At 39.4% G+C, this 453,378-nt stretch overlaps 5 protein-coding genes and 2 pseudogenes across 5 annotated transcripts; 3 read left to right on the forward strand and 4 right to left on the reverse strand.

Moving 5' to 3' along the window:
* Nucleotides 1-39,734: 39,734 nt before the first annotated feature.
* LOC119508001 (transgelin-2-like) lies at nt 39,735-40,967 on the reverse strand. The gene has a single exon (XM_037801412.1). The coding sequence runs from the start codon at nt 40,920-40,922 to the stop codon at nt 40,392-40,394; it is 531 nt and encodes a 176-aa protein (XP_037657340.1). The 5' UTR covers nt 40,923-40,967; the 3' UTR covers nt 39,735-40,391.
* A 6,346-nt stretch (nt 40,968-47,313) lies between these two features.
* IQGAP2 (IQ motif containing GTPase activating protein 2) lies at nt 47,314-359,221 on the forward strand. Its single transcript, XM_037801784.1, has 36 exons — nt 47,314-47,647; nt 97,059-97,158; nt 204,840-204,996; nt 212,506-212,583; nt 224,026-224,102; nt 249,928-249,995; nt 250,324-250,437; nt 251,129-251,307; nt 253,184-253,271; nt 257,035-257,198; nt 260,058-260,218; nt 265,792-265,916; nt 272,731-272,894; nt 287,014-287,104; nt 294,228-294,395; nt 298,545-298,687; nt 302,752-302,922; nt 307,239-307,322; nt 308,535-308,606; nt 309,225-309,294; nt 312,539-312,747; nt 321,443-321,592; nt 324,452-324,615; nt 328,020-328,244; nt 329,455-329,595; nt 329,956-330,040; nt 330,483-330,715; nt 332,665-332,797; nt 336,462-336,564; nt 337,097-337,238; nt 346,747-346,834; nt 348,671-348,883; nt 350,662-350,822; nt 352,742-352,879; nt 354,432-354,540; nt 358,277-359,221. The coding sequence occupies exons 1-36, from the start codon at nt 47,602-47,604 to the stop codon at nt 358,388-358,390; spliced, it is 4,728 nt and encodes a 1,575-aa protein (XP_037657712.1). The 5' UTR covers nt 47,314-47,601; the 3' UTR covers nt 358,391-359,221.
* On the reverse strand, nt 239,914-249,466 carry LOC119508349 (annotated as a pseudogene).
* F2RL2 (coagulation factor II thrombin receptor like 2) lies at nt 275,473-283,713 on the reverse strand. The gene is made up of 2 exons (XM_037801785.1): nt 283,421-283,713; nt 275,473-279,377 (listed from the first exon to the last, which is right to left on the reverse strand). Exons 1-2 carry the CDS (start codon nt 283,482-283,484, stop codon nt 278,305-278,307), a joined length of 1,137 nt encoding a protein of 378 aa, XP_037657713.1. The 5' UTR covers nt 283,485-283,713; the 3' UTR covers nt 275,473-278,304.
* Nucleotides 359,222-372,498: 13,277 nt separating the features above from the next.
* LEUTX (leucine twenty homeobox) lies at nt 372,499-373,008 on the reverse strand. Its single transcript, XM_037802035.1, has one exon. It carries the CDS (start codon nt 373,006-373,008, stop codon nt 372,499-372,501), a length of 510 nt encoding a protein of 169 aa, XP_037657963.1.
* A 7,437-nt stretch (nt 373,009-380,445) lies between these two features.
* Nucleotides 380,446-398,341, forward strand: F2R (coagulation factor II thrombin receptor). The gene is made up of 2 exons (XM_037801273.1): nt 380,446-380,890; nt 395,354-398,341. The coding sequence occupies exons 1-2, from the start codon at nt 380,803-380,805 to the stop codon at nt 396,547-396,549; spliced, it is 1,284 nt and encodes a 427-aa protein (XP_037657201.1). The 5' UTR covers nt 380,446-380,802; the 3' UTR covers nt 396,550-398,341.
* A 15,204-nt stretch (nt 398,342-413,545) lies between these two features.
* On the forward strand, nt 413,546-415,009 carry LOC119508430 (annotated as a pseudogene).
* The last annotated feature ends 38,369 nt before the right edge of the window (nt 415,010-453,378 follow it).

Below are 453,378 nucleotides of genomic sequence, written 5' to 3' on the forward strand. Positions count from 1 at the left end.
ACCAGGAAAACCATGGTGCACAGCGGCAGCACTTTTGGCACCTTCACAGCCACGGGGACGGCCACCCAATGATAACCTGGGCACTGGTTGCCCACGACATCTACCCCCTCCCATCCATCCCAGCCCGTGTACCATAATAAAACAAAGTCTTTGAGTAAAATAAATTATAAGTTTAAATTAAATTAAGAATTCCATTCCTCAGTCACACTAGCCACCCTTCAGGAGCTCATCTGCCCCCCCACTTCCCGTGACTAGTGGTACCATATTGGACAGCACTGATACAGAACATTTCATCATCACAGAAAGTTCTCTTGGACAGTGCTACTCTAGAAATTGTGCCCTCGCTCCTCACTTCCCTCCATAAGCTGTTCCTTCTTCTAGGACCTGCCCTCACTTCTTCCAGATTCTCTCCCCCAGGCTAGAGTCTCCCTTTTTGCTGTAGCAACTTTTTTCTCTCTTTTCCTTTCCCCAACGGACTGGAAATACCCAGCGCATCACCCCATAGAGGTGTTAACTCTTTCTTCAGTTCCCTAGACCCTACTCTGTATTTAAGAAGAGCTATAGTCTGCTTACTTTCCTCTCTTTCCTGTTTCATGATGAGTAGGGGAAAGAAGGCTGACAGTATCTTCGGCACCTTCGGGTGAAGTTTGGCGAGGATCGTTCTGAGGTCTGAGGGGCGTGTCCACAGGCTTGACCTGGACCAATGACACAAAACCAAGGCACATGGGGTCCTGTTTATTGATGTCACACAGTGAAGTTGCTATCGTTATCCTGAATACTGTTTGTTTCATTGTGTATGTATGTTGTGTATAGAATGTGTCTAAATTTGCCTGCGGTCACACAAGTAAGTAACACGGGCTGTGTGTGTGCTCATGCTTGTGTGTTTAGATACAGAGAAAGGTTGAGGAATAGAATATCCCTTGGGTCCTGCACTCAGAAACAGACAACTCTGGGAGGAACTTCAGGACTAGCTGTTTCAGGCTGTCCTTAGACCAGCAGCTGTTTGCCTCCTGCAACCTCAGGGCTTATTAAAATTCCAAAGAAGACTTTGCTTTCTGTGTGGTAATCACTTGACTTTGGCCTCCAAAGAGAGATCTGGCCTTTGTTCTGTTTGGGGAGGTAACCTCTATATCCTTGGATTTCCTGAAATAGAAGTGTTTTTTGTTATTCCTAGTGGGCCCAGGCTACACCTGATAGTTTATGCTAAAGAGATGGAGACTACAGGCGAGGGGAGGGGCCAGCCACTCTAGAAGGACCAAGTGTGTGACTAGGGGATTGAACCTTTTAGCCAGATCATGCCATCCCCACCTCCCCAGCCTCTGGGAGGGGAGGGAGCCGGAGCTTGAGTTTAACCACATGGGCACTGATTACACCAATCATGCCTATGTAATGAGACCGCAGGTAACCTTTGGACTTTGAAGCTCAAGTGAGTGTCCATGATTGAGAGTATATAAAGATGTCAATGAAGGTGACTCATTCTGACTCCACGTGGAGAGGACACGGAAGCTTGCATCTGATTGAGATCCTCCCAGACCTCACCCTCTGGGTCTCTTCTTTTGGGTTCTTCTGATTTGTATCCTTTTACTATAACAAACCTATAATCATAAATTTAGCACTTTCAGTGAGTTCTGTGAGTCGTTCTAGTGAATTATCAAACCTGAGGGGGTAGTAGGAATGCCTGATTTATAGCCAGTTGGTTAGAAGGGTGGGTGGCCTAAGCCCCCAAACTTTCAATTGGTACTTGAAGGCAATATCAGGGTAGTTAAGAGGCTGAGTTGAATTGAAGTCATGTCAGTCATTTGCAGTTGGCATCAGAAGTTACTGAACTTTTTATACTCTTTCTGTGTTATAATTTTCTTTGATCCTGGAGTCGATGGGTACGTCACTTCCCTCCCAGAAGGAGCACAGTGCCTGAGCAAAGCAGCCCCTCTGGGAACCTCCCCCAGGGATGCGCCTGCAGGACAGTGGCCTGAGCCCTGGTCGGCTGCGGCTGCGAGAAGGGCCAGGGGAGGAGCCATTCTGGATGTCAAGCAGACCCTGACAGCCTGTCACTACCATAATCCCTTTGTTTAGTGGGGAAAATAGACATGTCATCATCTGTAATGTGCTGTCCAAATACCAGGTGAAGAAGTGAAAACCACAGGAGACGAGTTCCTGAAGGGAAGCTAGTCTCCAGATCTATGGGCACTGGAAATCCCCAGGGCCAGAATGAATGAAGTTCGTGGTCTGGAATCGCAGAGAACATGGTAATTTACAGTCCTGACTCCAAGGGCACAGGCGGCCACCTGCCTTCAGTCATATTTCTGTGTCCACTGCTCAAAAACCCACAAAGAGGCAGAACAGACCGTGTGGATGGTGGTCTCAGTTCTGGAGCCTGCACAGAGCTCACTCCCTCACATCTGTCTGCTCATGTCTGCATCCTTGTTCCTGAAGGTGGCACCACAAAGACTGAAATTTGGAAAGAAATCTCATCAGCAAATTTGGATTTGGGTGGGGCTGTAAAAAAAGCGCCTTCACAAAGGAACAAAGTGATTTATACATTGCCCCCACCCCACTTTCAGTCTTTGAATACATTGAACGTTTCCCACCCCCACTGCAGGCTAATGATTACCCTCTCTTGGGAGCTTCCCACCATGCGCCGCAAAGGAGAGTCATGGTGCATGGCCTCACTGACTCCAGCAGTTCCCAAGATTGCACAGCGCAGGGCTTGGCAGACGTGGCACCACTTCTCGAGAGTTGCCTCTTCTGTTACCCAAGTCTTTGCTATTCATCCTGCTGGAGCCAGAGAAGCTCCAGGCACAGAATGTTTGTCCAAGGCTCCAAGTCTTGCCCAGGGGCAGCTGCAGAGAATCATACCCGGAGGAGTCCCACTCACTTGAGATAAGAAAAAGACCCAGGAACAACTGCTCACAGCAGGCCAAGCTAATGAAAAAGCAGGGGAAGAAGTGAATAATTTACAAGAGGGAAACAGGACCATGTTAAGTGATCCCCGCACATGAGAAGACACCATAAGAAGCCAATGGTAACAAGCCAGAAGCCCAACACTATGCCCTTTTCCACGGGGCACACTGTGGTGGTAGTAAAGGAGGAGCAGCACCACCAGGGCTTAGGAGCTTGGTCTCTAGACTCAGTCAGATACGAGTTCAAACTCCAGTTCCTCCACTTGAAAGCTGTGTGGCTCAGGGCAAGTTCGTTAACCTCTCTGAGCTTCGGTTCCTCATCTTTAAAACAGGGATACTTATATACCTGTTTGAGAGGATTAAATGATATTATGCAAGTGCTTAGCACACTCTCTGAATGATGCCTTTTGATAAACAGACATTCCTAATTTTAATGTAGTCTAACTTAACTTTTCCACTTAAGTTAGTGCTTTGGAGACACATAAAAGAAATCTTTGCTACACCAGTGTCATGAAGACATTCTCCTCACCTAGCAGCTTTATTGTTTTTCATCTCACACTTAGATCTACATTCATCTGGAATTGTTTTTTGTGTATCTTTAGTATTCACCAAAAGATCAAAAGATACCATTAAGGGAGTGCAAAGGCAATCCTCGGAGTTAGAAAAGATATTGGCAATTTGAATAACCAACAAAGGACTTTTATACAGAATGGACAAAGAACTACAAATCAATAAGAAAAAGACAGATAATCCAATAGAAAAAGGAGCAAGAGACTTAACCAGAAACTTCACAAAAGAAGATATATCAAGGAATATGGCCATTAACCATGAAAATATGCTTAATCTCATTCATTAGGGAAATGCAAAAAAGCCATATGGTACCGCTAGTCACCCTTCAGAATGGTTAAATTTAGAAGACTGATAATACCAACTGTTGACAAGGAACTGTCATCCACTTCTAGTGGGAGAGTAAATTGCTACGACTACTTTGGAAAAGTGTTTGAAGTATCCGCTAAAGCTTGAAATACACATACCTTTTGATGCATGATTACTCTCCTATTAATTTATTTAATTAAAAATAATTTGCAATTTATTATAATTTATTTGTCTTTATTAATTTATACTAAATGATCTTGTAATAGTTATTTTATAACTGCGTAGGTGTATTAAATGAGGAAACTGAGACCCAGAGAAGTTAAGTAACTTGCCCAAAGACACCCAGCTAATAAATGACAAGTAAAATTCAAAACTAGATCTATTTGACTTTAAAGTCCACAATTTTAACCACTAGGCTATAGCACCTGCATATTCAGGACTTGCCCTGTATAGAAGTTATTCCCCCAACATTTCCATTTTCAGACAACAAAGGGAAAGGCAAGTTTTAAAGGTGGAAGGGAGGATGTCAGCTCTCTGTCCTTTTAGAATTAATTCATTCATGAGTAAGCATGTTTACCGTGTCTCCTTCCCATGTGAGGCCCTGGGGGAGCAATGGCTTAGGAAGAAGGCCCAGTTCCTGCCTTTTCAAAGCTTTCAGTCTAAAAGGGTCTCAAGATGGCAAATAAGCCTTCATTTCAGACATTCGTTGAACAATACTTATTGAACAGTCACCGTGTGCCTGGCACTGTGCAGGCTGCTGGGGATACACAGGGTGGAGAAGACACACCCAGTTGCTCCCCTCCTGGAGCTCACAGCCTCACTGGGGAGATAGACTAGCAAACAGGCAAAGACAATAGGATGTGAACTATCATGGCAGAGCTCAGGGCATTATGGGAACTCCTAGGAAGAGAACCCAGCCCAGATTGGAGGCTTTAGGGAAGTCTCTGGGGAGAAGGAAAGCTATCCTTCCCCTCCCCTTATCCTTGGGACTACCAAACAGTCTTGACTCCTTCAGGCTGCCAGGGTGGCTTTGAAAATGCCTGCTGATCTGCTTGCTAACTCAGAGATAATAGCCAAAAATGATAGTGCATGTAGCATATGTCAAGCACTATTCTAAGTGCTTTACACGTCTCATTTAATCCTCACAACGACCCTATCAGGAAGGTTTTCTGGGGCACAGTGAGAAGTCACTCGTCCAAAGTCTTACAGCTAGTAAGGGGAAGGACCTGGATTAGCACCCAGGCAGGCTGGCCCCAATATCTGTGCCCCTTCCCCACACTAAACTGCTTCTCTACCTAGAAAAGCCCAAATGCCAAGAGTTTCTCTGCTTAGAACTATAACTATCACCCAGATCCCACTGGTTTTACGTAATAGGTATAGGGACAGAACTAATGGTTATTCACGGTTTTTCAGAGAAACAGAATCAACAGGAAATACATATTTATGAGATTTATTATAGAAACTGACTCACATGGCCATGGGAATTGGCAAGTCCAAATTCCATAGGGTAGGCTGCAAATTGGAAACTCTGATGAAAGTGAAGTTGTATTCCCAAAGAGAAACAGTCTGGTTGAAGAAAAGGCCGAAATTCTTGTGACTTCCAAAATCCTCAGTTCTTGCTCCAAGACCTCCAACTGATTGGCTAAGGAGACTCCCTGTATTTGCTGAGGACAATCTTCTTTGTTAATTGTAGATGCAGTCATAGGTGCAATAAAAAACTAATGATGTAAATTCATCTACAAAATGTTCTCATAGTTACATTCAGGCCAGTGCTTTCTTGACCAAACAACCAGACACCATAACCTAGCCAACCTAACATGTGAAATTAACCACCCCAGCTGGTAAATATTGAACAACTGGCTCTTCAGGGAAAAGCCCTGATTTGTAGCATTTACAGATTTCCTTAGTGTAAATAACTCCATCATGGTCAATTTCAAGCTACCAATGTGAAGTCTGTGAATGCAGAATTTGGAAGAGACACTCAGCAGCACATTATCATATACTACTTTTACCGTAGAGATATAATAGACATAAGTAATCTCAAGAGCATAGATAATGATAAATGTAGTAATAATTATGATGAGATGTGTTTTGAGCATTTATTGCCCTTGTTTTTAAAATAATTTATTTAATTGTGAGTTTATGTAATTTAACTTTTAGCAAAATTCATGAAACCTTAGCAACCAGCTCCAGCTCTCCACTGGATCTAGCTACCCATTCTCTATTTGGCTTGATTCCAAACTCTAATAACCTGCCTCTGCCTCCTTTGCTATCTTCAGTACCCTACTAAGTCACCACCAGAGAGAGAAGGAAGAAAGAAGAAGGGAAGGGTGTCAACCAGTATCAGGCACCTACAAAGTCGCAGTTATTCTGGCTAGTATTTTACAAATATTTCATGTCATCCTCACAATAATCTCACTGGAGAGACATTACTAAATATCCCTATTTTGTTAATATTTCCCACTGTTTTATCCCCAGGCCTTGGGCCATGACTTAGACATAGTAGACACACAAATAATATTTATTGAAAGAATGATGAACAATCTCAGGATGAAATCCAACTCCTCAGCTGGTGTACGAGGCTGTTTATGATCTGATCTCTGCCTTCCTCTCCAGCCTCCTTTCCCACCATGCACAGCCGCTTGTGTCTCACTTGCACATGCTGTGCTGTTTGTTAGCCACCACAGAGACTTTGCTTATGTTGTTTCTTCTACCTAGAAGGTCTTCCACCATATTTCCTTTCCTAAGTCAGGATTCCCTGGAAACACATTCTGAGAGAGAGATTCACACCCTGGAAGTTTATTGGCACGTGCTCTTGGAAATAACACCTGGAAAGGAGCAAGGACAGCCCGATTGGGCAGAGGGAAATGCTGAATTGAGTTGCAATTGCAACAGGGGCCTCAGCAGGTCCCAGGGGGAGGCACTGCACTTGAGATGTCTTTCAGAACTGTCCCAAATTAAAGAGACTTTGTACATCTCCCCCCCACTCCACCCCATCAACCAGTCAATGGATGAGGGTCAATGGCATTACAATAGCCTTAACTTCCCACTGATTTTCAGCTAGGTTCCAGCTTTGTGGAATGAAGAAAGTATATTATCTCCATTGTCTGATGGGAGGAAAATAACCTTGAGCAAAGCAGCTGCCTTTAAAAAGGACAAGGCCATCAGGTGACAAGGTCATAGTGAGTTCTTAATAAATGTGCACAATTATTAACAAAAACATATATATTTTAAACAATTCTGTTCAGATTGTCAAAAAATGACTAGCTAGAAAAAAATCCTTGAGGTCTAGGGATTGAAATGGATTTTTTTTTTAATTCTATTGTGGTAAAATACGTATAACATTAAACTTGTCATTTTAACCACTTTTTTTAAGTGAACAGTTGAGTGTCACAATTACTTTCATGATGTTGTATTACCATCACCACCATCCATTTCCAATACTTTTTCATCACCCCAATCAGAAACTCTATACGCATTAAATAATAATTTCTCATTCCACTACCTCCTCTTTCTCCAGGCCCTGGTAACTTCTAATCTACCTACTGTCTCTATGATTTTACCTATTCTAGATATTTCATCTAAGTGGGATCATACAGTGTTTGTCCTTTTGTGACTGGCTTCTTTCTCTTAGCATAATGTTTGCAAGGTTCATCCATGTTGTAGCATGTATCAGTACTTTGTTCCTTTTCATGACTCGGTAATATTCCATTGTATGTATATCCCAGAAAGAAATGTATTCTTAGCCTTTGTTTTAATATCTATATTTTTTAATCTTCACACCTTTTCAGGCAGTGTATCAGACATTCCAAAGCAATATCCAGGTAGTCAGTTGAAGACTTTCCTTCGCAAGTCCAATTGAGACAGCATTTCACGACCCAGCAGAAATCAGCTTCTTGATGGTAATATCATTATAATAGCCTCAACTTCCCACTGATGTTCAGAGGCTGGGTTCCAGTTTTGTGGAATGAAGGAAATAAATTATCCCCTTTGTCTTGAGCTATTTTGTGAACTGTTTGTTTAAAATGATGCAAGAATTAACCACAAAGGTGCATGTCTTCAGTGACCACTTCCCTCCCCCTGCCCTCCCTGCATATGAGTTGCCGCTCCCAGGGCTCTGCAGCTGCTAGAAGGAAAAGATATGAAAGAGAGACTTCCTACCTGCCTGCCATCACTCACCTGATGACGACCGAGCTGGCATTCCCCAAAAGAAGCAAAGGGAAGGGAAAGAAGAAGGAAGAAGTGGGGTTATGGGGAATCTCTTTCAGGTCACAGGTGGCCACACAAGCAAGGGAAGAGAAGCAGACTCCCCTCCCTTCTCCAAAACACCCTTTTCCTGGGGCCCCAGATAATGGGGCCCCAGATAATGAACAGAGCAGCCAGGTTTTCCAGAGGGAAATCCTTTGTTTAGGGTGCTTTGACAATGACATCCAGATGATCTGCAGTGGTCCAGCAACCCAGGATTGCTGATTGTTGTGAGATTATTTATTCACTAAACACACATATATTAAGGAACTACTATGTGCCAGAAATAGTTCTAGGCACCAATAGGAAATAAGACAGATGGCAGTCTCCCTGTCTTCTAGGAGCCTACCTTACAATGCGGAAAGACCGACAATGAAAGTAAGTAAATAATTTTACAAGATTGTGTAAGATAGTACTTGGAATTGATATGCAGAACACAAAACAGGATGATGCATCCCTGATCATTGGGTAGAGGCTGCTTTAGATTAGATGGTCAGGTGTATCACTGAGGGTATTCCAGAGAAACAGAATCAATCAATCTGAAGAGATTTATCATAGGAATTGGCTCAAGTGACTGTGGGGATTGGAAAATCTAAATTCCATAGGGCAGGTTGCAAGTTGGAAATTGTGAGGAAGGTGATATTTAATTCCCCAGGAGAAGCTGGCTGGCTGAAGTAGAGATAGATATTCTTTCATCCGACTTCTGAAATGTTCAGTTCTGGCTTTGAGACCTCTAACTGATTGGACAAGGAGACTCAGCTCATTGCTGAGGGCAATCTCTTTCATTGACTATAGATACAATCCATCGTAGATGCAATCAACTAACTATGCATGCAAATCCATCTACAAATACCTTCCCAGTAACCATGAGGCCAGAGCTTGTTTGACTAACCAACTGTTCACCATAATAAAACAAAATTGACACATGAAACCATCATACCAGGGAAGAGCTCTCTAAGGAGATGACAGCTGTTCTGAATGACAAGAATATGTCTCAAAGCTCAGTCTAGACTAGATAGTGTTTTGCTTTGGAATTCTTTCATAAACCGGGGCATCTCCTCTTCCCACAAGGAGACAACTCCTAAATTAGATGTTGGACTGCTTCAAGAAGAGTGTGGGAAACATTGGAGCAGAGAGACACTTCTGTCCTACACACTGTCGCAGATGAAATGTCAGTTCTAGCACTTCCACTAGAGCTGCTGTTGGTTTTCAGTACCCCTTGGTGAATCTGTTCTGTAGTGTGGATGCTAAAACTATGATGAAAAGTACCTTGCTGCTTCATAGCACCAGTTATGGTCCAAGTTGGAACATGTGCCCTGAGAAGTCTATTTGCATGTTTCTCACCACTGCCTGGTTTGCTCAGTGCCTGTGGAATAGCCCTGCCCTTTCAACAACATCACAAAGGGATTGTGCTCCATGGGTGGTAAAACCTCAACTTCTAAAAAAGCTGACATGGAACTGAACAACAGAAAAAAATTAAAAATGCATTATGAACATAAGCAACTCCACTCAAAAGGAGAGCTTACTAGACAGTAGATTATTTACATCCCTCTATATTCTCTTTTGGTCTTTGTTAAGGTGCATCAATGTCTTTTACATAATTTTGATCAGTATCAATGCACAGGTCTATGTCTTGTTTTTTCCACTTAAAAATTTTTGTATGATACATTTCCAGTTATTGAAATTGTTCCCTGTGTGTCATTTTAACAGCTTTATAGTATCTCCGCATGTTGAAACTCATTATTTTTGCTTATTTCATTCCATTGTGAGGATTAAGATTGTTTGATATTATACATGGCCCTGCTAAGGACATCTTGGTCCACTTTCCCCCTCTTTGGCTTGTTGCTGTGAGAAATAGTCTACAAAGTGAAGTGACCAAGTCAACAAGTGTGAACAATTTCATAACTCCTGTTAAATTCACAGCACATGCCAGCTGTGGGTATGTGCCTCTTTTCTAAGATCCACTTCTAAACTGGGCTTTGTCAATATGAAGCAGAAAAATAGTTGCAAACAATTTGAAGGAATTCTTTTTTTAATAAAAAAAAATTCCCAAAGCCTTCCTTTAAACCACTAGTTGGTATTTTAACCTTGCTACTCCACCAACAGGCTACGTTATGCTCCCACCTCAGGCCTTGGCCTTTTCTTCTTCACCCTCCTCTGAAAGGCTTCCTTTGCAGATAGTTGCGTGTCTTGTTTCCTTACTTCATTCAGGCCTCTGCTGAGGTAAAGACAGGGCTTTCCTCTTCACCTGACCTAAAATGCCCCTTCACCCCACCGTCTCACTCTGTTTCCTAGTAACTCGCATAGCCCTCATCATCAACTGACATAATGTGTATTTTTTTGCTTCTATGGATATTATCTGTGCTCCCCACTAGAATGTACATTTAAAGAGAACAACGCATTTGCCTCTTTCATTTGTTGCTATATTCCCAATGTCTTGAAGGGACCTGATACAGAGTAGATATTCAATAACTATTGTTGAATGAGTGAGCCAGTGAATAAGTGAATGAATGAGGGTCTGATTACATAATCATTAATTGCTTGGCATTCTGAAAAGTTAGTGCTGGAAATCTGTGCTAGACTAATACAGTGGATCATAAAAATTTTCTGGTCATGGGTTCTTTCTTAGTTTGCTGGCTGCTATGACAAACACCACACAATGGGTTGGCTTAAAAACAGGAATTCACTGGCTCACAATTTCAGAGACTAGAAGGCTTGCTTCTTCCCACAGTTGGTATTCTGGCTCATCGGCGATCCTTGGGTTCCTTGGCTTTGCTTTCACATGGTAATGTCTTCTTTTTTCTCTTCTGGGTTCTGTTGACTACCAGCTTCTTTTCCTCCAGATGGCTTTGCCCTCATAAAGCCTCCAGTAATAGGATTAAGACCAACATCACTCAGTTGGGCTTCACCTTAACTGAAAACAGCATCTTCAAAAAGTCCTATTTACAACAGGTTTGTACCCACAGGAATGGACTAAAATTAAGCACATATATTTTTATGGGGTACATAATTCAACCTATCACAGGTTCTTTTAAGACTCCAGTGAAATTTTAAGTTCCCTCCTCCCCAAAATACACAACCACAAAATTTAGTGCCTAATTTCAGGGGGATTTGACCTGCTGAAGCTCTCAGTGGATCCAGAAATCTAAGCTTAAGAAGATTGCTCCAGGGACTGCAGTATAACCCAGAAATCATGAATACGGGCTCTACAAACAAAACTTGTTTTTGTTTGGCCAGTGCAGAATTATTTGTAAGTTTTGAATTTGTTGCCCACAAGTGAAAATCAGGTTTCACATAGGAAAAAAAAAAATCCATTATTTCTCAATCTTCTTGAAAATTCAGAAAGCCTAGCAGTACTGACCCCTAGTCCCAACTGAAGATTAGCCATGGCTGACCCAGCATCCCCAGAAGAGGCTTGTTCTCTTTAGGTTACCCCAATCCCCACACCCACTGCTCCCTGTGTTCTCTCTGCAGGTGTTTGACTTGAGACTCCTTATCTAATGCAACCACAAGTCATACAGTTGAGGAAACTAATACCCAAAAATGTTAGGAGACTTGCCCAAGGCAAGTTTTATTTGGACTTCATGTTTCTTACCTAGCAGTTCAATTCTCTTTCCACCACCACACTGCCTTCTCAGCTTAATTAAAAAGCCAAGAAATTTTTGGTGTTGCTAGAAACAATCAATCAGAATTGACCAATCCATTATTCAAGGTCATCTCTATATATCCACCCAAGGACACAGAGATGTCTAAGCAATGCTTGATAGTGAATGAAGTGAATGAATGAACCAGTTTTCAAAATATTGTTTAATTTGGGGAAAAGTAAGACACTTAAAAACCACTTTTCACTAGTTACTAAGGTTATGATTGTATTTCTCGTATTTCTGACCACTTATATCTATTTTCAATGATTTATTTTCAATACCACCCCAAATATGCAACTCTAGCTTATAATGTTAGGTTGATGCACAGCAAACTGAGTATGGATTACTTAGTCTTCTGAAGGACACAAATGTGTTTTGTTACCCTAATATGCCCATTACATTTTAAAACACTGCAGGCAGAGGAGCTAAGATGGCGGCATAGAGAGGAGTGGAAGACTGTTAGGTCTCCCGAACAATTCATAAATGACCAAAAAAACTAGTAAATAACCTGGAATAACAGCAGGGAGACAAACGTGACTGTCCACTCATCATCCACCAACCTGAATTGGGAGGAATGCCCCAGATCACAGCATAAAATCTGTAAGTAAAACTGCGGACTCGCACTGAGAGCAGAGAGCCGAGAGCCCCTCCCTCATGGAAGCCGCATGGCGCACTCTCTCAGTCCAGCTCCAAGTGGGGTTTTAATGTTAACTGCTCAATACAGACAGTGAATCCTCAACAAGCAGACAGAGGCTTTTGGTGACAACTGACCTTGGAAGAGTCGGGGGACATATCTGTCTCAGGACAGGGAGCCCAGAGGATTGGGTGCCATCTCTGGCTGACGGGTGAACCTGGGAGTTTTTCTGTCCCTTTCTCTCTCTGTGGAGAAAACCTCAGCCATTCTCAGCCCGCAGCACTTTGCAGTAAAGACAGCCTCAGCCATTTTAAAATAAAAACACTTGTATCAGCAGAGTCACAGAAACAAAGAACTTATTGATATGTAGATGACAACTCTGGAGGGAGTATAACTTCCCAAGAGGAAAGGGAGCGGCTCAGCTCTACTGCCCATCTTTCAGTCTTTCTGGAACAAGACCCCAAAGCCTGGGGGAGGAGAGCCACAGCCCACATCCCCTTACACAGGCAGTAACAGGCTGACAGGTGCTTCTGCTGGGCAGAAAAGCCCAGGTGTCTCAATCCTCTAAGAAAAGCCATCAGGGAAACCAGATACTGAAATATTACCTCCTTCTGTGTCCTGAGCCTGTTCTCATCTAGGAAAACCTGATTGGGGTGGCCTAGGAGGTCAGATGCCTAGACAACAGAAAACTACAACCTACACTAAGAAAAACGAAGCTATGACCCAGTCAAAGGAACAAACGTACACTTCAACTGAGATACAGGAATTTAAACAACTAATGCTAAATCAATTCAAAAAGTTTAGAGAATATTTCACAAAAGAGATAGAGGCTGTAAAGAAAACACTGGGCATATATAAGGCAGAAATTGAAAGTTAAAAAAAACAACTACTAGAATCTATGGAAATGAAAGGCACAACACAAGAGATGAAAGACACAATGGAAACATACAACAGCAGATCTCAAGAGGCAGAGGAAAACACTCAAGAACTGGAGAACAAAACACCTGAAAGCCTACAAGCAAAGGAGCAGATGGAGAAAAGAATGAAAAAATATGAGCAACGTTTCCAGGAACTTAAAGATGAAACAAAGTACAAGAATGTACATATCATTGGTGTCCCAGAAGGAGAAGAGAAGGGAAAAGGAGCAGAGGCAATAATAGAGGAAATAATCATTGAAAATTTCCCATTTCTTATGAAAGACATAAGATTACAGATCCAAGAAGCGCAGCGTACTCCAAACAGAATAGATCTGAATAGACCTATGCCAGGACACTTAATAATCAGATTATCAAATGTCAAAGACAAAGAGAAAATCCTGAAAGCAGCGAGAGAAAAGCAATCCATCACATACAAAGGAAGCTTAATAAGACTATGTGCAGATCTCTCAGCAGAAACCATGGAGGCAAGAAGGAAGTGGTGTGATATATTTACGATACTGAAAGAGAAAAACTGTCAACCAAGAATCCTATATCCAGCAAAGCTGTCCTTCAAATATGAGGGAGAGCTCAAAATATTTTCTGACAAACAGACAATGAGAGACTTTGTGAACAAGACACCCGCCCTACAGGAAATACTAAAGGGAACACTGCAGAGTGACAGGAGAAGACGGGAGTGCATGGTTTGGAACACAATTTGGGGAGATAGTAGCACAGCAATCAAAGTACACTGAACAAAGATAGCTATGTATATGGTTGAGAAAGGAAGGTTGGGAGCATGTGAGACAACAGAAGAAAGGACGATAGATAAAGACTGGGACTGTGTAACTTGGTGAAATCTAGAGGGTTCAACAATTGTGATAAAATGTACAAATATGTTCTTTTACAAGGGAGAACAAGCAAATGTCAACCTTGCAAGGTGTTAAAAATGGGGAGGCATTGGGGGAGGGATGCAACCAATGTAAACTAGAGACTGTAACTAACAGAATCATTGTATTATGCTTCCTTTAATGTAACAAAGGTGATATACCAAGGTAAATGCAGATAAGAGGAGGGGATAGGGAAGGCATGTTAGACACTTGACATTGGTGGTGTTGTCTAACTCTTTACCCTACTTTGATTTAAAGTTACTTTTCCTTTTGCTCCTTCCTAGCTGTCATTTTTTTTTCCTCTTTCTTTTCCCTCTCTACCTTTTTTGACGCTCCCTCCTGTCTTGTGGAAGAAATGTAGATGCCCTTATATAGATAGTAATGAAGGTGGTGAACACATAAATATGTGACCATACAGAGAACCATTGATTGTTTACTTAGGATGGAATTTATGGGGTGTGAACAAAACCATCTTAAAAAAAAAAAAAAAAGCCAGACACATAAGGACAAATATTGCAGGGTCTCACTGATAAGAATTAATTGTAATATGTAAACTCATAGACATGAAATATAAGGTACCAAGATATAGGATGAGGCTTAAGAATGGGGAGTGGTTGCTAAGTATGAGCAGAATGTTCAACTAGGATGAACTTAAATGTTTGGAAATGAACAGAGGTGTAGGTAGCAAGATGTGAGAATAACTAACAGTGCCGAATGGTGCGTGAATGAGGTGGAAAGGGGACGCTCAGAGTCATATATGTCACCAGAAGGAAAGTTGGAGTTCAAAAGATGGGAATGTATAAAACTGAATCCTCTGGTGGGCAATGTCCATGATTAACTGTACAAATATTAGAAAAATCTTCCATGAACCAGAACAAATTCATGACAATACAACTAGAAGTTAATAATAGAGGGGTATATAGGGAAGAAATATATACCTATTGCAAACTATATACTACAGTTTGTAGTATTTCAACATTTTTTCATAAACAGTAACAAATGTACTATACCAACACTACGAGTCAACAATTGAGGGGGGTTGGTTAGGAATATGGGAGGATTCGAGTTTCCTTTTCTTTTTCTTTCTTTTTTTTTTTTTTTTTTCCATCTTTCACTTCATTTCTTGTCTGGAGTAGTGAAAAGTTTCTAAAAATTGAACAAAAATTAAGTGTGGAGATGGATGCACAGCTGTATGAGGGTACCAGGGGCAACTGATTGTACACTTTGGTATGTATGGTATCTGAACAAGCCCAATAAAAATTATAAAAATAAATTAATAAATAAACACAAGAGAGCTCCCTGGAAAAAAAACAAAAACAAAAAAAAACACTGCAGGCTCCTTTAAATTCCCCACAGCTCAAGTTTCAAGTCATCAAAACTCATGATTTGATTTGATTCCAAGAGATAAGAAGCAGGTGACCTGAACCGCTGGTGCTGGGAACTGGTCCTAGAGAGGAGCCTCTGTCTCTTCTGTTTGACCATTGACATCAGCTGGCCGGACTTGACCCCGTTTCTGTTCAGAAAATCCATTCCTCTCTGTCTCCAGCTAAGCATTGCATCTATTTTGGAAATTACTCTCCGCTGTGACCAGTGACAATGTTGTACCCTGGAGTAATAAATGAAAGCCACTTGACCATTTTAGAAAACTCATTATCATTATTATTGCTTCAGTTTGAAAAGCATTTCCTTCCTGAACATTTACATCATCCAACCCCTAAGGACACGAACAGCCGCAGAGGCTCCTAGCGGCCTCCATATCCATTTTTCTACTCTTTTCTCGCAATAGACTTCTCATTTTTAGCTAGATATATGGCCACAGAATAAATACCACATTTCCCGGCCTCCCTGGTAGAAAAGAAGTGGCCATGTGCCTAAGTACTAGCCAAGGGGATATAAGTAGCAGAGTTGTATACAACTTTCAGAAAGGTCAGACTCTCTGGAATGTGGATATGATGGCTGGATCTCAAGAAACCATCTTGGGCCATAGGGTAGAAGCCAAATGAGGATGGGAGAGCAAGGGGATAGAAGGAGCTCAGTTTCCTGATGACCGCGGATCTGTCACCCCAGCCCTGGAACTGCTTACCTCTAGACTACATTTAGGTGACAGGGAAATAAGCTCCTTTTGTTTACACCAAAGTTATTGGTGGTTTTCTATCATTTGCTTCTGAATCTAATGTTAACTAATGCAACTGAGGAGACTGAAAGCCATTTTTGGTAACTTGGTAGTTAATTATGTTTTATTAATAATTGGTGGGCAAAATCATTTTTCACCGTTTCCAATGAAACAATCTCATTTCTGTGTTATGGATATGTGAAAATTAAGTCCACCTTTATGCATCAATAGACAGATACTTTTTAAAATTTCCCTGTAATAAAATTATACATTTTTCATATTCTTTAAAACAAGAACCCCACCCTACTGAAATGATTTGGAAGCCGAACCACGGCAGAAGGGTTTTTGTTTGTGGTTGCTGCTTTTTAAAGTTTTTATTGTAGTAGCATATACACTCAAAATTTCCCATTTTAAATACTTTAGAGTATATAATTCTGTGGTTTTGATTACATTCACAATATAGTGCTACCAAAGTCTGCATGTTTGCTGTTTTTTTTTTATTTTTTTGCTTTAATGTGCTTCAGGGATGATAAACACTATTTCTACCTCATTGAGCTTTAAGCTGCCACAGAGTCATCATCTCTTATGCTTACTTACATATTAACCCAGATCTAATCCTAGAATTTTCATATGGTAATTTGGAGAGGAAAAGGTAGACCACTTTTAGATGCATCTGGTCATGACTATGTAATGCTAATTCCACATTCTGAAGTGGTTGACCAAAACACATTCCTTTCCATTTTGAAGTAAATTCCATTTGCCCCACCCTGTTTCTGAATTACCAGTTGCAATTATATTCAAGAGTTATTAAAGCTAAAAGAACCTGATAATATAATAATTAATGTAGGTGATTAAAATACGACAAAGCAAATAAAAAAAAGCAGACATTCAGAATCTTTGCAAAGCTACTGAATCTAAATGAAAACATGTTCTCTTTCTTGTTTGAGTCCTCATATTTGCCTTCTGGAAGATGGATACAGAAACGTTGCTAAAAGAAAGAGACCTCAAAACGCAAAGAATCAAGACAGAAGTTTCTTCTCTCTCTGGAGGAGGGTGGGTGGTCCAGGGCAGAACAGCAGCTCTGCTTCACAAGGTCACCCAGGCACCCAGGTTCCTTTGACCTTGATGCTCCACTATCCCTAGGCTCTAGGGAGCGGTCCTTGTCCACATGGGTAAGGCTGACTCCCAACGCATCCAAATTCTAGCACGAGGGAAGGCAGAACAAGAGAAGGGAGCACAGGATCAATCATTTAATGATAAAACTCAGAAGTAGCATTTATTACTTCCTCTCAGAACCCACCTAGTAGCAGGGAAGGCTGGGAGAGTGATCTTTAGCTGGGAAGCCAGGACTTCCCTAAAACTTTCTTACTATGGAAGAAAGGCAAATGGATTTAAGGGAAGTACTAGCAATCTTTCACACTTTCTAACTGATTTCCTGCCTCCTACCTGTTCCCTTCCAGTCCATTCTCTGAACTTTTCTAAAGTCTGATCATAACACTTCCCTCTTTCAAGTTCCTGGATGGCTCTTCGTGATCTTCAGGATTAAGTTCAAGTTCTTTGCTGAGAGCACAGGCTCCCCCTTGGCTGTATTTAAAAACATAGAACACCAGGTACATTTGCAGGAGGCATCCTTATACTAAAAATGTGTTTGGTGTTTATCTGAAATTCAAATTAACTGGTCATGCTGCCTTTTTTAAATGGCAACCCTATCCAACCAACATTAATTTTTCCTTTAGCCCAAATGAAGAAACCACTTTTGCATTTTCCTGAACAGGTGATGCCATTTCAGCCCTATGCTGTTCTCTTGTCCTAAAAATCCTTTCCCATGTTCCTTTATCTGGTTAATTCCAACTTGTCCTTCAAAACTCAGGTCAAAGTTGATCTCTGGATATTTTTTCTTGACCGTCACTAGGCAGCCCCTGAAATCTGTCTTTGCTGCCCCTCCTTTGAGCCCTTACCACATCAGAACATAACTCAAGAATAGCACTTGTCACTGCTTGATCATCATGAGTGTTCTTGTCTGATTCCTCCCCCAGATAGAAAACCTCTTGAGAACAATTTCAGCTGTAAAGCCATATAATCCACACATAGTAGGCACGCCATCATATTTATTTAAATAAATAAACGAGGCAGCAAAGGGTAGCAAATGTGACCAGAGAAATGGGAAAAAGACGGTCCCCGGATCAGATTCCGATTATGTCTTCTTCCAGCTGTGTCACTTTCCACAAAGGCCTTCATCTCTGGGTTTCGGTTTCCTCACCTGTACCTCTTAGGGTCGCACTAAGGACAACTGATATCTTGCCTGGACATAGTAGGTACTCAACTATATCAGTATCCTTTCTCCCTCCACCTGATACCTAATGTCATTAGAGGACACAGAGTTGGTCTTCGTGTGAAACATCAAGGCCACATTCCACTCCGCCACCAGGCTGACCCTCCTCTGCAGGCAGGAATGCTGGTGAGAACAAAACGTGAGTTAGGTCAGACCCTGGATCTCATCAAATAAAGGAGTAAACACTCATCATGGAAAGAACACTTGTTAGAATCATTCAAACACAGCTTTCTTTCCTCTTCATTGGATGCATTATATTTATTTAACCACTTCATTATTAATACCAAAAATATGTGTGAAAAGTAAACTGGTAAGAAACTGGCCAACAAAGCTAGTGCAACTTGGATTCCAAGACTGTGGACAGAACAACCAGTAAAAAGTAAAAAATTAACCAGTTGTCCCATCTACACAACACAAAAGAACAAAAGTGCAGCCCACTTTATGGAGTCCAGCTCTCCAGGGGTAAGAAGCAAGATCTAGTAGGTGAGTGTGGTTTGTGATAAGGATTCATGGGGAAATAAGGAAGACAGAACCCTCAGCTCCCAGTTCATAGCACAATAGAAGTGTCTTATATCCATGCATAGCACTGTACCACCTTCAAAGGGCTTTGCCATATGCTATCTTATTTGATCTTTATAATAACTCTGTGAACATACTTTACTTTCCCCCTTTTATAGAAGAGGAAATGAAAGCTCAGAGAGGTGCCCAAGGTCACCTGGTTAAATGTAGAGCCAGGACTAAAATCTAGTTCTAGTTCACTCACTCGTTCATTCCACAATAGTTATTGAACATCTACTATCTATCAAGTAGCTTCTAGGTGTTGGGAATATAGCAGCAAGGCTGCCTCAGAGGAATCCAGGAGCAGCTGGTTCTCATGGAATGAAACTCTACTTTGGGGACTAAAAGTTCAGGTTAACTGGTATTACCCTCAGCAGCAGGCTTTTGGTGCTTGGTGTTCAAGGGTTTCACCTTTATATTGTCTTGGGAACTCTTGGCCTCTGTTTCCCCTGCTCCTGCTGCTATTGACTGATTGATTTTGTCTGATGCCTCATATGTAAACACCCCAAGAGAGAGACATTCTCCAGTGTCTCTGGGGTCAGGTGTCCACCTTGGACCAGGATGACAGGCTACATGGTCAACTTTTCCCTAAAGTGCCTGTGGACATGAAAGATCCTGAGAGTACAATAAACTTAATTGCTTGTCTATTTGCTGGATGAGCTGGTAAAAATCATTTGTTATATAGAGCTGGGGATGAGAAGATCATTGTCTATCAAATGCCAGAATTTGGAAGATGTAAAGAGCAAAGCCTGTTCTATTTTCCCTCAAAATGCTATTTAATGTCGTTCACCAATCCACCACCTCCCTCTCTCCATTCCAGCCACACCAGACTTCTATTTTTAAAACATCTCTTTCTTTCTTTCTCTGTCTTCCACACACCCATACCCTCTTCTCTCTTTCTTTCTCTTTCTTTCCCCTCACTCTCTTTCTCCCCCATCCCCCTGGAACTTCAAATATATAGGTTCCTTCCACAACTCCTCAGCCTGGCTAAAATGCCCACCCATTCCTCAAAGAAGTACTCTCAGACTTCCAGATTAGATCGAGTTTCCCCTGTTATAAGTGAAGGCAGTACCCTGCCCTTCCTCTTTCACAATATTTCTCAGATTTACAATTATTTGTTTAATATCAGTCTTTCCTGTTGCCTGACGCTAAATGAAGGCAGGAACTGTCTTGTCATCGCCGTTTCCTCAATATCTGGTATAGCTCCTAACACTCGGTGGAACTTAATAAATATTCATGATACGAACGAGCTTTTGTTATCCTGCTATCTGGGCAGGATGTAGTCCATCTAAGAATGTGTGACCCCCAATGCTCTCGATGTTGGGCAGAATCAAAATACAACATGTGAATGTTGCAATAACACTGATCCTGCTCTAGAGGGACAAAAAGAGTAGAAAAGCTGGCCTTGCATCAGGACAGGCTGGAAGTCTTCCAGGTATGTACCTGGGAAGTGACTCAGGATAGTAAATAACTGGCAGGTAGACAGGAGGGAGATAGGCCCTGCGGTGGATTAGCCAATCAGCAGGGTCCAGGAGAAGGGGCGCGGGTGGGGGGTGGGGGGTGGGACAAGGGTGACTTTCATCTCCCTGCAAAGCTCCACCTTCTGACTCCCCACTCCACCCCGGGGCTGCCTCAGAGGAGCCGCTCCAGGGCCACACTGGAACAACAAACATGGGATTTTGTTTGAGGACTTGGCTTAGCAGCAAGGTCTCTCTCTGACCTTTTCCCTGCACAGTAATAAAGGGAAATGGCACTTGTAAAGCAGGATTGCACAGGTTTCCCATGGGTATTGCCACAACTTTAAAGGAAACACCTCAGTTGAGCATTGTTGCCCGGAGTGGGCAAGGGCATCTACCCTCAGCCCCTTCCCAGAGAACTTTCACCCCAGGGCAGATGCCCTTCCTCACAGGGAGAAAAACCAGCCCCAACCCAGTCACCGTGGGCACCCAACATGGGCAAAGGGCAATGCTGGTACCTCAGGCTCCGGTTGTTGGGAGCCTTTGGTGGAAGGGCCAGGGACACCTCAGCTCATCTTGGTTAAGGGCATGTTGTTTTTAGGATGCGCACTGAACTAAGGGGGAGGAAGCCAGCCACACCGCTGTGCTGCGTGGAGACCCAGGCAACTCTTGCACCTCAGCTGCCGTTTCCAGAGTCATGCCCTGCGATTATCAGACTGGACTTGGTCCGCCATTATGAAGACTCAGATTTTCTGTTTCCAATTCGATTACTTCTGTCCCTGCTGACTAATGTCTGTCCACCCTTCTCCTCTCTGCCTCTGGCTTCTGCTGCCTTTGCTCTGTGGTCTCTATCTCCAGTGCCAGCTTACCGTCAGCTTCCCTCTCAGTATGTCCTACATTCAGACTCTCTAAAAGTAGGAGTTGATGGGTTTGGCCTGTCACCATGACAGAGCTCTTGTGCCAGACTCTCTTGTAGGCAACTGGCCAGCCCATGGGAAGCTGCCTTTGGGTTAGAGGCCAATTCTTGGCTTAATCAACTAATTTTAACTGAAGCCACACACGCAGTGTCACATGAATGCAGAAACTATTCAATGTTTGACAATAGAGCCCCTCCTATATGCCAGGCTCTGCCCTAGCACAGAGAACATGGCGGTTAAATGAAAACCACAAACATCTCTCCATCTGTGGGCCCCAAATTCCACTGGGAATGGGGGGAACCTACCAGAAACAAAACAAATACATAAAATTTAAGATAGATGTTGATTAATGTGATCAAGAAAAATACAGCTGAGTAGGGATGTAGGAGTGCCCGAGGCCAGGATGTGTGTGCCAATTTTAAATGAGGTGGTTGGAAAGGCCTATATGAGAAAGTGACATTTGAGTAAAGGGCATAAAGAAGGAGAGAAGACCAAGAAGGAAGTCTTGGAAGGATCTCTGACTTGGGAAGACACAAGAAGGCCTTTGGTCCTGGGGTGGTCCGTAGAAGCCCCTGCCCCTCTAGGGCCTCACAGACCAGAGAGGAAGATACGTCCATAAGGCACACAGTACAGTCTATGGCACTTGTTTAAATCTGAGGGTAGCAGGAGCCCAAGGGACATTTAAGGAGGGAAGCAAAGTGCAGACACCCATGTTCCATCTGCACCCGTTCCTGCAGACCCAAAGCCTTGCCAGGGAGCAAGAATACTGCACTCTTCTAATTCAGAATGCTATAATCCAGTACGTCTTAAGCCTTAGGGTGCATCAGAATCACCTGGAGGGTTCACAAAAACACACAGTTTGCTGGGTTCCACCCCCGGCTGTTCTGACTCAGTAGGTCTGTGGTGAAGGGGCCCATAAATTTGCATTTCTAACACTTTACCAGGTGCTGCTCCTGCCTCTGCTCTGGTATCACACTTTGGGAAACACAACTCTCCTCTACACTAGGCTTTCCCAGTCCCTCCAATTTGGCCCTTGCCCTTCCCTCTGTCTGAAATGCTTCCTCTTCTCCCTATTTTTCCATCAAGGCCCCCAGCTCAGGAGCCACATCCTCCAGGAAGCCTTCCCTGACTCTCACAGGCAAGCTCCTTTATCTATGTATTTCCCCTCTGAAAGTTCACCCCATTGCCTTACTGCACTCATATCTGTCTGCTTTTCTGGACTGTAAACCTTTGAGGGCAATTTCTCCAGTATCTAGTATCTAGTATGTGTTAAACAAACCTTTCTGAATCCCCTTGTGTTTTCTCCCTGTCATTTGTGAGAGGACGGCCCTGCTGGGAACGAGTTCCAATGGTCCCTTCCTTGGCTTCCTTCTCCATTGGAACCTCCACCCACATGGGAGCTCCCTGGCTCCCCGAACTCCCCGATTCCAGCTGGCCAGGCCCGTGGTTGTCACCACACTCCTCATTGGCAAACTTGAAATTCTTTCTCTGACAAAGCAATATGCGGTTTGAGGTTTTAAGAGAGCTCTATTACTGAGAGACTCAAATCAGCGACATCAACTTCCAGAATGGCAACGCAAGGAAGATCTGGAGGGAGGGTCAGGACACCTGGTGTTTCAACCCTGCCTCTGCTGCAAGCTGAGCAACCTTGGGCAAGTCACTGGCCCTCTCCTCTGTCAGGGGAGGGAGCTGGACTGGATGATTTCTAAGGTCCTTTCCAGCTCTAAAACCACGTGATGACAGAATCTGAATTTTTTAGCTGCTAAGCAAAGATGTCCACACTTCTAGCATGAGTCCTAAGTCTGGTGGGAGATTTGTCCATGTCAAAAGCTATTTCCTAGTTTTATCTTTGCTACACTCCTGAAAGACTCAAGGTGAACCATTCAGCCGAGGTAGCTGTAGCAGGAAGGAAAATGCAGAACTAAATTGCAACCCAGAGAAATGTGTGTAGGTTTTGGAGCTGCATAGATAAGGGTTTGAATCTTTGTATTGCCACTTACTATCCGTATGACTTTCACCAAATTCCTTAACTCCCTGGGCCTCAGCTTCCTAATCTGTGAAACGGGCAGGGCGGGGTTGCAGTATCTACTTTATAGGACTACTACGAGAATTAGCAGAAAATAACAGCAAGCGCCTAGCATGGAGGCTAGCGCAGGAGAGCTGCTCGGCAAACATTTGGTCTCTCTAGTCTCTTTTAGTTCATCTCTGTTGCCATGCTGACCCCAAATGAGGAAAACATTTTCTACTTTGATCCCCAAATTCCTCCTGGTGAGCTTCTGGCCTCTCTTTGTGGCCTTGCTGGGTGGCTTGTTTATTCAACCTACGTTTATTGAGATTTTACCAAGTACCAGACATGGTGAAAAAGAATAAGTACAGATAATGAAAATATAGTCACCATCTTCAAGGAGCAGGAGCTGTGCTTTGGTTACGGATATAGACAAACAACTATATACAACTATACTATGGTGGGTTAAATGCTACAGGGGTAAGCACTGGTTGTAAGCACTTAGTGGGGTCAGAGAAGACTTTCTGGACCAGGTGACATCCAAACTAACTGTGGAAGGGTGAGGAGGATTGGCCTGGCCGGGTGGTGGCAGGGATGGGCACTCTGAGGACAGGGGGATATAAAGCTGGGAAGGAGAGCAGGATTTCACCAAGGTCTTCTGTCCCATAGTAGTTGAGTCTTAGCTTAGAAGCCACACAGAGGCACTGCAGGTTTTAATCGGGGAAGGGACAGGATTAGCTTTATATTTGTAAAGATCATTGTGGCTGCTGTGGGGAGAATTGATTAAAGGGAGGCAAAAGCTAGAAGTGTGGAGACCAGTCCAGGTACCGCTGCTGTAATCCAAGAGAGAAATGATGATAGCCGAAGCAGGCGACAGTGGAGCGGAGCGGGGGAAATTGAGATATTTACAGGGTGAAACCTACAAGACTTGGGGATGAATTAGATGAGAAAGTGACAGAGAAGGAGGAATCAAGGACGATTGCCTAGATTTCTGACTTGGTCACCTGAATGGGTGATAATATCATAACTAAGACAGTGAACATAGGAGCGAAGGGGGCAGATTTGGAGGCGGTGTGTGATTAATTCACTTTTAGGTGAGATAGGGCTGTGGCTAGAGGGAGATGTGAAGCTGAGGGGAAGAATTTTTAAAAAGTGAGAGACACCTGTTCATAGACTACTGAGAAAGAGCAAATAGAGGTTACGGGCAGAGAAGTAAAAGGGGCCAGCAATCAGTGGTGTGAAGAAACCAGAGGCCATGGGACTGGAGTCTGGGGAAGGATGAGCCTTAGACAGGAGTAAGGCCACACCTGGCTCTTGTGACGGAAGGAAGGAAGCAGCCTCGGGGGTGCATGCGTCGGAGGTCTTTCATGCTCCAGACCCCCTTGAGTCTTTTCCTTCCCCTTGCCCACTGGTCTCTGAGTCATTCATTTTGTCCACATCATGTCCCTCAGCCAGTTGGTAAATTAGTTCTTCCAGTTAGTGAGGCCAATGTTACTCCACCAACCACCTTGAACCAATAGTTGGATTGGACAAATGACTCTGCACTTCAAGTTCTTCCTCTGTAAAATGGGGATGGACAACCTCAAAGGGCTGCTGTGAGGATTAAAAAAATTATCTGTGGACATGCTTAGAATAGCACCTACACATAGGAAACTCTTTAAAGTGTTAACTGTTATTCTTATTAGACTCGGGATGTGCCCCCAGGGGACCCTCTTGGTCAGAAGCAGATTTCCTGTTCTCCTTTCAAAGCTGGAGCTCCTTTTTTAGTTGCCTATTAAATGCCTATTTCTGATGGGTAGAAATCTCCAATTTTCTGTACCTTTGCAAAAGCAAAGATAATAAATGAGCTGTGTGGTCTATTGCAGGAATTCCCCAAGTTGCCCAGCACTCACAAAAAAATGTGCTGGCCTCACTAATAATCAGAGTCGCTGGAATCTGGGGCCATGGAATCTATATTTTTAAAGCAGGTCTGATGAAAAGAGCCCAGAATTTGTAGTAAGTAGAACTAGATTTTAGTTCTGGCTCTACATTTAACTCAGACTCCTCCATGAGCTTTCATTTCTTCTTCTCTAAAATTGGGAGAGTAAAATCTGTTCATAAAATCACTATAAAGATCAAATAAGACAGCATGTGGCAAAGCCCTTTGAAGGTGGTTCAGTGCTATGCATGGATATAACATATTTTTATTGTGCTCTGAACTGGAGCTTCTAGGCCAGGTTTTATTTTGATGACTTAGGCCTCAGGTGCTCCCAGGGGAATGGATTTCCTCAATGCACCACCCTAACAATGATAACATCATTAATAAGACTTTTATAACATGTATTAATTATTACTTTATAAATTACGACATCCCCAGAAGAGGAAGGGGGCTGTATCTTAGTTAAATCCATATGCTCACCACCCCCTTTTGTTCTTTTTCTTTTCTGCCTTCAACTGACCTTTGTTAGCTTTCAGAGGGAAACCCTCTGAATCTGGTGTCTGAAGAACTTCAGTCACATGGTGCAGGATTTCATCAACTTTCAGTGGGATTTCTGAACGCCTCACCTGAGCCCCCACGCTGAGGCAGCCTTGTGGTCATCAGCCTCAGAAAGCCCCCTCCACAGGCATCCTTCCCCACCACTGGAGCTTCCCATTGCCATCCTCTGAAAGGCTCTGGGTTTTCTCCTGGGGATGGTGTTTCTGAAGCTGAGAGGGAGGGCTGGTTCTTCAGGTTCCTTCAGTTTGCTTAAATTTTAAACCAATAGCATCATGTTCAGTAGAGCTTTCATATGCACTACCCCATCACAGCCCTGGGAGTTAGAGGATATTGTCATTGTTATGTGTATTTTGTAGTCAAGGAAACTCGAGCTTGCATAGATTATGTAATTTGCCTAAAACACAACAGATACCTCACACCATATACAAAATTGACTCAAAATGGATTAAAAATCTAAATGTAAGAACTGAAATATTCAACTTCCAGAAGAAAACATAGGCATGAATCTTCATGCCCTTGGATTAGGCAGTGACTTCTTAGCTATGACACCGAAAGAAAAAATAGGTTAGTTGGACTTCATCAAAATTAAAAACTTTTGTGCTTCAAAGGGCACTATCAAGGAAAGTGAAAAGACAATCCACAGAATGAGAGAAAATATTTGCAAATCACGTATCTGATAAGGTACTTGCATTTAGAATACATAAAGAACTTTAAGAACTCAAGTTTGGAATTACATGTACCTCAGAAAATCATACCTGTGAGCTAATCCATACCTATGAGTGTAAGCTATTGAAAGTATTTTTCATGAAATTACTTCAGTTAAGACATGGCCCAGGGTAGGTTTTAACATTCTTACTGGAGTCCTTTATAAACAGGATGAATACAGAAAGAGAGAAAAAGCCAGGGAAGCAAGAAGCTGCAAGCAACAAAACCAGGAAGAGAAGAGAGAGACCAGCAGACGCCTTCCATGTGACAGAGGAGACCAGGATCTCTGGCCACTGGTCTTCAGGAAGAAAACATCCTGGTGAGGCCGATGGACGTTTTGGACGTCTACATGGTCTAAAGCTGTAAGCTTGCTCACTAATAAATTCCCATTGTTAAAAGCCAACCCATTTCATGGCATGTTTCTTTCAGCAGCCCTGCAAATTAAAACAATAATATCATTGGCTATTAGGGAAATGCAAATCAAAACCACAGTTAGATATCATCTTATACCTACTAGAATGGCCATAATCCAAAATCAGAAAGTTACAAGTGCTGGAGAGGATGTGGAGAAAGAGGCACACTTATTCACTGTTGGTGGGAATGTAGAATGGTGCAACCACTCTGGAAGACAGTGTGGAGGTTCCTCAGGAAGCTAAGTATAGATCTGCCATATGACCCAGCTATTTCACTGCTAGGTATATACTCAGAGGAACTAAAAGTTAAGACACAAATGGACATCTGTAAACCAATGTTTATTGCAGCATTATTCACGATTGCCAAGAGATGGAAGCAGCGCAAATGTCCATCAATGGATGACTGGATAAACAAACTGTGGCATAAACACACGATGGAATAGTATGCAGCTGTAAGGCAGAACAAAGACATGGAACATATAATAACGTAGGTGAACCTTGAGGACATTATGTTGAGTGAAGTTAGCCAGAAACAAAAGTACAAATACTGTTTGGTCTCTTTAATATGAACTAACATTAGTGAGCAAACTTTGAGAGTTAAAAGCTGATAACACAGGCTACCAGGAGATAGAAAGAGGGTAGAGGTTAGGCATTTGATGCTGAAGGACTACAGAATGTTCAGCAGGATTGATTGTATAGATCCAGAAATAGATAGCATAATACTGTTTGATGGTAGAACAATATTGTAAGTACACTGAACAAAGATGTCTGTGAGTAAAGCTGAAAGAGGTGCAATAGGGGAATGTATGACACCAGAGGTAAAGATAGATGATGAAGACTGGGACTGTATAACTTGGCAAAAACTGGAGTGGCCAATGACGGTTACTAAATGTACAAATATAAAAATGTTCTCACAAGTGGGAGAATAAATGAATGTCAACCATGCAAAGTGTTGAAAAAGGGATGGTATTTGGGAAAAAAAACATAATCAAAGCAAACTGGAGTCTATGGTCCACAGTAACATTGTAATATGCTTCCATTAAATGTAACAAAGGCAATAAAAAAATAATAAAAAGACAACGCATTTAAAAATGGGAATGGATCTGAATAGACTTTTCACCAAAAGAAGATATTCAAATAGCCAGTAAGCACATGAAAAGATGTTCAATATCATTAGTCATCAGAAAAATGCAAATCAAAACCACAACTAGGTACCACTTCACTCCTACTAGGTTGGCTAAAATTAAAAAGACATGATATTAGCAAGGATGTGGAGAAATTGAAACCTTCATTCACTGTTGGTGGGAATGTAAATGATGCAGCCACTTTGGAAAACAGTCTGGCAGTCCCTCAGATGGTTAAACATAAAGTCATCAATGATCCACTCCTAGGTATATATGCAAGAGAAATGAAAATGTATATTCACACAAAAAACTTGTATACCAATGTTCATAGCAGCATTATTCATAATAGCCAAAAATTGGAAGCAATGCAAAGTCTTTCAACTGATGAATAGATAAACAAAATGTGGTCATTCCATACTATGAAATATTATTTGGCAATAAAAAGAAATGATGGACTGATACATGCTCCAACATGAATGAACCTTGAAAACCCTGGGCTAAGTGAAAAGCAAATCACAGAGGCCCACATGTCGTATGATTCCATTTATATGAAATGTCTGGAATAGGCATATCCATAGAGACAGAAAGTCGATTAGTGATTGCCTAAGTTTGGAGATGGGGTGGGGGGGGGTGGAATTGGGAGCTAAGGCGTGTGGGGTTTCTTTTTGCTATAACAAAAATAATAAAAATGTTCTAAAATTCCAAAATTGTAAATATACCAAAAGTCATTGAACTGTTAATAAAACAACATTGTGTTACAGGATAATATTTTTAAAAAGTAAAATCATGACTATCATACAAAAAAAAAGATCACAATAGAAGGAGGCTGCAGGGCAGTCCATGCTCAAACCCCAGTCTCCTCACCCTGGAACCCATGGGCTTTCCAATTGTACAAGACACCCCACTGGTAGCTTCCAGGAATTTGATACATTCACGGATACATTCCTACTTTGGCGTTGTCTTTTTTTTTTTTTCTTGATACTCCTGAGTCGAAGGGCTTAAAGGACTTGAAGGGCTAAATTCACTGGTTCCTTAGAGATAAGAAGGACTCAGCTCTGTCCCAGTGAACTAAACTCTTGGAGCACCTCCATTTCTCCACCACACATGTTTATCTCATACTTGCTCCCTGCAACCTTACTCAAACATTATGAGTATTAATATAGTGACTAGTCATTATTTAAATCAATTTGACTTTCAGATGTACCCCACATCTAGGGAGCCCTGGCTTTTTTGCTCATTTTTATATGTATGTTTTTAAATCAATGGTGCCAGTCTTAGCTCTAAGGTTTTCCTTCAGCAGAAGTCCAACCATTTCTTTCCTGCACCAGTTTTGTTTGCTCTCAGCAAGCTGTCTTTTCAGCCAATGCTGCACCCCAGGACCCCAGCCCCAGAGCTAGGGAGGGTGGGAAGCCAAGGGCCAAGGGAGACTCTGGAGGGGGCAGCAGCAGCTCTGTGCCCTCTGCTCCACTGGGGGCCCTCAGGATCCAGTGGGAAACAGGAAGCAGAGTATGTGCCAATTGGGTGGGAAGAGCTTTCTCATTTAATGTTTAACAGTTGTGCAGATATTTTGAGAAAAGCCTGTTTTCAGATCCAGAGCAGCCACTATAACCAGGAATTGATGAGTGATGAATTTCAAGGGTCTGACCTCTCAGCCCTAGGCAAGTGGGAATGGAGGGCAGATCATGTCATACAGACTTAAAATGAGTGGCTTCCCATCTCATTTGGAAGGAAATCCAAAGCCTTGCAGGAGTTGTCCCCTGTCTCCACTGTCAGTGTCCCAGCCAACTTGCCTGAAGGTTTTTGCATCTTGCGTGGCCCCTGCCTGGAAAACGTTTCCTCTTCAGCAGGTCCCCTTTTTGTTGTAGGTCTCTGGCCACCTGGTCTGGAGCCACCCGGAATAAGGGTCAGGCCAGGTCTGTCCTTATCATCCTCATCTCTCCCTATGTGTTTCTCCCCAGGACCCCACTAAGAACCACTGCTCAGGCCCCCCAACTCTACCTGACTGCACCCCTCAACTTTGCTAGTCTTCTCCCAAAGCCTATACATGCCAAACATTCTACCATTCCTTTCTTTGGCCTTCCCTAGCCCCCAATGAAAAAAATAATCTATCCCCAGGGCTCAATCCATTCTGAGATAAGAACCAGCGCTCTGGAGATAGAAATATATTCAGCAAACCCCAAGAGACCACTGTAGGCCAGGCACAGTGCTGGTACTGGGTGCTGGTTTACCCCAGGGTTTGAATCCCAACTTACTATGTGGGTGAAAACCCTGGGAAAGTGTCCTAACCTCTTGGAGCCTCAGGTTTCTCATCTGTAAAATGGGGCTAGTAAAGTCTACCTTGCAGGTTTTTGTAAGATGCATTATTACAGTTACTGCTATTTATTGAGTACTTATTGTGTTCTGCCCACCCTACTAAGGGTTTTCTACACAATATCTCATTTAATCTTCACCACAGCCTTGTGAGCTGGGTACAATAATTATCTGCTTTATACAATGAGGAAATAGAAGCTTAGTGAGTTTTAAATCACACACCATTAATAAGGGGTGAAACAAAGATTTGAATTTTAACCACCACATGCCCTGCCTCTCAGTTGGGTATCTAAAAGATGCTCCTCTTGCCCAGTAAATGTCCCTCTCCACTCCCATTCTCAAATAACTGAAACAGGTTCATTCCCTTAATTCATGCGTTTGATTTTTAAAGAGATTTTTATTTGTTTATTTTTCTGGCATGTTCTGATATAACCCAGAAACTGTCTGGAGGGTCTCACTGGGGACAGTAGGGTCTGATGCATTGCTGGACCTTCCCTGTCCCCGCAAAGGCCCTGCTGGAGGCCGGAGTCTGCCTGCCCAGCAGAGTTCTTCAGCTTCCTGCCTCCATCTGCAAGGTCAGAAGGCAGCCCTGTCACCCGGGCTGGACGAGCATCCAGAAATCAGTGAGCAATTTCATCTCTTGTTGCTGCAGAATTGGTAGGTCCCCCGACTTCACAGGGAACAAAAGGGCATGATGGTGGAGTTCATGGAGCAATTCACGTGATCAATTACATGGGCTTTGTACAGATCACATTTCAAACCTGTCCATGTAAATCTTTTTACCGATAAGCACATACACCAGAACAAAACACTCGAATGGCCTGCTTCCAGTGAAGCAGAAGGTGGGGAGAACCGCGGCTTGCAGGATGCCGTGGCTTGTCATGTGCTTGCCAGAGAAATGCAGCTCAGTCTTCACCAAGAGGCTTAACCCTGTCTGCCCCGATGTATCAGCCCAGCAAGGAGACACCTGGCCTGGGAGACAAGAGCCTTTAAGAAAGTGACTGCTAGACCTTCTGCAATTGTTCTCCTGGCTCACCTTGCTGGTGAGGTTTATCCCAGAAAATTCCTCTAATCCATGAATAATTTTTCTTTTAAGTTGGAAAGAGGAGGACCAAATAAAATATTAAAATAAATTAGAAAAGCTTCCTGGAGCAGGCAAATGTGCAGTTACCTTATATACAAATTAGACCTAGTTGTATAAAAGCAGCTTGCATTTACCGTCCCTCTCAGCACCTTGCTAGGAGTGTTGCCTGTGATGCTCCCACGACCCTGTGAAGTAGGTATTGATTGACAGATGATGGCCCCAAAGTCCAAGAGGTGGAGGGACTTCCCCGAGGTCACATGGTTCCAAGTAACAAAATTGCTATTCCATACTGAGGCCAGCAGAGGTTCGCATCCCAGAGAGATGTCTTGACAAATACAGGAAGGGCTTGTGACTCTACCCATCATCCCATTCTGCTGGGAAGCTTGCCTAAAAGGAATGCCTAACTATGGAGGAATCTGTCTGATTTCTTCACCTAAATTAATTAATTCATTCACTCATTCATCCAACAAGCATGAATTGAGTATTTACACTGTATGTATCAGGCCTGTTCTAGATGCTAGAAATAAAACATGGTTCCGTTCAGGTCAAACATCCATTGCCATCATGTGGAAGGTAAAATGTTCTAAATGCCAAATTCAGCCAAACCTTTCCAGATTGCTCGACTTTTCTCTTTGTCCTAAAAACTCAGAGCACTGATGGTTTTTTGCCAAGGAATGTCCTCATTCCTAAAGCCTTATGACCTTGTTTTGCAAACATTTGTACTGTTTATTAATCCTTTCCAAAATCCATGTCTCCTTAACCCAGTTAGACTACAAACTCCTTGCAGAGGAGCAGAAGTTATGGACTTAGCCACTCAATAAATCTCCATGTGTTTGCTATGTGCAAATCATTTTTGATACCTAAAAATTCCCCTGTGGAATCAAAATGTTCACACATAAGAAAATCTTCAATTTTATTTTGAAGTATTGAATTGCATGTTCTTGTTGTTCTATCACTTTTTTCCCCTGATCTAAATCTGGACTGTGAATCCCTGCATGGGGGGGTAATGATATATGGTATAATTTAAAATTCAGCTCTTGAAGTCTCACATTCCTGTAAACCCAGAGAAATTAGAAATGTTTGCCAGGGACCCATTAGCTCTAAGGCCTTATTCCCAAATTCCTACAGTCCCTCTGGGCTGTGACCCAAACCTAGGGGGCTCTGTGGGAGGCGGTTGTCCTCTAACTATTGTTCCCTAGGGTTCCTAGGGCCCCTGCCAAGTTCTCATTGAACACGATACCTGATAAGCACTTCCTAAACTCAGCTCCAGAAGTTTGGAGGAGAAAGAAAAGCTTTAGGGAGCTAACACAGCTGCCATGGTCTGATGGTAACAGCACAGAGCCAATATAGGGTCGCCATGGGCAAGTGTTACAAGTAAAGGAGCTCCCTCCCCATTGGGCTACAGGAGCCCGCGCCCATCATCCCCAGCTGAAGCCTGGCCACCCTCCAGGCTTGTTTGACCTTGGAGTTGTACCTGCAGGTCAAGGGAGGAGCCTTGTGTTTCCGTAAGCAGTGCTGACACTTTGCCAGGAGCCCAGCACTCTGTTGACACTGCAGGTGGCAGTTACAGTTTCTTCCCACATGCTTGGTTCCCAGTCAATGCTGGCCCAGCCCAAGAATGAGGCCTGTGGAAGCCCTAGGCCCTGAGGGAAGTCAGTGGAGGAAAGCCCTGGAAGTAGACGTCGAGGTGGGAGTCCTCTTCTTTGCTGAGATGCTCTGGAGAGGGGTATAACCACCCTACAAGTGAATTATAGTGTTCAAATCTTAGTCAGCCCCACTCTCCAGAAGGATGGCACAACAGGTAGATACACCTACCCAAGATGTCTCTCCACCTGTCTTGGCACCTTGTCTAAAATTCATACCACCATTCTCTTGCCAGAAGTTCCAGAAAGCCCCTGCCAAAATGAACAAGTGTCCTTTGGGAGTATAAGATTCAAGCATTGTGTTAATTGGCCTGTAAGACTGTCCAATTGACTTGACATCACCTAGAACAAAGCTTTGAGAGACAGAGCAGGTCAAGCATAGGTAAGTCTGAATGCAGAAGATGGCTTAGGAAAATCTGTGCACCAATAGACATTGGAGTGGGTAAAAATAGGAGAGGAAAAATGTTGGGAGGCAGGGGCAGGCAAGGGACATAGCCCAGTGCTGCAGGTCCAGCAGCTCTGGCTAAACTGAAGGCTTGTGTCCCATTTAAAGTCTCGACCCACTGTTGGTACATGGAAACAGTTGTTGGGTGGAAACCAGCATTTTCACATGTTGGCAGCTAATTCATTTATTTTTAGACTCCATGTAGGCCTGCACAGTAAAACCTAAATAAAATATCTGTGGATCCCATTCGGCTACTCAGGAGTAGTGAAGAATTCCACCCATGGCCATATCTTCTTCCAGGGGCTGCTAAAATACAGCTCTTCCCAGTTCTAATCGTAACATAAAATTATCATTTAACCAGCAGGAGGCTTCTTCTTAACAATCAATCAAACCCACTCAAGCCAAGAACCAAGTACAACATTCTCAGCCTCTTTACAGCTCAAACCCACATCTTGACCCTGAAAACAGTTCTATTCAATCTTTTCTCTTTTTCCTTTTCTTCCAGCTCAGAAAAAGAAAATAGAAAGCAGTTAGGCCTTTCCCTAGCTCCACCAAGGAAGTTTCCATGGAGTAGAAGCACTTAAATCTTTCTAGGGGAGATCTTTGCCTTTTGGTCATTAGTCAGGAATGTTCCAGGTGGATCCCCAAGCCAGCAATGTTTTGTACTTAGACAAAAGCCCTGAATGAGCTTGAACGTACTTAACCTATCTGATTCCCTTCTTTCACTCACTAAGGAAAACTATCTCAATGGGAAAAAACTCAAAACCAAGGGTGATCATTCATTTTTCAGATGCCTTGTGCCTCAGTTTCCCCCTCAGTAAAACTAGTGGAATGGGGCTAAAGCATTGGGGGCTGGGGTCTCTAACAGCCTGGTTCTATTCAGATTACTTCCCTCTGTTGAACTCAGGAATGCCCTTTGGGAAAACGGTCAAGGGGTTGGTAACCTGACACCCTCCAGCTGAACTCTGGATGCCCCAGGGAAACTTAATTCAGTAAAAAACCTGGTTATTTTACTAAGCAGTAGAAAGGTATATGTATTTATACATTAAAAAAATAGAGAATATTAGGTTCATATGACTATTACTTTGTAAAAAGCACTGTATGAATTTGTGTACTTTTTTCCCTTTAATTTTCAGAATGTACTAAATAGCAGATTTTAGCGATCACATCCAGTAGTCTCACGCTGAATGCCATTAAGTGTTTAGTGTTTGAAACTATCTGCTCATCCTGACTTGGAAGCAAGTTTATTTATTCAGCATAAAAGGAAGTATTTGAACTCACAGTGTGATTTTCTGCAAGTTTCAAAAGTAGCAAGACTGGACAGACAACTTTTAGGACAATAAGACATATTTCTCTGTTCCGAATACTATCTTGCCACCAATTGCCGACTAAACAATTATCACTGTAAAGGAGTGCAACATTAAAAAGGACATACATTTAATGTATGCTAATGTAGATAATCTATTTACATGATTAAATGAGCCCTTCTTTTTTTTCTGTTTCCCTTGTATTTCCTTTGTGATTCAGTAATTTAATTTTAAACCACTCTTTTGCAAAACTAAACGTAAATATTTTAATGAATATCACATTACTGCCTAGGCTAATAGAAAAACTTTTCCCATCTCACTATTATTTATTTTGCCTTGGTTATTTAGACCCAGCTGGTCCTTCGGAATGACAGATTTGCATAATTTTAGGCAAGAGCAAAAATGGAACTGTAAGTTCCTGTAGGACCCATGGTTTCTTTCTTTCTAACTCTCCTCAACACTGGGCATAGTACCCCACCTAAAGGAAGTATCAGATAAATTGCTGAATATCCAGAAGAATTGAGCAATAGAAAAGTCTAGCAGCTGCTTAAGTATATGATGCGTGAGAATTAGAACCAAACAATGGGGAGGATGAAAGGCTGTCTGCAAGCTGAGCACCCAGCTATTCCAGCCTCAGCTCTGGGCAGAGGGCAGAGCAAATCCTTCTCACATCTCACCTAAGTTTTGTTTGTTGTATTGGAGCTTGTTTTCTCAGACAATCTTTTCAGGGGCACAGTTTCACCACTGTTCCCAAAACATCTTTCCTTCTGTAAGTGAACATTCAGCTCTTCCACTTCTACGCTAAGAAGCTGATTCTCTTAAATCTCTTCTTAGCAGGTAATCATTTTGATCACTGCCCTCTAGATTCTGATTCCTCTGGATTCAGAAGCTGTTAATGCAGGGAAGACATGGCACAGTGAATTCCATCAAAGCTTCCTTTTTCGAAGCCAGCATCACGCTCTGCTCCATGACAGTGTCTTGTTTTACTGTATACTCAGCTCAGTGACTCCTATGATCCCTAGGTTTTCCTTTTTCTATTCCTAGGCATAAATCGTCATTCTTCCATCTTTACTTATGCAGCTTGTGTTTTTCCTGACCCGTCTCTTCTGCCCTGGTCCTTAGACAGTGGGGCTATTAGAACATGTTGATGTAACTTTTGCTCTCTGTTGTAGTTTCTGGAGCTGGAGCCGCTGCAACAGGAGCTGCTGCTACCACAGAAGTTTTTCTCATTCTCGCCATGTGGTCCTGTCCACAATGGGCAGTTCCTAGCAAAGTCAGATTCATAACGTCATTTTGTTTCATGAGACTGTTTCTGGAAGTCAAACAGGTCAGTGGCTTAGAACGAATGGCCTTGCACTGAAAGGATGTAAGTGACTTTCCAAGAGGCTACATAATGTTTTTCCTTCTCAGAGACGTCACAGTTGACTCTCCAGATTCTATGCTAATATTTTATGTTATTCTGTTATGCCGTGGCTCTGTTCTATTTTGGGTGGGGGAGGGGTGTTTCATTTCAGGTACTTGTTATTTTACTTATAGGATATCTACCAAGGTTTAGCTCTCCACTGTAACCAGATGCTGTTTGAATGTATGGCTATTTGCCAAATATGGGATATTACTGAATTTCTTCACATCTGGGCTTGCAGGCATCAAAGAGCCTGGGAGAGGCAAAAAAAAAAAAAAAAAAAAAAAATCAATTTCTGGACCCCAGTTTAAGGCAGGTGATAAACAATGGACCAAGAAACTAATTTTGGACAGAAGTGAAATGGGGATTGGTCATCTATTGATTTGACAAATATTTATTGGGCACCTACTATATGCAAGACACTGAGTGTACAGTGGCACATAAATCTGGAGAGCTAAATGTTAAACCAGAACAGATAGTTTATTGAGAGCTCCAAGTCATGGAGACCCAGGAACTCTTTGGGAAAAGAAACAAAAATTACCCGGAACTAGAAGTCATTTTATATCCCAGCTCAAGCTGTTAGAAACAAGCATTATACCTTAAAAACGCTCACTTGGTTGTGGAGGAGAAAAGAATTTATTCATGATCTTGCAAGAATGGACACACAGCCAGAAACATGGCAGGCATGCCAGAAAAAGAACATGGCGATAGTTATAGCCTACCCCTAATACGGCAAGTCCCTCCCCAGTTTCCCCATTGGCTGCGTACTCCAGAGGTTACAGCCTATCCGAGAGAGCTAACTAGCCCGTCTTTGAGATTTTGAATTGCACAGCCTATCTGAGAGAGCTCATCCAGTTTAAATTTCCTGCTGAGAGTTTCCGCCTTTGACCTTACCCCCACATTCTCTTACATTCCAGTAATCTGGTTATCTTTCCCACATAAGGAACTGGCACTGATTCTAGACCTAATTCACGGGCTCTCTCTCTTTTTCCTTCCCCTCACTACGGGGCTAGTTTAAGCCAGCTTTTCCGCCCAATCTCAATTTTCTCCATGTGGTCTTTATGTGAAAGCTAAACTTAACCCTTTCTTACAAAGCTTGCCTCTTCTCTTTCCTTTTTCCGCTCTTTTTAAAAATGTCCTCAATTAGGACCCATCCATCAGAGGAGGTGATGGAGCCTGACAGGGTCATCATGGGAGAAGTGATGCCCACATAGCCTAAGATTACAGGGAAGACTGACAAGAAGGGGAGGAGTGTGTGACCTCTTCCCTTTGTGACCACTGTCTACAACATCCAGGGGAGGTTTTAAGGGACTGAGCAACTGTAGCGAGGGAAGTAAACATGAGCGGATTTTTGAAGCCAGGTACTATTAAACTGTACAAGACCCTGACACAGAGTGGATAACCAGGTTAATTGAATTGTATTGAAAACTATATTATCACAGAGAAATACTAACTTTAGTAGAACTAGAAAAAAAATCTAACAATGCTAAAGAAGAACAAAGAATGAAAAGGCTAATTAAAAGAGTTATTTTTAAGTCTGTTTTCAAACAAATTAGTGCAAAGATTAGAAAAAGTGAGCTTCTGGGCCCTCGGGGTGCTTGGATTGTGAGCTACTACTCTGGTGACCCTGAAAAGGAATTACATGTGAATTGGGGTCAAATTTTCAAAATTTAGATCAGAGGTTTCATTGCTTATTTAAAGGGACTTCCCACCCAATACATAAATCCTTCCTATAACATTTCCAGCTAAATGGTTTCTTTTTCCTTTTTAAAGCATATCTCAAAGGATTTCAATGAAGCATTGTTTTAAACCTCAATTTCATACTTATTTAGATTTTCTAAGATACAGACTCCAAACTTCCAGAAGACTTCACTCCATTTTAAATGACACTTAAGTCAGCGTTCTGGTTTCCAAGGACAAATTCCTAACTCTGTTCTATTTTGTTTGATGTTGCCTCCCAGAATGTCCTCAATTCTTTCAAGATATTGGAGAATTCCCTTTCAAAGCAAAAACTACTTGAATTCATGTAAAAAATAATTTAAATAAACACTACCAGACAACACACAATGCTTTGAGTTGAAAGAAGGGCTGGGGGTTTTGTGAAATTTAACAATAAACTTTAAAGATTTAAAATGATAGACCATTTTCCAGCATTTTTCTAGTGCATGACAGTCACTTCCCTTCCCCCACTCGACCTCCTGGCTGATCGGTGGGAGGTCCCTGTCTTACATTTCAGCAACACCACTGTTACTCTGCATATGTGGTCTTTGTTCATATTAGATTCTCCCCTAAAATACAGAACATGATCTGGTAAAATAGCAACTCTGATACTCCAACGTGCTTACAATTCAGAAATTTTATGAAAAGAAGAGAAGCCTTCACGAGCCAGCTGCTTTTACTGACCTGGCTTACAAACTGTAGAGATCAAATAATTAACTTACATGCAGTGGGCAGACCCCATTTGTTGATGTCATCATTTGCCAAGAAGCAAATAGATCTCTACCTTCATTGTCAAACTAACCTTTATTGAGCACCTACTGTATTTTGGACCAAGTTCAAATTCCATGCAAGTTCTCAATTTTTTGGACCCTCAAAGCATCTGCTATGAAGAGAGAAAGAAAATACTATCTGGGAATCCTAAACATTGAAGGTCAGCAGGCTTTCAAAAGCTATAACTTCTTACACTGCTCTTTCAGACCCTTTGGGGTTACTTCTTTTGTCTGTTGTTGTGGGAAATATAGGGCAAAATCTGGGTAGTCCAAATGCTAACTTTTTTTTTTTAATCAAGGGGAAAATAGAATCATAAATAGCAATTGAGGTATCATTTGCTAAAGGCTCAAATAATATTTGACACAGGAATTCAGAGGAGGAAGTAAGCAAGCAAAATTGGAAGAAGGAAAAATCCCAACACAGGGCTAGCTCTTGAAATGGTCCAGATATAAGGTGATAAGAGCTTGAACTTAAGCGGCGGTGGTGGTGATGATGAGAGTAAATAAGAAAGAAGAGAAAACATGAGAAAGATATTACAAAGAATCACCAAGACTTAGTGGCTGACTGGATGCTGAGGAGTGATGCTGGAAGAATCCAAAAGGATTGAGGTCTAGACTGAAGTGAACTGAAAATGTTTGTATTAACAGGGTATGGAAATCAGGAAGAAAGACCCATTGGTAGATGGAGGGTGGGGTGGAACTGGATGATTCTAGCTTTTGATTTGTTGGGTTTGAGGTGACAGTTGTATTTATCTTCTGACAAAAGGAAGCCTCTGGCGTTGTTTGCCTCCCTGGATGTGGTGCTGCTTGGTTCACTTTTTTTTTTTTTTTTTTTTTTTTTTTTTTTCAAAAAAAAGACTGGGATTCTTTATTTGAATCAGCAAAACTCACATTCCTCTAGCCCCAGGCCCTGGAGGACAGCCCTCCCTCCTCATCCCTATCCCTTAGCCACAGCAAGGGGAATGGAAAATGAGAAGCTGAGAGGGCCTCCACTAAGGAAGGCTGGCCCAGATGTGTGGTGAGCGCAGTCCAGCTGTGGCTAGGGTGGCAGCTGCCACAGGCCGCTCCCTATAAATTAAGTCCCTGCAGCCACAGCTGTGGGGGAGGCAGAAGGAAGGCCACTTTGCATCAGAAGTTCAGAAGGCAACATCTGTAAACCCCAGCCAAGGAATGGATTGAGGGCACAGAGCCTGGGGAAGAGAGGCCAAAGGGAAAGAAAAGAGGAATTGGGTGGGGGGTGAGGCCCCCAAATTTTGGTCCCAGGGAAAAAGAAGAGGCCCATTGGTCCAGTCTGGGTGGATTTGGAGAAGAGAATGTACTAGTAAGCATGGGGGAGAGGCCCCCATTGCGCACCCCCAGAGATGATAGGATGGGCCAGGCCCCCACCCTGGCAGAGAGGAGCTTGAGGACTCCAGGGAGTGTCAGGGAATGTGACTGCTAAAACACACACACACACACATATATATATTAACCATTCATGGGAGGGCAGGAGTGGGATGGGAGCAGGATCAGAGGATCTGGCGTGGCATCCCATAGCCAGTCATGCCCGCCTGAGATGCCCCACGGTTGGTGCCCATCTGTAACCCGATCACGTTCTTGCCCTCTTGCAGCTGGTCATCTGAGAAGTTCCGGGGGTTCTCCTTGGATTTCTTAGGAAACCAGTTGGGATCCCCAGAGAAGAGGCCATCATTCCGGGCTACCGCCAGTCCACCCAGGTTCATCAGTGTCCGCTGTACACAAGCCATGTTCTTCCCTTCCCAAAGGTCCACAGTCTGGAAGATGTCGGTGGTGTTGATGCCGTAGCGTTCGGCTGCTTGCAGGAACTGAGAGATCTGCTCCATCTGCTTGAAGGCCATGGTGGAGGACTGGATCTTCTTCACTGGGGCCTTGCCCTCAGGATACAGTCCATTAATAAGCTCACACAGCACCGTGCCATCCTTGAGCCAGTTCTGGAAGTTCTCACGTCCAGGCTGGGGCCGGCCCACATCCTTGCGGCACTGGGTGGTGATCCACTGGATCAAGATCTGCTCTAGGTCCATATCATACTGTTTCTCGATCTTCTGCTGTACCTCCCGGCTCAGACCATAGGCTGCTTGGTTCACTTTTGGCTTGTATACTTGGCTTGGGCTGGGCAGGTGTGAAGGTAACTCTAACAAGTTAAGTAACTGAGTTTTGGCATCTCTGTAGTTACCAAAAAAAAAAAAAAAGAGAGAGAGAGGCTTGAAAATGAAGGGGCTACCACCAAAACGTATACACAGTGCTTTGTGGAAATGTGGCAATTTCTGCTTAGATGATAGGAACTATGGTCAACCCTCCATCCATTCAGGAAGCAAAGAGCTATGGCTTGCTGTCTTACCAGGAGACCAGAAGTCACTAACCAATCCCCAAATGGAGAAGCTGTTCATCAGGAAGCGGGTTGCTTTGGATATTTAAATAGTTTAGCTGAGGTGAATCCCAGAGTCCAGGCAGCCCCTTAGGGAGCAGGTGAGTTTTGGGTATGAAATCACACCCCCTTCTAAAGATATGTACGTTCCTAGAAAGGTATGTATATTTGCATATTCAAATTGCAACCATCAACATGTTTATTTCATGTTTTGACTCATATAGCTTTGCCTTAATTGATACAAGGAAATGACTCTGAACTTTAAAAAAATGGTGTAGCAACAAATTAAGACATTCTTTCTATTTTGAAACTATTAAAAGAGTGCTTATTTTTTAATCTGTTTTGAAAAACATTCCAAACATAGAGAAAGATACAGAAGACAAATATCAAATACTCATGTAACCACCACCTGGATATAACAAATATAAACTTCTGCCATATTTGCTTGAGAAAAGGAAATAAAGTGTTATATAGTTGATGTTCCTTATCTACTTTCCCATATTTCATTCCCTTCCCTAATTTCTCAGAGGTTATCACTATTCTGCAATTGATATGTTCTTCCTGTCCATGTTTTTAAATAAAAATACTTTTACTACATGCATATATTTATATATCTCAGTATGTATTATGCATTTAATATAATATTATTTTTGTGTTTCACACAAATTTCACATGAATGACATCACAGTGTATTTATCATCTTATTTTATTTCATTCTACATTGTCTTCAAGCTTTATCCATAATGATATATGTAGATGAAGTTTGTTCCTTTTTAACTACCATACAATATTTCATTACATGAATATACTACAATGTATTTATCCATTCTGTTTCTAAAGGCATTTAAGTTGTTTCCTGTTTTTTCCTGGAGTAAACATCTTTGTACATGTTCCCCATATGCGGGAACATTCTAGGGGATCTAAGTATACGTGGAATGAATAGATTAAAAGAAACTCATGTAGTAGCCAACTTATTCCTCGAACTGGTCACTCCAAAGTCCACTTCCCCCAACACTGTATGAGAGCTCCTGACTCCCCACATCATCATTCTCACCAACACTTGCTAAATCTTTCAATTTTTGCCTGTCCAATGGGTGTTTTAATTTTCAATTCCTGATGAACAGTGCAGCTACTTTTGTAATCTCCAAGCTCTCCTGCTAGAAGTTTGTTTGCCTCTTACCAACAAATTGAGACAGTCTTCCAGAAGGGGAGTGTGAGAACAGGCAGGAAAAATGAAAACTAGGACTAAGAGCTACTGCCAAAGGTAGATCAAGCCGAGATTAAGATTAAGCACACCTGAAGTTACAGCCAGTGAGAAAGCATGAGCGATTTTTAAAAGCTGATTCATAACTTTCCTGGTATGTGGTAGCTCCCTTTGCAGAGCACTTTTCAGATCTTATCTCACTAACGTAAGAGTAACAAGCAATTGCAAAGGATTATCAGTAAAACTATAATCAGTACTATGCCTGGACACAAACTGGACCCCAGGTCTCTAGTTCTTTGAGATGGCAAATAGATAATGGTAACTTGGAGGCATTTGTGGTAGGTCCTCTAGCATTCATATCAGAAAAGGGAACAGATGTTTAGTAGGGGGTAAGCACATTCTAAATTTGTAGCTCAATTTACCAGACTACAGAATAGGAGATGGGCTTCTGTGCTAGTGAAAGAGTTTGGACTCAGATAAACACAGCTCTGCTTTTTGCTGGCTATGAGACTCTCTGAGTTTGTTTCCTCTCCTTTAAATAAGGATAATTATATATTCTTCCTAGAGTTGTTACAGGATTGAAAGTAACAGCTATGCCTAGCATAGTGCCAGGGACATGTAAGTATATGGTCAAATCATGTGTGCAACAAAATATTTAATTGAGCACCTACTATATGCCAGGCATTGCTGTAAGCCCTGGGCATAAAGCAGTGAACAAAGACACCAAGTCCCAGATGTCAAGAAACTCACATTCTAGAAGGAGGTCACCTACTACAAGCAAATAACCCAGTTGATATGCCAGGTGATAACTATAAATTAATGCAGCATAAGGAGGATAAAGAATGAAGGTGGCCACCTGGCAATCAATGCTACTTTCTCTTCCTGCTTGGGCTTATCTTCTCAGAATCACTTCAGCTCTTTCTTAAACTGTGAAATGGGGAAAAAAAAATGGAATTTTACATTTGTTTGTTAAAATTGAAGTTTAGACAGTTTTTCCAAACACTGAATTGTTTAGAACTTTAAGCCAAGAGAAAAAGGCAAGATTGCCGGAAGGCTTACTGATTAAGCATTTAAAAATATTTGAAAGTTCTCCAAAATTATAGGCTTTAGTGATGTGAAAAGGACTTCATTGAAAAAAAAAATCTATATAAACATAACGTGCAGTATAAAAAGCAATGGGCAGAGATTCTCAGGAGACCTGGGATGTAGTTTAAGCTCTGTTCTTCCATAGCTGTGGAAATCATGTAACCTCTGTGATTCTGCTTACTTGTCAGTAAAATGATGCTAAGAAGCCATTCAATTCTCTCCCCTCACCATGCTACCTCCACTTTTGTTTTTGAGAACTGAAACACTGATGGTTTCATTTGTTCTGATTTTTTTAAAAGAAAAATCTGATGTTGGACTGTAACAATTTCCTTTTTGATGCAGAAGTTTCTTTTGCAATAAAGTGCAGTTTCTGCTTCTTCTCAGTTTCTCTGTTTTTCTGGTACTGAGAATGAGTTAGAAAACTTTAACAATTCCAGGGTTCCTGACGCTTTGAAAAAGCACTGTGATGTCCTCATGCCTCAACTGTAGTGATGTACTGAAAGCACATTGATCACTATTTTGTGTATATATGTGAAAATGATCAATGAAATATTATTGGAAAACCAACCTAATTATTTAGAGATAAATGGAATGGTTAAAGTTGTGTGCCAGAATTTTGACTCAAACATATGGTGTCCGTCCAACACCCCCCTCACCCCTCACCCCTCGTGCCCATTTGATGCCCTGGATTAACTAATCTGTTAGTGTTACAAAAACAAAGTCACACTTTTTTACAAAAACCTTCATACATATTTCATCTTGTCAAAAGAGAGATGGGCATTAGAAAATTATCAATTTTTCTAAACATTTCTTTACAAAAAATTGTTTTAGCATGTCTAGTGGTTTACCAATGTCATCTTTTGTTCTACATTAGAGAAAAAAAAAATTTTCTTGCCTTATTAAAAAAACGTTTCTCACTAGATGGCCTCAGTTTTTGTTTTCAATATTCTTTTAAGCATAGTCAAATTGCAAAGTAAGTTGGCACATTGCCTCATATTTATTTGAATCATTCTCCAATGTCAAATACTAAGAGAAAATAGCCCAGCATTCTGCAGACAATCTTCTTTTCTGAGATTCTGAGTTGCACTTGTAATAGACTGTTACCCAGTGAATGGCGACTGAAGCCCCAATGATTATTTTGAGCACTTGCAAAAAATCAGGAGTGTTCACCTTAATATTTTTCTCATAGCATTAAGTTCTCTGTAGAAACATTAGCCATGAAAGAGCCTTGAACTACCCAACTCCATCAGAAAAGAGCCGACCAGCTAGAACATGAACTTGGAACTACTTTCCTGTATTATTTATGCTTTCACCTTCACTTTCAACCCATAATAGATATTTACTCTATTTAATCTACTTAATACTAGGTGTGATATCTATATGAGTAATGATAGCACCGATATGTTTATATGAAAACAGCCTCTTTATTACCCTTTCTGTTGCCAACCTCATAGAGACACTCCTGACTTCTGTCTTTAGCTTCTGCCACAGCCCCTTCTACCAGCCGTCAGCACCTCCAAGTTGCCCCATGTCAATCTATCTCATAACTTGTTCCCAGATTCATCTTTTCCAAACTCTCTTGCATCATGTAGCTTGCATGCTCAAAAGCTTTTAAGAGCTCTCAAATGCTCCTACGATAATATCCAGTCCTCTTAGCCTGACATTCAAGGCCCCCCATTATCTGATACACCAACTTCCCAGCTCCTAACAGCTCAACCTCATGCTCTACTGCTCTCCCACTTCCCATTGTCTCTTGTCCTTGCCTAAGTTTTCCATTTAGCTCTTACCTATTCTCCAATGTCCTTTTCAACCCACACTTTCAAATCCTCCCATCTTCCCTGAGCACTCTGATTCACAGTGTTTTTCTTCTTACCTCTGGATAGACAACCCACTTATTTGGGCCCTAAACCATACATTCATGCTGAAAATTGATATGTACAAGTAAGAGCTTAATTGTTAGCACTTAATACATGGAATCATAGAGATGGGAATGAGCTTTAGATTTCAATTCAGCATCTCCTGAAATAGGAAAATCCCCTTCAATACGTCCCCATTTGAACATTTAAGGACACTATGCCCTACCTAGAAACCTGGCCATTTCACCTTTGAATTGCTGTTAGATGCGTCTGAGTTTTGGAAAACTTTTTGGAAACCTCACACAAACCATTCCAGCGAGGTGAGAGCCAATGGTTTTCTAATACCTCCAGAAAAAAAAATAAAAGGGGATTCTCTTGCTATCCCATCTGAATGAAATTTCTCTGTGTTCAATTTCAATCTCTTGTACCTATTACTAACAGAACTGCAGTGTCCGCATCACCTGGGAGCTTGTTAGGAATGCAAATTCATAAATTCATGGGGCCCAGCCTAGATCAACTGAACTGGAAACTCTTGGGGGTGGAATCTGAGTTTCAGCTAGTCTGAGAAACATTACATCTCCCATATGAAACAGGAAACTGCTGGCCACCCTCTCTATCTTTACAATGGTTAGTGTCACGGTACCACCTTTTCTCCAGCTAAATCATCTCTATGGCTTTATCTGAATTATTTTATTTCCAGCCATCTGATCATCCATCCATACATATGATGATTTAAAAAAAAAAAAAAAACTTTCTAAACAACCTGGAAATGAACAAGGTCCATTTTTAAACCCTCCCTTGCCCTCTCCCCCAAACTTTCCAATATATATTTGGCCCCCAAAAGCCACAGCAAGTGGCAGCTCTTCTCAGTTGCCACATTGTCTTCCAAAGGGAATTACTTTCCAATATCAAATAATTTTCCAAACTGCTCTCCAAACCTCCAGGAAGGGATCTGTTAGGATAACCAGAGGTGTGGGTGGGGGGAAGGGGGTGGTTAGGAGTCCAGATAAGAACCATCCCCACTCCATCTCTTTTCTGCTCTCTTTGGAGGAGTCAGGTAAAGGGGTGCATGAGGTGCAGAAAGATAAACAGAGGATGGCATGGCTTATCACGTCGAGGCAGAGAACAGCTCCCGTTGGCCACAAGAAAACCCCCTTTTAAACCAGCCACATGCAGTTTAGTTTCCTTAACCTGAGCCGGAAAAGGTTTTCTTGGTGTGAGACCCCAGCTGGGCCTGGATGACACTTCTGCACATTTGGGGGGTGGGGAGAAGGTAAGCGGAGGTTGACTCAGCTCTGTTTGGAGTATTTGCTTGGGTGGTGCTTATCTCGCTCGTTTGGCGCGCGCGCGCTTGCACACACACACACACACACACACACACACACACACACAGTCTCACCGAATTTGTCGTTATTAAAGGGGAACCCTGTTCTCTATAGACAAAAAGTCACAGCAGCAACTTTCGAAGCAAAAAAAAAAAAAAAAGAAAAAGAAAACGAAGGGGGAAAAAAAGTCACCGCTCAATCTCCCCAGAGGAAAAGGAACCGTGCTGTTTGTCCTATGTAACTGAGCAACACCCCGGACAAACGGGGCTGCCGATGTCTTCTGCGGTTTTTCTTGCTCTTCTCCGCTTTGGTTCACTTCCACCCTCTAAGCTCCAGAAGTGAAAAGTCAGGCGGGGCAGCCGGGGGCCCCCAGACCGCCAGCTGCTAACCGGGTCCCAGCTGCAGGGTGGGTCCCCCCCCCAGCGTCCAGCTCAGCCCCTTCCTCCAACCCCCGGGGAGGACAGGGGCGGGTCTACACCGCCTCGCCGCTGCGCCCCGCACGCGATAGGGGTCGCTGTGCAGCAGCGCTCTCTACCACCGGGGTGAATAACGGGGCTGGGCTGGAGGAGAAAGGAAACCTGCTGAGGGTGGCGGCGGCGGCCCGCGAGGGAGCGAGGGAGGAGAGTTCACTTTTACTCCAGGTGTCAGCGCTCGGCGCTGAGTACGCGCTGCGCGCGGCGGCAGTAACGGGCGCCGGCGAAGGAGCCTAAGGGGGAGCGAGTCTCCCACCTCCAGGCGCCCAGCGGAGGGCAGCGAGAGGCCGGATACGAGCGCGCGTCGGCGCGGGGCGCGGAGACGGCGAGTCTGGCCAGCGAGGGGAGCCGCGGGGGTCGCGCCCTGAGCGGGCCCCCAGAACTGCGCAGGATGCCCCACGAGGAGCTGCCGTCTCTGCCGAGGCCCCGCTATGGCTGTAAGTGCACCGGGCGCGCGGAGTTCCTGTTGGCCTTCGGGCGCCCCCTCCCCAAGAAACACAGTAGTAGAAGCCAAGGGGGCCGGATGCGCGCCGCGGAGGGAAGGGAAGGCGGCGGCAGCGTGACTAGTAAAAGTTGGGAGGTAGAGTTGCAAAGGGCAGTGAACGGCGTCCTTCCGCTCTCCTCCCCAAATTTCTAATCCCCAGCTGCAACCACAACCTTCCACCCCGCAACGCCACCCGAGCATGGGTCTGCGCTCTGGGGCAGGCGAGGTTGGGGGTTGGCGGGGCGGGTATCAGGTGAGGAGCTCGCGGAGCTCCTGGCCGCTGCCAACTCGGGCCAGGGGGTGGCGTAAGGGACCCGATTCTTCCAACCCAGAAGGGGAGGAAAGTTTGTTTGCTGTGGCTACAGGTGGGCACTGTAAGTGGTGTGTGCCAGCTCTGCGTGGGGGGACGTAGGCTTTACTGGAAGTGTCGGCGTTTCCTTCTACCCTACTCCTTCGGATTTCAGCTGCGCCTCAAGAACTAGTTTCGGTGTGAGTCCTTTCCAGCCATGGGCAAAAGGGGCGCCTCCCTCCCGCAGCCCCTCTTCTTTCCGCTCTCCTGTGACTCCCGCCTGGACCGCGCCGTCAGCGGCAGGATCGCTGCGGGGCGACCATGCAGCCCTGGGCTCCGGGGGATCCTGTGGAAGCCCGCGCGACTTGAAGGAGATGGTGCCGATTATCCTGCCAGCGACTGCCCTCGAGAGGTTGCACTGGCTGTTCTTGAGGGGGGTGGAGCCAGATTAGCACCAACCACGTGGCTTCATGTGTGGAGTTCAGAGTCCTAAACACGTGCCAGGAAGTATTTCCTTTAAAACAAACAGAAAGTTGGCGCTCTCGCTCTCCAGTTGGCCCTGTCAGTGAACCCGTGGACGACGACTAGGTTAATCTTTTGCCCAGACTGGCCTTGGTGGCAAAAGTACCAGGTTTGGGTTAAGGTGGTGGTTAGGTAGGGCCACAGAGTCTTGCTTAATAAAAAAAGGTGGTGGGGTATCCCAACTTGTATCCTCCCCCTCCTCGCCTGCCCAATCCCATTCTTGGAATGGAGTGTCCAAGAAGCGAGGTTAGTTTTTTCATGTAGCCTTAATTAGTTTGTACTTTGGTAAACTGCTCAGACAGCAGAGCTCCTTGGGCTCAAAGAGGTAGTCTCTGCTCGTCCAGTGTTTGTGGTGTCAGCCTCAGGTTGGTTGAAGTACATTATGTGACAAGCTCCCAGAATATATGCTGGCTTCACCATGTCGAATCATAAGATGACCACAAAGTCTGCAATATGTGAATATACATTAAAAATGGTTTGTTCCCATCACATTTTAAATCACGATCTGTTCAGGGTGTCATCCCTCATTAGTAATGCATTGTTCAATGTGCTGTGCAAAATTGTAGTGAATGTGATGTGTTAATACAGCGCTTCTATCAATCCTTCCACCTGCATCTGTAATGTTGTCTGATTTTCATTGACTAAGTCTATGCTTGGTTCCAGAAGAAACAATCAAGGGGGTTCAGGGTTCAGCTCTGATAAGCATGGAGTGACTCCACAGGACTGTGTTTTTGGAAATCAGTCAAATTTCCTCACCATTCTGGTGTATGGGGTGTGTGCCATTTTGTTGGAATCATTCCTAGTTACTTTCCCCCAACTCATCAAGTGCCGACCCTAATTGCAAACTTAATATAGTCAAAAATGGAAAATATTTGCCCATGTTTCCAGACTCCGTGGCCACCCTGAAATACTTAGGCTTGGACATTAACAGCATGTTATGTTCTTAAAACTAACATCTCTATAATTTTAATACCAGGTTCACAAGTGGTATATGTTCATGTTGTGTTTAAAAATGATACCTAGATAAATATATCTTAATGTTAATAGGTCTTACCGGACATTGACTATTCTTGCAAAAGTGCGCATTTTGGTGTGTTAGTGTAATTTTTGGTTGTTGGTGGCTTTCTGGGCTTCCTGTTGACAGGAGATTGAAAACAGCACTGTGAATTCTTGGCAGGAAAGCTAGGAAAAGGTAACACAGGTTTGTCCTTGCTTTGTGGTGTTTCTTGTTCAAAAAAACTCCAGCTAAACCAACAGGCTTTATCCCTAGCATCTAAAAATAAGTACCAGTACATTTCCTGTATACTGTTATAATTTCGATTCCAGTGCTGTACCTACTGAGTATAAAATGTTTGAACCTTGGCTCTTAACATGATTTTTTGGGAGTTGGAATGAAATGAATGGGGTTGAGCTGTTACATTTGTGTCAGGACTGGTCTCCTGTTTCTCTCATTCCCTCTCCCCCTTGAATTGTCATTTAACTCTAATTCTCGTACAAAGTAACAAAATTAACTCAGTTCATTGTTGTCATTGTATCTCTCCTCTCCACCAGGCTGAGTGTCTGTACATGCCACAGAGTAACTTGTAATTGCAGGATTTCTCAATAAGTTTTCCACGAAGCTTTCCTTCTCACATTTCTGACAGATGAGAGATTGCTGATGTCTTCCTGATTTGTATATCTGAGCATGGAATTAAAATTAAACAGCCCACTTTCTATTTAATTCCTGCTTCTTCGGTGTTGACCATATCTAACCGTAACCTGTTAAGTTATTTTCTTTAATATCAATACTAACAGAACAAAATTGAAATATCAACTTAGTAATGCAGTCTTGAATGGTGGTAGGTGAGGTTGGGGGTGTGGGGAGGGGGGTTGGAAGCTGCTATACTAACTTAGACATAGATATTATATCTAAAATATCTTTCTACATGTGAAACCAAATTTGAATGACATTTATGCTTACATATGATTTGTAAACAGTATGGTGGTGTGGTAGACTATGATATATATGCCAAATTAATTCTGAAAACATGTTGCTGCCATAGTCTAAAGTTTTGTTCAGGTTTCTTGAGAATTTAAGACCAGTGATAGCAAGAGAGACTTTGTGACCAGACTTAATGTAATTTTCCTCACCATTTAAGTGCCTATTGTGGATCAGTAATGATTGTGCATATGGCATCAACTGTGCTTTTCTACCTTCTGCAAAAACTGGGATACTTCCTCCCACTCAGGAGATACATTGTAAAAATAATAATCACTGTTTCACTGGTTGCGTCTTTCAAAAAGTGCAGCATAAGCCAAGGATGTGGTGTGAGTATGTGTTGTAGCGGGGGCTGGGTACTGGCCATGAGCTTTTGAACAATGCTCTTGTCTGGATAGTGAAATTTGTATTAAAACAACAAGAAAACCCCTGATTACTGGAGTCATTGGGTGTTCAACAAAAGCAAACCTCTTATCCCTTTCCCATTACCAATCCAAGATGAAGAAATTTAAGTTTTGAACCAGCTAATAAGCGCAAATGTGTAAAACAAGATTGAAAACATCTGGATTTAGGTTTAGCTCAAATGTAACATTCTATCAGGGTTTCCATTTGAAGGATCTATGTAATGTTAGAAGACAAGAAGTCAAGTTCACTTCTTCATGTGCTTATGTTTTGGTTGAGCTTTACAAGAGGATCTTTAAGGTCAACAGCTAAAAGTGTTATTGTAGTATGCTTTTGACTTTAATTACATATGCTCTTAGCCAAAACGACTTGATTGGGAGAGTTGAAGCTTGTAATATTGAGTTCATTTTAGATTTAGTGTTATTTAGGGTGTTAGCTTTTTTCTCTGATTTGCTGTTGCTCCTTACCTTCCCACACCACAAGCTTCTTAAGAGCTCATCTTTTGTTTGTTTTTTCTTTAAAGGTTGTATACAAACATATCTAATGTTTTCCAAATTTTCCTGTTAACCAAAAGAGTGACACATCCCACTCAACTTCTGATTTGATAGGATCAGGTAAGTTATGATGGGGGGCAGGCAATTCAGCCTGGAGTGTGGAATTAATTTGCGAACTTACTAAGCGCTAGGTGCTTTTGTTGTGCTGTTACTGCACATTATTACCTTCTTGAGGGCCAGTGGGGATCCCCATTTCACAAAGAAGCTGAAGTTCCATAGTATTGTCTCAGGGCCACGCAGCTAGTATGGGGACGTGAAGCCAGTCCTGTCAGACCCTGGAGCCTGCCTGTGGCCTCCCCTCCCTGACTGCTACCCCCCCCCCCAAGTCATAGAGTTGCAATCCCTTCTTTCCATAGCAAACTGAGCCCTTAAAAGTTTTCCTTTCTGTTCCAGCTGTCTGTCATGAGTTTAGCAATCTCAGTCACCTGTAGCCCTTTGGGGTACTCCTTTTTTTTTTTTTTTTTTTGAGTAGATGCGTGGTATTCTTTAAAGTTGACTTTTACCCCCACCCCCTACCCCACAGTCAAAACATAGAAGAATACATGGATTTTTTAGTAGAGTACACCCAGGCTTCATCAAAGGATTTTAGGATTCATAGCAACATCCCATCTCACTGAAGTAAGGTACTGAAGTAAAAGGAAGAGTTTTCCATAATAGTTCAGTAGTGTACTCCAATACTTCAAAACTGGAGAAAGCGTGAAACACACTTTATCACATATACCAGCCTTGCCTTACATTCTGGAATTGATAAGAAACCACACAGAAAGTTGTAGTGGGGTGGCCAACCAATGAGCTGATTTTTTTTTTTTTTTTCACTTTACTGTTCTATTTTATTCTCTCTTGAGAGACAGTATGTTGTTAAAAGAGCAAAAGCTTTGGAGTTGAACAGTTGTGGGTTCAAATCCTGAATTGGCCGTTTACTGCCTGGTCTTAGAATTTTCTCTTGTGCCTTGAGGGGCATTCTGTAGAAATTATCTACCTATAAAAAGGCTGATATGTTTCCTGGCACATTGTGCTGAACAAATTGTAGTTATTTTAAGTAATTGAGCACAGGTAGTAAACATGGGTAAAACAAACAAACAAAAAACACGTAAAAGAGAATATGGGAGATAAAGAACAATGCTTATGCTTTTATTAATGCACTACAAAGTTGTGTGGAAGTGAAGACGTAAGAGTGTTGGATTTGGATTGAGGAAATGGGAAGGTTTCATGAAGGTTGTAAACTGGAACCTGGTCTTGAAGAAAGCCAGAGAAGCAGCTCAGAGGCATTCTGGTGTGTTTGTTGTGTGGGTAGTTTGGTAGGGTTGGAGCATAAGATGTATGGAGAGAGGTTGTGGAGAGAGGTGAAGCTGGAAGGGGAAGGGGACATATCATGGAATCCTTTATTTGTAGGCAAAGGACAATTTGAGCTAACTTGAAGAGTAGCTTGGTCCAAACACTTATTGAAATAAAATATCTTGTTCATTGAGATGTCTCTTTTTTTTCCTCACCAGTCAGTGGCCCAGGGAAGTAAGGAATGGTGGGAAAGATGAGGTGTGGTTGAAATACATGGTACTGGAAACTGCAGGAGGGTGGGCAAGACTATGGGATGTGAGCAATTGGTGCCTTCCCTCCTGGCTTGGAGGCCCTTTTGACATGCTTTTGTGTTTGAGAATGTCTTTTGGATGAGTAAATATGCCAGATAGTTTGTTCAGAGCAGGCCAGAAGTTAGTAAGTCGTGATTAAACTTACGGAACTGATGTCAATGAGTAGAGAGAGAGGTAGGCATGTATCCTTGTTGATGCCTCACAGACTCAGTCAGGGAGACAGACAGCTCTAGTCTGAATTATCCCAGAAGGTGAGTTCTCTCAGAATGGTAAGGAGAAAAATGTTGTGGGCAAGGATCTTGACTGTTAAAACACCTAGCTGGCAGGGTTTCTCCTCCTTCCCCTACCCCCATTAGTTGTGGCAATTCCTAGTACTCAAATTTTGTGCCTGCAATTGACCAACATCCCCATTTTGTTGAAGAATGGCTGACACCATGTTTCCAGTTCGTTAGCAATTGCCCAAAGAACTTTTAGATAGACTCCTTTTTGTAGAAGGCCCACAAGATTTTACTTGTGGACTCTCTGGACTCTCCTTTAATTTTATAATCATGTCTTATATGTGGCCTTCTTGCCACTGTGTGTGTAAGGAAGATGCTGCTGGCAGTTTCCTTCATTCAGTGTGGTGGTTCTCAAAGTGTGGTCCTAGAGCAGCAGCAGCACTGGAGAACTTGTTGGAAAGGCAAATTTTCTGACCCCAGACCCAGTGAATCAAACTCTGGGGGTGGTGTCCAGCAGTGTCGGTGCATGTGTGTGTATCTTCCGGTTTCAATTTCCTTTAATATCACTGTATATTATTGTTTTAAAATCTTTATTGTGGCAACATATTCAACACAATTTCCCATTTTCTTTTTTATGTCTGAATAATATGCTATTGTATTGATATACCATATTTTGTGTATTCATACCTCCATTGATGGACACTTGGGTTGCTTCCACCTTTGGGCTATTGTGTGTAAAGCTGCTATGAACATTGTTGTTCAAATATCTGAGTCCTTGTTTTCAATTTTTGGGGATTTACACCCAGCAGTGTATTTTAAGAAGCCCTCAAATGATTCTGATGCACTGCTCTAGTGCAAGGGTAAAAAGACATTACTAATGTACCTGTACAGTGCTAGCAGGTTTTTGTAAAGTTAGTGAAAACATGTGGGCAGGTTAATGCATGTTTTATTTACAATGTTCCTTATGTCTTTCGAGTGCACACATGCATCCACATACAAATCCCAGGCATAGGTTTCTATGCAGGCCCATGTTTATTTTATAGAGTTTATTTTGGTATGACTTTAAGGTTGCTTTTCTCTCTTCTGGGAAACAAATGTGAATTGGAAGATAGTCTAAAATCTTCACTTACTATGCAATTAATTACAAGCAGGGATTAAGTGAGGTTCGCCTCCCACAGATTGCTAGTCTGCTGGTGCTTTTAGGAGCAGTTGAGGATGAATTAGCTGGGGAACCTTTTTGTTTAAAACTGGGGCTCCAAGCATCGTATCTTGGCTTCAGATTCTTTCAGAGGAAGCCTGGACATTAAAGGTTGAAAGATTTTTTTTTTCTCATTTTCTTCCTTACACAACTTAGTGTTTTTCATTCATCCATTTATTCATTCAATTTTTAGAACTGTTGAACGGTATTAGCAGAGATACTATTTGATAGGCAAAAGTATACCCTGGTCATTTCTACACTGCAGAAAAACTACAGATCTGCTTATTTTGCTACTGATAAAAGGTAGGAGGGCATTACTATGATTTTTTTGCTTAAGGTCCCCAAAGAAGATGACTTTTAGGTTTTCTTCCTGCTCTATTACTACTATATTTCTGAAGGAAGAACTTTTTATATCAATTTTTAAAAAATTATGGTAACTTAGGGTTCCTGATAATGTCTCAATTCTCATAGTTTACTGGCAATATGAAGTCCATCTTAAGTAATATTAATGTTTTTTCCTATAGTTCTTTCCAAACATATATACATAAACTTGATTTGCATATGATTAAAGCAAGACGTATGCACCGGGCATATAGAAAATGCTCCATAAGTATTTGCTCATTTTACAGGTTTTGCTTAAAGTATCTGTACTGTATTGTTTGTCTAAATGAGAACACTATTTCGAGATAATCTCAACAGCTTTAAAGAGCCAAGCAAACATCTAACCAGTTCAATTTAGATATTGCTTTGTGGAAACTGGGCAAATTAATTTAATTTCTCTGTGCCTCAGTTTCTTCACCTGCAGAGTGTTGATGAGAAAGCACATACTCAAAGGGATGAATGAAATTAATACACTGCAAACTGTGTGCTTAGAATGTGCCTCTGTAAGTCAGCACTGGAATGGTGGTGAGGTTGTGATGCTGGATCATCCTCATTCACCATCACCCCTTGACTGTCTCCCTACCTGTCTTAGTTTGCTAATGCTGCGGAATGCAAAACACCAGAGATGGATAGGCTTTTATAAAATGAGGGTTTATTTGGCTACACAGTTACAGTCTTAAGGCCGTAAAGTGTCCAAGGTAACACATCAGTAATCGGGTACCTTCACTGGAGGATGGCCAATGGCGTCTGGAGAACCTCTGTTAACTGGGAAGGCACGTGACTGGCGTCTGCTCCAAAGTTCTGGTTTCAAAATGGCTTTCTCCCAGGACATTCCTCTCTAGCAAGCTTGCTCCTTTTCAAAACGTCACTCACAGCTGCACTCAGTTCCATCTCCCTGAGTCAGCACGTTTATATGGCTCCACTGATCAAGGCCCACCCTGAATGGGTGGGGCCACGCCTCCATGGGAACATCTCATCAGAATCATCTCCCACAGCTGGGTGGGGCACATGCCAAGCAAATCCAACCAGCACCAAGAACGTCTGTCCCACAAGACTACAAAGATAATGGCATTTGGGGGACACAACACATTCAAACCGGCACACTACCCTTTGCCCTTTCTTTCGTACTTTAACAGAGAATGTATTTAAAATCCTGGCCTCATGCGCCCTTGAAAGCAGATACTCATGGGAAAATTCTTTAGTTGTCTGTATGAAAATAGATTGAGTTCTATCAGTATGGGTGGGGATCAAATTAATCCTTGCTTGTATTACACTGGGAAAAGAAAAACCTAACGTGTTCTTCCACTGACCCCCCCTTCCCCCAATAAGGGGTGTGGGGTGGGTAGGCAGGAAGGTTGGGTTTCTGTACTGCATGTTTTGTCATCTTTGTCTTGGGATTATCAGCAGCACATTTGACTGTGGAATTGTCACTCCGAGGTTACCAGGCTTTCTGTTGCCTCATTTAGGCTCCTGAGGTTCACTTAGTCGTTGCTCTTACTGGAAAGCCCAAGGGTCCATGGCTTTATCTAGAAAGGAAGGAGCTACTTGAAATAAGTCTTAATGTTGACTCTGGTTCAAGTTGTGGAGTTGCACTTTGCTATCAGGGTCAGCCAACCTCCTGGTCAACCTGATGCTATGGATGTGAGGGAGTTCAGAAGCAGGGTAAGAAGGAGGAAGTACGCTTGCTTCATCTGTCACCCCGCAGGCCTTAACTGCCTCTAGACGTTTAGTGAAGCTTCAAGCTCATGGGTGCAGTGAATCTAAACTCAGAGAAATAATTGAAATGTTGGAGCTCTTAGAAATAGAGAACCTAAGCTACTTCTCAGTTCAATTTCTTGTTCCTTTTGTCTCCCTCCCCTTTCTCTCAGGTTTCCTTGTTTCAGTGAGTTTCATATAAATGTTTCCCATCAACCCCTCTACTTCCCACCTCCCCCAAAAGGCTGATTTCCTAGCTGGGTCCTTGAGTAGGTCACTTTAGTGTTCTTTGCCTCAGCTCCAGCTGTACAGCAGGCTGCACAGGGTTGAGGTGAGGGGCCTAGCATGATTGCAGATTACAGAGTCAGCCTCAAAAATGAGTTCTCTATTTACCCTCCTCTTAAATTGTGCTCCCACTCCCCTCCCCATAAGATCCAGTGAGGTGGGGTCCCAGAGCTTTGCTGCATGTCAGACTCTTAGGACGTTTGTCCAAAAAATGGTCATTATGGAGTCAAAAAAAACATGTTCCTTCTTCCTTTCTTTCTATACTTAATAATGAGTGTTCTTTAATTTTTTAAAAGGAAAAAGTTCATTTAAGAGAACATATAAAGATACAGCTCTCTCTCCTTGAGAACCAGGGTCACATGAGTCCTTTCCTTGTTTGGCACTGATTCTGATATTGAAGCTTTCTGTCTCATTTTTCCAACAAAGTATTTGCTATTGTTGGTTTGACTTGGCCAGAAGTTTGGAGGACCATGCTTACAAATTCCTCTTTTATGTGTACTCTGGCTATAACTTTTCACATTTTGGTTAGGTAAACCCTGAGAAAATAATTGAACCTATAATGTGCTTCTATGTAGTAGTTTTGATGTCTCTGAAAATGGTGTGCCTTTTGATATGTTAAGTAAGACAAACAAGACCCAGCAACCAAAACTAGGAAGATACGCCTAACCTGTGTACGTGTGAATATCTCTCGAAGGTTATGCCAGCATCTCTTTTTGAGATTGACTTTGGAGACAGGGTCTGGGGACAGGAAATGCTTGAAATTGTTTGGTCAGATATTACTTTTTCAAAAAATAAAAGCAAATGTGTGTTTGGGGGAGATACTGTACAACTTGGACTATTCTGAGAATAACGTGGATAAAATAGAGAAGCAAAGCCTATGAGGATAGAGATCTTGGTCACTGCTGCATCCTGTGTCAGACATAGGTCAACATGTCAGCGGGGATTCTTTCCAGGTAATGAGATAATTGGTGATGAGAATTTTTTTCTCTTCAAATGTTCTACTATAAAAATATTTTTATAGTTAGAAAAATTATAACAATTACCTTTTGCTCACTGTACAGTGTTCTTTTGAGCTACAAACTGCCTTGAGAAAATATGAGTCCAAAAAAACAGGTCTGTTGTTATTGGAAGGATTCAGTGGAAATCTCATTTTCCAGGTTTTGTGTGTGAGATTTTGAGAGTGGTGGAGGTGGGAGAAAGAGGGGGGAGCCAAGGCGTGAGAGAGATTGAAGTGCTGAGAGGTCCAGGACTCTGTAATTGTTAAGCTGTTGCATTTGGGTTGGAGAAAAGTTGAATGAAAACATAAGGATCCTCAAGGTAAGGTTTGCAATGGTGACAAAAAAAAATCCCGGGTAGTCAGTAGCTGTTCATGGCTTATAAAATGTGTGAAGTGGAAGTGTGAAGGGAGCTGATCTGTATCAGGCTATGATGAATCAAGAAGTAGTGTCCATGAAGAAATGAAGGGTGCTAACATAAAAATAGGGGATCATTCTCATGATTCAAAAGAACTCTCCTGAGCCTGTAAAAAGATGGACCAGTCAATGGCGTTCTTTCATTCAACAAGATGACGTATGTGCTAAATACTGTGTATACTGCAGACCAAATGTCTTCAAGGGTCAGGTGTTATCAGCATCTTGTATAAAATGATATGAAGTTTTGGAGTTTCTGGCAATTGGAGAATGAATACATTTGCAACCTGAGTCACACAAATTGGATGAGAATATTTGTAAACTGTGTAGAAGCAAAACAAGACTAGTTTGTGGGCTTAACTGGCCTCTTGGGCTGCCACTGCCCTTGGATTATGCTGCAAAATTGAGGAAGCCATGGTGGAAGCATTGTCAACCTAGAAATATGAAAGGGCATGAAGCACAGACAGCAGGGGCAGCATCTAGTATCTGAGGAATTAGATCAGGTGCCACTTACTGTGTGACATTGGGTATGATGTCCCTGAGCTGCTTTCTACACCTGAAAAAAATGGGTTTATGCTCACCTCAAAAGGTATGCAGTTCTGGAGAATGCTCTGAAAACTGTTGATTTGTGCATATGTGTGGTAGTGGTGGGATTGTAATTTTACCATTTAAACAACTCTTTGGTATAGTCTTATTAGTGATGAGAAGGGTTTATCATTTAATCATCCACCTGAAAGGCAGTGCCACCTAAGTTTTGTAACATACACTTTTTTGGACCCATGTTGGAAATGAGATTTTTCTTCCTCTTCCAGCTTGAGAGGCAAAATTTTGACTTTTGGCAGCAATAACTTTTGAGATATAAAATTTAAAAGCCCTAACATATAATCTTTGGCTGGGTTCTCCCTTGTCCATCTAGGTATTTCTGTTACTAGGAAGTGTAAATATTGAAAACACAAGTTAATCTTGGGATCCTCAAAATTGAAAAGACTTTTAGAGAGTGGTTTGTTTGACTCTTCTGGTGTATGAACACTGCTTCATAAAGCGAAACCACCATGCAAGACAGGGAAAAACCTGTGTTTTTAAAATTGTGGAGGATGAAGCTGGGGAAGCAATTCTGTCTCCTAGGACGTTGATAGAAATAATTTCTTTATAAAATTGAAATATTGTGGCTTGGTTTTAAAACTAAAAGAGGAGTGGAGGGTAGAGTGGCCGGGTTCATTTGGGCCTTGAGAAGATTTCCCCAGGTTGCTGGCCAGCCTTCTTAGGTTAATTGCACATCCTTGACTATTATCCACATCATCATGATATCACATGTTGGTTCAGAAAACTTCTAATCGATAACTGTCAATCTGGGCGCCCAAGAGTCTCCAGGGGAGCTTTACAAAGAAAACATCTATCCCCTAATGTTCTGTTTGTTTTGGGGCACAGCTATGGTGTAGGTACTTCTGTTTTTTTCTGTTTTGTTTTTAAAATTTTCAAATCCTCAAAACTTCAATGAACAGTACAGCGAATGTCCACATTAGCTTCACCAAATGTTATCTTGCCACACCATTCCCTCTGCAGACATTGTGACAGCTCATTCCCAAATACTTGAACACCCATCTCCTGCAATTATCTCCTGCATTATCCTCCAGAACCACGTCATCAGCATCACCAGTACCATGTGTTCAATTCCATCATCCTACATAAATTCTACATCAAAGTTTCCCCACCTCTTCTTCATAGCCATTTGTTTTTGTTGTTGGACTCAGGATCTGGTCAAGTTTCTTACATGAGTTCTGGCTGTTATGCCCCTTCATTTTCCTCCAGTCTGGGACAGTGCTCCCACGTCCTTGTCAAACCAATGAAGAATCCAGGTTGGTTTCCTGACACAAAGGCCACCTGAGAGATGCTGTGTCCTCCTGGTGTGTCACACTGGTGGCCATTATGTCCAGTTGTTACCACTACTGGTCATGAATAGATATTTTTAGAAAACTCCCCTAGTAGATTCCAGTGTTCAGACACGATTTGAAATCCACTGAACTAATTTAAATCCCTCACTTTTCGAGTGAATTGAATGAATGGAAGTTGCCTCAGAAGAGGGGAGTCCAGTTAGAATGCAGATCCTTAGGTCCCTATTCATATTACCTGCTGGGGCACTGTGTGGGGCTCTGTTCTGGTTTGCTAATGCTGCAGTTATGCAAAATACCAGAAATGGATTGGCTTTTATACAGGGTTTTTATCTGGTTACAAATTTACAGTCTGAAGGCCATGAAAATGTTCAAATTGAGGCATCAACACAGTTATACCTTCACCGAAGGAAGGCCAATGGCGTCCAGAAAACCTCTGTTAGCTGGGAAGGCATTTGGCTGACATTTGCTGATCCTTGGTTGTGTTCCAGCTCCTCTCTCTGCTCCTGTGCATTCTTCAAAATGTTGCTCTTGGAGTGTTTTGTCCTATCTTAGCTTCCCTGTAGCAAACACTAGGCTAGCATCTCCAAAGCGTCAGCAAAACTCTGCTTTCAGCAACCATCTCCAAAATGTCACCCTCATGCTGCTCTGAGGTCCTTCTGTTTGTGAGCTCCTTTATAGGACTCCACTGATTAAATCAAGACCCACCCTGAATGGGCAGGTTCCGTATCTCCATGGAAATAATTTACTCAAATGTTTCACCCACAGTTGACTTGAGTCGTATCTCCGTGGAAACGCAATCAAAGGATTCCAACTTAATCAACACTAATATGTCTGCCCCCCCCAAGATTGCATTAAAAAACATGGCATTTTGGGGGACATAATACATCCAAACTGCAAGGCTCCATCTCTTCATAAGAAGTAAAGACTGCAAAAGTATCAAGTCTAGCTGTGGCAAGACTGACTTTTTTGTGACCTCAGATGCTATGCAGAGCAGAGGTTAGAATGTAGTTTTTCATTTATATTATGCATATCTTCTAAAGAGTCTTGTAGTTTTTGGTTGGTGACTTAAATAGTATTAGTGTATAGAAAACAAGTTGTCTTTGGCATGTGCAAATGGTGTAAAGTAAGGTAACAGGCTGCTTATCTAGGGCATATGAGATTTTAAGAAATTGAATATTGTCTATTAACCTATCTCCTCCAAATACTAGCTTGTGGCTGACTGTGACCTTGGGCAAGTTATTTAATTTCCCTGGCTCATTTTGTTCAGCTGTAAAATGGGGATAATAGTAACCACCTCATAGGTTTGTGTGAGAATTGAATTAATTCGCATAAAATGGTTGGTGCCTGGTGCATAGAAGACATTCATTCAGTGCAAGCTATTAATAATATATTCTGTCCCATTGATTTCAAAGATATTGCTTAGATAATCCCTATGATTCCCAGAAGTATTATTTGGAATGCTGGTATTTTTAAATGAGTTATTACTGTTGTACTGGAACTTGGATTTTGTTTTGTTTTGTTTTGTTTTTTTGCACTGTCTTGTGACTGACAGCCTCAGGTTTCTAGAACAGTAGATTTCTAACCAGAGTGAATGGTGACAGGTGAGAGGAGCATGTGAGGGCTAGGGCTCTAGAACATCTGTGAAATTAAAATACGGGGAAACTATTTTCTAAGGGTGAGTGTTGGTGCCATATATCGCCAAATCCATGGGGTCCAGGTTAAGAAATTGTTTTCGGAGGACTCTGGCCTTCGTCGTGCCTGGGCTAAGGTGGATCCGGCCTAGGCAGCCTGCTGTTTTTCAAGGCTGGTTGTTCTTGTACTCTCCGATTGGAAATGAGCAGAGGATTGAGTTCAACAGTGTAACTCAACATAACCAAGTTGTTGTGTCTTAATGATTAGTTTGGAGCTTGTGTTAAATTTAGTGTATGGGACTCCCAGGATTATTTAACACAAGGAGAAATGTTGGCTCTGCAGAACAGGCTGATAAGTTTTGAAATGCAGGCAGTTCTACTTCAGTGGAAGACCCTGAGCTTAACCCTGGTCTTGGGACTGTCTCTGGTTCCCTTGTACAGCCCGGGGAGAGAGATTCCCCAGTGCTCACAGCAGGTAGGAAGGCAAAGGACCATAAGAGGTGGGGTTGTGTATGTAACTCTAAGGAGCAGGACTGGTGTCCATCTTTTTTGTTAGTTTGACCTCTACCAATACTGATAATAACAAATACATAATGCATATGTTTCAGGCACTGTTCTAAGCACAATATATAAATCACCCAATTTAATCCTCATAACAACCCTATGAGATTGATAATATTATTTCCATTTATAGATGGGAAAACTGAGGTACAGAGATCAAGTAACTTTCCCGAGATCCCACAATTAGTAAGTGGCAGAGCCAGGATTTGAACCCTAGGCAGTGTGGTTCCAGTCTTTGTGCTTCCCATATCCTGCTGGATACAAGTTAAAAAGTCAACTTTTAGTGCTTGGTACTCAATCTTCTGGATAAAGGATTTAGCTATTAAAATTGGGAAGAAGAAGAATTTTAGATATTCTAAAGTTTTTGGCACAGTGACTTTGGCTAATTGAATGGGGATGTGGGTTGTCAGGGAAAAACAGTAAATTAGTGGGATCGGCCAGTTTGCTGACCAACCCATTAATTGGCTGGTGCTTGCTGTTAAATCAGTGCTTGGCCTTCTCAACAAAGCTGAGGAGTCATCAGGCAAACAGATGAAAGAAGGAAGAGTGCATAAGATAGCAAATGTAAAGCGCTTAGTGCTGTGCCTGGCTCAGAGAGAGTAGAAGGAGAAAGAGGCATCCCACATATAAGACACAGCATGAGCTGGGGCACGGATGGAGTTGTGAACACATGTGGGGGAAAGAATTCTGATTGAAGAGGAGCAGAGCAGAGTGGATGGAGGACTCTGGCTGTAGAAGCCAAGTATTCTGTAGGCACTGGAGACAGTTGGGCCTTTGCTGCTGCTTCCTCCTTAGCATCCCTTCTTATGGGTGGTGACTCTAAGCCCACGCCCTCTTTGCTGTTTTTTTCCCTCTATTTGCGTGTGATCCTTCTGGAATATATAGTAGCTCAGTCAAGTCAGGAGGCTGCCCCTCTTTACCTATTTGGGCAGAATTGAAGTAACGTTTCAAAAGTTATAACATGGTGACCGAGACTATTTTGGGAGACAGAGTCTTCATTAAATTTTTATTGCTTTGGTTTTCTTTTTTCTTCTCCATCCTCTGTTTACTACCTTCTGTTATACATAAGCTTTGGGAGCCTGAATAACAAACACGTGTTAATGTTGCCATTGGAGAACCACAAACACAACTTAAAATAAACTGATTGGTTTATAACAACATGGGAAAATGCTTATATGATAAAGTGAAAAGGCAGGATCACTGTGGGGAGACTTTTAAATGGTATTGGAGAAAGACTGGAAGGAAATGTGTCAAATTGTTAACAGCTGTTTTAGATAGAACTGTACCCTGATCTGTAGTCTTCCTTTTTCCTAGAGGGACTTGTAATCATATTACAAATGGAAAAGAAAAAAACCCAACCACGTCAGTTTTCATATTATTCCCTTGGATTGTGAGATATGAAGTTTCCCCTACCCGGACTTGACTGACTTGGGCTAATAGTCCCACGTAGAAATTGTTGATGAAATGACTTATCAGCATCTTGCTGGCCCTTCATTTCTGTAACTTCTACCCGAGCCAAAGAGTTCTACAAGACCATTTGTACCTTATGGGTCAGTGTGTGTGCACCCACACCAAAATGTGACTTTTTCCTGTATTCTAGTGTTAGAAATTGGAGGATGGACTGAGTTTGAATAGGAAATTCTTGTGTTACTAACTTCACAGGTCAGGTTGAGAGCAGGTTTTCCCATGGTTCCGTGCCACTACCCTCTCTCTCGATGCCCTTGAGTCACAGGATTAGACTGCATTTGCTCAGTTCACTTCATCAGTGTCCAGTCATTTTCAGTGAGCAGAATTTTGGTCAGCTGGCACCTCCCCAGGAAGGGCCAAATTAGACATAATTGCACATCGGCTTAACTTTAAGGTCTGTGGCTTAATGTGCTCTGCAGAAGCATGCCAGGCCTGGAGCTTTGTTCTCCCTGGGAACAGCATGCCCCAGAAGAAGGGTTATGGTACAATTCATGATGCAAACCCAAGCACTTTGTGGTAAAGGGGAATTCTATTAGACATACTGAGGTAACTGTGTAAATTGGACCAGTTTTGGGCAAACTGGGACATATGGTCATGTTGCCCATAAGAATGGATCTTTCTGTGCTCTGTGAAACAAGCTTCACTTTCCTAGACAGTCTTTACTGCAACTCTTTGGAAGAGAGGTAAAACCAGAACAGCTGGAGAGGATGCCGGGGCATTCCAAAAGATGGGAGAACGTTGCCTTTTCAGGAAAGTTGAGCTAAAAATACAGCGCTGCCATTCAGCGTTTGTTTGGGCTCTCCAAGTGCTGGGTTTTGTGCCATTGTTCTTCCCCTCTGCATCCCTTTTGAGCCCTGTCTCTTTTTCCTCTCTGTTACAAAGGAACCAGTCTGTGTGCTGAGTCTGCTAGATGCAGCCCTTGAATACACCAAGCGAGCTGGGCTAGAGGGTCACTAAAGCCCCCTCCAGCTCTCACAGCCCATGATTTTATAATAGGGAACCTAAGGCCTGTGCTGCATGGGTAATGAGGAGGGGACAAGGTGGGGACCTTCCTGCTGAAAGGACAGGGCCTTGGCTCCCCTGTGCCCGGCTCTCACTCAATGTCAAGCTCTTCTGTGAGCCAAGGATGGAAAAACCATTGAGTGAGGCCATGTGCAGGACTTTTACTGGGGAGTGGGTTTGTAGGTGATGGGAAGGGCAGCCACTGAAAGGAGAGTGAAGAGAAGAGAACATTGTTAATTCTATAGGTCTCACCCCCAGCACTGTTGACATTTTGGACAAATCTTTGTTGTGAGGAGCTCTCCTGTGCAGTGTGGGATGTTTAGCAGCCTCCCTAGCCTGTATCCACCAGACCCAGTAGTAACCACATTTTGGCAACAACCAAAAATGTCTCCAGGCATTGCCAAGTGTCCCCTGGAAGGGGGAGGGGGAACAGAAGTGGCCTGATTGAGAACCACTGCTATAGGTGAAGAAACAACTGTTTTCTGGCCTGCCTTTTTGTTTCATTCTGGCTAAGCTCCCACCTTAAGTTTTATAATACCATTTACTGGACCAATTAGTGTTTGTGATGTGGGTGGCGACTTAAAATGAAATAGCCTCACTTTCATGCTCTGGGATTTGGCTTTGAAATAAAGTGAGCTGAGATCCACACCCCCTCCCCCCCCCCCATCTCTTTCAAGAGTGTGTGAATAATGAGATCTTTCTGCTGGGTATGAGACTATGCTCTTTCCCACCATTAAAAAAATGTTGTGTTTGTCAAAATTTCTACCATGACTAGTGCCACAGGTTTTATATTGACAAATGTTAAATTTTAAATGAAAGTTCTCTAGGACTGTGCTTCTCACACCTTAATGTGGTAGTAGTATCTGAGGATCTGGTAAAGCTGCAGATTCTTAAGCAGTAGGTCTGGGGTGGGGCTCAGGAATCTGCATTTCTAACAAGCCCCCAGGTAATGCTGATTCTGCTGATCTGTAGACCACACTTAGAGTAAAGAGACTAATAAGGACCAGATCTTGACAGTTAAAGAAAAACTGCCAAATATGCCCAGGAGGATGATGTAACCCTCTGAGTGTGGGCAGCATAAAGCTTTTAGCATAGTGCATCTGCTGTGCGGGAGGCTGCCTGCTTGAGCTGGTCAAAGCTCTGCCTTGCAGGCCGTCAGGCATGAAAGGCTACTTTCTGGCGGGGTGAGTAGCAGTTTAACAGGAGAGCCTAAGACAGATGGCTGCACCCGCTGAACGGGCACCGAAGGGCCAAAGCCAGCTCCTGGAAGGCAGCAGATTGGACCAGTTTAGATTCTGAGCTGTTTGCCAGCTCCCTGGATTTGATTCGAGCAGAGAGATTTGCACAGGAAAACCAGCGCCGCAGAGGGCTTTGGCATAATTTTCTAGCTGCTCAGCTCTGCAGGGATGCCAGGCAGCCAGGAACCCACCCTCTAAGCCACAGAGGCTCTCCCAGGGCAATGAGAATGCACGAACAGCCGTTTGTGCTACTCTTGTTACCCTGAAAACTTCAGTTTCTGAGAGTCTGCAGGGTACCTGGGAAGGGGGTGGGAGGTGCTATTTGACATTGGGAGGTGAGTGCAACATTTAAAACTGGAAAGGAAGGTATGGAGCCCGGGCTACCCACCGTCCTGTGCCAGGAGTTGGGTTTGGATATTAATCTGCAAATGCAGCAGTGTGTTTAGATTGCTTAAAGTAATAAGTTGCCATCCTTGTGGGGAAAAAACGGAAATGTAAAGCAAGATTTAAAATAATCTTTACTGTCATTACCCAGATATAATCATTGTGAGCACTTATTTATTTTTATTCCCTTCTGCATCTTTTTATTTTTATCTATCTGTATTAAAACTTGTTAACATTCCTATTACCCTGATGAAGTGTGCTCAAGTAAAAATGTGCTATTCATAATTTTAGAACATTTTAATAGAATAGTGCCAATCTATGGATGTCTTTCAGGGAGAATTGAAATAAATGGGTTCTTAGTTACACCCTCCCTCCAAAAGCCTAGATATCCTGACTGAATCTTAAGCCCGAAGTTCATGAGGGATTTACATCTGAATATCTTTGCTTCAGCAGAATGAAAAGGAACACCCCACCCCGACCCTACACCATTACATTTTAAAAAGGTTTAAAATCTTTTTTAGTTCTCACATTTTCTCTCACAGTATCCCTGTAGGTAGGGAGGGTAGATATCGCTAGTTTATGGGTGAGAACAGAAGAGTCAGAATGCTTTAAAGACTAATTTGAGGTTCTAGTTCAGACCTCAAGATTTTGGACTTGTCTTTACAGATGGAAGTAATAGGATTTGAAGTGAGAGAAATGTCACCTTCTGAGTTGGGCAGGCAGACCTGTGTCTTACTACTGTATCAAAACTTAGTGGCATAAAACCACCAGCACTTTTTTATGTTCACCGATTCTCTGGGTTGTGAATCCAGATAGGACACTGTGGGAATGGCTTGGTGTTCCATTTACTGGACCTCAGCTGGGAAGACTCAGACTGATGGGCATTGGAATCCCCTGGAGGCCTTTTTACTCATGTATGGTACCTAGTTTGGGGTGACGGGAAGGCAGGATTCACCTGGAACTGTTCACCAGAGCATCCACAAGTAGACTCTCCATGTGCCTTGGGCTTCTCACAGCAAGGTGGCTGGCTTCCCAGAGGGAAGTTCCAAGAGACTGAGCATTCAAAAAGAGCAGACATTCCGTGAGACCAGTGGAAACTGCATGGACTTTTATAACCTAACTTTGGAAGTCAAATACCATCACTTCTGCTACTGTCTGTTGGTTGAAGCCTTTGCAAGTCTGCCCAAATTCAAAGGAGGAGCCATAGATCCCACCTCTCAGTGGAAGGAGTAGCCTTTGGGGTTTCACTTTCTGGAAGCCCAGAGTTTTTCAGACCATCAATTTCTGGTTTCTTTGTACCCAAGAGTTCAGTTCTAAGTTTAACTCTCTCCTCTCACATTTTACTATAAACTGCAAGGAGAAGCCAGGCCACACTTTTGATATTTAGTGTCAAAATCTCTTCAGCGAAGTGTCCAAGCTCACTTTAACATTCTGCCTTCCATCTGACGCCAGGATACAATTTTGCCAAATTCTCTGCCACTTTAAAACAAGGATTGCCTTCCTTCCAGTTTGCAATGACACATTCAACATTTCTGTTCAAGGCCTCATCAGAGCTATCTTTAGAATCCATATTTCTACCAACAATCTCTTCAAAGCCATCTAGGCCTCTCTATCAAGCTCCTCACAGTTCATCCAGAATCCTCCCCTTATCCATTTAAAAAGCCGATTCAACATGTTTGCTATTTGCAAGCTCAGTAGCACCCCACTTCTCTGGTACCAAAATCTGTTCCCATTTCCTAATGCTGCCATTTTGCAAAATACCAAAAATGGATTGGTTTTTATAAAGGGGGGTTATTTGGTTACAAATTTACAGTCCAAAGGCCATAAAAGTGTCCAAATTAAGGCATCAACACGAGTATATCTTCACTGAAGAAAGGCCATTGGCATCTGGAAAACCTCTGTTAGCTGAGAAGGCACATGGCTGGCATCTGCTGTTCCTGAGTTGTGTTCCATTTCCTCTCTCAGCTCCTGTGCATTCTTCAAAATGTTGCTCTTGGGGTGTTTTGTCCTCTCTGGAGCAAACACTGTGCTAGTATCTCCAAAGTGTCAGCAAAAATCTGCTTTTGACAGCTGTCTCCAGAAAGCTCTCTCAGCTGCTCTGAGGTCCTTCTGTTTGTGAGCTCTTTTATAGGACTCCAGTGATTAAATCAAGACCCATGCTGAATGGGCGGGGCCACACCACCATGGGAATAGTCTAATGAAAAAAGTGTAAACAGCATTTCTCAAAAAAAAGTGAGTCCTCCTTCATACCTTTACCCAAGCCCTAATTTTGTCCTTAGACATAATTCCTTTAAGATCATCTCCTAAATTTACATATATTTATATTATATTAATATAAGTGAATCATTGCATACATGTTTTTCTGTAAGTAATCTTTTCATTTAATTTACATCTCGATGGAAACTCAATCAAAGGATTCCAACCTTTTATCCTCTCATAGAGGACTCCAGCAAGGGGAATAAGACCCACCTTGAATGAGCAGGGTCACATCTCCATGGAAACAACCTAATCCCAAAATTCCAACCTAATCAACACTAATACATCTGTCCCCACAGGATTGCATCAAAGAACGTGGTGTTTTGGGAGACATAATACATCAAAACTGGCACAAAGGAATACTATGCAACCTTTAAAAAGAATGAGAGTAGGTCTATATGTACTGAAATGGAAATATGTCCAAGATCTATTAAATGAAAAGATTACTTACAGAAAAACATGTATGTAATGATTCACTTATATTAATATAATATAAATGTATGTAAATTTAGGAGATGATCTTAAAGGAATTATGTCTAAGGACAAAATTAGGGCTTGGGTAAAGGTATGAAGGAGGATTCACTTTTTTCGAGAAATGCTGTTTACACTTTTTAATAAATTAAGTATTCTATATTGCTCTTTTGATAAGAGTTATGTGAGATTTTAAGTTTTAAAATAAGTTAATTTACTAAACATTGAAAAGTTGGGATGTGTATTATTTTCTTCTTGGGATTGATATTAAACCTTCCTTGTTTATGAGTAGCTACAGTAGGTGTGTGTGCACAGGTAGTATTTTGTTTAGCGTACATTGTAGTTGGCAGAGAAATATAAGAAAACTAGTCTTTTTGTTGTTTTGGTTTTGTTTTGCTTTATTTCCCTTACTGCTTAGGCATTCTAGTTCTTTATAATACACAGTTCCTGAAATGGATGGTGATTCAAAATGAACTTTCTATAATGGCTTTAATAGAAGTCAAGAGTAGGCATACTCATATTGGGTTAAAGCACTTTTTAAACTTCTATTATGTCTTAAGTGAAGTTAACTATATTCATATAATCAAATTGGGGAAATTCAGTGGTATTAGAAAAGACTGATGGCTTTAATCAGAGTCAAACCGATATATTTCTGAGCTAATATTCTGAGGATTTGTGGAACATCACAGACCCCTCAAGCTCATGGGACAGGGTGGAACAGGAATGAAGATCTAGATCTGTATTTTACAAGCACTAGCCCTCTATGTATTTCCTGTGTTGTATAGCAACCCAGTCATATAATTTTTCAAATAATTATATTATTTAGTGTAGTATCAATCATAGTATAGCTAGTAAGAGTAATGTGGCCTGGGCCAGGGACTGAGCTGTGCTCTGGCCTGGCACTGCAGTAGGTGGATACTTCCTACTTTGGGGTGTTTGCCATTTAGTTGGATAAACAGAGACATAAAATAAGGGATCCTCAGAGGTTTGGCTCAGAAGTTAGTGAAAGACACCAGGCTGGATGTTCTTTGTCCTTTCAGATCCACCATGCTCTGTGCCATGGGAGGCTGATCTTTATGGATGGCATATGGGCTCCCTTGCTCCTCTGGCTTTGAGGTATGCCACAGTGTTTATTCTGACTGTTCCCTCCTTGCCCAGGCTGGGAGCCACAGCCCCTGTTGAGTGGCCCGCTCCTAGCTGTGGTTACAGCTACAGTTCTTGTTGGGTTCTGGCAACTTCTCCTTCCACTTGCCTCTTCAGACCTAGGGGAGCCAATGGCTCTCTGCTGGCCCTTGTTCCCCAGCACCCCATCATGCTTATTAGTTTCCTTTGTTCCTGCCTTCATAAACAGGTCTCTCATTAAACTAGTTACCCTGTTTGAATGCCATTTTTCTTCCTGCCTGGACCTTGACTAATAGATAATATCCCATTTTACAAATGAAATTGAAGATTAGAGATCAGTGAATATCAGAACTGGGATTAGAATCCAGGGTATTTTGTTTTGTCAAAGCCTGACAAACCTCAGTGTTTTACTATTAGCCTGTTAACACCTAGGGGATTTTCATAGTTATTCTCAAATTGAGAAGTTGAGAAGACACTCCTTACCTGTTAGATATATCTATGGAGTTATGAGGTTAAGAAACAAACTAGCACTTATACATTTAAGTAAATGACATCCTTCAAAATCAACTAGTATAATTCATAGTTTTTGTTACTTCTCTTTTGGAATTGCCATCAGAATAATTTTGTGAGCCAGGCAGGACAAATCTAATTAAAGTAATGAAACCTTAAATTTGCCACCATTTTCTGTAGGCTTGGCTCACACTGACAGCTGGTTGTTTGCAAACATGTGATCCTTTGAAGATCAAGCATAGGATTATTTGAAAGAATAGAGTTGAAGGACATTTCAAAAGTGTCATCTAAAAACATGTTCACTAATGGCAGCAAAGTTGGAATCAATATTGAGCTTCTCAGGTGGCTGTTTTGAAGGATAGAATATTTACTTCTGAGTGTGATCTCTTGACTTATGAATACCAGAACTTAAACATGTTATCTGAGTCTCATCTCAGTGTGTCCGAACTCTCTGAAGGGTATTCATTTCCTTGACCTGCAGAGGAACTCATAGGCCAACTCGGATGACAATATCTGAGGGCACATTGCCCATTATTGCCTTATAACTAGAGCTGTCATTGAGGCAACATAGCCTAATGGTTCAAAAGTTGGGTCCTGGAGTTGTGCTGCATTGATGCTAATGCAGACACCCAAATGACTGCTCTGTGTCCTTGGGCTCTGTGCCTTTGATAAGTAGGAACAATAGCGTCTACTTCACACAGTTTATGAGGATTAAATTAGTCAATTTATGTAAAGGGCTTAGGAGGGTGCTTGGCACAACTGTGAGCACTCAGTAGCGGCCAGCATGTTTTTATCACCTAGATGATGGCAATCTGATTGATTCTTCCTCCTTCCGTTCAATCGCTTGCCTCCATATGTCTTGTCTATTCATGTCCCACATTTTAATGAATGTTCTTTTTCCTGGAAAGAATACAGAAACTAAATCTCTGCAGTTCCTACTTTTGAGGAGGATGTGTCTAAATCAGGGGATGTGAGAGAAACAACCAAAGAAGCAAGAAGGGATTACGAGTCTTGGTGGGAAAGTGAGGATGCGGGCAACAGAAGGGGACAACTCTGATGCCAGTTCTTACGTAGCCAGTACTTAGGATTCTGTGAGTCTCAGCCCACATGTTTGGGCTAGTTTTCACTTCCCGTTCTATTGGTAACCAGCCAGGTGACTTTGCCATTCAGTCACTACCTTTTGTGCCTTGGTTTCTTTATCTTGCAAAGTATTGTTAATATCAGCGACCTCTTTATCTCCTGGTTTACTTGGGAGACTGGACTGTTGCAGACAAGCATCCCTCTTGCATCAGACTTGTAGAGAATCTGGATAAACTGTATCAAAATTAAGGAAATTTAGTCTCACTTCAGAAAGCACAAATGATCACTCTCCATGTGCCATAAATAAAGAGGGCACTTAAAGGCAGAATATTGAGTCAGAGTTGCAACAGAATGATGCATGTGGAACGATGCGTCAGGCCTGGAGGAGCAGCAGAATGGTACCGAGAGCCCATGTCACACTAAGAACCAACAAGGAGGCCATTTACCCACAAAATGGGAGTAAAGTAAAACCCTACCCCTGGCTAGGGAAATGACCATGGGGGAAGGAAAGGAACTGGGAAGAGAGTGGGACCAAAAACCTGTATCACTCATAGATGAGGTGGTTGAATTCTTATGTGTGGTCTGAGGCAGAGACATTAACACCAAGTTTAGTCTAAAGCCAGTGGAGGAGTTTAAGGGAGCTGCAAAAAGGGATTGAGCTACAAAGGCATTGGTTGACAACCTGTCTACTCTATTTCTCATTTTTCTGAAAAGGATGTTGTAATTCTCTTTTTCCCACCCCTCCAATTAAAATAAAAACCTCTAGTGTGCTTTATTACAAGAAGTCATTCTTAACTTCCAGTAGTCTGCTCTCATTTCCTTGAATGAAAATGGTATCACAGTAGAAATAGGCTATAACATTTATAGTCTTGGTCATAATATAAACCTATGAATTGACATTACCCACTGAGTAGTTATAGTAGTGAATAAGTAAGCCATGGGTGTGGGGTGTGTGTGTGTGTGTATAATGGGGAAGAGGAAGGAATGGGAGTCCTTTATCGCTAAGTAAACTGCCTACCTTTCCTTGGAATGAAGGGTTTCCAAGTTGAGCACATGTTACACGTCTCTCCTTGCTTATGAATTGTAGCCCTTCTTCCTGTTTTCTCCTAAATTTAAAATCATCTAACAACATGACACTAGGGGTAAAGACTAAATTTATTCTGCTTGACACTAAAGGCACCTACAGTGGAAGCTTAACCCATGTCCTGATTGAAAAACAAATCTTTTTGGCAGGGTCTGGACAGTAGGAATGCCTGTTGCCACATAGAGAGAGAAATGCCACGTTTATAGTGAGTAAACACATGCAAGTTAATTTTCAGATTTTAAATCATCCGCTCATTCTAAGAACCTTATTTCAACATAATAGCAATCTGGTGTATAAAATGAATGGAAGCAAAGGTCATGGTGGATTTACAAACTTCAAATATAAAGTTCAAGTTTGTCATGTTGCCTAGCAGACTTGAGGGGACGGAGCTGTATACAGGAAGAACATGGATTTTAGAACTCTGCATACCTGGCTCTGGGGGTCTTGGGCAAGTTCTTAACTCTCTGAGCCATGTTTCTCTCCTCTGTAAAAGAGTGCTGTGTGTCCAGCAGGGTTGTTGGGAAGATCGGTAGTTATAGATGTCAGGCCACTAGCACAGAGCCTGGAAAATTAACAAACGGCAGCTGCTGCAGGACGTGGCATTGCATATCTGAAACACATCCAGGGTTTTGTCATAGAGCAGGTGTTCAGCTGTAGACTTCATGGCTGAAGTTTTAAGCACATTTATCGGGCAAATTCTAGCTTTATGAGATACTTTTATAAGTATGTAATCCTTTCTTGCTACTTTGTTTTCTGTTTCAAAGCCACTTTGGTGCATATTTTTCTTTTGTCAACTTTTCAAATACAGGAGGGGATTGAATATAATATCCACAGGTCTATATTGAAATAAACATGGGAGAAAGGAGAGCTCTTTCTTACAACTGTTTTACAATATTAGAAGGAATGATGGAGTTCGAAAGTCATCAATAGATGCTAAAATTAGTGAATGAAAATTTGAGGGAAAATATTTAGATAGAGTATCTCCTTGCAAATTATTTGTTTATTACGAAGGGAAAAATATAACTGATAGCGGAGAAACTTGGCATGATCACTTTAATCAAGTGATTAAAATTAGCATCACCAATATTGAGACAAAACAATATGTGCCTCTCAATATGATGTGAAAAGCACACGGTTTTTGTGGTGTCACTACAAAATGGGCAAAACCTGAATCTAATCTTGAAACAAATGTAAACTGAAGGGTGTTCTATAAAATATTGCTCCGTATTCTTCAAAAACACAAAGTCAAAAAGACTAAGGGAACAGTTCCAGATTAAAGGAAGCTAGAGAGACATACATAACTAAATACAATGCATGATCCTGATTATATCCTGGACCGAGGAACCAGAACAGAACAAAAACAAAACTAAAAACAACTTTAAAAGACATTATGGGGGCAAGTAGTGAAATGTAAATATGGTCTATGGATTGGCTAATAATGTTATATCAGTATTAAATACCCAAGTTTGATCATTATATTGACATCAGGCAATAAACAAACCTTTGTTCTTAAGAAATACATGCAAAATAATGAAATATATGGGGGAAAAAAAGTAGAAGCGTTGCAGCCGCAGGCTAAGAAGGGCTCATATTTGCCTTAGCTCTCTCGGCTGCTTAATTTTTGTCCCAGTGTGACCTTGAGAGAGGTGTGCAGAAATGCTGACAATAAGGGAAAAATAATTTCTTAAGCAGAAGTAAAATCCTATGTATATTGGGAATGTCTCATTGTTACCCGGCCATCCAAAAGGCTACGTATGAACAACTGACTGGGATTCTAAGAGGAAATGTTTGAGACCTGGGTGTGATCACTGTTGACCTCTCTGTTATTATTTACATCTCTGTAATTTATTTACGTCTTTATTTTTTAACAGCCCCCCAAGTAGATGGAATTATGAGAATAAAACTTGATCTTTTTGAAAGTATTTTCCTGAAAACTAAGCTAATTTTTGCCATTAATAATGTTTAAGAGAAGGTAGACTTAAAATTATAGCCATTTGGTATAAAGAAGGTAGGAGCAAGTAAGACACAGAGACAGTAAGTGATGTGCTCCAAGACCTCAGACCTTCATCCTGTGGCCTCCCGGGAGTGGGTTTTTTTCAAAGACTATCAGTTCTACATAACTTTTAGAAGTATAAGAAAATGTAGATATGAGAAAGTGAACATGTATCTTCTCTGGGGTGGTTTAGCAGTAGTAACGTCTTAAAATGAGAATTAGTCCAGAGAGGTGCCATTTCTAACTTGAAACCTTTTCATTCCTAAAATTGGGTAACGAGGCTAAGCTTGAGTAAAGATCTGTCTCTCTGTGATGAGCCCTTTGGATATTCCTAGATACAGCCCTGTGAGACTTGAGCCATCTGGTGCCGCTAGGACTCGCACAGTGGTGTGTGAGCAATAGGAGCTGTTTTTCTGTATCTATGTGAATTGATCTGTGAGTCCCCCAGGCCCGGCTGTGTCACGCTCTGGGAAGCAGCAGAACGCGGTGCAGCAGGCAAGATGATGACGCTGAAATGTCAGGGTTTGCATTTTGGCCCTGCCACTTACCAGCTGTGAGATGTGGGGCGAGGATAATAATAATAGTAATAATAGAAACTACCTCAGTATTGTGAAGATTAAATGAGTTACTGTTTGCAGAGAAGTTACAACAGTCCTAGCTTATATAGAAAGAGTTATATAAGCACTTTTATATGTAAAAGTACTAGAGGAATTTATTTGCTGTCTAATAATCTGAAATGCAGTATCTGTTAAGTTGTTTACTGTTTTAAAAGAAGTGAGTAAAATAATTTGATAGATATTAGTTAATCAAAGTTTACCAGCAAAGCTCTACCAGAACCCCACCTCACCTTCCCACTCCCCCATCCTGCTCTCCCATTGCACCCTACTTTTAAGGAGAAAGGCAAATCATATCTAATAAGCTCATGCCCAGAACATACTTAAAGTGGTTTTTGGTTTATGTGCTAGAGTGTGTAGAGAATGGGTTTGCTCAGCTTTACCTGCCAAATTGGAGTAAACCTACCGCCACCCCTCCCCCCATCCCAACCAAGAGTATTGTAACACTTGAATGAAGAGTAGACTTGGGAGGGGACCTAGCAATAGATAGCAAATAGTGAGGGGGAAACGATAATCTAATAATAAAGATAAGTTATGGAGGGTAAACTTAATGTTATGGGAATGAATGCTCAGGAACGACTGTGTTAATCTTTGGGGGGTATGGTAGAAACAAGTTGGCAGAAATGTAGTTATTTTAGGTTATTTGTTTTTCTTATTCCTTTGGTTATTGTTTATTTTCTTGGGGTAGGGTAGACAATGTAGTTATTTTAGGTTATTTGTTTTTCTTATTCCTCTCTTCATTTATGGTTTGTTAATTTTATTGGGGTATGGTAGGAACATGTTGGAAGCAATGTAGTTACTTTAGGTTGTTTTTTATTATTCCTGTGTTTTGGTTTTATTTGAAATGTTTTTATATTGTTTGTTTTTTAATTTTTTGATAAAGTTAAAAAAAAAAAAAAAAGAATAGACTTGGAGCATCTAGTGTAAAACTGTCCCATTCCTGAAAAAGATGTGGGAAAACAGATGCAATGAGAGAATTTTGGTTCTTTGACCTGCATCTGTTCCCTCTTGTTGTGCTTCCTTACTGTATGACTATAGCGTATTGGGTGCCATTGGTACCCAAGGATTTTGTGGTCATGTTCATTCTGTAAGTGGTTTACAAAGAGCCCTGTGGATTTCAGCAATTGTCGGTAATGTGACATTGTCGCATCCATTGAAAACTGTAATGTATCAGTCGAGTGCCTACAATGAGATACTTCCCCCCAGTGACACCTCCCAGCTGGTGCTCCAAGCCGCTTGCACATGTGCAGCCAAGTGCGAGCTTAGTTGTAGCCTGGTGCCTGGTTAAGTATGAAGCTGTTCATCTGCCTGAGATCTCCACACTGCTTAAACCAGGGCCCATGTCTGTGTATGGCCCCATGGGGTACATAGAGCACAGGTCCTTTTGGAATGCCAATTTCCCTCAGTTTGGGGGTTAGAGAACCTATTTTTTTTTAAATTCTGACACCCAGATCAATTGTGGAGTAGAATGCAAAATGAATGATTTTGTTTTTTCAAGTTGAGACCAAAGTCAGACATTTCATGCTAATTGGGTTTTGAACTGTGCTCCCAGATCCTTCCTTTTCAACTATAACCCCACACCCACACCCCCTTCTTTTCATGTGTTTACCGCCTTCTGCCTTTTCTGTGGAAAAGCTCATTAAAACACAGTTTGGGGAGGATGGGGAGTGTTGGGATCAAGAGAGATCTAGATGCAGAGGATGGTTTGCATCTCCTGAAGGCAGCATGACGGGTAAGAGACGGCTGCAAGGCCCCACTGTCGACGTGCCAGCTGTGACCTTGACCTTGGCATGCCCTAGCCACCTGGAGTCTCAGCTTCCACATCTGTAAAATGGGAATAATACTACTGTCGTAAGATTGTTGTAGGTTAAATGTGACAATACCAGGGCTAAGCAAAATTGTGCAGTGAAGATACCTTGGGGCTTGGCTGGCTGTGGCCTGTCAGCAGAAGTGTGTATGTCAAGGAGACAAAGCCTCACCAGCTATGTCCACTGGCAGCTTGCGGCTGGGCCCACTCCCTGCCCCTTCTCCCAGTGCCTTCCTCTTGGAAGGCTTCTAGATGCTGAAATTCACAGCTTCCTTTCTGTGCCTTGCTGGACTGCTGCCCTTCCTCTCCCCCTGGATGCCTCTAATTCCTCCAGACACGTTCTCAAGAGGGAGGGAAGATGGGGTGGAAGGAGGGTGTGGAAAGCCTAAGACTCCTGACCTGGCCCTCTCAGCTAGCCCTGGAATACTCCAGAAATCCACCTCTGAGGGCAAAAACAAAACAGAAAACCCGGTGTGCTGCATGAGGCTCTCCAGTAAATTGAGGCATCAGGATGGCAGTGGATGGAGTATGAGAAGAGGAAATGGGGGAATCGAGGATATTGAAAAGTCAGTTCCAGGGCCATTATCTTTACTTTCCATCCGTACTTCCCAAGGATGTAGCTCAGAACATGTTGCAAGGGAGAGCAGTCCATGCTGAGTATGAATACTCATGAACTGGCAAAATGAGGAACTTGGTTTGAGCATTTAAATAAATAGTAATTATAGCAATTTATGTCAGAGATTTAACAAGTGGTGCCCAGTGAACTATGTGGTTCTTTTGCAGTTGTGAGTCACTTAAATGTGTCCAGTTAACTCTACTGAAAGAATTTTTAGCTATTGAATGGAATTCTGCCCAGCTTGTTGATTATGAGCTATCATATGGTCTTCTCACTGTCATCCAAGAAACTTGTGCGTGCACACCTTTCAACTGGACTGCTTAGAAACAGCTGTACAATTTCCTGGGCAGTTTCCCCATTCTTCTCTCTCCAGGATGTTCAGACTAGAAAATGGCTCTTATTAATCTTATGAATAATCTTTTCTCTCCCCTTTGACTTTTCTGTCCTTTGTATGATAGTCTGTAGTTTTTCATAAGGGGCTTTATAACTTTTCTCCAAGTTTAAATATTCTCTCCTGTTAGATTGTAAGTTATGTGGACAGAGTCCTTTCTCCCACCCCACCTGATCCCTCTATCCCTGAAGTGCACCATAAGTGTTTAATCATTAAAGACTTTGCGACATACCAAAAGAAACACATTCTGTTGTTGTTGTATTTATTGGTTTTAATTACAAGGAACTTGGAAGGCATTTTAGGACTCGGCATCTCCATAATTCTCTGTCAGCATTTTGCACCTAGTAGACCATTAGTAAAAATAAATTTCCATTCTCACTTGGCTCCACAATCATGGACACTTCTGCTGCACACATGCTGGCAGGGCTCTAATGTCTGGAGCACAAACGGTGACTTAATTCTGAGATTTTATTCAAATCCTCTAAGGAACTTGTTGTGGCTGATACATGCATAAAATTTGGCGATCTCTTCTGCTGACAGTAGACTTGTGACCCAAGGGGATTTATGTACTGTACTATGGTCCATTCTTCAGCCAGGAAAGAAATGCCTGAAGGAAACCAATTATTAATTTAAGTCTGAAGCAGAATAACCTGAATCATATTTAAGGTGATTGCTGTCCTAGTTGTTGGAACAGCTTTCTTGTGACAGGAGCATTGGACTAAAGAATCATCACATTTCAAAACCTTGGTGCCTTTCATTTTGTTTACAAGAACATTCATTTTTCCAGTCTTGGTACCATCTATTTTCTAAGTGTAGTGGTCCTGTGTGTTAGAACAAAAGGCACACAACAAATGAAAAATAAAATGTTTTCAGATTTGTTACCATTGGAGAATAAATTCTTTCCCATGAGAGAGCTATTCCAAGTATATTTTATACACTTTCCAAATAGCTTACAAAATCATGGGCTGTATACATTGTGTTCAGCCTGCACACTTGGTGTCAACCTCACCCACTCTTACCAGCTCAGCTCCCTTCCCACATCAGCCATTCCATTTCCTCCTACTTTTCCCTGTACTGTTGGCCTGAAAGAAGAAAAATGTGTTTGCTCCAAGTAATGTTAGGGTACCACCCAAACAAAAAGTTCAGCTAAAAACTAAGCAAAAGGCTAGAGGTGGTTTAAATACAAGGCAGCTCTGTGATCCACTAGCTCTAGGACCTTGAGCAAAAAGCACTTAGCACTTTATAGTCCCATCCTGATAGTTGTCCCATCTATCCTATCGGACTGTTTTAGTTCTATGAAATAACCTATGTGGTAGCACTTTATAAACATATATTACTCCTGTGAAATGGAAGAGCCCCACATATTTAGTTCAGGTTGAACTGCTTGCCATTCGCACTTACTTCAGTGTTGTGATTTCTTAGTAGTTCTGTTTTCCCTGAAACCCTAAATTTTATGCTTATTTTCATATCCTGCTTAAAACCAGAGCAGCTTCTTGTTTATGGGAACTAGCCTAATCGACCTGAGTCCAAAGTGTAATCAAGTGTAAATGTATTCTTGACCCATGACTTTATTGTCAGCATATCCTTATTTGCATAGTATGCTCCATGTGAGAGCACAGCCTTTGGAACTATTCTAAAAATTATCTATCATGTGTTAGTTCACACTCACTAACCAACAGCATATGCTTGTATTAATAGTACCCTTCTGTTCCACATCAGAGTCTTCTAATTGAATCTGTTCTGTTAATCAAACTTCTCTTCCAAATATAAGTTTAAAGTCGGCTCCTCAGTATATCTCTAGAACAGTGAGATGCTTTCATGTTATTTTTCTTTGATTGTACAAACTTGTCTTTATGTAAATGGGAATATGGGACTGACTTCCTGGTGCTGAGCCATGTACAGTTTCCACCTCCACCATCTGAAGTCACAAAATGAGTGGACTGCTCCCCCATCCTCTTCTTCATCCTGTTCATTCTTTTTTTTTTTTTTAATCTTCATTTTATTGAGATATATTCACATACCACGCAGTCATACAAAACAAATCGTACTTTCGATTGTTTACAGTTCCATTACATAGTGGTACATTCATCACCCAAATCAATCCCTGACACTTTCATTAGCACACATACAAAAATAACAAGAATAATAATTAGAGTGAAAAAGAGCAATTGAAGTAAAAAAGAACACTGGGTACCTTTGTTTGTTTCCTTCCCCTATTTTTCTACTCATCCATCCATAAACTAGACAAACTGGAGTGTGGTCCTTACGGCTTTCCCAATCCCATTGTCACCCCTCATAAGCTACATTTTTATACAACTGTCTAACTGTCTTCGAGATTCATGGGTTCTGGATTGTAGTTTGATAGTTACAGGTATCCACCACCAGCTACCCCAATTCTTTAGAACCTAAAAAGGGTTGTCTAAAGTGTGCGTAAGAGTGCCCACCAGAGTGACCTCTCGGCTCCTTTTGGAATCTCTCTGCTACTGAAGCTTATTTCATTTCCTTTCACATCCCCCTTTTGGTCAAGAAGGTGTTCTCCGTCCCACGATGCCAGGTCTGCATTCCTCCCCGGGAGTCATATTCCACGTTGCCAGGGAGATTCACTCCCCTGGGTGTCTGATCCCACGTAGGGGGTAGGGCAGTGATTTCACCTTTCAAGTTGGCTTAGCCAGAGAGAGGGCCACATCTGAGCAACAAAGAGGCATTCAGGAGGAGGCTCTTAGGCACAACCATAGGGAGGCCTAGCCTCTCCTTTGCAGCAACCGTCTTCCCAAGGGTAAAACCTATGGTAGAGGGCTCAACCCATCAAACCACCAGTCCCCTATGTCTGTGGTCATGTTAGCAACCATGGAGGTGGGGTAGGCGAATACCCCTGCATTCTCCACAGGCTCCTCAACGGGGCACTACATCTTTTTTTTTTCCTTGTTTTTCTTTTTTCTTTTTTTTTTTTTTTGACTTTCCCTTCTTTTTTAAATCAACTGTATGAAAAAAAAGTTAAAAAGAAAACAAACATACAATAAAAGAACATTTCAAAGAGACCATAACAAGGGAGTAAGAAAAAGACAACTAACCTAAGATAACTGCTTAACTTCCAACATGTTCCTACTTTACCCCAAGAAAGTTACCTAATATAGCAACATTTCTGTGAACTTGCTCCTACTATGTCCATCAGAAATTAACAGACCATAGTCATTTCTGGGCATCCCCAGAACGTTAAATAGCTTATCTGTTCTTCTTGGATTATTGTTCCCCCTTCCTTAATTGCTCTCTATTGCTAGTTCCCCTACATTCTACATTATAAACCATTTGTTTTACATTTTTCAAAGTTCACATTAGTGGTAGCATATAATATTTCTCTTTTTGTGCCTGGCTTATTTCGCTCAGCATTATGTCTTCAAGGTTCATCCATGTTGTCATATGTTTCACCAGATCGTTCCTTCTTACTGCCGCGTAGTATTCCATCGTGTGTATATACCACATTTTATTTATCCACTCATCTGTTGAAGGACATTTGGGTTGTTTCCATCTCTTGGCAATTGTGAATAATGCTGCTATGAACATTGGCGTGCAGATATCTGTTCGTGTCACTGCTTTCCGATCTTCCGGGTATATACCGAGAAGTGCAATTGCTGGATCGAATGGTAACTCTATATCTAGTTTTCTAAGGAAATGCCAGACTGACTTCCAGAGTGGCTGAACCATTATACAGTCCCACCAACAGTGAATAAGAGTTCCAATTTCTCCACATTCCCTCCAGCATTTGTAGTTTCCTGTTTGTTTAATGGCAGCCATTCTAACCGGTGTTAGATGGTATCTCATTGTGGTCTTAATTTGCATCTCTCTAATAGCTAGTGAAGCTGAACATTTTTTCATGTGTTTCTTGGCCATTTGTATTTCCTCTTCAGAGAACTGTCTTTTCATATCTTTTGCCCATTTTATAATTGGGCCGACTGTGCTATTGTCATTGAGTTGTAGGATTTCTTTATATATGCAAGATATCAGTCTTTTGTCAGATACATGGTTTCCAAAAATTTTTTCCCATTGAGTTGGCTGCCTCTTTACCTTTTTGAGAAATTTCTTTGAGGTGCAGAAACTTCTAAGCTTGAGGAGTTCCCATTTATCTATTTTCTCTTTTGTTGCTTGTGCTTTGGGTGTAAAGTCTAGGAAGTGGCCTCCTAATACAAGGTCTTGAAGATGTTTTCCTACATTATCTTCTAGGAGTTTTATGGTACTTTCTTTTATATTGAGATCTTTGGTCCATTTTGAGTTAATTTTTGTGTAGGGGGTGAGGTAGGGGTCCTCTTTCATTCTTTTGGATATGGATATCCAAGTCTCCCAGCCCCATTTGTTGAAAAGACCATTATGACTCAGTTCAGTGACTTTGGGGGCCTTATCAAAGATCAGTCGGCCATAGATCTGAGGGTCTATCTCCGAATTCTCAATTCGATTCCATTGATCTATATGTCTATCTTTGTGCCAGTACCATGCTGTTTTGGCAACTGTGGCTTTATAATAAGCTTCAAAGTCAGGGAGTGTAAGTCCTCCCACTTCGTTTTTCTTTTTTAGAGTGTCTTTAGCAATTTGAGGCATCTTCCCTTTCCAAATAAATTTGATAACTAGCTTTTCCAAGTCTGCAAAGTAGGTTGTTGGAATTTTGATTGGGATTGCATTGAATCTGTAGATGAGTTTGGGTAGAATTGACATCTTAATGACATTTAGTCTTCCTATCCATGAACATGGAATATTTTTCCATCTTTTAAGGTCCCCTTCTATTTCTTTTAGTAGAGTTATGTAGTTTTCTTTGTATGGGTCTTTTACATCTTTGGTTAAGTTTATTCCTAGGTACTTGATTTTTTTAGTTGCTATTGAAAATGGTATCTTTTTCTTGAGTGTCTCTTCACTTTGTTCATTTCTAGCATATAGAAACATTACTGACTTATGTGCATTAACCTTGTATCCCGCTATTTTGCTAAATTTGTTTATTAGCTCTAGTAGCTGTATCATCGATTTCTCAGGGTTTTCTAGATATAAGATCATATCATCTGCAAACAATGACAGTTTTACTTCTTCTTTTCCAATTTGGATACCTTTTATTTCTTTGTCTTGCCGGATTGCCCTGGCTAGCAATTCCAGCACAATGTTGAATAACAGTGGTGATAGCGGGCATCCTTGTCTTGTTCCTGATCTTAGAGGGAAGGCTTTCAGTCTCTCACCATTGAGTACTATGCTAGCTGTGGGTTTTTCATATATGCTCTTTATCATGTTGAGGAAGTTTCCTTCAATTCCTACCTTTTGAAGTGTTTTTATCAAAAAGGGATGTTGGATTTTGTCAAATGCTTTTTCAGCATCTATTGAGATGATCAATTGATTTTTCCCTTTTGACTTGTCAATGTGTTGTAATACATTGATTGATTTTCTTATGTTGAACCATCCTTGCATGCCTGGAATGAACCCCACTTGGTCATGGTGTATGATTTTTTTAATGTGTCTTTGGATTCGATTTGCAAGTATTTTGTTGAGGATTTTTGCATCTATATTCATTAGGGAGATTGGCCGGTAGTTTTCCTTTTTTGTAGCATCTTTGCCTGGTTTTGGTATTAGATTGATGTTAGCTTCATAAAATGAGTTAGGTAGTGTTCCATTTTCTTCAATGTTTTGAAAGAGTTTGAGTAAGATTGGTGTCAGTTCTTTCTGGAAAGTTTGGTAGAATTCCCCTGTGAAGCCATCTGGCCCTGGGCATTTATTTGTGGGAAGATTTTTGATGACTGATTGGATCTCTTTGCTTGTGATGGGTTGGTTGAGGTCTTCTATTTCTTCTCTGGTCAGTCTAGGTTGTTCATATGTTTCCAGGAAATTGTCCATTTCCTCTACATTATCCAGTTTGTTGCCATACAGTTGTTCATAGTATCCTCTTATAATTTTTTTAATTTCTTCAGGATCTGCAGTTATGTCCCCTTTTTCATTCATTATTTTGTTTATATGGGTCTTCTCTCTTTTTGATTTTGTCAGTCTAGCTAGGGGCTTGTCAATCTTGTTGATCTTCTCAAAGAACCAACTTTTGGTGATATTTATCCTCTCTATTGTTTTTTTGTTCTCTATGTCATTTATTTCTGCTTTAATCCTTGTTATTTCTTTTCTTGTACTTGGTTTAGGATTGGTTTGCTGTTCATTTTCTAGCTTCTTCAGTTGATCCATTAGTTCTTTGATTTTGGCTCTTTCTTCCTTTTTAATATATGCGTTTAGTGCTATAAATTTCCCCCTTAGCACTGCTTTTGCTGCATCCCATAGGTTTTGGTATGTTGTGTTCTCATTTTCATTCGTCTCTATATATTTAGCAATTTCTCTTGCTATTTCTTCTTTAACCCACTGATTGTTTAGGAGTGTGTTGTTTAACCTCCAGGTATTTGTGAATTTTCTAAGTCTCTGATGGTTATTGACTTCTAATTGTATTCCATTGTGGTCAGAGAATGTGCTTTGAATAATTTCAATCTTTTTAAATTTATTGAGGCTTGTTTTATGTCCCAGCATATGATCTATTCTGGAGAAAGTTCCATGAGCACTAGAAAAGTATGTGTATCCTGATGATTTGGGATGTAATGTCCTGTATATGTCTGTTAAATCTAATTCATTTATCAGATTGTTTAGGTTTTCATCCTGTTCATTCTTTTGCCAAATTCTGCCCGTGCAAAGCATCACCGTGTTTTTCTTCCTCCTCTCTATCTCAGACTCGGAAGGTTTCACATCACATGGGCTTCTTGCAGCCTTCTCTTCATTCTTCAGATTAATGCCCTTCTGTTCATTCCATTTCTTTCATCTCTTCCTCTATCTGTTCTCTCTCATTAGCTTATCATACCTGTTATTTATTTAGGCAGTGAAGGCCTTCCAATAGAATGTCATGGTGTTAGTCATCTTCTGATTGCTTCCTCTCTACTGACTTTGACCTTTTGTGATTATTTTTTACACAACAAAGCTGACTAAATATTCATCTTACACTTTGAATAACTGTTGTCCTTTTGCAGAAGTTCACATAAATCAGTTAGGTCCATGTAAGTCATCCTTTGCAATGGATCTGACCTTAAGGCTTATTCTTCATTATTTTCTCTTATTTTTCTGTAACTGAACATTTAAACAAATGTACCTTTTGTTACTTCTGATATAGATATATTAGAATAATATAAGTCAGTTGGTGTAGAGTCTTTGGAAAAGGTATAGGAATTTAAAAAGTTAAGGAAAAGGATAACTCTTTGGAAATAAATACTGTTAACATTTTGGTATTTCCTTTTAGACTCCCCCCCTTAATTATAATGCATATAATAATTTAATATTGTAATTTAGAATATATACACACAAATATATATTCAAGATGTATGTATGTGGGTACAATTAGTATGTTTATGTATTTATGTATATATATGTGCTGCTTTTTTTCACTTTTTTGTAACTTCATAAACATTCAATTGGGAAGTTATACAGGAGATAGGTGCCACTGAGGGAGGGGCAAATTAAGTATAATGAATTATCCTTGAAAACTAGTTGACATAATTATCTGTTCTGTTTTACATATATATAAATTTATATTTTATAACTTATTTAGTAATTGATTATATTTTAATAAATTGAAATAGATGAGATTGTTAAAGATACTCTTACCAGTTTTCTAGCATAGGTGACATTATCCCCATTTTACAGGTGAGGAAATGGTCTAGTTAATTAGTTCAAGGTCACATCAATGACTAAATGTGGCACTACTATGAGAGGTTTAGCCCCAAAGCCACTGCCTTTTCTACTCAACCACAAACCTTTTACCTCAGGTGATATTTATAAGGTTGGGCAGAAATCCACTTTTTGGGGGATAAATAGAGAATAGAATGGAGGAAGGTGCCTGAGATTAAAAAAAAAAAAAAAAATTTTTTTTTTCTGAAATGTTTTATCCATATTTATTGACCATAGGCTTTGTTTATTGGTGTGCTGTATCATATGAGTAGCTTTTTTTTTTAAGTTTTCTTATTTGAATTTTGATCTTGTTTTGATCTTTGCATTTCTGATATAAATACTGAATAGTTACCTTTTTCCTTTGTTGCACTATGTTTAGGATTTCCTCATCTCTGAGAAATAAGCCTATAATTTCACGTTCTATATTATTTCAAGATAGTGGCATTAATTTCATATATACTCCAACAAGGAAAACAAAGGCATATAAGCCTATGCTGGTTGGTAAGATGGCATTAATACCGTGAATGACAGCCTCAAAATAGCCTAACCTAATTGGAAAAATGGGGATTCAGATTCCTGTGTTAAAGGGGAATGGGGGAACTAAGACATAATATATGTAAAATGTCTGTTACATAGTAAGAGTCCATTAAGTGCATTTAATCCCTTCTTTCTGCTATTTTTCATGAACGTATCAAAGAGTTTATGTTCCTCACAGCAATAAGATATACATGAAACATATTCAGGTATAAACCTTCCTCATAACCAAGAGGTTGTTTTGTTTTCTTGTATTTACCTTCAAGCCATTTGTGATTTTTTTTTTCTCCTAATAGTCAAGGGAAATTAGGCCAAGGCTCACTACTCCTTTGTCTTCTAAAGTTCCCAGCTTTGAAGGAATAGCCTCTGCTTTCCTGGTTATTTTGGTTAGTTTTTTTAAAAATTCCATTTTAAAATATTTTATTTTTAATTGTGGTAAAATAGACATAACCTAAAAATCAACCATTTTAAGTGGACAGTTAAGTACCCAACAACACTGTAGAGCTTTCACTATCTATTTCCAGGATATTTTCATCATTCTGAACCAAAAATCATAAGTCCCCATTCTTCCTGCTAACCACTCTACCCCTGGTAACCACTACTCTACTTTCTGTCTGTATGAACTTGTTTATTCTGTGCATTTCATATGAGAAATCATACGATATTTGTCCTTTTGTGTATGGAATGTCATTCAACACGTCTTCAAGCTTTATCTATGTTTTAGCATGTACCAGCACTTCTTTTAATGGCTGAATAATATTCCATTGCATGGTGTTCTAGTTTGCTAATGCTGCCAGAATGCAAAACACCAGAAATGGATTGGCTTTTATAAAAGGGGGTTTATTTGGTTACACAGTTACAGTCTTAAGGCCATAAAGTGTCCAAGGTAACACATCAGCAATCAGGATGGCCAATGGTGTCTGGAAAACCTCTGTTATCTGGGAAGGCATGTGGCTGGTGTCTGCTTCAAAGTTCTGGTTTTAAAATGGCTTTCTCCCAGGACGTTCCTCTCTAGGCTGCAGTTCCTCAAAAATGTCACTCTTAGTTGCACTTGGGATATTTGTCAAAGTGTCCCTCTTGGCTGTAGCTCCTCTTCAAAACATCTCTCACAGCTGCACTGAATTGCCTCTGCCCATCAGCTCATTTATATAGTTCCACTGATCAAGGCCCACCCTAAATGGGTGGGGCCACGCCTCCATGGAAATTATTTCATCAGCGCCATCACCCACAGTTGGGTGGGGCGCATCTCCAAAGAAACACTCAAAGAAATCTAATCAAAACTGATAAGTTCTGCCCACACAAGATTACATCAAAGATAATGGCATTTGGGGGACACAATACATTCAAACTGGCACACATGGATATACCACCATTTGTTTATCCATTCATCTGTGGAGGGACACTTGGGTTGCTCCCACCTTTGGGTTATTGTGAATAATGCTGCAATGAACATTGGTGTACAAATATCTGTTCAAGTCTCTTTCAGTTCTTTTCAGTATGTACCTAAGTGTGGAATTGCTGGATCATATGGTAAATCTGTGTTAAACTTAGGAACTGCCAAACTTTTTTCCACAGTGGCTGCACCCTTTTACATTCCCACCAACAATGTACAGGAGTTCCTATTTCTCCACATCATTGTCAACAATTCAAATTTTATACCAAAAGCATAAGCAACAAAAGAAAAAAAAAAAGATAAAGTGTATTTCATCAAAATTAAAAATGTTTATGCATCAAAGGACATTTTCAAGAAATAAGGCAACCTACAGAATGGGGAAAAATATTTGGAAAACCATATATCTGATAAGAGTTTAATATCCAAAATATATAAGGAACTCCTACAATTCAACAACAAAACACAAACAACACAATTAAAAAATGGTCCAAGGATTTGAATAGACATTTCTCCAAAGAAGATACTCAAATGGCCAATAAATATATGAAAACATGCTCAACATCATTAGCCATTAAAGAAATGCAAATTAAAACTCTAGTGAGATACCACTTCACTCCCACTTGGATGGCTCCTATTAAAAAATCAAAACCTGAATATTTTGGGTAGTTTTTGAGAAGGTAGGGACAGGGTGTTAGAAGCGAATTGCTGCAATTTGGAAACAGTCCAGGTGTCTGTATTTGTATAAATTGCTAAGCTTATTTAGCAGTTGTAAAACATCTTTACTCTTATGGGGTATTAAAGTTTAGATAAATATCTGTGTCTTTAAAATATTTATTATCTGTCTGGAATAGGGAGAGTCATTTAGGACTGGTTCTAAATGTGGGGCATTTTACACTAACCATCTTAAGCATAAAAACTTCATGCCGAACTAGATTTAAATCAAGATCCTTTCCCTTCTTTTAAAATTAGTGAGAGATCGTTGGACTTAAGATTTTACAGTTACCTTCTGTTTTGGTATTAAATGTAAAAGTTGACCTGGGAAACTTGATGCTCCATTCTTATACTGAAGTAAGTGTGTGGGGGGGATGACAGGGCAGGCAATGGGCAAGTAGAATTTTCCCTGTGCTTGCTTAATAGCCAAAGACTAGTCCCCAGAATGTTTCTTGAAATTGTCATCATCTGAGAAATCCAAAATCTGGAAATCATTGCCCTTAATTACTCTCCCAAATTGAGCAAAATCTTAGAGGGACTCCCTCAGATTTGCAGGCTGGCCAGCCTCTGTACGGGGCCTTAACATCTCCCTGGTTTGTTTTGGGCCTCTAGCTTATTTGTATTAAATGGGGGGTGGGGGATGGGGGTGGGGAGTTACATTCTTGTTCAGATTTGCATAGTGGACCAGAATTAATTTTACTCTTGAGTGAGATTTAGAAACGAGGATCTGTTCTCAAAAGCTTCCCTAGTTTTTGAGATCCAATTAGGTAGAAATAGCATCTAGGTGTTGAAGTATGGTGTTTACATTCTTGGGAAAAAATGATCGAGGCTTTTTGTGTGAAAGTAGGATTGAACAATACTTTTTTATATGTAGATCTTAATGTTATGAATATTTGAAAAATATTTTCAGAAAAAATTTATTTTCATAAAGCCTGAAATGCTTTCTCATTTTCCTGATTATGACAAAAGGTTATTCTGTGTCTTAGTAACTGTGGTAGTTTGAATTATGAACCCCAATTAGACATGTTCGTAATCTGCATCCCTGTGGGTTTGAACCCACTGTAAGTAGGAGGTCTTGAAGTTACTTTTAGTTATGACCCAGCTGAAGGAGGCTGGGTCTTAATTTGGGCTACCAGAGTCCCTTAATGAACAGAAGAAACTCAGACATATAGGAAAAAGCCATAGGGAGGATCCAAAAGTCCACGGAACCCAGGAGAAGTGACAGGAGAGGGCATTGTCATATGATACAAGGCGGGGACAGAAGGCAAGAAACCTTGAGGGTCTTCAGCAGCCAGCACCAGCATGATACAGACTTGGGGAGAAAGCATGGCCTTGCTGATGTCTCAATTTTGGACTTCTGGCCTCAAAACCATGGGTGCATAAATTCTGTTTGTTTAAGCCAACCCATTACGTGGTGTTTGTGTTAGCAGCCTGGTAAACTAACACAGTGACCTCACTGTAAAAACAAGGAGGTTGGTATCCAATCAAGGACTCAAATTCTTGTTGGTAAAATTGTAGGTTCAATGCTGGTTTCCTATTTTTTCCCACCCTGGGAAATCTTCCTCCTAATCCTAAATTTGAAGACTGGGGGGCTTTGCCTTCCTATAGGCGGTGGCCATAGCCCGTTGTAGTTTTGTCTAACATGAATATCCTCTGAAGTTGTGTGTTGATTTATGAAGTTTTATAACTTCGGAAGGGTCTTACAAATCTCTGATGGGAGAGAAGGTTCAGGAAAGATGTGGAGGGCAGGCTTTAAATAAAATTCACCTTCCTTAGGACCTGAACAAAGCTGCTGTGTTACCAGTAGGGCATTGGAATAGGTAGGGCTAAACTTTTGAAGGGCACAAGCAGGTACTCTGCCCTTGGTAGGGAGGTAGAGATGGAGGGGAAACATGAGCTCTTGTGCCCCATATCTCATGATTTTAGTGACTGGAAACCGCCCATGTTTTTAATATGTGGGGTGACAATCTCTAGCACTGTTTCAGATTCTTTAGAGTGCCTGTGAATATGTATCAGATTGCTAACAACTTCAACCTCAGGTTTGCCTATTTTTTCAGAAGGCGGCTCAGTTTAGGGAAGTTTGATCATGTGGTCCTTTAAAGTTTAAGATTAAGTAACTGTGAAATGCTTCAGGAAGCTGGTGTAAAGCCAGAATATATCACGGGCCAAATTTACTCAGTGTATCAGTTTACTTGAAATCTCGGTGTGGACTTTGGGTTCCTTCATCTTTATAAACCCCACCCCCACCCCCCACACACCAGTTTTAGTTTTTTGTAATCAGTTCCTTTCCTTTTAGTACCTCCTTCGGTGTATACCTGCCATCTCTGCTAACCATTCTTGAATTTCTGTGGAGGAGGGGGTGGAGATCCCCATTTAGGTATCCTCCTGGGGGAAGATGGCTCAATACACGTTTGAATTGAATTGCATACCGATTGCTTCCAGGAATTTTAAGTCACACAGAATAACAATGTGTACTTAAAATGGTAAATTGTGGGCATATTTCTCTGAATTGATCTTTTATATCCTGTTCCTAATCTTCTGCCTTTCTTTAAAGAGACACACCTTAAATAATGTCCTTTTACAAAACAGAGATTCCCAAACCTGGTTGTTGTGCCTCTTGTCTACCCTTCCTCCAGAATGTCCCCATATACCTAAGCATCCTGTAACTATGCCAAACTTTAAATAATTTAATAAAAACTTCATGAGAGATCTTGTATGTCATTCTTGCAATTTTGTCAGACTGGCATGAAGCAGGCACTCAAATATTTATTGAACAAATGAATAAATTTTAATGCAAAGTATATGGTGGCCTTGATGTCTCTTACATAAGAGGGGAGCAGATAAGAGAGTAGGTGAGATTAAACCATGACAGTGCCAACTCCATAATGAATGATGTTGGATCTTTGGTTATGTTGACATTGGATTTTGTGGGTATTCTTTGGGAAATGATACTCCTAATGATTCCTTCCATTTCTAACTTACAGTTCTGTCTCAAAACCTTCACTACGGATTTACTCTCATTCTGCTTCTTAAGCCTCTGAATGAGCCCTATAATGTGATTTCCATAGAATGTAATTGCTTTAAAATGTCTTTTAGCCCATTTCAGCTAATGTTACAAAATGGTATTTTGCAAATTGCTAATATTTCAGAAAGCTACATTCTTCACGTCATTGTGTTTCTTAGGATTTGGCAGCAAATAAAAATGAGATGTAGAGGAAACTGCAATTTATCAAGTTGCTTCAAAATAGTAGGAATTCGAATTCTGAGTTTATAAGGAGCATGCTGTATACAATCTACTCCCAAATATTCAGAAAGTAGGTAAATACAAAGATGGATAGAATTAATGAAGTGTGGCAAGTGTGGCAAAGCATTACAAGTTGGTGCATCTGTGTACCTGGGTGGGTGGTGAGTATGTTAGAGTTCTCTGTTTTGGGTCTTGATTATTGCAAGTTTGAAATTATTTCAAAATCAAAAGTTTTTAAAAAAGAAGATGGATTCTGAAGCCACTTAAGTGACTGGCTTCATTGGTTTGGTTGTGACAAGCACCTTCCCAGCTGCACTCAAATTTTAGCAGCAGCATGACAGAGCAAAGAAAAACGACTGTGGTGCCCAAAGACCTTGGTCCCAGCCCTGGCTCTGCCACTGACCTGAGTGAATGACCATGAATGATGCCTTTCCCTTACTCGACCTCAGATTCCTCATTTTAAAGAAATAATGCCTCTCTCAGGGTGATTGTGTGAATCAAACAATAACATATGGAAAAGTGCTTTATAGGCAATAAAATGTTTTAAGTGAATCATTTTATCAGACCCATAATGGATCTTTACATAGCAGGGTTATTACCCTACTATTATCAGAAGTTGCTGCTTAGTAAATGTTGAGTAATGCAGAAATATTTGCAGGCAACCTCTGTGGCACAGAAGGATCCGTTTTTGCTGTGATTAAGATTTTCTCAAGCTCATAACCTTGACCTATGCTTTGACAGCAGATTTCAAAGGGTGTTCACCACTGAATGAAGACAGGTGAGGCTGGACTGTATGGGGTTGGAAGGGCAGTGGGTCAGGTTTGTGGAAGATAAGAAGGGAAGGAAGAAAAGTATGTGTAAAAGGAAGCTCCATGAGGGTATAAACATTTTTGTTTTGTTCACTGCCCTGTCTTTGGTGCTTAGACTAATGTTGGGTGGCATATGATGCTATGGATTCAACTTTAGTTGAATGTAGTCTGCAGAATGGTACAATATCTGTTCCATTAATGACCAAACTCTTATTATATTCAATGTAAAGAAGTAAATAAAATTACCCCACATAGGTATTCTGGAGCCTGTTTATTAGCCTTTCCTGATAAGAGATTATTTGTTCATCGAATACTTTTATGGAGCATGCAGCAGTGCACGGCACTGTGTTGGATACCATTAGGAGTTTACTAAATAAATGAAGCAATAACAGGAGGCAAGGACATTTTGAGCTGGAACAGTCATTGAAGAGTTGGGAAGGAAAGACTCCTTGAGTTGAGCCTTTGAAGATAGGATTTCATCTGCCATGGTCAATATAAGTAAAACTTGAGAGCCCTCCTCAGCTTTTCTTGGTTGCTGGAACCTTGCATGATTTGCGGAGACAGGTGGGGGTGCTGTTGGGGCTCTCTCTGCCTCTTCCTAAGTAGGTTGGTTGAGGCCAGAAGGAAGCAGCAGTCAAGAAAGAAGGTGGCAGTGAGAGTACCTCCTTTTGAATGTCACTCCAGTGCTCATATGTTGGGGATAGTAGAATGAAGACTTGAGCTCCCCCTAGGAATTTTATTTTGTTTTCAAGCTTTAATGTGGCAGAAGATACTCTAAAATGAAAATATCCTGTTAGTAACGGTCTTTAGACTGACATTAAAATGAGAAATTGGAAGTCATGAGGTGTCCTAGGGATTAACTGTTACGAGCACTGGAGATGGGGGATTAGGTGTTGATGTGTGGGGTATGTGTGCATGTGCCAGATACCTTAAGAAAAACCAGGATAAGAAAATCATAATTTGCAAGTTATATTTCATTATGGAGTGGTAGTTGTCTCAGTGAGTGAAGATTCACTGGAGGTAATTTTTTAGCAAATATCTGAGTGCTACTGAATGTGCAAAGAATCATGACAGATGTGAGGGAGATGCAAAGATGAATCAAAACAGTCTGTTGCACTAAGGAATCCTGTTTGTATGGGAGACATGACCAGTTTACAGTGGGGAGTGGGGGCCTTCTGTGATGAGTGTTGTAATAGAAATATGAACTAAAGTACTGAGAACAGTGAATGAATTCTGACTTTGGGATCCACAGAATTGTCCTTGAAAAGATACGAAAGGCATTGCACACAGAAGGTGGGTGTTTCAGTTTGCTAAAGCTGCTGGAGTGCAATATACCAGAAATGGGTTGGCTTTTATAATGGAAATTTATTAGTTTATGAATTTACAGTTCTAAGGCCATGAAAGTGTCCAAATAATGGCATCAAGAGGAAGATACCTTCTCTGAGGAAAAGCAGCTGGTGTTTGGTTTCCCACTGTCACATGGGAAGGCACATGGCGACTCTGCTGATCTCCGGGTTTCTAGTTTCAGAATGGCTCTCTCAGCTTCTGTGGGTCCTCCTTGCTTCTCCTGGGGGCAACTCTGGGTGACACCTCTTAGATTCTCTGAGCTCTCTCCAAAACATCTCTGCCTTTTATCCTCTCATAGAGGACTCCAGAAAGGGGATTAAGACCCATCTTGAATGGGTGGGGTCACATCTCCATGGAAACAACCTAATCAAAAGGTCCCACCCACAATAGGTCTGCCCCTACAAGATTGGGTTAAAGAACATAGGCTTTTCTGGGGTACACAACAGATCCAAACCAGCTCAGCGGGCTTTCCAAGCGAGAGGAGGTCGTGAGCAGAAGCACTGAAATGTGAAAGGGAGTGGTGTGGTCCTGGAACATGGCGCTGCCTGGAGGGGGTGGCTGAAATGCAGGCTTCGTGTAAGGGAGGAGAGGGAATGTGTTCTAGAACTTTATTCTGTAGGAAATGGAGAGCCACCAAAGGCTTTGCAAAGGGGAGCAATATCGCCAGGCCTGTGTGTTTAGAAAGATGCTTCTGGTGGCCGTGTGGAGATGGGTGGAGGCTGGAAGGCCATTGGAGGGCACTGCTTCCTGGACTCCCTCAAGTTGTTTGAGACCTTTTATGTTTTCCTAAACCTGAGAGGTTTAGGAGGGATTAGTTTATTAAAGATAAAAGAAGATGCCTTTTTTAAAAATTCAACTCTATTGAGATATATTCACATACCATGCAATCATCCAAAGTGTAGAATCAATTGTTCACAGTACTATCATATAGTTGTGCATTCATCACCCCAATCTATTTTTGAACATTTTCCTTGTACCAGAAAAAGTGAAAATAAGAATAAAAAAATAAAAGTAAGAACACCCAAATCATCCCCCCCCCACCTTTTTCATTTAGTTTTTGCCCCCATTTTTCTACTCATCCATCCATACCCTGGATAAAGGGAGTGTGATCCACAAGGCTTTCACAATACATGTCACCCCTTGTAAGCTACATTGCTATACAGTTGTCTAAAAAGAAGAAGCTTTTGACCTATATTATTTAACATAAATTTTTGCTGACCTGGTATCATTGATCTGGGATGAGGTCTCCCTCTCAAGGAATGGAGCCATATGGGGAAATTGGGAGGGAAAAGAAAAGGAGACAGTGAGAAAGATAGTGATATTTTGGAAATGCCTGCCCCTTCTGGCACTGCTTTTGTTATCTACTAGCCAATCCTGGTGTTCGTCCATATCTGGCCTCTCTCTCCTTTCTTTCTCTCCCCCTTCTTAATCCTCCATGAACAGAGATGTGTCTCAAAGTTCTTCCTTACTTTCTTGTTTTCTCCAATCAGCATCTACCTCTATTATTTATTTATTCCTATCCTGTCCAGATGTTTTTGGCTCTAATGTTTCTGCTTTTCTTTTGAGCAAATGGGCTTTCTCAGCCTGTTGTTTACTCATCTGTAAAGTGGGTAAATTGCCTACCTCACAGAGTCATGAGGCTTAAATGAGAAAATGCAGAGCAAGCTCTTGGCCTAAGGCCCCCAAACAAAGTAACTGCTCAATAAATAAACATCTAGTGTCTGTTTCTGTGCCTACAGTATTCTGCCGTGTATTATATTGATGGAAGTTTAATGTCCTCCGTTTGTGAACTCTTTGAGGATTTGGCACTACTTTTAGCTTTTAAGTGTTTAGCACGGTACTTGTTCCAGAGTTGTTCAAACTTTGGCCTTGATTTTCTTTGCCAAGGTGGTTTTTGAACCCTTATCAGTAGGACATGGGATTGGAACGGCTTTCTTAGAAACAGTTGGGTGACCTTCACATCCTTATTTTCTGCTGCTGACCACAGGGTCCCATTTATAAAAATGGCTGACTGGAGCCATTGCTGGGAAGCAAGCACTGACATCCTGCCCTGTGTAACTCATCTCTGCTGTACATATACACATATTGTCTTCATTAGATGAGTGATCTAACAAACTAGAAACCAAATTCATTTTATAACCATCCCAATTAAAGTTCAGGAATGAAGATGGGAAAGTGGGCCCTTTAATGAGGAAGAAGTGTTGTCAGGCAGATAGACAGCAGAGGGAGGCTGATGTGGCGGTTGGGGTGGCTGCCAGGGTAGTGTTGAGGCTGTGGGCAGAGGAAGTGCGGGCAGGAAATGGTGAGGCAGGGTTTTCTACAGAAGAGCAAGGCCGAAGGGTCAAAGTTTATAAACAAGGCTTGCCCTGGAATCGAGTGTAAGCTTGAAAATTGTGCTTGCTTGCTGTCTCCATCACTTTTTCTCTTGGATACCTGTAGCCTTGTAAAGGCCAAGAAATGGATGATAGGGGGTTTTAGAGACTTCAGCCTCACCATAAAAGGGATATTCATCTCTTGGGTTGGATGGGAGGCCTTAATTTCCTCAAGAATTGGGTTGGTAAAGACAGGTCCTTGGAGTTTTGGTTCAACCTCAGAGTTTCCGGGATAGTACGAGGGGGCACAGCCCTTCAAGGTTAGCCACTGGATCACTTCAGGCTTAACCATTACAAGCTCACTGAGGAAAGCTATTGCTAGTCAAACACACTGTAATTCATTTGAGGCTCCCCAAATCCTATGGCATCATGTCTATGAAATCCGATTGTCATTCTCATTTTATTATTTAAGTTCAACCCGTGCTTCAATTCTGCATTTTTTGGGCAGAATTTTGCAATATGATCTTTCTGTGCTTGATGTTTCAGTACCTTGTCTGAATAGTTAATGTTGAACTGCATATGAGGTTTTTTTAGTTGACCGTCTCAGGTGTTTATTTGGTGAACCCTGCCCTTGCAAGTAACGCAGTGTTCTCCTTTGTGTCTAGCAATTGTGGATGATGAAAGGCTCTCTGCTGAGGAGATGGATGAGAGGAGGCGGCAGAACATTGCTTATGAATACTTGTGCCACCTAGAGGAAGCCAAAAGGTAAGATCCAGGCTTAATCTATTTGAACACCTTCCTTGGAGATCAGCTTTGGTGTAAGGGTGTGAAATTTGATGACCGGGAGGTATCTGAATGAATTAGTGATTCTGAAGAGTTGTCACAGTGGTGAATGGCCTGGGAAAGACTCTTGCCTGCAACTGTGATTTCGATTTGGCCAAGCCTCCCTTGCCCGGAGGTCAGTGCACTAGGGGCTGACAAACCTCCCCTCCTCACCAGCTCCAGTCCTCAGTTGCAGCTGGAAGCACATCACACTCACCTATATGCATGCTACTAAATTTTTAATAATGTAATAATTCATTTGTAGTCTTGGTAGCAGGCTAATGGGAGAAGAAGACACTGTTCTTTGCAAAAAAGAGCAGGCAGAATAGAAAGTTGCTGCCACAGTCAAGGTCAAGGCACTAGGGAGTCACTTGTTCTCTCCCTTCCCCAGAACCTCCCAGGAAATCACTTGGCAAATGGCAGATTATTTCAAATTCCTCATCTCCCTGGACGAGATGTGGGGGAGTGGTTTCTTAAATCAAGTTCCTTTTCCCCCAGAGCTTCCTCAGTCCTTTTACTCCCCCTTCCCCCAATTATAGTAATTCCTCAGTTGGACAGTAGTCCAGTGGTTGGGTAAATTTATGACAGCAGCCTCCTTTTTAACTCATGGGTGTGTGACCACTTATGGTGTGTTGTTTCTGAAATCACATGGACTCTTGTAGACTTTTTAGATTACGTAAATGTTGAGTTCTCCAAGGAGAAAGTGAAGATAAAGAAAATATTTGCACTTAGGACTCTTTATCAGAGGAATCAAAAGAACTTTGTCCTTTGCCCAGATAATACTGCAGTGCCCATGAGCCATGACATAGATTTTGACTTAATGCTTTGTGCTGTGATCCAGCAGCAACATTGTTCCATGGATGGATGATATATTCCAGCTCTCTTATTATATGGAAAATAAACACTTAGTTAATGGTCATTAGTGTTCATTATCTCTGATAGCTAGCTAGGTACAGAGCTAGAATAGTGAATTTTCTGATCTGCGTTTTGTAGAAGAACATTGGTGATACGTGCTAATTTGGCATCAAAATTGCCTAAAAGGGGTTTCTCAGTCCTGTTTAATATTTTAAGTAGGGTCAAGTAACTTTTTTAAGCTCCAAAGACCAAGTTTTAATGCTTGTTTAACACATCTGAAGTCTCCAGTTAGGTGGCAGTTCATTCCAGACTCGATCTCAGTCTAAGATTATTGAAAACTGGCTTTTAGTCAAGTTGTTGCTTAAAAAGTTTGATAAGGAGAATGACTAATGTGATAAACATGTTTTCAATGAGCAAGTTTAAGGACACTGAATGGAAATGTTCCTCCTTCCCACTGATGCTTTGCATTTGAAGTTTCTGTCTCCTCTTTATAAATGGGAAGCAGTATCATGCAGAGCAAAAGGTGTGTGCTTTGAGGCCTATAGACCTAATTATCTGGACCCAGCTCCACCACTTCTGAGCTGTGGGACCTGGGCAAGACGTTTAACCTGTGGGAACTGCAGTCTACCCCCCTCCATAAATGGGATGATAAAGATGATACTGAAGATGATAATATGTCCTGCTTACTTCGTGGGGTTTTTCTTATAAATCAACTAAAAGAAGGTGCAAGTATTCCATAAACTATACTGCCAGTCAGGTGTATGGTGACAACATAACTTTCTCTCCAGTGTGTCAAAGTTGTATAAATATAGCTCTAAAGCTTGTTGCCTTCTCTAGTATTTTCAAAATTCTGTAGTTGAATTTGGTTTTAGAAAGTCAACATAATAATTACTCCAGGTTGTTTAAAGAATGCATCTTTAGGAATGGTTTCATTAAAATAATATGCTATAAAAGCATACAGCTTTTCCTTTAAGACAATTTTTCATGTATTTATTTTACAAGAGGAGATTAGGCTTAATAGACATTTACAAAGCTTTTATTAAGATCTGAATACTTTTTTTGTGACTTTCAAGTAAGCTGTTTTTTGGTGATAGCATATGTAAAAATTTTGTGGCTATTAATAGATATACAGGCATGATAGTATTTAAGAAAGCATAGTACACAGGCATCTGGTGATCCTGAACTTCAGAAAAAAATGAAAATGAGTTTGTCTCTGTTGAAAAACCAGTTATTTCGAGAGGGTTTATTGTATGGTTCTTTTACATTGTTAACTCTTTAGAAATTTTATATATTGGGTTTAGGCGTGTGTCTACGTGGGTGTCAATGGTTTAGAATATTGAGTTTCTACTAAATTTTACAGTTGAAAATGTGTACATTCAGTGAGGAAGTGTTTTTTGTTTCTTATTTCAGTTGAAAACTTTGAATTCTAACTAGAAATGTGTGGTTTCTGTCTTTGCATTTCGTTTTCTTTCTGGAGGTGAGGATTGTAAGGATATCTAGTTTTTATATTCTGTAGCTTGGTTTTAAAAAATTCAGAGAGATAGTATTCCAGTATATTTTTAATTTTTGTTTTTCTTAATTACGAGATTCGATAATAACTAAAACCAGGCCATTTAAAGCCCCTTCATTCATAGACTATATCACTACCAACATTACAGACATAAAAAGCATTTTGAGAGAATACTGTAAATAATTGTATGTCAACAAAATAGACAAACTAGATGAAATGAAAAATTCCTAGATAGACCAAACTACCAAAACTGACTCAAGAAGTAACAAATCAGAATAGACCTATTACAATTTAAAGATTGAATTAGTAGTCAGAAAACATCTCTCAAAGAAAAGTCCAGGTCCAGATGGCATCACTGTTGAATTCTACCAAACACATAAAGAAGAATTAATATGCATTCTTTACAACTCTTCTAGAAAGTAAAAGAGGATAGAATACTTCCTAACTCATTCTCTTGAGGCCAGTATCTTCATGATACAAAAACCATGACATGAAAACTACAGATCAATATGCCTTGTGAATATAGATGTAAAAATCCTCAACAAAATACTAGCAAACTGAATACAGTGGCATATAAAAAGGATTATACACTATGACCAAGTAGGATTTATCCCAGGAATGCAGGCTTCATTTAACATCTGAAAATTGATCAATGTAGTACACCATATTGATAGAATAGAGGACAAAAATCACACACTCATCTCAATAGATGCAGAAAAAGCATTTGCCAAAATCCAAGTCCCTTTCTTGATTAAAAACATTCAACAAACTGGAATAGAAGGGAACCTCAGCCCAATAAAGGCCATCTGAAAAAACCTCAGCTAACATCCATCCTTAATGATTGTGCCAGTTTGGATGTACTGTGTCTGCCAAAACACCGTGTTCTTTAATGCAGCCTTGTGGGGGCAGATGTATTGGTGTTGATTAGGTTGGAGCCTTTTGATTGAGTGTTTCCATGGAAATGTGACTAGTAATACCTTTGATTAGGGTGTGACCTGTTGATGGGATTGTTTCCATGGAGGTGTGGCCCCACCCATTCAGCATGAGTTTTGATTTAATCACTGGAGTTGTATAAAAGAGCTCACAAACAGAAGGACCTTAGAGCAGCTGTGAGTGACATTTTGGAGTGCTGCAGCTTAGAGAGACATTTGGAAGACAGTCTTTGAAGCTGATGCTGGCATTTTGGAGAACGCCACTTTGAAACACAACCTGGGAGCAAGCAGATGCCAGCCACGTGCCTTCCAAGCTGACAGAGGTTTTCTGGATGCCATCGTGTTCTTCAATGAAGGTATCCTATTGTTGATGCCTTTTTTTGGACACTATTATGGCCTTAGGACTATTGCTTTGTAACCAGATAAGCCCCCTTTTATAAAAAGCAATCCATTTCTAGTGTTTTGCAAAATGGTAGAATTAGCAGACTGGAACAGTGGTGAAAGACTAAATGCATTTGGTCAAGCAAGCATTCGCCTGATTGTTACTGTGAGACTATTGAATAGATTTAAATCATTAGTGTTGATTGCATCTGTGGCTGATTACATCTACTATCAACAAAGAAGATTGCCTTCAACAGTGAAAGAAGCCATGGGGAACAGCCAGACACTGGAAGTCAGTGGACTCCAGAAGAGAAAGAAGAGACCACCATGACCATTGCCATGTGGTGGAAAAGCTAAGGATCCCTAAAGATTACTGGCTAGCCAGGTGATACTGACCCTGGGAGGAAGCAAGCATTTTAGCCTCTGAAATCATGAGCCAGTAATTCCTGCTGTTAAGCCAAACCATTGTATGATATTTATTTTAGCAGCTAGGAAATGAAAACAACTGTTAAAACTGTTAATGGGTTCATCATAATGATAGAATCCAAGATCAATATATAGAAATCAATTGTATATAATACACTGGCAATGAAAAACCTGAAAATGAAATTGGGAAAGCAATAGTATCAAAAAACAGCAAAATATTTAGGAATAAATTTAACAAAAGGCAACACTTGAACACTGAAAACCACAAAATATTGAAAAAATTTTAAACACACCTAAATAAATGGAAAGACTAGTGTCCACAGATCAGAAAATAATATTAAGATGACAAAACTCCCCAAATTGATCTACATAGTCAGTGTAATCTCTAGCAAAATCTGCTGCCTTTATTTTTTTGTGTATGGAAATTAACAAGCTGACCCTAAAATTCATCTGGAAATGCAAGGGCCCCTGAATAGCCAAAACAACCTTCAAGAGGCTGCCGTTATTTTTTTGTGTATGGAAATTAACAAGCTGACCCTAAAATTCATCTAGAAATGCAAGGGCCCCTGAATAGCCAAAACAACCTTCAAGAGGAAGAGGAAAGCTGGTAGACCCATATATCCTGATTTCAAAACTTATGACAAAAGTGTGTTACTGGTGTAGGATGGACATATAGATCAGTGAGATAGAATTGAAAGTCCAGAAATAAACCCTAACATTTGTGGTCAACTGACTTTCTACAAGGGTGCCAAGACAATTCATCGGGGGAAGGAACAGTTCTTTCAACAAGTGATGCTTGGACAACTGCAAAAGGACTCCTACCTCATAACATATACTAAAAAATGACTTGAAAGGATCAAAAACCTAAACATAAGAGCTGAAAGTATAAAACTCTTAGAAGAAAGCACAGAAGTAAAGCTTCGTGACATCGGGTTCAGCAGTGGTTTCTTAGATGTTAACCAAAATCACAAGTGACAAAAGATGAAATAAATTGGACTTTATCAAAATTAAATAGTTTTGTGCTTCAAAGACACCGTAAAGAGAGTGAGAAGACAATCTACAAAATGGAGAAAACATTTGAGAACCAAGTATCTGATAAGGGACTTGTAGCCAGAACTTATAAAGAACTCTTATAACCCAACAATAAAAAGATAAATTAACTTAAAAATGGGCAGAGTACCTGAATAGACATTTCTCCAAAGAAGATATACAAATGGCCAATGATCATATGAAAAGATGTTCAACATAATTAATCATTAGGGAAATGCAAATCAAAACCATAATGAGATACTACTTCATACCCATTAGGATGGCTATAATCAGAAAGACAAAACAAGGGTTGGCGTGGATGTAGAGAAATTAGAACTCTTATGCATTGCTGGAGGGAATGTAAAATGATACTGCCACTTTGGAAAGTGGTCTGGCAGGTCTTCAAAAAGTTAAACAGAGATACCATATGATCCAGAAATTCCATTCCTGGATATATACTCAAAAGAATTTAAAACATGTCCACACAAATATTTACATGCAAAAGTTCACAGCAGCATGTTCTATGATAACCGAAAAGCAGAAACAACCCAGATGACCATTACCTGATGAATGGATAAGCAAAATGTGGTATATCTGTGTAATAAAACATTACTCACTTATTAAAAGAATCAAGACTGATACGTGCTACACCATGGATTAATCATGAAAACATATAGCTAAGTGAAGGAAGTTAGTTCTAAAAGGCCACATATTATATGAGTCCGTTTAAATAGAATGTTCAGAATAGGCAAATCCATGGAGACAAAGTAGATTGATGATTGCCAGGAGCTGAGGCCGGGGAGAAAGGGACAGTGAGTGCTATGGGTATAGGTTTCATTTTGGAGTGATAAAAATGTCCTAAAATTGATTGTGGTGATGGTTGCACAACTCTGAATATACTAAAAACCACTAAATTGTGCACTTTAAAAGGGTAGATGTTGTGGTATGCAAATGTATCTTGAAGCTGTTATAAAAACAAGTTCCTTTGCTCAGACTGCCTTGGAGAGAGTCTTAGTGAAGCTGTTAAGTAAGTTTAACTGGTATTTATTAGATAGATGCCTACAGAAGGCACTCCTAAGATACATGAGGGGTCTAAACACTGTCTTCATCATACAGATATTTGCTGAGCATCCACTGCGTGCAAGCAGGCACAGTAGGGTTGCTTTGGGAGACGAAGATTAAGCAAATAATCCTGTGTTCAGAAAGTTCACCGCTTGGTTGAAGTTTTTACTCAAGAGTTTAAAATTATTTTCCTTTGCTTATCTTTGCTCTGTTAATCTCTCTCTCTCTCTCTCTCTCTCTCTCCACTCTCTCCGCCCTCCCCCTCTCCCCCTCCCCCTCTCCCTCTCTCCCTCTTTGTGTGTGTGTGTGTGTATGTGTATCTTCCCATATCCAGCCCATCATCCTCCTGAATCTTTCACATGTTCACCTCTCGACTTCCACCCTCACCAGCCTACCAGAGGCATCCGTAGTCTCTTAACGAGGCTACAGCAGTGGCTTCTAATTGTTGTCCCCACTCCTCTCTGGCAGCTTCCAATGCTTAATGTTATAGTCAGAGGAATCTTTACAGAACTCTGGTCTGTTGAGGTCAATCCTCCACTTCAAACCCTTCATTGGTTTCTCAGTACTCTTAGGATGAAGACCAAACTCCTTCAAAGGACCTTGTAGGCTCTGCGCAGTCCATCATTACAGCCTCCCTGGCTTCTTGTTAGTACCCTGCTCTCTCCTGCTCTGTGCTTTTCTATTCCCATGCTCTCTCCTATGCAGGGCCTTTACAGGTGCTGCTCCCTCTTCCTACCCCTTTTCATCTAGTCATATTCTTACTCTCTTTTCAGATCGCAGCTCACTGTCTCAGGTTTCCTTCTCCAACCCCCTCATCTGGGTCAGATTTCCCTATAATGGAGTCTCATGCCATCAGATATGTTGCATATTTGAATGAATAACTTAAAGTCCAATGTGGATTATTGTCATTTATTACTAATGAGAGCTGATTGTATTCTATTTTCTGTGTGTTCTGGCAGTCCTGGAAGTAACAAATAGGATATGAATTAGGTTCATGGTAGATGGGATTCTAGATGGCTGGGCTAGAACACCAGTCTAAAGGTAAAACCTAATCTTTGACTCAGCAGAAAATTCTGTATCACTGTTAGGTGGTACAAGTTTTTCATAGCATATTTGTGACCCGATAAGTTATGAAGTTAGGAATTCTAGACAACTTGAGAGGCCATGATACCATAGTGAATCAGGAGATACCCAGAGCTTGGGGCATAGAGTATTGCTCACTGAATGAATGAGACAGCCAACCTCTGTATTAGGATGACTTAAGGCTGGAAATGTTTCTCAAAATTTATAAAACGATGAAGTCTGTACATATTGATGAAAAGGACTTGTTAATTAAGTCCGAAAGTACTAATATTAATGACAATGAAGGAAAAATGAAAAAGGCCTGATTTTAGGACAAACACAAAGGAATTAATTGCTGTACAAGTGGCTCTTCACCTTAGGGTGATTGTTACTCTGCGGGGTAGAGTACAGAATGGGGTGATCTGGGTTTAGATGACATAATAGAAAGCAAATCATAATTGTGTTGGGAGGCAAAGGATGTTTGGGTTGTATATTGGTTATCCATTACTGTGCAACAAATTACTTAAGAACTTAGTAACTTCAAGCAGCAGACGTTTATTATCTGCTTGTTGGGGGTTTGTAGCTTGTATTCAGCAGTCTACATTTGTTAATTAAAACCCAAGTTGGAGCTCAGCAGAGCTATTTTCACTCACTGGGAGAGTGCTGCTGGTTTCTACCACAGCGAGGTTTTGCAGCAAACCCTGCCGTTGGGGGAGGGGGCTCTCTGTGCAGTTCCACAACTTTTACTTGCAGATTCTTTGCTGTGCTCTCAGTCATTCCTCCCAATCCAGGTTGGTGTACGATGTGTGGACAGATCATTGTTGTCCTCCAGCAGTTATTCCAGATTATTTACTAGTTGTTCCTTGTTGTTTATTAGTTGTTCCAGGGAACTGACTAAATTCCCCTCCTCCCTGTGCCGCCATCTTGCCCCTCCTTTATACTGCATCCCATAATTTTTGCTATGTTTAATTCATATGAGCAGCAAGTTAATGAATCTGGCCCATTCCCTAGGAGAGGGGATTGCACAAGGGCACAAATACCAGAAAAAGGAGATCATTGGGAGCCACCTTAGCAGCTGCCTTGCAAAGGGTATGTCCATATTCTTTTGAAGTTGACCCCAGAGTGGCTACTCTGAGGGGGGAAATCTTTGTTGCTGTCAGAAACCAAATCAGGTTTTGGTCTGAATGATTATGGTATGAAGGCTCTATTATGCCTGATTTTCTTAATTTTGAACTATTTTTAAATTAAGCTTTTCGTCTCTAATATTTAAAATAATGCTAAATGGTCTTTTGAGTCTTTTCAGTTAGGCCCAGGAAAGCTAAGTTTATAGCTTCTTTCCAGTAGGAATTTTGCTGGAATGGGACTATTGAGACAAGTCTGCCACTTATATGGGCTTTGAAAAATTCTGATTCCCAAAATCCCACTGTTCAAATTAAATGAATTACTCTTCCAGAAGAATTGTTACTGCTAAGTATGTTTCATATTAATCTGTGCAAAATATATTTGCATAATGAAAATGAGTCTTTTAAAACTTCAGTTCCTTAGTTCTTTAGGACAACTGTGTAAAGATTTAAGATGCTAGTTCTCTTTGGGAAAACTTTGTGTTGAGGAACTAAATCCATTTGGAGCTATTTTGAAGGTCAGGGAACAAGAGAGATAATCTTGGCTAGAAATAGGGAGTTTGCAAATTGTAGTTGAGCAAGTAGTTATGAATGGGGCTACTATTGCATCTCCCAAGGAGAGTTCCTGTAATATTATATTCCTTCTTTTTTAAGGAAAGAGAAAATGCATACAGATCTTCTGCTGTGCTTACTTTTTCTGTCCTACCTCTGAAAATAAACAAAACTGAAAAACCTTCTCTTGGTGATGGACTTGTTTAGAAATATTATCTTCAAAGAGCTCTTTATGTGAACCAATGCTCTGTATTAGTGAGTCTGGGACAGTTTTGTGTGTGCCCTGGAAAGAAAACAAAACACTGGTGTGATTCCTTTTGTGTCAGTGGTTACAACTCAGATACTAAAAGGACACCTCATTGATGAAATCAAGTCTCAAGCTCTGGCTTCACCTAGGAGTGAGTTAGAGAGTCAAATTTGAAAGGGGAGAAATTCAAATGTTTAAGCAAGCAAGAGCCATGAGTTTGGATTTGCTTTGCACTCAATATTTCCAATTACTTTAAGAAGACTGTTGTGATGCAGGATGCTTTAGAGAATCCACTGGGGGACCTCTACATGCTTGGACCTCACTGTCTTTCTTTGTAAGGATATTACCCAACAGTGTGCTAATAATCACTGCTCCTTAGATAAGCTTGGAATTTGGAGGGAAGTATCATTCTTGGTAATCAACCAAGTAAGAGACCTGCATTGCTTTATGCAAAAGTTAATGACATTTAATTGCATTTTCGAAATATAAATTGTTTTCATGTCTCTATGGTAACTCTGTGTTTTCCCCTCTTCCTCTCTGTTCCCTCACTAGCTGTGACCTCACCTTTCTTCTTCAAGGGGCATTGGAATAACATGCATGCCTAGTCCATGCAGCGGAGGGCAGGCTGGTGGATAGGGGGTGCAGCTGAGCTGGGAGCAGGGGCCCTTCTCAGTGTCTGGCTCCTGGGTGAAGGGACGGCCTGCCTTGGAGGAGTGACCTTTCAGGACCTTCTAGAATCTGCTTGTCTCAGGAGCCAGATGACAGAGGCTCAGGACCTTTATGGCAGGCCAGAGCCTATCAAAATAGGGCACATCCCAATAGGGGAAGGTAGTAACCTAGGAGGGGAATGTGGTCGTCTAGGGTTGCATGGCAGAAGGTGGGACGTGGTCACAATAGGACAAGAAGAAACATGATACCAGTCTTCCTTTCCAGGATGTGGTGCCTTTAGCCACAGCCATGGGGGGAATATTGGTGCTGAGGTCCTGCAGAGTAGTGACCAGGGATTGTGCTATGGAGCTGGAGTGGGAGGGATGGATGTGAAGGATATAAAGAGAAGCCCAGGTTTGGGGAACAGAGGACACGGGGAGGTCAGATGCTTTGGGGCACATCCGGACATCGCTTATCTGACTCAGCGGATGCATTTTGTGGTTTCTCTCAGTTGAGCATGAGATTGGGGCACATAGTTGGAAGATTTTTGTGTTTTTAGTTTCATGTATTGTGTGTTTTAGCCTTAGAGGGCAGTCATCATTCCGGTGTGTTCTGACAGACAAAAGCATAACTTAAGAGTGTTGGTATTTTTAAATACATGTAATGGTTACCAGTAATCTCCAACCAAACACAAGTCAAGCAACTGATATTTGATCCCAAAGTTTATATTTGTTCCTCAAGCTCTTCAAAGTTGAAGAGCTGAGTGAGGTCTGGAATTTTCCATAGTCTCAAACAAATTTCAATAACGGGTTAACATGAGTGTCCACTGGCCAGACACTGTATCCTAAGCACTCAACACACATGAACTCAGTCAATCCTCACAACCACCATGGGGCAAGTGGAGTTACCCCTGCTTTATAGATGTAGAAACTGAGTCCTGAAAAAAGTTAAGTAATTTGTCCAAGGTCACAGTCATCAAGTGACAGAAATGGTATGCCAACCCAAGTCTACTTGACTTCAGAGCCTGTGTGCTTAAAAACTATGCTGTCTCTCTTTAAAAAAAATTTAATGTGTTTTTATCATGTCTTCATTTTAAGTTCAAAATGTGGTTGTGGTTTTTGGGTTCTTTGTGGGCTAGCTCTGTTCTAGCTCTTGATCAATTTTAACCTTTTGAGTTTTGGTGGAAATAGCACAATATAGCCATCCATCATCCGTTTATGGCTCTCTTTTCCTTTCTCCCCTCCTTTCCTTTCTGTTCTTATGTTTTAACTGGTACTACTATGAGTAGTTTGTGCTAGAAAGAATTTCCCTTGTTTTCTTCCTTCCTTTCCTTTCTTTCATTTCCCTACGCCCTTCCTTCTTCTCTTGGCCTTTTTAAAGTTTTAATAGGAATTTGAAGTTTTCTTTAATATAGACAGCCTAGATAATATTGGTGTAGCTTTATTCTTGGTTAAGTTTGGATTCTTCATTCAACTTGTCAGTTGTCTTTTTTGATTCTGCCACTGTTATGACTGGTTTTAAAGAATGCTCTGCTTTTTTGTGTTGAAACATCAAAAGATATGAATAGCAAACAGCACCGAGGTCTCTTCCTTCCTGTATGAAACTCCCACCAGATGCTGCCTCACGCTGTGATGCTTAAAAGTCATAAAACAGTGTCATCATTCACGGCGTGGAGGGACTCGGAAGCCAGTGGGGGAGAACATTTGTAGAAGGTTGTCCAGAAGGACTTCTTTGTGTCTTCCATTTGTGGAATGCTTTTTCAGTCTGAGCACCTTAGTTTTCCTTTATCTAACACAGTGCAAACCACATTTCATATATGGGGGCACTGAGGCTCAGAATTTGACTCATTTATCCCTGGTGGAGTCAGTGGTAGGTCTGGGGTTAGGATACAGATCTCCTGGCTGTTTGACAAATGCTGTTTCTCCCCATAATTCTCTCTGAGTCATGTTGATAAGACAAAGTTTTAGTGGAAAATTCAATGGTGAAAACATAAAGAGAAAAATGAATATTAAACTTATTTAGTAAATTCAGTTTAGTTTTGCTTTTAGTTAAGCACTGAATTCATTGTGTGGAGGAGTTCGTCCATTTTTGTTGGGAAACTTGAACCCAATTAGGTGATAGAATAGGAACTTGAAAGTTAAGGGTTCTAGTCATTTCTCTACCTTCCTTGCTTTGCTTGGCTTAAAGTGTTCTTTGTCTTCACCCCACCCCACCCCCAGTAGCTTATATTACACAGTTATTCCCCTTTTTGGTATTTCACCAGGCAAAAGTTAAGGCAGCTATGCCATCTGAGTGAGAGAGTGACTTAGGCAGCAATTCTCAAATTCAAGCTCTGCCTTCGTCAGTCACTGGGTGCTTGTGCACATGCAGGCTTCTGCAGGTTGCTCCAGACCCTGTAAATCCGTCTCTAGAGAGTGGGGTCAGGGAGCCTGCATTTTAACAAGAGGCTTGGGCAACTTTTTATGCTAAGGTAAATTCTCTGAAATTTGAGAATTACACTCTCAAGAGGGACGAGACCGGTATCTGTGATTGCTGTCTCGGTAGCTTTTGGCTTCCCCACCCAGTATAGACACAGAGATTGAGGATACCCCTTCTTGTCTGATGAGAGGGAAGAGAGGAGGGCCATGAAGGGCTATTATAAGCTGAATTGAGAAGGATGGAGAGATGAAGGTTTGAAACAGCTGCTATAAAGAAAGGGATAGTGCATCAACCAGGAGTGGATAGGAAGATGGAGCAGTTTTCAAGAGCCAGCTATAGTTAGGAATTTCCTTCATGGCGCCAAACAGCATGTTCATGTGATTTGGTCCAATAGGATGAGAGAAAATAAATGAGGTTTTGAGGCTCAGGGAACAGAGACCCTAAGGTGTTAATGTGAGCATCACAGAAAGGTCCCATCTGCCTGCGGAAGCCAGTGAAGCCACGTTGTAAGATGGAATGGGGCAGTCGGGAGAGGTCAGGGAACCACCCATGTTGAGGATGAAGGGCAGGAGCTATAAGGATCAGGAAGTGGAGAAGAACTTAAATAGAAAGGTATAATGAGAGATTTGGAAGCCTACATCTTAAAGGTGGAGTATTTCCCGGTAGTGATAAGGTCTGAGGTGTGGCAGGCTTGTGGGTGGTTGAAGTGGAATGGAGGTGGAACCTTTAGAGAAAGGAGGACCTCTCTGAACTGTGCCTTTGGGTGTAACCAAGGTCATCCACCTTCTTACTGAGTCACCAAGCAGAGCGAGCATGGGAGAGCACAGTGGTCATGGCGAGAAAGCAAAGTCCTGGAGGTCAGGAGATGAGTGACAAGGTTGAGGAATGAGAGGTAGGAGTGAGGTGCAAGGAGATGTGCTGGAACAGAGGTAGTAAGACAGAGCCTGGAAGAAAGGAAGTTCAGCTGGAACAGCAAGCAATGACCCTTTCTTCTTTGGTCCTACAATTCAAGGAAGTCTGGGGAACAGTCACCCAGCAGTGGGTTTATGAGAAGTGGTATTGTTAAGGAAAAGCCATATATTTCAATTAAGACAAGTAGGTGGAGAAAGTGTTCAAAGAAAATTTGAGAATATAGGAGAATTATATTTTTATAACAGGCTAGGAGTTCCAGAAGGCACTTCAAAAGGCATTTGGTATGTAATGGTACTGTGAACAATCGAATGTACGCTTTGTTTTGTATGACTGCATGGTATGTGAATATATCTCAATAAAATGAATTAAAAAAAAAAAAAGGAATGAAGAAGTACTGATGCATGCCACAACATGGATGACCTTAAGAACATAATGCTAAGTGCATGAAGCCTGTCACATATTGTCCAATTCCATTTATATGAAATGTCAAGAATAGACAAATCTACAGGGACAGAAACTAGCCCAGCGTTTGGTTGCCTTGCGGGGGATAAGAGACTTAGGTGATGACAGCTGAAGGGTTCAGGGTTTCTTTTTGGGGTGATTAAAATATTTATCATGCTAACAGTTGCACAACTTTCTGAATATAGTAACAACCATTGAACTGTACTTTAAGTGGGTGAATTGTATGGTATGTGAATTATAGCTCAATAAAACTGTTTTTTAAAAAAAACAAAACAAACAAAAAAGCATTTGGTGGATTTGGAATGTAGGTAGGGAGGACCGATTAGTAGGACATGTGTGATAGATGACTGTATCTAAAAGGAGTGATGATGGATCATCACAGTCTTCTCTAGGAAGGATACTGAAACCACTGTAAAAACAGGTTTAGATTCGTTTAACTGTGTTGGCGGCACATTGGAGGGTTTCGGTTACTAATTTACTACTAATTCAGTAGCAATGACATTAGCACTTTGTTAATGGCACTTTAAACAAGTGACTTTCAGACTTTGTGACCCAGAGCAAAACAATTTTCTGTCATGACCCCAGTATAGCTTTGTGATAAGGTGTGCAAGTATTTGTGTCTAACTAAATGCTTCCCAAAACAACACTTGACCTTTACTATATGCAGCACACGCTGACACTTACCATTCTATTCTAATTCTTTTTTTTTTTTTTTTTTTTTCAAAAATGCTGGTCATGATCCATTGGGTTGATGTCATGACCCATTAAAGGGGTTAAAGTCTACAGCTGGAAAAACATGCTTTACCCTATCTTGAGTTTTCCCTAGGCAGCCTCTTGGGTGAAGAATATTAATTTTTGTAGCAAGTTCATACTTAGTGCTTATTGTGTGATCAGGTAAAAGCCAGGAAGTCATGTCTGATCAGGACTTTCCCTGATTAAAGCCTGCACTGGCTCCACTTTGCCTACAAGATCAAAAGCCATCATCTCCTTAGTGTGGCACAGGGAACCCCAGCTCATCTCTCCTTTCTCAAGTGCATGTCCCTTCCCATGGTTAATCATTCCCTTCTTGGTCTCACCATACAGCTTTGACCTGCTTCCATTGTACTTAGTACACTTTTTAGTTTCTTATATATGTTGTCCTTTCTTAGCAGTTAGTGTGTTCCTTGAGGGAGGAAGACATCCTCTCCCTCTCTGTAACCCCATTGCCTCCCATGGGACCCAGTACAGGGTGGGTATTAGAATGGTTTGCCTGGATGAATGGGAGAGTGATCTGAGAAGTCCAGGCCTAGGTTTCTGGTCCAGTGTGGTTTGACCTGCAGGACTTTGTGTGAGATGTTGATTCTCTCCATTGAATACCTGTGATTGCTCTCTCTGATAATTGGTTATTTTCACTTCTGAATTGCATGGGCCCCTTTGGGGGATGTAGACCAGCTTCCTGTGCTTGGATGGCAGCATTTTTCTTTTTTTCAGTTTTATTGAGATATGTTCACATACCATACATTCATCCACAGTGTACAATCAGCTGTCACAATACCATCATATAGTTGTGCATTCATCACCACAATCAATTTCTGAACATTTTCCTCCAAACAGAATGAAAATAAGAATAAAAATACAAGTAAAGAAGAATACCCGAAGCATTCCATCTCCCCCATCCCACCCCATCTTTCATTTAGTTTTTGTCCTCATTTTTCCACTCATCAGTCTATACGCTGGACAAAGGGAGCATGAGCCACAAGGTTTTCACAATCACACAGTCACACCATGTAAGCTACATAGTTATGCAATTGTCTTCAAGAATCAAGGCTACTGGGTTGCAGTTCGACAGTTTCAAGTATTTCCTTCTAGCTATTACAATATACTAAAAACTTAAAAGGGGTATCTATATAGCACATAAGAATGACCTCCAGAGTGACCTCTCGATTTCATTTGAAATCTCTCAGCCACTGAAACTTTATTTCATTTCACTTCCTTTTGTTGGTCGAGAAGATTTTCTCAATGGCAAGATGCCAGGTCCAGGCTCATCCCCAGGATTCATGTCCTACACTGCCAGGGAGATTTATACCCCTGGGAGTCATGTCCCATGTAGTGGGGAGGGCAGTGAGTTCACCTGCTAAGTGGGCTTAGAGTGAGGGGAGAGGGTAGCAGGGCTTTTTATTGTGAGCATTGTGTCCCCAAATTGCATTTGTGTTTTGTATGTATTCTGTTACCCCTAGAAATTCAGCAGAGCACATGCCAGGCCTTTCAGGGTTTCAGTGGTAGGACTGGGTACAGCTCACCTTTCCATTTAAATGGGGTAGTTTGTCTCACAACTACTGTGTGTAGTTATGACATATGGAATAGGATTGTTTTGAAGGACCTCAGTGCAGATGGATCCCCTACCCCATCCCTGATATGTGTTTTGCACAAAGAGATTTAAATAGGCTTTTGGAAGATCATAACTGTCTACAAGCTAAAACATCAATTAGACAGATTCAAGGATGAATTAACAAAGGTTCCGTTAACTTAAATGAGTGCGGCTGCCCAGAAGTCCAGTGGCTAAGCCAGACAATAAAATAAATTCATTTATGTGGTGTAGATGTGTGTGTTCGCTTGGGGAAACTGATAGATAAAATGAGTAGACTAATATTTTATTATTCCTGATGTGCTTCCCAGGCTGGATGTAGACTGAGAACAAAGGGGCTCAGTCAGGAAGAAACCATTTTGCTCAAGGGGTAGCAATGGCCTGATTTAAGTGTAAAGGAAGAGAATGGAGGGAATGCTTGTGCTTGCTCCTTTATGTACAGAGAGAATGGGGCTGCTCAGGGCACATTGCCTGAGACTTTGGCTCCTCTGCCTCAGAACTTCACTCGGTGCCACGTGTGTGTGGCGGATGGATGTGGGTCGGGTCTGGGGAAGCAGATACGCGTGATTCCTCAACTGTGCAGTAGTGTGTGTGCTGGGGCTGGGTGGAGAGGGTGTCCTCTTCTCTCAACATGCTCTTTTCTCACCGTCATGCTTTGGCAGTCCCCTCTCCCTATAATAGTTTTCTCCCCTTCCTTCCTCTCCTCCCCCATTCCTTTTTCCCTTCCCTCCTTTGAAAAGTCTACCTTATATCCTCAAGGACTAATGCAGAGCTCACCTTTTCCCTGCAGCATTTTCCCGTTTGCTCGGGGATGGTGGGCTCTCCTCTGAATTGTTCATATAACTGCTGTGTCGTTTTATAGATTAGCGGGTGGAGGGACCTTGGAAGTTTTATATACAAAGGCACCTTCTGTATTATCCTTATTTCTGTGCATTTTTTTTATCGCCCCAAGTACAAAATCCATGTATCAACTTTTACTATATCCCCTACAGTTCCTAGCAGAGTTTGCGTGGAGAATGAGTTGAGTTGACATGTAAATGCACTTGTGGTGTACCTTTAACTGAGGCAGTCAGAGAACTTATTGCGCATTCCTTGATGTATAGCCTTCAAGGAACTCATGACATGGTCTGTGCAAGGGCCGTCCAAAAGAAATAGAACATGAGCCACACATGTAATTTAAAAATTTCTAGTAGCTCCATTAAAGAAGCAAAGTGAGACAGATGAAATTACCTTTAAGATATTTTATTAACCCAAATGTCCAAAATATTGTTTCCACATGTAAGCAATGTATAAAATTGTAAATGAGCTATTTTACTGTCTTATTTTCATAAGTCTTTGAAATCTAGTGTGAATTTTACACTTATACTTCAATTCAGGCTAGCCACACTTCAAGTGTTTAATAGCCCTGTGGGGCTGGGAGCCCCTGTCCTGGACAGCATGGACACTGTATGCTTTTATTTAAATTTTTTTTATTAGAGAAGTTGTGGGTTTACAGAATAATCATTCATAAAATACAGGATTTCCATATACCACCCCACCTTGCATTGGTGTGAAATATTACACAATTGATGATAGTACTTTTTTATAATTGTATTATTTTTCTTAACAGTAGTTACCTTTGTTGCAATTGATGAAAGATGATTGAAATAACCCTGCTAACTATTGTCCATAGTTTATATTAGTTATATATTTTCCCTATATACCACCCTATTGTTAACACCTTATATTGGTGTTATACATTTGTTAAAATTCATGAAAGAATGTTCTTATACTTGTGCTATTAACTGTCTACAATAGAGTTCACTGTTATACAGTCCTGTGTTTTCTCTTTTAATTTCTATTCCAGTAACATACATGACCTAAAGTTTCCCCTTTTAACCACATTCACCTATAGAATTCAGTGCTGTTAATTACACTCACCCTTCATTTCCTTCCAATATTCCCGTTTAGAACAGAAATGAGGAACTCACTCATGGTGAGCCTCCACCAAAACACTTAGGACGGGAGTACTAAATGTCACCCCACGTGTCACCTTTTTCTTTTCTCCACCTCTCCACATGCACCTGCCTCGCCTTTTCCCAGAGGCAGTGGATAACCTCACCATCTTGTAGGGAGAGGGGCTAGTGGAGGTAGAGTTATCTGAGCCACTTCCTCCAATGCTTGTCAAAGCCTCTTGCTTTCTCCATGAAGGTAAATATCCAAGGTGGACATTGACAGGGTGGTGGTCAGCAGTCACCTCTGGGTTAACAGGCCTTTCTGTTGACAACAAATCCATGTTGTGTTTGTCCTTTTGGACTTGATGGGCCAACTGATAAAATTAGCCACTCATTGCAGTTAAATCAATGCATGTCCACACTAAATTTTACAAGAGCGGTGATGAAGGGACATGGAAGAGAGGAGTATAAACATACAGAAGAAGGAAGTGGACCCAATATCCACATTTTAATACTCAGGACTAAAAACAAAGTCTCTACTGTTATAAAGGCTGGCAAGGATTGTTCAATTTCTACCCTGGAAAATGTTTTTTAAATTTTATTCGTAAGAGCAGGGCTCAGTTATTCATTGTGTACAGCTGCAGAAACAATAGAAAATACAGTGTCTTGGTTATCAGAGCAGCATTATCTAAATAAAATTAGCCGACTCAGTGTTTTGATTTGGCCCTGACTGAAAGTTAGGTGTGGAGGTAATATGCTGATTTTGTTCTTTTCCAACAATGTATGAATTATAGTAGATGTCTTTTTCCCTAGTCCTGGCTCTGCTGGTATCTGAGCGATCTTAAGCAAAGCATAATCTTGATCCCTCAGCTTCTTTATTCTTGAAAGAAGTCCAGGAATACTTTTTACACCTACATTACAGCATTATGATGTGAAGAGCGCACTAAGAGCCACACTATGTTGGTATAAATTGTAAAGTGTTGAAATGTGGGACAAAATACCTCTTAAATGCCATTGTTTATTGCCAAAACATTTTCAGTGGTAGAAACAGCTGTGAGTCAGGCATCCCAATTTAATTAGAGTCAAAGAATGTGCAACTTCAGCTGCTTTTTGATACTGTTAACACATTTAGTTCCTGTCTAGCATAAATAGAGATGGAATAGGTTTATGTAGGGAAGAATGAGTACATCTGAAAAACCTAGCAGCAGAGTCTTTCTTCTGTAAACAGTACTTTCAATACCAGATACAGGGCTCCTTCTGTTGTAGCATTAGGAGAGTAGGAAATTGCTTTTTAAACCTGGAAATGCACACATGTGGTTAATTATAACTTTTCGTGGTAAAACACCCATCAAGAAAATGCTTTGACCAATGTTGGCATAGCAAACCCAGCTTAAATATAATTCTTATTGGAAAGATCGTCTCCTACAGACAGAAAAATAAGGTAGAGAAAGTGTTGACCCTTTAACCTGCCACCTTGGGCAGGGCTGGAAGTTAGTCACAGGCTATTACAGGTAACTTAGGTAAACTGAACTTTGAGTCCGGAGCATGAAAGGCTGCAGGTTTCCTCCTGGCCACCTGTAGTGCTGCACCAGGACAGCACCTTTTTTGGAAATACAGCTTTAGGCTCACCACAGTTCTGCCACTCTCCTACCGGGGGAGTGTGTGAGCGCACTCCCCCCCTTCCACCTCCGCCACTCCTCACCCCACTCCAGGTCTTAAAATCTTATCCTCTGTGCTAGTCCTGATGACTCTTCTTTCCAGCCCCCCACCCCCTGCCAGCCAAACAGAATCAGGGACATAGGGGAGGGGACTTGAAATCGACAATTCCTTAGCCCTTCAGAAGTCTGTCAGGAGGAGCCATAGGGTGGGACAGGAATCAAGGGAATAATCTAGCTTTTCCATCTTTTCAAGAACCCTTCTAAAATTAAGTGTTCTGGTTATTTTATTTAAGTAATTTGAGAACTGCCATGGGGATAGAGGGGAGAACCCAGACTGTTTTTGAGGTGTCGAGGTGCAAGATTTTTGAGGGCAGAGACTATCTCATTGATCTGTTATTCTCTTGTCCCTTTACAGGGCATCTGGTTTCCAGCAGGTGCCCAGCCAAGGTGTGGTGGCTGAAATGACTTACAGCTTAGGTCCCAGATGTCTCACTGGATGGGCCTTGCTTCAAAACCTGGATTTCAACTAAGCCCCCAAAGAAAGACCAAGATAAAACTTCAAAGAACCCAAAATAGAGCATGTAATTTCTTGTGCTACCAGAGTTTCTGGGGTTTGCTTCACCTAGGTGTCAACACCTTCTAGTGCAGCTGTCATTTAAGACTCTGGTGGGGCAGGCTGTGACAGGCAGTGTAGCAAAGCCTCTCAGGTAGGGAGAGGTGTCTCGAGCACTAACTTGTCTACCCATGTGCTTGACGCTCTTCCTCCCCAACTCTGAGCACTGCGTGCTCGATCCTCCTTCATGGAGTAGCTCCTCTCATTTTTATGCATCAAGATAGGGAGAACGTTCTCTTGTGCTCCACCCTGAAAGTAATGACTAAATACATCAAGTTTTAAAAGTACTTTGTCCATAAAAAGTATTTTTATAGACCAAGAGGCAGGAGATGAAGATGCTCCCTATGGGTGTTTTCTTCTTTTTGTGGGATACGTTAAGTCTTCTTGATGTATAAAGATTTACTAAACAATGTGCGTGCGCACACACATACTTTCCCAAATCCTATCTGCGATAGCTTTTAAATGTTTAATGTTCCTTTTAGCTTCTAGTTCACTGTGGTGGTAATTAGAGGGTGGAGTAAGGAGAGAATTTGTCTATTGCTACCTTTTAATTGCAGTAGGGAGTAAACAAATCTTAGTGTTTTCCTTGTTTTTAGTGGAAATCACCTAGTATTGCCATTTGCATACGGTTGGTTTTTGTAGCACTAAGAGGGGTCCTATTGTTTGGGGTTTTTAGAGAAATCACTTCTCTGTGTAGTACAAGCCACATCTGGGGGTCGAGTGCCCCAGTAGCCACAGGAGAAGTCAGGGCCTTTGTCCTGAGTGCCCGGTGCCTCCCCCACCAGCCCCAGGCTCCAGGGAGAGAGCAGATGGGCACGACTCGGTTTGGCACTTTCTCTGTAGTTTCTGGATTAGGGGAAGAGGTAAGAGGGCTGTTCTTCTCCAATTCTATTTTAGATACTTGACATATTTAAAGTACATTTTAACCTTGAATCTTAATTGTGAGTTTCTCACAGCCTAGTGGTAAGGTTGCCAATGATTTCCTCAGCACATACATTTTTTTTTCTGGTTTTAATCTTTGATGGCATAATATTTTTGTTAAAACTTGGTACTTCATGTTTAGATTCACCTTTTAATCCTCTTAAAAATCCAGCCAGTGTTCAACTAGCTGAGTTGCTATGGTAACTTTGATGAAATTGGTAATACATACTAATACAAAGACCAACAGTAGATTTGCTTTTAAAATGTAGAAGGAGAATTAGCTTTGGCATAAAGATAATTCAAGTGAACCTTCATGGAAAAAGTTGCCAAGGACTAAAAATACAAAGGTTTATAGCTTGAATAGCTTATCATGGACATTTTTAGTCACCTTTTAAATAAGTCCCGTTTGGTTTCAATGTGTTCATCCTATACAAGAATAGTATCAGCTTAGATTCTGCTCAAGTCTACAAAGCATGGATTTAAAATTCTCCCCACTTTCTCCCCATAGGACATTCATATGGCTTTTTCCAAAGGAGATTAGTTTATAATTTTTGCTAGATTTCAAGCTTATATTAATATACTGCTTTCTAATGAAGTAAACTCATTTTTTTCCTGAAACATAAATTTCATCAATTTTAGCCCCTGAGGCACAATTATCAGCATATTAGATGATTCTGTTAGACTTTGGCTAAGTATTGCTAAAGTTCTATCCCTTTATAGGTCTAAATTTCCTAAAGGAATATAAATTATTTTTACCAATTGTGTAGCATTTTGATGTGTTATTGGTTGTGGCAGCACAAAAAAGTGTTACAATTCAGTGATTCTTTTTTAACAGTCATTCTCTTAATAAATGTTATCTCTCCCTCAAAAGTGACAAACATCCATATAAGCAAGCTGATTATTTACCTGAATATCATTTAAAAGATGATTGAATTTAAAGCTCCTCCAACATAATTCATTGTTTTGCCACCGTAGCCACCATTACCTGCTCAGTTTGGCCATAAGTAAGCTTCCTATTTTTGCTTATTGTTTCTCTTTCTCTACCTGTGCTAGGACCATTTCCCCATCCATCAGGTTAGCAATCATTTAGTGAGGAGACTACCCCAAATTAAAATATGAGATTTTAATTTTATATTTTTATCTAGTCACTTTTCCTACTTGAATGCTTGCTCCATGCCAAACACTGTTTTAGGCACTGTGAATAATACAGTGGTGCTCTTTTTACTGTCTGTGACTGCTGTGTTGGGACTGGGTAGGCAGGGCGGTTAGGGAATGGGGCTATGTTTATTGGTATTTAGTATTGTCAGTTTGAGGAGGGTTAGGATTGTATCTTACATCTATCAAAGTATTGAAGACAAAAGTTTATCCTTTCAGTATCATTTAATAGTTAAAGATTGCTTTTCATTTACAATACTGGTACGTAAATCTGAATTTGAAGATGCCAGAAGCCTTACTAGAGTCTAGGCATTCTAAACCTTCGTCATATGGCACTGTTTCCGTCCTCTCACTTCTCCATGCACGTCTCCAACCATCTGCAAAGCTCTGCACAGGGCACTCACACACCATGTGCGTGTTCTATGCAGTGGAGTTGGAGAAGGAGGGAGGGTTCTTTTTCTCTTATACTATCAGAAACAACTCCATGTTCTTAAACCTGACTCTAAAGAAGACTGGGGACAAGTTGAAGGGAAATTAGGTGAATATTCTGATTTCCTCCTCTTTGTGATTTATGCTTGAGGCAAGGCAAGAAATGAGGAGGCAACTTAAAGTGGAATAGGCGGTAAGGATATTTTTACAGTAATGGAAATTGTGTAAATATACTTAGTATGTGCCTGTGATGGCTGGAAATCTAACAGCTATTTTGGCTGGAAAATGTAGTCTTTATTCTGAGTAACATCATACTACCTAAAAACTAGAGTATGTTTATTCTTGAAGAAGGAGATGGATGGATATTGGGAAGGCAGTTAGTAGCCTCTGTCCCAACCCCATGTGTCATTATGCACCAGGTCCGGTGCTAGGTAGATTCTGTAGGGAATAAGACATGTAGCCTGCCCTTGTGGATCTCACAGATATCAAATAATTGCCCAGATTGGTTAAATGAAGGAAAGGTTGAGGATGCTAACTTAACATGTAACAAGGAGACCTAAGTTAATCCGAAGACTAACAAGAACGTCAAGTTTTCACCAGAAAGTGTGTGTTTTTAAAATCCGATTACTAGTTGATGGCTTAAAATTAATGGTTGATAAGGGCAGTGGGTTTTTTTGCCAGGGCTGTTATGATACATACCACACATTGGGTTGGCTTAAACAAGGGGAATTTATTGGCTCCTGGTTTGGAAGGATAGAAGTCCAAAATCAAGGCATCAACAAGACCATGGTTTCTCCCCAGTGTCTGTTGTGTTCTGGTTCCAGCTTGCATGATCCTGGGGTTCCTCTTGTTTGTTCTTCCAGTTTCTGCTTGCTTCTAGCCTCTGACTCCTTTCCCTGTGGCTTTCTCTCTGTAAGACATCCAGCAATGTGGATTAAGGAGCGTGGTGACTCAAGTTGGACCATACCTAAATAGCATCTTAGAAGAGCCTATTTACAAATGAGTCCAAACTCTGATTCACCTTGCTCTGGTTTGCTAAAGCTGCTGGAATGCAAAACACCAGAACTTGATTGGCTTTTATAAAAGGGGGTTTATTTGGTTATACAGTTACAGTCTTTAAGCCCATAAAGCGTCCAAGGTAATGCATCAACAATCAGGTACCATCACTGGAGGATGGCCAGTGGCATCCAGAAAACTTCAGTTAGCTGGGAAGGCACATGGCTGGCATCTGCTTGCTCCCAGGTTGTGTTTCAAAATGGCATTCTCCAAAATGTCTGCATCAGCTTCCAACAACTGCCTTCAAAATGTCTGTCTCAGCTACAGTTGGCTGTGGGCTCCTTCTGTCTGAGCTTTTATAGAGCTCCAGTGAACCAGCCAAGGCCCATGCTGAATGGGTGGGGTCACGCCTTCATGGAATTTATCCAGTCGGAGTTATCACCTACAGTTGGGTGGGTCACGTCTCCATGGAAACACTCAATCAAAGAATTACGGTGTAATCAACACCAATATGTCTGCCCACACAAGATTGCATCAAAGATAATGGTGTTTTGGGGGATACAATACATTTCAAACTGGCACACACCTTAACATATTCAAAGATACTATTTACAAATATTTTCACACCTACAGGAAGGTGGATTAAGATTAAGAACATGTCTTTGTTGGGGTACATAATTCAATGGCCTAACTAGGTACCTGCTGAATTCTTGTAACAGAGAAAGATATAAGCCAGTAGATACTTGGTAGTAACCAACCTAGTTGCGTTATTACAATCTTCCTCACAGTTTGTTTCCATATAATGGAAAAAGAAGATGAACCTTTGTCACTTAGAGCCAGAAGCCACTGGCTATAAAGAGCTTTATGGTCCTCAGCGAACCCTGTGAGGTAACACAGATTCTGTAGTTAGTTATGCTCTCACAAGAAAAGGGTGATCATCTCCCCAACATTGGTTCATATGCCTGATTTTGTTCTCTGTAAAAAAGTAATCTCCATTCCAATATGTGGTAATTGAATATATTACCAGTATTTATGTCAAATAGCCAATTGAAATCATTTTCAACTGAATGTGTAGATGTAGGAGTCACTGATCTGTGAAGTAAGTATAAAATTTGCCTTCATAGAATGTTGGGAAGATAGGGTGAGAATTTTTGGAAAATATGTGTTAGAGCTGAGAATTCAAATTACAACCAGTTCTTAACTTGCATTATGTATCTTTTAGGTGAATTTCACTTTTAACTGCTAAAAAAAATACTTTGGAATAGTATTTCTTAATCATTGATCAATGTAAGAGGTAACCTCCTGTGTTGATTCAGTTCCTTCTGTACTACTGCTTACTAGCAGATAGCTTTTCTAACTGTAGGCCCCTGTTGATAGATACAGGGTGAAGTTCAGTGTTTAGCAAATTCCCCCTAACTCCAGAACAGGTATTCTTCACCCCCAGTTTCCAGCTTAGATGCTTGCCAACCCCTGTATTCAGAAGCCTATGGTGTCATCATGAAGTATTAGACAGTAGAGAATCTCATTGACAGAGAAGGAAAAAAGACAGGAAGATAAATGCATGTTTGTTCTGGTTTGCTAATGCTGCCACTTTGCAAAACACCAGAAATGGATTGGCTTTTATCAAGGGGGTTGATTTGGTTACAAAGTTACAGTCTTAAGGTCATAAAGTGTCCATGGTAAGGCATCAACAATAGAGTACCTTCACTGGAGAAAGGCCATTGGCATCTGGAAAACCTCTGTTTTCACCAGGCATGTGGCTGGTGTCTGCTTGCTCCCAGGTTGTGTTTCAAAATGGTGTTCTCCAAAATGTCAGCATCAACTTTCAATGGCTGTCTTCAAAGTGTCTCTCTAAGCTGCTCTGAGTTCTGTCTGTCAGCTCTTTTATATGGCTCCAGTGATTTAATTAAGGCCCACCCTCTATGGGTGGGGTAACACCTCCATGGAAATTATACGGTCAAAGGTCTTGCCCACAGTTGATTGAGTCACGTCTCCACAGATACACTCCGTGTATAGTAGTAGGTTCCAACCTAATAAACACTAATACCTCTACCCCCACAAGATTACATCAAAGAACATGGCTTTTTGGGGGACATAATACATCCAAACAGGCACAATGCACAATGTTCATATAGTTATCCAGAGATGGTTTTTTTTTTTTTTTTATTAAATTCAGTTTTATTGAAATACATTCACACACCATACAATCATCCATGATATACAATCCACTGTCCACAGTATGATAACATAGTTATGCGTTCATCACCACAATCTATCTCTGAACATTTTCCTTACATCAGAAAGAACCAGAACACGAATAAAAAATAAAAGTGAAAAAAAACACCCAAATCATCCCCCCATCCCACCCCATTTGTCCTTTAGTTTTTATCCCCATTCCTCCACTCATCCATACACTAGATAAAGGGGGTGTGATCCACAAGGTCTTCACAATCACACTGTCACCCCTTGTAATCTACATTATTATATAATTGTCTTCAGGAGTCCAGACTGCTGGGTTGGAGTTTGGTACTTTCAGCTATTTACTTCTAGCTATTCCAATACATTAAAGCCTAAGAGGTGTTATCTACATAGTGCATAAGAATGTCCACCAGAGTGACCTCTCGACTCCATTTGGAATCTCTCAGCCACTGAAACTATTTCGTCTCATTTTGCATCCCCCTTTTGGTCAAGAAGATACTCTCAGTCCCATGATGCCGGGTCCACATTCATCCCCAGGAGTCATACACTGCGTTGCCAGGGAGATTTACACCCCTGGGAGTCGGGTCCCACGTAGGGGGGAGGGCAGCGAGTTCACCTGTCGAGATGGCTCAGTTAGAGAGAGAGAGGGCCACATCTGAGCAACAAAGAGGTACTCGGGGGGAGACTCTTAGGCACCATTACATACAACTTTAGACTCTCCTTTGTGGTAATGAGCTTCATAAGGGCAAGTCCCATGCTTGAGGGCTCAGCACATCAAACCGCCAGTCCCAATGTTTGTGACAGCATATGCTAGGGGATCAGCATCTCAAAGTTTAGAGATAGGCCTTACACTTCAGGGATAGAGTTAACTGCTGTAAGAGCTTACTATCTAGGGACTATTACAATTATTGTGTCCACATTAGGCTATGTTCTAAGATTCAATTCTGAATTTACACATTGTAGTTAGTCCATATTGGTGAGGCATCATCCCAGAGATGGTTTTTGATTAGGCCTGTACTGACTTCAGATTTTAAAATGTTAAGTAATGTGGAGGGAGATTAGTTGGGTTTAATTTTTCACAATACGTTATACGCAATGAACAAGCTTGAACTTTCTGGGGAGCTAAAAGTGAAGAAGTTTAGTTATTGAAAAATAGAGAACCAAGAGTAAGACTCTTCATTTAAAAACTGTTTTAGCAGATTGTCCACATCTTCCTGAGGGACGTGGCAACTAATGGTTGTCAGTTCCTAATCCCCATTTAAATTGTTATGTGAGCTGAAGGGAAGGAGAAATTCTTGTTAGTGAGTAATTAGTTTACTCTTCAGCATCAACTTATCTGTGACAGTTGTTTCTTGTGTCTATTAATCGCAACTAAGGTCAGACCGTTCTTTTATATATTGTGTCTCTTTTTTTTAAGAATTGTTGATTGGGGTTTGTTGAAGTTACCAGTCTATAATGAATGCCTATCTTTTAAGACTGACCTCAGATAGTAGGGTAGGGTGTACTTATATAACTGTCCTACCTAGGATTCGGTGGTTCAAAATAACAAGAAACTACAGGGTTTCTAGAATAAAATTCTTGTCTAAACAACCTAGTTTGGGGAAAGGTCAGAGAAACTTAGATTTAATAATTCATCTTTCTGAAATCCACCCTGTTTGGATAAAAGTCATTATTTTGGAACAGTTTGATGAGGTTTTGCTTCAATAAGGGAGGTGTGGGGTACTAAGACACATTGCCTCAAAGGAAGAGCTTGCAGGTTTGCCCTTTTCCTGTAATTACCAGACTAATCTATCAGCTCAGCTTAGTAAGATTAGCCATCTGTCAGCTTCAAAAACAGAGGCAAAAGTTTTACCTTTCGGATTCTCTTGGTGTGCGGTGAGAAGGAAAGAAGAGTGCTAATAGATATCACCTACTTGGAAAGGTCATGTGCCCAGTTAAGTTTTTATATCCATTATTACATCCAGTCCTCACAGCAGTCCTAGGACTTAGGCGTTATTCCCCTATACAGTTAGGAAACTGAAGCTGAGTGGTTCAGTCATCGTTCAAGGTCATGTGGCTGGAAGAAGGTAAGCCCTAGCTGTGTGGCTGGCTCCTGCCTCTCTCCTTGCCCCACTACTGTGCCCTAAATGCCTTTCCAGTGTGGGCTTCAGGCAGCTTCTTCCTCCCCTCCCTGTGATGACTCTTGGGGCAGAGTTGCAAGGAACCCACATTTTAACATAGTGACCTATGAATAAGCCTTTCTGGAGGCAGTACCCTTGGATGGGAGCAGAAGGGCCCCTTGTTCCCAAAAACCACGGTCCCTGCAGTCTGTGGCACCTGCCACCACGTTACCTGGTTCAGATTTCACAGTGTTATCTTCTAGACCTGACTGCTTAGCTTTCTATCACTTCTCAGGTCAAGAAGTAACTTTTATTAGGAAAACATATTTTGCCAGTTAAGATGTCCTTTCACCTTTCTCTTAACCCCTCTACATACTCTTTTGAAAATTATACTCTATTTTAATAAAATGTGGTTGAGCCCATTAAAGGCTGATATTAGCTCTTGTTTTCATGTGGAATATTTCCTACTCCTATTTCTCATTTCCTTTATTCCCCCACACTCCCGTGTACACACGACACACATGCACACTACTCCACCACCCACATGCAGGATGAGTCACTTTAAAATGAGAGTTTCTTAATCTGGCTGCAAGGAAATCTCTTCACTCTTGACATATACTGTGTGAAGAGAGCTCTGTTGGCAGCCGGCCATGGTGTTTCCAGCGTAAGCCTTCAACTTGAGTGTGCTGGTGAAAGTAAGAATTCGCTCTAAGGAGTATATTTCACTGAAGTGTAAATGACTTTATACCCATTCTCATTCTTGCAGGAGGAGGACAGGTTTGCTCTCCCCTCCTGCCCCCACACCCAGGATTTGAAAGGAAAAACCTTCTCCCAATATCTCATTTCCTAATATATAAGTAAGATTAAAAATGATTCATTTAGGCAGCTCTGGTCCACCTCTAGAGGCCTGCATATCTAACCACAATGGAAAATATGCTCAGGTATTGCTCGTAACTTGGGAGAAGAAACACAAATTTGTATCTGGATTTAACTCCTGAATTAATAAGCTGCTGTCATTCAGGAATGCCAATTTTCTTTGTAGTTGTTCCTTTACCCACCTGTGAACTACCTTAAGGCATTTTTCAAATCATAATTTAAATCTAAAAATAACATTAATGTCTCAGGATTTAATGTACTCGGTTTGGGGTGCTTTTAGAGAATATTAAGGTTTGTGAGCAGTGAGGTGGACACGGAGGGACTGAAAGATTCGATAATAACCTCAGCCCTCAAAGCACCAGTCAAGCATATTGGCCTGGCCAAAAATGTGGCCTAAGGCATAATACAGGCCATAAGAAAAAAGCTATTGTGTTATTGTTATAATAGCCAACAAGGCACTGTATATATTATGAATCCTTTAAAATTTTTTTCTATCAAATACTGCTTTATTCCTGATCTGACTTTCAAACATGACAATTGCACATTTAAAGTACTATTGAATCTGTTTAAGTTGATGTTTAAGATGACATTAAAATGGCTCTGGAACCAAAGGGCTAAATGACCTTGAACGTTTTTCTTTAAGTATAAAATTTAAAAGTGTATTCTTTAGCTCTCCTGAAAGCATGGCTCAGTAAATGAAGATGTCATTTAGACTATTTAGCACTTGAGACTTTTCTATTATTTTTAAGACCTTGGGTTTATTATTTGGAAACTTTCAATGACATTACCATGTATTTACATAGTAGTAAGTATAATTAGTGTGGACCATTCAGGGAGCTTTAAAATTGTCTTCTGTCTCTGTGTAGATTGCTTTCTCTCTTGTGTGTTGTCCTCACTGTGTTGTATGTCATGTCTGTATAGACATGACTGATTTCCATTCGTGATATTGTTCCTGCTTCCCCGAATGGTCAATGGTTAGGTGCGTGTGTGGGTTTTGTTTGCTAAACCTTGAAAAAGTTTTATTGAATGGAACATATTAGAGAGAATGAGAAGATGCATTTTTTTTCTCATACTTCCTTTATGAACAAATTTGAAACAATACAATTTAATAGATGTTTTTGTGAGTTGTGCTAAATAAAGTTGGTGAAAGTGTTAGAATTTTATATGGGCTTTTATCTGAGAAGACATGCAGGATCCCTTTTTATGTTTTCTCATTTTTCCATAATTTGACACTTTGTATCCTGACATGTATGTTAGCTTTTGACAGTCATCAGCAAATATCTGGCTGCTGTGGATTGTTGCATCTCCTTTTCCTACTCTCCCACGTGCCTCCTACCCTTCAGGCAAACAGAGCTCCTTGTGGTTCTCTGCTTAATTTGTGTGCCTCCGAACATGCTGTCCCCTCTGCTTCCAATGTCCCTCCTCTTCCTTTTTGCATGACTAACCCATCCACATCCTTAGGACATTTGAGTTTTGTGCCTTCTCCTCCGGAAGTTCTCCCGGTATTCACTCCCCAGCTCCCCCAGCTCTGTAAACACACACACTGTTACTCACTTGCTGCCTCTTAATCCTCCTGTAACATCCTGTATACCCTTTCTATCACTTGCTGTGCTGTATAGTCATTGTTGGTTTGCTCATCTGTCATCTTTTCCTACTCCCATGGCCCACTCAAACACCTGTGTTCCGGTTTGCTAGTGCTGCCAGAATGCAAAATACCAGAAATGGATTGGCTTTTATAAAGGGGGCTTATTTCTTTACACAGTTACAGTCTTAAGGGCATAAAGTGTCAAAGGTAAGGCATCAGCAGTCGGGTATCTTCACTGAAGGATGGCCAGTGGCATCCGGAAAACCTCTGTTAGCTGGGAAGGCATGTGGCTGGCATCTGCTTGGGTGTTCTGGTTTCATAATGTCTCTGTAAGCTGCTGCAGCAAGCTCCTTCTGTCTGAGCTCTTATATAGGGCTCTAGTAAATCAATCAAGGCCCATGCTGAATGGGTGGGGCCACGCCTCCATGGGAATTATCAAATCAGAGTTATCACCTACAGTTGGACAGGTCACATCTCATGGAAACAACCTAATACAAAGGTTCCAACTTAAATCAACACTAATACCTCTGCCCCCACAAGATTGCATCAAAGAACATGGCTTTTTCTTGGGGACATAGTGTATACAAACAAGTACAACCTGCCTAGCAAAGCCTGCAGTAAGATGTAGCCTTGTTCATTATCTTAGTAATAATATTATAAGAGTAATATTATAAGAGTTAAAGAACATTGATCTGATGTGTGAAACTGCTGAGGCTGTGAAAAGAGATTTGGAGAAGTTTGAGATGTTTTTGGTCCCAACAACTCTTACTCGAGTTGGGGAAATAAATCGTATACCAAGGAAGGTTGTTGTGTTAGTAAGCAGAGGGGCTGTAAAGTTGTCAGATGTTAGTGTGAGTACTGTGGGCATTGTTCAATTCCCGCTCTCACCTGAGTTTCAGGCATGGGAGTGGCTCATGCTTCCTGCTCCCAAGTGCAGGGTGGGAGTAGTCATTTCTCTGGCAGAGGTCAGACAGAATTTAATGAAAGGGTAGCCCTGGGATATTGCCTGGGGATGAATAGACTTTCTGTATGCTGGGAGGGTGGTGGGGGTGGGGTGGGGAGCACAAGGAAAAGATTTGCATTGAGAAGGGGCAAGGTATTTGGGCAAAAGGTTGGAGCAGAGATTTCCTGTTTTGGAATTGTTAGTGGGAGGGAAGAAGGCACAGTGTGTGAGAAGCTAGTTTGGGAGAGCGTAGGCTAAGATGTTTGTTATCCTGAGGTGCAGAGAAATATCTGAAGATTTCAGAGTTGGAAAGTGATGGAAGCAAACAGTTTTGGTGGTTAGAGGGGAGGGAGACTGTAGTCAGGGAAGGAGGGTCTTTGTAATAGTCTAGGCAGGAGGCATCATGACTCCACAAAACACATGAGCCCACCCTTCATTCATCCAACAAAATTGAGTCCTGTGTGCCAGGCTATGGGGATTCAAAGGTAAGTAAAGTAGGGTCCCTTAACAAGAAAAAGGTGTGAAAACAGAACCACTTCAGTTGTCTCACCTCTATTGCCCTTCTGACCTCACCTGTTGCCCGCCCCCCCACACCTTACCCCCAAACCCCACCTCCCACCCCTAACTGCTTACTTCATTCTGGCCATACTGGCCTCCTTGCTGGTCCTTGAACTCACCAGGAATGCTCCCCCTTCAGACCTTTTCTTCTCTCCTGTATATCTCAGTGTCTAACCCCTTACCTCCTCGAAGTCTGCTCAGATGTCACCCAACCAAGCCATTTAAAATTGCAATCTGTCCCCACCCCCACCCCGGCCCTCCTGATCCCTCTGACTGATCTTGCTCCACAGTTTTTTGTCTGTGACATTTATTGTCTTCTCACATGATACTAATTTATTATTATTGGTGCTTGTAAGATCCCTCCAAACCCCCCTCCCCCGATATATAGGTTCCTTAAAGGCAGAGGTCATCAACTATTTTGTTTGTTGATGTGTCACATATACCCAGAACAGCGCCTGGTACAAAGTAGAAGCTCAATAAGTATTTGTTGAATGAATTGTGGCTGATTTATCTGCTGTTACTAATAAGGTCTAATTAGATTTATTTATTTATTTACTTACTTACTTAGCTAAAGCTAGCTAGCTAGCTACAAAGTGGATTTTGGTCATGGAGAAGAGCAGTTGGTCCTGTCACTTTCTAAATTCTCTCTGTCTATATTTTTACCCAAGTTTTGTTTGCCTTCTTCAAATGACTCTTTCTCTTTGATATTTTTACAGCAAGGTTTCATAAAACCTTTACAATAATTAGAAGAAAATTTGAAGGCAGCTTTTCAAGTAAAATAAATTTACTTTTCAAGTAAAATAAATGTGAAAGGGTTCAATCACATTTTATAGAGGATTGTAATCTGCAAAGCAGAAGTAGATTTTACTATAAAAATCTGGCAACTCTGATGTATACAAAAATAAGGTCCTCTGTTTCTCTGGCTTATATTCTCTGGATGTATTCCACTTTTTCCTGACAGCAGTGACAAGTCCTCCCTTAAAACTATCTTGGGGGATATTTCAGTTACTACCACAATTATGTATGCATCAAAATGAAAAACTTGGAGATTTGCAAACCTTTGGATAACTTTAATTAGAGAGCTGCCATCTTATAAGTAACTCTTAAAGCTGAGTTATGACTCTGTAAAGTCACAGCTGGAATGGCTCTCTATAGAAGGTGAGAGTGTTTTTTTGTCCTAAATGGGAAGGTTCTTGTTTTCTAAGAGTTGTTGTTATATCTTTTTATTGTCCAACCTGTGTATTCTGAATGGGGGTGATAACACTCCCAAGGAAGCAAATGGTTTTGGGGAGGCAAAAAAAAAAACAAACTTACTCTTTTTATGTATAAAAAGAATACACACACATACACATATATACACACAAAAAGTACATAAACAGATATAAAATTTCATGGCAGGGCAATTAGGAGGAAAAAAAAATCTAAAAAATCTCCTTGTTGGGAAAGGGGGGCATTAATGAAAACATGGTTGAGAAACACTGGCCCCCCTGTACTCAGGGGTACCAGCCTGTAGCATGAATGGTCTCTTCTGGGCTTTCATGCTTTTACCTGGGAAGGAAGTTATTTTGATGGTTTAGTGGTGAGCTGCGTCCAAGGCCAAGGCTCTGTTAGGCAGACACAGGCTTACCAAGATGGATTTGATCTGTCAGGTGCTTTTTGGTTGTAGGTACACAGTGCTTGGTGCCCTCAGGGCCACGTGAAGGGTTTGTGAGGCTCCCAGCAGGCAGGAGCATAGTTTGGGAGCAAGAACAATGTTTGAAGTCTCAGTCTATTTCAGCATGGATGATCTCTTCCCGAAGTTCTTTGTTCTTTACTCTAGGCCTATGCCAGCAATGCAGCTCCCCTTGATCTCTTTCCCTTTTAGTTCTTCCTTTTAACTCTCCAGTCTTCTCATTTCTGTTTCAGAGTCCTGGGAGAGAAACTGGCTGACTAAGTCATGCCGTCCTTGTTTGAGCAGAGCTCAGTGTAGTAGCAGGTGGAATGGCCAGAGACCTTTTAGCTAAGTTGCCCTTGGTTGGCTCTGTGTCAAGAGTGGGAGGGTATCACACATGATTCCTTCTTAGCTGCCTGTGCCTGAGGCATTTCCTGAGGCCACTTCCCTGGTTTGTGTTTGGGATTCCCTGTGAATGAGCTGTGGTGAAATGAGCATCCTGATGGGGTAGTGTCATGTCACCTGGCCGATACTGATACAGGCTTAAGTCCTTTACTTGAGTGTTTGACGAAGGTAGTCAACGCTGAAGATATTCCATTGAGCTTCCTTTCAACATCTATTTGGACAAAGAATTTAAAAATTTTCAGAAGGCTTCTTAAAGCTAGGTTTGTCTAATGCCTTAACATCAGGAAAGGAAAAGTTTACCAAGACTCTTTAGATTATCTCAGAGATGACACTTACAGCTCACTAGTCTCTCTTCCTTAGATTGTGAGAAGCTTCAGTGAGAGACTATTATCTTTGTCTCTCTTTTCATCACTTTGCACGTGTGAAGTTTCAGTAAATTTGACATAGCAATGGTCTTGCATATGGAAAAGCTTACTAGTAGTTATGAAAATTTGGACATCATAGAAGGAAAAATGCCATCAATTTCTATTTTATCTCTAGTCAAGCTATGGAAAGTGGCTTTATTTTACAGTTTAGTCCTGCAGCTTAGTATTTATTAGGTTACTTTCTTAAAGTTTTCATTAAAAAGTTCTGAATATCAAGTGGGAATGTGAAATGGTGTAGCCGCTGTGGAAAACAGCTTGGTGATTCCTCAGAAAATTAAACACAGAATTGCTATATACCTACCTGGTAATCCCACTTCTCGGGTATGTAGCTAAAAGTATTGAGAGCAGGAACTTGAACAGATATTTGCACAATGATGTTCATAATGTCATTACTCAAAATTGCCAAAAGATGGAAGCAACCCAAGTGTCTATCCACTGATGAATGGATAAACAAAATGTGGTATATACATACAATGGAATATTATTCAGTTGTAAACAGGAATGAAGTTCTGATATATGCTACAAAATACATGAACTTTGAAAACATGTTGAATGAAATAAGTCAGACACAAAAGGGCAAATATTGTATGATCTCACTTTTATGAAATAATTAGAATATGCAAATTCATAGAGTAAAAAACTAGAATACAAGTTACCAGGGATGGGGGGAGACAGAATGGTATGGATTTTCTGTTTAGGGTGATGGAAAAGTATTGTTAATGGCTAGTGATGATGGTGGTACAACATTGTGAATATAATTAATACCACTGAATTGTATATTTGAAAGTTGTTGAAATGGGAAATTTTCAGTGTATATATGTTACCAGAATAGAAAAAAAAAAACACACACACACACACATAGAACTGTACAACACAAAGAGTAAATCCTAATGTAAACTGTGGACTATAGTTAGTGATATAATTATAATGTTTCATCAATATAATAAAACTGAACTAATACAAAGTGTGAACAATAAGGAAACTGTGTAGGAGACAGGGGGTTAAATGGCAACTCTACTTTCATGATTTTTCTTTGTATCCACAACTTATAAAAATTTTTTTTTAAGGTCTGAACAATGGTGAAAGAAAAAAGATAGAAGGGGGAAAATTGCAACACATAAGACGAATAACAGATTATTCTCCTTAATATATAAAGAACCTCTTTAAAATAAATAAGGAAAGAACACTCAGTTGAAGCATTCTTTGCCTACTTTAATAGATGATTCATACAAAAAGAACAGTAGGCATGTGTAACCTGTTCTAACTCACTAATCAAAGATTAAAATTATCAAATTGGCCAGGATTAGAACATGTTTGCCACTGTTAGGGTTACAGGAAACAAACACTACCTTTCATGTGGCAGTATAAGTAATATACAGTCTTTTAGAAGGATGATTTGTCACTAAGTGTTTTTATGAGTCAGTGCATTCCTCCAAAAGGATTTTTGCCGCAGTATTTACAAAAGTGAAGAAGTGTAAGCAACTTACATATCTAGGTATAAGTAACTGCTTTGGGGGAGTGTTTTTTTGCCATTAAAAATTAAATTTGTTAAAGCCCAATGTTGTATAACTGAAATAGAATCATATAAAATATCTAAAGTATGTATTACATAAACTCATAAAATTTTATAATGCTTCATGTAAATTGTATTTATTGCTGGAAGGATCTTTTTGATATTTCTCAGAATTTCTTGAATTTTTGTAATAGACCAATATTACTTTCAAAATCAGAAAAAAATAATACAAAGCTTAATACATGAAAGTGGGAGCAAGTCTTAGTTAATACACTCATTACTATAATGCTGTAATGATGAAAGAAAAGTAGTTTCACAAAATAAATGCAGAATATTATGCAGGTTATTAAACAGAGAAACAGGGGCAGCATAGAACAGTAAAAGGAGCAAGAACTTCTCAGAGGGTCCTGAGTTGGAATCATGGCTGTGGCTGTGGAACCTTGGGTGGGTTATTTAAATCTCTTGGACCTGCAGCTTTCCCATCTGTAAAATGAGTATAATGATCACCCTTGTCCTCATAGAGCTGTTGTGGGGAATAATGAGGCAATGTGTGTGAAGCACTTAGTGCAGAGCCTGGCTTAGTGAACAAGTGGCTGTTCTGATAAGGAAAAACTCCTCAGAAGAGGCACAGCATTTCCTTTAAAAGAATCAAACCTTACACCGTGAATTAAGGGGTCGTTATGTACTTTACAGAGAAGAACAGTTGTCATAATGCATTAATTTTCAATTCCCTCAAACCTAAAGGCTTAAAGCAACACCCATTTATCCTCTTATGGTTTCTGTGGGCTGGAAGTCTGGGCACGACTTAGCTGGGTCCTCTCCTTAGGGTCTCAGGAGGCTCCCATCAGGTGTCAGCTGGGGCTGGGTTCTCATCTGGAGGCTCGACTAGGAAAGCATCCACTTCCCTGCTTGCATGGCACATGTTTGGCTTCTTGGGGTTCTAGGATTCATGGCAACTTGCTTCTTCAAAGTCAGCAAGGAGAGACAGAGAGAGAAACAGAGTCAGAGACGGAATGTAAAGTGATGTAATCATGGGGGTGACATTTGTCACCTTTACTTGATTCTATTTGTTAACAAGTCAGGAGTCTTGCATGCACTCAAAGGTTGGGGAGAGGGACCTACACAAAATTCAAAGGTCATTGGGGCTAATCTTTCTGCTGCAAATAGTATTCACATTCACCCCTGTTTCAAACACAGTAGAAGCAAATGCACTATTTTAGAAAATGATTTGGTTGAGAAAAGTATTGGCTTATATTTTAATAGCATTGATTGGAAAGCCAGATACAGTCACACTGTGCTTGTTTAATATTAACTATTAAAGACCAAAAGTTCTGACTTTCCTGAAATTTGGAGCTTATTGAGGATAGGGCCCTCTTCTTTGACAAAATTGGTTACCTGAAGTCTTCCAACCCAGGGAGATTTTGGGGGGCTCAAGACTTCTCATTTTGTAAGTAGTGGGTAATTGAAATAGCACTTATAAGGTGTTTTTTTTCCATCTTTTCTAAATGCAGGGCTTCTTTCACTTATTGTTGGTGTGGTCTTTATAATAAGTATTCATTTCAGTGAAAATAAACATTGCTCTGTTTCACCCAGATTCCTTGTTAAGCTGTAAACTTTCATTTGTTCTCTCGACTGAAAAAAAAGCTGCCTCTTGTTTTTGACTTGGCATTTTCAAATAAGAACAGTGGCACTTCACGTACCCTGCCAGGTTCCCCTTTCTTACACTAGCCCGGAGTTATGATGAAGCAATTCTCTTCTGGATAAGAAAATATTGGTGAATAATGCTAAGAATTTTATGGATGTTATAAAAGCCAAAGTGAGATTGAAATGCAAAACAATTTAATGTTTTGGAGGTACACCTGCAATAGATAAGGTGAGGAAGGGTGTTCACTTACCCCCTTAACCAAGGGCTGAGAAGCCCTGACGAGTATCAGAACTTGTTGCTGTAAGGAGGTGTTGCTGCCCAGCACTGGGGCTTTCAGTGGCTGAGGGTTGGAGCCTCCGGGGATTAGACTCTGGAACACCATGACTTTCACTTAGCATGTAAGTGTCTGGCTGACTGAACAAACTTAGCAAAGTGTTGTCAAGTCATGGATCATCTTACAGATTGGAACTTCTGTGTAAGGAAAAACAAACGTCGCAGCTCTCTTCCCAAACAGACCAAAGAGCCTGTGCAGCCTTCTCCATACATGTTCTGATTGTATGTGTTGTACATATTAGAATTTAGGATTGAGAGATGCTTCAGAATTCTCCTGGGTCACTTGTTTGTCATGAACACAGAGTTGGAAAATCAAGTATCTGCACATTTCCATTCTTAAGGGCACATGTTTGCATAGTATTTTACTTTAAAGAGGGTTTTACATGTCTTCTTCGTTGAATACACCCAAGTTATGGAGAGGAGGGCAGATGGTGTCATGTCCATTTGACTGATGATGAAACTGGGGCTCAGAGGACTTGGCTTGTGCAAGATTGTGTTACACTTTTCTAGCGGAAAGAAATGTTGCTGGGCTTCCTTGTTCGGAATATTAGCCACCTTTTATTAACAAGCCACAGTGAAGAGCAAGGAGTCAGTTTGAATCCTGGCTCTACCACGTACTGGCTTCCTGACGTTGCAATGTTGCTAACTTCAGAGACAGTTCTCTCATGTGTGAGGCGGGAAGATTACCTTTTCATAGGGTTGTGAGGGTTACATGACAACTTACAATAGCCCCGCAACCTGGTAGGCTTTCAGCAAATGGAACTATTGATATAATTTGGGGGGTTTTACACACTCCTCTTATTCTCACAGCTTAGATGTTAGTTGGGTTGAGCTGATATAGCTTGTCTGTCCCCAGAGGGATTTCCTTTAAGCCCCTTGGATCTATGTATCTGGAATTCTAGGCCTAGAATCAAGTAAGAGACAATACTAGGTGCATCCGAAAGATTATACTGGGAGTGGGCTTGATCTCTAAGGTCTGAGAGCTTACCCCACAACAGGAGGGGTGCTGGGATGTGGGATGAGAGGTTCTGAAGGCAAGAGGATGAACGGAGGGTGGTGGAAAGAGGAGGGTAGCTTTTGGACAAGCTCTTACATTTGCTGTTTAGATGTATTAGCAATTTTTTTTTAGAGGAAAATGGAGTAGGGAGTTATGATGGTCTTCAGCTGCTGTAACATCAAAGAGGATTTGCATTCTGACCATGTGGCAGGAGATTTAAGTTCTAATGTGCACCAGCACGGATAGCATAATCATCATTGCCTTAACACAGGAAGCCATTTCTCAGAATCTACCTCCTGTAGTAATACCTTTGCATTTCATGTTCTGATGAAGTTATTGTTTTTGTTTTGATTTGTTACGTGCTGAAGTGGGTTTCATCTGGAGCTCAAGCAGCTGATCCTCACTCCTGCACTATATTGTTAAATCAAAGAAGCTTTACCCCTTGACTTTTTCCATCTACACTTAAACTATATTAAAAGCATTGTTGCCCTTATCTGGATCTGCTGTTCTTTTCCCCATTCAAAAATAAAACAAGTCCTTTAAGAGAGATTTCTTTACCTTTCTGCTTGAAGCCTGAGAAATATTCCAGAAAATAAAATTCTTTGAGCCCCTTTAGATATCAATAATAGCATATTATCTGTGCATGGCAACATACACGAATGATGAACATTTGTTGAGGAATCTGGGGGAAAGGCTACAAGGCTAATAAGATAGTATTAAGGGGTAAAAAAAAAGTTTGCTTTCTAATCTAACTTAACCCTTAAAAAAGTTGCTTAAAATCTGTTGCTTGTAAAATGGGGGTAAGAAGAGCTACATTTTAGAATTGCTACTGAGAGGATAACCTCACAGTAAGAACTCAAATGTGGGTTTCCTTATTTTTTAACTTCATTTTTTTTTTTTTTTTAACCTGGAAGCACTTGTTTCACTTTCTTCATTTGCATGCCACCACCTCCTGAGTGTGGACATCTTAATAAATCACTTAATTAAAAGTGAATATTGACATTATTCACTTAATCAAAAGTTAATAGAGGTGCTAGCTTGCAGTGGCTGCATTTACTCGTTGGTGGAAGTAACAGCCTAAGAAATGGAGTGCATTCTTCCCATAACTAGCCTGAGCCAAGGACTTGTCAGTGTTGCATTGTCAACTTAAAATTGGTTTCTTATTCATTGTAGAAAGCTTATAAAATAGAGAAGTACATAAAGAAAAAAATAAAATCCATTCACAACCTTACTTTATAAGAAGTAAGACATTCTGGTATCTTTTCTTTTTTCTATTTAATTTTTAGACGTATGTGTGTGTGTGTGTGTGTGTGAAATAGATCATGCTTTAAAAAGTATGAAGAACATATATGTACAGCTTAAAGGATGCTAAATGTCTAGAAACTCCCCACTCAACTTAACAGCTAGACCATCACCAGTATCTAAGAACTCCGGTGTACTTGATTCTATTTTATTTTCTAAAATCGGGTTAGTTCCATATATATATATATATATCTGCTTTGTCAGAGTTTTCCTATAATGTCATATCTGGAGTTTAAGGTAACCACAGATCATGGTCTATCCTTCTCCTAATGATAAATGCTATAGTTAGCCTAATACATGCAAGACACTATGCCTTAAATACATCATCTCATTTAATTTCACAGCACCTTTGTTAGCTGCAGTAGCTTTCCATTTTATAGATGTGGAAGCTGAGATTCAGAATGTCTAAGTACATTTTCCAAAGGTGAAATAATCAAGCAGCACAATGAAATTGGAGCCCGAGTCTGTCTGTTTCCAAATCCCATGCCATTTCTGCTGCTCGCAGGCTGCTTTATGGGCTGTATGTTGGAAACACAATGCACATTTATGGAATTGGCCATTAAATTTGGTATTCTAAGCAGGAATTACCTGACTACTGTGTAGTGCCAGAAAAACCCAAATGAAGGCAAATTCAACAAGAAATGTGTGGAGAAAAGAAAAGGAATTTCTTGATAATCAAAATAGCATGATAATCAAAATAGCATTTCTCGATAATCAAAATGCCCGCTTTATTTGGAGGGCTATCGTGTTGGGCTGTCCCCCGCCCCATGGTGCTACCCAGTGAAGCCTGAGCTTTTATGTTCTAAGTAGTCCTCCTGCTGCATATTCCACAGTTGTGCCTCTGTAATTATGATGCAACCTGGGAGGGGGAGTTCTCCTGCTCTGATTTCGCCACGGAGACATTGCCCTGTCGGTCTAAAAGAATGAAATGGTTGCCATGGTTGCTGCGGCCGCAACAATGTCGGATGCACAGTTGACTGGAAAGCAGTGCTGCTTGTCTGTGGAAAGCGATGCCATGCGATTTGGCACTCATACAGTTGTTCATTATATCCTGCAGGTATAGTCTGTGGCATCATCAGTTCCATTCAGCGACCTTTAAAATGTGTATAGAAATAGAACGTTTGTTTAGGTGAAAAAGCGTCTTTTCTGTAAGCAACTTTTTGTTCTCTTCTGCTGTGATGTAACATTAAATTCAGTGAGGCAATGGTGGTTAAACTCTCATCGAACGATTCATTTATATGTGTCACCCTCAGCTTTGCTACAGTGTCTTTTTGAGGTACGGAAATTCACTGCTTGTGACTAGTGACTAAATAGTAAAACACTATTAGGATTTTTTCAAATGGCTGCTAACTGCCCACAGCCCCCACTGCTTACTGAGAACAATTTAAGGGGCTGAGGAAAGTGGTTACTTGTCTACTTGCTTGAATTCTTACACTGTAGGTGCCTGATGTAATAAATGCTGTAATCAGTTTTAGTTCAGCTAATTATGCCTGAATTACAATTATTTATGCCTGAATTAAAATAATATTTCCAAAACTTTGTGAGACTAGTACACGATAGAAGTAGTTTTGTGGCCCCAATTTCATGTCTGAAGATTAAATAATTTGTTTTCAGAAAAAGTTAGAGAACTTCAGAACAGTTTCTTATATGAGAGGTTACTTCTGAAATAACAAACCCAGTGTGAAGGTCAGAAAGACTTTTTAAAAATCTTTATTTTTGAAATAATTTCAGACTTACAGGAAAGTTACAAACATAAGACAAAAATAAAACAGAATTCCAATCTATACCTTACCCAGATTTACCAGCTTTTAACATTTTGTCGTATTTGTTGTATCATTCTTTCCATCTGTGTATGCGTGTGTCTGTGTGTGTCTGTCTCTCTCCCTCTCTCAGTCTAATCTACTTCCCCTTCTATCATCTAAACTTTTGAGAATAGGTTGCATATGTCATGCTCCTTTACTATTTATTACTTCTATTGTATTTCTGAAGAAGAAGGGTATTCACTTGTGTAATAACCACATTAAGTACAATTATGGAGTCCAAGAAACTTAACATTGATATAAACATAATGTCTATTCATATAGGCTTTTCTTGCCATACCTTCCTGTGTTGGTTTGGAGTCTTAGCAAGAAATGAGGTCTCATAGGATGCTTTTCATTCAAGTTGGACAGGTATTGTTTTGTGGGGGGCAGTCATCTTCCTGTTGGTTGGTGCTGTTTGGAGAGGTCTTCCTAGAATCTTGGGTTCCACCAGACTTGACCCGATTGTTGGGTTTTTATTTCAAATGCCCTGCTAAAGCTGCTGAATCCTTAATGGTCAAAGCTGGCCCTGACTTGGGCAGTGACCTTGACTCTTAGGCCATCACATATTGCCAGGGGAGGACCTTACCTCACCCAAACAGTGTTGGGATTCTGTTGAGGCGTCGGGCTTGTGAGCTCATTCCTGCCACCCAGAGCTCTCCACCCTTGCCTTTTGTTAGCTTTCAGTCAAACTCCTGTTTGAGTCTTATCTTAGTGGTGAGGAGCAAGTGTAATCTTTGGGCACAGCTCAGCTGGGTGCCTTCCAAGGGAATGAGGGTAAGGAAACTGGTGAACTGTATCTTCATTGCCCATGTTATCTACCATGGAAAGTCTTTTTTGCCTTCCTAATTTTAACTGCCACTCTCCCTCCATTTGAATGTTACTTTGTATAATCAGCCTTTAAATATTGAAGTTCCTCAAGGCTCAGTCCCAGGCCTGCTTTTCTCCTTAGTCTGTACTTTCTGTTTACGGCATAGGTGGGTGTTGGTGAGATTTCCTGATGACCCTCAAACATGTATCTCCAGCCAGGACCACTTCTCTGAGCCCCAGGTCTGTGTACGTGGTCACAAACTCAACACTCGCTACTTCTGTACCTTTCAAACTTAAACTGTTCAAATCTAAACTTAGGATGTTTTGTATCCCCCAAACAGTGACCTCCCTTCAACAGCAAAAAAAAAAAAAACAGATTTGGTCTATTCCATGTCCTTCTTATGTGAAAGACACCATCGTCCACTCAGTTTCACAAAGCTAGAAACCTAGGAGTCAATACCACCCTTTCTCTTCCACTCTCTGTTTTCTAGTAGTCCTCAAATGTTAGCAATTCTGACTCTTAAAACTCTGTCCTTACCATGGCTCATGTGGTCATCTTAGAGCCCTCCCATATGCCCTCTCTTGCTGAAGTGCCCTCTACCTGGCCACCATCCACCATCCTTCTGATTTTATGTTGGGGTTCCATCCTCAGAGAGCTTCCCTTGCTGCTCAGACGAGGTCATTCTCTGAGGTGTAAGCTCTCTCGGGAGCTGTATGGCCCCCACAGAAGAGATTCTGAGTCTCAAGAGAACAAGGACTGTGTCCTCGCTCACAGCATATGCTTGATGCCCAGAACAAGGCCCAGCACAAGGAAGCCCTTGACAAATATTTGTCAAGTGATTGAATGCCATGTGCTGTACCAGGCAATTCACATTTATCTCGTTTAACCCTCACAGAAGTGTGCAAATTATTTAAGGAACTTGCCATGGCCACTCTGGAAGCAAGGCACAGCGGGAGTTGAACCTGGACCTGGCTGGCACACAAATCCAGGGTCTTTCTGCCCCCGTCAAGGCTTCCTCAAGGAAAAGACTGTTGCTGCTGCTAGATTTTTATGTTCCAAGCAGTGTGCTGGGCACCCAGCTTTATTCTTATCCCTCATGAACATCTTCCTACTGTTGCCCCTCTGCTCAGTGACCTCCCCCACTTTTACAGGATTCATCATAGGTTTGATTATAAAAATGTGCAGAACCTTTTTATTTAAACATTTATTGAGCTCTCTGTGTGCCAGGCACTGTGCTTGCCGTGGGTTCAAGAATAGACGCATTTGGTGCCTTGCAATTTGTTTATATTGGGATCAACCAGACTGTGACCCACCACTGGGAGAACACTGCAGGTTTTTCAAGCTCATGGGAACTTCTGAAGCCTAACCCAATCCATTCCAGGATCAAACATTATACAGAAAGTAGCCCAAGAGACCTGGCATTGGAGCAGGTGGAAAGACTGATTTATTTCTGAACTCTAAATAACCTACCCCCCTGCCACCCTCCCTTCTCCCTCAGCTAAGCATATCTGGTTAACTGCTAGAAAACATCTAGCACTTATTGGGCAAATCATAAATGTTTGTATCTTTCTCCAGAAAGCAGTGGTATATATTTATCTCAAACCTGAAATTGATGGAAAAAGTTATTGGTCGTCAGACACAATTGTACCCACTCTCTGTGGATTTGACCTAACAGTTAAGTGGACTCTACAATAGGTAAATACAGCGGTCTCCAGAAGTAGAAAAAAAAAAACTAAAATATCTATTTTTATTTATCATCTCCTAAAATGTCTCTTTTGTTTTATGGTGTAGATAGTATTAGTATACAGTAGCAATAGCAAATGCTTATATTGCCCTTTCTATGTGCCAGGCACTGTTTTACACTCCTTGCTTATGTTATTTAATCCTCACAAAAACTTTATGAATAAATACTATCATTATCCCCATTTTACAGATATGGAAACAGGTAGAGAGAAGTTCAGTACGTTCCACAAGGTTATGGGGCTAATAAGCGATAGGCAATCTGAGGCCAGAACTGTTCTGTTGACCACTCTGCTGAGCTGCAGTACACATGTGTAATTTGTAAATAAATGCATGTGTGCTCAGAATATTTTTATTGGTTGGACCAAGAACATTTAGAGATCATTATTCCAGAAGGGCAGATACAGAATGAGTACTAGCCTTTGTTCATTGCCACTGATAAACGTCCCTGAAGTGGGGAGGGGGTTTGCCCATTGAAAGGATTTTTGGAGGTGGGTCGGTGGGGGTAGACTCTTCATTTTTAGATGAAGGGCTTTAACTGTAGATGGGAAAAACAACCTAAGGCAGGAGGTAAAGGGAGGTGGGAAGTAAAATGGAGGGGCAATCAGGTTAGAGTCTAATTGTAAGATAGTATCAAAGTAAGCCTTAGGTGTGATCCTGAGTTTTGAGGAATAAGAAGGTCCAAGCTAACCTGGAAAAGGATTAGAGGAAGAATGACCCACACACAGGGTAGGGGAACCCTCGGTGACAGTTTGTACTGGGATCAAAACAGGACAAGAATTGAAGAAAAGGAAACCTTTGTGTTGTGCTTAGTACAGGGGGTGGTTTCCAGACCCCACCAAAACCAGAAGACCAAGTGCTAGGATGGAATAAAGGTCAGGTGAGACACAGAGAGAGCCGCAGGAAAAATACTTGAACTCAGTAGTTATGTGGACAGAATAAAGGAACAGCCAATTTGCAGAAAACTGCAATAAGAAGTATCATCTCTAAATGAAAATATAGAGATGATTGACATCTAGTCCTTTTGTAGAAATCCTTAGATCGAGAACATGTTATATCAGATAATCCCTACGGTCCTTGGGGGAGATGGAATCTTCTGATTCTTTTATTGTCTGTCAGAGTCGGAAAGACAAACTGTTTGGAGACAGAAATTTTATTGGAACTTGACCATTAGGCAAAATACAGAATTTGTCATTAAAGGAGAGAGTCCTGAAACCTGTCCCAAGACAGTTGCCAATATATCCAAAAACATTTATTTTTAAGACAAGTTCAAAGTGTGGAACTCACTCTTTGTATAAAGGCTTTTGTATACTCAGAGGGAAAAATTAAAAACAAACAAAAAAACAAACAAAAAAAACCTTAGCCAGCCCTGAGACTTCATGAGTTGTGAGCCCCTCCTCTGTGACGAACTTATCCATGCTAACCATTTTGCTTTAGTTAGCTAACCTCTGATTCCATGAAATCAAAACCTTTCAATCACCTTCCTTATTGGTGACCTTTGACAGATAACTTGGGCTCTTTGGTGTCAGAATTTAAAGAAACTGAACTCGGAGGTGTGATACTGTCTATTGCATTAGGCAGGGAAAGAGCTAATTAAAACTACAGTGAGATTGGAGTGCTTCTCATATGTTACCTAGCTGCTGCTAAGGGAGTGGATATTCACAGATTTTTAGACTACAAGAGTCTATCTAGTTTTAGTGCTTCTTTCTTCATAGGAAACTTAGAGATCACGAAACAACAGCTACCATTTATTGCATGCTTCTTCTGTGCCAGATACTGTGCTAAATATTTTATGCATATTATTTGTTAGTTCTTTCAGTCCTCCTTTGAGGAAAATGTTAATGTCCCTGAAATACCCCTTTTTAACACCCCAAGTTTCAGAGGTTAGCTTGCTCAAGTTCAGAGCAGGAAGCGAAAGCCCTGGCCCTCAACCAGGTCCTTTCTCTTAAGAGCAATGATGATTTTGGAGCAGTGGTAAAATTTAGTTAAATTGTTTTGTGCGTGTGTTCAAAATTCCTAGAATTCCTTATAAAACACACTTGTGATCCTGAAGTTCAGTAACATCCCATCTTTCAAATAGGCCACGGAAGTATTGATCTGACACAATGGAAAGAGTTGATGGAAGATGTCGGGCCAGTTCTCCAAACAAAAAAGCTAAGCCTCAACCCTTCCCTCCAATATCAGGATTTCTTCCTTTTTTTAAATTACTGACCCCAGGCCCTAAAATGTCAGTCATATTTAAAACTCTATTGCCCTTCGCGCCATACCTGATTTTTTGCTAGCTTTCAGATGACTTTTTTCCATACTGATTCTCTCTGTTCTTTTCCACCTCCCACCATGCCAGTTGCTTATATTTGTCTACCTTACCCCAGCTTGTCCTACAGGTTAGCATCAGGTTAATCTTCCTGAAGTGCATCCCTGATAGTTTACTTCCCTGCCCCAAAACCTTTGTCTTTTCCGCTCTTCCACCTCCATTTCTCCATCAACTGCATCAGGTAGTCTGTACTCCATGAAGTCTTGTTAGGAGTAATTGATTCTTTTTTTTTTTTTTTTTTAATTTTATTTTGAAATAAATTCAAACTTATAGGAACAGTTGCAAAAACAATACAAACCCCATACACAGAACTCCAGCATACCCTGACCCCTCTTCCCCGATCCACCTACTTTAACATCCTGTCACGCCACTATTTCTTTCTTTCCCTCCCTCCCTATCATCCATCATCTATTGCGCTGTCTTCTGAACATATGAGAGCAAGCTGCACACATCCTTGAACAAACAATATAATTCACATATACATTTCTCATGAACAAGAACATTCTTTTATGCAATCCCATTAAGCGCAGCTAAGTTGTTCAAGAAATTCAACATTGATACAAAGCTTACATTCTATATTTCCTTTACCTTATGTCTCAGCTGTGTCCCTTTGAGCCACCTGTCCTCTATCCTCCTGTCCCATCCAAGTTCATCCTTGGCACTCAATCGTCATCTATTTAGCCTTTTTTTTTTTTTTTCAGTTGTGGAAACATATATACCGCCTAAATCTTCCCATTCAACCCCCTCCCTAGCCTTCCATTAGTGGGATTACTCACATTTAGAATGTTGTAATGCTCTTTCCCACCATCCGTTACTAGAAATTTCCCTTCACCTCAAACAGCAACTCCACACTCATTTCTTAACTCCCCATTGCCCCTTCCCCCATTTCTCTTAACCCAAACTCTACATTTCATCTCTATGGTTATATTCTCTGATAATTTCTTTGTGTTTGCTGTTGGGCTTAAAATTAACCTCTTAAATCCATAACAATCTTGTTTTTCCTTGTTACCACCTTCACTTCAATAGGACACATAAACTATGTTCCTATACTCCTCCACTCCCCCACCTTTATATAGTTGTCTAAAATTACATATTTTACATTGAGTTAAAAACCACTGATTTGTCATTAGAGTTTGTGTAATTTATATCATGTAGGAAGTAAATAGTGGAGTTACAGTTCAAAAATTATTGACTTCTATTTGTATTCCATTGTGGTTGGAGAATGTGCTTTGAGTGTATTCAATTTTTTTTTTTTCTTAATTTCTTGAGGCTTGTTTTATGTCCCAGCTTATGGTCCCTTCTAGAGAAAGATCCATGATCACTAGAGAAAAATGAGTGTCCTGGTGATTTAGGATGTAAGGTACTATATATGTCTGTTAAAATTCTCTATATCTCTTTCTCCTTTCTTTGTTTCTCTGTTGGTAGGGCTCCCTTTAGAATCTGAAGTAGGGCAGGTCTTTTATTGGCAAAGTCTCTCAGCATTTGTTTGTCTGTGAAAAATTTAAGCTCTCCCTCGAATTTGAAGGAGAGCTTTGCTGGATAAAGTATTCTTGGTTGGAAGTTTTTCTCTCTCAGAATTTTAAATATGTCATGCCACTGCCTTCTCGCCTCCATGGTTGCTGCTGAGTAGTCATTACTTAGTCTTATGTTGTTTCCTTTGTATGTGGTGAATTGCTTTTCCCTTGCTGCTTTCAGAACTTGCTCCTTCTCTTCAGTATTTGACAGTCTGATCAGAATATGTCTCGGAGTGGGTTTATTTGGATTTATTCTATTTGGAGTTCACTGGGCATTATGCTTTGTGTATTTATATTGTGTAGAAGGTTTGAGGAGTTTTCCCCAACAATTTCTTTGAATACTCTTTCTAGACCTTTACCCTTCTCTTCCCCTTCTGGGACACCAGTGAGTCTTAAATTTGGATGTTTTATTTTATCTATCGTATCCCTGAGATCCATTTCAATTTTTTTCCCCATTCTTTCTTTTATTCTTTCATTTTCCATTCTGTGGTCTTCGAGGATGCTGAGTTATTGTTCACCTTCCTCTAATCTTGTATTATGAGTACCCAGAGTCTTTTTAATTTGGGCAACGTTTTCTTTTATTTCCATAAGATCTTCTGTTTTTTTATTTACTCTTGCAAGTTCTTCTTTATGGTCTTCTAGGGTCTTCTTTATGTCATTTATATCCTGTGCCATGTTCTTCTTCATGTCCTTTATATCCTGTGCCATCCTCTCATTGTTTGTCTTTAGTTCTTTGATTAATTGTGCCAAGTACTGTGTGTCTTCTGATCTTTTGATTTGGGTGTTTGGGTTTGGGTTCTCCGTATCTTCTGGTTTTATCATATGCTTTAAGATTTTCTGTTGTTTTTGGCCTCAGGGCATTTGCTTTACTTGATAGGTTCTTTCTGGATATAAAAAATACTGATCTCTGATTTGTGAGATGTACAGCTTGGTGGTGTACACTTTAACCAGCAGATGGCGTCCGTGAGTCACCTATTCCCCTCAAGTCAGTTCTCCCCGACTTTGTCTTTGTGGTGTGTGGGGATCTGGTTCAATTGGTGCACTAACTTTGGGTGTATTGTTGGTGCTGTCCGCCCTGAATGTGGGGCATGTGTTTGGGTGGTTAGGGAGGCAGGGCAGCTTTAGTAATCAAACCTCCCAGGTGTTCCTGGAGATTTAAGGCTGTTGCAAGAGTCTAAGCCTTTACTTCAGTCTTGCCATAGATTGTCTCTGCTGCTGACCCACAAGTCCTTGGTATTGGTGTAGGGTTCCTGGGTTTTCTGAGTGGGCCCCCCTTCTCCACTGTGCTCTTCCAGGACCTCTGCTGAGGGAAGACTGTTCCATGTCACAAGTGCACGCCAGCCCTCCAGGGAAGCCCTGGGCTGCTGGGCCGTACAGGGGCATTCCCAGCCTGCTTTAAAGATGGTTGAATGGGGCGTGTTAATTTCCCCCTTTTAGCACAGCTCCACCTTCCCAGCTCTGGGACAGTTAGCTGTGGGTGCACTAAAGGCCACTGTCCATAGCCAATATTTTGGCGTGTGCGTGGTGCTGTGGGAGACACTCCCTGTCACACTGGGTTTCTTGGCATGGCTCTGGGCTATAGGTCTGGCCCCAGCCCCTGGGTCACTTTCTGGCTTTTATGTAGTATTTTTCATGGAGGTGTTTTTTTGCCCTGTCTCACCTAGCCGCCATCTTAGGTTCTCCAGGAGTAATTGCTTCTTGAAATCAGACCTGATCACTATTATAGAATGTTGTTTATAACTTCTTGCTGACATTTGTTCCAATGGGTCTTACATTAAACTGTTATTGTACTTGCCTCTCCCTCCCCATCTAATTGGATTATAAATTATTTGATTATGGTAAAGACTGTGTCCTCCCCTCTTTGTTTTTGAGCCACTCATAGTGCTTTGAATACAGTAGGCCCTCAAAGAAAGGATTCAGCTGAATACAGTATATCCATGTTCCCAGTCTTTTTACCAGAGCTATGCTATTAAGTGAAATGGAAGAGAAACCCATGGCCCATTTGACAGTCAGTGCAATACACAATACAATAGTAGAGATGTTTTTGACTTTAGAATAACTATACTTTATTGGTATTTGATCACTGATATTTATTTAACATTTGTAGCCACTATGTTGACTTGACTGCCCTACTATATCCTGAATTAAGAGTTTAGATTATCATTAAGGATTTTTAAGCAGTAAAATTTGAACCAATACTGTTCCAAAAGAAATTCTTTGACTCCAATTCTTTGCCTTTGACTATCTTTTAATTAGAAGAAGATATTTAAATGTAGTGTTGTGTTTGGTAACTGTTTTACATTCTCTGAGGAGTGAGAAGTCATGTGACTATTTTTCTTTTTTTTTAAACAAAAAAAACCTTTAGTGGTTTAATTCCAGTATAAGATTTTCAGCTAAGTGAAAATGAATTGCATATAATTCCTATTCCTTTTTCCCAAGTAAAAGGGGAGTGGGATAGAAATACTTTGTAGCTCAGTTATTTTCACCAATGTTAAGAGTTGAGCTTGAGAAGAAGTAGCTGAATTTAAAGAAGATGGCTTGAGGACAAACGTGAGAAGCTGATGGAGTATGCATCTATAGGAAAAAATTAGGTTCTTATTTATTTTCAAATTGTTCAGGCAAAGCACATTTTACCAAGTTGGATTTCAAGTTTTGAAATGTCCAGATGTTAAATGAGTGAACTCCAGATACTGAGTGTGCTATGCTTTTGGAAAAATAGTTTTTTTGTTTTGTTCCTTTAAAAATAAAGGTCAAGATTGATATCATCAGGAAAGCCAGAACAGAAGTGGATTTAGAGATATTAATGTTCTCATTGAAGAACAAGGGGTAATCTTTTTTTAAGGAGATACAGTTTAATAATAGTACATAGGAAATGGGCTTAAGATTTTATTTGATTGTAAACATAATGTAAATCAGTAGTACAATATGATTGCCAAAAAGTGCTACTAAAATAGGTTCTTTTAATATAAATTTTGTTGTTTGGGGGAGACAGAAGCATCCTACTAGGATTTCAGGTGCTATATATTTTTTTTTCCATATTTAAAAAAATACAAAGCCCTAACAACTTAAAGCAACTCATCTCTATCTCCCAGTAATAGCTGGTGGCATATTTTATTCAGTTAAGCATTGGATTACAGTTGAATTAAAAGTTATTTCTTAATTCTCCAGGATCTTAGAGATATTAATTGGCCAGAAAAACCTAAAATAAAATGTGCTTTGTAGAAAAGGTAGAGGGGAGTACGTAGGATGGAAAGTTGTCCAAAGCATTCATTGTTGTCTAAAATAGAACAGAAAATAGCCATAGTAAAAGTTCAGTGACTGACATCTGTGAGTTAGATCTCTGAACTTTTACAAAGCAATTTTGTTTGCAAGTGGTGGTGTTCTATAAGAAGAAAATTAGGTGGTGTTTTTGGTTGTCTGGTTCCTTTCTAAAGAATAGTTGCTATCTTGTGTCAATTTTGTTTTCAGTGCCCCAAAATACTGTATTTTAAAAACTGGGAAGGATACTTTCATTTATAAATGTTTGTTTTAAAATGATATGGGAGGGAGGGGCAAGAGGGTGGCATAGAGAAGTGTGGAATTTATTTAGTCCCCTGGAGCAACTAATAAACAACCAGGAACAACTAGTAAATAATCTGGAACAACTGCTGGAGGACAACCGTGACTGTCCACACATCACACGCCAGTCTAGATTGGGTGGAAAGGCTGAGATCACAGCATAAAATCTGTAGGTGAAAACTGCAGACTCACGCCATGAGCCCCCACCCCCACCCCCAGCAGGCTGAGCTATAGGACCTCAGTGTGGGAGAAAGCAGCACTCTTGGAGCAAGCAAATACAGCTCAGCCCAGCTCCAGCTGGGGTTATAATTAATAAATGTGGACTGCTGAATACAAGCTACAAACATAGACAAACCTCTAAGAAGCAGCAAAGTACCCTGAGGTTGCTCCCAGTTGAGAAGAAGGGTGGCTGGTAGCAAAAAAATTAATTAAAAAAAAAAAAAGGAAAAACACAGAAGCTTTTAGAGACTAACCTTAGAGAGCCAGAAAACACCTGTACCCCAGGAAAAGGAGCCCAGAAGACCCGGTGCTCTATCTGACCAACAGGTGAAACTAGGGGGCCATGAACTGGCTCTGAAAGGGGCTCTATTTCTCTTTTTCTGTCTCAACCTGAGTGGCTCAGTGGAGAGAGCCTCAGCCATTTTCAGTTTGCAGCACTCTGACCAAGACAGGGGTGGGGTTAATAGAGTCAGAGAGAGAAAGGAGCTATTCAAATGCAGAAGATAACTCCCTAGGGGGTGTCTTCCCTAAGAGGAAGGAGGTGGGGCCCAGCTCTAGGGCTGGCCCACCATTCAGAACTCAGTCCCCAGGGCCTGGGGGAAAACAGTCAAAGCAGAAGCAAACTAAAGTAAGAGTTAAAAGGGTGACACCTCTTTACACCACTTGGGAGCAACAGGCTGACAGGGGCCACCTGCTGGGCAGTTTAGGAAAAGCACAGCTGCTAGAGGCCTCACAGGGAAGTCTGTCAGTCTTCTAAGACACACCCTCAAAGAAACTTGATTCTGAATATAGTTCCACTCTGAGACCTGAACCTGGTCTGGTCTGGGAAAATCTTATTGGGGTAACCAAGGAAACCAGATGCCTAGACAACAGAAAACTACAAATTACACTAGGAAAAATGAAGATATGGCCAAATCAAAGGAACAAACTTACACCTCAATCAAGATACAGTTGAGATATTGTTTCAGTTTAATGAAACAAATCAATTAAAGATTTTCAAAGAAATATGCTAAATCATATCAAAAACTAAGTCAACGAGTTCAGGGAAGATATGGCAAAAGAGATGAAGGCTATAAAGAAAACACAGGGTGAAAGTGTTTCAATCAAAAAAAAAAAAACTGGTGGAATCTATGGAAATGAGAGGCACAACACAAAAGGTGAAAAAGACAATGGAGACATACAACAGCAGAGTTCAAGAGGAAGAAGAAAACACTCAAGAACTGGAGAACAAGACACCTGAAATCCTACACACAAAAGAAGAGATAGGAAAAAGAAAGGAAAACTATGAGCAACGTCTCAGGGAATTGAATGACAGCATGAAGCACACGAATATACATGTCATGGGTGTCCCAGGAGGAGAAGAGAAGGGAAAAGGGGCAGAAGCAATAATAAAGGAAATAATCAATGAAAATTTCCTGTCTCTTATGAAAGACATAAAATTACAGATCCAAGAAATGAAGAGAACAGAATAGATCTGAATAGACCTACGCCAAGACAATTAATAATCCAATTATCAAACATCAAAGACAAAAAGAGAATCCTGAAAGCAGGAAGAGAAAAGCCTTCCATCACATACAAAGGAAGCTTGAAAAGACTGTGCGGATTTCTCAGTATAACCCATGGAGAAAAGAAGGAAGTGGTATGATATATTTAAGATACTGAAAGAGAAAAACCACCAACCAAGAATCCTATATCCAGCAAAATTGTCCTTCAGATACGAGGGAGAGTTTTAACTATTCTCTGACAAACAGTGAGAGAGTTTGTGACCAAGATACCTGCTCTACAGGAAATACTAAAGAGAGCCCTACAGACAGACAGGAAAAGATAGGAGTTCTCACAATTTTGGGTGATGATAGCACAACAATGTTAAGTACACTGAAAAAGATGACTGTGAGTATGATTGAAAGAGGAGGGTTAGGTGCATGTGGGACACCAGAAGGAAAGAGGAAAGATGAACACTGAGACTGTATAACTCAGTGAAACATAGAGTGCTCAACAATTGTGATAAAATGTACAAATATGTTTTTACATGAGGGAGAACAAATGAGTGTCAACCTTAAAAGATGTTAAAAATGGTGTGGTATTGGGGAAAAAATACAATCAATGCAAACTAGAGACTATAGTTAACAGACACTTTGTATGATACTTCCTTTAGTGTAACAAAGGCAGTATACCAAAGCTGAATGCCTATAAGAGGGGGAGATAAGGGAGTGGTATGGGACTCTTGGCATTGGTGATGTTGTCTGACTCTTTTATTCTCCTTTAGTTCTATCTTTCCTTTTGTTCCTTTTTAGCTGTCATGTTTTTTTCCCTTTCTTTTTCTTCTTCTTTTGTGTGAGTCCACCAACTTTGTTTTTGTTGTTTTTCAGCAGTGTTTTAGCTTTTTAAATTCCTTTGCTTTTCCATATGAAGTTTATTATTGGCTTATCTACACCTTGAAAAAAATCCTGCTGGGATTTTGATTGGCATTGTGTTAAATCTTGACATTAATTTGGGGGAGAATTAACATTTTAACTATATTAGGACTTCAGGTTCATGAACATGGTGTGTCTCACCATTTGCTTAGATCATGTTTGATTGCTTTCATCAGTGTTTTGTAGTTCTTACCTATTTTAAAGTAGAAGCATCCATTGGCTCTGATATCTTAGGCATTTTTCACTTACTTTCTTAGCAAAATAATAATAATAATTGTAATCTAATTTGACTTTCTTCTGTATTAGGAAGACCAGTAAGCCCAATGATTTGTCCAGATCTCCATCTCATTTATTGCTGGACCCAGGCTCTTAATGATAGAATGTCCATGTCTATATTCTAGAGAACTTGTGTACGAATTTCATTGATAAAGACAGCTTATCGTTAGCTACAACAGAGTGCCTTCTAGTCACAATTTCCTATTTTTCTCTTCATTTTAAGTTACAGTTTTTGTCTTTAGGGAAAAGCAGGAAAAATCCAATTTGTAATGGATAGAGCTAGTTGTCTATTTAAACAGTAGAAAACTGAGTCATAAATTCTGTCTTCATAAAACTCCTCCATAATTTTGGAAAATGACTCATTTTTAGGCAGCGTCTGCCCTAGATAGTTGCCAGAAAGTGACCTAACTTGAATAAGCTTGATGCTTTGTACAGGCTTCAGGGCTCCTGCAAAGAAAGCATTAGGAACTAGAGACCAGAGCATGTGTGTGTGCCAGCTTTGTCAGTCCATCAACACGAGACACTGTACCATTTTGAAATGTTCTAGTTCAGTTGTTCTCAAACTTTACTTGCTTCAGAATCACCTGGAAGGGTTGTTAAAACACGGCTTGTTGGGCCCCTTCTCCAGTGTTTCTGATTCAATAGCTCTAGGAGGAGTCTGAGAATTTACAATTCTAGCAATTCTAGGCTACAGGTTTGGGGACCTCACTTTGTGATCTATTCCTCTAATTTATGTTTGAGTCTCTAAAAAGAATTGATCTTTAAAAAAGAAAATGTATCCAACTGGATCTCCTTAAGAGCTTACATGTTTGCAGTGCAATCATTCTCACCAGTTATGGAATGGATTTGTTCTCCAGTATTGTGGATTATTGAATGGGAGCAGGATTCCCTTGGTTAGGGAGCCCTGTCTAATGTTACTGTGGAGAGGGGACAGAAATCTGTGTCACATTTCTTTTTGCCCTCCCCTTTTGTCAAACCTGGATGGAACACATCCCTAGAAATTCAATAGCTTATTATTGTCTTAAGATTGGGTCTTTGGTATGCTTGCCTATAGGAGGTGTAAGATGTTTGAATTTATTTCTTTCATTTACGTGAAGAATTTCTTACTATATATTGTAGGTTGAAAGTCAGCTTAATTTGGATTCATGGAGAATTCAGCAGCATTCAGAAGGAATTTACATTGACTGTGATTCATTCCAAAATCTTGCCATTGACTAAAAGGTTTACCCATATGTGTCTTGATAGAACTTAAACAGTATGGTACAGTGGAAAGTCCTATCATTAAACAAGATTTCTGTGTTCTTGTTCCTTGGGTGCTCAAGACGGTGACCTTGGATGAGTTTCTTTGGTTTGGTCAGGTAACTGAGGGGTTCTGGGAACAGATGATCTTTAAAGTTCCTTTCTAGTATTGAGATTTTATGTTGTTATGTTTCTGTTTCTAACTAAGTGATGCCCTTGTTTTCTGACCATAATTGCCATTATAAATTGAATTTCCTTTTGAGAACTGTATGATACCCTCATGTCAAAAGAAGAGTAAAAATATTTAACAAACTTATGAGTTTCCATTCAGTCTTGATTTTCAAAAGAAGGAATATTTGAAGCATGCTCTGTGCTCTGTTAATTAGAGATGACTTTGCCATATCAAAGTCTTGGCAAGTTTGACTACTGTGTTGAAATAAGGAATTTGCACATCTTTCTAAAATGCACACACTTACTTTTGTTAATAGTTGTCAGACAAGGCACAACTGAATAAGAGCTGGGAACGTTGTTGCAGGTATAATACTTGGGGGCGGGTGGGGACTTTCTAATCATTTTCTGTCCAATCAACTATGGAATAATAGCTCAGCTTTCAACATCTAGCTCTGAATAGAATGGGGGAATAATTAGCAGCCTATTCTGGAGGATACTTTTTAAAAGCGCTCAGAAGAGAAATTGTCATCCAGTAGTTAGTGAAGGGCTCCTGATTAACAATCAACTTTCTTTAAATTGTTAAGTTGAGATGATTAGGAGAAAACAAGGGTGAGCAAAGATTAGCAATTTTGGAGACTTGTTACATTTTGATTTGTGTGGTTATCATGCACCCACCCTTGTATACTTTGCGGACTTTATTTACCTGCTTTTTGAGGCAGAAAAGATTAGACAGATTCTAGGTGCGCCCTTTGCCCCTGTCATTACCGTTTACCTATAGATTTAAGAAATCTTTAACTCAAGCAGAAGCTTGCAAGCAGCTTGACCTCTTTAGAAGCCTTAAATCTGGGCAGGTACCCTGAGAAGTGAGAACCTCCTTGGGTCACTCACTGTTAAGAGAGGGCCCCTAGGTAAGGCCTCAGACAGCTATTTTCGGATGGCGCAAAGTAATCCTGGACTCCAGCCAAACTTTATTTTGGTCTTAATAACGCAAGGACCCAAATAGCCTTTGGATCTGAATAAAGCGTCACACCCCAAAGCCTAAAGGCCTGCTCCTGACTTCTGTGTGCTATGACTTTCTCGAGCTATGTGTCCTAATCATTTGACTTTTCAAAGCTCTCTAAGGATAAGCTAATTGGTATAGGATGGTAAAGCCATTTGGTAACTTTTAATAGCAAACCTAGAGACCCTTGGAAGGCTTCTGTTGCTACTGTTCTCCAAAGGCACACTGTGTTTGCAAATCAGCTAATACTGATCCAATGACGCACAAACTCAAACTCTCTGATTATGGGAAAAGCAGAATTGAAGGCAGTATTGATTGGTCAAGCCATCTGTCTGGGCATAATGGAGGCCACATTTTCTCATTTGCTTTTAATGTGGAACCACAAAGAATGTCTTTGTTAAGAATCAAAAACTGAAGAATTGAACAAGCCAGAGGAAGAAATGATATCATGGCCCAGTTGAATCGACTAAGAAATATTTTTATATTAAAGAGATTCTTTAGCTTTATAACCAGTCTGCACATTCTTGTTTGTGTTGAATGGAAGATTCATTTCACAAGAACGTTAGCATAAATGTCTTCATTAAGGATATAGGGAAAATGTTACAACGTGAGACTATTTAAAATCTGAAATGTGTTTTTCTCTTCCTACTAATCTTCTATTTGTTTGTGCTGATAACAACAGAAAGCTGCTGCCCTGCAATTGCACTATAACTATCACAAATGATACCTTGTGTCAGTATATCTAGTGAGAAAGCTATCTTTTACTCTCTCTCATTTTCATTGAGAAACCCATGCCTGTATTGTTATGCATGCAAGTTTGATGTGTTGTGCAAGTACACTCCCAGGGGACTGCTGTAAGTCTGGATTTGAGGGAGAGCTGTGCCTTTGCATTTTCAAATATAAGACAGGGATGTTACTTGATACTTGGAGGGTCTTGGCTGAAGTTTAGCAGCTCTCTCTGGTTTGGTTTAATGCTGTTTTATAACCCTATTTTTTGTTTTAACCAGTTGTGCCATTGTTTGCTGACGGAAATTGTTTCATGCTGGCAGGCAATGGTTGGGCAGTTCTAGGGTTTCTGATAAAAGGAGTCCCTATGCCATTCTTCATGTCAGCAAAAGGATAAATTGGGTTTTTGCCCCTCTTACTTAAATATAACTTGGAACTTAAAATTTGAAGCCATTCAAACTTATAAATTGAGTACTATATAATAGCAGACAGTGCATTAGGTGGTTTAAGTGGTTGACTGTCCAGTGATTGCCTTAAAAAAAAAATTTCTGTGTGGAGAAACATTTTAAGGTAGTCTAAGAAAGGAGCAACTGAGGGAGGAAAATACAGTTGGAGGCAAGCTGGATGGGGAAATTAAAGAAGTATAGGCTTTGGAGTTAGAGCAGAGGTTCTTAAACTTTTCATATGCCAGTACCCCATTTGGAAGGCTGAGAAGTCTATAGAACTCCTCTGAGAATAATGTTTTTAAAGGCACAAAATAAAATAAAATATCCAGTACTACAAAGGAAACCAGTTATATTTAAAAAGTTATCAAAATATTTTAATAAACAGCTAGTCAACCAAGATAGTGATATAAGACATTCCATGGTGCCATTCCCCCACAGAATCTTTGAACAACTAGAAAAAAATGGCAGAGCCATTTTCCTCAAAACTCTGGAAAACAGTTAAAGTGTTACAGTAACTGGGCAAGTGCCGAATCAAGAAAACACTGCCTTATAAATGGTAGAAGAAGCTCATGGCACCCTTCCTGGACACTGCCCGGTCCCCTCCCCAGCACAATGTGGAACTGGCCTGTGCTCCCATTGTGGATCTCTGGCCTTGTTTGGGAGGGAGTGGAGTAACCCCTAAGCACATATCCCATTGCCAGTCTGTCAGGTGGTAATCAGGAAACTTGTCTCTGGCTTGCTGTCCCAGAACTTGCCCTGCAGGCAGAGAAAACTTGTGGACAGCTAAAGCAGTGCAAGGAACAAAGTGGCCTGGGGCAAAATGTTATCAGCTTTAAGTTAGATTACCCAGAGCCAGGGAAAGTCTGTTCCATAAGGAGTAGAGGGAACATTTGGATTTCTGTAAATGAGAAGAATTCCATAAGCTCAGGACAACACGCAGGCTCAGAAATGAGAGAGAGGCTTCAACTTCACTTTTGCCTCAGGCAGATCTTCTTGATAGGAGGGCTAAACTCTGAAGGAAAGCACCAGTAGAGCCAGTTTGCAAAGACTGTGAAAGGAGTTTTTTTTGCATGTCTTTGTTTTTGTTAGCTCCTGGCACTTAAGGGACTCTGTCACATCACTAGCTGGATACAAACTTAAGGAACAGACAGCTCAGGAACTAAATCCCAGAGCTAACAAATAGTTTAAATAGTTTAATTTAAAATGTACAGTGTGCAATGAAAGATTACAAGACAAATAAAGAAATGGGAAATGATGGCCCATCCAAAGGAACAAGACAAAACTTCAAAAACCATCAATGAAGATAAATAGACTGTGAACATACCAGACAATGACTTGTAAAAATGATCTTCAGAAGACTCAAAGAGCTAAAACTTCCAACAGCCTTTGCTGCAGAAATAGAGAAGCCAATCATCAAATTTATATGGAAGGGTAAGGGACCCCAAATAGCCAAAACCATATTGAAAAAGAAGTTTGGAGGACTCACAATTCCCAATCTTAAAACTTATTACAAAGCCACAGTTATCAAACAAGCATAACAGTGGCACAGGAACAGGTATTTGGACCAATGGAATTGAATTAGGGTTCAGAAGTAAACTCTCACATCTATGCCCAATTGATTTTTGACTATGTGCCAAGTTCACTCAGTGGGGAAAGAATAGTCTCTTCAACAAATGATGCTGTGAAAACTTGATATCCATAAGTAAAAGAATGAATGTGGACCCCTATGTCACATCATATGCAAAAATGAACTCAAAATGGATCAAAGATCTAAATATAAGAACCAAAACTATAAAGCTCCTTGAAGAAAACACAGGGATACCTCTTCAGGACCTTGTGTCAGGCATTGGTTTTTAGATTTTATACCCAAAGCACAAGAAACAAAAGAAAAATAAATAAATGGGACCTCATCAAAATTAAGAACTTTTGTACATCAAAGGACTTTATCATGAAAGTAAAAACACAACCTCCACAGAATGGGAGAAAATATTTGGAAACCATATATCAGATAAGAGTTTACTATCTAGAATACATGAAGAAATCTTACAACTCTAGAACAGAAAGACAACCCAATTAAAAAATGGGCAAAAGACTTGAATAGACATTTTTCCAAAAAAGATACACAAATGGCAATAAGCAGATGAAAACATGTTCATCCTCATTAGCCATTAGGGAAATGCAAATCAAAACCCACAATAAGATCCCATTTCACAAGTAGAATGGCTGATATTAAAAAATGGAAAATACAAGTGTTGGATAGGATGTGAAGAAACAGAACCACTCATTTATTGTTGGTGTGAATGTAAAACGGTTCAGCAGTTCCTCAGAAAGTTAAGTATAGAATTACCATGTTGCTTCAGTTTGCTAAGGCTACTGGAATGCAGTATACCAACAGTGGGTTGACTTTTTCAATGGGAGTTTATTAGGTTGCAAATTTACAGTTCTAAGGCCAGGAAAATGCCCAAATTAAGGCACCAGGAGGTAGATGCCTTCTCTGAGGAAAGGCCGATGGCATCCAGGGTTCCTCTGTTACATGAGAAGGCATGTGGTGATATCTGCTGGTCCTTCTTCTCCTGGGTTCTGATTCCAAAATGGCTTTCTCCAGGGACTTTTTCTTTCTGAGCTTCTCTGAGCTCTGTCCAAAATGTCTCTGCCTTTTATCCTCTCATAGAGGACTCCAGCAAGGAGATTAAGACCCAGCTTGAATGAGCAGGGTCACATCTCTGTGGAAACAACCTAATCAAAAGGTCCCACCACAATAGGTCTGCCCCCACAAGATTGAATTAAAAGAACATAGGCTTTTCTGGGGTTACATAATAGATTCAAACCAGCACACATATGATCTGGCAAACCCACTTCTAGGTATGTATCCAAAAAAATTGAAAGCAGGGACTTTATCAGATATTTTCACACAGATTTCAGAGCAGCATTATTCACACTTGCCAAATTATGGAAGTGTCCATCCACAGATGAATGGATAAGCAAAATGTGGTATATACATACAATAGAATATTATTCAGCTGTAAAAAGGAATGAAGTTCTGATATAGGTGACAACATGGATGTTCTAGTTTGCTAATGCTGCCAGAATGCAAAACACCAGAGACAGATTGGCTTTTATAAAAGGGGGGTTATTTGGTTACACAGTTACAGTCTTAAGGCCACAAAGTGTCCAAGGTAACATATCAGCAATCGGGTGCCTTCACTGGAGGATGGTCAGTGGTATCTGGAAAACCTCTGTTAGCTGGGAAGGCATGTGGCTGGCATCTGCTCCAGAGTTCTGGTTTCAAAATGGCTTTCTCCCAGGATGTTCCTCTCTAGGCTTCAGCTCCTCAAAAATGTCACTCTTAGTTGCTCTTGGGGCATTTGTCCTCTCTTAGCTTCTCCAAAGCAAAAGTCTGCTTTCAAAGGCCGTCTCCAAAATGTCTCTGTAAGCTGAAGCTCCTCTCTCAGTTCCAGTGCGTTCTTCCAAGTGTCCCTTTCTCCCAGGACATTCCTCGCTAGGCTGCAGTTCCTCAGAAATGTCACTCTTAGTTGCACTTGGGGTATTTGTCCTCTCTTAGCTTCTCTGGAGCAAATGTCTCTCATTTGCAGCTCCTGTGCTTTCTTCAAAGTGTCCCTCTTAGCTGTAGCTCCTCTTCAAAATATCACTCACAGCTGCACTGAGTTCATTCTGTTTGTCAGCTCATTTATATGACTCCAGTGATTTAATTTAGATCCACCCTGAATGGGTGGAGCAACACCTCCATGGAAACTATCCAGTCACAGTCATCACCCACAGTTGGGTGGGGAGCGTCTCCACAGAAACACCCAAAGAATTACAGTCTAATCAACACTGATAGGTCTGCCCACACAAGATTACATCAAAGATAATGGCATTTTGGGGGACATAATACTTTCAAACTGGCACAATGGATGAACCTTGAAGACATTGTGTTGTGGGAAATAAGCCAGTCACAAAAGGACAGATACTGTATGATCTCACTGATATGAAATAATTAGAATAAGCAAATCCATAGAATCAAAAACTAGAATACAGGTTACTAAAGATCAGGGTGGGGATAGTGAAAGCAGAGTTAAGGCTTAAATGGTACAGAGTTTCTGTGTGGGGTGATGGAAAAGTTTTGGTAATGGATGGTGGTAATGGTAACACAACCTGGGGAATACAATTAACATCACTGAATTATATATTTGAAAGTGCTTAAAAGGGGGAAATTTTAGGTTACATATAGGTTAGAGGAATAAAAATTAAAGAACAAACAAACGTAAGAGTCTACAACACAGTGAATCCTAATATAAACTATGTACTATAGTTAATAGTATAATTGTAATTTTATTGGATCAACTGCAACAAAGGTATGTAATGCAGATTGTTAGTAATAGGGAAAACTGTTTGTGTGAGGTAGGTATCTGGGAACTCTGCATTTTCTGCATGGTTTTTCTGTAAACCTACAACTTACCTAATAATTAGAATAAACAGCACAGAGTTTAACAATTTCTTTTTTCTTTCTTCTTCCTGTCATGTTTTAGTAAGGGTAATTCTCGATTTCCATACATATAGGTATTTCTGGTTAGTGTTTGCTCATTTTTTTTTTTAATACAATTTTTTTATTGTACAATATTACATTTTTACATAGAAGTAATAACTTTCCAAGTGCAATATAACAAGTATTTAGAGAACAAATTTCAAAGAATTTTATGGGTTACAGCTCCACAGTTTCCTTATTGTGAAATATAACATATATGCAAAAAGGTGAGAACTTTCAAAGTTATGATTTAACAAGTAGTTACATAGGAAATTTCCAAGAATGTTATGGGTTACAGTACCATAGTTTCAGTTATTTCCTTATTGTGAAATATATCATATATACAAAAAGTTGGTAACTTTCAAATTAGAATTTAACAAGTAGCTATATAGCAAATTTCAAATAACGTTATGGTTTATAGTTCCATCATCTCAGTTCTTTCCTTCCAGCTATTCTAATACCCGAGCAACTAAGAAAAAGAAAATTAAATAGAGATTCAGTATTCATAATCCTTTGTTAAATTCTAGCTTGTCTGTTCCTACTGCTTCATCTAGTGTAATCATTTTCCTGGATCTTCAGGGATGTTTAGGCATTCACCATCCTAATTTGTTCATGTTGAAAAGGGGTGTCGATTTTATGGGAAAAGGGGACGTGACTGGTTGATGTTCTTGAAGAGGCTGTTGCCTATGGGTTTCGGGACTTAGCTGGCATAGGAGCTCTCTGGAGGATTTAAATTTCTTAAGAATAAACTTAGTAAGTGAAACTTTTTATAGAGTCTCAGATAGGGACCCTGGGTATTCTTTAGGGTTTTCAGGACTACTGTTGACTTGAACTTATCATACTGTGGCCATTTGGGATATCTAGCTGAAGCTTCTATAGGAGTAACCTCCAGGACAGACTCTTGACTCTATTTGAAATCTCTTAGCTGCCAAAACCTTATTTTGTTGCCTTTCTTTTCCCCCTTTTGGTCAAAAAGGTGAATATTCTCGTAACAGGGTCAGGCTCATTTCCAGAATCTGTGTCCCACTTTGCCAGGGAGACTCACTAACCTGGGTGGTCTTGTCCCACGTCGGAGGGAGGGTGATGAATTTATTTTCAGAGTCCACATTTGAGCAACAAAAGAGGTTGTCTGGAGGTGACTCCTAGGCATAATTATAGGTGGGCTTAGCCTCCCCTTTACAACCATAAGTTTCACAAGAGCAAGCCTCAAGATGTAGGGCTTGACTTATAAAGTAGGGGGTTCTTAATTTCACACAGCATATGTTCTGTCTGTGATAATCCATCCATATCTCACATTATCCTCACTTAGTTGCACAATCCTCATCACTGTCCATTTAAACCGGTTCTCATAACCCAAAACACCCCATAGGTCTTTTCAGCACTTAATTATTTGTCCCTAGTATTTGTGTGGTACTAGTAAGGTATTCCTATTAATCATAGTCTCTAGTATGCAATAGGTAGATTTTTCCCATATACCACTCTGTTAATTCTCTGTGCCAGTGTCATACCTTAGAGGTATATCATGCAAGCACCTATCTGTATTTGTAGTGCTGATTTGTGGGATACATGCCTTTAAACAACCCCTTTTAATTCACTTTCTATGCAACTTTGATACTTAAAATCCTATTAACAAATTAATCATCACCCTTATCCATTCCTAACTTCTTAGATAGCAAAAGTCCATTTGAAAATCCACAAATGGGTATGTGAGCTATTCAAATCTACCCTGAAACTGTTTCTTTTATTTTTAGGTGTGAAATGTTTATCTGTAGTATAACCAATATTCTAATGAAAAAAATTTTTGTGTGTCTAAAAAAAATTTTAACTAATTGGTGATGTCAGTATGAGCTTTTTATTAATATACTAATTAACAAGATATAGCTGTCGGTCTAATGACAGCTATAATTTTTAATTGGTAATGAGCTTACATAATAGTTCAAATCTACAACATCTAAAGTGATGTGGAAATATTTTATTTCTATTGTGATCAATAGGTACTTAGAGTACCTACTGTGGGTTTGTAGCCTAAATTCACAATTGAAGGAAAATGCTAAATTTCAGGTAGAAGTTAATGATAAGAAAAATGTAATTATTTCCCATCCCAAGAGCTTATGGATCTCAAATTAAGATCCCCTGGGCTAGAGGATGTTGACTTAAATATTAGCTTGACCATTTACTGACTGTGTCAGCTTGGGCAAATTAACCCTCACAAAGTCTGTTTCCTCATCTGTAAAAGGGTAAGCTATGCTATATTAGTCAGGGTTCTCCAGGGAAACAGAACTGACAGGGTAAATATATGTGTGAGTGTGTGTAAGTATTATGAGATTTACTATGAGAATCAGTTCACGCAACTGTGGGGATTGGAAAGTCTGAATTCTGTGTGACAGGCTAAAGCTGGGAACTCTAATGAAGGTTTCAATGAGTTTCCCAGGAGAAGCTGGTTGTCTGAAGTAGAGATGGAAATTCTCCCTTCTGACTGCTGAAATCATCAGTTCTCCCTATAAGGCCTTCAGCTGATTGGATGAGACTTCTCTCATTGCCAAAGGCAGTCTCCTTTGTTGATTGTAGATGTGATCAGCCACAGATGCCTTCAACTTACTAATGATTTAAATCCATGAAATATCCTCAGTAGCAATCAGGCAAGTTGGCTTGACCAAATATCTGAACACCATAACCTAGCCAATGGTACATGAACTTAACCATCACAGATACCTACTTTCCAGAGTTGCTAGATAGCTTAAGAATATCATGTCTAACCTAACTCCTTGTGGAAAGATGGTGACTGGCTTTCTTTTGGTAGTTATGTTATAAAATGACACTTGTACTTCTTGAAAACCAGGGGAAGGCTTTCTACTAGGTAGGGAAGCCAGAAATACAAATTATACTAGGAACAGAAAACTCCTTTTACCTTTACAATTTCTTAAGCATTGCTGACCCTTAAGAGGAATATAAGGGGGCAAGGGTGTGGTATAATATAGAGGAGAGAGAAGGGATTCCAAAGTATTTGGAAAGTAATCTATTAGGAAATTTCCTCCTAATAGAGGAAAACCCCTTTGGGCATAATTTTTTCTAATTGAGGACTTGGTCTCGTAATGATTGATTGGCTCCAGGGTTTGGGCCTGTCTTGGCTTCTTCTAGAAGGAATAGGGCCTCTGCTTTCTTAGGTCATGCCTTCTGTACCTGCAGAGCCCTAAAAAGTCTGGTTTCTCTATTGGATTCCAGTTTAAACCTGATTTATGGTCTAGTTTTATTACTTGACTTAAGGAGAAACTCATCTCAGAAGGGTGGATACTCTGGTTTTGTATGAATATTTTCTTAAGCAAACACATCTGCGGGCACAAGGATGTGTTCTTTTTCAGGCTGGCCACATGACTAGATCTGTGCTGGGTAAGCCTCCTTTGTCTCTGATGGCTCCTTTCTCTAGATTGTTGTAGCAGTTGATCTATTTCCTCAGCTCAGGTGTGAAGTCAGCGAGGCAATGGAGTTTCAGGGTTTTCCTGTCTCTTGGGTCATGGCTAACATGCCATTTAATGTCTCTTTCTCATCAAAACCAGATTGTCGTCTCACTTATTCCCCAATGTCTGGCCAAGATAGTGATCTATATGAAAACAAACTGGCACTAACTCAAGCCAGATAAGATGGGAGAGCTTCACGTCGGCAGAAGGAAACTGTTAAGAGGAACAGATGGAGACAGTGTCTAAACAGCTTCAAGAAGGTGTGTGCTTGCTAGTCTCAGAGGCACTTCCTGTTTCCCAAGGGTTGTTTGAACAATTGGGGATCTGAAGGCCTTTTCCAACCCCACTGGGGACCCTCCATCAAGTGTACTTTTGCAAACACCTGCTGCCCACAGTAGACTGTTTCAGCCTGCCACTTACCTCTCCCACTCTCCTTCGACACTTCTGAATGCAAAAATGGGAGTAGGACATATAGAGCAAATATAGAAAACTGTTGCCAGAGTGTTTAGGAAAGCAGGGAGTTCTACTTTATAAGTGATTATCATATAAGCTGTGCATGGATTACTAATCTTTTTTTTTTAACTTCCAAATTTCTATTATTTTAAAAAATTAATTTTACTGTGATCAAGTATACATAACATAAAAATCACTTTAACCATTTTAAGTGTACAATTCTGTGACATTAAAACATTGACAGTGTTGCGTAACCTTCACCACTATCTATTTCCAGAACATTTTCATCATCCCAAACAGAAACTTATATCTATTGAGCAATAACTCGACATTCCTCCCTACCCCCAGGAGCACTGCTGACCACTATTCTGCTTTCTATCTCTGAGTTTCCTTATTCTCTATGTATTTCATATGAGAGAAATCATACAATATTTGTCTTTTTGTGTCTGGCTTATTTCTCTCCATATGATGTCCTCAAAGTTCATCCATGTTGTGACACGTACCATCACTTCACTTCTTTTTATGGCTGAATAGTATTCCATGTTTTGTTTATCCATTCATCTGTTGATGAACACTAGGGTTGCTTCTACTTTTTGGTTATTGTGAATAATGCTGGAAGTGAAATTGCTGGGTCATATGGTAATTCTTCATTTAATTTTCTGTAGAACTGCCAAACTGGTTTCCACAGCTGTTGCACAATTTCACATATCTGCCAGCAATATATGATAGTTCCTATATCTCTACATCCTTGCAAGAACTTATTTTCCATTTTTTTCCTTAAATAATAGCCATCCTAGTGGGTGTGAAGTAATATTTCATTGTAGTTTTGATTTGCATTTCTCTAATGGCTAATGCTGTTGAGCATCTTTTCATGTGCTTATTGGCTATTTTTATATCTTCTTTGGAGAAATGTCTATTCGGGTCCTCAGTACATCTTTTAAATTGAGTTTGTCATTTTGTTGTTGAGTTGTGGGCATTCTTTATGTAGTCTGGATATTTAATCCTTATCAGATATATAATTTCCAAGTATTTTCTCCCATACTGTAGGTTGTTTTTTCACCATCATCATGTGCATTGATGCACAAAGTATTTTAATTTTAATGAAGTCTAGTGTATATATATGTTTTCTTTTTTTGTACAGGCTTTTGGTGTAAAATCTAAGGATCGATTGCCTAATGCATGGTCCTGAATATATTTCCCTATATTTTCTATTAACAGTTTTATAGTACTAGATTATATTTTGATCATTTAGCCATTTTGAATTAATTTTTGTATATGATGAGAAGTAAGGGTCCACATTCATTCTTTTATATGTAGATTTCCAGTTTTCCCTTGAAAAGACTATTCTTTCCCCATTGAGTGGACTTGGCACCCTTGTCGCAAATCAGTTGGCCCTGAATGTATGAGTTTATTTCTGAGCTTTCTATTCCATTAGTGTATGTATCTATCGCTATGCCAGTACCACACTATTTTATTTACTGCCACTTTGTAGTAAATTTTGAACTCAAGAAGTGTAATTCCACCAACTTTGTTCTTCTTTTTCAAGATTGCTTTGGCTAATCAGGGCCACTTGCAATTCTATACGAATGTGAGGATCAGCTTTTCCAATTTTGCAGAAAAAAAGAACCGCTGGAATTATGATAGGGATTGCATTATATTTGTAGATTGCTTTAGGCACTATTGACTCCTTTAAAATATTAAGTCTCCCAATCCATGCACAAAGAATGTCTTTCCATTTATTTGTCATCTTTAATTTCTTTCAGCGATGTTTTTTAGCTTTCAGTGTACTTTACTTTCTAGGTTAAGTTTATTGCTAGATGTTTTTTTCTTTGTGATGCTATTGTAAATGGAATTGTTTTCTTAATTTCCTTTTCAGATTCTTCATTACTAGTATATAGAAACACGACTGGTTTTTGTATGTCAATATTGTACCCTGCAACTTTGTTGAACTTATTAGTTCTAGTAGCTTTCTTTTGGAATTTTCTGTATATAGGATCATGACATCTGCAAATAGGGGTAGTTTTACGTCTTTCTTTCCAGTTTGCATGCCTTTTATTTCTTTTTCTTGCTTGATTGCCCTGGCTAGAACTTCTAGTACACTTCTAGTGTTGGATAACAGTGTTGACAGCAGGCTTTCTTGTCTTGTTCCTTATCTTATAGGGAAAGCTTTGTCTTTCACCATTGAGTTTGATGTTAGCTATGGGTTTTTCTTAAATGCCGTTATCATGTTGAGAGAGTTCCTTTCTATTCCTAGTTTTCTGATTGTGTGTGTGTGTTCTTAATTAAGAAAGGATGTTGGATTTTGGCACATGCCTTTTCTGCATAAATTGAGATGATCGTGTAGGTTTGTTTTGTATGTGTCTGTCTTCATTCTTGTAATGTGGTGTATTACACTGATTGATTTTATTTTGAACCAGCCTTGCATCCCTGGAATAAATCCCACTTGGTCATGGCGTGTAATCCTTTTAAAAATATACTGTTGGATTTGGTTTGCTAGTATTTTGTTGAGAATTTTTGCGTCTTTATTCATAAGGGATATTTGGTCTGTAATTTTCTTTTTTGTGTGCTGTCTTTATCTGGTTTTGATATCAGGGTAATGCTGGCCTCCTAATTAGGAAGTATTCCCTCCTATTTTTTTTGGAGGGGGTTGAGAAGGATTAGTGTTAGTTCTTCTTGAAGTGTTTACTAAACTTCACCATCCAGTGTTGGACTTTTCTTTGGGAGACTTTTTTTTTTTTTTTTTTTACACATTTTATTTTGAAATAAATTCAAAGGTATAGAAACAGTTGCAAAACAATACAAACCCCATACACAGAACTCCAGCATTCCCTGACCCCTCCCCCCGATACCCCGATCCACTAACTTTAACATGTTGTCACACCGCTATTTCTTTCCCTCCCTCCCTCCCTCCCTCTCTCTCTCTGGATCTATCATCCATCATCTGTTGCTCTGTCTTCTGAACATATGAGAGCTAGCTGCACACATTTTGGGAGACTTTTGATTACTAATTCAATCTATTTGCTTGTTATAGATCTGTTGAAATTGTCTATTTCTTCTTGAGTCATATTGTTTCTAAGAATTTTAGGTTATCTGATTTGTTGACATAAATTGTTTATAGTATTTTCTTAATCCTTTTTATTTCTGTACACTGTACAGAATGTTAGTGTTAGTAATGTCCCCACTTTCATTTCTGACTTTAGTTTTTTGTGTCATCTCTTTTCCTTTGTCAGTCTGGCTAAAGGTTTTTGAATTTTTTAATCTTTTCAAAGAAAAACTTTTGGTTTAATTGGTCTTTGTTTTCTATTCTGTGTTTCATTTACCTCCACTCCAATCTTTACTGTTTTCTTCCTTCTGCTAACTTTGGGTCTAGTTTGATCCTCTTTTTCTAGTTCCATTAATTGTGAGTTACGTTATTGATTTGTGATCTTTCTTTTTTAATGTAAGCATTTAGGCTATAAATTTCCCTCTTGGCACAGCCTTCACTGCATCCCATAATTTTTGGTGTATTGTGTTTTCATTTTCATTTTTCTCTAATTTCCCTCGTGATTTTTTCTTTGACTCATTGGCTGTTAAAATAATCTTATTTAATTTCCACATGTTTGTATGTTTTACAGTTTTCCTTTTGTTATTGATTTCTAGCTTCATTCCATTGTGGTCAGAGAAGATACTTCATATGATTTCAATCTTTTAAATTTTATTGAGACTTGTTTTGTGATCTGACATATGGCTTATCCTGGAGAATGATCCATGTACATTTGAGGAGAATTGGTATTCTGCTGTTGGGCAGAGTATACTATATAAATCATAATGTGTAATTTGTTTATGATATTGTTCAAGTCCTATATTTCTGTATTGATTCTGTCTAGCTGTTCTATCATTTGTTTAAAGTCGTATATTGAAGTCTCCTACTATTGTGTAGAACTACCTATTTCTCCCTTCAGTTTGGCCAATTTGGCTTCATGTATTTGGGGCTCTATTTTATGTTTGTATTTGTTTATGTCTTCTTGCTGAATTAAATGTTTTTCACATAAAATATCCTTTGTCTCTTGTATCCTTTTTTGATTTAAAGTCTCTTTTGTATGGCAATAATATAACCACTTCAGCTTTATTTTGGTTAATATTTGCATGGAATATCTTTTTCCATCCATTTACTTTCAACTTTTGTATCTTTGTATCTATAGTGAGTCTCTTTTAGACAGCATAAAGATGGATCATGTTTTTCAGCCTGTCTGCCCGTCTCTGCCTTTTAATAGGAGAGCTTAATTCATTTACTGATTCAGTAATTGATAAGGAAAAATTTACTTATTAAATAGCCAATAGCCTTTTAGCTATTTGTTTTCTGTATGTCATATATGATTTTTGTTTTTCTATTATTCATCATTCCTTTTTTTTTTGTATTAAGTTGATTTTTTTTTTTTTTTTTTTTTTTTTTTTTTTTTTTTTTTTTTTGTAGTTGACCTTGTTGATTCCCTTCTTCTTTCCTTTTCTCTGATTTCTTAGTTATTTTCTTAGTGGTTAATTTGTGATTGCAGTAGCATCTTAAACTAATAACAGTCTTGTTTGAACAATGCCAATGCCAACTTAGTTTCATGGAAAACAAATGCCTAAACATCTCTATCCCTCTCCCTTTATAACAGTATTGGCTCCAAAAACATCTTTATATGAAAAAATACCCATTAGTGTAGATTTTTATGATTGTTTTACATATTTGCTTTTAAAGTCATATAGGGGGAAAAAGCATTTACAAATCAAAAGTACAATAATACAGAATTTATATTTACCCATGTAGAGTTACCTTTACAGATTTTCTTTGTTTCTTCTTATGGCTTTGAGTTACTGTCCTGTGTCCTTTATTTCAGCCTGAAAGAATCCTTTTAGCATTCCTTTTAGGACAAGTCTTTTGGTAATGAATGCCTTTAGTTTTTATGTGTTTGTAAATGTCATAATTATCTTTCAAAAATGAAGAAGAAATTTTGCTGAATAGGGGGTTCTTGGTTGACAGGGCTTTTTTTGTTGTTTGTTTGTTTTTTTCTTTAACGACCTTAAATTTGTCATCCCATTGCCTTCTGGCCTCAATGGTTTCTAATGAGAAATCCACTTTTAATCTTATTAAGGATCCCTTGTACATGACTGTCTTGCTACTATCAAAATTCTCTTTGTCTTTGGATTTTGACAATTTCACTATGTGTCTTGGATGAATTTCTTTGAGTTAATCCTGTGTACAGTTCACTGAGTTTCTTGGATATGTATATTCATGTTTTTCATCAGATTTGGGAAGTTTTCAGATATTATTTTTTCAAATACTTATTCTACTTCATTCTCTCTGTCTTGTCTTTGATTGCTATGATGCTTGATGGTGTCGCACAAGTCTCTTAGGCTATGTTCATTTTGTCTGCATTCTTTTTTCTTTCTGGATAATTTCAATACTTCTGTCTTCAAGTTCGCAGATCCTTTCTTCTGCCTGCTCAAATCTGTTGAGTTCCTCTGGTGAATTTTGCATTTAAATTATTTTGCTCTTCTGCTCCGGAATTTCTGTTTGTTTTCATTGTCATCATTTCTGTCTCTTTGTTTTGTTCAGACAACATCTTCCTAATTTCCTTTAGTTCTTTTTCCATGGTTTCCTTAATCCCATTGAACATATTTAGGACCATTGATTTAATGCCTTTTACTGTTAATTCCAATGTATGACCTTCCTCAGAGATGATTTCTATCAAATTCTTTTCTTCCTAAGAAGGGGCAATACTTTCCTGTTTCTTAGTGCACTTTCTATTTTTTTTGTTTCCTTTTTGTTTGTTTTTTGTTGAGAACCTGGCATTCTTAATATTATGATGTAACCCTAGTAATCTAATCCTCCTCTCCTCTGGAATTGTTTCATTTTTCCTTGTTGAAGAGTGGAGTCATGAGTTTGTGACTTTTCTACATTAGTTTTGCTCCCAGACAGGGAAAACAAAGAAAAAAGAAGAAAGAAAGAAAAAGAGATATCTTCTCTTTAAATTCCTTTGCCTCTTTTGCCTGTAAGGGCTTAAAAGCATGATTGCCCCTGGCACTAGCCCTCCAGTGCCATCAAAAGCAGCTAGCAGCAATTAGAGCGCACACCCTTGGTTTTTGGAGGATCAAGTCCTTATGGCCCACCCTGGCACCAGCAAGCCACAGTAGGAACACAGGCTGCAGTCCCATAGCTTCGTAGTTGGGGGATGGTAACTTCTACACCGTAGGTGAAATTCAGCATTATTTACCACAGTTTACCAATTTCTTCATCTAGCCCTTCTCTGGATGCTGCAGGTGGTCCACTAGACTCATAGTTCCAAAATACTGATTCGGACAGTTCCTGCCAGTTCAGTAGTTGTTTTGGTGACCTGCCTGATTCCTGTAACTTCTTACTCTGCCGTCTTCCCACAAATATCCATTAATAGTCAATGTATAATAATTTATTAAATCATCAAAGGTGGCATCTGAACTTGTATTAGTCTTTGAAGGGTTAGAAAGTTCCTGTGCATTGGCTGTCATTGTGAGCATTTTGAGTGAATAACTGATTTGATGACTGCATATAGAAGGTAAGCATTCTGTGCAAGGCAGGGGTTGAAAAAGACTTGTCTTCCTTCCTCAGAGCTCATGGCTTGACTGTTTGCAATCACTTTCATGATTTTCTTCCATTAAACTAAACTTCAGAATACCTACACTTATGACTTATTGCCTGCTAACTAACTTCCTTATCTCACGGTTTTCTTTCTTCTGATCCAACCTGGCTAATCAGAAGGAAGATTGTATATTCTTGAAATGTACTTTCATGACATCAGATGATAAGATTTTCCTTTGTTTGCCTGTCAAATCTCGACTCTCTGGCCATCAAGACCTCACTGGCTGTCCTTCTATCTTAGTCATTTTTTCCTCTGATTCACCAGCATGGACCTTTGTCTTCATTTGGATGGTTTATTTGGTGTGAGTACTCCTTGTGCTTTTTAATCCTTTTTTATGTGGGATTTTCTCTTGGCCAAGTTTTATCTTTTCTTCCTGACTCAGCTGTTTTTTTTGTGTTTTTTTATTATCCCTTTCTAGCTAATATGATGACCCACACTGCCTACCAGCATTCTCGCCTCACTGTCTCTCCTTGTCTCTCTCATACATTTTGGTCATTGGTATATTTGGCTTTATATTGGTGTTTTATTATTTCACGTATGACTTGTTCCCTGGTAAATTAAATTCCTCAGTAGAAGAGACTATTCTCTGTTTTATGCAGTTGTTAGTTAGCAAAGCATACAGTTCCCAGCAAAACACACAGTGAGTGTTCAATTAATATTTAGAAGAAACAGGCAGAAGGTCCCATAAGGTAGATATTTCATAGAAGAAGATGGATACTTAATGGAGCCACCAGCATCAAGTTTGTTTGTTTTTCAAAACCAGAAACCAAATTTTTCTCTTTCTTATTCAGACTTTGTCAAAGTTGAGGGAAACTGATTCATAATAATTAAGCTCAAGAGATTGATTGCAAATGTATTCCCAGTGAGAATTCTAACTTCTAGGCAATGGGAATATCTATGCCAGCTGGTCAGTACATCCTATGCCTTGTGGTAGAGTCTCTGGAAGGTTGCTCTAGAGCATGTGTGATTCATTTGAGCAAGCTGTGGAACCCAAGCATTTACTCTCTAGACTCTGGAGACAGAGCGCCAAGGTCTTGCACCTTAGTTGCATATGTCTTCACAGATGGCTCTTTGCTTTTAACAATTTGAAGGACTGTTCTATAGACTTGGAGGTAAAACTCTGGTGCATAATGTTCTAGAGGCCAGATTTGGCTCACTTGAGCAGCAAAGGGCAGGTAATTTAGACAGGAGCAAAAGCACTATCAAATGGTTTAGAACAGAATTGCCCAAGATGTAACTGGGCCTGAGGACTAGATAAATTTCATGGATCAGACAAATGGAGTTGGTGAGCTTAAGAAAATGAGTCATTGAGTACAAGTGAGAGAACAGTTTTGAAGGGGCAATTGAAAGTGTCAAGTGATGCTGAGGGGAAATCATATGAATCAAAGAGGTGTAACTAATGTCTGGTTAGTTTATATTGTTTCTCCTCAGCTAATTTGGCCAGTAATTTACATATGAATAAAGCATTTTATGAGTAAGTTATTTTTAAAGTAAATTAACCAAATAATTTTTACACATGACTTCAGAGTGTATAGATTAATATGTATAGACATTGCAATGGTTATTTTTGAAGTATGATTGAATGTGAAATTTAGAGTGCTTTATATTTGTGGGAACCGGGGATTAGTTCCTGGTATATTGCTCATTGTCCTTTAACAGTTGGGAGTATTTTTGCAAGCTTAGAGCTATGTATTTGTTAGGGGCTTTTTGTCCCATGAATAGTATCAAGGGATGTTTGGAAATTCTTACCTGGAGTTTGGGAATTCTGTTTGAATATGAGCTGATAAATCAATGGGCTGATACAGGGAGAGTTTTTCATCAACTCTGAAAACCAATCATCAGTCAAATGTATATGAGACTGGATAGTTGTTTTTTGCAACTATCAGTAGTGCAAATGGGAGTAAAGATGGTTTGATGTGTGTGTAACAGGGGAACAGGGGTTGTCAGCAAACCTTTTCTGTAAAGGACCAGATGGTTTGTCGGAACATCAGGCTTCTTGTTCAACTAATCAACTCTGCCTTTGTATGAGAGGAGCCATAGACAATTCAGAAACAAATGAGTGTGGCAGAGTTCCAATAAAACTTAATTTATGGACACTAAAATTAGAATTTCATTTAATTTTCATGTTCATAATATCTTTTTTTGAATTTTTCCCAACTGCTCAAAACGGTGAAAACCATTCTTGTCCCACAGGTTGTAGTTTGCTGATCCCTGGTCCATAATAAAGAAACATAAGGGACATAGGGGAGAAATGGTACAAAATAAAGACTGCCATATGTTTGCAATGGAAATAATTTGGAAAGAAACTTCACCCAGTCTTTTCTTGGCAAGCGATACACATCTTAATCCACTCATTTTCAAGTCGCTTTCCATACCCATAATTTTCTTATCTTGTTTCTTTAAACTGATTATCAGCTGTCCTAAGACATTTAGTCTATAATCAAAGTACTGTTTTTGTTTTTTAGTTTTGCAGGATGCAGTTTGGTACAAAGTGATTCTCGTTTCAAACAAATTGTGTATGTATTCAAATGCATGTGCACACACTCACATGGGAAGGCTCTTTAATGATTTCAAGTTCTAATCTCCTTTTCTTCCCTTGACTAAGTGGCTCTTCATTCTCTGTGGTTGGTTTATTGCCAGATGTATGTCTTAGATTTTTTGTGGGTGTATGAAGTCTTGTTTCTTCCTACTCTTGCTGACAGAGGAAATCACAGAAAAAGGATTTCTTAAAAATAGGAAAACAATGTAACTTCAGCTGTGAATCCTGTATACCTTGAGAGGTATCAGAGTTTGAGTTCCACAGTTGCTATCCAAACTCCAGATGCAGAATTCACTTGAATGGGAGCATATCATAGGGAAATCTGAAAACACGGCACTCAGACATAAAAAAACAGTCCAGAGGTGTGCTGCATGTCCTGATGATTAGAATGCTTGCTTAATTCATGGCTGGTAAATTAAGGAACCACTGTTTTCTTTTTTAAAATGCATGTAATTTATTCAAGGAACTACGTGGGTATGTAGTCTTTTAAAAGACAATTAATGAGGTAAAGTAAAATCCCTATTTGATACACCCCCTCCACCTAATACTGCTCCCCTCCCCAGAGGTAACCACCACAGTCCACTTTGTCTTTCTAAACCATCTTCTCTGTGTTTATATAGATAAATGTACGTAAAGTATGTTAGTGTGTTTCTTAATATAAACTAAATCATACCATATGCATTGTAGTGAAAGTTTTTTTTTTCTCCACTTAATAAATCTTGGAGAACACAGTGAAGCATCTTTCTCTTGCAGAGCTTTCCTGAGGACAGCAGTGGGAGAGAAGTAAAGGGGGCAGGAAAATCCTTATGGAACTGGTGTACTGCAATAAGACAGCCTCTTGTTCTCTAAATCTAGTGGATGTTTAACACTGACTCATTCATGGGGTACTTTTTTGAGGGTTCTTCAAAGCCTCCCCCAACCCCTCCCTCCCTCCTCAACCCCTAGGAACGTAGTGGTTCACCTCTAGTTCCACCTCTGGAGGTCACATTGCCCGTCTCTGGACAGCCCTAGAGGACTTGCCCTAAGACTAGCCCTGGACTGGCTCATTCTTGCCTGAGGCCCACCCCCAGCCAATGGAAACATTAAACATTTAATGTTTAACATTAAACATTAAACATTAAACATGTGAATCTGAGGGTATGGGCTAGTCCCTGTACAGCAGCAAATTGACTTCATGCCCTGGCCACTGAGGCAGCCAGCTGTCCTGCCTCTCCTGTTCTAGATTCTCAGTGTAAGAGTCAGACACCACCTTCCTTAACTGTGGAGGACGCATAGCAAACCCCCCAGCTGATCTTATTCATTGAAAATCTTCCTGCTAAGTGAGATAAAAAGCTGATTCTCGCCCCTCCCCCAAAGGGGAGAAGGAACTGTATCAAGGGCTCACAGCAGCTCTTTCCAAAGAAATCCTCCCTCAAATCTTCTTGACTCTCATTGGGGGTGGACTACTTCTATAACCCACTTTGGCATCTGAGATCACTAGTCTTGTGCCATCATCAGAACTTCCAGTGTAGCAACCTAATTCCATGTATGAGTGTGCTTTTCTGCACTGGAGGCATGTAAGTGAAATTGCAGGATTGTGGAGGTCACACAGCAGACTGCCAAATTGCTCACCAAGGGCTCTGAGGTACCTGCCACGCAGTTGCCAACACATTATAATATTGATCTTTAAAATGTTTGCCAATCTATTGAAGGGAAAAACCCTGTATCTCACAACTTTAGTGTCTTTTGTTTATTAGGAAGTTCTTCATATGTTTTTTGGGCACTTTAATTTTTCTTTTCTGTTAATTGCATTTTTTTTAATTTAAAAATTTTTTATTTGTTGAGATTGTTCACATACCATACAATTACCCAAAGATCCAAAGTGTACAATCAATTGCTCCTGGTACCATCATACAGCTGTGCATCCATCACCACAGTTGACTTTTTTTTTTTCAATTTTTAGAACATTTTCATTACTCCAAAAAAGAAATACAGACCAAAAAAAAGGAAACTCAAATCCTCCCATACCCCTAACTACCCCTCCTCCATTGTTGACTCATAGTATTGGTATAGTACATTTGTTACTGTTGATGAAAGAACGTTAAAATACTACTAGCTGTAATTAGTTTGCAATAGGTATACTTTTTCCCTATATGCCCCTCTATTTTTTTTTTAAGTTTCAGAATAGTATTTAATTTTCAGATATTTATAGTCTTCTTATTTGATATCACAAAATAGTGACCATGTTATAAATTTTACAGGTGAGGATATTGTTGCACTATTCTCACCATACATAGGTTGCAGAATAAATCTGAATACGGATCAATATTTCCCCTTCTTCCTCCTTTGTATATTTACAAACATGCCTACACATAATGCTTGCTATTCAAATTATTTTTATCTGAACCAAGGAACTAAATGCATTGAGATAATTTTGTTTTGTTTATAGGAATTCTCACTGTAACCTATGCAAGCTTAGAAATCAGAGAGTAAATAGATTTTTTTTTTTTTTTTTTTTTTTTTTTTGCCAAACCCTCTATCTGAACTCAGAAGCTAAAATGGTTCAGTATTTTCCATTAACTATGCAATAAATAGCAAATCTTGGGTCCACAATTAATGTTCTTTTGCTTCAGTGTATGAAATAGAAGTTAATAATTGCCACTTAAATTTAGTGGTTCAATGACTACAGTAACAGATGTCTCTCCAAATATAAATATTTTCACCAACACTGCTCCCTATATACCTTTGCTCTATATGTCCCATGCCTATCTCCAGACAATGGCATCTAATCTACACCAAAAAATAAAACATAATTGAGAATACATGTTTTTCAATGCTTTCAAAAAGTATAAGAGTATTCCTTTGGATTTTCAAAAGAAGTCTGTATTTTCAGACTTAAATTTAATAGTTTTTAATTATTCTTAGTCTAATTCCTGTTTTATCAATTAGGAAACTAAGAGTCGTCTTACAAGTTAAGTGAGATGAGCACATTTACAATCAGCAAATTGTTAACTGCATTTTAATATACTCTGCCCAATTAAAAACAATGTCTTTTCCTTATTGATTTGTAGTTCTTTATGTTTTATGAATACTAATCCTTTGTTACATGGAAAATATTTTCTCTAAGCTTGCCTTTGTCGTATAACTTTGGAAAATTGGGCTACATCAGAGGCACTGTTCCGGTATGCTAATGCTACCATTAAGCAAAATACCAGAAATGGATTGGCTTTAATGAAAGGGATTTATTAGATTACAAATTTACAGTTCTACAGTCATAAAAGTGTCTATAGCAAGGCATAGACATGAGTATACCTTCACTAGAGAAAGGCCATGGTGTCCAGAAAACCTCTGTTAGTTGGGAAGGCACATGGCTGGCATCTGCTTGCACCCAGGTTGCGTTTCAAAATGGCGTTCTCCAAAATGTCCAAGTGTCAGCCAACGTCAAGGATCTGCAACTCCAAGCATCTCTGAATTAAGCCAGCCAGTGTCTGGGTCTGTGCCAGCATTTTGTTTTTTGTGTTTTTTTAATTCAATTTTTGAGATATATTCAAATATCATACAATCATTCAAAGTGTACAATCAATTGTTCACCGTACCATCATATAGTTGTGCATTCATCATCCCAATCTATTTTTTTGAACATTTTCCTTGTACCAGAAAAAGTGAAAATAAGAATAAAAAATAAAAGAAAGAAAACACCCCAAACACCCCCCCACCCAATTTTTCATTTTGTCCCCATTTTTCCTCTTGTCTATCCATATGCTGAATAAAGGGGAGTGTGATCCACAAGGCTTTCACAATCACAGTGTCACCTCTTGTAAGCTACATTGCTATACAATCATCTTCAAGAGTCAAGGCTACTAGGTTGCAGTTTGATAGTTTCAGGTATTTACTTCTAGCTAGTCCAACGCATTAAAACCTAAAAAGAGTTGTCTATATAGTGAATAAGAATGTTCACCAGAGTGACCTCTTGACTCCATTTGGAATCTCTCTGCCACTGAAACTTGATTTTGTTTCATTTCACATCCCCCTTTTGTTCAAGAAGATCTTCTCAATACCACAATGTCAGGTCCCACATTGCCAGGGAGATTTACACCCCTGGGAGTCAGGTCCCATGTAGCGGGGAGGGCAGTGAGTTCACCTGCTGAGTTGGCTTAGCTAGAGAGAGAGGGCCATATCTGAGCAAAAAAGAGGTACTCGGGGGGGACTCTTATGTGCCAGCGTTTTTAAAAGACTCTAGTAAACTAATCAGGACCCATGCTGAATGGGTGGGGCCATGCCTCCATGGAAATAATCAAACCAGAAGTTTCACCTATAATTGGGTGAGTTACGTTTCCATGGAAACAGCCTAATCCCAGTACCCCACAAGACTGGTTTAAAGATCATGGCTTTTTTGGGGGGACATAATATATTCAAACTGGCATAATATAAATAATATTTCCCTGTATGCCTTTTTTGTTGTGGCTGGCGTAAGCAGGCTTTCCTTCCCCAAGATTATAAGCATATTCCCCTATATATTCTTCCAGTGCTTTTATAGTTGAAAAGGTTTTAATGCTTTGAGTCTTAATTCATCTGGAATATTTTCATGAACAGTGGGAATCTAGCTTATCTTTTTCTCAAATGGAGAGCCAGTTGTCTCAACACCTACTTTTGAAGAGCCACAAACATGTTCTATGGCCATGGTAATAAGAGAGGAATCAGAAGTCCAGTTAAAGGGGCGTGTGAGATGGGAGGATGACAGTTCTTTGCTGAATACTCTAGTGGTCAAGACTTAGCGACTTTGCTCATGGTCTAGGAGGCACGCACCTTTTAGTTGTGGGCACCCAGAACCCAGTGACCAGTTTATTGTCAGAGCAGTTAAATAGAGGCAGAGCTAAAATCTGTGAGTGTCTCAACATTTATAACCCATGAGGAAACAGGTAACATTCATAATTGTCTCATTGTTTTTTCTGAGCAGGAAAAATTTTTCCTGCAATTTTTCTGTATTAATCTTTTATTGGCTCTAGTGGTTAATCAGATTTCCTCAAAAAATGTAAGTGAGCTATTCTTTTTTTAAGTGAGTTTTTAATTCATTCCCCCTAATATTTTTCAGTTTCTTTTCCTAAAACCCTTGTAAGATGTGTGAGAGCATTGCGTTTAATGAGTCAGAGGAGAGCATGAAGAGTCCTGTAAGGCTGGAATCGCCTGATCCAAAAACTTTCAAAATCTGCTTTCTCTAGATCTCCCAATTATTGTACTGGGTTTTATGGTTAGATTTAGGCTCAGCGTCCCCACAATTGGGAAAGTAGCCCAAAGCATAGTGTGAGTGAAAAACATATTACTTAGAATTGTAAGCTTTTGTAAACTGAGTTGCTTTCAGAAAATGAAAGCCAGTAATGATTGTTAGTTTGAATCCAGGATTCTTGACTGATTTTTATCCAAATCCTTGTACGTAGACAGATTCAAATATTTGTCCCTCGGGTAGAGAGGACAGTATGTGCAAAGGCTATGAGGTAGAACGGATCATAGCCCATTCCAGGAGCTGAAAGAAAGTGGGGAGGCAGGGACCTTGGGGGCCTGGAGTGAGATAAGGGCAAGTTGCCGGCAGGAGCTGGAGCTCCAAGGGCCCGAATGGCCAGATGAAGGCTTTGGGTCCTGATGCTGAAGGCGGTGGATGCCCTGAAAGGTTTTAGGCAGGGACAAGTTCAGGTTTGTACTAGACAGGAACTTTGGCTGTGTGTAGACAGATTGGCGGTAGGCAAGAGTGGATCCAGAAAAAAAGAAAAAGGAAAAAAAAAACAACTTTAGAAATCTTCTGCAGTGACCGAAGTGAGGAATACTTGACCTTTACCAATTTGAAAGTATAAAAACATTGCCATTACAGTGTTTTGTATTTTTTAGTAGAATGCAAGTTCTATAAGGTACTGTCAGTATAGTAAAAAGTAAGTTTTGTTTTTTGTTTTGTTTTGTTTTTTAACCTCAGTGTCATTTAAACTGTGCAAGACTGGCTACAGAGTTTGCAAGCACACTGCAAAATGAAAATCAGGGCCACTTGTTCAACAACTAAGAATTTCAAGATGGCGACAGCAGAGCATTAAGTAAAGCACTGGCCCCTTCCGACCGTAGACCCTGTGTGATTGATTGCTGTGGAGCATCCCCTGGGTCTGTATGATAGAAATAATACAATGGCTCAAGTCGGTAGCCAAGAAGACTTTCTTTCCCTGTTCCAGAAAAAGGCTTATGACTCCTCTGGTGTAGACAGAGGGACGAAGACTGCATAAAGCAAGCTCGTGTAGCACAAGCCCTTGTTAACCTTAACCAGTGGTGATTTGAAAAAGTGCAGAGAGCTTTGGAAGCAAAATTGACAGTCTTATGACTAGACAAGGTGAATAGGGATGATGGTGGAAATTGAGAGAATCTTTGTTTTTATTATTTCTTGTTTATTTTGCTGTGGTTGACTAACACATCACTAGGAAAAGGGAGTAACCTTAACTTTAATTCTGTTCCCTAGAACTTCTTACCAATAGGTACCCACTTATTGGCTTTGCAAGAGCATATTATCGAGTAGTTTGGGGAACACTGCTTTGGGCAAAAACTTACCTGTCAAACTGTGATTTTTTTTTTTTTTCTCTTTTAAAGAATTGATGACCCATAGCTTTTTATTTTAATTTTTTAGGACATTTCTCCATTTATTTTGTATGTTTAGAAAATGGTTCACATAACTAACAGAGGTGTTCGTAAAAGCTGTCACTTTAAAGATCTTTAACTCTGAAAATCGCAAGCATAATGGATATATCTTTTTTACCTGACATTGGCTTGACTTAATTAGCAGGAGGACTAACAGTGGTTGCAGAAATTGGCAGTTTGGGGATAGTCTGCAATTGGACACTGCTATTTTCATTTGTAGTAAGTTTACTTGGTAAGCTCCCAGCTGGAAATATCTTGAGGGGGGCAAACTTTGAGAACATCTTTTAAAGCATTACATTTCTAGGAAAAAGATCTTGTGCTCACTAAACCAAGTCCCTTGGAGCAATTTTCAGTGACTCGAGAGTCTTGAAATTTGCATAGTGATTCAGCCAGCGAGGAGGTTGGGTGCTGAGATAATTTGGTTAAGATAAGTCCCCTGGTTTATGCTGTTAAAGGTTAATGAAGGCCTGTCCTGAGTAGTATATTATTCAGTGGTTTCCAGGGATTTTTGACTATCTAAAATGCTGCCTATAGAGCTGGGTAGTAATAGGGGTATTAAAGTCGTATTTCATAGAGACCCACAAGGACAGTTCTGAACAGTTGACATTAAACACTGCAAAATTCCAAAGTGCAGACAGCTTGGCAAGTTTGAGTTCTGGTGCATTCTGTTCAGAACTAGTTTTTTTTCAATAGTGCTTTTGTCTTTCTGCTAAAGGTCAGACTGTAGTTGTCACGGACTGGTGGTGTTCCTTTGTGAAAGTGACTAGGGAAGGGGGGTGGATGTTTTGACTTAGCTTTGATATTTATAATAACCTATTACAATGCCAGATTTTATAGATTTAAAAACATAAACAAATCCTTTGCATTTTTAAGCTGCTTGGGAGCAGCTGCCAATTCTAAAATCACTTTGGATATTTGTAGCTGTTCTTTGGGCTTATTTTGCCCCTCATTGGTCTTTTCATCCTTCCTTATGCAAGTCTGCTTAAGCGGGGCAGAGCCAGCATGAGTTTTATTGGAGTCAGATTTGGTTAGAATCCTGGTTCTGTCATTTGACCCTTTAGTATAACACTAAAATTAAGAAACGTCTGTAATTCGGGAGTACCTTACCATCTTTCAGAGTCGTCATTGCCAGCTACCTGGTAGGTATTCTATAGAGGTAAATTTACCTGGTACAAGGTCTAGGAGAAGGAGTGTGCCGCTTCTCTTCCCGGACAAAGGAGTTGGCAGGACTGTTGGCTGAAGCCTGCTTCTTGAAGCAGGGCTGGGAAGGGCTCACAGCCAGCCCCTTCCTGCCCTCAGGCTAGAGTACAATCCTACTGATGTTTTCAACTACACACAGTGTATTTAGGGTGAGTCTATCACTTAAGTGTATTTAGTCCTATTAGCCCTTCTTGAGGAGCCTCACTCACTTCACTGGGGGTAATAGCATGAAATGGCTTTATGTTTCTCCAGACACAAAACTTCATCAGTGGCATAACCACCTTCTAAGATCTAAGGGGATTGTGGTTGGGGGTTGCTTATTCTTGTAGTGGTTGCTAAGAAAGCAAGCATGTACAAAAGGCACTTCCTTTTGACTACCTTCTCTGTGTGTATCCCTGTTTTAGTTTTATGCTTCAGCTGCTTTTAATGTATTTTTAAACAACAAATGTGAAATTATGTAAATATAGTGCCTTCCTCTTTTTTCTTTTTAAAGTAAGCTCTATTTTTCAAGAACGTGCAGCACTGTTCCCCTGCAAACTCATAGCCAACCTTTACCCCTCTGTGAACATAGTCACTGAGTATGTTTTCACCTTACTTTGAAATGCTATAAAAGTTTCAGGTGTGTGTCATTTGGCCTGCAGAGTTTTAAAACATTTTTTAGTTGATCATGAATGTTTAAAAATCAGGAGAGCTAATAAAAATCTGGATTTCCCACTTCTGAAGAAATCCCGAAGGTAGGACCCCAGTACCCCACAACCCCGCAAGGCAGCTGTGGGCTGGAATGGAGAAGCACACGGCCCCCCACCCAGCCAGCTCCACTCCTTAGCAGGCCCTGCTTCACCCCTGCAGACATCTGTCTGCAAGCCCTGCCAGGATGGAGTGGGTTTTCTGAGACTAAAGTTAGTCTGGACTTGATCCAATTTATGTAAATAATTGAGGTGATTAGATGTGACTAATACTTCTGCTCTCCCTGGCTACTTAATACATCCACTGACACTTCTCTCCTGGTAAAATCTGAAATCCCCTTGTTACCTCTCTTTGCATGCCTCAAGTTCCTTGGGGGACAGGTCTTGTAACAGATTGGCCCCTACTATTTAAAAGTAGCTGTGTAAAAATAAAAACAAAGCAAAAAAATTAAAAATAAAAAAAATATAAAAGTAGCTGTCAGTTTGAGTGTTTCCTCTTAACTGGAATAATCTGAAATCACATTTTGTACACATCCTACAGGCACATATGCTCTTTCTTCTAGCTTTGCCATAGACTGGCTTAGTGACTCTTCAGTTCCTTGCCACTTAATTCTAAGTCCCTGCTTGTAATTTTCATCTGTCAGTGACCATATTGAAAAATCTACTGTTCACATAGGCAAGAGCTAGCTTTGTATTTCTGTGTGTACGCCGCCCCCACCCCCATTTAGTAGTCTGAGTATGCACTAGTTGGGAAATACAGTTAGCAACTTCTGTAGATATTTAGCTTGTGAAGATGATAACTGGTTGGCTTCAGATCATGTGTCTTACAGATAGCCAGTACTGGAAGGTGTTGGGTGAGGCTGCCTCACAAGCATGAAATGGAGTCACCGTGAAACCCAAGCCGGCCCCCAGAACACCCTCGCAGCATGATTTGTTGCTGCACGGAGCTGGCTGTGCTGTTGGTCAAGCCATATTTCCTGAAACCGAAGAACTCCTGAGTGTAATCGAGTTCGGTTATAACCAGATCGTGTTCCCTAAAACCTCGGTGTGACTCTCCTTGTGGTTTTCTCTCTGTGTGGTCGCTAAGGGCTTGAGTGAAGGTGAAGCATTTGAGTGATCCCGAGCAACTACCTGATGGTGGTAATAGAAGCAGAGACTCGATGGTGGAGCTCAAGCCTGGACACTCAGATTTACAACCCCGCCTCTGCACGGGGGCCTTACCTTCCCTCTGGCAGGTTTTTTCTCTGAAGCTCTTTTGGTCATTCATCCAGCAACAAAGTGGGAAATCTCACTGTCACCTGGAACCAGTTCTAATGATTTGCACTTCCTATCAGTGGGGGAAAAACCAAGGTGTGTCTCTGAGAGTTGTGTATGTTTCCTGTTTCTCAGACTGTTTCTTTTTGTGTCCATCACTCTTTTCCTGTCTGCCTGTCTGTCTTCCTTTTCCTATCTGGAGGGAGTATAAGGCTTTCAAGTTTGGATTTTTATTTTCTTCTTACATAGATGTTTATTCTCTGGCTTCTTCTTACCCCTCCCCACCAAAAGCTCCTCTTGTCTTTTTTTTGTTGTTGTTGTTTTTTACCCCAAGGGGTAGGGGTCTGGGGGACAAGATTGCTTTTACATGAACTTGCATCCCACCCCCCTTCCAGCCCCAAGGGTTCTCCATAGAAGAAAGTTTTCTCTATTTCTGATGTCTCTTTCAAAACAGAACAATGATGAAGTTGTTAGATAAATGAAATGGTCCCTAATTATCTGTCTGGAAATTCCTGTGCATATCAAAGGCTTTCTGAGTAGGAATGCACTGTGGATGGAATTAGGTTGCCCATTTCTGGAACACGCTGTTGGGTCTGGTCCTGCAGGCTCTGCTTTCCAAGCTGTCCAAACAGGGTGCGTGTGGCCGAGCTCTCCTTCCTTTTCCTGCTATGCCAGCCCCGGCTGGCTGCTGTTCTGATGGAAGAGCTGACAGACTGTAAATAAACCGACTTCTAAGAAAAGGACCTTATTATTTTTTAACATGGCTTCTCTTATAAGAACTCTGAAGCTCCCAGACGCCCCTTCCTTTCCTGCAGGTCAGGGTTCACAGGGGAGTCTGTCCCTCTCCTGACTGAGAAGTGTCAAGTACACGGGGCAGGGACTTGTGACAGCAGTCCACAACCCACTTTGGTTGTAGAAGATATTCTGGGTGGCTGGACTTTAATTAATTATTAACCTACTTTAAAAATCAAGGGAGGACAGCTGAGCACAGTAGCTGTGAGCTGCTTTTTTGGTTGAGCTGGGGGAAAAGGTAAGGGAAAGCAGGGTATGGCTTAGAGAGGAGTAGTGGGTTGGGTTTTTATAAATCTGGTGTAATTGGAACATTTTCATTCTTAAGCTTGTTTTGTGATATTATGTGTACAGCATGGATGGATGCTTAGTTGTTTTAAAATTGTTTGGCTATGTGTGCTCATGGTACAAAATTCAGAAAGTCTGAAAGGGTACACAGTGAAAACTAAGTCTTCCTCTCACCCAGTTTACTTCCCCACAGGTATCTGCTCTTGCCAGTTTCTTTTGTAGTATTAACAGGGACAATTTCTGAATAATTATGAATAGTTATATAAATACACACAATTTCCTTTTTTTTTTTGGACAACTGGCAACATGATTAAATGTTTTTTTTGGTAATGATGATTTTCTGCAGTTTTTAAGTCTTCCTTCAAACAGAAGCAAAATTAGAACCTGGGGACCAAAAAAAGTGTCTGCTGTATAAAGCAGCTGCTGCTTGGGAGCATGGGAGGGTCATGAAGAGGGAATTTATGATTGTGTGAAATTGCAGCAGTTTACTCGAAAATCTTAAATTCCTACCTGGCCTACCTGAGGGCCTCAGGTGCAGAGGGTGCCTCAGTTCGGGGCACACCAGCTCACTGGTCAGCTTACTGGTCATGTGGTCATTGTGACACAGATAAAGTGGATCATTTAGGTTGGTACATATCCTTGCAACCTGTATTCTCTTGTGTGTAAATATTTAGCTTATGCAAATGGGATGGGTATCACATTCTCTTCCTTGGTTTGTTTTTCACTAGGCTCCATCCACTTTGCTAGGTGTACTGTTGCTAGGTGTTACATCTGGTTTGTTGCTACGTATCTTTTAAAGCAGAACTGAGGTTTTGAGAAGAGTTGAAGCAATTGTAGCGATTCTTACCCCAATTGTTCTTTTATCTCAATTTTTGTTTATCACAAACAACATTTCAAAACCAATTTAGGAATACTATCCCAGAATTCTACCACCCTAATACATCAACTCTTCCAACTTTTTCAAACGCATATGCACTTTTGCATTATTGTTTATTTTATTTGTTTAATTATTACCGTATTTACTATATCAACTTTCCCCCACATTGCTAGGTTGTCATCATAATTTTTAATGGTTGTTTAGTGTTTCATCTTTATCATGTACCATAACTTCACAATCTGTATTATTGAACTAAATTGCTTATATTTTAGTATCACTGTGATTAACATCCTCATGCATATATGCAGTCTTTTGTTGTTTTTCTTCTTTTACATTATTTTGTCATAATAGATGTCCAATAGAGGGTTATAGAGTCAAAGAGAGAAACTCCTCCATGGTTTATGATGTGTGTTACCTCATTCTGCTTCTTGCTCTATTCCCAGAAATGAATGCCAGTGTCTGTTTTCCATTTAAAGCATCCCTGTTATATTTTAAATGTGTTATAAATAGATCAATTCCTATGGCAACAGTTTTATCAAGTGTAACGGTGGTCAGTGGAGCAATACAGAGCCCCAGGTTCTCTGTCTTCAGAACGGGTTACAGAGAGTACCATCTGCTACCTGTGTTAAGCATCCTTCCTGCTCAGCCATCCCGCCTAGCCTAGAGCAGCATGCGTTTAATCATCAGTCCTTCCACTCACGTGGCCTGGATTGTCAGCAGCCAGTTGGTGCGCAGCCCCGCTGCGGGCTGTCCTGGGGAGTACGTGGACTGTGAACTGTAAATATGGACACACAAAAGGAGGAGCTTGGGATGCATCTCCTATCTTTTACTCATACATTTCCACTGAAGAGATACTAAAAAGTGGCTTGCCCGCATCGGTGAGAAGGAAGTAGGAGTGGAGAGTGGGAGGCATTTTGGAGAACATATGCTGGATTCTTTTCATTCTCCTCTTGGTGAAAATGATTGATGGCATCTCGAGAGTCCCTCTTTGTCACTTCCGTGTTGCGGTTGGTAATGGGAGGATGGGGGAAATTGAAAAGGCCCGGGCAAAGGATGTAGCTAGAGGAGGAAGGGGCTCTTGGTATACTACTAAAATGGCATTTCTCACAGTTCACTTAAAAAAATTTTTTATTAGAGAAGTTGTAGATTTATAGAAAAGTCGTGCTGAAAATTCAGAGCTCCCATATACCCACCCTCACACACATGGTTTTCCCTACCATTAACACTTTGTGTTAGTGTGATACCTTTTTTACAATTGATTAAACTTTTATTATAATTATACTATTAACTATAGTCCATAGTTTACATTAGGATTCACTTCATGTTGTACCATCCTATGGGTTTTTAAAATTTTTACTCTAGTAACATATATACAGCCTTAAATTTCTCCATTTAACCCCATTCAAATAAATAATTCAGTGGTGTTAGTTACATTCACAATCACAGTCAACTTTCCAGTGGTGTCTTCTCCTGCTTTTACTTCACTATTACCTGCTGAGAGCCACTTTTTTGGATCTTTTAGACTCTAGAGTAATTGGTCTTTATGTCTCTCCATCATTCCCCATCTCCAGGGAAGGGTTCACTTTGTATGCAAAGATACCTGTAGTCTAAGGGGAGGATGAGAAGGAAGGAAAGCCATACTGGATATAGCTTTTGCCAATTATGTTTCTTATATTTTGAAATATGGCCTAACTTTAGCTATGACATTCTCTTGGCATTCTAGAATGTTCATTGTTTAGCAATTCTGTATTGACTATTTGGTTGGGGAGTAGGAAAGGACAGTAAAAAGGAGATTCGAGTCCAGGAAGGAATTGTGGCAAATCAGGTAAGTTTACAATATAATTTAAACCTGCTGCTTGTATTTTCCTAAGTTGGGTCAAGAAATGTTTAAAAGTACAAGAACAGTGATTATGTTGTGGTTAGATCATGTGCACAGTACAGGCAAACCCAGGAAGGAGAATCTGCTTCATCAAGTCTTAAAATGTTATCTAGGCCAAAATTTCTGCAGAAACCTCAGATGAGCCTTGGTGTGCCAGAAAGCTGCTGCCTGTTACTTTCGGTTCTCTCTTCTTGACTTTTCCTTTGCACCCCAACTCGTGGTTGCCTTGCAAAGTGCAAGGTGCTTTGCACTGCAAATGGACATCATAGCCCAGTCCTACCTATAGCAAGTTCTGTGAAAGCCAGATTGTCAGAGTCCCAATATTGAGCTTGATGCTCCAAGGCACTTTGGTCAGCTGGTCTTCCCATTGATGTATGCCCCAGCAGTCTGCCCACAGAGGAAATTGGGTCTTACATATTCAGGTGAGTGGGGCAAGGCTGCTTAATGCATAGGAACGGAGGACAGTGTAGTCTCCACTAGATCCTTGTAAGCATTAGACTTTAAGCTGATGCTCACCTGTCTGCCTCCTTTTTATTTCTTTTTATAAACAGTTGTTTCTTGATGGCCTGTTGTATGGTGGGTACTTTTTTTTTTTCTCCCTAAGTAACTTCACATATGGTTTCTGTTTAATTCTCATGACGTTTCTATGAGGTAGCTGGTGGTATACCCAATTTTCTGAAAAGAGGAAATTGCGACCCCGGGAGATTGTTGCAAGCCAATGTAATCACAATTGATAAGTTGCAGAACCAAGTCTGAAGCCAAGTTTTCAGGGATCCAAAGTCCGCTGCTCGGCTGCACCTCACAGACACTTTTGAATGTGACAGCAGCCTCTTCAGCTAGTCCCAAGAAGCGTGTCCAGCTTTGTCTTGTGTTAAACAGCTTTGTCTTGTATTAAAGTACAGGTACACCTTGCTTTGGGAAAACATGGTTTATGAAGATCTGAACTGGTTTATTTTAGTTTTAGAGAAGGTTTTCATTGTGAGTTTCTGTTTAGGAAGTGAACATTCCTAGGAAGTGAGCTGAAGCCCTGTTTACTGAATTTTCTTAAATGATTTGTCAGAGCAGAGTGGAGTGTGGTGGAGATGTGTGCTCTGGAGTTGACAAACTGGATTTAAATCACTTCCTAGCTGTATATTCTTGGGCAAGTCATTTAGCTCTCTGAGCCTCTGTTGCCTTCTCTATTAAAGGGGAATGATCTGCAGCTCATCAGGGTCCTGTAAGAATGCACTCATTTAAGTGCCAAGCAAGTACCTGCTAAGTGCTGGGTGATGCACTAAGCAAGCCTGAGCTGCAATTGTTTGTGGTTGGTGTTATCAGTATGAGGGGGCAAGGGACCCCATTATGGTGGGAACCTGGCTCTCACTATCGTATAAAAATATTTATATAGCCCCTACTAAAGACCATTTAAATCTGTGCTTTCTGTAAAGCAACAGAGCATGTGTGTGGATGGTGGAGGGTGGGGTAGGAGGCAGGGGTGGATTAGCTAAGGGCCTGCTACAGACCGTGATGAGAGGAGAAGGGCATGTTTGACATAGTAAAATGCAAGTACAGTTGCTCCTCTGAGGAAGCCAAACAAATACTGCTGAAGAACAGATGGGAACAGTGAATTATGTTGGCAGTTGGGTACGGGTTGGCCCTGGGATATAGCAGTGAACACTGAAAGCCATAGTAGCTACCACTGTTTGCTATGTGCCAGGAACTGTTCTAGGGCTTTCCTTCCATTAACTCACAACTCTCTGAGATAGTGCTATTATTATTCCCATCTTACAGATTGGGAAACTAAGACAGACACCGCTTAAGTCATTTATACTAAGACACATAGCGAGTAAGCAGCAGGGCTTGGGTGCAGTCTCAGCCAGTGTGGCTCTAAAGTTTATGCTTTTTACTTCTGTGCTATATGCCTAACTAGACAGCAAAGGCCCTTGGTCTTACAGGTTTTAGAGCCTAAGTAGGAGAGTCAGTCAAACAAGTAAATATATCTGCCAGCTGGTAATAACTGCAGTGAAGAAAACTACAGTTGTATCAAGGGTTTTGGAGGAGGATGGGGACTTAGTTGTCTCTGAGATAACATTCATCCGAAGCCCAAATGTAAAGAAGTGGACCCTGGGAACATCTGGGAGAAGAACTTTCCAGGTGGACAGAGCAGCAAGCATGAAGACGGTGAGGAGGCATTGAGCTGGTAGGTTTGGCTGGAGCAATTGGCCTGGAGGCGAGATGGGTAAGAGATGCATTGAGAGCTGTGTAGAGGCCAGATTGTGCAGGGCTTTGTTGGACAATGTTAGGAATTCAGATTGTATTGTGAAAGTAATGGACTGCCATTGGAGAATAGTAAGAAGTAGAAAAACCTGACTATTGCTGCTATGCAAAGAATGGCAACCAGATACCATTTGGGAGACCTTTGCAGGACCCTAGATGAGAGCCTGTTGGCTCAGATTAGTGAGGTCCTGGGGGAAGTGGTGAGGAGGGATCAGATTTGAGGTGTGTTTTTAAAGGACTTGCTGGTGAATTTTATGTAACAGGTAGGAGGAAGAGAAAAATTAAGAGTAACAAACCAGGTTTTGACCTAGCAGGGGAAGTGTGTATGTGCACAGATGTGTGCAAGCATGGACGGGCCCAGGTACCACAGGGCATGGGAAGGTTGGAGATTTTTGTTTTAGACATATTGCATTTGAGATGCCCGTTAGACTCCACCTGGAGAGCTGAGTAGGCAGTTAAGATACTTAAGTCTGAAGCATAGGGAAGGAGGACAGAAAGTCATTAAAACTTACAAAGGGTATTTAAAACCAAGAGGTTAATGAGTAGAGCTAGGGAGCATGTCCTCAGGGATGGGTTCCTTAATTTCTGGCTTAGTTTTCTCACCTGTAAAATGAGGGTGTAAGAATGATGATTTATAAGGCTCTTTCTTGTGAATATGTCTTCTTTGGTGGGGTAGGGTGGAAAGAGACAACGTTAACTGTAGCCAGGTCTTTGCATGTAAGTATGTTTTTTTTTCCTCTTGATTTGTTAATGATTTATTTGTGAGGTTGATTTATGTAATTATTCATTAATGACAATTCGCCACCACTTTCCAAGTCTTAAAGCAATGTTGTTGACATGGTGAGAGGTACATGGAAAGATACGTGTACTGAAGCACACGTAACATTTCCGTAAGAGGAAATCCTCTTGGTTAGATGTCTCAGCAAATATGCAGGCTAAAAAAAAATTGTGTTTTCATTTGTCTTCTGCTTCCATCCCTATCACAAACTAAATGAAATCATAAACTACCATTTTTACCATTTTTCCCCTCTATTCTTATCCCCCCTTCTAGCATTTGCTACTGCAGATCTCCATTTTGGCTCAAGTTTAGGTATAATCAGCAAGCAAACTCTTCTTTTGTGTATATTGGAAAGAATTTTGTGTATATTAGAATACTATATTTTGTTATTTTCTGTTTATTTATACCTGCTTGTGATAAAAAATAAGATACAGGAGAAGGTAAAGAATCTCGCATGTAATGACATGATATAATTAACAGAGAAAAACCACTATATTTTGTTGCATATTTTTCTAGTCTGTATACATTTATTTAAATGTATAAATATTTTAGAAATAAAACCATCTTGCTATATAATTTTACCATATTCTTTTTTCTTAATTTACCATCAATATTTCCCCATATTCTTAAGTATTCTTTGAAAAGATCTCAAATGGCTGTGTAATATTCTGTTCAATGGATAAAACATAATTTATGTAGTCAGTCACCTATTGTTAGACTTTTAGTTTTTCAGTTCTTTGTGTTGCATGCAAATCTTGGACCAAAGCTTGGTTTAATTAAGCTATATTTACAAAGTGAAATATCCAGATTGCATTTTAAGTTTCTGAATGTATTCTTTCAAGAAGTAGTATAGTATGGTGGTTAATGTACAAACTTCAGAGTGAAATTTGGTTTCAAATTTGGGTTCTTCCACTTATGTATGATTTTGGACAAGATAGTTAATCCTTCTTGGTGTCTTATTCCTTATATTTTAAATGAGGATATCAACTTACTGGGTTATGGGAAGAGTAAATGAAAGCAGAGCACTTAGCACTATACCTTAAACTTAATAAATGTGTAATAATTATCTATTAGATCATCAGATTGCTCTCCAGTAAGTTTGCCAGTAGTTTATAACTATGTTTCATTGGGCCCACAGCAGCACAAGGTATAATAGTTAAACAAAATCAATTTTATCAATTCTCTCAATAAAAGGTATTTCATTGTTTTAATTTATTAGAATACTAATGCTTTTATTCCCAAGTTGAAAGCATTATGTTTGTTCCGATTGTAAAAGTAAAGGATGTACACTACTTTTTTTTGTTTAAAAAAGAAAGATTGTTCTGATCATAAAAGTAAAGGATGCACTTTTTTTATATTAAAAAGAGAAAGTTAATACACAAAGACATAATGAAGGAAGTAAATCATTCTTGGTCCTACTATTTGGAGAAAATAATTACTAACAATTGGTGAGTAGCTTTTTAAAAAATTTTATGTGTATATTTTAAAAAACTAAATCATAATATACTGTTTTTTAATGACATTTTTAAAAATTAACAAAATAGTATGTATATTTTTCTTTGTTGATAAATGGAGACATGTTACTGCAGAGCATGGGATACTACTTTGAAAAATTGATCACAGTGGAGTCTCACTTTCAATTGCCATATTCCTGGCTTTTCCACTCCTTTCCTTTCCTTGTCACCCTAATTTAGGCTGATCCGTGGTCAGCCTGGGGGTTTGCTTTAATCTGGGGCCCTTGAGGCAATCCTGTTCCTGGAAATGAAAGGTCACTCCATGTCTCCATGGGGTCAGGGTTACTGCCATCATATGCCCCATCTTTCCTCCACAGACTGGAGAGCCTGAATATCAACCTAAGATGTTTGTACTATATTCTGAAGGCATTAGGGAACTATGGAAGGTTTATGGCAAGCGTGGTCCAACTAGGCTCTGCTTCCCAAAGTGTAACCTGGCAGCAGCACACAAAATGTTTAGAGAACAGAGGTGAGTAGCCGTAAAGCTTCTGCAACAGTTCACATGGTGATTAGCATGGTTGCAACTGGAGTACAGGCAGTGAGCATGAAGAGGAAGCAGTAGATGAGAGAGTGTACAGGAATAGGATGGGAACTCGTTACTTTGCATTGTAGATACTGTCCATACAGATGCTTCACCTCTCCTGTTAGATGATAAGCTTCTAAAGGCAGGATCCCTCTCTGGTTCCTTTTTACATCCCCCTAGCACCTCGAATTGTGCTTTATACCTTAAACTCACTCCATCTGCTTGGTGGCTGAATAAAATGAATTATTGGAGATTGTTGACAGTTTCATACACATTAGGAAAAATATAAACATATATTTTGTGCATGTGTATAATATAGCAAATAGCCATCTGCATATCCCTCAATGCTTGACGCGAGGTTTTAAAAATATTGGATTTGAATATTTTGTGGTAGGACATTCTGGTTCCAGTTTGGACCCACCTGTCACACTTCCTTCATTCAGATTTCCTGTCTGACCATGAAAACCATTTGGGTTCTCAACCCTTGTGAGAGTGTCCTATAGGAAGAAAGGCATTTGCATACACTGGGGAGAAGGGTGTGCCACTGGGAATTAAGCAAGACCTGTAGACACGTACACTGCTCCCTGTAGGTGGCATAGAGCATCCTTGGATTCCAGGGAGGTGTGACTTGACTCCTCTGATCCTCACCTGGATCCTAGACACAAAAGGTTCTGATGCTATATGTTTTTTTCTGTTTAAACATTTCTTTTCAGGCACATCATCTAACTTTTAATCCCCACTTAAGGGCTGACTGTCCTGTATACACTTAGCATTTTGTTTTTTTCTAGTTTTAAAGTATTATTTAAAAAAAAACATTTAAATCAAAGTGTTGTTAAAAGCACTATTAAATATTAACCATTTGAACTCAAGTCATCTTAAGATATCAGCCCAAAGATCACAGTCTTGAAATTATTTGGTATTTTCTATCTTCTCCCATATTAAAATCAAGTTGAATCAAACGTGAAAGCTTAAGATCAGACTTTTGTTTAATGTGCACAGTAAGATAAACACAACCAAATGTACTGTACTTCCATTTTTATTTTATAGGTGCATCTTTTTATGCAACGTCTGCCTGTCTAGAAACTTTAACACGTGGGAATATCTTTTTTGAGTTGCCAAGCCAGCCATCTCTCCAGGCATGTTGTAATATTGGCACAATACACTCCAGATAGATGATTAACTGGGCCCAGGCTAAATAAAAGTCCAATGAACATCTGATTGGTGCCTGGAGTTAAGAATTATCAGTATAAGTGTATTTGAGCAACAGTGTACATGAATTCTGTGAAGTTGTTTTTGGAAAATAATTAGGCCTGCTACAAATTGAGCTACAAAGCTTGCAGGCGTTCTTTCATCCATCAGTGATTCAGGCTGTTCCTCTTATTTCCATTTTTTCTATCCCATGTTTAAGGGAACAAAGGTGGAGAAGGGTGGTTAATGCATTAAATAGCCTTCTCTAAGGAAAAACTCATACATAAAGATTCTTTGAAAAGTTGTGGGGGGTTTTGTTCTTTTTTAAGGGAGAAGAACTAACATATGAGTGACCTCTGGGTGCCAGCACTCTACTAGGTGCTGTACCAGTACTGTTTCACTTAATTTTCAAAACCACTTGGAGCTAGGTGGTATCCTAACATGAGTGAGAATCTGAGACTTACAGGTTCAGAGAGCTGAGGGACTTTGCCTGATTCATTACTTGGAATAGTGACTGGAAAGAACTGGATGCTCAATAAATATTGATTGCATTAATTAATTGAGCAATGTGTCAAGGTTATACATTTGGAAATAGAATAAGCTAGATTCAAATTTGGGGATATACTAATAATTGTAGTTAGTGCTTTCCTCATTCTTACTGTATGCCAGGGTCAGTCCTAAACATTTTATCCAGTTTCTCAGTTAGTCCTAACAACAACCCTCCAAGGGTAGATACTTAAAATATTCTCATTTCACAGAGAAGTCTGCAGTAAATATTCTGAAACTAGGATTTGAACCCAAAAAGTATAACTTTGGAGTCCATACTTTTAATTACCAAATTGTACTGCTCCTTTTAGCTGTCTGCCATTTTATTAAATAGGATGTTACCTAAGTATTCTGGGAAAAAGGGATCCTATGGTCAATAAAGTTTTGTTCTAGACATCCCTGAAGCTCCGGAAAGTGATTAAACTAGAGGAAGGGGAAGCAAGAGACAAGATGGAATTCAACAAAGGATTATGAATACTGAATCTTTATGTAATTTCTTTTCCTTAGTTGCTATGGTATTAGAATGGTTAGAAGGAAAGAATTGAAATGGTGGAACTATAACCCATAGCATCCTTTGAAATTTGTTCTATAGCTACTTGTTATACTGTGATTTGAAAGCAATACCTTTTTGTATGTATGTTAGATTTCACAGTAAGGAATAACTGAAACTATGGTCCTATAACTCATAATAACTTTGGAAATTTCCTATATATCTACTTGTTAAATCATTCTTTGACAGATATTACCTTTTTTGTATGTATCTTTTATTTCACAATAAGGAAATAACTGAAACTGTGGAATTGTAACCTGTAATATTCTTTGAAATTTACTCTCTAACTACTTGTTAAATTGCACTTGGAAATTTATCACTTTTATGTATGTATGTTATATTCTACAATGAAAAATATATTTTAAAAGTTTAGTAAATATTGGGTTAAAAGAAATTAAATTTGGTTCCCTACTTTAAGAATTCTCTGAGCTTTCAGGATGCTAATGCAATATTTGAATCTTCAAGGAGGATATAGAATGCAACATTTTCCAAATTTATTTGGTCACAAAATGCTTTTTGTTTTTCTGGGACACTATTGACACCTTACAAGCCAGTATTCTGTGGAACCCGGTTTGGGAAGCACTTGCTGAGCTCAACAGATTCTGCTAAAGAGGAGAGTAAGAAATAAGTCCTTTGAAGTCTTCACTCTGTTCTTGTTAGAACTCAGATTTGGAGATTGATTGTTCCATGGTATTGTGCATGTGTTATAAAGAAAATAAATGGCATCATTTTTACATTTCATGTCATTTTCTTGAAGTGAATTAAATGGGTTTTGTAGGAGAGAAGATGTGGGTCCCGTGGATTCTCACCTCAGCTATGCAGTCCAGGTGCCTCTGAGCTAACAAAGCTAACCAGCTTTGCAGCAGCCTCAAGCAAATGAAAAGATTTAACATGAGAAGTTAATTTCATCCTTCTAGCATTTTTACTTCCTGTTAGCACAAAAGATAGAGTGACCAATTACACTACACGTAAAAACAAAGACCAGATATTTTTATATTCTTTTATAAAATATCTCATATGCTGATTTACAAAAATGGGAAGAAGAGAAATTGATTTCTGTTACTTGAAAGTTCTTGGAACCAGAACACTGCATTAAAACAGAGTTTCTGCAGGAAAAGCACATTTTGTTATTCTTGACCAGCAGCTCTACTTTGGGGACATTCCGTAGAGCACTGTATGACAGAGACCAAGGTTTATAGTTGGTGACTTCCCAAATAACAACTCAGATAGCAGATACCTCAGTGAAACAATTTTCCTGTATTCTACAAGGTACAGAGTGACAGAATGGAATGGGTCATTTGTCTCAGGGTTTGCTTTCTGTTTTTGTTTTTTGTGTCTTGCAGGACAAAATAACATTAATTATTTGGTTTTTTGGGTTTAATCTAAAATGGGAAAAATTTCACCTTTCTCTCCTGTTCCTCCTCCTCCCTGCTGCCCTCCCCTCTTCTCTCATTCTTGGATCAGACCTTGTACATTTATGTGTAGAGCCATTTATTGAAACCACCTTAACTTTTTTTTTTTTTTTTAAGCTTAAGATAGACTGCTTGAATAATAAAGAAAAAAGGGAATTCCTTTTCCTTCCATCTTATTTCTCTGTGCCCAGTAAGTAATTCAAATTTTCCCTGAAAAGAGATGAGAAAATAAGCATTACTGACAGGAAACTAGTCTCTCCATCCTGGAAGGGAAGATGGGGTTCTTTAGCAAACATTAAGATGCTCATAAGAAATAGTTCCAACTTTTGCTTTGGGGTGAAACATTCAGAATTGATGTGGTAGGTTAATAGGAATATTCAACAGAAGAAACAGACAAGAAACAGTAAGTGCAAAGTAGCCAGAGAGGAAGGGAGACAATTCTGGTTTTCATTCTTTAGCTTTTTAGGCCAAATTCAAGGACAGGCTCTTGATGACATATGAGGTTTTTCCAGCTTGATACACACTTTATGTAGTATCTATATGTTTAAAAGACAAAGACCAAATTATAGGCATATAGATCTTTGGAATAGAGTTAAGAGTCCAGACTGACATTTACAGTCAATTGATTTTCAACAACAGTGCCAGAAAATTAACTGGGGGAAAGAACAGCCTTTTCAAAAACAAACGTTGCTGGGACAATTGTATATCCATGTGTAAAAGAATGAAATTGGGCCCCTACTTCACACCATATACAAAAAAAAAAGTAAAATAAAGCAACCTCAAAATGTATCAAAGACTTAATGTTAGAGCTAAAACTATAAAACTCTTAGAAGAAAATTTAGATGTAAAGCTTTGTGACCTTTTGTTAGATGATAGTTTCTTAGATATGACACCAAAAGAAAAAAAAAGGGTATTTCATCAAAATTTAATACTTCTGTGGTTAAAAAAACATCATTATGAGATTGACAAACTTTTAGCTAGACTAACAAAGAATAAAAGAGAAGGTACAAAAACCAAGAATCAGAAATGTAAAGGAGGACATTACTACCAACACTGCTGAAATAAAAGGGACTATAAGAAGATACCATAAACCATTGAACTCCAATAAATTAGATAACCTAGATGAAATAGACAAATTCTTAGAAATACACAAACTACCTGTACTCATTGAAGAAGAAACAGATGTCAGCAACCAAATTGCTAGTCAAGAGATTGAATCAGCAGGCAAAAATCTCTTCAATAAAGAAAAGCCCATGACCAGATGATTTCACAGGATAATTCTACCAAACATTCCAAGAAGACTTAATTCCATTCCAATTCTGCTTAAACTCTTCCAAAAAATTGAAGAGGCGGGAACATTGCCTAATTCATTCTATGAGGCCAACATCATCCTCATACCAAAGCCAGATAATGATACCACAAAGAAAAAAACAAAACAAAAAAACTACAGACTAATATCTCTTGTGAATATAGATTCAACAGTCCTCAACAGAATATTAGCAAACTAAATCCAATAGCATATTAAAAGAATTGTACACCATGATAAAATGGGATTTGTCTGGTTTGCAAGGGTAATTCAACATAAAATCAATTAATGTAATGCACCACATTAACAGAAGGAAGGAAGAAAAAAGCACATGATTAGCTCGATGCAAAAAAGGCATTTGACAAAATCGAGCAACTCTTATTGATTTAAACACTTAGAACAGTAGGAATAGAAGGAAACTTCCTCAGCACTATAAAGGGCATATATGACAAGTCCATATCGTAGATGATATTTTACTCAATGGTAAAAGACTGAAAACTTGCTCTCTAAGATCAGGAAAAAGAGAGGGTGCCCACTGTCGGCACTGTTATTCAACATTGTTCTGAAAGTTCTTGCCAGAGCAATTAGCAAAGGAAAAGAAATAAAGGCATCCAAACTGGAAAGAAGGAAGTAAAACTTTCCCCGTTTGCAGATGACATGATTCTAAATACAGCAAATCCTGCAAAATCCACAAGGCTCCTACAGCTAACGAATTCAGCAAAGTGGCGAGGTACAAGCTCAACACCCCAAAATCGGTGGTGTTTTTCTTCAGAAGAAATCAAGAAAAAAAATTCCATTTACAGTAGCAACTAAAAAAAATGAAGTATCCAGAAATAAATATAACCAAGAATGTAAACTTGTATATAGAAACTAAAAAACATTGCTGAAAGAATTCAAAGGAGCCCTAAATAAATGGAAGGACATTCCATGATGATGGATTGGAAGACTCAATATTGTTAAGATATCAATACTACCCAAAGTGATTTGTAGAGTCTATGCAATCCCAATCAAAATTCCAATAACCTTCTTTGCAGAAATGGAAGAGCCAATCAACAAATTTGCATGGAAGGGTAAGGTGCCCCGAATAGCCAAAAACATCTTGAAAAAGAAGAATGGAATTGGAGGACTCACACTTCCCAATCTTAAAACTTATTCCAAGGCCACAGTAATCAAAACAGCATGATACTGGCACAAAGACGGACACACAGACCAATGGAATAGAGTTTGAGAGCTCAGAAATCAACCCTCACATTTATGACCAACTGATTTTTGACAACACATCAAAGACTTGCTCAATTGGGAAAGAACAGTCTCTTCAGAACAGTCTCTTCAACAAATGGTGCTGGGAAAATTGGATCTCCATTTGCAATAATATAATAATAATAATAATAATAATGAGAACTCCTACCTCATACCATATATGAAAATCAACTCAAAATGGATCAAAGACCTAAATATAAGAGCCAGAACTCTCACATTCCTGAAGAATACCTAGGGAAGCATCTTCAGGATCTTTAGTTAGGCAGTGGTTTCTTAGGTTTACAACCAAAGCACAAGTAACAAAAGAAAAAAATAGATAATAGAACCTCATCAGAATAAGAAACTTTTGTGCCTCAAAGGACTATACCATGAAAGTAAAATGACAACTACTTACCCAATGGGAGAAAATATTTTGAATCCACAGATAGATAAAGATCTACTATCTAAAGTATATAAGGAAATCCTTCAACTTAATAACAAAAAGACAACCCAATGTAAGAACAGGGCAAAAGACTTGGATAGACATCTCTCCAAAGAAGATTACAAATGGCCAGAAAGCACATGAAAAGACGTTCAACATCATTGGTGGCAACGTAAAACGGTGCAGCTGCTGTTGACAACAGTCTGACAGTTCCTCAGAAAGCTAAGTATAGAAATACCGTATGACCTGGGAATCCCACAGTTAGGGTATATACCTTAAAAGAATTGAAAGCATGAGCTCAAACAGATATTTCCAAACTGATGTTTATAGTGATGTTATTAATAATGGCCAAAAGATGGATGGAACCCAAGTGTCCAACTGATGAATGGATGAATAAAATGTGGTATATGCATACAATGGAATATTATTTGGCCTTTAAAAAAAGGAATGTTCTGATACATGCAACAACATGGAATGAACCTTGAAGACTTTATTCTGAGTGAAATAAGCCAGATACAAAAGGAAAAATATTGTATGATCTCACTGATTTGAAATAATTAGAATAAGCAAACTCAGAGACAGAATCTAGAATATAGGTTACCAGGTAGGGATAGAGAAAGGGAAGCTAAGGTTTAAAATGTACCGAGTTCCTATTTAGAACGATGGAAATGTTTTGGTAATTGATGGTGGTGATCATAGTACAACATTGTGAGTGTAATTAACAGAACTGAAATATATGTGTCAATATGGTTAAAAGGGGAAATGTTAGGTTGTGTATATGGCAACTGAGTAAAAATTAGAAAATCCATGGAACTGCACTACACAAACAGTAAACCCTAAGTTAAACCATGGGCTACAGTTAAGAGTACAATTATAAAAATGTGGTTTCATCAATTTAACAAATGTATCACAGCAATGCAAGGTGTGAATAAAAGGGTGTGTATGGGAATCCTGTATTTTATGCATGATTTTTCTGTGAACTGACAATTTCTCTAATTTAAAAAAAGACACCATCCAAAAGGTAAAAGTATAATCCTTAGAATGGGAGAAAATATTTGCAAAAAATTTATCTGGTAAGGGGTTTATACACATAATTTATAAAGAACTCTTACAACTCAATAAAAAAAAAGAATAACCCAATTAAAAATGAACAAAGGATTTGAATAGACATTTCTCTAAAGATACACAAATGGCCAATAAACCCATTAAAAGATGCCCCATATCATTAGCCATTAGGGGAATGCAAATCAAAACCACAATGAGATGCCACTTTACTTCTACTAGGATGCCCATATTAAAAAAGATAATAAGTGTTGGCAAGGATATATAGAAATTGCAAACTTCATACACTGCTGGTGGGAATGTAAAACATTGTGACCACTTTGGAAGACAGTCTGGCAGTTCCTAAAACTATTAAACATTGAGTTACCATATCATGTAGCAATTCCACTCCTAGGTGTAGATTTAAAAGAAATGGAAACAAATGTTCACTCAAAAACTTGTACACAAATGTCTGTGGCAGCATTGTTCACAATAGCCCCAAAGTAGAAACACCCTAAATGTTTGTAAAGTGATGACTAGAAGAATAAAATCCATACAATTGAATGTTATATAGCAACAAAAAATTGAAGTTTATCCTTCATCGTGGATAAACTTTGAAAACATTGTGCTTTAAGAAGCCAGTCACAACTTAACTTGTATTGCTATTCCACTTAGATGAACCGTCCAGAATTGACAAATCTATATACAGAAAGTAGATTAGTGGTTGCCTAGGGCTGGAGGGTTGGGGGTACATAAGGAGTGACTGCTAGTGGATACAGGGTTCCTTTGGGGAGTGATAAAAATGTTCTCAAATTTATAATGGTGATGGTTGCACAATCCTGTGAATATACTAAAACCCATTACATTGTACATATTAATTGGGCGAATGCTAAGTAAATTATATTTTAAAGCTGTTACCAAATCATATTACATAATTGTACTGTAATATTGTATGGCATTATAATTATAGTCTCATGGAATAAAATATAATGCTCAGAGTTTTAAGTTACTTCTTCCAGGATATCCAGCAAGTGATCACAGAGCCAGACTTCCTGAACATCAGGCCAGTTGTCTCTGCATTGTGATTGCTGTAGGAATTTTTGATTCCAACATGCTGCAAAAATCCCTCTTGAATTGTTATTGATTTGGTCAGATAATACTGGCTTATGAACCAGATAAGCCCACTTATTGTTGGCAGAAGTTTGTTCTTGCTCATGTAAAGTTCAGTAGTGCAGGGTAAAGATGAAAGGGTGCAGAGGACTCTTTACCACACAGTTATTCAGGGACCCAAGCTGATGGAAGTTTTTCTACCTTCACTTTCAAGGTTGCCCTTGGCTTTATCATCAAGCCAGGAGCCAGGCAACAGAAAGTGGAGTCTCTTCCATAGGAACCTTTCATGATCCAGGCATAGGGGTGGTGCCCGTCATTTCCCCTCAGGTTCCATGGTCAGAACCCAGCCAGTTGATCTCTGGGACTGAGAAATGTAGACCTGCCAGCAGCCAGACATAGCTGTCCCTTAGCCTTTGGATTGAACAATGTGGTGTTCCCATTGGTCAAAAGGATCTTCAGCCCATATGATGACTGTGTCCTAGTTTAGAAGTTTGCATGTTATGAGTCCTTCCCCATTGCAAGGTATTTTAGTACCTTTAGAGCAATGATAAGTAGCCATCTGGCTGGTTATTCTGTCAGCAGCATCTCCCACCCATCCCATATGACACCTTTTCTGTCATTCAATGTTTACTGCCCACATATTGACTAATATTTGCTAGGAGTTTCCAAGTAGTACCTTAGTAGAAGAATCTTTGAAATCCTGCCTAGACTTTAAGGAGTCCTTGAGGAGGTGACTCTATTTGTATAGGATTTAAGCTCCCTACACCCAACCCCTGTCTTGCTACAGTACCCACAAGAGGCAAGCCAGGCCATTTACCATTCCTGTTGTTAGGTAAATGACAAAGAGTGAGTTCAGAGAAAACAAGTGAAACGCCAGGATGTTTATTCAATCCTGACCATGTATACACTATTCTCTTATCTTATACTGGAGGAGTAAAAGCATGTATGTCTCCAAACCACAACATTCTTACTGCTGCTCTTGAACTAGTCTGGAGTGCCTTGGTTGCACACTTGTCTTACACTAGGTTGTAGACTCAGACTGCAGGATTCATTATCTGTTTAATGAGTTATGGGAAGTTAAAAATTGGAATTAGAAGAGCAGAGGCCCCTGGCAAGTTGCTAGAGTTATTTCATTTACTATCTATGTGGTCCATAGTGTTCTCTGAGACTCAGATTTCTCATCAGCAAATGCTGATCCCAGTAGCACCTCTTCCTCACAGAGTAGTCTTGAGCATTAAATGATAATCCCCATAAAATGTTAAATCCTCTTTCAGAGGAGAAATCAGGGGCCCAGAGAAGTTAGGGGACTTGCGACCACACCACTGTCACAAGTCCTGGTGCAGAGAGGGCTCTCTTCATACCACACCTCTTTCTTTGGCTGGTAACACTTCCCTTTTCCTTCAACCCCTTTTCTAAGCTGTCACCAAATCCTGTTGCTATTTCCATGAAATGTCTCTTGGTTTCCTTCCCTTTCCTTTTCTTCCTTCCTAATTCAGGCCCTCAAAACCTCACTTTGGCAAGCCCTTTATCTCGGGGCTTGCCCTTATGAAATGTATTCCTGCTAAGGAGAAGCTAAGCTACTTAAAATTATGTTTAAGAGCCACCCCCAGAGAACCTCTTTTGTTGCTCAGATGTGGCCTCTCTCTCTCAGCCAACTTGTAAGTAAACTCACTAACACCCACCCCACACACACAGGACATGACTCCCAGGGGTGTAAGTCTCCCTGGAAACTTGGAACATGACTCCCAGGGATGAACCTGGCCCTGGCATTGTGGAATTGAGAAAGCCTTCTTGACCAAAAGGGGGAAGAGAAATGAAAGGAAATAAAGTTTCAGTGGCTGAGAGATTTCAAATAGAGTCAAGAGGTCACTCTGGAGGTTATGGTTATTCTTATGCGTTATATAGGTAGTCCTTTTTAGTTTCTAGTGTATTAGAGTAGCTAAAAGGTAATAACTGAAACTGTTGAACTGTAATCCAGTAGCCTTGATTCTTGATGATGATTGGATAACTATATAGCATTTATCATGTGTGTGATTGTGAAAACATTGTGACTGACACTCCCTTTATCCAGTGTATGGACAGATGAGTAATAAAGACAAAAAATATCAATAATGGTGGGGAGATAAGAGGTATGGGATATTTGGGGCGTTCTTTTTTATTTTTATTTTTTCTTTATTTTGGAGTAATGAAAATGTCCTAAAATTGATTGTGGTGATGAATGCACAACTATATGATGATACTGTGAGCCACTGATTGTATACTTTGGATGGATTATATGGTATGTGAATACATCTCAATAAAATTGCATTAAAAAAGAAAAAACTTGACTTTGGGAAAAGCCTGATGGAGCACCTTGCCTTTGGGCATCTTTCATAAGGTTAATTTTCTCTAATTAACCACTGTCAGCATGTCACTCCTCCTCTGTTGTGAAGCTGCTGGGAGCTCTCTCCTGTGGCAACAAATATTAACACTCCTTCTTGGGGCTGAGTCTTCCAGAACCTGGCTTCAGTTTACATGCCCAGCTTCATTTTCGTTTTTCCCTCAGGAACCCGAAAGCCTAAAGCCTTCTCAGGGTTTTCCCCATGAGCCAGCCATGTCTCTTTTATGCCTTTAGTTGACCCTGCTCCCAGCTTCTAGTGTTCTCCCTTCCTTTGCAAATATCACATTTTTCTAAGCCAACTCAGGTTTCCACCACCCTTTCAAAACTTTTCTCTGATAACTCCACTGATAACCAGTGATCCTCCTCTATTTTCAAACTTCCTTATTATGGCATGTACCATTGGATATAAGGGCTTCTCTCGTGTGGTTCTCTGGATTTTCCTTGGAATGGTGTTGCCTTCTCAATCGTATTTAATGATCTTTGAAGGCAGGGCCTATGTTTATATACTTTTCTCATATATTCCACGTTTTGAAGTACCTAATAAGTGGTCGGTAAATATTATTTGCTTGATTAGGGGCTGGCTGAGCTTTTAAATGTGTAAGCCAGAGTTTCAAGCAGTTCAGACATTTTACAGTGTTCCCAGTTTATGTCAGGATCGGTTGTTGATACTGCAGAACAGTGCACTATTGTATTCCAAATGTCATTAAGATCAGCCACTGTTGTGTTAATGATCCTCTGAGGAATTGGCTGTAAAGGTATGGTGCGCACGCTACTAGTTTACAATTTGGTTTTAGATCAGCAACTGGGTGGCAGGGAGTTGGGGGGCCTCCCCCACTGAGACCCTGCACACTGGACTCCTGGATCTTACAGTAGGCAATGGTTACTCAAGAATGGACAGCAATGGCATTTTCCTTCTAACTCAGGCAGATTCTCATCACAGCAGGGTGAAATGTGAGCTGGCTTGGTTTCCCTCCCGCTGCATGTCCTTGAGCCAGTCATGACTGCAGTGCCCGGTCTTTTACAATATTGGCACGGTGTCCTAGCATTTAATCTGATCTTTTTCTAAAATCATTTTTCAAAACTCTGCGTGTACTGTATCTTCCCCAGAGTTAAGCATGTTCTAATTGATAATTGGAAAAAGGAGTGTGTTTTATTAAAGAAGACTGAGTCTGCTTTCTGAATTTTTGGTGCCTCTTTTCCATGTCTTGTTACATCCTCCCTGACAGTGATTTCTGGACTGAGGCAGCCATGGATTCTGCAGTGCCTTAGACTGCGCTTTCCCCCGAGGCACATCCCCTATGAGCGTCTCGTCTGCTGAGTGTTCATAAACTTGAATTTTTTTTTTCTTTGATGTCAGCAGGACTAATTCCACCCACACAAAATGGTTTTGGCTTTTTCCTCTTTAGCACAAAAGAGAGCTGGCAAAGAGTCAGATGAGGGTGAAGCTTGCAAACCCCCAAGTTGTTAGGCAGTTGAGTGCCTCGATGCTTTTATTCCCCTTGTTTATCTCATGTGCTGCATCCCTGTCCCACCCAGAAAATCCTCTCTTCCCACCCATGACACCTAAAGATGTTTTAAATATTGGGCTCTCTGTTAACATCTCCAACACCCAGTGAAATACCATGTCTCTTCATTTGCAGAGAGTCACACAGCTGGAGTCACTTTACTTCTTTTAAATCCTTTTAGGTGGATGGAAGTCTGCTTGGTTGAAGAATTGCCACCGACCACTGAACTGGAAGAAGGGCTCAGGAACGGAGTTTACCTTGCAAAATTAGCCAAGTTCTTTGCCCCTAAAATGGTATCTGAGAAAAAGATATATGATGCGGAACAAACACGTTATAAGGTAACTGAGGTCTGATTGGTTTTCGCTTCCAGCTGAAAGCTAAAGTTTGGTATTTCATTTCCATTCCCTTCTTTTACTCTTGAGTGTTTCTACTTGGATTTTGCTGGGAGGGGGGATGTCCTTGGTCTTCGGATCTTGTTAATAATCATCCCTGAGGCAGCAGCGGTTTTAAAAAGGAAAGGGTTTCCATTTTCTGGACTGCGGCTGAGGCACATCTGATTTGTTAGTTTTCCCAACAATCCCAGCCCCCTTCCCCCACACACTTTATTCCTTCATGGAGTTCATTCGTGGCTCTTTATTAGTGCCAGTAAATATAAAAGTAGGGGCACTCTTTACCCCTCCTTTTTTCACCACTGACAGTTTATTACTCTCCATGTTCTCATCAAGGAATAAAGTGCCCAGCTGGGACTTGAACTTGTGGCCCCAAAGAGTTAGAGCCAATGAGTAGTAATGTGGAATGACCAAGAACTCCTTTCCATTTGGTGGTTAAAACCAAATAAGACTAACCTCTTTGTACACAGCTAGTTTCCTAAATTGTTTCATGGCAAATTTGGGAAGGACCAGAAAATAAAAGACTCTCAAAGCCTTTTAGGAAAACAAACAAACAAAAAAACCTACCATATTTAAATTTGAAAAGGAACAACATGAAGGAAGGGACAAAATCAAAATAAGCATTACATTAATAAAAAAAAAAAAAATTCTGTTCTTTTACTGATATGTGTTGAAGTATTTGCAGATAAAATGAAGTTTTGTCTGTAATTTGTTCAAAATAATGGTGGTCAGGGGCTAGATGATAAAAGACTGCCCATGAGTACATAATTATTGACATTGGATAATGGGTATATGTGAGTTCATAATGCTATTCTGTTTACTTTTTAATGTTTGAAAATTTCCATTAAAAAATGAGAGAGGAAAATGTAAACACCACCCTAAAAGACCTCTATGAGATTTGTCATCAAAGGGGATTTTTTTTTCCAAATGGGAATCTTAAAATGTGTACTGTTCCATCATGAAATATGTGATCTCTTGTCAGCTAAGAGCTAAGGTTTCTAAAGCTTTTTCAAAACTCAATTCCTTATTTTCTTAATATTGTATTTAGTTCTTAATGTCAGTATTTTTTATCTACAGATTTTCAAATATCCTTAAAGGTTATTTCTCTTAACATTGCAGAGACAACATTGAGTATAGTTGAAAATGGAATGATTTCCTGTTTCTTGCGTTATTTACACTTCCCTTCAGTTGTCCTTTCAACAAAATTTATTTTAGAAATATTGATACTGAATTCAGATCAAATGTTTGAGCAAACATTAAGCCTAGAGTAGACAAGATCAGTTGACCAGTCTCATCTGAGTCTGTTTTCATCGTCTATTCATAAAAGTAACAGAGCAAAGGCTTCTCCGTTGCATGATGTTATATATAAAGTGTGTACATTTTTTAAAGTCAGCTTGAGTTGACTGAATCATGTGTTTCATACCAAAGGTTCAGCTTGTGATAGCCTGTCACAAGACGTTAATGTCACAATGCTTTAGACGGCCAAAATTTGGTTTCTTTTTTTAAAATTAAGAAACATTTTTGAAAATTCAGAAAAAATAAATCTTGTTGTCACATTTCCCAAAATAAATTCGTATTTGTATCTCCAGCCATGGTCTCTCCCCGTGCCCCCGCCCTGTTGCTTCTATTAAGGATATAATCAAAATCTGGATCTATTAGCACTAACACCCATGTAGATTAGACAGTCGAGTTAGGTGAAGTATAAATTGGCAAGCCTCCAGCCTGCCCTGGAAAGGCAACTGTGGGTATTTTTTTTTGGCTTTGTGAACGGTGGGAATTGGGCTACACATACAGACCTTCCAGGAGCAGGAGCGCTTTGAGTAGCTGCGTGGGCTTTCTTTTCTCCTCCTGGCAAGCCATACACTTTGAATACAGGTGTCTCCTTCCAGTTCAGCTGTGGACTCCCTCAGGGCAACCTTTTCCTCTTGGCATCAGAGATCCTACTATTTAAATGATCCTACTCCTTGGGATGGGAACAGGGAAAGTAAGATTTTCACCCTCTTGTTATAAAATGAAATACCTGTGTTAAGAATGAAATCCCCGAGAGGCACAGGTGATGAGAGAGGAAAGTTTCCTGTTTTCCCGCACCCCAACCCCAGGCCCCTGGCAGACCAGAGTGCACAGAAGTGTGTTAGGAAAAGGGAGGCGAGAAGGGAAGTAGCAGAAGGACGGGGGTGGATGCCAGCTGCGGCGTGGGAGCCCCTCCGTGCTGCTGAGTTAAAAGGGAAAACACAGGACGAGTGAAAACTACCCTCCCATTAATTCACTAGACAAAAGAGGTTTTTTTCCTTATTTTTCTTTCTTTTATTAAATCCCTGAAAATGCCCGGTGTCCTTGATGGAATTTTTTTAGTGATTTGCATGTAATCATAGAATTTTATTTTCAGGCCTTTTAGTTTATTATACAAAATGAAAGGAGACAAGTATTAGTGGCTGAAATTTAACTTCCTGTTCTTCAGAACTAAAGCCCTCCCCGTGATCCTTTCCAAGGAGCACTCAACCGTGAGATTGCAGCAAAGATGTTGAAACATGAGGGAACACTCCCTAACCCAGGTCAGCCTCTTGATGTGGCATCTGGAAATCATGAATTCGGTCAACTTGGGCTGCAGGGTCTGCCCAGACTGTGACTGTGAGTTGTGGCCCACCTGTTAGGCAGAGGGTGCCCACATCAGGGCTATGCCCCCGAGCACTGCAGGCCTCGGTTTTGCCACTGATGTTGACAGTGATGGTTTCGTGCTGCCCCATCTGCTTTGTCTGCCAACTTATATTCAGCCCTGGGCCCCCTTTAATTTAGGGCAAGAAAGTTGTCCTAGGTATTAGAGTTAAACTTTCCAATTGTGAATATTCCTTCCCCAGCCATCTCTATTGCCCACTCACCACCCCAGGTCTGAGTGATGTGCCCGTGCACCTGACACAGCCACTCTCGGACATGCCACAGGACATGGTAGAAACTGTCTTGTCTTTTTCAATGCTCTATCCTCAGTGAGAGGGGCAGGGTCCGGCCCATAGTAGGCAGTCAGTAAATAGCTGTTGGGTAAAGGAATGAGTTGCAGCTGTTCCAGGGGCTCCATTTCTTTTCCTGTCTTCTATTCTTTATTTACTACTTATTCAAGGCACTGAGTCTGATAGTGTTTCTCGAAGTGTGATGCTCACACCTCCTGCAGAACCACCTGATGGGCAGTGGGCATGTGTGAAAACAATGTGGGGTCCTGGGTCCCACTCGAGACTACTGAGTCAGACAGTCTCTTGGCCTGGAACCCAGAAAGTTTCTCTATTAATAATCACCCCTGGTGATTCTCATGTGCCACAATGGGCAGATAAATTTTAATATAATAAATTTTAATAAAGTTATAGGGAAAGAAAATAAAGGTATACTATGACAGAAATACATGTGGGGTAAAATGAATTCATTCATGCAACAAATACTCAGCTACACCAACCACACTCCAGTCACTGTTCTAGACACAAAAGGCAGAGGGGTGAGCAAAGCAGACATGGTCCTGATTTCATGGGGCCCATAGTTGGAGAGGCAGAATGTAAGTAAATATACTATTAGGAATTGTGGTTAGTTTATGAAGAGGGGGAGGGAAACAGTGTTATTGACAGATAGCAATGAGCAGGAGGTGGCTTCTCCAGGGAGATGACATTAGCTCTGAGGCTGGAAGAAAGGCTTCCATGTGCAGGACCAGAGGGTGTGGGGTGGGGAGAACAGTCCAGGAGAGGGAACCCATTGGGGATAGACTGAAGGAAGAGAAGAGCTTGGCCAGATTGAGTGGCTGAAAGGCTGCAGTGAGGGACAGTGATGAGAAATGAGGCCAGGAGGGAATCAGAGATGAGATCATGCAGTCCTAAGGCCATACAGAGGTTCGTGATTTCATCGCAGGTGCAGTGGGCAGCCATTAAAAATGTTAAACAGAGAAGCATCCAGATACAGTAGGATGTATTTTGTGCCTTATAAAAGATCAGTCCGCTGCCACGTGGAGAGTAAATTGGAGGAAGGATGAGGGTGGAGTCCAGGTGACAGTGACTTGCATTAGAGTGGTAGTTTGCATAGACGACAAGAAGTGAATGGATTTAAGAGGGAAAATGGTGAATTCTGGAAAGAGAGTGGAACTAGTGGAGAGCAGTGGAGAAGTGTCAGCTGGGTAGAAGGAGACAAAAGGGTTGGGGAAGGAGAGTGAAGAGGCCAGGAAGATTTCCATGGTGGATATGTGCAGGATGAGTGTTCTCCAGCAGCCTAGGCTGGGCAAGAGAAAGAAGAGGGGGAGGGAAGGGCATTCACTCAACCTGATAGGGCTCAAAGACAAAAAATAGCATGATTCCTTGATAGTACCTTTATAATCGTAAGCTTATAAAAACTGCCTTGAACATTTGAGCGAGTCTTAGATAGGAAGGCCATGTACACTGAGGTTGTAGTGTGAGCTGTAAAATCAAAATACCTGGCTTCAAATTCTAGTTTCACTGCTAACTTAGCCTCAGTTTCCTCCTTGAAAAATGGGAATAATGTCAGCACCTCCCTTCATAGACATGTTGTGAGGAAGCATGTGACCATCCATGCAAGGCACTCGGCAGCGTGCCTGAGAGACGTGAGTGCTCAAGGAACGGTAGAGACAGCGGCTGCTCTGAGGCACTGTGAGCAGTAAAATGAACAGAGTATTTGCATCAGGGCCTGGAAGCTAGTCTTGACTCAGCGCTAACAAAGGTCAGTAAACTTGAGGAAGAGATGTAAATACTTGGGCCCTCAGTTTCCTCATCTATAAAACCAGCAAATTTGAATAATTATTGGTCTCTCAACTTCCTCAGAGTTCAAAAATGCTTTGATTCTAAAATGTAGAAAGTTACCACCCAAAGTACATAATTCCTCATATGGCAATTTAAACCAGAATAACCTTGTGTGTAGGTGTTGCAATAGCTCAGCAGTGGAAAATGGGCGTGTACTTTCTAGCCCATCACTTGAGAAACAACCATTGATTCAGGATGACTATCAACATGTCATCTGGTCTAATGTTAATAAGGACTGGTGGAAAAAAATAGACTAGTTAAAAATCACTCTAATGAACTAAGATTATTTTGAGCCTGTTTATAAGGCCATTGTTGTTCTAATTGAAACTAATCCAGTCGATTGAAGTCACCAAAGTTTACTACTCAAATGTGCAAACATGGACATAGGTCTCCGAAGTCAACATTTCAGGCATTTGAAATGGATGAAGGGTTTGAAATCTGTTGTTTCATTTGCTTTAGAAGGATGACCAAGGTAACTACCCTTTCCTTCAGTTCCTCTTAAATAAGCATTAACTCTTTTTCTGACATTAAAGGTAATGAAAATTCAAGCCCCTTGTAGCATTATAATAGCTAACATTTATTACATTCTTATGTGCCCTTTGAATCCAAATGCCTTGCATATATTCTCATTTAATCTCCACAACTCAAAAAAGCATTGCTATTCTCACTTTATGGTTGAGGAAATGAGGGTAAGGGAGATTTTGTAAATTTCCTGAGATTACTTAGCCATAAAGACCACTAAATAGATGAGGGGTCTTTGTTATATGATTTGGGATTGTTGAAGCCCACAGCCAAAGACCTCCCAGGGGACCCACTTGTGGTCAAACAAAATTACGTTTAACTTGCCATGGCAAGTAAAAAGTTATACCAGAAGGGCCATAAGAAGAAGAGAAGGGCTTAGCATAGATTTGGGCTTGGGCTGGGTGATTCTAAGAAGGATAGAAAAACAAGGACCAGTTTTCCTTTTCGGTGCTGTCAGGAAGCGGTCAATTTATTGATTGGCCTTGGTCATTTTTATCTAGCTAAAAATACAGTCGGGAGGACTGAATTGTCCAGGCATCACTCATTTTAGTTGGAAGAGGGGGATAGTTAGTTATTTTGTGGTGCAGAAGGGCCTTGTTTCTGTATTGGTTCACATGCAATTGCAGAGTGGTCTTATTTCTGTCTCGTCCCTCTGTGGTCACATACAAACTGTCTACGAAGGGTTTGTATTCTTCAAAAGCTGTTTATATTGAATTATGAACACAAAGCCAGACTGTTAGCTTTTAGCTCTCAGGTTTCTAACTCCCTCCCTCCTCCCCCTCCCTCCCTCTCTGTTCTCCATTCCTTTCCTCTCTCCTACTCTCTCTCTCTCTCTCTTCTTCCAGTTATTCCCTAGGAACTTCCTGAAGAATAATCATACCACCATCTTGTGTTTTTCACAGTAGAATATTAACATAATAAAGGTTTTCAGATCTGGAGAGACCACATGGTCACAAATCCCATTCAGCTACTTAACAGCTATTTGACTCTAGGCAAATCACTTCATCTTTCTGGCCTAGGTTTCCACCTTTCTATAAACCAGAATGATAATTACCTTGCAGGAAAGTTTTAAAAATGAGAGATAATGTATACAAGGTGCTTGACAAATTAGCGGCCACTATTAAATACTGGCGAATATTAAAAAGACATAAAAGTTTGTAAAAATCTGTTCATACTTTAATAACAAACATCAACAAAAATACTTTTATTAAATAAACAATTAGATTGTAGAAGGTCACAGAAGGTTGGCAGAGCCAGACCTTCCTTCTGCATGTGATTATCTACCATTGGATGTTGGTTAGATGATGCAATTTGGCTGTGGTTTCTTTTTTTGTACTTTTATTAAAAATGAAACATAAAATAGACAACATTGTCCCATGCATATAATTAAGTAAAATATGAGATCCTTTGGTCATTCCCTGATAGAACTTCATGAGATGCTGGCAAGGAAATTAAATTCTTAGCTTGTGCACAAAAACGGCTGCCCAGTTAAGACTGTACAGATGGAATGGAAATTGTAGAAATATTGCTTTTACTGAACAGGTACAAAAGATCTTGAAAAACATATCCACTGAAGATTTACTTCTTGCACAAGACAATGGTTAGGGCTAAATTATAGGAGGAATAGATAACTAAAATTAGCTCTTAGTTGGAGCTTGGGGTTTGTTTTCATCTTTGTGCTTCTCTGCATTTTCCATATGTCCTATAGCAATCATTAATACATTCATGATCAGAAAAATCGAAAGCATTAAGTCTTTTTAAAAACCTACTTTGTTTTCCCTGAAGTTGCTAGGCTGCTTAGCCAGGGTTTGCCAAAACCTTGCTGCCTGTGTGCACACACGTGTACAAGTGCCTCATGAAACATCCCTAGGCATATGCTTGACATTAAATAGTACTTTTTGGGAGTTCTTGTTGGGAATTACCTCGAAAGTGTGAATTGAGGAATCTGGCATCATCCATCACAAATGGCCGGGGCGTTGCTGAGAATGCGGTCTAGTGTCCTTCATTTTGTCTCTACTTGTTTGATGTGAGCATCGATAAACTATTCTAGGAAAAGTATGACCGAAAAGGACTCTGCTAATGAAAAAAGCTTTTACAAACAACTCAATTTTTGCGTAATCCCTTCTTTCTTTTTCTCCCCCCGTCCTCACATTAGAAGTCTGGCCTTCATTTCCGACACACAGATAATACCGTCCAGTGGTTAAGAGCGATGGAGTCTATTGGTCTACCCAAGGTAAGCTGGAAAGTGCTGGAAAGTGCCGGAACCCGAAGTGGGGAGCCAAGAGGGGTGGTGTGCGGACACCTCGTAATGAAAAATGATCTGGCAGATGGGGCTGTGTGAGTGTAGCAGATTTTCTCATTGTCCCAAGGGTGAGAAACGTGAGGACTAATCAAAAACTGAAAGGCATACACAGTGTCATAAATGGCAAGGACTCAGAATGAAGTGTGTGCCCTGATTGAGAGCAGCCAGTGCGTAAATTAAACAAGTTCAGAACAAGCTTTAACTGGTAAAACAACCAACTCCCTTTTTAATTTTGCCACTTAAACTCAAAATTTTTGATTCTGTCTAGGTCTCATTGTATCACTGTAAAATATTATGAATTTATTTTTCTAACTTATTATAAATTATAGTATCACATTAAGTTTTTTTTTTTTTTTTTTTGTTACTTTTTTTTATTAAATTCAGTTTTATTGAAATACATTCACACACCATACAATCATCCATGATATACAATCCACTGTCCACAGTATGATAACATAGTTATGCGTTCATCACCGCAATCTATCTTTGAACATTTTCCTTACATCAGAAAGAACCAGAACAAGAATAAAAAAATAAAAGTGAAAAAAGAACACCCAAATCATCCCCCATCCCACCCTGTTTGTCCTTTAGTTTTTTTTTTTTGTTTTTTTTTGTTTTTTTAATCATCATTTTATTGAGATATATTCACATACCACGCAGTCATACAAAACAAATTGTACTTTCGATTGTTTACAGTACCATTACATGGTTGTACATTCATCACCTAAATCAATCCCTGACACCTTCATTAGCACACACACAAAAATAACAAGAATAATAATTAGAGTGAAAAAGAGCAATTGAAGTAAAAAAGAACACTAGGTACCTTTGTCTGTTTGTTTGCTTCCCCTACTTTTCTACACATCGATCCATAAACTAGACAAAGTGGAGTTTGGTCCTTATGGCATTCCCAATCCCACTGTCACCCCTCATAAGCTACATTTTTATACAACTGTCTTCGAGATTCATGGGTTCTGGGTTGTAGTTTAATAGTTTCAGGTATCCACCACCAGCTACCCAATTCTTTAGAACCTAAAAAAGGTTGTCTAAAGTGTGCGTAAGAGTGCCCACCAGAGTGATCTCTCGGCTCGTTTTGGAATCTCTCTGCCACTGAAGCTTATTTCATTTCCTTTCACATCCCCCTTTTGGTCAAGAAGATGTTCTCCATCCCACGATGCCGGGTCTACATTCCTCCCCGGGAGTCATATTCCACGTTGCCAGGGAGATTCACTTCCCTGGGTGTCTGATCCCACGTAGGGGGGAGGGCAGTGATTTCACCTTTCAAGTTGGCTTAGCCAGAGAGAGAGGGCCACATCTGAGCAACAAAGAGGCATTCAGGAGGAGACTCTTAGGCACAAATACAGGGAGGCCTAGCCTCTCCTTTGCAGCAACCGTCTTCCCAAGGGTGAAACTTATGGTAGAGGGCTCAACCCATCAAACCACCAGTCCCCTATGTCTGTGGTCATGTTAGCAACCATGGAGGTGGGGTAGGCGAATACCCCTGCATTCTCCACAGGCTCCTCAAGGGGGCACTACATCGTTTTTTTTTGTTTTGTTTTGTTTTTTTTCCTTGTTTGTCTTTTTTCTTTTTTTTTTTTAACTTTCCCTTCTTTTTTCAAATCAACTGTATGAAAAAAAAAGTTAAAAAGAAAACAAACATACAATAAAAGAACATTTCAAAGAGACCATAGCAAGGGAGTAAGAAAAAGACAACTAACCTAAGATAACTGCTTAACTTCCAACATGTTCCTACTTTACCCCAAGAAAGTTACATACTATAGCAACATTTCAGTGAACTTGTTCCTACTACATCCATCAGAAATTAACAGACCATAGTCATTTCTGGGCATCCCCAGAACGTTAAATAGCTTATCTGTTCTTCTTGGATTATTGTTCCCCCTTCCTTAATTGCTCTCTACTGCTAGATCCCCTACATTCTACATTATAAACCATTTGTTTTACATTTTTCAAAGTTCACATTAGTGGTAGCATATAATATTTCTCTTTTTGTGCCTGGCTTATTTCGCTCAGCATTATGTCTTCAAGGTTCATCCATGTTGTCATATGTTTCACCAGATCGTTCCTTCTTACTGCTGCGTAGTATTCCATCGTGTGTATATACCACATTTTATTTATCCACTCATCTGTTGATGGACATTTGGGTTGTTTCCATCTCTTGGCAATTGTGAATAATGCTGCTATGAACATTGGCGTGCAGATATCTGTTCGTGTCACTGCTTTCCGATCTTCCGGGTATATCCCGAGAAGTGCAATCGCTGGATCGAATGGTAGCTCTATCTCTAGTTTTCTAAGGAACTGCCAGACTGACTTCCAGAGTGGCTGAACCATTATACAGTCCCACCAACAATGAATAAGAGTTCCAATTTCTCCACATCCCCTCCAGCATTTGTAGTTTCCTGTTTGTTTAATGGCAGCCATTCTAACCGGTGTTAGATGGTATCTCATTGTGGTCTTAATTTGCATCTCTCTAATAGCTAGTGAAGCTGAACATTTTTTCATGTGTTTCTTGGCCATTTGTATTTCCTCTTCAGAGAACTGTCTTTTCATATCTTTTGCCCATTTTATAATTGGGCTGTCTGTACTATTGTCATTGAGTTGTAGGATTTCTTTGTATATGCAAGATATCAGTCTTTTGTCAGATACATGGTTTCCAAAAATTTTTTCCCATTGAGTTGGCTGCCTCTTTACCTTTTTGAGAAATTCCTTTGAGGTGCAGAAACTTCTAAGCTTGAGGAGTTCCCATTTATCTATTTTCTCTTTTGTTGCTTGTGCTTTGGGTGTAAAGTCTAGGAAGTGGCCTCCTAATACAAGGTCTTGAAGATGTTTTCCTACATTATCTTCTAGGAGTTTAATGGTACTTTCTTTTATATTGAGATCTTTGGTCCATTTTGAGTTAATTTTTGTGTAGGGGGTGAGGTAGGGGTCCTCTTTCATTCTTTTGGATATGGATATCCAACTCTCCCAGCCCCATTTGTTGAAAAGACCATTATGGCTCAGTTCGGTGACTTTGGGGGCCTTATCAAAGATCAGTCGGCCATAGATCTGAGGGTCTATCTCTGAATTCTCAATTCGATTCCATTGATCTATATGTCTATCTTTGTGCCAGTACCATGCTGTTTTGGCAACTGTGGCTTTATAATAAGCTTCAAAGTCAGGGAGTGTAAGTCCTCCCACTTCGTTTTTCTTTTTTAGAGTGTCTTTAGCAATTCGAGGCATCTTCCCTTTCCAAATAAATTTGATAACTAGCTTTTCCAAGTCTGCAAAGTAGGTTGTTGGAATTTTGATTGGGATTGCATTGAATCTGTAGATGAGTTTGGGTAGAATTGACATCTTAATGACATTTAGCCTTCCTATCCATGAACATGGAATATTTTTCCATCTTTTAAGGTCCCCTTCTATTTCTTTTAGTAGAGTTATGTAGTTTTCTTTGTATAGGTCTTTTACATCTTTGGTTAAGTTGATTCCTAGGTACTTGATTTTTTTAGTTGCTATTGAAAATGGTATCTTTTTCTTGAGTGTCTCTTCAGTTTGTTCATTTCTAGCATATAGAAACATTACTGACTTATGTGCATTAATCTTGTATCCCGCTACTTTGCTAAATTTGTTTATTAGCTCTAGTAGGTGTATCGTTGATTTCTCAGGGTTTTCTAGATATAAGATCATATCATCTGCAAACAATGACAGTTTTACTTCTTCTTTTCCAATTTGGATGCCTTTTATTTCTTTGTCTTGCCGGATTGCCCTGGCTAGCACTTCCAGCACAATGTTGAATAACAGTGGTGACAGCGGGCATCCTTGTCTTGTTCCTGATCTTAGAGGGAAGGCTTTCAGTCTCTCACCATTGAGTACTATGCTGGCTGTGGGTTTTTCATATATGCTCTTTATCATGTTGAGGAAGTTTCCTTCAATTCCTACCTTTTGAAGTGTTTTTATCAAAAAGGGATGTTGGATTTTGTCAAATGCTTTTTCAGCATCTATTGAGATGATCAATTGATTTTTCCCTTTCGAGTTTTTAATGTGTTGTAATACATTGATTGTTTTCTTATGTTGAACCATCCTTGCATGCCTGGAATGAACCCCACTTGGTCATGGTGTATGATTTTTTTAATGTGTCTTTGGATTCGATTTGCAAGTATTTTGTTGAGGATTTTTGCATCTATATTCATTAGGGAGATTGGCCGGTAGTTTTCCTTTTTTGTAGCATCTTTGCCTGGTTTTGGTATTAGATTGATGTTAGCTTCATAAAATGAATTAGGTAGTGTTCCATTTTTTTCAATGTTTTGAAAGAGTTTGAGTAAGATTGGTGTCAGTTCTTTCTGGAAAGTTTGGTAGAATTCCCCTGTGAAGCCATCTGGCCCTGGGCATTTATTTGTGGGAAGATTTTTGATGACTGATTGGATCTCTTTGCTTGTGATGGGTTGGTTGAGGTCTTCTATTTCTTCTCTGGTCAGTCTAGGTTGTTCATATGTTTCCAGGAAATTGTCCATTTCTTCTACATTATCCAGTTTGTTGCCATACAGTTGTTCATAATATCCTCTTATAATTTTTTTAATTTCTTCAGGATCTGCAGTTATGTTACCTTTTTCATTCATTATTTTGTTTATATGGGTCTTCTCTCTTTTTGATTTTGTCAGTCTAGCTAGGGGCTTGTCAATCTTGTTGATCTTCTCAAAGAACCAACTTTTGGTGATATTTATCCTTTCTATTGTTTTTTTGTTCTCTATGTCATTTATTTCTGCTTTAATCCTTGTTATTTCTTTTCTTGTACTTGGTTTAGGATTGGTTTGCTGTTCATTTTCTAGCTTCTTCAGTTGATCCATTAGTTCTTTGATTTTGGCTCTTTCTTCCTTTTTAATATATGCGTTTAGTGCTATAAATTTCCCCCTTAGCACTGCTTTTGCTGCATCCCATAGGTTTTGGTATGTTGTGTTCTCATTTTCATTCGTTTCTATATATTTAGCAATTTCTCTTGCTATTTCTTCTTTAACCCACTGATTGTTTAGGAGTGTGTTGTTTAACCTCCAGGTATTTGTGAATTTTCTAAGTCTCTGATGGTTATTGACTTCTAATTGTATTCCATTGTGGTCAGAGAATGTGCTTTGAATAATTTCAATCTTTTTAAATTTACTGAGGCTTGTTTTATGTCCCAGCATATGATCTATTCTGGAGAAAGTTCCGTGAGCACTAGAAAAGTATGTGTATCCTGTTGATTTGGGATGTAATGTCCTGTAGATGTCTGTTAAATCTAATTCATTTATCAGATTGTTTAGGTTTTCAATTTCCTTATTGGTCTTCTGTCTGGTTGATCTATCTATAGGAGAGAGTGATGTGTTGAAGTCTCCCACAATTATTGTGGAAACATCAATTGCTTCCTTTAGTTTTGCCAGTGTTTCTCTCATGTATTTTGTGGCACCTTGATTGGGTGCATAGACATTTACGATTGTTATTTCTTCTTGCTGAATTGCCCCTTTTATTAGTATGTAGTGGCCTTCTTTGTCTCTCAAAACATCCCTGCATTTGAAGTCTATTTTATCTGAGATTAATATTGCTACACCTGCTTTCTTTTGGCTGTAGCTTGCATGAAATATTTTTTTCCATCCTTTCACTTTCAGTTTCTTTGTGTCCCTGTGTCTAAGATGAGTCTCTTGTATGCAACATATTGATGGTTCATTTTTTTTGATCCATTCTGCGAATCTATATCTTTTAATTGGGGAGTTTAATCCATTTACATTCAACGTTAAAACCGTGAAGGCATTTCTTGAATCGGCCATCTTATCCTTTGGATTATGTTTGCCATATTTTTCCCTCTCTCTATTAATATCCTTTATTGTACCCATACCGAATCTCTTTAGTACTGAACCTTTCTCCAAGTCTCTCTGTCCTGTCTTTGTTTGTCTGTCTGTAGGGCTCCCTTTAGTATCTCCAGTAGGGCAGGTCTCTTGTTAGCAAATTCTCTCAGCATTTCTTTGTCTGTGAAAAATTTAAGCTCTCCCTCAAATTTGAAGGAGAGCTTTGCTGGATAAAGTATTCTTGGCTGGAAATTCCTCTCACTCAGAATTTTAAATATATCGTGCCACTGCCTTCTCGCCTCCATGGTGGCTGCTGAGTAGTCACTACTTAGTCTTATGCTGTTTCCTTTGTATGTGGTGAATTGCTTTTCTCTTGCTGCTTTCAGAACTTGCTCCTTCTCTTCTATGTTTGACAGTGTGATCAGTATATGTCTCGGAGTGGGTTTTTTTGGATTTATTCTATTTGGAGTTCGCTGAGCATTTATGATTTGTGTATTTATGTTGTTTAGAAGATTTGGGAAGTTTTCCCCAACAATTTCTTTGAATACTCTTCCTAGACCTTTACCCTTTTCTTCCCCTTCTGGGACACCAATGAGTCTTATATTCGGACGTTTCATATTATCTATCATATCCCTGAGGTCCATTTCGAGTTTTTCAATTTTTTTCCCCATTCTTTCTTTTATGTTTTCATTTTCCATTCTGTCATCTTCCAGGTCACTGATTCGTTGTTCAACTTCCTCTAGTCTTGTACTATGAGTGTCCAGAATCTTTTTAATTTGGTCAACAGTTTCTTTAATTTCCATAAGATCATCCATTTTTTTATTTAGTCTTGCAATGTCTTCTTTATGCTCTTCTAGGGTCTTCTTGATTTCCTTCATATCCCGTACTAGGGTCTCATTGTTCATCTTTAGTTCTTTGAGTAGCTGCTCTAGGTGTGTCTCTTCTGGTCTTTGATTTGGGTGCTTGGGCTTGGGTTATCCATATCGTCTGGTTTTTTCATATGCTTTATAATTTTCTGTTGTTTTTGGCCTCGTGGCATTTGCTGACCTTGATAGGGTTCTTTTAGGGTTTGTAGACCAGTTGAAGTCCTTATCTCTAATTTATCAGATCTACAGCTTCGTGGAGTACACTTTCTCTAACTAACCAGCAGGTGGCGTCCACGAGCCACCTGTTCTCCACAAGCCAGATCTCCCCTGCTTAGCCTTTTTGGTGAGTGGGGGAGTGAGTCTTGTGGGGCCCAATTGGTGTCCCAAGCTTGCGTGTGTAGTTGGTGTTGCCTGCCCTGTATGTGGGGCGTGTTTCTGGGCAGTCGGGGAGGGGGGGTGGCCCTAACAATCAAATCTCCCTGATGATCCTAGAGTTTTAAAGCTACTGCAGTAGTCTAATCCTTCAGTTCAGTCCTGCCACAGTTTGTCTCTGCCACTGACCCACAAGTCTTTGGTATTGGCGTATGGCTCCTGAGACTTGCAAGTGGGCCCCCTCTTCCAGGCTGTGCACCCCGGGTCCTCTGTTGAGGGATGACTGTGCTATGTCGCAGGTGAGTGCCGTCCCCCCAGGGCAGTTCTGGGCTGCTGGGCTGTGTTGGGAGGCTCCCAGTCTGCTCAAATGATGGCTGAATGGGGCTCTGTTAATTCACACTGCTCCCCCTTCCCAGCTCTGGGACATTCAGCTGAGGTTGCAGGGAAGGCTAATGTCCACGCCCAGTTTTGTGGTGTGTGCCTGTTATTTGAAGCACTTCCGTCACACTGGGTTGTCTGGGGCAGCTCTGGGCTATGGGGCTGGCGATGGGCAGGAGTGTTTCCTGTCCACCAGGATGGTGGCTGTGAGCGGACACCCCCCTTTTCTTGGGAAGTTGTGTTGTTTAGTGAATTTTCTCAGCCACTGGATTATTGCCTTTTGTCTCAGAGCTCTCTTAGTTCTGCTCTTGACTTGACGTGCCCAAATTTCAATTCTTTGAAGCTTTCTGTATTGAGCTTCTTAGAGTAATTGTTTTAGAAAAAGCAAAAAGGATTTAAAAAAAAAAAAAAAAAAAAAAAACGGCCCTCCTCAGAGATCTAATGGGTTATTGAAATGCTAATAGACAAAGCAACCAGGGCCATTAAGGAAAAGTGCCCAGGGCAGAGAGATCAGCCTTGCTTCGGGATTTGCATATGCGCCTCAAGGCCTGATCTCCGCCCTTCCCCCTTCTGTGTTCACCAGAACTCCAAAAATCCTCTGCTTTTATTTTGGAGTTTTTCGTGTTGTTTTTTTTTTATGCCTGTCTCCTCTCTGCTGGGCTGGCTGCTCTCAGAGTCTCTGGTGTCTGGCCTCAGTCTATCTATGGTTGGAGTTTGAATCAGTAGAATGAGTTTCCGGTAAGAGCAGCCACTGCAATTCTCCCTTCTCCTTCCTGGAGCTGACAGCCCTCCTCCCCCGGGACTGAGCCTGGCAGGGAGGGGCGCGGGTCCCCTGGCCGCAAAAACTTACAGATTTCGCTGATCTCAGCAGTTCCACGTTTTCATGAGTGTTGTATGAAGTATGCCCAAAGACAGATTGCTCTGTGGTGTCCAGTCCACGCAGTTCCTGGCTTTTTACCTACTTTCCTGGAGGAGTAACTAAAACATACAGCTCACCAGTCTGCCATCTTGCCCCGCCTCTGTCCTTTCCACATTAAGTTTTAAAGTCTGGGGGGTTGTACCTGTTACTCCTGAAATAGATTTCCCAATACTTTGATTTAAATGTTCATTCAGCAAATATTCAGGGCTTGTGAAGTTCTAAAAGCTGGTATCCCTAAGCCTGGGAGGGAAATAGACAAGTGGGAGAAGTGAGGGGGAAAAAAATTAGATCTGGCAAAAATTGTAAAGCTGTTTTTAAACTTTTTACTTTGAAATAATTGCAGGAAGTTGCAAAAATAGTGCTTGGAGTCTTGTGTACACTTCATTCAGCATCCTCCAATGGTGACATCTTGTATAACGCAGTACAATATTAAACTGACTTTGCTATATTACTGTTAACTAGACTACAGACCTTATTCAGTTTCCACAGATTTTTACATGCATTCATTTGCACACGTGTGTGTCGGAGGGGGGCTTCTCTGCAACTTTAGCCCATGAGTATATTCGTGTAACCACTACCACAATTGAGATACAGAACTGCCCTTTGTGCTACTTCTTTTTATCACACCCCTTTGTCGACCACTAATCTGTTCTCCATCTCTGTAGTTTTGTCATTTCGAGAATGTTATATAAATGGAATCAATTAGTAGGTAACCTTTTGAGAATGACTTTTTTCACTAAGCATAATACCTTTAAGGACCATCCAGGTTTTTGCATGTATCAATCGTTCATTCCCTTTTATTGCTGAGCAGAGTGGAGAGCCACTTTAAAGGGATGTTTTAGGAGTAGTCCAGCTTGAAGACAAAGGACAGGCTACTGAGTTATTAAGACTTGTGTTATTATTAAGCCAGGTTTGCGATTTAAAACCCCCACCAGCACAAAAACAAAGATGCCTTAATCTTTAAATGCCTGTTAATATATCCATGCTCATATTTCTTTTATCTCAGTCTCTGTTTACCTCAAATTAGTTGATATTGATTTAATTTTCTGCCAGTTTTAATCAAACTACTTTCCTTTCTCCTAAAATGCCCAGAGCATTAAATACTGTTCCTTTCTTAGCACTAGTTGTAAAACAGAATTCATATTTCTGGAGTGTGAATTAAGAACTAACTGAGGCAGGGTGGTAAATAGATTAATAAACAAACAAACTCAAATAGAATTTTCTGTATCAGGCAACATACTTCAGAGTAAGATAATTTTACTATGTTTGATAGACTTGGCTTAAATCTTTTTAACTTGTGTGTATCTTGGGAAAGAGTGCCCTTGATTTGGGGTCAAACAAGTGATCTATATAGCGGATTCAATTTGAACAATGATTTTTATCATGGAGTCATTGATACATTTCAGGGGTGAAAGACAGTGTGCTGAATTGACCTTGACATATTTGACGGTCATTAATTCATTCATCAGTATTGAGTATCTGTTCTGTGCTCATCATCATGCTAACTCCTGGGGATATAGTGCTGAATAAAACATTCTGAACCATAAGTCAGTCCCATCTCCTTGCCAAAGGAAGACACATTCATGACAGTTTTCCAGGAGAAATATTAAAGTTTCTTGTGTAAAGTAAAGGGAGGGGAGAAGTGGCTAACATTATGGCAAGACGTGAGTTGTAGTTGTCCTTTGCTATTCTGGTAATACTGTTCTGAATCAGGAATCTCTTCTCATTGACACTTTAACAGCAATCGTGTTAAACAAAAATTGGAAAGGCCTTTGACTTTCCTAGGCTACAGACATTTCTTTAAATGCTTAGTGACTATATATTTGTAGCCCAAGAAACTTTGCTTCTCTTGTGTTTTCTTCTATTTTTTTTTCAATGGCCAACAGAAAATTGCACTTAAGTATCAAGTATTGCCATATGGTACATGATTTATTTTTATTTTTTGTCGGATTATAGAAACTATTGACTGAAAGCAAGTAATGTCAATATGTTTATCTTAATCCTTAGAAGTCTCAAGCCTAATTATTCATTTTTTGGTTCTTAGAAACAGAGGACTATGGTGCCTCTCTCTGAGATCTGTTTTTTATTAGACTTTCAGTTTCAAGCTTAAGAAGAATAACTTCAATGTGTATTGAAAGCCTTTATGTTCATACCTTTCAACCTAGTAATTCCACGTTTAGATGTTTCCCAAAACAGTAATCAAATGTTCAGAAAGTACAGCAATGTTCATTAGAGTGATTTATAATGGGGAAAATTTGGTGGTGGGGGAGGTGAAACAAATATTAAACCATGATGAACTGGTTAAATTTTGGTTCAAAAATACGAGAGATTCATATGCATCCATTAGAAATAATGGTCTTGTAGAATACTGAAGAGGGTAGAAAATAATATGTTCTATTAAAGTCTTTATAATATGTATAACTTGGTTTTACAGACGTGCATAACATATAAACTATTGAAAACATATACAAAAAAAAAGGCCAGAAGAAAATATACCAAAATGCTAAGTGACTCATCATACTGTAAATATTTTCCAGATTTTATTCAGTGAAGATATATTACTTTAATCAGAAAAAGAGGAATCGATGTGTTTGTATGTGCATACGTGCTTACAGAGCTGTATAGCCAAGTTTTTATTATTGAACAGTGTAATAAAGTAGCCGTAAGGAGGACATACTTCCCAGACCATGGGACCTTTGGGCTGTCACAGAAACAAAAGGGCAATGGAAGCCAGAGCCCCCCATGGACTCACACCTTGTGGAGTGAACCTGCCGCCCAGTCCTGGGGAGCCAGCCCTCTTGGACTGGCAGGCAGTGAGGGCCATCGCTCTCACAGGAGCCACCAGGAAGGGAGCTGCTGGACAGGGGACTAGATGCAAGTGATTGGAGCAAGATGATGCAGGGACTGAGAGGTTCCTCTGTGTTTAAAGAAACATGGAATAGCAAGGACAATCAACATAGGATTATTTGGGGGAGGTAACATAATCGAGAAAAGCAAAATATAACTCATCATTTCTTTTGTTTTCCAGATATTTTATCCAGAAACAACAGACGTCTATGATCGGAAAAACATACCGAGAATGATATATTGCATTCATGCGTTGAGGTAGGAAAAAAGTACAACTAAAAGTCATTAAGAAGTAGATTTAAATAAAACTACAATTTTGATTTAAAATAGAGATGTCAAGTTATTTTAATAATCTGAAGATTTTTCAAATTGAGTTGTTTTGAATTTGCTGGTACAAAATTAAAGTAATTGTTCCATAAAAACAATGCATGTACATGAAAAATATTTTTCTGATTTTTAAAAATCCAGTTCAAAAGTAGAAAACCAGAAAATTACTTAGGTATAACAAGGAGAAAATTTAAGTTGAAAATTCTAGGAATCCAACAATAATGGGCTACTGTATTCTTGAGTTGTGAGCTAGTTTATAATATAGCTGAACCATATGAAATGAGCAGCTTTAATAGTTATTTTGGTTTTGATACTCTTAAAATTACTAATTTGATTCCATTCTTTTCATATATTAAGAAAACTCAACATAAGGATGATTTCTTTTTTTAGTACAATTTTTTTAATTTTTATTTGAAATAAATTCAAACTTACAGTAACAATTGCAAAAATAATACAAACCCCATACACAGAACTGCAGCATACCTCAACCCCCTCCACCAACACCCTGATCTACCAACTTTAATATTTTGTCACTTTACCATTTTTCTTTCTCTCCCTCCCTCCCTCCTTGTCTGTCATCCATCATCTATTGCTCTGTCTTCTGAACATATGAGAGCAAGTTGCACACATCCTTGAACAAATAATATAATTCACATATACATTTCTATGAACAAGAATATTCAGTTATGTAATCACTTTAAGTGTTGTTAAGAAGTGCATAAAATTTAACATTAGTGTAAAGCTTACATTCTATATTTCATTTTTTTCTTATGTCCCAATTGTGTCCTTTTGAGCCTTTTCCCCTCTATTCTTAGATCTCATCCAGGATCATCTATGGCATTTAATTGCCATTATCTATTTAGACTGTCTTTTTTTTTTCAATTGTGGAAACATATATACAGCATAAATCTTCCCCTTCCAACCCCTCCCAAGCATTCCATTTAGTGGGATTAATCACATTCACAATGTTGCAATGCCATCACCTTCCCACCATCCATCACTAGAAGTTTCCCTTCAACCCAAAGAAACCCTACACTCATTTCTTATAAAATCCCCATTGCCCCTTCCCCCACTTCTCGTAACCCATACTCAGCTTCTCATCTCTATGATCATATTCTCTGATACTTTCTTTGTGTTTACCGTGGGGCTTAAATTTAACATCTTAAGTTTATAACAATCTTGTTTTCTTTGAGACCAACTTAACTTCAATAGGACACATAAACTATGTTCCTATACTCCTCCATTCCCCCACCTTTATGTAGTTCTTGTCAAAAATTACGTATTTTACATTGAGTCCAAAACCACTGATTTATCATTACACTTTATGTATTTTAGATCCTGTAGAAAGTAAATAGTGGAGTTACAAATCGAAAATACAGTAGTATTGCTATTTATATTTACCATGTGATCTTTAATAGAAATCTTTATTTCTTCATGTGGTTTCAGTCAATTGTTTAGTGTCCCTTCCTTTCAGCCTGCACAATTCCTTTTAGCATTTCTTATAGGACTGATCTACTGGTGATGAAGTCCCTCAGCTTTTGATTATCTGGGAATGTTTTCATCTCCCCCTCATTTTTAATCTCCAGGTGTTTGTGAATTTGTTAAGTTTCTGATGATTATTGACTTCTGTTTGTATTCCATTGTGGTCAGAGAATGTGCTTTGAATAATTTCAATTTTTTTAAATTTATTGAGGCTTGTTTTATGTCCCAGCCTATGGTCTATTCTGGAGAAAGTTCCATGATCACTAGAGAAGAATGTGTATCCTGGTGATTTGGGATGTAATGTTCTATATATGTCTGTTAAATTTCTCTATATCTCTCTCTCTCCTTTCTTTGTTTCTCTATTGGTAGGGCTCCCTTTAGTATCTGAAGTAGGGCAGGTCTTTTATTAGCAAAATCTCTCAGCATTTGTTTGTCTGTGAAAAATTTAAGCTCTCCCTCAAATTTGAAGGAGAGCTTTGCTGGGTAAAGTACTCTTGGTTGGAAATTTTTCTCTCTCAGAATTTTAAATATGTCATGCCACTGCCTTGTCACCTCCATGGTGGCTGCTGAGTAGTCACTACTTAGTCTCATGTTGTTTCCTTTGTATGTGGTAAATTGCTTTTCTCTTGCTGCTTTCAGAACTTGTTCCTTCTCTTTAGTATTTGACAGTCTGATCAGAATATGTCTTGGATTGGGTTTATTTGGATTTATTCTATTTGGAGTTCAGTAGGCATTTATGCTTTGTGTATTTATATTGTGTAGAAGGTTTGGGAAGTTTCCCCAACAATTTCTTTGAATACTCTTTCTAGACCTTTACCCTTCTCTTCCCCTTCTGGGACACCAATGAGTCTTATATTTGGAAATTTTATTTTACCTATCATATCCCTGAGATCAATTTCTATTTTTTTCAATTTTTTTCCCCATTCTTTCTTTTGTTCTTTCATTTTCCGTTCTGTGGTTCTCAAGTTCACTGAGCCATTGTTCAGCTTCCTCTAGTCTTGTACTATGAGTATCCAGAATCTTTTTAATTTGGCCAACAGTTTCTTTTATTTCCATAAGTTCATCTATTTTTTTTTTTTTTATTTACTCTTGCAGTTTCTTCTTTGTGCTCTTCTAGGGTCTTCTTCATGTTCTTTATATCCTGTGCCATGCTCTTCTTCATGTCCTTTATATCCTTTGCTATGCTCTCATTGTTTGTCTTTAGTTCTTTGATTAATTGCTCCAAGTACTGTGTTTCCTCTGATCTTCGGATTTGGGTGTTTGGGTTTGGGTTATCCATATCATCTGTTTTTTTCATATGCTTTAAAATTTTCTGTTGTTTCTGGGTTCTTGGCATTTGCTTTACTTGATAGGTTCTTTTAGGATATGAAAGATTATTCAGACACCAATCTCTGATTTGTCAGATCTATAGCTTGGTAGCATACACTTTCTCTAACAATGCAGCAGATGGCGTCCGCGAATCACCTGTTCCCCTCCAGTCAGTTCTCCCCAACTTTGTCTTTGTGGTGTGTAGGGATCTGATTCTTGTGGGGTTCAATTGGTGCACTAAGTTTAAGTTTGGGTGTGTTGTTGGTGCTGTCCACCCTGAATGTGGGGCATGTGTCTGAGTGGTTAGGGAGGCAGGGCAGTTTTAATAATCAAACCTCTCAGGTGTTTCAGGAGATTTAAGGCTGTTGCAAGAGTCTAAACGTTCATTTCAGTCTCACCACAGATTGTCTCTGCCACTGACCCACAAGTCCTTGGTATTGGCATAGGGTCCCTGGGTTTTCCGGGTGGGTTCCTCTTCCCAGCCATGCCCTTCCAGGGCCTTTGCTGAGGGAAAGCTGTACTATGTAACAAGTGTGTGCCATCCCTCAAGGGAAGCCCTGGGCCGCCGGGCCATGCAGGGGCGTTCCCAGCCTGCTATAAAGATGGCTGAATGGTGCATGTTAATTTCGCCCTTTTTGCGCAGCTCCACCTTCCCAGCTCCGGGACAGTTAGCTGTGGGTGCACAAAAGGCTATTGTCCATGCCTGATATTGTGTTGTGTGCGCAGTATTGCTGGAAACACTTACCGTCACACTGGGTCCCTTGGAACGGCTCTGGGCTGAGGCTCCGGCATTGGACAGGAGCGTTCCCAGCCCGCTGGGAAGATGGCTACAAGGGATGTGGTTATTTTTCCCCTTTTGGCTCTCCTCCTGCCCTCCTTGCTCCAAGACAACTAGCAGTGGGTGCCTGAGAGGCTATCTTCCACTCCAGATATTGAGGCGTTCACATAGCCCTTTCCTGCTGCGCTTCACTGTGTGGTTCTTGCTGCCGTATCTGCAGCTCCTTTTTTTTTTTTAAAAAAAAAAGAAAGAACCAGACCGCCTCCAAACACCAACCCACAGTTTCCCCACGCTGCAGCATGGCTGCCGGACATTTATCCAACTTACTCACTCGTTTCAGAATGCAGACTCCCGATTTCACCAAATGCATGGTCCCTGTGGATTTAGCAAACCTTGTCCAGCTGGTATATCGCTGGAACTGGTGTTCTGGATCACTTTCTGCCCTCTATCTAGTATTTTTCACGGAGGTGTTTTTTTGCCCTGTCTCTCCTAGCTGCCATTTTAGTTTCCCAGGATTTTTTGTTTTGAGATTTGTTCATTAGAACTTGTACCCTAGGGACAAATAAGAAACACAGAAGTTACTTTATTCAAATCAAGAAATGGTCACTGTTTTAAAGCAATTGTGTGATAACTTAATTTTTGAATATGCTGAAATTCTGCTAGTTCACAGACTATCTTTTTTATCCTATTCAACCTGGAAGAAATGTTATTTTTAGATGGTAACAAAAGATTCTATATGCACACAGGTAGTGGTTGGAAGACTTCATGTTTAATTAAATTTTAAATTACTTTTAGAATATCTGCCTTGTGTTTATGTCACTAGAAGTCATTTTCCTGGCAGACTCCTCTGCCTAGAGGTTTACGTTAACTTCTTCTTGGCTCTTTTCTTCTCCAAAGGAAAAGGTTTCTATAATAATTCATTACAATGCTGGTAATGAAGAAAAGAATTTGGGTTACATCATAGAATTTTACTCTTCCTCAGTACTTGTGAGATTGCTTTGGCAAATGACAGTTGCTAGAAATATAGATCAGATATAGTTGCCTTTAATATGGTTCATTTTTATTCTTGTAAAACCCACCTCTGTGCCTGCCTCCTCGTATTTGGCTAGAATGTCATTATGCCAGCAGGTTTTCTAAAAGCTTCTTGTACAAAAGTGCTTATTTTTAAATGTGTTGCCCAACATTCCTTATCAAATATTTTGCTAGAGCTTAGAATTATTGCTTAATATTATAGTTTGTACTGTGTGTGTGTGACCTGCTAAGTCAGCTACTGTTAATGTCATTATCCTATCAATGTATCATGGGGCAATCTCCAAATCTGTAGCATGCTCACAGGGTGTCTTATAACTTTAAATTGGTTTCCTGAAGTAGACACCTGGGACGTTAATGTTAAACCGCTTACAAAGAAATGGTGTGCTGAGTTCCTTTATGGTGAAGTCACTGTTCTAAAGAAATTATATAGAACTGCACTGAAGCTTACAAATGTGTGTTTGCCATACCTTTAACAATGGCTTGAACTGCTTGATAAACAAAGAAAAAGCAACTTATTATTGCCAATTGTATGCATATGTTGGCGTGATATTTTCTAGGGCCCTTTGCTTTTTCTCGCTTATTCAGCTCTCCATTTCCTTTTCTCATCCTGGAGTGGACTCCTGTTGGGTCATGTCATTGCCCACATCACACCTTCGGTAGGACCTTTAACTTCGAAAGCAGTGTTTACTTAGCAAATAGGGTTTTCTGGAAGAACCTCCTTCCCTTTTTCTGTTTTAAATTTATCATTTGACTGCCTCTCAGTATGGAGTGGGACATCCCAAGTGTATTTAAAGTTTTTTCTATGAAAACTTTTCCCCTTTAGGGTTTGCAATGCACTATGTCTCTCAAATGAGGCTGGAATCCTCTTCTGCTGGGCAAGGCACATTTGGAAGCTAGGTAGCAGAATCTTTTACTAAGTCTAATGGGTTTGCCTTTGGATACATAGTTAGAAGTGATATTGAAAATGAACAAATACATCTTCAGACATTATATGCTGGCTGCAAATACAGCAACATTGCTGGTGTAGAAAGTTGTCATTAGCTGGTAGGGAATTAGTTCACATGTTCTGATTATGGACCAGAAGCCAGGAGGGAAGGTCCCCCAGGTAGTAAATCTTGTCATCTGCCTTCATCTTCCTGCTGTAGCCTGTGCCCTTGACTTGATCTGCAGAATTAGGTCTTGGTCCTGACCTTGATCCTTCAAACTTGTCTTCTGTGCCCTATCCTCCTGACTTGAGCTTAACTACCTAATTAAGATCCCTGGGTTCCTGCCCTTGCTTCCTGTTTGTATTTGCTTTTCTGCTTTCACTGCCTGCCTCTCACTTTTTCATTTCATTTCTGACCCGTCTCATTGCCTGATACTAGTTTCTCCCTTTGTCAGTTTAGCTTGATGTTCTGAACCCCAGACTCCAATTAATGTCAGCACAGCAGCCCCAGAAGAAATTTCCAAGCTTTGTCTAATGTAAGCAGACTCACCTTTGTGATGAGTTACCTCATTCTTGTCTCAAAGAAATATTTTTTTCTTATTTAAAAAATGTAACTTATGTTCATTGTTCAAAAAAAAAAAAAAAAAAAAGGAAAATTAAGAAAGATGTCAGAATGTGATTGTTAAAGCCATGTGGATCACACTCCCCTTCACCCAGTGTATGGATAGATGACTAGAAAAACAGGGGCAAAAAAAAAAAAAAAAGCTAAAGGAAAAATAGGGCGGGGGGGGACAATTTGGGTATTTTATTTTTACTCTTAAGTTTTTATTCTTACTTTCACTTTTTTCTGGTACAAGGAAAATATTAAAAAAAAATAGATCAGGGTGATGAATGAACAACTATATGATGGCAATGTGATCAATGGATTATATACTTTGGATGATTGTATGGTATGGATTATATACTTTGGATGATTGTATGGTATGTGAATAAATCTTAATTAAAAAAAAACAACTTAAAGCAACAACCAAAATTAGATGACAAATAATTGTAGCTAACAAACCAGCAAAAGTGATAAAGCATATTTAATACAAATGAAACAGGGAACAAAGAACAGATGGGACAAAGCAAAGAGTAATGTGATATAATTAAACCAAAATATATCAATTATCACAATAAGTAAATAGTTAAACATCACAATTAAATGGCAGAGATTCTCTGATAGGATTAAAAAGCATGATTTATGATGTCTTCAAGAAATGCCCATTAAACATAAAGACACAAATATGTCAAAAATTATATATACTAATGTTTACATAAAGTAGACTTCAGAGCAAAGACTATAACCAGGGATAAAGGATATTTCATGGTGATTAACAGGTCGGTTAATCAGAATAACATAAACAGACTGAACAGTTTATGCACCAAATGACAGAGCTTCAAATTACATGAAGTATACTGATACAACCTAAGGAAAAATAGAAATATGAACAATTATAATAAAATATTTTGATCCTCCCCTCTCTGTATTTATTCTTGAGATCAAAGATCATACTCAGTATGGGTTCAACCTTTGGTAATTTGTGGACACTTTCCTTATAGCCCAGAATATGGCCTATTGATAGATGCTCAACACGCATTCAAAAATAATGCATAGTCTGAAGTTTTGTGGTATACTATTGTACAAATAACAATTAGGTCAAGGAAGTAAAAGGCATTGCTCAAATATAATATTCATCATTATGTGTTATCTGCTTGTTCTATTAGTTGTTGTGAACCACATCTTAAATTAAATGCAGTGCTATTTTTCAAGTTTAAAAAAGAAAGGAAGAAACAATGTCAGAAGAAAAGCTAACGTACTTGCTATCGTGACACTAAGTGAAAACCACTATTACTGTTTTGGTATCTTTGGACTTAATATGGGTTAATGGCCTATTTTTTTTTTTTTTTTCCTGTGGCTTCTTTCAGAATGTTATAAATCCTGTGCATTGAAAAGGAACCAGCAGATTTTGAGTGTGTGTGAATTTTTGTTTTTTTCATGTTTTTGAATGTCTGGCGGCCTTTTATGCACAGAGAATAACACTTTTTTGTACTTTATTCCTCAATTTATTAAATATTTATATTTAACAGTATTAAAGCAGTTCCTAAATATTAAAATATTAGTTATAAATTTACCTTAAACAATTTAAATAAATGTGGTAGATCTAACTTTTGAGCACTTCAGATACCTTAAAGAACAGATGAAATGTTGACGTACGTAATTACAAACTTACTTAAACCTGTTCTGGAAGAGTAACACTATAGGTTTCACTCATGTCTTCGTTATTTGTTCACTGATTTTTGTTATAATAGTATTATTTTGATACTTTCCCAGAGTTCACATCTTAGCAGTGCCAGAAGCTTATGGACCTGGTTTCTGATCAATCAACTGTTGGTCAGAACATGCACAGGTTTGGTTTCTTCTCCCAAGGTGATACACCCCCTCGCCCCTGGGCATCAAGCTGAGCTTCCTTTTTAGGGCTGAGCTTTACTTGTTCAATCAATCAGACCTCTGTTATTTTAAAGGGCATGACTTTCAGGTAGGTTTTGCTTTATAATCTGGTCCTTGTGCCTCATCACCCTGAAATGATTTACTTCCTAAGTCTTGCTTGGCCAGTGTTACGTAACCTATTGTCCTATCATTGTGATGTGTTGGCCTGATCAGTTAGCGTTATTAAAAGCTTATGTGTGCCTTTTTAATATTTTCTTGAATTTAGTTGTTTCTAGAGGTTTCCATCTCTCAGCAGATGAGAGATTGAGTCTCCATTTGTGTTCTTCAGGCCATGGCTGATTTATTGTCTTGGATCATGCTTGGGGTCCTCTCTCTGCTTGGTTATTGAGTGTGGCCTTCAGCACTGGACCCTCTGTCCACCTGGCCATTTTTCTTATCTTGGGATAGTTCCTTTGTTTTCTGAAACTATTTGGCTCATTCAGAGATTGTGGTCTCTATTCTCTCCTATCATATATGTACAGGTAGAAACAAGTACATATCTGTATTCTGTAAACAGATACAGAAGACATAAAGCACTCATATTTTAATAGCATTACCCAACTTATTTAATCAATAAAAAAATTATGCATGTCCTATTTTATCCACTCTTAGCATTACAGCTTCCTTTTGTACACTCCATACTAACGGTTCTCTTTTGATGATCCTTTTGAACATCTAGCCTTTTGTAGACTTTACCAAGATTAGATTAGAATCTTCTTTTCTGAGGGGACAGATTGTTTCAGTTTGGTCAGTGAGAGCCCTGTCTGGCCAGCTCCTTTGTCCTTGCAGCACTGTCCCTGACATTCTTTAAAATATCCTTGCTTTGTGATCACAACAGGATGTTCCAGTATTCTTGCTTTGAGATATGGACTCACCTACCCTCCAAGGAATACATTTAAAGTCATGTGTTCATTTTGATTTTGATAATTTAACACATTACTGTGCTGGATTCTGCTCTTCTTACTGTATTAGGTTAATGTGAGTCTACTACACTGACAGCAACAAACTGGAAATATGTCTGCCTCACCTGTGTATAATAGTTACTGTTCCTGGTGCAGATTATGTAGCTACATACAGATTGTCCAGCAGTCATGTTTTCAGATACATGGTGTTAATGAAATGGCACACACCTGGGGCTTATGTTTGTGAAATGGCTGTGGCAGAACCACTTCTGGTTGACCAGCTGTTCTAAGCGCACTGACTGCTTTGGGGAGGAAGATCCCAGATCTCCCACACGCTCAAGTGGCTTCTTGGCTTGTCAGGCTGCCTTTGAACGTGTTCCTCCAGGCTTTAATGTATAACCTTCCTTTGTCTTATACTCCATTCTAGGCCCTTTTCCTCCTTAAGAAACCTTATCCCAGATCGATAGTACCAAAGGACAGGCCCTAATCCTGTGGTCTTAGAAGAGACACCAGGAGATGGAGGTTTTTGGGATTAAGATTAATAGGGCAGTTACATGTTTCCATATCTTTCAAATCACCCCTTGTTCAAAAGTATCCTCATGCTCTGTTCCATCCTCTGTTTTACAGGTATGGTGTCATTTAATTCCCACAGCATACTTACACAGGAGGTGCTGTTATTCCCATTTTATAACCAAGACGTTCAAGGCACAGAGAGGCTACCTGAGGTCACTCAGAGAAAGGCTTCAAAACAAGGCTGTGTGACACCAGGACCTGTGCTGTTAACCATTCAGCCAGCCATTGGGCTCTGAAGTGGGCCAAGTATCTCCCACTACTAAAAAAGTTAAGAGAATCATGGCATCAGACTTGAGCTTCAGCACAAGTCTCTAAGCTGTTATTTTTAGGTTGTTTAAAATGAAGAATATTGGAATTTTAGAACTGGAAGAACCTTGGGAAGTTAGTTTAGTCCAGATTGTTCATTTCACAGATGAGGGAACTGAAAGTTCAGGTTGTATGTATGAACTGCTCAAAGTCACGCAACTAGAGATTGCCAGTCCAGGGCTGCTGATTCTAATCCAGCGGTCTTTCTGATCTGCCATCAGGCTTTGATTTATAAACATCCCTCCTACATGTTGTGGCATGAAATGAGCTGCACATGATGTGATCCAGAAAAGCTCAAATAAATTCAGCTCCTGCCTTTTAAGTTTATATTTGGTTACTGTAGCACCTTTTAATGTATACATGGAAAGTAGTAGGGGGAAAAAAAAAACCCTAGTAGTGTTTTTTCTCTTTTTAAACTTTTAACTTCTTTGGTGGTTCCTGGACTTTAGCTGATATTATTTTTACAAAGAGGAACACATGGGCCAGTGAGGCTCTCACTCCCTCAGGGTCACCCCTCTGTTGCCCCTGCTTCCCTCACTCAGACAGCCCAGGGGCACCGTACCTTTGGTGTGATAAGAGTGTTATAAGTGCAAAGCTTCTTGTAAGTGCAAAGCCATAACGTTAATTCCGCAGCTTCTTTTGAAATGACCCCTGTCCTTTGTATTGGCTCTTAGGGTACTACAAGTTGCCTAATAAATTCGGTCTTGAAGAGCTACAAGAAATTAGTAATTTTTATATTGGACAGACTTTTTTTTTTTTTTTCTTTTTTAAGATTAAGACTCTGGATTTGCCTGATAATGAATAGCCTCATTTGAATTTAAATGCTTGGGAAAGAGTGAGCTCTATTGCTGATTCTTTTCAGTATGGAAATACTGTATAAATACAGTTTCCTAGTATAAACATTTGCTATCTTTAGTAATGTGCTTGCAAGTATTACTCACAAAGAAATTCGATATAAAATTCCCACACTTTGAAAAGCGACCTTAAAGCTAATAATAATGAAGTCAACAATGGGGTGCAGTATATGGGAACCTTGTATTTTTTACAAGACTCTTGTGTAAACCTACAACTTCTCTAATTTAAAAAAACTAATTTTTTAAAAGAACATGCTGAATGAAAGAAACCAGATGCAAAGTACTACATATTATATGATTCCACTTATATAAAATGTAATATAAATAGAGACAGAATTAGATTAGTGGTTATGTAGGGCTGGGTAAAGAGGATTGAGAAGTCACTGCTAAGGGATATGACATTTTTCTTTTTGGACTAATGAAAATGGGTTGTGGTGATGAATGCACAACTTTATGATTATACTAAAAGCCACACTTTGGATGACTTGTATGTTATGAATATGTCTCAGTAAAATGGCCTTTGAAATAACAGGTAATACTTTTAACTTCAACATCAGAGGCAATAAGTGTTGACAATTGAAGCTAAATAGAAAGTATACATTAATTTTATTTAATTTTGTGAAAGTATGTGAAAGCAAATTAGATCACTCCCTGATTCATACTAGTTTAAGAAATCTGTGATTTAAAACAAATTTAAAATTAGGCACTCCCAATTAAAAAAGTTAACTTCTCAGCACCACCTTGTGGTAACTTTTAGTTATACCAGGATGCCTGTTTATTTTGAGAGTTATTTTAGTATTACTGTGTACCATGAAGAATGAAAATGTATAACTGGCAGTATCCACCTAATTTCTTTAGTACCAAAAGAGAAAGTTAGCAATTTTGTTTAGTGTAGAATACCAACAAACCTATGTTTTGTGATAGCCTAAACACCTTTATTTTTGGTACAGCATTGTAGAGAAAAATATTTTTGACATAGTAGGTATTCCATAAATATTAATTAAATGAGTGATTGAATAGACAAAGATAATGATAAGGGGGAAAAAGTTGCTTGTAGTACATTGATTGAACACAGCACCTTATCCCCTTTACAAAAATGCCATGCAATTTTTTGAAAAAGAATACATTTGCAACATGAACGAATGCCATCCACTGACGAGAAATTTGAGCACCTTCTGAGCAAACACATGGGACTCGAGAAGACCACTGCCCCCAAAGCCCTGAGGGATGCATCAGAGCTAGGACCTGTCCTGGGGGTTGCCCAAGGAGGACAGTGATGGACAGGAGAACTGTGGAGCAAGCAGTCATCTGACTCCTATCAGCTCAGCCTTCTGGGCCTGCCCTAAAGCAGCAGGTGGAGGTGCTAATGTTGGGGTACCAGCCTGCACCCTGGTGGCCAGTGAGCCCTGAGAAGGCAAGACCTGCTGAAAATGAATCCCACCATTCCCCCCCACCACCCCCCACGCCCGTTTCCTAAGAGTGGCTCCTGTCGTGGGGACCTAAAATCAGCAACGGACAAACAGCAAGCCTCAAGCCCCAAGATGAGCCCCAAATCAGGCAATGCCAGACATTTGTATGACCAAGGTGTTAGATTTGACAGACCAAACCAGCATCCAAGTAACAAATGAAAATATTAAAGTAAGTACAGTCGATGGTTCAATCAATTGATCCATCTAGTAAATATTTATTATTTGCACACAAGCAAAACAAAAAATAAAATTAAGAAAATTTGGTATAGATGAAATGAGGAAAGAACCTAACAAAATTTATAGTTACGTAAATTATCGGTGCATCATATAAAAATAAAAGCATGGATCTAAAGTTCTGGATTATTTCAACATTACATAGGTAGGGAAATTGAAGTGGACATATTCTAAGAATATAGATATTGATTAGCTTAGGCTTTGATAGAAAAACGTAAGTTTAAAAAGAAGTTAAATCTTTAGCAGAATATTATTATAGGTAATACACATTAAAAACACAATTTTCAAGATTAAGTACTTGAAAGAATTATATATTAAATTTGTTAGACATTTTATGGTTGTCTCCTACTTAAATTTTACGGTCACTTTTTCAAAGTTTCTCTTACTGAATTATTTTCATCATTTGCTTTTGTAAATCAGTCCAGGTGTAGTTTTGAATTTAGTTGTAAAAAGGGCAGAAGAAAATTAAATCAGTTATCATGAAAGAAATCGAAGTGATATAATGATACATTTTTGATCATGTGTGGATCTATTCTCATTCCTTAAATGCTGGCTTGATTCTATTTGCCTAGAATTCTTTTGCAGCTTTCCCATACCCATCTATTTTAATTTTGTTTATTTTTGTAGTTCCATTACTAGACAGGAGCAAGTGAAGAGTGGCATTTCATTTGTTCCGTGTAATAGGAGCTCCTTACAACTGAAAATTTTTTCCATTTAATAATGAGTTGAGAGGTGGTTCATAAAATATTATGGTTTTTAAAATGTCAGCATGGTATCTTAATGATCTAGTTTTAATTATAATATCTTGTTTGGCATGAACTTCTGGTGGTAAAGTTTTTGGAGGTCGTGTAAACTAAACAGTTTTATATCCCTGATAATCTCTAAGGACCTAGAACTAGGGAGTGTGTCATGTCTTTCTAGCTTTGAATTATGAATGCACATGCCTCTTTCACATTGAAGAATGTTCCGAGTCTAGTATGTTTTTCCCTGTGGATAAGATATGAAGCACATATTGGAATTTAATACTAAAACTTAAATTACCATATGTAAAATTTTGTTTGTTTTAGCCATTTGTTCTCTCTCTTTTGGTTGTGTCTTTGAGGAAAAAGGGGAAAAAAAATAGAGAAATGTCAATTTCCCCAAAAACAAATCTCTAAAATTCATGAATTCTTTAATAGGCATGTCCAAGAAGAAATATAAATGGCCAATAAGTGTATGAAAATGTTTACCCTCACAGCTAACAAAAGAGAAATTTAGATTTGAATCATGTTTGTTGGCTATCAGATGGTAAAATTATGATTGATCATATCCTGTGCTGATAATGGTGATGAGGAAAATGGCATTCCCATTTGTTGGTGGTGAATTGGGGCTGTGCCCATTGGGTGGTCAAGTCTTAAGTTCAGCTGAATGTCTAGATTCATATGATAGCCATACTTGGAAGAATAGAGTAGCCAGAAAACCATATATGCCAGCAGAGCCGTGTCAGGTGTTTGCCCTTCAGTGGGTGGTCTTCCCAGCAGACCTCATAGAGGTTCACGCGGCCATCTAGGAGCTGTTCTCTTTGGCACCCCAAGTGGCAGCTCAGATGGTAAGGAATGTTACTCAGGTGTGGGAGCCTCCCTGGCTTGGAAGCCTCATGCCCCAGCAGTCAGTATCTATGTAGCAGCTGTACAGCAAAGCTTCCCTGTTCCCTGCAAGACACATGCCAGTTATAAGAACCCTGGAAAGTCCATTGGTGCCTATTAAGTATTTACAATCCTTCCAGTCAAGATGCAATTTATCAATCAAGGCTTATTTTCCTCCCAAGCAAGGTCACTTATAATGTAGTTTATCAGTTTATTCTCTATTCCTAGAGAAATAGAGGTAGAAAGTTAAAGGTCAAATTCCCCTGCAGAAGGGGAAAGGGTTTTGTTAACCTTTTACTCGTAAGGAATAAATGGGTATAATATTTTAAGAACAAAATGTGATAATATATATTAAAAACTTTCATTGTGTGTATACCCTTTGAATTTGGAAATTTTGTTTTGCGGGATTAACTGTAAGAAATTAGAAAGTTGCCCAAAGATCTATGCATATTCTTATATCCTATATCAGAATCTATTTAAGTAGTATATTCACAGCATAATTACAGTAGTGAATAATTAGCAACAATGTGAGTGTTCAGCGATTGCGTATGTAAATTATAGTGTATTTACACTATAGAATGCTATGTAAATTTATATAATAGATATATCCTCAGGCAAGAGTAAAATGATTTGTTTCAAAATAGTTAGAGTTTAACTTTGGATGGTGATTTTCCATATAATTTTTATCATCTTGTGCTTTCTTTCTTGTAAATCTCTAATTTTTAACTTTGATCATGATTGCTTTTCAAATTAACTGTTTTTGTAGAAATGATGGTCAAAGAAATTCAGTTATTTTGTCTGAAAGACAGTTCGCTGTACACGTTTTATTTACAGTTTTGTACACTGTCTTAATATGAATGGGACCGCTTCTCTACTTGAGCCATATTAACCAAAGTAAAATAACCTAAATAATACAAAGTGTTAAAATTCAGCATAAAGATACAAAAACAGACATTCTAATTCTAGTTGGGAATGTAATTATGATGTTACATTTTTAAAAATCCACAATTATGTTTTGGAAATCATACAAACATAGATCACTGATTTGAATGAAAGCATAAATTTGTAGCAAAGCTTTGTAGTCACAAAAAGAAACAAAAAAATTACAAAAGAATGCACAAATTAATGTTTATTCCACCTTTGCATCATATTCCTGGATCCTTCACCAATGTTACATGAAGAAAAAAAGAAAAGCAAAACAAAATGAATAACAAATCAGAATCACTAATGTTATCAAGTAGGGAAACAAATTAAAATCTAGCAAGAGTGCAACAGAGACAATGCTATAAAAAGAAAATTGCTAGAAAACTGTATGCATCATATTCTTCTAAACCAGCAAAATATGCTCCTGCATACAATGGAACATGAATTTTTTTTTTCCTTTAATGCATAGAAATGCAAGTTCTTTTTTGAATATTGTGGATGGGTAAATGTGTTTGAAATGTAATTCTACTAAAGCTATTACAGAGTGGGCCAGGAACACATTTATAGATCTGGGGATGATGTATACTGTAATCCTAGCCAAAAATAAAAAAAATAGTAATAATATATGAACACAGAAGTACAAAACAAAGACAAATGAAATTTCTCTTATATCTTAGCAACATTTAGATGGAAATCAAATTTAAATGCAGTCCACTCTGCTTTTGAAGAGGCTTTGGTTCCGCTCCCAAATCTCAATTGCTTGACACAGTCTCCTATGGGAATACTCAGAAGGTGTCTCCTTAAACAACAAACCTATTTTTTAGTGGTGGAGCAGCTCTTAGTAGCTGTGTCTGCATGGAACTGATAACCAATCATTATCTTTGGAGGAAGTCCTAACCTTTCCTTGTATACTCTCCCTATATGTGTATCAGCTTCTCTGTTTTCATATTCAGTAGTCCATGTTGCTGTCTTATCAACTTTAGTTCTAACGTTAACAGCGGCTCCACATACATCATCACTGTAGTCATCAAAATGTTCTCAAATAAGGCACAGCAGCGTCTCTAGCCAAAAGCAACCAAGGTCACTTCATTTTTGCTGTTTGTTCAATGTATTTAGCCATCATCCTCCTCGTTTATTTTTTTCATCTTCCCACATAGGCTTAATACCAGCCTAAAAAAGTGAGTAGTCACAGCCAGGTATTAAATTACTAGACAATTGGATATTGGTGTACAGAGCCCAAAAGTATTCAGCAGTATCAAACTTAGAGATCAGTCAAAGGTTTTCTTGCCGAGTTTTGCTTTTATCATTTTTAAAAAACCAAAGCGCCCATCTGTTCTGTAGTTCATGTTTAATATAGTGTTCTGGTTTAGCAATGGTTCCACGGTCACCATCTTAGATTGATCTCTCAGTCAGTTTTCATGCATGCTATTTACATTGACTAATCATCTTAAGAGTTTGTTTTGATATCAGTAAGGCTTGGTCTTGAACTCCTTTAATATGTTTTACTGAAATGTTATGCATTTTATAAACTACTCAGATCCATCTCATCTCAACATCTGATGTGATAATCCTGGATTTCAAGCCATCAAACGCATTCTCAGTTCATTTTCCCATATACATTATGGTGTAATTTCTAATGTCTAATTAAAATCTCATAAATCATAAACCTGTCAAAATTGATAAAGTGAAATACAGATTTTTGTATTAGAAAGTTGTGGTTTTACAGAAAATCATGTATAAAATTCAAGATTTCCATATACCAGCCTATTATCATACCTTGCATTGGTGTGATACATTTGTTACAACTGATGAGAGCATATTTTTATAATTGAAGTATTAATGTAGTCCATGGTTTAACTTAGGATTCACTGTTTGTGTTGCACAGGTCCATGAATTTTTAAAAAATTTTTATTCAGTTACCATATATGCAACCTAACATTTTCCCTTTTAACCACATTCAGATATGTATTTCAGTGTTGTTTACCACGTTCACATTGTTGTGCTACCATCACCACCATCCATTACCAAAATGTTTGTCATTCCAAATAGGAACCCTGTACACTGTAAGTCGTAATCCCTTATTCCTTAACCCCACGCTATTCCCTAGTAACCTAGATTCTAGATTTTGACTCTTTGTGTTTACTTATTCTAATTATTTCATTTCAGCGAGGTCATACAATATTTTCCTTTTGTGTGTGACTTATGTCACTCAACATGAAGAATACAGAGTTTTTTAATGGTCTTTAGAATTAATCTTGGGGGCTGGAGTGGGAAGGAGAGGATAAATATAGAACAGAGAGACGGGGGCAAGATGGCAGACTGGTGAGCTGTATGTTTTAGTTACTCCTCCAGGAAAGTAGGTAAAAAGCCAGGAACTGCGTGGACTGGACACCACAGAGCAATCTGTCTTTGGGCATACTTCATACAACACTCATGAAACGTGGAACTGCTGAGATCAGCGAAATCTGTAAGTTTTTGCGGCCAGGGGACCCGCGCCCCTCCCTGCCAGGCTCAGTCCCGGGGGAGGAGGGGCTGTCAGCTCCAGGAAGGAGAAGGGAGAATTGCAGTGGCTGCTCTTATCGGAAACTCATTCTACTGATTCAAACTCCAACCATAGATAGACTGAGGCCAGACACCAGAGACTCTGAGAGCAGCCAGCCCAGCAGAGAGGAGTCAGGCATAGAAAAAAAACAACACGAAAAACTCCAAAATAAAAGCAGAGGATTTTTGGAGTTCTGGTGAACACAGAAAGGGGAAGGGCGGAGATCAGGCCTTGAGGCGCATATGCAAATCCCGAAGCAAGGCTGATCTCTCTGCCCTGTGCACCTTTCCTTAATGGCCCTGGTTGCTTTGTCTATTAGCATTTCAATAACCCATTAGATCTCTGAGGAGGGCCGTTTTTTTTTTTTTTTTTTTTTTTTTTTAAATCCTTTTTGCTTTTTCTAAAACAATTACTCTAAGAAGCTCAATACAGAAAGCTTCAAAGAATTGAAATTTGGGCACGTCAAGTCAAGAGCAGAACTAAGAGAGCTCTGAGACAAAAGGCAATAATCCAGTGGCTGAGAAAATTCACTAAACAACACAACTTCCCAAGAAAAGGGGGGTGTCCGCTCACATCCACCATCCTGGTGGACAGGAAACACTCCTGCCCATCGCCAGCCCCATAGCCCAGAGCTGCCCCAGACAACCCAGTGTGACGGAAGTGCTTCAAATAACAGGCACACACCACAAAACTGGGCGTGGACATTAGCCTTCCCTGCAACCTCAGCTGAATGTCCCAGAGCTGGGAAGGGGGAGCAGTGTGAATTAACAGAGCCCCATTCAGCCATCATTTGAGCAGACTGGGAGCCTCCCAACACAGCCCAGCAGCCCAGAACTGCCCTGGGGGGACGGCACTCACCTGTGACATAGCACAGTCATCCCTCAACAGAGGACTCGGGGTGCACAGCCTGGAAGAGGGGCCCACTTGCAAGTCTCAGGAGCCATACGCCAATACCAAAGACTTGTGGGTCAGTGGCAGAGACAAACTGTGGCAGGACTGAACTGAAGGATTAGACTATTGCAGTAGCTTTAAAACTCTAGGATCATCAGGGAGATTTGATTGTTAGGGCCACCCCCCCTCCCCGACTGCCCAGAAACACGCCCCACATACAGGGCAGGCAACACCAACTACACACGCAAGCTTGGTACACCAATTGGGCCCCACAAGACTCACTCCCCCACTCACCAAAAAGGCTAAGCAGGGGAGATCTGGCTTGTGGAGAACAGGTGGCTCGTGGACGCCACCTGCTGGTTAGTTAGAGAAAGTGTACTCCACGAAGCTGCAGATCTGATAAATTAGAGATAAGGACTTCAACTGGTCTACAAACCCTAAAAGAACCCTATCAAGGTCAGCAAATGCCACGAGGCCAAAAACAACAGAAAATTATAAAGCATATGAAAAAACCAGATGATATGGATAACCCAAGCCCAAGCACCCAAATCAAAAGACCAGAAGAGACACACCTAGAGCAGCTACTCAAAGAACTAAAGATGAACAATGAGACCCTAGTACGGGATATGAAGGAAATCAAGAAGACCCTAGAAGAGCATAAAGAAGACATTGCAAGACTAAATAAAAAAATGGATGATCTTATGGAAATTAAAGAAACTGTTGACCAAATTAAAAAGATTCTGGACACTCATAGTACAAGACTAGAGGAAGTTGAACAACAAATCAGTGACCTGGAAGATGACAGAATGGAAAATGAAAGCATAAAAGAAAGAATGGGGAAAAAAATTGAAAAACTCGAAATGGACCTCAGGGATATGATAGATAATATGAAACGTCCGAATATAAGACTCATTGGTGTCCCAGAAGGGGAAGAAAAGGGTAAAGGTCTAGGAAGAGTATTCAAAGAAATTGTTGGGGAAAACTTCCCAAATCTTCTAAACAACATAAATACACAAATCATAAATGCTCAGCGAACTCCAAATAGAATAAATCCAAAAAAACCCACTCCGAGACATATACTGATCACACTGTCAAACATAGAAGAGAAGGAGCAAGTTCTGAAAGCAGCAAGAGAAAAGCAATTCACCACATACAAAGGAAACAGCATAAGACTAAGTAGTGACTACTCAGCAGCCACCATGGAGGCGAGAAGGCAGTGGCACGATATATTTAAAATTCTGAGTGAGAGGAATTTCCAGCCAAGAATACTTTATCCAGCAAAGCTCTCCTTCAAATTTGAGGGAGAGCTTAAATTTTTCACAGACAAAGAAATGCTGAGAGAATTTGCTAACAAGAGACCTGCCCTACTGGAGATACTAAAGGGAGCCCTACAGACAGAGAAACAAAGACAGGACAGAGAGACTTGGAGAAAGGTTCAGTACTAAAGAGATTCGGTATGGGTACAATAAAGGATATTAATAGAGAGAGGGAAAAATATGGCAAACATAATCCAAAGGATAAGATGGCCGATTCAAGAAATGCCTTCACGGTTTTAACGTTGAATGTAAATGGATTAAACTCCCCAATTAAAAGATATAGATTCGCAGAATGGATCAAAAAAAATGAACCATCAATATGTTGCATACAAGAGACTCATCTTAGACACAGGGACACAAAGAAACTGAAAGTGAAAGGATGGAAAAAAATATTTCATGCAAGCTACAGCCAAAAGAAAGCAGGTGTAGCAATATTAATCTCAGATAAAATAGACTTCAAATGCAGGGATGTTTTGAGAGACAAAGAAGGCCACTACATACTAATAAAAGGGGCAATTCAGCAAGAAGAAATAACAATCGTAAATGTCTATGCACCCAATCAAGGTGCCACAAAATACATGAGAGAAACATTGGCAAAACTAAAGGAAGCAATTGATGTTTCCACAATAATTGTGGGAGACTTCAACACATCACTCTCTCCTATAGATAGATCAACCAGACAGAAGACCAATAAGGAAATTGAAAACCTAAACAATCTGATAAATGAATTAGATTTAACAGACATCTACAGGACATTACATCCCAAATCACCAGGATACACATACTTTTCTAGTGCTCACGGAACTTTCTCCAGAATAGATCATATGCTGGGACATAAAACAAGCCTCAATAAATTTAAAAAGATTGAAATTATTCAAAGCACATTCTCTGACCACAATGGAATACAATTAGAAGTCAATAACCATCAGAGACTTAGAAAATTCACAAATACCTGGAGTTAAACAACACACTCCTAAACAATCAGTGGGTTAAAGAAGAAATAGCAAGAGAAATTGCTAAATATATAGAGACGAATGAAAATGAGAACACAACATACCAAAACCTATGGGATGCAGCAAAAGCAGTGCTAAGGGGGAAATTTATAGCACTAAACGCATATATTAAAAAGGGAGAAAGAGCCAAAATCAAAGAACTAATGGATCAACTGAAGAAGCTAGAAAATGAACAGCAAACCAATCCTAAACCAAGTACAAGAAAAGAAATAACAAGCATTAAAGCAGAAATAAATGACATAGAGAACAAAAAAACAATAGAAAGGATAAATATCACCAAAAGTTGGTTCTTTGAGAAGATCAACAAGATTGACAAGCCCCTAGCTAGACTGACAAAATCAAAAAGAGAGAAGACCCATATAAACAAAATAATGAATGAAAAAGGTGACATAACTGCAGATCCTGAAGAAATTAAAAAAATTATAAGAGGATATTATGAACAACTGTATGGCAACAAACTGGATAATGTAGAAGAAATGGACAATTTCCTGGAAACATATGAGCAACCTAGACTGACCAGAGAAGAAATAGAAGACCTCAACCAACCCATCACAAGCAAAGAGATCCAATCAGTCATCAAAAATCTTCCCACAAATAAATGCCCAGGGCCAGATGGCTTCACAGGGGAATCCTACCAAACTTTCCAGAAAGAACTGACACCAATCTTACTCAAACTCTTTCAAAACATTGAAAAAAATGGAATACTACCTAACTCATTTTATGAAGCTAACATCAATCTAATACCAAAACCAGGCAAAGATGCTACAAAAAAGGAAAACTACCGGCCAATCTCCCTAATGAATATAGATGCAAAAATCCTCAACAAAATACTTGCAAATCGAATCCAAAGACACATTAAAAAAATCATACACCATGACCAAGTGGGGTTCATTCCAGGCATGCAAGGATGGTTCAACATAAGAAAAACAATCAATGTATTACAACACATTAAAAACTCGAAAGGGAAAAATCAATTGATCATCTCAATAGATGCTGAAAAAGCATTTGACAAAATCCAACATCCGTTTTTGATAAAAACACTTCAAAAGGTAGGAATTGAAGGAAACTTCCTCAACATGATAAAGAGCATATATGAAAAACCCACAGCCAGCATAGTACTCAATGGTGAGAGACTGAAAGCCTTCCCTCTAAAATCAGGAACAAGACAAGGATGCCCGCTGTCACCACTGTTATTCAACATTGTGCTGGAAGTGCTAGCCAGGGCAATCCGGCAAGACAAAGAAATAAAAGGCATCCAAATTGGAAAAGAAGAAGTAAAACTGTCATTGTTTGCAGATGATATGATCTTATATCTAGAAAACCCTGAGAAATCAACGATACACCTACTAGAGCTAATAAACAAATTTAGCAAAGTAGCGGGATACAAGATTAATGCACATAAGTCAGTAATGTTTCTATATGCTAGAAATGAACAAACTGAAGAGACACTCAAGAAAAAGATACCATTTTCAATAGCAACTAAAAAAATCAAGTACCTAGGAATCAACTTAACCAAAGATGTAAAAGACCTATACAAAGAAAACTACATAACTCTACTAAAAGAAATAGAAGGGGACCTTAAAAGATGGAAAAATATTCCATGTTCATGGATAGGAAGGCTAAATGTCATTAAGATGTCAATTCTACCCAAACTCATCTACAGATTCAATGCAATCCCAATCAAAATTCCAACAACCTACTTTGCAGACTTGGAAAAGCTAGTTATCAAATTTATTTGGAAAGGGAAGATGCCTCGAATTGCTAAAGACACTCTAAAAAAGAAAAACGAAGTGGGAGGACTTACACTCCCTGACTTTGAAGCTTATTATAAAGCCACAGTTGCCAAAACAGCATGGTACTGGCACAAAGATAGACATATAGATCAATGGAATCGAATTGAGAATTCAGAGATAGACCCTCAGATCTATGGCCGACTGATCTTTGATAAGGCCCCCAAAGTCACCGAACTGAGCCATAATGGTCTTTTCAACAAATGGGGCTGGGAGAGTTGGATATCCATATCCAAAAGAATGAAAGAGGACCCCTACCTCACCCCCTACACAAAAATTAACTCAAAATGGACCAAAGATCTCAATATAAAAGAAAGTACCATAAAACTCCTAGAAGATAATGTAGGAAAACATCTTCAAGACCTTGTATTAGGAGGCCAATTCCTAGACTTTACACCCAAAGCACAAGCAACAAAAGAGAAAATAGATAAATGGGAACTCCTCAAGCTTAGAAGTTTCTGCACCTCAAAGGAATTTCTCAAAAAGGTAAAGAGGCAGCCAACTCAATGGGAAAAAATTTTTGGAAACCATGTATCTGACAAAAGACTGATATCTTGCATATACAAAGAAATCCTACAACTCAATGACAATAGTACAGACAGCCCAATTATAAAATGGGCAAAAGATATGAAAAGACAGTTCTCTGAAGAGGAAATACAAATGGCCAAGAAACACATGAAAAAATGTTCAGCTTCACTAGCTATTAGAGAGATGCAAATTAAGACCACAATGAGATACCATCTAACACCGGTTAGAATGGCTGCCATTAAACAAACAGGAAACTACAAATGCTGGAGGGGATGTGGAGAAATTGGAACTCTTATTCATTGTTGGTGGGACTGTATAATGGTTCAGCCACTCTGGAAGTCAGTCTGGCAGTTCCTTAGAAAACTAGAGATAGAGCTACCATTCGATCCAGCGATTGCACTTCTCGGTATATACCCGGAAGATCGGAAAGCAGTGACACGAACAGATATCTGCACGCCAATGTTCATAGCAGCATTATTCACAATTGCCAAGAGATGGAAACAACCCAAATGTCCTTCAACAGATGAGTGGATAAATAAAATGTGGTATATACACACGATGGAATACTACGCGGCAGTAAGAAGGAACGATCTGGTGAAACATATGACAACATGGATGAACCTTGAAGACATAATGCTGAGCGAAATAAGCCAGGCACAAAAAGAGAAATATTATATGCTACCACTAATGTGAACTTTGAAAAATGTAAAACAAATGGTTTATAATGTAGAATGTAGGGGAACTAGCAGTAGAGAGCAATTAAGGAAGGGGGAACAATAATCCAAGAAGAACAGATAAGCTATTTAACGTTCTGGGGATGCCCAGAAATGACTATGGTCTGTTAATTTCTGATGGATGTAGTAGGAACAAGTTCACTGAAATGTTGCTATATTATGTAACTTTCTTGGGGTAAAGTAGGAACATGTTGGAAGTTAAGCAGTTATCTTAGGTTAGTTGTCTTTTTCTTACTCCCTTGCTATGGTCTCTTTGAAATGTTCTTTTATTGTATGTTTGTTTTCTTTTTAACTTTTTTTTTCATACAGTTGATTTGAAAAAAGAAGGGAAAGTTAAAAAAAAAAAAAAAAGAAAAAAGACAAAGAAGGAAAAAAAAAAAAAAAAAGTTTTAGTGCCCCCTTGAGGAGCCTGTGGAGAATGCAGGGGTATTCGCCAACCCCACCCCCATGGTTGCTAACATGACCACAGACATAGGGGACTGGTGGTTTGATGGGTTGAGCCCTCTACCATAAGTTTTACCCTTGGGAAGACGGTTGCTGCAAAGGAGAGGCTAGGCCTCCCTGTATTTGTGCCTAAGAGTCTCCTCCTGAATGCCTCTTTGTTGCTCAGATGTGGCCCTCTCTCTCTGGCTAAGCCAACTTGAAAGGTGAAATCACTGCCCTCCCCCCTACGTGGGATCAGACACCCAGGGGAGTGAATCTCCCTGGCAACGTGGAATATGACTCCCGGGGAGGAATGTAGACCCGGCATCGTGGGATGGAGAACATCTTCTTGACCAAAAGGGGGATGTGAAAGGAAATGAAATAAGCTTCAGTGGCAGAGAGATTCCAAAACGAGCCGAGAGATCACTCTGGTGGGCACTCTTACGCACACTTTAGACAACCTTTTTTAGGTTCTAAAGAATTGGGGTAGCTGGTGGTGGATACCTGAAACTATTAAACTACAACCCAGAACCCATGAATCTCGAAGACAGTTGTATAAAAATGTAGCTTATGAGAGGTGACAGTGGGATTGGGAATGCCATAAGGACCAAACTCCACTTTGTCTAGTTTATGGATCGATGTGTAGAAAAGTAGGGGAAGCAAACTAACAGACAAAGGTACCTAGTGTTCTTTTTTACTTCAATTGCTCTTTTTCACTCTAATTATTATTCTTGTTATTTTTGTGTGTGTGCTAATGAAGGTGTCAGGGATTGATTTAGGTGATGAATGTACAACTATGTAATGGTACTGTAAACAATCGAAAGTACAATTTGTTTTGTATGACTGCGTGGTGTGTGAATATATCTCAATAAAATGATGATTAAAAAAAAATATATATAGAACAGAAACTATGGTTCAGTGAATAAGTGATGAAAAGTCACTTAGCCATATATTTTCGTCTCTCCTGATAGAATTTAGGTGCCAGCTCTCAGCTTCTTTTATTAGGTTCTGGGTAAGTTAATGGCTACCATCATTCCTGCTGAAAGGATTTTCTTTTAAATCTATGCAATTCATTCTCCATCTTCCACTTAGCAATATACCCACATTGCGGTTCATCCTTACCATCACCACATCCACCGGTTATCTTGCTACTCTATTGGCTCAGAAAATGTAAAAAAAAAAACAAAAAAAAAAAAACCCAGTGGATACTACTTGGAGGGATATTGAAAAGCAAGATATAATTTAAGCTGAATTTTCAACAAAATCAGAATCACGTGAGGTTTGTACAAAGAAATGTTGATTGCATTTAAATTACCTGCTGCTTTGTATTCGATGTGTTTCTTATTCTCTTACCAATGGATGATGGGGAGTTAGTTGTCTACAGAAGTACTGAGTGCTCCTGAAGACCAAGCTGCGGCTCTAGTCCTCACCCCACCAGGGGTTGTGTTACATTGGAACCTGGTTTCCTCATTTGTAAAATGAATGTGGTTTAGATGAGATGATCCATTAGGTCTTTCTCAGTTTAAAAAAAAAAATCCTCAAGATTTATGATGATTATTTTGTGTTTTCTCTTTCAGTTTATATCTGTTCAAACTAGGAATAGCCCCCCAGATCCAGGATTTGTTGGGCAAAGTAGACTTCACAGGTATTATTCTTTATCATTTTTTACAGTCTTACTAAGAAAATTTACCAATAAATGAAATTTATCAATTTCATTTTGATATGACTGAATCCCTTTCTTCCTCTGTTGACAGAGGATAAAACTTTTCTTGTTTATACTTGACTGGGTTTCCTTTTCCCCATGTTCATGAAATGAGAAACTATGGCTGGGCTTTTCCTAAGACCCTTGTTTAGGAATGGCCCCACCTTCCTTACAGACATTTCTTGATATGAATATATTCATTTGTGCCTTCATCTCTGCCTGTGATATTCTTCTTTTAAAGCATTCGTTTTTTAAAAATTCTTTTTTTCAGAAGAGGAAATCAGTAATATGAGAAAGGAACTCGAGAAATACGGAATACAGATGCCCTCTTTCAGCAAAATAGGAGGTATTCTAGCCAACGAACTCTCTGTGGATGAAGCTGCATGTAAGCCTACTTAGAACCCAAACTTTTCATTAAACTGATGCTTACACAGACTTGAATTGTTGGTTTTGATTACATGAAATAAGGAATCAAGAAGACAATTTAAGCACCTGAAAGTTTTTATTGTATGTACTTATAGATGGTTAATTTGAACAAAACCAGGTAATTGATTTTGAACTTTCAACATTTGTGCAGTGTGAATTAAGAGCATCTCCATTCTCCAAAATATTTCTGTACTTTCCATGCTCTTAAATTTTAGTTGCAGCATGCATCACTTTCAGGTTTTGTTGTTGTTGTTGTTGTTGTTTAGTGTTGCAACATAAATCACAGGTATCTCTTGGCAGGAACATGGTACTTTAAAACTGTCTGTGTCACCTTGACCAGAGAGCAAGGACTTACTTATCTTCAATGCCTCATGGTTGACGTAGTGCTTGGGTCATTTTAGGCAGTCAGCGCAAGTTGAATAGATGATTAGGGATTAGTTACCAGATCCAGAGGGCAGGACCCAGGGTAGGAGAGGCGTGTGGGGAGGGTGTTCACGGAGGAGCTCAACAACACATCCCATGTTTCTTTTTTAGCCTGCTTACTGGAAGCCAAGGAAGAAAATAAAGCTGCTTGAGTTTATGCAGAGTCAGTACAACTGTCAGTATTGTCTTTTGCTTATAAAAATCTTTCCCCCCTCTTTTCTGGTCAGTGCATGCTGCTGTTATAGCTATTAATGAAGCTATTGAAAAAGGAATAGCAGAGCAGACCATTGTAACGCTGAGAAACCCAAATGCAGTTTTAACTTTAGTGGATGACAGCCTTGCACAGGAATATCAGAAAGAACTCTGGGGAGCCAAAAAGAGAAAAGAGGAAACTTCACGGCTGAAGGTACTTAATTAGATTCTGAGTAATAAATATGTTAATAAATACAGTTATAAGTTGCTTGTTTGAAAAAGCCTTAGTGATAAAGTTGATATTTTTGGATTGCTCAGAAATTACTGTGATCTTCATAGCTGTAGGCAGTTGGTTTGGATGAAATGTAAAAGTGAAAGAGTGGCATGCCCTGTGTAAGGAAATTGTTTCTTTTTATGATAAATATCATAGGTTAGAAAGATTGAAGGTCATGTCTTAAACTTACTACTTACCTAGAAAGTGTAGAAGTGGCCACTAAAGATCTTTCTTTGTTAGGCAGCACTATCAGATCTCATATTAGCCAAGTTACCTTTCTGATTTTCAGTAGAAGTTAATAATTCAGTGTGGTTGAAACTACTTCCTTCATATTTTCCTGATGTTAACCCTTCATATTTGAGGAAGAGGCAGCGCTCCTTGGCAAGGCAGCCTGCTTCCGATCCTAACTCTGTACTTACCACCTTCCTATATGGTCATTTTAGTCTATTCAGTTATGGAAAACTTTTGTCTACCCTCAAAGCTTTCTATTTCCTCACCAAAATGTCTCTCCTAAGCTCTTGCCATACGAGTTCCAGCTCCATTAGTAAAAATGATTGCTTTACCTTGGTCTTTTCTCAGCGGTTGGCTTTTTGTCAGCTTCCAGCACAGTTGTCCCTGCTCTGCCCCACCTGCTTTGAGATTCTCTGCTCCCCTAGCACATGGGTTCTCCCCTGTGTCACTTAGTGTCTGCCCTTCCACCTCCTCACTCTAAATATGAGGACTCTTTGAAGTCCAGCACTGAATCACTTCTCTGTTCTTCCTTAGCTGATCTCATCTACTTGTGAAAAAAAACAGCTGTCAACTTTATACCAGCTCCTCCCAAATCTTGCTCTCGAATGCTCCTCTAGATATCTTCAGTACTGTGACCCACAGGCCCTACAGCTTGCCGTGCTATCCCACTCTTCTCACACTCATGCCTCTTCCTGACTTCCCTGGTTTAGCATAACTACCATATTATCTCAGTACTCTTTTTATGTTCCCTATGTCTTATCCATTGTTACATTCTGCTGATTTTCTCTTGCCAGTCTTGAATCCATTGCTCTCCTCCCTTCTCACCACTCTTGCCTCAGTCTTACCCCTTCTGGTCTTGTCTCAGGATTCTTGCCACATCTTCCTGCTCCCTGTCATTCTCCAAGCCAACCTCTCTCAGAGGTAGAAGCTGCAAAATTATTCTTTAATAATTATCAGATGATCAGATGTCACCCCACTGCCTACTCAGTTAAGTAAAGGTCCTTAGCTTGATCTTGAGAAGAGGCCTCCAGAACAGCCAACTGACCTCCCCATTCTTTTAGCTGACTCTGAACATACACCCCACACTGCAGCCCAGCATGCCAAGTTTTCTACCTTCATGACAAATTCCTGCTCTCTCCATCCTATTCCCCTTTTACATTACTCTGTTTCTCCAAGCCCTCCTCAATTTTCTTTCCACCTGAGTATGAGTCCTTTTAAAAAATGCTTATGGCACTTCTCCTATAGAATCTATGGTATAGATTCTTTCTGTTCTTGATTTTATTAGAGTGAATCACATTTTTGATCTACAAAAAGTGGCAGTTATCAAGTGGTCCAGTCTAATATTTTCCACATTAGAGAATTAGCTGCTTTCAGAGAGTCCCTGGGCTTTTTCACTTTTGTAACCCTTGGGTGCATATCTGACCCTGGTGCCCTGCCTAAAGCAGGCACTCCTTAAGTGCTCGTGTTTATTTCAAATGAAAAGTCAGTAACAGGTTTTATCACTCTAAGCATTTCTGCTTTTGATTATCAAGCTTTGGAAGCATTTTATTGAACTTCAGGAGTCAGTGAAGACTTTGTTTTGCAGAATAACTGTATTTCAGAAGAAGAAAGAGATGCTTATGAAGAACTGCTGACACAAGCAGAAATCCAAGGAAATATCAATAAAGTCAACAGTAAGTAATGGACTATATGAAGGAAATGGATTCTTTGACAAGATACAAACTTTCTTTGCCAAAATCAGCAAAACTCTAAACTTGTATTCTTGTAAAACTTATATAATGAAAAAAAAATCTAAATGTCATTGTTGCTCTTAATTATGACTCATCATCTGATAGTTTCTCAAAGTATCTTAAATCTAGTTTGATTGTACCCTCCTATTTCATCATAGGTACAGCACATTTCATATTTTAAACCTGTCCTTTATTGAGCCAATATAGGCATATTTCGGAGCTACTGCAGGTTGAGTTCCAGACCACTGCAATAGTGCAAATATCACAATAAAGTTTGTCACATGAATTTTCAGTTTCCCATTGCAGATGAAAGTTATGTTACTGTAGTCTATTGTGTGCAATAGCAGTATTTCTAAAAAAAAAAAAAACCAATGTACATACCTTAATTAAAATGTGACAGGCATAAAATGAGCACATGCTGTTGGAAAAATACCACCAATAGTTTTGCTAGATGCAGAGTTGCCACAAACCTTCAATTTGTTTAAAAAAAAAAAAAAAGCAATATCTGTGAAGCACTACCTTAAAGATTGTAGTTCCTTAACCATGATAATGTGATAGTATTCTATTTGAATTGTAAGATATTTTTGACACCTCTGCTTTTTATTACTTCCCAATTAATAGTCTGCAATTTGTAAGTTGTTTTCTTCAACTCCTATAGCTTTAATCCCAGTGAATCAGACTGTGGACAGACAAGATGAAGCCACATGCTGGCAGTTCTGTGCCTATGTCCTTGAGCCTGTCTGTAGTCATGCAGTTAAATTCCTCTTGGTACACAGTTCAGCTGTGCGATGATAAGGAGCAAGAAACTTGGGTAGTTAAAATAAAAGCATACAAGTTTAGATATATTAGTCTTTTTATTACCCCTGCTCCCCAACTTGATAGAATTTATTCTTGAGTATCAGAAGAGGCAGTAAGGAATTTTATTTGACATTTATTTCCCCTAGGTCAATCTAAATAACCCATATATTCCCCCCCAAAAAAATTAGTACATGAAAAATCATTTTGCTCATTTAATAAAGTATATGAACACTGCCAAATTTAAACTCAGAGTGACCACTTATTACAACTAAACCTTGCCCTCTATTTAACCTCTTAGATGAGGTTCACCTTCTTGAATGTTCCTTGAATGCTGCTCCTGCAGCCTTCACATAAATGTACCCTATCTGTATCACTCAAGGCTTCAAGCAGCGACTGAGGAAGTCCATGGCAGGCTGATAAAATGTGTAGGAGTTAACACCTGAGTGTGTTTGAGACTTTACTTCACAAACAACAACTGTTGAGAGCCTAGGATGACTTTTTTCTTTTTTTAAGAGGCAACCCCTTAACATTTTGGTGCATGTATTCCTGTTCTTTTATTCCCACTAAATCTTTAATATGTCAGTAGTGATACATGGAGCATAATTTCAAGTTTCTTCTGCCCTGCTGGAAAGCTGAGAATTTTATATTGCTTGACAGATGAGAATTATGGGAAGAAATTAATATTACCAGCAAGACATCCAAGACTCCTAAATTTAGCGAGGAAATGCTTCCATATCTTTGAAAGTCTGTAACCACTAACACAGATTTCTTTTATATGTTAAATAAAATGCCTTATAAAAATGTTTTATAATACTTTACACAATGCTATAATTTCCTGACAACAAATTTAATGCCAAATTGGCTATTCCTTTTAACCATTTTTAAGTAAAAGGCATGGGGTGATTTGCACTAATAGCATAACCAGCTGAAATTGAAGCACATTCCATAGTTTGATGGTGTTAATGTATACAATGTGATCATCCTGAAGTTTTTCATCTCCCCCATCTGAAAATTTATAGTACCATAGAATTGAAAGTAGTCTTAAAAAATCCTTTAAAGCATATTTTATTTGGTGGCATAATGAGACTATTGTCCTATTTAAAATATCTAAGTATAGCTACATTAACAAGATTTTCCCCAATCGTGTGGTTAATGTATTAAAATGTCAGGGCATCCACGTTAGTAGTAGCTGTGATAATGGAATAAGTGACAGCTTTGGTTATTTATCTTTGGTCAGTGAATCTGTTGAAGGGGCTTCTGCTTTGTTTGAACTGCACTCATTTAACTCTTAGATTTGGCTCATGCATTCTGCTCATTGCGTAATATATTCTGTTAAGGTCAGGGCTAAAATTTTTGTCAAATGCAGAATGTGAAAGAGTGAAGAAATCTGCTTTATTTTTAAAGAAATAGTGAATTGAGAGTGTTTTAAAGGCATGATTTCCTGGCAATATCTTGCCATCCATTGTACAAAAGTGTGTAACAGTTATCAAAGGTGAAGCAAGATGCTGTGCAGAGAAATCCGACATGCGGCTTAAAGATCCTGGGTAGTTTTACTGGACAAGCAAACTCCACTAACTTCTACTGAGCTTGCTTTCTGGAGTTCTTTAGTTTTTCACATTAATTATAAGGATAGAAAAGAAGTGTTTGGGTTCTTCGGGTCCTTTTAAATGAAGTGTAAGTTTGGGGCTGGGGAGACGACATGAAGGATTTCATTTAGTAATAAGTTTTTCCTGCCATTGAATGATAGATATCTCTTAGTCAAAGGGTTTTTGAGGGAAGCTCCTTGTAAATGTACTTAGAAAAGATAATTTGTCATTTGTCAAAAAGGGTTAGAATAATCTTAACTGCAGTTTGGTCACGTACCAGGCAGACAACGACTAGCCCTTGAAAGCTCTAATAATCTATGAGTCTGTGTTATCCCTTCCATCCTGAGCTCTTCTTTACAGGGCAATTCTTCTGATTCTTTCTGGTTTGCTATCCCCTGGTGACAGCATTCATCACTCATTCTTCCAAATGGTCAGCATTCCATTTCTGTGCTTTGAAAAACTATGCCGAATCTCTTATCCCAAGCACCCTCAGTTTAAACACATAAATTCAGGTCTGTGTTCTCTCTTGAATGTTATGACTGGCGACAAGATCACAGATCTTATGGTTGTTTCGATTACAAAGATGTTTTTGTGGTCAGGACTTTTTTTTAATGCTATTAGTACAGACTTATTTAATCATGAATTTTGCTTGTAATGTTTTTAAATGTTTTTAAAAATATCTGAAATTGTTTTTTCTTAAGAGTAACACTTCACAGAATATGAGAGTTGAGGGAGGATGTTCTTAAAAAAAATAATGTAACACTGCCAATGCCAAGCAGCAAAGTACTGGAGTTCCTGCTGTGGCTATACCACAGGGCTGGTGCAGACGAAGGACAGAGCAGTAGGGCAAGGCTTGCTTCTGGTCTTCATTTAGCGTAAAGTCTCCTTGGGGAGGTGACACTAACCCACAAGGAGCGGTAGAGAACAATGCCCGCTGGAACTGTAAGAACGAGCTCTAAATACTGTGGGGATTCAAAAGACGTGAACTCCTCAGGGACTGGAGCAATCATGGCAGCTTCATGGAGGAGGCAGGCCCACAGCTGGTCCTGAAGGGAAGTTCATGGAGAAGGCATGTTAAGTAGAAGTTCTCTCTTAAGCCCCTTCAGTGCTGTGATTCTTTTAGGGTCCAATTCCAGAAATTGGCCTGACTTTGAATTACTGAGCTGAAATTTCCCAGGCTTTGCCTGCCTTGCAACTGTAGTTACTCAGAGTTCATGGAAAGGGACTGCTTTAGTTTCAGTTCCTTGGAAGGATGGGCTGGTTGGCACAGGCAGCACTGGAAAAAGCTGCTGTTCTGACGGGCTGTGAATCCCCTCCCTCAGGACTGGCTGCAGTGGACCGCATCAATGCTGCGATTCGGGAAGGTGACCCCGAGAATACGCTGCTTGTGCTGGAGAAGCCTGAGGCCCAGCTGCCTGCCGTTTATCCCTGTGCTGCTGCCATGTATCAGAACGAACTTTTCAACCTCCAGAAGCAGAATGCCATGGTGAGTCAGAGAAGGCTGCTGTTACGGAGACATCAGGACTCACATCCAAGTGAGGGGGAGGCTTTTAAGGAAAGGTGAAGGGGAGTGAAGGGTCTTTAACTTGTAATCCATCCTGGCCTCTGTGGCCCACCTGTACCAGTTCCATGGCCTCTGTGAACTCCTGTCTTTAAGTCTGCGTAAAGAACTTAGGAGCACAGTCAGGAAATCGAGGCAGTAGTCCAAAAAATGTACATAAAAACAGGTTGTCCCAGTTCTGTGTGTTTTTTTTTTTTTTTTAAGAACTTGGAAAATTTTTGGTTGCACTAAAATATTTTTTGAGCATGTAATATTTTGATTTAGAAAAAGAAGCTCTGAACCTGCCTTTCTATAAATCTGCAACTAAGAACATTATAACTATGGTTTTGATTTTTGCAAATTTATTTGATTTTTGCAGATTTATGCTCCTAATTTCTTAATAGTATTGAACACTAATACTCATGTTACAGTAATTAAAAGCATGTGTACTAGTACAGGAATAAGCCAAACAATGAAACAGAATAAAAAGTACTGGATGCAGAGCCAAAACTTATTATATGAGAAAGCTAACATTTCAGTAAGGTGGGGAAAGGATTATTTAATAAATGAAACCCTTACAAGTGTTTAACCATTTACATTGGCTCAGAAAGAAAAGATTAGCTCACTAAACCTATCATATATCAGAATTAATTTCCAATGGATTAAAAGACTGAACATAAAAAGTAATTTAAAAATTAAAAATTAAACTTTTAAGGAAAATGTAGGACATTTGATCTTAAATATCAAAAAGAACACTCTTCCACAGTTAAAAGAGGAAGAGGCCAACAGCATGAACAGACAGTTAATAAAACCACTGTACAAGTGACCAGCATACAAAAAATGTTTAAACTCGGAAGTAAATAAAGGTAAATTAAAATAAGATGCAATTATTTTTTAATCAGATTGGTAGAGGTTAGAAAGTGTCAACCCAGTATAGCTATAAATACAGGGAAGCAGTCATTCTCATACACAACTGGCAGATGTGTAAATTGTGCAATCTTTCTGGGGAGTAATCTTGATAATGTGTATCAAAAGCTTAAAATTTGGTTACCCTTTATCCTGACAATTACATTTCTAGAAAATGATCCTAAAAGAAATATACCAAAAAGATTTAGCTATAGGGATGTTACACAGCACTGTTTATAATATTGAGAAACTGGAAAGAAACCACGTATTTTACTAAGAGATTACTTAATCTATGATACTTCTATGTGCTAGGAGTCCTATGCAAACAGTAAAAATGATAGCGTAAAAGATAATGAGCTAAACAGATGTTCCTAGAGCAAGTGGAAAAATGGTATCAAAGTATAGCATTAACTTGTTTCTTTGTATAATAAGAAAATGAAAATAAAAATCAGTTTTAAATATATGAATGCATTTTTAAAAAGGATATGTAGTAAAGTGCTTGGGGTGGTGGTAGGATTTGTTTGTTTTTAATCAAGATTGCCTATATTTTCTAAATAGAAATATACTATTTTTGTAATGAAAGAAAAATAGACTGTTTTTTTAAATTGCACTTGAATTCTCTTCGTTAATATTCCCTCCCTCTTTGCCAGCTTGAAGCTCAAGGCTGCTTCCAGGCTAGCACCATCATCATCCTCAACTGGTCAATACCTAGTCCGTGGTTTTCCAGCCCCATTCTTCTTCTTTTTGTCAGCTTATCCTTTTTGCTGCTTACAACTTTAGATATTTGTGGACAGTTCACTGGAATGATAGACAAAGTAAATCTCAAATGACTCCTTTCTGCTTTTTACTTGTAATTGTAGACATTCCTGATGTATTAAACTTGTACTTAATATCAACTTATTGGATAAAACAAACTTATCATGCTCCCTATGATAATCCTTCCCATCTGCTTCCAAAGGTAAAATTATGCTTTGTTTTTCCCCCTGCAGGAAATCTCTGGATACCCAGAAAGCTATAATAATGTATTTTAATGTGAATATAATGTTATAATATCTTTTTTAAATACGTGTAATATTCTTTAACGTAAAGGCATATATCAGCCCTTTTTAAAACTCTTTCTCATGCTCCATTTTATGCTCCTGCTATATGATGAAAGCAATTTCCCCTTGAAGTCAGGCCAACACAGTATAAAATGGTTTGGTGGAAGAGAACATTCTTTTGAAAATTTAATGTGAATTTTTTAAATAAGCCAAATCCAGTTTTATAAATTATATAAATTTGGAAATCCTTAGTTGCTTTTCCAAAAGAGTTACTTCAGATTTCTTCAAATATGTAGACCTGTGATACATTTTTAAATGTCTTCCCAATTTATTAAAATGTGATTTAGACTAACTCTTTTTTTGCATTAGAATCAATATTCTTGGCTTAAAGATCTTGATTTCCATTTTCTGGGATTATAACTTTTAGGTAAAATTTTGCCCTCCTATCCTTCACCCTTAATTCAGACTGAAGATCATTAGCTATGCTAGAATGTTACCTCCTGCTCAGTCAATGGCAAAATTGTCCATTCCTAAGCTGAATTATTTGGTAGGCTTGAGCCTGTGAGCAGGCAATATAGCTGTAGCAATCAGCTATGGGAATGCAGATTTTTGTGGACTCATAACTTGTTGGTTGTAATTAACTCAGTCCCCAAAATGATTATTCAGAAAAACCCAGGAGTCATTTATAAATCTGTTCTTTAAAGTCAGTGGAAAGTAAGTGACTAATGACCCACTCTTCCAACTGGGCTGTCAAAATCTTAGACTTTCTGTTGCTCTTTGAAATGTGCCTTCCAAACTGCCCATCAGATAAGGAGGTGTATGATTTGGGGAACTTACAGTGCCTTATGTTTTCCAACAGAACTACTTGGTCCACGAGGAACTTTCAATTGCAGTAGAAATGTTGTCTGCTGTTGCTTTACTAAACCAGGCCTTGGAAACCAACGATCTTGTGTCTGTGCAGAATCAACTCAGAAGCCCATCAATGGGCTTCAATAATCTGGATGAGGCATGTGTGGAACGGTAAGGTCCAATTTGGGCTTCCAGCCCTTCTTTCAGTGTAGAAGTACACTTGTGGCAGATCTCAGAAATTAAAGGAGTTGCTCTTTAGTGGGAAAATCCATATATCCTTGCTCACATTTTATTGAGATATATTCAGTTTTATTGAGATATATTCACATACCATACAGTCATCCATGGTCTACAATCAGCTGTTCACAGTACCATCATATAGTTGTGTATTCATCACACCAATCTATTTTTGAACATTTTCCTTACACCAGAAAGAATAAAAATAAGAATAAAAAATAAAAGTAAAAAAAGAACAACCAAAGCATCCCCCCCATCCCACCCTATTTTTCACTTAGTTTTTGTCCCCATTTTTCTAGTCACCCATCGATACACTGGATAAAGGGGAGTGTGATCCACAAGGTTTTCACAGTCACACTGCCACCCTTTGTAAGCTACATTGTTATACAGTCATCTGCAAGAGTCAAGGCTACTGGATTAGAGTTTGATAGTTTCAGGTGTTTACTTCTGATTGATTATTCTGATACATTAAACCCTAAAAAGGGTTCTCTAGATAGTGCGTAAGAATGTCCACCAGAGTGACGTCTCGACTCCATTTGAAATCTCTCAGCCACTGAAGCTTTATTTCTTTTCATTTCGCATCCCCCTTTTTGGTCAAGAAGATGTTCTCAGTCCCACGATGCTGGGTCCAGATTCGTCCCCAGAAGTCATATCCTGCTTTGCCAGGGAGATTTACACCCCCAGGAGTCAGGTCCCACATGAGGGGGAGGGCAGTGAGATCACCAGCCGAGTTGGCTTAGAGAGAGGGCCACATCTGAGCAACAAAGAGGTGCTCAGGGGAGACTCTTAGGCACAATTATAAGCAGGTTTAGCCTCTCCTTTGCAGTAATGAACTTCATAAGGGCAAGCCCCAAGATAGAGGGCTCAGCATACCAAACCGTCAGTCCTCAACGTTTGGCTCACGTTTCCTGAAAGCTAGTCCGATTTGTTTAAACAGTATTTCTAATATTAGAGAACTTTACGGTATTCCTTTTGGGGGCAGAAAGGATCGGGAAATGATCGTCCCTGTGGCAGTTAATGACTGTTTTTATCATCAGCGAAGAATAATCAATAGGCTGAAAATAAAGGAAGTGTGGAAAACATGCCTTTCGTTGGGTTTCTTTGGCAGACAACAGAATGTGATAGAGTGGGAAGCAACTTTAAAAATCATCTAGTTCAGTTCTCTTATTTTTCTGATGAAGAAACTGAATATAGTTCTCCAGACTCAAGGTTGGGCAGTTGGGTCCTGTTGTCAGTTTGCTAGAGATGCCGAAATGGAATATACCAGAAATGGACTGGCTTTTAACAGTGGGGATTCAGTAACTTACATTTTACAGTTCTGAGCTGTGAAAATGTACAAATCAAGGCATCAACAGGATGATTCCTTCTTCCTGAAGAAAGGCAGCTGGTGATCCGGGACTCCTCTGTCACATGGGAAGGCACATGGTGACATCTGCTGGTCCTTCTCTCCCGGGTGCCACTGCTTTCAGCTTCTGGCTGCTCTGTCTGTGGCTTTCTTTCTGAGCTTCTTTGTGTTTCTCTCTTTTAGCTTCTGTCTCTCTTAGCTTCTCTGTCTTTTTCTCTATTTCATGCTCTTATAAAGGGCTCCAGTAAGAGGATTAAGACCCACCTGGGGCATGCCTCAACTGAAATAACGTAATCAAAAGGTCCCACCCACAATAGGTCTACACCCACAGAAATGGATTAGCTTTAAGAACATGATCTTTTCTGGGGCACATACAGCTTCAAACTGTCACAGGCTCCATACCCCACTCTTTGGATTTCTAAACCAAAGATATCTTGAGACTGCAGTGGGTAATATCTCAGTTTAGCATTTTTCAGTTAACGTTCTCAAAATATGCTACAGGATAGTACAGTTGATAGTATTATAAAACACTATAGCACATCTAGAGAGAAAATTACAGGACCAGGTTAAGGAGCCAGATTAGAGATGGAGTAAAATAAAGCCCAGGTTAAAACAAGTGCTTTTCCAGCCTGGATTCTTGTGGCCACCAGAGGGTGCTGTCCACATAAATCTTTACATAAGCTCTTTTCAGCTGCTATTCTGTAACTGCTGTGCAAATAGGTAGATGGGTCACATACAACTGCACAGGAAAAATTAAAAGGACTTCTTAGATATTAAACAAATGGTGTTTGCCCACTTGTCTACATAGAGAATGGCCAAAAAGTAGCAGAAGGACAGTGGGTTTTCCTTGTTTTTAGACTTTTTGGGGAAACTGATGTTCTTGTTGTATAGCCATCTGGTTCAGCATACTCCTCAGACTCTGTTTCCAAGCTAATTTATTTCTATTAAGGGCAACACCAAGCTCCAAGTTTAGAAGGCTCAAGCCCAACTTGAATTGTCCTCTGCCCTCTGCCAGGCACCCTTGTGCTGTGAACAGCCTGCTCACTTCTCTCGCTGTGAGTGCCAATCTGTGTGCACTCACATAGATTGCTTCTGTAATAACCTCCAAATTGGTCTTCCTACATCTTTTATCTCCTCACTCATTAATCATTTATTCTTGCCTAGCCGGGCTCTGCTGCTGTCCCTTAGGACTTAGTGTCAAAGTAGAGCAGCCCATTCCCTTTTGAAGCTGAGGGTCTCATGGGGCACTATTAGCATCTTGGTGGGATGATTACACGATGACTGTCCCACTTATTTAGCATCCCTGACCACTGCCCTCTCACACTAGTCCCACTCCCCAACCCCACCCCACCCCCAATGCCAGTCACTCATTTTGATAATTATGTTCCCCAACACTTCCAAATACCCTTTAAGGAATCCAAATGCCCAATTGAAAAACCACTTTTATACCTGTGGTTTTCAAACTGGAATCTACAGATACAACTCAGGGTTCAAGTGTTCTTGTGTAAGAAACTTTTTAATTTGTGTTTTTGCTTTGATAATAGTTTAAAAATTTGATTTAAGTACATTTTCAATGTCTAGATAACCCAACACTGATGAGATTTCAGGGTCCATTTTTGTTTTGACAGTTGCATCGCTCCCCAGTGATCATCCACAGCCTCTGCATTTCACTTTCAATGCTAGCTTCTTAGTCTAGGTCCTGGGAAGCCCAGGTTTTTAGGTTATCAAGTTTGAGACCCGTGGCTCAATCCAAAAACTACCCCAAATTGTTGTGCAGGTCCTTCATAGCACAAGGGTGCTAAGGGCTGCCTTGATGAACTCTCCCAAAGGCTCTGTCTGTTCAAAATGACTTGTGCCCTTGGGGCTATGTTAACCCAGAAAGGTTCTTTTGTCCAATTCTCACAAAAGTGAGGTATTAAGGGTTAGCAGTTGTTCTAGGCATATACTGTGCCCAGATTATTTGTTCTAAAATGTCGCTATCTTTATAAAGATCCTCTGTTCGATTGTTTCCTCTTCTCATCTGACCTTAGCCCCCAGTTGCTTCCCTGCTCAGATTTTGCACTTCAACTTAGCTGGATCATGTTCTGGTCGCTACCCACCATGGCCTCTCCCCACTGGGATCAGGCTGCCCATCACCCATGTCTGCTCAGTACAGCATTGGAGCTCCCAAGCCCTGCCTACCTTCGATTATGTTTCTGTGAATTATTTCCATGCTTCTCAGCCCCTTCAAACCCAGCTAATGACACCTCTTCTGGGAACCAGCAAAATGTGGTTGGTGGAGCCTGAGCCTTGGAGCCCAGAATATCTGAGTTTGACCATCACTAGCTGAGCCCTCCTTTCTTCATCTGTAAAGCACAATTTATAAAAAAGAAACAAAAACCTACTCTGCAGCATTGTTTTGAAGTTTGAATGCTTAGTTCTTTGTCTCTCACAGGGAAGTTTCTTCACCAGTAAGAACTTCCTTCCACTTTGCCTTCCTTTGAACCCTATTGTTTCTACTTTTATGGGCTTTACTGTTTTCTGCTTTGAGTTTTTGTCTTACCCACTAGTCTGAAAGCTCCTTGAAGTACAGGGCCATGTCCTGTTCATCTGAATTACCTCTGTAGAGCCTGCCACATATTTCTCAGATATTAAGTGCTTAATAAACACCTGCTGAATCAAATTGGGTTGATAATCTTTTCAAAGCTTCCTGGTTCACTATGAAAAAAGTCTTCTAGCCCATCCATAGCATAAAGCAAAGAAAGCTCTGAGAAAAGAAGGGAAAGGGAAGGACACAGACTTGTTTTGGGAGAGGACCAAATGTTTTCCAAAAATTGACATCTTTGGTTCTTGACACTAGTGCTTATATTGAAAAGCCTTTTGAACCCTGTTGTGTTAATCCTAAGATCTTTTCCTTTGACTGGTTGTTGTGTATGTCTAAAGATATGAAGAGAGTGTGAGTGTGTACGTGTGTTCTGTATTCATTCTTAACCTTTCTCATTTTATTCCTGTTGGGTCATCATTTAGACATTTAGCATATGAAATGCTTGTAAGAACTTTGTACTTTCTTACAGAAATGGATGCTAACCAGTGCAAAGGTGCCAGTTTTTCTATATTGCTACCGTAGTCAATATTGTTTATTATATACTAATGGTGAGCAGACTATTTGCGTAGGTTTGTGACTCTTGGTAAGGTGAACCTCTCACACATAACATCTAGCCATTTTCTGGTCTGCATTTGGTGCTGCCTCATTCAGCTACAAATAATAAATACACAGCACCACTTCCTTTTTGAACAATGTTTTTCTTTAAACAACTCTGTGGAAGACACTTCACTGTCAACCTGGAGCATGCAGAACTTTGAGAAAGTTTGTCACAACTAGAGAAACTGTTTCCGACTCAGTGTTATGTTACCTTTTTTTAACCTCTGCTTTTTGTAAATCCCTATGTGCTACTGAGAAGTCAAATTGCATAAGTGAATCAGTATGTACCTAGAGAACTGTTCTTTATTTTCCATGCATATGGGGATTGTTCTTTATTTCCCTGGGATTAGGATTCAAAGAAACCAAACTTTTGAGTTTCTTTATTTTGGGCTGGAACAGTTGATGTTAGCTTCTGGTTGTAACATTGGTTTTATGATTTTTAAAGGGGAAATTGATTATTGAGAAATAAAAATTTCTTAGTAATATAACAAGGTGGATAATTTTTTCACTCAGATTTCTCCAGACAAGAAAAAAATAATCAAATGGTTGACCAAACTATTTTCCAGAGGACTGTATACAGTAAGGGAGGGGCAGGGTCAGAAATAAGGTATGAGGGCAGCATGGCACAGTGAGCAAAGAACCAAGACGTGCAGGAGGAAAATTAGTGAATGACTGAAAAACAAAAAATAATAATAGTTCCACAGAGTTGAGAACTTGTGGTTTTGCTTAAGTTAGGTATGAGGTTGGATTTTTAAAACTTCCATTAAACAGCATTTTTACAGAAAACTTCTTTTAAGAAAAAACACCATTAGTACCAGCAAGTTCGTAAGTGACAAAGATGTACAAGAGAATTTTACTTGCCTTTCTACTCCTTGTCTAACCTCATATTAATATACATGTGGCCACAGGTATAAAATTTTAGGTACACAACATAAAGAAAACTGTTTCTTATTGGTATCATGATTGTTTTTTCTTCCACAGTTATGCAAATACATTACTCTCCATTAAATTAGAAGCCTTATCCCAAGGGCAAGATAACTTAACCTGGAATGAAATTCAGAATTGTATCGATATGGTTAATAGTCAAATTCAAGAAGAAAACGACCGTAAGTATGCGGACACTTTTCTTTTCCATGAAGTGGGGGAATAAGTGTCTGGATGACTTAGTTCTTTATATAAGTGCTGCATGTCTGTGCATGGAGGCTTATGAAAGCATACTCCCCTATATGTGTGACTATATTTATATATAAATGTTATGCCTGAAGTGCTGTACCAACATATTAAAAACAATACAAGGCAATCACAAAGGACATAAAAGCCTAGAATAAAAATACATGAATGCAAGTCCTAGTATTTTCTTATTTAATTTGTACTTCTAAGACCACTTGGCATTTTAAGCCCACAACTTTACCTTGACCTTTCATTTGGGCATTTTTCTGAAATATGATATACATTCCTGCCTTAGGAATGGAGAAATTGAAATGCAGTCTGTTGCTTTGTATTGCAAATCATGGCAATCCACATGTTTCTAGAAATTATGAGCTACCAGCATGAAAATACCGCAAACCCAAGATATGCTATGAACTGCACTTTCTTCAATATCAGCTCATTTCCTTCTTTGTCTCTTGCTTATAAAAACAGAGTAAAGAAAGAGAAACTATACAACTTTAGTCAGGTATATTTGCTGCTTTTCTATAGAATGAATTACCAAATTCAAACTTCAAGCTGTCTTTTCCATCATAAAAACAAATGCCATCTTTGGTTTTCTCAGAGCTCCTTGATTTGTCAGCAGCACTAGATTAAGATTGCCAAAGTCATTGCCGTCCATTCTACCCTCTGGCTTTGACTGACTTTTTCCAACTCACCTGCTCTATGTTTGCTGACGGAGTAGGTAGATATTTCTCCTACCATGTTAAGATGTTTTGTTCTAGTGTACTTTGATAAACTCTCAGATCTGGTCTTCTAATTGTGTGTCTAATTTTAGAATACTAAAACCATTCTTAAGGTTAAATGTATGACTTTTTAGTTTGCTTTTGCTTAGTTTTCTTATTTTCCTTTACCGTTTTCTCTGAGTACTGTGTCAAAAATCAAGGCTGGAATTTTTTTTCCGAAACATCTTCTCTAGCCCACTTATACAAAATAGGGCCCAGGTATACTACCTTGATATATAGCATACATGTGACTCTGATCCCTGGACACTTTCTTAATGTCCTTTTCTACTTCGTGAGAATTGAAATTTCCTCTTTTGTGACCACACAGCTTTCATTTGCATCTCTTCATTTCCTTTCCTGAGACATTTTGGAACCCTGCTTGTCGGGTGGTTTGCACACAGCCCACTTAGTGCTTTTCTGATGGGTTAGCTTGGGAGTGTGTTGTTCTTGCTAGATGTTAGGTAAGAGGCAAGCACTAATTTGAGCAAATGTGTGCAGCATCATCTAGGGGAAAAAGATTGGTTTGCATGTACTGTGACAGAGGTCCGTCCCCAGCCCTCTGCCCTCCTGCCTTTCTCCTTGACCCCCACTCCCACCCCAGCTCCTTACCCTGAGTCTCCTGCAGTAGTGGTTTGGGTACTTTATGGCTAATGCCACCAAAGGGGTAGGAATCTTCATGTCCCATCTTTGTTTTCTTACTTTTTCCCAATTTCTTTGAGCAGTACCCACAATCCAGGTGATTTCTGTGTGTGCTGCTTACAATGAGTGAAGGTGTATTATTTTTCAATGCTAAAAAATTGAAGTTTTACTGTCATTCTCCTTGAAACTGATTAAGGGTGTGTGTATGTGTGTGTGTGTGCCATTTTTCTCAGACTAACAGTTGTAACCCTCATTTTCAGAAAAGAGAAAGTTACCGTTTGTATAGTTTAAAAAAAGAGTGGTCTTTTGTAGATGAATTTACTTATTAAGCACTAATGTCTTTTGACTGGTATATTATTTTATTTGCCAAGGTCACTGCACTGCTGTGTTATTCTCCATGGGACATACACACAGGCACAATAACATTTCTTCTAAGTATCTTGTTACAAAGGGCTTATGCCATAACCAGAGTAGTTATTTCAGAGACGAATATTTTCTTTCTAAAATTTGGGGAGTTTAATATGGAGTATTTAATTTTTCTGTATTTTTTTTTGTGTTGTTTTTCTCTATTTTTTTCCTTCATTGCGGTATTTTTGCTTAAGTTTGATATCATATTTTTAGGTAACTGTTTACAAAGCTGAATTTTTAAAAGTAGGCCAGTATAAATATGCATGAATTACACAATATAGTAATTAATCATCTGAATGAACTGAGAATTTTTTTAACAACAACTTGAAAGCACATTACTCACGCGTCACCACCACACACACCAAGGTGCAACCCTGTGTCTGAGTTGTGACGTGATAAGGTATGCAGCTAACGGAAAATGATAAATGTGGAAGTTGAATTTAACGGAGAATCTGCTGAACACATTTCCCCAGACTTGGATGTTCTGTTGACTTTTTAATGGAAAGTTTACTTTTTCCAATAGAGCCATAGAGGAGCATTATTTTAATCATGTAGCCTGGACAGGAAAGTTTTCTTCATTTGAGTCTTTGACTTCTTTCCAAATTTGGCAGGTACTTCTCTTTTTAAGCTACTTTATTTGCTGTCTCAAATACAAGAAGTCTAAGAGCAAGCTTATTTTTTCATTGGAGTAAAATGTTAGAGTATCACACCTTAATTTAAAAGAGGTGGGCCATGAAGTAACATGAAATGGGATTTCTCCTTTATTAAGAGAGGACGTGATACAAGTGTGCCCAGGGGGCTTCTGGGTAGGTCTTTCAGCTCCTGTGAGGTAATTGACTATGACCTCAGCAGTTTGTGTTCTTAGAAACAAACCAAACCCAAATCTAAGCAGTTGATTTCAATCAAGTCAGCTGAAATGCACTCATCTCCAGGTGATCGGCCATTAGGAACACACATTCTCTTTTTCTTGGACTTGGTTCTGTAAGGACCACTTTTGGATGGGTGTTTAGAAGTGTTTAGAACATTCTGCCCAAGGGAGTGTCCTGAGATTAACATGAAGCATTCCATGCTCTTGAGATTACAAATACTATATGGTGAAATGATAATACAGAATATAAATAGTACTCAGACTAGAGAGCTCCCAAGGCATATTAGAGAAATACTTTTGCTTTGTCTTCAAACATATTTAAGTATTATAACCTGAGATAATTTCTAGGAGTTTTAGTTGTCCTTTGCCTCCTACAGAGAAATCTTTTAACTCTTAGCAAGATGGTGTTTGTGGTGTCATCTATTCAGAAAATGTTTAGCTACATATTTTACCTTGATTTGAATGTCAAGATGAAGATACTTTTTAAAAATTAGTAGGTACTTAGTTTATTTCATGGCATATGACATTTGTAAAGTGACTTTTGCTCATTTTTGATGAAAAATAACTGGCAAACTGAGAAATAGTAAGTTTGACTTTAAGACTTTAAGAAATAGTATATTTGACTTTATGGTTTATTTTCACTACCAGTTCTTGTCTATCAGCACTAACCTGAAAAGCAAAAGCCACTCTGCTAGTATGTATATGTGTGCATATGTGGATATAGCAATAGGTAGTTATATGTATATATACTTTATTATCATATTATTTTCTGTCTAGGTGATTGTTTATTTTATTAGTAGTAAGGTGGTATTGAGAAGTGGCCTTTGTATAGACTACTTTGCTGGAATTTAAAAAACTTCTATTCCACAGCTTGGCTTCTGTGCTTTTCATTCCTAGAACTTAGAGTCCATATCCTAATATGTGGTAGAAGATTAAACTGGTGGATGTGCTTACTCATCCTTTGGTACATCCATGAATAATTAGAGCTCCAGGTGTTATTTTACCTACTGTATTAAATAAACAATTTGTGCAACTAATTAGTCATAGTTGAACCTTGAAAGTATCCCAAAACACGCAAGACTGTGTTTATTTCTATGGATCCTACCTAGACTTTCCAGTAAAATAGCATGTGGCTATTTACATTTAAATTAATAAAAATAAAATAATTAAAATTAACATTAATTTACATTTAAAATAATTAAAATAAAAAATTTAAGTTAATTAAAATTAAGAATTCCATTTCTTAGTTACACAAGGCACATTTTAAGTGCCCAATAGTTACATGTCGGCTAGTGCTGACCGTATTGGACAGCACACATATGGAACCTTTCCATCATTACAGACAACGCTGGACTACGTTGATCTGGAAAGTCCCTCTGCTGTTCATTAGCACTGTAGGGAATTGTTTGGTTTTGCACTATCTCTGATTTTGCATCCTTTGCAGAGCAATGAAGTAATCAGTGTATAGAATATATCCAAACCTTTCTGCACTTCAGTTTTCTGTAGTCTCTACTTTTCTTTCTTCTTTTCTAGTTCTGGTATTCTTGAGTTCCATCGCCTAAATATCTTGGCTTTACTATATAACATCTAAATAAGAGTTACACTAGAAATTAGCATCCTTGCTGCTACTCACATGCAAACTATTGCCCCCCCCATAACAGCTTGAGACATAATTCTCATCTAAAATTCACCCTTTTACAGTATACAATTTAATGGGGTTTGGTTATTCACAAAGTTGTGCAACTATCACCATTATCTAATTCCAGAATATTTTTATCACCCCAAAAAGAAACTCTGTACTCATTAGCAGTCAGTCCCTCTTCCTCTCCAGCCCCACCCCCACCCCCTGGGAACCACTAGTCTTCTATGGATTTGCCTATTCTGGACATTTCATATGAACAGAATCTTAAGATAAATGACCTTTTGTGTTTGGCTTCTTTGACTTAACAATGTTTTCAAGGTCCATCTATATTGTAGCATGTTTCAGTACTTCATATTCTTTCTGGGTCAAACAATATTCCATTGTGTGGATGTATGCCACATTTGGTTTATCTTTTCATCAGTTAATGAATACTGGGCTTATCTTAAGGCTACTGTAACAGTACCACAAACTTGGTGGCTTAAAACAGCAGAAATTTATTTTCTCTCAATTCTGGAATCTAGAAGTCTGAAACCAAAGTGTCAGTTAGGCCATAGGCCCTCTGAATCCTTCCTTGCCTCTTCCTGGCTTCTGATGTTAACCGCAATCCTTGGCTTGGTCCTACAGCACTTGTTCTCTGCCTCTGTGGTCACATGGCCTCTCCTCTCTTGTGTCTGTGTCTCAGCGTCCGAATTTCCTCTTCCTATAAGGATAGCAATCATATGGATAAGCGCCCACCCTAATCCAGTCTGTCCTCATCTTATCTAATCACATCTTCAAAGACTATTTCCAAACAAGGTCACATTTAGGACCAGGGGTTAGGACTTGAACATGTCTTTCTGGGGATCACAGTTCAATCCATAAGAGTTGTTTCCACTTTTGGACTATTATGAATAATGCTATAAAGATTCACACACAAGCTTTTGTGTGGACATAGGATTTCAGTTCTCTTGGGTCATGTGGCAAACTGTGTTTAATTTTCAAGGAATTAACAAACTGCTTTCCAAACTGGTTTCGCCATTTTACATTCCCACCAGCAATATATGAGGGTTCCAATTTCTCCACATATTTACCAATACTTACGGTCTGTCTTTTTTTAATTATAGCTATCCTGTTGAGTATGAAGTGGTATCTCCTGATTTTGATTTGCATTTCCCTAATGACTGATGATGTTGAGCATCTTTTGTATGCTTATTGGCCATTTGCACATCTTTTGGAGAAATGTCTATTCAAATCCTTTTCCCCTTTTTTAATTGCATTATTTGTTGTTTTATTATTGAGTTGTAAATTACTTAGATATTCTGGATACAAGTCTCTTATCAGATATGTAATTTGCAACTGTTTTCTCCCTTTCTGTGTGTTGTCTTTTCACTTTCTTGATATAATGTCCTCTGAAATACACAAGGTTTAATTTTTCTTTTACAGGGTTTAATTGTGATGAAATCCCATTTACCTATTTTTTTCTTTTCTTACTTGTACTTTTGTTGTCATAACTAAGAAACCATTGCTAGTCAAAGCCATGAAGATTTACTCCTATTTTCTTCTGAGAGTTTTATAGTTTTAGCTATTACATTTAGGTCTTTTGTCCATTTTGAGTTAATTTTTGTATATGGTGTGAGTTAGGGGCTCAACTTCATTCTTTTGTTTGTGAATACCCAGTTGTCCCAACACTGTTTTTTATAAAGACTGTTCTTTCCCCTATTGGATTGTCTTGGTATCCTTGCCAAAATCGGTTGACCAAAAATGTAAGGAGTTATTTCCAGACTCAATTCTTCCCATTGATCTATCTATCCTTATGCAAGTCCCACACAGTGTTGATTACTGTAGCTTTGTAGTAGGTATGAAATTGGGAAGAGTATGTCTTCCAACTTTATTCATCTTTTTACAAGATTGTTTTGGCTATTCTTGGTCTTTTGCATTTCCGTATGAATTTTAGGATCAACTTGTCAATTTATGCAAAACAAACAAACAAAAAAACAGGTAGCTGGGAATTTGACAGGGATTGCATTGAATTCTTTGATTGATTGAGGTGTATTGCTAACTTAATGGTATTAAAAGTCTTCAAATTCATGAACATAGGATATCTTTCCATTTATTTAGATGTTGTTTAATCTCATCTGTGTTTTGAAGTTTTCAGTATGCAAGACTCACACTTTTACTTGTTAAATGTATTAAGTATTTCATTCTTTTTGATAATACTATAAATAGAATTTTCTTGATTTCATTTTCAGAAATAGAATTGAAATAGAATTGATTTTCTATATTGATCTTGCATCCTGCAGCCTTGCTATATTCATTTATTAGCTCTAATAGTTTTTTTTTTTTTTTCTTTTGCAGACTCCCCTCCTTCCTTTACTAATTCAACTTTTCAATAGGTGGTTCTAGAGTACTTAACAATGTACTGTGACCTAAAAAAGTTTTTCTTCATTTTATAGGAGTCATTGCTGTAACATACATCAATGAAGCTATTGATGAAGGGAATCCTTCGAAGACTCTAGATTCCTTGCTGTTACCAACAGCAAAGATTAGAGATGTGGATCCAGACTTTGCCCAGCACTACCAGGATGTTTTACACCATGCTAAATCACAGAAACTCAGGGTAAGTCTTAGGATTTTGACCCATTTTTCATAAAGCTTATGAGCTGCTTCTTCTAGCGATCACCCTTAAACCAGAATGGAGGTAACAGGGCTGTGATTTTTCCAGGTGCCAACACATTGGGGAAAAACTGGCTATAGAACTGATTACAGCTTCAGTTCTCATACTAAAAATTCAGTTGTGCGTGAGGTCTTGTTCAGAGTTCAACTCACTGGATATTTACGGTATGTACATAGTGCAGGGCATAGCATCTGATAGGAAAGAAGGAGATATGGAGGAATACATGAAACCATTTGAATGCTCTCTGTCCTTACCCCTCAGGATGCTTAGAAACTCAGGCAATGAGCATTATCACGTCAAATAGTTAGATAACAGTAGAGATCAGTATGTGGCAAAGTGTCAAAGTGAGGGATATACAGAGGGATTCAGAGATGGTGGGGACTGTTGTGGTCTAGAATCCTAAGGGAAATTGGCATAGTGATAGAACAGGAGCTGAGCCTGTTGGGTCGGTGGGTGGAGAACAGGCTGATGTAGGCAGGTAATGCAGTGCTAAGTGGGTACCACCTCGGTTTGTGCTGGGCATGGGAAGACATTGGCCCAGACTGGGTCGTCTTAAAGAGTAGAGGGTTTTATCTGGCAGCAGGGCTTGAATTGATGTTATGAGGAGTCCCACAAATCCTGGCCAGTGTTGGAAGGGTACCTGGCTGAGTGGTGATGCTGTCACCTGAGAGTGATGTCACCTGAGACCCAGCCATCTGTGGCTGCCATGTCCCTGGGTGCAGGCCAAACTGTGAAGGAGTGGGCCTCTCTTCTATACAGGTCTTTAGAACCCAAGAAGTGTCTCATCTGAAACACAGAAAACATCCTTAACTAGAGCAAACCAATACTGATCATGTGCTATTTGCCAGGCATGGTATTAGGTATTTTGTGTGTATTACCTTATTTAATCCTCCTAACAGCCCTATGAGTTATCATTACCTTTATTTTACAGATGATGAAACTAAGGTTAAGTAACTTATCTAAAGCCATCCAAAAAGTAATTCATTCTGGGATTACATCCCAGATCTGTCTGATACAAAAACAAATGTTATTGTGAATTAAGGCAGATAGGACAGGAGGTTTATGGTGTTATTTTTTGTAATAGAAGATGAGAAACAACATAAATGTCCATCAAATGAAGGATGATTAAGTAAATTGTAGCATATCCATTCAGTGAAATACTCTATAGCCATTAAGAAGGAGTGGATCTGTATTGAACATAATCTTTAATATGTATATTAAGTGAAAAAAGCATGCTTCCATGTATTTAAAAATGGGATAATATACCCTTACATACATGTGCCTCTATGTGACTAAAATATTTCTGTAAGATGAACCAGAAGGCTGGTATAGATGGGAGACTCCTTTTTCACACTATAAGTATTTGTACTGTTTTGTGTTACATATTTGATGTTCAGTCCTGTTCACGCCATATTACTAAGCTGCCTCTTTAGAATTGAAGGGCCCTCTGGGCTGTCAGCCTCTGCCAGGCCTGGCAGTGACATTGCCTTACCCTTAGTGCTTTAAAAATGCCCTCACGTCAAACTTTCTCATGTGATCCTCATAGCAGTCATGAGGGTGGACACTTTCTCATTTCATGTGAGTAAGACTGAGGCTCAGGTTCAATGCCAGGCCCAGGTACAGCTGGTGGGTGGGAAAGCAAGAACTCAACCCAAGGCCTCACGTCCCCACACCCCAGGTGTGGGAGACGGAAACTGTGAACAAGGAAAAGTGGGCCTCTTTGCTGTTTCCCACACTTACGTGGCTGTGGTCGTGGCACATTTGCCAGCATTGACAGTTAAAGTTACTTGCTGTAGAGATAGACAGGTACCACTCAGATCTTGGCTTTGTCACAAATTAGCTTCTGTGATCCTGGTCAAGTCACCAGATCTCTGCTTCAATTTTCACATGTGTAAATGAGGATCGTAGTACCTATCTTATAGGATTATGATGAGGATTGAACAAGAATATATACTGCCACAAAAAAGTACTTGATTAACATAGCTTGTATTGTTGTGGGCACTGGTGCCTGCCGTGCAGGTAAGGGGGGTTGTGGGGAGCTTCCCAGCCCTCTGTGTCATAAGGTCTTTCCTAGACCCAGAGCCAGCTCCATCCACACACCAAAGTGGGAACAGGATAGAGAGTGACAGTAGCCATATGGGGGTTTGTCTCTGAGGTGAGCCTAACTACAAACGCAAGGCCTTTTGTATGGAGGAAGCGTAGATTCCCTCCAGACCTTCCAATCTAAGGGCACTAGATCAAGATGGAATTCCCCGAGAGCACTCCAGGGGACCCGGAACACTTCACTGAAAGCTTATGCTGTGCCCAGCCTGTGTTGGGCATCCTTCCTACAAGCAAAAGAAGTAACTTTGATGGTATAATGAAAGCATTAAATATGAGGCCTCAATATCTGGGTTCTAATTCATGCACTTAACCATTTTTGACCTATAAAATTAGGGCTTGGACTATGTTGGCATTGCCAACAGATTTAAAACACTGTAATTCCAGGAAATGAAATATATTTTAATTTGTGATTTTTAAAGTTTTCTTTCTTGGCACACTACTTAGAAAGCTTTCTTTTCTCAACCTGTTCTTCTTCCCTGGAATAAATTGAATTCTGTCATTTGTTTGGCAGGGTCTTTGTTTTTGTTTCTTAACCTTTGCTATTTTGATATCTGGAAATTTCAGGTTGTGTTTTTATGGTGGTAGTTCTGTGCCTTGCCTTCCAAGGTTTGGCCTTAGAAAATAACGGAAGAAGATATATTGCTGGTACTGCCAATAGAAAGTAAACCTTGTGCCAAAGTATACAGCTGTGAAAGCTCACAGTGGTGGCATCTCCATAGAACGGATGCTCAGTTTTATCAGAGACTGAGGACAGTGGTGTAAGGTGGTGTGGATACTTGGTCCTCTTTAACAGTATTTAAAATGTCACCGTCCTTGAGTGCACAATTAACTTTGTCTCTTGGATGATGGGGCTGTTGGCACATACTTGGCAGCACACTTTCTATGTCCATTCACTTGAGGCTTCTCTTGTGAACTATTTTTACATTGAAGGCAATACTTGGGGAACATAAGAATAATTTCCCCAGAAAAAGTTCTGTTTTGCTGCTTGTATATTTACTCCATAAAAATTGCATTTTTATAAGTGACTATTGCTGTATCTTTTCCTGGTTAAAATTGTGATTCCTACAAAGGGTGCTCCAGGTTGAAGTGGTAGTTGATGGGAAAAAGAGTGAACAATTTGCCAGTGTCTCATAAAAGAGACAATTACCATTCTCTAAGGCACAGAAATTCTCCTACATGTCACCCTAGAGAAACTTATCCACAGGTATAAAAGTGTTCTTCATAGCCTTGTTTGAAATAGTGAAAAACTGGTAAACAACTCCACTGCCAAAAAATAAATGAAATTTATTGGAGATATTCATATGAAGCATTTTAAATGCATGGTCTAGTACGACTTGAATTAGCATGAAAATATCCAGTATTATGTGGAGTGGATGAAAGGAAATTGTTGAAGGATACATACAATATACCATTTATATAAATTTTCCAGATAGATAAAATATTATATATTGCTTATATAGACATGCATAGTTAAAAAATTTATATTACAGTTGATAATTTATTTGCAGAAGCCAATTCCTTCCAGTGAAGTTTTTGTCATCTTGAAACTTATTTTAGATTTATTTTTCTTGTTTGCTTTGGTATTTACCTGATTTTTGTTCTTCACATAAGTATACACATATTGTAAATGGTCTTCATGTGCAAATTTTTACTTATGTCCAGTGAAACAGACATGCAAGAACTAAGAAAACTGTGTGCATTCAAAAATATGCATTTAAATAGAGTTTTTATTCTTTTAATATTACAAAATATATGGCCAGTGCACATTCCTAAAGCCTTGTAAATGCATCTCAGCAATCCTTCATGCTTAAAGGTTTCCTTAACCCCATTCATATTCTCTAACCCTACCCTTTACTACCAATATCCCACCTCTGTCCAATCCCTAAGCTAAAGGAAACATAGTCTTGACCTACAGGAATATGCTCGACATTTGTAACAAAGTACCATTTCCCCATTAAGAACTATGTAAAGGAACAAAACCAGTGAAGGGGTTATTGTAAATTTCTAAATGACCTTATTAGGTTAGTTTCCTTAGATTTTTTTTTTTTTTTTAACATGGCAAACCAGAAATAATGCTGCCCTGTGCCCTACAGAGTACCTTGCCTTTTTAGTATGAATTTCATGCTGTTCAGATGGTTTGGGATTTTAATTCATTCATTCATTCATTCATTCAGCAGCATGATGTGTAAAGCATGGAGTGGGGCCCCACACTGAGAAGTCTCAGACCTGGGATTGCGACAGAACCTCAAAGAAGGGAGAAGACAAGCGCCTTCTCCATAATAAATGTGTATGGAATTATTTGCATATAAGTGATATAATAAAATCACACAAAATACTTCAGTGGTTTAGATTAGAGCAATGACACTTCTAGCTAAATGTTTCTCTGGTAGCCTGAGAATCAGGAAAAACTGATCTGTTGAGGCCTTCAAGAGTTGGGTAACATTAGGGCAAAGATGGTAAAATGAAGTTCCCAGTCAGAGGCAGGGGCAAAGAGAGGAGAAGTCAAGTTCCCAGCAAAGAAGGAATTTTGGCTAATACCTACTTTGCGTGCAAGGTTTACCGGGAAGTAAGAGTGGAGAGTTAGCCCTGAATGTGAGGCTAAAGATTTATAACAATCTAGAGACAGTGGAGAGCCAGTAAAGGTTGTGAGCTGGCATTTTGAGTGATGTATTCAAATCAGTATTTGAAGAAGTTGAATCTAGCAATGATCTGTGAAGTGGAGGGTAGGCTGGCAGTGGCGAGAATGGTAGAAGGCAAAGATGTGTCTGGGATAGAGAATTAGAGTGTGCTGGTCAGACTGAGATACCTTACAAGGATGGAATGAGCTTATGAGGCAGGTGCCAGCAAGAGTTAATTGAAGGCAGAAGAAATTTCAAAAATGATGCCAGTTTTCTAGGATAGCAATACCACTGACATTGTAGGGATACAGAGGACAGAGAAGAAATGTAGAAGAATTGTGCTTGGAAATTTAAGTAGTTATACAAACTTAAATTTGGGCTGGTATGGGACCTGCAAGACAAATGAAAATGTGTAAGTTGCCATAAAGAAAGTGGTGATATCTTCTCCCTGTGTTGATATTTTTAAAATATTGATAAAATAATTTTTTAAAAATCTTAGTTCTTTTATTGTGATGATTGATTTTGAAGCATTATTCCTGAGGCACTCAAAAATGGAAGTGTAGCATAGAGCTCCTTGTACTATGTGCATGTTCTTTCAAGAATTATTTTTCACATCTGGCTTTCTTTGTCCTCTAAGATGATTTCACCACTGTAAGATAGCCAGTGGAGTGATCTGTGATCTTTGACATGAGACAATAAAGAAATGGATCTAAGCAACTATTCAGGCTACCCAGGCACAAAGCTATGAGATAGATGAAATATAAGCCATCGGTGTTATTATAGTAGTAGTTAGCGTGGTGAATAATGAGTATAATATTGCTTGGAGCAAAACAAATGGTAAAAATCCCAAGGATGAGGAGGCTCACTTTAACATACCACAACCATCTATGATCATATGTGTTTAGCTTCCGAATGATGGCTGTGTAGCAGTGGATAATGACCACGAATGGAATTAAGAATCCAAAGAACACCAAGGAGATGAAGTAGTAGAGTTGGAAGGGAGATGAGGACTCGCATGTGTTGTGGACGTCATGGCAGGTGGTGATATCCACCCAGACAAGATAATACTCCTGCTTCAGGATGGAAAATGGCAGCATATATAAGAAAACTGTCGCCCATACCAATCCACACGTTAGCGAGGCATAGGTGCGCTTGGGCAGCCTCCGGTAAGTGAAAGGATGGATGATGGCCAGGTAGCGGCTAATGCTGATGCAGGCAAGGAACAGAATGGAGCAGTACATGTTGCCGTAGAAGCTGACTGTGGTGACCCGGCACATGGCCTCCCCAAACACCCAGTTGTTCCCACTGAGATGGTAAGCGATCTTAAAGGGCAATGTGATGCAAAAAAGAAAATCCGCAATGGCCAGGTTGGTGTGGAAAATCGTCATACAGATGGATCTGGTCCTGAAGATGAGCATCCACAGGGTTACAGCGTTGGCTGGCACACCAACCGCAAACACCAGGCTGTAGACAGCAGGTATCAGTCTGGTGCTTAAGGAGCTGCTCAGGTACCCCATGGTAGCATTGTTCACATGGAGATTTGAAACACTTTCTCCAGGACACTTAATTTTTACAGTTGCAGTGGCTCCTGTCCAGCCTTCTATTGCAGAAAGGGGGAACTCTTCAAAAGAATTTAAGGGAGCTCCGCGAAAGGTCTTAATCGGAAAGGTTGGCTCTGCCTGGTTGTCTGTATCATTTTCCATGCCTGTAATTGAAAAAGAAGTATTAATATATTCATTGCAGAGCCTATGCATGGTTCAGGAGAAAATAAAACTAAGTATATTATGCTACATAATTTCTGTAGTTGTAGAACTTACTTAAAAATTGTTATAGATTAGGCAATCAGCAACATGTATCTAGTGTATATTACATGCCCCAGTATAATGATAGCAGATGCAGATGCTTTTAAAACTAGATGTCATAGTCCTTGCATATAGGGAGTTTATAATATTGTTGGACTAGACAAAAATAGCACATCAGACCATTACAGGCCAATGTCATATTGACTGTCTAGACATTCAGGCAAGAGTTAGCCATTTCAGGTGTTTGAACAAAACTTCAAGGAAAAGATGACCTTGAGCAAAGATAAGCAGAGTTCATATGGAGATGGAATTTAATAGATGAATAAGATTCTGGTGATGAATGGGCAAAGGCATAGTGTGGGCTGGCATGGGACCTGCAAATATCAGATAAGGCAATTCAGCAAATGTTTTTTGCATACATATGTGCCAGTGGTATAAAATTTTAAATAAAGTCCATCCATGTCTTGAAATAACTCTCAGACTAGCAGAGAAGATGCACATACATGCACTGTCTTATGCTATGGAGGTGCTTCTGGGAGATGAGATTTAAAGAGTCAGCTAAATTTCTGAAGGGTGTTTGAATTGTCCTAAGAAATTGTGAGCCTATTCATAAATGCTGGAAATTCATACATGCAGGAGCTTGAGCAGGAGAGTGTCCATTTTGGTAGACACTTCCCCTCCTTCTCAAAAAAAAAAAAAAAAAAAATGATGTCCATGTCCTAATCCCCTGAAACCTGTGAGTGATTGATACCATACATGCCAAAAGGGACTCTGCAGAAATGATTAAGTTAAGGATCTTGAGATATGGGATCCTGGATTACCTGGGTAGGCCCGATATAATCACAAGGTCCTTATAAGAAGGAGGCAAGAGGTCAAAGTCAGAGAGAGAGAGACAGACTTGAAGATGGAGGAAGAGGTCTCAACCCAAGGAATGCAGATGGCCTCTAAAGGCTGAAAAAGGCAAGAAAATGTATTTTCCTTAGAACCTCCAGAAGGAACGCAGCCCTGCCAACACCTTGATTTTAGGACATCTGACTCCAGAATAAGATGATAAAATCTTTGTTGTTTTGAGCCACTAAGTTTTGGTAATTTGTTACAGAAGCCATAGGAAACTGATACAACCATGATTTGACTCTCATGACAGTGCAAAGAATAGACTGAAAAGGTAAGAGATTAGAGACAAGGGGGGTCTGATCTGAGACACCCTGTGATGGGGGCTCAAAGGTATTCAACGTCTTACTGGCTATGTGGGTGGTGAGAGCTGAGTAGGAGACAAAAATGACTCCAAGTTCCCTACTCTGGATGGCTTAGAGGTGGAAGGTGCCGTTAAGTGAGGCAAGAGTACAAGGGGAGAGAACTGGGGAGAAGCTAATATCTCAGTCTTTAATATCACTGTGCTTGAGTTGCTGGAAGATTATCAGTGTATAAAATGCCCAGCAACAAGTCAGAAAGTTAGAAAACTAGGTTTGGAGTTTAAAATTCTGGGAACTTAAATGAGAAAGATGGATTTATTGGTCAGCATAAAGGCTGTAGTTTAATCTGTAGGAGTGGTTGAGATGGCCAAGGGAGAGATGTGAGAAGAAAGAATTCAAAGGCAAACTTTAAGGGAAATGCCTGATTTTAAGGGAAGAGAAGACAAAGGAAGAAATACAAGAAAACAAGAGCTGGGACGGCCTAAGGAGTTGGAAATGAATACAAAAAGCATAGACACATCAACTACATATTATAAATATTTGCTATTACTTTGCATATATATATTAATGATCCTAATTTGAGAAAGAGTATTTTCACAAAGAAAGTAAACCTAAATGGCCAAACCCGTTTTATCATTATATAGCTTTTCCATAAATTAATCTTTGACATATATAAAATATGGGTTCTGTTAATTTCTAATGTTACCTTAAGATGGGCTTTGATCCCTAATGTAAACCTCATACTTATCAATTAAAAATACCAGTTACATCTTTCACATGACCTCCGAATTTCTATTTGTTGAATATTTGAGGTTAGTGTTTAATAACATTTAGAGGCAGTTTCTCTTCCTGCTTGAATCTCTAGGATTTTGTCCTGGGGTGAAATTGAAGCTTCTCTCATAAACCCAAGATTGCACAGACTGCATACAGCACGTAAAATAGAGGGAGAACATTGCTGAGACAAGTCAGAGCATGTGAGGATCAGATGTCACTTGAGAAAGGTAGAGGGATAAAGACAAGGAAAGGGAAACATGGGATGCCACGGTCTGCCTGTGTTTGGATTTGATCTTTGAAGACATGTCATGTGAGACTTGAGTTCAGCCACAGAAATCCATCTGTTCATTTTTGCTTTTTAGAAAAATTCTTTTGATTTCATCCAAAGAGATGTGCCTTTAAAGATTGGCACAAAGCTGGGAAATAGTGATTTTAGAAAACACTGTATACAAGTTATTTTCCTTTCAGGATTTGATTAAGAGAGCTGTTGAAACCTAGCATTTGTTAGTTTTTCGGAAAATTCCTGTGATTAAGACATGGTGCGTCAAAAACATGCTAAACAGTGACTGTGTTTGTGAAAAAGCCAGCTTGATTCCGTTTTCCATTAGCATTCTGGATCTGGTTCAGCTGAAATAAATCTTTTATTCCTTAGAGCCTGGTTTTCCTTAAGAATAGTAGTCGTTAATGTTTTTTGTTTGAATTCTTTATAGTGGTTTCCTTTTGGCTTCTTTAGATCCCACCCCCACCCCACCCCCCACCTTTTGCTTCCATCAAACCCTACTAACATCTTGAAGGCACAAACCTGTCTTCTCTTGCAATTCTGCTGCTTAGCATTTTGGATCATCCACTCCCAGGAAGAGCACGTACTTACCCTAGACATAAATCCCACATGTGCCTCTGCACTCCGCAAGTGCTCTTAGAGCTTTCCTACAACTTCATGGATTCAGTTAACCATTTAAGCAATATCCCAGTACAGAGGTTTTGCTTTGTTTTTTCTCCCCTGTGGTAGTCCTCTGCCCCCAACTTCTTCATGCCCCTCTTCTTCTAAGAGTACTAGTAGTCTTTTATCAGTGTCCTAGGACTACTGTAACAAAGCACCATAGTTTGTATTCATTGTCTGACAGTTCTGGAGGCTAAAAGTCCAAAAATAAGGTATCAGTGAGACCATGTTCCATCTGAAACCTGTAGGGTAGATCTTTCTTTGCCTCTTCCTGGCTTCTGGTAGTTTGTTACAGCAGCCCCGCCCCCCCCCCCCCCGCCCCCCAACTTCTGAGCACATTGGAGTATGACCTCACTGTAAAATAATTGTGGATACAAACCTGTCACAAACTGGTTAATTTTGGAGCAAGCAGAAGGTTACAGGCTAGCATTGTGATGGATGAAATAGGAAACACATTGAGAGTGGATAATGGTATTTGAGAGATCTTCTAAAATTAAAAAAATCATATATACGGGTTGGGAGAATTTCCTGCTATCATTGAAAGTCAAAAAAGAGATTTCATTTGGGAAACATTAATTTATTAGCATCACTGGCTATTGAAAGCAGATGACTTGCTCTTTCTGGTAATATTCCTGCTTCCGCCTCACCACGAGGTATAAACATAGGATTTTTTTTTTTAATCCTTTGAAAACGTACTGTCTTGACTGAAACAGAAAATTCTCAGAAACCCAAAAACTTCTGACAAAGAGAATTGATTTCTTGAATTAGTTGTAGCTATCTAAAACTCTTGATTATACCACAAGTATTTAAATATCAGCAGAGAACACTTAGTCTTTGAGAAGGTTTGAAAAAAGTGAACAAACTGTAGATATTCACTTCCTTGATTCCACCTTTTAATATCTAAGATCAAACTCTGCTATTTTGGTTTGCAGTTTGCTAAAATGCAAAGAAAATCAGGTTCCATTAACTCTTGTAACAGAACTATAATACCCCATAATACTCTAACTCCCCTATGATAGCCCATAAGAAAAGAGCTTACCACTTTGACAAAAAGTGGGCGACAGAAGCAGTAGTCCAGCGGCTGCAAAGATGAGAGTTTTCATTTTGATGACCCAAGTCCCGTTTCTCAAATGTAATCCAATGTATGATGTTCTCAAATGTTATCAAATGTTACAGAGCACGATTCTGCCTCAGTTCCATGTGTTAGCAGGAAAAGGAAACCTTGTTCTCTCAGTAGAAGCATGTTCTCCTGTGCTCTACAGGCAGGAAACATGCCTTGGTTCTTCGCAGGGAAAGGCTGTGAAACCACTGGTTTTGGTATGCATGACTCAGTCTGAGCCTCTGGCCAGCAGACATGTTACGCTGTCCCTGGAGAAAGTCATTTAACTCTTACCCTCCCCTAATAGTCTGTAACTCCCACCCAGTGTGTTTATATGCATTTAAAGAATAGCAGAAAATACATAGTCCTTTACAGGAGTAAGCTGAAAATAGATGCTAGGTAGTAGTTAGTTTGAATCTGTCCCATTTCTCCTTTCTACCCATTTCTAAGACTCAGTTCGAGTGTAATTTCTGTTTAATAACCGAGCTGTCAGAAACTATCTTTTCCTTTGAACTCCTAGCTATTTCCAATCTTAATTCTTGAACTCATTGCATAGTTACACATTATATAATTAAATAGTAGGCAATTGTATAAACTATATAGCTAACACAGTGTGACTGTGTGGTTGTGAAAACCTTGTGGCTCACAATCTCTTTACCCAGTGTATGGAGAGATAAGTAGAAAAATGGGGACAAAAATTAAATGAATAATAGGGGAGGATGGGCTATTTTGGGTGTTGTTTTTTCACTTTTATTTTTATTTTTTTATTTTTTTGGAGTAATGAAAATGTTTAAAAATTGTGATGAATACACAACTATATGATGGTACTGTGAACAATTGTACACTTCAGATGATTGTATGGTATGTGAATATATCTCAATAAAATTGAATAAAAAATAATTCATAGAAAGCAAACATGCATTTTTTAAGAAGTGAAAATTGGGTATATGACCACTTTGAAAGTTTTCCATCAGAGTCACATAGGTCTGAAATTGTCATGAATGCTTGGCCAGAACTTGATATTTATTTTCATTTCTTTATTTTTTGTCACAGCTTGACATGTTCTGAGCCTCTAATTCAACAACTTTGTAGGGTCAGGTAACTTGGGGATTAAACTAAAATTGTAATACATTAAAGTACAAAGAGCTCCCTTTATCATATGAATGTTGGAGATCAGGTTTATAAAAGGTTTTTATGTATAGCTGTAGTCTAGAAGATATGATTTAATATTAAACTGCACTGTAATAGATTTACCTATAATTAAGGAAGTTTAAGATGAAACTCGAAGCCAGAGAACCCAGCAGCCTGTTGGCTATAAAATGCAGCAAGAACCAGAAAAAGCAAATTCCAGAGGAGCCTTAAAGCTGAGGGATTGAACTAGGAAGGAATTTATCTTTTCACATCTAGATTAAATCTCATCCAACCAAGATTTTTATAATCAGAGGTCAGTATGTAATTCCTATCTATATAACTTGTTTTAACATAAACTGAGGAAGAAATAGCAAACCCCACAAAATATTGAGGGGGGTACTTTTTTGTTTAATGAAAACTTTTCTAGGAGTTCTCAAAATTCAAGAATTTATGACTTGATTTGCACATGCCTAGTTTCTGTTCATTTAATCTATTTGTAATTCATATGTTGAATGTGACTGTTTAGCTGGAGATAGAGATGTGGCCCTCCCAGAAATGTAAAATCTTTTCCATTATTGTGGTGAGCAATTGGAAGATCTTACCTTGATAGGATTAGATTTTTTATTCTTGGTTTTACATTTAACCCAAACAACATTTTGTTTGTGTCACAGTTTAAACCATTGACTTGAATTCATTTGATTTGCAAAGTTTCTCTTTAGTTTGACTTATAAGACTGACACTTTAAGATTTCAAGCGAGATTTAATTTCCTTATCATCTGGATAGTTTGTGTTGGTGTGTCTTTTACAGTGATAAGTTAGGAAGCAATATGGGTGAATAACCTACAAAAACAGTGAGGCAGACATAAATGAACTTGACTGGAGCTTTTTTTAAGGCTATCATCTGGGGAGTGTTGAGTTTTTGTGGAGCTTAAAAATAGAGAAAAAAACTGTTCCCACTTGGCTGTCTCTTTCTCCTCTAGTCACTGCCTTCCTACCTCACATCCTGTCTGAACCTTTCCTATCCATTCTCGAAAGAAATAGTGAATCTTACTAACAGCTGACTGATCCAGCTGAGGTGATCGCGGAAGCAGGTACCACACCTTCCCCAGAGGTCTCTGTCAGCCTAGACCTTGCAGGAAGTAAAAACGAGTATATATTTTGTCTCATTTCAGAGCCCTTTCAACATCTCATTTTAGCTGTTGAGGGAATTAGGATTAAAAGCCTGCCAAAGGAGCTGGAGAATGTTATTTCTCCTTCCTGCTTCCAACCACCCCCTGCCTGTACCATCCATCTTGCATTTTAAATGATGGCGTTGGTTTTCCAGAGCTCCCTGTAGCTCCAAGATAGATATTCCCATTTTTAAAATGAATGTCTCACCCTCCCTGGAAATACTTAAGCGATTAGTTACTTGCAATCTTGGATAAGTTTTTGTAAAACATAGTTGCTAGCCGGGAGCCCCATTTGATACATTATACTAGCACCATATTGTAGCAAGACCATCTAAGGATAAGTTAGTACATTTTGATTGCTACCCCTTTCTTTTTGAAGTGATGCTTAATGACTTAGTTTTTCTTCCCCTTGCAACTCAACACCTGTGCCATAAGTTAATCCCTTTTTGGCTATCTCCAGATCATGTATTACACCGATCACATTTGTATTATTTCTTGACACATTTGCCTCTTCTACTAGAATGATAGCTCCTTGAGAACAGTCACCAAGTTTTGTTTTTTGTTTGCTTGTTTTTTGCTTTTGTTTATTTTTATCTCCATGTCTGGTAAATGTCAAATTTCACTGTCTCTCTCTCAAATTAAAAATTTCCCACAGTACCTTGGAGCACTTTGGCACAGAGTTTGGGAGCCATGGTTATTGACTGATAGAGGGAGACTGTATTTAAGTAGGGTAGTCAGAGAAGGCTTTTTGGGGGAGGTGGCATTTGAGTTGAGGCATAAATAATGAGAAAACCAGCCAGAGGGGTGTAAGGTGAAACCAGAAAGTTTGGCAGGTACAGCTCTTTGGAGCCTTACAGTCCATGGAAAGGGAATTTGTGTTTCATTTTAATGGTTGTGGAGTGATGTAGGAAACATACATGTGAGGAGATTGTCTGTAGAGGGCCACTGTGGTTGAGGGCAAACTTGGAAGCAGTGAAAGCAGATAGGGGACTAGTGCAATCATGCAGGTGAGAGGTGATCGTGGCTGGACTAAAGGGGTGTACACTGGGGAAGTGAGGAGTGGTTGGATTTGGGGAACATTTCATAAGTACCTTTTATAGTACATGACAGTGCTTGGTAGTTGCTAAATAAAAATTTGTGGCAATTAATATAGAATGACTCCTGAAAGTAGTTATTCATTCTTTGTCATCATCATTCACTGTCCTTTCTTTTATTCTATGACACTGCTCCTAGGACTCTGACAATGCATCTAAAATTCTTTGGTTGGATGAGATCCAGCAAGCAGTGAATGAGGCCAACATGGACAAGGACAAAGCAAAAGACTGTAAGCTATCACCTTTCACTTCCTGAACTTGCCTTGTTTTTAATTGATTGTGTGACTGAAATCATGTAACTTTTAATTTCTGAGAAGTTTTGGACTCTCCTACCAAGTTTTAGTTCTTAAATGCATATTTATACAAAAATAAAATTAATTGGTTGTACTATTTTTGGTGATTAGGTGCAAAATTTCAGAATGCTGTCCAACAAAATCCAGAAAAAAAATTTCTAAGTTCTCAAATTTCAGAATTGACCTTCTTTTATCTTGATTCTTAGAAAACTAGCCCATTTCTGCTTAATAAATTCCTGTCTTTCCTCCTTCCATGTCCTCAATTATTCAAAATTTTTATTTTAAGCCTCCATTCTCAAGGAGAAGGTAATTATGAAAATTCTCATTATAATCTAAAATAGGTTATAAATTAGTATACTAACAATCTACATGTACTAATACCCTCATAAATTAAAGTGAGATTCCTAAAAATAGAATTCATTAACCTGTCCATTCATGGCATAATTCAGACTCTTCTGTTGTATCAGGTCATAGAATGCAGTTGATATTACTTCTTGCTCCAAAGATGTGCTCTTAAACTTTGAAAGAAAAATCTGTGAGAAGCTTCTGGTTTCTATTTCCCTACTCTAGAAAAATATGTGTATTTCTCTAACCTGAACTTTTATACCTTTTAGGAACTTTGAAGTCTTCTTTCTTGCAGTCTAGGTCTTTAAAAAATGAAAATTGAGACATGTGCCTAAGAAAGTTAATGAAGGCAGCTATAGTTTGAAGAAATACTTTAAGAAATTAGATTGTAAGATACTCAAGTAGCCTAAATGGTTATGACTTTTCTCTTAGAGAACAAACCAATTTAGGAAGTTATTTTGTTCCTTTTATTATGGATTCTTCATACATTTGGCCTGCAAATGTTGATTCTTTTCTTCACATTGAGATTCATGGTTCTGTTGACTATAAAAGCAAGAGGTTTTTTCCAATATGTATGATTTTGTATGGCACACTTTACATTTAAAATCCTGCTGTCTGCTCCCTGTGTCCTGTCCCTCAGCAGAGTTGATACATGTTCTTCTATAATAAATAGCAAAAAGACGTTCTGAAGGTAAAGACCATGTCTATTCTGTCATTGAGATGAGAATTTTCTGGTTTTTCAACAAGGAGTTTAATCTTAATTTTAAAAGCATTCTTCGTCCTTTGTATGAAGGCTTGAAACAGATTTGGGTCAGAGCTTCTAAGCATCAAACCCACTCCCAGATCATCTGATACAAGAAACTGTGTTAGACTTTTCATTTTACCACAGGCGAGATTTGAAAGGTCAGAGTGGTCTGAATCTCCTACAGTTCAGCACGGTGTTCATTTTCATTGAAACATTTTGCTTGCCTAAAGTAGGCTTGCCTCTACTTTGACTCCTTAGAGAGTGTTCTCAACTTTTTTTTTCCACTATTGCCCTTAAGGAGCCTTTTTAGATTCCCACTTACCCCCGTGAAATTTTAATACTGCTGTAAATCTGTTTATGTACGGTAGGTAGTTCTGCACTGTGTACATTAAAAAGCATGTTTTTTTTTTTTTCAACCCCTCAAAAAACAGTTTTTGCCCCTTTGAGGTAGATATCACACCCCCCACTGAGAATGCATGCCTTAGAGAGAATCTGCTGGTATATGTCTTAAAATGTAAAGCAAACATTTTGGGGTCTTTTAGGAGATTTATGAGAGGTTTCTTAATTTGTTCCTTAGTAGAAACATACCTGACTTTCAGGAGATTATTTATCTGACATTCCTCAACTATCTGAAACTTAACCACAAACCTGCAGATTAAACAAAAGCATTCAAAATAGATGTTTCCAAGTCGGACTACTTTGGGGACCCCTGAGAGAGGCACTTTGAGTCTGTTTATTCTTGTCTTACGCACAACTCTAATATGCTTGGTTGTCTCTTCGCAACTCAGAGCACATCTGAAGCCACAAAGTACAAGGAAGTAAAGTATTTGGGTTGCCATAGGCAGGCACTCTGACAGCAGCAAGTAGTAGCTGACAGTGAAGGAAGAGGAGAAAAAACTGAAAAGCTAAGATTTGGTGTAGGAGCAAATAAGCCCAAACACCTCTATAGTTCTCACCCACATACCTCCATGTCCTTGAAAGTCTCTCACTGTATTGGTATAGCATGGTATGATTTTAATGGTATACAGGGCTCTCCTGGTAGCTCTAAGCAATCATTAATCAACTACTATATACCAGGTACTGTAGGTAAAAAGATAAGCCAGATAGAGACTGTTCTGTTAGGATGTGCTCCAAGGCATGTTTTAAATTTTCATGGAAAATGGTTGTATTAAAATAAGGGTTGGGATGAATGCTTGAGGGAGGAGCTAAGATGGTGGCTTAGAGAGGAGTGGGAGCTAGTTTGTCCCCCTGGAACAATTAATAAAGAACAGGCACAACAAGTAAATAATCTGGAATAACTGCGGGGAGACAAACATGACCGTCCACTCATCATAACACCAACCTGAATTGGGAGAAACGCCCGAGATCGCAGCATAGAATCTGTAAGTAAAAACTGTGGACCTGAGCCAAGAGCCCCTCCCTCATGGAAGCCTGGTGGTGCTAGAGAGCAGCACTCTCTAAACAAGTGAATATACCTCAGCCCAGCTCCAGCTGGGGTTTCAATGTTAACCGCTCAATACAGACTGCGAATCCCCCAAAAGCAGACAGAGGCTTTTGGAGATGACTGACCTTGGAGAGCCAGGGGACGTATCTGTCTTGGGATGGTGAGCCCAAAGGATCGGGTGCTATCTCTGGCCGACGGGTGAATCTGGGGTCCGAAGATTGACCCTGAAAAGCGGCTTTCTGTCTCTTTCTCTGTAAACCTGGGCAGCTCAGTGGAGAAAACCTCAACCGTTTTCAGTTCGCAGTGCTCGGCAGTATAGAAAGCCTCAGCCATTTTAAACTCGCAGTACTCTGACCCAGACAAGGGTGGAGATAGCAGAATCAGAGAAACAAAGAATCTATTTATATTCAAATGACCTTTCTCAAGGGGTCATAGCTTCCCAAGAAGGGGAGCCTGGGGGAGGAGAGCCGCGGGCCATACCTCCTTACACCAGTCTGGAGTGACAGGCTGACAGGCGCCACCTCCTGGGCAGAAAAGCATTGGGTGTGTCAATCCTCTAAGACACACCATCAGGGAAACTGGATACTGAATATTTCCTCCTTCTGGGACCTGAATCTGCTCTCGTCTGGGAAAACCTGATTGGGGTGGCCAAGGAAGTCAGATGCCTAAACAACAGAAAACTGCAACCTACACTAAGAAAAATGAAGTTATGGCCCAGTCAAAGGAACAAACTTACACTTCAACTGAGATACAGGAATTTAAAGAACTAATGCTAAATCAATTCAAAAACTTTAGAGAAGATATGGAAAAAGAGATAAAGGCTATAAAGAAAACACTGGGTGTACATAAGGCAGAAATCAAAAGTTTGAAAAAACAAGTGGCAGAATCTATGAAAATGAAAAGCACAACACAAGAGACGAAAGACACAATGGAAACATACAACAGCAGATCTCAAGAGGCAGAAGAAAACACTCAGGAACTGGAGAACAAGGTACCTGAAAGCCTACAAACAAAAGAACAGATAAAGAATGGAAAAATACAAGCAACATCTCTGGGAACTTAAGCACAAAACAAAAAGCAAGAATTTACGTATCATTGGTGTCCCAGAAGGAGAAGAGAAGGGAAAAAGGGCAGAAGCAATAATAGAGGAAATAATCAATGAAAATTTCCCATCTCTTATGAAAGACATAAAATTACAGATCCAAGAATCACAGTGTACTCCAAACAGAATAGATCTGAATAGGCCTACACCAAGACACTTAATAATCAAATTATCAAACATCAAAGACAAAGAGAGATCCTGAAAGCAGCAAGAGAAAAGCAGTCCATCACATACAAAGGAAGCTCAATAAGACTATGTGCAGATTTCTCAGCAGAAACCATGGAGGCAAGAAGAAAGTGGTATGATACATGTAAGATACCAAAAGAGAAAAATCGCCAACCAAGAATCCTATATCCAGCAAAACGGTCCTTCAAATATGAGGGAGAGTTCAAAATATTCTCTGACAAACAGACAATGAGAGAGTTGGTGAACAAGATACCAGCCCTGCAGGAAATACTAAAGGGAGCACTACAGACAGATAGGAAAAGACAGGAGTGAGAGGTTTGGAACACAATTTTGGATGATGGTAGCACGGCAATGTAAGTACACTGAACAAAGATGACTATGAGTGTGATTGTAAGAGGAAGGTTAGGAGCATGTGGGACACCAGAAGAAAAGAGGAAAGATAAAGACTGGGACTGTATTACTGAGTGAAACCTAGAGTGCTCAACAATTGTGATAAAATGTACAAATATGTTTTTTCACAAGGGAGAATAAACGAATGTCAACCTTGCAAGGTGTTAAAAATAGGGAGGTATAGGGGGAAAAGTACAATCAACGTAAACTAGAGGCTATAATTAACAGAATCATTGTATTATGCTTCCTTTAATGTAATGAAGGCAATTTACCAAGGTAAATGCAGATAAGAGGGGGGCATAGTGGAGGGGTGTGAGACTCTTGGCATTGGTATTGTCTGACTCTTTATTCTACTTTGATCTAAGGTTATCTTTCATTTTGCTGCTTCCTGGCTGTCATGTTTTTTGTTTGTTTCTCTCTTTTTCCTTTTTCTTTTGTCTCTCTACCTTCTTTGACTCTTCCTCCTGCTTTGTGGAAGAAATGTAGGTGTCCTTCTGTAGATAGTCGTGAGGGTGGTGAACACATAAATATGCGACTATACAGGGAACCATCAATTGTTTACTTAGGATGGAAAGTATGGTGGGTGAACAAAACCATCTTTAAAAAAATGGGTTGATGATGAAACCTTGAGAGCAATATACTGAGTGAAATAAGTCAGACACATAAGGATAAATATTGCTGGGTCTCACTGATAGGAACTAATTATAATATGTAAACTCATAGACATGAAATGTAAGTTACCAAGATATAGAACGAGGTTAAAGAATGGGGAGCGGTTGCTTAGTATGAGCAGAACGTTTAACTAGGATGAATTTAAATATTTGGAAATGAACAGAGGTGACAGTAGCACATTGTGAGAATAACTAACAGTGCTGAATGGTGCGTGAATGTGGTGGAAATGGGAAGCTCAGAGTCATTTTTGTCACCAGCAAGAAAGCTGGAGGTTAAAAGATGGGAATGTAAAACAGTAAACCTTGTGGTGGTCATTGTCCAAGATTAACTGTACAAATATTAGAAATCTCTTTCATGAACCAGAACAAATGTATGACACTACAATTAGAAATTATTAATAGTGGAGTATATAGGAAAAAAATATATACCTATTGCAAACTATATACTACAGTTAGTAGTATTTGAACGTTCTTTCATAAACAGTAACAAATGTACTACACCAATATTATGAGTCATCAATGGAGGGGGTTGGTTAGGGATATGGGAGGATTTGAGTTTTCTTTTCCTTTTTTTTTTCTTTTTTGTCTTTATTTCTTTTCTGGAGTAATGAAAGTGTTCTAAAAATTGAACAAAAATTAATTGTGGTGATGGATGTACAGCTGTATGATGGTACCAGGAGCAATTGATTGTACTCTTTCGATAATTGTATGGTATGTGAACAATCACAATAAAAAAAAATAATAAGGGTTGGTACAGAAAGGAAGAGTATAAGCTTCGATTATCTGGAAGATTAACCTGTGGACCAGATTCTTATACATTGATACTCAATGATAAAGAGCATTACAATGAACAAGAAATCTGTGCCTCTATAATGTCCCCTTTGGAGAGAAATTGCATCTTATTTTGTTAAACAAAACTATCAGATATAATTCATGTGAGAATTCTATCGTTGACTTGTTCCTTTAGCTTCTCTCAAATCACAAACTTCTCAAATACCAATACCCCATTTTCCCATCCCACAAAGGTTTCCCGGAGAAGAGGAAAGGGGGGTTGTTTCCTATTAACCAGTATAAGAGAAGAACATTAACTGTTCAGAAATGATTGGATTTTGTGATGGAAATTCTCTTTTGTCTTTATGTCTCCCCAAGTTATTTCCATGACTTGATTCCAGTTCAGAAATGATTGGACTTTGCTGTGGAAATTCTCCTTTGTCTTTATGCCCCGCACATTTCCATGACTTGATTCCAGGCTGTTAACAGAACTTTGTTTTTCTTGCCCATTCAGCCCTCATAGTGTTATGTGCACATGTGAACATAATTTGATGATGATATGTCACTTAGCAGTTGTATGGTAGGGTTTAACAGGTGTGTAATAAAAGATTAAAAATCCTTCTCTTCTCTCTTTTCATCAAAATAATCTTTTCATCTATAAAATACTTTAACTTGATTTCTTCGATTTATTGTTCTATATTTCTAACTCAATGCATATACAGGTTGTGAAAACAATAGTTCCACTGATTGGGCCAGAGAATTCTTACATGAAACGAGATAAAAAGAACCCACCAAGTCAACTTTCTGTAGGCAACCACGAGTCCAAAGTGGTTTTATTACCATAGAAATTCAAAATGGTATAAAATGCCTTCTCAGTTGAAATGGGTTCCAGAACCAAGATTCTGGACTCTGTTGCACATATTCACCAGTGTGTCTTACTGGAATATTTGTTTAGGTTGTTTATGACAATGCCATGAAGTATGCTACGACTATGCCAGAGTCCTTCAGAATATCCACAGCTCATTCTAAAATAAATGAATAAATGTTTTCGTAATGCTGGTTCTCAAATATTAACAACCTAGGTCGGGGCTGTGTGTCTGCTGTTGGAATGTGCTCTCCTCACCTCATTAATTACTGTGGTAAAGCAAAACCTAGTGTCTTGATACCACACTAGAGTAACCAGGAAATAATGCAATTTTTAATAAACTGTGCTCCAGTAGGACCATATTCATACAACCTCAATTGTTAGGTGAGTCAGTGACCGGCTTGGGCATATGTGGTACATGCTCTCAAAGGGTAAGAAGGTTTAATACCAACACATTTCTAAAAAATCAAATTATATCTTTACATGCTGTTTAGGAGAGTAGAAGGTAACCACTAATGGAAATATTCTTTTCATTACCCAGGGATTACTCTGGTGGTTGATGTTAATCAGTATTTGGAGAAAGAAAACCCAGGTGATATTTTGTCTGCATTGACATCTCCCAGTTTAAAGGCAAATGACATACTTCCTGAATGTGCCGACAGGTACCATGATGCCCTCATGAAAGCAAAAGAAGACAAACGTGCAAGTGGTAAGCTCGTTCTTCACTTAGACAAGCTAAATGTAATTTTTATGATAGTCTCTTTGGTATTGTGTTTTCTTAATTTTAAGACAAATAATAGCTTTCAAATTAATGTTTCTGAAATTTGTTTCTTAACAATGACACGGAATTTTTTAGATTTTTCCTTTTTGGGAAAGCTATGATTAACTCAGTGACAATGCATGGATGGCATCACAGAATTGAGAAAATATAGTATTTGAGAAGACCCTGCCATATATGGGTGGTAGTTTTAGTTTCTTAGGCTGTGTAAAGCAATACTGTGATACGGTTCAGTTTAAGCAATGGGAATTTATTAGCTTATGGGTAGAGTTCAGGAAAATGTCCAAATCAGGGCATCATCAAGGTGATGCTTTCTTCCAAGAGACTGGCTGCTGGTGATCCTTGGCTCCTCTGTCACCTGGCGAGGCACAAGGTGGCATCTGCTGGTCTCTCCCTTCTCTTCTGTGTGTATTTGCTTTCAGTTTCTCCCTCTGTGTATTCATTCTTTATAAAGGACTCCATTAAGATGATTAAGACCCATCAAGATTGAGTTGGGCCACACCTTAACTGAAGTAGCCTCATCAAGAGGTCTTGCTTATAATGGGTTCACACCCACAGGAATGGATTAGATTTAAGAACATGTTTTTCTGGGGTACATATAGCTTCAAACCACCACAGTGATCATGCATGTTATTCCATTCCTCCAGTGATATAGACAAATTTTTATACCCACATTTCTCTCATGTAATCATTCATGAGATAAATGATGTATGGTTGCAAGATATTAAGTAGGGGTAGAGAGCAGTTTTGGAAATATGGAATAAACTGCATTCAGCTGACCTCCAAGGGATCAGATCAATAATCATGGTAAATATTCATGCCCACTTGATACAACCACAGGTCATGAACTGTTAGCCCTGGAAAATATGGGAGAATGCAGTTTAATACTCATTCTTCAGATACGGAAACCCACATTTACCATAGCCGAGACAAAGGGGGAAAGTGACAGATCCAAGGAGAAATAATTATGGGCAGAGTTAATGCATCATTCTTTCAGTAGAGTTTTATCGAGCATCTACTCTGTGTTAATGTTATGGCTCAAGGTGTCTCCTGACTCTTAGGCTGATGTGTATTTGCACCACATTGCAGGTAATAGTATTCATTTTTAGGAAATGACTGTGAGAGTATATGGCCCTAGAAGAACTTAAGAAAAACATATTTTAGTTCAGCTGGAGATTTGTCTAACATTACCCTGTATACTACTTTTAAGTTTGTCTAATGTATTTCCAACTTGGAGATTCCACCTTCTGATCCAGCAAATACTTCAATTAATGAAATACAAGAAGGACCCTCTTCCTTGGCACCTGATCACCCTGGAGCCTCCTTCATTCCCTTCACATATGTTTATCGAGAGTTACTATATTGTTCAGGCAACCTTGGTCCCCTTCCTTATCCTTCCTAGAAAAGGAATTGCACCACTGTCTTAATGCAGGAGTACAGTTCCTAGATGTCACATCATGATTTTTTAATTCATCCAGGCCCAAACTTAGTTTATCTTCTTTCTCCAAACTCATCTATTCCTGTTCATGCCCCATGTTTTAGGGAATAGAGTCAAAATATCCCCACATATCCAATTCAGAAACCTAGGAGATTCTCTAGATTCACTCTTCTTTCTTTCCCTCCACATCACATTGATATCTTTCATAATTTATCCTTACTTACACTGTCTCAAGGCCATCCTCATCCATCACCTGGCTGCTCCCACACATCCCCTTTCCTAACAAAACACCTGGTAGATAGCAAGCATGACTAATATCTGAAACTATTATGTCACCGGTTAGCAGACGTTACCCTTCAGTGCATCCTAGGATATATATATTATGAATACCCTTTACAGCAAAAATTTGCCAACCCCTATTCCAGAAAGAAGAGAAGATTCCAAGCAATTAAATGTTGACTTTCACCTCCAGGAAGAGCTAGGCACATTGTTTCTGCAAGTGCACAGGGTGATTTATTTTTATCTTTTCACCTCTGGTTCTAGGATGTCTATTCTTTCCCAAGCTGAAGTGTCCAACCTTAGGTGTATCACTGTTTTAGTTTCTTGGCTCCTAAGACAAATACCATACAAGGGGTCAGTTTAACAACAGGAATTTTTATTGGCTTACAGTTTCAAAGGCTAAAAGGCTTGCTTCCACCCAGGGTCAGTGTCTCCTGGCTGGCCGTCAGTCTTTGGAGTTCCTTGGCTTTTCCATTACATGGCAGTGCACATGGCAGCATCTTCTCCTTTCTCTTCTGGGTTCCATTGACTTCCAGCTCCTGGCCACTCCCCATGGCTTTTCTCCAGGTGCAACTTCCTTTGCTTATAAGGCCTTCAACTTTATTGGATTAAGGCTCACCCTCATTCAGTTTGGGCACACCTTAACTAATCACATCTTCAAAAGTCTTATTTTTAAATGGGTTCACGCCCACAGGACCAAGGATTAGGAGTTGAACATGCCTTATTCGGGGGACATGACAATCATCAACCTTTTATAGCTCAGCTTAGCTCTGAAATATAGGTATAATTTTCTCTTGAAGCTATCTATAAAGTGTCCTCCTTTTAGAATGCTTACCACTTCTTAACTAACCAGGATCTATCTCTTTTACAAAGGCCTGTGTTCAGCTTTCTCCCTAAGTAACTAACTACATTTCTTAGGAAAAATGTTTGAGCTCTCTGCTGAAAACCAACTCTCCTCAGCCTCTGGTCTTATTATAAATTCAAACCATATGTGAAGATGGTAGGAATTCTCCTTCTATATTACCTGCTGACATCCCAACCCAGATAAAGCTTTCTAATGCCAATGGGGTTGGCTTTTAACTTAGACCTTTTTATTTCTCAATTCTTAAGCAAATAAAAGAAGATACATGTTTTCACCACCTTTGCTTGCTTTCTTTTCCTTCTCACTGAGTTGCTTTAAGATGAATGGTTATTCTTCTAAAAGCATTTATGAATCTGACAACCACTGGTAATTTAATATGTAATGATTACTACTTGTGGGCATCTTAACCATTCTAAACAGAGCAATACCTATCTGACTGCTCAGTTGAAGGGAGATGCGTCTCTCTTCCTGGGCATTGGCAAATAAAACAGTTGAGGGGCATTTAAAACCAAATAAGGAATCAGGGCCTTAAAGTTATATCTGCTTAGGTATGTCAATCCATTTTAATATTCTCATGAGGAAATTCACTTGAACTTGGATTTAACTGTAAAGGTAATAGGTCTAACACTTACTTGGCAGCGGTTGACTTAGCTTGACCTAAGTCAGAACTTTTAAACTTTTTATTGTTGTTTTTAGCTCTCTGGTTTAGGACAGGACCCATGGCTATACAACAAAATAGATTTCTAAATATTAAGTGTAGCCCTTGAATTCATGAAGAGAAGACATTTTTCTTGAACAATTTAAATAACGGCCACAGATTTTCTAGCTCTTCCCTCTTCCCCACCCCACAATACACACAAACTGAATGAGGTATTTTTTAACATTTTTTCTTGCTTTTGGTGGTTGTGTAGAGCAAGGTGAGTCAGAGGGATTGGACATTTTCTTTCTCCTTGCTTAATCTTTGTGTTGTAAGTATGGCACTCGGTACTTTATACAAACTCATCTCCAAAGATGTGTTGCTTATGCTTTAGTTTATCGCATCTCGTTGGCCCTCCGTAAATGCGGACCACTGTCCTTGTTGGTCAATCCTTATTGGAGACGCTTTTAATCCAGTTGCTGGAAAACTTCCTAAGCAAAAAGGACCTTCCTAGTTGATCTCCTCTGTCTACCTGTGTTGCTGTTTCACATCTATCCAGAACATATATTCCTTTTCCTTCTCTTAGGCTATTTTTAACTCTTACTCATACTCATGAAAAAAATTGGGATCCAGAGCTAGCAATAGACATCTGTCTCCCCTCCTTTTCCTTGGCTTAGCAGGGAGCTCCCATTGACTACAAAGTTCATTCCATTTTAGGGGTCATTTCTAATGACTAATTTAGACCATCCAAATGCTTTGTGAAAAAATGTATATTCATTTTGGTATTTTACATACTGAAAGAACTAGACTAATGTTTAAGGGTTCAGTGTTCCTCTGCAGAATTTAACACACTTTTTTATTCAGTGTCTAGTGAAGGGTCGTGGCTCAAATTCGCCCTTCGGGAAAGATACAAGTACTATTACAACGTCGATTCAACGGAGAGTTCCTGGATCACACCTGAAACAGGCTCACTTAAAGAATCATGGCTCCAGGGAAAAGAAATTGAGGTAGGAGGAGGGCGTCTGAAAGAAAACTGTACTATACAAAGATAAGTGTGATTGCTTTTCATTTTTGAATCACAGAAGTGATGGGAGGAACTAATCGATTTATTTGAAGGCTGGATATGGAGTAAAGTCTTCACGAGCTTGGTTGGATGTGGCTGTATGGTTACTATCATTTTAGAATTTTACTCAAATTGGCCATACAGAACCAAAGAGAGCAGGGGGATGAAAGCTTTTGCAGCTTATTTTGAATGGTAGATTATCCTAAGAAATCAGTCTTCAAGTTTTCGTCGACACAATTTAGCTCAGTTACTGATGATATCCTTGCTTATCAGTATTCAAAATGTCTTATCCCCAGCACCCCCTTTAGCCTACAACTTAACACAATACCTTTTAAACCAAAATGTTATTTTTGTCCTACAAAGTGCCAGAGAGGGCTTCTGTGCCACACCTGGACCCAGCCATCTCCAAGAGTTGTGCAAAGAACAGGAAGGGTAAACTGTAAATGTTTGCTTCTAATAAGATAGTCATCTTAGTATGTTAGATGTTTAAATTAATCTTACTTCCAGAGTGCTGAATGTATCCATATTCAAATGTAAGTGCTAACAATTGAGTGCATTTTATACAGGGTTTTTGATTAGCTGGCATTTTAAAAATTAGCCATGTGCCCATAACCGAGAATTAAACATGTTACAGTGACTCAAAATTTTTATTTAACTATAAAAGGTCCCTTGTAACTAGTCCTTGACCTGTATTTGAAAGCTTTTGGTCTACCAGATTTTACTTATCAAAAACAATTTATCCCTCCCCCATCCCTTTTTTTAAACCCAAAGACCTATTTAAATAGCACCTATCTGGGCTTCTTGTTAGAAACAAAGAAACAGTCTTTTAGTTATCATATATAGCTGCATTATTAGCTGTTAGGACATTTAATATATTAAAAACAGGAAGAGGAAATCCATTTAGAAGAGTCCATGTCAGAATCTCTTGTTCAAATTCATTTTATCATAATTTACAAGAATGGCCTAAATCACAGGGCATCTACTGATTTCCCACTGAATGTCTTGTCCATTTGGGTTATAATCCTTTCCCAGAAATTCAAGTTTGTATATGTGCAAGAGTCCAGGACTGAGAATTTACAGAGAAAGGTATCAAGCAGCAAGAGCAAAGCAATGAGAAAAAGTAGGAACAAAGACTTCTTTTCGGACTCAATGCTGGGTCATTTAATTCATTCTTTTTTTTAGTTCTACCCTCCTTATTTAAAGGAATGTTAGGGGAAGATTGACAATAAATTGGCCTCTCTGTCTATGATCATGGCTTTATTAGATCTGTTTGTTTATTTTCTTACAGCACGAAATAAGAAACTAGATGCCTTGTAGAGATTTCCTAAAATAAAAGAGGACTTAGCTGTTAACAGGTGGCAAGGTAGATATTGCCCCAATGGCCCTCTTTGTGAGCCTTCATAATAAAGAAGTTCTACTCTGTTTTGTGTGAAGTTGGCGGGAGGCCAAGAAGAAAGAGGAGGTAGTGAAGTCAAAGGAATGTGAAGTTAGAATTAACCCTTGTAACAAGATGTCTGCAACAAGTTATAACCAAAAGTAATCACTCGTAACTGGTTTGCCCACAAATACATAAAGAATGTGTAGCACTACACATACACACTTATGAAACCTGTAAATATAGCCAAGTACCCTGTGTTTGTATAGCGTTTCACTTTACAAAGCACTTTCATGTTAATTTGATCCTTAAAGAATCCTCTGAGTAGAGACAGAGCAAATGGTATCAGCCCCCATTTTTATAGATGGGACAACTGAAACACAGAGTGACTGAAGCATTTTGTGCTAAGTGGCAGAATTCATCAATAAATGGGGCTTTCCCGTATACCCAGTGCTCCCAATTTCTAATCTGGTATCTTTCCCACTATTCCACTTTTGGCTTTGTTTTGACACAGCAGCAAGTAGCTCTGAGTGATTTATCATGTGTCCATTTCTCTGATATTGAGAACAGAAGATTCTGGCTCAAGACATAGATTTATTCTAGCACATATATGGAGACCCTTTAAAAAATAAATGATGCTTTCCAGAGGGAAATACTCTTGAAGGAATGTTCACCAAGGTCGACTTGGACTTGGGAAAATTGCTGATGGATCCAGGCATTGTAGTATGTTTAAAGGGAAAATATTGACAATAATTGAGTTATAATTCTGAGGAAAAAAACAGAACACAAATATCGCTCTTAAAGAATCATTAAGAATCAACATCAAAGATTGCAATGTAGCAATATTGCAAACAGAATCACCAGTACAGTATTTACTAAACTCAGAGAAAAATGTGACCTGAGGCTAACAATGCTACCAAAAATTTTGAATGGCCAGAAGATACTTGTGAACATAGTTTATTAACTAATTTCAGACATTCAAAGCTCCTACAATTTACAGGAAAATGACATTGTAGCATTGATTATTGGTGCTAATTTGTTGAAAATGAAATTATGGATAGTATAAAAAAATCATATGTGATGATCAAAACAGATGGATCCAACTTTTTTGGTGGAAAATATTTTATATGTGCTTCATAAGCAAAGTGCCTCAAGAAAAAATAAAGCTTAAATACAAGAAATTTGTCAGTCTCCTACTTGAGGGTGTTTGTAAGGATTATGTGACAGACACATAACATGACACAGTAGGTGCACACTGAATGCTGCCTTCCCTTTACCTCTTCTCACAAAGCAAGAATGGAGGCTAAACTGTGCCTCACAGTTCTTCCTCTTCTGATCTTGTTTCTAAGATCTATAATAAATCCAAGAAATGAGCGATCCAGCTGTGAGAAGATGGATGCAAGAAGTCTTTTCAGACTAGAAAGCCTGAGTTACACTGAAATCGTATGTTCTAACTCATAAGATCAGTTGAAGTGCTGGAAGACTAAAATTACTGCTCCTCTGACCTGCAGGAAGAAAGGGGGTGGCATTTGACAGAGCCTCCTGGACCCACAAGGCTTTGCAGGGTAGTTATCCTTTAAAGAAGAAGTCTGGCTTCCTGCCCAGCTTGAGTAAAGAGGGCAAAGACTTTCTCTTTGAAAGCATCAAAGGCTTAAAATTCAGAGCCATAAACCGTTCATGTGGCAGCCAAAGATGCCCTAGACATAACTTTGTTATATTAAGTGGTAGAACATTAGGATTATTAAAAAGTGTTGAATCTGCACTGTAAAAAAAAAAAAAAAAAAAAAAAAAAAAGGTATTTCTTCTAAACAACCTGAAGTTACTGATTTTATCAAACAAATGCACATGCCTTCTATTAAAGGTATTTGTGCATCTGATTTCACTTTTAACTTATTGTTGAAATTAACCAAACCATTGGCCCCAAATGCACTGGTTAAGAGGCATCAGCTGTAGAAGTAAGTCTGGTTTTGCTTGCATCTCTCAAAGAATGCAAAAATAAACCCAGTCCATAACCCACAGAAAGACTTCTCACAATCCTCTTCTTCCTTTCTTCTCTCTCCTCTAGATTTCCCCTATCTGCCAACCATAGGTCTTGTCTTTCTTCTCCTCGTCCCCTTTTGCCCCCAGTGTTTTATTTTCCCTCAGAGCATCAATTTTGAGTCTTCTCATCTTGTTGCAGAGGTCTGCCTAATTTGGCCTGGGTGGGAAAGAGAAGAGGAATGCCTGCAGACTACATGAACATGTAGTCTTCTCCTTGGCAGCCCAAGGGAGGGAAGGAGACAATGTATATTCTTACAGTCCTCATCCTTGTCCCTTGCACACACTGTGGAGCTCAGACCTCATGCTCAGTCCTTGCGAGCATCATCTGTACATCTCCAACTCCAAATTCTGAGACCATTCAACCATGTTCCTTTTTCACCTCAGCACAAACCCCAGAGGATTCCAAAATCAATGACTGTTGCTAGGAAGAAGCTAAGCCAATTCATTCCTTAGCTCTGGGCAAATCCATTTTAAACCCAAAGCCAGAAAGAGCTCTCTGTATCATTTTCTAAAGATAAAATTTCCAGAAGCAATTCTGTATGCTCCCTTCACCCAATGTGTGAAGTGTAACCATAAGAAATATCTCTTGCCAGGAAATTATTGAGGAAACTACGAAAAACTACATTCGTGACAAGATGTGGACTGCTTCAGAAGAAACAGTTCTTCGATTTCAAGCCACAAGTTCAGGAGCCCAACTTAAGCAAGAGTTTGAAACTAGAAAATCATTTTTGTATGACCAAGAAGAGAATGTGGTCAAAATACAGGTATGTGAATCACCTACCACTAGACACAACCATGTCCCCTGAAGATGTTTTATTTGATAATAGAGTAGGCCAGTCAACTATTGGCATTCTGACAGGCAAATCTGACTACAGATTTTTCCTTTATCCCTGCTCCCTAGTCTCCTTTATTAAGGCTTTGAGATGGGGAGGATCTTGCTTTTGAAAGACTTAACATGTGGTCTTCTGGAGATTATTCTGGGGCATTGTGGATTTGCTCAGACCCAGACAGAGCCAGAGGGATACCTCAGATCAGAGTTAGTCCTTCTTCCCTAAAAAGCTGGATCTCCCTGTGTTCCTCACTATCTGAGTTGGGTGCTTTACGATTTGGTTTTTTAATGGTTGGTGGATGTTGAATGGCATCTGAGTTCCTAGCCTGACAGAACAGTAGAAATAATGAACTAAAAACAGACTTAGCATCTCCAGATGAAACTTCTCCCTTGCATAATCTATCATTCTTTATTTAGGCATGCAAGAGAAATTCTCATTTCCAAATTTTTTAGTGTTAAGTTTGGTCTTAAGCTTGGATGACTTGTCCAGGCTTTGTGGCTGGTAGGGGAGGAATCTTGCCAGATTTAGATGTTTCTCCTCTGGATTCCCAGTATCAGCACACTGCCTTCTGAAAGGCCAAATGTGTGTCCTTTTGTTTGTGAATCCAGAGTGATATTATTATGGATTGGTAGCAACTGATGGTTTTGTTTTTGTTTTTTGTTTTGGCCAATAACTGAAAAGTCCTAAATTGCAAGTTTTTAAGTTTGAAGAGCTTCTTTTTTGTGATTGTGGATGTACTTGTTGGCTTCTGCCACCTAACTGCCATATCATTTGGGGCAGAAAGTGGGTTTTACAAACTTTTGTGTTCTTGTGTCTTGCATATGACAGGTGCTCAAACATTTGAATTTGTTCAGATCTTAGGAAGCTGGCAAGGCATAAATGGTGACACTTTTAATGAAATTTCTCCCCTGAATCTGTTCCTTAAAGGATTTTTTTCTAGGCAAGCCAATAAGTTTTTTAGTTTATTCCTTCTTAAAAACAAATGGTAGGCAAAACGATGAATAGTGAACTGAAGCCTAGAAATAGAGAAAGAAACATCAGCTGATTTTAAGGCTCTAATTTTGCAGAAAATTCAGAGTGTCAGGCAATGTGACACCACTTGGACCAGTACCACTCTCTCCAGTCTCTGTGCACAGAGCAAGATTGCAGTGGAAGAAATTCTGAAGCACGCACCAGTATAGTATCCCTTTCATTTTAGGACCTGGGGCTGAAGTCATGAGAGGGCTGGGGAAGGACAGGAACGATCATTTGGAGCCTTTTCCTCCACCTCAGCAGAAGAAAACATTGAACTATGACGTCATCTCTGCTGTGCCTTTTTTTTTTTTTTTTTTAACCATTCTTCTCACAGTTTTCTAACTAGGAGGGCAAGAAATCTAAAGGCTCACCTCCCTGGCTTCCTTCACAGACATAGACCAGAGATAAACATGTGGTCAATAGAGACACACTGACCCACAAAACCAAAAGACCATGAACCAAAGGGCATCATGCTAATCTCACTTCTCGCTGAAATGACTAGTTTACCCAGAGATAGGACAGCAGTCTGAAATCTGAAGAGTTCCCCTCCATAGAACAGCTCAAGCTTCCTACCTGACTGATTCTAAAGTTCATCTGGAAGGCTAAACACTCAAGACTAGGCGGGGACAATCTGTAGAAGATAACTAACTGGTCAGGTAGGTAGATGGAGGAAATCTGCTAAGCCGGATATTAAACACTGTGAAGCTACGGAAATTCAGATGCCTACTAAAGAAAAAAAAAACCAAGCTCCTTCTCTATTGATGAGGGAGTAAACATGAGGCAGCAGTTTTTTCCTGTCAATTTGAATATCATCAGTCTTTTTCAGTGAGACCCTTGAAGAAAAGTCTATCTTATACTCTTTGAAGGATAACTTAGTGGTATCTGTCAATACTTAATGTCATACTAATTTCCTTCTATGAATCTATCTTGATGAAAACATTCACACAAAATATAGAACAATGTGTGTGCAAGGTTTTTTACTGCCCAAAGAATGGTGACAACCTAAATGTCCATCACTAGGGAAATTAAATCATGATGAATCTATATTGGAGAGCACTGTACAGTCATTTAAAAAGAACGGAGAGAATCTGTTTCTCTATTTGAAATAATATTCTTGCTATATATAATCTAGAGGAAAAAAGCACACCTTGGCAAAATATTGGATCCCATCTTATCAAAAATAAAGGATGCATAAACACATATGTATCCAAACATTTATAAAAGTTTATATTTTGTGTGCAATAGGGACATATGTCTATTTGTTGTGTGTATTTCAAAGGACAGGTAACAAGTTAATAGTAGTTTCCTTTGGAGAGTAGCTAGATGAAGACAGGGATGGACATAGGTACATTTTACTTTATACCCTTTCTTTGTGTTTGCTGTATATCTTAAAAGATCTTCTAGGCATTGTGGTACAGATTGTTCACATAGAATTATGTAGTATTATTCTGTGCTTTTCTTTTTGTTAACATGTGATGTTATATTACATGCACTAAGCTACGATTTACTTTTACTTTTAGCAGTACTGTCTTCGAGAGCTCCCTCTTTTCAAAATATGGAACATTTTCCTAATGAGTATATGTGGTTTTACCTCATTCTTTTTAACTGCTGTGTAACATCCCGGAGTATGAGTGTAATCACAGTTTATCTATTCCCCTATTTATGAACAATCTGCTATATGCAGATTTTTGTTATTACAAACAATGCTGCAATAAAAAATCCTTACATGTGGTTTTCTTCACAGGTGTTTGTATTTCCCTAGGCTAGATACACTGAAAATAGAAATATTAGGTGAAAGGATAAAAATTTTAAATTTGATATTGCTCGTTTACACTCCAAAAAGGCTACACCCCTCTGTGGTTTTTCTGACTCCCATCTATACTTTTGTGTGAACGGCTTAGGGCAGTAGGTAAGGTGATAACTTTCCCAAAATTGCTCTGACTTCTGCCCAAGGCCTCCCTCAAGCTTAGAGCCATCCCAAAGAGACTGACATATTGGCAAGGAATTACATTCCGTGGTTCCCTCTTTCAGTCCAATTCCAATTGCCTTCTTTCTTCCAGGATCCCTCATAGTTTTTATCCATATGCCTTCTTATTTTCTAGCACTACTGTGGATTGCTTTAAAAGCATATTTGTAAGATGTTACCACTGGGGAAACTTGGTGTGAAGGGTACATGGAACTCAACATATTATTTTTGCAACACCCTTTGAGTCTATAACTATTTAAAACTTAAGTCGTTTTCAACCATATTTGTCATTTCTAGGGATATGAGTTGAGTGAGAGGCGAAGTCTGGAGCAAGTTAATCATTTTGATTCCATCCTGTTTTGCATCATTTCAGAAAAAAAGTTTCTTTTGAAATAGCAATAAAATTCCATGTACCTTTTTTAAAAAATGGATAAAGTGGATTGATATTTACAGATGTGAACAGAAATTCACAAAAATAATTTGATTGTTTTATTTGTCCATTTTAATAAGGAGCTTGTATTTCATGTTTAATTAGAAAAACAAAACCTGAGAATTGAGATGAATCACAAAGATACATTTCAATAAAAAGAGGCTCATAAATGGATTGGAATGAACAGATACAGATTTAATGCTTCCAGAGATACCAGTTTGTATTCATTTTTTATAAACATTCTCCATAAAATATTCCCTTTCATGGTGATAATCATAATGGTGATGTGTCATTAAACTTTCTGTGGAAACACATGAAATTATAAATGTATAAATGTTCAGTTACAGCACGCCTACTTTCAGGGATCCAGGGAATCGAGATCCAGGTTTGCAAATCAGGGGAGCATATTCCTTTCAAGTCTGGGCCACAGTGGACCTCTTGTTGGAGTAAAGATGCTTATTAGTCATTATTTTGAAGCATCATTTATTGTTAACAAATAACAGCAGTACCCAGTTAATAATCCTGCTTGTGTGCTTCAGGGAAATCCCATTGTATTATTTCTTCTTGTCACTGAGGACCTTGTTAAAATTAAGCTTTCACGCAGGACACTGTGCTAATACATGGTAACTTCTCACCCTCACTCTGCTTTTCTGAGCTTGAGACAAGTCTCAGCTGTGAGCTGGTGCTCTCTGCCTCTGCCCCAGAGATGAGGTCCAGATGAGATTTGGAGAGGAGGGTCCCAACTCAGTGCCTCCTGAGATTACCCTATTACTTGCACTTTCTAAATAACTTGTGGGAAACTGTTGCTTATAAGTAATTGTTATCTACTATTTTCCATAGGCTTTTTGGAAGGGACGTAAAAAACGGAAAGAGTACATGAGCAGGCGGCAAACATTCATTGATAACACTCCTTCTATTGTGAAGGTAAACAGCCTTTCCTACTGTATCAAATGCTTGACTTAAACCTTTCCCCTCATTTTAGTTTTGATTCGGAAAGACAGAACTGTGGAAAGAGTATGGATGAACCTTGAAGTTAGTTAGAAGGGAGTCCTGGGCTTGGGTCTCAACTCCACTACTTAGTCAATTAAACCACAATAACTGGCTCAGGTTCTTTACGTGGTTATGAGAATCAAAGTTGAAAGTGCTTTGTAACCAGTAAATGCTTTTTGTCTAAAAATCCAAAGTGGTGATTTAAAGTCTAGGGAAAACCCAAAATTATTTGGTGTTCCTCTTATCACATTAGCTAATAATACTTAAACTTAACAGCACAAAACTTTAATTGTAAGGAAATTGATGCAGAACCAATGACAAGAGCAATCAGAGCCAATTTAGGACCTGTATTAGGGTATTGAGCCAGTCTGACTCAGCTTTCCACTAACTGAGCTGATTGCTCAGAGATGAGAGGAAAGAAACAGGTGCTGCAGTACCCACTGTCCCACAGCTGGAAACCAAAGGACTGTACAGAAATGAACTGTAGACAACTTAGAAATCTAGATGAGAGTGGGAATAGTGAGGCTGCAGAGAAATTAGAATCAGATTAGATTAGTTTAAAAGACCTGAACTGTGAAGGAAGAGAAGGACATGGTCTAGAGTCATCCCTTTTTAGCCCTTCATTTAATAAAATAAGGTCCTGCACTTATCATGGAGCAAATGCCTTTTCTCTGAGAAAACTGTCAGTGGCAGTTGGTTCCTCATGAGACCTCTTTATGTTTTCCTGTAAAAACGTAAAGGATTTTGGATCCACTTAAAGGTTGTTAGAAGAAACCCTGGCATTAGATAGAGGCTTAGTTAAATTTGATTCCCTTACTCATTGCAACTCTCAGCATAATGCCTTGCCCTCTTGGCTTTTATCTCTTGAGATAAAAGCGAAATATTACAAAGCTACATTACCTTCCCCATCTCTCTCCTTTTAAGGTGGTGAGAGTAAGAGTAACATATAAAGTGTTTTTGATTCCTTTAAGAGAAAAAGCAATGAAAAAAGTAGAAAATGAGTAGGCTTGAGATAGTTAATAGTTTACCAGGCTATTTATTTTTATGTCAAATAAAATATCAATACTATTTTCAGAAAGACTGCATAGAAAGATATTTAGACCTGTTTGGTAATTACTTTGATTTCTCTATTTAACTTATTTTTAGATTCAGTCCTGGTATCGAATGGTAGCAGCAAGAAAGAGCTACCTTTCACGACTGCAGTATTTCAAAGATCACGTAAGAAAAACACTCGTGGGTTTTTATCCCGGCTGAGAATGAACTAAATGAATGTTTTCTTGAATGTTAGCATTGAATGATTTTTATTAAATGATAGAAATGAGCATTATTAGAAAAAAAATAGATCTTAGATTTCAATGTTATACTATTTGAAGGCTTACTTTTTTATTCAAAAATCAAGTTCAGAGTGAGACTTCACCAGTCAGGACTGGGTAGGATATGAATGATAGGCTAATAACTCTACAGAGAGGATATTCTAAAGAAATATTATTTAACACTGCATGTGCAGTTTTTCTGACCTGCTACCTGATGAAATAGAAATCCACAGGAGGAATTTTTCTTCAGAATCTTTAAAGAATAGCCATGAGAACATAGATTGGATCATCCAAGTTCTGTGGTAAAATTCTTCTCTCTTTTTAGATCTCTTTATTTGAGCAGTCCCCTACAATCTCGTTTATACTTTTAGCTTACTTATCTGATCCTTTCTTCAAGGAAAACAGAAAAACAAATTTTGAATACACTACATGCAAATACTCTCGGTTCTAAAATAATGGGAGTCCACAAACTGTGGAGTTGATGGAACTCTGGAAGGTCATGACTTGTCTTGATCTTTTGCAGAAAAAAGAAATTGTGAAAATACAGTCGCTATTGAGAGCAAACAAAGCTAGAGATGATTACAAAACATTGGGTAAGTGTTTCTGAAACTGAGCATGGATTCCTTAGAGAACAGACAAGGACAATTTGTTTCCATGTTAGTCACTTCAGACAATACTGCAAGAACAGAGAATGCTCATTATTTCCTGTAGATTTTGATTGTCTCCTGTCAGAGCATCTGAACTGGTACAAAAAGGGACATGTGGTGACAGGAAATGGGCCTTTATATTGTCAGTGGCAGGGAAAAGCAGGGTGGATATAATTTTTTCTTCAGAAAGAGCAGAGTTGGCTAAAATGCTGATATTTTTAGATTAAATTTGAACCAGAGTTGGGAATCTTATGCAAGAGCTAACCAGAAAACATGCTACCATTGGAATTGCTTCATTTATTAGCTGGCCTATGATTTTTTTCTCTGATTTTAAGAGTAAGACATGTTCATATATGAAATTTTGGAATTAAGAATAAGATGGAAAAAGAAGAAAAACATGTAGTCTCATCTCCCAAAGAGGATAACTATAAACATCTTATAATGTAATTCTGGACTTCTCACAGTACCTATGATTTTTAAAAATATTTTTCTTATATACCATTTGTAGAAAGTTTGAAAGCAGCAGAATATCCAAAAGAGAAAATAAAGATCATCCAGAAATAATCACACTTTGTATCATCAACTTGCAGTCCCAACTCTGCTGGTTTTTCTGTTTTTCACATGTTGAAAATCATCCCTTATATACTGATGTTTAAACATTCTAATTAGCACAAAAACATGCACAGGTACTAGATTAAGTGAAGGATCTTACTCATCAATTTATGAGCAATATTTTTAAAAACTTATTCAGGTCACTCAAAATTAGTTTTCAAAGAATAATCATTACTTGGGTCTCTTGGTAATGAAAATGGTCCTCTTCTCTCTAATGCTGCTCTCTTTTTTTTTTTTTTTTTTCTTTTAGAAAATATATAACTCTTTAGTAATTTTGCTAGCACTGTGTTTAGGAAGTAATTCAGCTGGCAGCCTTTGGCATCCTTTGTTGTGAGAATCTATGTGAATTATGGGACAAAGTACATGGTTCAAAATGATTTTCCCTGGTACTTGTTAAGGAAAAGCCTAGGGAAACTTTGGAAGCCAGATTCTGCCTCCAGCCTACAGAATCTATTGATAATATCTTATTCCATTAGATTCTAGAATTTAATATGAAAGTCAGTAAGGAAAGATCAGCTGGTCTTTTCAATGCCACAACTTCTTCACCTTTGAATTGAGAGTCAGCTCTCATTTGGTAGGTTGTCTTCAAGTGTTTTACAAGAACACTGAATTAGGGAGTTTGTTTTCTGAGCCCTAATATGCTACAAAAAGGTTTGCTAATGCCTTTGTACATAAAAAAACAATTTAAGAATAAATTTTCCAAATGAACACGGGCTCATTGTTGTTTCATTCCAGGTAACATATTTTTGTAGGTGGTTGTGGTGATGTTTTTCCTTTATTTACATTTTGTTTTTATTTTGTTTTGTTTTGCTTTTTAATATCAAAGACAGAGAAATTGCAATTTAAGACCTAGGCAATTTTGTTTTAAAACATAGATGGCACATAAAAAACCATTAGTGAATAAGTTAGATCTAAGCTTCTGTGGGCTTTGGTAAATAAAGTGGTTTGTGGTAACTGAACTATAAATTTTCATTTCTTTCAATTCAACATCTTCATAAAACTAAGACATTTTTTGAAATCTAAAAAGAAATGATCATTTTTCTTAGTCTATCATCTGTTCTCATCCTTTCCCTTTTGAAAGGCATAATCAGTCTGACTCAGATACTTGGAAGTTGCCAGAACTAGGATGTGGCCATTTATAGCTGCCAACTATGAAGTTATATTTCTTGAAATTAAAATACCACAAAGTGATTCCTAAATGGAAGATGTCGAAAAGCCTAGAGTTGATAAAGAAAATAATCATTTTAAGCATTAATAATTAGTAAAGCTGAAATGTCTACTAGTTGTTTCTAACAGGCCTGCTAGCACATTCAAACATAGACAGTTCTTGGGAGAGGGTTATGGAGCCATCAACTATAGACATAAAGGGATGGCTAATGTTTGATCAACTTAGTTGCAATCATGAGCTCTGCTGCATCACTCAGGTTTTTTCTGAAATGTTCATGCCATCAACAGCATCTTTGTTAGAACTGGAACGAAAATTAATTCACACGTGCTTCATGATCAGGAAATGAAGGGTTCCATGTCTCCAATAAAGCCCATCATAACTGACAAAATAATGATATAGATAACTCTCTATTTGGTTGTTCAGGCCAGGTTCATGCTGTTCATTGTTCATATTGTTGGTTTAGCTCCTTTTCTTCCTTGAGTGTCAAAACACCACCAGAACCAAGTTGGAGGTAAAAGGAAGATTGACAAAAGCCATAAGTATAAGGGAAAAGAAGGTTATTGACATTGCCCCAACTGGACTGGGCTCTTTCAAGTCATTTCTGTATTGCCGAGCCTAATCCTTCATCCTTGAAGGTCCAGACAGTTTATTCTTGCAGTTTACCCAGAGATGATCTCACGATACACATCATTTTTCTTCAAGAGTCAGAGTGCCAAGAAATTAATGTGTAAGATTCAAGCTACTAAAAGAAAGCCTTCTGGAAGCTCTGGGAAAATACCCCTCTGGAGAGCTGATGCTGGTCACCCTCCCTTGGTCGATGCTGAAGGGACAGGAACCAACTTTCAATTTCTAAAATCTTTGTTTTCCTGCCAAGCAGAACATTCGTTCCACTTATTGTTCCACTGCATCCTGTTTAGTCTTTACGGTTTTTCCTTCATTGACCTTTTCTAATTCAGTCTTCACTGAGTTCCTGCTCCTTCCCAAAGGTTTTTGGTCTGAGAGAAACCACTTTCTACTTCCTGCAGCAAGAACATAAATCTCTTATCTGGCTCAGACACAAGCTCTCAGAGCTGAGGTAACGTTCTTTCCCAGGTTCCCCATCTGTAAAGCACAGATAGTACTATCTTCTCAGTGCATGAGTCCTGGGAACGGGGGAGAGAGACCTGATAAACGAGTGCCACATAAATAGAAAATAGTGGCACCAGACATTATCAGTGAGGCACATTTATTGGTATGGTCAGTTGGTTTCCTTGTCCAGATTTTACATGGAGCAGTTTGAGTCCCTCCACAGGCCAAGTACTTTTGATCTTGTATTTTTTCTGGTAATGCTTTATTAAGACCTGATTTCCTTCCTGTTGGTGACAGTTCCAAGCTTCCATAATTAAATTACACCTATTCCTTTCCCTGCAGTTAATTCCAAAAACCCACCATTGACAGTAATCCGCAGATTTGTACACCTGTTGGAGCAAAGTGACTTAGATTTCCAGGAGGAGCTGGAAGTAGCACGATTAAGGGAAGAAGTGGTAACCAAAATCAGAGCCAATCTGCAGCTGGAGAAAGACCTGAACCTGATGGACATCAAAATTGGACTCCTGGTGAAGAACAGGATCACACTACAGGTTAGTGGAGTTTGTGGGACTATTGGCTCCCAGAAGAGAGAAAATGCATATGTATACATATATATATATGCCCATATACCTACATATATGTATACATATGTACACACTTATATATACACACACTCACAACACCTTGGTCCAGCTAAACTATTTGGAATCTGGAATAAGTTGGCCAAAGTTCATTTACCATTTTTATTACAAAATCTGTGGTCTTCAGACCTACAAACTTCTATGCCCCTTTTTATAACATATTTTGTAACGCTGCCTCCCTTTAGATTCTGAAATAAAATTTACATATAATATACTCTTCTCATATGTGTTCCTTAATAAAACTAGGGCCTTTATTTTACTAGAAATAAAAATAAAGCAATTTATAATAAAATACATATTTTGATATGAAAATCCTTGGGCCTGACTACATCAGAAAACACAGTAATGTGGCCAGAGGCTTGGGTGTCTTCACAGAATAACCATGAACAAGAGAACTACAGAGGAGACTGATTTGGGTGAGTGGTATGGCTGTCAGGGATCTCTTTTTCCAAATTGGCAAACAACTCTTCATAAAGTTCAGAATAAGCAAAGTGGGCCCAATTTACACAGCAGTTGCAGTCCTGGCAAATTCAGCATATATTAAAAATGTGAGGGAAAATGTATAGTGCTTCCATGTACAACAATTAGATTCCAGGCTCAGATGATCACAGACAGATTTTCTACCTATGTGCAAATCCAGCAGAACATGTAATAGTCTTGCCATGCAAAATGTGGGACAGCTATTTGTGCAGGCCTGTCCCACAAATTTCTGGACAGTAGGGCATCTGACATCCCTAGCCTTCACCCACTAGAAGCCAGAAGTGCCTTCTGATTGTTAAAATGTTCAAAAACACCCCTACAGGTTTCCAAAATGTCCCCCCAGAGTGGTACTGGCCCAATAATAGCCTCTAGATAAATAAGCCATAGTTTTATTCTTTGTGAAACCTGCCAATGCCAGAGCTCTATAAAACAGTATGAAAAGTAACGTTTTTATCCAAGAGCAGGAAACTTCTAGGGTAAGACCTCTCTCTCCATGTCCCAGCCCCTTTCCAGTATGCCACATCAGTTTTCAGAAAAGCTGACCTTTCCCAGGCTCTGAGAAGGCTACAGTCGGTTGAAGGTGGAGAAGCAAATGCCAGTGACTGAGCAAATGGTTTGGAAAACTGGAGAGGAACAGTCCAGTGAGACCCCCAATTAGGTGGAACTCTGAATGCCCCAACTGTGTCCTCCAGCCCACATAGAGATAATAATATATAGCTGAAGAGGAAATAAGGAAAACAGCAATTTGTAAAGTGGGAAATGACCATCTTTTCTAAATATTAAAGAATAAAACTACATTCGTTTCCCTTATTTTTTCCAGAAAAAAAATAGTACTTTACTCTTTAAAAGAAAAAAAATCATGTATTGTTTGACACATATGAGAACTTTTAAAGTATAATCTATTCCAGAAGTTCCTTCCAAGAGTACATTTATAAACTTTTAAACTGCTCTTGTACTTAGTCCCATAAAATTGTAAACAGGAAATGTCTGGACTTTAAAAATAAGCCCTTAGTTGCAAAACTGTAAAGGGTTTGAATAATATGTCTTTTATGAAAATACAGTCATTGCACATTTCCAGTGATTTTTCTTTGAGTGGTAGAATTAAACTTGAGTATGTGTTCAGTAAGATAAAAGGTTTTAAAGGGAAGTGGCTTAGTTTTTATAGAGCAACTCTAGCTCTCTCTGGTGTAGTGTTTTCTAACTCTTTTAAAATTGGCAGTTCTAAAAACCTCAGACAGTGGGTGTGTGAAGTGGCTAATGTTGGTATTAGGTAAAAAGAATGGTTTGGAAAGAGGGACACAAAGCAACTGAAGGTGGAGGTTTCTTACAGGCATAAAGAAGAAAAAAGATGAAGCATACACTCAGATTAAAGGAAAACTTAACCCGAAACTCAGCACTAGAGCTCAGCAGCTATGAGTGTCAGTATTACCTTATACAGCAACTGTTAAAAAAAGCTGAAAAAGAGTTCAGACCTCAGTTGAATGAATGAAGCAGATCTGGTTAGGACTAAGGCAAATCAGGCCAAAAAAAGAGTAAAGGATGATATTGACTGTGTTTTAAAACGTCAGCTTCTGTCTTGAGACCAAGGGAAGAGATGTTTATTTGGTGCAGGATCTATATTTTCTGCAGCACACTAAATTTAACTTGTGCAGTCAGTTTACTCAAACACCATAATTACATGGAACTTTGAATAGGAAGTGAGATCTGACAGGTTTGTACAGGTTAGTGTGAAATTCCAATATATCAGAAAGTAATTTGGGCAGAGAATGAGGATATATTTGCAGGGCCCTCCTGGGGAAATGAGGGAAAATGTAGAAATGTTGTACTTCCCCACCTGGGTTATTACTGATATTCTCACAAACATTGAGGACTAACAATTTGGTATGATGAACCCTCAATCTTGGGGCTTGCCCTTGTGACACTTGTTGCTGCAAAGGAGAGGCTAAGCCTACTTATAATTGTGCCTGGGTCTCCCCCAGAAAATCTCTTTGTTGCTCAGATGTGGTCCTCTCTCTATCTAAGCCCACTCGGCAGGTGAACTCACTGCCCTCCCCCCTACATGGGACATGACTCCCAAGGGTATAAATCTCCCTGGCAATGTGGGACATGACTTCTGGGGATGAGCCTGGACCCCGCATTGTGGGATTGAGAAAATCTTCTTGACCAAAAAGGGGAAGCAAAATGAAACAAAATGGTTTCAGTGGCTGAGAGATTTCAAATGGAGTCGAGAAGTCACTCTGGAGGGCATTCTTATGTGCTATATAGACATCCCTTTGTAGTTTTTAGTGTATTGGAATAGCTAGAAGGAAATACCTGAAACTGTTGAACTGCAATCCAGTAGCCTTGATTTTTGAAGACAATTGCATAATTATGTAGCTTACATGGTATGACTGTGTTATTGTGAAAACCTCGTGGCTCACACTCCCCTTGTCCAGTGTATGAACAGATGAGTAGAAAAATGGGGACAGAAACTAAATGAAAAATAGGATGGGATGGCGGGGTGGTGGTGGAATGTTTTGGGTGCTCCTTTATACATTTATCTATTTATTGTTTGTTTGTTTGTTTGTTTATGGAGTAAGGAAAATGTCCAAAAGTTGATTCTGGTGATGAATGCACAACTATATGATGGTACTGTGAATAGCTGATTATACACTGTGCCTGACTGTGGGCTATGTGAATATATCTCAATAGAACTGTATTTTTTAAAAAAAGGAAAAACCTAAATGGAAACTAAAAGTAATCTTGAATCTCAGCACTAAAATTCACATTTATGAGAAATGTTTATCATATAAAAGCCCAGATTTGCAGGCCAGGGCTTCTTGAAACCCAGGTTTGAGATTTACTTTACTATTTAATAATACTACTTCACTGCTTATCTTAGCTTTTGACTTTGAGCATATTCCTTAACCTCTCTGAGCTTTGTTTTTCTCATTGGAAAATGTGCTTGGTGTTTTACATGTATTATTTTTTTTTACTTCAGTTTTATTGAGATATATTCACGTACCATACAATCGTCCATGGTATACAGTCAACTGTTCACAGTACCATCATATAGTTGTGCATTCATCACCCCAATCTATTTTTGAACATTTTCCTTATACCAGAAAGAATCAGAATAAGAATAAAAAAATAAAAATAAAAAAGAACACCCAAATGATCCCCCCATCCCACCCTATTTTTCATTTAGTTTTTGTCCCCATTTTTCTACTCATCTATCCATACACTAGATAAAGGTAGTGCAATCCACAATGTTTTCACAATCACACTGTCACCCCTTGTAATCTACATTGTTATACAATCATCTTCAAGAGTCAAGGCTACTGGGTTGGAGTTTGGTAGTTTCGGGTATTTACTTCTACCTATTTCAGTATATTAAAACCTAAAAAGTGTTATCTATATAGTGCATAAGAATGTCCACCAGAGTGACCTCTCAACTCCATTTGAAATCTCTCAGCCTCTGAAGCTTTATTTCATTTCATTTTACATCCCCCTTTTGGTCAAGAAGATGTTCTCAATCCCACAATGCCAGGTCCAGATACATGGATTGTTTTTAATCTTCAAAGGCAACTACTATAATATTGCTGTTATTAAACCCATTTTAGAGATTAAGAAACTGAGGCTTAGAGAAGTTAACCTGTATAGCGTCACAAAGCTAATTATGCTCTGCAGATACCTGTATTTTTATGACTCCAAAGCCCAAGCCCTTTGTACTAGTCCACACCTTCTACAGAAATGTTTATATTATATCATGCTGCCTGCCTGCAGATATTCTGTTATTGAGGGAAGAGAAAAGATGATGGCAACCAGGCAACATTGAGATGTGGGGATATCTTGAGCCAGCTTAATATTGTTGCCCCCTTCAAACCAGTATCCCTCAAATGTTCAAGATTTATTGAACATGAACAAAGGAAATCAAGTTTCTAATAATAAGAAGTATATATGCCTCCATTTGTAACCCCTATGTGGTTGGTGCCTTGTCCCCTTCTTGATTTTCCCGAAGCAAACCTTGTATTCACACAGGGGCAGTAGTGAGCAAGGCAGAATCTCCCACGGAAGAAGGAAGAGAGTAGAGTGTGCAGGACTCGACACGTGGACACCCAGACACTAGCTGGCTCTCCCCTCACTCTTTCCCCCCAAGGGCTTGGCATTTGGCTCTGTGGGTTTCCCATCCTAGAGTATTCTCCCTGTCTGTCCTTCATCAAACTCAAACTTCTCTATGTCTAATGCAGAGGAATTTAGTTCTGCTCCAGAGCTTGCCTGCTGCCCCTCCCTCTCTTCTATATATGTGGAAATCCATTATCCCAAAGATTAAGTCTGGAACAAAACAAAAATTTTCATTTTCCAGGTCTACTCTCCATTGGAAATAGTTGGGAGAGGGGAATTATAAGTAACAAGATTTTTTTTAACCTTGTCCTGTATTTGAAATCAAGGTAATCAATGCATTCCATGATTTTGAGGCAGTTTGAATATTTACATGCCACCAGTTACTTAGAGGGGAAACCTGCGTTAACTGGAACTGTTAGCCAGACTTAATGCCAGTGATGTCTTAGCACTTCTTATACATAGGGGTATGAGGTAGAAACCTGCTTAGTCTTCCCCTAAACATCGATATGGTTTCTACTCCTCCCTTATTCATCTTGAATATATTCTATCTATATGTAGAACAAAGGAAAAATTGTTCTTTTCAAAAATTTTATGGAAATGCAAATGAAATCCCCTCCCTTCCTTCCCCATTGTTCTAGTTTGCTAATGCTGCTGGAAGGCAAAACACCAGAAATGAATTGGCTTTTATAAAAGGGGGTTTATTTGGTTACACAGTTACTGTCTTAAGGCCATAAAGTGTCCAAGGTAATGCATCAACAATCGGGTACCTTCACTGGAGGATGGCCAATGGTGTCCGAAAACCTCTGTTAGCTGGGAAGACACGTGGCTGGCATCTGCTCCAAGTTCTGGTTTCAAAATGGCTTTCTCCCAGGATGTTCCTCTCTAGGCTTCAGCTCTTCAAAAATATCACTCTTAATTGCTCTTGGGGTGTTTGTCCTCTCTTAGCTTCTGCAGAGCAAAAGTCTGCTTTTGAAGGCTGTCTCCAAAATGTCTCTGTAAGCTGAAGCTCCTCTCTCAGTTCCAGTGCCTTCTTCAAAGTGTCCCTCTTGGCTGTAGCAAGTTCATTCCTTCTGTCTGAGCTTATATAGTGCCCCAGTAAACTCATCAAGGCCCACACTGAATGGGTGGGGCCACACCTCCACGGAAACTATCCAATCAGAGTCATCACCCACAGTTGGGTGGGGCACATCTCCATGGAAACATTCAAAGAATTACAATCTAATCAACACTGATACATCTGCCCACAAAAGATTACATCAAAGATAATGGCATTTTGGGGGACATAATATATTCAAACCGGCACACCTATACAAGCAATTAAATAAGTGTTTATATCAAGGTTGCCCCTCCCTAAGCTGAGACTGAAAAAATAAAGTCATAGACCTGAAAGCAGTGGATATACAACAGCATGGAACTAGCTTACCCTAGAGTTGAAGGGCTTTTCTTTATTTCTAGGGACTGACCCTAGCTAAGGGAGAATGGGCGAGCTGGGAGGTAGGGGAGGTTACCCACAAGCTGACCTAGAGCTTGTCCTGTAGACAAGAGCTGACAGTGGTCCTCGTCCCCAGGAACAATTGAAAATAGGGGTGGGCACATTATCAATTATCAAAATAACTAGGAGCCCCTGTTGACATTTGGTGGGCAGAGGCCAGGAAAGTAGAGGGGCTTGCAGTGCCTGCACCACAAAGCACTGACTGCCTGAAATGCCCAAAGTGCCCCACTAAGGAACAGCAATCACACTGTAGGCTCAAGGGCTCAGGTGAGCAGCTGGAAGAAGTCTTAGGAAAAGGAACTTTCTTATCACCAAATTCAAAGGATGATGACCGAGTGCTAAGTGGCCGAGCAGGCATTCTAGGGCAGTGGATTTCAGAGGTGGGTCATGTCCCAGTGGTGGGTCATGAAATCAATTTAGTGGGTCACATTCAGCAACTTTTTAAAAAATGGGATAGAATAAAATAAAATAAAATAGAAAATATCAGAGTGTGTTCCAGTAGTAAGGGTATTTCATATGTGAGTGTGTGTATGTATCTGTGTTTACCTACAAAAGATGTAAAATATTTCATGCTGCAGGTCTCTGTAAAAATGCTTGATAGCCCCTGGTCTAAAGAAGCTACTCTTGTTCGTGACCTTTAAGCTCCTGAAGGGGACACAGTACCCTGAAGAGTGACCATTTGACAGTGTTTTCAGCCACATGTTCTAAGATTTCCTGTAGGTTAAAGTGGCATGATAGGAAAAATGAAAACTCATGTTACATATTTAGGGTTTAGAATGAGGATTCTTTTCCCTTCTATCACTAATTAGTTTCTATAGTGCATTTTTTGCAAGTGCTTTTTAAAAGAAAGATATTGATAATTGACATGCCAAAAAATTCACTCTTTAAGTTTACATTCACTGGTTCTTAGTACATTTACAAAGTTGTGCAGTAGTCACCTCTAGCTAATTCCAGAACATTTCCATCACCCCCAAAAGAAACCTGAATGAAAAATGTTTTGAAATTGGATAGTGGTGATGTTTGCACAGCCTTGTGAAGATACTAAAAACCATGGAACTGTACACTTTAAAAGAAATATGTGAACCATGTTTCAATTTAAAAAAGAAACCCCACACATTATCAGTCAGGCCTGCTCCCCTGCCCCCATCCTCCCACCCAGTCTTAGGCAACCACTTACCTACTTTTTGTCTTTATGAATTTGCTTACTCTGGACATTTCATATAAACACAGTCATGCAATATGTGGCCTTTTATGACTGCTTTCACTTAGCGTAATGTTTTCAAGGTTCATCCATGTTGTAGCATATACCAATACTTTATTCCTTTTATATCTGAGTAGCAGCCCACTGTGTGGATCTATCACTGTTTATCCATTCTTCAATTGATGGATATTTTAATTGTTTCCACCCTTTTGGCTGTAATAAATAATGATATGAACATTGATGTACAAGTTTTGTGTGGACATATGTTTTCATTTTTCTTGGGCATATACATTTCATTTTTCTTGGGCAAATCCACAATAGGAGTGGAATTGTTTGGTCATATGTTAACTCTATCTTTAACTTTTTGTTGAACTGCCAAAATGTTTTCCACGATGGCTATACCATTTTACATCCCCACCAGCAATATAGGAAGGTTCCAGTTCCTCTAAATCCTCCTCATCACTTGTTATTGTCTGTATTTTTTATTATAATCGTCTGAGCAGGTATGAAGTGGTATCTCATTGCAGTTTTGATTCGCATTCCCCTAATAATCAGGAATATTGAGCATTTCTTCAGGTGTTTATTCACCATTTGTGTATCTTGTTTGGAAAATGGCTATTCAAATCCTTTGCCCATTTTCAGTTGGGTTATTTCTCTTTTTTTTGTTGTTGTTGGTTTTTAAGAATTCCTTATGTATTCTGGATGTGAGTCCTTTTTGCAGATACATGATTTGCAAATATTTTCTCCCATTCTGTGGTTTGTCTTTTCACTTTCTTGATATGTATCCTTTGAAACACAAAGGTTTTAATTTTGATGAAGTCCAATTTTTTTTTCTTTTGTCATTTGTGCTCTTGGTGTCATATCTAAAAAACCATTGCCTAATCCAAGATCACAAAGATTTATGCCTATGTTTTCTTTCAAGAGTTTTATAATTTTAGATTTTACATTTTGTTTTTATCCATTCTGAGTGAATTTTTGGATATGGTGTGAAAGAAGGATTCCAACTTCCTTCTTTTCAATGTGAATACCCAGCTGTCACAGCATCATTTGTTAGAAAGTCTTCTTTCTCCATTGAATTGTCTTGACATCTACATTATATCTTAAGGGCAAATGAGTACAGCTTTGGAGAAAAATATTACAGAAGCCAAATTCACTTCCTATCTTTATTTCCTTAATAAGTTAACATTCTCTGTTCCTTTGTTTCTTCATGAGGGAAATGTGGAAAATTAGTCTTTCCAATGATGTGTGCTTCAGGGTGTCCATGAAGGAAGGAGGTGAAGAGTACCAGAGGCAAAAGTAGTAATTTCATTTAAAAAAAATTTTTACAGGATGTAATTTCACACAGCAAAAAGTTGAATAAGAAAAAAGGAGGAGAAATGCAAATATTGAATAATGCTGAAAACCAGGGAATCAAAAGTTTGAGTAAGGAGAGAAGAAAAACACTAGAAACTTATCAGCAGCTGTTTTACCTCTTACAGGTAAGATCAATTTATCTTTCACTTAGTTTTGGATAAATACAATATCCCATAGTTGTGATTTAAACTTGATTTCTTTCCCATGCTTCAGTTATAGTAGTGTCCATGTTCTCAGAACATAATAGTGTATGTATTTTGAGCACACAATAAATATCAAGTGCTATTTATTCTAGGTGATTTATATACATGATCGCATTTAATATTTCCCACAACACTGGGAACGCTGAGAAAATAGGTACTGTTTTTATTCCCATTTTGCAGATGAGAAAACTGAGGCACAGCCAGTAAATGGCAAAGCAGGGGTTTGGGGACCCAGGCAGTTTGACTTCAGAGCCCATATTCTTCACTACATTGTAGTTGTCATCTGCAGAAATGGTATAAGCCTAATAACATAAGCAATTCCTGTCAATCATGAAAAACTTAAATTAACCGCATGTGAAAACCAGATCTCTATCAGAACCAACCTGCCCTACTTCCTCTGGAGAAATAGTTGGGGTTAGGAAGTAGTATGTCTTTTTATTTCATTATTGTCATGGCATTACTATAATTTAAATGAATCGTTGTTTTCCACTGCTTCCAGTGTGTCAGTGAGAACTCCTAAGTTTACTCGGTTACGGTTGGACTTTGACGGACCAGTTATTGTTTTGCTTGACCGCTGATTCACCCCATCCACCTTAACAAGCACATACAGTTAGTCCCAAAGGAAAGTGCGTAAGCGATAGTCGTGTATCTCAACAAGCCTCCCCTTCAGAGGGAAATTTTTCCAAAAGAGGAGGATCGGTAGTTCTTCCTCATGAGAGTCAGGGGCCCCTCTAAGTGGGGCCACTGCTGTTTCTGCTAATTCCTTCAAGGCCTAAGGATGCCTGAATCTTTGCTTGAGGACAGCACTGCATTAGGGGTACAGTGAACATATCACCCTAAACCAGGAAACGAGGTGTGGCTAACCCCATGGAGAGGTGAGATGTTAATTTTGGTAGAGATGAGAATTCTCCACTTAAAATAATAGATTGGAGAATATTTTCTTCAAAAAGGTGTAGGTACCATGTACACCCACCATGTGGCAGCATAGAAGAGAAAATATTAATATTTAGAATTGTGTCGGTAATCCACTGCTTAATTCCAGTAACCCTTAAACTGGGAAGGTTTTTCATTCAAGTCAGATTAGTGGTCAACCACTGATTGGAAACTTAGTCTTAAGCATGTTTCATTTGTAGTAACCATGACCTTCCAAGTTTACATAGCTTCTTTAGAATTTCATTTTCTACTCTCAGATTTTACAATTTATGGCACAAGAAAATTTAATCATTGGACTACAACTTTAGTGTTTACCCTATTATATAAGTGAAGGCTCATTAACAGAAAGGAGAGAAAGCACAGGAGTATGTTGAGAATAATTCCACCAGGTGTTAGCCCTGAAACGTTCCAAAACAGATGATCCCAGGGCATGGCCATTCAGTTGTTCCCCAGTGAAGTGTCTCTTGAAATCATTTATTTTTCTCCACCTTCTTTCCTCTCTCCTTTGGAGACATTAGTCATAGATCAGTGAGGACACTAGAGAAACAGATGGCCTGGATTTCTTTGGCTCCTTGAGTTATGCCTTGGCAAGAATCCTTAGCCAAAGCAGCAGATCAGCTAGTAAAGGTTTTGCTTTGGGTTTGTGTCTTCATTATTAGCCTAAGTTTAAAGTTTTTTGGTCATCTGAGGAAGAAGAAAGAAACTGAGAGGAATGACTAGTGGGTTCCTTTAGCTCTAGAATTGAGTACTTTCTCATAATTCCCATAAGCTTAGTGTGGGAAAAGTTTCATTACAGAGCTATAAAGAAAAAGTTGTCCTGAGCTTCTTATTCATAAAAGTTCAGCCAATCATTATGAGCTTGAAAGTAAATCTAAGTAGTAAAGTAAACCATAATTTGGGTTTTCTTTAAACCTTTAAAGCCAAACTACTTGAGCATATCGGATGAATACTAGTTTTAACATATGGAAAAGTAGTAACCTGAAGAGTAGGAGCATTAAATTTCTCTGCCTGAATGTTTTCCTCTTCAACCTAAATATTATTTTTCCTCTCTATCCTCCACCTGGGAGATGGAGCTGCTGGAGAAAAGCGGTGTAACCACGAAGGCTGGTGCTGCGTGGGATGGAATCCACCCTCGGCTGAGCCCTCAGGCTCTGGGTGGATTAAAAAAAAAATAATTCCTGTCAGTCTTTCAGATTATCTTTTTTCTTTTGGTCAGTTTCTTCTGTCATTTCCCTCATCGACACTGACCTTCACCCCCCTTTTCAGCCTTCCTACATCACTCCTTTCTTCTCAGTCCTTCAAGCAAACCATGGCCACCTCACTGTCTCTACATGTAAATGTATCCTTTTCTTTTTCTTTATATTCCCAGAAGATGGAATGTTTCTCCTTCCATTCATCTGTCAGTCCTTCCAGGCCAGTCTGAAGGCCCTTGGTCCATTCTTGCCAAGTCTTGCCTTTGTCCATTCTTGTCAGCCTCTTCTGATACCACAGTCTATTACTGACCCTCTCTCTTCTGTGTCTCCAAAGTACAAATTAATATATGACTCACAGGGCCAACAATGAAAAGTATATATAATTATATATTGTATTACACTAAATTTATCATATTATGAGGTATATAGCACTTAAATCCTATCACAACTTTATAATATGGCCTCTATAATTTAGTATTAATAATTTTAGCTGACCCCCTTTTAAGTCTTGTATGCCAGGTCCCCTTCTGTGTGCTTTATACGTTTGAATCGTTGAAGAGCAGGAAATTGGGTGCTGCTTTCTATTTTAATAATATATTAACCTACAGTCTTGTGTGTGGGGGGGGTTCTTTTTCTCTCTTTACTTTCCTTTTAGACCGATCCTTCCTACCTGGCTAAGCTGATTTTCCAGATGCCACAGAACAAGTCAACTAAATTTATGGATACTGTTGTTTTCACGCTATATAATTATGCATCTACTGAGCGAGAAGAATATCTACTCCTCAAACTTTTTAAAACTGCTCTGGAGGAAGAAGTAAAGTACGTGTATAAATATCTATAAAAACACCAACAAATAGATCCTTTTGTTAGTGGTAGCTATCTCTGATTTACAAAAATAATTTTTAAATTATTTTTATAAGTTACCCATGTATATAAAAATGCATCAATTTTTCTTGCAAAATCTCTGTATCATATAGATAGATTCAGGTTCAGTTTTCTCCTACTGTTGATTCCTTTTTTCACTGTTAAATTAACTTTATTTACATGTATACAACAACTACAAATCAAAGCTTATTGCAAGTCAGTAAGAAAATCTAACATAAAACTCTCAGTAATAAAAAAAAGCTATAAAAATGTTGCAGGCATGGGGATAGTGGTCTGTGCTAAATCGTCCCCTCTTCTTACTGAACTTGTTACTTTTTGGTAGTTTATTTTCTGATTCAGTTACTATTTTAAAAAATGTGTAGGTAGCTATGACAGTTGGCAAAAAAAAAAGTATGAGACACATCCTGACATCCTTAGTCAACTAGGTGGACCTTAACTGTCTTCCTGACTTCTTGATACCTTAAGCTATGCTAGTTGCTATGGGTCTCCAAAGCATATTAGCCAGGCACTTGTGTCCTCAAGATATCTGTAGTCTGCATGAGAAGCATGATTCATGAAGCAGTAGTTAAGCTATGCTGTGGAATGAGGTACGTACTCCATGAGTGATATACATGCAACAGAAAATTAGAATGATGGAAAGAATACTTCCAACTATTTGACTGGTGAAAATTTTAAAGAAGAGGTGCTTAACCCCAAGCCTTGAAGAAGAGTTAAAATTTTTTTGAGAAGAGGTGAAGAAGGAAGATAAGGCACAGTGGTGGTGAACACAGATTGGGCAGAAGTGTAAGATATGTTTAAGAAAGTAGATTAGTCTGTCTAAGATGTTGCTTGATTTGGTGACGACGAGGAGATGAAGCTGGAAAGCAGGTTGGAGCCAGATCAACCTAAGGGCAACCGTAACCCTTGGTTTATGTCACTAAACTAAGCTGGGCTCTATTAATTTCTGGGAAGCTGTGAAAGGTTTTTGAACAGGGTTTGTTCTGACTGCATTGGATTCTTAGAGGACTGATCTGCTGGGAGTGTATGAACAAGATGAATTGGAGCTTTGTAGGTTTAAAGGCAAGGAGGATGCTTCGATTATGGTTGTACAAACATGACATTATTTTCTTATTGAATAAATTATATTGAGCATCCACTCTGTACAAGGTTCTCTGGTAAGCACTGAAGTGGGGGGGGGTGAACTGTTCTAAGCATTGATAGATGTTAACTTGTTTAAGATTCACTACAACTGTGAGGGAGGTATTTTCATTTCCTCCATTATACACATGAGGAAAAAAGGTTAGGTAATTTGTTCAAGGTCATAAATGAGGAAGTAGCAGAGCTAGAATTCAACCCCAAGCAGTCTGACTCAAGAACTTGTACTGTTAGCTACTATGTTATATGCTTTTCATATCACTATAAAATACACCCACCCAACTCCAAAATATTATAAAATATTATGTCTGTGATGCATAGTCTGACTCTGCTGTTTGATAATTGCCCTGCCATCCTCCACTCATGCAAATCTATTGTCATCTTTAGAAATGTACAGATTAGGTCCTTTGGGAACCTAAAAGCACAGAATTTAGAAAAATTATGTAAGTCATAGAAGAGGATGAAAGTAGGCTTCTGGATGGAGGTAGCATTTTCAGCGGCATTGAAGAATAGGTAGTGCTTCAGACAGCAGGGATAGTGCGAGCATGGGGTAGATGAAAGGAAAAGCAAGTCGCTCATTTTAACAAATGCATATGATGCATACACAGGCCTAACGGGAACTTCTCTGGGAAGGTTGGGCCATGATGGAGAGCTTTAGAACATCTCACTAAAGCTTTCCTCTACAAATATCTATATTAATAAATTCCACATGAATCCAGTGAGTAATCCTTTAAGAAAGTAACTCTTATAGCAGTTAAGATGTGAACTAAGGGAATGAAGGAGAATAGACTGGAGGCAGGGGGTCCAGTTAGGAGGCTACAGCATTCTACATGGGAGAGGTCTATGGTCTAAATTAGGTCAGTGTTTGACAAATTGGGTTTGGGGGTGAGGGAAGCAGTGAGGAGGAGAGATGGGCTGGTGAGGAAGGAGCTGGAGGACTGAACTGGGCACCGGAGAATCTGCCTTTCGAGTTCTGGTGCTGCCTCTTACCAGCTAAGTGCCCCAAGGCAAGGCACTTAAGCTTTATGAGCCCCCCTTTCATCTTTTAATGGAATTAATTATACACTATCACAAGATGGGTGAAGATTAAAGGAAAGAAACTGGTTATCAACGATATCAGCAGTGCTGCCAATATTTGCAGAAATATAAAAGAAGCCATGAACTTGATGGCAACAGTGGTAAAGCAAGACAGGGAAAAGAAAAGTAGGGTTTTGAAAGGAAGAATCAAGAGTGCTTTGCAACTAGTTAGAAATAGAAGCCAAAGTAAGAGCAAAGTCAAAGATAACTTCAAGGATCTTAGCTTAGTACACTGGGAGAATAGTGTTTCCACTCAGAGAAACGAGAGAGTCAGAAGGACAAAAAAACACTTTGGATTTTCAGCACACTGAGTTTATGGTATAGGTGTAGAATATGTGACTGACAGTGTCTAGCAGAAAGTTGGAAATGCAAGACTGACCCTCAAGGAAAGTGATGTGGATTAGAGATTAAGATCAGAGGATAGGTCCTCAAGAGATGGTAGTGGAAGCTGTATATGTTAGTGAGATCTGACGGAGAGCATGTAAAAGGAAGACAGAATCAAAAAGGGGGAAGAAGAGCCAGCAAAGGACACAATAAAAGGAATGACCAGGTTAAATAAAGACCCAATACGGTGTTGTCTGACTGGGAAGAGGGAGGAAATGACAGCAGGAGGAAGTGGGCAAGAGGAAGGGTCAGAAGTTGCACACAGGCGAGAGAGAGGACAGGAAAGGTCCCAGGAGCCGGCCACTGGAAGTCAAGAAGTCCCGTGCTCGGCCACGTGATGTAGCTGGAAGCCCCATTGCAATGCATTTGAGTGGGATTTGAAGAAGCAGAGGCAGTAGGGGGTAGTTCATTCCATCAAGAAGGTGATTGTTTAAATTTGCTAACTATAGAAGGCACAATACTTGTACAGTGCCATCCAGAATTGGTGATCACAGTCCATTTTTGGCTCATACCAGCCTTCCAGATTGAAATTAAAGCTAATGAAAATGTTTTTTAGCTGCTAAGAATTCTCAGATAAAAAACACATCTTGCATATGATTGCTTCTTTTTAAATCACACCAACTTTGGTCTTCATGGAGAAAAATATAGCCCCACAAAGACCTTGCCAGGGAGGGAAAATATACATTGTTTAAAACTCTATCCATGGAGGCGAGCTGTTTCATTTTGACTCGGGCTTTTTTTAGATCTAAAGTGGACCAGGTACAAGAGATAGTTACTGGAAACCCTACAATCATCAAGATGGTCGTCAGCTTCAACAGAAGTGCCCGTGGTCAGAACACCCTGCGCCAGCTCCTAGCCCCAGTGGTGAGAGAGATCATTGACGACCATTCCCTCATCATCAATACGAATCCAGTAGACGTGTACAAGTCTTGGGTGAACCAATTGGAAACACAGACTGGGGAGGCCAGGTAACAAAGCCAGGAAGATGTTGACTTTTAATCACGTTTTACGATCATTTTTATTTTATTTATATATACTCTTAAACTGTGTTAAGAAAAAAAAAAAATGTATGAAGTCAGTTTTCAATCCAAGATGTTACCTTTCTTCGACATATCCATTAAGATCACATTCTTGGACACTTGCCTAAGTCATCTTGTTATTAAAATGGTATTCTCAAATCTCAGTACCAGTTGAGCCCCAATGCCAAAATTTCTGTAATTCTTTCTCTTGTTTATTTGTGTGTTTCTAAACCTAGATACAGAGATGGTTCATACTGTCTCCACACCTAATAATATGTACTCTTTTACAGTTACCAAGCAAGTAACTTTAGCCTGTAAGCGTTAGCAATCCAGGTAGAATTGGCTTATTCTCGGTGGGTGGTTGAAGATATAAGCAATTCCAGCTTTTTGTTTCCTGCAAAAGAATGCCTTGTGAAATAATTAAGGGTATGCACAGAGAATTAGCCATATTGGGTAGATTTCACAGTACTGTTTATAATAGCAGAAAGTTGGGGAAACTCAAAATATTTAGCCCTGGGGGATTTGTTAAATAAATGTTTGTATAGCACATAATGGACTAAGTAATTGTTTAGACTGGTGGCATAGAAGTGTATTTATTGGCATAGAAAAATGTTCATGATATATTTTTCAGTTGCAATTAAGTGCAATAACCCATTTTCTGTTAAAAATATGTGTATACATACACACAGGATGTGTATGTGATGTTTATATACATAAATTGCATTACACACATAAATGTGTGAGATCCATATACATATTGCATAGAGGAGGACTTGGAAAATTGTGCACTTAAGTATGAAAAGTGGTCATCTCTGGGTTGATATTATGAACTGTTCTCATTTTTGCTTATATGCAATTTTTCTATAATGAATGTATTGCTTTTAATAATTAAAAGCAAGCAAACAAGCTGGTTCACTAGGTCTTTATTTTCTAGGTCTGCCTGTTGTTTTGCCAGAAAAGCACAGGGAGTCCTTCTGCTCCACTAGTGGCAGAGGGCACTGTCTGGGCACAAAACATCCTTAGCAAACATTTTATCTTTGGAATCAGTGAGCAAAGTCAAGTTTACGTAGTAAAGCTTGACTGTAGAACCAACTTGGCAAGAATCAGAATGCTTATATGTAAGCCTTCAGTTAATTTAAAATCCTTATTGTGTTTTCAGCAATCTGCCTTATGATGTAACCACAGAACAAGCTCTGACATACCCGGAAGTGAGAAATAAACTGGAGGCATCCATCAAGAACCTGAGAAGGGTCACTGACAAAGTCCTGAATTCCATCATTTCTTCCCTTGATCTGCTGCCGTAAGTTGTACACGTAACAACATTCTTTGCTGAAAGTTCTTCAAATACTATGTAAAATAAACCCCTGTAATGAAGATAGTTTTCCCTCATATAGTACTTACTGTTTTAAAAGATTGCCTACATTTGCCTTCTTAATTCATAGCTCTTCTCTAAAGAGGGAAAAATACCTCTGTCATAGCCACAAAGCACTACTGAGTTATTATCGTCAGTGGAAGTCCTGTGATTCCATTTACCATCTCATTTTATGTTTAATTTTTAGGAAAACTGCTTCAGCTTTAGTTGACTGGAACAATTACTATGTGTTTCTTCCTCACTTAGTCTTTTTCCATGATTTTCTTTTGTCATCTGTTTTATATGTAGTTATGGATTGAGGTATATAGCCAAAGTACTGAAGAATTCGATCCATGAGAAATTCCCTGATGCAACAGAAGATGAGCTATTAAAGGTAGATTTTCAAGGATAATCTCACCATAGCTTCTCTTGGGGGTATAAGCTCAAATTAGTAAAATACCCTTTTGTAAAATTTTCCCCCATTTCTGACTAATTAATAATAAGCTACAGGTCTTCTATTTCTAACAACAATCAAGAAGATTGAATATGCTGACGTTAATTTAAAGATCTTACACATTATTGAAATTCTTTATTTTAGAGTATTTGGGGGACAATAAAAATAGCTTTCACCCAAAAATAATTTTAAGTATAGTAGTAATATGTGATTCTGTTCACCACCTTTACTAATGTCTTGTTAGGATTCAGATCAGAAAATGATCTGCTTTTTGGGAAGTGTAAATGAATAAATACTTCCAAAAAAAAAAAAAAAAAACCCCAAATAACCTAAAACTCTTGAATTTTCTTTCTTAAAAATGTCATTTTCTTCATCATTCCAGATTGTTGGAAACCTCTTGTACTATCGGTACATGAACCCAGCCATCGTTGCCCCTGATGGCTTTGATATCATCGACATGACAGCTGGGGGCCAGATAAATTCTGACCAACGGAGAAACTTGGGCTCAGTGGCCAAGGTTCTTCAGCACGCAGCCTCCAACAAGCTGTTTGAAGGAGAGAATGAGCATCTCTCACCTATGAACAATTATTTATCAAAGACATATCAAGAATTCAGGTGAGAGGTGCCATTACTTTTGGAGAAACTTTACAAAATGGTAGGCAAGAATTATGTATGTTTTGTTCCCAGAGCTTTTGTTTTCAGAGGTGGGGAGGGGCATGGATGGAGGGAGGTGCCCCAGGGGTCCATGTTCATTTATTCCACTGGGGATGGAAAGAGGAGGGAAGGGGAAAAAACAGGCAAGGTTGCTTTTGCCTGGTGTTCCCCATCCCAGCCCCACCCCCAGTAGCCCTGTAATATCAAGTCATTCCCAAATGTATGATTTCCGCTGTTGATATAATGGAATACTTATTCTTCCTGCTATGATACAGACTTACAGTACTCAAAAATTAAAATAGCTGATTTCTGCTTCGTTGAACTTACAAGGATGTTTGGTTTTTTAAAAGATGTTTCCCAATTGGGAAGGACTTGCCCTATCCACATGAGACAATAGTAGGAAACTGATTAGTTTGATTTTGAAAGGTTGGGAAAATCCCATATTTTGTTGACAACCATGTATGACTATGTTCTGTTCCATTCTCTAATGTTTAATTATCCACTTAAGATTTAGGTCTGCGGACTTTATATGTTTTTCCAAATTATGTTACTAATCATCCCACGTGGTCGGGAAAGGAGTGAGTCCAGTGGTAAGATTCACTCACCCTGGTGCTCTCTGAGGACGCACATTCGTTTTGGCATTTGTTTCATTCTCTTGTCTACCATTCAGTCTGCAGTTCGTAGAATTATGAACGTAAATTTGGTCTCTTTCGGTCCTCACTTGGAAAATGATACTTTTCCCATCCTCAGCTTTCCTTTCAGTTTTCCTCCGGGTTTGTGACCCATCCAACAACAAGGGTAGTTCATGATCATTCATCTCTATTTAGAATTTGTGGGTCTTGTAAAAAACTTCTCCCAAATCCTTTCACTGCTAATTGTAGTTTTCTCACTGATTAAAAAGACAATATTCATTTCCCACATTTCTTACAAACCCTAACTGCTTCTTTAACTCTTAGGAGTAATTCCAGGAAAAAGGAACTATCAACCATCTGTGTTCCTAGCCCTTCCTCATTTAAAAAGAATCAAAGCCAAAAACCTCCCCTCTCAGCACCTCTTAAATTAATCTTCTTTCCTCTTCCACTCTTATTTACACTTGAGATATCAGAGCCGAAACATTGCAGGAAAACCTGTTGTCATAGAGGATTGAGCTGCTCCCACCCACCTCCAGCAGGGCTGACTGCTCCGTGACCCCACCTCATCTGGGGCTGGGAAGGTAGAGGCCATTTCTGATTAGCCTTGGGGGCCCTTGGGAGATACACCAAAGATGACCTCAGGCATATGAAATATTTGTGACTTTATGGAATAAAACATATACTCTGCATGCGCAAGGGTTGTTTGGGCAAAAACTATCTGGGACTTTTTCTAAATTACAATCATAGCACACAAATGGTTTCTCTTGATCTAAATTTGCTATAGAAGTAAAATATCAAACACATAGGGACTAACTACTGGAGGAATGGTCTGAATTCCCATTTTTATCAAATTGGTAAAAAAAAAAGCTTCAAAGGGTTGATAGAGCTTTGTAGTCCCAGAAGCTTGTGTCAAGTAAAGTAACAAACTTGATGAGTTGCTTCCTGGGTTGTATTCTCTAGGATAATTTAATTCTCATTTTCATTTAAACTTCTGCCCACATAATTTGATCTGCCCATAATTTGATCATGCTGAGTCACAAGCAGGGCCCAAAACCCTTACTGTTCTCAGATCTGTTTGAAGACCTGGCTCCAACCTTCAGAAACATGGATTCGGCTTTCACAGTCAGGAGCCAATCTGGAAGATGCCCTAACAAGTCCCCCGAGGTTTGGGGCGGAGAACAAAGTACTCAACCATCTTAGAAGATTTCCTATTTTGATGAAGCTGTTTAACTCACAAATTTGACTCCATTTTAATTTAAGATTTTTTTTCTTTTTTAGGAGATATTTCAAAGAAGCATGTAATGTCCCTGAGCCAGAAGAGAAGTTCAATATGGACAAATACACAGACATGGTGATGGTCAACAAACCAGTCATTTATATTTCAGTTGATGAAATCATCAGCACGCATTCAGTAAGTGGAAGCACAGCAGGGTCTTAGGAAAAAATCCGAGATTCACACATCTGTTATTTTGAAAATACTTAGTCTCTACAGGATTTACCGTAAGCATGTGCTAGTGTTCATATTTTCAATCCTAAGAAACCTCCAATTATTCATTCCCTGACTCTTGTACATTAATAAAAGTCCTCCAAGTAAGAGAGAAAATGTTACTGTATTAATTTAGACTGTTATTCATCAAGGAGAAATAATCTGTTTCTTTCGGTAACAAGAATTGAAAACAGAATCCCATCCTGGGAACATAGCTTGTGACTAATTTGTTAGGTTGGAAGCAGATGTAATGAGGGGAAATATAATTGCAGGAAGGACTGTCCTGTTTACTGTCTGCCTCAAACGAGGAGGCGTCCGCATGCAGACACGCACAGCCAGCAGCACACTCGCCAGGCTGTGACACATGCTTGCCCTTCACCTTTTAGGAACATTAGAATGTCAGAATAATAGCTCTGTTGAAGGCAATATTTTCAGGGTAGAAGCTGGCCTACCTCATCCGTTTCCAGAGACAGCAGCTGTCCTGTCGCTTCAGAGAACAAGAACATACATTTATCCATCTTGCTCATTTTGTTCTTGTCTCTAATTTGTTTTTCCTGAAGTTCAGTCATTCACATACCACCCTCCTGGGTTTTGACATGTCTTTATGTCACCTCTATTACTTAGGGTCTTTCTTTGAATCAACTAATCTTTTTTTAAAAAACAACTTATATTTTTTGCTCTAAAACAAAAACTAGCGTGTCTTGCCGTAAACAGAAACCATAAAAGTAAGTAAATGTAATGAAAACAGAATTATTATATATAGTTACTTCCTTGAGGTGTTGCACCTGAGGCTTGCTCTCCCTTTGTTAAAAACACAATTAGCTTCATGGAAGCATTATTCACAATAACCAAAAGGTGGAAGAAACCCAACGAATGAATCGATAAACAGAATGTGGGAGATACACACAATGGAATAGTATACAGGTGTGGAAAGGAATGAAGTCCTGATACAGGCTGCAACATGGATGAACCTGGAAGACATCATGTTGAGTGAAGTAAGCCAGACACAAAAGGACAAATATGTATGACTTCTCATATGAACTACCCAGAATAAATAAGTGCACAGGGACAAAAAGTAGATTACAGATTATCATAGGCTGGGAGTGAGGGTGGGGGTAGATAGAGAATTATTGCTTAATGGATACAGAGTTTGGGGTTTTGGAAAAGTTTTGATAATGAAATGAACTGTCACTGAAGTGTATACATGACAGTGGTTATAAGAAGAAAGTTTGTGTTGTGTATGTGTTATCACAGTAAAAAGAAAGCACAATTAGTAAGTGTCATGGAAGTGTTAACGATAAGTCAGCACTAACTGGATACTCTCCTTCACTAATCTTAAAGATTAAAAGAGAATGAAAAATGCAGTAATCAAGACAGTGAGGTACTGGAATAAGGAAAGGCATATAGATCAATGTAATAGAATTGAGAGTCTAGAAATATACCCATACATCTATAGTCAGTTGATTTTCAACAAACAGTGCTGGCACAACTGGATATTCTCATGCCAAAGAATAAAGTTGGTCCTCTGCCCCACACCGTATACAAAAAATATGCTCAAAGTGGATCACAGACCTAAATATAAGAGCCAAACCCATAAAGCTCTCAGAAGAAAATATTGGAGTAAATTTTTGTAACCTTGGATTAGGCTATGGTTTCTTAGCTATAACACCAAATTACAGGTGACAAAAGAAAAAAAAATGATATCATCAAAATTAAAACCCTTTGCGCTGCAAGCAATGCCATCAAGAACATGAAAAGATTACCCACAAATGAGAGAAAATGATTGTAAATCATATATGTGACTTGTACAGAGAATAATATATAAAGAACTCCTAGAACTCAGTAATAAAAAGATAAATAGCCCAATTTAAAAATGGGCAAAGGATCCGAATAGACATTAGATATACAAGTAACCAATAAACACATGAACAGACATTCAACATCATTAGTCATTAGGGAGATGCAAATCAAAACCAGAATGAGATACCACTTCACACCCACTGGGAGGGCTAGAATACGGAGTCTTCTAATAACAAGTATTGATGAAGAGGATGTGGAAAAAATGAGATCCCTCATACGCAGCTGGTGGGAATGTAAAATGGTGCAGCCACTTTGGAAATCAGTTTGGTAGTTCCTTAAAATGTTAAATCATAAGTTACCATATCACCTAGCAATTCCACTCTGCTATATACCCAAGAGAAATTTAAACATATGTCTGTACAAAAAGTTGTACATGGATGGTCATAGCAGCATTTTCATAATAACCAAAGAGTGGAAACAACCCAAATGCCCATCAATTGATGAATAAACAAAATATTGTATGCCCATACAGTGTAATATTATTAGGGAATAAAAAGGAAGAAAGTACTGATACATAGCACAACAGGACTGAACCTTGAAATCATTTATGCTGTGTGAAAGGAGCCATTCACAAAAGACATATTGTATGATTCCATTCCTATGAGGTGTCCAGAAGAGGGAAATGAAGAAAGTAGATGGTGGTTTCCAGGGACTGGGAGGGAGGGGGCAAGGAAAGAATGACTGCTAATAAGCACTTTTTAGGGTGATGAAAGCATTCTTTTTAGAGTGATGAAAGCATTCTGAAATTAGTGGTAATTGTTCAATCCCATGAAAATACTATAGACCAGTGCATTATTGATGAGTGGGATGTGAATTATCTCTCAATAAAGCTGTTTAAAAAATAAAATAGCAAGAGAATCAAAACGAAACTAACTTTTATCATTATGATTCAGAGTTTTTTAAGATAGTTGTACCAGACAACTAAAATTATGTCATACCAAAAGTAGCAGTTCCATACTTTGAAGACATTGTTTTAATTCTAAATGCAAACACAAATACCTGTCCTTCATGGTTTTCCCCACCAGTGTTGCTGCTCCTCAAGAGTTGAGGGTTTTCCCTAGAGTTAAGAAGACTCGAGAACTGACTGACTCTGGCAAGGGACCTTAGCAGATGTTACTGACCTGTGAGCCTCTTTTGGGATTGTGAAAGTGGAAACCACCCAACCCTTCCAAGACTCAGGCCAAGGAACCAAATGGGCCTTTCTCTAATCCCTCTCCACAAAAGGTCTTCAAAGCCAGATCAATTATAGTAGCTACTGGTGGTGACTTGTCTCTAACAGCTGTAGTGTTTGATCACTACATTATTTTTCTCTGAAGAAATATGAAAATACTCTATGAGTTTGTTATCAGTATTAGCCAAAACACTTCTGCTTTATTGTAGACTCTCTGCCTCACCTTTGGCATTGTCTGTATAAAGGTCGAGTAGAGCCTGGGGGTTAGATGGGGGGACACTACCCCATGGCAGATCTTGCAAGATCTTGCTGAGAGAGGTTTATGAACACCTCTCCCAACCCTACAATTTCTTGCTATAGAGTAACCACTCCCCTTTGAGATAAGATAAAAATGGTCTCTGTCAACCCCTAATTCTAATAAATGTCAGACTCAACTTTAAAATTCAAACTATCAAAAGAAAAATATCAGGAAAAACTAGAAAAGGAACTATGTAAATATGGTGGCATTTGAGAATTTACTTTTCTATCTTTGTGTGTGTGTGTGTTTTCCATTTATAGCTTCTATTAGAACACAAGGATGCAATTGCACCTGAGAAAAATGACTCACTGAATGAATTGTTGGAGTTGCTGGGAGAGGTACCTACTGTGGAATCTTTTCTTGGTAAGAGCTGTTCCTTATCTTCTTGTTGTTGGTTGGTTAGTTGGTTTTCCCATCCTAGATCAAAATTAAAATTTTGAAATTTTATTCTTGATCCTATTTAAAGGACAGTAACTATACTAGCCTCTTATTACATTGAGTTATGTAATTGTTAGTATCCGAGTTAGTAAAACATCTTGATATTCTTGTAGGTAAGCTCAAGAGATATTAAAAATGATTTGTTACCCTATATCTTAGAAAAAGAAAAATCATTAAAAATCCAAATGTATTAGAAAATAAATTCCTTGCTGCGTTTTATTAATAGTTTTCTCTTTTATTCATTTGAATAGCAGAACCCATTTATTCAGCATTTTTAAGATGTGTCCCATGTTATTTAATGTTTTGATCAAAGATTAAAAAACCACTTTAATGAGAATGTGCTTTTTGGCAAAGACCATGATTGTCCAATTATTGAGCATATCCTTCCCACAGAACCATTATCTTACATCATCACAATGAGCAAATCAGAAGAATAATGTTCCTGTTTTTTCTACAGGGGAAGGAGTGGTTGACCCCAATGACCCTAACAAGGAAAACACACTAAGTCGACTCTTAAAAACTGAGATTTCCCTTTCCTTGACAAGCAAGTATGACTTAAAGGATGGTGAGGCTATAGATGGACAAAGCCTCAAGATAAAGTAAGTCTGGGGTTTAAAGGATACCTGCCTCCAGTTACATACTTTACACCAGGCAAATTAAAATAGGACTACATTCCCAAATAATTCATTGTTAAATGTCTGAATATTGACTTGCATTATGCTTATCCATCAAGCATCTAACCCAACAAAAATAATAGGCTTTATAACTTAGGAGGGAACTATATATGATATAATACTTTACAAAGCCTCTCTTCTTCCTGAGTATTCCATGTAGCAATTTGATTCAGTTCCTTTAAAAATTCAGTGATTAACTCAGTCTGTGAAAGTCCTTAGGTAACTGAAGGGAAATATCTATTTAGAGTGGCCAAAATATTAATTAGGAAATAACACGAACTAAATTTAATTTCCAGTATAAAATGATAATGTAAAAGGCACACACATGATATGACATAGTGATATCATCTGTTGTCCTTCTTTCCTATTAAACTAACCCTAGCTACGTTTACTAGCTTTGACTTACTTATACCCTACTTCCTACCCCAAAGGATTTCAAATTAAACATTCATACATAATACATTATTTTTTTTTCCATCAAGACCTCGTAGATATTCCACATAAGTCCTTTATACACAAAGTAAGAAAGAGAATGAGATACTTGACAGAACACCATAAATCAAAAACAAGTGTTCACCAAATAATACACAGTTTTCAAGAACTCATATAAACAAAAGGATGCATATTAAGCACCGAACAATTCTATAATGGGGTGAGGTAAAGAATGGAAGTGGGAGCAAAAAGAAATAACTTTTAAAAAAATACTTCCAAGCTACCTAACCTGAGTTGTGAAGTTGTTTTCATTTGTGACAAGAGCTTTCTGTCTTCCGATTGATGTGCTTCAGACAAGATTCATTTCCATATGATTTTTTTCTATCTAGATACTCTACCCATTGAAACTGCAAAAAGATCTTACTCAGTGTGTAATGTTGCCACGTGAGGCTTTGTTGTTGTAGTTGTCCTCAGATCATCTAACTCTCCATTCATTCATTCATTCATTCATTCATTCACATAGCAAATGTTTTGAGGACATACTCTATGTTCAAGGCACTGGACTTGGTGCTGGAGATAGAGCAGTGAGCAAGACAGAAAAATCCCCTGCCTTCTAAAGATTTGAATTCTAATTGTGGAGAGCAAAGCTCAACTGTAGGACAGAGGCCAAACTGCAGGGCAAGCACGCATCCTTGACCCCACAAGGCTACCAGTGTATTTGCCCTCCAAGAGTTGAGGGCAGTTCCTTCCAACTACTGATGACAAAGTCAGGTTGAACTTGCAGGGAGACAATTTAGGGCAGGGAAAGAGACAAAAGGGGGGAAACTGAAATCAACTCCCTAGATTCCTCTGAGTAAGTGCTAGTTATAAAGGTAACGGGAAATACAGATAGATCCTGTGGTTCTGTCATGGAAATTAAGTTAGGCCAAGTAGCCTAGGATCTCATAGCTTTGTCCTTAGAAGTAATGGGAGGAAATATTTTCATAATTGGTTTTCTGTTATTTGAACATAATTTTCAAATATGCATTAATGAAAGGCAGCCATTGGAATGGAATAAAATATCAAGCAATCTGAATGGCATATTCAGATTTACACTTCTTTTTGAACAAGGGTTTCCATCATTCTGAATTCTTGAAATTCATGTTTTTAAAACAAAACCATAATGCATAATGGGTGCAGGGTCTCTGGGTAATGGAAAAGTTTTAGTAAAGATGGTTGGTGATGGTAGCACATTGTGAATGTGATTAATGCCACTGAATTGTAAGTTTGGGGAGTGGTAGAGAAGAGAAAATTTATGTTGTAAACATGTTATCACAGTTTCAAAAAGAGAGACACTAAAGAGACAATGACAATATACATGATCCTGCACTGGATCTAACAGCAGAGGAGAAAATACCCAAAAGGACATTATTTGGACAGTTGAAAAAAATTGGAATATAGACTGTATGCTTTATATCAATGTTAAATATCTTGAACTGGATAATTACACTTAATGTGGTTACTTAAGTGAATATACTTGTTTTTAGGAACTATTCATGGGCGTATCAAGTAAGTTAGACGAGCATGATGTGTGCAACCTACTCACAGATGTTTAGAAGATAAGATAGAATGATACAACAAATGTGACAAAAGGTTGAAAGTTGGTAAATCCGGTCATCCATTAGGAAATATATTATTTATAAAAAAGTATTATTTTTGTAGGATTTTTTTTAGCTTTTCCTTTAAGTTTGAAATTATTTCAAAATAAAAAGTTAAAAAAAAAAAAAAACAAAAGTCTAAGTTGGACATGTTGGGAGGAGCTGTGTCTTAGGGAAACCAGGTTTGTAGGCCTACCTGCCTCGTCAACTAGCTGCAGCCCTTGCTGGGCGTCTCCCGGCTTCCCAGTGCATGCTGGAAGCACACTCACTCACTTTAATCATCATGCTCACTAGGGCCAGTCGTTTAGTTTTGGTTTTTGTTATGATAAAATACAAGACATAAAATTTACTATTTAATGATTTTAAAGTATACAATTTAGTGGCATTCCTTGCATTCATTGTTGTGCCACCATCACCACTATCTAGTTCCAGAACATTTTTGTCACCCCAGAAGTAAAGCTCATACCCATTAAGAGGGTCACTCCCCATTGTCCCCTAGCAACCACTAATCTGCTTTCAGTCTCTGTGAATTTGCCTATTGTAGATATTCCTTGTAAATAGAATCACTTAGCATAATGGTTCATTCATGATGTGGCATGACTTAGTACTTGATTTCTCTCTATTACCAAATAATATTCCATTGTATGGCTATAACACATTTTATTTGTCCATTCATTAGTTGACGGACGTTTGGGTTGTTTCTGTCTTTTGTCTGTTGTGAATAGTGCTTCTATGAACATTTGTTTACAAGTTCTTGTTTGAACATCTGCTTTCAGTTCTTTGGGGTATATATCTAGAAGTGCAATTTTTGGGTCTGTGGTAATTCTACACTTTTCTGAGGAACCACCAGACTGTCCTCCATGGCAGCTGCACCTTCTTATGTTCCCACCAGCAATGCATCGGGTTCCAATTTCTCCACATTCTCACCAACAGATTATTTTCTGGGTCTTTTGTTTTTGTTTTTGTTTTTGTTTTGGAGGGGGGATGTTTGTTGATTAGTTTTTTGCTTATAGCCATTCTAGTGGGTGTGAAGTGTATTTCATTGTGGTTTTGATTTGCATTTTCCTAATGGCTAATTATGCTGAGCATCTTTTCATAAGCTTGTTGCCCTTTTGTATATCTTCTTTGGAGATGTTTCGATTGTGTTTGTCTTTTTGTTGTGTTTGTCTTTTTGTTGCTGAACTGTGAGAATTTTTTATATATAGTGGATACTTGACCTTTATGAGCTACGTGGTTTGCAAATATTTTTTCCCATTCTGTGAGTTGTCTTTTCACTCTCTTGACAGTGTCCTTTGATGCTCAAAAGATTTTAATTTTCATGAAGCTCAGTTTATGTTTTCCTTTGTTGCTTGTGCTTTTGATGCCATTATTTAAGAAACTATTGCCCAATCCAAGGTGATAGACATTAATCTCAGTGTTCTCTTCTAAGAGTTTACTTTTAGCTCCTACGTTTAGGTCTATGATCCATTTTGAGGTAATTTTTGTATGTGGTGTGAGGTCCAAGTTCATTGTTTTACATGTGGCTATCCGGTTGTCCCAACACAGTCTGTTGAAGATCCTGTTCTTTTTCTATTGAACAGTCTCAGCACCCTTGTTGAAAAAACAATTGACCATAGATGTATGGGTTTATTTCTGGACCTTCAGTTATATTCCGTTGATCTATATGTTTAACTTTATGCCAGTGCCACACCGTTTCATAACTGTAACTTTGTAGTCAGTTTTGAAATCAGGAAGTATGAGTCCTCCAACTTTGTTCTTCTTTTTCAGGATTGCCTTGGCTACAGGGCCTCTAGCAATTCCATATAAATTTTAGGATCAGCTTTTCAATTTCTGAAGAAAGGTCATTAGGTCAGTATTTTAATAGAAGTAATAATTCATTACTTTCATAGACCTTTTGGGTCTAACAGGCCCCTCTGGGCATATCTTGAGATCTTGCTGTTGGCTGAACACTTCACTAAGCAGCCAGTGATGAATGTGGATAACAGCTTGTAAAGAAGATTGACCAAGTAGCTCTCCCTGAACACAGAATGTGGTTATTACCCAAAGATGCAATAGAGTCATTACCATGATTTTAGCCAAGCCTTTCTTCTGTGTACATTATACTTCCTTTAAAACGTATATCTGAAAATCTTGACACTTGAGATGACTGCAAAGTATGGCATTGCAGGGAGCCTGGAGACCAAATAGTCTAAGTCCTTATCTTAGTTGAAGTCTAAGATGATGGGAAGCCTGTAGCTGGTTGATGATATACTTTAAGCTCATGGGTTCTATTTCTTTGATGTTCCATTAAAATCCATTTTGAAATAATCATTTGAAAACTTTTATGAGAAGACTTTTCTTCAAGCTAATAAACCAAATTCTTGACTCAAACTTTAGAATTCTTGAGACTCATTAGAGAACCAAATTTAACTAAAAATCAGATGGAGTTTCAGACATTGTGTGAAGTAGACTAATATGAAATGCAGAGCAGATGGGATGGGGAAAATATCTGGCTTTTCTGTATCAGAAAACTAGTTTGCTTCCTTGTTAAACAGGTTCCATATTTAACTTTTAGAAATGCCCCCTTAGCCTTAATTACAGAAGTACTAGCTTTCCAGTAATGAGTCACTTATTTTTATGGGGGTCCCTGCAGTAGCAGAATTTGAGGCAACGTTAATACTTAGGCTTGTAAATTTAATTCCATGCTGGTCTCGTGATTCTTACCCATTCAATGGGGAGGAAGATGATAGCAAACATCTATGTAGTGCTTACCACATACCAGGCACTGTTTTAAATATATGTATGTTTGCTGTGTAATACTCTCAGCAACCCCAACAGGTGAAGGTTATTACCTGTATTTTACAGATGAAGAAACTAGGCACAAAACATTAAAAGCTTTTCCTGGGTCTTCCAGCTAGTAAGTGGAGCAGAGAGTCAAACTCAAAAATCTTAAATCCTCCAGGGCCTACACTCTTGATTACAAGGTTTCATAACCCTTTGAGGGCAAGGTCATTGCTCTTTGCAATGTTAGGAATCCTAGAGTAAATAATGAGACCAATAGCAGAGCAGACGCTGGAGCATCTTTCCCAGCCAAAGAGAAGGAGTGACTGACAGATGCAAGGGATGCGAAGGGCACATATTTGAGTAGGAAGAAACATTTCAGTGCTATTTCCTGTCTCTAATGTTTGTGGGATAGGAATTTGGATATTTATGGGAGGGATAATTGCCATTATCCCAATACTATGCTGCATAGTGGTATTTAAAAAAAAAAGCCTGATGGAGGGGTCCAAGGAAGACCTAGAATTATAGTCTCAATCTGTCACTTATTAGCCATCAGACTCTAAGCAAGTCACCTTAGCGTTAGTTTTCTTATCCATAAAATGAGCAGGGAGAGAGAGGAGGAAAGGCTATGACAACAAAATGGAATAATGCATTAATACTTTAAAAGTGATAAAGAAATACATGATTGGAAATCTCTCTCATTGTAACTTACCATTCACTTAAAATATGATAGCTTTATGGCCTTTATTAAGTTTGTTTTTCCATGAAAATATGTGTTTAAGTGGAAGGCAATATTTGTGGTTTTTAATCATACTTAGCTGCCTGAGTGCTTAAGTTGTCATCTCCTACGAATTCTTTTCCTCTCACATGATTCACTTTAGGGGTCCATTATCCCAACTGAATGATTCCTTTGCCTTTGATCCAAACTGGCAGGAGCACTAAATGGCAAAATTGATATTTGAGGTCTGGTGCTAAAAATGCGTTAACCATATTACTAGAATTTTTAACTACTAGATATATTCCTTAGTTTCCCAAATACTAATTCCTTTTTTTTTATTTTTTTATTCATTTTATTGAGATATATTCACATACCATGCATTCATACAAAACAAAGCATACATTCAGTTGTTTACAGTACCATTATATAGTTGTGCATTCATCACCAAAATTAATTTTTGACATTTTCATTACCACATACACAAAAATAAGAATAAAAATTAAAGTGAAAAAGAGCAATGAAAGTACAAAAGAACACTGGGTGCCCTTTTTTTTTTTTTGCCCCCATTTTTCTACTCATCCATCCATACACTGGACAAAGGGGAGTGTGTGGTCCATATGGCTTTCCCAATCACATTGTCACCCCTCATAAGCTACATTTTTATACAATTGTCTTCGAGATTCAAGGGTTCTGGGTTGTAGTTTGATAGTTTCAGTTACTTACTGCTAGCTATTCCAATTCATTAGAACCTAAAAAGGGTTGTCTATATTGTGCGTAAGAGTGCCCACCAGAGTGACCTCTCGGCTCCTTTTGGAATCTCTCTGCCACTGAAGCTTATTTCATTTCCTTTCACATCCCCCTTTTGGTCAAGAAGATGTTCTCCCTCCCACGATGCCAGGGAGTCATATTCCATGTTGCCAGGGAGATTCACTCCCCAGGGTGTCAGATCCCATGTAGTGGGGAGGGCAGTGATTTCACCTGCCCAGTTGGCTTAGCTAGAGAGAGAGGGTAATTCCTTTTTAACCTTGGGCAAACTGTAAACAGATGACAGATGGGGTGGCTCAGGAATGCTAAGGGTCAGAGTAAAATGACAGGAACAATGTGACCGGAATGGCCAGACCTAAGAGACCACACCAGCTTACAAGTGCCACGTGTTCTCATTTCCCAACAGCTAGATTTGAGCATAGCTATGATGAATTAACTCCCAAGTGTGAGGAAAACTAATTCTTTTACTTTTCTACTTCTTTTTTCTAAATTCTTTCTCAGAGTTAGATACCTCCTCATTCAGGGAGAGCAGAGTTCTTGGTTTGCTCAGCCTGGCTTCCATATTGTTTAATCAATCATGAGCCAGTACTCTAAATCTCTACATCTCATTGATTTATGCTGGTTGGATCATATCTAGAAAAATGTGTTTGTGTTGGAGTGGGGAGGAGACATGTCTTAAAGAGGAAAAACTGAAAAATGAGGACTATGAACTCTACAAATCGTGTTGTGAGGAGGTTTAAGGAATTCAGTTTCATTTGGGAAAAAAGGAAGGTAGTAGAAAAGGGGATAGGGGACACCATCCTATCACCTCTCTCTGGGTTTGTGAGAGGCTGTGGAAGAGAAATTCGACTTGTTTTCTGCAACTTTAGGAAGCAAAGCATGACCTTTGCCTAACATTTTATATCTTAATTGCCTCATTTTAAGATAAGGGATTCGACTGTGTCCCAAAGGTCCCCTCAGTCATGAAGTTCTACGACTAACCAGGACAAGTGAGTAGCCATCCCTGGAAGGCAGGCCTCTCTGAGTGAACTTCCTGTTTAAAAATGGAATGTCCTAATGCTGCATTCTCCAAAAGAAATATAACGTGAGCCATACATGGAATTTTAAAACTTTTTGTAGCCAGTGGCCACCATATTGAGCAGCACAAATTTAATGGTTGTGTGGCTGCTTACCATGGACCAGACCCCAGCTGAAGGCCTTACATTATCTGTTTATTTAATCCTTGCAGCAGTTCTCTGAGATTCCCATTTTATAGATAAAATTTACAGGATGATTTAGTTTGTATGAGTCCACACAGCTACTAAGCAGTAGGATCCCAGATTCGACCCTAGATCTGTCTGGCTCCAATATCCCTGGCCATCAGGTCAGGGGAGATGGTGAGTTCCCTACCATGGGGCTGGATGATTACATATATATAGGATATCCGGAGTCGAGTTTTGGCGATGAATTCCACAGGCCTGATAGAAAGTAGAATTCCAAGGGAAATGGGCTGTATGGGCGGTTCATAATCCATCAATTACTGAACAAATAAACTTCTTTGTCCCCAGTCATTTGATCATTAGATAGCTTTTCTGAAGAATACTAGCTAAGGGTTTCCTGGAAGCATATATCATAAATAGTTCCTAGAATTTTGCTTCGAGTAAGAAATAGTCACTGTGTTTGCTTTTAAAATCATCCAACGCTTTTATTTTTAACTCGATGTTCCTGTTTAATACATTTATAATGATGTTTGGAGAAGAAGTGTGAGGAGGGAAACAGTGCATTGCTCTCTAAACACAGTCATCCAGCTATATTTAGCTGTGTACCCATCTTTGACTCTCAGCGAGGTACTTTGCTGTGAATTCTCAGACAGCCTGTAAATCCCCAACAGCAAAGGGTCACAGGGCCAGAGGAAATGGGACTCCAAACGCTAGGGAAAGGACAGAAAGGAAGCTACACTGTAACCATTCTATTCGTGAAGACTCGTAACAAATAGAAAGTGAGAAAAATAATGTTTACAGATGGTTTGTGGATTTTTTTTCCTATTTTCAATAACCATATATTTGGAATTAACTTTTACAGTTTCCTGTGTCATTTGGGAGCAGTTGCCCTTGTGCTTTAAAATGCGAAAAAGGATTTTGTTTCCAGTTTTCATGGTGTGTGAACATTTCCTGCTGCAGTTTGGGAAGAAAGTGATTCACATAAGGCTTTTAAGAAAACTAAACTGAAAGACAATATGATAAGAGAAACTTCAGATAGCAGTTAGACCTGTTTGTAGTTTATGACATTTCCGTTGGTTGGAAGGGAAGCTGTTTTCACTAACACTGTTCTCACTTTATGTAAAAGTGAGCAAACTCAACCATTACCTTTTATGTTAAAATATTTTTACGACGTGTTCCTCATCCCTAATTACAATGAAATGGCCAATTGCAAGAGTAAAAAGAGACTTGAAGAAACATAAGATTTTAGTGCTTCAGAGGAGTTTTCCATCTCTTAACTTCCTACTGAGCAACTCATCTGTTTGATAAGGACCCAGCCCTATTCATTAGTCCCTCAGCCAGTCCGAAGGTCATTGAACACCTGTCCTCCTAGCTTCTGTGTCAGTCAGCATCCCAAAGCCTCCACAGCCCACGCGGGCCTTCCACTCCCACTGGTCTTCAAATTGTTTCATAACTTTTTCATGGCAGGAAAGGTAGCAGTTGGTCTGGCTCCTAAAGGCTAATGTTGTACTAAGCAGGCTCAGAGGTGTAATGTTATTAAAGAAGGAAAGAGGGATATTAGATATCATCCCTGCACCCTCTACAGAAACAGTCCATATCAGCAGCACTTGTGTCTCTTGCCCAGCAAAAAGGAGTCTCGGTCTAAAAAGAAAGTATTTAGATAAGGAATCTTAGGACATACCTGTGCCCGTGGTTATTAATGACAATATAATCCTACCTCCTCAAGCATGCAAAACCCGTACTTTAATTATTAAGTGTTCACAAACTTTTGGGAGCACTGAATTTCTGCAAGAATGCTTTATTTTAAGGAATTATCTTTGAAAGCTTCCTTTTTGCATATGTTTGTGCACCAATTCAGAAGAAGCAGGCTTTTATGCATCAGGACTGCTGTCTGAGAGTCTGTCTCTCCTTTATTTTGTAAGGACCAAAAAGCTGATAATTGATGTGATCCGGAGCCAGCCAGGGAGCACGTTGACAGAAATCTTAGAGATGCCAGCAACAGCACAACAGGTAATTTGTCTTTGTAAAATAATAAGTACAGTGGATATGAGTTTATTTTCGTAATAAATCTTCATGCCAAATGTTTACTGTTATCCCAGAGAAACTTTATCTCACATAGTTTGGCAGTAAGGAATTTTATCTATTACTCTGCTCAGCTGTACTCAGCCTTATATAAACATGGAGTACCAATGAGAATGAAAGAGAAAATTCAGCCCCACATTTATGCTGAATGTAATTTAATCCTGGACTTGGAAAACAGTACTGGGTCTTCCAAAGCCTCAGAATGTTCAACATAAAATTTATTTATCACACAGTGGTTGGGTGGATAAATCAGTTAGGAGATAGTTCCGGTTAATAGGATGTAGAAAAACGCCTTTTGTATTTTATGTATTTGCTAACTGAAAGAAACAAAGTATCATACATTAAAGCTGTTTTCCAAATGCTTCAGAAATGAATGTCTGGAGTTCATTGGGTCAAAGCATCATATTGGTCTAAATAACTGAAGTTTCATAACAATTTTACATTCAACTTTTTATCAACATCTTTTAAAATTCATCATTGTATAGTTCGTTCTGAATTAAGTTAATTTCGATGTTGTTTTTCTTTTAGTCCCAATAATGACTACTCCCTAAAGAAAACAAAATTATCTAATTAGTTATTTCCAGTAGAGATGCACATAGTTTTCCTAAATCATTCTTAATTTAATCCATTGCCAAGAAATCATTCTGTCAGTTTTTAATCTTAAAAAAACGAATTATCTGATATTTATTAATGGGTGAATATTTTCTAAACAATGTTGGTAGAATATCAAACTAATTTACTGTAAAAGACTTTTAGCCCTTAATGAGTGTTTCATTTTTATTGCCCTACAGTGACTAAGAACAGACTGCTGGGTTCGGGTCTTGCTGGACACTTCCTAGCTGTGTAACTCTAGACACTTAGAATATTTCTGAGCCTCAGTTTTCTCAACTATAAAATAGGAATAATAATAGTAACATCTTCATAGATGAGAGTAAATGTGTTAAGTGGGTAAAACAGTACCTCGCACACATAACTGCTCATTAATGGTTGGCTGCTACCATTACCATTTACTGCTGAATTTATAAACTGTCTCTGTGTCCGTAATGTTACTGTATCTGATAATAATTACATCCTTAGATCTCATCAGTTGGGTTAGGCAATTGTTTAACACAGTACAATGGCCAGTTCACCAGTATCTTTGTATTATTGTTTTCTTGAACAAGCTATCAATGTAGTATTCATTTATTTGACATCACATATTTGGTAGCTTATATGTCAGAATATTCTTATTTCCTTCAGTTCAAAGAAACTGCATGAGTTTTTCAGAGTTGGTAGTTTGAGAATGAAACCACTAGCAGAATTTCAGTCTCTGACACTTCACTGTTGGATTGGCCTGTAAATCTCCAAAAATACAGCTGATGTGTGATAAAGTATAGTTGGGTTCTATATATTCAGGGTTCTCATAGCCACATTTTAAGGTATAATCTAGGGATTGAAGCCCTTCCATCCAAGGGAATTCCAAAGAAGCACTTGAGCGATATGTCCATTACTATTGTGATTTGTCACATAGGCAGTTAATCAGCTATTTACAATTTTGCCCAAATTAGGCCTGCCATTTTTGCTATGTTTCTCAAAAAGGTGAAGTAATTCTTTCCCAAAGAACTACCTCAGAACACATGAAAAACATGTTCTGGTTCTAGTCCTTTGGCTTTGGCTTTGGCTTGAGGACTTCTTTAATTTTGACATTAACTTGCTTTCTGTGGCTTCTGAATATGTGAGATTAGGGGTCAGAGAAAAATCAACATCTTAATATTCCTTTTTCAGGAAATAAATCACACCAAAGACATGCTGAACCGTGAGATTATGGATTCCAAAACTCCAGAAGAAATGAAGCATGGCCAATTTATGATTGAAGATACTAATTTGCCTCTTGAGCAAAAGAAGAGGAAAATCCAGAGGAATCTTCGGACATTGGAACAAACTGGACACGTGTCATCCAAAAATAAATACCAAGACATTCTCAATGAGATTGCCAAGGTTTTTGGAAACAGTATTCATTCTTCTTCACTTAGCAGACATTTGCCAATCATCAGTCATGTGTTGGGCACACTGTGAGACAACATAAGGAATTCTTAGATGTATACGTCATGGTCCCAGCCTACAGATTTTCAAAAGCTTTAAAAGCAGTTGATGATGACTTTTAATAGAATAATCACAGCTCCCCCAAGTCATTAGGACAGTTGGAACTCTCCAGAAAATAAATGATGTGCAGGAAATGTAATTGACAAGTTTCTACACCTTTCAGTGGTGTCTACTAGTTTTCCAATGACACTCTTAGGAGGTTCTCTTCTGAGTTGTCTTATAGCCCATGTGCTCTTAGGACCTGCCATTGAGGTGGGGACTGTATGTCCCTGAGAACTTGTTTAGCCTAAATGCAGACTTAAATGTTACTTTCTGTTTTCTCATCCATATTTTTACACTTGAGAAACTTTCTGAGAAAAGGATCTCAAATTAGTCCAAGGACAAAGGAAACATCACAGGAAGTGACTGAGATCTGCTTGTCAAGGATAAGGAAGTATATATTTAACTTAAAAGGACATTTCATCTTTTTTACCCAAACATGCATCTTAATATGGGTCTAGAAGTTAAAGGCATTTATGCAATCAGAAAAAAATAAAGATGCCTGCCTTCTGGGAGTACACCCAGCTTCATTCTTCCATAGGAATTTAATAGTCAATTCTGGCAGTAGGCTTATTCCTCTTAGCCCAGAGTGATTCAAGGGAAATGACATTTCTTTCTATACCTTTGAGTGGAAAATATTTCTTTTTGGGAGTATGGAGTTAGAAAAATTGATGCTTTTGCTTTTTAAAAAGAAAAAACTGTCATGAAGGCGTCCATCAAAATTAGATTATATTTAATGAAGAATATTAAGGTTGTGTGTGTAAAGCTATATATAATATGTAAATATATATAAAGATAGATGTAAATATATAAAAAGATAGGTGTAAATATATACAAAGATAAATGTATAAAGAGATACAGATATCTATCTACATGTCTACATCTGTATCTATCCATGTATAGCTTTAGATTTCTGGAAACGTGATTTTTAATTAGTCCACAAAGGAAAAATATTAAACAGCCAATATTTTCTTAAACATTTTCATAACTTGCCAATTAGAATTACAAAAACATTAATCCGATGTCTGTAAGCTTAAACTTGGCATAGCCCTTATACTCTGTAAGGAACTTTATATTCTAGGAACGCTATTTAAATGCAAGTAACAGTTATCAATATTGAATCTTTTCAGGCACTCTTGAGAGCCCACTTGTTTTAGTAAACCTTGAGAAATATTGGCTAGATTAAAAAGTTTGCCTTTTTAAGCTTATTTCTAAAATGAATGCAGCAATTACGTGTAAGCCTTATCAGTGTGAAGTTATTCTTCAAAGGAAATGTTGAAAATATTCTGAAGAAATTGCATGTCTCCTGGCAAAATCTTTTGTGCCCCTTTTAAACATTCTTTTTCCTTAAACTAATTGTACGATTATTCTAAAACTACTTCTTTGCTTTTCCATCAAGAAAAAAACTAAACCTTAGCAAGTCTCTTAAAATGAAATGTGGACAGTTTCCAGTTCTGAAGTAAAAAAGGATGGGGACACTGGTGTTGAGAGATTAAAATAAGGTGAATGAGATAAACTACAAGTTAAGAGTCACAAATAGTTACTACTTGATCATCTTCTTGCCCCAAATTGACAACATTGTAATACAAATTTCTGCTTAGATTTCATATCATAGCTTTTTCTTATTGTTTTAGGATATTCGAAATCAAAGAATCTATCGTAAGGTTCGAAAAGATGAATTGGCAAAACTTCAGCAGACCCTGAATGCACTTAACAAGAAGGCGGCATTTTATGAGGAACAAATTAATTATTATGATACCTACATAAAGACTTGTTTAGACAACTTACAAAGAAAGTAAGTTAAAGTAGTGTCATGTGGGTTTGTAATGTCATGATTTATAAGGGCTGTCAATTCTTCTACAGTCCCGAGCATTTAGGTCGGGTTGGGTTTAGAAGCAAACCTTTTGCCTTATTTTATAATAAAAAATTAGATGCTCAATTTTATTGTTTGCCACTGTGAACTAAGAAGCCAGAAATGAATTTAGAAACTTTCTAATTCCCCCTCAGCACTGGAAGTAAAGTGGCTTACTCTGTTATGTTTTAAACAAGTAGCATTAAGACTTGGGGAAGCACTTTTGTTATTCCTTTTGTCCTTTTTGTCAAAGGTGTTCTAGAAACACTATTATAAGGGTAGTAAATGGGAACTCTGTATTTTATGTATTTATGTATGATTTTTCTGTAAACCTACAACTTCTCTAATTTTTAAAAAAAACTGCTCATTTTGGGAATGTTTATAATAAACACTATTTTATATACTTGATAAAATTAAATAATGCCAGATATTTGTTAATTGTACAGAACGAGAGTGGCTTAATGATTTTAAATTGCTTGTTGATTTTTAAAAATCATTTTTGACACAAAGGGCAAAATTTGGGAGTTCTCTCTTATCCATTAGCATATAAATTATAGATTTTCATATATAATATAGTCACTATTAATGAATGGTCTTTGCTCATAATTATTCTTATCAGACTAGTCAACATTTAATCAAGTCTTATTTACCCATTTAATTAGTTTTAATTAATACTTTCAGATAATTCTTCTGTAGTCAATTTGGCAGCAGGAAATGGTGCTATATGGAAAAATCAATTGGTTTATTGTAGAAGATTTAGTGAGGGGAAATAACCAAATTTAAACCTCATTTATTTAGGCTGCACTGATTCTGAATTTGCATTCATTTACTTGGGGCCAATAATTTACTTTTACACTATAGCTGGAGTTGAGGGGAATTGGTCAAGCTAATTTTCAGTAGAAATCAGACTATTAATGGTTTGCTTTACTTTTTTTTTTTTAAAATAACTTCAAACTAACAGGAAGTTGCAAAAACAATACAAAAACATTATATAGAACTCCAGTATACCCCATCACCCAGATACCCAAATTTACCAACTTTTGGCATTTTATGACATTTATTATCTCATTCTTTCTATCTATCTGTCTGTCAAGCTTTCTGTCCGTTATCTAAAGATTTGAGAATAGCTTGCATACATCATGCTCCACTAACACATAACACTTCCAGGTACATTGCTTGAGAAGAAGGACATTCGCTGTGTAACCACCTTAAGTATAGCTAACAAATACAAGATCTGTCACATTTATTTAGAGCATATAGTCCATATTCCTGTTTTTTCAGTTGTCCCAGTAATGTTGATTTGCTTTACTTTTTATCACAACTAATTTAAGGCATTTTACACAAGCTCTACAGTCATGCTATCTGAATTTTGGTTCTGATTCTCTCTCATATTTGTATGCTCATGAACCAGATCAATGAACTTCTCTGAGTCTACATTTTCTCATCTTTAAAAGGAGGGATTAAGGGCACCAGCCTCCCAAGTACTGTTATGATAGCTAAGTGAAATACTGTGTGGGAACAGGATTTGTTAACTACAGAGCACTATGGAAATGTTAATTCTGTAAACGTGAAAAAATAGTTTGTAAATCACTTAGAACCATGCCATCCACAAGTAAATGTTTGTTAAATCCATTAAGCCATCCTGTTGCTTGAAAAATAGCATTTCCCTAAACAGTTGAGTAGCAAGGTTGTATCATGTAGGGAAAATTGTCACCTACTATCACAAAATAAAAAATTGTACATTTAATGCCACGTGGGCCAGGTCTGAACAATGGTGTGCATTTTAGGAATGGTTCATTATACTACTAGAAACAGCTGAATTGAGCATGATGACAACATATGGTTTGTTCTTATTTTGTCAGAAATACTCGGAGGTCAATTAAACTAGAAGGAAAGGGAGAACCCAAAGGGCCGAAGAGAGTGAAGCCTGTGAGGTATACCGCAGCAAAGCTGCATGAGAAGGGGGTCCTGCTAGACATCGAAGAACTCCAGACAAACCAGTGAGTGTGGCCTCGAGGCTGCAAGGACACTCATGCCATCTAATCGTTCCCATAACATCTGACTCTCGTGTCTTCAGTTTCCTGTGGCCTTTGAATAGAGCTTTGTTTGGCCTATCAAAGCTTATCCTTGATTGCAGATGACAAGGGACAAAAGCATGTATAGTAATCCCTAGTCTTTCCCTCCAGAATCTTGGGTTATTGGTCATATAACATGCTGGTCATCGAGTGATTGTGTTTCCTACGGCTTGTCCAATGTGTTCAGATTTGTGAGCCTCCCATGTTCCCTCCAAAAGAAAGAATCGTAGCATTAAGAGTGGAGGACTGTTGTCCACATTCGCAAAACAATACCTGTCTTAGTTTCCTAGTTGCCATAACAAAGTACCACCTACTGGATGGCTTCAAACAATAGAGAATTACTGTCTCACAGTTTTGGAGGCCAAAAGTCCAAAACCAAGATGTCACAAGGTCCATGCTTCCTCTGGAGTAGGGAAGAATCTGCTCCATCCCTCTCTCCTGGCTTCTGGTGGTGGCCGGTGATCCTTGACATTCCTTGGCTGGCAACATTTAAATCTCTGCCTTGGTCATCATATGCTATTCTCCCCTCTGTGTCCAAATTTCCTCCTCATATATGGACACTAGTCATTTTGATTAGGGCCCACCCTAATCCAGTTTCTTTAGTTATCTTAACTAACTTCTCCTGAAATGACCCTATTTCCAAATAAGGGCACATTACCAGGACTGGGAGTTAGGACTTAAACATTTTGGGGAGACAATTCAACCTATAACAGTATTTTTCTGATTTCAAAGCCACAGACTTTGTGTGCCAAGCCATCCCCACTCCCCCACCCCCTGGGTCAGAGCCATTTTCGACAGTGCCCTATGTTAGTGCATATATGGGGAGGGGAGGATGCAAACCCTGCTCCATAACCTCACACCAGGCACCAAGTGGTTCTCCCTTTTAAAGGGCTCATAAGCCCCATCTTATTGCTTCCCCACCCTGTTGCTCCCTCATCCTATTGCTCCTTCATCCTTTGTCTCAAGTAAAGCCAACCTCACTGCCCTCACCCCACCTCCAATTCCCGCCTTCCTTCAGGGCCTGGTTTCTATCACATTTATCTCATGAAACTTTCTCTTGACTATACCAACTCAGAGAAAACACTTCTTCCTCTTTGAACTTTCTATGAAAGTTCTGAAATATCTGAAATATTCAGTTGGCCTGTCAACAGTACAGATCCATTTAAATTCTCTTGTTCCATGACTCTTACATTTTTCCAAGTGTATTTTATGCTCCATGAGAACAAGGATCGTATCTTGTATTTATTCTGTGATAAAGCACCTACTACAGTGCTCTGTGAGCTATAGCTCTCAACAATAGCCATCTAGCCTCATGTTTGGGGAGCAGAGTATGTGGGAATGATGATGGGAGGTTTTTGATGACTTCCTTAGGACTTTTGCATTCACTAAGAATGGTGACTTGGACTTCCATTAATTTGTTTCAGGTTTGAGAGTATATTGATAACTCTACATGTATAAATGTTTCTGTCTTTATTAGGTTTAAAAATGTTACATTTGATATCATACCTACTGAAGATGTGGGCATCTTTGACATCACTTCAAAATTCCTGGGTGTTGAGATGGAAAAGGTGCAGATTGATATTCAGGTAAGCTGAAATTTCTACAAATTTGGGATGGGTTTATAGTGTGGCTCCCCTGCCTTGCACTCTTCATGACAATAATGAAATTTAGGAGAATACCAGTGCAAGCCTTATTTGCCAGTATTAGTTTTTTAAACGTTGACAATTATTTTAAAGCTGTGATTTGTCAAATTATTGGAATTGAATGTGCTTTTAGATGATGTTTCAGTTTGCTAAAGCTGCCAAAATGCAATATACTAGAAATGGATTGGCTTTTACAGTGGAAGTTTATTAGTTCACAAATTCTAAGGTCATGAAAATGTCCCAATTAAGGCACCAACAGTATGATATCTTCTCTGAAGAAAGGTCAATGGCATCTGGAATTCCTCTGTCACATGGGAAGGCACATGGCTGGAGTCTGCTGGGCCTCTCCAGGGGGCTTAGCTTCTGGTTGCCATAGGTTTCTCCAAAAGTCTCTGGGCTTCTGTCTTGGCTTTTCTTGTGGGTCCTTCTTGCTTCTCCAGGGTAAAACTCTGGATTATAAGAGTCCTTACTCTTGGAAACAACCTAATCAAAAGGTCCTATCCCACAATAGGTCTGCCCCATAAGATTGGATTAAATGAACATAGTCTTTTCTGGGGTACATAACAGATCCAAACCAGCACAGATGGTAAATCTTGAAGCAAAGCAGATTTTCTAAGCCCTGTTTCCATTCTGAAGCTTAGACAAAAAAATAATATAAAAGTATTTAGAGCTATTAAATAAAGGCTAAAAAATCACCTTTTATTAGGAAGTTGCATTTCTTTCTAAGACTGGGTATGCTCAAGATTGGAACTTTTCTGGTCTTTCTCCTTTCTCTTTCCTAGAATGTCCTTTTGAAGTTGACCTGTACCCACACTGTAAAGTGTTAAAGACATATCATGTAATTGCAAGGCCAACATCAACTGGGCAAATTAATCACAGGTGACCAGGAGACACCTTACGTTATGTTTAGAGAGGCCTCAGGAATTCCATAGGCTTTCCTTTGAACACTGGTTCAAAAACCAAGTTTCACTTGATCCTTTGTTCAAGTTTCATTGTGCAGTGAGGTTAACTCTTCATGCCAATTACTCATATGACTGATCATGAAATGTTACTTCTTAGCTATATGCAGACAGCTAGTCTGTGCCAGATTTTTTTTTGATCATTATCGTATCATTAGGACCAGCTACATAATTTTCATTGCTCAGTGCAAAATGAAAATACAGGGCCCCTTGTGCAAAAATTATCAAGGATTTCAATAACAATTAAATGCAATACAAGATCCTGGGTGGGATCTAACAAAGGAGGAGAAAAGGCTCAAAAGAACATTATTGGAAAATATGAAAAAATTTAATGTAGACCATAAGTTTTATATCAGTATTAAATTTTTTGAACTTGACAAGCGCAAGGTGGTTTCATAAGTGAATATCCTTGTTCTTAGGAAATGTGCGTGGCGATTTGAAGTGTTCAAAAGCATGATAGATACACTCAAGTGTTCAGAAAATAGAGGGATGGATAGATAGATTAAATTACATAGAATGATGCAGCAAATGTGGCAAAATGTTAAATTGGGGGAATAGCAGTATGTTGGAGTTCTCTGTATAGTGTTTGTATGATTTTTGAAACAGTCCTGTAAGTTTGAAAATATTTCAAAATAAAAAGTTTTTTTTAAAAAGTTAAAGATTTCAAGACACCTTCCAGCAGAGCATTAAACCAAGCCCTTCTAAAGCCAACATGGCATATGATAGCTGTTAGAGATGAAGTCAGACTTCCATTTACATATACAGCTTTCAGACAGTTACATTAATCTGTGAATTACCAAAGAGAAACTTTATGGTCAGTTCTCTAGTGTGAATCAAAGATTGGGAACAGGACGGACATTTCTGAGAGGAATAGGGAAAGCCCCTTCTAACTTGGCAACACTCGGATAGGTCCTCTTCAGCCCATTCTCACATTAGTCCCTAAAGAAAACTGTAGGACATAACAGGAGGGTGTCACTTATGTGGCATATGTTGTCCTTACGAAAGTAATGGCCTGTGTTTACGGAGGGCTGGGGATGTGGCACTCTTTCTTTCCCAGATGAAGAGCTGAGGTTCCACGGCTCATTAAGGAACAGGCAAGATAGTGGGCTGAATCCCCAACCTACCTGACATTTTGCTCCAAGATATTCATCACTCTGCCCCAGTGATAACCTTACAGGATTCCATCTGATCCTGAGAGATGGGTAGCTTACAAAGGGCTTGCAGATACCTTGCTCATATGCCCAATAATACCCCTGTAAAATTGGCAGTGTTGTCCCTAGTTAACACACAAGGAAACACAACTTCAGAGAGAAGAAGTCACAAATGGCAAGGTTACAAATGGCAGAACTAAGACTAAAAATCTGTTCTTCCATCTACACGTGCAGTCAAATTTTCTCTGCTCCCCACCCTGGAGGCCCAGCTAATTCATGTACGTAAGCCATTTCTTCTCAATCTATCCATATTGTTTAATTCTTTTCCAAGAGACTTTGGTTAACAAACGTTGCATTGTCCAGAAGAAAAGTGAGTCTCTACTATACTTTAATATATGGAAGCATTCTAGACAAGCACATCTGAGTAAAATAGGGATTTAGTTGAGTAGGAAGCTGGTAAGAGCCAAAGTTCACTCAAAGATCACTTCCAGCTTTTTCAAGTGGCCTTGCTTAATAGAGATACCAGGCTTTATCATTAAGAACCAAGACGTTTCCAGAGTTACAAACAAAAGAATGAGACCTGTTAGTTTAGGGCAGTTCAGGGACAGTAGCATCTATTTGGAAAAGGCATCCTGTTTCACGTTATTGTGAAATGTTACTGATTAGTCTCTCACATATGGCTGGTGTGACCTAGATATTTATTAAGGAAGAGAGTTGATTTCCTTTGTTTCTATGGTGGCAATGGAAAATAGAATGATAGACTCACTTGAGAATGAAGGCCTGTTCTCATGCAGGGACAGAAGCAATCTACATCAGGCATAAGTTGCTTTGTACATTGGATCACACAACTTCATCAGTAAATAGTGTGAGCACTTCTCCCCATTTGTATATACTTAATTATGAATTATATATACCTCTGTATGCTAAAATATACTTTCTAAAATATATACAAATTTTAAATGTTTAAATAATGAAAAATATAATAAATTCAGGTTATAATATTCTTGCTGCGCAAAGAATTGTCTTGTTCACCCCACTTGGAGAAACACTGCTGCTATAAAGGATATAGCTGTAAACACTGTCTAGTTGCAATATGTGTGTTTTGAGTTTTTCAATTAAAAATTGACATTCTAACTGTGTATCTGATATTAGCTTAATGATAATGGTTTTCTTTCGGGCAGCCCTTATCTATTCTTAAAACTTCCATCTAGGTGAGTGATTCTCAAAGGGTGGCACCCAGACTGACAGTATCACAAATGGGGAACTTGTTAAAAATGCAAATTCTTGGGCTCACCCCAGAGTTACAAAATCAGAAATTCCCAGGGGTGGGGTCCAACAGTCTGTGCGTGTGTGTGTGTGTGTGTGTGTGTGTGTGTGTGTTTTCTACAATCTGTGTTTTAACTAGTCTATTTTTAACCAGATAATTCTGAGGCACACACAAGTTTAAGAGCCCCCTAATCAAGGTCATTGGGTCAATTGAACCTTATTTTTGCCAAAAAATAAATTCTAGTATGTTTTTAAAGTGTGGAATATCCAAGTTGAGATTTAATGATGTTCTTATAATTGCAGGATTTACTTCAAATGCAATATGAAGGAGTAGCTGTAATGAAAATGTTTGATAAGGTTAAGGTCAATGTAAACCTTCTCATATACCTGCTGAACAAGAAATTCTATGGAAAATGAAGTGCCTGAAAGAATTTCATGGATTCTGTATCACCTGAACTGGGAAATGCATTTGTTTAGTATTTTTGTTTTAAACATGATTGAAATCACTGCTAATAAACGTGTGATTTTTTTAAAGACCAAAACTGTTCTGAAGAATGTACCCATGTGCCTTTTTGATAATTTGATACTACAGTAGAATGATACACAAAATGAATTAAGGTAAACACTTCCACATTGTATTGTGGTATAGGTACTCTGATTTAAAACGTTAGCCACTCTGTGATCTGTTTTGCTTTTAAAGTAGGGAGAAATAAATGTAGTTGACTAGGGACAAATGTGTAAACCTATTTTCCTATGAAAAATTTTTAAATGTCCCACTTGAATAATGTAATTCTTCATAGATGTTTTTAATCTGTGGAGCAATGGAAACTTAATTATTTGTAATAAATGCTTTAGACAGATACTTAGTTCCAAGCCCTGTCTTCTAGGAGTTGTCAATTTTAAAGAGAACTTTTGTGCAATTCAAAATGAAGTTTTTATAAGTAATTGAAAGTGACAATATAATAACACTTTCTGTATAAAAGTATATATTTTATGTGATTTATTCCTACTAAATGAAAGTGCACTACTGTGTCACTTAAGGACTCATGTACCCAGAGCCTTTAAGTGACCAAGGAACGATGCAGACAGCCACCATAGGCTGCCGCCTCCATCCCTCATGATTCATTTGAATACTTCAATTGTGCCTCTCAATATTTTGTAATGCAATAAAATTAGTATCTAGATGGTTTTTAAATGTATTTGTTGGAAATTGTTTTATGTAAAATAAATGTTACTTAATTACATTAATTTGGCTTGTAAATTGTCTTAATCCAAACTCTGTAGTGGTTCTTAGAAGGATTTATCGAGAAAACCAAATAAGGTAAATATAACTGTGTACTAGTTAGGGTACAGAATAAACTGAGGTAAGAAAGAGATCCAAACCTACCTTGAGATGAAACAAGATAGAAGTTTGTCTTTCTCAAATTCAGCTGCTCATGGTCAAGGGAGCAGGTCCTTGAGATTATCAAGGGATCCAGACTGGCCAGGTGATTCTGTTCTTGTCACTAATTCCCAGCCAGCAGGAAAGTGGAAAGAAGTCCAGGACAGCTTTGTTTTAAATTACACGTTATTTCTGCTAATATTCCTTTGGCCAAAACTTAGTTACATGGCCACAACTAACTGCAAGAGAACCTGGGAAACAGTCCCTAACTAGGCAGCCATGTGCCCAATTAAAACTCAGGGTGTAAGGGAGGTGATCCTATTACATGTTAAAGGAAGATAGGGAGAATGATTCCTGGGGACGGTTCAGCAGTCAGCACCAGAATAGTAACCCAGACACTCTAGATGGAATCCTCTGACACCTTGCACTCCATTCATTCATTTAACTGGCTTTATTTTCCTCAGAGATTAGAAAGTATTGAGAAACTGGGTTACCTTAGGCTTCTTTGGGACAAATGAACTTTAAGACCAACAGAATTTGGAAAATTCAAATTCTACAAAATAGAAGCCACTACTTTGGTGATTTTTTCAGGCTTATCCATATTTTTGATAGAGATAAATAATACCCCACATAACATTGCTCACTGTTTCAACAGTTTGTGTGTGTGGCTTTAATGCATTAGCCTTAATACAGATTTCTGCAAAAGGAATCAAGTAAGTATCCAGGTAAATTTCACGTTGAGAATAAACCTCCCTCTCCCTTACAGATAATACTAGAAGTGGGGAGCAGGAGCCAAGGTCAGGAGAAGGCAGGTTAAGCTTCTTTCATGCTCCAGGGAAGGCTCTTAGTGAAAACATATAAAAGGAGCCAAACAGCAGTGTTTGGATGCAAAAGCCAACCTTTCACAGAATCCCTGAAAAGGGATTGTCTTAACTTATTCCAACTCCGAATGATGTCCTTGAATGTTATGTACAAGAATAAAGATTTTTGAGAAAGCCTCAAAGATTTTTGAATCATGCCAATTCACTTGAGGAAACTGGTGAACCTTTTCTCCCTGTTGGCCCACAAAACGAGGTTATTATTTAAGATGTCACCAATTGCTATTTTTCTGAGATCTTTAAGGGACATGGATGAGCAGGTGACACAGAGAAGAAGCATGTGTCAAAGAAAAGGAGCAAGAATGAGAAGCCAATGGGGGCAGTGGGTGTAGCAGACCTCAGTTTGTTGAAACCGTTGAGGCCAGCTCCTGTGCCACTCCCAGGATGATTAAATCATCCCTCAAGCCAGGGCACAGTTCCTTATAATCCTGAGAACTAGGGACATCTGTCCAGCTTCCTTCCCAGGGCTCATAGCTTTTCTTTCTCTAGGTGGAAGAAAAAAAAAATTTTTTTTTTTTTTTGCTTCTAAAACATTGGGCAATTGGAGCTATAACTGGAGTTTTGCAGAGCTGACTCCTGTAGTTTAATAGTTAATTGTGTTTCCACTGTCACAAAAATACTCCTTGGAAAATGTTCAGAGATAGATTGTGGTGAACACATAACTATGTTATACTGTGGACAGTGGATTGTATACCGTGGATGATTGTATGGTGTGTGAATGTATTTCAATAAAATTGAATTAAAAAAAAAAAAAACACAGAAAAAAAAAAATGCTCCTTTGTCTGGCAGGTTGAGGGGCCCATGCTCCCCTGAACTCCATTTTGGCACCTAGAACTTAAAAAGGCAAAAAGGTCTTAAATAGCACCCTACTCTCAAAGGATCTGCTCTAGTGATCTCTGAGGGAGAGAAAACCTGTGCATACTTTAATATTCTGGAAGTTTCTGGTGAAGGAGCTCAGCTCAACATGATCCTTCTCTAACATGACACCACTTCCTTACATCATCTAAGGACCAGAACCACAGTGTGGGGGGGGGGGGGGGCACTAATTAAAGGTACTATTCATGCTGTAATTTTCACAATTTTTACTGTGGTTAAGTAGAGGTTTGTGGTATTCCTCAAGCATTCCAAGAGGCAAACCACAGAACTTGAATGATGCTGGTGAGCACTGGATGGTTTTATTGCTGGTTAGCTTTTGGAAAAATCTATTGCCTCTGTATCACTGAAACCAGGACTTAGTAACAGGTTAAGGTAGAGTGAGAGCAACAGAGGACAGGGCTGTGTTTGAGTCACGGCTGTAGGTGCCAGAAACTGGCAGTAGTTTTTTAGTGGCAGGCATGGAGGGGAGGCCAGAGATGGGTCCTGGCAGTGGCTGGAAAAGGAGACAGAGCCCACCACCCCATAGCCCTCAGGAGTCCAGTATTGCTTTAGGTAAGCACTTGTATGAATGGGGCATTTACTGATTATCAGTCTAAAAAGGAATATCCTCCCAAGTTAGTCTCCAAATAAAATAGCTCATACATATTTATGAGAGCGCTTTGCTGATTTCTGTAGATTATAAAATCTCTTTGCTAAAGCACATTGCATGAGCAATCAACAAATAGAAGGACTAAAAGATAATGAGTTCACCTTATTTAACTGGAACAAAAAGTATTCTGTTTTGTTTATAACAGATAGTGAATTTGACCTTTAGCTTAGCACCTCAAACCATAGAGATAATCTACCATTCTATCCAAGGAATAAAGGGTGGAAATACATTTGTTAGTCTATGATAAGACTAACTTCACCTCTAAATCCAAAGTACCAATACAGGTGTGTAACAATAAAAGGCGAAAAGAGGTTTCCTGTTGGTTAGCTCAGATCCTTGCTTATAAGCCCACTCTCTGCTTGGAAAACAAATATGGAAGTATCTGCCCAGAATCTGAAGTTTCTCACAGTGACTTTGAATATAGCTTGATTGAATTTCATATGAGCTCTGGTATCACTAACATTAGCTTCCGACAGGAAATTACTAAGCAAGTTCTTAGAATAAACCATTGTCACCATAGGGTTTCAAATAGAGGAGAGGGGACTGGAATGCCTGAAGCAGGTAGATCATCTAATGGGTTTAAAAGAAACTGCTTTCGAGGGGCAAGATGGCGGCATAGAGAAGAGTGGAAGCTAAGTAGTCCCCCTGGAACAACTACAAAACACCAGAAACAACTAGTAAATAATCCAGAATAACTGCAGGGGGACAAACAAGACCATCCACTCATCATACACCAACCTGAATTGGGAGGAATGCCCGAGAACACAGCATAAAATCTGTAAGTAAAACCTGCAGAACCAAGTCATGGGACCCCCTCCCCCATAGCCGGAGCTGCAAAGCCTCGTGGTGCCAGAGAGAAGCTCTCTCCCAGCAAGTGACTATAGCTCAGCTGAGCTCCAACTGGGGTTTTAAGTAGCGAGTGTGAACTGCTCACTATAGGTACGCATCCCCAAAAAACAGACAGAGGCTTTGGGTGACGACTGACCTGGGAGAGCCGGAGGGTCGCCTTGGACTGGGTCTGAAGGGGACTGTTTCTTTTTTGGCTCAGTGGAGAAAGCCCCAGTCATTTTCAGTTTCCAGGGCTGTGACTCTGGGAAGGGTGGAGACACCACAAGCAGAGAGAGAGACCATTGAAATGCTAATGACCTCCACATGAGGGGTCTGTCTTCTCTAGGAGGAAAGGGGTGGGGCCCTTTCCATTCAGAACCAGACCCCAGAGCCTGGGGGAACACGGCCATACCTCCTCACACCAGTCAAGAATTATAGGCTAACAGGCGTCACCTCCTGGGCAGAAAAGCACAGTGACCTGAGGCATCAAAGGGTGGAGCAATTTTCTAAGACACACCCACAGGGAAACCAGATATTGAATATTTCTTCCTTCTGGGACCTGAGCCTGTTCTGGTCTGGGAAAACCTGATTTGGATAACCAAGGAAACCATGCCTAGACAACAGAAAATTACAACCTACACTAAGAAAAACAAAGTTATGGCCCAGTCAAAGGAACAAACGTACACTTCAACTGAGATACAGGAATTTAAACAACTAATGCTAAATCAAATCAAAAAGTTTAGAGAAGATATTGCAAAAGAGATAGAGGCTGTAAAGGAAGCACTGGGCATGTATACGGCAGAAATCAAAAGTTCAAAAAAACAACTAGTAGAATCTATGGAAATGAAAGGCACAACACAAGAGATGAAAGACACAATGAAAACATACAACAGCAGATCTCAAGAGGCAGAAGAAAACACTCAGGAACTGGAGAACAAAACACCTGAAAGCCTACACGCAAAGGAGCAGATGGAGAAAAGAATGAAAAAATATGAGCAACGTCTCCGGGAACTCAAGGATGAAACAAAGTACAATAAGGTACATATCATTGGTGTCCCAGAAGGAGAAGAGAAGGGAAAGGGGGCAGAAGAAATAATAGAGGAAATAATTAATGAAAATTTCCCATCTCTTATGAAAGACATAAAATTACAGATCCAAGAAGCGCAGCGTACTCCAAACAGAAGAGATATGAATAGACCTACGCCAAGACACTTAATAATCAGATTATCAAATGTCAAAGACAAAGAGAGAATCCTGAAAGCAGCAAGAGAAAAGCGATCCATTACATACAAAGGAAGCTTAATAAGACTATGTGCGGACCTCTCAGCAGAAACCATGGAGGCAAGAAGGAAGTGGTGTGATATATTTAAGATACTGAAAGAGAAAAACCACCAACCAAGAATCCTGTATCCAGCAAAGCCATCCTTCGAATATGAGGGAGAGCTCAAAATATTTTCTGACAAACAGACAATGAGAGACTTTGTGAACAAGACACCTGCCCTACAGGAAATACTAAAGGGAGCACTACCGGGTGATAGAAGACAGGAGTGTGTGGTTTGGAACACAATTTGGGGAGATGGTAGCACAACAATGTAAGTACACTGAACAAAGGTAACTATGAATACAGTTGAGAGAGGAAGGTGGGGAGCACGTGAGACACCACAAGAAAGGAGGAAAGATAAAGACTGGGACTGTGTAACTTGGTGAAATCTAGAGTATTCAACAATTGTGATAAAACGTGCAAATATGTTCTTTTACGAGTGAGAACAAGCAAATGTCAACCTTGCAAGGTGTTAAAAATGGGGAGGCACTGGGGGAGGGATACAATCAGCATAAACTAGAGACTTTAACTAATAGAATCATTGTATTATGCTTCTTTAATTTAACAAAGGTGATATACCAAGGTGAATGCAGATAAGAGGGGGGATAGGGGAGGCATGTTAGACACTTGACATTGGTGGTATTGTCTGATTCTTTATTCTACTTTGATTTAAGGTTATTTTTCCTTTTGCTGCTTCCTAGCTGTCTTTTTTTTTTCCTCTTTCTTTTGCCTCTCTACCTTCTTTGACTCTCCCTCCTGCCTTGTGGAAGAAATGTAGATGCTCTTATATAGATAATGGTGAAGGTGGTGAACACATAAATGTATGACCATGCAGAAAACCATCGATTATTTACTTGGGATGGAATGTATGGTGAGTGAACAAAACCATATTAAAAAAAAATGGGTTGATGACAAAACCTCAAGGGCAATATACTGAGTGAAATAAGCCAGACACATTAGGACAATTATTGCAGGGTCTCACTGATAGGAACTAATTACAATATGTAAACTCATAGACATGAAATATAAGTTACCAAGATATAGGACGAGGCTTAAGAATGGGGAGTGGTTGCTTAGTATGAGCAGAATGTTCAATTAGGATGAACTTAAATGTTTGGAAATGAACAGGGGTGTTGGTAGCAAGATGTGAGAATAACTAACAGCGCCGAATGGTGTGTGAATGAGGTGGAAAGGGGAAGCTCAGAGTCATATATGTCACCAGAAGGAAAGTTGGAGGTCAAAAGATGGGAATGTATAAAACTGAATCCTATGGTGGGCAATGTCCATGATCAACTGTACAAATACTAGAAATCACTTCCATGAACCAGAACAAATGTATGACAATACAATTAGAAGTTAATAATAGAGGGGCATATAGGGAAGAACTATATACCTATTATAAACTATATACTACAGTTAGTAGTATTTCAACATTTTTTCATAAACAGTAACAAATGTACTATATCAATACTACGAGTCAACAATTGAGGGGGTTTGGTTAGGGATAGGGGAGGATTAGAGTTTCCTTTTCTTTCCTTTTTTTTTTTTTTTTTTCATCTTTCACTTTATTTCTTGTCTGGAGTAATGAAAAGTTTCTAAAAAATTGAACAAAAATTAAGTGTGATGGATGCACAGCTGTATGAGTGTACCCAGGGGCAAGTGGTTGTACACTTTGGATCTTTAGATAATTGTATGGTATCTGAACAATCTCAATAAAAATGAAAAAAAAAAAAGAAACTGCTTTCGTATTATCTTGGGATTAAAACTCACCATTATGATGCCATGTTTGTTTTAAAGCCCTACTGAATACCACAAATACCGCAGTAGGATAGCTAATGACTCGTATTATTTAGTGCCAAGCAAGATCAAACAGAAATAAATAATGAAAACCAGAAACCAATATCAAGTGGTTTCAGTATGAATGATGCTGCAAAATTAGTTAGGATTTCCTTTCCAAGGAATACTGAAATGTTTGTCGTATCTGGTGAGGTAGCTTATCTACTCTGCAGAACCTGTACACAGTTGTTATAAAACTAGCAACAAAGGAGTTTGGGCATGGGCTAAATGGAACAAAAGAAGTAGAAATATTCTTTGCTTTATCAATAAGCACACAAACATTACAGGCACTTTGTAGAGCATCGGGACTAAGCATCACAGACCATGACACAAAATCAGAAATGAATCACAAAAAGCCAGTTAACACTGCAAATCTATGGGTTGAAGAAAATATAATGAAATGGATAAAAATATCTACACCTGAATTGTGTAAATGTTCATCTCAAAACTTGCAACATGGAGCTGAAGTAGCCCTTTGAGGAAGAATGAGCAAAAATTAAGATAAGCAATCAGTTCAAAAAGCTAGGAGAATAAGGCATAAATTCAAAGAAAATTATTAGGAAATAAAAAGCCTGTTCAAAGAATTTAGTGACATTAAAAATAACAAAACAAAAAAAGTGCAACTAACTATAATGTGCAAACACTGAGAATTGAATCTGAGAGCATAGTTTATCAGGGGAAGGCTTATTGTAATGGTCCCTAGATTGTAAGCTCTTACAGCAGTCACATGTATTCCTGAGTTGTAATGGTTACTTCTAAATTCTGAGATGCTGAGCTCTTTGTGTATAACCTGGTCTTTCCCTAGAACTTCAAGTATCTGTGTGACACTGGAGACTCAGAGCTAGAGTTTGGCAGCTATGAATGTTAGTATTATCCCATACAGCAAGTGTTACGCTGAAAAGGAGTTCAGAATTCAATTAGAGATACAAATGAAGTGGATCTGATTGGGACTAAGGCCAGTTAGGCCAAAGCATAAAGGACGATATTGACTGTGTTTTAAAACTTCAAATTTTGTGTGAGACCAAAGGAAGATATGTTTATTTGGTGCAAAATCTATATTTTCTGTAGCACACCAGATGATTTAACTTGTATGGTCAATTTACTCAAATACCATAATTACATGGAAGTTTGAACGGGGAGTGAAATCTCATTGGTTTGTACAGGTTAGTGTGAAGCCCCGAAACATCCCAAAGTAATTTGGGCAGAGAATAAAAATGTATTTGCAAACCCCACCCCCCAAGGGACTAGGGGGAAATGAAGAAATATTAAACTTCCCCATCTGGGTAATTACTGGTATTCTCACAAGTATTGGGGGCTACCAATTTAAAAGGCTGAGCCCTCAATCTTGGGGCTTGCCCTTATGAAACTTGTTACTGCAAAGGAGAGGCTAAGCCTAATTGTGCCTAAGAGAACCTCTTTTGTTGCTTAGATGTGTCTAAGCCCACTCAGCAGGTAAACTCACTGCCCTCCCCTCTAAGTGGGACATGACTCCCCAAAGTGTAAATCTCCCTAGTAGCATGGGACATGACTTCTGGGACTGAGCCTGGACTCAGCATCGTGGGATTGAGAAAGTCTTCTTGACTAAAAGGGTAAAGAGAAATGAAACAACATAAAGTTTCACTGGCTGAGAGATTTCAAATCGAGTTGAGAGGTCATTCTGGAGGTTATTCTTAAGCATTATAGAGATATCCCTTTTCAGTTTTTAGTGTATTGAAATAGCTAGAAGGAAAGATCTGAAACGAACTGCAACCCAGTAGCCTTGATTTTTGAAGATGATTGTATAACTATGTAGCTTACATGGTGTGACTATGCGATTGTGAAAACCTTGTGGCTCACACTCCCTTTATTCAGTGTATGGACAGACGAGAGAAAAATGGGAACAAAAATTAAATGAATAATTAGAGATAATGGGAGGGATGGGATGTTTTAGGTGTACTTCTTTACTTGTATTTTTATTCTTGTTTTTATTTTGGGGGAGAGTAATGAAAATGTTCAAAAATTGATTGTGGTGATGAATGCACAACTATACGATGGTACTGTGAACAACTGATTGTACGCTGGGGATGATTACAGTTCATGTGAGTATATCTCAATAAAACTGAATTTTTTTAAAAAAATGAATATCCTTTTCTTAGGAAACGTTCATGGAAGTCTTATGTGCTCAAGAAGTATGATGTGTGCAACCTGCTCTCAAATGTTCAGAAAATGATGGGGGGCAGGGGGGAAGGAGGGAGAGGGAATGATATGGCAAAAGTAGCAAAATGTTACAACTGGTGGATCTGGGTATCTGGGATAGGGTGGGGATGTGTTGGAGTTCTATGTATCAGATTTGTATTATTATTGTAAGTTAGAAATTATTTCAATAAAATAAAATGTTTTAAAAAATCCATAACTATTAAGCAGTTACTTCCTACTCCCGTTCCCTCAGCCCCTGGCACCCACCAATCTGCTTTCTGTTTCTATGGATTAAACTCTTCTGGATATTTCATATAAACGGAACATAAATTGAATCATACAATATGTGAAAAAAAATAAGGACATTAAAAATAAAAACAACAAAACAAAAAAAATGAGTTTTGGAAAATAGTCTTTTCCAACTTAGATTAATTTAAAAAAAAAAATGCTAGGAATAAAAATGGGGACAAAACCACAGATAAAATAAGAGATTTTTAGAAGAATAAAATGTGATGTAAACACAGGGGAATACTAAAAGGAATTTTTAAAGAAATAATTAGATACACATATATCAAACAGGTAAATTTCAAAAATTACAAGTTGCAGAAGTATCCCTTCAGAATGCTACTCCGAATAAATATCTAAAACATACAAAGCAATACTAAATATTTGTGGAAATACACAAATGTACTAAAAGTATAAAAGCAGATAAGTTTATTCTGGGCAAGAATGAGATCACAGAAGGGTACAATAACAGGCTTAAATAGTATATATGTGTGTGCATATGTGTGTATATACAGACACATACATATATGGAATATGTAAATGCTGGGTGGTATCTTCATGGGTGTTAATATTAGACTCTGTACTTTCCTATATGCTTGAAATCTTTTGTGATTTAAACAAAGTGACACAAATTTTATGGAGTCCTGTCCAGTTCTTGTTTGCTCTCAACACAGTGGTTTTCAAATTGTGCTCTCTTCCCCACTTCTGAGGACCATCAGCCTCACCTGTGAACTTGTTAAAAATCCAAATTCTCAGGCCATATCCCACACCTACTGGATCAAAAACTGGAGGTGGGGCCCAGCACTCTGGTTTAACAGTAGGTGATTCTGATCCATGCCAAAGTTTAAGAACCACTGCCTTAGAATAATATTTCTCAGAACTATGGTCTGGGGACCCTCCAACATTACCATGATTGGTGGGTGCTTCTCAAAAATGTAGAATCTGATTCCATAGGTGTGGGATGGTGTCCAGAAATCTGTACCTGTGCATAATGAAAGATAAAGCCATTGTTTTTGAAGGTAGATACAGCTTTTGTAAAATTACTGAAGTGAGGAAGATATACCTCATTCTGATCCACTCTCTCCATTGTTCACTGTATTTTATCCCTATTCTAAAGGATACTTTAATCTAGTTAATATGCACAAAGAATTTAAGCATTTCATTGTTTCAGCAGCCCTCTTTTTATCAATAGATGTGCATTCTGTTCTAACAACTAAGGTAAAAAAAAAAAAACATAATCATTTAAAACTTTACTGGAGGATTGTGGGAAGACGATGGAGTTGGAAGCCCCCAGAATCAGTCCCTCCACCGTAACAACCATTGAATGCGCAGGAACTCACTGAATCAACCTCTATGATACTCTGCAGTCTAGGAGAACTCTGTGCAGCATCCAGGCAGGAGCGGGAGGAAGAAGCTGCAGTGGCTACCTTCCCCCATCCCCCAGCCCAATGGTAGCCAGTGGAGAAACAATTAAGTTGAAACCAATTGAGGTAAAGGACTATCTGCATTAAGTCAAACAAAAGAGTAATCAGGAGTTCTATTCCAAAGGGTGCAGATGGGGCACTCATTCAAACTTCTGTAAATTATAAACAGGGACAGCAAGGTTGCTGACCTTGCCAGCTGAAAGCAATCTGTTTCTGGTAATCCTTACTAACAGCTATTGAGAAAAAAGCATTTGCCAGGTCAACAGCTGCATACCAGGTATCAGGGGATGTGTTGATTTGCTCAAGCAATGATACCACATCTGGAAGAGCAGCTGCAATTGGAGTCACCACCTGGTTAAGCTTACCATAATCCATTGCCATCCTCCAAGACCCATCTGTTTTCTGTGCAGGCCAAATAGGAGAGCTGAATGGGGATGTGGTGAGAATCACCACCCTGTATCCTTCAAGTCATTAAGAGTGGCATTAATCTCTGATATCCCTCCGAATCTGGTATTGCTTTTGATTTACTCTTTTGCTAGGCAGGGGCAGTTCTACTGGCTTCAACTTGGTCTTTCCTACCATAATAGCCCTCACTCCATGAGTCAGGGAACCAATGTGGGGATTCTGCCAGTTGCTGACTATGTCTCTTCCAATTACACTTTCCAGAACTGGGGAAATAACCACAGAATGGGTCTGGGGGCCCACTGGACCCATGGTGAGATGGATCTCAGCTAAAACTCCATCAATCACCTGACCTCCATAAGCCCCTACTCTGACTGGTGGACCAGAGTTACATTTTGGGTCTCCTGGAATTAATGTCATTTCTTGGCCAGGGTCTAATAATCCCCAAAATATCTGATCATTTCCTATTCCCCAATGCACAGTTACCCTGGTATAAGGCCTTCTCCCAGGGGCTCTGGGTCTGCAAACTGTCTCAAGTCTGGGAATTGATTAAAGGACCGTGACTCTCTGTTTTTGTAATTCAAGACAGACTTTTGTTCACTTGACCTAGAATTCTTCTGCTTATACAGATCAAACAAGAATTTATTAGATTGCCCATCTATTTTACTTCTAGGTACTTCATGATCTACTAACCAATGCCACAAGTCTCTGCAAGTCAGATTATTTTGACTGCTGCTTCGAGTCTGCTGTCCACTATGGTAGCCATGCCCACCTCATCTTTGGCAATTGTTCTAGTTTACTAATGGTGCCGGAATGCAAAACACCAGAAATGGATTGGTTTTTATAAAGAGGGTTTACTTGGTTACACAGTTACAGTCTTAAGGCCATAAAATGTCCAACGTAACGCATTAACAATCGGGTACCTTCACTGGAGGATGGCCAATGGCATCTGGAAAACCTCTGTTAGCTAGGAAGGCACGTGGCTGGTGTCTGCTCCAAGTTCTGGTTTCAAAATGGCTTTCCCTCAGGACATTCCTCTCTAAGCTGCAGCTCCTCTTCAAAATGTCACTCTCAGTTGCTCTTAGGGTGTTTGTCCTCTCTCAGCTTCTGTGGAGCAAGAGTCTGCTTTCAACGGCCATCTTCAAACTGTTTCTTATCTGCAGCTCCTCTCTCAGCTCCTGGGTATTCTTCAGAGTGTCCCTCTTGGCTGTAGCAAGCTTGCTCCTTCTGTCTGAGCTTATATAGGGCTCCAGTGAACTAATCAAGGCCCATGCTGAATGGGTGGGGCTATGCCTCCATGGAAACCATCCAGAGTCATCACCCACAGTTGGGTGGTTCACATCTCCATGGAAACACTCAAAGAATTACAATCTACTCAACACTTAATACATTTTCCCACACAGGATTACATCAAAGATAATGGCATTTTGGGGGACATAATACATTCAAACCAGCACAGTGATTAACTGCTGCCACATGGCTTCTGCCAATTTGGGATCCAATTATCTGCAATGTGTTTAAGGATTCCAGCCCAGCGACAGCAGTTCCCACAGCAATATCTGACCTACAGAGAAGGACAACTACAGAGCTCTTCAGAGATCATGAAGCTAGTCTCATAAATTTATTCTTCCCAGTCCTGGTAAAAAGTATGTCCTCTGGACATTCCTGGGGTATGTGAGCAAGTATTCAATGATAAATCCACTCTAACATTCCAATCTCTCTTAGCCTTTGGATCCCCTCATCTACATTATACCAGGGCAGTTCTGGAATTTCAACCTCAGGTAATGTCAGCCACCTTTTGATCCATGTTTCAGCCAACTACCAACAAAATGCTAACACTAACTCCTCAAGCTATATAGCATTGAATGCAGAAACTCTGCTTAGCGGGCCCATGTCAATAAATTCAGCATGATCCAACTTTATATTCCTTCCACCATTATCCCTCACCCTTAATATCTATTCCTCACACATATTCCCCTGATTTCTGTCTATATAAATTGGAAAACTCATATAGTTCTTTGGAGTATAGCGTACTTCCTCATGGGCCACACTTCGTACCTCACCTTTTGGGGCCTGTTACGGTTTGCTAATGCTGCTGCTATGCAAAATGCCAGAAACGCATTGGCTTTTTTTTTTTTTCCACCTTTTTCACCTTTTAGTTTTATATTATTTGTCACACTTTTCATATAATGGAAGTGTTAATTTTACTTTACTTTTTAGTACCTTTTGGGAAAATCTAATGTATTGTAAAGTATTTTGCACATGTCCTGATTTTGCCATGGTCTGGATATTGAAGCCATCCAAGCTTTTGAAATTAAAATTTAACTGCTCCCAACCCCCATGCCAAAATAAAATTCTTTGGGAGTGTCTCTCTGTTGGTCAGGATTTGGATCACTGACCATTCTCAGGAGCTGTAGATAGGTCAGGAGTCACAGTGAAGATCAATTCCAGGCAGCCCCCCTCAGCTAGATCACCTTGGGAAAGAGATACTGATCAAAGTTGCTGGGATCATCTTCACCAGGTAGGGCATACAACTCCACAAAAGGCCTATGTCACAGAGAATGGAGGCCCAAGGAGGAAGAGAGGACCCCAGAAATATCTCTTGGAGATCATAAGGCTGAGAATCCCATGATGAAATACAAGCGGAGGCATCAGCACCGTTAGGTTGCTCAGTTCCAGGGTACTCAGGTGGAACAGGGCCATGGGCTTCTGAAATTCCAGGACTCAAGGAACTTTTTGAAGCAGTTGTGGCCAACAGGATTTTCTCCTTCTCTGCGGACACAGTCCGGTTTGGTGCTTCTCGTGGCACCTTTGGCTGAGTTTGTCCCTGCTGCTTCTTCCATTTGATACGATGGTTCTTGAACCAAGTCTTAACTATGTATTCATCCAGGTGGAGGGCTGAAGCCAGTTTTTTCCTGTCAGTCCAACTTGGGTACTTGTTCTTACTAAACATGTTTTCCAATTCTCTGAGCTGTCCCATGGTAAAGGTTGTGCACCTACGACGAGAATACCTTGGCTTTGCTGACATCACATTCTGTGGGAGTTCCACGGTTCAATCGACCATGGACCTCCTGAGTCACTAGCAGTGCCTCAGTTTTCTCTATCAGATTGGCTTTTATAAAGGGGGTTATTAGGCTGCAAAGTTACAGTTATAAGGCCATAAAAGGGTCCAAACTAAGGCATCAACAACAAGATACATTCACTGAAGAACAGCCAATGGCATCTGGAACACCTCTAACAGCTAGGAAGGCACATGGCTGGCATTGGTGTTCCTTTTCTCCCAGGTTGTGTTTCAAAATGGCTTTCTCCAAAAATGTCTCTGTGCTTGTCTCTCTTAGATTCTCTGGAGCAAACTCTGAGCTAGCATCTCCACACATCTCCAAGCATCTGCTTTCAATGGCCATCTCCAAAATGTCTCTCTCAGCTGTCTCTCTTACCTACAGTTGGGTGAGTCACATCTCCATGGAAACACTCAAACTGTAAATATGAGATTTTATAAAAGAGTCTCATGCAACTGCGGGGATGTACAAGTCCAAATTCCATAGGGCAGGATGCACAAGTCTCAATTCCATAGGGCAGTCCATGAGCTGGCAACTCCGATGAAGGTCTTTGATGAACTCTCCAGGACACGCTGGCTGGCTGAAGAAGAAATGAAAGTTCTCTCTTCTCCCTTAAAAGTTTTCAACTGATTGGGTTCTCTCATTGCAGAAGACACTCCCTTAGTTGATTGTAGATGTAATCAGTCACAGATGCAATCAACTGACTGATGATTTAATAAACCAGCCTCTGGCTTATTAACCAGCCATGAAATGTTCTTGCAATATTGGTTAGACTAGTGCTTGCTTGACCAGGCAACTGGGCACCATCACCTGGCCAAGTTGACACATGAACCTAACCATCACAATAACCATATGGGTAATTATAAATTCCAGTACTACTGTACTGTATTGTTTGTTATATAACTCTACTTCTTGCTTCCTACAGGTGCTAAAATTCAAATGCATTAAAAGTATGATAAATTGATGATGTGGGAAATACAATGTGGGTGGGGAGTGGAGAGGTACAGAAATAGTGTATGTGTATGCTGTTGAAGATAAGTTGCTATCAAATCAAATTAGATTGTTACAGATTTATGATGTAAATTTTAACCCCCATGTAATCACAAAGAAAATATATGAAAAATATATTCAGAAAGAAATGAGAAGGGACTCAAAATGGTATAATATAAAAAGCCAAATAAATATGGTAGAAGGCATTAATGGAAGAACTGAGGTCAAAAAAGTTATAAGACTTACAAATACAAAACAGCAAACTGATATAAGAAAGTCCTGCATTATCAGTAGTTACTTTAAATGTGAATGCATTAAACTCCTGAGTCAAAAGGCAGAGATTGGCAGAATGGATTAAAAGGCATGACCCAACTATATGCTGTTTACAAGAGACTGACCTTAAATTCAAAAACATAAGTCAGTTGAAAGTGAAAGGATAGAAAAAAATATACCATGTAAATAGTAAGAAATAGAAAGGTGGGGTAACTATACAACTATCAGATAAAACATTAAGACAAAAACTGTTACAAGGGACAAAAAGAGTCACAATATACTGATAAAAGGGTCAATTTAACAAGAAAACATAACAATTATAAATACATATATTTATACATGTATATTATATATATATATTACATTTATAACAGAATATATATATTATAACAGAAGAGCTCCAAAATATTTAAGGCAAATATTGGCAGATTTGATGGGAGAAATACATGGTTCTATATTAACAGCAGGAGATTTCAATAAGCAACTTTCAATAATGGATAGAACATCATGGTTCTATATTAATAGTAGGAGATTTCAATATGCAGCTTTCAATAATGGATAGAACATCTAGAGAGATGATCAATAAGGAAATAGAGGACTTGAATGATACTCTTAACCAGCTATACCTAACAGACATATATAGAACACCTCACCCAACAGCAGCAAAATACACATTTTTTTTTCTAGTGCACATGGAATAGTCTCTAGTATAGACTATATGTTAGGTCTCAAAACAAGTCTAAATAAATTTTAAAATATTGAAATCATACAATGTATCTTCTTCAATGGAATGAGGCTAGAAATCAGTAACAGAGGAAAAAATGGAAAAATATCTTGAGAATGAAAATGAAAATACAACAAACCACAACTTATGGGATGCAGCAAAAGCAGTGCTAAGAGGGAAATTTAGTTCTAAATGCTCATATTAAAAAAAGAAGAAAGACTTCAAATCAGAGCCCTAATCTCAAAACTGGAAAAACTAGAAAAAGAAGAGCAAACTAAACCCAAAGTGAGCAGAAGGAAGGAAATAACAAAATTAGAGTGGAAATAAATGAAATCAAAAACATAAAAACAATAAAGATAATCAACAAAACCAAAAGTTGGTTCTTGGAAAAGATCAATAAAATAGACAAAACTTTAGCTAGACTGACAAAGAAAAAAAAGATAGCACAAATAACTGAAATCAGAAATGAAAGGGGGGACATTACTACTAACCCCACAGAAATAAAAAGGATAAAAAAGAATTCTATGAGCACTTGTGTGTCAAGAAGTTGGATAACCTAGATGAAATGGACAACTTCCTAGAAACACACAAACAACCTATACTGACTCAAGAAGACAGAGAGAAGTAAAGAGACTAAAACAGTAATAAAAAATCTACCAACAAAGAAAAGCCCAAGACCTGATGGATTCACAGGTAAATTTTATCAAACATTACAAGAAAAATTAACACCTATCCTGCTCAAGGTCTTCCAAAACATTGAAGAGGAAGGAACACTCCCTAACTCATTCTATGAGGCGAACATCAACCTCATATCAAAGCCAGATAAAGATGGCACAGGAAAAGAAAACTACAGACCAGTATCCCTTATGAACACAGATGCAAAAATAGTCAACAAAATACTAGCAAACCAAATCCTACAGCACATCAAAAAAATTATGATCAAGTGGGATTTATTCCAGGTAAGCAAGGTGATTCAACATAAGGAAATCAATAAACGTAGAACACCACATTAACAGAATAAGGAAAATACCACATGATCATCTCAATTGATGAAGAAAAGGCATTTGACAGAACCAAGCATCCTTTCTTGATCAAAACACTTAGAAAATTAGGAACAGAAGGAAACATCCTCAACATGATCAAGGACATATATGAAAAACCCATAGCTAACATTAATGGTGAAAGACTGAAAGCTTTCCCTCTAAGATCAGGAGCAAGACAAGGATGCCCACTGTCATCTCTGTTATTCAACATTATAATGAAAGTTCCAGCTAAAGCAATTAGGCAAGAGGAAGGAATAAAAGGCACCCAAATTGTAAAGGAAGAAGTAAATATTTCCCTATTTGCAGATGGCATGATCCTATATACAGAAAATCCTGAAAAATCCATAACAAAGCCACTAGAGCTAATAAATGAATTCAGAAAAGTGGCAGGGTACAAGATCAACAACCCAAAATCAGTAGTGTTTCTATATGCTAGTAATGAACAATCTGATACAGATATAAAGAAAAAAATTTCATTTACAATAGCAACTAAAAGAATGACATGTCCAGGAATAAATCTAACCAAGGATGTAAAAGACCTGTACATAGAAAACTACAAAACATTGCTAAAAGAAATCAAAGAAGACCTAAATAAATGAAAGGACATTTCGTGTTCACGGATTGGAAGACTAAATATTGCTAAGATGTCAATTCTATCCAACACAATCTACAAATTCAACACAATCCAAATCAAAATTCCAACAACGTTCTTTGCAGAAATGGGAAAGTCAATCATCAAATTTACATGGAAGGGTAAGGGGTCCCAAATAGCCAAAGTCATCTTTAAAAAGAAGAACGAAGTTGGAGGACTTACACTTCCTGATCTTAAAACTTATTACAAAGCCACAATGATTACAACATTTTGTACTGGCACAAGAGCAGACATATAGACCAATTGAATCAAACTGAGGATTCAGAAATCAACCCTCACATTTATGGGTGATTTTTAACAAGTGTGCCAAATCCACTCAATGGAAAAAGAAAGTTTCTTCAACAAACAGTGCTGGTAAAACTGAATGACCATGTACTAAAGAATGAAGGAGAACCCCTCCCTCAAACCAAATACAAAAATCAACTCAAAATGGATCATGGACCTATAAAACTCCTATAAGAATACGTAGGGAAGCATCTTCAAGATCTTGTATTAGGCAATGGATTCTTAGACTTTATAACCAAAGCACAAGCATCAAAAGAAAAAATACATACATGAGACCTCATCAAATTTAAAAACACTTGTGCATCAAAGAACTTCATCATGAAAGTAAAAAGACAACCTACTGAGTGGAGCAAATATTTGGAAACCACATATCTGATAAGGGCTTAATATCCAGAATATAAAAAGAAATCCTTCAACTTAACCACAAAAAGACAAACAATCTGATTTTTAAAATGGGCAAAAGACTTGAAAATATATCTCTCCAAGGAAGATATACAAATAGCCAGGAAGCACAAGGAAAGGTGCTCAACATCACAAGTTATCAGGGAAATGCAAATCAAAACACCAATGAGACACCATTTCATACCCACTAGAATGGCTAGTATTTTTTTAAAAAAATGGAAAATTACAAGCATTGCAGGAGGATGTAAAGAAATAGGAACACTCATTCATTGCTGGTGGGAATGTAAAATGGTGCAGCCACTGTGGAAGACAGTTTGGTGGTTCCTCAGAAAACTAAGCATCGAACTACTATATGACCTGGCAATCCCACTTCCAGGTATATACTCAAAAGATTTGAAATAGGGACTCAAAAAGATATTTGCACAGTGATGTTCCTAGCAGCATTATTCACAATTGCCAAAGATGGAAACACCCCAAATGTCCATCAACCAATGAATGGATAAACACAGTGTGGTTTATATACCATGGAATATTATTCAGCCATAAAAAGGAATGAAGTTCTGATACATGCAACAACATGGATGAACTCTGAAGACATAACCTCAAGTGAAATAAGCAGACACAAAAGGACAAATATTGTATGACCTCCCTGATAAGAAATAATTAGAATAAACAAACTCATAGAGTCAGAATCTAGAATATAGGTTACCAGGGAATGGGGAGAGGTAGAGAATGGGGAGTTAATATTTAAATATAGAGTTTCTATTTGGGTTGATTGTAAAGTTTTGGTAATGGATGGAGGTGATGGTAGCACACATTGTGAATCTAATTAACTATAATTATAGATTTGAATGCAGTTAAAGGGGGAAATTTTAGGTTATATGTATGTTACTAGAATAAACATTTTTTTTTAAATCATAGAACTGTACAACACAAACATTGAACTCTAATGTGGACTATAGTTAACAATACAATTATAATAGTATTCCTTCATCACTTGTAACAACAGTACCACTCTAATACAAAGTGTTAATAATAGGGAAAACTGGGAGGAGAAGGAGAGGTATTTGAGAACTCGGTATTTTCTGCATGATTTTTTGGTAAATTTACAAGTTTCCTAATAAAAAATTGTATACAAACTTTACTGTTTGTAAAATAATTCAAATCATTTTCCACCAGCAAAATAGACAAAATTTTAAAATGTAGTCATAGTTTTAGCCCATTCATATTTTAAGGATATACATATCTATATAAACTTGTATGTAGATATAATTTCTTGAATGATGGACAAAGCCATTGTCATAGAGATGTGATTCTTAGGAGAGGCTGAAGATACTTTTACTTTTTATGTTTTATCCTTAAACTGTTAGATTTTTTGCCATATGTATTTATATAGCTTTCTTATTATATACTGTATTCCACTGATTCTAAGATGCCCTTTCTTGATATTAAAACAACCCTGAAATTGGAATGTTTCCTACAATCGATTTATGTCAGTTTAATTGGCAGCATCTTTTCCTTGCTTTGGTACGTAAATTAAAAATGAATATTAAAATCAATATCATCTTAAGAACAATGAAAAATGGTATCCGTTAATAGGGAGTGGATAAATAGATAATTTTAATGGTTTACATATACTTTAGGATTTATTTTCCTAGGAGAATTGAATTGGGAAAGATTTTAAATAACGTTATTTCATTGACAAATTCAATTATTTGAACAGGTGCTGTGTTCTGAGGATGATGGGGGAATATAGGCAAGAACGAGATGGTCCCTGCTTGTATTTTCTCCTCTGGTTTAAAGTGGCAGGACTCTCGTTGGGAAATGACACTCTTCAAACGAACTTCCCTTCGAAGAAAGCGTTGGAAACCTGACCAGTGACTGAACTGCAGCTTATCAGCCACAGGTTGCCCTGAGCAGAGAGGAGCAGAGGCTGCGGGTGAACTTTCCTAGAAACAGAGCCGGGCAGGGGAACCCATTTCCTGCTGCGGTCTAAAATACAGGATCAGCAGAAATGTTCTTTTAGCAAAATAAGGCGCGTGTTGCTCCCCGCAGAACTTCAGCCCCGGATGTCCTCCAGAGGACCCTTACCCAGCGGCTTGAGTGCCCTCGCCCTGTGACTTGAATTTGACCAAACTCTATTAAACACATGAATTTAGTCCAAGAAAGTATGAGGAATCCCATAAAAGTTCCGAGGACACTTCGTCCTGCAGGCATCCCGCACACAGGAGACTCCTATTACTAACCCCAGCACAGACAATACCCTTTCCCTGACCCCAGAGAATTCATGCTTCTTTTAAAGGATCCACAAGTGATTCTAATGTGCAGCTCGGATTGAAAGCTATCATTAGAGGAGAAGTGGGGAAGTTACAGTCGCGCCCGAGAGAGAGCGAGGGAGAAGCTAGAATGAGGTAAAGGACGGTTAGTTCCACTAGCGGTCAATGTGTCCGTGAAATAAGCAAGAAGTGCCCACACATGCAAAGTCCAATTTCGCGAAATAAAGAGAAACGAATAAAGAATGTCAACAATTCTGTCAAAACTTAAAGGCCCCTTCTCATTAGAGGGCAGCCCTTTTGCTACAGGATAAACATTTTAATCCACTATCTGTAAGTTTCAAAAACAAAAATAACTTTCAAACTTTTAGCTGAATACCAAACTCAGATTGGGCCGCAGTTCTCGCTTGAGGTCCGGCCCTCTGCATCAAGCACAGAATGGAAGGTAGAGGGGTCTGGCCCGGAGATGGACGCATCCTTAGTCAAATGTTCATTGTTATCTTCGCAACCCAGGAGGGTAATAAAAGGCCGAGGGAGCAAAGAGGCCACATGGCCCTGTTCCCAAGACCCCGCCAAGGCTGAGTCATCGGGAGCTTCCAGAGGAAAAACTACGTCGCTTGGATTCCCCCGCCTGGCAGGGGCGGGCTGCTGGGGTCGGGAGCCGGCCCGCGGGGAGACTGGGCTCACCGAGCCGCGCTGCAGGGAGGGGACTGCCCGGGATCGCCGAGCCTGGAGAACAGCTGAGCAGCGGCGGAGTGACGCGCGGGGGAGGGACTGGCAGGAGGAGGACGGCGACCGCGTCTAGGCGCACACTTCGCGCGGGAGGGCGCCCGTCCCCACTCGCTCGCCGCAGTCCCGCCCCCGCGCCCGCTGCGCTGCCTCCAGAGGCACCTCTCCGCGGAGGCACACGGAACCCTCTTCTTGCCCACGGACGGCGACGTCCTGCCCACCCGCACGGACGGGCTGCTGGACCCAGCGGAAGGAAGAAGAGTGCGGCGAGCCTGAGCTGCCGGGGGCGGGTCCAGGCTCCGGGAGCCGCGCCGACCGCGCAAACCGCGCGGAGCCTTCGGACAATGGGGCCGCGGCGGCTGCTGCTCCTCGCGACCGGCCTCAGTCTGTGTGGTCCGCTACTGTCCGCTCGCACCCGGGCCCGCAAGGCAGGTGAGCTGCCCGGTTTTCCTTCCTTGACCACCTCCAGCCTAGCAGCCGGGAGCCTCCGCGGGTACGGGACGGGCGGGGAGGAAGAGGGAGGCTGATGGTCCCGACTAATTAGGTACAGGTTGCTCTTCTTTTCGAGAGAGGTACTCCTGACTGCACCCTCTGCCTCAGTTTCCTCCAGAAGACAAACAGGCATTTAGGCTGAGATCCAGAGTTTCCCCCAATGATATGTAGGTGGGGCTTGCCCACTCCCCTTCGCGGGATCAACCGATGCTCCTTTGGACTCGGTTTTGGAGGATGCAAATGGCCTGCAACTGGATGACGGTTATGGAAGTGGATGGGGCCGGATTTCTGTGGGAGCCCGCGGTCCCCCAATGCATTTGTTGTCATTGTGTGGCCTGTTTCTCCGATCGCCCAAGACCTCCCCTCCCCCGCGCCAAGAAAGGATCTCCTATTGCCCCATCTATAAACGTTTCTTTTTTTCCGATATAAAGTGGAGTAACTGACCCGCTGAAGTTTTGTTTTGTTGGAATTTTTTTCTCGTACATTTTATAGGCAAGGAAAGTGTGTAGTGAAAAGCCTATCTCCTTGGCACGTTGAGTAGAGAATCAGTACCAGCAGCTCCCCGCACGGGACTTGTACACAGGAGGTGGCTCACAGTGCGAGTGACAGGGTGGTGGTTGCGCTTGGAAGATTCTGCTTGTTACCTAGAAGCCATTTCTTCCAAGTGAGTGGAGGAAAGGGGGTCCTCTCTCCAGAACCGAGCTCCCTCAGACGCTATTGGATACCAGCGTCTGATCTGCTCCAAGTTGCTTCTTTTGTTTTACCACACAGAAGACATTTCCCACCAACAGTGTATTTTTAAGTGTCTGGCTACTTAACAAATAAATGTGTTTTCCACCACTAGTCCCTCAGAAGGACAGAGATGTTTTCATCCTGTAAAGGCGCTTAGAAAGTGAGGGGAAAAAACTTGACTTTTTTGGTAGCCATAGTATTTGATAAACTTTTAGCCACTTTTTCAGCTTGAATCAAATTCAAGCTGGTTTTCTTGTTATCCACGAAAATGTGTGCTTAATATTGTCTCATTAAAAAAAAGTTATATATTTAAAAAAAAAAGTTTAGTCACATCAAGATGAAGAGTGGACAAAGACAGCATTTTCTCCGCTCTCCATCTCTGCTTCAAGGAGGTGCTTTTGGGAAAACTAAGTGCCCCCAGTCAGGAGCCCAAAGTTTAGCAGCAACCAGCCTGCTTGTGCATAAGCCATGAGCGTTACCTCTGATGGTGTTTGGGGGAATGTGGAGAACTCCTGAAAAATGGTGTGTGGTGACAAATAATTGCAGATACCACTTGGTAATTTGCTCAATTTTATTTCAGAACATGCTTTTCAGAAAACAGGTTTTTGTTTGAGCTTTGGATGTGGAGATGGAGAACAGGTTTATCCAAGTGTTGCATCCACTTAAGCTACCTTTTCTCACATGGCTCCCCAGGAACGTTTTTGTCCTCAGTTAGGGAGTGAAATTAAAGACTCCTGGTTCCTGCCACAGGTCTTACTTCCTTGTGTAAGGGGCAGACAATACTGGTGTAGCTAGGACAGACAACTGAACAAACACTGGCTAATTTATCTATTACTGGATCCTGGGGCCACTTTGGAAGGAAAAGAAGATAAGAGGATGAGATGAGAAAAGGAGTATATGTTAAGCATTGTATTTCCTGGGCCATGAGACATCTTACTTAGATTATCCCTTTTTACCCTCTCTGAAAACCTTGTTAAGGTGGGTGTTTATCCTCTTTTGCCAACTGTGAAACCAAGACTCAGAACATACCAAATGCAGGGAGGGAGACAGTGGGACCCATCAGTCCATGCACCCTGGGTGCAAGCAATAAGTGGTGCATTGTCTTTAACAGAGTTTAAAATCACTAATAAAATTAGCTAAAAATAGGTCTGCTTTTTGTTAGCACATTGCATCAGCAATTTTAAACAATATCTGTGATAAAATTACTTCTCCCTGAGGCTACTCCCATCATTCAACACCCCCTACCCCCACCTTGATATGCCACTGCTCAGAAGCAGAAATTCTTGCCCAGGATCAACAGCTTCATGAGACCCCAGCCTTAATCAAACCCCTTGAGGGATGACCCCACCCACCCACTGGAGTTTTCCCTCAGCACTCTCAGATCTTTTCTTCCCACTCATTTTGGCATTCTCTGCATTGTCACTTTTTGGGTCTCTCATCTCCCAAGCTGACTTTATAAACTTCTATTTATCCCCATGATATCTAGAACAAATTGATTGAGAAATTCATAAGTTCACTAACCAGTTTGCATTCCTTTTCGAGGCTAATTTAGATGCGATGACCTGCCTTCATCAAAGAGGGCCAGTGTCTAAGAGGGAAAGGCGGTGTTTATTAATTTTATAAAGACTTGGGAAGAAACCAGAATGACCAATATAAACAGAGATTTGGACGGATCAAGGAAAGGCCCCTGCATGGAGAAAAATCCCTGTAAGGATAAGAGGGTAGCAGGTGGTGAAGGAGGCCATGTAGCAAGGGGGGCGTTACAGGTTACCCCACGTGGGCAACTCAGATTTCATGTGGTTGGATTTCGCAGTGGGTAGAGAGGCAAGCTGGCATCCAACCTCTAGAAGGAAAGTTCCAAGAAGGCAGGGAGTTTTGCTTACTTTTGTTTCACTTTATATTCATACTCCCTAGAACAATGTTTGGGGTACTTAAAATATTTCTTAATGACTCGCTAAGGACTCACTAAGATGTGGTCAAAGAGCCACTTAAAATGAATTCAAGACTGAAGACATTCCATCCCAGGATACTGAATTTTCAGATGTGAACGTGACAGTGTGACTGATTATTTGTGAGAAATCTAGGAGAATGTCAGCCTTCTAGAAGACTAGAGATGAGCAAGTATCCTGATTTTCAAAGATGGTAAAGTGATAAGTTCCAGAAAGTACAGCTGGAGGAGCTTGCTTGGTGATACCTTGCAAATTTTTGGAATAAATTAGACTGCAGATGAAAGTGGGGATATACAGGTAGTTCACATAGAAACACTAATACCAAATTATACCAAACTCACCTCATTTCTTTTCAGATAGGATTTCTAGTCAGGCAGATTGGCAGAAAAGTCATAGAAAGGATATCGTCACTTCCGCCAGAATATGACAGTTTGGTGATCCTAATGTGGAAGAGATGGGGAAGAGCAGTAGAATTAGGGAGTGGAAAGGCTTCATAGTTATTTGTGGATATACCCAAAGGATTTTGATTAATTAATCACTATCTGGGGAGCAGTTACTGGAAGAGGCTTGGTGTATTCAGGGGTCCTGCTTTGCCCTTGTCTAACCAATCTTGTTCCCAAAAGCTCGAATGAGCCCTCAAATGTCTTATTTTTCTAGTTTGCATATAGCTCAAAGCTGGGAGGGTTGGCAGAATTTCAAATGATCAGTTAACAAAATTGACTAAAAAGGTGCCCAATACCAAGAAGATGAGCTTGAATTAAAATGGAATTTTAAATCCTTCCCTTTCGTTGAATAAATAAAAATAAAAAAAAAAAAAAAAAGAAAATTCAGCAGGGCTGTTACTGGGTAAGAGAGACCTGTCTTAGTATCTTCATATGAAGAAGACACAAGTGTAGTGTGCTAGTTTAGGCTCAAATGACACCACCACAACTGAGGGAGCCATCCAGGCCCCCAGCCCCTTTTTCTGTAGAGAAGCAAACCCCTGCATTCCACAGCTCCCCTAGAGGGCAAAATCTGTAGCCCATTTGCTTGGTAACCCAGGAGGAGCACATGGAGATGTTTAGTAATCATTTATGCACAGATTGTGGTAGCCTGCTGTTTACTTTGCTAACAGATTTATAGATAAGGCCTACCAGCTATAAATAGATCCCTACTCATGAATATGCTAATTAACCGGCCTTCCCAGAGAGAGGATGGTCTTAAACCTAAACAGAAAGACACAAAGCTCGACAGCAATCCTCCCTAAGCAGACCAGAAAGCTCTCTGAAGGATGAAAGTCAAATTTTTTTATAAACCAGTAAGTAATTTTCTACCCCAAAATACCTTTTCTTAAAAATAGTATTTCTTAGTGGCTTTGCCTATATTTTTACGGGACTTATCCTGCTAGTAGGTTCTCTCCTGCTTTGTCTACTCTTCCTTTGTGTGAAGGTGTTTATTTTCCGACGTTCCTGGCCCCTTCCCAGGAATGTTCTTTTGCATGCCTCTCTGATCATCTCTGCTGGTTGCCTTTCCACTTTATCCTTCCACCTTCCAAACTCCTCATTTCTCAGCTCTTTGTGTCCAAACAAAACAATGCATTGTACACACGAACTTCTGTTTCTCAGCAGCTCTGAATTTGCTCCTTTTCCAAACTGCTTCTGGCAGGTCCTTTCCCTGTGCCCTTTCCTTCCAGTTCACCTTTGTCCTTGTCACCCTCAAAAACTGGAACTCAGCTGGACTTTGGGTCATTACTTTCCCTCTCTCATTTTAGACAGGTGCCTTCTCTTTCAGGCTCCTACACGACACCCCTCTTCTTCAGTGGAACTCCACTTTATTTTTTTACTTACTTATTTTAATTGAGATGAAATAATGGAAAAGTAACCATTTTAAACTGTGTAATTCAGTCGTATTTAATGCACTCACCATGTTATACAACCACCATTTCTGTCTAATTCCAAGACATTTTCTTCACCCCAAAAGAAAACCCCACCCCATTAAGCACTTACTCCCTGTTTCCCTCCAACCCCCCAGCACCTGCAACCACTGACATGCTTCCTGACTCTGTGGATTTACTATTGTAGGTATTTCATGTATGTGGAATAATACAGTGTGTGGCTTTTTGTGTCGGGGGAACTCCACTTTAGCTATTTTTCATGAGGCCCCCCCTTACTCTGCAGATACTCACAAACACATCCTAGGAATCAGAAGATTGTCATAGGAACCCCAGCCTTGGTTTATTTTTCACAGTGATGTGCTTGGTGAGGAATTTGCAATTTCAACATTCAGAATTTTCTGTTGCTCTCCTATTTTGTGGCTTCTTCCATTTTGTTTTTTTTTTGTTTTGTTTTTTTTTTCCTTCTCTTGCTTATGCCTAAAACCATCAGAGTAAATAACTCTCTCGATATGTGAAGTTTTTTTTCTGGGTACGAGCTTCTAGATATACTCTCCCACACTGGCTTTGATGGTACTTGAAATGCCTGCCTTGGAGAAACCGAAGTTAAAGCCTTGGACTCCCAACCACCCCCATACCAAGGCAGCCAACAAAGTTTTGCTAGGTAAAATGCCATTACGGTCTCTGAAAATTTGGCTTTTAAAGAACTTGGCCTTTTGAAATGCCAGAGAGTTTCATGTGAAAACAAATTTATTTAACTTTAGGAAAGGACATTATAAAACCACACTGTATTTCAAATCTAGGATGAATTAAAATCCAGGTCTTGTAGTACTGTAGAAGTGTTTTCCAATAATTTCTTTTTTGATAACCAACAGCAAGAATAATAAGAAATACCCTTTATATTGTGATCCAGGAGTTCTGTGTGTGCCATAGCTATGATGGACTATCATAGTGTCTATATAAATATGAAACAAAGTTTCGTACAATACTCACTGTTACTATGTGCTATGCATTGTGATATTTTCTACACTATTCTATTTATTTAAATGTGCATCACAACCCTGTAAATTGATTTCTTAACAACTACTAAGGCTCCACCCCTAATTTGAAACAGTGCAGCAGGCACAGCGAATTGTCCCAAGATTGGCTGAATGGGTAACCTAACTAGCTTTGCAAAAAAGAGTTCCACTTTCTTTGAAGTGCCATTTATGGTTTTCCCAATCATATCTACGACCTTATGTATTAGTGTACAGGTTTAGAAACAGCAGAAGGACTTGGGTGGGGTTGGGGATGGAGGCAGCTTGGCACAGAGAGGAATTGGTGATCATTAACAGCCTTTATTGAGAACTAGGGTATTTAACTTTTAATTCTGAAATAATTTCAAACAAGACAGTTGCAAAAATAACACAAACACCATATGGAGAACTCCAGCATACCCCACCCATACCCAGATACCCAGATCCACTAATTATAACATTTTGCTACCTTTGCCGTATCATTCTATCTTATTGTCCTAGTTTGCTAATGCTGCAGAATGCAAAACACCAGAGATGGATTGGCTTTTATAAAACGGGGATTTATTTCGCTACACAGTTACAGTCTTAAGGCCACAAAGCGTCCAAGGCAACACATCAGCAATCGGGTACCCTCACCGGAGGATGGCCAATGGCCTCCGGAAAACCTCTGTTAGCTAGGAAGGCAGCTGGCATCTGCTCCAAAGCTCCGGCCTCAAAACGGCTTTCTCCCAGGACGTTCCTCTCTAGCAAGCTTGCTCCTCTTCAAAACATCACTCCCAGCTGCACTCTCTTCCTCCCCCCGAGTCAGCTCATTTATGTAACTCCACCGATCAAGGCCCACCCCGAATGGGTGGGGCCACGCCTCCATGAGAACATCTCATCAGAATCATTGCCCACAGCTGGGTGGGGCACATTCCAAGCAAATCCAACCATCACCAAAACGCCTGCCCCACACAAAACCACAAAGATAATGGCATTTGGGGGACACAATACACTCAAACCGGCACACTTATCTATTTTCTCAACATTTGAGAGCAGGTTACTCACATCATATTCCTGAACACATAACACTTCCATGTCCATTTCCTGTGAAAAAGGACATTCACTTATGTAATCACCTTAAGTACAGTTATCAAGTTCAAGAAATTTAATGATATAAAGCTTTTATTCTCTACTCCAATAATTTCTCATGTCCTTTTGAGCCTTTTCTCTTCCATTCTTAAACCCCATGTATTGCATTTAACTGTGATTATCTCTTTAGTTTCTCTCTCTTTTTTTTTAATTGTGGAAACATATATACAACATTAATTTTCCCATCTCAACCCCTCCCAAGCATACCATTCAGTGGGATTAATCACCTTCACGGCATTGCAGTACCCTCATCACCATCCATTACTAGAACTTTCTTTTCACCCCAGACAGAAACCTGCATTCATTTTGCATTAGCTCCCCATTGCTCCTGCTCCCACAGCACCCTGTAACCTATACTCTACTTCCTGTTTCTATAAGTTTGCACATTCTATGATATTTTCATTGTGGTTACCATGGGGCTTAAATGTAACATCCTAAATCTATAACCATGTCCTTTGGTTTGATGTCAGCTTAACTTCAACAGCATACAGAAACCATGTTCCTATACCTATCCATCCTCCCACCTTAATGTAGTTCTTGTCACAAATTACATACTTATACATTATGAGTTCAAAACTCTTTTAGATGGTAGGAAGTAAGAAACAGAGTTACAAACCAAAATACGATAGTACTGGTATTTATATTTACCCATGTCATTATTTCTACCAAAGATCTTTATTTCTTATGGGTTCAGTAACTTGTCTAGCATCCTTTCCTTTCAGCCTGCAGAACTCCCTTTAGCATTTCTTGTAGGGCTAGTCTAGTGGTGACAAAGCCCTTCAGCTTTTGTTTATCTGGGAATGTCTTAATCCCACCCTCATTTTTGAAAGATAGTGTTGCTGGGCACAGAATTCTTGTTTGGCAAGTCTTTGCTTTCAGCACTTTAAATATGTCTTCCCAATGCCTTCTTGCCTCCATAGTTTCTGATAAGAAATTGGCAGTTAACTTTATTGAGGCTGCCTTGTATGTAACATGTTGCTTCTGTCTTACAGCTTTCAGAATTCTCTCTTTGGCATTTAATAGTTTGATTATAACAGGGCAAAGTATTGGTCTTTTGGGGTTTATCCTGTATGGAGTTCATTGAGCATCTTGGATGTATATATTCATGTCTTTCATTAAATTTGTAATGGTTTCAGCCATTATTTCTTTGAATATTATCTCTGCCCCTTTCTCTTTCTGGGACTCCCACAATGCGTATACTGGTATGCTTGATGGTGTCCCACAGGTTCGTCAGGCTCTGTTCACTTTTTTTCCTTCTTTCTTCTTTCCCCTCCTCAGACTGGATGGTTTCAATTGTCTTAGCTTCAAGTTCATTTATTCTTTCTTCCACAAGCTCCAAAGTGCTGTTGAACCCTTCTAGAGAATTTTAAATTCCTGTTACTGTGATTTTCAGCTGTTTGATTCCTTTTCATAATTTTCTTCTTGCTGTTGATACTCTCTTTGTATTCATCTCTCTTTCTTCTGATTTCGTTTAGTTCTTTGTCCATGTTTTCCTTTAGCTCTTTGAGCATATTTAGGAGGTTTTTTTTTCCTTACGTCATTTTCAGTAATGTCCCAGGTCTGATCCTCCTCATTGATGGTTCTAATGCTTTAATCTTCTCCTTCGCCTGGGTCATCACTTCCTGTTTCTTCATATGTTTTGTAATCTTTTGTTGAAACCTGGACATTTTGATACTTTATGTGTTATTGCTGGAATTTAAACTCTGAGGTATCAGTTCCTTAGGCTTGTGTCTCACTTGTATTATGACAGAGCTTTCCTTAATGCCAGGAACTAGGGAGAGAGAGACAGATGGAGACAGATAGAATAAGAATATACCTTTCCTTGTCTTTGCATATTGACCTGTGCAAGTGCTCTGCTGCAGAGCTTATCCATACCTTGAGTTTGGAGAACAGCTCCAGGCCAAAGTGTAGTGGCCTCCCGGGGCCTTTCTGTGCATATGTTTTGTCTTGGGCATATGCGTTTGAACCTAAGAATACCAATGTCTTCTCTTCCTTAGGAAGTAGTTTCTTCCTGATCTCTGGCACTGCACTATATCAGCCAGCAATCCCTCACCCCAGACAGCCACTTACCTGCTTTCCCACAGAGTTCTGTAGGAGAGTTCTGTGAGCCCCTTCTACATGCAGAACAAGTTATGGTATGAGAGTCCCTCAGGCCACCACACAGATTGGTCCAGAAATACATGCTCCCGGTATGTACACAACGGTTACTCTGCTCCTCCAGAACCAAGACCAGGGATCCACACTGGCAGTTAAGGCCGCTTCTTCCCTGAGCTGATGAGGGGATGAGGAAGGTGCCAACCTTGGCGCCAAGAGATCCTATTTAAGTGGCCTTTTTCTTCACTCAGTACTCACCCTACTGCTATAATCCTTTAACTGTTTTCTGGAGCTTTGAGAAAGAAGTTTTTCTGCCAGTTTTTGCTGGGTTTTCAAAGTTTCTGTGGAGGGACAGAGCCCTGAAGCTTCTTACTTTGCCATTTTGGTTGAGGTGGATGTGAATTAGTTTTTTCATTTTAACTTGCTGTCACCTTGGAAAGTAAAAAGCAATGTTCCAAGAACATGGAGCTCAGCAGCTGTAATTCTTGGTGGAGAACAGTCCCGGAGGAATGGGGAAAGTGGGGCAAACAGAGTAGTTTCCAGGGAGGCCTGCTAGCATGCCTAACCCCAGAACATGCTATGGCCTCCATGAGGTTCTACACGAAGGCTCCCCACTCTTCCATTGTTGCCTTCTGTGCCTGCTATGGCTTTGGGTATGCCCAACATTTACATTTTCTGGTTGTCTTTGCACTCCCTTATAACTTCCTTTCCTCCAGTTTTCTCTGCCCTCTGCTTCCCCGTGCTTCTAGCAGAGTCTCAGCTCCTAGGTGTGGCATGGGAGGGGGGGCAGCCTTCCACACTGGCAGCCTCTTCCTGACCCTGTGGTCAGCATTTTACTTCATTCTACTTTTTATTTTTGTGTTTCTGCAGCAGAGATTACTGCTCTTGTTTCTTCTCTGTCTAGAACAGTATTTAAAAAATTTGTTTTTCTCCTTTATCCTTGACTGTCTCTCTACTATATTCATCCTGCTCCTGTCTGTGAAGGCTGGATTTTTGGTGTGTATTTGTATGTAGCCAAGGTCAGCAAGACTCCAGAATTACCAAATGACAACTGAGGGCATTGTCACCTTAACTTATATATTCACATGCCCACGTACCACCTGCTATAGCTAAAAAGATAGGCAGATTTGCTTGTGTGGTGAAATGCAAAGAGAAGTAAATGATACTCATTTAGAAGGTTGTTAATCACAGGTTTTTAAAGAGGCAGGGTGATGTGGTGTGGTTCAAAGGGAATGAACTTTAGAGCCAGGCATCTCTGGGTTTAAAACCTGGCTCCTCCACTCAGTAGCTGTATGATTTGGGATTAGTTACTTAGCCGTTCCATGCCTCCATGTTGTCATTTATAATTTGGGAATTATGATGCTTATCTCATAAAAATGTTGGAGTTAAATGAGATAAGGTAAGTAGCTGGCACATGTTAGGTGCTCAAAAAAAATGTTGTTTTTTCATATACCACCTCCGCCCTATTCCAGAGCTGCCTTTGAGGAGTTGGTATCGAGTGAACCATCTGCATGTACAACTGTGTTCCCACAAACATTCAAGAACTCTTCCCCCTCCCAAACTAAGACAAAACAAAAACATTTGCCCTTAGCTTCTAGTGGCAAGTAAATCTGCATAAAATGTTTGTTTTGCTTCTTACCTTTTATGATGGAAATACTCAAATGTACACAAAAATGGAGAGTAGTGTAAGTACTCCCATACCTGCCTTCCAGCTTCAGCTTTATTAACGCAACCAAACCTGTTCAATCTATATCTCCACCTTCTCCATCCCCCAGCTGGGTAATTTTAAAGCATATCCCAGACATAATATCATTTCATCCATAAACACATCAATATACGTCCTTAGAGATAAGAACTCTTTTTTCATATAACCACAATTCTAACATAGCTCCTAAAAACTGTTTAACAACAATTCCTTATTATCACCTAATATTCAGTCAGTGTTCAGATTTCCCTGACTGTCTAATGGATATCTTTTAATAGTTGTTTTTTTTCAAATCAGGATCAAACAAGGTCCGCCATGGCATTTGGTTGATACGTCTGTGTCTCTTAAATCTCTATTAATCTGTAACTATTTCCTTGCCCTCCTTTTCTTATGGCTGTTTTTTGCTTTGTTTTTGCTTTGTTTTTGTTTGTGTTTTTTGTCAAAGAAACTGAGCCATTTGTCTTACAGACTTGCCTATATACTGGAGCTGGCTGACTGCATCTTGGGGGGGTTGTTCAGCATCCCTGTCTGTCCTCTGCATTTTCTCTTATGTGGTGAGAAGATCTAGAAGCTTGATCAAATTCAGGTTCAGTTTGTGACTGCCTCAGAGGTGGTCCTGTATACATCCTATTACAGCACATGGAGCTTGCTCTCTTGATCACTCAGTGGATTCAGGTGTTGTCAGTCTGGTCTGCCCATTGTTAAATTCCCCATCAGCCTTTCACCTAATGGCTAATGGTTTTAGCAACCTTCGATGGCCATTGGTCTCAATCCGTTATTTCATTAAGAGCTTACAAATGATGATTCGCTAAGTTTATCACTGTTGCTGCATTCATTAAGTAGTTTTTGTTAGAAAAAAAGAGCTTTCCCTCACTGACTCCATGGTTTCCCTCAAGTTTCATAGAACAAAACAGGGTAAATGCTTGAATCTTTGCTCTATTTACCAATTTTCAGAAGGAGTATCCTAGTTTCCTCCAAATGTGACCATTAACACTTTATTTTCCTTTGGGTATCATTATGAATTCGTGGATTTTACCATAAATGAAACATTCAATTCATTTCAGTCATTATTCTTTGGATGTTCCTCCAGTGGGAGCCCCTTCAGGTTGACTGAGCCTCTCTGACCTGACTTAGTTTTCTTTGAAGATGTTCCGGGCTCATCTGTGCACTTCCTACCCCAGATCAGGGACTAGCCATTTCTTTGAGGAATGCTGGTTGTTTCCTTGGAAAAGGGTGTTTGTTTGACTTTGAGGGAGTAGAGCATTCCAATAATGCTGCTTGACATAATTAATAATGTTTCTACTATATTTCCATCTTTCTTTTCTTTATTTCTCTTTAGCCTACAGTGTTTTTTCACATATGGAGAAGTGCAGTGCAAAACTCTCCTGCTTTGTGTGGGAATGTGGACAAAGTCCTGAGACTTGTGCTTTGTTCATTCCCAAAAAGGATGCATCCCTCAGGGCAGAAGACTGAGTCAGAATTGAGGCTGGCATATCGTGGGAAGCTGGCACATCATGAATCCCACAATTGAATGGGACCTTGAAAGATCATCTAGTCAGCCCTCTGCTTCCAGACCAGATCTCTTCCAAATCAGAAAAAAAGTGTCACCTCACTCAATAATTTTTAAAGTTTCCAGTGTTAGAGAATCTGTATTTAAGCTATTTATTACTATGCTGTATTTAACAACAAAACTACACTGGGACCATTTAAGAGAAGCTTAAAGCAAGGGAACCTTAACAAGAAGTATGAGAACTGATTTTAGGGCCTGAGCTAGTTTTTTGGTGAAACTGTATAGCCTAACAACAAAACACCCATGAGTCATGAGAGTGTTTGGCAGGTTGACAGGCCCTTTCTCCTTGACCCAAGTGCATTGTGCTAGGACCCACAGAAAAGAGATTCTCGTCCAAATTTCAGCCTAAGGGGCGTGAGCTAGTTGGAAATATCTGGTCACCTTGCATTGGTTTTTCTCTTTCTTTGATGCTGGTATATACTTTTAAAAAAAGTATTTCGCTGACTTTCTTTAATTCCACAAAAAACAGAATAGCAGACCTGTGGTGGCAAGAAATAGTTACACCTTAGGCAGTGATATTTAATCAAGGGATTATGCAGTCTTCCTGGGCTCCAGCCTATAAAAATTTCATGTTTCAGTGGGTGTAATGTTCCTGTCATAAACACAGTACTGCCAGAGAAGGCCTAATCAAGGAAGACTTTGTTTTTAAAGCAAATAGTTATTGCCAAAGTATTAAATAAAGAGGTAGTGCCTAATGACACATTTACTTTAAGACCTAATGATAGTACCTAAGAAGGTAATGATAGTTCTCAAATAGTATCACTCCTCTAGGTGGTGTCTTGATTCATATATATGTACACAGAATCCCTTAATCTGACCAGATTTCCCTAGATTTTTAAGGACACACGTCATTGTGAAATCAAAGTACTGGAATCCATTCATTCTTATCTTTCAGCTCCCATGCATTCTTTATGGTTTTGAGTGGCCTCACATGCCAGGATGTCTGTACAGAGTGCCAGGCCTCCACTTGACTAGGTCAAGGTGAATACACAGTAAGTGAGATGCATCACACAAAGGGAAGAAAGGAATATTTCCAGAAAGGAGGCTGAGCTTGAAATTTGAGTTACAGCTCTGAACGCCAGGCCTATATACTTTGCAACCTCTTTGTGCCCCCCCCCATCATGCTGAAAATGTAAACTTTGCTAAATAGGAGGGAAGAAGAGCCTAGATTCCATTTAATTTAAAATAATTGAGAATGGACAAATGAAAGCAAACTACATGGGAGTGGTAAGGGAAGGATAATAATTTCTTACATTGTATTAATTTTTATAGTTTACAATGTGATAATATGTCCTGTTCCACTCGGGATACTCCAGGCAGGTTGCCAGATTCTGTAGGCCAAACAGGTATTCTTCAAATGCCATTTTAATGATTCTGAGACTGAGCTGAGAGAGCTTCCTGGAAGGAACAGCTGATTGAATTCCAGCTGCTAAGTGTTGCATTTCTTTGATGAACATTTCAAATGAATCTTTTTGGTGGAAGATGGTGGTTAAAGGAGGAAGTTTGCAGCTGAACCTTTATTTTGACATCAGATTGCTACTCAAAAGAACCTGGTTGGACTAGCACCTGCCTTGACGTATGTAGTATTCTAGAACTGAGCTAAAGAACACCATCAACCTGCTGTGAGTGGTCCAGAACTACCGAGGAAGGAGACAGGATGATGACTGAGGTAGTAGGTGGTAGGAGCCAAATACAGTGAGAGATTTGGGATACTCTACTCTGTAAATAAACCAAAGATAGTAGAGACAAATTACTGTCCAATGACAATTGGATAATGGCCATGGAATTGGGAACCCTGGGTTCTACTCTGAATTTGCTTCTAGCCCCATAACCTTTAAGAAGTCTCCTCAACTTTCTATGTGGATTTTTCCATTGGGAGGGATGGGTTTCACAGGATGGTGGCAAACTAAATAGAGAAAGTGTGCATGTGAAGGAATATGGTGGCGAGAGAAGTCATTTGGACAAGAATCTCCCAAATATACTGGGTGTGATTTGTTTATAGAGATGGTGGCTAGTATAAAAAAGAAATCACTGCTTTTTCCTTCTTGCCAGGACTCAGGCTTTCCTGACACCTGCAGGGCAGGGTAAAACCTCTCTGGGAGTGTATCACTCACCTCTGTCCCTTTGAGGAGCAGAGTTTTAAGAGTTTTTGCTTGAGTCAAAACAAATCATTATATAATATTTTGAGTTTGCTAAGTCACTGAAAAAGTCTGTAAACCATTTGCACATCACATGTTCTTTACCACCCAAACAAAAAATAAACAGAAGTAAAATGTGCTTTCTACTTGTCTCTTTTGCCTTTTCAATTCCTTCATTGTTTGAATTTTATTTTTCAGAATCAAAAGCAGAAAATGCTACTGCAGTGCCCCGGTCATTTTTACTCAGGAAATCCGTTGATGTATTTGAACCATTTCCAAATGAAGACTCTGAGGAGAAAAACGAAAGCTGGATAACTGAAGACAGATTAAGTTTCATCAATAAAAGCAACCCTCTTCAAAAACGACCACCTGTGTTCATTTCAAAAGATGCCTCTGGATATCTGACCAGCCGCTGGTTGACTCTCTTCATCCCCTCCGTTTATACGGGCGTATTTATAGTGAGCCTTCCTCTAAACGTCCTGGCCATCGTCGTGTTTGTCTTGAAAATGAAGATCAAGAAGCCGGCTGTGGTGTACATGTTACATCTGGCCACGGCAGATGTGCTGTTCGTGTCTGTGCTCCCCTTCAAAATCAGCTACTACTTTTCCGGAAGCGATTGGAAATTTGGGTCTGAAATGTGTCGCTTCATCACGGCAGCATTTTACTGTAACATGTACGCCTCCATCATGCTCATGACAGTCATCAGCGTCGACCGGTTTCTGGCTGTGGTGTATCCCATCCAGTCCCTGTCCTGGCGCACTCTGGGCAGGGCTTCCTTCACTTGTCTGGCCATCTGGGCTGTGGCCCTCGGGGGAGTGGTGCCTCTTCTCCTCAAAGAGCAAACCACCCGGGTCCCGGGGCTCAACATCACCACCTGTCACGATGTGCTTAACGAAACCCTGCTCGAAGGCTATTACGCGTATTACTTCTCAGCCTTCTCGGCTGTCTTCTTTTTTGTGCCACTGGTCATTTCCACAGTCTGTTACGTGTGTATCATTCGCTGTCTTAGCTCTTCCACAGTTGCCAACCAGAACAAGAAGTCCCGGGCTTTGTTCTTATCAGCTGCGGTTTTCTGCATCTTTGTCATTTGCTTTGGACCCACGAATGTCCTTCTGATTATGCATTACTCGTTCTTTTCTCATAATTCCGCCACAGAGGCTGCCTACTTTGCCTACCTCCTCTGTGTCTGTGTCAGCAGCATAAGCTGTTGCATTGACCCCTTGGTTTACTATTATGCATCCTCTGAGTGCCAGAGGTACCTCTACAGTATCTTATGTGGCAAAGAAAGTTCTGATGCCGGCAGTTACAACAGCAGTGGCCAGTTGATGGCAAGTAAAATGGATACCTGCTCTACTAACTTGAATAACAGCATTTACAAAAAGCTGTTAACTTAGAAAAAGAGACTGTTGTTAGGTTAAAAAGGAAAGGTTAAACAAGTGAATAACATGAGGTTTCTATTAAATCCTGTCAAAAAAAGTATTTACTTCACCATCTAAAACAACACATGTATGATTCACATTCCTCCTTCTTTGGTGAGTCATTGAGCATACATATTTGTTAATTACAGGAAACGATAACAGAAATGGAAGACAGTGTTATTCAGAGGGAGTATTGCCAATGCTACAGCAATAGCCGAATATTACTTTTTGATATATTTAGGTGATTTATATATAAAAATATATATATTATTTGCAGTGCATTATGGATAGGCACTTTGAAAGTCCCCTTTTTTTCCCAGAAATTGTGAAAATAACCTCTGATTTAATATACAAGTTCTAGGTTGGTAGAGTTTAGTGCTGAACATCTGAACATGCCCACCAATAGTGCCACATTCGTAGTTCGGCTTTATGCAGCTTTTGCAAATAACTGCAGCGTGAAAATGTCTGACAGCAATGTTTACATTATTAAGGGGTAAGGCTTAGTATTATCTGTGTGTAGAAAGAGTTTTAGTGCTTTTCATTTTAAACATATCAAAGTTTGAATTCTTAAAATTATTGTAACAGATGAGGAAAAAAAAACCCTTTAGATATGGGTAGCATTTTTTTTAAGGTTTGAAACCCTGCATATAGAAACCAAGAATGAGTGTAAGTCCCACTAGTGACATGTGGTCGGCCATCCAAGCAGCCCACCCTTGGATCTGTGCCTGTTCACGCTGCTTATTCTGATGGAGGACCCCAAATGGTAGATACGTGGCAGGGCCATTTCAGACACAGACTGGCCAGAACCCTCCGGCCTCAGATGCTGGCGGTTACAGCTGAGCATCCCAGAGAGCAGAGAGATTGGGAGTGGTTGGGGGCTCATCATGCTCATTAGAAATTGGCAAAAACGGACATACGTCCTGGGAGGTGGCAAATATAAAAGATTTCTCTACCCATTATAAGAACAGAGAAAGAAGGAGGGTTCACTTCCAGTAATTATCCTGCAAGGCAAGTTCTCATGTGGAAACACTCAGGAGCAAACATGAACACCTTCTCTGTGCTGTGGGCACACTGAATGGTGCTGGGGATACAGAGTTGAGTGAGGCTCACACCTGTCATCAAGAAAACCCAGTGTACATGGGAATCCTGTAGTTTATGCATGATTATTCTATAAACCCACAACTTCTCTAACAGAAAAGAAAAACCACAGTAGACCCACACATAAATAGTTTGCAATAGAGTGTGATACATGAGTAATAAATGTCATTGTAAAATAAGTGTTTTTAGCCAGTGTCACCAAGCACGTTTCATAGAAGGAAGGCCTGTCAAAGAACTTTGAGCATTTGGGTTATTTCTTCCTGTTGAGATGAAAAGATAATGTAATACAGGAAGTGTATTTTTTAAAATAATTCCTTCAGTCAACATTAACTGGATACTTTATTTATAAACTTTTGCCTGATAAATTCATCAAATCAGTTTTTTTTGAAGAATCAATTATGTCAGTCTGATGAGAAATAACAGAAGAAAATGGAATTGACTTTGAAATCCAGCAAAACTCTTCTCTATTTCCCACTCATTTTTCTCAAAAATTAATGAAATGATTTATAAAGACATTTTTTAACCCCATGATGAGTATTAAGTACAGCAAATTATCAATTGATTTGACAAATAATTTGAAAGTCCGGTTGAAATGTATTTTTCTCCTTATGAAAAATGATTGGGAAAAAAAACCAAAAAATGGAAAGGTAGAAGGCAAATGTTTACCTATTTAGAAGAGCACACTATTTCCAAATACTGTAGTATAATTACATAAATGTAATCTAACTGTAATTTAAGTAGAAACTAGCACTGATTTTATTAATTTAGTTACTATATTCATTTTATCTGAATCAGTGAGGATTGACTGACATTGTTTATTCAGTCTGTAAATATTAATACACCTCTGACTTAATATGACTCGTTGTACTATCAGTCTGTACTTTAAAAATGCCACTGTTTTTATGTTCTTTTTTTTTAATTTTGTGTAACCTATGTTAATAAACTTGAAACTGTGCTTGGTATCTGTTTGGAATACATTATTACCGTATCTTTCAGGGCTCTCAGGATGGTGCTCGCCAAGGGTTAAACTGAAGAACATTTAATGAGGGGGTGATTCAGAGGGGTGGGCAGGGCCAAGGGACACCACAGGGGAGGAAGATGCACCCCAGGGACCAGCAATGGCTGAAGCCAGTAACACCCCGAGGCCCAAAGGGGGAGGAGGAATTCACTACCCCCCTCTCCTGCCCACTGATCTGCCGAGGCTTCCAGTTGCTCCTGATCTTAACCAAAACCCAGAGGTCAAGGGAACCTGGATGATGTCCTCCATAAAAGTCTGCTTCTTGGAACCTGGAGAAAGGATCTAGGGGGACAAATGGAGAAGAGAAAAACAAGAAAAAACTACAAAAAGCATTGGGCAAGTAGCTTTCTGTGTCTTTTTTTTTTTTTTTTTTTTTTTTTTTTTTTTGATAGGCATAGTGGATAGAGCCTGTAGGTTTTTCCTAACAAAAAGAGAGACATATATGTCAGAGTCAGAAGGCTGTGTTAGTACCCCAGGAATGACTATGGTCTGTTAATTTCTGATGGGTATAGTAGGAAGAAGTTCACAGAAATGTTGCTATATTAGGTAACTTTCTTGGGGTAGAGTAGGAACATGTTGGAAGTAAAGTAGTTATCTTAGGTTAGTTGTCTTTTTCTTACTCCCTTGTTATGGTCTCTTTGAAATGTTCTTTTATTGTATTTTTTTTTAATTATTTTTTTTAATTATTTTTATTTTTCATACAGTTGATTTAAAAAAAAAAAAACAAGGAAAAAAATATGTAGAGCCCCCTTGAGGAGTCTGTGGAGAATGCAGGGGTATTGGCCTACCCCACCTCGATGGTTGCTAACATGACCACAGACATAGGGGACTGGTGGTTTGATGGGTTGAGCCCTCTACCACAGGATTTACCCTTGGGAAGACGGTTGCTGCAAAGGAGAGGCTAGGCCTCCCTGTATTTGTGCCTAAGAGTCTCCTCCTGAATGCCTCTTTGTTGCTCAGATGTGGCCCTCTCTCTCTGGCTAAGCCAACTTGAAAGGTGAAATCACTGCTCTCCCCACTACGTGGGATCAGACACCCAAGGGAGTGAATCTCCCTGGCAACGTGGAATAGGACTCCCAGGGAGGAATGTAGACCCGGCATCATGGGATGGAGAACATCTTCTTGACCAAAAGGGGGATGTGAAAGGAAATGAAATAAGCTTCAGTGGCAGAGAGATTCCAAAAGGAGCCGAGAGGTCACTCTGGTGGGCACTCCTACACACAATTTAGACAACCCTTTTTAGTTTCTAAAGAATTGGGGTAGCTGGTGGTAGATACCTGAAACTATCAAACTACAACCCAGAACCCATGAATCTTGAAGACAATTGTATAAAAATGTAGCTTATGAGGGGTGACAATGGGATTGGGAAAGCCATAAGGACCACACTCCCCTTTGTCTAGTTTATGGATGGATGAGTAGAAAAATAGGGGAAGGAAACAAACAAACAGACAGACAAAGGTACCCAGTGTTCTTTTTCACTTTAATTGCTCTTTTTCACTTTAATTATTCTTCTTGTTATTTTTGTGTTTGCTAATGAAGGTGTCAGGGATTGATTTAGGTGCTGAATGTACAACTATGTAATGGTACTGTAAACAATCGAATGTACAATTTGTTTTGTATGACTGCATGGTATGTGAATATATCTCAATAAAATGAAGATTTAAAAAAAAAAAAGAAAAAAAATTAAACCTAAACCTAACCCTAATCATAACCTGAACCCTAACACTAACCCTAAACCAAACCAAAGCCTAACCCTAAATGTAAAACTATCCCTAATGCTAACCCCAACCCCAACCAAAACCCCAATTCCTAAATCAACCACAATCATAAACCAACCCCAATTCTAAACCTAACCCTTAGCCTAATCTGAGCCCAATACTAACCCTAATCCTAACACTAACACCAACCCTAATACAAAACCTAAACCTAACCCTAAAACTAACCCCAAACTCCAGCCAAAATTCAACCCCAACTGAACCGCAAACCCATATCCAACACTAATACTAATGCCTAAATTTTATCCTAAACCATACCCTAAACCTAAGCCCAACAGAAAACACAACCCTAACCATAATCACAAAACCAACACTAACTCTAACCCTAAACCCAAATCTAACCCTAAACATAACCATAAACCTAAACCCAAACCTAACTCCAAACCCAACTCCAAAACCAACTCTAATGATACCCTAACCTAAACCTGAACCTAACCCTAATCCTATCCCTAAACCTAAACCTAAACCCAAGCAGAACCCCAACCCTAACCCTAAACCTAAACCTAACACAAACTCCACACCAACCCTAAAGTCAACTCCATACCCAACCCAAACCCTAACACTAAAATTCACCCTAACCCTAAATCTAACAGTAACCCTAACCACAAGCCCAAACCAAAAGCCCAAAGCAACCCCAAACCCAACCCCAAATGCAACCTGAACCACAAAACCAACCCCAAACCACAAGCCAAACCTAACCCTAACCTTAAAACCAAGCCTAAACCTAAACAAACAAAAAAAAAAGCATTGGGCAAGTAGCTTTCTGTGTCTTTTTTTTTTTATAATAGGCATAGTGGATACAGCCTGTAGGTTTTTCCTAACGAAAACAGAGACATAAATGTCAGAGTCAGAAGGCTGTGTTAATACCCCAAGAAGGGCTGTGCTGCTTTCCTGCCCTTGGGTGGCAGTCCTCTGCCATCTAACACAAATTGGGAATAAGGAAATGAGGGGAATTTAAAGCAAAATCAAGTACCTCCGAAAATTTCAAATCAATTTTTTAAAATTCTAATAAGGTATGGCTAAGAGTCTTACTCTATGGAAAAACTATTTCCACTTAACAAGAATTCTGTTAACACACAAGCATTTTTCAGTTTCTGAGGCTGGGCCCTCTGCAAATGTTTCAGGAATAGATAATATTGACTGAGTCAGCAGTTGTCTCAGCTCATGGCCATCAGAAACAGGATCTCCACTCTAACCAGAAAGGGACCTACAACCTCTTCCATTGTTATTTTTCAAAATAGATGCTCTAGAGGCGAGGCAAGATGGCAGACTGGTGAGCTGTATGTTTTAGTTACTCCTCCAGGAAAGTAGGTAGAAAGCCAGGAACTGTGTGGACTGGACACCACAGAGCAATCTGACTTTGGGCATACTTCATACAACACTCATGAAAATGTGGAACTGCTGAGATCAGCGAAATCTGTAAGTTTTTGCGGCCAGGGGACCCACACCCCTCCCTGCCAGGCTCAGTCCCGTGGGAGGAGGGGCTGTCAGCTCCGGGAAGGAGAAGGGAGAACTGCAGTGGCAGCCCTTATCGGAAACTCATTCTGCTGATCCAAACTCCAACCATAGATAGACGGAGACCAGACACCAGAGAATCTGAGAGCACCCAGCCCAGCAGAGAGGAGACAGGCATAGAAAAAAAACAACACGAAAAACTCCAAAATATAAGCGGAGGATTTTTGGAGTTCTGGTGAACATAGAAAGGGGAAGGGCAGAGCTCAGGCCCGAGCTCAGGCCCTGAGGCGCATATGCAAATCCCAAAGAAAAGCTGATCTCTCTGCCCTGTGGACCTTTCCTTAATGGCCCTGGTTGCTTTGTCTATTAGCATTTCAATAACCCATTAGATCTCTGAGGAGGGCCCTTTTTTTTTTTTTTTAATCCTTTTTTCTTTTTCTAAAACAATTACTCTAAGAAGCCCAATACATAAAGCTTCAAAGACCTGCAATTTGGGCAGGTCAAGTCAAGAGCAGAACTAAGAGAGCTCTGAGACAAAACGCAATAATCCAGTGGCTGAGAAAATTCACTAAACACCACAACTTCCCAAGAAAAGGGGGGTGTCTGCTCACAGCCATCATCCTGGTGGACAGGAAACACTCCTGCCGATCGCCAGCCCCATAGCCCAGAACTGCCCCAGACAACCCAGTGTGACGGAAGTGCTTCAAATAACAGGCACACACCACAAAACTGGGCGTGGACATTAGCCTTCCCTGCAACCTCAGCTGATTGTCCCAGAGTTGGGAAGGTAGAGCAGTGTGAATTAACAAAGCCCCATTCAGCCATCATTTCAGCAGACTGGGAGCCTCCCTACACAGCCCAGCAGCCCAGAACTGCCCTGGGGGGACGGCACTCACCTGTGACATAGCACAGTCATCCCTCAACAGAGGACCAGGGGGTGCATGGCCTGGAAGAGGGGCCCACTTGCAAGTCTCAGGAGCCATACGCCAATACCAAGGACTTGTGGGTCAGTGGCAGAGACAAACTGTGGCAGGACTGAACTGAAGGATTAGACTATTGCAGCAGCCTTAAAACTCTAGGATCACCAGGGAGATTTGATTGTTAGAGCCACCGCCCCCTCCCTGACTGCCCAGAAACACGCCCCATATACAGGGCAGGCAACACCAACTACACACGCAAGCTTGGTACACCAATTGGACCCCACAAGACTCACTCCCCCACTCACCAAAAAGGCTAAGCAGGGGAGAACTGGCTTGTGGAGAACAGGTGGCTCGTGGACGCCACCTGCTGGTTAGTTAGAGAAAGTGTACTCCACAAAGCTGTAGATCTGATAAATTAGAGATAAGGACTTCAATTGGTCTACAAATCCTAAAAGAACCCTATCAAGTTCAGCAAATGCCACGAGGCCAAAAACAACAGAAAATTATAAAGCATATGAAAAAACCAGACGATATGGATAACCCAAGCCCAAGCACCCAAATCAAAAGACCAGAAGAGACACAGCACCTAGAGCAGCTACTCAAAGAACTAAAGATGAACAATGAGACCATAGTACGGGAGACAAAGGAAATCAAGAAGACCCTAGAAGAGCATAAAGAAGACATTGTAAGACTAAATAAAAAAATGGATGATCTTATGGAAATTAAAGAAACTGTTGACCAAATTAAAAAGATTCTGGACACTCATAGTACAAGACTAGAGGAAGTTGAACAACGAATCAGTGACCTGGAAGATGACAGAATGGAAAATGAAAGCATAAAAGAAAGAATGGGGAAAAAAATTGAAAAAATCGAAATGGACCTCAGGGATATGATAGATAATATGAAACGTCCAAATATAAGACTCATTGGTGTCCCAGAAGGGGAAGAAAAGGGTAAAGGTCTAGGAAGAGTATTCAAAGAAATTGTTGGGGAAAACTTCCCAAATCTTCTAAACAACATAAATACACAAATCATAAATGCTCAGCGAACCCCAAATAGAATAAATCAAAATAAACCCACTCCGAGACATATACTGATCACACTGTCAAACACAGAAGAGAAGGAGCAAGTTCTGAAAGCAGCAAGAGAAAAGCAATTCACCACATACAAAGGAAACAGCATAAGATTAAGTAGTGACTACTCAGCAGCCACCATGGAGGCAAGAAGGCAGTGGCACGATATATTTAAAATTCTGAGTGAGAAAAATTTCCAACCAAGAATACTTTATCCAGCAAAGCTCTCCTTCAAATTTGAGGGAGAGCTTAAATTTTTCACAGACAAACAAATGCTGAGAGAATATGCTAACAAGAGACCTGCCCTACTGGAGATACTAAAGGGAGCCCTACAGACAGAGAAACAAAGACAGGACAGAGAGACTTGGAGAAAGGTTCAGTACTAAAGAGATTCAGTATGGGTACAATAAAAGATATTAATAGAGAGAGGGAAAAATATGGCAAACATAAACCAAAGGATAAGATGGCCGATTCAAGAAATGCCTTCACGGTTGTAACGTTGAATGTAAATGGATTACACTTCCCAATTAAAAGATATAGATTCGCAGAATGGATCAAAAAAACTGAACCATCAATATGTTGCATACAAGAGACTCATCTTAGACACAGGGACACAAAGAAACTGAAAGTGAAAGGATGGAAAAAAATATTTCATGCAAGCTACAGCCAAAAGAAAGCAGGTGTAGCAATATTAATCTCAGATAAAATAGACTTCAAATGCAGGGATGTTTTGAGAGACAAAGAAGGCCACTACGTACTAATAAAAGGGGCAATTCAGCAAGAAGAAATAACAATCGTAAATGTCTATGCACCCAATCAAGGTGCCACAAAATACATGAGAGAAACACTGGCAAAACTAAAGGAAGCAATTGATGTTTCCACAATAATTGTGGGAGACTTCAACACATCACTCTCTCCTATAGATAGATCAACCAGACAGAAGACCAATAAGGAAATTGAAAACCTAAACAATCTGATAAATGAATTAGATTTAACAGACATATACAGGACATTACATCCCAAATCACCAGGATACACATACTTTTCTAGTGCTCACGGAACTTTCTCCAGAATAGATCATATGCTGGGACATAAAACAAGCCTCAATAAATTTAAAAAGATTGAAATTATTCAAAGCACATTCTCTGACCACAATGGAATACAATTAGAAGTCAATAACCATCAGAGACTTAGAAAATTCACAAATACCTGGAGGTTAAACAACACACTCCTAAACAATCCGTGGGTTAAAGAAGAAATAGCAAGAGAAATTGCTAAATATATAGAGACGAATGAAAATGAGAACACAACATACCAAAACCTATGGGATGCAGCAAAAGCAGTGCTAAGGGGGAAATTTATAGCACTAAACGCATATATTAAAAAGGAAGAAAGAGCCAAAATCAAAGAACTAATGGATCAACTGAAGAAGCTAGAAAATGAACAGCAAACCAATGCTAAACCAAGTAGAAGAAAAGAAATAACAAGGATTAAAGCAGAAATAAATGACATAGAGAACAAAAAAACAATAGAGAGGATAAATATCACCAAAAGTTGGTTCTTTGAGAAGATCAACAAGATTGACAAGCCCCTAGCTAGACTGACAAAATCAAAAAGAGAGAAGACCCATATAAACAAAATAATGAATGAAAAAGGTGACATAACTGCAGATCCTGAAGAAATTAAAAAAATTATAAGAGGATACTATGAACAACTGTATGGCAACAAACTGGATAATGTAGAGGAAATGGACAATTTCCTGGAAACATATGAACAACCTAGACTGACCAGAGAAGAAATAGAAGACCTCAACCAACCCATCACAAGCAAAGAGATCCAATCAGTCATCAAAAATCTTCCCACAAATAAATGCCCAGGGCCAGATGGCTTCACAGGGGAATTCTACCAAACTTTCCAAAAAGAACTGACACCAATCTTACTCAAACTCTTTCAAAACATTGAAGAAAATGGAACATTACCTAACTCATTTTATGAAGCTAACATCAATCTAATACCAAAACCAGGCAAAGATGCTACAAAAAAGGAAAATTACCGGCCAATCTCCCTAATGAATATAGATGCAAAAATCCTCAACAAAATACTTGCAAATCGAATCCAAAGACACATTAAAAAAATCATACACCATGACCAAGTGGGGTTCATTCCAGGCATGCAAGGATGGTTCAACATAAGAAAATCAATCAATGTATTACAACACATTAACAAGTCAAAAGGGAAAAATCAATTGATCATCTCAATAGATGCTGAAAAAGCATTTGACAAAATCCAACATCCCTTTTTGATAAAAACACTTCAAAAGGTAGGAATTGAAGGAAACTTCCTCAACATGATAAAGAACATATATGAAAAACCCACAGCAAGCATAGTAGTCAACGGTGAGAGACTGAAAGCCTTCCCTCTAAGATCAGGAACAAGACAAGGATGCCCGCTATCACCACTGTTATTCAACATTGTGCTGGAAGTGCTAGCCAGGGCAATCCGGCAAGACAAAGAAATAAAAGGCATCCAAATTGGAAAAGAAGAAGTAAAACTGTCACTGTTTGCAGATGATATGATCTTATATCTAGAAAACCCTGAGAAATCGACGATACAGCTACCAGAGCTAATAAACAAATTTAGCAAAGTAGCAGGATACAAGGTTAATGCACATAAGTCAGTAATGTTTCTATATGCTAGAAATGAACAAACTGAAGAGACACTCAAGAAAAAGATACCATTTTCAATAGCAACTAAAAAATCAAGTACCTAGGAATCAACTTAACCAAAGATGTAAAAGACCTATACAAAGAAAACTACATAACTCTACTAAAAGAAATAGAAGGGGACCTTAAAAGATGGAAAAATATTCCATGTTCATGGATAGGAAGACTAAATGTCATTAAGATGTCAATTCTACCCAAACTCATTTACAGATTCAATGCAATCCCAATCAAAATTCCAACAACCTACTTTGCAGACTTGGAAAAGTTAGTTATCAAATTTATTTGGAAAGGGAAGATGCCTCGAATTGCTAAAGACACTCTAAAAAAGAAAAACAAAGTGGGAGGACTTACACTCCCTGACTTTGAAGCTTATTATAAAGCCACAGTTGCCAAAACAGCATGGTACTGGCACAAAGATAGACATATAGATCAATGGAATCGAATTGAGAATTCAGAGATAGACCCTCAGATCTATGGCCGACTGATCTTTGATATAAGGCCCCCAAAGTCACTGAACTGAGCCATAATGGTCTTTTCAACAAATGGAGCTGGGAGAGTTGGATATCCATATCCAAAAGAATGAAAGAGGACCCCTACCTCACCCCCTACACAAAAATTAACTCAAAATGGACCAAAGATCTCAATATAAAAGAAAGTACCATAAAACTCCTAGAAGATAATGTAGGAGAACATCTTCAAGACCTTGTATTAGGCGGCCACTTCCTAGACTTTACACCCAAAGCACAAGCAACAAAATAGAAAATAGATAAATGGGAACTCCTCAAGCTTAGAAGTTTCTGCACCTCAAAGGAATTTCTCAAAAAAGGTAAAGAGGCAGCCAACTCAATGGGAAAAAATTTTTGGAAACCATGTATCTGACAAAAGACTGATATCTTGCATATATAAAGAAATCCTACAACTCAATGACAATAGTACAGTCGGCCCAATTATAAAATGGGCAAAAGATATGAAAAGACAGTTCTCTGAAGAGGAAATACAAATGGCCAAGAAACACATGAAAAAATGTTCAGCTTCACTAGCTATTAGAGAGATGCAAATTAAGACCACAATGAGATACCATCTAACACCGATTAGAATGGCTGCCATTATACAAACAGGAAACTACAAATGCTGGAGGGGATGTGGAGAAATTGGAACTCTTATTCATTGTTGGTGGGACTGTATAATGGTTCAGCCACTCTGGAAGTCAGTCTGGCAGTTCCTTAGAAAACTAGATATAGAGTTACCATTTGATCCAGCGATTGCACTTCTCGGTATATACCCAGAAGATCGGAAAGCAGTGACACGAACAGATATCTGCACGCCAATGTTCATAGCAGCATTATTCACAATTGCCAAGAGATGGAAACAACCCAAATGTCCTTCAACAGATGAGTGGATAAATAAAATGTGGTATATACACACGATGGAATACTACGCGGCAGTAAGAAGGAACGATCTCGTGAAACATATGACAACATGGATGAACCTTGAAGACATAATGCTAAGCGAAATAAGCCAGGCACAAAAAGAGAAATATTATATGCTACCACTAATGTGAACTTTGAAAAATGTAAAACAAATGGTTTATAATGTAGAATGTAGGGGAACTAGCAATAGAGAGCAATTAAGGAAGGGGGAACAATAATCCAAGAAGAACAGATAAGCTATTTAACGTTCTGGGGATGCCCAGGAATGACTATGGTCTGTTAATTTCTGATGGATATAGTAGGAGCAAGTTCACAGAAATGTTGCTATATTATGTAACTTTCTTGGGGTAAAGTAGGAACATGTTGGAAGTTAAGCAGTTATCTTAGGTTAGTTGTCTTTTTCTTACTCCCTTGTTATGGTCTCTTTGAAATGTTCTTTTATTGTATGTTTGTTTTCTTTTTAACTTTTTTTTCATACAGTTGATTTAAAAAAGAAGGGAAGTTAAAAAAAAAAAAAAAAAAGAAAAACAAGGGAAAAAAAAAAAGATGTAGTGCCCCCTTGAGGAGCCTGTGGAGAATGCAGGGGTATTCACCTACCCCACCTCCATGGTTGCTAACATGACCACAGACATAGGGGACTGGTGGTTTGATGGGTTGAGCCCTCTACCACAGGTTTTACCCTTGGGAAGACGGTTGCTGCAAAGGAGAGGCTAGGCCTCCCTATGGTTGTGCCTAAGAGCCTCCTCCCGAATGCCTCTTTGTTGCTCAGATGTGGCCCTGTCTCTCTAGCTAAGCCAACTTGAAAGGTGAAATCACTGCCCTCCCCCCTACGTGGGATCAGACACCCAGAGGAGTGAATCTCCCTGGCAACGTGGAATACAACTCCCGGGGAGGAAGGTAGACCTGGCATCGTGGGATGGAGAACATCTTCTTGACCAAAAGGGGGATGTGAAAGGAAATGAAATAAGCTTCAGTGGCAGAAAGATCCCAAAACGAGCCGAGAGGTCACTCTGGTGGGCACTCTTATGCACACTTTAGACAACCCTTTTTAGGTTCTAAAGAATTGGGGTAGCTGGTGGTGGATACCTGAAACTATCAAACTACAACCCAGAACCCATGAATCTCGAAGACAGTTGTATAAAAATGTAGCTTATGAGGGGTGACAATGGGATTGGGAAAGCCATAAGGACCACACTCCACTTTGTCTAGTTTAGGGATGGATGAGTAGAAAAATAGGGGAAGGAAACAAACAGACAAAGGTACCCAGTGTTCTTTTTTACTTCAATTGCTCTTTTTCACTCTAATTATTATTCTTGTTATTTTTGTGTGTGTGCTAATGAAGGTGTCAGGGATTGATTTGGGTGATGAATGTACCACTATGTAATGGTACTGTAAACAATCGAAAGTACGATTTGTTTTGTATGACTGCGTGGTATGTGAATATATCTCAATAAAATGAAGATTAAAAAAAAAAAAAATAGATGCTCTATGGATAATTTTAAAAATGCTTTTGGATTTTCTTAACACAAAATACTTAGTTTTTCCAGAGGCAAAAATAGCATTTTTAAGGAAATGGAATAATTGGCTGTTGAATATACACTTGGAAAATTTTAGGTTACACTTCTGAATTTAAGAAATTAAGAAAAACATTAGGAAGCTTTGAGCTCCAGGAGCAAGTGGAAAAGGTTAAGCAGTTTTTATGACCAAGCTTGTTAAGTTTTTGAGGCCTGGCTCTTCCACAAATAGCTGATCTTCACAGAGGTGCCACGGTGAGACCTAAGGGGAAAAACAAGGTCACCAAGAGGAATGCCCTCCTGTGTGGCTGTGCCTTTCAAAATCAGACTAAATGTGGGAGAAGAGTCATTAACCAGAGGGTCAACCTAACTGTATTTCACGAAGGAGGTGTAGTTAAGTAAACTGTAATATGAGAAACAGTCCAGTGCAGCAATTCTCAATGGTTCCCGATACCTTTTCAGGGGATGTGCAAGATCAAAACAGTGTTCCTAATAAATCTAAGGCATTATTTGCTTTGTTCAGTTTCATTCTCTCACGAGTGTACATTGGAGTTTTCCAGAGGCTACATGACATATGGCAGTGCAACAGAGTGAATGCAAATATACATATGAAAATGTCTTCTATTAAGACAGCCATTAAAGAGATTTGCACAAATGTATAACAATGTCCTAATAAAATTATTGCTTTGGAAAAAACAATCATTTTTTTCTTGAAAATGTGGTATTCATGTTAACTTGTAATGGGTTTATTATTATTTTTTACTGAAATAATAAATATTTTATTAACAGTTCTCCATGTTAACGTCTTATATGGCAAACACTGATTGATATAGCTCTCCAGGAAAAGAAACACAGCCCTAATTTGTTGCATTGTCATGGTATAAACACTCTTACTGTGCTGATTTCAAGCTTCCAACAGTTTCTCAGTTGGCTTACAAAAGTATTTCAATCTCATGAGCTGGTACAAGCCGGCGACAGCATGCCACTGGATAAAACCCACATAAATGAAAACTCTTTGGTTCTGCAGTCATTTTTAGGAGTATTAAGAAATACTGAGAAGGAAAAGTTTGAGAACCACTGCTCTAATGCAAGACTTCCCAATGTTTATCCCTTCAAGAGGACATAGAAACCAGTATTGATTTGAAGGCACTCAGGGTAAACAGTTGGCTCACAGCTGCAGGCCACCACGACTTGGGGCAATGGAAACAGATTCAAGGCACCACGTATGGTATGGCCCATGGGTTGGGACTCTCTAAGTGAGGCCTAAAAGCTGGAGCTGCTTAAAAGAAAGAAAGGTTCTTTCTGAGCAAGGTTTCAGACCATCAAGCCAAGACACGGTTCAAAACAGCAACAGATTCTGCTCATACTGGCATCACTATAAAGTAAAAATCAAGCTCCAAGCTTGCTGTAATGGGAATTGTTTGACTCTAAGCAGATCTTTAGCCACATTAGAAACCAGAAGTCAGAATTAGCAGTCTTTGAATTCAGAGAACACAGCCTGGGTGTTTTTACCCAACTTGCTGTGTTCATCACTTCAGGAAATGACTCATAAGCACCAGAGAGATGACACTGAAAGCTGCACCTACAGGAGCCTGAAGTGATCTGGTGGTGGCAGGGCCAGGCTGGCTGCTTTGCCCATCTTAATGACCACAATTTGAGGGTGCTGCTGAGTGACCCATCCGGGGGAAAAAAATACCACCTATGGTAGTATTGCCAACACTGAGATGCACTCATGGGCAAGACCATCATTGTTTTGTGTGTTTTTGTTGTTTTGTTTCTTACCTGAGGTACCTAGTTGTTCTTGAAACTGACCAACATTATGTTTTTAAAAAAATGGACAATTATACCCATGTCTGCCAGAAGCAAACTGGTCTTCAGATTTAATCATAATATGTAATAATTAAGAATGGTCATTTGAAGACCTCAGATTTTAGGGATCATTTTATCAGCTCTGTCTTGTTACAAAGAAGCTTTTAAAATATTAAGTCTTAACTCTGGCTGCACATACAATCAACTGGAGAGCTTTCAAACAATTCCAATGCTCTGCCCTGCACTAAACCAATATGCATCAGAATCTTTGGGGGTGGAGCCAGGGCTTTGATATTTTTCTGAAGCTTTTCAGTAGTTTCTAATATGTAAGCCAAGGTTAGTACCAATGCTTTAGGAAGTGCTTCTCAAATTTAATGTGCATGCAAATCACCTAGACATCTTATTAAACTATAGATTCTGATTCAGTAGGTCTGGGAAGGGGTTCAAGACTCTGCATGTGTAACAAGTTCCAGGTGACATAGATATTGCTGGTTCTTGAACCACTCTTTGCATAGCAGGACCCTTAAGAGGTGGCCCTGAGCAAAATTTGGCCAGGTTGGATGTCCATACACTCAGAAAATTCACTTCTCATATGCTCTTTTTAAAGTGCTTTCTGGGGCAATCTTTAATATAGAGGTAGCACGGGTGCTTAACCAAAATCTGTTTTAGGTGATAACTATCATACTGCATGTTTCCTCACTTCCTAGAAACTTTCCTAGGAGGGGAGAAAAACACAGCTTAAATAGGAGGGGAGGAAAAAACAGCTTAAATGTCTCTAATCTCATACATAAAACCATTTTACAAGAGGCTGGGGATTTAGAGTGAGGACTCAGTTTAAAAGATACTACCGGGCAGATAGTGGCAGTGCCTGGTTAGCAGACAGCGGATGTGGGTATGTTTCTTGTCTCTGGGTCTGGCTGAAAAAATAGTGTCCTCAGGGACATACTGAGGGTGCTAGTCAGCATCAAGAGCTTGGATCTCAGTGGTACTTTGTAAACCCTAAGAGTTGCTTTGTAAACCCTAAGGCAAATGAGTCAGCCCTGGGATCATCCACAGCGGGTCTGTGACTGCAGTGTGCCTGGGGAAAAACAATGAAGTAAGAAGCCAACTCCAAGAACAGATATTTGCAGCACATGCAATAAGCCTGGGATAAATTCTTCATTACAGACATCCTTTTATAAGTGATAAAAATGCTAAGTGATTAAAAAAAAAACAAAAAGGAACTGTAATTTGTTAGCTAACGCATAGAACAATGTTGCACCTTGGCAATGACCAAATCACTGCAATTTAAAACAAGATAACACTTGATGATTAGCCAATTAATGACGCTTTTTTTCTATGACAGCTATAAGCTGGGTCCTAATAAATACTATAGAAAGAAAGGAGGAAAAAAAATAAATACTGGTAAGGGTGAATGCTGGTGGGTATTGAACAAGGCTTTAGGAAAAAATTTTGACAAAATGTTATGGCCCTTAAAGTGTTTATAACCTTAGACTCAGTTATATGACTTCTGGGACTCTATCCTCAAGAAATAATTCTGAATAACAAAAAAGTAATAGGCTTCAAATTGTTAATAGCAATGTATTAACTATACTGGTGTTCCAGTTTGCTAATGCTGCAGTTAAGCAAAACACCAGAAATGGATTGGCTTTTATAAAGGGAGTTTATTTGGTTACAAAGTTAGTCTTAAGGCCATAAAGTATCAATGGTAAGGCATCAACAATGAGGTACCTTCACTGGAGAAAGCCATTGGCATCCAGAAAACCTCTATTAGCTCGGAAGGCACATGGCTGGCGTCTGCTTGCGCCCAGGTTGTGTTTCAAAATGGCACTCTCCAAAATGTTGCTCTTGGGGCATTTTGTCCTCTCTTAGCTGCAGCTCCTCTTCAAAATGTCACTCTCAGTTCCTCTGAGGTCCTTGTCTGTGAGCTCCTTTATACAACTCCAGTGATCCAATTAACATCCCCACCCTCCATGGAAATTATCCAATCAAATGTTTCACTCAGTTGATTGAGTCACATCTCCATGGAAACACTGAAAGAATTCCAATCTAATCAACATGAATATATCTGCCCCCACAAGATAATGGTGTTTTGAGGGACATAATACATCCAAACTGGCACAACTGGGAACACTCTAGATGTTCAACCCTAGAGGAATGCTTCTCAACAGGCTGTACACAGGCATTGTAAATGGTAGGTATGAAATGTATACATCAGCACAGAGAAGTGCTTATAACATTTCACGGAAAAAAGGCAAATTACAACTATGTATATGTGGTATATAACGTACTATGTGAAAACATAGATTCAAGTGGTGAAAAAGAATAATGGAAAATATAAAAAACATTTATACTTGTGTATGGAGAGTGGGGCTATTTTTTTCTTCTTACGTATTTCCTATCTCTTTCCTGAGTATGCATTACTTCCCTAGCAAAAAAGCAATTCACATTAAAAGTCCCCAAAACAAAGCAAAGCAAAACTCAAATAAACAACTAGAAAAAAACAACCCTCTGATATCACATCCCTTATTCTCTTCCCAAGGTGTCCTGGGCTACCTCTAATACAATAAGTTTTTTTTTTCTTTTTTAAATTCAGTTTTACTGAGGTACATTCACATACTATACAATCATCCACGGTGTACAATCAACTGTTCATAGTACCATCATACAGTTGTGCCTTCATCACCCCAATCAATTTTTGAACATTTTCCTTTACAATAAGTATTTAACAGACTCTCGAGTATCCTCCAACTTTGACTAGTGTCTTATACCTCATTTAAGTAGGAATAAAAGTGCTGGGAATTTCTATGATTCTATAGCTACATTCAAATTTTTCAAGAATCTCCAAAATTATCCTGTAGGACCCTGGAATTCTCCAGCACAAAAACATAAAAATATCTTTGGCCAGAAATGTCCTATTTGTCCCCCAAACAGTTGCCAGAACTTTCAGTACAACATTCTCTGGACATCCATTAATAGAACTCAAATTTTTACTCCATTGGGCTTCATACTTATGTCAAGGGGCTAGTCACTTATTTTCCTCTGGAATTCGTCTCCCTTCATCAAGGAGCAAACACCATTTGCTCAAAACAAAGCAAATACTCGATTTGCGCTCGGAGCCGCGCGCTCAGCCTGAGGAGTGTTGTGCCGTGGAGCAGCCCACGCCGCCGCCGCAGCTCCTGCGAGGTCTGAGCGCCCGGCTGCAGCGAGCGCCTACTGCCGGCAAGAAGGGAAGGATCGAATCATATCTGTGACCCAAGAACCCCGACAGTTCAAGCAATGCAGAGCTGGTGGCCCACGACCCCAATGATCCGCACGAGAAGAACGGATTAATACTGCAAAATGGAGACAATACCTGGAAATGCTCAAGCCTTGCAGGATTGTCGGGTGGCCTCTGTAGGGAGCGGTTCAAGTCGGCCTTTTCCTGCTTCCACTTCAGCACTGGGGATGTCAAGGGGTCAGACTGCAGAGTTCCGGGCCATGCACGAACGCATGCTGAAATACCTGGACCTCCATCCCCAGAAGGATGAGAAGGAAGAGGAAGAAAAGAAGCCAGAAGAAAGTTTACAGGAAACAACTCCCCCAAGGCCCACCACAACCAAAGAGGAGGGGTCAAGCTAATGAAGGCGTCGAGGCACTGGACGCCGGCCCTTACGTTTCAGATTGAGATCGATCTCTTGCAAAATGCCTTTCCGTTGCTTGCCAAGAAAGTGTGTTTCCTTCTGGTGTTGCCTGCACTGTCATGTTCAAATTAACTTATTTTGATGGTCAAGCTCTTGACCCCTTGACAAATACACCGAAAAAGATGGTAGTTTTATGCAGGTGTGTTCCATATAAACCTATCAGCAAGTGCAGCTGCCACTTTTGAATTCTCTTTTCTCAGATTGCCCTGAATTTTGCCACCTTGAAATAATGTGCTGAATACTGTCAGCAACCAAAAATCATCACACAGGAGTGTTTCTTGTGAGTTTATTTATTCTGACCCATTATACCCTTTTTTGTACATTTCATACTCCTTTGAGAAATGAAACAAAAACATCTTCTTTGAAAAATGTCACAGTGGGGCCGTACCTAATGGCAGAGGCCAGATTATCAGATATTTATTTCTCAAAAACCATCCTGACCTTTTGTTTATGAGAGGTACTTTGAGGTTATTATATACTTCATTCTTGATACATTTTGGTTTTCATTTTTGCATTGAACTCCAGGTTTTCTATGTCTGGGAGGTAGAGATTTCGACCCTCTGATTCACAATCTCTTTCTAAGTGACAGGAAAGACTGGCTATCACTCATCCTTGTTATTTTGAAAGCCCGGGTTCAGGGCCTATATTAACACTGGTTCTGTGTCAGCCAGCTCAGATGCACCCATCTTGAGAGGTGGGGACCTATTGTTAAAAAATACTAGAGTAGCAGTCAAGAGAGAAAATGCTGTGAATTAAGTAAACAATTAAAAGGAAAAAATGATTTTAAAAAAACTCAAATTGCATAATTTTTCTCTTATTTTTAAAGTTAATTTATGTATATTTAACCCACATATTTTGAAAAAAGTGAGTAATTCTTTCATAAGCTATTTAAAAAATATATTGGAACTTTGTTTCTTTGACTGACTTCTGCATTCTTTGACCCAAGTTGTTGGGTCCTTAATTTCACTTCTTCTTTTTCTTAGTTATCAGATTAAATGGTCCCCTACTTGGTTCGAATGAATCACGCACCTGGCAGGCTTGTCGTTTCAGTATAACAAAGGCAGCTTGAGTGTTCATGGAACCACCCACAGTGACTACACTGAGTATTTCTCAAAATGTAGTGAAAATCATTTGGGCTGCTTGTTATAATGTAGATTTCCAGGCTCCATCCCAGACCTACAACCAGAATTTCTGGGCTGGAAGCTGGGATATCTATATTTTTAACAAGAGCCAAGGGTGATTCTTATGCGCACAAACCTTTGAGAACCACAGAGCTGGTGTGTATAAGAAACCTCTGACCTAGTATATTGTGGTCATCAAGAGGAAAACCTCAATTTATCTGTTAAAATGCTAAAGTTTTTCATAACTGTTCCATAGATTATCACGGAACATACTGGAGTATTAAGGTTCTCCAGATATTCCCACCCTCCCCCCCATATTGGCCCCAAATACCTGGATATATCAGTTGAAAGTTTTAGCCTTACAAATGATAGTGTCTGTTATTTGCTTTGCCTTGTATGTGTAGAGAGGCATACTTTCTTTCTCTAGATATACAACTCAGTTCATGTAGGATTTGTTTTTTTTAATTAGAGAAGTTAAGGTTTATAGAACAATCATGCATAATACACATGCAGGTGCTCTTGAGGTCTGGGAGTGGAGCTGGCACACCCTCACTACAATCCCACTCTGTTGGCCAAAGCAAGTCCCAAGGTCATCTCAGATTCAAGGGGGTGAATAAATAGACATTGCCTCTTTAGTGAAAAGAACTTAGAAGTCATGTGGCAAAGACATGGTTTCAGGGAGTGATGAAGAATTGAGGCCATAATTGAAATCTGTAATACATAATGGTCCGAAAACTCACTGTAAAAATAATCCTTAGAGAAATGGCTTGGGTCCAAGCATTGTAGTTTTCTGAACAATATGGGCACAGCTTCGAAAGATTTTTCAGTTGTTTACATATTTTTAATTTCAACAGAAGGATTGTGAAAACATCTCAAAGGCCTGGGTCCTAGACTCACATGCCTTACAATTGTCATACATAAAATGAGAAAAAGTTGAGTAATGACCCCAGAGGAATATTTGAGGACCAGCGAAGTAGATGGTATCTTAATTGGCGACTTTCCCTTAAATGTTTGACTTCTTGTCGGACTTGTACTAACAAGACACTTGAAGAAAAGTCATGTGATCAAGTAGTTTTAACTCTTCTTGTCAACATGGTTTTTTTTTTTAGATTATTTTTAGTGCTTTAGTTCTGATTCAAATCTTTGGCTTTTTAAAATCAGACTAATCATGCTCACAGAGTGACCCTTAAGAAAGTTTTGTGAAACAAATGTCAGGAGTGATACTGGTTTCTGTTTCCCATTTAACTTAATTTCAATAGCTATTTTGCTTATTTTAATAAATTAACTTTGTTTCTTAAGATAACATTACCTCAGATGCTATCAGTCACTTCATCCAGATATAAAAAAATAATAACCTTTTAAATGGAATTTTCAGATACTTCAACATGCATATGGAATTATTTAGACATTGACTTGTCTTGACCTAACCACATTCGGTCCTACTGGTTGGTACACAATAACTAGAAGAATTGAGAACATTTCTCTGTGATAGGAAGTGAGAGGTGGGACTCGGTGACAGTTAGGGATCAGGCCACAGCTCAGTGAGCCTAGGCTTGCACTTCACAGGTTGAAACCTGTCTTACAAGTTTGGAGATGAGATTTGGACATACACCAGCTGTCTTAGTTTCCCAGCTGTTACAACAAAAACCACACAATGGGTTGGCTCATGGCTTCTGAAGTTAGAAGGCTTGCTTCGTCTCGGGGTTGCTAGCATTCTGACTGACTGGCCGTCTTTGGTTCCTTGACTTTTCTGTCACATGATGTCCTCTCGTTTCTCTTCTGGGTTCTATCGACTTACAGCTTCTCCCTGTGGTCTTCTCTTCTGTGTCCAATTTCCTTTGCTTACAAGGACTTTAGTTGTATTGGATTAAGGCTCACCCTCACTCAGTTTGGGCACACCTTAACTAATAAAAAACCTCAAAAGTCCTATTTACAGATTGGTTCACACCCCCAGGATCAGGGGTTAGAACCTGAACCTGCCTTTTGTGGGGACATGATTAATCCTCAACACTAGCACTTGATGGAAAAGGTATTTGCTTTGTAAATTGCTGCCCACTGGCATTGAATTGGGGTCACCAGCACTATCCATATCCTGAGGTCCATGAAAGCCTTATGCAGCATGATCTGTGCAGGATGATACATACAAATTTCTCTTCTCCTCTTTGTCCTTTCCTTATGTATTTGTCACTGATGCCCGTAGGCATAGTTTAGGACCATCACTGCTGACCTTCCGAGTTCAGCCAACCATGTCGAGGAAATCAGAGATTTTCGGATGGATGGATGCCCTGACAAGGGTGTGTAGCAACTGGAACTCTCATACATTGCTTGTAGGAACACAAAATGGCACAACTTCTTTGGAAAACAGTTTGGCAGTTTCTTATAAAGTTAAACATACATTTACCTTATGATCTTGCAATTCTACTCCTAGGTATTTACCCAAGTAAAACAAAAACATATTCCATACAAAACTTATTCAAGGATGTATGCAATAGCTTTAATTCATAATATCCAAAAACTGGAAACAACCCAACCATCTATCAATAGATGAATGGATAAACAGATTGTGATGCATCTGTATAATGTAATAGTACTCAGCAATAAAAAAGAACAAACTGAAACGCTTACCTACATGGGAAGAACCCCAAACATATTATGCTGAGTGAAAGAAGCCATATACAAAAGTATAGTTATTGTATGACTCCATTTATATGGAATTCTAGAAAATGCAAACTAATCTATGATAGAAAGCAGATCAGGGGATGCCTGGAGTTGGGAGTGGAGGAGGGATAGACTACAAAGGGTCAAGACGAACAAATGTCATGTATTGATTGTGGTAGCACATGGGTGTGTACTTTGGACGAAATCCATTGAACTGAATGTGTAAAGTGGGTGTAATTTATTATATGTAAATATTCCTCAATAAAATGGTGTTTTTAAAAAGAAAGAAAGAAAAAGATGCCTAACAGTGCATATCTTGAGGCAGAACTAGACAAGCATACAATGACTGTAGACCCCACAGCCCTGTCCCCAAGACATCACACTGACTTATTCAACAAATGTGCATTGTTTGGGGAGATAGAAACAATTTATTCTGTCAAGCAAATGATGGGAGCTTAAAGAAAAGGCATCTGCTTCTCGGTATATACCCGGAAGATCGGAAAGCAGTGACACGAACAGATATCTGCACGCCAATGTTCATAGCAGCATTATTCACAATTGCCAAGAGATGGAAACAACCCAAATGTCCTTCAACAGATGAGCGGATAAATAAAATGTGGTATATACACACGATGGAATACTACGCGGCAGTAAGAAGGAACGATCTCGTGAAACATATGACAACATGGATGAACCTTGAAGACATAATGCTGAGCGAAATAAGCCAGGCACAAAAAGAGAAATATTATATGCTACCACTAATGTGAACTTTGAAAAATGTAAAACAAATGGTTTATAATGTAGAATGTAGGGGAACTAGCAGTAGAGAGCAATTAAGGAAGGGGGAACAATAATCCAAGAAGAACAGATAAGCTATTTAACGTTCTGGGGATGCCCAGAAATGACTATGGTCTGTTAATTTCTGATGGATATAGTAGGAACAAGTTCACTGAAATGTTGCTATATTATGTAACTTTCTTGGGGTAAAGTAGGAACATGTTGGAAGTTAAGCAGTTATCTTAGGTTAGTTGTCTTTTTCTTACTCCCTTGTTATGGTCTCTTTGAAATGTTCTTTTATTGTATGTTTGTTTTCTTTTTAACTTTTTTTTTCATACAGTTGATTTAAAAAAGAAGGGAAAGTTAAAAAAAAAAAAAAAAGAAAGAAAAACAAGGAAAAAAAAAAAAAGATGTAGTGCCCCCTTGAGGAGCCTGTGGAGAATGCAGGGGTATTCGCCTACCCCACCTCCATGGTTGCTAACATGACCACAGACATAGGGGACTGGTGGTTTGATGGGTTGAGCCCTCTACCATAAGTTTTACCCTTGGGAAGACGGTTGCTGCAAAGGAGAGGCTAGGCCTCCCTATATTTGTGCCTAAGAGTCTCCTCCTGAATGCCTCTTTGTTGCTCAGATGTGGCCCTCTCTCTCTGGCTAAGCCAACTTGAAAGGTGAAATCACTGCCCTCCCCCCTACGTGGGATCAGACACCCAGGGGAGTGAATCTCCCTGGCAACGTGGAATATGACTCCCGGGGAGGAATGTAGACCCGGCATCGTGGGATGAAGAACATCTTCTTGACCAAAAGGGGGATGTGAAAGGAAATGAAATAAGCTTCAGTGGCAGAGAGATTCCAAAACGAGCCGAGAGATCACTCTGGTGGGCACTCTTACGCACACTTTAGACAACCCTTTTTAGGTTCTAAAGAATTGGGGTAGCTGGTGGTGGATACCTGAAACTATCAAACTACAACCCAGAACCCATGAATCTCGAAGACAGTTGTATAAAAATGTAGCTTATGAGGGGTGACAATGGGATTGGGAAAGCCATAAGGACCAAACTCCACTTTGTCTAGTTTATGGATGGATGTGTAGAAAAGTAGGGGAAGGAAACAAATAGACAAAGGTACCCAGTGTTCTTTTTACTTCAATTGCTCTTTTTCACTCTAATTATTATTCTTGTTATTTTTGTGTGTGTGCTAATGAAGGTGTCAGGGATTGATTTAGGTGATGAATGTACAACTATGTAAGGGTACTGTAAACAATCGAAAGTACAATTTGTTTTGTATGACTGCGTGGTATGTGAATATATCTCAATAAAATGATGATTAAAAAAAAAAAAAGAAAAGAAAAGGCATCTGAAGGATGAATTGGGGTTCTCTGGACAGAAGAGTGGAGGAAAGGCACAGCATGAGAAAAGGCTCAGAGGCAGGATCGTGCCTAATGTGTTCAGAGAACTCCAGTAGCCAGGTGTTGCAAGAACAAAGTACACATGATAAGGAAAGTCAGGAATTAATGTTGGAAAATTAGGGCGGGGCCAGATAAAGAGAGATCTTTAGGGCCATACTTATAGTCAGTTAGACTTGATCTTGTGGGCAGCAGTGAACCTTTCAGGGTATTGATTTGATATAATTTCAGATTTTAAAAGAATGGTGCTAGCAGCAGAGGGGGTGGGGAGGATGGAGATGGAGAATTGGGAGCCAGGGTCTAGGGGAGGAAGAGCTTTAGGGGGTCTGTGCTATTCCAGAACTGCCACCAGCAGATCCAACCTACAGTTCTTCATTTATTCCAGTCTACAGCAGTGCTTCTCAAACATTTCACATGCTGTGATGGTTAATTTCATGTGTCTACTTGGCTACATTATGAAGTCCAGCTGTTTAGTCAAGCAAGCACTGGCCTAATTGTTACTGTGAAGACATTTTCTGGACTTAAATTATCATTAAGTTGATTGCATTTCTGCTGATTATATCTACAGTCAACTAAGGAGATTGCCTTCAGCAATGAGAAGAGTCTCATCCAAACAGCTGAAGGCCTTAAAAGGAGAACTGATGGATTCAGGAGTCAGAAAGAAGAATTGCCATCTCTACTGCAGCCAGTGAGCTTCTCCTGGGGAATTCATCAAAATCCTTCATCAGAGTTCCCAGCTTGTGGCCTGCCCTACAGAATTTGAACTCATCCATCTCCACAGTCATGTGAGCCAGTTCTTATAATACATCTTATAATGTTTACATTATTTATATATATAATTTGGGAGGTAGCAGCACAAGGCAGCATATCTGACCAACAAAGCTCTGTCTGCTTTAATGATTAATGATGTTCCTGCCATTCTCACGCCATATACATGTGTGTGTGTGTGTGTGTGTGTGTGTGTGTGTGTGTATCCTATTGGTTCTATTTCTCTGGAGAACCCTGACTAATACACATTTATGTCCCTTTTTGAGAAATGTTAAAATCTCACCCTCTTTTAACGTCTCAGAAATTTCAAAATAAATTATCTTGTGATTAAAAATAAATCAAAGCTCCAACAACTTTGCAGAAATAGCAAAACCAATAACCAAATATATTTGGAAGGGCAGGGTGCCCTGAATAGCCAAAAATATCTCAGGAAAGAGGAATGAAGTGGGAGGTCTCACACTACCTGACTTCAAAGCATACTACAAAGCTACAGTGGTCAAAACAGCATGTACTGGCATAAAGATAGATATATCAACCAGTGGAATCAAATTGAGTGTTCAGAAATAGACCCTCTCAGCTACAGGCAATTGATCTTTGATAAGGCAGTCAGGCCAACACAACTGGGACAGAGCAGCATCTTCAATAAATGATGTTTGGAGAACTGGATATTCATATCCAAAAGAACAAAAGAGGACTCATATCTCACACCATATACAAAAATTAACTCTAAATGGATCAAAGATCTAAACATTAGCACTAAGACCATAAGATTTTTAGAAGAAAATGTAGGGAAATATCTTAAAGATTTTGTGATAGGAGGTGGTTTCCTAGACCTTACACCCAAAGTGTGAGCAATGAAAGAAGAAATAGATAAATGGGCTCTCCTCAAAATTAAACACTTTTGTACATCAAAGGACTTTTGTCAGAAAAGTTAAAAGGCAGCCTATGCAATGGGAGACAATATTTGGAAACCACGTATCAGACAAGGGTTTAATATCAAGAATATATAAAGAGATCCAATAACTCAACAACAGAAAGACAAACAACCCAATTTAAAAATGAGCAAAAGACATGGACAGACACATTTCTGAAGAGGAAATACAAATGCTCAAAAACATATGAAAAGATGCTCAACTTCACTGGCTATTAGGACAATGCAAATCAAAACCACAATGAGATATCATCTCACAACTAACAGAATGCCCATTATCAAAAAAACAGAAAATTACAAGTGCTAGAGAGGATGTGGAGAAAGAGGCACACTTATTCACTGTTGGTGGGAATGTAGAATGGTGCAACCACTCTGGAAGGCAGTGTGGAGGTTCCTCAGGAAGCTAAGTATAGAATTGCCATATGATCCAGCAATTCCTTCACTAGGTATATACTCAAAGGAACAGAAAGCTAAGACACAAACAGACATTTGTAAACCGATATTTATAGTGGCATTATTCATGATTGCCAGGAGATTGAAACAGCCCACATGTCCATCAATGGACGAATGAATAAAGGAACTGTGGTATATACATACAAAGGAATATTAGAGCAGCTGTAAGAACAAAGTCACAGAATATATAACAACATGGATGAATCTTGAGGACATCATGTTGCATAAAGTTAGCCAGAAACAAAAGGACAAATAGTCTATGGTCTCACCAATATGAACTAACATTAATAAGCAAACTTTGAGAGTTAACGCTAAGAACACAAGTTATCAGGAGATAGAATGAGGGTAGAGATCAGGCATTTGATGCTGAGGGGAGTATAGAATGTTCAACAGGATAGATTGTAGAGATCCAGAAATGGATAGCACCATACTATGTGATAGTAGCACGATATTGTCAGTACACTGTACAAAGATGACTGTGAGTAAATTTGAAAGACGAAGTCTAGGGGCATGTATGACACCAGAAGGAAAGATAGATGATAAAGATGGAGACTGTATAACTTAGTGAAACCTAGAGTGGTCAATGATGGTGACTAAATGTACAAATGAAAAAATGTTTTTACATGTGGGAGAACAAATGAACATCAACCTTGCAAGGAGGTGAAAAAGGGATGGTATTGGGGAAAAATATAATCAATGCAAACTAGAGTCTATAGTTAACAGTAACATCATTATAATATGCTTCCATTAAATGTAACAAAGGCGATATACCAAAGTTAAATGTCTATAAGAGTGGGATATAAGGGAGGGGTATGGGATTCTTGGTGGTGATGTTGTTGTCTGACCTTATTATTGTATTGTATTGTATTGCATTTTTATTTTTTCTTTTATCTTTTTATTATTCTTTTCAAAAAAATTTTTTGGAGTAACGAATAGGTTCAAGTGCTGATTGTGATGATGAATGCACAACTATATGATGATACTGTGAACAATTGATTGTACACCATGGATGATTGTATGATATGTGAATATATATCTGTAAAACTGCAGGGGGGGAAATATAAACAGAGGAATACAAGTGCTGAAGAAAACATGGAGAGAGGGATGTAACTATTCACTGCTGGTGAGAAAGTAGAATGGTGCATCCTTTCTGGAGGACAGTGTGGTAGTTTCACAAAAAGCCAAGTATGTGGGTGCCATAAGGTCCTGCAACGTCGCTATTGGGTATATACTGGGAAGAACTGAGAGCAGAGACACCAATGGACATTTGCACACTGGTATTTGTGGTGGCAGTATTCACAATTTGCAATGGATGGAGGTGGCCTAAGGGAACATCAACCAACGAGCAGAATGGTGAACTATGTTATATGCATACAATAGAATATTGAGTGGCTACAAGAAGGAATTAAGTTGTGAAGCATGGAAATAGGTGAAAGGATCTTGAGGACAGCATTTTGAGTGAAATACACCAGAAATAAAAAGACAAACATTATAACACCTCACTAATACGGACTAACTATACTGTGTAAACTCTGAGAATTGAATCTTAGAGCACACGTTATCAGGGGAATGCTTATTGTAAAGGTCCCTAGATTGTAAGCTCTTACAGCAGTCACATCTATTCCTGAGTTGTAATGGTTATCTCCAAATTCTGAGATGCTGAGCTCTTTGTGTATAACCTGGTCAGTCTCTGGAACTTTGTGTATCTGTGTGACACCTGAGACTCAGAGCTAGAGATTGGCAGCTGTGAATGTCAGTATTACCTCACAGAGCACTTTTTAAAAAGCTAAAAAGGAGTTCAGACTTCAATTAGAGATATGAATTAAGCAGATCTGGTCAGAACCAAGGCAAATCAGGCCAAAGGGTAAAGGATGATATTGACTGTGTTTTAAAACTTTGACTTCTATGTGAGACCAAGGAAAGAGATGTTTATTTGGTGCAGGATCTGTATTTTCTGTAGCACACTAAATAATTTAACTTGTACGGTCAGTTTATTCAAACACCATAATTACATGGAACTTTGAATAGGAAGTGAGATCTGATAGGTTTGTACAGGTTAGAGTGAAATCCTGATATATCCCAAAGTAATTTGGACAGAGAATAAAAATGTATTTACAGGGCCCCCCCTGAGGAACTGTGGGAAAATGCAGAAATATTAAACTCCCCCAAATGGGGAATCACTGATATTCCCACAAGCACTGGGGACAACCAATTTAGTAGGCCGAGCCCTCGATCTTGGGGCTTGCCGTTATGAACCTTGTTACTGAAAAGGAGAGGCTAAGCCTACTTATAATTGTGCCTAAGAGTCTCTCCCAGAGAACCTCTTTGTTGCTCAGATGTAGCCTCTCTCTCTCTAAGCCCCCTTGGGAGGCAAACCCACTGCCCTCCCCCATATGTGGGACATGACTCCCAGGGATGAGCCTGGACCCAGCATTGTGGGAATGAGAATGCCTTTTTGCCCAAAAGAGAAAAGAAAAATGAAACAAAATAAAGTTTCAGTGGCTGAGAGATTTCAGATGGAGCCAAGAGGTCACTCTGGAGGGCATTCTTAAGTGCCATAAAGATAACCCCTTTTAGTTTTTAGTGTATTGGGGTAGCTAGAAGGAAACACCTGCAACTGTCGAACTGCAACCCAGTAGCCTTTATTCTTGAAGATAATTGTATAACTATGTAGCTTACACGGTGTGACTGTGTGATTGTGAAAACCTTGTGGCTCACACTCCCTTTATACAGTGTATGGACAGATGAGTAGAAAAATGGGAACAAAAATTAAATGAAAAATAGGGTGGGATGGAGGGGATGGGATGTTTTAGGTGTTCTTTTTTACTTTTATTTTTCATTCTTATTTTTATTTTGGAGGGAGAAATGAAAATTTTCAAAAATTGTTGTGGTGATGAATGCACAACTATATGTTGGTACTGTGGATGGCTGTATGGCATGTGAACATATCTCAATAAAACTGAATTAAAAATAAAAATAAATCAAAGCAATTCCGAATGAAGAATCTTTTTGAACTAGACCCTCCCACGGCCCATTACACTCTTCGTCTCTTTCCGTCACCTCTATTCCCAAACCCAGTCGGTGACCACCGTTCCACAGCAAATCTGAGAGGTGTCACGTATAAGGTCAGCCTGAACTGCGAGGTTCACTTTAAACATCTCTGACTTGGCCTAGAGCTTCCCTGGGCTCTCAGAATTGCCACGGGCCCCATGCTAGCAGCAACTTTGCTTGAATCCCTCTGGATTCGGGAGGTAGCAGCATGAGGCAGCGTATCTGACCAGCAGAGCTCTGTCTGCTTTCGTGATGCTCTGCTGTTCTCACTCCGTTGTTCCCTCCGCGGGCAAGGTTGGGAGAATCACCTGGGCTGCCAGGTAAGCCCAGAGGCTCCCCGGCCCTTCCCCTGGAGATTTGAATCCATGGCTCCAGAGCTGTGTGTAGTGACACCTCATTTTTCAGCAACATTGGAGAAAACCTGTTTCAAATACATGAATATTCACAGAATTAAATCTTACCTTTCTGTCTTAGTTTAGATTCCTCCAGAGGCAGATCTTAAGACAGAATTTGAGTGGCAATAGTTTGTTTGGGATGTGTAGGACCACCTCTAGGACGGTGGGGAAATGATGGCGGAAGGGAGGGCAGCCACTGCAGGGAGCACTGTTAAGCCCCTTACCACGGTGGGCTGGAGCTTAATCCAGTGAGAGGAAAACCGCACCCAAGTGGCAAGGCAGGGACACATTTATATACCACACCTGAGAGTTATTGGTTCCCCCAGGGAGGGGGAAGGGGATGTTAATTCCCCAGCACTTTTGAACAGCTCAGATAGAATACATTGAGGAGAGTGGCCCGCTGGGTTCAGGAAAAGCCCTCAGATATAGGGATGCAGATCCAGAGTCAGCCAGAGGACAAAGAATTGGCAAGCAGAGCAGGGCACTGACGGTGTCTGCTACAGTTTAATCCCCAAACTCACTATAGACCTTCTGAAAATTTTTAACACTGTACATTGAACATATTTCAATCCTTGCAACCTTCTCTGGTACAGCTGCTATTGGGGTGGTAGAAGGGTGTCAGCCTTTTGTAAATTCCGAGCTCTTGTGTCTGCTTTTTCACAGATTTTCTGTCTCTTCTTCTTTACCTGTGGGTGTGGGTAGTGTGACAGCTTCCAGCAGCACCATTCCTTCTAAACAACAGTTCTAGTTTGCTAATGCTGCCAGAATGCAAAACACCAGAGACAGATTGGCTTTTATAAAAGGGTGTTTATTTGGTTACACAGTTACAGTCTTAAGGCCATAAAGTGTTGAAGGTAACACATCAGTAATCAGGTACCTTCACTGGAGGATGGCCAACGGTGTCCAGAAAACCTCTGTTAGCTGGGAAGGCACATGGCTGACATCTGCTCCAGAGTTCTGGTTTCAAAATGGCTTTCTCCCAGGACATTTCTCTCTAGGCTGCAGTTCCTCAAAAATGTCACTTTCAGTTGCACTTGGGGTATTTGTCCTCTCTTAGCTTCTCCGGAGCAAGAGTCTGCTTTCAATGGCCGTCTTCAAACTGTCTGTCATCTGCAGCTCCTGTGCTTTCTTCAAAGTGTCCCTCTTAGCTGTAGCTCCTCTTCAAAATATCACTCACAGCTGCACTGAGTTCCTTCTGTTTGCCATCTCATTTATATGGCTCCAGTGATCAACTTAGACCCACCCCGAATGGGCAGCGCAACACCTCCATGGGAATTATCCAATCAGAGTCATCACCCACAGCTGGGTGGGGCGCATCTCCACAGAAACACTCAAAGAATTACAGTCTAATTAACACTGATAACATCTGCCCACACAAGATTACATCAAAGATAATGGCATTTGGGGGACATAATACATTCAAACTGACACAACAACTGACTCTAGTCTGCTGGGAACCCAAAAGCAGAGAGATAATCAAGCTTGTAGGAGTTATGACCAAAAAGTAAAAAGATGGCAATAAAGCCAAGAGATCTATAAACACTCTGAAAAGGTTTCTCAGGAGCCATTCCTGCCTGCTCCTTGAAACTTGGCTGAGCATTGTGGCTGTTGAAAAGCAGCTTTGGGACAAGTGTGGGGTCTCTAGTCAGATGGGAGCAAAGGGCTTTCTTGTGTAGAAATGCATTTGCCGCCTTGACTGAGGCACAGGTGGAGGCAGCCACCACCTGTAGCCATTGTAGAGACATTTACAGGAGCCAAAGAGGAGCACATAAATGGAGCCTGGCTTTATTAAAGGCAAAGTTGGAATGACACGCCAAAGTTATGAAGACCCGTTTTAGAGAGACAGCAGAGCGGCCTCTAAGTGTGTGGTGTAACGGACTTCTGTGAAATCACAGAAGTAGACTCAACAGGAAGCCACAAGAACTCATTTAAATGAGACCTTGTTTTTTCAAAGTGTAAACAAGAATATTAGCAGAGGTGTAGGTTTTTATTACCTCTATTCATGTGGAAGGAGAGGGAAATACCAATGCGACTCATCTGACAAATCTTATAAGCATTTAGACCATTTAGGAATACAGGGATGTCAATTATAATATCATTACCAGGGCAGCAACTTATCAAGAGAGACAACCTATTACAAAATTCTACTTAGAGATTTAAGATTTCTTCCAAAATGAAATAAGCTTCAGTGGCAGAGAGATTCCAAAAGGAGCCGAGAGGTCACTCTGGTGGGCACTCTTACGCACAATATAGACAGCCCGTTTTAGGTTCTAATGAATTGGAATAGTTAGCAGTAAATACCTGAAACTATCAAACTACAACCCAGAACCCATGAATGGTATGTGAATATATCTCAATAAAAATGAATTAAAAAAAAAAAAAAAAAAAGATTTATTCCATAGGACCTGGCAACAATTTCTGAAGTCAGGAAATCCTGTAAGAATCCCTTGTTCAAAAATACATCCAGACCCGGCATCGTGGGACGGAGAACATCTTCTTGACCAAAAGGGGGATGTGAAAGGAAATAAAATAAGCTTCAGTGGCAGAGAGATTCCAAAACAAGCCGAGAGGTCACTCTGGTGGGCACTCTTACGCACACTTTAGACAACCCTTTTTAGGTTCTAAAGAATTGGGGTAGCTGGTGGTGGATACCTGAAACTATCAAACTACAACCCAGAACCCATGAATCTCGAAGACAGTTGTATAAAAATGTAGCTTATGAGGGGTGACAATGGGATTGGGAAAGCCATAAGGACCACACTCCACTTTGTCTAGTTTATGGATGGATGAGTAGAAAAATAGGGGAAGGAAACAAACAGACAAAGGTACCCAGTGTTCTTTTTTACTTCAATTGCTCTTTTTCACTTTAATTATTATTCTTGTTATTTTTGTGTGTGTGCTAATGAAGGTGTCAGGGATTGACTTAGGTGATGAATGTACAACTATGTAATGGTACTGTGAACAATCGAAAGTACGATTTGTTTTGTATGACTGCGTGGTATGTGAATATATCTCAATAAAATGATGATAAAAAAAAATACATCCAAAGATGTATGAATATTTACTAAATCTCTATATTGAATAGAAAGCAAGATTAATTCTCTGTGAATGGTGTCAATTTGATTACACTTTGGGAAAGAGTTCGAAGTTAGAGAATTGGCGTCTCTTCCTCTGAATCTGTGGAGGAGGAGAGAGAGCTCATTCCTCTCTTTCTGAGACTTGTTTTTTGTTTTTAGGGATTTTTTTTTGTCAGTGGTTAATTAAGACAACTTGAAATTTTTTAAGTTTAGGCTGCAGAATGTCATTAGATTAATTTATCAGAAAGAGCATCTCTGAGGAGCTCAAATTTTATCAGAAGAAATTGAAAAAGGATAAATGAGGATTTTGTTTCATAATAATGGAATAAGGGGTATGCAGGGTTCTACAGAATTGAGGGAGATATTTGGTTTGGGAACAAAGTTATTAGTCATATTGCAGATTAAGAGGCAAAGCTGCATAATGTGTACAGATTATGTAATAAGGTTGACTGGAAATGTTTGGAAATGGGTGGAGGTGAAGGGAGCACATTACAGTGAGTATAACTAACAGCGATTACATGTGGGTGTGGTTCTGGTTAAAAGCGAAAGTTTAGGGTCATATATGTCACTAGAAGGAAAGCCAGAGGATGAAACATGGGACTGTATAACACAGTGAACCCTCTTCAGGGTGAAAATGTTCTAGAATTAATTGTGGTGATAAATGCAAAACTCTGTGAATATACTAGAAGACAGTGATTCTACACTTGAGATGGATTGTATGGTATGTGTATTTATCTCAACAAAACTGCTAAAAAAAAAGAAAAAAAATAGCCAAAGCTATAAAAACTGCAGCTCAGCCACTAATGCAGTGGTAACTGTATTAGGAGGACAGGCAAGAGGAGATGGCTAATCGTGGGCAGCGTGAGTCTTGTTAACCACTGTTTCTCTCCCACAGAGCCAACCACCAGTAGCAATATCTTCCAACAGGAGATAGTGGTGGAACATGCACGAGGTCAGGATATTGGCAGTATGTTAGTTTACTCTTTAAATTTCCAAAACGGAAACAAAACCTAGGAAAAGCACAAAAAAAGGAATGCCACTGCTCATCAAGCCAAAATAACTTCCAAAGCACTTATATAGCCCATTCACTCAAGAGGAGGTAGAAATTATCTTTAAACCAGTCTAGTCACTTGGATTTAGTTGCATATCAAATTAAGTTCCTTATTTTTCAAGACTGCTTATCTGGTTTCCACTGGCCATCTTCAATTCTTCTGAGTTTATGTCACCAGCAGACTATAAGTGGTAGAAGGAAGTAAGTATTCCTGTTAGCCTTGGTGCCACAAACCTGAAGAACAATACACATTTGTCATGATGACTCTTAGTCACACAGAGAAGTTACATTTTGTCTAGGATACCATTTAATAAGGCAGTGAAATATATTGTTCATTATTCATTCAGTCTTTTTATTCAGTGAATTCATTCATTCCTCAAACTGAACCTCCTCTGGGTCAGGCACAGAGCAAGGCTCTGGAGGAGCTACAGGAAGGGAGAAGACATGATTCTTGCACTTGAAAACTCAGTGCACTTGAAAAGGCACAGAAATAATTTTCTCAACAACAGAATAAATGTCGTTTTAGAGAAAACAGTTTCTGTAGGGGCTCTGAGCACAAAGAGCCTGTTGAATTGTTTAGGGTAGGGTCCTCAGCCCTGACTAAAACTTTGTACTTCCTGGGGAAGGGGGAGATCTTAAAAAAAAAAAAAGAAAAAAAAAAAGGAAAGAAAAGATGACTTGGCCCCTCCACAGATAAATGGAATCAAAATCTCTGAAAGCAAAGCACCCCAATACATCCAAACAACAGAACATTGTTCAGCTGTAAAAAGGAATGAAGTTCTCATACACGCTACAACATGGATGAACTTTGAAAACATTATGATGAGTGAAATAAGCCAGATACAAAAGGTCATGTATTGTACGACTCCATTTATATGAAATGTCCAGAATGGCAAATCCAGAGACAGAAAGTTGATTAGTGATTGCCAGAGGTCAAGGGGAGAGGTCATCAGGAGCAACTACTAACAGGTACAGGGTTTCTTTCTGGAGTGATGGAAATGTTCCAAAATTAGATATTGGATATGGTTGTACAGCATTAGGAGTATACTAGAAATAACTGAATTGTACTGAATTGTACCCTTTAAAATGATAAATTTTATGTTATATGAATTTTCTCTGAATAAAAATAAAATTAAAAAAATAATAAGCCCCCATTGAGCCAAGGGGCTCAATGCACAGTCATGATTGAGAACCACCAATCTATAGGATAAATGAATTTTATAGCCTGGTGTGTTTGGGGATCAGCATTACTGATCTTTCCTTTTGCCACAGATTCTAACATGGTGCTGCACGGCACTTATACAGATCCTGTCTTTATTTCGAATTCTGATATTTTGTTCATCGTGGATTTTTTTTTGCATTACTTTTTAAATATTTACAATATTATAGTAAATATTATATATCTTGATTACTGCTTTTTTGACATTCCCCTAAATTTTGCACCCTGGTCCCAACCCTGGGGCTGAAGGTCAATGATTTAGGGAGTCATCAGCATATAGGTGAGAGTTTAAACCATAGAATTATATGGGATTTCACCAGGAGAGAATGTAGAGCAAAAAGAGAAGACTATCAGGGCCAGAATTTGGGGTGATATTTGCATTTAAGCATCAGCAGCAGGAAAAGGAGAGTCCGTGAAAGGTGATGGAGTAAGCAATGAGGTAGGAGGAAAACCAGAAGAAATTCATGTGATAAAGTCCAAGGAAGACAAGTTGCCAAAAGAAGGAGGACTAACAAATGCTAGAGGGAGTGCAGTTGGTTAAATAGTGGCACCAAGAAGATATGCTCAAGTCCTAATTCCCTGGAATCTGTGAATGTGACCTTTTTGGAAATAGGTTCTTGGCTAGTGTAATTAAGTTAAGGATCTCAAAATGAGATCTTCCCTGATTTCGGGTGGGTCCTAATCCAAGGATGAGTGCCCTTACATGAGAGGAAGACGCAGGGGGACAGAGAGTAAAGCCATGTGAAAACAGAAGCAGAGATTGGAGCGATGCATCTGCAAGTCAAGGAACACCAGGGATTGCCCACAACCACCAAATGGTAGGAGAGAGATGGAATAGACTCTCCCGCAGAGCCTCCAGAAGGAACCAACCTACTGACACCTTGATTTTAGACTGCTGGCCTCCAGAACTGTGAGAGTTGCATTTTTGTTGCTTTAAGTCACCAAGTCTGTGGTTATTTACTACAACAACCCTAGGAAACTACTACAGTGGGTTGAGACAGGATATCATCCAGCAGAAGCATTAGATTTAGCTAGAGAACATGGGTGCAACATCCCCAGGACCTTCTGGAGAGCAAGGGCATCTGAGGTAGGAATTGAAAGGCCAAAGAGGGAGAAAGAGCAAAGAGGGTCAGCAGTTCCTGTTGACCACTCTGTAGGGAAGGAAAGGAAGTGCTGGGGGAAAAAGACAAGAAAGCTCTAAACAGGTTTGTGAAAAGAAAAAGAATAAAGAGCCACAAAAAGGGGGAGCACTGAAGGAGTGAGAAAATTAAGAGGAAGACTGCTCCTTACACTAAGGAGGAAAAATAAGAATTAAGGAAAACACAGAATCATCTGAGGAAGAAGCTACCTGCTTGCTCCAGCCCTTTAACTTAACCTGCCCACTCAAGCCTGAGCCCTGGAAAATCCACCTCAGGCATCCCCACTTGGCTTTCAAAGTTTCTCTAGGCCTCTGTTCCCCTCCAGTACTCCTCATTCTCAGATCTTCTGGTTTCATGACCTCCTCAGGCCCCACTGGGCTCTCATTGTCACCCCAGGCACAAGGGATACTGACCTCAGGTAGTACTTTCTCTCTGGACTTATTTTTGTTGTTTCTCCTGGAAACTCCACTCCCACCACACTCTAGGCTCTGCTTGCCAGCTCATGCCACCTTGCGGGGGGTGGGGGGTGTTGAATGAGAGTGCTCGGAGGTGGATTCACCCCTGAGGCTTCCATTTCTCAGCAAAGCAGAAAGTGCAGCTGCTGGAAATGACAGCAACATGGGAGGGGCTTGTGGTAAACACTGACGGAGTCCTGAGAGTCTGGCTGAGGCTGGAAATAAAAACAATGATGACTTTTCACCCAATGCATTAAGAAAGAAACTCCGGGCAGGAATTTGGAGTAGGATTGATTCCTGGGTGGGAAATAGCAAGGCCAGGGCACTCGGTGGTCCAGGCATGAGAAACTGGAGGGGGTTGGTGAGTGTAGAATCAAAACGGTTGGCCACCAGAGTCCAAGCAAGTTGGAGAACGAGATGAAGCAGGAGGGGCTGCTAGGCAAGGAAGATGGGGGCAGGAGGCAAAGGGCATGGGCTGGTAACTGCCGGGTCAAAGAGGACCCCTAATGGGGAAGCAGGAGGAGAAAAGCAAAATGCCTGCGGGTTGCAGGCAAAGAGGGCAAAGTTAAGAGTCCCAAGTTTCAGAGGTGGAGCTGCTTAAGGATTTGATAAGGTTCACATTGTGGGCACAGGGGTGGGTTATTGAAGGGGAAGGTGAAGGGGGGTAAAGACCAGTAACAAAGAAAAGACAATGAGCTAAAAGGCTTGGTAGGTGCTGGGTGTACATGGGAGGCAGAGTAGGTAGTGGTTAAACATTCTTCACACCTACAGGGACCATAATGTGAATTTCATCTCCAACCTAACTAGTTCTGTATCTTTAGGCAAATCACTAAAGATCACTGAGCACTGGTTTCTAATCTGTAAAATAGGGAGGCTGATGCCTGTCCTCACCACATGGTTTTAAAGATCAAAATGAGATGATACCTACATGGGACCTGACTCCCAGGGGTGTAAACCTCCCTGGCAATGCAGGATATGACTCCCGGGGATGAATCTAGACCCGGCATCGTGGGATTGAGAACATCTTCTTGACCAAAAGGGAATGCAAAATGAAACGAAATAAAGCTTCAGTGGCTGAGAGATTTCAAATGGAGTTGAGAGGTCACTCTGGTGGGCACTCTTATGCACTATATAGATAACCCTTTTTTAGGTTTTAAGGTATTGGAATAACTAGAAGTAAATACCTGAAACTATCAAACTCCAGCCCAGTAGCCTTGACTCTTGAAGACGATTATATAACAGTGTAGCTTACAAGGGGAGACAGTGATTGTGAAAGCCTTGTGGATCGCACTCCCTTTACGCAACGTATGGATGGATGAGTAGAAAAAAGGGGACAAAAACTAAATGAAAAATAGGGTGGTAAGGGGGGGATGATTTGGGTGTTCTTTTTTACTTTTATTTTTTATTCTTATGTTTACTTTTTCTAGTGTAAGGAAAATGTACAAAAAATAGATTGGGGTGATGAATGCACAACTATGATGATACTGTGAACAGTTGATTGACACCACGGATGACTGTATGACATGTGAATATATCTCAATAAAACTGAGTTTTTAAAACAATGAGATGGTATGTGTTAAACCTTTAGCATGGTGCCTGTTAAGCAATAAGATACAATAAATACTGTTCTTATTACTATTAGTACCCAGTAGAAAAAGAGATACCAGGTAAGATTTTCTAGAAGGATATCTATTTTTGGTCACCAGTCCAACATCCATTCCTCTTTCCTGTAATAGTTCTTTGATTTTTATCAGTTTTATGAAGTTATCTCCACCCCAAGCAGCCCACGTGTTTCAGGGAAGGTAGAGCCATCCCCAGATCCAGGAGTTAACCCTGAGAGTAATCCAATCCCCTCAACCCCAATGCTTATTTAGGAATGGGTATATGCCCTAATTCAGAACAATGAGACACAAGGGGAGGTATTCTAGAAACTCTTGGATTTTACAAGGAAGAGATGTCTCCTCTTCCTCAGGATGTTGCATTATGTAGATGGGAAGGCTTTTGTCACATTTGTCATGTAAGGAAATCCTGCCCAACAATGAGAAAGAAACCAGCATGTGGAAAGAGCCATACCTAAAGGAATCCCAGATGAGTGGAGCTGCCACTACTATATTAACACTATCATGAAGCCAACCCTTCAATTATGCATTAATAAATGCTCTTATTGTTTAAGGCAGTTTTTTGTTCTTTGTTACATGCTGCCAAAAAGCATCCTAAATGACCCCAAAATGTTAATAGTGGTTACTTCTGGGGAGTAGGACTGGAGATTGAAGGTGGGGGTAGGGTAGGAAGGATGACTATTTTTCATTTTATTCCTTTCTGTATTATTTTGGGTTTTTTTGTGTGTGATTATGTGATTATTATATTCATAATTTTAAGCTAATTTAAATTTTATGCTCTAAGGGGACACACCTAACTTCTTAAGTAGCTAACTATGAGATCACTGTTACAAAAATTGCACATGTAATTTTCTGTTTATTGCACATGCAGAAATATAATTTTAAGCACTATTTGTGCCAAAGGAAAATTTAGCATACATTGAACCCATATTACAAAATTTTCAAGTGGTCCCACTGAGGTTCCAATGAACCTTACTTTAAGGCCACCCCTCAATAGAAACCCAAAACCATTGTTATAGTTGTGCTTTATCACAGTGCATCTAGTCAACGGCACTTTCACAGCTTTCTTCCAATTTCATCTTCTGAAGACTAAATCCAGTCACACTCATGGTTCTCTTCTGGCCTCATAGCTTAAAACAGATACCAAGAGGCCAAGAATTTCCATATCCTGGTGCAATAGATAGATAGGAGCTAAAATGGATGAATATATAGGCAGATATTTTTGTTCATTTTAAACTAACAGAGGGCAGGGAGTGAGGGCCAGTGTGTGGATTTGGATTCAGCTCCATAGTGTCTAGGGCTGCCCCCCATCGCACCCCTGCTCTCTTCTTTCTTGCTGCAGCTCATGGCCTTCCTTCTCCAGCAACAAGTGAGTCACCAAGAGATGGCAGATGATTGACCTCTCCCAGAATCCTGCCTCATACACCTAGCTTTTTAGGGGAAGAGTGACCTCAGTGATAATCCAGGGCAGAGTCCTATTTTACAGGGAGGTTTTGATCACTCAAGGCCACACGTAACCAACTAGTGATAGACATGGCAAGTGGTGACAGGCCTGCTGGCTCTTGGTCCAGTGTTGTGTGTGCTAGTCTACAGTTGTCCTGCAAACAGAACTGGGACCATTTTCAAAGAAGCTAACCCACCTTCAAACTGACAGCAGGATCTCTAACAAAATTGCTTTTTCAAAGTCTTTAGAAAATGGTATTTTAAAACTACACTTTCAACATCCAAAAATAAATAAATAAATAAATAAATAAATAAATGAAATCTAAAAATTTGGGCAAATAAAACAACACTGTCTGTACGTTTTAATGTGTTCAGAGTACTTCAGAGTCATTTGCTTTTTCAGTCCTTGTAGAAAAGAGGACTATTCCTTCTGCCTATAGAACCCGAGGACCACGTATTGTGCCTGCTAAATAGGCACTCTAGTTTGTCTCAGTAAGATGTTTTCAAAATTGTGCCCTCATAATCAAAAGGAGGATTTGAGGCTGACTGAGGATCTCTGTAAGGGATCACCATTGAGACCAAAGAGCTGACTTGTATCAGAAGGACAAAAAGGTCACTTCATCACACTCCAGTTCAAAGGCACAGGGTTTAGGGTCAGATCAAGAACCAGCCACTAAAGAATATGACTTATTTCACCTTCTTTCCTGCTTCTAGTAGGACTTAGTAAAACTACCAGGAAGGAAAGGATGGAGGAAGGGGAGAAAGAAGGTGGGGAAAGACAGAGGGAGGAGGCTAACAACTGTTTGATTAGAGTCATGAACTCCTATGGGATAAGACCTGGCTCTTTGTGCGTGTGGTGGTTTGTAGCTGTATGTACCCCCCAAAAAAACCTGTTCTTAAACTTAATCCACTGCTGTGTGTGTGAACCCATTGTAAATAGGACTTTTTGATGAGCTTAGTTCAGTTAAGGTTTGACCCATCTCATTCAGGATGATTTTAATCCTATTACTGGAGTTCTTTATAAGTAGAATGAAATTTAGATGGAGAGAGAGAAAACCACAGGCAGCAAGAAGCTGAAGGTCAATGGAACCCGGAAAAGAAGGGAGGGTCCAGGAGAGCCACCATATGCCCTGCCATGTGACAACCAGCCCCTGAATGCCAGTCTTCAGGAAGAAAGCATCACTTTGATGATGCCTTGATTTGGATTTTCTCTTGGCCTCAAAACTGTGAACAAAGAAATTCCCATTGTTTAAGCCAACCCATTGCATGGTATTTGCTTGAACAGCCATAGAAACTAAAACAGTGGGTTTAGTTTATATACTCTTGCACACATGTAGTAAACTCTCAAGATGAATATTCCTCTGTAAAGCAAAGTACCAAAAGAACCTAAGGTCAGATCTACTTTGTGACATTGACAAAGAGCCCTACTTCTAGCTACTAGCTATTGTCCTGATGAGTTTGAAACTGATCCCGCTGGGTTCCTAGTCACTCTCCCTCTGATATGTGATAAGATTAAGTGCTTAAAGTTGCCTGTCTAACAGCCTCCGGCCAAAGGAAGATAACGTTAACACAGAAAGCTCTGTCAGGACTCATTTTTAAAGCAATGTATTTCCCACAAACTATATGTTATTCAAAAGGTCCCCATTTGAGTCAGAGTCCATATGGCTTCCAATAAACCCCTTTGTATATGACTTAGGAAAGAATCTCATCCCTGGGGTCAATTTCTTTCAGGGAACATTTACTTGGCATTTGAATGAGCTGGCATCCCTGGAGGGCCTGTGGTTTGACCTTGGTCCCCGTCTGGCATGGACTCTCAGGTTGTTCAGTGTGTCATTCTAACCTTTTGAGCCCTCTGTCAGGTTCTCTGGAACCAGGACAGAATACTGGGTCCCTATCTTCTTGCAGCATTATGGCTCTTAAAAGCTATTAGCATGCAGGCACACTATGTGTGCATCTGCATGCACACACACACGCACACTGCTGCCACCACCACCAGCTGAAAAGATAGGAGACAAAAGTCTTGGGAAGAAGGGTTCTGGACTGTGGAATTTGCAACTGTTGGCAATCATCCAGAACCTGAGTCTGTTCATTTTCTGGCTCTAGGGTAAGGGAGAGATTTATGTTGTGTCTACTGTCTTAGTTTTCTTTCCTTATAAAAAGTACCTTTCTAATTGGCTTAGAGCCATATTCAGAGAAGGGGGTCTTGTTCGAGAACTAGTGGTGAATATGGGCTTTGAAAATTACCACTCATTCAGGTATTAGGGCCTGAGCTGCACCCAAGACAAATGACCAAAATAGAAGAGTAAATATCTAAGGGTCCACTTTCCCATTCCACAGAGCAGAATTCGCCAAAGGGAGAAAGAAACTGTGTGTCCTAGAGGTACTAGAATCTGGGAACCAGCGGGACAGTTCCAGTTTGCAGTCTTAGACTGAGCCCAGCAGGTTTAACAGAAGCTGATACCAGCTATCTTCCTCAACCAGCATCTGACAGGGCTTGTAACTTTCACTGATGAGGAGTCTTCCCCCCAAGACAATTCAAAGAATTTCATCACCACTCAGCCCAGTTTTCTCCCTCCTCTCCCAACAGCACAATTCACTTTACTGGAGAAGTGGCATACTTTCCCGTCCCACCCAAACCCTCTGTGGGTGCAAATCTCCATTTCTTCTTAATTTTTCGGTAAGGATTAGAAGGGTCTGTGTATTGGGAATAAGAGGGGGTGGGAAGTGTGCTTCCTTCGCGGTTCCCTTGCTGGGTCAGGACAGGGCTGAGACCCCGACGCTGCCTCTGCACTCATACACCGGCTTCCATCCGTCCCCAGGCAGCCAGCACAGATGCAGAAGGGGGCTCTGATGCTGTGGTCACCCAGTTAAGTCCCCCAGTGAGCTCCACGTCCTTTCCCCAACTCAGCTTCCTAAAGAAGAGAGAGAACCAATGGAAAACACAGCAGGTGCATCATTTATATGTCCACCTTCACTATATTTCTTTAATATTCAAATGAATATGACCTGGTGACCCCACCCTAATTCAAGTGAGGATATCTGTGTGTCCTCCCCAGAGCCTTTCCTGGGTAAGACCAGGAATCCGGGGTACCCACTCAGCCCTGTGGGTCAAGCCCAGTCACTACCAATGAGAAGTCTGTTTTTTTCTACCACAGGCCCCACTTCCACTGCTCTCACTGCTCCCCACTGTATCCACCCAGAGGCAGGCTCAGAGGAGCTTCTAGCATCAACTACAGGCCATGCCCAGAACCGGCCCTCCCCTGAGTTCCTCTCTCAGCACATAGTCCACTCCTTTGAAGAGCAATCTACAATGGCCAATTACTTGCTAACTTATTTTTTTTAATTCATTTTTATTGAGATATATTCACATACCATGCAGTCATACAAAGCATACGTTAAGTTGTTCACAGGACCATTATATATCTGTGCATTCATCACCAAAATTAATTTTTGACCAAGTTAATTACCACACACACAAGATTACTACACACACAAAAATAATAAGAATAAATAAGAATAAAAATTAAAGTGAAAAAGAACAATTAAAGTAAAAAAGAATACTGGATGACTATTTTTTTTTTTGCCCCCATTTTTCTACTTATCCATCCATACACTGGACAAAGGGGAATGTGGTCCCAATCCCATTGTCACCCCTCATAAGCTCCATTTTTATACAATTGTCTTCGAGATTCATGGGTTCTGGGTTGCAGTTTGATAGTTTCAGGTATCCACCACCAGCTACCCCAATTCTTTAGGACCTAAAAAGGGTTGTCTAAATTGTGCCTAAGAGTGCCCACCAGAGTGACCTCTCGGCCCCTTTTGGAATCTCTCTGCCACTGAAGCTTATTTCCTTTCACATCCCCCTTTTGGTCAAGAAGATGTTCTCCATCCCACGATGCTGGGTCTACATTCCTCCCCAGGAGTCATATTCCACGTTGCCAGGGAGATTCACTCCCCTGGGTGTCTGATCCCACATAGGGGAGAGGGCAGCGATTTCATCTGACAAGTTGGCGCTAACTTATTTTTTAAAGAAAAAATAACAAAGAGTCTCTTTTCCTATAAAACCTATGTTATGAATATAGACCAGGGTTTCTAAAAAATCTTGATGAAGTCATGCACCTAAAATGTTAACTGGAATTATTTCTATTATAATGGTACTCTCATAAAACTAAAACCTATGTTATGGATATAGACCAGGGTTTCTAAAAAATCTTGATGAAGTCATGCACCTAAAATGTTAACTGGAATTATTTCTATTATAATGGTACTCTCATAAAACTAAATACAAATACCTTATGCTTATACAGATATAAAAACAAACCCACAGATTACATGCACACCAAAGTAAATAGAGAAATTCAATTTAACAACATTGATTTAACATGTCAGATGATGCTGATGTTACTGAAATTAAATTTCTACTTCCAGGTGTAATTATAATAATAGCTAATGTTTTTTAAGCTAGTATTATGTTTCAGGCCAAGGAACTTTAATAACTTGTTTCATTTATGCCCACAACAACTCCAGAGGTAAGAATTATTATTATTCCCATATTAACTGAAAATGACAGTGTGCCCAGAGAGGTTAAATAAGTCTTATAAGGAGATGGATGCATCTACAGGTGACAACACCAAGGTTCAAACCCAGAGAGTCTGCCCTCAGGACCTCTACACTTGACCAACTGTAGTTTTCTGGGTACTGACTGCCACTGTGCAGGTTCTTCTTTGAGTTCAGCATGTCTATACAACCATGGGCCATGTGACCACTCCATTCAATCACCCTTTTCCTCTACTGGAACCACTTCTAAGCCTTCATTTGTGCAGCTCACCCTGGCATCATGGGGCATGAGTGCATAATTTACATATTAAGTTTCCCTTAGCTCTTCTCTCATTCTCTCCAAGTGCAATTTAGAGCCCAAGAGCTCAAAATACAAATGTAAATGTGGGCTCAGCAGTCTCTGTTTGGAACTCAGTTAAAATGTGGTCATGCCAACCAAACAGAATATGTGTATATTATATTATTTTTAAAGATTATTATCAAATATGAAAACACTATATTCATATATTCTTACAGAATAGCCAACCTCTGCTAATTCATCCATGGACTGCTGCTATAATTAAAGAGATCAAAGTCAGTTTCTTGAGGCCAGGGTCTTACTCAGTTTTGTGTCTCCTAATAAATCTATTAAAATGCAAAGCATAAGGGAAATGCTCTACAAAAGCTAGATAAGTGCATGAATAAAAAAATAACAAAATCAGAGGTGACTTACTATTCTGTAGTTTTCATAATATTTATAGGTCTTATAATATTATTTATAGCTTTTTTATAAAGATCAGTGATCATTGATCTTAATAAGATTCCATGCCTAAATGATACGAAAATTCAAACTGATTCCTTGTCCTTGCAAGAAAGGTAAGATTCATAAAATTTAAACATACTCTGTGGAAGACTAGACATTACTCTCCTTTCATAGGCATCATTACCTTTTCAAGACAGACTTTTGTTCAGACAAACATATTATTAGAACTGACAATGAGAGAGTCCAGCAAGTCATAAAGACTCTAATAATTGGCATTATTTATTCCCCACTGGGCTTGTCCTCCAGTTGGTATAAATGTTTGGATCTGTTTTGCTCTTGGAAATCAGAAACTTATTAGGAATAGGAACTGTGATTTTTCTATATAGTGAATGCAGTTCTAGGAGCCAGGCAGGTTAATTAATGCTTGTTCTGAAAAATAATCAGGGCTGTATCTTCAAACTTCTGGCAGGTATACAGTCCTTGCATACCCCCTTTTCAGCCTTAAGCACCAGTTAATACACCAGTAACTCCTAACCTCCGAAGGGTCTACCCAAGTTTGCAAAACTGCTATAAACACTTGGCAGCAAATGTTTCTGTGTCTTTAACAAAATGGAGTTAAACACAAACTTAATATTCATAAAAATAAAGAAACAAGCAAAAAGTTTATATGCAACAGGTTCTAATTCAAGAAAGTGAATCGATAAGGAAGGAATGTAAAAGAGTATAAATTCGTAGTCACAAAGACAAGAAAGGATGGATTGGATATCAGCAGTTGAGAAATGTCAAGAAATTTCTGGAAGATGAAAAGGGAACATGAGGCAGAATACAGGGTTATGTGCACTGGGAGAATCTAGAGGTGGTGGAACTTTTCTGCCTGACAGATGCCCAGAGAGGATATGGGCTGGAGTCTGCAAGGGAGGAGGGAGAAATGGAGAAGGGGGGACCTTGAAACAGGATGCTAAAGGATAAGAGTTTCAAACTGCGGCAGAGAAATTATTTAGAACCTAGAATTGTGTATCATCCAAACCACGTGTCAAAAAGGAAAGCCGATAAAGACATTTTCAAACTGCAAGGATTCAGCAAGTTTACTCGATGCGTACCCTTTCTTGTGAAGTTACTTGAGAATGTACTCTGGTTAAAAAGAGAGAAAACCAAGAAAGGAAAAAATGTGAGATTCAAGCAATAGAGAAACCAAGCCAGGATGACAACTATGTAAATTATTAAAGAGAAACTACAGGCCACAAGAAGAATGACTTAAAGAAGAATGGACTGGATTCCAGGAAATATATAAAATAAGAAACTGAAGGAAACAGGAAGAAACTGACAGCAAAGGCATATTTCTTCTTTCATTGAGAAAGACAGTTAGAAACTCCAAGGGAAAAAATTATGCAAGAAATCCATAATCCTAATATGAAGTAAACCATATCTGACATGATTTTGAACAATCAATGGAGTATAAGAAAAAAGATAAACTTTATCTCAATACTAGAAATATTCTCTTGTAAATGCCGTAAGATCTACAACATTGTACCTAGGGGGAAGGAAACATAATCATAGCTCACAACTCGTCTTTTCCGTGGATATAGTCACATAGTCATAGTAATATGATCACGGTTTACTGATTCTCAGCTTTTAGACTCTACCCAGCAAGGAGAACGCAATAATGATCATAAAATAGAATGAAAATATTATCAGCTTAGCTCATGTAAAGCAAAGGCACAGCTGGCAGAGGTTAGTAAGTAGAAGGAGGGAGAAAAAGTGGAGGGAAAACTGAAGATGCTAATATTCTCATCCTATATTGTCCAGTGTCTGGGGTTATTGTCCAAAACTGATGGAATAAGAAGCTAAATTATATTACTTAGAGTTATGAAAATAACAAATTAAAATAAGTTAAACCAATAATATGGCTGTCAACAAAACATTTAAGGTAAGTGAACTAAATTCTAGTCTCTCATGGTAAGATATCAACAGATACTTTCTGAAGTTGAGAATCAAGAAATAGAAATAGGTGGTAATATCCAGAAGAATTAAAAACAGATATTGTTAAAATGATACTCTCTGGGAAGTAGGATGATGGAGCTGGAAAGGAAAACCAGTTGCTTTTCCTTAAAAGCCTTCCTATGTGGGTTATTTTAAACACATCCGTGTATTACTTTGATTTTTTAGAACTTTGTAGCAGTTGAATTATGGCTCTCTTCAGTAATTTGTCTTGTAAATCCATCTTTGAAAAGAGGTATATTTGAGAAATATGATTTAGTCATTTCCTTCAAGTAGTTAGTTCAATGAATTATAACTTTTTGGCTATTTGATTCCATGCTACATTCGACAATCACCCAGAAAAAGTGCTATATGGCTTACACTGGCTTTTTAGCGGAATAAAATTAAATTTTGCTTTGAAATTTTCATAACCTCCCATAGGGAAATTGGGGTCCCGGCTGCACCCTGAAATCACAGGTGCATGTGTGACTCAGTCAGAATTTCGGAAACACCTAGACACTTGCTCAGCAGCAAGGGAAATAACCAGCACCAATAAATAGCAGGATGGGCTCGTGGGGACCCCTACTGTTCTGCAAGCAAACTGCACTTCTCTGAGCTTCCTTCCAGGATGAAGTTTTAAAAAAAAAGATCCTCCAAGACTGCAGGGAGTAGCAAGGGAAGTGGGCCTCCACTTGGACCAGCAAATGCATTTATTCACACTTTTAAATCAATAAATATGATTCCCAAACTTATTTACAGAAAAATTGGGGAAATCTGAAGGTGGACTGAATATAAGATGATAGTTGGATTTTATAGTTAATTTTCTAATAATGATACCATTGTTTTGTAGACTGTCCTTATTTTAGGAGACGCATACTGAAGTAATTAAGGGTGAAATGTCAAAATGTCTGCACCTAAGGAGAGGCTAGGGCTGCCTATAATTGTGCCTAAGAGTCTCCTCCTGAATGCCTCTTTGTTGCTCAGATGTGGCCCTCTCTCTCTGGCTAAGCCAACTTGAAAGGTGAAATCACTGCCCTCCCCCCTACGTGGGATCAGACACCCAGGGAAGTGAATCTTCCTAGCAACGTGGAATATGACTCCTGGGGAGGAATGTAGACCTGGCATCGTGGGACGGAGAACATCTTCTTGACCAAAAGGGGGATGTGAAAGGAAATGAAATAAGCTTCAGTGGCAGAGAGATTCCAAAAGGAGCCGAGAGGTCACTCTGGTGGGCACTCTTACACACAATATAGACAACCCTTTTTAGGTTCTAATGAATTGGGGTAGCTGGCGGTAGATACCTGAAACTATCAAACTACAACCCAGAACCCATGAATCTTGAAGACGATTGTATAAAAATGTAGCTTATGAGGGGTGACAATGTGATTGGGAAAGCCATATGGACCACACTCCCCTTTGTCTAGTTTACAGATGGATGAGTAGAAAAATGGGGGAAAGAAACAAACAAACAAACAAATAAAGGCACCCAGTGTTCTTTTTTACTTTAATTGCCCTTTTTCACTTTAATTATTATTCTTGTTATTTGGTGTGTGTGGTAATGAAGGTGTCAGGGATTGATTTGAGGGATAAATGCACAACTATGTAATGGTACTGTGAGCAATCAAATGTACAATTTGTTTTGTATGACTGCATGGTATGTGAATATATCTCAACAAAATGAATTTAAAAAAATAATGTCTGCACCTACTATCAAATGCCTTACCCTCTCATTCAGAGTTAAAGCTGAAACCCCTACAATGATTTATTTAATCTTCAGTATCACCCCCACCCCTCTGTGACCTCAACTCCTGCTATACTCCTCATCCTCTCCGCTGGGTCACACTGGCGCTCCTGCCTCTCCCATATACATGCCAGGCACATGCTGTCTGGCCTTGCTACTCACTCTTCTCTGTGCCCAGAAGGTCCTTTTTCCCAGATTTCTGCATTGCTGGCACCCTCCCAGCCTCTGTACATTTATTCAAAAGACACCTTCTTGGGGAGACTTTTCCCGCCCACAATCTAAAATTTTAACCTGCCACTTCCCTGGGACATTTAATATCCGACTTCCCTGAATCGTTTTCTCTGCTTAGCACTTATTACAATTTAATGTACTATAGATTTTACTTAATGTATCATTTTTATTGTCTATGTTACCCAATAAAATATAAGCTTCATGAAAGCTTTGCTGGTTACCTGTTTGGTTCACAGTCATATCCTCAGAACCTAAAAATAGAACTAGACTATATTGGGAACTTGTTAAATATATACTGAATGAAAAAAAATACAAAGCCGTGTATTTGTCATTTTACCCTTACAGTCAATTTGCAACTTTTGTTGTAGACTGTAAGATATACAGTATTAAAAAGATGCCATCCTAGTTGCTGTAAGGGAGAGGCTAAGCCCAATTATTATTGTGCCTAGGAGTCCCCCCGCAGAGAGCCTCTTTGTTGCTCAGATGTAGTCTCTCTCTCTAGCTAAGCCAACTCAGCAGGTGAACTCACTGCCCTCCCCACTATGTGGGACATGACTCTCAGGAGTGTAAATCTCCCTGGTAATGTAGGAAATGACTCCTGGATATGAGCCTGGACCCAGCACTGTGGGATTGAGAGGATCTTCTTGACCAAAAAGGGGGAAGAGAAATGAAACAAAATAAGGTTCCAGTGGCCGAGAGATTTCAAATGGAGTCGAGAGGTCACTCTGGAGGGTATTCTTATGCTCTATATAGACATCACCTTTTAGTCTTCAGTGCATTGCAATGGCTAGAGGGAAATACCTGAAGCTGTCAAACGGCAACCCCAGTGACCTTGATTCTTGAAGACTATTGTGTAACTGTGTAGATTGCACAGTGTGACTGTAAAAACCTTGTGGCTCACACTCCCTTTATCCAGTGTATGGATAGATGAGTTGAAAAATGGGGACAAACATTAGATAAAGAATAGGGTGGAGATGGAGGGGATAGAAAGATTTAGGTGTTATTTTCTGCTTTTATTTTTATTTTGGAGTAAGGAAAGTTTCAAAAATTGATTCTGGTGATGAACACACAACTGTATGATGGTGCTGTGAATAACTGATTGTACACTGTGGATGACTGTAGAGTATGTGAATGTATCTCAATTAAACTGTATTTTTAAAAAAAGATGCCATCTATTGCTGACAGGCAAGTTTGGCAGGTTCTAAATTAAGCATGGTTTACTTTTTATTCTATATAAGTTCTAAGTTGAACCTTTGTAAGTAAAAAGATCTTCCATGGTATGCCTTTTAGACACTATTGGCATTTTTGGTGGATATTCTGTAGGCTTTGATGACAAATTCAAAGGACACACTTGCTTTAAACCACCTGAAATGTGACAGTGGGTTTATGGGTGACTTTTGTCTATCTTCAGTAAATGTGAAACATTACACGAAGTAATTTCCAGAACAGATAGACATAAATATGATAGTAGGATATTTAGGTAAATCCACAGATGATAATGTCATAATGGGTTAGCTAGGATGGAGGGTTGACTCCTAAGCTTTAAGACGGACTTATAGAATTAAGGCATGTAAATCCTGCTGGATTTGAATGCCATGTTGGATGACGCATAGGTCTGACTACATCTGAAAATTCTATTTTTTCTTATGTTCCTAAAACATAGCCTCTTGGGTTATTTTCAAAACAGCAGAGACCAGGTTAGGAAAACCAACAACAGCAAGGAAACACTATCCACATGGACCTCTAGGTGCTGACAAATAAAAACGTGTATCTCACAACCTATAGCATGGGAGAAAATATTTGTAAACCATGTATGTGATAAGGGTCTAGTATCCAAAATATGAAAAGAACCCTTACAAATCAACAACAAAAAGACAAATAGCCCTATTTAAAAATGGCAAAGGACTTTAATAGATATTTTTCCATAGAAGCTATACAAACGGCTGATAAGCACCTAAAAAGATGCTCAACATCATTAGCCATTAGGGAAATGAAAATCAAAGCTACAATGAAATACCACCTCACACCCACTATGATGCCGGTATTTTAAAACCCAGAATATTGTAAGTGTTGGCAAGGATGTGGAGAAATTAGAACCCTCATGCATTGCTGGTGAGAATGTAAAATAAGGCAGCCACTGAGGAAAACAGTTTGGTGGTGCCTCAAAAAGTTAAACATAGAATTACCATATGGCCCAGCAATTCTGCTCTTGGGTATATGCCCAAAAGAATTGAAAGCAGGGACTCAAACAGGTTTACTCATACACCTATGTTCTTGGAAGCATTATTGACAATAGCCAAAGGTGGAAACAACCCAGGTAACCATCAACTGATGAATGGAAAAACAAAATATGCTATATACATATAATGGACTATTATTCAGTGATAAAAAGGAATGAAGTCCTGATACATGTGTCAACATGGATAAATAAACCAGACACAAAAGTTCACATATTGTATGATTCCATCTATATGAAACAACCAGAACAGACAAATCTATAGGGACAGAAAGCAGATTAGTGGGTGCCAGGGACTAGGGGGAGGAATACAGAGTATCAGCTTAATGGACATAGGGTTCCTTTTGGGATGATGAAAATGCTCTGGAACTTGATAGTGGTGATGGTTGCACAACAATATGAACATACTAAATGTCACTAATAGTAAATTTTATGTTATGTGTATTTTACCGCGTTAAAATTTTTTTATGTACAATTTTTTATTAATCTCATAAACCAACCCTCCAGGTGCTGGGAAAACAAAAACAGTTCCAGTGCCAGTGTACAGGCTGGAAAAGTTTCATTTTGAATTTTTGAAATTTGAATTGCAAAAGAATTAGGAATTTTCCTTGATGCAATGGTTAACAATCCTTTCAATAAAAAGACTACATGCTTCTATATCCAGTTAAAGCTTACTTTCAAATGGTTCAGCAAAATGCACACATCCACATGCACATGCAGAAATATGAATAGGATAAACTGTGAATAGTTGTTGATTTTAAAATGGTAAGGATATGGGTGATCACTGTACTATTCTTTAAACTTTGTTATATGTTTGAAATTTTGCATAATAAAATGTTGAATGGGAAAGCTAAGAATTCCAGTTTAATGAAAGATTCCAGTCAAGTCAAAGTTAACACAACACAGTGTGGTGGTTTGGAGCTATGGACCCCATAAAAAATATGTTCTTAAACTTAGGCCATTTCTGCGGGGGTGAACTCTTGGAAATAGGATTTTCTGGCGAGGTTACTTTGGTTAAGGTGAGACCCAGCTGAATCAGGATGGTCTTAACCTCTTACTGAAGGCCTAATGAATGTCACAGAGGGAGAAAGAAAGCCAGAGGAAGCAGCCAGAAGCTGAACCTCAGTGGAACCTGGAAGAGAAAGGAGAAGCCAGGAGAGGCCGCCATGTGCCTTGCCATGTGACAGAAAAGCCAAGAAACAAGGATTGCTGGCAGCCAGCCCCAGAATGCCACAGTCTTCTGGGAGAAAGCATTGCCTCAATGACACCTTGATTTTGGACTTCTCCTAGCCTCAAAACCGTAAGCTAATAGATCCCATTGTTTCAGACAACCCAATGTAGGGTATTTGATTTAGCAGCCAGGAAATACAAACACACAAGATGACAGAAGATAATTTTAAGAATAAAATGAACTGCAAATCCATAAGAAAAAGACAGAAAACCTGTGATGGAGATGCTATTTTCTCATCAAAACCCATTCTTCCTGTCCATAATAGCAACAGCTGCCCAGTCAAGGACCACATTTCCCTGCAGCAAGATGGCACCTGTGACCTGTTCTGGCCCATGGAATGCATGGCACATTCACGGCAAGGCCTTTAAGAAGCTGCCGAGTGCTCACCACACCCTTTGCCCTCTGCAGGCTGGATGCCCTGCTAAACCTCTTCAAACTGATACAGCATACTGGAAAGCAATGTAGTTGTCCTTGCTGTGTGCTGGTTTGAATGTATTATGTCCCCCAGAAAAGGCCACATTCTTTGATGTAATCTTGTGTGGGCAGACCTATCAGTGTTGAATAGATTGTAATTGTTTGAGTGTTTCTGTGGAGATGTGCCCCGCCCAACTGTGCTTGATGACTCTGATTGGGTAATTCCCATGGAGGTGTTGTCCCACCCATTGAGGGTGGGTCTAAATTAAATCACTGGAGCCATATAAATGAGCTGACAAACAGAAGGAACTCAGTGCAGCTGTGAGTGACATTTTGAAGAGGAGCTACAGCCAAGAGGGACACTTTGAAGAATGCACTGGAACTGAGAGAGGAGCTTCAGCTTACAGAGACATTTTAGAGACGGCCTTTGAAAGCAGACTTTTGCTCCAGAGAAGCTAAGAGAGGACAAACGCCCCAAGAGCAACTGAGAGTGACGTTTTGCAGAGAAGCTGAAGCCTAAAGAGGACCATCCTGGGAGAAAGCCATTCTGAAACCAGAACTTGGAACAGACACCAGCCACGTGGCTTCCCAGCTAACGGAGGTTTTCTGGACGCCATTGGCCATCCTCCAGTGAAGGTACCCAATTGTTGATGCGTTACCTTGGACACTTTATGGCCTTAAGACTGTAACTGTGTAACTGTGTAACCAAATAAATCCCCTTTATAAAAGCCAATCCATTTCTGGTGTTTTGCATTCCAGCAGCATTAGCAAACTAGAACATACTGTAATTAAGTATATGCATGTCCTATGATCCAGAGACCCACTCCTGCGTATATATCTCATTATCCTTTGTGTGCAGCCTGGTGTTTGGAAAATAGCAAGTTCTTATTAAATGTTGAAATGAAAAAAGAAATAAAACATTCTTAAATACCTTTCTTTGAACCAGGGTACTTAATGTGATGGATTGAATTGTGTACCCCAGTTTGGACATGTTCTTGGTCTTGGTCTGCATTCTGGTGGGTGTTTTCACAGAATTATAAGACCAGAGTTGTTTTTTTTAAAATTCAGTTTTATTGAGATACATTCACATACAATACAATCATCCATGGTATACAATCAACTGTTCACCGTATCTTCATACAGTTGTGCATTCATCTCTCCAATCTATTTTTGAACATTTTCCTTACACCAGAAATAATCAGAATAAAAAATAAACGTAAAAAAGAACACCCAAATCATTCCCCCCATCTCACCCTATTTTTCATTTAGTTTTTGTTCCCATTCTTCTACTCACCCATCCATACACTAGATAAAGGGAGTGTGATCCACAAGGCTTTCACAATCACACTGTCACCCCTTGTAAGCTACATTGTTATACACTCATCTTCAAGAGTCAAGGCTACTGGGTTGGAGTTTGATAGTTTCAGGTATTTACTTCTAGCTATTCCAATGAATTAAAACCTAAAAAGGGTTATCTATGTAGTAGGTAAGAGTCCCCACCAGAGTGACCTCTCTCAACTCCATTTGAAATCTTTCAGCCACTGAAACTTTATTTCGTTTCATTTCACATCCCCCTTTTGGTCAAGAAGATGTTCTCAATCCCACGATGCTGGGTCCAGATTCATTCCCGGGAGTCATATTCTGCATTACCAGGGAGATTTACATCCCCTGGAGTAGGGAGGAGGGCAGTAAGTTCACCTGCCAAGAAGGCCAGAGTTTTTGTTTGTTTATTTGCTTGTTTGTTTCACCAATCTAGCCACCAAAATTGTACCCCAGAGTCACTGTAAGATGATGTCAGGCTCTAATTTGAAGAATGTTGTTTTAAAAGTATTAATTATTTTCCTTTGGTTATTTTTATCAGGTTTTTTTAATTCTTGAAAAAGAAAATTAAAATTTCTCATATAAAAAATTAACATTTATATCCTTCCATATTTTTCCATAAATGCATAAAAATATATATTACAAAAATAGAGCATATAATGCAGTTCTGTCATTTGCATTCATTGTGAGCACATACATACAGCACTCTGGATAGCACTTAGTAGGGCTTTAACTGGCTGGACCACCCACACCTCTCATGGTCTGCTGACCAAATAACAATAAATCAATTCGGATGCCTACCAGATGCTCTGAAAAGCTACTGATACAGGCCAAATGAGCAGTTGCCTTGGAGAATCAAACAGGGGTGGCAGGCGGAAGAGGAACCATTAATCATCCCGTGTTCTGCGCTCTCTTCCTTTCCCCCTCCCTCCCATCACGACTTCCAGTCCTGGGAGGCAGTTTTAGGGTAGGCTGAGGGATCTGTAGAATGTTAATTTATTTCTATTCTTTGCCACAAGCAGGCTTTGTTTTCTTAAACTGAATATCTAACACCCCCTCCTAAAAGCGAGTCTCAGTCTAAAAACTGTGCTTCACTGAGACTCAGCTTCCTCCTCTGTAAAATGAGTAGTTGGACTAGCCTCAAACCAGAAACTCATTAAAAATAGGATGGCTAGACAGAAGGTGACATATTCACACAATGGACTAGTATACAGCAATAAGAATGAATGAACTACAACCACAAGCAACAACTTGAAGGAATCTCACAAACAAAATGAGGAGAAGAAGCCAGACAACAAAGAGTACATATTGTATGATTCTACTTACACAAAGTTCAAAAATAGGCAAAATAAATCTATTGTTTCAGAAGTTAGGATAGCTGTTGCCATTGAGGGGACTAATGATTGAAACAGGCAGGAGGGTGTCTTCTAAGGTTCTGGTAGTGTTCTGTTTCTTGATCTGGATGCTGGTGATACGGGTATATTCACTTTGTAAAAGCCCTTGAAACAGTACAGTTATGATTTGTGCACTTTTTGTGGGTATGGACTACTCCCACAAAATTTTACATATAGTTAAAAGTTAACTACAGTAAAAAAAATTACATTTTATGGCAATTCATAAAGACCTCTCAAAAGTTCAAAAACATACACACACACAAACACACTCACGCACACAGAGAGAGAAATCCTATCCTGGTGGTTTAATAGAAAAGAGGCTCACATTTGTGGAGTATGAGTCTTGGGAAAAACCCTCGACCCTCGGGACACAGAAAGGAAGCAGGTTTGAGGAAGAGGAGGAAGTAGTAGACAGTAAATTATGACTCACCTAAGAACTGAAAATGCAACACTGTCCTTTGTCATTTGGACTCTGAGCATAAAGTTCACGTAACATTCTGAGGCTTGAGTGAGTGAGAGGATCTCCTAGTGCATATTCACACAGACGGATTTTTGGCCTGGGGTAGATGAATACATATATCACACAAAAACTCTCCTTTCCCGCTTAGAAATGCCCCACACGTCATCAGGAGAAGGGTTCTGACCATTCTTCACAATTATTATTGTGATTCCAACACCCTTCAGGTTGGATCCTGAGTCCATACTGCTGAATCTTGTCATAATCTAAAGCAGCAGTTCTTTGACTATAATGTCGGTAAGAAGCCTCCGGGGAACTTCTTAAAAACAAACACTTCTGTGAGCAAATATTCTTATTCACTAGGCCCGACAGTGAAGCCCAAGAATCTGCATTTTAATGAAGTTCCCTCTCTCCCCTATATGCCGTAAGTTCCTGGATTTTATCCT

Source organism: Choloepus didactylus, chromosome 13 (genome assembly GCF_015220235.1).
Source record: "Choloepus didactylus isolate mChoDid1 chromosome 13, mChoDid1.pri, whole genome shotgun sequence".
Lineage (NCBI taxonomy): Eukaryota > Metazoa > Chordata > Mammalia > Pilosa > Megalonychidae > Choloepus > Choloepus didactylus.

What these genes read in the sequence shown, in the direction of transcription:
- IQGAP2 (XM_037801784.1), top strand. Translation starts at nt 47,602, where the DNA reads ATGCCCCACGAGGAGCTGCCGTCTCTGCCGAGGCCCCGCTATGGCT. An exon ending in AAATATCAATAAAGTCAACA is followed by an intron (nt 253,272 to 257,034) that starts GTAAGTAATGGA and finishes CCCCTCCCTCAG; the next exon opens with GACTGGCTGCAGTGGACCGC. An exon ending in CTAAATCACAGAAACTCAGG is followed by an intron (nt 272,895 to 287,013) that starts GTAAGTCTTAGG and finishes CACTGCTCCTAG; the next exon opens with GACTCTGACAATGCATCTAA.
- F2RL2 (XM_037801785.1), bottom strand. Translation starts at nt 283,484, where the DNA reads ATGAAAACTCTCATCTTTGCAGCCGCTGGACTACTGCTTCTGTCGCCC. An exon ending in GCCCACTTTTTGTCAAAGTG is followed by an intron (nt 279,378 to 283,420) that starts GTAAGCTCTTTT and finishes TTTCAATTACAG; the next exon opens with GCATGGAAAATGATACAGAC.
- LOC119508001 (XM_037801412.1), bottom strand. Translation starts at nt 40,922, where the DNA reads ATGGACCTAGAGCAGATCTTGATCCAGTGGATCACCACCCAGTGCCGC.
- LEUTX (XM_037802035.1), bottom strand. Translation starts at nt 373,008, where the DNA reads ATGGGACAGCTCAGAGAATTGGAAAACATGTTTAGTAAGAACAAGTAC.
- F2R (XM_037801273.1), top strand. Translation starts at nt 380,803, where the DNA reads ATGGGGCCGCGGCGGCTGCTGCTCCTCGCGACCGGCCTCAGTCTGTGT. An exon ending in CACCCGGGCCCGCAAGGCAG is followed by an intron (nt 380,891 to 395,353) that starts GTGAGCTGCCCG and finishes TTTATTTTTCAG; the next exon opens with AATCAAAAGCAGAAAATGCT.